At 38.3% G+C, this 527307-nt stretch overlaps 8 protein-coding genes and 2 long non-coding RNA genes across 26 annotated transcripts; 4 read left to right on the forward strand and 6 right to left on the reverse strand.

The window, feature by feature from the left end:
* Window positions 1-1046: 1046 nt before the first annotated feature.
* On the forward strand, window positions 1047-160754 carry LOC138187480 (disintegrin and metalloproteinase domain-containing protein 10). 2 transcript variants are annotated; one of them, XM_069128311.1, is made up of 17 exons: window positions 1047-1403; window positions 14096-16073; window positions 40297-40450; window positions 53383-53504; window positions 119849-120119; window positions 123043-123201; window positions 124856-125040; window positions 129889-130029; window positions 135803-135927; window positions 136053-136181; window positions 137022-137190; window positions 139795-139964; window positions 151902-152069; window positions 155450-155577; window positions 156257-156371; window positions 156505-156636; window positions 158094-160754. In XM_069128311.1, the coding sequence occupies exons 2-17, from the start codon at window positions 15983-15985 to the stop codon at window positions 158829-158831; spliced, it is 2997 nt and encodes a 998-aa protein (XP_068984412.1). In that variant the 5' UTR covers window positions 1047-1403; window positions 14096-15982; the 3' UTR covers window positions 158832-160754. The 2 variants fall into 2 exon arrangements, with proteins under 2 accessions (XP_068984412.1, XP_068984413.1); XM_069128312.1 differs by lacking the exon at window positions 1047-1403 and adding an exon at window positions 7853-7954.
* A 7642-nt stretch (window positions 160755-168396) lies between these two features.
* Chi (LIM domain-binding protein 2 Chi) lies at window positions 168397-300782 on the reverse strand. Of its 5 annotated transcripts, none has more exons than XM_069128932.1 (10): window positions 298615-300782; window positions 297245-297896; window positions 191522-191597; window positions 174454-174556; window positions 173531-173703; window positions 172662-172865; window positions 170442-170574; window positions 169285-169409; window positions 168809-169051; window positions 168397-168716 (listed from the first exon to the last, which is right to left on the reverse strand). In XM_069128932.1, exons 1-10 carry the CDS (start codon window positions 298637-298639, stop codon window positions 168615-168617), a joined length of 1836 nt encoding a protein of 611 aa, XP_068985033.1. In that variant the 5' UTR covers window positions 298640-300782; the 3' UTR covers window positions 168397-168614. The 5 variants fall into 5 exon arrangements, with proteins under 5 accessions (XP_068985033.1, XP_068985032.1, XP_068985031.1 ...); XM_069128931.1 differs by having other exon boundaries at window positions 191522-191615; window positions 298615-300781; XM_069128930.1 differs by lacking the exons at window positions 297245-297896; window positions 298615-300782 and adding an exon at window positions 236437-238985.
* A 5338-nt stretch (window positions 300783-306120) lies between these two features.
* LOC138187800 (uncharacterized) lies at window positions 306121-307103 on the forward strand. Of its 2 annotated transcripts, XR_011175260.1 has the most exons (4): window positions 306121-306246; window positions 306327-306430; window positions 306507-306925; window positions 306979-307103. It is a non-coding gene; the product is annotated as an uncharacterized LOC138187800 (long non-coding RNA). The 2 variants fall into 2 exon arrangements; XR_011175259.1 differs by having other exon boundaries at window positions 306121-306430.
* A 986-nt stretch (window positions 307104-308089) lies between these two features.
* LOC138187786 (homeobox protein 13) lies at window positions 308090-481524 on the reverse strand. Of its 3 annotated transcripts, none has more exons than XM_069128921.1 (7): window positions 480727-481524; window positions 435324-435575; window positions 316512-316989; window positions 314327-314611; window positions 313912-314062; window positions 313625-313838; window positions 308090-313529 (listed from the first exon to the last, which is right to left on the reverse strand). In XM_069128921.1, the coding sequence occupies exons 1-7, from the start codon at window positions 480739-480741 to the stop codon at window positions 311322-311324; spliced, it is 3603 nt and encodes a 1200-aa protein (XP_068985022.1). In that variant the 5' UTR covers window positions 480742-481524; the 3' UTR covers window positions 308090-311321. The 3 variants fall into 3 exon arrangements, with proteins under 3 accessions (XP_068985022.1, XP_068985023.1, XP_068985024.1); XM_069128922.1 differs by lacking the exon at window positions 480727-481524 and adding an exon at window positions 435671-435786; XM_069128923.1 differs by lacking the exons at window positions 316512-316989; window positions 435324-435575; window positions 480727-481524 and adding an exon at window positions 315660-315854.
* Window positions 481525-484162: 2638 nt separating this feature from the next.
* LOC138187795 (uncharacterized) lies at window positions 484163-507127 on the reverse strand. Of its 5 annotated transcripts, XM_069128946.1 has the most exons (6): window positions 506570-507127; window positions 494915-495032; window positions 488290-488406; window positions 486975-487477; window positions 486130-486656; window positions 484163-484464 (listed from the first exon to the last, which is right to left on the reverse strand). In XM_069128946.1, exons 1-5 carry the CDS (start codon window positions 506656-506658, stop codon window positions 486134-486136), a joined length of 1350 nt encoding a protein of 449 aa, XP_068985047.1. In that variant the 5' UTR covers window positions 506659-507127; the 3' UTR covers window positions 484163-484464; window positions 486130-486133. The 5 variants fall into 5 exon arrangements, with proteins under 5 accessions (XP_068985047.1, XP_068985046.1, XP_068985048.1 ...); XM_069128945.1 differs by having other exon boundaries at window positions 484163-486656; XM_069128947.1 differs by lacking the exon at window positions 506570-507127 and adding an exon at window positions 497937-498135 and having other exon boundaries at window positions 484163-486656.
* Window positions 488803-492682, forward strand: LOC138187801 (uncharacterized). The gene is made up of 3 exons (XR_011175261.1): window positions 488803-489083; window positions 490174-490825; window positions 491838-492682. It is a non-coding gene; the product is annotated as an uncharacterized LOC138187801 (long non-coding RNA).
* LOC138187799 (transmembrane protein 230) lies at window positions 499083-504004 on the forward strand. Of its 2 annotated transcripts, none has more exons than XM_069128954.1 (4): window positions 499083-499646; window positions 500378-500493; window positions 500645-500767; window positions 500958-504004. In XM_069128954.1, the coding sequence occupies exons 1-4, from the start codon at window positions 499622-499624 to the stop codon at window positions 501093-501095; spliced, it is 402 nt and encodes a 133-aa protein (XP_068985055.1). In that variant the 5' UTR covers window positions 499083-499621; the 3' UTR covers window positions 501096-504004. The 2 variants fall into 2 exon arrangements, with proteins under 2 accessions (XP_068985055.1, XP_068985056.1); XM_069128955.1 differs by lacking the exon at window positions 499083-499646 and adding an exon at window positions 499811-499960.
* A 149-nt stretch (window positions 507128-507276) lies between the features above and the next one.
* Window positions 507277-511705, reverse strand: LOC138187793 (phenoloxidase-activating factor 2). 4 transcript variants are annotated; one of them, XM_069128943.1, is made up of 6 exons: window positions 511559-511705; window positions 509322-509699; window positions 508491-508790; window positions 508137-508405; window positions 507738-507901; window positions 507277-507607 (listed from the first exon to the last, which is right to left on the reverse strand). In XM_069128943.1, exons 2-6 carry the CDS (start codon window positions 509681-509683, stop codon window positions 507404-507406), a joined length of 1299 nt encoding a protein of 432 aa, XP_068985044.1. In that variant the 5' UTR covers window positions 509684-509699; window positions 511559-511705; the 3' UTR covers window positions 507277-507403. The 4 variants fall into 4 exon arrangements, with proteins under 4 accessions (XP_068985044.1, XP_068985043.1, XP_068985042.1 ...); XM_069128942.1 differs by lacking the exon at window positions 511559-511705 and adding an exon at window positions 511034-511095 and having other exon boundaries at window positions 509355-509699; XM_069128941.1 differs by lacking the exon at window positions 511559-511705 and adding an exon at window positions 511034-511095.
* A 1735-nt stretch (window positions 511706-513440) lies between these two features.
* LOC138187791 (inactive CLIP domain-containing serine protease A28) lies at window positions 513441-516158 on the reverse strand. Its single transcript, XM_069128933.1, has 6 exons — window positions 515643-516158; window positions 514744-515573; window positions 514496-514655; window positions 514123-514400; window positions 513818-514029; window positions 513441-513730 (listed from the first exon to the last, which is right to left on the reverse strand). Exons 1-6 carry the CDS (start codon window positions 515927-515929, stop codon window positions 513614-513616), a joined length of 1884 nt encoding a protein of 627 aa, XP_068985034.1. The 5' UTR covers window positions 515930-516158; the 3' UTR covers window positions 513441-513613.
* A 1214-nt stretch (window positions 516159-517372) lies between these two features.
* Window positions 517373-524076, reverse strand: nanos (RNA-binding protein nanos). The gene is made up of 3 exons (XM_069128953.1): window positions 523780-524076; window positions 521832-522051; window positions 517373-520914 (listed from the first exon to the last, which is right to left on the reverse strand). The coding sequence occupies exons 1-3, from the start codon at window positions 523919-523921 to the stop codon at window positions 520767-520769; spliced, it is 510 nt and encodes a 169-aa protein (XP_068985054.1). The 5' UTR covers window positions 523922-524076; the 3' UTR covers window positions 517373-520766.
* Between the last annotated feature and the right edge of the window lie 3231 nt (window positions 524077-527307).

Here is a 527307-nt window from a genome sequence, read left to right on the forward strand (position 1 = left end):
CAACGAAATTTCGCGATATTTACATCTTTCGAATAGCCCCGTCTCTCGTCGTTTTGTCTTGCCGCAATTTTTCTTCTTTCCATTAATCAAAAATATCATCGTATCACGAAACATCAAACAGTCGACCGATGATCGGTCTGAAATTTATTTTCCCATTTTATATCCTCAAATATTCTTGATGTCGTTTAATATTCCATATATTTCCACGGTTTCCGTAAACAGAACTCTGCGAAAGTTAAAATTACGCGGGGGTTCTACAGGTAGACCACTAAAAATAAATGTATACCAGCGAAACAAGAGAATCTGCATCTGCGCTGGCTTTAAACAACATCATATTAAAGTCGATTAAGAAACCATTAAAATTAGCGGTGAATATTAAATTACGAAAAGTTTAACGCTACCGGGCTCGTTTAACAATTCTGCGTTCTCACGAAGTGTGGTGCAATTTCGTGTTGTATCACCGGCGATGAAACTGATCTTCAAAAATAAGTAAATATAAGGTACTGGTGTTTCTACGCTTCCTGCGCTCTCCAACATTCTTTTTTCGAAAAAAAGGGGGAAACAAACTAACGAAAAATACAAATACATTAAATACAGACGATAGCAGAAAGTTTCACAAAATATGGTGTAACTTCATATTCCATCGATATCGAAACTGAGCTGTCCAATATAGTTTTTCTAAAAATAGGAAAGTGCAAAATACAAATACACTAAACACGGAAAGTAATAAAAAAATACACCTGTAAAATTTCCAATATCGCTCGAATCAATTATCGATCCTTGTACCTTTTCTTTGTCACTTCTTCCTAAAAAGCCGCTCCCGTTTTCCGGTGAAGGCGTCCACGAGTGTAAACAGAATGAGAAACGTACCTTTCAGGCTTTGACAACGGGCCGCCAGGCCAATAATCGTCCGATCATACACCGTACAACTTTTCCACCCATTTTTCCGTTGGCTCACGGCTCGACGTTCGCGGGGTGGGGGCCGCAGCGACGGTTGGTCGCGAGGTGGGGTTCGTAGGACGGCAAGCAGCAGCAGCGGCGGCAGCCCGGCAGTCGTTCGGGGTGGTTTCGGCGCAGTAGTACACCGCGAGCATTCCACGAGCTCGTACACGCGTGCTCGCGTTCCTACTCGTCCCTCTCGGTTCCGCGTCGCGTCATTCTTTCGCGACACGTGATGATTCTTATTCTCCACATCGTCTTCACGTCGTAAAAAGATTTGCCTTTCTTTCCTGCGAGCTTCAATTTTCGCGTGACGTCAAGATTTGTCGGTGGTGAGCATTCATGCCGATTAGAAAACGACGTATGGAGCGGCTCGTGCTTCGAGGCTGGTTTCTCGGAGATTCCTGTACTCAACGACGCTGACGAGACTCGTTCGGCTGTGCATAGAAGCTGCTTGCACGTCGGTAAGTATGCACCTTTTTTCATATCGCTCGAAAGGGGTGCGAACACGTGTTGGCCGAGTAACGACACGGCATCAAATGTAGTTACGACTTTCGTGTGTTTATTTACAAAACGGTTCGATTCGCTCGATAGAGGCGTTGTGCTAGAGTTTTTGTAAACAGAGAGAGTCTGTTATTCGCGATTCGTGGAATCGCCAGTGACTGTTGGTGTTATTGTAACGGATTATTTACGCTCTCGTATTTCTTGGAAATATGATACGGTATTACGTAAATTTATTTACAAGTATCGTAACCTCGTTGTGTATTGTCACGAATAATCAGAATATTCGTGTGACTTTCTTATACGTGTTTGCATCTCGAAATGGTCGACATGAATTATGATTAGCGATTTACTAAGCTACATTATCTTGAAGATAAATTGTAAATGTCATGATTTTGTCATAACAATCGTCATTGCAATAGCGTATAAGTGGTAACCACGAGTCCCAATCTTTAATCTTCATTCAGTTAGAGTCTAATCTTTTCAATTCGTCAAACGGGCAGACTCCTTCATCATAATCAAGCTTATTGATCATCGAACTGCAAAATAATTCACGAGGGTCTTAAGCGTTTCACACGCGAGCTCGCGATCTAAAGCCGGCTTAACGTCTCATTCCAAGAAAGCCCGCGTTGTCGCTAATTTTCCGCTCTCTCGTCGATCATCCTCAAAGTCCGCCGTCAAACCTTCCCCGAGGGGATGTTATCACGACGAAGGAAAAAAGCCGCGAAACTCGAAAGCGAAACCATTACATTTCCTTGGGCGACGGTGTCGCTTTATTACCACTTTTTTACAAGTATTATCGCACGATCCACGATCGCAGATATCCAGACGAAGTTGCAAATGTCCCTGAAAGTGAACTAACACGTGATCATCGAAAACTTTTCAAACGACTACTTTACGCTGCAATATATTATCAATGTTACGATCTATCACGATTTCTTTTTACGATTTTTTTACGACCGTTGCAAAAACCTAGATTAATAACTTTATGTTTAGGAAGGGAACCAGATGTATTTCTCGAGTATTGGATTTTTTGATTTTGTTTTGTGAGCTCCTTTTTCTCGATTGGCGAGTATTTCTCGTGGTTCGAAGGACTGTACGTTGCGTTCAGAATGTTTAGAGGGAAAAAGCGAAGGGTAGAATATCGAATGACGTGACTTTCCAAGCGGCACCGCCGCCAACAGGTGGAGGGCCATTAAAACAGGTGGAGGAACGACGCTGTAACGACGCACCGATCAACGCTCTCGCTGCTAAAATACCAAATTAAATGCGTTGGAACATGGTACAAGGATACGAACAAGAAGAATTGCTTCTTGGAAACTGTCTTCTCGATGCTGCTTACCAGTCTAAAGAATTCTAACTTGTTTTAATTGTTGCTCTCAGCGAAAACCAAATTATTATGACGAGCGACGAATATTGCATTTCGTAGTGATAGAACCATGTGTCTAAATTTATTTAAAAAATAAAATTATTCGTATAGTAGAAAGTAATAAACGTGAGATAGCCATTTGAATCAGAATGAAGGCAGTCTTCGCGGCTCGAACGTTAATTATTTCTTAGAACGATGCGTTGAATTAGTATAAGAGACTTTCATGGGGCCCAGGGGTATCCTATTTTTATTTAGAATTCGACTTAGAGCGTGTGGTTTACCTTACGCGGTGGTATAAAGTTTTATTTCTATGCGAAACATGTACTCCGTTGTTGCGAAGGGAATTCCTTTATCTGCCCCCTAAAACGGGGACGCTGCAATTTAATTTAATTTTGCCGAGTATAGAAGCTCACAGTTCAAAACAAAATTCTGCGCTCTTTCAGAGCTATACGCATTTACACTAAACAGTGTCTTGTAATGGAATGCAAAAAGGTGAGCTGCGTGGCCTTGTCAGCGGAAGAGCACGGCTTTAAAATGCCTGTTAGCGTTATGCCTCGCAATTTTTATGATTTTTAGCTTCGTTTAACTTTGTTAGATCAGTAAGTAGACGACACCCGAATGAAAGTTAGTTTTCACGCTGTAATGAATACCTATTATAACCCATGTAATCTTTACGTAAGGTTATGCCCGTTTAGCCAAACAATACACGCGGCTTCACCTGTCAATAACCGATGCGCGATTTCGCAAACAATCGCGCGTGTATAATTTCGGTGGCGAAATTTATTTGTTCGATATAATGGCCGATATGGTTCCGAGATTAATGTTGCGAACAACCATTTGCTATCGTGGTCATGAATTGATTTAGCGGAAGAATAGGAAGACAGTTCAATTTTCAAGATTATCGGACCACATTTTTCGATGGAAATTAAGTCACGGTGATGATGAATTTTACGCGATTTCCGATGATAGATCGATTATTTCCCCGGATAACCACAGCTATCGACAGACCGTGATTTCAGCTATGAATATTTCCAATCTTTATCGTGGAAATCTTCACCGATATTCGAAATATCGTTTTCGAAGCTCTCGGGAATACTGGGTATTCCTAATTGATCATTTTTATTCATTAATCTGATACCTGATAGAGTTGCTTTCCTGAAACAGTTCGAGATTATCTTTCGATCCTTTGGAAATATCGAAAAATCGTTCTTGAGGTCATCGCGAATGCCGAGAATCTTCGATTGTCTGGCAGTTTTTATCCGTCACTCTGGCGACAGGCTATTCTTGTTCGAACTGCTTCCCTTGAGCAATTTGCACGAAGACACGCGGCGTCTTTTAAATTGCCAGTCAGTTGGCGGCGCTCCCACGGACGTCGGTCGCAAGAACGCGAAACAGTCAGGCTGGAAATGATAACTAACCGCAAGAACGCGCGTGTATCGGTCGCTAAAAAAGCACAAAGGCAGAAGGAGACTAGAGCTCGACAAGAACTTGACTGAAGCTTGTCTAGAGCTTAACCGAACTTGTTCGGAGAGACACAGAGTGCTTTGAGAGACGCGTTCATATCGTTTAACGAGTCGTTGGCAAACAAATGTGACGAGAACGATACCTAATAAAGTAGAACATTAATATTTAGGTCGTCGCGAAACGCAATTCGAAACGGTTGGGCAAAGGCTGCAAGCGAGGAGGGAAAAGAAATGTTTTTTTTTTTTTTAAGAGAGGTGGGATGGGGTGCAGCGAAGATGAAGGCGATCAAACGAGTTTCTTTCTAGGTCAATGTGATTTCGAAATTTATGTCGCCTCGGGAATCAGGCGAAAACGTTCGATTTCGGTCCAACTGTTCAGACGATGCGTTACGGAATTGGAAAAATTAAAGCGGCGGCAGATTTTCTAAGGAATTATTCGAGTACGTAATCGTTTCTTCTATTTCCGAATGTCTCTCGTATTCAGAATACACACATTCGTTTATCAGCATTAAAAGATGCTAAAATTAAATATTATTAGAAAGTTATTAAGATCACGAAGCATTATCTCGTTTGATATTTTAAGATTGTAGATATAAAAATTGTAGAATCTTCGATAAATGAAATAAATACTCGTCTTAATGATATTTATACGCATTGTGTCTCGATCATTGCATCTTTAATCAATCTTAACAAATTTCCTCTTTTTAAAGTATACACTTTTTTAACACGGTTAATATTGCGAAACATGTAAACGCGCAGATATTATTTAAACGTATCACCTGATACCTTTAATAAGGAATATGTATGTTACAAATCCCTTTTTTTATGTCACCCATGGCGAAGGATAAAGTTGTGCTAAAGCCTGGAACGGTAAAAGCGCGCCGCGTAAGAATATCCACGGGCGTGCGTCTGGGAAACGTTAATTTCATAAGGGATGAAAAATTGTAAGTGTAATCTGCTGAAACGCGCTTCTTAATTCCAACATTGCTACATTAATAAATCGCGGCCCACCGAATTAACCTAATTTCATATTAGCGTTATTACAGATGATATATACATCTGTTCGCGTAGATTAAACGTTCTTAATTTTGAAGTAGCAACCGAGGCAAAGTTGATGCGATCTTAATTTCGGATTTCCCACGTTTTTACGAATCTATTCTCTCGTCTCTCGTTCTTTCTCAACTTTCAATTAAAAAGAGGCCGCGTACCGTTAATTGAATCGTGTATCATTTACGTAACACAAAACCAGCTCCTATATCGGCATCGAGTAGAATGTAATTAAACTGTCATGGTTGCAAGAAACCAACAAATTTACCTCGGATAATAACGTCTAGCTTTGACGCGATACCGTTATCGTTTATCAAGAACCAACGATCAAAACATTCCCTGCGGATTTTACCGATGTCTGGCAAATTAATCAAACGGGCGAAACACAGTGAGTAAAGAAAAGGGACAGGAAGTCAGAGAAACAGAAAGGAAACACGAGAAAAGGCAGGGATATAAACGAAGGCAATTGGTCAGACTCGGTCGTGTAACTAACTCGGCCTACCGATCACGTACAATCAGACAAGATTCATTGAAAATCTGTAGCTGTGCCCCGGGGATGATACAAAATTCTGGTCTTCTTCCAGGGTAATTGAATCCCGGTGCGCGGCCAGCCTGTTCTCCACCTGCTTTCCTATCTATCTCTAACTTTCTCTCTCTCTCTTTCTCTCTCTCTCTCTCCTGTGTTCCATTCAGTCGACCGAACTGAAACATATACGCGGCCTTGCAGTTTATTTTCCATCCATCTTGCTTTACGATAAGACAGAAGCAATATCTTGCTACAGGTGGCTGAGTATACGTACCTCTCATTCACGGCCACTCGTGTTCAAGCCCTGGTTCCCGCGCGTTGCTTCGCCTCCAGGCCACGGAAATTTCTCTCGTCGTGTATGCGTTACACGTAACCGTGTTTCGTGTGCCGCTTCGTGAATCAGAGGTACGGGAAACATCGAAGATGCGACTTTTCCTTTATAGCCGCGTTATCAACTCTTTACAGAGCTTTGGTGGCTTTTCGTCTTGTCTAATTGGTGCATTGGACATTTTTTCTTTTTTTTTTTTTAATCGGGTCGAGTATTTGGATGTAATTGAAGAAACTCGTTGGGAAAATATAACGAACGACGAAACGAGAGATTGCAGGGAAAAAAATTAGTTAAAACTCTGTTTAAAGGAATATACGAGTGTTTCATTTAAACTAAATCCTATAGCGACCAGTAATCTGCATATCGGAGATATTAATTAGTCTGGCTGTGCGCAACGCGATCGCAATAAATAAAACGTTGGAGCGTAAGCGCGATAACTCGGCATCGAGACTCGTTTTACTATGCTACGTTATTGCCAGCCGCTTCATAGTTTTCGCTCGAAATATCGTTTTTCCACGGATCTTCCGCGCGTTTTCTGCAAATAAATCCTTTCGCCAGTCGATGGGAAAAAGTTTGATGATGCCATTAAACAAAGACTGGCGCTGATCTATTTTTCGGTGATAAAATATCACCGAGATCTATATCAACCACCAATTTTAGTTAAATTTGCTACGGCGTACGGCGATCTCGTATTTGTGAGAAATCCAATGAAAATCGTATTTTACGAAGTGTACAAAAATGTTATCGGTATATTGGTGTAATTCGTAATGGATAGGCTGTGCAAATATTACGGATAAATAGAATTTAATTTTCGCTTGGTGTTTCTATCGAATTAAATATTTCCAGAGTGTATGGATTCTCGTAATTCCGTAGCAATCGATAAAATCATAAATAATCATTTATCCGTGTTTCTTCCATCGTTGTTCCGTGTTATTGAAAGCATTGGAGGGATGCCATGTATTTATAATCAACCAGATATCACGCACTACTGTTTTAATTAGTTTAACTAAACACACATCGTTAGTGGGCAACCGCGATTTTTATTTACTTGAAAATGCAATCTGGTAATCTATTTGGCAAAATCTGTAATTTATGCTGGCTATGTGTAGATTTATTATTTACTGTAGTTAATACCAGAATGAAAATGATTATTTCGTATTTTTTCGTAGTATCTTCGTAAATTTATAACGAAATCTTTTATTTTGATTTCCTTATATTTTAAATGTTAACAATCCTGGTGTTAATTGGAGCATTTAGAAAGAAGGTAAACCAAACATTTTTCATTTTTTTTAACATTTTTCTAAATGTGAAATAATAGAATCAATTAACTCTAGTAAGTTGTATTAATTATACAAAACTGGAAGAATTCGTTCCTTTTTTCGCCAAAGAAGATTGTTCGATTTCGTATTTGAGATGTTGCAACTTCTTGAGCGAACAGTGTATCTATCGTAGACAGCTGTATGATTTGTTGACTTTTTTTAAATATTCTAGTTGATCCACTTTTACACTCAATTATCCTTTTGCCCCCGGCAAACCATTATCCTCTAAATCTCTTTAAAGCGTTCACTTGATTTTCATCGCTTGTCAATAGGTAGGTCACAACAACGATTTTGTAAGAAAGCACATATACCTACAAGGGTTAATCTTATGCAGGTGTACGAGGAAGATCCAATTAAACCGCGTTTGGCTTTTCGTAAGCTCGGTCTGTTGGGAAATCCGACGGAACAGCAGCGTTCGTTAAGGCATAGAAAGGGGAAGTGGCGATATAGCAAAAAACTCAGGTAATTTTGGTTGTGCTCGACTGTGACCAATTAAAAGTACTACTAGAAACATGTCTCCTGAAACGGATAGAGCCAGTCATTCTAAATTTATCAAAGACGAGACTTTTCTAGAGTATCAACGTTTTCCTGCTGCTGCAAATTTTTTTTCGTATTTTCACGCTCCGCGATTCGTAATGCGTGCGTAATAATTTCACCTCCCGGTTTGCTTTGATGTTCTCTTACACGTACGTTATGAATACGTGACACAACGTTGAAAAATGCATCAGTCGAGTGCAAGACGACCCTGAGTAGCGACAAGTTTTTCGAAAGGTTGCTCTCGACGCGTTAAGTGCGGTCAAAGTTCACGCCCGGCAATTTTCAACCCTTTGTTCGTTCACGTATCGAGCGTGAACGATATATCGAGGCTTGATCGAGTATTTTTAGTTAATTTCCTTGCACGTGAACTCGCTTGTCAGAAGCTCGATTAATCAAGTGTATCATTAAACGTACGTGTATTTAAGCTTCTTAGCGTTTAAATGGTGAAAAATATGATTTCGAAGCTTCCGATCAGTTTGCGCTTAAAAGAAATTAATTCGCAGCGAGATCGTATTAGGAAGATGTTCAACCAAAATGTTGTTTTCGTACGATTTAACGAGAAGTAACAGTGCACGTATACCGAGCGGTGTTGCTGTGGCCTGTTTGAAAGAAACGACGTGCAGTAAGTCGCGGAAATCTCGTTTAACGTTGCTTTTATTTCCCTCCTGTCTTCCGCTATCGCTTTGTAAAGCAGCTTCATTAAATTTATTATCGCGCAACATCACTCGCAAATATGTTCTAATTTTCCGTGGAGGATAGGAACCGACCAGGATTGCGGTGTCTCATTATGCCGGGAATTTATAAAATCCTCTATCGGTTATAATGAGAAAACGTGTTTGTGTTTCCTGCGAACGTGTTCTAATTACACAAACACCGGTGTATGTATTATATCCTTGAAAAGGCTGGCGAATGCGCCACTTAGAAAATATATTATTAAATTTATCTCGCTCTTTTCATCGAAACAAATTGGTTTCCGTTTTCAACCTACTACTTTCAACCTTCGACCCTCTGCCGTATGCAGACGCATAATGTAACGACCAGGTCTACACGACTCGTGTGTGCTATATTAATTATGTTTATTTCCATGAATATCCTGTAAACGTCTAATCGCTCAATTACTTAACCACGACGAATGTTTATGTCAGCGTATATTTTTTAATGTACATATACAGAAGAAAGATACGGAGGTTACGAAGATTGATTTAAATTGATGCGATTAAAATCGTAAGAGGTTGAATTATGATACGACACGCTGAAACACAAGCTGGCTTTCTTAATATTATCCTACAGTTACCAGGCAAATGAGAATAATTCGTTATTTTTCACAGAAATTTTGTAGATTTTATCGTCCAACTGAAACAATTTCCTATGGATAAAAAATATTATTAAATTAGTCAAGCACCATGCAAGGGTTAAAAATATCTCACGTCACCTGTGAAATGTTCTAGATGCCTAATGATCTTTCATTTTATCTTCAAACCTAAGGAATTCTGATAGGTTACGAGTAGATAAAAAATGATTGAAAGAGCACAGGACGATTAAACAGTCATCATCATATTGAAATGTTGCAGATGTTCGAGTTATGCAGGACAGAGGAAGATTTTTTCATACGATTGGCATATTTCAATCCGCAAAGTTGTAAAAGCGCGATACGTCCTTTTTTTCACGTTGCGTCCAGCGTTTCCGTGGTGAAAGCACGGCTTTGTCGTGGCGTCGATCGCGATAGGAAGTGCTCGTTGAAGAGCACAGAGCCAAAAGCGAGCGAGCGCGACAGTAAGTCGCCTTTCACGCGGTCCACTTTACCGGACGCCACTTGCCGGTTCACGGTCTTCCTACCTTCTTTTATACGGACCACTTCTCCGCCACCGACAGTGTCGCCCTAGTTCAATGCGACCCGTTCGCTCGTAAAACCTGTACGTCGAACAAATAGCGTTGATTTTATTGCTACACATCCGGAGGAAACGCGTGCGAGCTCCCTTTTCGCTTCAGCCTCAAGAAATCGACCAACCCAGCGAATTTTTCATTCGAAGGCTTTCAAAAATACCTTTAACCACTTCGTATTTGGTAACTCGCGATAGAATCAGAAAATTAAGCCTTTGGGGATTGAATGTTTCTTCAGCAATGATAAAAATGTTTGTTAATTGGTTTGTCGTTCGAAAACTAAACCGATCAACTTTATTTTTTATGAATTTCTCAATTTACGAATTCAGTAATTAGTTCAACCTCTTAAAAAACAGAGAACCTATTCTCACGAATTTATCTACCGCAAGGAGATGGCATAAATAATCATAAACTCTAAGGTAAACTTTAGAAGATAGTATTTGTAATCGTTATTTTTCTTTGCATTTCAGTTTGTGTAGTTCATTATTTCGCAGGCATTATTCATAGTAGAAGCACCTGATATATTTTGCGAAAGCGACTTAATAATCAATTACTTGTTAAAGTACAGTGAAAAGAAAATTTTCTGTCGATAAATTCATCAGTTTTGTTTTCTCGGTTTCATTACTCGAGTACATGATAGTGTTTAACTACACAGAAAAGAAATCATTTGCTTCGTTTAAAAAGAAACCACGTTTTTGTCAGTTTTTCCTGGTCGAGTGTCTGCTCTATTAGCGACAATTAAAAATGGCGAAACGACCTGCATAGGCATCGGAAATAGCTAATTATCATGTTAATTGCGTTTCGTCGGGGTGCACCGTGTTAAATAGGTATGCAAAGGGACGCGTGACTAAAGCAAGACGCGGATGAAACCGGGAGTTCCGTGCAGCAGGTGATAAATAGCGAAAACACGATAAGGCGCAACGAAAACAAGGGGGAAGCTTCGCAATTAAAATTCAGTAACTCGCTTACCGGAGTACACGTCTCGATTGTAGTAGTATCCATTTAATACGATAAAGCCAGCGCCGCTCTACACCGAGTACAAATCACCTCGCAATCACAGCTTTCAATTGCTTCTACGCGAAACGATGAAGTGTTACGACTACCAGGCTAGATTCAAATTAATAGTGTATTTTGTGGCCCTTGTTAATGATCGCCCACGCCATTCAATCGTTAGTCGTCCTTTCATATTTAACGCTCTCTACATATACACGTCTATCCTCGCAAGTATTAGGACACTTATACATACAGAGATAAATGGCAGAAACAATTAGAGAATTATTAAAAGCTTCAACGATTGAAGATTGCAAAGAAAAAGTACGATGGCTTATCATATTTTCCCTTGTGGTCTTCAATTATTATCCGCTTTAAAACTTACAAACATAGAGACAGATTATACGGTTTGAACATACGTGAAGGATTTACATATTCAATGTTTAATATTTAAATCGATTATTTCATCTTATATAAAACTAGGAGAAGTCGAATGTAATTTTACATTTGCAGTAAACAAGATATTTTCTTGGTTCATTTATACCTGTTGTTGCGACCTCTCAATTAATTGGCGATCAGTTAAATTGAAAAACTGGAATCGCGAACCTTGAACGATATTAACGCTCAATGTGCAGGGAGATTAAAGAGTTCTAGTTTGATTGTGATTTTTTTCTGTTTATTTCAAGTGTTTAGTATAAACGTGAGAGTATGAAAGGTTTAATCGTGTCTTATTCTCTAAGCACTTGGTGTTTATATTCTAAGTATCGGTTTAGGGGATTTTCTTTCGTCAAAGTTTTCTGCAAGGTTGGAATCTATGTTTGTGCAATCATGTGACTGTTCAACTGTCGTGGGCTTCTCGCAAGTGGTGCGTCTTGTGCATACCTGGTCGAGGGTGCGTAGCGTAACGTCACGTTAGCGACTTCATCCGGTTGTCTATCGTCTAATTCCAATCTGTGATCGAAGTTTATGACACGTCGTCTGTTATTGAGCGGACCGGTCGAGTGCTCAAACATGCTAATTATGTTGTCGACGTGATCTGAGTTGTAAACTTTATTATGTGCAATGTGGAAAATTTCAACTTCTGAAAAAATAGCAGGTGTGCTGTCCGTATCGTAAAGTTGAGATAATCTTATATCCTCGACACCTGTTATTTTTTAGAAGGAGAGTAATTTACTTACTGTCTGCTCTAGTATTTTTCTCGTACGATAATATTCCTTCCAGAACACTCGGTTCTGTTATCACTCACAACACCGTCTTGCTGGTTTCTTATCTTTCGGAGACAAACAAGCTTTCGTTGCGTCGAAAACAATGCCGCTATCGCTGGATGCATGTAAATTTTTCTTGTACACGACATTACCGCGTATGGTTACTCTGGCGTCTCGAAACGAACGTTTCTCTCGGGGAAAATTCTCGAGATAGATCTCTTAAAGTTTCTGAACAACAGATAGCAGCAATTATTATTAGAGTTATTTACGTTTGTCGCCGGTTATATCGCAGCATGAAATATTACAAGTTAAAGACGTTGGTCGAGAAGCAAGGTATAATAATATTTTTCAAATACATTAATTAATATCAGTGAGAGGTAGCTGTTGTCCTGTTGGACAAAGATAAATCGTTCGTTTAATTGGATTCCTCTAACAATGCAGAGATGCAAGGAAGTGTAAGGGGTGAAATATTTAGCGTGAGCTGCACGACTAATTAATGAAACGGGATTACGGTATAATAAACTGTGCGGCAGCAATTGTTCGGATTTAATGTACCAATCGTTACATTTTCTTTCAAACTATAATATACGTCCGTCATCGCGTTAACAATTGTTTCTTCATTGACATGAATAATGTCTTCGTAACATTAATCAACGAAGAAACTAAAATATCGTTACGGATTCTGTTCTCTTTCCGTTTGTTTGATTTGAGTGTTACTCACTGTAAAATTCAAGAACATTAGAAATAGATTTCTGTTCGTTTCGTGATTTCTTGAGTTCATTTCTTAAGAGCAACTTGTTTGTGTAAAGTTAGATAATGAACCTATAAAATTTAAAAAACAATCAAGTAATGAATTATGTTTGGAATGCTCAACGGAGTACGAAAATATATATTTAATCCCCTAAATACATAAAATTACAGTTTTCATAGCATGGAGTTAATCATTGAATTTAAAAATCCCTCACCGTGTTTTCTGCTTGTTATCATCGATAATATTTCGGATAAAAACTAATCATCTTTTTAATTTTCTGTAGCTTTATACGTTGGCTTTAATGTTCCAAATTATGATCGTCAAATACCCGTAATATTTATCGCGGTACGAGTACGAATTACACCATTATATTTGTGAAATATTCAAAACGGTATAAAAAACTACAAATGCAAATGTTTATCAATCTGTGAAACTGTACTCGGAGATAAAGTACGGCTATAGAGAACCCTGTAAACGTTTGGGATTAGTTTCTGGCACGAATCAAATTATGTCTCTCTATCGAGCTTCTCATCTAGAAGTGTGGCAAGGCAAACAAAGCCAGCCGACCGCATAAAGAGAAAGGGAAAAGCACGAGAGAAGAAGAGAACGATGCTCGGTGCAAAACATTTTCAGAAGCAAGGTCCCGCTCGTTAGCGGCGTGCGAATTTTATTTGCATCCTATTAAAATGCAACTTCGCTAAATACTTCCAATACTTCTGCGTTCGTGACCCGCTCGATAAAGTTGCAAGTGTTTTGCGGTCGTGAAATTAAACCTTGCGCGCGCACTTATTCACCGATCGTAGAAAAAAATAGACAAACAAACATTGTAGCAATGAGATTCTAAATCTGAAACTTTTTAAATCGTAATTGTAAGCTTCGATCAAATTAGTGGAATTGCTTGAATTCGAACCAAGCGAAACAACAGGTTTGCATCAGTAGAGTGTTCCAACCGGCTTAAAGTCGAGTGACCTGATTAGTGAGAATGGGAATAGAAATTTAAAACGGTATTTCGAGTCAAGTGAAAACGCTCACTCGATTTCAAATAATTTGGAACGCTTTATTAAAAATTAGTATCTTTTTTTTTAACTTGAGATGCGCTTTCGAATTCGAGAACGATTAATCAAAGAATATTTCGAATAAAACGAAGGAGAGGGTTTCGAGTTCCTTGAGTTAATCAAAGTTTAAGCGTTTCTAGTTGTACAAGAACGGAATGAAACGAGTTGTTGCATCGTTTTCCAGGCACGCATCGCTGGAAACAACCGCGAATGTTGTTGGCCGAACTGTGGACAAGCTGTGGAGCGTTGATCATCGGCAGTTCCTTTGAACGGTGAATGCCGCTTTAATAACCAGTCAACCACGCGAAGTATTTCATTAGAGGCCGGAGATCCTGGTGGTGTTGGAGGGACAGGGACGAAGAAGGATGGGCGTGTTGGCGTCGCGTGATACGAATCCACGAGTTTAGAGGAACCAGAAGCTTCCCTTTGACGCCGTTCTCTCGTCTGGCGAGAAAGGAAGTACGATGTAGCACGATTCCGCTACGACCAGAGGCTACGGAAAGTTTAATAAGTGTCCGCTCGCTGTGACTACTACTTACACATGTTCCGGTGTCATCCCATCGCCAATGTAGATTTCTATCGATGTAACTGAGCTGTCTCCTTCAAGGATAAAGGTTTCGCCTTGATCCAGGGATGCATCAGTCAAGAAGCATCTCATTCTCTGCCAGTTCGGTTATCGAACGTTTGCCAGCGGCAATAGAACGAGGGAGATGTAGTCAGACATCGACATCGCTACAATTTCATCGACTTTGACGTATTCCAAGTGTTTAGACTTGATTCGAGTAGGTGTAGATTCTAGAACGCTGATAGATGAAACACGAGAATGACAATAACGTCGAACAGATGGAGATATAGCGACTAGAATCTAGGTTGTTAATAGAGTTACAATGGATACGACTGAAGAGACTACATAATCACATAGACGTCTGAAGCCTGAAAACCCGTCCAGTTTTTCCACTTAAATCAAGCAAGCGGAGTTCAAATGTGGCTCAACGTCAATCGTTGGTTCTCCATCGACGTGACAGTGACTTTTGGCAGAATTTCGAACGGGTGGGTCGTGATGCTCGACAGATCGGTTTACGAATCCATTGCATCCTCGAAACAGTTTCGTGCATCCTGTTCTTTCCACTCTCTGCTACCTCGAAGTGGAATTTATTTCCAATCTGTATTTCCAGCCTGTAGAAACGCGACCGGGGTGCTAGCTACGTATGCACGGTCCGTAGGAACACGGAACTCGATTCGACGAAATAACACGTGGCTAGGGATCAGCAGCCGGGGATCAGCCTCACCTCTCACGAGAATAGATCTGCGAAACGTACTCTAATTCTTCCTTCGGCTTGACGTTCCATTCTTCGAAGAACGTCGATATTCTAACGACAGACAGAAATGATACTTCGACAAAATATAGTACTGTAATACAGGTGCAAAGACAAGTTAACGCCAGACGATACTCTCATAGTTGAAAGAACACAGTAACGATCTGATTCGCAGTGGTTTTCGACTAATTCAGTGGCGTGGTTAAAAAGCTTTCAGTGAGAAAACAGCGCGCACCGTTCGCGTGAAGTCAGTTGCAGCGCAAAAAGGGGGTGGAGCTGTAGAGACTATGATACCAGTTTGATAACGTGGGTCAGAGACTCGGTGCACGGTCGCGAGCAGCTACGTCCGTGTCTGGCCCGGCCAGCCGTGTTCATCCTTCTGGTAAGCAAGTCAGGTTGGTTGGACGAGAGTTCGAGGAGACTCGAAACAAGGAACGAACGATCGAGAGAGTGGGAAAGAGAGAGAGAGAGAGAGAGAAGGTAGAAGTTGCAGACGAGGAAAGCAAGGAATACACCAGGTCAGGGAGAATGCAGAGATTATAGAGTCTGTACGTGTGTGTCAGGGTAAAGAAGAAGAGGGTCAACTGGGAAAGTAAGAGACAAAGAAGGAGCAGAAGGGATTCGTAGGTGAAAAAAGAGAAGAAGAGAACAACGGACTGCAACGTGAACGTAGAAGTTAAAGAAGAGGAGGGGGTGGCGGAGGAGGAGAAAGAGGTGAGAGGACAAGCAGGCAAGTTTCCGTCTGTCCAAAGTGGATGGGGGTGAAAATGTTCGGAGTGTTGCTGGCATGTGTCTGGCTGGTTGCCGGCTCCCCGTTACATCCCTGGCCGCTAATACCGCACAAAGGTATGTGCCCAATCTACTAGTAATTTCTTATTTCTTCTTTTTTCGTCGATGAAATAAACCCGATGATTATGAATCCATTCGACCATACGATTTTCGTATCTTCGTAAGAGCGAGAGGATTATGAAGCAAACGTTCATTCGTCGAATATAGGGAATAAAGTTTTTCGTCGTTTCTTTTGCATCGTTATTGGTATTGTTGTTTATCGTTCTATGCACGTCCGTTGATTTTTTTACATCTTGAACATACGGTCTCTCTTGCGAATGCGGTTTGGTAGAACGTCGACAGTTTGTTGCAATTTTTTTTCTCTTTCTTTCCCGGTCCTTTTTCCATCGAAATTACAGGAGCCCCAACGAGAGAGCTCTGGCACTCTTTCACCCTCTTGCCCCACAACGCTGTTGGCAGACTGTAGTTTTACGGCTGACGCGAACACCGTAATTTAAAATACTCCGCGATAAAAGAGACGAACGATAACGGCTTAACAACAAGAACAAAAAGTTATTCCATCTCGCAACGTTGATAATCCGATGTAGAAAAGTTGCCCAACGTTTCGTTGAAGTTCTTAACGCTGTGCTAAACGTTCTCTGTCGACTAACGATGATAGGAAACATACTCTCTGGTCGAACCACTGTTAAAAAGAACTGTTGACTTCCTTTGTGCTTTTCTTTGTTAATCCAAACTTCGATCCCCGTCAACTTTCTTCATTAAAAATACGCTCGTTAGGTTACAAAAATAATGTAGCAAGTAATAAATGGGGAAGTTTCAGTCTTGTGGATGTATGTTCAAGTAGAATGAGGCTGTCCATTGTCAACCACTTCCTGTGCGTTACGCGTACGTAAAAGTATTTGTTGAACTTCTTTTACATCTATTCAGTGAAAGGGATATTATTCATACCAATGATAGAATTAATATAAATCTTCATTTTATCAAAACATTTTAAGGCTTTTTAAGGCAAAACATTTTAAAACATTTAAAACATAGAGTAAGGCTATTTATCAGCCTGACGTAATGTTGTACTATCTACTCTAAATTGAGGCTGTTGAACTTTTGTTCACATTTATCCATTCAAAAGAGTAATATTAACCGTACCAATTATGGAAATAATACGGATTACCCTCTTTTCTAAGATACAATAGAAATTTAAAGACAATTTAATTTTGTCATTAACAATTGGTCGGAAAAAACATCATTGTAACGACGACAACGATTAATACGCGTTATGTTAACGATCTGGAGTAGGTAATAGACGGTTCCATGGTTGGAAACCATCCTACAGCGGCAGACACAAAGAAAAGTAGCCACCTTTTTCCAGGCTCTTTGTATCGGTATCACCGTTCTCTCTTTTGTGTCGTCGCTTTCTTCAAGCTCCGTGGATGGAAATGAAGACACGAACCGACGGTAAATCGAGCGACGCGCACACCGGAAAGGCACGCTCGATTTCGCAAACGCGCAGCACCGACTATTACGTGGCTTTGCTCGCGTAATCGCGCTTCCATTTCGAGAATTAGTCCATCAGGATTCAACGTCGCGTGAGATCAACCGACTCATGTCAACACCGCTATCGTTTCTTTTCGGTGCACCATTAAAAAGAAAGGAAAAGGAGAGAAAGAGAAGAAATGTTTCTACCTTCGTTGAAAAGAGTTGGACTCTGTTCTTTATCCGCGAAAATGTCCCGCACGGATGTTTCAAACGATAATTGGCGTAACGTCCCTCGAGTGTTCCACTTCTGGTCTGATACTGATAGACGCAACTGGTTTCGCGAAGAGAATTCCGATCGGAGTTTTTCCATTCTAATGAAATTAATTCGTTAAAACGACGAGAAACTTACTCGTTGTTTCTTTCCCACTTTAGACATTCTCTGGTTGTCGAGACTCTGCATCGATTAACGAGTTCGGGGGTCAAACTTCGCCCTCCCTTTTTATCTAAGTAATAACAGAGTAACAAAGTGAAATTAAAAGAATTTAAGAATTCGCAAGTTCGATCGATTAATTTACCAGGCGAGACTTTTAATCAAAAAGCGTTCGACGTGTCTCGGATTTCATTTCGCGCGTTGTTCCCTGTCTCGGGATTCCCACGAGGCGATGGATTTCATTGGAAATAGACGACAGAGAGCTCGTCACGTAGTCCGATAAGAGCGATCCTCGATCAACGCCTCGGTGGTTTGTACGTAGCAGAGCGTTGGAATCAGTGATAGCGATCGCGCGTGCAAAGGCAAACGGGCCGAGACTGATAAATATTTAACCAAACCGTAGAGACGACCGACATACACGCTACAAGTCAAAAGAAAAATTTAATATTGGCACTCTCGTCACGGTGTGCACGGTTGCATTACGCGAAAAATTCCGGCGCAATTAGAGCAGCAAACGGAACAATTTCATTACGTCTAGCGAGCAATATATCCCCCGGCAATACGTTGCTTCTAATTTGGACAAGTCTGTCTCAAAAGAGTAACTCATGTGGCAGTGGAACACGGAAGACAAAGAGTGAAATCAAGTCTCGCTTCGCTAGCTACTTCGCCTATCTGATCCCGATTATTTGCATTATACTTTTGTAATGTTGCACGGGTCGCCTAATGGAACATTCGAATTTTCGATTAATATTCTCCAATCAAAAATTGAACATTTCATACACTTTTCACGAATTTTGCACCATTACATAATTAAACATCGCTGTGTTTCCTCGTCGTTATTATTTACAATAATTTCTGCCTTTCCTTATTTGTTTAAAAATTATTGGAAATCGATTTAAAAATATGCGAATCACAGGATAGCATTTTTATTATTATCATATATTATTGCTCGCAAACGGAAAACAAAGAAATAGAAAAATATGTGCTTGGGCCACTCGTATTCATTTTTGTCTGTTTAATATCTAGATAATGGAAAACTGAAGCTTGTTTGAGCTACATTTTGAAGTGGAAAATAATTAGGCCATAGTCGTATGAATGGTTGAAAGGCGAAGAAGAGATATTTGGCAGACAGAAAAATGAGGAAAACGTTGAGCGTTTCAACGCTAGAATGAACGATCCCCGGTGTAAAGTAAAAAAATGGAAACGAGGCAAATGTCTGTTTCAGTCGAACCTTTGTCAACGCTCCCCCAAATTTCCGTATCCATTTTTATCAAATTCAAGAGAATCACACTGTGTTGTATCGTATCATGACATTTGCCGTTTAAAGTGTTCGTCATCCTTCATTCCTTTTCTTTTTACTTTTCCTTTATCATTATTTGTATCGTGGTTGAATCCGTTCAGATCTCATTCCCCAGTGAATTAAGGGAAATCACGCGAAATTTCACGATGAAAGCGAAACACGGGCGTGACAAAGGGTGAAAGTGACTTTTATTTTGTCGAGCGATGAAATCGGAGATTTCCTGTCAATTTCGAGAGGAAAGAATTTCATTCTCTGCTCCATACGTGATAAATGCATCGAATCGTAAATTTGATCGCGCCGTTTAACGCAATTTTACTGAATTTTACTGAATTTTACTGAAAGTGCGCTAACACTGAAATAAACATGTACTCGGTCAAGAAATAAAAGGAAATTCCAGCAATTCCAGTTAATTTCCTGATCGCATGGACGAATGTTACGCGACTGTTATACGTCGATAAATTATTCTAGCTATCTATGCACCGCCATATACCTATCTCCTCATCAGCAGGAGTATCTACTTTGTATTACAAGCGACATGTTCTCGAGTGTAAACCAAACGCGGCTGCACACCGGTGATGAATAATACGCGGTGAAACTGTACACCGTATAATTGCATATTTTTGCGGCGACTAATGCACTCGTGGCTCGCGGTCGTTCGTTACGCACACTATTCGGCTACGGCGATGCGAATGTTTTATAAATTCGACTGATGACCGGCGAATGTTTACTGGCTGAAGCACAGCGGATCGATACTCAGCCTCGTTTCATTTCCTCCATTTTATTCTTATATTCGGCTGCAATGGACAACTTTTGTAGTTGACCTATCAACGAAATCAAAGTCGACTCGATTTTTTGATAAAAATATTTCCAAGGATGAATAAAATACGGATTTTTGCGATATCTGACCAATCACGGTCTTATACCACTTAAAAACTCCGCGATAATAATTTGCAGCATAGTTTCTCTAAATTTATTTCTAGTATCTATATCGTTCGAGTTTGTTGATTTTCGAGAAGAAGTGAAACACGTATTTATCTGATGTCTGATCGTACTGATAAATCGCGGACTAATACCACTTAAAAATAATGCACAATAGCAATAGAGAATTTAATTTGCCTAAATTTACTTTTGGAATCTATTTGGTTCCGATTCATTAATTAACCTATTCAGTAGATGAAATTGCAAAGATTAAGAGTAAAATTTTGGTCGCTGTCCAACACTCTACGTGACCAGAATCGGGCAATCGCGTATAGTTTAACGTACATTTCGCACGCTTTTTAGAGATTGTCTTTCAAAAGCAGCTCTCGAAGAGCAGCTGTGAGATTGTTAAAAGCAAGGAGCTAGAACTGAAGACAAAGCCGAGCCCGGAGCACATCCTGTACTTTGAAATCCGAGAACCGCCTACGTAAGAAGGACGGGCAACGAGCTGGGGTTGGTTGAAAACCATAAGAAAAAATCAAGGTAACTGCTAGCGGGAAGATTATACGAAGGTAACCGTGCTGGTTAACGATGGCGTTGCCACGTTGATGGCTCCACAGAGGGAAAAGTTGCAATCGCGACGGGTAACAAGCCTGTATAATATAAAATTGCATATTCATACTTAGCTCGAGGCGAGCCATGAATACGTGGCTGCTGTCGTCTTATCTGAACGATGTGCATTATCGAATTGTTTTCGCTCGAACGGGGAACAGAGGGTTGGAGCAGACCCGTGTTAAATGATGGAACGTTGATAAGGGGAACGTGGTCTTCGTTTGACCGATTGTGCACGGGTCAAACGTTGTGGAAAGTGGAAAACAAATTGAGAGTGGAACGAGGCTTCGATTAGATCTCTCTCTTACGACATAACGTAGAATTCATCCGGTAAGGAATACGAGAGACGATTACCGGGAACTGTTATAACGTTGACTTAACAGCTTGTGGAAATTTAATTAGAATTTCATTTTTGCAAACACCGATCTTTGCGTAAGGGTAAAGCTAGCCCATTTCAGAGACGTAGAATTCACGGAAGCGAGGAGTACTGATGGTACGGTGGTTAAATCTGGCTGCACACAGGCCAAGTAGTTAAAGGCCAGTGCTACAAATAAACGTTAAATTATTGTTCACTATACTTCCTACTACGGTCTTGAATAAAACTGTTATGAAGTGCCTGTAAAGACGGTAATACGACCAAGTACCGTACTGGTCTAAGTACCATTCACTTTCGGTTACATTCACTGGATTCTTTTACATTCATTTGACGTTCGAGAAATCGTTAAACAATTCTCATTGTTAGAGTATATCGTTGATGGATAGAAAGAAGGGATAGAAGGAAAGGATAGAAAGTAATATAGTGTACATTAACATCAGACAAAGGCGTATCAATAAAAATCAATTGCAAAATTTCATAATTAAAACAGTGGTATAGTTCGATTATAATAAATAGTATATCCAAGTTGTCGGTGCTGAGCGAAGGATCGTTGAATTTCGTGTACTATAGACACGGATCGGAAAGAAACAAAGAGGGCAGCGTTATCGTGAACCGGTTGAACTGACTGAAGGGCTCTTGGTTTTTCGAAGAACCGAATCAGAAGGAGGGCAGGTAGAGGAGGATAGATAGAGGGGAGAGGAAAAGTGTCTTGCAAGGTGGCTGCCGCTGGCAGTGCTCGCGTGGAATAAAGGGTCCTCGAAGGGCACTCGACCTCGATGTAACGACTTTGCACACGCTCGTAACTCGATATTGTGAAATCCTCTTATCGCGTGGTAGCAGCTGCAAGCGCATAAGAGCCATCGGGAACGCGAAAAGACTGTGTCGCGATTACTCGCGATTACTCGAACGCCGTGAACTCTAATTTCCCTGTTTGAACGCCAGGGAAACGGTCCCCCTCCCCCCTCTTCCCTCGTTCTCTCACCTTCAGTTTGCAAAATTTGCCGGACAGAGCGAGTGAATCTCTTTCTTTACGGCCACAAATACCTTGGAAATTAATAAGTTTCTCGTTGAACGATACTCGAGATTCTCATCTTCGCGAGCGTCGATACTTGAAATTGAATACTTTTTTGCACTTTCGAAGAGGGATATCAGATCCCGTGGAATAAATAATTTATCAGCGTGGTAACCAGCATGCAAAACGAGGGTCGAACGCATAACTCTGTGAAAAAGGGGATGAAGATGTTTTCGCTCACTACGAAGAAAAAACAAGCTCCACCTTTTAGGAGGGATCGAAAAGTTGGTCCGAAGAAGCTCTCGAGAGGATCTTAATGAGGTTCGAATGGAAGTCCTTCGTCTTCGTCTTCGAGTGGTTGCTCGAATATTCTGGTGATCGTAACGAGCAGCCAGAATTCCTAGTGATCGTCGAACGAATCCATCTCTTCGAGCATTCGGCTATAAACTCTCAGATATAACGATTCTGGTCTCGAAAATAATTAGTACATCGATAGACAAATTATAGGGAAACTATTGTGAATTCTATGACTGTAAAGAAGTAGTCAGACAACGACTTCAGGTTTAACGGAAATCATGAATTATATTTGATCGTTAAGGTTGAAAAATTAATTGGTACTTCGACAGAGAAATTGTACAGAAATTATTGTGAATTTTATGATTGTAAGAAGAAAGCGACGAGACCACGAATTCAACTTTAATCACTCGACGCTTTAATAAAAGGAAGAGGAATTTAAAATGAACAAGAAATACATAGATACTTGCAACTTTCCATAGAAAATAAGTTCGTATTAATAATGGAATTTGTTAAAAATTTGTTTAACGTATATAAAGTTAATATTTAAAAATATTTTACGAGAGAGAAAGATCAATTTAAGATATTAAATCCATAATACCATATTTCGTACTTTGCCTGAGTTTCTCTCGAGATTCTATTAACGGGTTAACAGAAATTATGAATAATATTTCACTTCTAGGATAAGAAAAAAAGGAAAAAAAAACAGGGAGGATCGAATGCAAACGCGCTAGAAGATTTCATTCCCTCCGCTGGCAGATATCACGTCTGAAGATGGCTCTGATGACGGTGCATTTTGTTTCAAGTCCTTCGGCGGTCTCATTTCTCTCCATCGTACGTGTAGGCACTTTTTTACGTTTATTACACTCGCGACACCACCATACTACTTTTTTTCCTCGGAGCACCGTGCATACGGAGAGAAGCTCCCCCGACTTGATGAATTGCTGCGTACGCGAGGAACAACACCCAAGATTAATAACGTCCTTGCGCTTGAAAAACCAGATAATTGAAACAATGTACTGGTTTCATTCGTACGGTCACTACATCTGCCAGACCGTACCAGACTTTATCCTAAATTACCTAAGAAAATGATTTATTACTCGGTTGATCTCCGTTACGAGTCTAATTAAACTAGTTAGAGTAATATCTTGGCAGAGGGTGCGAAACGCCGATAGCGTATGAGGAAGCAGCCTATTAGAGACAAGGGTTGGCGGCAGTTTCTTAATTCGTTAGGAAGTTTCGCCAACGTATTAACGGCGCTAGATTCGATTAACAGGCGCCCGGTGGATGCACGTCGGGCTATGAACGTGATTTAATTTAATCAGCACCTAGACACGGAGAAGGAGCTAGAAGGTCGGGGATCTAAGATGGTACGGCTCGGTGAAAGGGCAGAACACGTCACGAAACCCTTCAGGGTTGAAACGCAAGAGGGATGGCAGAGACACATCGCTGTTAGGGCGTCAGCGATAGTTAGTTTCAAGTTGGGTCTAGTTTTGTGTTTCAGATTCTCTAGTAAACATTTTTATCATATTTCGCTCTAGTTCCGTTTGTGTTATAGTCAAGAGAATTTCTAATTTCCTAGGATTAGTGGTTTTCTTGCTGCACATTAGTAGTAATTGATATGCATCATAAACTCGCGAAGTTTCGGGCTCTACACGACCAATTAGTACCATTACCATTTCTAACTTGGGAGACGCGTACGTCGCTCCAATATTCACAAGGCTGTAATTATTCGTGAACATTGCCAATGTTCAAGAAATCAATTAATTAATTATCAGTCAACGCTCAACCATCTTATTATCAGGAATGGAATTTTCACGTGGAAGGAAATTATTCAGAGTTCGATAGAATACGTTTACCGAATGACGTATCGTCACGATACCTTTCGTTAAGCGAAAGAACCTGTACATTACCGTTTTCAGTGTAAGCCTCTTACAAGCAGGATTCTGGGATGTATTTAATGCGAATTATCTTTGTTTCCGCGTTTCTAAGATATGTTTGCTGCAGTAACAGCCACGTAATTTGCTTTTTCAATGGAAGCAAGCCTTTTAACGCAGTGTTCTGGGATTATCCTGCGCGAGGAGGCTTTCTTCCAGCTCTTGCTTGGAATTTAATTAATGCCGCCTTTATCGCATGGCATGAAATAAAAACTGGTTTAAAGGCGAATCTTAGCGCGATGCAAGCTCTGTATGAGAACCTCTACAGAGCCTCGATTCGAAATGAAGAAGAAAAACGTTAAGAAGCAAGATCTAAGAGCTTACAAGCCGGAACGAAAATTGTAAGGAAACTTCGTGAACAGTAAGTTTTTGACGAAGGATTCCGGTGAATATTAAGCGAATTATTTTACTAAGATTTTATTTTTCAAATAACAAAAATTAGGTGTACGCTTTTCTCAAATATCGTAATAAAACGCTTGGAATTTATCAACTTACATCTTATTCAATTTAAGTTCAATAAAATAGCGAAATGTTGGAAAATATCCAATTTGAAAGAATGCCTTCACCAGCTAAATGTTTTCAAGCGCCGATAAAAAAAAGTACAAGTTAAATATTTCTCTACAAACTGGCTTCAAGAATTTCAGAAAAATCGATGATTAACATTAAAGCTAGGGAACCTTCCTTGTTAGATACGAAATTAAAACGGCTCATAAATTTGGCGACGCGTCTTGGAGCGGATAAGATTTTGTTTAAACGAACGTTTAACTCGTTCCTTGCTGCATTCCCATCCTGGTGCATTATTAAATGTCAAAGTAATTTCACAAAGTGATGCAAGCGATGATTCGCTTCTAGCGGTGAAGCGGGAAAAATAGTGCGAGTCTTTGTGAGAATGACTGCAGTTTACCGTAAGCAAAATGGAACGGGAAAAGCTTGGTTGAAGCTTCCTCGACTCGAACGCAAAAGAGATTGCGGATTATCATGACAGATCTTGATGCTCTCGGGGATCAAGGCTCCTCCTCTAGCCAACTCCTTTAGATGCCCGGAGACGGTACCAGTGTTTTGCATAAAACTGAAGAAGAAGCTGGTAGAAAAATGACGAAAGAACCGATGATCCGGGTACTAGTTAAATGCACTGGCTACAGATGCTGGTTAATGAGCCGTTCGATCAATGTTATTAAATAATTGAGAGATACATCATCTCGCCTGTCTACGGAAGATTACTTGCTTACCAGTGTCGTTCATCAACGCCGCGAACAACTACAAGTTCACACAACATTTCTACAACGTTCCTTGTAAATCGTTTAAGTTGCGATAAATTTACTAGAAAAATCGTTGTTTCAGTTCTTTCGCGTGTAACGCGTCGTAAGTAGATCGTGACCGCGACTAGTCGGACCGAGTCGAATCAAGGTACGGGCGAATTGTGACTGGATTTTTACCTCGACTGCCAGTTCGATCGACAATGGGTTTAATTATCTTCTTTTTGCTTGAATTACTACACGGTCGCCGGACATTTCCTCAAAAACATCGTCGATTGGCCAATTACAATCACCGGTGAATTGCAGCGCGTTAAAAATCCGATAGAAAGGCGGCAGACACTTTTCCACACGGACGATCCGATTTAATCGACGCAACGGATGACGGAGGGCTCACTATCCAGCGAGAATTTGCAATTACGTTTCTCTAATTCCTCCCGACGTGGCGACATAGACTGGACACAGGCGTTCCGTTTTTATCGCATGAGCGGCTCCGCTTATTTATCGATAGCTCGTAAAAGAGCGGCCGGCAAACGGCTCATAAACGAGCCTCCAATAAAACTGGCATGCTTTCTCTCTCTCTCTCTCTCTATCTCTTCTCTTCCCCTTTCGTTCATGCTTTCCCAATCCGGCCTCTCGAAGCGGATCGTTAGCCGGAAATTTCGAGGCTCCTCACTCGTAAATTTTAGCCATGAATTTTTACGGCACGGCGAATAGCCGTCACGTTCGATCACCGATCCGTGAGAAGAGACAGACCGTGTCCCTCTGCAAAACGGCGTTTTTAATTGCCCGACACAATTGTAATTCGACGGATATTAAACAGAAATCACGGGAAAATTTTGCCCACGTTGTATACCACAGGTGTTGAATTTTTCCCTTTTCTCGTGTTTAATGTGGCGCTGTTGATCAGCTTGCAGTTGATTAGTCATTGTCGCTTCTTAACCCTTTACCTCGTGATTTTTTTTTAGAGAAATATAAATGATAGTATTCAGTTGGTTAGTGTTTCTATGTTTATATATTTTTTATATTTTTATGCGCATTCTATGCGTTTTTGTACTCGTAAATTTTTCATAATTCGATTGATTAATATAACAGCGAAGCATCGATATATTATACATGTGTAATTTATATTTATATACTTTGGATCTGAAAAATCAAAGCTAAGGTCGGAATATGAGACAAACTCTATTAAAAATATAATTTGCAACAACCACAATCTGTACGAGTGTGGTGAGATGTTATAAGACAAGAAGTTAATTAACATGCGACGCATCGAAATTAGAAATCTGACAATCTTGTTACGCGTTGGTTCAGTCGAACCGCTGCGAAGTCACGGACTGTGGTAATTTGGCGCAACAATTAAATACACTGGGCGCCATCGAATGCTAATTAAAATTTGTACGTTGTTATCGGTTTGTCGCGTGGTTGATCGTTAACCAAGAGAGCGCAGGAAAGCGTACGTTTGATGGGCCGCAGGAATTGAACGTTCGTTCCCTTGCAAATTCATTGCTTGCTTTATTTTATTACGCAGTATGGCGTTCGGAAAACAGCCGCAAGATTGATGGTGTCCCGTATTCCTGTCAAACGCAAAATACACCAAATCTAGTTACTCAATACTCGTTATAAATATATATTAAACTGACTTTTGATGCATCATTTTTCACTTATTGGTAAGCCATACAAATGTGAGTTCACTTGTATGACCGACGAATTGAATAAAATTAATATCTCGCTCGTTTTTCATTTTATCTCAAAAGCAATACGTACGGATTTTCCACGTATTTTGTTCATTATTCGTTTATTATGAAGCATGCAGGAATTCTATTGCTTTACGCGAAGAAGAGTTCTTCCCTTTTTCCTTCTTTCAACGCTAGTGATCCATTTCAATGATGGATCAGTCACAAAAGAATGCCTTCCATCATTGTTGAAAGTAGTACAATGATGTCTAAAGGTCGTAAGGGAAATATCCCAGTCAAATACAGCCCTCAGCTCGAAGACAAACGGTTTAACCTTGTCTATTCTGAAAAGCAATTTTGTAATAACAGGGAAACCGTGACAACATGCATCATAGTCGAAGGTAACCACATCGCAAGCAGAATAGGTTGACCATACATCAGACGAGGTGCATGCGTTTTATTAAAGCCATATTTTTCGCGAATGTTTAAAGATGCTTACACTGCTGTCCATGCGTATTTCGACGCAATTCGATCAAAGGTTCGCATTTTTATTATATTTCGAAAATTAGTACAAACGTTCTGTTACATTTGAATCGAAATAAAGAATGTACGCGCGTCACTCAAGTCCCATGTTTTTCTGTAACGAATAGTTGAAACTTCGTAAAATCTGAATGCTATAATACTAATCGAATATTGAAATATTAATCGCATACTTACGCGTGTAATGATCATTAAGGAATTGGTAAAAGGTGGAGCTGATCAGTTTGGTTTCTGGAAAACTCAATTTGGAAGTGTTCAAATACTTAGAGATGGTAATGCACATTGTAAGACATACAATGTACTCTCTGGAAGTAGTAATCGCCTGGTTTAATCCACCTTCCGCGAAGAAAAAGTGGTTCGAAATGCGTTAGCGTCCCTGCTATCGGTATTTACCTCCGTATCCAATTCGAGTCTGCTAATTCGACTCGGAAACCGGATACCCTCTCGCTTTTAAATGGATCTAATCTAACCATCCCCTCTTCCGCCAGCTACCCCTCTGAACGAGTGATCGTTTTTTGTTCCGCTCGAGCGGGGGTGTAGCAGGCTGCGCGCGTGGACCGTCCGGATTTTCAAACGTCGTAGTCAGAGTAGGAAACTTTACGGAAATGGAAAAAGTCTTGGAAGAAGATTCCTTCTCGTACTTCGTTGGTCACACAGAGGTCGGGATACGGAGGAGGTTATTCTTGCTTCTCTCCAACGGGCCAGCAAAAAGTCGATACGCCACTGCGGCGAATTTTCAACGTTGAACCGACTCTCGCCGGAGAGGTCAGGTGGGATTCACGCTGGACGCTTCACGCGGAGATCGAACTTTTTATCAGCGACTCTTCTCGAAATTATATTTCAGAGTTCAAGGCACAGAGTGGACTAATGTCGTCCGATTTACTTTCACGAGAAAGATAAATGGAGAGATATTTTAGGCCAGATATGTGGCTCTTGGAAGAAATATTCAAGTATGACAAATAAATACGGTTAAACCCTTTCCGCGAACTCGGACGTATTAGCAAAATGTGCGGTTGGAAAGTAGGGCATGCTATTCCAGATTTATTTAATTTAGTAACCTCGCAAGACAAAGTGCTGTCCTTCGCAAATAGGAACTTAAGCTGAATAACGTGAGCTCTTGGTACATATTTGGACAAGAATTAGGTAGAGACCCAGGACTGACACTTTTTACCTTGAAACTAGCATGCTTGAAGCAAATATCCAGGATTAACAACGGATTGCATTCTTCCTTCGTACAGTTTTTCATGTTATTCCGAGATAATATAATTATTTTACGGTGTAACACGGGACAGACTTAGATAAATAGTCAAATATAGAATTATTTTCGTATTATGAATATGGTGCTTAGTTCCTAAAAAGAGTTTAAAGCTAGCGCTTCGTCATAAATATCAGAACGATTACAGGAATTAAGATAAATGCCAAAAATCCTGGAAAACGTTAATTCTAAATTCTACGTTGTTTTACTATACCGTCAAAGTTCTACAAAATTCAAGCAAATTTCTCGCTTCAACCATATTATAAACGATGAATTCAAGGGGGAAGTTAGACGTTTAACAAAACGATTTTGCTTATTTCCGATTCGACCTCGGTATACCTTCTTTCCAAAAGATAGAAGAATTTTCAACGTTTCCAAGGGGTAAATACGTGACCAACGAACAGTAAAAGAACAGAGGGAGAAAGGGAGCCAGCCCGATAGACAGGACGATTGTGGCGTAACGCAGTCGTTATCTCGCGTTTTTTCCGTCGTCAAGGGCTCTCTGCCTGCCTCCGGCTTCTCCCCTCATCATCATCCCTTTCCACTCTCGTTCGTAACTCGTCGAGAAGTACGGATAAAGGGATGAATCGACGGTAGAATAGTAAGGGTGAGAGGGATTAGAGTATCGGAGGGAAACGACCAAAGGGATACGGAAAAACCGGTCGCTAGGATTATTGAAACTTTTGGGAGGGGGATGAAGGAGCTCGGTGTGTAAATTAGTAGCGATTTCTTGCCGACTTCGAATAATTTCACGAAGGAAGAAGTACGTGGAAGCAGAAGAACGAAATATGAACCTTCGAGGAGACGAAGAATTAAAACGCGGGGGGAAAAGCAGGAGATGAAAACAGATTAGTGGGGGAAATTAGGAAGTGCAAGGTAAAAAAGCGAGGGAGAAATAAAGAGAGTACGAAGAGAGTCGAAAGAGGCGGTGATATTGTGACAAAGAAGGTTCTGTAGAAAGAGAAAGAGAAAATCAAGTAACGTGTAAAGGGAGAAGAGGAAAGGAAGGGGAAAATATAGGCATACTGAGAAGGGAAGAACGAGTACGTCGTGGATGGACGAACCGAAGAATAATGAAAGGAGACAGAGAGAGACAAAGAGTAGGGTATAATACATGGAGAGAATAGAAGAAAATCAACGCGTCCTGCAAACATCGACGCCGAAGAGAGCGCCACGATGGTTTGGAACGTATGTAATTGCAGCGAGAAAGTGACCTACCAAATCGGGGACACGGTACGTGACACACGAAAAATTGGATAATGCGAATTGGCGGTAACAACCGGCTACCGTGGGAGGAGTAGCCGGAGCAGGGAGTAGGAGGTGGGCGGTTCCCGAATAAAATTGCGGACAACGATGTGTACGTGTCGAGGATGGGGCCGGGAATGGAACGTGGAACGACGAAAATGGCAGGCCGATTGCGTTGTAACTGGCACAGGAAAAATGCCGCTGTTAATGTATATCATTGCTGACGCGGCGAGGTATTATTTTTCGAAATATTTCGCCCCCGCATCTGCGACCTCCGATCGTACATTTTGCAAGTGACACCTCCGTCATGGACAAGTGCACCGGGAAAATTGATAATTCATCTTCTTTCGGACGAAACATTGTACTACTTCTGCCTTTTTTCCTTTTTTTGATTTTTTTGTTTTTTTAAATTCATTGCTCTATGTTGGAACGAATGTTTCGTATATACAGAGCGTTAAAAAAGAGAGTCCACGACTTTATATAAGGTTATATTACTGATTCAGAGAAGTAACAAATGTTTAAAATCGATAGAAGTCTGAAAGGCAATACTTCTGATATAAAATCAACTATTCTTAATTGTGACATCGTGGATTTGCCATCGTGAGATGCTTCTTCTGTTTTTAGACACAGACCAAGCCATTTTCGGTTAATAAACTGAAACAGCTCGTACTGTAATTTTTTCGAGACGACGTCTGTCACGCGAAATCGAATTACTTTCACTAATCTCGTCGAGTTTCACGGAATTTAATTCGATCGGTTGAAAATCTCTGGCTGAGATCTTAACGCAGATTTCCTTGCGGTAATTTCGCCTCAGCAGCCGGCGTTGCGAAATTCCCTTGCAATTCGTTAATGTTCTTCCGAAGAAAAAGCAGCGAGTCGATAATCCGAGCAAGTTTCTCAGTTTGCGGAGAAACATTTACCTGTGAAACTGTTGTGCCTGTGTGCACAGATTATTCCAAGGCACTCTCTCGCGCGCGGTTACGTACGAACCGGGTAATTATGGAAAGTTACTGCTCTTTGATCGAAGTAAATCCGTATATTTTATTGACAAACTCTGGCTACTAACTTTTCCATTAGGAGACACTAAGGATTTCCCTACAGGCGAATAAATCCGCGGAGTGGTTCTAGATGTTGCCTCAAAGGAAGGCACTGTTAAAAATTGTGCTTAATAATGCATGCCTTTTGGTTAAAGGGAAGTTAAGGGAGGAAAATATCTGTATTTCCCACAGCAAGTTAATATTTCGGGAAAAAAGTAACGATTTATTCGTTAACGGAGGGATACACTGACTGGCGAAAGTGTTTGAATACTCGCCGTAGTAAAGTTTTACGTCAGTGGTAAAACATTATGGAACTTCATTAGGACTGTTCTAAAACACGACTCCCATGAATATATTGGTAAAATTTGTAATCAGTTCGAAAATATATGTATAGAGAAATTACAAGATATTTACTGGAAACATACATTTAGTAAAGCAGCGGTGATGAAATTTCAAAATGTTTCGTAGAACACACATAATATATTCGTAAAAGGTGGTTACAAATGTTCGAATACTCTACTGAGTATGTCTGTGTACCTCGAATTATAGAAAAATGGAAAAACAAATACGGTAGATACTCGGTTGCTTAGAAGACACTGATTTTCTATTCGGTGAAAATCGGTCCGAAGTAAATGTGATATTAAGCGGCGAAATCTATTTAACGTTTCCTATATCGATATTTCATCTCGGAGATACGGACGATTCGGAACTTCGATTAAACTTTAATTGCTTCGCATCACCGGAAGCGAACCGCGTTGAAAATGACATTTTCACCGTATCACTTTTATTCGCCGTGATAAATAGCGCTTTTATAGCCTCTCACTTCGTTTATCGTGCTCGTTTCATTTAATGTTACTTAAAATGCCGCTTTCGTACGTGGCTGTTTCTGTAATATTTGATAAAACTTTCGAAAACCGCATCTCGCGGTACATTTCAAACGTAACACACGTCTACTGAACTTACAGTTACAACTCTATTTAAATCGTAAGTAAATTTAACGTCGATTCTTCGTCGGTACGCTGGTTTAAAAACGGTGACATCGATCGGTCGATTTCGATAATTGAATCGCGCTCATCAGCGGACGCTTAAAGGGAATCGAAAACAAGGGGCGAGGTTTTAATTACGTAGTTAAAATTTTACACGGGACTCGTAACGAGTGCGTGTGGCGCATATAAAAATGGGGGAAACTCGAAACATGGATGTTCGTTTTCATGTAGCAAGCATACCTCCAATATACACAGAGCTAACTCCACTGTGGCTGACCTTTAACGAGTTATTCTACTGCGCGCGATTCAAGTCGCGTTTCATCGTGAACGCTCGACTGCGATGCAATCCGATGGTCGAAATTATAAAATTGAAACAATCAATTTACCGATGCCTCGATTGCTTTTCAGTTTACGTCCGTCAGATAGAAAAGACGTGCCCTCCCAGTCCCGTCTCGTAAAACGAATTTCATTACATTCGCAATTTATCAATTTTCCCCTTTTCTTTCGGATGTTCAACGAGACGTTTCACGACGAGATCCGTATTTCTTTGATATTCCGACTAAAAGAACGGTTGCTCTTATTAAGTTTCCAAGTACCACGAATTGATTTTGTGAGCGTGTTTTAACTCGTGAGTATAAGCGTTAATAAATAAGCGATACGAGCGTAGATCATATAAACTCGTTGACAAAGTGTTTCGTGAGAACTCGACTGCATATCTCGACCAAGAATTTGTTGCGTACTTTAATATTCCGTAAATTAGGGGATACGCGTATCAGACAGAAATACCCTTGCTGCTAAATTAAATACAACACACGCAACGCTGTGAAAGGTCGAAGGCGAACCTGTCTTAATTGTTTTAGCAAACTCCATCGAGAAACGAGTGTGGAAATAACAGGATAGAAAATAAGCGTTAGCATGCAAAACTGTAATGTGAGGAAAAAATGCAATTTATATGAAAAACTGAATTAAGCTACTGTCAAAGGTAAAAGTCGACCTTTAGTGAAACGTTGCTAGCTTGTGTCGATGTTCTCGCTTGTGAGAGTTTATACAATAATTCGTTGATTCTCTCAAAGTAAGCACGAAACGTAACGGAATGTCTGTAATATAATGCAAGAACGATAGAACCGATCAAGGGGCTCGCGGTTCCATGAGAATTTCATCGAAGCTACATTGCCTTCGGCGTCATTTCCACATCGAAGAACCAACGAATATTCTCCTACATAGCATAGTTTCGAAAAGTCCACGGGCTATTGTCATTAGAAGAAACGACAACGAAGACGCCGTTCACGCCAAATTGAAAATTAATTGCAAGAAACTTTGCTAGAACGTTAACAGATGACGACGTGCAGAGTTTTAATCTATGAGAGACCAACGTTTCGTTAACGCAGCATTTCATTTGTAACTTCTTTTCAGTCAATTCACGTTATTCGATCCTATAGAATTCGTGACGTGATTATGAAAAGGAATTTCAAAAATTTATTCCAGCAATATTACTTTTATTACTATTTCTTCTTCAATTTAGATACGGTAATTTTATGAAATTTCAAGAAATTTGAATATTTTGTAGCGTCACGATCAACTTTTTTTTTGTTAAATTATAGAACTTTAACTATAAAATTATAGAACTTATGATCAAAATTATGACTTTTCTCTCAGCCGGAGAACCGTTCTTAAACACTGAGCGACGTTGGCATACAAGAAGTTCATTACGTGTCCCAACAATTTCGCAACGCTATCCTCGCACGTCTTTCGTATCCTTCCGTTATATTTAATTCGCTGCCACCTTTCTCGAGATAGATCTCGCGTATTGTTCGCGAGAAACGCCGAGAAAGCCCGATTCCGTGGTACAAGCAACATTGGGGAAAACGTTGGTATAGTCTTCGAAATGAATGGTGGGGATGAAAGGAAACGTAGTCAGCACGGTTGTAAATTCACCTTGCACAGGGATTACAAGACTCTGTGAATGGAGTAGTTTCCATGATTATTTAATTCATCACCGGACTGGCCTTTGTGAGCAATTTTTTAAACTCAACTTCATCTTTTTCAAGAAAATTGCCACAGAATTTATTATCCAAGGTAGATCGCTGTATTTTTAATCATCTGACAATTTATCCTTTATTAGTTGGAAAGAATTTTATAAAAGTACCTATATACATTTTCATAACTCGTTTGTGGTATCGTAATTCTAAGATATTAATTAAAGTACGAGACTATGCATCACAATCAAAGTTTTATCGCCAATAATATTTTCAATAAAGCTGTTTTGTGCTCACGTAGAAATGTTTTAATAGATAAAACGATAATTTCCGCTTAGAAGTCGTCAATAATTTCTCATCAAAATAAACACGGTTCCTAATTGTCGATAGCATCTTTTTTATTTTTATGAGTTTCGTCTCAATTCGTTAATAACTTTCCATATCTTTTATGAAACGTTGTCATTTCGATTTCCAATAGCTTTTTTACAAGAATGATTTATGTACTCGTCTTTTATCAAGGCAACATCAAAGAATCTAAGTGAACTCGATCCGAGTTAAGTTGATGGATCATGGATAAGAATTGAAGGAATAAGCAGAAAGCACGTTGCGATCGAATCCTATGGATCTCACTGGATAATACCTTCAAAGAAACGATTTACACAGTCCGGACGCGGGCTATTTCCTTTACAAATAAATGATCAGTCTATTCCACGTAGTTTGTTTCAAGCCCGTGTCGGTTCGTATCTCCGTTAAATATTTTATCGGTCTCCGAAGTTTTAACCAATGGTTCGCACGCATCAAGTGCTCATCCTCGTCTGCTCGTTCAAAGTATAGGGAAAAAAACGTGAACAAAAGACAGCTCGAACGCTTGTTATCCATTTAGCACAGTGTTAATCCTAAATCGATGAAACACGCGATGGGAAATCAAGATTCCATTTCCCTTCGACTCCCTTTTAGCTATAGCTGTTCGTTTATTCTCTTTTCACCTATCAACACGATAGCAAGGTATTTGGTCGTGACGCGATTCTATTTACAGGTAACCAACAAATCCACTGGAAGACATGGAACGATTGACTTAAAAAGATCTTTGTGTTGAAACCCAGACGAGAAACTTCAAAGATAATTGCACAGATCCTGATTATTTAAAAAAATTTTTAATCATATTCGAGTGTTTCACTTTTCTAATTATAGTGTATCATATACACAGATGATCATACACAAAATATATACTCAGACCAACAGAGGATTAACATTTTTTATTTGGTCACCCAACAGAGGCGTGCTGATAAAGAAATGAATTTTAAAATTTTGGAGAAGGTACACGTGACGAAACGAATGACCTGTGATTTATGAAACAGGTAGAATTTTATTCTTCGTCGATTAAAATCAAATTCGAGGAATTCGAATCGGCGTTGACAACCCCGGTAAGAAGTTTGAAAACTGTTCCGCCACTGGTGCTGCCGCGGTTGTGGATATATCGTTGCCACGTTCAAGTTTCGATTGCAGTTAGTAGGTGGAGAGCAACCCGTGCGCCCGCGCCTCGGAGAAAATTGCACGCTGAATTCATCTTAGTTTCCATACACGAATTTCCTTTCCTATTTGTCACAAGCGTAGGCGAGGCTACTTATTTGTACACGTCCGCGTAGCCATGCACCACGATAGAACGCAACTGCGCCTCGAATCTACCAGTCCAGAGGAATGATCGATTCACTTAGAGGGTCAGCTTGCTTCGACGAGACATTAGTCGTCGTGCTGCGTTTCTAACTCACCCCTACATACACATATATCGTTCATGGATACACACACAAACGTTTGCTGGAACCTGATGTTGCGACTATTCTGTTACACGGAACCAGAGAACGTTGGCAAACGTCTCTGCAGAACGTTCCACTGTTTGGCGAAATCGACTGGTGGCGAGATTCGATATTACTCCGTCAGAAAAGTAATTTACGGCGTCGTTCGGATTTCATCTGCACGGTCTTCGAAATCGAACGATTCATAAAGCGAGATAAAGGCCGCTCGCCGTTTTTTCTCCATACATACAGATTTTTTCTCTTGTCACAACACACAGAAGGGGGGCAACGGTTGTCAGGTTTCCGTTTTATCAAATCCTCCGCTCCCTCTGCCCCCCCCCCCTTCTACCGAGTTTCGCTGCTTCAGAACGCTGGCAGACGGAGCCAACTCTGGTAGCGATGTAATTGAGTTTGAAGCGGAAGAGGATGGAACTTTGAGACAGTTTCGGCTGGTAAGACAAAGAGGCAAGTTTAAAGCTTCTGTTAAAAGCAGTTTACACGTCGGCCGGCCGACCTGTTAAATAGCCTGGTCTCTTGTCCCTTCCAAGATTTTGCTCCCCTTTGAGCGATAACGTCGCCATTAAATTTGTAACATCTTAAAAAAAGAATGGTTCTGAGATATTGTTGCGTATCCGTATGGGTGAGTCTTTTATAAAATACAATATAATTTCCTCATGAATTTACTACGATGTTAGTGTTATTTCTATCTATCATATTTAATCGAAATCAATAGTTCTAACACCAGCTGTATTGTCTGAAACTTTGAAAATTTCTGATAATTCGTATCTTCCCTTACATTGCATTTTCAACTTATTATTTTTCCGAGATAGAAAATTCAATCTTTCAACCCTCTAGAAAACTCGCAGATTTTGGTTAATCGCGGTAACCATTCTGCTCTTAAATACATCCGTACCAGTGAATAATTTCGTATTAAACCATTTTAACGCCGCAATTGGCAACAAATCACATCTCTTAGCGTTTCGTTGAGCTCGTTTGAAATTCTCACTGCGACAACGATTTCTCGGCGGAAGTTTCGACGAGAACCAGCGCGCAGATAACCGGTCGGACGCGTCACTCAATGGTGCGTGCGATATCCGGCGGAAATGCCGGATAAATCTGTCGGCAAGAGAGTGGCCGGAGCGATGGCGGCCGAACGATATCGGCGCGTACACGCGCCACCGAAATTTAGCATATCTATTCCACGCTCGGACGTGAAGTGCCTATCGAGGTCATTTTTTCGAACTTCGTTTCCGATCGGCTGTCATAATTGCATCGCGCCGATTGACGCAGATTCGAACATTGCCCCGAATATCGCGATGCTTCGAAGCCGCTCGAGCGTCATTAATGGGATTTCAACGGGGCTGCACGGACCCGTACGCGATTTCAGGACAATAACGGTTACGGTTACGATAATGGGTAGCGATAACGACGACAGAAATAGCGACAGCTCTATTTTTGTCGAGCTCGCGACGCAATATCGCTCTAATCGCGTCAATATCGCGCAACTTGGGGACGATGAACGATGTATCAGAGTCAGCACTGTAACTAGATTAGGTTCAAATCTGAGAACGTCTAATTTAAAGACGAATTTTATTATTATTTGATGTTTCGTGGTGAAGGAGATACTAATTGGTAGAAAAATTAATGAATGTTGTTTGTTAGTACACGATATTTAAGGATGATAGACAGTTTACGACAGTCAGCATCGTAATTCAATAAATGCAATTCAAATCAAATATTTTTACTGTTTAATATAAAGACAACTAATTTTATAAATTCTAGTTTATATTCAAATTTTAATATTGTTTGATGTTTCAAACCGAGTGGAGTACGGACTGACAGCGAAAGTTGAATTTTATTGATATGCGACACTTATCGCTAATCTGTGAGAATGCAATTAGATCATTGAAACTATTCTTGTTACAAATCTGAAACTATCTAATTAGACATTTTATTTTATACAATCGTTTAATTTTATATATTTTATATCGGTGCTACTCGATGGCTATCGGTAGAAAAACATTTAACAAATTCGGCTGTTTGATAACAGCTGAAAAGTTCGCCGTACAATGTGAAACACGACAAATGTTATTGTTATCGCGGTGTTTTGAAGCGAACGAAATACAAATTGGTAGCAAAAGCTAAACTTTGAAGTGGTGCTCGTTGCGCCTGGAAGGTGCCAGCAAACAGCTGCAATCGAGGTTGATCTACGTAGCACAGAAGCGTAATTTCGAACGCGTTCGACGAGCTTTGGAAAAAGAAACGTGTCGCCCGTAAGTTACAGCTGACTCTCGAGACCGATCGAACTCGTTTCAAGAACGAAAGCATCGGTGGGAATGAAATTTGTGCTTGGTCCCGTCGCAACAGCAAATATTTAAAGATTAAAAGGTCGGCGAGCATTTATTGTCTGGGGTGTAAAGTGACCCGATGCAAGTGACGGCGAGCAATTACCGGCGTCAAATGTTTGCGCGGGTAGATAGTTTAATAACGACGCAGTCACTTTATAATGCACAGCTAATGAAAATATTCTTCGGTCCTTTGTTCTCCAGTCTACGCAAGATTAATTCAAAAGTTTCGCGACTCGAGAAATTTCTTCTCTACTGTCACGCGGGAAAATTCCTTAGCTTGGAGTACCTCGTTCCTTTTTTATTTAGTTTGAAATTTTAATACAAGATAGCGAGGCACAGTATTAAGGTTTCAGTTACTATGCTTTATAGTAACGTGTATGATAAATTATATTCTAAATTTCTTAGGTAGCAGTATCTCTCCTTTTTAGTTGTTTTTTAAGTATTTCATCTTAAACTGAGAAAATTAGTAATCGAGTCTTTAGTTATATATTCATAACATTTGACTTCAATTCAAGGTGGCGAGAGTAATAACCGAAACTTCAATCACCGTACAATTTGCGACTGTGTAACTAAACTGCATACTAGTTAACAAGCTGCAACTTCCAACACATGGGGCGGGAAATTATCTAAGCTACGTCTAGTAGTCTAATATCGATTCGCCATGGTTTCCGAAAATTAATAATTGCCATCTATCGACAAGTATGCGGCAGCAACAGCTGCCGAGGGTAATATCGAATTAGCAAGGAACCTTGAATGGAATGGAGGAACAAGTATTTTCGATGGTACTCGATGTAGATGGAATATTCGCGGAAGGTTGTCCATGTTCCATCGACCACAGGTGGCAACTTCATTTATCAAGAGATAGACGACATCGTGGAATTTCTTTGTTGTTGATGACGAATCGCGAGAATTGATCGCCGTGCCTCGAAGAAATAAGTCAGCAGGTTTCGTCTCAGACATTATGAAAGCAGAACGATAATATCTTCGGGGGTTGTAAGCTCGAGGGGCTGGAATCGTTACGGCGTTGCGTGCGGTAAATAGATAAATGTCGACTTGAAGTGCATGAAACGGCACGGCGAAGATAGGGCGCGCCGAATCGAGAAAATGTATTACCACGGAAATAATTTGCATTTAGATCCCTCGATATTTCAAACCAAAGACCCGCGTCCCACTGAGTTTTGCAACTCTTGTGAAAATTCCATGCTTCAATATTACCACGAATTATTTTCTACTGACGACAGAGAAACTGTTCTATAGTTGATTTGGAACTGAGAAATTTTGTTTGTTTCTTATGGCATGTCAGGATCGTTTATTCATGAGCAATAATAGCTTTAATTCTACTGCCTGATCTTTCAATTTTTCATGTATCAATCTTTAGTTTCAACTGAAGAAAGGATTTTTAATAGTTTAAAAAATCATTACGAGGAGAATTAGATTAATGGTAGGTTTAGAGTTTCTTCTTGTATCTCAATAGCTATTAACATATCATAAACCCACAAAATCTGGAGCGAGCAACAAATTGCGTTGCCTTGTGTTTTGCCTAATTCGGATAACGTGTGAATCATTTTAGTATTTTGAAGGAGGTCAGTTATTTGTGATCTGCAAGAACAAACTTATATAGACCGATCAAATAGTATCCTTTCTACGTCCCAATTAATTCACACGAAATTATGTCAATCATCTCGTATGAACCTAATGAAAAGGTCGTGAAAATCTTATACGGAGGACTCGTGACGAAATTAACGATATACTTTTGAATATTTAACGATTTATTCAAAGATGACGAATTTAATGTGAAACGTTTCTCTCGTGTTTTCAGCGATCATTCCTGGATCGTACATCAGACACTATAGCGCCGTTTGGTACGACACGGCTGCTCTAAGGGAACATCGCAGCAGAAGTCGCCGTGACACTTCAGCTTCCGGGCATCCGGGAGACGCGACGCTGAATCTACGTCTCCACGCTCTCGACAGGTTCGTAAAACCACGTACCGCTCTTGCTCGGAGTATATATGCAGGAAGAAAAAGAAATCTGCCAGTAATGGTAACGCGGTCAACAGGGGAATGAGAAACAAGTGGGAGGGGGAAGCTTTATCGAGGAAAATTCCAGTTTCTCGCTGCCGTCAAAGGCGGAATAATCTATGGTCGAACGGCCGTTTTACCGGCACGTGGTAACAGAGAATATAAATTTTCATTTCGGCTCGACGTCAACGAACAAACATTGGCCGTGATGTATAAATGATCATGGTGTTAGGTAAACTCGGCCGTACTCGGGATTTTACTAAAAATCTAGAGAATATTCAAATTTCTTCCACGACAAAGTGAGAATTAGTACGTTTGTAGTACATTTAGTAGTACAATAGATTCTCACGAAACTGATTCTTATGGAATTGAGTGTGTGACCGTTTAATCCGAAAATATATGTCAATTATCATTCATCGGTTGTTAATAACAAAAAGTCACATATAATATTATGGCTTATTAATATAACGAATAAATTGATCGTGCAAATATTTCGATTGCAAATCGTTCCAAAAAAATAATCAGTATCTCGTAACTGCCACATACATTTTTAGATCGGTTTCTAATCCTATCAATATAATCATGACAGTCGTGTTACACTGCTAATGAAACTTCAAAAGGTTTTATAGAACATATAATGGAATATATAATAGAACATATAATTTATAGAACATGGATATGAAAGTTATCTATGGCAAGTGCGTACCCAATATGACGATATCGAATGTGGTATATGTAAAATGATTTTTCTGTAGGTCAATTGTTTACATCTCGATAAAAATGTAATCGATTAAAGTGGAATCAGATAATGGAGGTTCTACTAAATTCAATTTAAAATAGCAGAGCCGCGTGATCGTCGATCGTTATTTGTCTGAAAGAAAACGTAATTTTCTACTTGCTCGTACTTACATGAACATCGATTAAGAAAAGTTTCGCTGTTTCCAACGCGTTAGTGCCACGATGATTTTCTACGTGGCACCGAAGTAATACAAAGCAAATGCTAGTAGCTTAGCCCGTCACGTTGCAAAGAGGTAATTGTTTTGTGCACGTAGAAAGCACTTTCTTGTGAGAGCGCAACTTTCAGGACCTAGTTGGGCCAAAAAAGCCGAATCTTCTTACCAACCGGGACTTGTTTCATTATATTTCGTCCGGACCAACGCGACCGTCTGAAGTTGCTCGTGTAATTGAACGCGTCAGTAGTTGAAACGAACCAATTAAAATATGCGAACGACCAAATAAAATATGGGCCAAAATGGTGGAATACACGTCCGGAAAGAAATCTTTGATATTTTGACATAACACGGAAACGTTTAATTTTATAGTTGTTACTATTTTATAGTAATCTTTCATTTATGCTATTTATATCAAGTAAAATTGCACGATCGTTGCGCAAATAAGATTTCAGTAAAAACGGTCAAAGTTGGTCAGATGCATTAATATACCGTTTCTTCCGATATAATCAATCTCGATCAATTGTTATATTCATGAATTCGTGTTTGATAACGATCACGACGATAAATTAGATAAAACAAGAGTTTAAATTATTGCTATTATATTATGCTTCAAATTAGCGTGATATATACTTAGCGTGGTCGCAGTTGCATAATAAGTCACTCTATATGTTGGAATTGAATGGTATGTGGCAAGGAGGAATAAACGAGGCAATAGATGTACATAAAGAGGGAAACTTGAACAAATTTCCATAATTTAACAATTAAGCAAATTATAGCATCGAGGGTAGAGTACCATAGAAAATCAATTAGAAATACATTATAATGTAACAGTTGCCGAACGAATGGCATGACGTAATAGGTAGATGGAGGTTTGGCCTCTTGTATGTTCTCTACATATGCAACTATCGTCAGCCTTATGTGACACTGGCTCAACATAGTAGCCATATGCCTCGTTGAGCATCGTGATACACTGTCATTGTGTTGTCAGTGCCATCGACACGAGCCCTCTAAATCTCCGCGTTACACTCAAGAGATGCGACAGTTCTGTTTCACTGTCGCTGAACCGTTCTCTGTTATGCGTGCTTTTGCTTTACCTTTTCTAAAATTTCCTATATACTGAAGATCACGGGGGAAAAGTATGATCATCTAGCAGTTTTAAAATTTATTAGGTTGTCGTTCAATCCCACTTTCAAAATTTCATTCCCTTTAAAATTTTCAAAATGTTGCTCATTTTAATATACAGACATATATGTACGATGTAAAAACACGTTAAAGTCAGAAAATCACAATCCTTTATTCCCTTTAATTCTTTTATCTCATAAATTCTCTTTCATTTATCCATTGATTCATCATTTTCACTATCGGTTCCACTGTTTTTCCATTCCTCTCTGTATATTTGATTTCTTATCAAACCCATTCTTTACCTAACTCCGTGACATCGATTTTATTCTGCTCCCATCACTCGTCACACGTAGGGTAAAATAAATTCAGTTTTTTGACCTGTTAGTTTATTCTACTTCTTCCATTCACGATCGTCGATGCATCCGCGTCGGTTCCTTCGACTTCGTGATGGAATCGACTTGGTCGATACGAAGCAGAGTTCCCATTCGAGTCGCGGATATCTGGTACTCGTGCGTCGATTCTCCTTTTGATTCAGCCTCGAAGATCGAGGGAAATCGCGTGCACGCTGGCCGAGACGCCACATCTCTAACCCTGAACATCTCTCTGCCCCCTTGAGGATGCACTCGCTGCCACGGCACTAAATTTTCCTCGAAACACGAACGGTGGAACGTGGCGGAGAAAAAATACCGGCGGAAAGTGGTGGTGAAATTTATAAATGCTCGGTTCGGCCACGGATAACGCACGAGGATAGTCTGGATATATAATGGAAGTGGTCGGTGTGTTGGTGAAGATGCTTTACGACGGAGCTTGTTTTTCAATTTATTGCGAGTTTTATCATTCGCTCGTCTTCCGATTCGAATACGGAAATGTTTAGAGGTTGATTCGTGGTATACCGCGTAGTTTACAGCTTTAATGGTCCATAATTTAGGACAGAATCAACTCGAGGGTCACTGGAAAACACTGGAACATACCGCTGAACGTATTTAACATTGCAACATTATATTATTCGAATACGATTCTGTTTGAGATATCGTGGCATACCACGGTGTTTACTAGCCGAGCAGAAAGCAAAACTGAAAGATTTTCTTTGCAAAACCTTTTCCGGGTTGCAAACTATAAAACTTCGTTTTTATTGCCTGATTCGGTTATGGAGGCCGATGGTGGGACGGTTTTACGACGGCCTGAGTATCAAACTCAAGGGAAAACAACTGAAATTCTTCCCGCGTCTCGATAAACCTAAGTAGAGGATAAATTCGAGAATTCTATGGCCTCGTATCTCTTCTGGCTGTCCTGACAAAACTCGAGTATATTCGGAGATGATCAAACATGAACCTTTTTCTAATCAGGCAACGTATGGACGCGACTAGAATAGAAAATCTTTTTTTGCTTTGCTGACTCTGAACTGAATGTTCTAAGATAAATCGTTCATTAGCATTTAAAGAAGATTCGAAGCGATACCAACACTAGAAGTTCCTAAATAGCTCATTGAATAACAATATTTTCGACGAGGAAACATAAATAATCGAGCAATTCTTTCTCGTTACACGTTATACATATACATATATTGGTGTAGTATAATTAGAAAGACGTAATAACGAATTATCAGACGGGAAGGTCGAGCTACTCGAAAAGGGTAAAACAGCTTTTCATGGTTAACCCGCTTTACAAGGGGGTAGATAAAGAGCGATTGTTATCGCTTGGACAATGGTATCGCGACGGGAACGTACCAGTTAGCGTTATTTTCGAGTTAAACCCAACCCGTTCCCAGGATTCACCCCTTCGAATGGAGAGAGGGAGGGATGCAATTAAAATCAGCTACGTTGGCCTCGTCGAATCTCGGTTTCTTTTGTCGGCAGCCTCCGTTTAAGATTTAATTGGATTGTTCGTTAATGAGTGATAATCGGACGGACCGTTGCAAATAAACTGGTGATACGCTTCCAATTAACCTTAATATCGATACTTATTGCGTTCGAGCCAATTACATCTTCTAATTGTAGAAATTCGGACGTGCCGATCGGCAAAAGGGCACCCCGGAGAGTGTACCAAAATCAATTCGAAATCGATTCGACTGAGGCAAACAGGGTAGACCACCTCTCTCCATGTGGGTTGTAGGTGCTGCGCGTGTTTCTATCTCGGTATCATGGACTAACGATTCTCTGCTTATTAAACTCTGTTTATCGAACTATCTTTTGCTACCAATGAGAAATTCTATTAAGTTCTGTTTGTTCCTCTTACGTTTATTACGTCTCTACTATATACTTACCAAATATATTTACATTCAATTTTCCTACTTTGTTAAGAACCATTGCTTCCTCTTCATTCCCATTAATAGTAGTACATGAAATGTAATAAACGAGAGAAATTTTTATTTTATTAACAAACCATTTCCATAATCATTAGTGTAAGTAAGGTGGGCAAGTTCAAGAATATTAATAACTCAGAGAAGTCATTGATAGCATCGGAAAGAAAGTTTTGTAGAAGTGCAATGCATATATTTAATCATGAAGTTATTATACGTTTTTTCAGTAGAAACATCCATAGTCAAGAAGAAATCAGAGATTTCAGTAGGAACGTCCAAAGTTAGTCAGACATATAAACATATCATTTTATGCAATATAGTCATGTCAATATAGTTGATTTCAGCTGATTTAACGGAAACATTGTTGCTACATACTTCACTTTTTGAAAAAGTAGACTCAAGATAGAATCAAGTAGAAACGTATGGATAGACAGATAGGTGTATCGAAAAACATTAATCGGGAAGGTTGTTCATAGAATTCAGAAAGGAAGCTTTGGAAGAGTGTGATAGAAGTATTTAATCCGAAAGTTATTATACTTTATTTTACTTTATACTTTATACATTACTTACAATCGAGTGAATTTATCGGATGTATTAAGCGAACGAACTTCCAGTAGAAATGTCTAATCTTAGTCACATATATAATTTTATGCAATTTCAACCAGCTGTTATATTTATGAGTCTGTACTTGGTCTGTCACAACAAGACAGCAGATTGGACGAGATAAACGTTTAAATTGTTGCTAAATTGTTGTATTATTTAAATTCACACGAGTAAATACTTAAACGCTGGAATAAATAAGAAAGCTAGTTCGTATCATATGGAAATATTTAATCATACAGAATACATTGCTTGTGTCGAGTGAAAGTATCAATTCATTAAGCGAATAAGACTCCAATAGAAACGACTACAGTTTATCAGACACATAAATGTATCATTTTATAAGATTACTTATAAGATAGATAAAACAAACATTTAAATTATTACTAATATATTATATTTTAAATTAACACAATATATATACATATATATATTTAACCATTTGAATGAAGGGACAGAGAAGTGGGCACGTCCAAGGGCATTAATCAGCTGGGAAAGGTCGTTCCACGAACGATAGCATAAAGCAACGTGTAAGGGAGGGCAAGAAATGGCTTTTACTTCCCGCGTTTTCCTCCGACGTGCGTGAAGCCGTGTACACGTGAACGTGTCCCTTTCGTGAATGTATGTTACGAGGCAAACGAGGTTGTCCTGGGTGGAGCGTGCATTACCCTTGCAACTAATCCCATTTCTCAATGGTACATGCATCACTCACCGCTCCTGACTAATCGTCCTTTCGAGGAGGCGAGCGTCGTTCTCGCGTAAATTGAGCAATAACGGGATAACGCGTGCCTCGACGATAATTCTCGTGCCATGATGCAGCCAACTGTAACCAGGAATTTCCATAAATATTCGCGTTTCTCAGACCATCTCTCTGTTGCTTAACCTTTCAAACTTATTTCAGACAGGCAGATCGCTTAGATGGTAGGAAGCGTGTCTTCCTTCTTTTTTTGTTTTCTTTTTTTTTTTTTGCAGAAAGAATTTTTTTAGATTTAGCGTTAATATAACTTCTAAATTAGTAGCAAAATGGTTATTGCCAAAAATGAAGATGTTATACAAAACGAGGCGGGAAAGTTTGAAGGAGTTTCGCTGAGCAGCACCGCAAGACATTGAAAGCACATTGTCGTGGTTCCTTGTTAAGCATAAAGCGAATTTTATGCGAACCTTTAAATACGAAATTATAGTAGAAAGCCTGGAAATAGAGTCAAGTGGGAACGTGTAACGTATTCAATTTTTTATAATCTAAATGGACGAACTAAAATTTCATTACAGAACCGATGGCCGAATAAATCGATTAATATTCTCATAACGTTCGCTCGTTCTAATTCAATTTTGCATAAATATCGAACGACGTGGGATTAATTACCCTGCTAGCATTTAAACTTAAATTAATTGATAATCAATAGCCGATGGAATTATTAGGCAATTTGGTTCGTACGGAAGCCTGACAAAATTCAGGCTGCTCTAATTAATTCAAGCAAACGTTAATTCGCCGACGTATTATACCGTTTGATTTCTCTCATGCGTTTCCATTCTAAACGCGATGTCTTTCACGAATCATAAATCAATTATCGGCAATATTATTAAACGGCCTCTAAAAGCTGACTCGCTTTTATCTAGAAATTGTCGCTGGTAATTAGTACCAGACGAACGCTAATTAAGAAATACCAGCCATTGTCTGACTTCCTGTAACATCTGAAACTGCCGTCGTATCGTAATTAGAAACGTCGCGTTTCTAGGATATTTCGCTTTCCTCGAAAACGCGCGCTCACACGCGTACAATTCGTTCGGAGGTAGAATGTCACAGCACGTCCGATGCAAATCTGCACATGATATTGCTATCTGGCGAGTAATGTCGCGCAGATACGCACCCCGTATCCAAACTTTGGGAATAGTTGTTTCCTTCCCCGTCTAACGTGAACGTCGTTTGCATACTCGACCAATGGGCGCCAGCATCTTCGCGAACCGCTTCCGTGTATTGTGTTCGGCACATATGAATAATGTGCATCGACGTCGCTATTGTGTGCCCACTGCACGTACTATTGAGCGGTTCAGCTTCCGGTTCATCCAGACAGCATCCACTTTTAGTAGTTGCTCTTCAGTCTTTAACAATTCAGAGACCCTCTTCTGCTGGCGATTATTCGTTTGCTTTTTATACAGCTGGAATTATAAATTAATAATATGCAGAAATAAACAAATATATAATTCATTTAATTTAAATGCCGAAGAGAAGGGATCGTAAAGGCCTGGAAATCGAGACGTACTTGGCTTAAATAATGAAATTTCTAAATTCTCAAGAATAGAAATGTTACACATCCATGTGACCCTAACAGCTTATCATAGAGACCTAGTATTTAAGAAAAATGTACATCTTCGATAAAAGGATTTGTTATGGAATTATATTTATCGTGATAATCGCGTCTAGAGAGATTGATAGATATAGGAAAGACACTATCGATTATCGGTGGAAAGTTGGAGAAGCCTCGTGCAATTTTTATTTTACATAATGCATATCGTTGCGCTTTCGTATCAAACTTTTCTCCGCGTCTCCGTATATATCAATTTCAAAAGTTACTATGAACGTAGCAGTGAAATATAAAGAGTCATGGATTTATGCGTTCGATATGTCGGCTGCCGGTGTTCGTTCAGCTGTTTGTCGCGAGCTACCGGGGGTGACAGAGTCTTATGTTTTCCGACAGGCAAACTTCTCCATGCATGGTTCCCTTAAGATTCACACAGTAATCTCACGTACATAATGCACTCACTTACATAGTACAACGACAAACTTGGCAATTACGCGAGGAGGAATCAGACGAAACTGTTGATTGCTGCTTTGCGGATGTACTACTCTGTCGAACATGCCGTATCTGTTGATGAAAATCAGTCTGACCCAACTGCTTTCTTGTTATTTCTTAACATAACAGAGAAAGAACGATGTTCGCGCATTGCTTGCATAGAACTTTACCAATTTCACAATTTTGAAATTGTGCATTGCTGAAATAAGTTTGTGAACAATATTCCATTCATCTCCACATGAAAATCACAGGCATAAAGCACGATCAATCTTTTTTTGTCGATTTCCTAATTTTTATATTGCTTGATGGTTAAAAGGAAGTATTTTATTGTACTTACATAATAGGGATGAGAATTCGTTAAATTCGAAGATACCAGCCTTGTAGAAATAGCTATGATAGATAAATGTACGAAGTTTGGCAAGAAACCAATGTAATGGCATATTGTTATGGCAATCAATGTTTTTAAAAAGTTGAAGAAAGTGGCGAAAATGTATTGCGCAGAGTTGGAAAAATGACTACCGTAAGGAATACGGATCTGATTGATCACTTCTGATAGGCCTAACGCAATCATAAAGATAAGCACGCGTATTATCACATATATAAATAAAACAATATAAAAACGCGCGACTGTGAGTGATAAGGGAGCGGTACCTCTCTTATCTCTGGGTCGTTGCGGTAGTCATCTTCCCAGCTCTGCACTATACATACATATGTGAAAGAAAAAGAAGGGGAAAGGAAAGAAAGAGGGAAGAAGAAACGAATGAAGTAAGGGAGGAAGAAAGAAAATAAGGACGAAGGAAAGGGAAATAAAGGAAGGAATGGAAGAAAAAAAAAGAGGGAAGAAATCCTTCAGAATTAATACCTAACTTAGTTCCTACTTTTATTATCAATTTATTATTTTGGGGATAAAATCAATCGACGTATCTTCGAAACTCTCGATTTCAGTTCTGTGCTTTCCGTACTTCGAATCAAACCTCACATGTGTCTCAAGAGAATAAATGAAATTAATGTTTGATTCTAATATCCTTTTTACCCTCATTCTATATATTTAAAACCAAACCGACTCAGCGAAAGAAATTGAGTCTCGATCATGAAACAAATGGCGCGGTAAAATTGTTTACGGCTTCCAATACTCTGCTCTCCGAACAGCAGTTTTCGCGTTGCATTAACGTTTATGCAATATGATTACTGTTGAGTAACTTCTATGAGAGTTAGCGCGCGGCACATAGCGCGACAGTGAATCGTTTACGCACGTTTATAGAACGTTGTAATCCGCTTCCTTATTCCCTGCTTCTTTTTTGCGGTTCTCGTTATTACACAGAAAAGAGGATATTATGCTGTCTTTTCTTTCGTCGCGAAACAATTGTTGGGGAATTGCGTTTCGAAGCGGCGACGCGTTGAAGAGATTGCTTCTCAACGACCGTAGGATAGTTTTATTAAAAAAAAAAGATTTAATCCGTTGATTGGTTGGTTCGTTTTCCATTCGCTACTAAATATTCCAGTTTTTGTGCTCGTTCAACTGCTAGAATTTGTTGTCTAATTGTAAGCTAAGTGATGGCTGGTATTTGGTTAATGACTGGCACAAATTATTTTAACGAGATTTGTTTCATAGCCAAGTCACTTGTGCGAGCACAACGAACTAGTTAACTCATTTTAACTAAAATTGTTGGCTAATGAGTTCCTCTGGCATGATGGTCAGTTCGTATACGTGAAAATTCAACCAATCGAGAACGTTGTTTGAACAGTTACATTCGTTCCGACTACTTCATCGTTTCTTTAATAGGATGAGTCTCGAATTAGCTTCTCAATCGTGTAAATCAGTGTTGCTCGTTCCGCTTAAACGGTATTGGCTTGAAAAAACTATTTTTCCAAGGAAGAAACGAGGTTCCAAAGGCGAGCGGTATTTCTTGAAGAAACAGCGGGGCTGCGCATGTTTCAAGCAGTTTTTCCATCCAGCTAAAGCTTCTCCTTGCGTCTCGGCCTCGGTCCATTATGGAAATTCATTAAATCCCAGCCATTCGAATTCGTCTCTCCCTCTGAATGTAAATTTTCAACCTACCAATTCCGTAATTACTTTCGCATAATGGGCATTTATATGTATTACGCATTTGCAGGAATGTTAAATCTTCGACGTTCGCTCGTATAAATATGTATGATTCTTTTTTCCTACTATTACACGCTTTTAACGGGGTTTACATATAGAGTAACGAACATTATCGTCTTCGTTGGCTGCATAACAATTTTCCGCGAAGAGCATTAAGGACGATGTCGAAATTTTTTACGCGCATATCCACGCTTACCAGCGAGGCAGACCGTATCTAAATCACGCGTTACATCGTGTGAAATGATTATTGGTACAGCGATATGGTAATTAACGTGTCGCTGTAATTTAATTAATGCTCCCTGTAGTACACGATAACATTACCAATTTGGTTGCATTAGCTACCCTCTGACATCGTGATATTAGTTGCTAAAAGTATGACGGTCGAGCGCGCTTCAATTTACGTTATTTCGCATACAAAACAATCAGCTATTAACTTGCTGCATAAATTGGTTAAAAATGAATTCTCTCACGAATCGTTGCGCATTTACATATAATACTTCCGTTCTTCGTTTTCCGCTTTCTTCCTCCGTTACCTTTCGACTTTACGAGTTTACATTGTTTTCCCGAGAAGTCAGATCGAAGTTTATCTTCTTACACGCGATCCAGGTCAAACAGAGAAACTTTTCAGAATAGAGCAGCTCCTCTGAACTCGAACGAAAACCACAAGGGCTTGGTCCTCGATCCAGAAATTACGTCTTCGGTTAAAAGAGACACCCCCGTTCGTTATCTTGAAAATGATATTTTTCTCATTTTCATCGTATATAGTATATGTGTAGTATACATATATATAGTAATATAGTATGTATAGTTATAGTAAGATTGTCATAGGAATTTTAAGAATATTTAAGAATTCAATCTCGAACTTTGCACTGAATAATCAAACTTGTTGTATAGTAGACATCGGTCATTCTTAATGTAATAACGAAAAGATATTAAGGATGTATCTTGCTTTTTATCACGTCTCTACCAACGAGTGAAACAGTCGGGTTTCAAATGTAGGTCGCTTAATAAATATTCATAGAATTACAAGCTGAATTACTTGGCCTGACTCAAATATGAGATTGAAATTACGCTATTTTACCTTAACTTTCTTTAACGTGAGAAATAAAGCCTGTCGTGTTCGATGAAAAGCATCGACGACTACGTGCGATCACGAAATTACCAGGTTTCATCAATCTTTCCGCCCCGCGTAGGAGATAAAGCCGTGCACACAGGGGAAAAGCGTTCGACAGTCGATAACCACTTCATCAGCGCGAATTAATCCTGCACGCGTTGCTTTCAATGTCTCATTAGGTACATTATCACGGTGACATCCGCGTGCACAAACGCGAGCCAGCTTTCTCCATGATGAATGATTGAAATCAGCGGAACGTTAACTATGAAAGGAGAGCGGACCTCGATCGATAGACTATCGTGGGCTTAGACAATAATTAGGTGAAAACATCGACCCCTCCCGATCGGATTATCGATTGTACGAGAGCATGGTCGCGTGTAAACCTCGCGCACGACTAGCTCGAACACGTAAGGGACTGGTTGCAACGTAATATGTGGCCCTCGTTGCGTTACATCGCGCGATTATTATGTGACACACCTGTCCCATGAAGTTTAGTTCCCCTTGTCGCAGTGTTTCTCAGTCTAAATGCCTAGAAGCTTTGGTACGAAACTCGGAGATACGCGATCATTCCATAAGTAATTTACATATCTAACTTAAACTTAAGGCACAAATGTCTGTGAATATGTGTAATTTTAAACGAATGAAGTTTACTTCTTTCATTGAAGGATAATGTATTATCTTAGCCTCCTTTAGCTATTGAATTAATATTATTAATGAAATTTTACAAGTTACCAATACTAATAAATATCTTTCCAGAATGGTAACAAGTTTGTTAATCAAACGAATTACATATTCCCTTAATATCCTATTTAATAAAATATTACTTGTAACTAGTCAATTTACTAATACTATTAGTTGGTAAAAATTGTTGTATAAGGAAGTATTTCAATTGTTTGTTAATCTTTGAATTTAACTTTTCAAAAAGTTATTAAAATTCAGAATGCAAAGTAGGGAACGAAATTACTTACGGAACGACCTGATATAAATTGAATGGAAATTTTTGAACGAAGTACGAGAAAAACCTGATTTTTGCGAAATCGTTGTTACATTACTTTTTCCTGATTTATTTTCGAAGAAGTAAGAATGGGAGAAATGGGATTAATCAGAATAATTGGGAATCGACTGAGAATCAACTAGTTGATGAAAAGCCGACCGATCGAGTGCTGTGCGCAAAGTCAATTCGTAGCCAGCAAACGAAGACTATTATTATATCTATTATTGCTACGTTATATATTTTACTCTGCCCTCTCCTTGCAAAACCAATATTGCGTTTGTAATTCATCGTTCCGAATCTAATAAATCGAGTTGAACTACATTTACAATACCGGCGTATCGCGATTTCGTGAAAACATCATATGTCGATGAACGTTTGTTACCGAACGAGAAATATGATCGAATATCTATTCGTTTAAATTATTTTTATGTCGTTTATTTTGAATTGAAGCATTTATCGCCGATCGTGGTATCCATTTTAAACTACATACAGCGTATAGTTTATTTGATTATTATGTGAGAGCATCATTTTTTACTCGACAAAGATGTAGAGACATTGTGTACGCTGTATATAAATCTTTTAACGAAGCGGTAAGTTGCGCGGAATGTATTGCGCGCTAATATCTAATAATCGATTGTTCATGCATTTATGTAGAAATTATTATACAATGAACACATAATTTATGCGAGTTCTACATGTAATCTATTTTCTGTCATATAAGAAAGTTTTATTAGATTATGATGAAATTTTAGATTGAAATAACTAGATAATCTACTTGCTCATGTAATAATAGACAAACTTGATTGCTACACGTATGAGTATAAATTACCAGAAATTGGTACCAGATGAAAGAAAATTAACTTTTATCCCTCAATTATGTGTAATCTGACCTTCTCTCTGTTCCAGGGTCTTTAAGATGAGGCTTACGAGGGATACGAGCTTATTCGATGAAAACGTGGTCTTCGAGGGATCGAATGGTCGACAAATTGCGTTCGATCCATTGCATGCCTACAGCGGAACCCTTGAGGGTAAGTGGGCAACGAGTTTGTTAGAATTTTTTTAGTGGAAAAGGGGCATCGCGAGCGAACAGGCACGATCGTTAATAGCACAGAGGTAATCCGTTAAAACGAAACGCGCTTGAATGTGAACATTAAGCAAAATAGCTGTAAAATAAAACGGGAGGGTCTGGCATTTGATTTTCAGCATTTTTGAAGAGCCCGGTTCATTATACGGAAATTGTCAGAACTGCGCGGTTCTCGATGTCAAAGTAAAAGAAAATAATAATCGCGCTGTCCTCGCGTTTGCTCGAAATTACATACATTATCGCTCGGCGAAATATTTCTCATAATAAGGGATAAAAAACAATCTCTCAACTTTCATTTAGTTTAAAGGTGAACAATTTTTGTTACCGTGGCAACTCATTGCCGTAATTCAATTATTCATTCGCTGATTACCGTGGATATTTCAACTCGGACTACTTTCAAACGTTTGCGGTTCATTTTCCTCAGAATTTTTTCTCGCATTTTTCATATATTTAAGCGTACTAAAAAAAAAAAAAAAAAAAAAGGAAAAAGAAAGAAGAGAGAAAAAGAGAAGGGCAACGAAGAAAAAAATGTATTATGGAAGAAGGTACAGTGTACGATAACCAACAGGGGATCGAGCTTCGAACCGGACGCATCCAACGAGAAATTCACGCGCTGACTCTAATGAAAGCACTTCGCGCTTATTTCTGAATCTTCTAGTCGGCGGACGGAGGAAAAAAGAGGCGAATTCCGGTTGGTCGGTGGTGAAAGAGCCACTAGACGATTTCCTTTCTTTCTTAATCAAGATCCTGCCAGTGAAATTAAAATGTAGAGGTGAATCGATACGCCATAGTCTGGCCGGCATTTTCGGCCGGTTTTCCCCAACGAAATATCGCGACGATATTAAGCTGTATATATACTGACCTGTTCGCGAGGATTCATCGTGAGTGCCGGTCAAATAGATCGATAGATAGTTGGGAACTATTCTCGTCTCTGGGGAGGTTAAAAATTCCGCTGAAAAATACTGCAAACAGTTACTGGATGAATAATCGAAATTAAAGCGCCCAAAGATATTTGACCAAAATATTCTCGTTCGTCACATATTTTCGCCGGCATGTTTTTTCATTTTCGATTAACGTAGCACGAGCGTCCACGGGAGCAACCTGCAATATTTTTTAATACAATGCAGCGTCAGTTGTCACGAGCAGATGGCACACAGCATCGGGATTCGAGTCACGTGGACGTTTCTCGCGCGTGTTATTCGATTACATCAATTTTAAAGCCCGTCTCTCTCTTGCTCCTCCTTTACGGACGCACGGACGACGCGTAACGAAATTTCAATAACGTGTAACATAATTACACGCGCGACCATTTGAATATCGAAATCGTTGGCGAAAAGCATGACCGATTCGTCCGTGTTCCACATTTCGTTGGAACTTTGAACTCGCCGAAAGCGTGATAAATTCTGTAATAAATTCTCGAGAAAATTTGCGGCCATCGAATTTCATTGCGACGACTTATCCCTTTCTGTCATTTTTTTTTCTCGCAGCCTATCGTTCCTCCACATCCCTTGCAATTTCTCGTTTTACGCCGCGAGACTCTCTTTTTCTTTCTCGCCTTACTCTTTGTTTATTCTATTCTCCCTCTCCTCCTCTCGCTCTGTCACTCTTCTTTTTTTTTTTTATTTCGCATATCTTTCTGTTTGCTTCTATTTCATACTCCTTTTCCTGCCCCTCTACACCTCTGCTTGTCCCTCTTTTTTGCGTTTGTTACCTCTCTCGTGGCAACGATACAGCAAGCCAAGTGGGTTATTGGATGGTTTCCAATATGCCGGCTCGCTCGACCACTGCGGTACTTTATGCGCCCTCGTATCATTTCCACGGTTTTTACGAGGTGACGTTGCTCCTGGCCAGAGTGGCTCGTTGACAAGCCTGGGTAATTTTTAAGAAATTTTTAGACGCCGAGTGCTACTAACAAGCTTAACATACTTGAATGGGGATAAAAGTGGAATCCTTTAAATATGATTGTCATCGATAGACGAAACAAAAATTTAATGAGACAGCGTCGTCGTCAATTAACGATATTGAAATTTTTATTGAGTTTGAGTCTGAGTTATTTTTTGACAATCCATTCATGTATCTACTTATTTAAGAAAATTGAATGAACTTATTACTGAACCCAATAGAAGATAAGAACAACGAATGGACTCAGTTTCTACTAAATATCAGTGAATTTTTCTATTACTTACGATTAGCAACTAGATTTTATATATAAAATAACGTACTTTTATAATTTTATCAGTTTCTGTAAAGTACGATATTTAGAAGAGTGACTTGTGAAATTTTGAGTATTGGATAACCATTTATTGCAGTTTACGATAATGTGCTACATCGGCGAGTCCAAATTAACGTGAATTAATGTTCTTGCAGTACTATATTCGGAATAATATCAGGATAATAAAACCAATGACAAGGAACTACGGTCGTGTCTTGTACAGGGTACTTGTCTTCGAATAAATTGGCCCAGGTTCGATTTCGGAGAGAGAGTGTGTATTTTTGTTTTTTGCGAATTTCACGTAAACCCTTCGCGGAGGGGTTTTCCATACTGAGAAAACCAACAATTATTTTTACTAGGAAAAAAGAAAAAATGATTTCATATATAAATATCCTAAAAATGAAGAGGCACGTATTTCCGAACGAAATGTCGTTATCGGACTGTGATAAATAATATAGCTTACATGTGTTAAATAGTACTTAAAATAATACAACAGTGTAACAAAACTCGTCAGTAGAAATTTAAAAAAATTCAATCAAAATGTCCGTGTCAAAGGAGTCCAAAAAATGAACAACTGAAAATACAGAATATACATAAAAAAAAAAATGGCTAAAACTCTTCTACAGCAGTCGAACAAATATGGAATTAAAAACATAAAGATACGAATTGGTCGTTTTTTTAAATACGTTATTTAATCTGTCACTTATCGTGCAAAATACTGTGTGCATATAACAAATAAAATTGACGGTACTATTAACTATTAACTACTAAGCTAATAAGCGTTTTAATACATCTATGAACAACTAATTCTATAACATTATTATATTCAAATGTATAGAATATTGATATCTGGAACACTGTGATGTCCAATTAATAAGTCACCATACGTACAGAAAGTAGGAAATTAAATAAAGGGGTGCTGTGGTTAATTCGATTTAGAATGTCGCAGTCGCGTGTAAACACGTGTGCGGAAGTCAAATAGCGAGTACGGGCGGCTAATATGAGCACTCAAAATTCAATGTAACAGTGTAAACCTAAGCAAACGAAGCATCGAGCTTTAACAGGGCCTGGCATAAAAGCAAGTACACTCGCTGAAGGAGTAAATCGAGTTGAAAATCCGAAACTTTGTGAAGTCCCTTCCTCGTTGGCGTCTCAAAACTTCTCTCTTTTTGCAACAGGACCGTCTGTATGCGTCACACTGTGTTTCTGTGTGCTTCTTTCTCCCTATATATGTAAAAACCTGCACCATGGTCCCGAGTCCCGAGTACACGTTTACGCCTATGTTTATGGCTACCTTACACGGACAAACGTTATCACAGGTTGCCCTTAGGACTGTATCTATACCGAAATTCAACAAAAGTCCGTCTCCGTTCCCTTTATACACTTTTCGACAAATATAAAATTTAAAAACTCGTATTCTTTCCGGGTCACCGGTGCCGCGCACGTAACGCCGCGTTTTCCACGCTAAAAGCGTGAAAATTGAAAGACGCAGATCTAAATTTCATCGGCGCGTAAATTTTTTGCCGAACGGCAAAAGAGAGAAAAACGCGGAAAACGAGAAATTCTTCCGCGCTTGCTTTGTAAAGCGATTTTTTCCCTCGTTCGTTGTTTAAAAAGATTTTACTTTCGTGAACGGTTATAGTTGCGCGTAACAATTTCTGTTTTTAATTCAACTCGATGTAAAACAATGACATCGTAGTCAATCGACGATTTGTTGTAAAGTGGAAATTGCATAATAACGCGACGATACCTCGGTTATGCGGCAACTTCATAGAAGATAACGAAAATCCCTGTAAAGGATATAAATATTCATAGTCTGGGCGTAATGAATGTATCACCTCGGCGAGGGGCACGAGCACCATGATTAAAAGTGCATTGCCACGACAAAAAATTGACGGGGCGATACATTTTTCTAATTAAAACTTGAAAGCGGCTGGTAATTTTTCTTGGATTTTATCCTAATGTACTATTTGAAATAGCCAAGCCGGGAGTGAAACATTCGAGATTTAGCTCTTGAGACATTATGTCATCGTTTTAACGATATTAACGTGTATTTAAGTGAGAGTTGGAAACGGAGACGAAAATATTTCTCTCTGCCCGAGTCGAAATCAAGAAAGTCCTCTGTCAGAAGTGCGTCTTTTGCGCTCACAAGATCTTTAAAACGTCAAAAATATTCAAGAATCAAGGTATTTTCACCAAACTGTCATTTAGAAGGACGCGAGGAAGGATTTGATGTTAATTTCGTATTAATTTTAATGCTTTCATAGACGCCTGGTTTTCGATATCGGTGAAAACACAGTGTTCCGGTATTAAGAGAATAGGACCGCGTTTACTCGATCCCGTTATTTATTAACTATTCGTTATTAATTAAACTCGTTGCGCGTGTATACAATCAATCACGGAATTACAACACCAGCCATGATTCATTTCTATTTAATGCGTTTAATTATGTTCGATTCGCTAAAACACGAAATGTTTTCCAAATATTAAAACCATCATCGCTATGAGAAATGTATATTAATTTTGCACTGGCTGCGTGTAAACAAACTTGAATTACACGATACATTTAGCACATCGTAACGTTTCGTCACTATATGATAAAACGCCATTAATTTTGCCATTCATTAACCTACGTTTCACCCATCTTGGATTAAAAGATCGACATCAAAACGAATGTATGTGAATATAAAAGAGACTAGACCCGAAATAGATGCGTGAACTGAACCCAAACACGAACGAACCACTAAATCGGTGAAGCTTCGTGACAGCTCGTCGAAAGGAGTTTCTGAATTTATCAGGATTCCTATCTTTTAAAATTCGCGAGTAACAAGCCTGAAAAGAGGGAAACAAGGTTTCAATTTAAGCGAGTTGTTTGCACGCTAATTCCCGATTACCTCAGTCATCGGTCCACTGTCTAATAAAAGACAGTCGTCCGTCATCCGCTCTTCATAATCCTCTCGTAAATTAGCATCGAAACGACAACTTCTCCGGAAATACGGATGAAACCAGGAATCTTTAGACGAGCGACGATCGTACAATGACGTTTTCTTCGTTCATCGGCGCTAGAGCGCTAAATGGCTACTTTGCAATCTCCTTGGGTGCTTCCCGCGGTGTTCGACAGAAGAGGCGGGGATATTTTTAATCATCTAAGAGTCACGAGGCAGCCGAGAAGAAAGGAAAAAGAAACGTCCGCATGGAGAGGGGAAACATCACTTACGAGGAATTGCAATTTTCTTTAAAGACGTCGAAAGATGAGGAAACCACCCCTACGATCACCACCCTCGGTGTCGAGCGAATTCAACGCCGTTGTGCACATCTCTATCGAACCATTCGTCGAAAGCAATTTCCATCTACGAATAGTTTTCATCGACTACCATCCAAACTCTATGACTTAGATTCGTGGCTTGGAACTTTCTGTTCTCACCGCGTTTATCATGCAGTCTGCTAAGGTTGTCTCCCATTTCCAAATATTGCACGTTGTTGGGGGATTGTTCTCTATAGCATATTCTAGTATGTACGATATTGTCTACACGATATCGTGTATATGCTGTTGGATGTTGAAACTCTATGTGAATATTGTATTTAAACTCTGTGCCGTGTTAAAACTCTAATGTATTGTTACCAGCTATCTGTGAGAAAAGCAGTCTGTAGTATCCTCCTTTCCTTTGTGTCCTTAACGCGACGTTTCTCTGGGGGAGTGATGAAGTATTACTCTTAAAACGTACGAGATTTATGACAGGATACTTGCTACTGAGGCGTGGAAAAATAAAAGCTACAAATGCTATCTAAATCTGCTACAAACTCTCTAAATCATATACCACCTCAACGTTGGTACACGAATGGCCGAAAAGTTAAAATCTGTTTTTAAAAATAATAATTTCCTTTGAACATGTCATAAACCTGGCCAACGTCCAATTCTAACACAGTCGATGGATAAATGCAGGAGCGGTTATCCCGTGGCTGACAGGATCGCCTCTCTGTTTAAGGAAAGCAAACACTATGGTGGTAATTGGAACACGATGGGAGTATCTTCCGCTTTCTAGCTGGTCCCTATCTATATCCGTAACGAAGGGATGAGTAGGTGGCATCGCTTTACCGAGACATCTCGTTAGAAACGACGCGTCTTAATTATGTTGTCGACCTGCTGGATTAGGTTTTCTGACAGAATCCTGGTGTGGAGAATTGTCTAGAGGCGTGTAGTCACCGTCGTGTCGGGGATTTAACGTCCACGAACTCCGAAGGAGGTGACTTACTCACCTTTGGTGCTACATGATTCCCTCTTCGTATAAGCGTACCATTACAATCCAAATCTCTTGAAATTCAGAGTTGTTCGAAGTGGAAATAGAATCGCTAAATTCTATTTCTAAAATATAGTACAACGAATAATGATACAAGTAATTTGAAGCTTTTTTTCCGGAGAATTTGTCTCGCAACTAGAGTTTCTTCTAGAACTGTTCCATGTCAACTTCGAACCAGTTATTTTTTTAAAATATATCTAAGAATATTTGTCTGCGTGTGAAATAGCATTGTAATTTATCCTCCCGCCGAAAAGTTTTATGGCACGTTATACGCTTCAAAAAGATTCAGTATTTAAAATATGGATTACGAACTTCAAATTAAATGCTAACAGCAATTGGATCAATTATTAAATATCGTTTCCACGTAGAATACTTTATGATGAGAGTGTCATAGTCGAACTTGTACTCCGACATTGTTAAGACAAAGGAGTGAAGATGTGCGGAAATTGCGGCAATCTCTACGATTTAATCGTCCAGCCTAGTCGAAATTGTCTATTTATAATTATCAGAGAGACAAAGACAGGACAGCGGTGGGTGGAGAGGAGGCAGGGCGCACGATACCTTTGAGGGCTGTATGTCTCTTTCGTTATGAATGAATCCAGCAATGAGTTGGCACGGTACCAAAGGATTTCCAGGTGGCCGCGAAATTAAGCTCGACCCCGGGCTGGAATCCTCGACTGCAATCTATGCTTCACTGAATTTACTGTCCTCTACTTCCACGACCCGTAGACGACATCCACCCCGTTTCACCCTCTCCGTCGCCCACCGCAACCACCGTGACAACCCCTCCCTTCCGATGTTCCAGCCCGCGCTCAGCCACACGGGGGTCTCCTAGAAGCGTCGTTCCTAACCTTCGTCTCGAAGTAAGTCCTGCCAGCTGCTACCAGGATGATTACTTCTTCATATTTTACGCTCCGCCGACCGCCACCTCTCATCATCTTGTTCGCCATGCTCTCGCGGAGTTTGCCCGTACGCTCGCCAACGTAGAGGGGTCAAGTCGCTTCTTCCACCACAGCAATCCACTCTGCCGGTTACTCCTCGGCCCAGCGGTAAAAGAGCTATCCCCCTTCTCCGTTCCCTTCTATCTAGAGATGAAAATTTAATCAGGACCGATATCAGAATGCGAAATGAGACAGAGATTCTTTAGGGTAATTTGTGATTGAGGGTGAGAAACTTTTTAGAATGGCCATATATTAAGAGCTTGGAAACCAATAAGTGTTTCATTGATAGATTTTTAGACATTTGTAGGAGATTCAAAGGTGCAAAAATGCGAAGAATACACGTAAAGTGGAGATATATGTAAAATATTGAATATACAGCTCTTTGTTAAAGATCTGGTAGGTGAAACATTCACTGTCTAAGTTCTTCTTCTCTAATTCTTTAACGTATGCAGTCCATACGACGTATTTCACTTATATACGTGAAATAAAGCAGCAGATATTAGCAACAGGAGAAGGGAGAGGACGCTAGTAATATAGTGTAGTATCGTGGACGAGGGGCCTAGGGGGGTGTCGTGCGAATTGTAAACGAGCGGTTTTTGCACGTGTGCATGATGGGGCTTAAACAACAGATATCAGACAAAAGACAAAGGGTTGCTAAGAGACATAAACGAATTCACGGCAGTATGAGTTGAGAAGCCAGAGAGTGCGGATTACGTTGTCGAGATAGTGTTGTTAGCGTTTTTGAGAGAGAGTTGAATCTGTGTTGACGAGAGTTGTTAATTAATTATAATACGTTGTTACGATTAGTTCATGTTAAATAACCATTGTTTTCTGTTTAATCCATTTATTATCAATAAACTAATTATTATTATATTTACGATACTACAATAGTTAGTATAGCGTGTAAACAGACCTCGCTTTATTTCGTGTTTTATTTTGGGTACACGTAATGTAGAAGAATTTAAGTATTCGTATAAGTATATAATAACGGCTCTTCTTAAAATATCTAACAAAGGATTGTACTCTTTTATTTCTTTGATATACTTATTAAAAATGATTTGTCATGCAAATAACCTTTTTAATACCAAAACCTTCACAGTTTAGCCACTATGTTTGTAATGATTAAATGAATATGAATGTGAATGAAGTGACACAGGTTATTTTTAATAAGAAATTAATTTCCATATTAATTCTAGTTTGATGCCTGATATTCGTTTCTTGTTTTATCGACCACAAAATATTTTGAAATAACGTGTCGTTTTATCTGATCTTAAATAAAAATCGTCAAGTAGAACCAGCGTTCAGATTGACTAAAGTACTGACATTTACAGTGACAAAGCAGCAGAAGATTACGAGGATGGAATCGAAAACCGAACGTTCTAATCAAGTTAATGCGTATTTTCCTCGCGTCCACGGTACGCCGAATTACAGCCAGAATTTCGTTGTACGTCTAGAGACTGCCTCAGCTTTCCGTACTCCATCAGTCTTTGATGTCGAAGCGAATGGCGTGCCTCGACTTTCGACGCTTTAAATTTCCAAGCTGTACCCAGAGACAATTCTGCGACCGTTCTGCCAAATTCGATCTTAGGTTTCCACAATTCGACGATTACACGGTGAATAACTGTGGTCCGAAATACGAAACACCGGAACCTTTAGCACTTTGCGATCGATTTGACAGCGCATAAAAGCTCCATCGAAGCGTTAACAAGCGAGCGTTTCGCATAATAATCTTTTGTGCGGCGTCCATCGTCTACATCATGCTAGTAATGCATTGGAAATTAGTCACTCCCACGTAGATTACTTATTGATTGAACTTAGGTTACGGAATCAATCTTTAAAGGAAGTTGTAAGTCGAGCACAAATGACGTTTGATAAAGCGAAACAGCCGTCGAGTAGCATATACTTTCCACCAACCTTAAATGTTCATGAAAACTTTCGTAAATGTTCTTCTCCATATTGAGAAGTTAAGAAGCAATTTTAATTTTGTTAACTTCGACCTAACTACGTGTCCCTCCTTAATTAAAATGGAATAGTATGCGTTCAAAAATTTCGTATAAAAATCTGAAACTCATTCGTAGTCACGAAATAATTAAAAACCTTCAAAGAAATTCATTTGAATATAAGAAAAGCTCGAGCATCTAAAATAATCTTCGAGATTGAAAATTGGTTTCGGCGAATTAGCCTCGCATTTAAAAACCGTGAAAGTAATTTACGGACTCTTGATACACACGATAATTGTTTTCGAAGAAATATTTGCCTTGAGAATGAAGGAAGTGCAGAAAAGCACGGGGTAAGGAGAAGCACGGGTCGCGGCGGAAACGAATTTCTTCGTCTTGAAGGAGGAGGATGTAACAGCTGGTGGTAACAGGATAATTACTTCTTAGCATTTCACGGCTCGCCGAATCTCAGGCACATTATGCACCCGTGCTGAAAAGCTCCTTGGCCGTTTTCAAGAACTCGTGATTCTTGGCTCGTGAAAAACTTCCTCCTCTTTCTCCTTCCTCGTCTCGCTTATCCACCGCCACGGTTCGGTGATTACCGACCAACTATTCGTCATTTTTCTTCAACGAGGAAATACGTTTCTCTAACTTGGCTCTACGGTTGTACATTGATTAACAAACTCGCGCAACCGGCGACTCCCGTTTCACCCAAACGTGGAAAATGAGAAATATTTTCCCTCGTAAAGATTAAAACCCCAAACGATAAAAGGATTTTTCCTGTAGAGGATGTTTCGTTAATGAAAATATCGTTGGTATTTTCACCGCTAATAATGAACAAATATCGATCGATCGGAGAAAAGGCAACAGGAGCTTCGGAAAGACAGACACCATCAAATAAACGGCGAGTTTAATCGAACGGCAACAGAGACGACGCGCACACGTACTTTGCACACCGTTCCGCTTTACCTTGGAGCAAACGCGTTCAATTCACTACCCTAATAATCGATAGCTTCTCCATGGGAACACACCAGCTCGAAGATTTACGGAGGCGCTTTGATTGCCAGTGATTAATTCTTTAAACGCAATCAACGGAGTGCTTCTAATTCTATGGCCCCATTGTTCCACGTTAATTGCATATCATTAGAAGGTGTGGTTCGTAAATCAACCAGGTTTTTCCTCCGTTAATTAACCGTTCTTCGAATCGAGTTACTTGGGTTGTTGAACGTCATGGAAGCTGATTAAATTTTAATAGAACCAACGACATGAATCATAATATTATATGTAAGTCTTCCTTTAGTTAGATTCGAAAGAAAACGAGGAAAGCCGCACGAATACGAAGTTGGAACGCAATCCTATTCTCTCCGCCATCGACTATGCGATCAGCCTTGATTGAAATATATAGGCGGTCTGCCGCGCGAAATCACCGGTCCAAAAGAACGTTTGGTAATGCCACGCCGGTACGAACAGATTGAGGGCGAAAAGGGTTAATAAGGGGCGTCGAAACAGAATCTCAACCTTACAACACAGCTTTAAGCGGCAACGATAAAAACGTACGAAGCGGTTCATATTCATTTGCCGCTTAATTGGAAATTTATGGCCACCGGGTATATATTACTCGGTTGTATACCGAAACTGTCAGCCGTAACTTTCGCGGCAATGAACTCTAAGCGCGTATCGGCCTATGCGATTCCTATGTCTTCTTAGACTAGCTACATAACTTTGATCGTGGTGAACATTTATCACGAAGGATACGAACTGATCGATTGGAAAAATACTTTAATAAACCGAGCCAAACTCGAGTCTTCGGATATTTATATAATTTTTAGAAGTTTCTTATGCGAATCCAACATACAGCCAGGAAGCAGATGTTTCTCGACTTCGGGGGAATAATGAAAAGGGGAACAGGAGCGAATCCTTCCGATAATGAGTCAGTCGACGAACGTAGAAATATCAAAGGTTACGGAACAATTTTCTCGCCCTCGTGGGGGTTGGTTAGGTGGGAGGGTTGAAACGGAGCGCAAAGATTGAGCGGATTTAATGGGGTATAAAGGTATAAAAATGACACCGCTAGGGAGAGGGTGAAGGTAAGATACGGTCAGCTATGGCGGTATTTCAAACTAATGGCCAGATGTTGTCACCTCTCGTCGACCAGTTTGTCTTAAGGAGCGTACACAAGAATCGCGTGAAGGAACCTCAGCTCGAAACTGCAGCATTTTTCTGCGACACGTAACGTTGTCTAACTTAACTCCACAGTCAGATAACTTAATTGCGTTCCAGCAGAGAATTTCTAACCGAGTTGAACCTTATCTTAATGGAAGCATATTATTCATTCTATTCGTTGGTTATTAAATTAACCTTCCATTTGATCCAAATACAATTTACGCGTTAAATCTACGATCATCTAAGATCAACAAATTTCAGGGGAGATTTTTTAACAGAGTTGAACTTTATCTTAATGAAACTACATTGTTCATTCCACTCGGTGGTTATTAAATTATCCTTGAGTCTGATTCGAGCGCATTTTGAGTGTTAAAAATTGTAACTCTTGTTGAAACTTCTTCATTCGCCACGAATTTAATTAAATCTACTATCATCCAAGATCAAAAAGTTTCGAACGAGAATTCTTAACAGAGTTGAATCTTATCTGAATGGAAGCACATTGTTCGTTCTAGTCGTTGGTTATTAAATTAACCTTGATTTTGATTCGAACACATTTAATATTTTTCGAATATATTCTTCCTGTCTTTTCTGTGAATCTAGTTAAACCGACGGTCGTCCAAGATCAAAAAAGTTACAAAGTAACTCGTGAATTGGATAAGGAATCGTTACGTTTACTTGGAAATTCATGAATGCGTTTCACGTATTCAATCTGAAAATACGTATTTTTCAATCTCCACGGAAGATTCACTCCAAAAAGTTAGAAAGGAGCGTGGCGAAATTCCTGACGACAAGTGTCGAACGTCCTAGCAGACGGACGTTCAATCTCGAATTCTCGACTATGCTGTGAAGAAAACGAAGTCGATAGGAACCGTGGGACGAAAACACGATGTTCGAAAAGACGAAGCGTGTCGTGGGTAGAAAGAAAGGGCAACTATTCATGGTTCGTTTGCAGCGTATAGAGTCCAAACACGCGTATACATACCGAAGCAACAATGGTACCTTGTTGGCACAAGTTTTCAAGCACTGAGATTTTCGATGGTTTGGTTAAGTGGTTGATGTGTTTGGGCCAATAAATTTCCAGCGGCGAACAAATAGAGGGAGGAAGATGGTAATAGCGTTAAGTGGCAGCCACCGGAGAGAACGAGTATTAATTTATGCAAATCTGCCCCCTCAAGTCCAGTAACTCTGTCAAACGTCGAATTTCAAACAGAATTGACGTTTCCGACTGATTAAACGTGCATTTCATTTTAAGGATCGTGCGGTTTACGCGATGAACAATTTGCCCCGTTTTGTTTTTGTTTTAATTCCACATTCTGTACCGGAAAAACAGGGAAAAATTGAAATTATTTTTCGTCCAGGAGGAAAAAAAAGCTGGGAACGATCTAAAAGCAAAAATATTGAAAAACTGTGAGCGTTGTTTCATAAGAGATTTTAATTTTCAAGAGGAAAAGAGAAACTTCTGTTCCTATTCTCTTTCCTGGTTTGGTTAAAAAACTTACGGCAAGGTTTTTCTTATTTCTGGTCGGTAAAATAGACCCGTGGAGCTAGGTTTTATTTATAGGTAGGATCTACGGACAGGCTTCAGCTGGAATGCCGAGTCGTTTGTTATTTTTTATCACGACCTTTCCGCAATTATCGCTGGCGTTTCGTTATCATCCTACCAGGGAGACGATATCTTTCCCTTAATTTTTCACTTTGGCGCGGTGTGGTCCGCGCGCATTCGCGCAATCGCACCTCTGCTCCAGCAAGATTGTTATAAGGCAGATAGAACCGGTTCTCCGGCGCTCGTAACTTACGCGGAATATAAATTAAACGTCGCGCGTTTACGCTGCTTAGTTAGCGGCGAAGAATAATAAATTCTAATGAAATGCAACCGGCATTCGCGGTTGCGCGTGTACACGGCCGCGCACTCCTGTCCTCTTTGAAAACTTCGTAATTGCGGCGACAAGGGTGTGTATACACCTGTAAAACTCTTTCCGTGGCGAACAATCCGTCCCGGTTTTCTTTGCGATTAACTTTCTGCAATTCACCGTCGTTCTAAATTCCTGGAAACCACGTCATACCTAGTTATTAAGTATCAGCCCTTTGAGCTTTGTCCTATTCGACATGATAAAAATTCACCGAATCGTGAAACCATCTTGAACATATATCAATTGTTAAAGATGGCCTCACTAAAAAAAATATTAATGTTTATTAATAGAATGACGACTTCTATATAGTTGCCGCGTTTATTCTTAGATTCGTTTCAAACTTTACCAATATAAATACGATAGTCGATTTTCATTGTAGCTGTGACACATATACATAGTGTGTTCAGAAAAGATTTGTACTCGAATGTTTCTGTAAGTCACTGTAAATGGAAGTTGTTCAAAATCGCTCTGTTTCTCGTTTTATTTTTGAATTATAAAACATCACTTTATAATCATCATTTTATAACCATACTCGTTTTCTTTTCAAGATATCAATTCGATAATCAATTTCTTCCACTTTCTGTCAGTGGATTCTCTGTTCGTTCGCGTTCCAGCGCGCATCTGATTTATCAACGGCTCGATTATAATCGTAAATCCTCTTTCCAGCCCGGCGAATTGCTCCCACGGGCGAGAGATGAAAAAAGCTAACCGGATATTTTTCGCTAACAGGCCAGCAGTCTGGCCGCTTGATTCGGATCAAACGAAAGAGCCGTTTCGCGAACGAGTCATCGCTCCTTTCTTTTACTCTCACTGTTCTAACAACTTTTGTTGTTGGCATCTCTTCTCGTGTCTTCGCTAAACTTTGAAACACTGTAGATAGACAATTGCGTGAATCGTTGTAACACGAGTATAAAAGTTAAAAAAGAAAAAGAGCATGAAACGGAAATTTGCGCAGTTTTTGCAGCAACGAAAGCGTGAAATCGCAATTTGCACATGTAACGAGTGCAATCACGCGGGGAATTTGTTCGGTTTCGAAAAATATTTAATATACAAGCGAGGCAAACTGCGGTTCTTGGAAGGGAAGCGATTCAGCACAACTCGCTTCCCAATATCGAGAAATTTCCATGTGATTTGCATGCCAGTGTTTTTTAATCGATAATATTTTATTAGGTATACTGCTGCTCATAAGCATCCAGTCGCTTTGATCGATTTATTTGTAACCACAAAATCTGAATTTTACCAAAGTGTGCACAAATCGGTGTATTAGTCACTAGAGGCAACACTTACTGCTTTTTCATAGAATTATCAAACTGTAAATCTAAATTGTCTATTTAAAAACATTGGAATACTATATTTTACTATTTACGATATGTACTCCAGTATATATCTAATATTCAGTTATCACTGGTTGTATCAACACCAGAAATCTTTCTGTCATTTATTCCCATTTATTCCCATTTATTTTTCATTTTATAATTAAAGATACACGTAGTAAAAAACGAGCAATTGTCCGGATATTTCTAAGCGATGGCATATATTTTAAACGGACATAATCGTTCGGACTGGTGCAGCCTTAACAAGGGCGCCATTCTCTGTTATATCGATTCAACATTGTTAACGTTTCGCACAATAACGTGACATTAATATGTATACAGTAGTTACTTCGTGTTTATGGTCAGACGCAACCGCTCTATTGTTGAGCTACTTCGCCTGTTTCATTGTGTTACGTTTACAGCGTTAATTTGTCTTCGAAAATAACAACCCATTAGAATTCTCAATGGAATAAACGCTAGAAATACGCTTTATGCATAAGGGGCAAACCCGCATTCCGTTTTAACACCGGCCTTCATCTATCATCCAACGATCGTAATGTGGATTTAACGTGGAACCATGGAACCGTGGATAACATAAATACATCGATACGACGAAATTATGACAAACAACTGGCTAGAATTCTTGCCGAGAAAACTCGGCAGTTTGCAAGAAAATGCAGGAGAAACTTTTCATACAAATGTTTCATCATCTGTCCGGTGGTCACGGTACATTTGTTTCGTTCCCAGCGGCGGATACGTTTCTCACAAATACCAGAGCGTAAAATTTGATTTCCCGAAAGCTGTTTCATGTCTTATTTCTTACGTACGTGAACGTACGTTCACGTCGATTCATTTAATCGTTTCGTTTAGCCGGCGTTCTCGACCAGGAAATAGAAACAGAAACAGAGATCGAAGAAATAAGATAAACTTGGATATTTTTAAAGCTTGACGAGGGGCGCCGTTTTATTTTTCTCTGTCATTATGGAAAATTTCAACGAATTTATCGTCGAATACGCCGTAATGACTAAACTTTTCGATATATTTTATCCTTTATCGAAATCTTAATCATGCACAAAGCTGTGTAGGTATTTCTAGCACTGAATGCCGTCGTTTCTCAATGTTCTCGAGCAACAACATCGCATCGCACTTTGCAGATAATTAACAAGAGTTGTAGTTCGAAATGAACCGTTTATGTTTGCTTTCAAGTTGCACACAGCAAAAACGTGTCGCTGTCTAACGCAGCAAGCCAGTTCTCCTTTGATCTCCGCTAAATCGCTGTCTTCGAATTGAAACATTTTTTCCGAACAAATTTCTCATTAAGAGAATTGCATCCGACACGAAACGTTTGTTTTTGTTAAATTCCTTCCACGGTTGCTTCCGCGATTCCCTTTGTTCCTTCGTTCAAAAGCATCGTCCGTTTCTCCTGTTATTTTGTTTCGCGAATAGATCGTACATTGGAAATGGTTTTCATTCGATTCCTGACGATGCTCGTGATAGACACGCGTTTTCATTGCTGTGCTCGTTGAATATTTTATAGCGGCCGCACGCGATATATATTATGCTGGCAACCACCAAATTAAAGCTCGCGAAACGGATATGAATTATTACCGTGCCATCGACTGGTTCAGACTTTGATACTCGGTGAGTAGCGCATCATATTCAGCTGGCGTGCGGCCACTGATTGACGTGCTCACGTTACATTTACCATCAAACAATGCTGCTACGAATATGTTGTAATTGCGTGATTTCCATGCTGACGGACAGCACGGGATCGATCGGACACTCTGGAATCGAGCGTCAAGTGAAAACCTCGTGTTTTAATCAAGACCCGCTAGTTACCTTCGTTAACTTGATTTCTGAAAACTTTCCGCTACATCGATGTCATTATTATAAATTATAGCGTGTTTTTCAGCCTCTTGTTGCTTTCAATAATATTTTGAAACAAAGTATGAAACAAAACGCGAAGTAAAATAATTGACGTCTGATCGTACACGTTCCTATATTACTGGCGCTCTTCCATCTGCTTTTGCTGGTAATTTTTGATATTTTGTTTTATGCATAGATGCAAAAGAAGAATTTTCCAAGATAAAATACGAAATAGTACGACGTCCGACTACACACGCTCTTATACTACTAGCTCTTCTCCACTTTTTCTCGTTGGTAATTTTTGATGTTTCATTTCATGTATATATTCAACAGAAGAATGTTCAAATATATAGCGCGAAAAAGAGCGATGCGCTCTTTTCGACTTTGCCTTGCTATATAGTAATTTCTGTTGTTTCATTTGTACATGGAAAATTATGTTCCAGAATCCTAGTCAAAAAAATATAGCCGCATAATTACCGCATGTGGCAACCGATTAACCTTGTTGCAGTCACGGTCTAGTTACATTGATGACATACGAAGAGGCACGGGTGCACGCCGTGCAGGCGTCTCTGTCAAAGAGATAATTGCGAGTAAATAATGCTACGTTGTGGCTAGGCGGTATGGTCTCCATTGGGTGGATGGTTGAAATTGCTGCAATAATAGTTACACAAGCGTAGCTGGAAAACACGTTCTAAAAGACGGACGCCGGGACATTGCGAAGCATAATAATAAAATTCGAGTGTAATTGTGAAACGCAAAACGCAGGAAACGGCATAGAACATATGTACGTACACTGTCGTAATTTTCAAAGAAATTTTGTGACAAAGTGAAATTAAACGTCGCCGTCCCGTTTCGTCGAAATAGTTTCCCGTGGAATTTGACAATTACAATCAATAACATATTATTGGCGAAATGAACATCGCGTAATAATTCGACGAAAACGGCGGTATCGGACCGATCGATCGAGCTTTCTCCCCCAAAGAAATCCCATCTCCTTTAGATTGTTTTATGCGAACTCTAATCTCGTTGGAATTGCATACAAAATTCAGCGTGCATTCGTGTGCTGTATTCACCACACGTGTACTATGCGGTGCTGGCGGTTAGATGTTACATACTCGTATACAAGAGATGACTTTGATCGAACGACCGAGCCAATCAGGAACTCAATTTGTCGAAGCTAATCCAGTTATGCGAGATATGAGCCGGTCTTTTCGTGAGCTATTATTATTGCAAATAATAACGCGATACCGAACACAATGCTCTGCTAGTTCAACATCAATCGGGCCAAAGCGCTTTGTGCTTCAGGTTGACGTACATGGCGTACGAAATAGACAATTTCACAAGGGAGAACGTTGTTATACAGACATACCGGTTCATATTAGAAAACTTACAGAATTGGATTTAACTTTAGAAACAATTATATAATAATTAGAAAATCTTCAACAATTATAAATCTAAGATGGTTATTCGTACTGCGTAGTAATCTTTTTCACTAAGTACGTGTCTGCAGTAAATATCCTGTAATTTCTATATTCGTTTTTAAATTAATTTCAAATTGTACCAGTACAATTACGAGAACCATGCCTCATTACAATGTTAATAAAATTTAACTTCACTTAAACGAGTACTAGCCTGAATTGGCGCTTATTGTTGAAAACTGTTCGATATAATGATGTAACGGAAGCTGGATATAAAAATTAAGAAGGTTCATGTTTACGTAGGGTATCATCAAATTACCAAGCTTCACTGCAGACGCGCTTATTACGAAAAAGAAAGATGCCGGTGGTTTTTCAGGCAGACGGTGAAAAAGGAATATTAACCGTGCGGCGAAACGAGCCGTATGTATGTATATGCCGCTCACGTAAGTGGATTTTCATGTAAAATATTTCACGAGAACGTCAGTCCATTCGTATAGCTGAATCATGAGATACTTCGTGCGTCTGCTCAAGACCAGACTTTACCATTTTAATTTACACTTTATCCCATTATTTCGTCTCCTCGAATTCACTCTAATTCGTCCTCTGTTTGTCTACCATCATCGTCGCCAATCCTTTACTAAATTGAATTCTGATTTATATCTATATCTCTGGTTACCTTGAAGACTAGAAAAGAAATAAGCCGATCTGTTCCTATTCTTCTTTGTCAAGATTTTTGTCCTGATCGTGAAAACAGCACCGAAGAAAGGATCGAGTGGTTAATTTTAGATATCCTCTTCCAACTTGCCGATTCCACGCGTTCGTTTCCATCGGTGTAAAGTTCTTAATACGATGCTTCTGCTGTCCTAAATACCGCATATCGAGAAGAAATAGTTCCATCAATTTTCAAACTCTCAGTTATTAGTGGAAGGCAAAAGAATTTGTGAAAGCAAAAGGTCACGGTATGGACAGCTTTATTGGATTCGCCAATGTGAACACGTTGCTGATCAAGCACATAATAAAATCCCATTTTTACATTTTCTCTTATATCTATATTGAGAATGATATATACATATATATATATATATATATTCAGTTTTTTGTGAATATAACGAAGAGGATAAAATCTAAATTGAGATTTGTTTCATTCTGTAAATATTACAACAAGTACTTTATGTTGAATATTTTATACTTTTTTCCATATTGTATGAATTCTATACATTTTTGTACATTTATATTGTTCGTAAATTCATAATATTCGCGATATACTTATATCTTAATCACTTGTCCACGCAAACTCAAACATTGAATGGCCTAGTATTATATCTGTCTGATCACCAAAGGACGGATCTGCTTAATTCACTGATACCTTCGCTGATCGACAGAACAGGTGTTCTTAAAATCAGACCAACGATTAAAATTCTCTACGTCATTAAAAATCTGTGCGATTGCCGGATGATCGCACGTTAGAACTTCGTAAATATAAAAAATTTATTTTAAAGAACACAGAAACAAGCCACCAAAAAATTATTCTTCCATCAACAGAGAAATATCCATTCGATTAAACTCTAAAATTATCGCGTGTATCACAACACTTGGCTCCATCTCGTATCCTTCGAAGAATGGTACAGCGAAATTCGCGAAGCCTTCGAGGAGATTGTAAAGTTTCCGAAAATGAGGAGGGGAGAATTTCGAAAGAGTTTTCCAGAAGATATCATGCCCCAGGAGAAAACCACGAGTAATTCACATAAAAAAGCTTCAGCCAAGTTAAACGACCGAAAACGGTCAGGGTTGAAATTTCGGTTGCTCTCCTCTCGGTTTACGTGCGACCAGTCATCCGGAAAACTCGAAATAAGTGAAATCCCCCCTTCCCCCGTTCTCTATCCCTTCCACTGGAAGAATTGTTACGCAAAGCTTGAGCGTAGCTGAGAGCGTGCTTTACGACGCATTCCTTTAAGCTGAGCCACTCTTTTTCATTATCTGCCCCCAACCAGCCAGCCACCCGTCACCCCCTGCCATTTTTCCGTTTGCTTTCTTCCTTTCCTGAGGGTTGGAACAACGACGGTGGAACGGTGGTCAGGAATATTGATCGATTTGAATTTTACTCGAATCTCCTTATCGGGATTATTTCAGTTACAGTTCGCAGTTCCCCAACCTTCTAGGGAATTTACATACAAGTGGGAAATTTATTCATTAATAGTAAAATTATCGGCTAAAGCGTAGATCTTGCGTGAGAAAAATCTAAATGAAAACTATAGAATAAGATATTAAATGCAAGATTTAAATTCTTAGAAATACGTTGTGAATTAAAAATATTATTCCTTCTAAATTTCCGAGTGGCCAAATTAGATCTCGCATCCAAGAAATCAAAATGGCGCGAAATTTAAAATGTCAAAATTTTTCAAAAATGCCAAAAATATAGTATCGCTGTCAGTGCATTCTCCTTCTAATTTTAAATTCAAAAGCAACCGTTGTGAATCTATACGGTTTCTCTGAAAAGCTGCCGCTTGGTTATTTTAATCGCTTCGGTGGTTCTAGTATTAATAGATTCGCATAGATTCGCGCAACTATAGGCAATCTTTATTGTATCTAGGTGCGGTAAGACAGATTTATCGCAAGTCAGATTTGTAGCGGCGACGTTATTGTTCGAAGTAGATCCGGGAATCAAAATCGCGTGATGTCTGTAATTACGCGTTGATTAATTGAGCGCTCACGGCAAGCTGCTGCTGCCTCATAGCGACGGCTGCCAACGCCTCTTTTTTACAGCGAATTTATTGGGCGGTAGCCGTTCACTCGGTTAAATAAACCGTTCCCGTTAAAATGTTCTTGCGCATTAATAATGCCGTATCTGATCAAAAACGCAGCACCCGTTGCCCCATTTTTCCAGATACACTCGACCGATAGTGCATGACATCCGCTACAGGAGTTGCTTGATGTTCACCGCGAACGCGACCACTTTTGTCACTAGAAAAAAGTATCTATATATCTGGTCGACTTATATAGCCTATTTTAGAGGAAGGTAAATGCTGCGGGGAATTCATTCATCATATGGCGAATTGAAAATCATAGTGCTGTAAGTCAAAATTTTAAAAGTTTGAATTTAACTAGCTTTTTAACTAGCTGTATTTTAAATTCATAATTAATCGTGTCACTATTAAATATAAGAACACTTCTGATAGAATTGGGTTAATTAAGAAGGTACTTTATTAACAATATAATTTTATAACTCCTTTGTAAGAAATGAAAAATGTGCTTATAATGTAAGTTCATGTTTGAATATTTAAGCTTTTGCTCAATAACGACCTGAAGAAATATCAACCGTACCTCGACAAATTTGAACGCGCGTTGGCACTGAATTTTTATCCGGTTGAATGTCTGATATGTCATCCGGTCGGTGAGTTTCATTTACGACGATTTAAAATTCGCGAAATCGTGTGCAAAGCCAAGTAGATCGTGTTTCCAGGACGGGCATGAATTCTTAAGTGAAACGTTGCTCGTTGCCGTGTGACGGCAGGAGCGTCTCGCCGAGAAAAAAGTTTTCGTTAAATTTACCGAATGGCTGGTAGGTCGGCGGCCATCAGACCTACGTTAGTTACTTGGATTAGCTTTTTCATTGCGCCGTCCCCGAGTCCGTTTAAAACGAGGCCAATTCGTGCAACCGGATAAATCATTCATGGAGCAAATTACCTGTTCGCCAGACGATCCCTGCTTGTTTAGGGAATCTAATCACGTTTTTCCCCGTCAGCCGGCTAGCCAACGGACTCGGCAACAAGCCACTGAAAAGTTTCCAGCCACGTTTTATTTTTGTCACGATTCCGATTCATTTTAATCCTTCGTGATCCATCAATGTTTGCAAATTGTAACCGACGACGTGAACACTCGCTCTTTCAACCTTATCAATTAGTACCACTACATACATAGCGATCTAATGTGTAATTATTGAACTGTTCGATCATCGCTCCCATGACAGATCCTGTCAGACTCATCTGTCTTTAACTATTGCACGATATTGTCGTCTAAAAATATGTAAGTTCTCCAGACTATATTCTGTCGATGTTCCTTCACGTTCTCTTACTATCCTGTAATAATGTTTTACGTTTCTGTTAACACTACCACTGTGACAAAAGTTTCACTTCGTTCTTCGCAGAAGCGATATACATACATGCTTCTCTCTCAAGAATCGGTAAGTTATTATGTAAGATAACTAACACTACAATTATCGTATCGCGTCTTATTCGATACTTTTCAAACAGAATACATCTGTCGTGGGCAGATATTTTTGTTTAATACAAATCGAGGTTGCTTAGTTGAAGTTGCTTCACATTTATCCATTCGGGAGAATAATCATTCGCGAATATCCGCACAAATTACAGAATTAATATGAATTATCTTTTATTTACTTAAGGCAAATTTTTTTCACGCATATCTAGAAGAATAACATGTTTTCAACGTATTAAGACGATCGATAAGCTAAAATCCGTTTCTCGAAATTAGGTCTTTTTCCTGATGATGATGACATACCAATGTCCGACTTCTGCACATCTCACGAGACAGATATCGAAGCGAAAAGAAAACACGGATCCTTGTACATTCGGTAGACCGAAGGAAACCATACTAATAAATAACCAAGGGATAAACTTGAAGGGTTCGACGCCGATCGCGGAAGTTACTCAAAGTGACAGGGATTTATTGAGAAAGTTGCGATTGTATGTATAAGCGCGCACCAGGTGGGTGGTGGGACAGCAGCCCTCGTTCCGTGGTTGGCGTTATCAACCAAGCCAGAGGGTGAGAAGTACGCTTTCCTGAGGAGTTCCTCGGAAGCAGGATGATCGCAGCCGGAGAATTTCCAATCTGCAATTTGGAGTTTCACCACCCAACCGTTCTCTTCGAAGGAGGGCTAGAGAGAATAATGGGGATGTCGCCGAGCATATTGTCGATTTCGCAACTTTCCGAATCTCTCGCCCGTCACCGATCGATTCTTCGATCTGTCGCGCGTATGTCTGGCTGCGACGGTTTTCTGCGGACTTTCGCGGACTTGTGCGCTCATACGCTGGAGTTCACTGACTTTCTCCTCTATTTCTTGACGGGAACTTTCTGACGTCGAAACCCTCCCGTGCCGTTTCTTTGACATCACTATCAACAGATCTGATTGAACCAAACCACATTGATTTTATTCCGTTAGTATTGTACATTATATTTTCCATTATATTTCTAATCTTACTTTATTTGAAGAATAATTCTATATCGCGTGATTCACGATGAATAATGGAAATATATTTATAATTTAAAACACTGTGATTTAGATGCGAATATTCAAATTGATGTTTACAGGAAGAATGTGGTTTTGTTTGTTATTGTTGTTGATTCTCTAAACATTATGTCATTTGGTAGGTAAAAAGGTATTCGTGTAATTTGCTCTTAGTAAATATCATAGAAAATCGAGTTGAATTCGAAGCTTCTATGGATCCAATAACTTTCTGTCGTTGAAAGCTCTTCTCTTTACGGTTGCTGCAAGAGATACTGGGCTTTCAGTTTCGATTTCGGTTTTTTCCCTATCATCTTGCCGATCGCAGACGCAACGAAAAAACAAAGATACAGGCTGACGCGTTCGCGGAGCCTAGATACAGAAAGGATGACAACTATAACAGAGGACTCGAAAGAGGAGGATGGAAGGGTAGAGACGAAGCTCAAAGAGAAACTGAAAAGCCACGATAGAAATTCTCTCGTAATTCCGTTCGCTTTGATCTTGAATCCCATGCCGCAATATTTTTCCCTTTTATACATTTTCAGTTGCAGTACGCAAACTAAATAAAAATGTCGGGAAAACAATCGTTCCGGCCGACTGAACCTCTTTCTTTGATGTCCACGCTACTACGAACTATTGTTTCAGTAAGATCCTCCTCGTGTTTATTGTTCGGAGACGCGTAATGAAAAGATAGGTTTCGAGCTCTCTAGCATTCGAATATGTTCGCTTTAGTAGGAATTTCGATTCTTCAAACGATGTCAGTTCTATAGCTTTGAATTTTTTAAAATGTTTTTGACAAACGTTTATTCAACGACGGATCTTTTTTAATCCTTGGCCAGCAAAAGCTGTTGTCACCAGAGTTGAATATTTTATTTTATGGAGATTAAAAAGTCTTTTCATCCCTCTGTCATAACTAGACTGCGATTTTTTATGCAACTTCGCATTTTAAAACACGTAAATGAAAATTGGATAGAAATTTCGTTCATTCACCAAATATTGTAATTATATTTATTTTGGGTACCTTATTAAATTTTTGGCTCTAGTCTCCTCTTATTAAATATGTTTTTATTAAATATAACAACATTTTAACTTGACAATTTTTACCGCTGAATTCATATAGTTTCATAAGATTAATATACATAAATGTAACTTAGAAAATAATGTACATGAAATATTTATCACCGTCTGGAAATGAATTCTAAGTGAAATTTCTGCACAATCAAATATGCTTGTAACTTGCCGGATTCTAAAGAGTTAAGAGTGGATGCATGAGGATATTGTAGAATAGCTTGCCCTAATGGTCGAATTAATTAAAAATTTGCCTCGTATAGATTCGATGCATATTCGGTTCCTCGTCGACGGTGGTGGCGTTTGAAATTTAAATAAACTATAAAGCTTGATATAAAAAGAGGAAGTTGGTGACGGAGGAATACCAAGGGACTGAAGTGTACATCGGGTTCGCGATGCCGGCGGCGTCTTTGACAAATACTTCCCAGCTCGTCGTCGCGTCTCCCGTGACATTTACTCGGGTCACCTCAGGCCAAATGCAATTTATTTTCACCCGAGGGCTAAAGAAAAAGGCAAAGAGAGCTATCCCTCGTTCTCCATCCCCTCTCTTCTTCTCCTCGAGATCTACATCTTGCAAATTACTTGCTAAGTCCACCGAGACACTACCATGGTTACAGGATATCGAATAGCAGGACCTGATGCTTGGTTTTGCCAAGAAAATTGCATTCCCCGTTTAAAACACAAGGAAACGAAAAAAGCATCACGTCCATTGCTTCTACATTGGATATTTAGGTATTAAGTTGATCGGAAAATTCGTTCGGTTTTATTATTTAAAAGAAATTAATTGTTTTAATTGAAATTCATGTTAATGTGCTTTTAATTGATCTTTATTAGTGATATGGTTATGTATTTACTTCGTTATTTTTTAATTCTTCATTTATGGTATTGATATATTTCTGACACAATACAGAACGCATTCTTTGTTAATTGCTTTTATATTTTTTTAACACATAAGCAAATTATTAATTCATCGAAAAAATTGATATTCTACAAAATAATGTGAAAGCTCTCTCAAGAAATGAACTTTTATAGTTTCCCTCACAATATTATGCCTTTTTTAATAGTTTATTTTATAAAATATACATATTTATACTCAAACCTGCAAATAAAGTTATGAATGTACAAGGAGAATCGGATCAACCAAATATATGATACAGAAATTTCAGATGAAACAGAAGCTAGTTACCGATGCAAGATAATGATCACAATTTTCTTCATTTCAATGAGAAGTTTATCGTATAAAGACAGAAAAAGGTGACAGTCGATAACAACTGGATTATCAGATAAAACCTTAATAACATTTCATCGATGGTTCGATTTCGTAAATCGAAACATGCCAATGTTAGATCAGTAAGTACACATACATTGTAATACGTTACGTATGTTATTACGACAGATTAACTGCCAGCAATCTCAATAAACCATATTTTGCACGCAAATGGTTGTAAATTGACATTGTCACGCTCTACTCCAAAACAGCGATAAATGAAAGTTTCCAGCGATTAGTTACGAAATCCACTTAACCTTGTGGAAATAAAGAGATGTGATTTCGTACCGCATATATCTGTACTCCTCCCCTCGAAAGTTATCGTCGATTAATTTTTTTATCGCATCGTTAGCCACGGATCGAGCACTCGAACAACCTGCAGTGGACACGTTTGACGTGATCGACGCGGAGATTGAAATTTTTTACTAATTTGTCATTGCCGGTAGTACCCTGTCGTTGTCCGCGAAACGTAATATCCGTTGATTTACAAGTTGATGAAAAACTCGATATTTCCTCCGTTGAATTTATTAACGTGCCAAGGGAAAAATCAATACAGCCGTAGCTGAATTTTTTTCCTCGCAAATGAAAAAATTCTTGGACGCTCCGCAAGCCTTTCGTCCCTCTGTCTGTGTTTAATCGAAAGGCGAAAAGGACAATTAGATTTCGTCAGAGGATATTTCCCGCAGAAATGATTATCTTCCCCGAGGCGTCGGCTTTTTAATTGACAGCCGATTTTAATTAATATTCTTATTAAATTCTCCACTGCCTTGGTCACGGAATATAATTACGCGGAATTGCTGCGGTTAGACAGAAAGGGTAGAGAACGTCGATATTCTCAATCTATCGAACATGCCTAGATGTGTTTCTGAAAGTTCGGAACTCCGATGCAGAGCTATCAACTTGTCGACTTTCCTGATTCGTTAAGACGCGTCAAACTCGTTTGCAAAACTTCAAGAACTGGAAATAAATCCCCCAGTTTATCAACAGGCGACTGACGTACTTCGATTGGAAATAAATTAATTCACGTGGCCTCGTACTTTCCAATTAATTACACGTACTGGGACACATTGTCTCCTGACGCTATTAATACCACTGCTATAACTCAGTGTTACTTTCAAGACCGTAGTACGGTTATTTTAGTCACTTACACTTCAACATCTTAAATTTCAATCTAAAACTTTACAAACAATAATCAAACTTGTTGCGGGTTACGAAACATCGTTAGATTTTAATATAATAACAAAATAATGAGAAAAATAAATAACATTCAAGTCGGCCAAGAGGTATTATAAAAATTAATAATATAAAAGAAATAACTATTACGCATATGTAATATTATGTATGTTGTACAAAACATTTTGAAATTTCATTAGCATTTTATTGAGAAACGACTGGCAGTGTATCGGCTGTGAGCCAGTGTAGTTTGACTCGACTATCGTTCAGGCTCAAATAACCCTACCTTACCCTATACTACAATTCAGAGGCACTGAAAAACAGTGAATCCATAGAACGGAATCGTTCGATGCAGGCCATTCAGCCCGTACAAATATCACGTAGTTTGTTCTCCAAAATTGTTTCTCCGACAACGGTGTACCGTGTATGCCATTAAAACAGGCCAACAAAGAACGCATCTCCCCGAATACCCCATAAAAATCAACCTTTCCCGTGTAAGGAAGAAAACAAAGATAGAGAGGAGATAGAAAAAAGAAAAGGATAAAAGAGAACGAATGGTAGAAGAAAGAAAGGATTCAATAAGCTTTCATTTTGGTTCTACCGAACGAATTGGTGCTCGTTACAAGGATGCTTCGAGACGGGAAAATCTCGCTCGGAAACATTTCGAGGAGAGCCAAACCCGATTGAGTTATGGCTAGTTGCCGGTACGTTTGAAGAAAAAAAGGAGCGTCGAGCTGCAGCCGCCTTTTTTACTCTCCTTTTTATCTTTTTCCCCAGGCTCGACGATGGAATGTTCGCTCTCTATCGGCGGGAATTTGCGAAAAGCTCTCCGACCGGCGAAGTACAAGCTTCTGAAACTACCGTTAGTTTTCGCGGCTGCGCGGGATTTATGGGGGCTCGCTGTTCGGAAATTCGTAACACGCTGGGGAAAACCTGTTTTTCATAGGGAAATTTCGTTGTTCACCGACCGGGCATCGAATCGATTGGATGCCCGGTGATCCTTTCTAGCCGCTTTTACGGCGGAGCAGCATCGAAGCCCTGCGTTATTTTTAGGTGTTACGAATCTCCCTTTTCTCGCGTAACATTTTTCTTCCTTTTCTTTTCCTGTTTTTTTCCTCTGCTTTTAACCAACAGTTTCGTGTTTGCTGTGTTAAGGATGAACAGGGCGTATCTCGAAACAACAAGCAGAGAAAATTACCGGTACCTGGGACAAAAGAAACACGAGACAAAGATGACGAGCAAATAATTTTCCGAAGAAACCTGGAAAGACGCTTGTCTCGAGGATCTGTTGGAATCGATAACATCTCGGTCGTGGTTTCTGGCAAAAGGGGGCTTGCAGAAATCATAAGCTGGTTATAAAACGATTCGCGAGCTGTCCGCAACACGCTCCATCTGAACGAAATAATAATAATTGACGACACATGTTGTTGTATAAAATCGTACATCTAACATTTGCACGTTTGCTTCTACATTTGCTTCTAAAGAGATACTATGTAAAAAATATCTATTCGTCTGAAGTTTCTTTTAATATATTAACCTTCGTCTACTTTGTCTTGTTATACATTTTATTGAAACATAACAATTGCTTTATTCGCTTAAATAATAGAAATGACGTACCGTGTGCGTCAGTAGTAGCGGAAATATTAGTTCAGGCACTTCTGGCGTTTAGCGCTCTAACCATAGTCTTGGTCAACCAAAGATTGACTAATGTGAAAATGGTTTAAGAATCCTCACATTTTTCGAACTAACGACTATGACTGACCAAGAATTTAGTAGAGTAGCTGAGCAGACGGTTCAAGTGGTATTAAGAAGTAGGGGTTAGACGGGAGTTAATAACGTCTTCGGTGGAAACGCTTTAAAACCGAGGCGTGAAAGCGTGACGTCGTGTCGTGGCGGGCTTTATCGAGCCAGCTCTGAGCCGGCAATATCGGGTCGCGATAAATTTCCCTATATCTGTGAGAAATTCTCCAGGTGGTTGGTCCATGTCGCGTTGCGTCACAGAGCGAGAGAGACTCGATTTAACGAGGATGAGCGTAGCCACGTCGCGAACCTTATAAATTCCCGGCAAAGAATGGCCCTGATGATGAGAAACTCTCGTTCTACCGGGCTTCGAGTGCATTCGAGGGGAAAATGGATGCTACGATTAGGCGGCTCGCAGATGCCTCGGTTTTCAAGGAAATTGAGAATGGGTTTGTTCGTGTGGTAATTTCACGGCCTCCGGTACCGAACTGTGAAGTGTTTCAAGTCGAACTCAAGTGAAACTCTCCATTTAACTGGAGCTCGGAGAAAATTTTTTAATAATAATTGCGCGTGTGCTAGTAACGTAACATATGCGACATTTTATTCTTATATATAGGGTGACTCAAAAGGAAACTGAATAATTTTATCAGTATATTTGGCAGGTCATTCTCAGTTCAAAAACCAGATGCATTACAAATCTTGGATCATTCATTTTTTAAATAATCGCCGTTTGCTTTGCTTAAGTATCGGATAAGATAAGACTTAAAGACGAACAGTAGACTGTCTATGATACTCACAATCTGCCTGATTCTACATTTTTAAGCTGTCATTTCAGTTCAGTGGCTGATGAATTTTTAGTCGCAATAATTTTTAGAATGGAGTGATAGTTATGTTTCGATTTACATATGAATGGTTTTACGTTTACAGGTAAATAACCACCACTTTGAATATATCCTTCGACACGTGCAAGTGGAAAAATTAAAAAACACACATCATATACAAGTTATTCAATTCCTTGCTAGGGCATCCTGTATAAAACCAGGTACAATTATACTTATATTTATATATATATTTATTAATATATATTTATATATTATATTTAATATATATATTATATACTAAGTAACCGGACACTTGCCGAGGGTGGATCGCGTTTTATAATAATGGGTAAATGAATCTTTCTGTCGGAATATTGACGCATAAAAGACTAGTGGCTGACCAATGTACTAATTGCTGGTTGCCTCGACCGCTTCGATCGACCACCGAAGTAATACCAGTATACCGATCCAACTAATTACCCAGTTGGTCCATTAGTGTAATTGCTGCCAGCACAATATCCAAACATTACTAGGATATCAGAGCCTGTTTGTTAGGAAATTAGACGTCCGCTTCGTGACGTTTATGATCGACTCGACGAATACGAATCTATCGCTTCGTCGATATATTTGCAAATTCTTTCTTTGGCGATTTAAAGTATATGGCGATGAAGAGAAGCGTTCAGCGGTGTATGTTACCTTATAAAAGCACGGAAAGGAACGAAGATTCTTATCAGTAACTTGTTCGGAAAGTTCTCGCCAGGGTTGGTGAAACATTAAAAGTGACGGGAGCATCAGTATCAAATTTACGTCGCATTAAGTTGACGGCGATGTATCTTCCAAAGTTGAGACGTATTTGTTCAGAGTGAGAAGACACATTGTCCGAGTTGGGAAATACGTCTTCCAGGAGTTGGAAGTTTCCCCCCGCAAAGCACAATCTCGCCATAAGTTACGAGTATAAATTTTGAATTGTTTTCGGGGACGCTTACGGAGGTCTAAAAAAGATGGGAAGAAGACTTAAGACACCCGTGGCGGTCTGGAAAAAATATTTTTCAAGCGTATAAGGTAGGGAAAGATATACCGAGGTCGTAAACTAACATCAAAGATCGACTGATATTGTCCTAGTTAAAGCTGCACGCTACATCCTTTTTTAAAATTTCATATAATAAATACATAACGCCTTGTGCCTAATAATATTTCATTTTTCTTACTTCTAAATAACTATTAATGCTTATAAAATATACTTTAGCTTACTTTGTTAATGAAGTTTGGAAGATAGAAAGGGAATAAGAAATAAAAGTGATTGAAAATAAAAAGAACAAAACAGAAATTTAATATTAATTTAATTCATAAATTATATCAAGTATGTTAACACTGGACTAAATATTTCATCGTACGACTCTGGTGAAGGTTTCAAGTTTTTAATCTTCTTATTTTTGTGAATTCGTTACTTCACGTTTACTTCAACTTCTAACTGATTTTACCAGCTCGCTGAATCTTGGACCAAACTATAATGACCATGCTCTTGTTCGCCAGTGATGGAACAATATTTCGAATCAATCAATATCCTGTTACTTGGTCGTAATTACATTTCAGAAACGAATGCGATAAAATGATTCGGCGTGCACCGCTGCGAACGTGATTATCGAAAATATTGAAAGCGTGTTCCGATTTGAACATGGTCATTCGTTACCGAAGCTCGAGAGTAGTGATTCTATTGTTTCGTACCTTTAGGGGAAGCACCATATTTGTGAACATCCATTCCCTTTTTTAATTTAAATTTAACCAATTCCGCTTCGTACCACCATATCCTTTGAATTTTTATGAATTCCACTGTTCCCGAAATACCTTCACCTTTTTCCGGTTTCAATTAAGTTAGAATCATGGCTTGCTGAAAAATTGTGTAATGAAATTTGTGTTTCGTTTTCCTTTTTACCACGTACCTTTTGCATTTTATTCTTTGAAAGATTTCTTTTCCGTCGAAAAAAGTAAAGGATAGATCTTGCAGAAGGAAGAAGTCATAGCTGGCAATCTGATTTAAATTTATGAGCTGTTCATCAGGCGTGAGCTGTACGTTTACGTTTCGTTAACCGAACAGGAGCTCGCCCCTCTTACTTTTTACCGTTGAACACCATCGAGTCGCTTCGGAATAATCGATAAGTCGATCGTGGAGGGAAAGAGAAGGGTAAATAGTTACGTACCTGGATTATGACATCGTTTCGGTCTTACGACCTTTCGCCACTTCCGCCATAATACCTTCAACTCATCTCGGAAAGTTGTAGCATCGTTCCTTACAACTGTGCTCGCAGTCATGAAATCTCGAGGCAAAAAAAGAATGTCGACCATCAGACGGAATTAACAGCTCCAAGAATTGACAGATTTATCTTTGTTGATGCGTTAGAAATAAGGATAAAAATTAGCCTTAAGTTGGGTTTATGATACTAACGTGATCTTGCTGCTATTTTTTTAAAGAAGGTTATCTATCTATATTTTTAGCTATTTCGTTTCTACTTTCGTTTATCGATGAAAGAACTGTAGATTTTCACTTCACAAAATTGGAAAAATTTTAGATTCTCCATTTAAAGTAGCGCGCCTTTTCGCGTAAAACTATTTCACGCGAAGGTAACTCCCTGCTTTTTTTGTTAGGATTTTTTCATTAGAAAATTTCTCAAGTATGAAGAAAATAAAAAAGAATCATTATTTGTAAGTGTGGTTTCTACAGTCTAAATTTTATGTTAAAAACGTTTTTAAAACATTAGAAATCTTTCTCACGGTCGAAACGAAAGCAATATTGAGATATAAAAGATTTACTTAAATTGCCAATTTTATCGAAAGTATAAAGGAACAGAGGAACGAACCGATTGAGAAATGAGAAGTCACGTGTTGAATCAACCCCAAGCATCGACAAGGAAAGTTGGCAAGCCTAATACTGTTGAACATAACGGCCTATCAATTCAGAGTAACGAATATAGATAATCAAGGGTCGGAACTTTACCTTTGGCCCAACTTCTCTACATAAATCAAGGCTCAATGATTTTTTCGGCTTGCAGAATCACATTGTTCTTGCTCGATCGTGACCCGTACACGTAGGGAAGAGTCCTTTCGGTATCGTAAAAGGGGAACCCTTACGACATTTTTATACGACGTGGTCAAGCCCATATCGTATCCTGCTGGAGGGTTGGGCCGGTTTCAAAAGGAAAAACGTCGATACAGAAACCGTAACGTAGGGATAGTCGTGTACGACAAAAGTAACGACCACCCTTGGATTCTCTGTTAAGCGAAAAACGAGGCCGTAGAATCCTGTTATTGCTTTCCTACGATATCAAGGATTCAGATTGATTCAAAGTTACAACCGACCTTATATCCTCCACTATTTTTTCTCTTTTGTTCTCCACAGTTGTTTCTTATTCCACTCTGTAATGTTCATTTGCGTTCACGAATACATTTAAATATATTCATATCTCATTTTAAAGACGACCTAAATGTTCCGCGTTGCCTTTGGGCAAACGTCCTTTCCAGTGGAACAACCATGGAGAGGACGGTGTGGTGTTTGAAAGCACGGCGTGTGACAAATAAAACGCCAGGAACGACGCATAAGAGGAAGAACAAATACTCTTCGAAATGGAAGGAAAAAATCATCTAAGGAAGTCGAGTGAGCTGAACGCCATATAAAACCCATTCCCACGATTCTCGGTTCATGGAGAGAAAAAAAGAGTAGGTTTTCTTTTTCTTCCTGCATCGCGCGACGGGATGAAGAACGGGGAACTGGCACATTTATTTCGTGTCTTATTCAAAACGGCGCGTAAGACACGATGAAAAGAGGGGAAACTTATGCGAATATATTTATTTTTGCGGCACATCGCGAGTTGATAGAGGAGGGAAGAAGCCAAGGGATGCAGACAGTTTGTTTACGTAACAAACCAATTTATTTCTTCGTCGTTTCTTTCTCTTTTTGAGCCCCCAACTTCCCAAGGGAGAGTAAATTTCTGGTCCTCCCAACGTGGCTACCCATTTTTCAGAAAAAAGCTTCAACCCCTGTTGACTCACGTTTTAGGCTACTGTGTCACTTTGTACCCGGCCTTTGGTTTCTTCGATTCCCGTGCCGTATCTCACTGATCCTCTGGGACACCATGAATACCATTATCGCCCCTTTTCAACCCCTACTGAAACTTACAAATCTACTAGCCAACTGACCCGACGATAATTCCAAGCTCTATTTCTAGATAAGTTCGTGATATCTTGGTTATTTGTAAGTTTTGTCAATCTTTCATCCCTTTTGCGTGAGGAGGAATCGATCCTCGCGATTATTAGCATAGAATATTTTATTTGATGGTAATAAATCTAGAGAACACTAGAGAATAATGGCAGAGGCAAAACGACAAAGTAGAAAGGGAAATAACGAGAATAAATTACTTAACAAGCTTAGGGACGTCTCAGGACATTTGAAAGCGGGGTTCCCTTAAGGGGCTGCGATTTTCTCGGAATTAATAAGGGGGAGAGTCGGCGCTTTTGTTCCCTAGGCTGGCGTACTTTGTGAGGGGTGTGATATTTAAAAGTTTCGAATAGGATCCTTTCGTGAAAGCTTTATTCTGATAGAATATTATTTTATGTTCATCTTGTGGTGCCTGAAAAACGAGGGTTAAATGACAATCATATATCATTCAATAAAAATACCATCGGTATAAGTCCTTTTAATATTTATAACTTTGAATAAGATCCCCTCGTGACAGATTTATTCTAGATATTATTTTACGCACATTTTTGAGCTTTTAGAGAATAAGCGTGAAATGACAATTATATTTTATTCGATGAGTGTTGCGTCATAAATATCAGTTTGATAATTTTGATATCATGCAATATTTGTCGGTGGAAACTTGAATTCAATTAAATCTCGCGTTTAAGAAATCTCCGAATTAATCTATAACGTAATGCGTGGTCTCGACATTGATGAATAGGGTTGCACCGCTCGGTGACACACACATACGCGTCGAACAGTCATGAACGTGTTAATTGCCTTAATCCAGTATTCGCTTGTATCTATATCCTGACGGGGCAGAAGATAAATTACACGCGCGTTGTTTTGGCGCCAATCATGCGAATACCATTTCCTCTATCCGTCAGATCACCGATTCGTGTTTCCACCCGCAGAACGTCAAAAATAATTCCAAACGATCAACGTTGTTTGTCACTCGTTATTCGCGTACCATTTTCACCGATGAGTGAAGAAGGCGTGTAGTACTTACCATTAAATAAATCGTACTCGGATTATACAATAAAATTAACAAGGAAGCTACAACCTCGACGCCATTCTATCTGTCGTAACAAAATTGCTTCCCCCAGATGTTATGTCTGCTTTTTTTTATCAGAACATACTTAATCTTAGGTTCTGTAGGAAGAAAAGTGAGTCCTTATATGTCTTCCATTTTCCTCTATTTCTAACAACAAATGTATTGTTTTAACTGCATCTGTTAATGCATTTAATCCAGTAACAAATTAACTGTTTAAGTACTCTTGTGATGTTTACGAAATAAATACTTGTATCAAATATTTCGTAACTATCATATACAATAGCAGGCGAAAGTAAGCTTAGAACTCTATGATTGTATGGAATAACTACGCTACATTAGTAGTAATTTTGTCACATTGAACATTTTTTACCATGTTGATAACAGTCACCCATATTATACGGCGAGCAATGAAAGAAACCTAACAAATTTACTAGAATTCGTCGTTGAGCGTAGAATGGACTAGTTAAGGGATTCCAAACCTCTCGGGGATACGATGTTTCAAGACTTTTAAGAGCAGTGGAAAAGTTCACGGTTCCTTAAATTGATCAACACTCTCAAGTCATTCGCGAACTCCGTACCAGCTCGAACGCTTTTAAAGTCGAATAATATTTGAATGAATTGGAACACGTTCACGAGAGTGGCTAAATATCTGAAAAATTTACAACAGAACGATTCCCTTCTGACAGTCCCAAGTCTGGGCGGACTCTTTTTCGTTTGCCGACTTCCGGCCGCGTTTCTTTCCACCCCTTTTTGACGCGTACTAGGCAACTCCGTCCCCGTCGCTACTTTTCCTCCGTTTTAACTTCATCTTCTCACTGTCCTCGCTTCTTTTCACTTCGACAGAGAGAGAGAGAGAGAAAGAGAGAAAAAGAAATCCCCTTTGCCGGATCTGTTACACCAGAAAATCCTGTTCCGAGGTTTGTCCCGCGTTGAAGAAAAACGAAGCTGACTTCCTGACCGTTATCGCTCTTAGCTGGCAGATAACGAGCAAATTAAAATGCATTTTTCCGTCGCTCTTTTAAAGCCGCTCGCAATACTTGCCACGTAAATCAGTCTTTGTGCGAGTCGTTTAAATTCACATAGTGTTTTGTCGGTAATTTTGATTCCCGTGACCGAGTAATTAATGATGATGCAACGGCCGTAGTGTTCAGTGAAAAATCTAACGAAGGTAATTGAAAAATCAAGGAAGGATACGAATCCCGTGAAAACAGTTTTTCGCAAATATACGACGATAGTAGAGATATATCTCGAGAGGAAACGGTCGCGATCTTGTTCAGAGATCCAAGAACACGCAAATTTTTCTGGAAACTCGATTCATATTCGTGTTATTACGTAGAGGCGGTGGAATTTTATTTCTCGGCAGGCATTCGCACAATAAAAGCACATCAAAGGGTGAGCTTTATCTGATGGTATTCGTGGAAGAGCTTTTTACGGCTCGGATTATACATCTTGAACGATCGAGACTCTATAACTGCTTTTAAATTTACACCCTGATATTTCTGTCCATTTTCATCGGCGATTCTTTTAAGAGAAGAATAAGAAAAAGAGAAGAATGAGAACGAGTTTGATGCGATAGTGCTAAGCCAATTATGCGCTTTACATACGATAAGTTGCTTTTATATAAGAACATATTATCGAGAGTAGTGCGCTTGGCTTTTATAAATTCTATCACTTTAACCACCGAGACGTCAATTTCGCCAGGCTTTCAACTTTGAAAGAGTATTTCGAGCGGCACAAGGGTCGCATTATAAACGTGGTAATCGGATGGCGTGTGTAAATCTTGGGCAATCGATGGATGGATTCAGCGAACCAGATGGAACAGCGAATTCCACTCTTTTCGTCTCGTGTCAAGAAGCACTTAAGAACAGGCGTTGACGCGGAATCGATCGCTTACACGGCGGCAGGAACTTTGTACACGATTCGGCCAATTCGTTGTGTTCGTTTGTAAAGTGTCGCCACTGCTACCTATGACACGCTGCCTCGATAAAGGGAACAGAGTCGCAGGGGCACCTGACAGCAAAACATTTATCCTCCGGGGCGAAAAGATAGAAAACTTGGGCAGGGATAAAAATTGCCTGCCATTCTGGAGGAAGTATACTACTGCCCATAAGTATTTGGACACCTGGTGCAATTTGATCAAAAGCTTGATATCTTTGTTATATTTCCAACATTATCTATTGTATAATACATTTGGTTGGGAACAACAAAATCCTACATTCGATAAACATTACTTGTAGTTGGATATTATATGCTATAATTTATATTGGACACTATATAATAATTAAAGAGAAACAGTCAGAAATTGCCAATGTTAAATTGACAAGTGTCTGATTTATTCTAGAACATTCTACTTCATTACATTCGCTGTACGATTCGATCATCGTTCATTCCACATAAAATCTTTTTAACGTCACAAAATTAGATACATTAGAATCTGAAAATACAATGAAACACGAAAAATATAATAGATAATTGACTATTTGAGTACTTTTGTGATTTCTATGAAATATACAACTAGTTATTTTGTAGCTTTTTCGTACATTCTCGCATTTTGTTTAAATCTTTATCAGTATAGCACTCTCGTTACAGTTCCTATGAAATTTCCAGATATTTTAGGTAACACATACAATATACAGCTTTGTATGACGCATGATATATTCACAAACTTCTACAGTTCTTCAAATACCCTTGCAAGCTACGTATTTTCGCGATAATTCGAATCTGTGTACGTTCCACTTTCTCTCATTCAATCTCAAATAAATTCCAAATAATCTTGAAGCTGGTAGTGCACGGAACAAAAACCAGCTTTGTCCGATCCACTAATTTAGACTGGGAATAACGATGAAAAATGAGGGCGAGTCGATAGCGTTGCGTTGGAAGAGAAGCCAGCGACTTTGGTGATCCTCGAATACTATGGCTCTACAGACTGGAAGCGCTACGAATTATAATTTCCGGGCACGCGACAGCAAGCCGATCCTACGGATTACTAGCAACGACAGTGTGGTCAGCCGAGCATGCACACGGTGCTCTCGCCGACCAAGGGGTGGGAGCTTGGCCGGTTCGTACCGTGAATTTTAACCAAAAGGGGGATTTACCTCTCGCCACTCTCGTTGCGCTCCAGTCTTCACCTTTCCGTGCTTTGGAATTTCCGCTCGATAGCCGAGCTTTGATTCGCCCCGCCACCCCGTCCATCTCTTTACCCCGTTCTTATTGTTCTCTGCAATTCCTGTTTCACCCTCTTGCTGCCGATAATTATCTGTCGAGCAACGGTACTGTTAATGTACCTTTCCAATTTGTTATATTTTCTTCGTACTTCCAACCGTGTTGGAAAGATCAACTACGACAGCGAACTTTCAGTTTATTCAGTTTGATAACACAGTTCTTGACTGTTACTGTGATTACCGATACTTTTAAATATTTTAGAATGATTGAAATAGGATTTCTATATTGATAAATATATAATCTCGAGACCAAATCAAATCAGAAAATATATGAATTTTCGTATTGTTCTTCTGTGAAAGACGGGAAACATGGATTATTATTCTATGTGTTTTACTCTTAGTCTTCGTATTAAAGATCAACAAAAATAACACTAAAATTATTGGAATTCTTTGTATTGTAAACGGTAAATCTAGTTAACCCGAGTTCGATTTACGATTATTTAATACGGACAAAGAACTGTGCAGTGTTTATTTTCTAATTCATGATTGAAAGTCTTGGGTGCGGAGAATTAACTTTGCGAGATCTAGAATCAGACAGGACAAACATCCTTAAAGAAAGAGCGAAAGCTTGCTGTTCCTTGCAACAGGATCCCCGGTCTCGTTCAACATGCAAACACGGCCGGCTTGGACGGTTGTTTGCGTTCTCGAGTGCAACTTGTTGCGTATCCCAATTTCTTTCGCGAGCTCTTCAAAGCTTGTCGCGGACTATTCTTCGCGTTAATGTGAATTTCAATGCGAGGAAAGCATGATTACAAAGCGACGTCAAGCGTGGCTGCCGGTTTTGTTCGCCGACAAGGTGTTTATTCGCTTTTCGTCGCGTTCGATTCTATTTTGCTTTTAACGAGACATCATTGAAATAACGAAACTGTAGTTAGAATTTATAGCAGGATATTTCACGAGGAATTAAATTTATTAAAAAAAAATGTTTTCGCAAAAGATATTTAATTCGAAGGAGGTCATGGTATAGCGCAACATTTTTGCAAGTCGAATAGCGGGAAAGATTTTATGGATAACTTCGTTCCTTTAAACAGAACCATATATTTTTCAATACATAAGTCGACCCATCTCGGCATTCACTATAGAAAAGTACTAATTTATGTCGAAAAATTATTAGTTTAGCAGATATTTGAACTTTAATCTATCAAATTTAACGTTATGAAAGACAAGGTAAGACGCAAAGCGATATTCTTCTATCTACATTGTCCTTATCTTGTTAAAACACCTTTTTGATAACTTTAATCCCTCATGATATATTCTGCCGTTTCTAGTTAAACGAAACATCCTGTATATATAATTTTCAATGTACTTTAAAATTTACTATTATTTATGTCTTCTTATAATAAGTAAACTTATGAAAGTAAACAACTTACTTTTTAAGAGTTGAATAATAATCATGCATTTGTGCGATGGAATTAAGAACAATCAAAGAACGAAATTGATCGATTTAACTGTGAAATACCCTTTGCTAGTGCACTAATATTAGATATTGTGAAACAGGGTCCTGGTATACTAATTAAATAGAGAGAACGATTGCTTCTGAAATTTCCAATCGAATGATCAATGAAGGCAGACGAAATCAAATAATTATGGAAATTTAATGAAACGTGCAATTTATGTTTAACGCAAACAAAACATTAATATCGACATTTGATGTACCGCTAATTAATCTAAAACTTTGTAAATACTATCTAACCAATCGCTAGATCGAAATCATTTATAACGTATGTACATATAATATATAAAAACAATCGATGAATGTTTAATGATTTGGATGAACTCTTGATGACATCTTCCAGTCTGCATGTTTCTTAGAAACGATCTCTCCCGACGACACGACACGCTAAAGAGACGCCATTGAAACGTGAACTTGCACTCCCCGGCGGTTTCTCGGCAAACCGGACGAACATAGTCGGAAAAGTTTCTTCTAGTAAGCAGAACGTAGACAGCGTCTCGGTGTCTTTGTCTTGAGAACAGAACACTCCATTTGTGAGCTGCAATTGACCTCGATAATTGTGCCGGCGAAACATGTTATAATCTTATGAATAGGTTTCATGTAACTCGACCGTACTTGAAGGCGCCCGAGCTTGTAGCCAAGAAATGGAGTAACGAGGTGAGAAGTTGAGCAAACAAAACGGGTAAAACGCAGGCAGAGAAAAGACATGAAAGGAAATGTTTGATGGGAACAAAAAGGAATAGAAAGATCGTATATCATAAAAACAACAAAAGTTCCTACAAAAGACATTCCGAAAGTCGAAAAGACATGTTTTCTACTCTTCTACTGTTTTCCTACTAATCCATTTACTGTTAAAAAGTTCCAGACGATCGGTCATCGTAACTTCTAATTGTAAGAAACTGTTTTGTTATTTGGACATAGAAACAGTGAATATGCAAAAGCTATAATGCTACTTGAGATCTATCAAATCTATTAATCCGCAGCATCAAACAATCTAAAGTCTACTTAAGCTGTAAAATACACACTGAAGAATTAATTAAGCACTAGCGACCTAAGGGTGAAACTGCGCGAGGTAAAGTGTCTGTGATCGGTAAGAGAAATAGTAGAAAAAAGAGTGTGTTTCGCGGTTGTAGGCGGAGAAAGACGAAATAAAAGGACGGCTGACGTGGAAACTGAAGGGAAGGCGGCAGGAGGAAAGGGTGGAAAATTCACGGGCGTATTTCAAAGAAGAAAGGAATACGTTGCACAACTGTATTGTGGCGGTTAATAATCACCGTCATTAAAATGCGAGCGGTTGCCGGTATACGGCCGTAGTGCAAATTGAAAAGGTCTCGCAGGGATCGTGAACCGACTCGCAGAAATGACTGGAAAAACGAAAAACGAGGGGATGGGTGGGTCGAAGGGAGTGGAAAAGAACTAAGTAGGCGAGGATGTGAAAACGGGAGCCACCACGTAACTTCTAAAGTATTTTCTGAGCCAGGACTTTTTTAACCGGCTCTTTCTCCACCTCCGTTGGTTTCTACCCCCTGTAGGTCTTCGCGTCTCCTCCCCCCATGAATATTCATGCTCGCGAACACGCGTGAACCTACATTCCGACTTGAGAGCATGTTCCTCGTGTAACAAATTTTTGCGCCTTCGACAGTTTCCTTTACTACTACTGCCACTATGATTTTATTCTTTGGAGTTTAATTCCCTTTTCTCGTCGTACAGATATTACTATATAGATAGAACTTTAATGGCGGACAATTAACAGAAGGAGCGCGTGAACGAGTAACTGTGGACAACTTTTAAGGGACAGATCATGATTTATTTGCTGTTACAGTTGCGTGTTGTTCTCTGTATTTGTATTACTCATGGTGTGTAGTAGCGACATAGTTTAACCCTTAAAGGAAAGTTTTGTTTTTAACAATAGAGGTAATATTTAATACAGTGGTACTTTCCATATGAAGCACCCTGTGCAGTACTTTGATCAAGTTTGAGAAATAATATAGGTTCATAATTTCCAAAACAGTAGGGCCAGAGAAGTTATAACAACTTAGCAATCTTCCCAGAAATTACTCTGCTACGTTTGTGCCGTTACTTTAAAAAAAATTAATTTATTCTTCAAATATTAAGCAGTGGTTCTACGCTAACTTTACTGCGTTTGTCACACATTATACGAGGAAAATTGGAAAGCAGGAATTGGAATTGGGAAGAAACTGGAACGTTGGTGAGAACCATAGAACTCTTTATTCTTTTGTACGGTTACAGAAGAACGTTGCATCTATATTCAGATAATAATACCGTTATCCCCGCCATTATCGTTATCGCCGTCTATGTTTCTTTTCCTTATTCCCTCGTATAAGATAGAATTTAACTGTGAACGCAAAAATGAGACTTTACTCGCAATGAGGCGGGAAACAAAGTGTTCAAAACGGTACGTACGGCTTTTAGGTAACTTGCAGTAGTATTTACTTTTTCCACGATCGAGATGGACGTTCTATTCTCGACCTTAATAACCTTTGTGACATTCAAAAGAACTTGAGCGTCGCCGACCTTAATGACCTCGAATTTTCCATGAAATAATTATACATAACTACATACACGAGATAAATAATTACATACTCGTAAAGTTTTGTAGTTGTGAATTTTTATACAAAATAATGTGCTTGGTTTCTCATTTGATAAATATATATCAGCTGCTGCGGTGTTTAGTTTAATTTTACAAATTATACTGCAGGAATTTTCTTGGGAGTCTAATTTGCGAACCTGCAACTCAATTGCTGAAGGTCAACAAACTACAGCTTTTAATCGCATCATTTTAAAACACATTCTGTAGTTTTCAAAGGAAATCGGAGTTAGAAAAATGACTAAACCAACTTTAATCGTATTTTGTTTTAATTCCCAAAGAAAGAGTTAATCGATGAGAAAATTACAAAAAGAAATACATGTTAAGATTACAAAATTTATTATTTACATTTATCAATAGATAATATAAAACTTTGCTTCTACAAAAATGCATTAACTTGAAATTTTTTTCGACGAATTGTCAAACAACCTAGTATCATAGATAACGATCTTCTTTAATTCAAGTAAATTCAATTCTCAGCAATCAGAGACCACGGTTTCTTTGCCTCCAGATGTAATTAAGCTTTCGAACAGGTACTAGAGGTATTAAAATAAGGCACGAATTCGCGATAGATCTAGATAAAAAGCAGCCGATGCTTTGTTATTGGTTCCACGACTCGATCTCAAAGGAATATCGTTTCATGGAGGATGTTTCAAAGAGAAATCGTTAGGCTTGAAAATCAGCAACAAGGCTCGAAATAAGGCGACCTGAATAGTTTCTCCACCCTCGTTCTATTGTAACATAAACCTTTTGAATGCTTGCCTTCTGAACACATCTTTGCAAGACTTTCTGGAAATTACACTCCGATAAAAATTCAATCCAACGTAAAAAGCAGCTAATTCTTATTTGCCTCGTCCATTTGCTCGAATCTAAAAACGTAAAAAAAAGGCAAAAAGGAACGAAGTTAAGAACGTGCGGAAGTCTCATTCCATGTAGAGACACTTGGCTGCACCGGACGTTATCTTACGTCGAACATAATGCAACCCTCCCTGGAGCTACTTCATCGCCTGGTAAAAACATCCCGCTGTATCAACCGCGATACACACGCGTCGTCTAGATAAATTCAGACCTCGATGGGAGGAAACCAGTACAAAGGTTTAACTCGACAAAACAAAACTGTGAAGCGTAAGCAGTCGCAGAAGGGGAAAAGAAAACTCTTAACCGGGTAAAAAATCTCGTGGACGTGGCAGTTCTAGAGACACGGTTATCCAGAGAATAAGATAAGCGTATAACTCATTGGCGAGGCGATTCTTTTCTGGAAATATGTGCTAATTATACAGAGTGTCATAAAACACCGGAAGAATAAAAATAATTTATGTACGAAAATGTCATTGAAGGCTTCTTTTCCAAGTTATAAGTAATTTCATTTGACGCTGGAAATATATAGAAGAAAATTAACGAATCAGCTGATGATCACCAGAAATTGTTAATAATTATCGAATTGTAAATTTCGTCTATTAAGAAATCAATGTTGGATTGAAAAGTGTCTGACCTTTGCTGGGCTACCCTAATTTATCGTATGTACCGCACATACATTATCCCACTGCATTTACTTCATGTATTCAACATTTATATACAGGATGGTTGGTAATTGGTGGTACAAGCGGAAAGGGGGTGATTCTACGCGAAAAAAAATTCGAAAATATAGAATAAAAATTTTTCATTTGAGGCTTTGTTTTCGAGAAAATTGACTTTGAATTTTCGCTCGGTACGCGTGCGGTACGTTATAACGGATCTCACTGTAGATCGTTGTCTCGATGGAAAAATTAAAAAAAAAAAAATTAAAAAGAAAATTTTTATTCTATATTTTTCGACTTCTTTTTTCGCGTAGAATCACCCCCTTTCCGCTTGTACCACCAGTTACCAACCACCCTGTATATTTATAAGGATACAAAATCAGATGTGTTTGTAAGCACAAATTATATGATCAGCTTCCACACCCTAGCATAGCACAAGATTGCAACTATAACTGCAAGTTTTAATAAATTTCTAACAACGATCTTAACACCTATGAACAGGAACGTATATGAAAGCCAATGAAGTCGATGAGGTATCTTTTCTACATAGTTATCAGACATATTTCAACGAAGAGTAAAGAATGGAAAGTGATGGGTGGAAATGGGGAGACGGCATTTTAAGTAGAACAAGACACGCGCGGCCATCAGCGTAGGTAGAAGGTTGGCCGTGTTTGCGCGTCAACGTACAGCTATTTATACAGCGGTCGCATCCAAAGGTCCTCTGGATCACGCGCTGGCACAGCCTGAAGCAAGGCAGACGGATTGGGGTCGAAAGTCGTGTACTTAGCTTAATTAATAAAGCTCGCGGCCCGAAGCTGCCACTCGCCCCCTCCCTCGCCCACGTTAGCTGGGAACTGTTGCCACCCTATTGTTTCTACTCTCCATCTCTCTCTTTCTCTTGCTTTTGCTGTTTCTTCTCTTCTCTATGTCCCCGTTCGCCCGCCTTTGTTTGTCCATTTATCTTCGACTTTTTAGTACGCTGTGCCAAAGCTGCTATCGGATATCTTTCGCGATCTTAATTACTAATTTATCTATTTGCTCGATTTCATGGGAACGACATTTACCCTGAACTCGTTGTCGATCATTTCATCGAATACATTTGCGTAATTCACGGCGTGTACAAGTTCTAAAGAACGAGTATACACAGCATCTAAGTATTCGAATGTTTGTAGATATTTTCTACGAATATGTTACGCGACTTATACGAAATGGATTTTGAAATTAGCATCGGTTATATTGATAAAGTTTGAAGTAACTTTGAAAATGTACATAAAAACTACAAAATATTTAGTACAAATATATATTTCACAGAAATCACAAGTATTTAAATATTAATTTTGTACTAAATATATATATTTATTTTAAGTTTTATATACATTTTCAGATCGGTTCGAAACTTTACCAAAGCAAATAGTTACGACGGTCCTGTCTCGAAATTTCAATACGTTTTATACAACATATAAAATATACAGATAAAAGTTTGGTATAAGTGTTCGAATACTTCCATAAGCACATTCAAATCGGCGGGATTAAAAGCAACAAAGCCTCGACAAGATTTAACCGATTTTCCGATGATATTTGCATCCGTGTGGGAAACGACTAAACGTTGGTAATAATTTCCGCTGGAAACACTGGCGTTCGGGAGTTTTTACGGAAAACAAGAGTGCGAATCGATTCTCCGCGGTGTATCACACAGCGAGATCAAAAACAGGTCGAACACCAAGGAGCATCAATCGTGAAATGTTTGATCGCGTTACCGGCTGGATTTTTCGAGTGTACCGTAAACTCAATCGACCGATTAATCATGTGAAAGCGCGCGTAAATCGTCAATCCGATCGCATTGACACTCTTCTTCCCTGATCGGTGATTCGAAAACATCAGTTAACAGAGAGAAAGGAGGGAAAAGGAAATACAGAATGCCGTATCGTGCCATCATCGAGAGTGTTCGCTGCGTTTTATTTCTCGCGTGACTCGTGATTCTTTCGAAATTCCTCGTTTTCGCCCAGTGGTGTTTCTGCGAAATCTGCGAAATTTCAGCTACATAAAGAGAAAAAGGGATACAATGTTGGAAACCGAGGGTAGAGAAGAGACGCCGCGAGCAAAGGAGGGAGAATATGGCGACTGGTGAAACGAGGCGTACACCGGACGAGACAAGGGTTTGCAATTTTGATGGGTAGATCCGAATCGTGACCATGAAGCTGATGGGAATCTCTGACAGTTCGTGGGTCAGCGTTTTCACGAGGATTTAAGCACTCGTCCTGTCTGGTCCTGTGACGTTTTCGTAGAACACGATTAAATTACTCGATTAAATTAAAAATTGCTCGTCCGCATAAAGACGAGAGGAGATTCGTGACGTTCATAACGCAATGCCGCTTTACATTTTAATGGCATTTCGTACGCGTCTGTACACAGTGTACCGCTAGATAGTTGTATATCACGATATGGAATAGAATTCGAAACTTGAAAGCGCGAAACCGTCCATAGGTAAGAAACTTGTACGTCCTTCAATGGATATTAATTAATTTTGGAATTTCACGAGAAATATACAGCAAATTCGAATAGTTTCCCGTCAAGATGTGGTGTTATTGAAATTATTTTGCATTATTTAATTTGAATTTCATAACGCGGCGCGGATCGAGAGCACTAGAACGTCCCAGGTATTAAATTACATCCAATGGAATTTCATTAACTTCAAATGTTGAACAGCGACGCTAATTTAAAAATATTAAACGTGCTACTCTAATCTTACTAGCGAACTCCTTCAGCGCTCCATTATATTTATAATCATCCTGCGTTCGCGTTAATATCTTGAAAAGGAGGTTGCATCCGGAATAACCAAGTTTTAATCATATACATACGTGTATACGATTAATCATTTACAGGTTAAATTCGAATCAATTCTTGTTCGAGTTTACCAATTTCATCTATTATCATCCGATACTCGCAATGTATACTTTGTGAAGTAGTCTTAATACACAGAGTAAATAAAGATCGGATTTTGATAATGGTGCCAGACGGTTTGTGGCTTCGTAGTAGTATTAGCCTCTCGCACTTGAAAGTAAAAGGCATTAGTGATTAAACGTTACTAACTAATTGTTCAATCATTTTGCGCAAGGCTTTTGTACGATATGCTTCATGTTCATATATCAGAAAATCTCAGAAATAGATTATAGATAAGATAAGTTAAGAAAATTGTTCTAAATTAATATAAATATCTCCGAGGTCCTTTAACAGGTAATTCAAGCTTATGACCTACCAATTCCATAAAAGTTTAACAAACGTTGCTATTAATTAATTCATCAACTGTTTATCATTGCTTGATATTCGTAAACAATTTGCGCGTTAAAAGGGTTAGATCACCTGTAATTACACTAAAGAATTTTTACCGAAACATCTGCGCTTAATAACACGATTTGCGTGTTTCCCAGTATCCAAAATCCGTATTTCAAAACTATCACTCGAAATTTCCAAGTAAGATTTTCCATCAGTACCGAGATTAAATCGCCGCCTAACAACTAGGCGACTTATCCTGGAACCTGAGCCACGATAGCTCGTTTGATTTGCATCCCTAGCAGCGGCAAATATTGGATTATATTATTCAGTGATCGGGCAAAACGTAAGATTTGATCGTTAATTATCCAATAGAAGCACAAGCAGTTTACCGGCATTCGAGCATGAAATATTTTCCGATCGACCGACGCGATTCCCGATGAACATTAATAACGATAAAAAGAAGAGGATCGACGTTGCTCTAACGCCGAACAACAAAAAGTTGTCGGTTCTTACACGCCCACCGAGATTCCCCCCGACATCCTTACTCCTTTTTCCGTGGTTTTAGAGTGTTCGGCTACTTATCGGATCCAGGAAACTACTCCGGAAACTTTCCAACTCTCCCCGCGAGTCTCGTGAAACGAGAAACGAAGTAAAAGAGATCGAGGATTCTGAAAAGGTGGAAAGAGTCTCGACACGATTCAAGGAATAGAGGGACGGGAACTGTTCCTACCCAGGAAATTTATCGTATTTAGTAAATAATTAATTGTTTCTTAAGTATTTGTGCATTTTTCGAATCGACTTCCAACTGAACCATAAATAAATTGCTTAGAAATCGTGCTGATCAGTAGGCTGCGAATCTTTACGCATTTCAGAGAAATTTTAAAATGTAAACATACCCGTATATAATATACAAAATTATATAGAATATTCGAAGTGGGGTATTTAATGTAGTATTTAGCAGATGAAACGAATTTCCATTTCTTTAGTTATGTGCATAAAAGTATAAAAATGCATAAAAATCCGTGGCGTACTGATTAGCTTGATCAAACTGATAATTGTATAAAAAATGGAGTTAATCAGCTTGACTTTTGATAGGCTCTAATATCCCTCACTTCCTTATCGTTTCACACGAATCTTCCATTCGATTCAGTTTTACTCAAAATTACAATACGACGCTGTGTTTTCTGCGATCTGGATAGAATCAGTTTTGCGTTCCTTGCTGAATCGGATACTGAATAGGATACTGGATAATTTGTAACCGAAGCCAGTTAAAATTGAATCCTCGTCGGTTACGGAACGGTAGAAGGTCGATTATGACTCAGGGCGATCTTTGATAGAATTCCACGGGAAGGAAAGTTTGATGGAGAACAGTTGGCAGAGGGATCTTTGGGGAGTACCAGATGAAACTATGAGGATCGTTTAAACTGTGCGCTTTGAGGGGGACAAATGGATCAGACGGTAATAAAATATGTGGCTCCTTGTCTGGTGGAAAGTTTAAAGAGCTTTCGAGTTTTCATTCCGATAGCTCGAGGAAATAATTGACTCGAATGTTCTTCGAAAGAACGAAAATACGTCCTCCAATGTCCGAAGATACTTCTCCAAGACTTTTATGGTTATATAGTTAACTTATTAAGATCGAATATCTTGGAATTGTCTGATATTTAAGGAACGTTCTGCAAGTTCTGTATCATGAAATATGTTTACTACAATTTTACGATTCCAGCGAGTCACTGTATTTTTATGACTATACTTGAGAGAAGACAGAAACATTTATAGATATGACAATATATTTCGAACGTTTCAAATAGACAGTTCGGAATACAATCGTTATTCTTCTAGTATGAAGATGCACAGCTGTACTGATCGTCAAAAAACGAAATCACATAATTTTTAGTAGTTGGATCTTAGTTATACATCCACTTAAAGGATATCGTTCATTCTTAATTGAATTTGGATATATAAAATAGATTATGAAGTTTTAATTACACGCAGAATTACCTTACGTTAATTACGTTTAACCTAGTAAAATTTATAATACATTACTTTCAATCGACATCAGTGTACACGACGATGAACCAGATTTTCTGTAGATCTAGAATTTTAGGAAACGAGGCTATGTAATTTGTTTCAGTGTAGCTCGATCGTGTTGTTTATCAGTTGATAAGTGAATTTAGCTTGATTATTCAACAGCAAAGATGTTCGCAAACGTAAAAAGAAATTTCGAAGCAATCAAAAACTAGAATTCAATTTCTCACGCCAATTTCATGATGTCTGTTCATCGAATAACGTTATTTTCCCATCAAATACCGTTTATGAGAGATAACCGAAGCACGTCATGAAATCATCCAGGTAATCAATAGATGCGTTTAACTATTCCATTAACCTTGGTCAAACAATCGCAAAGTTAATTACACAAAGTTAGAAAATAAAACCGCGTTCACACGATATCCTCTCCTAACTGTTGGAATATTCACGAAAATTCGTTTCATACGAAAACAAGGCCAGATTAATTACCAAAGAAGTGCTCGATCAAAGAAACATCCTCGCGGCCACTTTAAACAAGCCAACCGAAAACAATAAAAGTTAGGCCGAGTAGCGTTCAGGAAGCGACGGAAGAGTATCGGGGAACAATTAAGGAGAATCATGAAGAAGAGGAAAGAAAAAACCGGGCGGACATCAAAAAACGAAGGTGAAGCTTCATGTTTCGTAAAAAGAGGGGAGGCAGCGAATAGCGTTAGTGTGTTCCGTGAACAACGCGAGAAAGAAGAAACGTCGAGAGACGTGAGCGTGGTTTCGCGTGGCAGTCGAAGAGGAGAGGGCATTTGTGTGTCCGCTGGAAGGCGAGATCTCATTAGAGCCTGTCGAGTCTCGTTAAGAATCGTCGGCAACTGTTTACTTTCTCAAGAGATGGCGTACGCTCAAATCGGCACGTTAGCCAACGAACGTGTCCCGCGAACGCTTTCGGTCCATTGAATTTCTGTCTTGATCTTTCGACCACTGCTCGAACAGAGTCTACAGACCGAGTTTTCCAGTCGAGTGTGACTAAAACGAAATTGCAGTAATTTTCGATTCTAACGAAGAGATTGAGATATCAAAATAAGCGCAGAGCGTGATAAGGAGTCGGTGAAAGTTATTAGATCGGTAACCGAGTTCGTAGCAGCTTGTCACGTCGTTGAGCGAAATTATTTATTGAAATCAGTGACGATTGAATGAGGTTCGCTTTGTTGAGGGATAAATAGTTTATATAATCGGAGTTCATACAATAGGAACTTATCAATTTTTCTCGTTACCTATTATTTTTCGTTCACATAGTACAAGCTCTCGTACGGATAAGTAGATCTAATCAGTAAAAGTTCAACTAATAAATTAACTAAAATGTCGTTGCAATAAACGGAACCCTACCGTAAGTTGCAAACAGGAAAATACTTCATATGCAATGTTAAAACATGGACTACAAAACACTTAAAGTTAATTTGATTTTATAAAGTGTAGAAAGAATAACTGTGGCACGCATCGTGCATTTCTTTTATCTGTACCCTTTTATCTGGCTTTATCTATTCACGTAATCCATTCACCCACAAAATCAAGGTATAACAGTTAGCCATAGGCCCTTGTCGAATTTCGAATTTACTTCGAAAGAGAATGAGAAGATGCAGACGTAAAATAATAGAACAACGAAATGGAGCAACGTTTCATGAAAATTCAAACGCTGAAAGGAAACGTGGAAGAATGGCGGAGCTCAGCTTGGCGCCAGAATTTCTCATCAAAGTTCACTTGGTCCTGGCACAAAGTCCTCGCGGATCCTAAAGGGGATTTCGTTGGCTTTGATCGCAGCAGGATATCGAACCAGCCGAGAAAGTATTACCCGTCCTAATACTAATTTACTACGTATCTCGATCAGAGACACCGATGAAAGCACCGCGGAAAAATTCTCGCCTTTCTAAATTAAGAACCCTCGCCTGTTCAACAGCGTCCACTCGAGTATTTCAATTTATTCCCCCCGCCCCCCTCCCGAGATTCTCGCTGGTAATTCTTCCGTCAGAGAAGAGACAGAGTTCCATCAGGCGGGGCATTATCTTCCAGAAGTGCCCAGAGGATTATCCACAAGGATCCTTCTTATCTTCGATCTTTCTGTCGCGTTTCCAAGCTTCCTACAAGAGGAGAGCCGCCCTCGAGCTTCGTTTTCCATCTCGTAATTTCCAGCGTTTCCACTCGCGCCACGTCAGGTCACTTTCTTTGGATGCACACGGCCTTCGTGAGGTCCAACTTCCACCGGAAAATGAAGTTTCCGGTTCTTTCAGTATTCACCGAGAACTCCCAGGAAACACGGCCAGCCGTTCCTAGTCACTCCGCACCAGCATATAAGTGAAACATGTACTTTTAACGACAATGGCGTGTCGAAGATCGCTCTTTTAGATCTCCTGCCGCTTGAATAGTTACAAATAACGCGAGAGAATGTGGAAATTCAAGCGTTCCGGACATTCGGGCGTTTACTGTTCAGTGCCTTATGAGGCTTAGGGAGATATAGCGATAGACATTTGAGAGCGCCATAAATTATAGTAACTAGGCATTGAATCGTGAGTTAAGAAAATCGACTGATTTGCATCTGCAACACAGAGAATAGGTTCCTATTTCTTGTGGAATCGACAATGAAGACGAAGCAAAGAATAGAAACGTGACCAACATAATCGTAACAGTTATGTCTTGTTACAATTCCGATGAAATTTTTAAATATCTTAAGTAACACATGCGATACGAACATAAATGTTTCCTCTGATAGATGTTCAAATATTTCCATGAACGTATGAATGTATGTTCATCACTGCATATACGCTCTATCAGAGTCCAGTCTTTTAACTTAACCGTGCATTAACAAACCACAATCTTAAATCTTACGATAGTTTGATGAAATTACGTATCAAAATGATTAATATTTATTTCTTTCTCCGTATAAGTACCATGGAGGACACGGCGACAGAGCATTATGTGCGTGTCGCTGGAGGCGGAAGTATCGAAACGAAAGCAATTTCCGAAGTCTCGGTAAGTATCCTCATCAGATTACGAGGGTGAGAGGGGTTGTTTTAACGTAATATCGTCGCCGTTCTCGTGGGAGGGTCGTAGCGCTTGCGATACGAGGTCGAGAATCAGGCGTGGAAAAATCCGTGTAGCATCCCCCGGAAGCCGACTCCAACCCCCGGATTAAAGTAGTTTACATCGCGGGCGATGTAATACATACGAAAACCGAGTCGTCGAGAACTGAAAAGTTCGTGGTATCACGTAAAAGGGGTGGGCCGCTTTTCCGCGGATCACGTTCACGACTTACTGCCTCCCGAGCCAAGTATTATGGGAAGAGCATAGTCATCCATAGACGTAATCGGTCGACAGTTTTTCCTCTGGGATACACGCTGATCTAGTTTTTCAAGGTTTCTTCGATAGATCAAACGAATTCCATGAACGTCGATATGAAAGTGTTTACCTTTCACGGGGCTGAATTCTGGTTCGCCAGAGATTTTCAGGATTTGAACTTTAATATCATCGGTTAGAACGATATGTGAAAAAAGGAGGAAAAACCAGGCCCTGCATATGATGTGGACAGTTTTTTAATATATCTTTTTTCTTTTTATTCTTTTCCCTCTTTTTGTGTAAAACATGCATGATGAATACAAAGGGATAGGGTTTGGATCTCCAATTTTACATGAAACTGATAGAGCGGACAAGGGAAAGATAATAACAGCGAGGACAAATTTAATATCACGTTTCTCTTCCCTGTTTTTTTTTTTTTTCACAAAATAGATAGAAAATCAAGATAAGCCCGAATATTTATATTAACTTCGGAATTCATGGCTATGTGCGTCAGTGGAAGAAAGAATATTGAATATACGAGTTCTTTATGGTTTAACGTTTCAAATGAAATAATAAATATAAATATTATAATATAATTATAATACATTTTCATAGCTGACCTAATACTTATGAACGAAAATATATATCAATAGGAACTGTACATAGCGGAAAACTTTCTATTATATTTTTCTGCTCCTCTTTACCAATGAACAATTGGAATAGAAAATTCCTTGTTCATCCGGTGACGAAGTTTAAACTCGCTAACATAGTTAACACGTTGGTAGCGAGGAGAACGTAGCCTCGGCACGAATGGGGTAAGCATTATCGATCAGTCAGATTGAACTAACAGAGAATAGTCAGTTCCAACGGGGAAAGTATCGATTGATGGTTCGACATGGTTTTATACCTGGTCGATCGTTCGACTGTACGCACGTGCTATCTACTGAACGCATTCAAATGAAGTTTACTTTTCAAATGGATTCCCCTCGCCCCCGTGGCACGCGTATAAAGTACATTTCCCACGAATGTATCTTGCAAGGCGAAGTATTCTTGCTACGAGATGGAATTTCAAGTATGCGGTGCACGAGAATAAAAGCCTCGCTCCATTTATGACTTTGCTTCCCGATCGATTGACCGATTGTACAGATCCTGATATCAAGAAAGTCTCGCACGGAACGCGCACCGAATGGTGACATTTTCGAATGGAACGTATACCAATGCGGCCTTGTCAGTCACATTGAGCTTAAAAATGAAAACTCGCGAGAACTTGTTATCCAACCATTCTACTTAAGATGAAACTTTGCAGAATAAATTTGTTGTTGTAGGAACCTAGTGAAAATAGCAGATCTTCTACTTTGACGCTGAATTTTATACAATCTTGTGAAATTTGTTGGAAATGTTCGGAACAGTCGTTTCTGTCACCATGAGTTTTGAAATGAGTAGGAAAACACTTGACAGTACCGTAAATTAGCCCTTTTTGATACTCCAATACGCAGAAAAATATTTATTTTTTACAGAATCGATACAGATGAATATCCAATGGTGTTACCCGAATCTCGAAGAATTTTTTAGTATTCTATAACTTGAGGATATTCTATTTAAGTTCACTGTTTTTAATTGCATTCGCGAAAACGTAAATTTCCATAAAAATCCGTAGTCTAATCATAACGCTGTAAAATTCTCACGAAACGGTAGAGTTTCTGGAGTAAAAGTGGAATTGGTCAATGATTTGTCGGGTTCGCGACATCAAACACAGTGGTTTGGCATCTCGGCGAATGTAACCTACGCTATGATCAAAAAGTCACGCAATCGTTATTGAACTATTTATTAGAAGCGCTAGTGTGTTGCGTGACTTTCCGATCATAGTTCCGCAGACACACACACACACACGTATGCCGCATTCTCAGAAGCACACGTCGTTTTAGTTGAAAGTTGAACGGCGTGTTTGGATTAGACTAGTCAGCCTGTGGCGATAATGCCTACATTCCGATGAGTAAAGTTTCTAGAGGGATCACAGTTGAGCGTGCCGAGACTTCGGCGACGTTACAATGAAAATCAGTCGACGACTAGACCAAAAACAAACGAGTCGATAAAACAAGAGCTCGCACGAAATGAAGGATCCTCTTGGGGATGCCCTGTTGAAGCAGAGTCAGGATCACAGCCAGAAGCACGGACTAGTGACAACGTCGTTATTTCTCCACCGAGATTTCCTCGGGGACCTCGTTAGGATCCGTTTTCCATGCAGTTCGATCGTCTTTTAAGTGGTTTCTCCGCGGAAAATTATAGTTACCGTCAGCCACTTATCATTTTGACTCTGTTTTCTGATTTCGTTCCATCATGGTGTACCATCGTATTGATTTAAATTAGCGAAATAACCTTCGCTATTCCATTGCAAATTGAAGTCGAGAGTTTTTTCGAATCTTTTTTCCGACTAGAAATGAAAATTGTACCGTGTGAATTTCAGAATTGGAAATATCACGGTTGAAATCATGGCAATATGGTTCGATACAATGAAGTTTCGTCGATACTTGCACGATGCACGGTTCCATTTATTAGCGTGAATGATTAAATTTTGGTGACACACCACGAGAAACATAAATTTCCATAAAAATTCGCTTCTACTCGTTAAACGACAGCGAACTAATGACAAGGTGCATCGTGGTAACGGTAATGAAATAGCTATCTTCGCGTTTCGATTCACCATCTTGCCGGCAGACTGACCACTAATTTGCTGCATAACAAGGCCGTGACTGGCCCAATTAGCGAGCTGATTGATAGAATCCGAAACTCGAGCAATTAAGCCGTCTACGGAATTTCATGATTTGACACCGCCTCCCGTTTATCCTGTCCCTAAATCGATTTCGTTCCAACCACGGCCTCTAAGAAAATTGATACCTCCGTTAAACCACCCCTCCCCTTGTTGAGTTGCGGGCTTTTCTATCACGCGATATATTTTCTCTTTACATCGAGGCTCTAATGAGCTGGCGACTCGTTCGAACGTTGCACGAGATACAACAGACTCTGGTGGTCTTATTTCCAGCGTTTCAAACGAGGATTGCATTCCCCTCGAGTCACGCTAAAGATAAAAAGATACAAAAAATGTTGGTCGAAGAAGATCAGTTAGAAAGAAAAGATACTTTACAATTTTCTTAGTTCAGATTATAATGTAATTTTTCTTTGGATCATATGTCCAATATTCTTTGTTTTTAGTTTTATTACAAATTATAATTTCTTTTCATCATATCTCATTACTTTATTGAATATTAATAAGTCATGCTTCGACTATAAGAAAAATGCGTCAGATGATATTATATATATAAAAAAAAAGAAAGCAATATGTCAGAATTACAATATCATTATTGGAGCAGTGCACGATATGTTCACATAATGCATAAAGATATCTACTGCCGTCACTAGACTTCCAATGCGTGTAAAAACTCTGCATACGAAATATCAGGAAAATGTTACTAAACATAGTGTACATCTGTTATGTCGATCTGATACATACAGTGACAAAACCGTATAAAATATTTAGAAAAACGACTCGTCGTCTGTTACATCTGTTTTATTCTATATGATCCTCGATCACTCATCGTTTAAGTCTATCGTTTACTGCACAATAATATTTGACGAACATACGATGAAACTTAAATGATCCCAATTAATCGAACCAGTGGAAAATGACGAAGACGAGGAGATCTGTGACAAATATTCAAGCCCGTTATCGACCAATTATGACAGGCGAGTATCGAAAGCAGGAAAACTATTGTTTAAGAGTGACTCCTCTATCTCGTGACACAGCACAAGTGATACCGATGATGGGCGCATCAATCATTGGCGTTGATTGCGAGGTTTTACCACTTACACCGGCGTCAAATAACAGGCGTGTCTGGCATCAGCATTAATTTTCGTAACCACTGATCCCGATAGAATACAACGTGAGTCGAACGGGGTTGACTGACCATGCATACCACAAAACCCATCCTGATGCGCTGACGGAAAATAAATATGGCATTGATGGAAGAAATTCAGTGGACGTGTGAACATCAAAAGCTACATCTCTGCCAGATGAACGTACGTATTACATTACACGCTCTATGCAGATTGTTCGACTTTAATATATAAAAGTTATGTAATAAATCCGTTTTCCTTTCATATTTCGAGTAATATCATATTAGCTGCAATGAACAACATGTTGGATTCGGCGAAAAGTTTGTAGTAAAATTTTAAATTTAAATTTAAAGGAAAGTTTGAAGGTAATACAGTATAATTTCCCAAACTAATAGGGGTATAAATAATAAAATTTGATCAAAGGAGTTGCGCATTTTAATAGGAAATTATTAACTATCCAATTTGTAACTTGAAATTTCCCGCAATGTTTTAAAAACGTTCATTAGAATAACGCCATGAAGTAGAATTGAAAGTTTTCCAAACGTTTGCAGAGGAGAGAATGGGGAGTCTTAGAAAAAGTTTGCTACGCCGTTAAAACGTTACGCGCAGTTCGATGAAAGAAAGATTTAATTCTTCTGGAAGCTGACTTCCATTGGAAAATAAAGGGAACATCCAAATGGAGCCAACTTTCTAAAAGCTTTTCGAAAAAGAAAACTCCGTTTTCTCAAACTCCCCGGCCACTGCTACAATAGTAAGTAGCGTTTAAAATTATTTTCCGATAGCAAATACCAGAACCTTTTCTTTGATCCTTTCTAATAAAACTCGAGAGAATTGAATGTAAAAAATTCTAATTTGTTTGATTCGAAAACGAATAATTCCGGCGAGGAAACGTATACGGGCGTAACATTAATGAGACGATGATAAAAAGAATAGGGTTTCGATCAATTTTTCGGATCGTGCTTGGCAAATGAATCGTTTGGAATATTCGACACACGTATTAGGCGAAAGAGGAAAAGCGAGAGGTGGGAAAATGAAAAAGAGGAAGAGACGGAGATAGCGTTTAGAGTGAAGTTCGAAGCGACACAAATTAGCCTCCCGCCGGCGCGGTATTATTATCGGATAATTAGCAACATTTGGCGGAGATTTATCGAATCGGGTTAAATAGAGACGTGTGTTGGGAATTAATGATGCCGATTTTCAAAATGAACGCCCGATCGGTAAGCACTTCGTTATCTAACCAACCACGTGACGTGTATTCGTGATTCATTCGATTCTCCTTTATTGATCTTTCGCTCAAATTTACGAGAGATGTTACACACTTTTCAAATAAGTAGTTCCAAAGAGTTAAGAGAGGATCGATTATGGTTTCGTAATCGTAAATACAATACTAATTTCAAGATTATTTTATTATTAATAATTTGCTTACAACGTTTTGATAATGAATTACAGCTGACGATGCTGCAAACGGATTTACGCTTAGAACTGTAAGCTTTTTGTCGAAAAGTGTTAGGTGGTGTAAAAATGTGTGGAGGTTAAGAGTGGAGATGGTCAAATTTGGGATCATATTTATTAATTCTGTGTTAAGAATCATAAGGCAGGGATAAAATGGATAAGGGAAAGAATAGAAGAATTCGAAAACGTAAATCTTACGAGATATCGCAACTAGATTGAACGTGCGAGAGAATTTAATTCTGAAGCATCGTCTCGTCAGGAACAGAGAATGGAATTTGCACATTTGCGTTTCCTCGAATGGGCTACGCCGGGATAAAATAGAAGGATGCACGCGCAAAAGAGAAGAGTCTTTCGACGGATTCCGAAATTTCGATTCACGGAAGAGTAGCTTTCACGCGGATAAACAGAAGAGCTTGCGTACGGAAAGAAAAGGAGGCGCGCTCCGACTGCGCAAGAGAGATTGATAAAGACGTGAAACGAAAAGGGCTGGAAACGAGTAAGAAGAGAGGTGAGATATAAAAAGGGGAGACAGAGAGAACCATGGGGGTGCAAGCGAAAAGAAATAGGAATAGGGAAGAGGGAGAGTAGTAGAAAGGGTGAAAGGAAATGGTGAAAAGGCTGAGCTGAAACGTAGCCAGTGTTGGGGCCCGCTCTGTCACTTTGCAAGCCAGATCCACTTTTCGAGCTGGATATATAGACTTTGAGAGGGTGGATACGGTCTGCATTAAGTTTTGAATAATTGGGAGACGTCGCCGGGTCGAGGACTCTAATGCACCACTAACGAAATTGAGCTTATATACGTTCCTACTCAGTGAAATTGTATTTAAGGTTCGTACGTTGTTTGAGGTCTACTTGAGGCTTCTGATATTTCTTCGAATAATTTCATTAATTGCTTTATAAATTGAAACGGAGCATGGCTTGAAATTCGTTAACCCAATTGAGTATTTTCGGAACGATCCAACCACACCCAGACCAAAATAGTTTTATAATGTGTACCAAATAATATTCACCGACAGAGTCTATGTCCTATACTCGTAAAATACGACGATTCGAATCACGGAAAAAGGAATCAGGAAACGATGGTCAAGAGAGGAAATAGAAGAATAAACGTTCCCAAATTAAATGCAAACTGGTCAGGTCAAAGCCTCCATGGTTGAGCGTGGAAACCTGTCGGAGACAGAGAGAAGGCTGATCTTTCCGGGCCGAAAGGCACACACACATACAGTGGTGGAATTTCCTCGAAATTTTCCCAGTCGTCGGGCACATAAATTCCAAAAGGGATCGACGTCGATGCAAGGAGAACATATCGGAGCGGCGGTGTCACGGCTGCCGTCGAATCCCTTCGTCTGCGATCCCGAAAATGGATAAACCGAAGAGGGGGATTCGATCGAGAGCGAGTGATTTACCACGAAGGACTTCTACGGGAAGCCTTTCAGAAACGTACAGAGACGTCTGCGTTCTCCATCTTACGTATCCAGCATTTTACATCAGATCGGCTGAGAAAAGCGAATGGAAGGAGGAGGACGTTGGAGCGAAAGCCGGCACACGCGCGGCGACGTGAAGAGGGAACCAGCTGAATTTTATTTTCCTCCTGGGATAATCCTTTAGCAGCAAGAAAATAGTGTACCTCTCGGGACTGCGAGTTTCCAGATCTCAAGAATAAAAAATTCAGTATCAAAAATTATTCGACTTTTTCCATTTTATTTCTATCCTAAGGAGACTTTCGTTTTATGTAATACGGTAGAATTATTTGAATCACTCCTGTTACAACATTTTAAACTTTAATTTTGAATTATTGCAGAAATAGGGTAACATACACATGCTACTGAATTAGAATAACTGCAACTGAAAATATTAATATTGAACAGGCTTCTTCTCTTTTCATGAATAGGATATTCTATCAGAATAAACAATGTCCAGCTGTCAGTCAAGTACACGATACATTTCACTGTTTATTACATCACTAACAGCTAGTTAAACAGTTTGTTCCCCAATATATTGTAGATTGTTTCAGAATTGTTCATAATCTTTTATCCCATATATTGATCTCTCTTTGCCAGAATTTCTGTTAACTAAACGTCAGAACTGATCTCTCTGCTTTTACACGACTAGCAATGGCTTCGTAAACCTTCGACTTCCTTCACTTGCTTCCAGAAGTATTATTTTCTATGAACAAACTGCGAACTCCATGACATCGTTGCACCAATCGTTCATTACCGTGGTCGCTTTTGTTAGCACACACGATGTCAAAGGCAGAATCAGTATCTCGGTGTTAGCTATTGCCCAAATATTCGCGCGATTTCAAGCAATTTACATGAGTTGGCCGACTCATAAATCGCTTATGAAGGACGGTTTGTCTGTCTCCTTGTACACTTGCAGAATCACGCCTGGCGGGGCAAAGTGTATTCCGTATAGCAAGAGAAATGATTGGAGGCCGCGTCGTTTGCATGTCGCGGGCGAGAACAGGCTGCCACCCGTTATCGACTTTCTATCAACACGTTGGTCACTCGAACCCGTCGAAATACGATTGGCTTTTCGAACGGCGACCGCGTTCCCCTGACGACAGATCGTTGTAATTAAATTCCATCATGGGGAGAGAGAGCCGGCTCAATTTTGCATTTAAAACACCGGCAGCATACGCGCGTTTACATGTAACCGGCCAAGCCCACCGACAACCGGCTCTTAAAGGGACAAATTGCCGCCGATACACCTGATAAACTGCCAGATCAGACGGAATTTTCATCGACAATTTCGCTTTCTCTCGCGAATCTCTCCAAAGGGACTCGGAATCTTACACAACGACGTATATTTAAATATTACTGAACAAGAATTTGTAATCGCTACATATTAACTAGAAAGTAAGATTTTTAAAAGAAGTCGGATCAAAATTGTGTTATCTTAGAAGGATTTTTGATAAAAATCTGTCAAGAATAAGTGAAATTCTTGATTAAAGTCGTGCCGTAGCAACAACAACTAAATAGTTTAGATATCATCTAAAATACTGTTTATTTATTTGATAATTATTCTGTATTAATTGATTGATTATCAAATTCCATTGTGTTGAAACATCTCAACAGCTATCAAATGACAATCCATGAACAGACATTAGATCACAGATCACATAACGCGCTTTGTAATTTACAATCTTCGAAATTTCGCCTCAGCTGCACATTATGTCTCATCATCATCCACTAACAAACATTTCAGTACCCAAAATCGTTTAAATAGGTTCAATCTTTATATCGTAGCTAGAAAAACAAAATTTCTGCTTGTGAACCTAACTCAATGACCAGAAACTGTAAAACGACACCTAATTGATTTTCCACTGAGCACTAGCAAACGCGAAGAAAAAAATTAACGACTTTTACTTCTCTCCCGTGGTCGATCGTAGGAAAGAAAGTATCGCTCATTTGTTAATCAAACAAGGTCCGTGATCCGCGCGATCGTCGCCTGAAAGGATTCGCTCGCCAAGGGTGACCGCGGAGATTTTCTATTTCGTCGCGTCAAAGAAAACGAGTCGACATCGGGGAAGAACCGAGCGAGTACGTCTGCGAATTAGCTAGCAGCTCGGGCACTTTGTGCAGAGTTACTTTCCCATTCCCTTTGCTCCCTTCTGCCTTTTGCACGGTCGCTGCCCCTCAATGCGACTGCACCCGTCGACGGAGTACATACCGCGGCACGTTCCTCCATTATTCATGACATTATTTTCCACTTCGATAACTAACGCGATCGACTTTCCGGGAATCCTGCAGCTCGCAAATCCGTCCGCGGTCCGGCTTGTTTGAAAAATTTATATTGATTCGATGTACTACCGTGCTATTTGCACGTTTTTCAAATACAAAGGATCAACGCTCTTTATAAAGTCGTTTCTTTGAACATCGGTCTCCAGAGAGAATGTCTACATCGTTGCAATTACGTAGAATCCATTAATCCTTTGAACGTTGTTGAAATAGAATTTCGGTAGAAATATGACAATGGTTCGTGCAGTTCTATGAAAAGGTTCGTTTAAGTTCATCCTGTAATTGATTAAGGGTAGATTCTTACGATCTCCTCTCGCGTCAATCTTATGAACGTAACGTTAGATACAAATACGTAACATTGATGTTACACATTGATTTTTCGTTAGAAGATTTCTTTGATCCTACCAACGTGTTCGAAATTTTCATTTACAAATATCCTATGGGTCTATGTGCTTTTGTACATTTGGATGTTTCCAACGGAAACTGGCCTCCGGGAGGGAATTTCTATATCGGTTTAATTATATGGAATCGATTAGTCTTTTTAACATTGATAAATATGATTCTTATAATCGTTCCTCTCGCATTATTATAATTCAAAATTCGCTGTCTCTGATTCTATTAAACGATGCTCGTTATATGTTCAACTCAAATTATCTACCAAGTATTAGTTGAGATCCTCTGAATTAAGTGACAGTATTAAATCACGTAACATAGTATAGCAAGAGCAAGGAATATTGAAGATAATACCAGAAATTTCAAATATCCTAAAATCCATGCTGGGTTTTATAATTCGCTGCTATTGGATCCGATGATGAAACTGATCACGTGGAATCCGTACAGCCTCGTGGACCTGGAACAAATGTGCGATACGTTCGAACAAAAGGTTTCCAAAGTCGCTCCGAAATGGCAATAGTATTGAAACGGGGTGGACAATAGAGGTAACTTACGATATATGGCGGCTTAGGAAGCCTCGAGCGAAAACATGAATAGGAGCGAACTGTGGAAATTCATAGAGAACGCACATCACGTTGTAACGTAACCAACGGACACGAATATCGCGGACAGAACAGTGGGAAACTGTCTTTTCCCGCGAAAGCCGTTGTCACTATTTTCGGAATCTGATTAAAATCCGAAAATGGAAATCATCAACGAGGAATATTTACAAATTGTTAGATATTTAATAACTCTGACGCTTTTGACGCGACAGAGTATGACGTAAAATCAAATCATTCCATCGCTTCAGCTTTTTCTGCACGAGATTAATTAACTTTTACGCTTATGCGGGGCGGCATGCGGAATAAAATATCACGGGCTGATATTCTGCTACATGAACTAGCGATGGAGTAAAGTATAGTGCGAGCAGGTTCGAATCTAATTGAAAGTTTCGAACTTCTAACACTTTTAAGTAGGGTCGAACTTAGACAGAGTAAGTTTAAATTGCATATAAGTACTATGAGATGCTTTCAATTATAATCGTACTTCGACTAAATACATTTGCCTAATAGTAATTTTATTAGCCTTAGTATTTGAAAAATACTATCGAAAGATATCATGTCGTTAACACATCTCAGTTTTAACGCGTTTTGTTCCTTTCTGATGAATCGACTGCGATTTTTCTGCATTTATGCGAAATTTGAAGATAGCGATGATATATTTGTCTTCAAAAATACAGTTTTCGAAGGATATTTCCATGACGCAAAGCATTTTAGAAGAAAGGTACTCAATAGAATTTTCAGCCCAAAACAATAAAACATCAGCTGCATGATATATTGACAGAAATTTGGCAGATCAGTATTCGATGACGTTTAAAACGCGTTTTACGTGTTCTAATCTTTAAAGGATGCTTTGTCTTTTTAGTGCTACGAGTTCTGTACTCCACGTTCGTTATATTTTGAGCAAACAGGGAGAATAAGTAAGGCGATACTTGAAATAATATCAATCATACTTAAACTTAGCGAAGTTTAAATTTCCAAGTTAATCGATCAACGAGGATGGCTTATATTTGCTAAAAGAATTCCGATGAAGCTGGAAAAGATAACTCGACTATAATTAAACTTGTCCTTATTGTTCATTCTTTATTCGATCTCGATTAATTAAATCATTTTCCATCGGAAAACCTAATGAAAAATTTTGGGCTATTGTTTTCCAGAAGTGATTTAGCTTCCATTGATAGAGATGCGTAAATGGATTCAATGCTTGAGATTAGATTTTGAAGAAGGGTTAGATATTCAGGAATACGATTTCCTTTAATTAATTGGAAAATACATCAGATTTTATTAGAATTAATTTATTTGTTAAAGGATTATATATCTAATGCCCTGTAAAGCTTCCAGATTCTCTATTATAATCGTGTATAAATATATGCACTCCAACCGTTTCTCACAATTGATTACTGATTATTGAAAAGCAATACGTCGTACAAGAGATGTCAAATGCTTAACGACGGTTCTAATCTTCGCTGGTGAAAACTTTCGCCCCTATTATACCTAACATTTCTAAATATTTAGTATTCTCTCTAACCATTTTTCATATACGGTTGTATGATCCAAACATTGTAGGTCCTGACAATATAGATATATATATTTTACTTGAAGTAAATGGAAGATATTGTAAAATAGTACAAAAGAGGATACGTATACCCTTATATTTTAACATTGTTTTAGTATATCATTCAATAATAGTTTTGTTTTCACTGTTCCAGAAATATCATTTTAAAAATTCCTACGCTATCCAGTAGTACACAACTCCAAATATTGAAGAGCAACGTTATCTTTCGAGTAACAGTTCTTTCCCTTAGCTTTGCATTTTTCTTGCATTCTATATGTACACGATTCTCGACAGAATAGAAGAGAACCACATGCGAAGGAATCTTACAGTGCGCACCCTTGTATGCAAAAACAACAGGGCATTGAACGTTGCATTCTCAACTAAAAATTCTCAAAAGTAAACCGTGGTTATCGTTCCATGAAACGATCGTACCAAAATGACAAATACCTGTATAGATTGTATTATAATTTCGGGCTTCTCCGATTACACATTGTTATATAAACAAGAATTACAATAACCTCCTCTATTAAACGTATTACACAATATAACTGCGCGAATAATATCGCAAACAATGTCACCACGAGGATCGAAATTTATGTTGTAACGTGATAATAGTTAATTAACTCAAAGTCAATCAGCGAAGGGTAATCGACGCTCGAGCTGATCCATTTCAAAAGAATGACAAACTCGTTGATGAAATGGACATCAGAGGATACAATTCAATTCCATTTCGCTCGAATTAATCAATTGTTCGTAATTTGGAAGATGTTCGGTGTTGATGTATTAAAAATTCAATTATCTGCTCCAATAGGTACGTACAGGGAAAAAATATTACGAATTGTGTCCAGTGAAAAATTCGGACAGAATATTTTGATCGACATCCAGGCCTCTAGCTCTTCTCATCCACGACAATCTATTTTTGACACGTTTGAACTTTGCAGCACGGATTTAAATAGATAATAGAGATAGGACATAAATGGATCTGGGCGAGCGTCTACGTTAAACGAGGACACAAAATATAGGAAAATATTGTAACAGCGAATTTAATAAAATTATTTAAAAAAAGAATGGAGGAGGATAAAATAGGAATAGCTATTCATATTCAGAATTAAACGTAAGATTTCAAAATCAAATTCTACCGAGGACGAGATTAAAGTGTAGCGTTATAAAAATGCTATGGACGTTATTTCATAATCCGTAGAAAAATGTTACGAAATATTCCGTGAAAAATTGTTTTCATTTTAAACGAGTATTGTGCACACATTTTGTCACATGTATGTACGTAGAATCGTTCGATACCACCCTAAATGTTAAGTAAATATCAAATAATGAATAATACAATACATCGCCGTGAACGTTTAATCTCGATATTAAACTGCAATTAAGTATTGAACAAGCCATATTACGATGTATGGAAACCAATGTGGTGCCCCGTATTTATACATTTACAGTAGCAATGAGTGGATCTCTATTATGAATTCTCCCACTAATATGAATTTTTTATGCTGATTAATCTCGGCTTACGATTTACTTTATTATTATGTATACCCTTCAAACTCAACAATCTGTCTTTACAACATTCCGAGTAATGTTGAGACTACCAAGATGCCAAATATAACTTTGAATTTTATGAATTAATTGGAATATATGTAATTCTTTGTCGTTGATATGATTATAGTTTCTCATAATAATTACTTTCTAAATCATTTTACTACATTGGCATACGGTTAGTATATTACGCAAGGATTTTTCTTCTCGAATTATTTTATTCAACAGTAAGATAAGGAGGAACCTTCGAAAAAGGAGTATAAAAAGAAAACGATCGAATCACACATACGAAACCCGTCGATGCATCATCGATCTGATATGCTATGATGATGCAATGGATCAAACGTATATAAATTCGCACTTGCCGGGGCCATGTCCGAGCGGGCAAACGTGATATAAACGCGGATTCTTCCGTACGCGGTTCTTGCACGCGTAAATCTCACGATTTACGAGCACAGTAGCAACGTTCAGGAAAAAGATGGTCAAAGTGACTCAGGAAGCATACCGACGTGCATTCACGCTAGACATAACGCTGATCGAATTCTTACAGTTCTCTCTGAATTTTACAATCGGAAAATTAGATCTTTGTCTCTCTTTTTGGCATCGACAACTCTAAAGAAGATTTCAAATATTGCATAAAAGACTTTGATAAAAAGCACTGAAAGGGAACAATGTCTCTTTTCAGTCAATTTACATATCGAATTTTATTTTTCCAACATTGTGGTTATGAAAGAGAATTCTGAAGATATGTTCGGTAATTTCTTCGTCGCTTCATTTCTTCTCCTACTTGAAACCTAGAGTTTTATGAATTTAACAGAAACTAGAATATTAATAGTAACGTGATAAACTATTATATAATATTTTTCGTTAAGTCAAAGAAAATCTTCTGCATATTTTTTATTTGCGTTCCTGGCTTCTGAAACGTGTCTTTTATTCCGATACAATATATAATATATGAAACCATATATAAGTCCTTTATACTATTGCATTTACGCAACTTTGACTAAACAACATAAACTATCAATTCTTTATTTTTTGTTTCAGACGATGAGAACTCGTCGGTACATGGGGTCGTAACAGAAGAGGGACTGTTTGATGGAACTATCTTTACAGCATCCGACGAAATCTATATCGAACCAACCAGCAGATACGCTCCCCTCGTATGCCATCGGCAAGATGGCGAAGATAAAGATACAACAGACGCTGTGCATCACCATACGATCGCGTATCGTTCCGTGGACGTGAATGTCCCACGTAGTAATGGGTATCCATGTGCCAGTGAGCTTTTGCGAGAGAACACGTTAAATGAATTAAGGTAAATACATTTTAAACTCTTGTGTTTGCCATTAAGCTAATTATTTCGACGTAATAGTACAACAACATGAAAAATACAATTTCCCGTATGAAGACTCTGAAGACAATTTAATTAAATAAAATATCAATTATACTTCGTTATTCATTGCCCTCTGTCATCTTTGTTCCTTTGAATAATATAAGAAGAAATTCAATTGGCCGTTCACAGTTGAATTTCCAACCTAGTCTTGCATTTGAGACAGCTTAGCGTGCAATTTGGATGTATAATATCTTTCCGTATGATCTAACACGTTCAATATTCCAGGTACAAACTTAATATCGACCGGCTTAGTATCTACTGACCGGTTTAATAGAATTTCAGATGGCACCGTAATGGCGGTTAACTGTACGAGAGATCAAGCATTCCAGTTTTACATTAGAGATCGCGATAACTAACGTTTCAAAGCATCGGTACCATGAATCGAAGTTAACAAAATTAGTAGGGAAGCTGCGCGACACAAAGGCTCTGCAAGGGAAACCGATCATTTCCTAAGACACGCGCGTCAAAGTGCACTTACGATTACAGAGAGAACGCATTTTAACAGAGAATTAGAGAGGGAAGCAGCTCTAGCATTGATTAATTATAACGTTCTCTGGCATGGAACTCAGAAAGAGTTGCTGGAGAGAAGGAAACAGATTTTAAGTTATCTTAATAATTGAATAAATTGTATTACATGGAAATTTTAGTTTCAGTTACGTGGTATTAGCTATGTTCTAACTGACTATTGTAGTGGCTCTTAAATCACATAAATCTTCACTGTAAATTTTCTTAATTTCGAAAGTTTTGATCCATAATTCGATAATTATATTTTATTGAAGTGAATTTTTATATCTTTTTCAAATTGTTATTAATTAATCCCATCTCAATTAATAACATCTTTTTTCTTTACTCATACCAGGTATGTAAATATGAAACCGGAATTTTTGTATAGAAAATACACGTTTATTGTATGAAAATGATTAAAAATATTTTATTCGAAGTATTGCCCATCGCTAGCTATACATTTTTCCCACCTGTCTGGCAATTGGCGGATGCCACGCCAAAAAAACTGTCGCTCTTTTGAGGCAAACCAGTCATCGAGCCATTTTCGTACATTTTCGTAAGAAGTGAAGTGCTGGTCAGAAAGTGCGTGTCCCATCGATGCAAATAAATAGTAATCGGACGGAGCCAAGTCTGGTGAGTAAGCCGCGTGCGAAAGTATTTCCCAACTGAACGCTTCGATCGTTTCCTTGACCGGTTTTGCTGTATGCGATGGTGCATTATCACGAAGCAAAATTACTTTGTGTTGCCTCTTTTGATATTCTGGTCGTTTTTCGCGCAAAGCTTGATTCAAATCGATCATTTGTCGTCGGTAGCGCTCAGTATTAACTGTTTCGCCAGGTTTTAACAGCTCGGTGGTCTTTTTCGGTGGTCTTTCAAGTTCTTCGTTCCTCGCGTCAAAATTGCCACTTTTGAATTTTTTAAACCACTCAAAGCACTGTGATTTACCAAGAGCATGCTCACCGTAAGCTTCGACAAGCATTCGATGCGATTCTGCAGCAGTTTTCTTCAAATGGTAACAGAAAATCAATGCTGTCCGCAAATCGTAGTTTCCAGGCATAAAATTTGACATGTTCAACGCTATTACAAACTATGCTGTTGTATGAAACTTGTATTGTTCTGAGTCGAAAATGTTTGTGAGATGTCAACAAAGACTTTTGGCATCAATGGCGCACTTTAGTGATAATTACATTATCAGCTAGGGCCATCTATAGGCAAATTCCGGTTTCATACTTACAGACCTAGTATAACTTTTTTCTCTACGTATATACAATAAATCAAAGTTTTATAATTATCCAACTGCGTGATTAGAAAATAAATATATATTTAACACAGATTAAATTCTTACCTCATTTCGTTCCAAAGCTTATCAGTGAAATGAGTTTTGCGGGAGTAATGGCGAATTCTCATCGGATATTCCGGTCAGATGGCATAGAAAGAATTCGAGGCAATCTTTCTATCTACGCGCAACAACCTATCGTTTCTGCTATATATCGAGGTCGTTGGAACAGCGTGGCGCAGTCTCTAAACACTTTAAGCGCTCGTTTCGTCTATGACTTCACTGGTGAATTTTCGAAATCACGTCACGCGCACGCAAGGAATTAAACGGATACAGTGAAAAAAACGCATAAAACGCGGCAACTGCGTTGGTATATAAAAGACTCGTAAAAATGGAACGTACTGAATCTTATAAAGAAAAGAATAAAAAAAAAAAGAGAGAATAAAAATGAGAAAATTTAACGAGTTTTAATATACAGTGTGTACAGTATTCGAACATATATTTAGTCAAAAAATTAATATACAGCATGAATCGCATAATGGATAATTGGTTGCTTAAATACTTTTATGGTCTCTGCGAAATATATGCTTGCACTAAGTATCTTATAACATCTATGTACATTTTCAGATTTACTTCAAACTTGACCAATGTAATCATGATACTCGAATCTCTTTACAGTAGCAATATAATTTTCAAATGTTTCGTATAACGCACATAATATACTCATATTATTATATAATATGAGTGTTATACAATATTACTCGGAAAAGGTTTTTACAAGTATTTGAATACTTTCGTGAAATGCTGTAATTCAAAGATGTGGCCTTGGTCATCTTGATACGAACGCGTAGAGATTCGACAGGAGGCCCGATGGCAACGGTCCTCGAAGTAAATTGGCTTCAAGCCTGTTACGTATTACCCAACATATGTCACTCTTATCTCCTTGCCGCACCCCGACGATTTCTCTCGTTTATCCCGGGCGGCCGGAGTTGATCAGTTCAGCATGAGGGATTCACTGGCGCGCTGTAGTTTTCCAAACGCTTACCGACGAAAAATCGTTCGCAGGACGAACAGGACGTGGAGTGGATATCTCGGGGACACAATGCGGCCGCTTTATCAACACCTGAACGAGGGGAACTCCCGCGCCAAGCCGGGCTTCTATCCCAAAGACGTTAGGAAGAAAGACCCCACGGCGAGCTCGCACAATTTAGAGTTACTCGATAGGTAAGCTTTTCAATTTAATCTTCCTTTTTAATAAAAACTTTACAAAAGATTTGCACATCCTGCCAAGAAGATGCTGAAGTTTCCTTCAATTTAAAAATGTTTTGCCTACACATCTACGTTAAGCCTTTGAGTCGGCTGAAAGTGAATATCGTCTGTCGTATCGCGCCGAGCTAATACTACTTGGGTAGTCTGTTTATTGGGGATGAGTGGGCAATTCGTCACTCGAATTATTAAACTCTTGTACATATAGGAAAATTTATTGGATAACAAAACAGTTATATGTTACAGAATTATTCATTCATTTTTCTATCTATACTTTTTTTCATATAATAATTCTCATTCTGATAAATAGATTCAGACAATTTAATCGGACAGGAACTAAAATGTTTCGTTAAATAAAGTCTCGCTGTACATTCCAGTATACATATATCCCGATATAATTTTTTTTATTTAAATACCTCTATTTTTCGTAAATCATTCCATAATTGTTAAAAATTAATTATAACATATTTACATATAGAAGAAATACCTAGCCTAAAATTAATTTATTTTCATCAATTTTTAATTCTGTGGTTATAGAAAGAACGACCCAGTTAACAGGTTAACTCGTTTTAGCTGTCTGACCATGAACCGCCTCGTTTCACTCATGTCTCTGCTGCAAGTTGCATCGAAAAGAGGCCAAGTGTCTTCCGTGCAACTAATTGAAATCTCCCGTTTCCCCTTTTACGGTAGCGACTGGAAGTTGGAAAAAATAAAAAGTTATACAGCCTGTAAAAGTTTTACACGGTCGTTCGTTCTCGATCACCGGTCTCATCCCCCAACCCTCTTCCCTAACCCTGTTCGACTCTTTTCTTCCTTCCCGGTTGTGTTCAACGTTTTCCACTCTGCTTCCACTTAGCTCGTCTCTACGAACACGTCGATGAAATATTCTAGCAGATGCTGGGAAAGCCAGGTCAAAGGAAGAAAGTTGCCCGTTGCTGGGGAAGAAAAGCGCAACGGTTACTTATCGTCCCGTCGATTCTTCCTCCGGACTGTTTGCCGTGCTATGCTTGCGCTTCCATTTAAAGAGCACACCCATTTCCGGGCAGAGAAAAGCCAGACTATCCGGCAGCGAATAGCGATGAAAACGTCAAAAATCGAGAGCAAACACCATTATCGAACAATCCAATTTAACGTTGCCCGCGACCGAGTTATCCTTATCGGACGTTTCCCGCAATCGGATTCTTTTTCTGGTGGAGAGATTTGATTTGTTGTTCAAGTGCGGATCGCGTATCGGTTAAATCGACTATCGCGACATCGAAAATCCTGCTCTTTTTTGCAGCCTACGAACCAAATTCGGACGTAGTAAACGTAGAATCTAGAAATTTTTTCTGTTCACCGTTGAATTCGATAACTCAGTTATCTCGTTGTTCAAGCTTCAGAGATTAAAAATTAAACAGTTTTATTTCAACGAAGTTCCGTGTAATTAGGAGGATATAACACGGAAAATATGTTTGAAATGAAAGAAATTTCGAATTTTGGAAATATACGGACATTAATCAAAATTCTTTTGAAGGCGCATAAACGAAAATGTATTATTAAGTTGAAGGCGATAATGCTTCTGTGTTAGGCTAATTGTATTTAATGAAAACAGACGTCATTTCTTTGCAATCAGATTGTACAGGGAACGATATTCTCGAGTGCTCCGCAAAAGGACGTCCGTGGATCCGAAGAAAACCACTTGTATGTTGTACCTGCAAGCGGATCACACGTTCTTCAATCATTATAAATCTGAAGAGGCCAGTATCGAGGTGATGACTCGGCATGTACAGCGTGTCAACTCAATTTATAGATATACAGGTACATAAAAATTATTAATAGATTACAATAGACTGTAATGTTAGAGTATAAGTTAGGATAGGTGATACATTGTAGATAGTTTAAGGGAACAGAGCTATCGGTGATGAGAACCGATTGCCGATAGTTTTCTGTTTCGTTCTAATGTAAGTAGGCGATTACGGGCTGATAGCTACGTGCTGTTCTTGTGAGGGACGTAGGCTTAAGCCAAAAAGAATGTGGATGAGTGTGTGTGTGTTTGTAGCGTGTGCCTGCGTAAAGACAAAAGAGTCTTAGCCAGCGAATGTAAGTGAACGGGACACCGAGTGTCAGCAAACTCATCTCTTTCTACCTAGCAATAAAATAACATTTTAACCTCTCGTAATAGTCATCCGCTCTATTATCCTTACAAATCTGATTAGTGTCTGTTGTTCAATCAAATTCCAACAAGCAAGTCCGAGATCGGTACATAATTCGTCGAAATGTCCTATAAGATTGGTCGTCGGAAGAGAAGTATCAAGACAGCAATGAAAATTCTTTCGTCTTTCCGGTGTAGCAATCGGCAACGTTTCCTCCCGAACTAACAAGTGCGCGTCTTCTGTCTCATTCCGCTGTAATAACTTCGCAAACCAATTAAAACTTTCCCGGACCTTCCAGTTAAACCAACTTTCTGCCAACGGCGATCGGAGGAAATGAATGTTCCTTAGTCGTACTGCGGTTCCTTTCTGCGCTGCGACCGATTAATGTCAGTTTCTGTGTCTGACGTTGACCGATTGATTCCGTGGAACTTTATTGCGCCGCTACACACACCTAATGCGTAAACTTTAAACGATGGTTATCAAGGAATAAGACGGGAGGAGCATCTAGAAAAGAATCGCATACTGCCTTCCTGAAATTGCTTTCGTTCTACTCTTTCGAATAAAGATAAACTACCCCCTTCTTTTCTTTGATCAAAAAACTTTTCCCCAAAAAGAAGCAGTACATTAGGGTAAAATAGCGTTATTTGACTTCAGCCAAGTAATTTGTCTCGTAATTCGTTAGATTCGGTTATAAACCATTTTTAAACGATTTACATTTCATAACTTGATGGCCGTACCTTCCTACGATGATATAACTCGTCAAAAGGAAAGAAGTTCGTCCAATATTAATATTCTCAATATATTGAATTTTAAAACACCCAAGCTTAAATGATGCAAATAGCCCTATTTTACTGTATCTAGTCCACCATTCGAGCTATTCAATTTCAGCAATTTCTTGATTATTATTTCGGTCCTACGTCTCTCTAGAAATTTGTTCTTTGAAGTCGAAACTATCTACGCAAATTATACATATAATCCGCCGTTTAATGGAATTATTTCATCTACTTCGAGTACAACTGAGAAACAATCAAGTTCATCGATAGTGACGTTCAGTACAGGCGTACAAAGCTTCGCAAATCAGAGGAAAGCGTTCCTGAAAATCTCATTTGGCCAGTGCGGCTCGCGAATATTAAGTAAGAGCGGACGCACAGGCGAAGCACGGGCAAGCTCGTACTGGCAGAAGGGCTTTAAACGTCGCACCACCTGCCGTAACAACAAGCAAATATTTGTGTCTCGTGACTGAGCCGTGTTTAACGTAGCGTGACCGCGCCTACAAGCGGACTGGTCTAGTGTATTACTTAGACTTCCCTATCTCTTCCGTCGTACGATTCGCGGATAAAGCTAGTCTTCCGCTGACGTTTCCGTCTTCGTCTCCTTTCCCTCTTCTTCCAACCCTTTCTCTTTCCTATTTGTTCGTTCCGTCTCGTTCTATCTAACTTGACCGAATATATACTGCGAGTTAGGATATCGATCTTCCGGAACGATGGTCGCGCGATTATCGGCCATCTCTACACGCGAACATTTCGGATGACCGATCGACCACCCCTCGGAAATGCCAGCCCGAACGTGCCTCCCTTTGTCTCCGGATTAGACGGCATTAACTCTCTTCCCATCGCGATATGTACAACTCGGTGGCCGCCTAGCTAAACGCTCTTGTCCGACGAGAGATCCGAAATTGCACCGATTAAGGATTGCCCCTGTCCCTCTTGCATTACGATTCCGTGTTTCTCCGTCGATTTTGCACGACCGCGCAACCTAACGAACCGACTATTATCTCCCTGCTAACGTCACGATCTTTCAAAATTTCGATTTAACCACTTAACTACATCGCGTCAATTTAACGGTGAATTATTTGTTTCGTGTTTATGTCAAATCTTTCAAACCTGAAAACTAACCAATTAACTTTGCCGCGCTATTTAAACGCGAATTAATGTTTCCGTGCTATCATTGCGATTTTTAGGATTTAAATTTGACGTCGCAATCTTTGAAATTTATGTTTAACCGGTCGACTTTATTACGGCGCAATGAACTCACCGTGTAAACGCCGTGGACGCGGCTATTATATAATATTACGGAAGCTCGGTGGATATTATTACGGTAGAAAATAAAGCTAACGCGATAACGGGATATCGCGACGGTGATATCGGTCAAAAGTGGAAGTTCGAATGTTAGTCATTACACCTGGGACGCCTGAGAACCCTGACGACCAGCCGCGTTTACGATCCTTATCTGGCGCACTCACGTAAAAAAAACTTTATTTCCGAGCGGCATATCCGAGACAGCTGTCACGCGACGCGTTACCCCTTTATTTGTTTGCGAAGTAATTTTTTACGACATCGGAACGCGAACCAGCAACTTTGTAACACGAGTCTCACGTGACGATCGCCTTTTAGCTATTCAATAATAAGCACCGTCTGTTTCCGTCTTTCTATATTTTTGTTCTTTTAATTTTATGCGTAGAACATAGGCTTAGAACAAATTTCTCGTGACTTGTCGCGATAGAAATAACTCTGGAAAAGAAACACCTATTTTATACAACTATACGGTAGCAGAGCCTGATTGGTCTGATTATGCATTGACTCGTTCTACTTGATTTTATTCTGCAAGTTCTTCAGAATCTACCTCGTGGATTCAATCAGGAATAATTTTAAAGTATTAATTCGTTTGAGGTTGGTCTTTAGCCAACGGATAGTCTTCTGAAATAAGTATTTCAAAGTCTTGATCATCCTGGTTGTGACTATTAATTTTTTCCTTTATCTTGAAATTAATGTTACTTATTAATTTCACGCGATATTCTTTGCGATACTCCTTTTAAACGATTTTATTTGTCCGATTACTTTTTCAATACATATTGATAACGATAAGACGAGTTTGATTTCCTCATGTAAGATTTCTTTTGCGTTTAGATCGAACGAATACTAGATAACGTTAGTTATATTATCTCCATAAATTGAAAAATATAGAAAATTGATGATATTACAAACACTGTTTTTAAATCTACCTTAAATTTTAGCTTGCTGTTTGTTTCTTGAGGATTGAATTTTAATCGTTTATTTACGTACCGAAACTAAGAAATTTAAAAAAGGTCGAGTTGATCGGTTTGGCGTTTGAGAGGTATTTCGTATAGTAATCTTTAGTTCCTTAAATTTTCGTGTGACTGTATTTGAAACATGGAACTTGCATTTAATCGTTAGATAACTTTATTGGAAAGCAAACGCATGCAAATATGGCATCCAATAAATGTTTCAGCCTCTCCATCTTCAATTTTCTTGTGTTCACTCATACTTGGCTGTTTTAGAGCATTGCATGTGCATTATTTAGAGATTTAAGAAGCCTTTGCTTGAAATTGAACCCGATATCCATGTTTTCACCAGCACACGCGCTACCACGATGTACACAGAAGCGGACCTGATTAGTGCAACATCAAACTTGAATACAATGGATTTTACGTTAATTACCAAATGCACATATATATTACATGTCAGATATAGATGTAACGATGCTCGGCATTGACGTTGGAATAGGTTGCTTGCGTATGCACACGCGCAAACATCTGGAGACATTACCATGGAATTGCATCGTTTATATGAGATTGGAAATCTTACTATCGTATCTTCTATGTTTCACTGCTTTAACGTACAAGGTGTCTCAATCTAAATCGAATACCTAAGTATCCTTCATTTTCACGAAAATGTATATATCATAGATATAGATGGAAATGCTGCGAATGGAAATAATCTAAATATCTTTCGTCCATAACATTCTTCTTCCTCCTTGTAGTCATTAATGGAGATCTTAATAAATAAAATAGAAAAGTTACTGAATTCAATCGAATTAATTATCACCTCAATTATTTTACCATTAATATTAATCACCGATTTGAATGCTTAAATATTCTCTAGTATCACTAAAAATAAAGGACACATTTAAATGTCGTGTTCATACGCGCGATACTGAGCATTATTTTATAATTCGACATGGTCGATTAAAAGTTGAAAGATCGGAAAGCTTGAGCGAAAGACGAATTTTCCGCAGAATAAAATTACGCTTGACTCGTAACTTTTTTTGCGACGCGCTGTCAAAATTAATTCGTAATAATGAGATCAATCAAAGAGATATGCACGAACGGCCGTTGATTCGTTTTACACTTGAAAAATCATGAGAATTCACCCGCGGGAAGGAATCGCGATCGCGTGTCACGGAATCGTTTTTCCAGTTTCGATTGGTATTCCCGCGGAGGAGGTGTTTGATTAAATGCTTTCCACCACGCGACGGTTCAACCGTTTCGGAATACATTGATCACTGGGGGAAACCCGAAAATTACTCGTCTGGAGCCCCGGTGATTTTCCTTATCAGCTATCGGTTACCTCGATGAGTAGTTCCTCTCGACTCCTATGAATTTCACAGTACCACAATGTCTATTCCGCAAACGGACTTTAATCCGTCCAACGTTGCAATTTGAATTTCTCATTTCTCCTTTTCCATTTCAAACGTATTCTTCGCTATTTTACAGATTTCAATCAGGATGGCCAGCCAGATAATATTAGCTTCATGATAAAACGCATTAAAGTTCATGGTGACGATGCACTGAACGATCCAAGCTACAGATTCACTGGGACTTATGGGGTTGAAGAATTTCTTGAGCTGTTTTCCGGTAAGTAAATTACTTTATCTATCCTCTCCACGACTTGTCATAAATTATGTATTACTCGTACTATTGACGGTGTTATACATTTTAGAAAAAAGCTCAAAGTTTGAAAAAGTGGCCAAAGTTACTTAATCAAAGTTACCTGATATCTCATTAATATTGTATCGTACTTTCGTCTTATGTATATTATGAGATGTTGATTCCTTTCTAATTTCTAAAACAAATTTATTATTTCAAGTCATAGAAAGCATTAACATGAAACGGAACGTAGAATACCAGGGGTGAAGTTAATTAAAGAAAAGCATTCTTGAATTGAACCCGAAGGTGAAAGGCTCGACTAATCCAAATACATTGGTATGCGTTGGACATCGCCCGACGAGAATCTTTGAAAGTACTTTCGGCACTCGTTCGTTAATTAAAGTGCTCATTTGCGTGAAATTTACACCAAATCGTCGATGCCAAGGCCCGATGAGTAACACGTTGCACGGCGCGACTTTTCAACTTTAATGAAACGTCTCGTGTCGGTCATCATTGGCTCGTCGCAAAGTGTTCGTTAAGCTTAAACTCCTCTGTTCCGTGACTTTAAAGCATCCTCGGTTCCGCCGGTAGTCGTTATCTAATACCATAGTTAATAAACACGTGAAGGTTAGATTACACAAATGAAAGCCTACACCGCATCTTCCCTATCGAAGGCTATTAGGACGAAATGTGCATTTATCACCTTTTACAGAGTGATTCTCTCGTTAATTGACTCAGAGGCTATAGAAATACATTGCAAGACTTGGTTTCCATTATCGTGATGTCTGACTAGGACACTAGCTAGATTGTCTTATTCTATCGTGCACTTCTTTCCTTTCTTCTTCCTTATTTCATTCAATTTGTCGTTGTTGAACAAACGATTACGATATTAATTGACAACGCACTTTCAAGCCCCTTTTGTAAAGAATACATTTTCTGACTTGGCTTTCATTAATTTGCTATCTAAGGCACTGGGCAACTAGATTGTCTTATTTTACTTGACTACCCTTTGTTTCTCTAGACTGTCTTATTCTATTTTACTCTACGTCCTTTCAACTTTACTCTCTCTTCTTTTTATTTCATTGAATTTGTTGTTACTTTAAACAAACAGTTACGTTATTACTTAACAGTGTTTAATAGATATACAATTACATCCACACGCTTTCTAGAATTTCTCATACAAGATCATAAAGATATAAGACACACGAATCGGATCATAAAACATCGCGTGACAAAGAAACCACGCCGAATATCGGCTTCAAATTCTTACCACTCGTATACCAAATCTAACCATCTCTCCTACAGTCGATTAATCATTGATCCTTTCCTTCCCCTCGGATTTCTCTCATTTCTAATCAACTATTCCTGAAAATGTCAAACGGAACCCACAATTCTTCCGTTCTTTTGATTTATTTCTGGAGTCGATGTTTCCCCAGCTTTCTAACTACCAATTCTACCCTCGTTCAAAGAACATGGCGAGGAAGTTTCGATCCATCGATCCGTTTTCACTAAGAATGCCTATATGTTCGAGTAAAATCCCTAATAGTTGAACGAGAGTATCGCTTTATCGAGTAACGTTCGGTTCAATATAATGTGATATCTCGAATGTGCTATCTCTTTCGCGGAATCCCGCCATTCCACTCGATTAATTCGTGCTCAGACGTCGTATAGCAACAACTGACAGAGAGCTAGCCAAGAAACTATATCGCATTAAAGTTTCCACCGAACGAAGTTAAAGTTTCCATATAGCCGGGATTAATTATTACCAAACCACATCTCCGACGAGTAACGAATCGCAGCTCCATGTGGTTGGAATTCCTAAGTTAAGATCATTGAAACCATATAATATATATAGAGTTGCTTTCGACGCTCCTTCGAGCTGATTTAAGCCGCCACTTTCTCGCTATCCGTCTGTACAGCGCATGCTTTTGAAGATGGCTACTATGAGTGTTTCTCTATCAGGGGCTACTTATGCGAGGTGTGTCACCTTCTAGTTTTCACGTGGTGAAAATAGTTTAATTAAAGGATAATCGTGTTTTTATGTTTCCATGGAAATAAGAAGATTGGTAAATATCTTTAATATAGAAAGACAGGAGACTTTTTAAGTAACTGTAACTAATATAATTGAAAAACTTTCGTAAAAATGAAAGCTTGAAATTAACTGGTCGTCATGACATGATAAAAAAATAAAATAAATTTTATAAATTACAAGCCATTTCGTTATTGTATTTAACACAAAAATATAATATTTTTTAAAAATAGTCTGATTAATATATAAATAACTAGTAAATTGTCAATTAAGTAATAGTATTAGTTGTCAAATTACAGGACAAGAGGACCTATTTATTTAATTTATTAAAAGTATTTGATAAATCGAGTTACAATTTGACGCAAATATGATTTTGTCCAATTTAGCAAATTCGATTTCATCGTTGGTTCCATTCCATTATTTATGAAAAATATTTGCGCCGTAGATGACATTTGCAATTTTAGAGCCAGTAAATTTTGTCGGAATATAATATCGATTTTGTTAGAAGTTACTTCGTGTTACATATTATATTCTCCTACGTGAAATTTGAAAACCAAATAATACCTAATACGATACTTAATTGGGTTGTTTAATATATCCATATTATAATTATATTCAAGTTATTGATTACATTAAAACATTAATATGAGTTACCTCTAGTGCATTGGTGTACGCATTCCCCAATGCATTTGAATTTGCATTGTCTTCCATAATTACGCAATTTCGGTCGAAATGTTTGCAGTTAGCGTGATGACTAATAAGCACGATTGCATCGTTAGGGTTGTAGCGCGATTTTACCATCGAAATCCATTTTTCTTTGTGTCCAATTAATTATTTGGTCAATTAATACAAACGGTACAAATTATCGACATGAAAGAAACTAAACCAATGAACATATTAGTTTTATACATATCCTATTAATTTATTGTATAATCCTTATTTTATCGCTCGGTTCTTATATTTCCTACCCCATATCTAATATACACAAGCCAATGCTAACATTCCACACTCAACATTCCCATCTCACACCACTCTTCTATTTCTTACGTTCCTTATTTTATTTCTCAAATCTTGCATTCTCTAACGCACAATTAATGTACGCAAACGAATACTAACATTTTAAATCTAATATTCTCTAGCCCATAACAGTATTCTATCCCTTACCATTCGCCATCCTTTGTGAAAACTATAGCCTACAGTTAAATTATTCCATTGTTCTTATCTAATTATTTAGTTTTACACATAGCAAGTAAAAATCTGCCTGCAGCCGAAAATTCCAACAATCTTCTATAATTAATTACAGGTTCACCCGCCACGGATTTTTACAGAGAATATTTCGATGAAAAATTCAGTACACGCGTAATCCCATTGGAATTTCGATGCAGATTACGCGGACAATTCACGCAGGCACATTTGTCGAGTGTCAGGATAATGTAACATCGTTTCACGTTGCTCGGTGCGACAGGTACAATAACGTCTCGTCGGAAGAGCGTCTGTCACCTTCGCGCTAGTATTTCGCTTCGTGTTTCGCTGATATAATAATGGCCGGGCCGTTATTAAATAACAGCTACTCGTTCCTGGAGAACGTTCTAAATATTAACGGTTCTCTCTCTGCGTTGAAACGCAACACGGTTTGTCTTGAAATTAGCCAGTCGGGAAGAACGAACCAGACCAAATAATTTTCAACGAAATAATCGACAAAGAGAGACACACACACACGGTCTGTCTACTAGTCGTGGTTATTTCATTGACAATGAGAATATCAACGAAATGGTGTCTCATTTTGGTAGGTACTAAATTGAAATCAAGGTAGAGAACATTGAACAGCTCGTACCGGTACAATAGCTGATGTACTAGGATCGAGAGAAACACAACCGAGCAGCAGTGGACCATGACGTATTTGCCGCGGGCATACAGTAACCAAATATGCCTCCTGAGACATGCTACACAGCAAACACGTATCCCACGTTCTATTCTCTCCCCTTGCAAAAAGCAGCTGCCGTGCATGCAGACTGCAAAAACCATTGTGCAAAGAACCGGGCTTGTTTTCCCGATGATCCACAGCACTTTTACCTTCCACACGCTTCTGGCCACTTCGTGGTTCCGATAGCTCGATTTTGTGCTCGAAGATTGAGCAACTATGACTGGTCTATTATCTACGTAGATCAATCTACAAGCCCTAGGTCATTTACTTGGTACATTTATTAGAAAACTCGAAGAAAATTGCTTTTGGTTTAATGTACTAAATTGTAAGATACATATAATGTCAATGAAATAAGTGGAAAATGGAGGTAGTGCAATGGAAAAAAATTGCAACGGAGTGGAATTGAAAAAAGATATTTTTATCGTTAGCTTAAATATAAAAAATTAATTTTCCTAAGACCACGTGCATTATTTCAATCGTAAACAGATAATACATCCTCAATTTATCTAATAAACTATTCTAAGTTTGGTTACTAATTTCTAGCGTTAAAATTGCGTAAAATATATTGTCTTTGCTTTCTTTCTTTCTTTTCCCTTTTTAATAGCAAACGTTTGTCCATCGCGCACAATAGTGTCCTCGTTGGTCCGCGAAGTACAGTTGACTTTGGAAGAACGTGAACGCGATGAACACGCTGCTGGACGTCCGTAAACAACCCTTTTCATTGAAATTCATGCACGACGTTCACAGAGTATTCATCGCTCGTTTTACTCTTCTGTTCTTTCTCATTTTTTCAAGCGCCACAAAAAATTTCCGCGAAGGAGAAGGGCGAATAAAAGGGGTGCAGACGAGCGGACGTTCTCCTTGTTTTTTTCATTTTTTTCCCCTATTTTTTTCATATACCCGGCTACCGAACACACCGATCCCAACGGAGGAAAGTTGCTACAGCATAAAAGTTCGCCAGAAATTAAATTACCGGACATTCTGGACGCCTGATTTATTATTTTTCCCGGATAACATCTCGGCCGATGTTTGGCCGCGTCGGCTGGGAATTCAACGCCCCCTCGAGCCATCCTCTTTTTCGCGCGCGCCATCAGAAATCCAGCCAGGTGAAATACTGCCAAGGGTAGAGTGGCCGAATTAAAAATGAAATTAATTAAAAGGCTGCGAACGACGGGTATTTGTCTCCGTCCCTCGGAAATACCAGCGTGAGACGCGACGTTCTTGATTGGATGCAACGAATTCCAGGGGTATTGCGAGTACAACGGCATAGAATTTTGTCCGTTAATTCATTCGCGACAGATTAACAGCGAACGAAATTGATTTACACTCGAACTTTCGTGATATATGCACATATATATACATAAATCGGTCAATAAGAAAGTTATCTCCTCTCTCCAACTTTTATTCTAAAAGAAATATGGTGAATTGAGATTCATTGTGGTGCATGTACGGTCGTGGACAGAAATAAATGGATAGAATAGTGGAAACAGGTATCAATGAAGTTTCGTTAAACATACAGTTACTTCGTGCACAGAAATATGAACATAAATAAAAATTATTTATTAAATACTTTTTAATGATCTATAAGGATATATGATAAATGAAGTTATATAACAGATCCACTCGTATTAAATTGATTAAACTTCGTCGATACCTATTTTCATTGTTTATACATTTATTTTTGTCCGCTACCGTATGCTTACGTATTCTTATGTGCCTAAGTATTTTACGAACGAAATATTATAGTCGATCAAAGATCAAGAACTGGTAAATTGTAACAATTAATCATCCACTGAAACTCGTTACAGAAGAGGACTATGACGCGTTCTGTCTATCGTACATGTTCACGTACCGCGACTTCGAGAAGGGAACTTTGGGTTTGGCATGGACTGGAGACCTGAAAAATGCTGGCGGAGTTTGCGAGAAAAACGGGGTAAGTTCTGTTCCGAATGTAACGAAACTAATTCGACCGTGCCACGTCTAAAATAACATCGTTCCGCGGCGCATTCACGATACTCAGACAATTACCTCGAGAACTAACGCTATTTCGTCTTGCAGCACTACAGGGGTAGCATGAAATCGTTGAACACCGGTATAATCACCCTCCTGAACTACGGCAAACACGTACCACCGACGGTTTCTCACGTCACCCTCGCACACGAGATCGGTCACAACTTCGGTTCTCCTGTAAGTTCAACGGCGCATCGAGGTTGCATGTTGTCGACGCGTACGGCGAATACATTTGAAAAGTTTCGAGGGTTGTTTCGGAGACACTACCCCGTCGAAGCAATCGTGATCTATACTACTATTGTTCTAATGTTTCTTTTTTTTCCTTCTCTCATTTCTTTCCGAATCAAGGAATAGTACGACGTAAAATTGCATTTCTTTGATAGAAAAGCAGAGGGGTAAGTTTCCATCTAAAAAAGGTGTTTGAGGAAAAAATCCTGAAGCAATATCCTGCATAATTAAGCGCTGAATTGTTTGAAAACTTGCCGTTGGAATTTTACGCGCGGAATAGTGCGGATTCAAGTTATTTCAAGAACGTTTACACACGTGTTTCTTGCTTGTGCCTATAAAATATCAAGAATTTAGAAAATTTGAAATATAGAAAATATTTAGTTGGAATAGTTAATTACATAGGCAAATTGGAGACTGAAAATTCGAAAGTTCGGAGATTGGAATATTCGACAATTAGAAAACTTTAACATTTAGAGTCCCAACAACTTCTACATATGTACCCGCGTGTTTATTCCCCAGACTTTGTCGGAGCTTTGTTCTCGCTGGACGTTAACACGAGGAAAGAGCCATTTGATAGCCCATTACGATCGAAACTGTTTCCGCGAGAAAGGTCCAATTATTTAATTCGCGTGGCTACAGTTGCCGGGTGATTCAAAGGGTAAAGGCACGTCAACGTCGGGGTTAATTACAACTCCTTTCTCAAAGTTGGCTCCGTTCACCGTATTATACATGATGAATGATAATACAAAGTCGTTGTCTAACGTTTGATCTTTCTGTTAACGCGACAAGCACGATCCGGACGAGTGTTCGCCCGGAGGAGAAGACGGAAATTTCATAATGTTTGCCAGAGCCACCAGCGGGGACAAACGAAATAACAATCGCTTCAGTCCGTGCAGCTTGGTCTCCATAAATCCCGTTCTAAATGCCAAGGCCCGTTCGTCCAAGGGATGCTTCGCCGGTGAGTAAAGAGAAGCTTTCGGAATTTTAATTAGATCCCGAAAGGGGTCAACGTCTGACCTGATTCCAGTCATCACAGCCCTGACCTCTTCTGTGCCCCCCTCGATCGTCTCTGTACATGGTCGTTACCTGAATTATTTATACAATCGCTGGTAAAGCTGCTTACAGGCCCCTTTGCTAATTACTTGTTAACGTATTTCCTGTTGAATCTCTGCACCGCGATAGTGAGAGAACATTTAAACTGGAGAAACTTAAGCATTGTTTAGCTCTTGCATTTAATGTAAGAAATTGTTGCTGTTGAGAAATGTAAATTACAGAATAACAGACTTGGTGAAGGAAAATCAAACCTGGTTATTGCAGAATGCAGTTAGATACGCATTCCCCTATTCCGCATTTTCACTTTCACCATTTCAAACGCAGCGACGCACTTATCAGTCAAAAGGACAATCAATAAGAAAATTAAACAATCTCCAGCATATCACAATCAACCAGTAAGAGCTGAATCAAATTTCTTTAAAATCGCGTATATCAAACATTAAAATATTTGCACGATGTCAGATTCAAACAAGATTCTTTCAATATCTCAAACGCTCAAACAGATTCTTGCAAGATATACACACACGGCAGATTCGAAATCACACTCAAGCATACTACATCACTTATCATTTATGACACAAAATCGCACTGTACATAGTTTAGAAATAAGAATACTAAGGAAACGCATACATTTTGTTCACGAAACTCTCCTGTTTTTTAAGTGGCTCAAATTCAATTTCGTAATTGTGCCGCAACAATTACGTACGAGAAGACGTAACGAGAGGAAAAAGAGCGTGATGCTCTTTGACCTACTTATATATAATGCTAATACCATCGTACAGCAACATAAAAACGAAAAAAAAAAAACAAAGAGGGAACCTATCGGTGTTGCTACGGTATATCGATCGACTCACGGTCTAACTGCAACTCAATTGCAATTCTAATAGCAGGCTCTACATGGCCCGCGTGAAACTCGTTTTGGACAACGAGCATCGACCGCGCGAACGTACTAGCAAACGTGCGACAAGTCGGCCAAACAAGAAACAAATACGATTCGTTAATTGTTCATAACATAAAGAAATGATTAAATTTGTATGAAATTGTAATGTATGAAATTGTAAAGAAATTGTATGAAATTTTTTGAAATTTCATTAACATTGTAACATGAGACAGGATCGTCGTAAAATTCAAAAATGTATATGAAAGTTGCGAGATATTTATTGCAAACATACACTTAATAAAAAGTTAATATACAGCATGAGTAACAGTTTAGAACATATATGTAATTAGTGCCGTCGTTAAATTATTATTTGTGCTATTCTTTTACGATAAAGGTACTTACGGGTAGTAAGCGATTCGTTTCTTGAGAACCGAACATTCGGTTCTCAACATATATTCGATTAATGAAATTGTAAAACTTACAAAAAACGGAGTTAATTATTTTCACTTCTGAAAGGTTTAATGATTCAAACACTTTGTTGATTTTTGCTAGGTATATGCTCGGAACAAATATCTTGTAATTTCTATATACATTTTCAGATTGGTTTCAAATTTGACCAATATAGATCTTTTATATGACACACATAATATATTCGCAAGAAATATTATTATAGCTAGATTATTCTCATTTCGATTCAAAATGATTTCGAATATTTTACATGTGTAAGATAGAGGTTTGATTAAGTAGAGGTTCAATTAAATCACTGACAAATTATGTTTCCGTGATTCTTCTATTTATAATAGAAAGGAAGTAACACGCGAAAAATTTAGGAAAATTCCCGCCGACTTCTGTAAAAACAGAGCTGTCCGAGCATCACTCGACGCGGTGCGCAATTGATTACATTACACAGTCACGGTCGACTTGTTGAGCTTCATTAAATCGAGGATTTCATTAAGCTCACAGCAAATCAGGCTAACATTTATTCCATCTACTTTGCCTCCACTTGCGGCTCATTCTTCGTTCGTTTAAAATCAAAACGATACGATGTTCTTTTGAAACTCTGTTAAAAAAGTTAACTGATCATTTTCTAAGTTTACTTAACAATTAAGAGAATAGATCTAATTGATCCAATTAATCTAATAATCCTACAGATATAACTGTTTCTCCTTTCTCTCTTTATTTATTAATTTTTTACGTTTCGCTCAAATAAGGATTGGTGTAAAATGAGATTATAGTAGTAGCTAAAGTCTAGAGTGTTAAATGATCTATTTTCAACATAATTTAGGGAAAAAACAATTGACCAGAAGTCACTTGATCGATAATTGACATACTCCACAGATGATTCGTTGATCCTAACATTCATCCTAAAGGAAATTATAATTTAATCAAAGTTTGTATTTAATCAAATAGTTTACAAGTTTAGTGTACAAGTGCAAAGTTTGTAATTTTAAATTATAGGTGAACTTTCCATTATATTGATCATTTTTTCAAATTAACCAGTCATTCGTTTATCTGGTTAATAGTTTGATCTTACGAGGACTAGTTAACTGAAATTTGAGAAAATGTTATGGCAAAGCATATGGAGAATCATGTTGATCGAACTGAAATGGAAAATCGATGATTCCTCAGAGCCCCAAAATGCCATCTGCGGGAACGGCGTTGTGGAGGATGGCGAAGAGTGTGATTGCGGATGGGAGGAGGACTGCAACGACCCCTGTTGCCACCCTCAACGGCTTCATCATGCCCCTCACGAGGTACCTTGTCGTCTTGCCGATGGTGCAGTATGCAGTCCCAGTCAGGTAAGTGGCAGTTTTCCTTCATTTGCTCAATGTCCAAATACGTTCGTTTCCCCAATGCATCGTGATTAAGTCTAACGTTCCTCCTACAACGTGATTTGTTCCCATTCGACGTAACATCCGTGCTTGTTGATCGTTCCATAGAGAATTCTATAGAAATAACAGTATCGATCGACTACAAAATATCAGATTAATCCATTAAGAACTAAGCAGCGCACAATTTGTCATGATGTTGTAAGTACCTTAATTTCTTTTATAAAATTATAGAATCTAGATAGAGGAAATATTAGAAATATTAGAAGAAATAGTACGAAAATATAAAGCAAACTTTGGAAATACTCTTTTGTAGCCACTATGTTAACTGACAGAATTAGCTAATGTAAATTGATCGAAAGATTAATAGGTTAAATTTTTCAGTAGTTAAATTATGGAGTAAGTTTTCATTTGGAAAATGGCCAGAATTGATTTAGAACAAGTGACAGTTAGGTTGAACGAGTGCACAAAGTACAGGAGCAAACTGAAAGTTAAAATTGCATTTTTGAAGAGAAAGATGTCAAATTCTTGCTTATATTTGCGTTGAAATATTAAAACGCTACGGTAACGGCGGAAGCTGCGAGTTTTCTAAGGTCTCCGAGGAGAGATATTTTTACAGACGTTGCAAATACGGTCTTTTAGCAGCGAACTCCTTTGAAAATTTCGACAGAGACTCATTTTCATTTTCTACGAAAGCTACACGCTGAATATGTTATGAATTTCTATTGAATATCTTGAAAGCGTAATGTAAGAAACGAAATGCGAACGTGCAATGCCGACTTTCCCTGTGAGACGCGAACCAGTTTTTCCAGGAAACGTTCGTCATCGATTTACTTTCATTGCCTCGAAAACGAACGCTTTTATAATTTTCTACTGTTTAGCGATTGGTTAAATTCAATATACTTTAACAATTATTCTTACATAAGTTCCATTTTTCGTAACATTCGATAATAATCGAGCGATTAGTATATTCGGAAGAGATTATGTAGAGTGTTATAAACTATGTTACACACAATTATGTGTAATATACACTCCAATCTTGCTTCAGTTTTATGTCTTCACCGGGAGGAGAAAAAACATCTAAACAACATATATCCAAGAAACAATTTTTTTGATAAAAAATATACTTTGTTTTCATATTTGTTATAGACGATATTGATTGTTTATGCATCGATTATTGCAATTATTTATCGCTGATAGAACAAAAATAAATCCAAGGAATTTAAACTAGATAGCTGAAGAGGCCATTTTATTGTTCTGCCTTGTTCTATCCATCTCTCTTGATATTTTACTCAAAATTTTACAAAATACACATAACTTTGTATTGTAATTACTATAAAAACTATTAACAATACCATTACAAACTGCATGGTTAAAAAAGTATACAAATTTATTCGAATACACCAAAATACGCGAGTAATACCTATTAAAACTACTAAGAGTTCAAACAATTGTTGTTGCAAAACTAGCAAAGATATTTTAATCCTGTTTGAGACATCAGAAAGAGCGAAGCTTCCGCTGTAAAATGCTTTCCGTTTCACTCCGGTGCGACTTTGCGTTGTTGAAATATCGTCGTATGAAGAGAATCGAATTTTTCGATGATTCTCTATTTCTGTTTCTCTCGTACGCTCGCACGTCTCACGTATCTCATTCACGAAGTAACAATTTCATGTTGGACGGTGGGTACGTTTATCTGATCTAAATATCACACCGGTGTCAATTTTGATACAAAATTTGATATAATATCGAAAGATCGTTTTTGTAAACTATGTTGGTCAAACATATTTTGCTCCTTTCAATGAGTACCGTAAGCTGTTAAACTTTCAGAAAGTTTAACACCCTCGACTCCGATATCATCACGACTGATAAATAAGAAAAACTTCGATTTAGAAGCAACTACTTCCTCTTGACCTCTTAATTATCCACAGCGAAAGCCATCATTTTTCTCCGAGGTAACCTACATCATTTTTCCCCCTGTGTCCGACAGAAGCTTGTAATGGATGATTCTCGAAATAAAATAGAAGCTGAACGCGTTCGTTCTCAATCCTCTTACGTGTAACGTCGCTAATTAATAACGAAGCACGAGGCACGTTACGCGACAGGCTATGCGGTACGGACGTATCGATGTTTATTAATGATACACTAAAGCCGTAATTAAACGCGAAACGTGCCGTTACACGCGTCTCGTCCCCGCGCACGAACCTCCAACTCCACGTTAATCCAACCAATGCCGATCGTTTGTTCCAACGAACCGAGCAACTTGGATCCTCTATACCAGGCATGCGTTGGGTGATTAAACGGTGAGCCAACGATAATGAGTACAGGAAATCCGGCGCATTCGAAATCGAGACGGTCATAATTTATGCAACCATGAAGTTCGACGTTCCTTCGGGGGTTCGGGCGGTCCCACGCACAAAATCGACCGTGGAAGCAGCGAAACATGAAGCTGAATATTGTTACTTACCCACGATCATTTTGTCAGATTTCATGGACGAACTTCGGGATATGAAATTACGAGAGAACGCTGGAAATTAATGGGAAATTAATGGAAGTTAATAAAATTAGGGGCCACGGATATTTGTTCACTTATAATCTATGTATATTAACATATTAAGGGTGAAACAGTGAAACGATTCGTAAAAGTTGTAGAAACTTAACATTACTGCAAGATCCAAACTAAGTAAGTTATTGTTGTATGAAGGTAAGAAAAATTATTAGAATAATCTATTATATATAGAGATGCATTACAGAACAGAAAGTAGCATAGAACAAAGTGGCATAAAGAATGTAATAATAAAAACTATTAACTATATAATATCAACAAATTTTAACGTTTCAAAAACCGACGAAAATATCAAAGGGTAAAGAACGTAACAAGAGAAATCGACAAAGAAGTATAAAAATGTAACGATAAAAAATATAGTCGAGCAGTAAGAACAAAAAATGTGAACAATCTAAATGACATTACGTGTCTGAAAAAAATCTGTTCAACCACTTAAGATCAAAGAAAGTAACACCAGGAACAAAAGAGAAAGGAACTAGTCAAAAGATTGAGTATATATACCGACCGATAAAACCAACACAATACTGGCTGTGAATACAAGGCCATTTTCCAGGAGTACAGCGAGAACGAGCACTTTTCTAGATGACGGCGGGTCGTGTTGGAAACTACAATCTCGTATATGTACGATTCTTCGCGCTCGAAGAAACTTACTGATCACGGACGGTCATAAGAGAGAGAGAGAGAGAGAGCTCGCGAAGTTAGAAAAAGTAAGAGAAAAGAGAATTAGTTTCCAGGTATGTTCCAAGTCTCTGGATCTCCCCTGGTTTCCGGATATGCTCGGCGTTATTGTCGACAAGGTGCAAATGCACACTGATGATGAGGTTTAATTTTCAATGTTGGTCGACCCTATCGTCCGAACGTCGTCGTAGACGACGATGATGGCGATGGCGTCACCCTGGCGAACACTAGCGCATTCACCTCCGTGCTCGTAGTATCCCGGAAAACGGGACTAATTAATCAAACTGAAATCGAGGAGGCTGCTATCGGCTAGGAAGCCTCGGCGAAACACGAATGGGAAACTCCGCGAACCAAAAACAATTAATCTTGTTATATTGTACGAGAGGAAACGTTTGATTCCAGAGTTAGTAGATCGTTCTTTCGAAATTTCGTGGATGAACATCGATATCGGTTCGCTTCCCTCGCTCCTCCTTTTTATTTTTTCTTTCTTTTTTTCATCCGCTTGATGGTACTTTTTCCTTCTTTGTTTCCTCCGCGGTACATTTCCTACGTACTAATTAATGCACGAACTTGCAAAGTCCGAAATGCTGGTAACGAGGTTTTCAATGCTGAAAAATAATTACAATGGCATTGTTCGACCGACTTGGCAATTGCCGCGTTTTATCGCCTCTTTTTCATACCCCTCGCTACTAATTATGCGCGTAGAGACCGTGAATAGACTGTAATTTTAAAATACTTCGTTTCTGATGTATTCACCCCTGTTCCTGTTCCACTGGCTCGGCATTATGTCCCGAGAATCGACTGCGGGCCTGTCCCGTGATTCTTCCCAGACAATCGAGTGCAATTACTCGCGGATTTTTATAAGTTATAGCTACTAAAAAAGGCACTATGGCCCCTAAGCTGGTGCTGCGCGGAGATTGTTTTTGTCGCGATAGCATCACGCCTCGCGTTCGCGATGGTTTCTGGCGGCAGCCGTAGCGTGTGATAAACCAAAGAAACAGGACAAACCGAGAAGAACGATCGCGATCGGTGCCACCACCGGGGTGACATAGGCGTGACTGAAAAGTAAAAAGAGCAGAAGCGTGAACCGGTGAAAAAAAGAAATAGCAAAACATCAGTGCAAGCAACGTTCGCGGAAGTCGATGCATTAGGTGCATCACGGGAGAAAAGTGCCGGATGCAAAACACGTAGATTCGCAAAGCGTGAAGACGTAGACGAATGGACGACGTCTTTCCCCGTTCCTCGGCCAGGTTGAACGACGAGGACGATAAACAAGAGGCAAAGAGGTGGAAAAAGGATGAAGCAAGGTGCTGGAAGAACCAAGCAAACTGTGGACATTAAGCGTAAGAGCTGAGAGGTTGGCAGCAGGGGTGGAATAAGAATGGTGAAGAAAAAATTGAGAAAGATAACGAAGGAGGTGCAGGGTCGAGACTGATGAGAGAACGAGTGGAGCGGAGGGTGAGAAAAAGTGCTGGAAACGAGCTGCTAGCGAGGAAAGAAAACAGGGGACGGAACAAGAAGAAAGATAAATAGTGGAGGCAAAGGAAAACAACCAGGTACTAGAAAGATAAAGCAGAAGGAGCATGTTTGCGGGGATGGAAACACGTACAGCTCGTAAGATGGGAAGGGTACATTATTTTCGATGGCGATTCTAAAGCTCGAAGTTATTAATAGCTGGATTAAGATGATCAGTGTTCGTTTTCAGATGTTTTAGACATCTTATTTCGGTAAGGAAGAAAGAAGAAAATAAGCTTGCGATCTTTGTTGACCAAAATTATAGCACGATTAGGAAGGCAGAGTATTTTTAGAGTATCGGAGCGATAATCGTTGGTCTCTTTAAAGTTTTTAGATAGTTTCATATTCATTTATACTCAAGTTTGAAGGCTTTAAAATTAGACCTTTAAAAGATGCGAGCGAATTCTAGTAACAACAGAATAACTTATTATTTCGCAAAATATTTCGAATGTTTGTGTTCGTCCACAGACGCTTGCAAATGGTAGTCATCGTTGTATATCATAGGGAGAGACAGCGTCGTCGTTATTCTTGAGAGCACTTTAATGAATATACGATGCAAGCGTTGAATGTCGAGAAACGATCTAGCTATCTCGGGAGATTCGATCCTTCAAACGCGGAGTGGTAATGTGACTCCCTTCGGTAAAACGAATCCCCCGCGTTCTATTTTCACGAGACGGGGTTTTGCTGTTGCACACAGCCAAGCAGACACACGTGCATAACCACGCTTATATTTGCGTTTCAATCGTAACACCTATACGTGGTTCATTTTCCGAGAGAAGAACATCTCGCGGGGTCGCAATCTCTTATCCTTAATGCCATCACAGAAAAAACGCGACACCGTCGAGAATATCGGTGAATATTCACCCCCTCGGCGATCCCTCTGTTTTGCGTCCTTCGCTCGCCAATATTCCGCATTAACTCGCGAAAACGCGAGACAGATCCTATCTTGAGCCCTTTATTCGCGAAAAATGGCAAACGCTTTTTGATTTGCTCCATATAGTTGAACATCGTGGAAAAATCTCCTCGATCGATCGAAGAGTTATTTTAAGACGAACGATATATCGATCCGTTGGGATACCAATTTTTCACGTTAAACGTTTCTTATAAATGTACAGTGGCTAAAAAAAGTATTTGTACTCCATTGTACCTATTATAGCATTTATATACTAATTGATTTAGTCGAAGTATATTAAGTTTCACATCATTTGGTAGTACTTTCATATGACTACACCAACCAAAAAAAAAACTTTATTGGAAAATAAGTGTAACTTTTCATAGCCATTATACGTATCTGTATGAAAGACTCAAGTGACATTTCGATTTTGCTAGTTTACAAGTGGGAAATTGTTTCTAAATCTGCGGTTCTCATTTAACATCCTGTGCACAATGCTATTATTTACATGGCAAATATCAAAGGATGAGTGATTTGGTCCGATCACCAAAATGTTTCTATATAGCTATGTTGAACCGGATGAATTCCATCAGGGATGATTCGAATAATTCTTCGCTTCGTTAGCCGCAACATTTTGCTACATCCGCAGCGGCAATTACTCGAGGACGGAGTTTCGTGATTTCCCGCCATTGTCGCACCATCCGCCTCCTTCGAGTAAGGAATTCTTGCTATTGAAGTATTGAAATTCGATAAATTGATTCGTTTCAGTCTGTGTTATTACGTCTCGGTTCGCGAAGACCAAGACTCAACGTGAACGTAAGGTTCCAGCCAAGAGGGCTGCTTGATTTTCGTTATTACACGTTCACTATACAGGTTCGTGTAGATCTGTGTGTGTGTGTATGTGTGTGTGTGTGCCAAGTAAATTCGGACTTTACGCCGCAAATAATTTTAGCTTCTAAACTACTTTTGCTTCGTAAATATTCAAATACTATGACTTAGTTTGATAAGAGTGTATGAATCAATAATGAATTATTAATTAAACATGACTACTTTAGAAGCACTATTGTTTGTACAGAACTAATAGATTACATCCAAACTAAATTGCCTAATTAAAATTGCTGACTAAAAGACGTTTTATTATTTAGTAGCCTTAGATTGAAGTAGAATGTACGTCTTAAATCTTAATAAATTTATTATATAAATTATATAAATTATTATATAATTATATAAATTTATTATATATATTATTAATAAATATATAATAAATTTATACTCATTATACTGTCCTTATTTTTACTCATGTTCCAAATCTAAACTCATATAAGATTATCATACCAATATTTTATTCACGATAGTCAATAATGAAGATTTGACAATTTCATCTCACTAATCTTCACTTTAATAAATCGATTCGCCCGTAATTTTACAATTAAAATACGTCTCGTGTGAACTAAACAAGTATCTAGATCTCTTCTTTAGAATTCTGCTATACTTTCGTACTTTGAATAATTCATTCGAGAATCGTAAATAAAAAATATCGCAGAGAATCCTTATAATACGAATAAAATGAATCATAAACGGTTTAACGCGGGTCTAAGAAAAGTTCGAAGTTAAGTCTTAATCTTTTTAAGCGAACTTTCAGAATCTCTCGTAGGAATCTTGTATCAGTATCGTCTACGAAACTTCACCGAAGTTATGACACAGCTGATAAGACTAATTAACAGGATGTACGATTACGTAAACATGGACTGAAATAAAGGGAGGGTTGATTAAGCGATCGCCGAGTAGATTTCTCAAGCAATTTAAATTTCAAGGCTTATTCTCAATCTTCTCAAAATTGTAACCCTTATGGGAACGAGGCTCTCTCAGCGTTCGACGATACATCTTATCGCTCGTAATTAAGAATACCCAAGATAGACGCGGGTCTAAATAAAGGGCAAGACTCTTGACGTCGACCGCGCGGTCGAGGCATTAAAGCAATCCTAAATCTTCTTGGGAATTGCAGCTTCGCAGCCGTTTAGAGATAAGTCTTATCCTTCTCTGATTGAAAACGTTAATCGCCAACTTGGAATGAAGCATGCTTTCTCTTGGATCCTGATATAAAGGCGTGATTAAACGCCGTCGACCCTTAAGGGAAATTGAAAATCTTTTCGAATCTGTAATTGGCGAATCTTCCTCGAATCTTCCGCAATCTTCCCGACATTCTCTTTTTCGTTTCCTCTTCTCCTTCGTATACTTCTCTTCACTTTGATATGCTAAATTACGTAAAGAGGAAATAAATAAGAGATAGGGATAATAATAATAATAATAATAATAATAATAATAATAATAATAATAATAGTAATACGTGAAAACTACAGGAAACAAACATGAGAAATTAAATTTTCTACTTTTACATGAAAGCAATTTTTAAACTCGTCGTCAGTATGAAAATTGTCTTTCTACTTGGTCGTGAAGCCAAAAATGTGTTGTTTACTTACTTACAGGAAATACCTGCACGATATGTCTAAAGATCATCGAAATCAGTAAGGTGTACCCATTCTAAGTAATTACCCATAAAAATTTATGTTGAATTTTTTCTATGAACAAGTGGATCCAGAAAGTGACGTGTTATTAGAAGAGACAGAGAGAGAGAGAGAGAGAGAAAGAGAAAGAGAGAACCGCACGCAGGACCGGCTTTCCGCTCGACAGTAATATTCTCATAGACTGAATGCACTTTTCCATCGGGTTATTTATTTTTTTGATATATGCACAGATCGAGAATACATCCACTTGCATCAGCATCGAATTCCTTCCGCTGCTTTCCGTGCCAATTCGTTGAACCGGAAAACGTATCAGACCGAGGAACCTTATTTTCCAAGCATCGGCTGCCGGTCCCACGGGTATCCTTCTATCAGATATTCAAACCGTGGATCGTTCTTATCTGCACGTTAAGCGAAAATCATTCGATTCGTTTAAACGTTTCCCCGTTCAGCATCCGACGAACCTCTTTCGTTCATCGATTTAATTAAACCGAAAATTGTCACTCTACAAAATTCCCTGTCTCTATTTCTCTCTTGCAGTGTCTTCCGACCAGTTCCTCGATACAAGAAGCTAACTTCACTGTAGATTGTAGCAAGAATGTTATTAGATTCGTTTATTGGAATTTCGTGAACCTTCTGCGTGAAAGGAAAGGTGTTGCTAGAATTAGAGTTCCTGCGTATTGAGTTAGAATCCTAAGTGAAATGTACGCATGTTACGTCAGACAGATGACATAGTAATGCTTTCAAAGCAATTTACTCGATACAACGTTTTCTAGGATACGTCTCAATTAACAAATATTGACATTAATTGCCTTGCCATTCTTAATTTCATTAAAAAAAAAGGGTAAAAAATTATTTAATATTTCCAGCGGTCTTAATTTCTAACTGGATTTTACTGGATTGCAATTTTTTTAAAAACCGTCGCTATACAATTTTCTCGCGCGTACATGAGTAGTTTGGATGTAATTGCGAGGCAGATACAGCAATTTCGCAGATGGAGGACTCGCAAGTTGCTGGTAAGAACGAGAATCACGACCCTTCTCGCAGACAACGTATTTAATCGCCAAATGCTTTCGTAATATCTTGAAACGCGCAGCTGGAAAATTTCAACAACGGGTCAAAAAGACCTCAACGATTCCAACAGAAGCGATCTTCCTAATATTTATCATTTTCTAGCGAATGATTGAAAACATACATAGCCCTGAAGAATGTAATCCAATGACGTCAAATTAACAATAGCTGTTAGTAAATCGCGAAACAACTTCCATTTCAATAAAAATTATTAGAAATATTTCTGAATTTATCGAAGATAAAGATTCGAGTGCCCTTTAACTTTTACCTTACCGTACAGATCGATGGCACAAGATTGTCGAATTATTTGAATATTTATCGTCTAAAGTGGATCACGGAACAGAAAGAAAATCAGGGAGAAAGTTTCTCGAGCGTAAAATCACGGTTTCGCGGACTATTCGCACCCTCGTCTTCCCGAATATTTCTTCAACGTATTTGCACGTATCACCTCGGGACCAACTCTGAAACTTCTGCCCGTTGTTCCCTAAATTTCATAAATATTCATTGTCGCGTGTGTGTTCTGGCAAAAGTGGATTTTCAATACAGCGACACGTATACAATAAATTAATGCATGGAAATTGCGAATAACGTTAGAAGAAACATTCTCATTGTTAAACAAATAAATAGAAAATAAACAGACCGCTAAAATGGAAAAAACCAAAGAATCGATAGCGTTCTATTCGCGTATTAGCGGTTTTGTAGCCAAACTTCGAGCATATTCTCGATGCACGCATTGATTGCTAATTATTCACCGGTTAATTGCAGTTTATTTGTTAAAATTGGTACATACCACACGTCACTGAGTAATGTAATAGTTATAAGCTTAATCGTGCATTCAAACGTACGAAACAGAGTAGATTTATGAGCTTGTTGCAAATATGAAGCTATAGTAAGCTAATAATAATGAATATTATCGCATTATGGTTAGAATTTGTGATTCGATACGTTACGGGTGAAAATACGCGTTCAGGTATCAGGGATTTTTTCACGTGTCACGAGAATGACATCGTCATACATAGTAACCAACTGTGTTATCAAGGCTCTTTTCATATGAAAAATGGCAATTCAATCCCAGCGGCCATGATAGCGTAATCGATAGGGTGCTTGATTACTGTGAAACCATGGTTCGAGTTCCAACACGGATGGATTTCAAGCGCCAATTGCATTTTTTTCAGTGAATTTTCATTACCTTCGTCGAAAACGTGTTGTAGACACAGAGCAATGTATGGCGCAATTTAAAAAATTGGAAAAGAAATTTCCAGTATGAAAACAACGAAAAAAGAAGAGATGACAATGAGTTCTGTGTAATTATACAAAATGAATTAAAAATAAAACAAATTCACGGTCGAAATGGTTACTGGAAATGAATAATCCCACTTCCAAAAAGGAAAAAAAACAAGAACAAAGAAGCGCAAATTACGGAGAAATGGGAAAAATAAACAAAAAAAAAAAAAAGAAAAAATAGCGGAAATAAGGCGAGAGAGTGGGAGAGAGGCAAAGAGAAAAAAACAGTCTTGATATTGCGTTGCCCCGAATTCTCTGGTGCGCACTACAATGTTGCCCATTGTTCTGTCCAGAAAATCGCTCGAAAAATCGAGATATTGTTCCTGGTCTCGCACAATACCCCCCGGAGTGGAACGCGTTCCAACGAACCGCGCATTATCATCGACACGCGCGGCGAAATAAATTAACGAGCGACAAAGCGGCAGGGCCCGATAACCCGTGCACGAGTCGCTGAATATCGCTGCGGATCCGTTTAAAAAACAACGTCACGCCGTACGTTGCAGCAGACGGGACGGTGAATCATGAATTTTCGATCGGACAAAGGCACAGCCGACGATCGGCAATTATAAAATTGCCATCACTCGTTAGGAAATTGCTGCTGATAACGCGCGTTTGGTTATCGCTTCCGTTTCGTCGTTCTGCTCCACTTAATCGTACGGATTTTTCACTGTTTCTCAAGTTGTAACGTTGTAGAAATTTCGATACGATAGGATTCCTTTCTTATTATTACAATAACGACGGAATGATTGAATATTCATCATTATGGGAAGTGTATCTCACTTTTTCCATTTCACCGTTTCTTTAACCAAAGCATACAAACTAGACAAATATTCCATGTAACCTTGGACGCTTCTTTCCTTATTTTAGCCTCGGAAATATTCTTCCCGCGCATTTCTAGCGCTTAAAATGCAGTCATTCGCCATAAACAATCACGCGAAACTTCCACTTCCCGCAATATATCGCACGAAATACCATTTTGCGTTTTCCAAAAACCTTTCTTTCTATGCACTTGGTGTTCCTGGATACACATAGAAATGGCCGTACATGCTAATGCATACTGCTCAGATATAACGTATATACCGTGACGACAACGTGTATAGTCTGGCAAAAGGAAACAGAGGAGCTTTCAAGCTACCGAAACTTAGCGTGGACAATACCTGATACAGACCTTGAAAGGTTCACAATGAAAGCGTTCTCCTTTGACACATCCATCGTACAAACAGCTTCGTCATATTTTCAGACGACCTAAAAAACGATCGAGCGCGTACCACGTTTCCAACTGGACACGGTATACACGGCGTCCTACTCTCTTTCTTTTTCGCTGGTTGCTTCCATCTTCCGTTACAGGACAATGTCGTTCATCTCTCGGTGGTTGTTTCCAGGGCCCTTGTTGCACATCCGGCTGTACTCTGCGCAACGGCGATAAGTGCAGGGACGACAACGGTTGCAGGGACGCGAGCTTTTGCGACGGCCGTGGTCCCCAGTGCCCGCCATCCATCAACAAGCCCAACAAGACCATATGCAACGAGGAATTCGTCTGCTACATGGGGGTGAGTCTAGACGTTTCCGTCTGCTCTCTTGTTACGTGCCGCTCCTTTATCTTCTGGTGAATTTCTGTCACTTTTCGGAACATCTTTATATATATGAGAGAGATAGAAAATATTCCTATTACAATACTCGTTACGTCATTTAGCGAGTGAAGCAAATCTCTGTGTGGCTCCCAATTGTCTAGTCCTGTCTACGAAGATATGAAGTTGCAGAAACAATTTTAATTTCATTATTTATGAGACTCTGATTATAACATAGAATATACGGAACTTTTATTACTCACGGATCTAACCGAAATAATAATAACAACAACAATTTCAGCAAGTCTCTTTTTAGATTCATTCATCTCATTCCTTCAAAAAGTGTCTTAACATTTACGAACACAGAGATATATAAATTGAAGTTTACAGAGCATGAAAATCCACAATAACTTTGCCTGTCGCGCTCTATTGGTGTTGAAACACGTCATGACGCTCAGCTTTATGATCGCAGATGATCAAGCAGCGCGAAACCGAGGCGAAAGCGAAGTGCCGCTATATCGCGAAATACGATCGTGTTTCGTCTAAATTATCCTCGCGACGAAAATGAGTCCGTTGCAGCGGGCGATGGTGACCGAAATTACGCGGAAATTTACGATTTCCTAGCGCGAAACTAGCTGCTTGTCTAGTTACTTATTCATTGGAGATAGCTTGCCATTTTCTCGTTCGTAATAGGAACCAGAGGAAGACTACATGGTACACACGATGCTAGAGTTACACAACAGGTACTACCAAAAAGAAATCGAACCGTTTTTCGAGACTGATTAAAAATAACACGCGATAGCTTCATGTAGATGACTTCTCTAAATTTGTATACATTGCCTCGAACTATCGTTACAATGTTCACAAAGCTCGATGAAATCTTTCATATTGATGGGTTTAAACAAATCATCTACAAAACCATTAAATGGTACCTGCTACCAGTACTGTGAAATTAATAACATCATTTTCTCTGTGACAAGAAACCATATACAGATAACGTTAAAAAAGCCAGAAACGTGAAAAGGAGCATATGTAGACGTTCTTTGAAACACAATATCTTTGCACCGGTACTTTCCTTTGATAAGATTTGCATTGAAATTTCCATTAGTCGTCGACTTTGGGAGCGCGAGAAAATCCGTGGATCTTCGGAAACCGAAACCAGCAAAACTCTGCTCGCATGTAGGAAGCTTACGATTGGTTCTGTTTCTGGAAGAAGAGGGAAGAATCCACGAGGGAGTGATTTCGAAATGTACGCGTGGCATTTTCTTACGCGTAGCTTCCTCTTTCTCCACGAGCGCGCTTCGAGTCTCGAGGGTAGATTTAAGGCTCCGGCTGCCGTGCGCACGCACACCCGCAATGAAATACCCTTCAGCCCACGGTAGCACATTCATCTGTTAAGAAATCTTGAGACTCATCCCCCGCCCTTGTCGATCGGGTCGGAGTTAAACCGCGTGGAGAATACGAATTAGATTTCGAGTGAATTTTTCATTCTTCCTAATGAAATTAATTTCGGGAGAGAAGAACATCGGAGGGATCGAAATTATTCATCCATCGAAGGTATCGTTCGACGAATGAATATAAATCAAAAGTATCAGGAAATCTCGAAATTCATTTGAACATATGGAAGTTAAACTGCGTAGAGAATATAGATCAACTTGCAGGTGAATTTTTTTAACAAAATTACTTCTACAGTGAAGATGTCGAAATAGTTCGAAGTTATCGGAATTATTCATTGATAGCAAGCCGTCTTATCTTTTTACATTCATTCGTCGAGACAAAGGTGTGAAGAAATCTCGAGAGTCAGTTAAGAATCAAAATTAAATCCAGTGGAGAACGTAGATTATCTTCCAAGTTTTTCTAAGAATGTTAAGTTCTGCACGGAGAATATCGAAATTATCAATTTTCTTGTGTCCACTCGTCGAAACAAAGCTATCGAGAAATCGTGAAATTTCCTCGATCGAATAAAAATTAAACTGAGTGGAGGATATAAACTATCCCGCGAGTGAATTTTTCTAAGAGAATTAATTTTATGGAAATACATATCGAAAAGATATGAAATGATCGAAATTATCCATGGATCAAAAGCCATTTTCTTCTTCATACGAGGAAGCAAACAGTGGACAGCGGTGATAACGACGCAAGGTTATTTCCTCTAGTTGTAGGTTCGAGTAGAAACATTCGATTATAGTCAGCCAAGCGGAAAATGCGTTTCAGCCGCACACGTGCAACAGTTCGACGGCACGCATCGGCAGCTACGAATCGATACTCCCGAAATACAGGCTTTCTAATCTGCAAGTACAATAACGAGCGAGAGAGGCCGAGACGGGGTCGGCCGGCTGTCGATTGCAATTTGCTTTGCTGTTTCCGTGCCGCGCTGCCTCTCGCCATTGCTCGACAACGACCGTTCTTACCGTCACGCGAGCATCTAAAAAAGACGCAACTTTACCTGCCGAAATAATTGACGGAAAGATGCAAAAAATATCTAAAATTCGACATGGTTGAATAAAACGACACGAAAGTGTCGTGTTTTCAAATTAAACAAATAGAATCTAAGTATAAATGTATTTCATCCACTAAACATTACAATAAATACTATACATCGATTGTTTTATATGTTTTTACGTATTACGTGCGCTCTGTGATATTGAAATTTCTAATTTCCTATAAATTCATAAATGCCCGTAGTCTGCGTATCGTGAAATAATTACCACGCGATTATTACGATATAGTCAACACATTAACGAAAGATAAAGTTAAATTAAACAGTCTATGTATTGTTTCCTTCACCATACTATTTCTAGTTTCGAACTAGTCTCATCCCGTCTCGATGCATGTTAATCGATGAATTAATTAGTCTTTTATGCGGACCCACAGACACGTCAACATCAACTTGCGTAACCTATTTGTAATGTATGCTCCCACGCGACCTATCTATTTTTCATCGAGCGAAGGATTTTCTTTCGTTTTGTACACTCTATTATCGTTGTATTTGTTATATTGCTCTCAAAGGACATAGCTCGTTTATTACACTAAATAAATAAATAAATACAACACGATAAAGCTAAGGCAAACGCGCAACATGGCGAACCACTGTATCGATCACACGCAATCTATTCGAACTTAGCGATCATAACTTGAAAAATTACTTACACGATAGTCCGTTTTGCGGTATAAACCGTCTTCAACGAGCCAAACAACGAAGAAAGGATAAGATGCCGCGCATCGTGTAGATGCGATTCGGAAGAGAACAACGTTCGAGTCGCGAGCTTATCTATCTTCGGTGACCCTGCTGGAAATTACCTCGTATTTAGAGGTTTATGCACGTAGGCTGACACTTTATCGGGCTCTTGCATTGCTTACAGGAATGCACCGGCAGCATTTGCCTGGCTTACGGCTTGGAATCCTGTCAGTGCATCGCAGGGCCCGTGGATCCCCCAACCAAAAGCTGCGAACTCTGTTGTAAATTGCCAGGAGAGGATCAACCGTGCCTGTGAGAGACGATCGTTGTACAATACGCGGTTTTATGCGAATGTTCGTGTCACTCGTTTCACTTCGCTTTAGGGGAAACTCTACTTTCACCCTCGAAATAATTACCTCCTCTGTGACTAGAGAATTGCAACTAAAGAGATTTGACCTTGTGATAACCATATTCGATGTTCAGTTTCATTTTGGTACTTCGGAGTTGAGCTTTTCCAATACGAAACCTGTGGCGATGAACATTCGCAAGAATTTAACTATGTATATACAATACATACAGTCACTACAAAAAGTATTTGCACATATCTTTAGTTTCTAATGGAGGATTTTTTGCTAGATTCTACTTTATTCTGTTCCGTCTCTAGGTTCTATCTTATTTTCGTGGTAGGACATTTTTACGGGCATGTAGAAATATTATTCAGTGATTCGAAATTTAATAAACTTGGACTCAAGAAATTGACATGTAAATACAATAAGAAATTCAACGGTATGCAAATACTTTTAAAGAAAGATTCACACTCCTTTCAACGAGTAAAAATCTGCCTGTGACCGAAAATCCTTCCTACATATCCTTTTCTTCGTTATCTTTTTACACGGCGAAAGCTTAGTCGAAAAAAGAGAAACGAGTCGTTAACTAAAACATCAAAACGACCAAGCAAACCAGACGTCATTGCAGGTGCATCTCTTTACAGATCATCGTTCGCATGGAATTCAGCGCCTTACGATATTCCTGATATGCTGTCGAAGCCAGGCACACCATGCAACGATTACAATGGCTATTGCGACGTCTTCCAAAGATGTCGAGAGGTAATACACCGCTCAGACTTTTCTACGACCCTTCGACGTTTTTGAAATCAAAAAATCTCGCGTGTCAATCGAACAAGAATATTCTCTCTACATCTCTCTGATTACTTTTTTAATCATAGAAATTCTATTGTAGGTGGATCCAAGCGGACCACTGGCAACTCTACGAAGACTTTTGTCGGACGCTACTCTGGCGAGTTTTCAACGCTGGATGATCAATCGCTGGTACATCGTTGCAGTAACCGTCGTTGTCTCGCTGTTAATCGTGGTAAGTTTCGATTCGTCTATTTTTCGTCTAGTTTTATTTTTTGATTCGAGCAGACGAAGCATCGTGCTTATTTTTACCATTTCTAAGACAACGTGATAATTTTCTAATCGGTGAATCTTCCAATCCGAAGATTTCATATTGATTGTAACACTTTTGAAATTGACAAAGGCAAGGTAATTTATATAAAAAATGCTGTATTATTACGCTACGATTAGTTTCTTCTTTTCTTCTTTTTATTATCGAAAGCTATTCGGAACAGATCGCATGATAAACACGTCAGAAATTTGAAAAAGGATTATCCAAACGTCCAAACAATTCGCAAACTTTCGAGTCCTATTAACTTTAACGCCTTTGCTATTCTCATTATTTTTTCAAATTCCAGAATATTGCAGTTTGCGATAAAATATACTCTCGTGTTCACGGTCGAAACAAATTGATCTCGAAAGCGTGTGGATAATGCAGTTGCGTATCCGGGGCAAAAAATATCGTCGACGTATCGAATACCTACGCGAAGCCAATTACCTGTCTTGTCAATTAAAATTTGTACATACGCATAAAAAACACCAGGAACAGTTGCGCGATCTCGTTCTCCTGGAAAATACATACACATGTTGCGAACATCACGCGGCGAAAAACGATTCAATTACACCGATGTTTTCGTTCTGTTTGCCCGTAAAAGCGCAAGAACATTTTTGTAACGTTTAATACGATCGAACAATGGGTCAGTTTGTTTTATTCCGTTTAATTTCGACCCGAGCGCGTGAGTGTTTATGATTAAAAACGAAAAATGTACGGTAAACATCAAAATTTACTGAAATAAATTACCAGCTTCGATATTTAATTAACAGTCTACCCTTTCCCTTTGCAGTTTACCCTTCCCATACATCTTTCCGAAATATTTCAATCGGAGATTGCAGGAAAAAAGAAGCACGATTCCTTCGATTATTTATCCGAACTGTATCGACATTAGGAAATTAGGAAAAAAGTATAGAAGAAAATAAATGCAAGAGATGGAATATTCTCGCGATCGCGTTATAAAATGGCGATTAAGCGGAGGAAGGTGTCGACCGAGATATATTGTAAATTCAATCGCACGCAAGTTGGCCAACTTCCGAGCTGCGACGGCCGCGAAAGCAGCCGGAAATTCATCCGGAGATAGGTTTAAAGTAGCGACGGTAACGCGACGCCGCCACGAATTATATTATAAACCATATCCCGTGGGATCTTGCCGGCGGATAATGCAACCGCAAACTTTTTCCGCCCCAACGTCGTCCTAACGAACATACTCTTTCCCCTTTCTCTTTTTTTAGTGACGCGAATTTGTTCGTCAAGTTTCATTATCATTTAAATCCGTCCTAGCAACCAAATTATTCCGCATCGCGTTCTTTAATCCAATTAAATCGTAACGATCAGCATTTCTTTAAATATAAAACCGCATTGTGTGTTTCATGTCGCAGGCGCTCGTAACGTATTCCCTGAGCAAACGACGCAACAGCCGCGTGAAAATTCTGGCAAGCACAAGGGATCAGCTACACGCGGTTTCCGAAGGGACGAACGCGAGCGACGAGCCGACAAGGGAGCGATCGTCCGTGCGGAAGGTACAATCTATGGACATTTCGTGGCTGAAAAGGAGGATCGTCGAAACGATGAAGAGCATCGCATCCCCGAGAAGGAAGAAGGACGCGTCCTCAGAGGCGGGCACGTTCCTCGCGCGGATTTCTCGACTGTTGGCCAGAGATTCGGCCGTTCGTAACTCCGAGGAGAAATCTTCGAACGAAGTGGAACAGTTGTGTAGAAGCAACGTGGATAAAACGAAGGAAGAAAGCAAGAAAAACGGAAGCAAACAAAAAGATGAGAATGAAAGACTCATGGTGATAGTTTCGCCAGAGAAGGAGACCGACGTCTGGAGACGAGTCTGTCTGTTGTTCGTCGGAAGTCGCCGTAATCGTGCAAGTTCCTCTCCAACACGAAGAAAATCGAATAGTGGTGAATCGACGCGTGCACAACCTTGGAGAAAGACGGTTCAAGTTGAGAAACTGTGCACCGGTTCCAAGGTGATCGTGAGTTCTTGTAGAAGAGGAGACAGGTGTCAAACGGAGCCTCTAGTGGCTCCTGACACTCCGGACACTCCTGGCGAGACTTCAGAGACGAGAAGTCAGACGTCGGATTTGACTGTGTTGCTCTCTGACAGTTAGTTTCGAAGGAGGAAGTATCGTGAACTCTTACCTGAGAATCTGAGTGTTTATTTTCTTCTGGAACGCTCATCCGCAAGTATTTTCGTCTGTGGCAAACATTTATTTCGATTTTACAGTTGATTCTGCTACTTCAACAATCTTCGTGTTTTAAGTTTCCACTTTGGTTTCTCTGACGCACTGAAGCAGCTACTGTGTACTTCCCGAAATTACGAACTGAAGGGTTGAGAACTGTAAGAAGATACTTCTACAATAATTCTACAAGAAATCAAAGATGTTGATGAGAAATAGATTTGAGAAACAACGTATCTTTTTAAGTGTAAATATTGTACAGAATCTTATACCGTTATCGTCGTAGACTACTTTTTAGAGTAAGGCCAGCAAGGTTTGCGGAATCGAATGGATTGTTGTAATTCATTTTAGTCAGAGAGCTCTTCACCTAGAAGCGGACCAAACGTAGATGGAAGATCGTCCAGCGCTGAACTTCGTAGACTCGTGTATATAAAAACAGAACGATTGTTACTGTATAATAAATCGTGCGTCACCGTTCATTATTAACCCGTAATTAACTCATCTGTGTTCCCATCATTCGTCGATTATGGATATTTCGTTAGCTTACGGCATCTCTCGTTTCTTTCCCGAAACTCAATTTATCATTCAAAAGCCAAGTTGATCAGATCTAAAAATTTATAAATTTTTTAGTTTGTTTATTCATTTACGCGATTAACGTTCAATTTTCAAACGACAAGCAATGCACTTCTATAAATTCCATTATTGCAATGAAATTGCATACATAATTACAAATTTCAATGCAAATTTTGAAAGTACTGCGTTTGGAGTCTCATTACGCAAATTCATTTCTTTATGAATATGATTAAAGAAGTGAAACGAAATTAAAGATTCGTTTTATCCACTAAATATTACAATGAATATTATATTTTGAATATTTAGATACATGTATTTTTGTTTACTCGTTACTTTCCTCGACTTTTAAACTTATGAAGGTGGTTACTATGGCTTCTGAGTGACACGTGTGTCAAACATGCTCGACTTATACTACTTGAATCTATTTCTGTTGAATAATGCATCGAACGTACACTAAATCTAAGTATGTATCTATTTATTATACGATAATATCGCTTACTAAGAGGTTATAATTTGTTCGATAAGAACTTGAATGTTAAATATTTGACAAATTTTTCCAAGGATTTCGTATCGCCATAGCCAATTATTTTGAGCATATTATTATAACGTCTCTGTATGTTTAAACGAACGTTTCCTTATTATAGCTGACGTTAATTAAAATAATAATACAAAAGTTGATTATAATTCTTATTGTACCTCCGCTTGAAAGAAATGTAAGATACCTAAATATGTAATAAAAAAAGAGAGTGAACATTTGGAAAAACTTTCGTATGAATTAGTTTAAATAAAAATACGTTCGACTTTACCAACAAACTGTAAACATGAATTCAAACGTTATCGACATGTGACTGTTCTATTAAACTTCCCATCTGCTGGTAACTTTTTAGAGTATCAACATTTTTGCAAGAAATTCCTTGCATAGCGATTAAATACTCAAAATGAAATATGAAAAAGTGACAGTGAATTAGAAGAAAAGCCTGAGAATAATTTAGGTAATTTATTAATATTCTAAACGCGATTATATGTCAAAGTACAATGTTTATAAAATATCAAAATCAAAATTGTAGTCGATATTATTGTAAAAATCGTCTATGTAAAGCTTGAAATATGATAATTTTATATGTAAAACTATATCTGTGAAAACAAAATGGAATAATAGCAAAGTTATCGACTGAAATTTACCGAGCGTAGTTTCGTTTCCATATCGAAGAAGTCGACGTAACCTCGGCGGGTATAACATAAACTGAAAATTGAAACGAAGCGTGCCACGTATTAAAGTGGTTTAGCAATTTAGAAACGACAAATATGAATTTCTCCAATTTTCTTTCAATAATTTACAACTCTTACATTACCTTTATCTATCTCCCAATATTTTCCATTTTCAAACAGGTTGAAGAAGAGATTCCAAACAACCATTCGAATATCATTTTTTTATTAACGTTTTATCAGTTACAATTTTGATTACATACATATAATGTAGATTCTTCTTTAAACACATGTCGCTATAATACAAATGACGAGGATAAAAATTTGGAGTGCGTAAAAATGTAATTAGATGACGATTTTTTTTCTTTTTGTTTCTTTCTTTCATTCTTGTTTTCTCCCTTATTATCCCATTGGTCATGGCGATGGGCCAACTTTGAATGTATATTAATATAATATACCGAGCTGGCCCATGTCCACTGAGGGTTAAAGTTTAATTATTTTTTACGGTCACATCTTTTTTTTTTAAATCATCCCTAATTCGCTACTTTGTTTCACTTTTTTTTTTCTTTCCTTTATACAGTATAATCGGTGCACATCCGTCGCGCAAGACTGGTCCAGTAATTAGCGATTGACCGATGCGCTGATCAAGTGAAAATCTCGAATATTGTTTACACCGACCACACAGGCACGGATTAGCGCCAAATTCAGAAGACAGGATATTTACAGATGAACAAACGGCTTGCCCAGGCGTTCGTCCACTCGCTTTGTGGACGTTCTACTTTATATACACGTTCGGTGCACCTTCTTTTTCGTCTCTTCTTTTAACATTCTGTCACCATTCCTCGCATCGTTCACCCCTCGAGCCTCGATCAATAAATACCTATCGATATATCGATTCTCCGGAGAAATAAAAATTTGCAAAAATAAAACAGACTTAAAGCAACGAATTATCCTACTTTCATCCCTAACTCCAAACGTTGCTTTGTAAAACAAGATACGGAGCAAGACACAAGGAGTTCCAGTACCATTCGAATTATCATATTTTTCAAATATGAAAATCGAGTGTAGTGTCGGTTCAAACATTCGAGGGACTAATGAGAAGAAGAACGCGTCGAGGTTCGTGAATATAAAAAGCAATAGGAACGGAGAAGTTCGACTTGTCTTCCGAGAGTATTGGAAGGGAAACAAGAGGCAGGTCCTTTGAACTTAGAACAAAGATAAGACTCGATTTGTATACGAGAACGAGTAGTATCTTTCTCTTCGTCTGTTTTCGTCTTTATATGTCGAACTGATTGTTTTTAAATAATTATGTACTTGTTACGCATCTGCCAAACTACGGAAGTAGAGAATAATTGTAAAAGAGTACGAAGCGAGTTTATTTGTAACATTTAAATAATTGTCTATATCTTATCTCTTGATTCAATGCAACAAAAATTGCACAGTATAATAACACTCTATTAAAAACAATTCATGATATGAAAACACTCTTTCTGATAAAACACAGTAAATGTAACGAACTACAAAAGTTTATGTGAATTTATAAAACATTGATCGTTTAGTGTTGATACAATCGATGACTAAAGTATAAAAGCTGTACAAGCAAACTGAAAATTTAAGACGTAGAGAAGAATTTTTAAAATATTTAAATACAACGAAATTGATTTTTTCGTTTTTCGTCTATTTTTTCGTCTATTTTTTCTAAAAAAAATTTATTTTTAGTATATTTTTTCGTGAGTCTGTAAAAATTTTTACGAAAAATTGCGAATTTCTCCATAATTGAGCAGATCTGCAAAGTGGAAATAGGATTTAGAGAAGCAGACACTAATCAGCCAAGAGCGTGTTCAATCTCGTCGATTACCTCTCTGTTTCCCAGCTCGAATTTCAGAAGATTCGCGAAAGGAAGAAAGATTTTACCGTCTGCAGTTCGGCTGCTCAGTCCAAAGGCCGCAAATAACGCTTTCGAGTAATTTTTGTTCCTATCCCTGAGCCAAAATCTACTTGGGACCTTTCTGACTCAGGACCGATGTCTTGCTTTTATTATCTTCCGTGTAGGTGTTGCAGTTGCCGTGGACGGAAAGGAACGATCCTTTTTTCTGTCGAGAAATCGTCTTCTCTTTCGGGTAATTAACAACACGAATGATAATAGTCGACGTCGTGAGTCCTGGTTCACACGAACTCTTTACAGGCTAAGGAATCTTCCGCGAATCTGAAGACATCACCAAGTATTGCGTTTCAATGACAGGATGTGATTTCAACTCGAGAAACGAGAGAATAGATTGAAACATCTATTTGGATGTTTCATTCGTAGGAGCTCTGTCGATAAGTGTCTTCGTAAGATGAATTATAACCAAACAACGTAATTAAAACTACGAAAGAATACATAGTAGAAACATTTTTTTTTTTTTTTTTTTTTTTTGGTAATAGAAACGAAACAAAGAAAATTAGCTCTGAAAAATTTTGCATTGAGAAAGGCAGAAGAATCAATCAACGAGAAACATCCTATTTTTTATGAATTAGTTCGAGATCCGCTTTCAAAGAATTTTACTTTCGTCGGATCGTTAAAAGCTAATAATCGACGGTAATCGTCTCATCGTGTCCTGTCCCATATTTTTACGCAACGTTTGAAACTAATTTGCATGATTTCGATACTCGGTCAAACGAACTAGGTTGCCAAGAGATGGCGAAGATCTTGGTTGGATCCCTGACTCGCGACGAATATTATTTTACAAAAGGAAAGGAAGGTACAACGGACTAAAAGCGCAATCGTCTCGATCCTCGCCATGTCCTGGCTTTACGTTTGTACATTCTAAACGAAGCATCGCCAAGATTCGCAAAACGCGAGCAACAAATTGGCGAGAAGCTAAAGTACGGCAACGGACGATTCAATGAAACAGTACACACGTACGTAAAATCCGAATTCGTTTACTAGCAGAAAAATTTACAAAGTTAAAGAATGTACAGGGTTCGCGTGTAATGGTCGCGGTATGAAAGCGAGAGAAACTCGACAGAAGAAAATGGTTTTCGTTGGAAAGTTGGTCGATGCTCTTCTCGTTGGCAAAGCATTCGGTCCTTCGCGGTCCTCGCCAGTGCGAGAACGCTTCCTCGCTTGGACCTTTTGATTTTTCTTTTCCTCTCTCCCTTTCTTTTATTTTTTTCTGTTTTCTTTATTCATACAATCCGACAGAGTGCGACGACGAGGCTAAATATCTGATCGGACTGCGTTCACAACCTCGGGCTATTACTCTCCGGCTCAGTGTGTGCTTTGCAAACAATTAAAATTTGTTTCTTTATTATTTTTCATCTTCCTATTACGTTATATCCCTCGGTTCTTGTCTGTGTTTTCGATCATTTCGTTTTCCGTTTCTGCCGCTTTTTTTTATTTTTATTTTAAATTCAATTCACGTTATTAGGGTATAATAATTAATTAATTAATTAATTAATTAATTATAATAGTGTCATTATAATTCGTAATAATATACAACATTTTTCAATAGATCATTTATCCTAAAACCCACCGCATGCTCGTGTCGAAATAATCGGTTGCATTTAATCCTGCTCTCTCTCCCTTTCTCTCTCTCTTTCTCTCTCTCTCTCTCTCTCTCTCTCTCTCTCTCTCTCTCTCTCTCTCTCTCTCTCTCTCTCTCAAATCTATTCTTTCACACTTAACGCGCGCAGGTTTCATTCTTCCTATCGGTCTTCCAAGCACACTCACACTCGCTCTTTAATTCGCACACACCAGTTTTCCCTCCTAATAATTTCACTTGCCTGTATTAGAGAAGGCATTAGATCAGGCATACTGAACTCTCTGATTAAGAAACGCACACCGTTTTCGTTCTCCTCCGATCGTTTCCTATCTTTCCGTCTTTTTCTGTTTCTTCGCACACTTTCACGCCGTGGGACAGTACTGGCTTCACGCGTAACTTACCTATCTAATTCAATGATTCGTAGTCGTAAGTGTGTGATCTCTGAACGTGTGTGTACGTGTGTATGGTATGCGCGTGCCTAGCTGTTTCGTTTCTCGCTCGGTCCACTCTCGCTTCTCTTCTCAACCGGCTATTTTCTTCTCTACCTCAAAACCTTGCTTCATTCGAACGTTCTCCAGCGTATCGCACAGCCGAGTGACCAAAAGAGCAAAATATCTATATTCGCGGGACAACCGCGACGCGAACGGCTCGTGTTCTGGCAGAGGTGAAAGTTTCGCGAGATATGGCCGCCGCGCCGTTTTCTCCTCCATTCCAAACAAACGGAACAGAATAGGAGAACGACCGTATGGGCGCAACGTGTTCTGTGTCGTTCTCCGGTGTATAGTGTGATCATGTATATCGTGCATGACGCGTGTTTACGATGACTTTGTACATATTTCGGAAAAGTTTCGCTAACGTCCGCCATCGGATCGCCGTTGCGGCAACCGGCGACGCGTGTATCTCAAGTGGAACCACCTGAAAGCGCAGAGTTCATGGACGTGATGAAACGCCGACGTTCGTGCCCTCTCCCCAATCCCTATTGCCTTCGTCGATCTTTCGCTTTTTTTTTTCGAAGCATCCGCTGACAAGTAAACCGTCGATATGGATTATAGACGAAGCCCAACGTATCACGATTAAGTTTCACGTGAATTAATCATCGTGAAACTCATCGTGACACGGCCGCGTTACATTCTTCAACCATCTCGCTGGCTAACAAAGCCGTACAGTTTAGCACGTACAGTGAAATACCGATAAACGCATCAACAATGGCTCGAATTCATTTAAATTTGCTTTGCAAATCGAATGTAGTTCGAAAAATTTGATTCTCCGTTCACAATTTTCATCGCCGTATTTATGAATTCGTTGTTTAGACACCGAATTCATAAGTAGGATAATAGATTCGCATCGTCTGTCCATCGATCACGCCTCGTTCAATTTCGATGGAATTTCAAATCCAGAATTGATGAACCAGGAGAGATCTATGGAGAAGATCGAAGCGAATGATTTCAAGGGGAAACGTGCCACGTTTCTCATGATGAACGAACAAAGAACAAAAAAAGAAAACAAAAAAAGAAAGAATAAAAAGAAAACGATTGTTGCGAACGATAATAGACGCAAAGTGTTTGATGTGTTATCAGATCGAGATATAAAATCGAATCGCAATCGCAAGCAAAGCTCGTACCAACGTCATGTCTTCGTGGTGACACCGGTTGAGTAGAAAGAAAGAAACTTAATAAATAGCTATGAATCTCGAAAAACTACATCAACGTTTCTTTCTTACAAGTAAACGTATCGTACGCTAAGCAACGACTATAATACACCACGCGAACAACTTCGAATCTTTCTTTAGGTACACTAATTCTCATCTGTAAATTTCCATGGTTGAACGCAACGACGAATAGTTTGGGATAGAATAAGAAAACTGTGTGAGAATGTCCGTGGTCTGCTTACTAAAAGCAGGGTGGGAGGGGGGCGAAGAGAAGTTAGCGAAGTAGTGAGTAGAAGAAATAGAAGAAGAAAAGGAGGAGAAAAAAAGAACAGAGCGTGGACGTTTTAATTCGGAAACGCGTTCGACCACGATTACTATTCGAAAAAGTTGAATATATGGTGACGAGGATTCGAGTAGAAACGCTTGTGAAATCGTCGATATAATGCCCTGTTATGATTGGCTCGAGCTTAACAGCGAAGGAAGAGAACACAACGAATCACGAAGAGTAATACAAAAATAGGAACAAACGTATAAGCATATAATGAGGAACATATATCATGTACAAACGTAACGCGCAAGGAACTTTATGCTAGAATGATTCATAGTGTACGCAATCGTACCGTGTATGTAGAGGTTTCGCTCCTTCTATTTTTTCGTTTTTTTACTTTTTTCTTTTATTTCTGTCTCTTTTACTTTGCCGCCCATTTTCAAAGGTGTATATACGCGTATCTCGTTGTCGTGAAAGAGAAAACGGAAGAAAAATCATTGTATCGTGATTAAATAACGATTGTCACGCGGCTAGCGCAACAAAATAAGCACATGCACACCGTGGAAATGTTACTGACGACTCATAAAAAATATTATATCCTGTAAAGGTCACACAATGATTGGACGTGGGTACGCGCTGTGCTGTGTGTATCGTACGATAAACCGATAAATTATCATAAATGACGTCAAACAGCGAGAAAGTACGTTCGAATAGCAAAGAGAACCGATTTTCGGTGCAGCCCTCAGACGTTCTAAAATTACTCTAATCCCTGTTACTTCCTCAAGAGACGAGCGTCTACGTCGATCTCGATCGCTCGAACGTTCGCAGTGGAAATCGCACACCGACCATTTTCCATTCGTGTTTATCATTTGACGAGCGCGAAAACGCTTTCCGTTTCCTTTCTTTCTTCCTCGTCCTCGGTGTCAGAGCAAGCAACAATAAAAGGATAAAACGTTCGAAAGATTGCAACACAGGGACAATCAGGGCCTGTGCGTTGGCGTTCGATCGGGCTCCGCGCTTAAGAATCTTTCGAATCTAAGTGGTAATCCGGTTTCTTACACACCCACATCCTCTCATCCTCCAATTCGATATATCACACCACGCTCTCTCCTATCTCGCATACGCTTGCACAATACGTACTTACGATATATCTCTTACAATATTTTATATTCATTTATTTTATTAATTATATCAATACTGTTGACGGATAGAGATTCATTCACAGCTCGCACCACAGCGAACGATCGTCTCTGCCGTGCGCGGCGTACCGTTCTCGTTCAACTTAATCGTTTCCTTTTATTCCCCATATCGTATCTTCTTCTTCTGCCACTTCCTTTATAGCGATTTCACTGAAAGTCAATCATCCTCCTATTTTTATTTTTTTCATTAATATATTTTGTTTCTTTTTGACATAATGTCTTATCACACGCTACACGGCCCGTATTTAATCTCGAGAGATTAACGTTCCTCGCAACGGTGTCTCGGACCGTTCAGACAGCAAAACGCGAGGTGGAACACGCTCGATTACCGAAGATCGTTTGTTTCCTCGGCAGCTTCACGAATTCGGAGACACCGTACATCTCCCCTTCTCCATTCGAGGCTCAACCAATGGAAACATATTTACGTATATGTATACTTCTCCATGTACATGTGTGTGTGTGTGTATGAGCGCGCGCACGCACGCTTGCGTATGTGTATCTATGTATCTGTAGACGTGGAAACCTCGAACGGAATTGTGCGTCCATTCTCAGCCTCGAATATAACAGCGCGATTCTCGGCGATCACGGTCACAGCACAAGGAAAGATCGCCGTTGAGAAGCTTGTAACGGTTCGAAGCAAACGCGAGCGCACCACTTCTCTCTATCGGTAACGGAGTTCTTCGTGTCTCACGATCGCTGCAGATCGCTTCCAAAGCCACGACTTATCATCTTATCCTCTGCCGACGACAACGATGGCGACGCTGATGACAACAACGGCGATGATCGCGATCACTTGGGAACACGCTGATTGAAAAAGTATTCGATTTGTTGCAAACAGAAGATCTGTTGCATCAGCTGTTGCAGCGAGTCTTGGCCCTGTAGTTGAGCTTGCTGCGGCTGCTGTAACGACTGCGTCAAACCTCCACCAGTAGGCTGAGCAGCCGGCGGCAGCATCGTGCCCGAACCCGACTGCTCGGCCAACAATTGTCGCTGAAGCTGTTGCGCCTGGTAATGAGCCACCGCGACCAGCTCTGGGGATTCCATCCCCATGGAGGCTGCGGCGGCGGCCACCGCGGCGTGGCTTAGTTGCACCTGCTGCTCCGTATGATGCCCGGACAGCCCAGCCTGATGACAGGCCAGCGGATGTACGCCAACGTGCGACAGCCTGCTGGCCGAACAGCCAGACGAGGCCAAGTAGGCGCCGGGGAGGTTAGGGTTCTCGCCCCGCTAGGGAGCCATGTTCTTGGGCCTGCGCCCCCGTCGCCCCCTGGTGGGGGGGCGCGGGGACTCCTGGCCTCACTGGCTCACCGCGGGGCTTTTCTTGTCTTGTTGCTGTTGATTGGCATCCTGCGTTCCCTGTACACCTGCTGCTCCTCCGCCTTGTCCGCCTTGAACTCCCTGTAACCCCCGTTGCACGTCACGCTTCGACATTGGAATCTTCGTTCTTGTTCGAGCGCCTCGCAAACGTGTTTGGAAAGGGTGACATTTACCTGACTACCGGGTCCTCCTTGTGGCGGTCCAGGACCGCGATCCGGAGGCCAAGAATTACCCGGGGTCGGTTCCGAATGGAATTGATGAGGATGCGGAGGTGGCCCACCCGGCGTGTCGTGACTATGAGGGTCCAAACTGTTCGTAGCGTCGTACTGCGTGTTCTCCAACCTCGTGATTACTCGTTCGTCCTCCTCGCCAAAGTCCCCTCCCATCAGTGACGGTTCACCCACAACCATCACGTCCTGGATCGATGGGGGAGTACAGAGAAGAACGTTAAACGACAGAATCACTCGTTAGAAGAGGAGGCAGACAGCCTTACCGATTACGTATCGTAAACGGCGATTTTGTTCTATAGCGTTTTGTTAGAACAAATAGTCCTGAATCGTTTGAAAAGCGGAGACACAGCCTTCGATAAAGGACGCTTCGGCTGCAGCCCGTTTTACGATAAAGCTAACGACTCTCGTAGTACGCTCACCTGTGACGCCAGAGAAAAATTAGGTCCCGGCGATCTCTTTTTGCTGGGCGCAGGCGGCGCGTTATTTCCTGGCCCCGGAGTGCTACCCTTTCGCTTTCTCCGTTTACTGGCCGGCCTCTGCGACTCTGAAAGAACAGATTCTCGATAAACTCGTGCCTCAACCGATCGAAGAGGACGCTAGCCATGTAGCAGCGCGCTAAGAAACTTCAGACCGCTACCCAGCTTTGGACCTTTCTCCAAATCAAAGGTCTCTGACACACAGAAGCATGCATGCATCGGTGGACAGACAGATAGAAAGATCGATAGATCGCGTTCTCTAAACGCTTTTGTCAATCAAAAAAAGCTACTTAAGAAGTGTCGGCACTCACGAAGAATATATCTTTACAGAGAAACACGCATTCGCATCGAGGTAAGTCCGATGTGCTCTTACGATTTTAACGCGCTCGGTTCCATGATTTCCTCGACCTTGAACACGGGGGCGCCGGATAATTGAGAGGGAACGTGGTGAGTTACGGGTGAAACAGGAAACGCGGTGCAGCGCATATGCATGATAAAAACAAACGATAAAACTACAAGGAGAAGTACCTCACGCAACGTCGATCGAGGAAAAATCAGCTACCGCTGCTATCTACAAGCAACGATCGCAAGCAATCGGATCGTCGATCTTTTCTTTTCACGGAAGCGCCACCATTTTTCGTATTCCAAATGACTTCTTTTCAAAACGTTCCATTTTAATAAGTTCTAACGTCAAGGTCGAGATGCTTAACGACCTAGCGAACAATCTTTCGAACGTTATTACTTTAACTTTATAATCGTACGCAACGACGATAAAGTATACGCGTTCACCGTGAAATCGACGCCGTGAAACGCTTTGTACGCGACATTTGCGAATTTAGCCTTCGTCCAAGTGGTCCGACAATGCGATTTCCCAATGGATTTCAGCTCCAAGAGATAAAGGATGATATAATAGGATCGGTCCAAGGGAATAGAAATTCTGGTCGTAGAAAGCGATTGAAACCGAGGCTCTTAACGCGGTAACAAGTCGATGACGAATATTCTTCGTCATTGAGCGAACGAAAAACGAATCCTGCGGTAGACTGGTCGGCCGTTTGGCTCCACTGGCTGGTGCTTCTCATGTAAAGCAACTGTTCGTCTACCTCTCTTACCCGGCGGGGCAAACGTCCTCTGCCATTTCTGGAACAAGGTCGTCTTCAAGCAGTCCCGCGGTGACAACGCGTACGCCTTGTGCCTCGACATCAGCTCTTGCATCGGCTCCAAGATCACACATAACTGGAAAAAAGAATTCGATAAATTTTTATTCTTTGGTCCTAGTGGAACGTTCCAAGCTTATAATAGTTTCGCGATCTTGATTATAAAACGTCATTTTATCTAAACTATAGTTATCGAAACTTTGTAGTTAACCATCGATTATCACGATCTTAGTTGTTAGGCGCAGATATTTATATATATAAATTCATTTAAAAAAAGAAACCTAATAGAACCGAGAATACTAATTAGAGAAAAATTGACGAGCTCTTGTAATACGAACTGTTCGTCTCTCGACAAGTTCCAATAAACGAAGTTCTATTGTATTCGAAAGTTGTTGTAGGGGTAAAGCCGTGAAACCTTCGGTAATTCTGACAAACTCTAACTCTCCGGTTCTCTAAATAAATGTCCTAAAAGAGTGGCGGGCGAAACGCGTGCGCGTATTAATATCATTATCCCCAAAAACAGTGACCGCCGATGATTTTCTTTCAGGCGCAAAAATAGTCGGTCGATATAGATACACAAAATAAATGTGACTGTTATTTAATCCGATGCGAGTTCGACAGGGAACTTATGCGCGCTATTAATATGAAAATTATCGTATACGGCGTGTACCGGTTGAAAATAAACTTCCTAAAATATATTCGCACGCGGTGCGCGGAACGTAACGCCGCCACGCATCGTCCGAACATCGTTCCAAAGCAAATTAAATTTGGTTTATGTTTGCCGTAATAAAACTGAAATCCATTTTACATTATTATCGTAAGCACGTAATTTCCCGGCAGCCTTTATATTATAATGATGACAATTAAAGTAATCGATAGCGGGCGGATTGCATAGAGGCAGAGCGGAACGAGCTTCGCCGGAAGGCCAGCCCGAAATTTTGCAAAACTTTAATTTCATTTTAATTAATATTCGCATTAGTACGGTCGTCGCCATCGGTCAGGTTTTCGATCGATTCGCTCGCCCGACGTTCCGCCTCTCGTTTTTTACGCGTATTCTTAGTTTGGTTATAATGTATAATATGTTGCAATACTATAACAGATTAACCAAAAATTTGTTTAATAATAGGAACAGAGCGGATTGTTGATAGAAAATAGTTGTCGAGAGACGAGGAAGAATTTGAGGTAAAGATATTTTCTCGTCAGCTTTCGATTAACGACGCAACAATCGTTTCAGCGTGCAAAGAGCAACGATACGCGCAAGTGAAAGCGCTTCCGAGCGTGCAAAAGAAGGTGGATCGTAACCCGGATACCCGCCGTACTTTCGCGAGCCGATCTCTTCGCGATTCTTGGCCCATTTAGCCCTTTATGTTCTGCTTTCGAATAATATATTACTTATTTCATTCGAGTTTAACCCTTTAGTAAAACGTTGATTACTCTGACTGATCACGACACGCGCTGTTATAATCGAATAGATTTATTTTCATATGAAAAACGTATATATTTAGAACGTTTCCGCGATCAGCGCTCAAATTTTTCGTCAAACAGTTGAACATAGCAATAATCAATCTTTTCGTTTTAATCGATATTCTGATAATAAAAATTCTACTGGTTCCACCTGTATTCAAATGTATCAATACGAATTAAATATGCTTAAGATCCGGCCGGAATTCATAGATACTACTTCTTTCTTTGAGGCGTCGTAGAATGGTGTCAGCACTCGGAGATACCGTATTTAGTTACACAAAGCGAAAGTTTCATCACGTGCGCGTGGCTTTTACTGTCTTTAAGTTAATTTACATTGTCTTGTTTTTACCTTTACAATTAATTTTCACGAGCTAACAATCTCTTTATACATTACAGCAACAAAATAGTATACATCGTTTGAACGTTACACTTTCCAAAACCATCTTTACTTACCGCTGCTAGGTGATTTGTAAAAAATATTTTAATTCGAGCTATACATTATTCGATAATAGTGCAGGACTTAAAAAGTCGAACAAGAGTCAAACACACGATCTATATTTCATATAAATCACGCAGCAAATAGATGGAATTGTACTATAAGTCAATGGAACAGAAGAAGCAAGACGATGTTTCGAAACATCGTTAAACGTAAAACGAAACACCTTCGCCACTTTTCATAGCAGACAGTTAACATATACGTACCCTAAGGTAATTCAGGGTGGAATTGGTGATGCCCTGCCTGGTGATGTTCTTGCTAAGCTGTTCGAGCATCGTCGGATCCTGTTGCATACCGACCACAGTCCTAGGCACGAGTTCCTTGTGCGTTCTCACCGACATGTGCCACGACTTTATCCTCATAAGGTCGTCAAACGTGAATTCCAATATTAATCTACCCTCCGTACATACCTGCAGAACAAACACGCGTTCAAACTGCTGTATAAACATGACCATTGGCCTCGCGACCAATCGCAGGTGAGAAATTTCATTTTACACTCGTGCGAGGGAGAATGTCCTATTATCACAAATGTGAAATGTATAATACGAAATACCATTGTGGATAGAAATAGGCGAGGGTAAAGAAAAAATTTGAAAATGTAACAATGCTAAGGAATAAAGGAAGCGAATAAGATGATCGAAGAAGCGTGCACGTGAAACGAACCGTTCGCTGTTACACGAACCATGATTCCTTTCGTTTACATTGTTAAACCGTGAATCGATAGTGCAACAATGATAAGTAGACTGCGGATATTTATGCCTTCGTAGGAAATGTTATGCTGCAACTATACATAGAATATACGTAATATGCAAAAACGTATGAAGTAAGAGTATGATAAGTACATTTTCGTCGAAGCTAGGTTCAAAGATGAAGTTTTTTTTTACAACTAGCTGTCTACCTTGTACCTGTATAAGGATAAAAAATTTTATACTGATTTTGTAATTATGAGACGCGGTGTATTTGGTGCGTGTAATAACAGCATATAGATTCTTTGATTAGTTTTGGAAAAAATGAACTTGCGTAAAATCCGCGGCCTAACGATGGTACATTCGATTGGCATGAATAGGATTCTTACCTTCGTGAACATTGGTTTTCCGTGATGTGTTACCATAACGCAGTTATCACAGTCGAGGGTTATGCTGGTATTGTGAAATGACTCCTTCGGTTGTTTCAAATTGTAGTAAAGTTCCGTTACTCCGCCCTCGAATATCGAACGGAAGTACCTAGGTATTAACGTCCTACCTATCGCTGTAAGCATAAATGAACAGATCATCAGTGCCTAATCCAACGACATCGAGCAGGGTGCAGATATTTTCGTCGGGCAACGAAGAAAATCCGCTCGATGTAATTCCTCGGTGATGTTCCTGTTTGCCTTGCCGGTACATTCGAAGGAAAAACATCGAATACAGAAAAGAAAGAAAGAGAGGGAGAGAGAAAGAGAGAAGGATAGACTGGGGTCGGAAGGATTGAAAAATTCTGGATCAGAGACGGAGACTACGAAGAGAGTTCTCTGTTGCATCTTATTGCTACGGTAATGCTTGTCGCGGAACTGTCGTTTACGCTCGATGACGATGCGATGCGACGTGTAATCACGTTGTTACCGTGTATTCAGCAACGAACGCAAGGGAGGAAGACATTAAAATCCACCGGTTGCAAAATTGCTCTGCGGTGGCACGTAATTATTTAGAACGTGTGCGACGCGTATAACGCGGTGCGTGCCGGTTGCTACACGTACGGAGCATCGTCGAGGACAATGGACCGTGAAGAAGAACGAGTCGTTCCGAAAGAAAAACGACCAACCAGAGGCAGTATCTTCTCGTTGGCCGTCGCTAAGCTTCGTAAATGCGTTTTCCACGTTTCTAAATAACGTCGTAGGAACGCGTATTCCGCGACACAAGCAAGGAAATAGTTAGTACATCGATAGGAATCGCGAATGGTCCCAATGGAAAATCGAGTGGAACGCTTTTGAAAGAAGAATTGCACGGTGTCGCAACTTACTGTATCTCTTGGGACCGTCCTCCAAGCAAAACGTGAGGGTTAAGGTTGCGTCGTCCTCGAAGAATTCAGTCGCGAACGCGTCCCACCAGAGATTGTCGCTCTCCTGTAACAAAAGATAGAAAACCATGTAATATCGTGCCACTTCCGGGCAAATCGCGCGCAATCACCGACTCTCGATACAGAGTCGAGGCTCGAGAACCGGGAACATCGTGTTCGATAACATCATTGTTGCCATCGGCAAACAGAAAACAGAATCGCGAGCAGAGTGTAACGCGAGCACCGGTATTCTCGACTTACGGACGCATCGGTGCCGCTGCTACTCGTAACTTCCGCCGCAAGCGTTCCACGCTCGTTTTCGAATTTTTCGTCATGGTAAAGCTCGCGTAACGAAAGGTTTGCAACCAGCGTGTTTGCGGATCTTGCCTTATTTCCAGTCAGCCCCGGCAAATTACGCCTAATCTGTAATCGCACGGTACGATGACTGACAACGATTTCCGTGGCGAACGGAGACCGCGTTCGGGGAAAAAGCTCGCGAGCAACATACTTAACTTCACGTGCTCGGTGCTCTACAACTATGTCGTTTCAACATATTCGTGTTACTCTACATATATATTGGCGTTTCGTCGCAGCATGAATATTTATAGGTGCCGATACGGAACGTTTGAAATTTTTACGCCGTAACCGTAGCTCGTCACCTCGTGAAAAACCGATCGACTATGGAACGCACACGCCGTCGACCGCCTCTCTTTTCCTCTCGCCATTCTGAATTATTACAGCCACGCTAATATACGCGCGTAAATACATCCAAACATGAATACTCATCCAAGCAAAATCATATTTTCAGCCACATGTGTCTACAAAATATCTTTGCGACAAGTGTAAGACTACAGAGTTGTCTATCGATGCTGTATTATGCATGCATATATTAATTTTTTATTGAATACAAGTTGGCAATAAATATCTTACAACGTCTACGTACATTTTCATATTGATTTCAAAGTACCAGTAAACCGTCGCAATTGCGTCTCAAATGTAGTGGTAACACTTCAAAAAGTTTTATATAACGCAAATAACGTATTCATAAAAATTTTCTACGCTAGATATTCGAATACGTTGATGAATCTATGTAGATTCTTATAAAGTATGCATTTCTATCTTCCGATGTCTTCATTGTAACAGCCTGAAAAGTCTCTTCGTCGATTGTATAACTTAATAGAAAAAATATTGGTCACAACTCGAGAACACGATGTTCATGGTCATGCTTATTCTCGTTCACGCGAGTTACTCCGAATATAAAGAAGAGGTCAACGATCACTCCTCGGAGGGTTGCCCGCGTTTTCTCCGAAACAACACGGTCTGGATTTCGCGAGAGAAAAAAAGGTATATCGAGACGAACGATCGAGTTTTCAGAGTTTGCGACGACGCCGGACTTTGCGAAGACGGCAAGAAAAGGCGGCTGGAGCGAAGTCACGCGCGGAAAAATAATAATAAGAGCGAAGGCAGGGAGGGAGAAGATGCGGTGTGGGTGAAGCTGGATGCATAATTGAATGAAAGCGCAGCGAACAAGCGCGTCCAGAGCCAAGGGGTAGTTTCTGCGAGTGAGAGGGGACGAAATGCTATAATTTCAAGCCAGACAGTCATGCGTTATTCAGCGACGAGTATAGGCGGCCCCTGTCTTCGCCTCGTCCTTTCCTCCCCCTCCTTCTGTTCCTCTCTGTTTCCCTCCTTTTCATTCTAATCCTCGAGCTTGCGTATCTTTCAACCATATGCATCCTTTTAAGGAACTGGGAAATTACCCCAATTTTCTAACGTTGCAGGAGACCTTGGAGTCTTTGATTGCGAAATTGAGATATGGGCTCGATCGTTTCGTGATTGATAGTTTCTTATTATAGTACGAGTTACGGTCAGTTTTAGTACTCGACTTTATGTCCTGAATTATTTCATTCTTATCGTAGATTCTTCAAAATTGTTCCTATAACGCGTGCGCTACATGGAGCGGACGACAAAAGCAAGTGTGAAGGATGAGCAGTACAAAAAACACTACAATTTTGAAAGCAAAAAGATTATAATCGACAAGAAGAATTATATCCAGAATGAATATAGTATGTATGACTGTTACCGACATGGTAAGTAATGTTTAGTACGACAAAGTTACTATCAACGTAGCTAGTATACACAAGTATGAATTTTAAAGTCTCTTCTGTCAGTGTATACACATTATTTGTTTAACATTAATATGAATTGATATGAATGAAGATAAAAATGTATATAATAACGAGACACGGAAACAGATTGATCTCGCATTTGGCGTGAGGAACTAGCGGACAATCAGTTTTCAGGGAGGTCCACGTGTAGCCCGCGAAGATTTATTTCGGACGTAAGCCGCGCCGTGCCAAATCAAGCAAACTGTTGCCACTCTCGCGCAAATTGATATTTCTGGCAAGCGTGAAGCTCCATAGCCGGCTAAAATCGGGGAGGAATGTCGAGTCGATCAAAATAGACGAGAGATCGACGCCGGTCGAAACGACGCCGAGTGGAAGGAACCTGCTTCAGAACGGAAGACGAATGCCAAACGTTAAGTAATATCTCGAGCACTTTTCCTGAGAAATTCGGTGTATCCCAGCTACGATCTTACATCCGGGGCAAAAGCTGCTGGCGTTACGAATAAGTGTCGGTAATTTTCTGGAAACGCCGTAATAACTCGCTTGCTACAGTTATCATTATTCCTAGTATGATTGCAGCTACATTAATACTACTCATATGCGATACGATTATTTAGAACAGCCAGAGCTCTGTCATTACTATCGTTAGAAATTCGTACTATGATTAATTTATTACCAACGGTGATTTAATTCTGGAAAAAAGAAGAAAAATGTCTGGAGCAGTTGCGCGAATGATAAAGAGTAGAAATAAGTTTGTTACACTTTCGGCCGAAGAATATCCAGTAATAGTGGAAAGTATAAAACTTGTATCAAAGAAATCGTGCAAGCTTTTAACTATATATTTTACAGAAAAAGCTAACGCGTAACTATTTGCCCCCTTCCCTCAAAAAATAGTTTGCTCGCCTTTGGCAACTTTTTGAAAATTTTAATCAAAAATGCCGTACCTCCAGAATTCTCTCTACGCGGAAGTTAGATCGATACGTAACGCGAACTCGTGCCCGCGTAAATCACTAAAAACAACAAGCCGCAAAGAACAACGTAAGTAAAACACTCGTTCGCAAGTTTCGAATTCTCGAATCTTATTGGTGAACCGAACAACCGAGAAATTCGTGAAAACTTGACCGATCCACAACTGGAAACTTCGACTAGAAAAGCTCACAGAGTTTGATGGAAGGTTAAAGCTGAATTACTTTTGCAGAAATAATGCAACGATATTTAACGTTAGATTCTATGCCGAATCGATAGTTGACAATGTACAATTTCCTCGCTAAATCACCTTTCTCCGGCGGTAGAATCGATCGTCGCGCGGTTTAAGAATCGACCATGCTTTTAGTATAATTCTACATTTCGCACGCCTGTAGCGTGTAAATCTTCTTCTAATTGATATACGCACGCCAAAATCAACGTTCCCGTAAGCATCTTCCACTGCGTTAAAAAAGAATTCCCAAAAGACGAGTACAGAAGAAAAAAGGAACAATTTCACTAGGAATTTTTGGTAGAAAAATCGTGGGGGAAGTACGAGACCTCCGTAATCTCGCGGTCAAATTTACCTCCATTTGTTCAATCCTTTGCAATGCAATTTTCGTTTAATTAAAATTTAAATATACGGCGTTCTCGTTTTAACGTATTTAAGTGTCAAATCACAAAGTACATGGAAAAATAGTACACTTGTCTGGAAATAAACTACTCTATTTTATAATCTTCCTCTCCGTCTCTTGATACTATAATACGAATGTCTAATTATAAGTATTGTCCTTAGCCAGTGAATATATATAGTAGACATATCCCTCTAAATTTAGAATATCGTCAATAAAAAAAAGATGGAAAAAAAAAGAAGAAAAATAATGGCTGTAGATACATGTTTTATTATAATGTTACAAACAAATATTAAACGCAGTTTGAAATGCTCTACATTACAAAATATGAAAGATCGATCGTGTATGCACTTTATATATTTATATTATAAATAATGGCGACTGGTTAAAATATTTAAATTTCGACATAAAAATATCGTCGTAATACATCCATACAGATTTGACATCGACGTAGTACCCAGTTTCTATATTTCGAATTTCTTAAGAATCTTTACGCGTAGTTGCTTCCAATATCGTACTACAGAGTCCCTTTCATATCCTGTAATGACAAATTCCACGCCTAATACATGTATTTCACGCTGGCTTCAATATTTGCTTATAATTTTCCAATAAGGCGTTTTAAAGGGTATATTTTTCCTTACTTTCGTTCGTGCAATTTGTCTGGAAAGATTGAAAATATCCTGTGCAGTCAACGAGGCATGTAATTTATTGTATTTTTACGGCAAGTAATTTGCCATTTGCCTATGTATTTTACTCGAAATTTAAAGAAAGAAAACGAAATATGTACTGAGAATTTCGAAATGCTTTATTATTTTCAAAAAAATCGTTTGTGGGTTAAAAATAATTGTGAGACTCGCGATAGGGCTGGAAACCGTATCTAGGTATTATGACAAGTTGTTTGGATCGATTTTCGAAACACGGGAACTAGGGATGGTACGTGTGTAGACGGGGCAAAAAATCGCAGCGATAGCCGGAGAAAAGCGCGACAACGGGCAAGAAATTCAATCTCGATCCTCTGTCGGTGAGGGAAAAAGGAGGAAAATGCGTCGCGGCGCCGGAGACACACAAATCATCGCTGATTTCCACGATGTGCCTGGACAAAGCAGCGTAATACGCGCTCTTTTGGCCGGCGTATTAGCCGGAGTTAAATTCAATTTGTCCAGGCCGAAGTAATCCTGGCGCAGAGAGAAAGAGAGAGGAACAAGAGGAAAAAACGTGAAAATCCGGGACGTCGTTGCATCGTAATAACCGAGTCGACAGGGAAACGAACCGGAAAAGCCGGACAACCCGAAAATCCAAATAAAATAGAAATTAAGTTAGGTTTTGTGAATTCAGACTCGAACTCTCGTTCGTTACGTTTTTACATTTCTCCTACTTTCGATAAAATTTACACTGGATCACGAAAGTATTTGAGCATTTACTGTAAAAAAAAAACTATTATGTTCGTATTGCATATACTATAGGAGACATTTATCTTTGCCACTTTTCTGGACATTAAAAAAATATTGATCCTCGTTACATTATACCGTTTCTTTGTTAAGGAACTTCGTAGATTTATCAGCTATCCCTAAAAAGTTTTTCTATCTTTGGATCTAGCAAGTATCTTCTCCAATCATAGTAAGTATATTAGAATGTTCCCCCATAGCCATCAAGTAGCATCAAAATTAGAAAACCGATAAAGATAGACTTATGTCTTTTTCCTGTGTTCTACGTATCTATGTATACTGATCAACTTTATGATAATAACGTATTATCAATAACAAAGAGAACCACTTTTAGAAAATTCGAAAGTTTATACGGAAATCAGAGTCGCAACGAAACTAAAAAGTATCCGATATTTATACCGAACCTCTTCACAAATCAGCAAAGTTTCAAAAGACTTAGAGTCATCGCGACGAGGAAGGAAGTGGATACACTATAGGAGAACTAAGAGAAAAGAAATAAAAGAGAAACAGTAGAAACACCCTAACGAAAGGTGAATCGTCGTTCCGAATCTCCCCAATCGCAGTTCGAAAATTTCAGTTCGAAAATGAGAAAGAATCCGGCATAATTCTAACGTTAGCAGGTACCTACGATCTATTTTAAAATTGTCATCGTGGATGAATAAATACTTCTGTTGTCATCGATTTATCGATACGTCTTACACGACGCCGTGTCTCGTCCGTTCTTTTAATTTTCCACCTTCCTATCCCATCTCTCTGCAACAACTCCGACAATTTTCAAATATATCCACCATGTATAATATAAGAAATCAAATGTAAAAGAAGAGGGGAGAGGGAGGAAAAGAGAAAAGCTGGAAAAAATAGAAAACAGAAAATAACAGGGAAAATAGCCGGCACCTTGTATTATCCGAATCGTTCCCGATCCTCGTCCTAGAAACGATTCACCACCAATAATTTCTCCCTCTCTTCTACACCCCTGCTCTCACTCTGTGCGTGTCTCTCTTTCTTTCTTTCTTTCTTTCTTTCTATCTCTCTCTCTCTCTCTCTCTTTTTCTCTCGTTCCTCTCTCCAGGCTGCATTTTTTCCCTTCCATTTTTCGCCTGGCAGGGCGTCGCTCTTTGTGCAGCCTGTACTGCGCCGGGGTTGCCGTTGGCTTTTCACCCGGACTGTACCACCCTACTGTTGTTAGGGGGGTGTGGGGAGACTAGGGGTGGTATATGATCGTGTATATACGCCGGCGGGAAAGTATTGTCGGCGCGCTCCACCTCTCCATTTTCTTACGAAAATCGTTTCAACCGTGAAAACGTAGACGCATCGCGCGGATAACTATATCGAAAATTCGAGAAAATTCCTGGGATCACGCCCATCATTTTTGAAAAATTTCGTAGCACCGGTTAGGCCGGGGATAGATACGGAGAGATTTCTCTCTGGACAGTCGGCCTGGGACAAAACTCTTCCGGCCGATCGGAGTATATACGGCCCGGGGCGGCGGCGAGAGGGGCGAGCCTGGGAGGGAGAACCAGGGGATGGGGGGTACAATATGGGTTATCGAGGGGGCCCCACCCCCGGGGGAGAGCAGGGGCCCTCATTTTATTACCCAGGCTCCCATAGAGGTTCTCAACCTTCCCTCCCCGATCCTCGATGCTCTTCTCTTCTTTTCCTTTCCTTCGGCTGAACGTTCTTTGCTCCTCTCTCTCTTTCTCTCTCTCTCTCTCTCTCTCTTTTCTCTTCTCCGCTACTACTCTCTCTTCTCTTTTCTTGTCTTTTCGGCTTTCTTCCTCTCTCTCTCTCTCCCTCTCTCTACTACTACTACTGATCGATGCGAATATTTTCTACGAGATAATATTTTTCGGAATGAACGATGCGCGGGACAGCCAGCGGATGCGTTGATGAATAATTGCATGAATTTCTCCGCGTTATTTTCGCTCCGCGACTCGAACGAAAGCACCGGAATAGGTGTTTCGCAATTGAAAAGTTCGTCTCCGTAGATAATATTATTGGTCCATTTTTTAAGATTGTTTGAAATGGATTACTAACGAAAGGCACAGGTAAAAGAAACGACAAGCATTCTTCTTAGAAGAAACTTATTATACGATATTCTATCACCTAATCCCAAAGAAGAATTATGCCTTAAGTAAAAAAAAATGCGTTACTGATACTTTCTTGAATGTATAAAAAACATTAGCTATGTAGGTTAATGTTAATCGAGACAAATTAACGTAACCGCTACGTTATTCGTTTCTTACAAAACATCGCTGATTTGCCGCGTATTTAAAAAAAAAACTCAATTTATTGAGTTATTCCCTTCCACGACCAATTCATTTTTCTCTAACAAGTAACGTCGAAGCACAAAACCAACGAAACGATCTTCGAATTCACGTAGAAACAGTTTTTGAAATAAGTGCGTATTAATCCTGTGTAATATTTCTTGAGAATAATGATCATAAGGCCTAGTGTCTAATTATCTAATGGAACACATCATCACCTTAAATTCCTCGTCGATAAAATGCAAATCAATCATCTTGCATAAATGTCCTGGTCCTGTCCTTCGGTTAATTTACAAAACACCTTTTGAACAGTGTTGCAGAGTAATTTTCGACGCGAGTAGGGAAGAAAAATTTGCTAAGCGTTTACAGGCCCGAACCTATTCTTTCGTATCTTCTTATTTTTTTCCTCCTTTCCACTGGTTTTTCTACGTTCCATCGCTTTCTCTCCCTCCCGCGGCATAGTGGGAAAAGTTTTATGTAAACATCAGAGCCGCCCTTTACTTACGTGTACCTGACGATCTAGAGAGGAGGAAAAACAGCATCGTTCGAAGGATATGTTCAGGAAGAACAACTGGAATAATGTTTTTCTCCGTTTCCAATTTCCGAGTCCTTTTTGACCGTGCGATTCATCTTCAAAATTAGAGGCTCACGAAAGTATTCTAACACTTGTAGACACCTTCTTTGAATATATTACGTGTGTCTAAATTTCATCAGCACTGTTATGAGACGCGATCTATCATCATTATAGTGATAAAGCTTGAAACAGATCTGAAAATATATATATATATCCATATCTATATATATATATAGAAATTACAACATATTAGAACGATCAACTATCCATTATATTAATTAACATCAATATGTAGAGGAATCATATCTAACATTTATCACGATTTATACCTGCTAATTTTGTACTAAATATATGGTTGAAATAACTATCTTGTAACTTGCGCATTTATTTTCGGATTGATTTCAAATATGATGACTACACTACAACAGTCGTGTCTGGTTGCAGTATCAATGAAATTTTTAAACGTTTCACGTAACATATAATGCTATATAGACATAAAAATTTTCCACGGTAGGTGTTCAAATACTTTCATAAACCAATGTGTTTCTTTCCTTCGATCAAAACAACGCTATCGTTGTATCAAACACTGTTAGTTTATCTCTTTCTGTCGTATACGAGCTTTTCATTTCGCTCGTCGTTCATCCGCCTCGATGAACCGCGTAAACTCGGAATTCGATCGAACGTTACGCATGATTTTTTACCAAAAACATGAACAAGCATGCCAGTATTCGAGAACGTGAGCAGCAATTAGTCGATGAGAATAAATAACGAACGGTTCACGGATGGTTGGGCCTTCCATAAGCTTTCCATTTCCTGAAAATTTTATCGACGATGAATTAATATTCCAGTTATCCTTCCTGTTACTATTTTCTTCTCGATCTCGCGTAAAATTTGCGAAATTAGAATTCCCGCGCGATGTTCAACAGATATACGGCTTGTTTGGAAGGCTCTCGCGAATTCGACGAAACATCACGATGCGAAATTTGAAGGGACGCACAGCAGGATCGCCGTGTTTCACGAAACGAGTCATCGAGCATGGAATTTCTCATCAGAGCTTTATTATCGGAGATTTACGTGATTTCGTCTGTTTCGATGCGACGCCGGAACGAGGACGGAGATAGAGAGCGCGGGCGCGGCAAAGGTAAAAAAAATTGCAGGCCTGTGCAATATAGATTTTCACGATGAATACCAGCGTCCGTGATGTTTAGTCGCCATACGAATGCTACCGCGGTGGCCGAGCTTGTTTTCAAATTAGAAATTTCGAGCCACGACTTGGACATTATTAAAAATTTCGCCTCGCTTTTCCCGATATTACAACGCGTGCTTTTTTCCCGCCCCTTGGAAAAATTATCAGGTCCGACAGGAAATATCGCGAAATATTGTGAAATCCTCGAGTTTTCACAATTTCCTTCGCAATAATGTTGCTCGTCGCGTATTGAATCGCTGCAGATGAAATGAATCCTTGACAAAACATTTGATATTTGTAATCAAATTATGATTCGACAGACTTGATACATTTTGATCATTGTAAAATCAAAATTACGCTATTATGCTTATTAAATTCTTGTTGTTTTATATAAAACAAACTAGTATGTAATTGACAAATGTATTCATTTTTTTTTAATTAAATATATACGTTAATTACATCGAAATATTGTTGGACGAACGAGATGAAAGTTGCTGCGGAATTGTTATTACGAAATAGACGAAATCATTTTTCTTGCTAGCTGGACGTGTCTTGAGGGGTCACGCTAGCCCGACGAAATACGATTATTTTGGCGAGGACAAAAAATGTGGGGAAGTGGAACGACTTCCGCGTATGAAACACGCGAAGGTGAATGTAGATGTCATCTGTCACGATGAAAAAGCGTTGTATCCTATGGCAGATAATGTGTTTCGTATTCGTCAAAGTGCACCGATGAAAATGGATGTCCTGATCTCGACGATATGTCACGAAATTACAAATCTGCAGTATTTCTACAATTATAATCGGAATTCGATCAGTCACGGTATTGTTCGAAAATTATTTCGCCTGCGAAATGCTCACAAAAGTATACAAACACTTACAGGAAGTTTTTATTGAAACATTTTAAAATCTCGCTAGCATTGTAAAGAGACTTGACTATCACGGTTGAAAAAAATATAAAAATATAGAAATATTTTTAAAATAAAGTAATACATGCAAAATTGCAAGATGATACTTCCAAATAGAATTACAGTCGGGGTAATTGCACGACGATGAATAGCTTGCGCAACACAGCGTACATTATCTATTTGACAGGAGCGACAAATAAATTTTGTCCACAAGCAATTAAACAATCAATCGACACGCAACGACTTGCATATGGATTTTCAAAAAATACACCGGATACCGCGCGTAGAAGGGGGAGAGATTCTATTTAATTACAGTTTCAATTTGCTATTCGTTCGCCGGACCTGACGTTTATCGAATTTAGTTTTATTTCCTTCGGCATGCGCTACAATGGAAAAAGTTCAAAAGTTCCTCGGCGCGCACACGCGATTTTCTATTAAAAATTTCCAAATAACGAACGCTTTTACCGGTGATTAAAACTTTTAAGCTCGATGCATTATCGATAAAAAAATACAGTAACAGAGAATGGTTTGTTGATAGGAATGATAGCAGAACATTTGTTTTGGGTAATTAAAAATAGAATTCCGTACAAAGAGCACGGGTACTCGAATTTAGCTTTGTGAAGAAGATAACGCCACGAGAAAGTATTGAAAGGAGAAAGCATGTACAACTTCCGGTCGCTTTGAATAAATCGTCGTTGGAAATCTTTTCTTGTCTGTCGATGAAGTCGCTTCGCAAGTTTCATTTTGTGTATATCATTGTCTATCGTAAAAATATTTCCATTTAGAGGGATCAAAAAGTCGATATTTCATTCGTTGAACGCTTTTAAAATATATTTTTAAATTTCTACGTTTGAATCAGATGAGATAACAAAAATTACGCTGTGTTTCCTCAGACTATAACAAAACGCGTATGAAATATTTTATAATTTCTACAAGGAGTTTATAGTTAACTGATTAGATATTTTTTGCCTCAAAGATCGTTACTTAAAAAATAGCGTTTCCAAATGTGAATAATTGCTTAAGCAAACTAAAATAAATGTCAAAAAACCGAAAGACGCATGTTCTATTGTCAGGAAAATTAAGAAAAAGAAGGCAAATCTGGTATTTTTGACGTGGCTAACGAAGAGGGAAGACTTGGGCGAATTTTATTCCATGCAACGTGACGAGGCTCGGTCAGGAAAGAAATGCTCTGCAGTTTCAACACGGTGAAGCGGAATGCGTACAATATTTCTCTATATGTTGAGATTAGAGCTTCCACACAGTCATGGAAGGGGGAGCAAAAAAAAAATTGCGAATAATCGCAACCTAAACCTCTTGGTCGAGGTTGTGCTGGGATTTCGCAATTATTTCGCGATTCTCCAGTTCGACGATCGAATTTCACTGGAAATTCGACTGATGCTAATTAGAAATTTGATCAAAACCGATGAAATTTACCTCACCGTTACAAAAATAAGGCTGATTCGTAGCAACGTGAAACGCCAATAGTTGAGTAATTGTAAATAAATAATATCGCGTACTACCAGATCGAGGCGGAATTCGGCGGATATCGCAAACTACTGCTTGTGTAAATGCAACGTTTCAATTGAAAAAGCCTTCGAATAAAATGAATTAACCAATTGAAATGGTAAGCCAGTTTTAAGATGCAAAAATGAAAGAAAGAATGTTGTCTTAATGCAAAAGAACGTGAATTTTATTCAAAATACGACGAAGAAAGTTCTAGGTGATAGAATAATTCATTTCAGATTTTGGAGCTGTCATTAGATAAAACCATGATCGTAAAACCGCAAACATACGTAGAAATTAAAATACATAATTTAATAATTAGATATTGAGGTGTCCCAAGACTGTCGCGCTAAAGTGTAAATACCATCTATCATGTATTTAAAGAGAGCGAAGTATTTTTAGAAAATTATTCTTCTTCTAAATCTATAAATAGTAATGTAAGTGATCAAATGAACAAAAGCACGTCTTTTATTTTTGTTGCAAATCTTCGCTTTGCTGCACCACAATGTTGCTAATATGTTTATTGAATGGATATTCCAGTATGCTTGAAATTTTCTTTAATGAAATAGTTGCAATAGTAAAATTAGTATCGATTCGCCTGATGGTCTAGAGACATTCACAAATTAATTCCCAAATCTACTGTTTCCGAACGTCGGAACATAAGCTTGAAAGAAGCTTATACCGCAATCGGATAGAGCACAGTGCGATGGGAGCGTAGCTCGCAGAGTCCAAAACATTTGAGATGGAATTAATGGCGAAACCGATAATAGGCCGTACGATTTTTTGCCATAATACATCGAACAATTTCGATACTTCGTTATTTGTTCGCGTGAACATTCGTGAATCTGAATATTCTATCTTGAAAGAACCTAGTAGGAAAAGGAGAAAATCGAGACAAAGAGGATAGAGAATAACCGAGTCAGCGTAGATGCTGATTTTAATTCGCCCCGCGTCCTACGCCCTTTCCCTCGTTTCTACCGGCTCAACCGGGCTCACTCCTTCTCGCTCCGTGCAAACCAACCCCCTGACACCCTCTCGACACGAATCTAACCCCAACGTAGGCGAAACTACGGCAAACTTCGCAGTGACGTACGCGAACAGATGCTCGACTAAAGATCCACTCGCGCTTTATCTCGATCTTTACATTTTCACCAGTATCTCTTCGTTTTCGAGAATCCTCGATTGTTACACAGAATATACAGTGAATCGCGAAAGTGTTCGGACATTCATTGAAATTCCTATAAATATATTATGTGTGCTATACGAATATATTTTGGAATATCATTAACGCTGTAACGAGACACGTATATTTTCCTCAAATTATAGAACTTCTTTCGGGCCACCAATTTGTGTATTTCTAATAGATTTTTGTACCCCGACGAAACAATAATTTATATTCTCTCAATAACGTTTCAGTAAAATTTTGCACGTTATTACACTACTCGATCATTAATGGGTTAATGAAATCACGAAAAATAGAAATCGAAGTGTTGTAATGCTCCATGCGCCTTCGTTGGCAGATTGTTGGTCCCAGGAGGGGCATGTCCGAGTGACGAATGCGTGGACGGATCGCCAAGAAACGAGAGAGTGGCTGTAGGAATGAATCGTAGGGCGCCAGCCCAGGGTTCGCACGGGCCTGACGGAAGTCGGCGAAGAAACAGTGGTGAACCGTGCACACGCACGCTGACAACGCTCGAGATCTGACGATAACGCGAGAAAACATGATTTATGAGGCAGGGACACGCCACGTCGTTTGCTCGAGTTCGCGAATGAGTGACCGAGAGTGAACAACCAGCTGGATGAACGAATGACGCGAAGAAAGAAGAAGAGAGTTGGCGGGGAGAGAACCGACCGAGGCCAAAAAAGGATTGTGAGTAAAAAAGAAAATGAAGGGAAGCCAGAAGAAGAGAAGCGGCACGGGCGTATGTGGGCCAGAGTCGAGCAAAATTATCCGCAGGCTTAATAAATGATAGATAAACATTTGGATAGCCTTGATGCTCGGCCAGCTAATAATGATCGAGCTTTCGAGTGACTAATGACTTTCCTCGACTCGATCATCATCTACCGATGCTCTCTACCGAGCTACGATGATATTTTATTCAATACTGACTGGTCAAGGTCGTAGAGTATACAAAGGAGAAATTAGGTTCCTCGTGAATTAGACAGCTGAACGGAGCGAAACGAACTTCGGGAGCATATAGCCGAAATTGAGCATCGTCCAGAGGAATTAATATTTGTGGCTTGTTCGAATGAACTATTCGCTTCGAAGTTGGATAGACGACGATAGAAAGATTCATAAAGGTATTTAAAAAATAAAACGAAGTAGATCGAAAATAAGATCATAATAATTTTAATAAGGATGTTAATAATAATTGTAGAAAGAAGGTTGATTCGTTTCTTGGCGACTGAATGTTAATCGTGTATTTATGTAATGAAATTAAAAATTCATAAAAAGTGGAGTTAATGGACGGTCGATCAGTTTGGTTGCTGGAGGGCTCAGTTTATAACGAATATTCAGGCCAAGATTCAGACTCAAAACGGTCTGACGACAGACACCTTCATTCTATTTGAATTTACTTTCAACGGCGATCAAGCATCGCACGTTTTTACACGTATAAAGCGGCAAAAAAAGGTAGACAGCTCAATCTAACGAAGGGGTTAATTGCAACGAGGTTTTTATGCTGATTGCTGCCACGCGACAAACGTAAACCGACGTGACGGACCGATAATATCGAGATCTCGAAAGCGAAGACCGGTTGTATCCGTTTGGTTCTCCGAGATTAATGAACGCGCTGCTCAAGTATCAGTGGCTCATTAAGACACATTAACCCCGGCCTCTTTTCCTTCCTTCTTTTTTCACGGTGCTTTGTCCTAATGGCGCATTGATCACTGTTCGCCCAAAGAAAAACGGGGCTCCTGGAGATTCACCGCAAAAAGAAGGACGGGAAAACATTCGCGTGCCTCTTAGCGCGACAAATGCGCTGTGATCAATTCGACGTGGGTTGTTAATCGATTCGAAGTGGTTTCGATACTTCTTCGGAGCCAGTCTTCGATTCATATCACTCCCGTGAAGAATTTCGTGCGTCTCCACATGTTTTTACTCGCCCTAACTTTTTCTCCTAACTTTGTCAAGATCAGCAGATACAGAGTGCCTGATTTTAATTCATTATCGGAAATATTTTAGAAAGTATACCGGATAGAAGAAAAAGTCGCTTGACAAATTCAGCCATACCATTTCGTACGCTACTTTGTTCAAAAATTCGTCAAGCTGCATAACCAACGTAACGAATTTGCTTAGATGTTCGTGCAATATCAAGTATCCAAAGACGCTGAATTGACTCGATAAATTTTTCAATAAAATCACACGTGATATGATATGATATCGCGACTCATCTCGTTATTTGTTATCATCTTCGAACAAAAATCTCATCTCTATGATATCAGGAAACGTAGGCGTCCTACGAACTGTACTAGTACCACTTTGAAATTAGAATCAACATTAATATCATTGCCATTGAAATTAAAATATTAATAAAAAAAAACAAATTAGTAATTTATTTTAAGACTGATATCTTTCAGCAGGAAATAACAAACTACATCGATTAAGGTATTAACAATTATATGATTCCACTTAAAAACATCTAGTAACATCTTTCCTATATCTTGGCATGATTCACTTCCCAAAGAAAATTTCGATCGAAATATTTCCAATAACAGATTAGCTTATAATAGGACACCGTATATAATTCCCATTGACGAAGACGCAATAAGCCGATGATTTAATCGATTATCGAACTTTCCGTAGACTATCGCGGGCGAAGAGCGACGACGCGATTCGTCTTCGATACATTCCAAACGGCGATTGCCCGCGAAGATCGCATGAAGTCGAGCGATCTCTCCACAAAGAGTCTATTAATCCAGCTTGTCTGAAATCGACGGAAAACTCGATAGTCCAGGAACGAGACATGTGCGCCAACGATAATCCACGATTCACGAGGATTGTATCTTATCACTATTATCAGGCACCTCTGAAAGGAGAATAAGTTTATCTAGTCGCGTTGTATGGGCCAGGAAATTTTATAATGCATGGAATCGTGCCACGTATTCATGTATGACTCCCATCGTGTTTCCGCGAATTCCATCGATTTACCCCTTAAAGGCTATCACTTCGTACGAATCGTGTTTTAGCATTGCAACTACTGCAAGCAATAATTCTCCTATTTCTCATTTGCTATTGAATAACAAAAAGTAACAGAAATCCACTTGTTTAATTTTATTAATCGAAGAGTTTGCAATAGTAATATCGGCTGCAATATTTAAAATATCTTTCATTGGGAGAGAAAGACAAATGTATGCTTGTTGCTCGAAGCTTTCATATCAAAAGGTTCAACAATTTAGTACATGGAATATTAGCCGACTACGAATTTATAATACATTTTCAAGTGCGATTTCATTTTGTTGATTTACTCAAATTAATGGACACTTTTAAAGTAAAATTTGTACTGCGTATTGCAGTGAACTTCGACCTATGATAGCATTAAGGGTTAAAATCATGAATACGCTCGTCGTTTCGACAAACCAATCTCAGTCGAAGTTTATACGATAAAAATACAAATGTTCCTTCTTTTTATTCTTTGCCATGTATGGGATTAAAAAAACGGTGAAAAGAAAAACACATTGATCGAACAAGATAGATCTATCATTGTGTCAGCTTCTAAAAGGAAACCACGCTCGAGGTACGATGTTAGAACGCGTACTCCGCTCGTTCGTAATTCAATCTGATCAGAAACAAGGTTGCACAAACGGAAAGCAATTAATCATCCGCATAGTTTTCCCGTCCGTTAATACCTAGTCATCTGTCTAATCGGTTACCGTATCTACTAATGAACTTCCCTAACCTTTACGCGAACTCTTTGTCTCTACGAAATATGCACGAAACTAGAAATGTCTCTAGAAAACCCCCCGTTTGACCTCCTATATATTTCTAATAATAGCTAAGACAGAAATCCTGGAACCAGTCATTTTAGCTAATTTGGTATTTCTAATGCTAAAAACAGCAAGGTATCGCGTATTCGTGTATTATTAGACAGCGGATTTTTATGCAAATTCGAGAATAGTTTAAAACGATAGAAACTCGGTAGAAAATTGTTTTACCCACGATACTTTGAATATTTTACATATTTTTCCATATTATGCGCGTTCTATGCAATTTTGCATTCTCGCAGTAGTCTAAAATTCGTAATCTACTTATTTTTAACTTTTACAGTAGGAATAAATAATACGATAGTATACAAAAAATGTTTCGTTCCAATACTCATGAACAGTGGTCTCGTTATAAATTTACAAAACGTGACCGTTCAATGGGGCAAATCTTAGAATTACAGCTGCAAGATAAATAAATTAGAGTAAAAGGTAGAAAGAACAAACTTACCTCTGTACGCTGCTGTAACCTCTTGTTCAACTCGTAGAACCTGTAGTCCGGCTGGCCAACGTATGGAGTATGCCTCCTAGGGACAGGCAACGATCTGTCAGATCAGACCGATCGGTCATGTTAGGTGTGCTGTGTACAGTGTGTTCTCTGGTGTGGGTCGCGTGTCGCATGCATGTGGACCGAAGGGAGTTCAACATGCATCGTCGGACTTTCGTAAGCCGCCTGAAGCGGCCCAATGAATCGACGAAACACGTCGAACGTGGCACAGATTCGCGGCCCACCAAACTTACGACTTTCACCGAGGGGGGACCGACAATCGCGAACACACATACTCTGTTTCCCGGTTATTGCGACTAAAAGAATACTAAGTTCTCCTCGAAACCGATTTCCAATAGTCCCGACTAATCGCATCGAACGGACCTTCGGTCGCTCGTCTAATTGGGACTACGTTAAGACGCAACTATGACGTGGTTTTAGCACGAAACTTCGTACAGACAGCAGAGATACGCGTCGATCATGTTTCACTGAAAGTTCGTCGAACTTGATCGCTTCATTCGAACTTTGAGTGTAGTGCTAAGGCGGGAGATTTAAATTATCGATCGAAAGAACGTGGACACTTGCTTGTTTTTATGAAAAGTAATTTAATTAGATTGTTTTATTATTAGAGCTATGGCAGAATATTGTAACGATATACGATACAATTTGTCTGTTAAAGCTAATATACACTAGAAAGATCGATAACTGTAAGCGTTAAATGTTAGGGAGCAGTTCATTATTTTTAGTTCGTTTGCGCGTCTAACAATAGATAGGATAGAAAAGATTCTTCAAAATTAATACAGAGTCTATGAAGATTAATTTTAGCAATAATATTTAAAGCTACTAATAGTTGGACAAATTGTATGTTTAATTTTAATATATTACTGATAAGCGATTTTAGTTTCGTGTAATATACATGTATTGAATTCACAAGAATATCTTTTGAGCATCGATTTATCATTAGTTTATATATTTTAATATAAACAGAAGAAAAATGTCCACGCACTTACGAGCAGAGGTATACGTGCTACTGAATCGTTCATTATTCTGTTAGTATTTGAAAAAAAATTGTAACGACCGTGCAACCCGGAATAGCATCCATGATCATGCCTATCGTGACCGAACTAACAGCGTAAATCAAATTTAATAAGCTCGTGCATGTCTTTCGGTTACTTGGATCTGCACGCGTGTCAAACACCTGTTAGTGCCGCGATCGTTCAAACCGGGACTAAAATCTCGATATGCGCAGTCAGTTTACAAAACTAATTCTTTTGAAGAAACTTCGGTTAACTGGCACGATTAACGAAATCATTATAGAATAATAGCCGACAAAACTTTTAAAAAGATCCATAACTTAATATAATTTCACTGAAATCCACTAGTACGTATGATTCTATGATAAATGAGATTGTGCATTCAATTTTAAAAACTATACTTAACCCTATCGTTCTCTTTCTATAAAATATGGAAAGTTTTTAAATAATTAATTTTAATATTCGATACAATTTTGTCACCTTTTGCGTATTCGAAAAAAAATATTTGAAGAAATAGAAACACGAGGAAAAAATAAAAAAAACATAGGTAAAGAGATTGAAGTAATTTGTAGTCTATATTATTATACTAGCGTGATCGCTGTTAAAAGAAAAATTCGTGCCGAAAAAGTTAACCGATTTCGAGGAGAAAACATCGATCTTGCAAGGAAGAACGTTTCGTCGTTCAGATATTCGCAAAGTAATAAATTCATGGTTAGATGTTGCAACATAGACGAATATATGTGTGCTCATATCAGACGCAAAGTTCTAATTGAATATAAGAGTTGATTGTACAAAGGAAAGACCGTTGCACTGTAGCAGCGATAACAGCGTGTTTCGAGGGTCACGAATCGACTGGCTACACTGATATCGATCACCCTTGTGTCAGTGCGAACCGACTCTCTGTGTTGCGTCTTGTTGCTCGTGATCGTCTAAACTTCGTCGAAACTTTACGACTACGAAGTATCTTTCCAAAGGTTGCTGTACACGCTGATCGCGATTCAACGTAGTCATTAGCATATATAAAATCTTTTCCCTTTGAATCCTGATAATTATCGAAAACCAAGATACATGCACATTATCTCACGGAAGTACTTGAACATTTACCATAGATAACTTTTATGTAACAATTGTAACACATATTGATGTGTTATATAAAACGACCGAATGTGTAGCCAATTTGAAAATGTATATAGAAGTTATAATATCTACTTGGTAAAAGATTAATTTGCAATACGAATGATCGCTTTAAATATAACATAATATAATTTAAAGATGGTACCATTGAATATCGAGGCTTGTTAATATAATGGATAATTGACCGTTTAAATACTTTTGTGTTTAACTTACTATCTATCTGGTTTTAGGGGTTTCTGAGCACAAAACGCGAATCTTATCGGTTTTCCATAAAACGTTGGCCGGCCAATAGCGCATTGGAAAGCACCGCGAAACGACAGACTAATTCTTGGAAATTGAATTTGCGCTGTAATGCCCGCTCGTAATACGGACAATTGATTGGTGGCATCAAAATATTAGCGTTCGACTGACTGGCGGCGGGCTACTGACAAGCGGGCCACCGTTCTCCGGAATTGTTATCGATTTTAATATCGGCACCGCTCCATTAACGCTGTTCACGCGCTCACTAAAGTTACACGTGTTAGCCGCAATACACATCGAAGCGCATCGCGATCACATAATTCGGTCACCTGATTTCATCTCGACTTTAACTTCCTCGACAACTCATCACCACGAAGATCTTATGTTTTTAACGTGTTGACGATCACACATTGTCTTCTGGTAGAAGTTTAGTTTGAATTTTGGCAAAGATTTGGGAAGAATTTATGGCGCTATATTCTAGAAAATTTTACAGTATAGAAAATGTTGAAGTGGTCACCACTTCTAAGAAAACTCTACATCTGGTCTTTTTAGTTTTCTCAAGCACTGAAGCCAACGACAGCGTATAGACAATAGACTGGGACGAAGGCAGACCATAGACAGTAGACAGGCGACGATGACTTCGGGGTTTTCAGTTATAGGGTAACACTGCTAGCGTGCGGATCTGGACCAGCTCAAATTATATTTCTACTTGTACTTACACTTCTGTATTAAAATATATTTTCTACTTTACAATTTATCCACGCGTCCCTCTGTTCATACATCTAATAACCTCAACAGAAAAGAATTTATAGCGCTACATTGCAGAAAAAACTGACGATCCTCTAATTCTTATGATCTTATATTACAGAAAAAAAAGAGAAATAAAACTTTTCATAACACAATTAGCTAAATTTACACAAATAACCGTTACCCTATTTATCCACTCGCCATCACAGGGGATGATTTACAATAAACAGGATCGTTCGAATCAAGTTCCATGGTGTTAAGAAGACAAACAGACTTTGACAAAAATAATTCTTTCTTTAGGGAGTGGATTGGCAGAAAGAGTAAAACGAGCAATAAATATCCGAAATCGGGCACAGGGCGCGGAGTGGCGAAGTTCCAGTGAGACACGAATAAAGCACGATACACGATGATGCTGAATGCCGGTGCGAAGATCGATCGTGCCAGAAAGAACTTGGCCTTTGCAGTCTCCGGAGAATCGCCGCCGTGGGACTTGACGACACGTCACAGTCCCTCATACGTGTATACGTGTGTGTACACACAGCAGGGTGAATTTACCACAGAAGGGTCGAGGCTCAAGGGTTGCAAGGCTAACCTACTGTCGCGCACGGTTCACCAGGGACGCGCTCGACAAATTTCTCGTCCCACTCGAGTCTCTGATTCATCTGGATCGCGAACAATCGTAAAGATATATATCTCTATTCTTCTTCCTTTTTCTTCCACGAAATTACTTGAGGTTTCTGAAGGAGAAATGGTTAAGGATAAAGTGTAAGGTTAAGAAAGGTTAACACACGCTCGTTTATAATTACCCAGCTTTTTTTAATCCGAGCTGTGCGAATACACATCGATCGTATATTAAAAAGTGCTAGGTTATGTATTTATTTATAAATAAACGAGGGGTTAATAATAAAAGACATGCGGTTACCGATAGGTCGAAGCTCAACTCAATCACCGTATTATTTTTTGCCGTGTATTTTTAAATTTTATTTACATCGCGTCACGAAATCTCTATACCTTCAAAAATATAGGTCATTGATTTTATACTCATATATCAAATTTTTGTCAAAATAGAAAAAGATAATGCAGAACTTTATAATTTCAACGTAATAGATTTTTTTAACAGCACGGATACTAGAAACTCATTCTTTTTAAGGAAACAAAAAAAAAGTCGTGTAAAACTGAAGTCGTATAGCTCAAGAATCAACCGAATGATCCAGAAATTTTCGATCCACGTTCTATCGAGGTATTACAGGAAAAGGAGAATACAAAAGACAGTGATTTCAGAGTAATGGATTCTTTTAACAGGCAGCACACTGAGAACTCGTTGACAGATTCAGCTCGCAGCACGGCATAAAACAGAATCGAAACGCGCTAATTTAGCCGACAACGTAATTTCACGTGAGGCACGTACGCGGCGGTGTAGAGGCGTGCAATAATCCGAAACCGGCTCGCGTGGAGCGCACCAGTTCTCTCTCATTCAAGACGTGCCCGCCACGATCGAACTAATTAATTCGTCGCACGGCACACCGGCAGCTCGCTTCGTTCGCTCGCTCCCCGGAATTTTTTCCTCTTCTCTCCGGCCAACGATCGTGACAGATCGTTCCCCCGATACGGGACCAATCCGTTCAATGAAAAACTTTTAGTCGCGCGCGTGTCACAGTTTCCAGCCTGAATCAAAGAAAACCTTCTTTGAGACACAAGCATGCCAAAGTAAGAGAATTTCTTTATATGACCAAAACACGTACGTCGCGTCACGGTGAATTTAAACAATACACGTAGAAAAGAATCTGTCGTCTTTTACATGGATGGTATGAAAGATCAATTTGTATATGTGTATACGATGTGGGGCCTGATCTATTAATACGGAGAAAATCAGAATGTACATGACAGTTCCCGGTATGCGACAGGTCATTTTTCTTTGTTAGATATGGACGCGGTAATAGATGAATCTAATTACTAGACTAAGGACGGTTATGCAAATTTATATTTCCTAGAATTTTCTGAGAAATACGGTGCATAAGAGAGGTTTGTCTTATTAGAGAAATGTTGGAACAAGTGGAGTATGCATTTTTTTATGCATTTAGGCGAATTTTGAAGATATGAAGATGCATAGAGAGATACCTACAATATTTTCTATTTCTATATTCTCTCTTTGGGATATTTTCCATTGTTCATATTCTCCATCTCGGATACCTAAACACCTAGTCTTTCCATTATATATTAATTACAACGAAGCATATTCGAAACTACCCTTCGAGGTAGAAACTAACGAAGAAATCAGTGCAACCTTCAGCGCAGTCAACAGTAAACCAACAAAACCTCCTCCATCCGATGCATCGACACGCGAAACACTCACAAAACCATTCATCCATTTCCAAACGTTTACAACTCCCTGATCGGACATGTCCCAATTCACCGCTCCACCCTCTGTATCCAGTAAAACTTGAGGGCAGAAACGCGAACGGGCACGAACGAGCGGCCAGGTATTCGCGACATCGTCGTCGCGGGATTTTCGATGGAGTTGCGGCGGGGTGCGGTCGTTATCAGGTCGTGAGAGTTAATAGGTTTAGTTGGCGCGGCTAATGGGCGTCCCGGCACGCCGGCAGGAATCAGCTGACCGGCCAGCTGGCCGTAGAAACGACGTCCAGGAACCGCCAGTTGAGAGCCGTTGCTTGCACGGGTCTCAGATTGGGTTAGCAAAGGGCGCAGTTCAGACCGGAGGGTGGCTGCCGAGGGTGAGTCTGCCACGGAGGGAGGAAGAGGGTGTTATTAGGGGTTGCTCATGGGGTGGCACTGCGATCAATGCTTGGGGAGTCATGCCAGCCCCCCTTTCGAACTCTATATATAGAAGAATCGCGCGCGCACACATACACACGTATACTGGTTACGACTACCGATGGACATCCGAATATTCCTGTCTCGCGAGTTTCCGAACGATTTACTCACAGACAGGTTACACTCCGAAGTTCGAATATTATTCGGAGGCGCCATGACTAAAAAACAATGTGTCCAGGCACATGTGCAACTAAGTTTGATTCGAAAGTAATGGCAATACGTTTAGAAATGTTTTCCTGCGTGTTAGATTTTGAAGTAGCAAAGAGATTTTCAAAGTATATAGTTCCCTTGGGAAGTAATACACCATTTCCTACCGTGAGTACACGTTTTCTTCGTGCTTAAAGTGATATTGGATGTCTTGATTCTTTAGAACGTTCACTTGATTGGTCACTTTCTGAATGTAACGTATGGAAAATGACGGTCTTTAAGATGACGTTTTTTATCTCGGAGAATAAGAAGTTGCAGGGAATTCATTGTACTTTTGGAAAGTTCTTATAAGGAGATTGTGAAAACCAAGTTAAGAGGAAGTTGTGATCTAGAATCTAGAAAATAAAGGATTTGTGGTACTACTAAGATTTCTTTCAGTGTTAAAAATTCTTTGAGTGATAATACCGTGAGTAAATATGTTGCATAAAAATTGACCAACTATGTATGTTTTGATAATTCAGTTTTTCATTAATACTACTAGTCATACAGAAAGTTTCATTATTTTTCTATCAAAATATTCGTTATTGCATCCGAATGTCTGTAATTGTTTAATATTTCGATTAGTTTAGCGTGAGTATAAAATTATTTGATTCCAGTGGATTGAAAGTATACCATATGACAAAAGATCAGTGATAAAATCGTCTCAAAACGTTATAGAAAGGCAGTGGTGTGAATGTGCGTACCCAGGGGATGAGCGCTCTTATGGGAGCGTGACTACGAGAGGGGATGAACGAAAAGTGGCGAGCACGTGGAAACTTGGCGGCCTAGATTGAGATTTTTCGTGCCGCTCCATCGAGCCTCGCCGACAAGACATTCTAGTCCAGTGTCTCGATATCGAGCTTTCATCTACTCAAAGAATATCGATTGCGATCATTTTATACGAGATTACATCAGAATATGAGTCTTTCGCGTGGTAAAAGAACGAAGAGAATTAATCGACCGATAGCTGATCTTGACACTGATCCGACAAATTACAATAATTTCCTGAAGTAATTATCATTATACTCTTACATCGTCATTAAGACATTAAAAAACCACACTAATCAGCTCTATAAACGGGAAAGGAAAGTGATGATGATGTGAACTCTGTTCTTTTTAAGTATATCCTAGAATTTACTACTATTTATGTCGTCTTTCTGAGTCTGTGCATCTCAATAAGAAATTAGGAAAGTCCAGCATATAAATTTTCGCTTTTCGTGACAATTTTGCTCGAATTGCGTGACACTTGAAATACACGTACGAAGTATCTGATGATAAAGTTCTTACCAGTCATTATCTCGAAGAGGAAATAAAAAAGATTAGGTGTTCGAGTAACGAAAATTTTACGTCGTGAACGTTGACAATTTCTGAATAAATTGCCGTTCAATTTGCGATAGTTCCGCGTGAGCACGGGATATGTTTTACCCATTTAGACTGCTTTTTTTTCCAACTGCGCGTATGCTGTTCTCCAATAAAAACTACGAGCCAATAAATCCTAAAGTAACGATCTTCCTTCCGTTTTTATAGAGACATTCCTTGCCCCGTTCTGCTCTCTATTTCAAATTTCCGTTGTTGAAACTTCGTCCACAATAGTTACAATTTTAAATCTCATCCCACTTACAGCTTTCTTGCTCGATACTTCTGTGCTTCTGTAATTAAAACTCTTGAAAATCGAACTGACTAAACCCGCTTTTCCTTAATTAATCCTTCAAACGAGATTTATCTCGTCAAACAAATTTTCGGTGACGAGTGTTTAATACATTTGTAAGTCACTGTACGTGTACAACATATTCCTTATGACTGGTCAGGAATACATAAGATACCAAATATAACACTATACTACAGTTCTTTACATGGAATTGGAACGAAGAACGCAAGGTTCGGCTTATCGGCGCACGTTGTTACGTAACGTCTAAACCTGATAAGAACGTAGATACAGGTATTTATCGATCCCAAACGTGAGCCAAGTAATCGTACCGATAATTGAAACTATAATTTCATTGAACGAGACAAAAGGAAAGATGTGGCGATACCTTCGACGATAATTGATTTTCTCAATCCTCCTCTACCAGAAGATAGCTACTTATCTCCTGTTTTTGACTACTTCGACAAGATTTCGCAAGAATTCGTCGTTCACGTATGTCACGAAATGTTCGAACAGCCTTGGTAATTTAACTATTGGTATGTAAAAAGATAGCTGGGCAAACTGTAGAACAAATGATACAGATAAAAATTTAAATGTGCACTGTAGTTTCATTACGTTTGAATAACTTTAGCGTATAATATGTTTGACAAAGCAGCAGTGAAGTTCCTACCTAATCACAAAGAATCTTCAGGTAATGTTTGCGTCATTGTTTAACAAAAATAACATAGAAGCGACCTCCTTTTCCTACAAACAACAGCATACATTTTCTAATACGATACAAAAGAGTAATACGATACAAAAACCGACCGGCATCTCAGGCGCAGATTCTCCCTGGCGCCGGCTCTGTTTCGGTTTAGACTCTCCAATACCATTCTTTTTGTTCATCGCGAACGTTTTTCAAATTGCTATAAAACTGTGGGAGCTTACAAAGCAACGCAACTGACGTAACTGAGCAAGGTATCTTAGTATTAAATAACAAATTACTGCTCAAATAATGAGAACGATTGTCGGAGACAAACAGCCGATTAATACGCTATCGGTCGGTAAGCGACAGTGACAAAAAACCAATTAATAGGCTATCGGTCAGTAAGCGTCAGTGATAAAAAACCGATTAATCGACTATCGGTCGGTAAAGTGTTAAAAATGCTACTGATAATTAGTTTAGAAGCTAGGCGAAAGACTCCAGATGGAAATTTGTATATTTGTCAAAAATTAAATATTATGCTACGATATATTTCAATGTAATCTGGCTGACAGAGCGAGATATACCAAATTCGCGTGCCAGTCAACGTGTTAGTTGCACAATGCAAAGGTTCGTGCAAATATACACACAAATATATGACGATGCATAAAGGGATAATAGGAGAGTAGAGACGAGAAAGAAAGAGCGTGCTAGCTCTGTTTCCCGGACGGTGATCAGGATTTCGTCAGAGTGAGGCGCACACCGTTCACTTTTCCAGCAATGGCCACTGGCCGAGTTCGACGCGAACCGGCGTGGCACGCTGATTATTGCTCTTTTATGGTTGGCACACATCGCGGCGGGCAACGCGCGCGGTTTTCTCCGGTTCGCTTAACAAGCCGGATCGCTTTCTGTTCCCACGGCTGAACTTCGAACAACGATACGAACTTCGAACGAGAGAGACAACCTCGATCAAGGCTGTGTGTTCTTTTTACGGTTTTGATATTCAATTGCTCGTGTCAGCAGCGGGACAGGACCGGTAGCGACAAGGAGATACATGAAAAGGATCAAGGGAACTCTGACAGAGGTCGATAAGAGGAAGAGAACGATATCGACGATAAAGTATCGTGATCACGGGCAACGATAAATCGCCAGGGGCTGATGCCAGTCGCTGACTCGACTGTTACTTCATTCTCTCGAATGAGTTTCTACATGTAATCAACTCGTTGCTAGTTCGTGGGATCTTGTTTTGAATTAAGCGCCTCCTGACGTTTACCGATCGATGCTGCAAATTTTTCTAATCTTGGATATTCTTTCGAATTTAGTCTTGGTCTTTGAATTTAGTGCGCGCGCACACACACATAGGTCGTCTCTCTCGGACATATACCAAACAGTATCCGATATCAGCAAAAATCTATCGTATACAGGGGCCTATGTATCATTCAAACGGATGTGAATTCCTGAAACGAAGATTCGAGTCCACCATCTCTCCCTGTAGCATCTATCTTTCAGCTTAATCGGCCATCTATTTCGGAAATACAGCCTTAATTTTCTTGCCATTAGGAGTAGAGTCGATGACAAAATAAGGGGAGAAAAATTCCAGAGGTAGTGAAGATGATGGAGGATCGTATCAAAAATCGAGCAAAGTCGTGATCAGAAGGAAATTCGTCGTATTTGTTGAAAAGTCGAGGGAATTGGAGGTAGAACAGGGGAGACCAGCTCAGGATCGATTTATTTATTCGCAGAAAACGCAGATCGTTTTCACGCGGATTGTGTATCGACGAGCTAGCATGTGGCGTTTCGCCGTTCTCTATGACGAAATCGGCCAGAGAGGCAGACCAGGCCAGGCGAAACGGCGTCGAGAATAGAAAGAAAAGATTCTCATTTCGCCATCGATACGGAACGAACAAACGTTCGCGGGACCGCTTTGTATTAGGAACGCGCGCGAGCGCCGCTGCTTTCACCGTGATACGCCACACGGTTAGAAATCGACGACGAACAAACCAGCGAAATAAAGGGCGCTTGTTCGCCGGTTTTCTTTCGCCGAGGCGATTTATTATTAGGCGTTTCGTCACTGTGACGCAAGGACGACGTTCGGAGACGAGCTACGAGACGCTGCGTCGAATCGCCGGCTATTTATCATCCGCCGTGTTGAACAGTCATTCCAAGACTCCATCGTGCACGCGTCGTTCGACCGATTTCTACAGTACCAGACTTTTATCGGAGTGAAAAGAAACTCGTTTGGATAAATCGATTTATATACGAGCCTCTCAGAAGTCAAACCGATCAACTCCAATTTTTGTCAATTCCTTAATTTCGTTGCATGAGCTCGTGATGAATGTTCGATCCTAAAGAAACGAATGATTTACATCTATAAGTTCATTCATTCTCGCGAGAAGACAATTAAGCTTTTCTGTAGCTTTCAATTTACGTGGTCGATCGATGAAAGGAATTTCTGCTCGATTAAAAGTTAGTAACAATTTTGTAGAAAGCACCTGCATATTTCTTTACAATTGCAGAAATAAAAACATCCTTGGTATCCTCAGTGTTAGAGATTCTGTTGAACATCCTGGATAATCAAATTCAAATTGGAAGCGCAGAGACTCAAAGATACGAGGAATTACGTCTTTATTTACATTTATTTAGACGCGGAAAAAAGAAGTAAAATTGACCAAACTACGAAGTACGGTCACTGGTTTGTTCCGCCTGGCCTCTGACCTTAATGATTGCGGGTATCAATTAGCGGTGCATGTCTCCTGGTAATGAGAGTCCAAAAGGCACACCGCAAAAGCTGATAATTAACACCAGACGATAACGAAAAGATCAACCGGACGAAAAACTCCAGATGAAACACCGTAAATTTTTCTTCCTGCGAAATTCGATTTCGGTGATCGTCGTTTTATCTCTCGCCAGAAAAGATCGTCCAACCTAAGAACATGAACATTACAAAACGATGACACATCTGTTCCAGTCAAATTGCCGTGGGATTACTGGACTCGAAGATGTTACACGAATCCAAGGAACCGGTTTTCGACGCGTACTCAACACGAAAGAAAAAAAAAGAAAGAAAACTCGAGAGTCCAGCGTCGATCATTTACCCTCTTTCGTGTCATCTACTCCTCGTTTCTGATTCTTTACCGTTTCCTCTATTCCTTTGGCCTTTACTGGCTTCATTCGTTTCTCGCAATTTTCAACGCTCACTGTATCTAAAGATTCTTCAGTCAACGCAACTAAGATTCTTGTCGGCGATTGTTCACACGTTTTTCTCTTTATATTTTTTCCTATAATTCGTATATAATTTTTATTCGAAATGGTAAGAGAAAGGAATTGTCGGTGAAGTCTGACGTTGCAGGTTCCAAGCTAAACAGCTATCTGTTGAGCGAAGAAGGATGAGTTATCTCGTCACTCGTAAGATCTTTTGCAACTGGAATGAGGCCAAACTTTAATAGTTACACTCGTTCGAACAGCATTATACAAAACGACGTTTGTTTTTACCCCGCGAAAGAGTCGTTTCCTAGTCGTTATCCGCCTTGAACTCCTACGCACGCTCGGCAAATTTTCAATGAAAAAATTACTACGTATGACTTTTGTACATCTTGTACGATTAAAAAGAAAATTATATCGAAAGTCGTACGATCGTAAAGAATATAAATTCTTCCTACAGATCACAAAGAACGTAAATTTCAAAGTAATTCGAAGATTGATCCGAAGTTGAACGAAAGGACATCATTATGGCGTCGTGTTGGGACTATTTACACGGAAATGACGGCACGATAAATCCGTAGTGTCACGGTCCATCGTTGTTCACAGGACTGGAACGCTTATACCGGTTTGCGAAGCAAGTCTGAAAGCTGCAGCTCCCATACCTCCTACGATCAGGTTTATTCGGTGCCTCTTAGTGATTTAGGGAGATCCGATCAATCGACCCGCGAAAATTGTACTCGACGCCATTCCCAATTTCTGGTTTCTCTTCGATCTCAACGAAACTATGCATCGCAGAATACTATTGGATCAATACCTGCAGATTTCGAAGATGTTATGAATAGATATACGCAAGTCTATTGAAAATTCTTCATAGGAAAATCTTTAAGCAGATTCATTAATCCGCTATAATCATCCTAGAAAATTTCACGATATCACAAGTGGAAAAGGTCAATGACTTCCTGCATAGATCAAGAACCGCTGAAAATCGTACTGGATACAGGAAAGAAAAGAACATGAAAGTTATTCGTGAAATTCATGACTTTTTCGTGAATCTAAGACGCGATGCAAAAACGTAGTTAGACTGAGACGTGAAGAGCGTTGTTCATAAACCGCGTGGGAGGTCGCTAATTTATTGCGCATTAACGTCACTTGTATCTGACCACGCACAAGACAGCCCGTGGCGATCCAGCTCGTATTGTTGCACCGTGTCACCGTTCAACTTTCCATCTCACTTCAGGAAGACACCTAGCCTAGACACCTAAAATCATTCGCCACATTTCGAGAGCATTTTACCAGGCATGATATATCAATGTGAGATATCAAACTAGAGGACAATAATCTGATAAGAATACGATGATTTCATAATTTTATAAGAGAACAATAATTTAATAATTTAATAATTTGATGACCTAATTTAAGCACGAGGAACCTAAATATTTCTAGGTAGAAGGCGCAGAATTTTAACAAAATTACAGCAATTTTTTAAGAAAGTATCGCTGAGTTTTCAAACGGCATAAGAGGATACTGTTTTCCGTTGGGCGAAATGAGGACAGGTAGCCAAAATTACTATCTCTTGGATCCAAAAAATGAGATATATAGGTATATCAAAAAGAGAAATCGAATCTGAAACTCGAGATTTGAAAATTGCGCGCATATATGAGAATATGAAATAAGAGAACTTCCAATCTAGAATCATAGACATTTAAAGACATTTCTAACGTAGAGTAACAATAACGTACATTCGAATCTGTAGAACTTATAGAACTGAACGGGAACAATTTGAGCATCAATTAAGCGCTTGCAGCTAAGAATCGGCGAATTTTCGGAATTTTGGAAAGTGGAAGCAATTATGGACGAAAGTATCGATGAGTTTTCACACGAGTTAGGAGAATCGTGTATCATTGGATGAGCATGTAACACGCGACGAGGAATCCTCAGCTTCCTCGCTCGTTCGTCCTTAATTGGGTTCGTGCCACCGTGTTAATAAATGCGGCCAGGCAAGTGCATTCTGCGCATTGCGAAGTCCGGCCACGCGTACCCCAGGCCCTTATAAAGGCTCAATCAGCCTGATCCCGATTGAGTCATTAATTGCCTTAAAGAGGGCAAGGCCTTGTCTACACTACTGAAATGCAAAGCTTCGCGCTACGACTTTCCGCGACCGTGCGCGTACTCGTGGACTTCATTCAAGAAACCGGACGAATTTCCTCTTCGAACGCGTTCATTAGAATTCTCGACTTCGCTTGAAAATCAACCTTCAACTGCCTATGTTTGGACGAGAAGTTGCTGGCTCTTTTAATCCTGATACGTTTTTTTCTATCATTTTAGATCCAATCGAGTGTATCTTTATTCCTAACAAATTCGTGAAGGATGAGAAGGATGATAAAAGAATCAATTGTTGTTAATATATTATATTATTTGGGAAATTCATGGAGAAAAGCGAGAAACATTTAACTAGAATTAGATCTTTCGCTATCAATAATTTCGTGATTCTTTTCGTAGACAAATTTTCGTCTTTCTCGATAATGAATTCCTCCAAATAGCTTTCACACGATTCTAGAATAAGTTTGGTAAGGTTGTTAAAGGCTATGATAAATAATAATGAGACTATACTATACTGGTAACTGTTGTGCTTAAAACAGAACTGATGTACGATATTTTCGAACAACCAAATCATCGGTAATTGTATACCAAAATTTGTCTTTAAGTAATCGAAATCTTTCTGCTCGTTAAAATAAAACTTCGGGGACGGTACGAGAGTTATGTCATCTACCCTGTATTTTTCCATATTCTAAACGATTTTTCTCTTTGAAAAATCTTCACTGCTTGCATTCTTCTATATAGTAGAGTAAATCAACTACATAATTCTAATTAATTTGAACTCTCTGTGCGAGCATCAACAGATGCCTTCAATATTTTCTCAGAAGCATCAGCGTGCACCTGGGACAGGTATTTTCCTCTGGGAGGAGTAATAATACAAAGACAAGGAATGTCGTTTGCAAAACGAACGTAGACGAAGCCACCAAAGGTAAGGCCGCTTATTCCTGCCTCTCGTGCATTATGAGGAAGGATGCATTTCCTTCCACTTTAGCCATTCCATTTTTACACGGCGCGCCTCAGATATTCAAAAGATCCTTTCCTCTTCTCCTTCTTCCTTAATGCATTGCCATTTAATAACCCCATCGTAAATGCTTAAAATGAATTATCTTGAACAACTTTGGAACTTGTCTTTTTTCTCCTAATTTCTAAATGACCAGGATCATTGCTATACTAAATATGCTAAATCAAGATGGAGATAGATGATACGAGATTGTTACTGGGTGGACAAGCTTTTAGGGGCTTGAAAGGTTCCATTTGTTTCTTAGGTAATTTTGTCGGTTTTCTGGAAGCTTCGAGTACTTAACCCTGTTGCATTCTTCGGATCGTTTCAGATCTGATAGTATTCCTTTTAGTCTTGATAAATTTCCAAAGTTTGAGAAAGGCACGAAAGAATATGACATTCCATTTGCAATTCTCAGTTCTGTCCATTTAAATTATCGAATTCTGCTTTTTAATACCAAAGTTATGAACCAATGTTTCAAGTGTTGTTTAGTATTTATCCCTCCCGCTAGATGTTGGGATGTTACGAATAAACTGATGTTTATGTAACTTCATATTTTTACGAAGATGATTAAGAAAATAGTCTAATTAAAGAACTATGTGTTCCACCTGTAAATACTGTATCACGTATATTACGTACCTCTGTTAACGTATTTCTCAAGACATGAAGAATATTCTTGCTTGTTAAAACAACAGTTCGATTGGGAAATAGAGTTTGGGAGACTACGTCAAAATTAAATAATCAAAATTAAACAACTATATTAATTCGTAATTCAAAAAGATTCAAACGAGACCGCGAGAGCAAATATAGAGACGAGATATCTTGCTTCTTTCGTTCGACCGAACAATCCATGTTGTTAGCCGCGTCGTGAGTCGAAAACAAAGCGACGTCTATTAGGTTGCACGTTCGACGACGTGATAGAACACACCTGAACCAAGGCATCGTCCTCTTAACAGGCAGGATCAAGATCCTCGGTCGACTCGGAAGACACACTACATCGAACAGTCGACTCTTTCGCATGAGGAACGATGACTCGAGGACGAAGGATGTCGTTATGCGAGCACACCGACAATGCAACACCGAGAGAGGCACAGGCTTCGTTTCATGCATTATGAGAAAGGAAGCACTTCCCTCTACCAGCATCCCCTATTCTCGGAGCAGAGCGCGGCCCCAGGCGCTTCCATAACTTCGTTCTTGCCTTGCTGTCTCTATCTCTCTCTTTCTCCCTTCCTTCCCGCTTCTGTCGACTTCTAACCCGGTATGTTTCTTCGTTGTGCCTCCAGTTTCCCTCTTTTCCCCCGTCTTCTCGCTGTTCCCGTTGTTTTTCCTCACCCTTAGGTCCCATGGCGCCTACGCTACTGATCAAAACTTTCGGTACATCTACAACTACCACGAGATCGGCTATTCGGTAGACCAACACGATGCGAAACGTTTGAATTTCGTTTATTAACTCCTTGTTTTATGAATTTTTAAACGATTACTTAAGCGAAAACCCCGTAAATGACATCGCCGTGTCGTTGAAAATTAATTTTACATTAGAACACTTAATAATTCTTAATTCTTTTAGACGTAGGATTTAACTTATATAAAATAATGTCAAGCATGTAATAGATAATTAGGTTCCAATATCATTTGGTACGTAGTTACCTTCGTACGAGTGAAAAAAAAAATTGTATACCTACTATGAAAGTGGAACATAAAATTTAATAAAAAATCGCTTCATTGCAAATATGTTTTGTAGCTACTGCGTAACAACAATTTTCTTGTATTCTTGGAGGGTGAAAGACTGAGTTCGACTGGAACAGGAGATGTAATATTTTAGATTTTAGAATCTCGGCTTCATCAGAGGGTGCAGTTAAAGTTTCGAAGGTTGGTTATAGTGACGTTTCTTCCTGTTGCTTTTACCCCTTCTCGACAGCCTGTTTCTCTCCCCTTCATCCCCTTTTTGGCACCGTATGCCTGTTTTTACGGGCGGCCTCCAAACTTTGGCCCCTCGTCGCGTTCAATGAAACTCGTGAATCGTTTTTTGGGGGCCCAGTACGTTGCCGTTCGATTTCCAGCAACATTTTACGATGCTTTCTACTCCACCGTAAAAGAAAAAAACACTCTATGTATCTCTTAAAACGTGTTTGTATCCTATTTTACGATGAACTTGAAAATACTGTGGCTCGTCACGAAGTTTTTATTCGTCTTTAACCTCGTCTATATTTGAAGGGAGTGCATTACACCGAAGCAACTGGAAACTGGTAAAGTTTGGGAATTTTTTCTCAGTAATTATAAAGCGAAAGGTCTAGACCTTTTAGGGAAATGTTAATGTAACTTTTGGCCTCTCTTTACAATTTTTCCAGGTCAAAATAACAATCATACATTGGAGGAAGATGTGAAAGAAGATGAAGCAATAGATTCAACGCAGCGTGTGCGTCAATAGCAACGAATGCATTAAGCGGTCTCTATGACTAAGAGTAGATACCTATACCAAAACCAATACGTTTAATTCTAACGTTCACGTTATGAAAATGTTTAGGAAGGAGAGCAATGTATATATAACGAGATGTATTTTCATAATTCTAGCCTTTAACGGACAATGTCGTAACAGATTTCTGACACTCTGAAATACCTTTCGGAAGACGCAGCGCGGCGTGTGCAGGCTCTAAATAAACCCCGAACGTTATAAAACACAACGTCCAAGCCGACGTACAATCAAAGAGCGAACATTCGTTCGTCTCGTGCCAAGTCTTCGCTCGTTGGAAAGAAACAATAGCAAAGTTGAAGTTTCGTTCTTCAATTTCCAAGATCTCGTCCAAATCACTGACAACCTAACATCGACTGTCAACCCTGATACTGAACGTCAGTGGTTACATCAAACGACTCGTTTCTCGTATATAAATTTTCACTTTTCGATCCTTCTCAAATTCTTTCTCCCACTGGACGAGTAAAAGGCGCGAAAACTACAGAGACGGGTTTGTCTGTTTTTAAGCGATGCTTTAACCGAAGCTTTTATTTTAAGGTGAAAAAGCTCGTGGATGAAGAGGAATTTGAAATTTCGACATCGGGAACCGGATACACGTTCAAGGCACAATGCGTGAATTTTTGGATCGCACGCGCGCTTGTACGAGTTGCGTAAGCACGAGAACACCGCCGCTAGCGTTTACACGCACGTGCGACGACGGAATTAGCCAAGACCTCGTTGTCTCCCGACGAAGGTTCGTCCGTTGTCCCCCTGACCGAGCCTTTCCTCAACGATCTCCAGGGCCCTTTCCTATTTTCCTAGCCTCCTGTCGCGTCTCCGAACGCGTCTCTCTTTTTCTATCTCTGGAAATATGCCACGTTGCCTCGGCCAATTTTAGAAAGCCTATGCGTGCCCGTCGCACGCCACCGACGTGCCTATCGATCGACTGCTCTGAAATTTTAGGGATGAAGCGACATTCTACGTTTCTAACATCCGTCGCATTTAACAAAATATACAGCTACTTCCTGTATCAACTTTGCTACCGAGCAACCGAGTATTCACTTCTACGTCTCTTTTCTGACAGAATTTTTATCTTCCGGTGGAAATATTGCTAACGCTGCTCCAGATTTTTATGTCGAAGTTGAAAGCTTGAAATATTAAAGTTTCGAAGGTGGCAGCGAGGATTAATTCTGCGTCTACTAAACAGGAAAATGAGAAGTACATCTACGTGTGTTAACCCATTTGCATCATGGCCCTATTTAACAGGACTGGTCCCTATCACCGCGCGCGGTCGGTCGTAGGTGCAGTAAATGACATCCGAATTCTTCATGGAGTTTATCGAAAATTTACTGTTCAAAACGATTGGTAGACACTGTTACTTCGTAAACATCGCGTCTTACATTCTTTATAACAGAGGGAAAAAGTAAAAATTATCTATTTAAAAGAGAATTATTTAGATTAAAATGAAAATTAAAAAAAAAAAACAGTCGCAGCGCGCGTAATAATCCGCACTTGGTGATAGAAGACAGTCGCAGCGCGCGGATTAATCCGCGCTTGGATGCAAATGGGTTAATCAAGGAACACTGTATTATAAAACTGTTATTGTTCCACGGTCCGGTTTAAGCTAATACTATTTGAATAAATCTGTGTTCTATTAGATTACACGAGATTCATCGGATACGTGATCGAATCGGCGTTGTCAGGAAGATAGCGAAATGTCGACGTCGACGCGCACCTGCTACACGTGTTCACGGAAGGCACGTGCCTCTCACCACGTCGTCGCGGCGTTCTTCGTCCGCGTCTCATGTTCCACGCCGGTGTTCGCCGACACTCAGAGTTCTCCGTTTCGTCTTATCGTTACCGGATCGCGCTTGCATTAATTGCGAAATGTATCTTAATTATCCTGACTCTATGCGTGAGATCACTGCTGCGCTGGAGCATGGCTCTTCACCGCGTGCGTCCGAGGAAACCTTAACGGAACGACGTGAGCAGTTAATCTAATTGGAAGTAACTGTATCAAATATGCAAATGTCTTTCGATCGAAAGTGACTCTCGAAAGGGTTTAAAAATCGAGACTTCAATACTGTAATACGTAGCAACTGATGTATGGATTGTGGATCTTTACGAACCTGATTAAATTAGTCGTGTCACGATTCGATGTGTTTTCGATAAATCGCAAGTCGAAATAATTGACTCCACTCTTAATAAATTTGTCAGTTTCGTCATGTGGATACGTGATTAGTATTAAAATGTTCGAAAAAACAAACTAATTTACATGTATAAGTTTATTTATTGCGAGAGAACAGCAAATTATTTACCAGGTTCGGATTGATATTTCAAGTATTTAAAAAAATTGGAATTTCTCCTAAATACCTTGGTGGAATGGACTTTTGATATTGAAACGACGAGATATTGAAAGTTGCATAACGCTAAAAGACAAGGAAAGTCATTGTATTTCACTCTAAGAGAGTTCTTTATCTTCCACAAATATCTTAAGTTTCTGTTTCGGCACACGTAACACATGTAGTTTTCTGCATGTCTGATTTTACAAGCCTGCTACATCGCTACTATCTGCTATACATCATTGAGAAAACAGTTTTCGCTGTCGCGAGTATCAGTCTGATCGAATCGATTCCCTGGTGTGACAGAAGGAAATCCAGCCGCGTCCTGAAAAACGTGAGATCATCCGTGAGGCCTGCTTTACATTATCCACGAGTAAGCGTGTCGTAGCGAGGCATGACAAGCGTGAAGAAGCGCGATCCGTTAAGGTGAGACGAGGTGTCGTCTCGCTCGGGAAGCCGAGACCAACTCGTTGCTAGCGTTACAATATCGCGTGGCGCGTGGCCCGAGCCTCCATAGCCACACGTATTTGCCTCTCTCTCCTCCTACTCTTTTTCCTATACGATACAACAACATTCTGCCCTTCGTACAAGCCAGATAAAGCTTGCAACAAATTTTATTCCTTAATTGTGACAACGAAATATTTCGAAGAGAAAGAAGAAAAGAATTCAAGAAGCAAGGAAGTAAGATTTTATTAACATTGAGGTCTCAAAGGATTCCTCGCCGAGTTCTGGCAAGAATTGCAGTAGATTTCATCCCTTAATTGTGGCAATGAAATATTTAGGAAACAAAGGAGGGAAGAATTCAAAAGGAAGAAAAATAAGATTTCGCGAATATGAAGTTCTCAAGGGATAAAATCTTGACTACCTTTAGATTCCACCTTTTCCTTTTTTCTTTCTTTTAACAAAATCTCTAGAAAAGAAAGATTCGAGAATAAGGAAACGAGGAAGATTTCCTCAACGCGAAGTTCTCAGGGTGTTAATGAATCTACAGCTCTGATAAAAATTACAATAAATGTCCTCCCTTAATTGTAATAACGAAATATTTAAAATAGAAAGATTCAAAACTAATGGAACTAGGACTTCACCGTAACCAATTTTTCACGAGATGCATGATGAAGCAAAAAATTCGCTCTAATTCCATAGCAAAGGGCAGTGGCCTTCGATCAATGTATTTGGATTGCGTGGAGGCGGTCCAGGGGAGAAAAGTTATGATTTAGCGAGGAATAATCGGTCGGCCAGTCGAGCGGATCTAAAAATAATCCGTAAGCGGTTTTGATCTACTCAGGCTGGCGCGAGCGCGATGCCAAGATAGGATAGTCCTATTGCTTCGCGGGTTCGTACGCCGCCCAGCTTGACTGTGATAAATGTCTAGAAATTTTGCGACCGCCGTCTCCTAACTGCCTCGTCGGATCTTCTACTAAACTGTTTCGTTAGTCTACTTTCACGTTCCCCTGGAAAGCAACCTCTAGTCGCGCTCGAAAACCTTCACCGATCATTCTCTCCATGTTCTCCGTTTCCATGCACGCTTTTTGCGTCAACGTGCGTAAAATTTAGAGGCATAGTTCTCGTATAAGCTTCAAAAGAGCAAAGATTGTTTGTGTGGAGATTTATCGAAATTTCTGGACTATGAAGCCTTCCTTGTTAACGGAGAGTGGAACACTCAGCGTGTCCATTAATCTTTGTATACCTAAGTACACGTGTACTACGTGATTGCTAGTCAAACGGTACTTCGTTTACGAGATAATCTGTTCCCAAATCTTCTGTCCAAAATATTCTGGGGAGACGTAAGGAAGAGATTTCGTCGATCGAACGCTGACCTACGAAAATCGAACGCACCTGAAACGCTTACGAGCCATATTTCCTATTTAAAACGCAATGTAAATGGACTGAATGAGCATCGAAAGTAAATCCATGAAAGTTCAACGTACTTAAAATATACGTGCACGAATGATTTTTAAATTTTCTATGCAAAGTGCTGTAAGAAGTCTCAAAGGAACTTGTCCACGTAACGTACGAGTTCTCGTGCGATATAAGTGAATTCGAAGAACACGAAAGACAAACGTACGTAAGTTGATCACATTTGAAACGCACGTGATGGAACACGCGACTCCTTGGCGATGCAGAGAGCGACTGTTGCAGCAGAAAATGACATTCGCAAGATGTCAGTCAACCGTTTGCGTAATCGCGGTGCTCAGAAATCTCGTCGTACGTCGCTAGTACTAGTGTTATTGCGCACCTGAACGCGCGGTTCACAGTTCATTTAACAAAGGATCCTTTCGTGGAAACCGGCGTCACCGCTCCTCTCTGATCGGGAATCACGATTTTCCATCGGCCGTGTCAGCGGCTATTAGACCAGTCAATAAAATACGCTGCTATATTTCAAAGTCACTTAACAGGGCTGCTGTTTCTGACAGCCTATTGAAAGCATTGAGTTTCTTAGGCGAAACCATGTGGGAAGTCTTATTAAGTTACTACTTATTCGAACGTGACCACCGTGATAAATCATAGCCAAAGCAGTTGCAGCAATTATACGACAGTCTGGCTCGGACAGGTGTAAATGAAAATTATAGAGAAGCAACCTCGCGTTATATTTGAATACGTGAAAATCACGTTCGGTTACTAAATTTCGTGCGGCGAAGGCACCATAGGTGACAAATCTAAATTCCTTCGATGAAAAGTAATCCGAAATCGCACACGACTGGCCAAAAATAAGTTGCTTGTCCAGGTTGTTCGAATTTAATCGCAGAATATATTCTTAAACCTATTTTTGGCCAGTCGTACGCGATTTCGGATACATTCGTATACAAGGTGGCACAATACGTGTCAAAATAGTCAAATAACGGGAATTCGAAGTAATTTTACGATACTTTCGCTAGAAAATAAGAGATTGATGATGGAATTATAGGAATGGTGGCTGAAACTAGGATTAAAGAAAACGATCAGTCACTGGTAATTATCTACACAGCAATTAGGAATTCGAACGAACAAGCAATCAGATATATATATGTAGATGCGCTAGCACTGGATGACACAATACACGCAACGAGTTTGTAGTTTGCAAGATAACGCCCAACATTACAAACACGTCAGTCTATCGTTCGTGCAATCCGCGTCGAATCCACAAAGTTGTCGGCCGGTGTGTTCCAGCTGATCCACGATGGTGAATTTATGCGTGGAACGATGCTGCATCCACGCATCCTCTCGTCTCGTGTAACCAAGGCACAGAAATTCGGGAACGTACGAGACGCATAAATTGAGCGGTCCCTCTAATTTTCCTCATGAATATTCCTTCGTTATATCAATTAAAATAGCCGCGACGCCTGAATATTTATCACGGCCACATAAATTTATTAGAAACTGCATAATGAAGTTCCGTGAAAGTGGGCGATTGGCCCACCCACAGCTTCGTCTCCGTCTATCTTGGACTACGGTTTACCCCGTTATTACGAAAATACATTATGAAAAATCCTTTTTTCGTCCTATAACCATTCTCTCTTCCTCCAGTCCACTCGTATTTTAAAATGTCCATTTTTTCGCCGCTTATCGCGCGACACGTAGTCTTCTATTTTTTACATTTTATGCGGTTTTTCAGACGTGACCTCACCACTCATGGATTAGATACCGACTCGAGCTTCACCTACCGGGCGCTCGCCAAGTATCCACTCTTCGAATTAATCCTTTCAAGAGGACTACAGGAGGAAAATGATTTCGGAGTAATGGTGTCTTCTAACGGCCAAAAACCGGCACCGACGATTATTCGTTCGCATACCCAGCTTGCAAAACTTTTCAAGTAAAACGTGTGTCCGCGTATAACGTGTAATCGACACCTACCATTTTAAGGATCGAGTCTCTACGAACTAGGGATCTACGTAGAATCTCGACAGACACATTGAACCGTGACGCATTGAAAAATCTTGATCACGTGTTACGTGGGAACGCCATAAATCAAGCGGCAAAACGTTGAAGCAAGATCTCGATACAAATCGTTCCAGCCTTCAGGAGCACGCCATTACTCTGCGAGCAAGGCGCGCGCCAGTGTATTTCAAAACAGGTGTCCGCGGAGAAGAATTGGAAAATACGGACTAATCTCGGTCTTCGTTGTTTAAGAAAGCGAGAATACGACCTCCGTTCGAGAGAGACCTGTATGTATAAGTACGTGTGTTTACCGCGAGAAACGTAACTCGTTAGATGCCTCCCCCACCAATCAGCAGCACCTAACTCAACCTCGACTAATTACGCAACTGTTCACCTGCACTACCTGTCACGACCAATTCTCTTCTCTCTCCTTCAGTTCTCTCTTTTTACGTCGAGCGTGTCAAAAAGAGAGGCACACTACGAAATCGTCTCTTATCTTCGTCGAAAGATCACCGTGATATTTAATGGGAGAACTTTTGAGTGACAGCGATAGCCTGCAATATCGCTTTAACCCGTTCTACTTCGGGCAAAATTGCTAAACAGCCACGCGTCTAATTCTGGACGGTGCTCGGTCTACTGTGATCTGTCACACGGTATAATACAGTTTATGCGAATGTTGGTGCGCTTCTGATATATCCTCAAGGTGCAAAAATGCACGTAACATGCAGGAATATACAGCGAGTTCTAGGTATTTCTAGGTTCTACGAAGTTTGTTAGAGAATATTCCGTATATAAGTAAGAGAGAAGCGTTATATAAATAGAGCGCGTTTAAAGTTTTGCTAGAAAGCTACAAAAAAAAAAAAAAAAAACAGAAAAAAATAATACGGAGAATAACAAGGGGGCGGGAATAATCGCTAGGTGTTACTAGAACATTTCAAAGTTAACATTTCTGTTGATAGAAGATTGATGGAGATGAAAAGTCGAAATTATCATTAGGTATATTCTATAGAGCTGATCTGAAAATTCAATCAGTGGATTGGATACATAATTAGCGACGTAGGTATATTATTTTTGACAGGATTTTGCAAGAAAGCCGCGAACGATCTAAAAATGCCAAAATAATCTATGTAAACTATTTAAACTGTAGTACCATTTATCCACTTACCATTCACAGATTCTGTCTGTTTCTCCAATCACATTCATAAAATGAAACTAAAACTAAAACTTATAAACCTCTACGAAATATCCCGATTGTGGATCTGCAAAGACTAACATACAAACGCTGATTCTTCGGGATTGGAAAGCCCCAGAGACGGCAGGGATAGTCGATGATCCCAAATTGAAGCATGTCTAATTTCGCGAAACGTATATTCCCTTGATTCCGCGTAACGAACGTCGGGGATCAGCTGTAAAGCGAAACTGAGGCAACACAGCGGCTGCTCAAACGGGGCTGGTTGAAACGTTGAAACGTGAAGCGTTCAAAGGAAGTCGCGTTCGGCCGATTAAACGCGAATTCCGCGAGCCCGGAATCACAGGGAGCGTGACTAAAGCTCACGTTCTGTGAAAAACCATCGCATCGTCACGACGTCATTATCGCGCTGTTGTCGCTACAGTCTTTGTCATCGTTATCATTGCGCAACGAAGACCACCGAGGACAAGCACGCGCACGATCTCGCGCGTCAAACATTGGAGAACGTCCAGTCGCCGTTTAAAATCTCGTTTTCCATTGCTACGTATTTATCTGTTTCTCTCGCGGCTACCTGTCGGAGGAACGCGCGAGATTTTCAACTGGATCGCATCCACGAGAATATGACCACGAAAAAAAAAAAAATGTAACGGGGATGAGGGGCCGAAACTGTGTGGTCGAGCTGGCTGATCGTTGACGTTGACGAAGCGACGCTGTTTGACGCGAACAGCTTTGACAACGATTTTGACGGCGACACGACGATGTCTTACCGACCGACACGTGCTAGTTTAACAAACCGTTTATCGCTTGCCCTGTTCAACACTTTACCTGTTACGACGCCGATCAATAAATTCGTACGTTTCATCGGCAAGCCGTTATCTGGAGATTTCTCTAGGAGAGGGAGAGAAAAATACGACTAATCGATGAAGATAACTAGAATGATAATAAAATACAATTTTGCGATCTTTAATTGATTGATTTTTTATTGAGAATTATACGTAGCCTAGGCAGCTTATAACTTAGAAACGTCTGACTCGTTGTCTATTCGACAAAGATAGCTAACGTAATAATAGAATGTAGTTCTGTGTCGTTTTAACTTTTGATTCTTCTGATCTAGTCTACGTACTTTCTCATTTATTGAAAAAAGCTGGTTCGATCAATAGTTCCCCGTGTGACCGAGATTGACGGTGGCATTAATTTTCAAGATAGCGATAATAAAACAGGCACGAAATGACATTGAGTTATCAGGAAATGAAGCGCTTCGATATTCGAGTGTTACATCAGAGCTCGGTCTTAATTGATAACACGGCGAGGAAACGTGAATAAAGGCAGTCATTGTTCCGAGAGGGAAAAAATATCGTTCGCTGTCCTACTTCCACTAGAAAATACCAGAGACAACGTACAGACGTAATCGTGGCGACGATAATCGTCGGTTTTGTACAAAGTCGTGAGAGCGGTGAGCTCCGCTTTGGAAAACCGCGTTCAACGATTTTCGATAAGATTCCACTTTATCCAGAGATACGTAATTCAGGCCAGATAACGATTATAAAATTAGTCTACGAATAATCTACGACATGTAACGAAGAAACTACATACGTGTTCTACTCTCGTCGATTCAATTACAGGAGGTAGGGTGCAGCTCCCTAAATCCCAACCCGGCACTTCAAGCCTTTTGTCGCCGAGACACCGATTTGTATCACGAATTTACGAGCTTCGTGAGTCGAGCCAGGATGACTCGCACAGTTTGCTCTCTCCGTTGGTATAAATTCGAACGAAGAAAAGGACTGAAGGAAGTCTGACTCACGGAATTTCAAATGTTATATACAACTTAGAATTAACGTTAATTGTTTCGAATTATAAACGAGCCGCTTATTGACCACGAGACAAAGGCTAAAGAAAATCGATGAAATTATGAGATAAGCGTCGATCACTAACGTTTTGGCAAAAAAATTTCAAAAAATGGAGTTAAAGTGGAGTCAAAGTAATTCTACTCCATCTAAACTGATCGAATCGAGACACGAATTGCGCGATTCGTTCTTATCTCCAAAGGGTTTGAAAGCGTGGAGATGGTAATCTGAAAGGAGTCGTCGATGTGTTTCGATAGAAGGACGTCGATTCGCGTGGCGAATTCGCGACGACTCGGCAGGCAGCAGAGGGAGTCGGGAGTTGGTATAAGTTTAAATCGGGAATGGCGGGCCAGGAGGCCGTCATGCGGGAGGCGCGATGGTATTTTTATCGGGCTAAATATAGGTAAACCTCCTATACGGAACGCCATAGCAGCGTGGAGGAACCACAGAGGGTCGGCCCGTAACTACTCGTTAACTACGTACCCCGGGGTGTCCCGCGACCGCAAAAGAGCTTCCGCGAAAAAAAGAACCGACCGCCCCAGGGGCTTGATTAATTTTTAATCGAGGGACACGTGCCTGGTGTCGTGAATCTCGGTCACTTTCCTTTAACTCTATTGCCGCCTAACCGTTTACTCTATTTACCAAAAATCCTTATCCTCCTTCTGCACCTTCCTCGATCACAAGGAATTTCGATAACAGATAAAACGAGATACGGAGACTCGTGCAAATATTCGAACACCTGTAAACATTTTCGATGAATATATTAGGTGTGTTATACGAGACATGTTGAACAATGATATATAAATATACCAACATTCCCGAACTATCCATTAGTATGATATATATAATAGTAAGATATTTACTTAATGGTCGAATGCCATCGAAGAAACTTGAAATGCTAAAAGCAGGGCTATTTGAACAAACACTGAACGATTAATGAGAAGAAAGCCTTATCGACTGGAGAGTAAGCGAGTTCAAATACCTAAAATATAATTCTCGATATAATATTCAATGGATGGAGCAAATTCCCATTTAGATTCTATACCTTTCGGTTCCAGTTAGAAAACTAAAAAATTTCAATAGAAACTCTCAATCTACTTGTCCGTGATGATATCTGGTTAACGACCAGATGCTTTCGAAGAAACTGAAAATGCTAAAAGCAGGTCTATTAAACAAACGCTTGGAGGATTAATAAAAAGAAACCCTTATGGAGTAGTGGACGTGGAAGTCATTTGCAGCGTATTACCCAGCCCCTAAAGCTAGCGGTTCTCGTTCTTGTCGTTGACGCTTGGTCCCCGCGGTCGCGATTTTTGGAAACGAGATAGAAACGACCGTAAACGGGTCATACTGTGTAATCGCACTACCATAGGGTGGTGTCCCGCGACCGCAGAAGAGCCTCCACAAAGGGTGGACATGTAATTCGAGCGTCGTGTAGCCACGTGGCGCCACGCAACCATTGAAACTGCAATTTTTCGCTTTCCCTTCTTGTTTCCCTTTTTTTTTTCAATTTTCACGTGTATGTTTTTTTTTAATTTTTTTCCTATGTATACGAGTGCGCATTTTTTTTTATTTCTCATTCCCATTTCCGTGGACATTTTATTTTTCAACTGGTTCGCAGAGATATTGACACGAGTGTCCCACGATAAAAATTGATCGACACCGCGTCCACTTCCGCCGATGATTGATAGCAAGGTGTTCAGCGCGAGAGCGCTTTTTTATCCCATTTTTTTTTTAAACACGCGTTGACTCGCCAAGTAAAAACGCTGCGTGTATTTCATTAACTCGTCCCGGATAAGCATATGCATATCGAATTAAAAGAAATGCAGCATCATTGGCATAACACATTCACGTTCGTAAATGTAATGTGGATATATTGAAATTTCAAAATATTTATGTAATACGCGCAACGTGGACGTAAAAGTGTTCTATGATAAATGTTCAAATACTTTCGCGTGACCCAGTGTATATATGGAGTATTAAGTGGATTTCATGGGAGATCGTGAAGTTTGCAAAGTCGATCGAGTAACAGAGTCGAGCGAAAGCGCGCAGGCAACCGTGTAACCAGGAAGTCACGCGTGTACCTGCGTGCGTACAGCCAACAAGGAGTGACATAACCTTTTGTCAACCGATTAACCTAGCGAGCCGCTACACGATAGCGCTGTCAGTACTCGGGAAACACCTGGCCACCCAGCCTATGACAGGAGAAAGTGCTTCTTTCTTCGCGTTTTCTACCAGTAACGCACCTACGCGATACATCAGTAGTAGCAATTAGAGAATTGTCTCATATGTTTGCTACTATTGACGTGCACGTTACGTTCGTGCAATTACTCGAGTAACAAGATATTGTCATAACTGTTGCACTTTTTATCGTTGCGTGATCGATCATTGTCGAGGCTATTTTTGTCTCATTAAAGTGACTTGCAAAACTAAAGAAAGCAGAGTACAGCGTGTTGAAACACTTATTACGGTAGAGTATCGATTAATTCTACGAATTAATGAGAAAAATGAGGAAAAATGTATGGAATACCTATAACGTGCAAGAATACATGAAATATCCAAAGTGAAGTACTGCTTATAATAGTTAGAGAATGAAAAGAATGTTCATTTAGGTTCTATTTCTTTAGTGATGTACAAAAAAGTTCAAATTTACATAAACATCCGCAGTCTAGTCATAACACGTTTATTAAGATAATTGAATAGATATTTGCTTCAGCTTCAATCCTTGTCTTTCATTCAATCACATAATATATTCGTAGAAGGTGTCTACAAGTATTCGAGTACTTTCGCGTGAGCCTGTATAGCATTATCATAAACGTAAACTTCGAATCATTGGAATTTCTCGAAATCGTACGACTGATGGAACAAAATTCGAGGAGACTGCAATGGAAATTCCATATTCGGAAATTGCGATATCGGTGGAAAGTTCACGCACAAACGACTCGATCCACAGGCTGCTAGTTCAGACTCCTTTAGCGGTTTAATCCACAACCCTGTGTGCAAGTTGCCACGTAACTACGCGTAACTTTTGTCCAACTACTATGTTCCGAGGCGAACGTCTCGAATTAAGGGCGTAGACGACGCAACCGAGAAACTTTCACCCGAACGGGCCACGCGACGCTCTGACGTTTGGCATTCCATATTTTACCAATGAATCGGCTGCGGCTTCACGCTATAAGAATGAAAATGCGATTTTCACGAAGATTCTCAAAGATTTGAGCAAGATTCTCAATCAGAGGTTGCTAATGTGAACCTGTTCTAGAAGCCTATCACGTGGCTAAAAAGAGGACGAACGATAGTTTATCGTTGAAAGTATCTTGACTTTCGATCGTGTTGACGAGGCAAGAGATAACTTTCAAAAGTAAAAGTCGCGGGTTTCTGCTCGAATTTCTACTCTCGAGCATGATGTTTCGAACTTGTTACTGGTGTTTCATCAGTTTTCTCTAGGAGAAAAGGAAAGTCCCTAGCTAAACCGCTGGATTCTACGATTGTTTATACTGTTTATAGAATCCTTTGGATAAATATATCTGTGGAAATACGTTTGCTTTCTGAGAAGTCGAATCCTGATTGCGTATCTGGATAATGAAATTAAGAACTTTATTAGAATCAAAGTTGCATCAAAATCCGAACTAGTTCAGAGACAAACGGTTCATATACAATAAGAGTTCACCAATTTTTCTCATTACTTATTATTTGTTATTTATAGAAGAACTCATGTTCAAATCAGCAATTATGACGAAAGCTCACTTATTCCGATAGAAACCAATTTCATTCCAATAAATAAAATTCAAATAAATGGAATTCTGCTGTAATGTATCGTTTCATCGCTGAATATCTGGTCATGTTACTGTTACGAAAACACGAACTTAAGAAACAAAATAATACATCTTTAAAATAGAAAGTTAATAGAAAATTATGTTCGCATTCATCCATAAATCAACAGAAAATTCAACCCACATTTACGCGTAGTTCGCAATTGAGAACTCAATCGCTGTCAGGCAAACGTAACCGCTTGTTTTTCGCTATAAAATGCGGAGGAAATGGTGGTCTGATCGCGAAACCAAATACGGAACTGGGTTAGCCGAGTGTCTCGCCATTCTTGGTTCCCTTGGGTTTCCGAAGTCTCCATCTCTCCAATTACTCCCATTGCCTGTTTCGTAGGATTGAATATGAAATACAATAAAATCTGATATAGGAGCACGTGGGCGTTGATAGCATATTGAGGCGCGCCGATTCGCTCCACTTTTCTTCCACGATCGAGCACCCTTGCGGTTGGTCACGACAACAGGAGAAATCGTTTCTCACCAGCAAAGAAATTTCCTACGTACACGTGAACGCTTTGTCGCTGATCAAAAGTTGCTTGAAATATTTATACAATAATTGGGAAACTTTCTGGTAAGAGGACACGTAGAACAAAATGATGTTGGGCAAGTAATTTCAAGTTTATTGAAACAATAAAGAAAATGTTTGCGATAATAAATCATAGACTTTAAGAAAGAAGAGTTTTCAATTTGATTAAACGATAGCGGAGAAGCTTCCTAAAAAAAGGACTCGTAAGAAAAGATGGTATATCCAGTAAATTTCATTGGAAGCTTCGCTTCTAGTTTTTAATACTAGATACGTCTGAATTTATAATTTACCATAAATTTGTCAAATCTATTTAGAGATTTTCATTCATCATTGAATAATTACTCTTTTGCAAAGTTAGACTAATAATTGGCTATAGCTATTTGGATAATCGAATTTAGAAATTCAGCAAAAGCGAAGATCAATTCCGCTTCTGAGGGACTCATACAACATGGACGCCCTTTTGGAGCAACTTCGCGTTGTTTGTCTCTTGCATCGATCCCGTGCACGACCCGGTTACGACCCGAACAAGCAAACGAGCTCGACGAGCACAAACATCCTAGCACGAGCCAGCGCGCTCCTTTTCTTTCTCGTGGCGTAAAAACGCGGCCTTGCCCGGCACGCGGTACATGCGAACTCGCCCATCCGAGCCGGCTGATTCATTCCAAGGCGCTAGAACAACTTGGCCGCGACAAAGACGACGGCCGCGCAAGAATAAGAAAGAGAGAAGAGGCGAGGAAAAAAACGCAATCCCGCGACAAGGTGCAACCAAGAGGCACGCACAATGTAGAGACATCGTGTTCAGAAAAAAAACGCAGGGCAAGTCAGTAAAAAGCTACGAAAAATGGCTATGTAGAAATTATCAAAGCAGAAGAAGAAACGAACGGAACGAGCAATCAATAAGTCCGAATAAGTCGAAATAAAAAGCTGCAGAACGAGAGGAACGGAAGTAATGAGAATGCAAAAGGAAGATGGAAGGATCGAAGAGTATACAGGGTGTTCCAGTAATCGCGCTACTTTATACAGAAATAAATCAAAAATATAAAATAAATCTTTTTCACGTGACGCTTCGTTTTCGAGAAAGTCGAGCTGAAAGACTCGTTAAATATGTCCAAACGCGATTAATTACCGATTGGGTACAAATCAACAATCAACAGGAGTTTCCAAAAAGATCGAATTGGAACGTGTTAAAAGTTTCAGACGAGGCGACCTACGATAAAATTTCATTCTACAGTTTTGACGCATTTTCACATCAAACTAGTCTCTTGCCGATTGTATCAAGATTACTGTGACACCCTGTATTGGTATGTTCAGAATTCTCTCATTGTCTCATCGTCGAAGAGAAGTTTATCCCACGTGGCGTGGGTTCGAGGGAACAGCAAGAAGAACAGGAAGACACGTTACTGGTACGTAGCTATTGCTACCGTACCGCAGGACGACGAACTCGTCCGCGCTATGGCAATGGAAACAGTAGCGTTGCTACCGCTTCGTCCTTCGTCGACGAGTCGCGGCTGCGCCGTTATAACTGCGGCTTGCGGTCGGAAACACGTGGGAACCTGCGGGAGAGGAACCTCTTCCCTTCGACTGTATTGGCGTGTTCGTCGGCTTCCTAGTGTGAGACCCACGAACGAATCTAGCAATGGCCTCATTTAAACGAAAATTCCAACAATTTAATTTTTTGTCACAGTAGAATATAAATTTACAACGATCAAACGAATTTTGATAGACTTAATTATTGGCTAAGGATCGCCCGCGTCTAAGAGAGGTTTCAATTTCTTTTTCATCAGTACGATAATAGTTAGAAAACAGTGCATTTAAATATCTATGATTATCAAACATTATATATTTCATTCAACAAAATGATCATATTAGATTCATCCTTATAACATAGTAGTTGCATGAGCAGAATCACTAAGGAATTACACAAGTTGCAAATATAAAAAGGACTATTTGGTACATTTTTCCTCCCGGATATAGCACGAGATAAAAATTGATATAACAAGTTGATAGTGAAAGTTCGTAGGTGTTTTTTTGATAGTCATACCATGAGATTAAAAATTTACAACTATCGGGTATTTTTGTCTCTAGTACTTTTGAGACGGATCGTTTGTTACAGCATTCGAATAATTTATTAGTCCCTGTTTGTATTTATTAACCTAGCGATATGTTACTCTAAAACTGGTAGAATTGTTTTAGCTTTTCTGCTAGAATTGTAAAAGATTGATGTCGGAATGAGCAAACGTTTAATAGTAATGGGAACGACTTGTACACGTAACAACTTATAGCCATCGCTAGCATAGTCGAGCCGTGAGACGTTGTGTGCGCAACGTCCCGTGAGAATCCATACCCGACCACACCAAGTGCGACACAAAGACGACCCTTCCGCCTGCACAAGGCTGCCCTATGAATCCCTTCCGTGTTTTTCCACCCCAGCCAACGCTGTTCCTGATTCTACGAGGAATCGGAGAAATCTTGCCTGCTACTCGACATATGGCGCAGAGAGATGTGCCGCGCCATTTAGAAAGCCACTTGATTCTACACCTTTTTTCTCCTTTCATATGGTTCACTCTTAGACTGATTTAATATCCTCATAAAATTTTCTCAAATAAATACACTTTCAGTTTATTAGTTTATCAGAATTTAACCGAGCAAGAAGAATTGACGTCTTTTGGATTATACGATATATTTATATAAAGATCTTCTATCTTTCTACGTATTTTGTTTTTGTTCAATCATAATTATTTTTAAACTGAAACTCAAACCGAAAATTCATTTTATTCTTTAATCTCCAATTTCCTAATCTCAGAAATGTTTGATTAAGGAACCCAGTTAATCACTTTAGAGAACAAGAATAGAATTTTAGAAAGATAGATATTTAACTTGTGATATCGCCCAGACTTTTACCGTTACAAAGTAGTGAAAGTTCTCGTTCTTACAATACTTTGTACCTGTATGGGAGTATCTAACAATTATGAAAATTCCAGAAGCTGAATAGAATCGATCACGTTATAATCTTCGTCAGCCGAAGAAAACAATTAATATCGAAAGAAAGACAATCAGAGAAAGAAGATGTGCAAGCGCTTAACCTAACTGGCTTCATCGTGATCTGGCGCACGTTAGCGGGATTAGCCCTCGGTATATGATCACAGCAAGATGTAATGATTCTGACCACTTGAAACTGCTTCCTAAAATGGTCAAGATGTGTTCCACGTGCGGAACCATACAGTCAAAGACTAAACGTCCCGCGGAAGCACACTGACTCCGAATGGTTCCCACCTCGATTCGGCACCACGTGACTGGGTTACGGTAGCGTGTCTACGTTTGCGATCATTCCGCGGATAAAAGAGACCGAATAAATCCGGATTAAGCCGCGAACCCTTGTGACAAGGATCCGGTTAACATTCAGTAGCCTTAGCACATGGAATTATACTAACAAAGTTATTTCGGTTCCTTCTTTTTATTCTCCTTTCAACAAGCATTAACGTCCGTCTTCAAACTCTTTTTTTCAACTATTCCATTAAAAAAAATTTCGTGTTCCGAGAGATTCTTATTTTACGATAGGAAGACAAAGAAATTCGTTTAGCGTTCTTTTGCTAACTTCTCACCCCCCCTCCCCATAATCGACAGGTGTAACAGAATTAATGCTGAGTCTTCGATGTCATAACATCGGATGTCGATCTATGTCAATCGAAATTTAAATCTTCACGCAACCGGAAACTGAAAGTGGTCCGAGGACAAAGTATCTCGAAGATAAGCGTACGTACGGTTAAACATTTTTCTTGTAACGGAGAAAAATTCTAACGTCAGTCGATTTTAAACGATTTGCACGACGAGAATGAAAATTCCAAAGATAGCTTTTTTAAATGGTTTTTTGAAGTTTTCTACGGCTCGAAGGGCTTATTCGAGAACTGCTTGACGACGAGCCACGCGACGTACCTTTCAAGGTGAGCGGGATTCGTCTTTCGAAAAAAAAACCTCCGGGAATAAAGTGGAGGTGCTCTTTCTTCTTCTCTCTTTCCCACTCTTCCCCGTGCATATTCCGAGGGCAGTTGGCGCGCACGTACGTATCGCTCCGATACGCGGGAAATTCTCAACGAAACTGGAAACTTACGAATTACGAAGGATATCATAATTTTTTAGACGACGAACCGCACAGTCTGTTCGTTGAATATTGCAGATAGTCCATTTTTACTCTCAATGCTCCCGTTGTTAATAAACACTTGAAAACCTTTTTCAATCGGAACTTATCTCGTTTAGTAACATTTCTTCCTATAAGAAAACTTGTACTCTGCATACACCGTATGGTCTTTGAGTGCCTTGAAATATCCTTTCCGGTTTCTACGCTCGTTCTCATTAATCGATTCATCTAACTTCGACTCCTTAGATCCAACTAACTTGTCTAAACTGAACGAAGCTTCACCTATCCGTCTCATCTCCGTACAGTAAATCCAACTTTACGAAAATCGGAGAACCATCGACGAATTAGCAGAAATCAGCGTGCATTTCCGACAACAGAAGCTGGCCAGTGACCATAACCTTCCTCATGTTGGACGGTGATCGCGTGGAAGAAACGTCAGCGGCTAGCAGTCTGAATGCCGTGGGCAAAAAAAGGGACGTCGTTGGAAGTTCGCCGAAGGGACTGGAAACCGGACCTAGAGCGCTAGGTAGCTGTTCGTTCACGGGGCAAAACGACGGAGGAACTGGTCGAACGACATTTCCCGCGTCTCGCAAGGTGCCGGCAATTTCTCCAGGATTCCGCTTTCCTCCTGGCCACGGTGGCTTCTCTCGTTCGAGTTCGATCGGCTCGACTCGGAAGACCAGGTTGGAAAGTTGGACGCGACGCGCGCGCTGGCTTCCCTCGCGAGGACGCGCGAGGCTTGCGAAATAGCTGACAAATTCACCAAGTTTTATAAAAAGACTATTTAACGCGACACCTTAATATATTCGATATTTCGATATTATGTGAAACAATATCTCTGAAACTGTAGGGACAATATGGGAAGCGAATAGAAAGATAATTTTGGTAACCTGGAATTGTTATACCGAATTTAAAAACTACTCTTTTGTGGAAAATGGAGCTCGTCACGGCTTAGGTGAGATAAGATGAAAGGCCAAGATCAGGTCAAAGAGTTTCATTTAAATTACAATAAGACCTGATATAACACTTTACAAAAGATTGGTAGTCACCTCGTATGACGGAAATAGAGAAGTAATAGTAAAAGTGAAATCATTCTTAAAGAAATAATTCCAACAGAGAGATTTTCAAATAAAAGACGTAGAAATTGTCAAACTGAAAATTCAGATGAAAGGCTGTACCAGTGAACAAAAAGCGATGTCTTGGAACTTGATTTCGTGCGATTCTGGTTAGATTTTAATTTCACTTGCTTAAATTATTCCGTAAGCATACACACGGAAATATCTCACGTTTCTGGTGTTTAAAAATAAAATAATTATTATTTTTGGTTATATAAGAAAAAAGTTTTCGCACTTAAGCTCCCGTATAACACAAAATTCGTGTAATGCTGAAAGTATATATCTGCCGCGTTACAGGGGGTCGAATTGTATATATTTTACAAATTTGCGGTAATTTGGATGTGTCCGAATACTTATGAACGGTAGTGTAGAGTATGGAGAAAGGTGAGGCGAGGGGTTCGCAGAGAGCCGAAGAAGAGGAAGGAGAGTCAGCTTGAGGTAAGATGCCGTAGCCTGTCGAGGGGGTGAAGAGAGGAGTGTGGAAGGAAAGGAGGCAACAAAGTTGGAGGCGGTGGGGGAGGCAGAGGAGGCAGAGAAGCAGAGGAAGGGAACAGAAGGAAGAAGAGGAGAGGAAGGAGAGAGAGGTTTCGAAGAGGCGGCCTTGAGAACGCGGAGAGAGCAGAGCGCGAGTCTAAGAAGAAGAAGAAGAAGAGGAAGAAGAAGGAGAAGAAGAAGAAGAAGAAGAAGAAGAAGAAGACGAAGACGAAGACGAAGACGAAGAAGAAGACGAAGACGAAGACGAAGACGAAGACGAAGACGAAGACGACGACGACGACGATGACGACGACGACGACGGCGACGACGACGACGACGAAGGAGAAGAAGAAGAGAAGGAAGGAGCAAGGGAGAGAGGAGAGACCAGCCGAGCCAACTCCAACGCCAACGAACTGCTTCACTGGCAAATCACTCGCGGTTCTCATTCCAACGTTCGATTCTTCATCCGTGAATTAATGAACCGAGGAAACGTAGGAGCGGCGTTCTCTGGAGGCGCGGCGGCACTGGTCGACATCTCAGTCTCCGAAGTCGTCTCGGTCTTACGAAGGACGTTTAAACGATACGATACAACAGATTTATCGATCACGGTTAGAAGGATCGATCGTTAGAACGTAAAATTTGGAAATCCATCTCGATAGATTGGTAGACCTAGATAGTGATTTGACTTGTGCATGGCGCAGCACGCGCCCGAGATGCGAGATTATGCAACTACCATGACGTAAGAATCGCGACGCAAAAGTGGAGATCCAGAGACGACATGCGTACATTTTTCTTTGGTCCTGCGGATTCTGATAAGAACTAAACAATCGAAAACGTATCGCTGGAGACTTATACTCTTAGTCGTTAAAATCTAATGGTTGATAACAGGGGAAAAGAAGAAATTAAATTTAGACTTGAGGCGGACGATCGTATTTGAAATACGACCTTGGTACGTGGATCGAACGAAACTCGCCGAGATTTCCGGAATAATCTGGCAACAATTGGTGGCGCAAGAAAACAGAGATCGAAATTTGGACTCTGGCAAAAGCTAGTATTCTTATGGTTACACTTAAAAGGTTCGCAAGATCGCTGGAAGAAATCTTAAAAGCGTCACGATTCTAAAGGTACTTCTTTCGAACGCAACCGATTACGTTAAAAATTCCGAAGGAAACGCGTATCGACGTTCACCGAGCAATCGTCGCATGACTGAGATCAGCAAAACACCGTTTTATGTAACAAATAGGAAATATTTCAGAGAACATGTTTCCTCCAATTACGCGACTCTTAATGCACCATTATTTCCAGTAATAATTCGACTAATGAATACCGAAACTGATAATCCATACTGTACAACAATCAGGCGATTCATCAAGTCTAAAAATTACTCCGAAAGGAGAAGATATCAAAAGCTTGACAAAAAGCAATGTATCCATTGTGTAAACGAGTGCTGTGTGTATAACCGAGCCGCTAGATTCGATATAAAGATACACGAGGCCGTTCTACTGATATTCAACTATTCTCTGGTAAAATTCCTCGAAAGAACTGGTGAAAAGACAGCGTGTAAATCGAATTGGGAACCACTGGCTCGTGAGTGTGCGCCGCGCAGGTAGATCGGTTGAACCCACGGCTCTCTACGGAATACACAGACACTTGGCAAGATTCGCGAGGTCACGTGCTGCATTTGGACAGGCAGCGCTAATTTCATTATTTATAGCTGAAGCTTTCGATTTGCCGATCGGCCATTATTCCCCGCATCGGTAGTTCGTTTCGTTCGAATGGAACAAGACACATCTCTCGTAGCCTGTAGAAGAGGTTAGAGAAACGAATTCGAAACGCATCGGCTGAAATAGACGGCCGCGATAAAAATAAAATGCCCGAATCCACAAGGAAGCAACAGCTCGTGTTAAAATAATCATAAACTTTCGATTCCTCTGGCTAGACTGTGGCCAACCACGGGGAATATCGGGAATTTTTTCTAGACGAGACAAGCTTCGTGCGTGACCCCTACCGATTTCAATAAAATTTTTCCTACGATGATAATTCTACACCGGCTCATGAAAATATTCCAACGCTTGAGGATAGCTTTTACGAATGTATTATTTATACGAAACATTAAAATTGTCGTACATTTTCATTGACGAATAAAGCGTTTCGATGTCCTGATACATTGTACCATAAGATTTTTCCAAATTTCAAACGTAAATTTCTCGGTATTGTTTAGATTTAGGTTTAGATTACATTTATCGTACATATAAAATTATCACCATAGTAAATTTCATTGAATTCGGCAAGAACCATATCTGACGCGTTCTTTGCGAAATTTGGCCTTTGGTTGTAACAAGAATTTGAGAAAGATCGAAGTCGTATAAATCGAAAACAGTAGCAAAACGTACACAAGTTGGAAAGGGATTCTAGATTAGTCACGGTACAGGTGATATTTCATACGAGAATCGGGCAAGTTTCTTCTTATCGTAGTTTTCAAGAGCAGCAGGTGCTCCAGAGCTAAACATCGGTATTACATTTCTCTCTAGTTTTTAGAGTTAAAGTCTAGGAACACTGGTCGTGTTCCCGGAGTGGTTTTGAATTATTACGGCCTATGATTGATCGTTTGAAATTTCCGTTGAATACACGAAGTCGAATCGTTTGAGATATCGAATAGCAAAGCGAATAGACTACTCGTCATTTATCAGACCGCAAAGATCCTTATCGACCAAGCCAGCTGTTAACACCTCGAACACGCCGCAGTGTCTGCAACTTTTCGAGTGGATACACAACACGGTGAATCCATTTTCAATTAAGAACGACGTCTCGTCGGATCGGTAATCCGGTAACCGACACTTATACCGAAGGAACGAACCGGAGGAACAGAGAGAATCGGGCCAATTATCTTCGAATCTCCGCTAGTTTCGCGTCGAAGCGCGATAACAGTGACCGTTTATCGAGCTATGAAATTGTTATCGCGAAGATCCGCGCGAACGATAATCGATTCCAGTCTGTCATCCAGTTATTTACCTCGATACTCCTAACTAAACTTTCGAATCGTCTTTTGTATACCGGACGAGAGAACATTGTTCTTTCATCGGCCGTGTTTTACAGCCAAGAAATCGATCGAAGCAGGAATGATACACCGTCAGACTAAATAGTTTTCCGATACTTTCGACACGAAAAAAGTTCGATTTGCTTCTTCTGAATAACGTGATAGAATTTCCTCGTTATATAGGAACCATTTAATTAAGAAACACAAAAACGCGAGTGATCAGTAGGACTGTAACGATTAAAAATATAAAAATAACAAACTAAAATAGAAAATTCTTCGTTTAGTAGATAGAAGTTTTTATCCAACTCTGTATTCTTTACGTAACTTGCTAAACATACGAATTTCTATAAATATCCACAGTTTATCGATAACAATTAATTTCCAAGGAAAAGTGACCAAACACATTGTCGTCCAGGTTTGAATCTATCCGTGTTTTCAAAATCATAAATCCTCATAGGAAACTATGATCTATCGATAACGACTAATATCTCTAAGATGGAATACCTGGAAGTATTACTAAAAAAATCATAATTAAGTTGATTTAATAATAGCAACGGACATTTGCCAAATTGCACCTGTCCGATGGGACACCTGTATCGACATTCCTAGGTAAGCCATGACTCAGGAAAGGCCTTTCTCGTGCTCATTGTCACCTTGTCAGGATCTTACGTTCCCTGTTCGCCTTGTTCCGTGGATCTCTATTCTCTTTACTATGTTCTAGTACTATACGCGACGTCTGGAAGCTGAACCGGAGAGAAAGCTTCGGACACGTATACCTGAACCGGGATTAGGTTTATCTTGCTTCCTGGGCCGGCTCCTCGGCTTTGAAAGTAATTGGAAGGGACGGAAGACGCTACCGCGTGAATGATTGAGTGCGGCGGGGTTAATCGAGTGCGTGGAAAAGCTTGATGCATTTGATAGCCGACCTGCCACGTCCGCAGAGGAGCGAACGCCGGGAATTAGATTGGATCTGAGCCTTCGCGGTCTGATAAACTTTGCACGTTTTGGGGCAGCTGATCTGATTTAATAACTCTTTAGGGATTATACGAACGCGCTTGTACCTCTCCTTGTTGCAAATAGAAACCACTACTCACATAATTTCCTTCTTACTTTACGCGAGTTTAACACTTTGACAGGAAAATAAAATGACCACGAATCGACAATCGAATTTCTTCCGTTTATAGCATCTGATACCAAAAATATACGCTTATATAGGAATATATTTACTTGTGTATAGTGGGTCTTTAGTAATAATTAGTTTCGATAGAACTGATTTTTTAAATTTTACCGCGTTCAAGCTTCTGTACAAAACCATCTGAAAATATCCCTTCCTATTATTTTAGTAACAAGATGTCGAATGTTCCAAGGATCATAGTTGATTAATGAGAAAACTAACTAAACTGTCTCGTTTATTACAACGCAAAGACTAGATCCCGCCGATTGTTCAGATTTCCAGGGTGTTCCATCTGCACGCACGTGCATTCCACTTTTCAGGCTTGCCTTGAACCTGCTTGGTTGCACGAACAGTTTCACGTGAAACTGGAACCGACCGACGATACGGCTTGATACGCTACCTGCACACGGCTTCATGCACTCGGCCTGGTATCTCCTCGCGTGCCTCGCCAGTGAAACGAGCCTTTCCTCTTTCCACGGCTCTTCCCCTTCGTCATCCACCGATTCGTACCGGCGATTTACTAGAACCGCGATGCTGCCGCTCGCGAACCACCAAAACCTCGATAGTCGCTTCGTTTCCTTCGCAAAGCTATTTCCCAGTGTTACTTGAACGTTTGACTGATCGAAATAACGCGAAAACCGCTTGTACCGATGATTCTGACTATGGATTGTTAGGATCTATTAAGGTATTAGGATATAATTGAAAATTAATGGATATAGAATAACTTGGTGTTGTAATAAATTTTTCGAAAATTCTCAGGTTAGAAAATAATGAATTTCCTGAATGGGTTATTAGGATAATCTAACATTAATGGAAATATGATATATAGATTTTGTAGTAAATTTTCTCAATATTTTTGAACTAGAAAATAATAGAATGGAAATGGTCACGCGAACTTCCTTGTAGATATAATAATAGAATGAAATATATTTGTATTTTTAGTAATAAAAGAAGAGATTGTAGTAAAGAGAACGCGTATATAGAAATTTGCAAAACTACCAGAGGCTCGCAACCAACCAAGGTGCCGATACAGTTTGTCGCGAGGCGATCAAGGTCCTTCTTATCCTACCGAGAGGCCGCGATAAGATAAGTCCACCGACGACGTTCGACTTCCGATTGCGCTCGAAACTTCGTTCATCGTCTCCTTCTCGTTTATTCCTCTTTCTTTCTTCATTTTCTCTCTTACAATTTAGTCAAAAGAAAATAAAACTCTTATAATTTCCCTGTTAATTCTTTAACGATATCGTAATGTAATAACGAGCCAAGTATAATAATAAGTCGCATATCGTTAATTTTAAAGTCGTAAAAGTTTGATTGAAATCAGAAATCAATCTCGATTTACTTGATTATCCCATTAGCATACTACTTTCTTCGTATTAGACATTCTTGTGTACTTATATATACCTAAATACGTGGTACCTACGCATCACTGAAATATTAATTTGGATTGTTCGTAATTATCATAATTTCATTGTTCTCAAAGCGCAAAAGTTTAGAAAGAACGACGATTAAGGAAACAGTGAAATTAATAAAGACGCGGCTACAATATCTCAGAACAGAGACAACTGGTAGAGGACTGTACATATGTTACTGAGTTAATATCCAAAGATAAGAATATTATATTTCAATAAAACGTAGAAGAAAACGAAGAATACGAATGGTTCTACAACAACTTTACGCTTGCAGCAATTTTTCTAGTATACGGAAAACGAAATCGTGAAAATACAACACAACTGCATCTGAGCTATTAAAAGAAACAGGTCATATAATTGAAATAGAAATACATCGGTTCTCCCCACTACATGTTTATATAATAAGAGTTTACATTTAGATAAAGTCAATGAGTAAGCGTTCGTTTAATCTGAAACTAAGTAAAATTTCGTTTCAATAAATCGAGCTTAGATATAAATGTATCTCTGCTGAAAGATCTTCGAGAAATCGCGACTAGAAGGGGGACGAAAATGGTCGCGGTTGTTGAACGAAGTAGTTCGACGATTCGTGCGAATGTAGCAGCGTGGAACGCTTATGATAATGAGCCCTGGCGATTACCAGACGGGGCCAGCGAACAGGGAGATGATGTCGAGCCGATAGAGACGTCCAGACCGGATACAAGGAAGGTCGAAGGAGAAGAACCGGATAATCGTCACCGTCGTAGTAGCTACGCTCCGGGTATCGGTTCTGGACGGCCCTCTACTCTGCTCTGGCCTTCTCCAGACGAGGAAGGAAGTCGCGTTTTGCGCGTACACCTGCGCAAAGGGGCGCCTCCCACCTGCGGGCCACCTGAACTTGCGGATAGAACCGTGTCCCAGACACTTCCAGGGCACCTGACTCGCGAACATGCTCGCTGTGTCCACGATAATTGCCTCATGCACCATCGATCCCTGGCTACTTCCAAATACATCTCTATCCCGATTATTCCGATGAAAGTTCGCATGATTGTAATGAACGAAATGGTTGTAGTACGTTCGGATAGAATTTCGGAACGATACGAGTATTGTTTAGCTACGATACTTTTCAGAAATCCTACATTTGTTCTTCTATCGAGTTCTTAAATCCCTTAAATATTAAAGTAACAAAAATAACGAACGATAGATGCCTGATACTTTCCGATTCATCGATTATTGCTATGACAAAAGTTTGCACGATTATTACCAAGTACGTTTGACTGGAATTTTCAAAGGATTCCAGCGTGTTTAAGTATATTCGTGTTTTTTGATCGACTCTACGCAAATATCTAAAAGTTTGCGCCAAACACAGTGAATGTGTTAAAGAGAAGATGAAACTCAAAGCTGAGCAGGTGAGATATCAATGGAGAAGAACGATTGTGAATGGAGATCGGGTAAATAAGTATTTTGGTTAGCTCCACAAGCCTATTTACTAGCGGCTACATTTCGAGGCACGTTCGACCGTGCAACGGTCACCCACCAGGAAGATCCTGGCCGAGCTATGATAACGGATTCTCCGAGTATACTGTTACTACGCCCGAGAGAGTGTACTAGTGAGAGACTGCCAAACGATTGGCGCGGAACGAAGTATCGGGCCGTAAAGGAACAGTCTGAATATAGTATCCAACTACAAAATTCTTACAATTAAATATTTCGTATTAAGCCTTATCCAGCAAAGGCTGGATCATTGTTGTAACAAGTGTCAGATAATTTATTCTGCAGTGATGAAGCAAAGAGTCGAATGAAAAAACCTTTTATCTCTGTGCGTGATAACTAAACCGCAAATTCTCATGCAACTTCGTATCTTTATCGACATAAATGAAGAATTAGAAACTTCGTTTCATTCATTAAATATTATAACGAGCATTCTACTTTAGACACCTTATAAACCTTTTGTATATCTTCAAATTTCCCATAAATGCATAAAATAATTTGACAGAATAATAACACGCCAATGCAACCTAAAATCCAATGAACGTAAAACATCTGCATCAGTCAGAATCGATTCAGGCTTCGAAAAAAAGATACGACGAAAAATGCAGCTTTCTTTTGCCTTTTATTTATGCACTTTTATAATCGAGAAAAAGAAACGCGTGGAAAGATACCTCGTGTTTTTCGAATGCACAGATCACAGCTACGAGACACGCTTACGTTTTGCTCGAAACTTTCTTCGACCACGCGATACACCATTTTCAGGAATTTCACGCGACCATTTCTTGAAAGAAAGCACCAATACACTACGGAAACGCGTTCGTCGAACGGGCGAGCGTTGTTTCGCGTGACGAAAAATTGTTACAGTCGACGTGGCGACAGATTATTTATTTCTGTCGCGGATACGGTTCTCTAATCGCGGCAAGATTGATCTTCCTCCGTCGTGTTTCCCAATGGAGCCAAAGGTGAGCAGGCTGTCGTGGCCGTGTCCAATGGAAATTCATCACCGGTCACGGCCTTCGCCTTACCTCGCCTCACACTCCATAAAATAGTTAGAAAAATATGTATCAAGGACGACTTACAACGAGCACTTCAAGACAAAATAAATGCTGTTCTCTTTTCTTTATATATATATATATATAATACGTGTCAAGATACCAATTCCTATTTAATTAGAATTTTGCGTCAAAAGATCATCCCCCTCGATTCCCCAACCCAAATAAATGATCAGCCAGAGAATTTACCTGATGTAATGTGTTCCAAAAGGCGAGCAGTAAAAAGGGTCGTTGTGCATGTGAGGCTGTCCGGGTACTCCAGGTCCTTGCGGATGAACGTGTGGTCCCATGGGACCGGTGGGTCCAGGGCCGCACATCCCAGGACCACCTTGAGGCTGCATACTGGCTCCGATCATGCTAGCAGCGGGACCCATGGGATGTGGGCCAGGATGGTGCGGCGAACCGACCATGTGAGGTCCGGGATGGTGAGGATGAGGTGAGGGTCCGCCGCCACCCATATGTGGGTGAGGCGCGTGAGGCGACCCGCTCATCATTCCGTGAGGTGGCATGGGGTGAGGGCTAGGGGAAGCTCCATTAAGATGGGGTCCACCGGTGACACCAGCGTGCGGCGTCGGTGGACCCCCATGAGTCGGCGTAGTGGCTGGCTGTGGAGGCGGTAAACTAGGCGGTCCGGTCGGTCCGGTGGCCGCTAGCGGCGGCAGCGGGCCATTCGCCATGTTGTTCAACTGGGTTAGCGAGGCCGCCGCCGACGCCATCGCCTGCAAGGGATTCGTGGCGCCGCTCGTAGTACTGATGCCTCCTAGGCCGGTTCCGGCGATGCTTTGACTGGCGTTGTTGTTCCCGACTATATTGTTATTATTGTTGCCAGTGTTCTGGAGGCCGGCGTTACCGTTGCTGGAGCCGTTGCTGGCAGCACCAACAGTGTTGTTGGCGTTGTTGCTCACACCGCCGCCAAGCGATTGCAAGGAGGGCGGCAGCGGTGGCGAGCCGGCGGGGGGCGCTGCCGGGCCCCCGAGGCACCGGCCCGACGGACCGGAGGCGGTTACGCTGCTGGGTGCTACCGGCACGCCGGCGTGCAGTGGTATTCCACCTGGGGGGCGCTGTGCCACCCTCACCGGCATCACTCCCCCCTCCACGACGCCCTTCACCCTCTCGTCGAACTCCCGTCGGCCTGATGACTGGGGTACGAGCGCGGGAATCTCTCGATGCTCGATCAGAAATCTATCTAGCTTCCACGATGCCAAATCTCTTGTTAATCGAATTTCGCTTTTGGCTCAGTTTAGAGATACTATTTTCCAGAACCTATTGCATTTACACAATGTCCCTCGATGAAGCTCCAACTCGCTGTTATTTGTTTTTCACTTGCACGTTTAAAGATACTGTTTCTGGAATATATTTTGACCGTAGGAGGACCGTAGGAATAGTGTTTTGACCGCAATTTGTTGACAAATAGTTTGAAGCAGTAATAAACTCAAATTCGTAACGTTTGGTTCGACCTTTAAGAAGGATTCAAGTTAGAACACCATCAATCACGGCGAACAATCACAGCGAGGAATCACAACACTTCGCGGTATGTTTCGAAAAAGTAGAACTCGGTGCACGCGGCTAGGACGGAAGGGACGACACCTCGTGTATCAAATTTCAAGTTTCTTGATTCCTTGGATTCACGAGGGACAACGAATTAACGCCCCGTGACATCCAGTTCATCACCGCTCAATGCCAGCGTCCTCACTCCTTTCACCGGCGGGATGTTCGATTATCTATTAGAACGATTCGACTTCGAGTTGATTAACAATGCGTATACCACCTGTTCGCATCTGTCGCACTAAAGTATCCAACAACTTCACAACTTCAAATCCTATGAACGAATATCTCCAGTGGCGGCTGAACGAAACACTAAAAACGATCAACGAAGTCACAGTGCACTTGATACGGGATACGAAACGAGAAAAATCACGGGTAATACACTCTATACTCCATCTATCGACGAAAATCACACACTCGACTATACAGCTTGTTTTTACGACGCGGTGTGCAAAATATGGTCGTACGATCACCGTTTCGCTCGACCAACTATCTACGATCAACGACTATACGCTAGTGCAGCAGTTAGTGGCGACAACCAGCGAGGTAACTGCGGGGGCACGTGGCCGTCACGTCGTCGGCGTCGCGGTGCGCACCTACGTCGCGGACCAGCACACCTCGTCTCCCGCCCATCCTGCCGGCCTTCTTCTCCTCCTTATGCAAACACTCTCCGCCGACTCCCGCGGGAACTTTTAGCATCCCGAACTCAGTCGCCGCTAGGCGACCCAAACACCAAGCCCGCGCGACCACGCTGCTTCCCAACTGGATGGCCGTGTTTCGGCATAGTCCGTCACGCTCTCGAGTCCACTCGTTTTATGTTCCTTTTACACTAGGAGAGCTCCGACTCTTCTATCGCGTCGATTCCGAAAACGAATCAAACTTTCGGCCAACAGACTCTATCCGATGACGTATAGACTGCAATACTCTCTCAGTTACATCTCAATGCAAAAAACCAGAGAGAGAGATAAATAATACGAGAAAGACGAACGCAGTTCGAGTGAACTATGTACATATCGCGAGACGATCACTGAACACTCGAGTCACCGTGCGCGCGATCCACACCAAAGAAACAGACAGGAGAGACGAAAAGAGAGAGAGAACACGAACGCGGGACAACGCGCGTTGCGTGTCACGAAGCAACAAACGACACTGTCCACGAATAGTTGTGTACTCCACGAGAGCAAGCGCATTACTGCGGAGCGGCAGGCTCCGTGGCGTTGCTGTCGCATTCGAGCTTTCGAGGACAGAGCGGCATGCTGGAGTGGGAGAGCCACGCGAGGATACGAGGTGGGGGGAAGCTGAACCGAAGCCGCGGCGAAAGGAACGTCGGAAGGGAGCAGTCTCACGCACGGATGGAATGGTGGGGAGCCACGTGAGCGCCCGATGCCCGGTGTCCACGCAACCGACGTGGGACTTGCCTTACCTTGCGTTTACCGCGCCATACCATGCCTTCCTTACCGAGCCGTGCCACCCTTGCCAGAGAACACTCTGATTTTTCGTTCCTCGCGTATTCACCTTACGGACGTACTATTGCCCGTCGTTAACTCATTAAACGTACAATGCGGCGTCGGAACACGTATCGAGAAGGAAGGGACCCATTGGTAACGACACGAGCCTTTTAAATATTTTCTAACGATCTATCGTGTGGTCCAAATATTTTTTAAGCATTCAAATATCTAAAGCGACATGACGTAAAGATGAATATTATATAAAAATTATTCGAGGAATTTGAATAAATTTTCTGCGAGTAGTCGTAGAATGAAAATGATGTAGAAGTGTGGTATTCGAATTTGTTTGCTAAGTGGTTGGTCACATGATAGTAGGAGATCGTCTCTTTATCGAAGTTTACTAGAAAGCAATTTCACTTTCGTGTGATCCGAAGGAACCTGAGGGTCCTAGAGGAACCGATGTAGGATTCATTTCACTAAGATCACAGAAGCCCAGAAATCCGATTCATTGGGTTCGGGGTCAAGTTGAACGCATTTGTACGGCGTGATGAGGAAGAATGGTCTACCACCTTGACGCGTGGCACGTGCGAAAACGACCATCGCTCTGCGCGAATACAACTTCCGGTTTTTTTCTTTTTTCAAACCCTGTCACAAATTTTCTTATAGAAACGCTTCTTTTATGAGAAAAGAAACCGATATTTTTCTTTAGAAAAGTTCACAAAAACTCAATTATTAGAATCTTATTGTTGAAAGAAAGCTTTCACCCATTATTTTGGTGGAAATTTGTTAATTCAGTTGTGGATAAGGCGAAATTGGCCATGTGACGTCAGTGGAAGTCGAACGAAAGGAGAGAATAGGTGTCATTAGTTTCCTTGAGAAATTATTATATTACCTGCGGAAAATCCAACTGAATTCTCAATAATGGGGAAAAGTAAAGAGCAAAAAAAACTATATTACTTTCTGTTAAACAATGGAGGATACCTGGAATTTCCAACGTTTTGTAAACGTTTCGCCTCCAGCCCCTGCCACTCGGACAATAATACCTCTTGTCTCAAGCTCTACCTGCGTGGTAAGTACCGAGTTACCTGAGTCTCTATCCTATTCCTTAGGTCGCGGTTAGGGCTTTCTTATCAGCTTGGTACCGTTTCGGACCTATCCTATGTGCTCAAAATAATTCGGTATAGACCTTGAGCTCCAACAAAATAAATTCCAACATGTTATAACCGTAAGTTTTAAACGATGATGCATTTTAACAGATTAAAGGCGTGTTTTTTCTTCTTTTAGTTAATCAAGTTCTGTGTAGGAAATTTTTCCATTTCTTTTTTTTTCTCGTTGTGCCCACCCAGTTAAAATTTTCATTATTTACGAATTTAACAATACCTATCTCTATATTGTATTGGACCGTATAATATAACAAATTCGTTAATATCGTTTCAGAGGATATTTAAAAAGATTATTCAAAATATTTAAAGATACATGAATTTTTTTATTAAACGTATGTATATGTAAAGAAAAGGAAGAAATAAATTATTCCCTGATTATAAATAGATTTTATACGAAAGTATTTAATGTACACTTTTAAGCAAACGTTGATCTTTTAAATGTAGCAGCTAAGTTTTAAATAATCCAGAGAACGTACTATGTACCTGAATAGCAACTAGTGTATCAAGCGTTACTAAACTGGAAAAACCATCGAGTTTATCCTTTGAAGAACAGTTTTTCTAGTGTTCGACTACATTCTTGACGGAGTTCCAATGAAATTTTCTATCGTGGGTGGTTTCTGGTTTACGCACCGTGCCACGATCTTCTGCTATTGAATATCCGTACAGAAAAGGAGAAAGAGAGTCCAGTTCTTGGATACGCTACCAGGAATTCCCAGGGACCATTAATCTGCTCTCTGCGACACCCAAGGCCCCGTTTCCTTCCCCCTTTTTACAGCCCCCTTTTCGACCAGGTAGACGTGGCCAGGCTCGGCCCAAACCATTGTCCAAGACATTAGAGAAACGTGTCAGGTTGTTGCACCGATTGAAAACCTCTGTCACAGTCGGAAGCAATCACGATTATCCTCTTCAGGAGGGGCTAATTATAGCAGGGGTTGATTGTTACATAAAGGAGTCATGATCGAAATAATAAATTCTTCGTTTCGATTGCAAGAATCACATGTTTTCCATTTAGAAATATCCCAAATCTGCTGTTTCCACGAAACATATGCGGACTGTTCGGGTCGTAAAACCATTAAGATTACTAGGGACGAAGGATAATTTAACTTTATTGCAGAGGTTTAAGTCGTCCCTACAGTAAACAAGTTTTCAAAATTCTAAATTTGACCTTCGTTAAAATATACCAAAGTAACCGACCAAACTCACAAGCTGCGCAATAAACTCAGATTGCTAGAAATGTATAAGATTCGAGAAAAGGAAGAGAATCGCGGATCTAGTCACACAGTGGCCTAGAAAAATTACTGATTCGACGGGAAGATGAGTGAAACTTCGGAACGTGAGCTTTCATATGGCAGGTACAGAGGTGGCAGGATCCTCGGCGTGGAATCCTCAGGTGACTCGTCGAAAGTTGGACGTCGAAGCCGGAGGGTCTCGAAGGCAAGGAGGCAGCGAAAGCAGGCGAGCAGACCGACGGGCGTCGCGCAAGAAGGAACAATTAGAGGCCAAATAAAGACGAAGAAGCGAGTCACAGTCGAGCGGGTTCGCAACGAGCGTGTGTGTGATTTCGGTCACGCCGCGCGCCTGTACGTTGACCTCTGGAGAAAGAGAGGAGAGAGAACGGAAAAAACGAAGAAACACAGGGGCAGACAGCTGAAAAAGGGAGAGAAAAAGATCGACCGAACACAGCGGAGGGGAAGAAGAGAGGTGAATGGGGGAGGGGGAGCGAACGAGGAGAGCATTTGCTCACCGTTCGTTCGTTCGTTCGTTCTTTCTTCCTCTGCGCGAGAGAGGGTTCCTCGACTTGCCTTCTCGGTTCGAACTCGCTGCTCGTTGCCACCACGAACAGAGAAGGAAGGAGAGAGAAAGAAAGAGAAAGAAAAAGACCTGAACGAACCGAGGGGGACAGGGGCACGACCAGCGTGCAACCAACAGAGACGTCGTCACGAAGGAACGATAGGAAGACAGAGGTAGCCGGAGGAACGTTCAGGAGGCTGAGAACTCACTCCAAGAGACTGATCAACCGACGTACACACAGGTTCACCGCGAGTTAATCGTGCCCACCGTTCGATCATGCGAGCTGGAGACCGCCAAAAACTGCCCCCTGGCTCTATCTTCTCGTAGCCGACAAAATTTTTGATGCTTAGGGTGCTGATCTACAGTTTAGAGAAGCTGAAGTTGAAGTTGTGGATCAGGAAAGAGGGTGAGCTTTATGGTGGTACTACTAGTCGTACTTCTTCCTGAGGAGAAGTTACAGAAGAGTTGTCGCGAATGCAGAAACCGAGATGCAGATTTAGACTTTGGTTACCGTGGATGCATACATACATAAATTTTCTGACGACTGCAATTTATAAGAATCTATGTACATATTTGATTGATTTCGCGTATTCCATGTAGAGCGAAGTATTTGCGATGTTTGAACTAATCGAGGAATACGAAAAAAGCTAGTTTCGCTGGATTGATAATAATCATGGGCCGAGTTGTTGAACGTATCGAAAGTAGCAAAAGGGAAGAAGCAGAAGTGGCTTCTTTAAAGTAGAGTATCCTGTCGCGGCCGATAAGTAATCTTGTACCGGAACACTGGAGGCGTGGATACGAGCCCTTTAAGAGCGGTTCATGTGTATTCGACATGCGTATTACGCGTGCTCCCCGGGATTTGTCACGCGTCGACTAAAGCCGCTTTCACAATACGACGGCGCAAGATTCCAGTTCACGAAAACCAGTCCTTGGCTTGCTGCTCGTATTTACTAAACGGTAGGATGAGTTCAGAGCCTAAACGAAATAAAGTCCGGTGACAATTCTCTGTTATATGGACCAAAATACCATTCTGGTTATAATCGCTAAAATGGTGTTAATCTTTAACACAGTTTCATCGACTTTGTCAAGACACGACTGTCATGGTTTTCTCGTTTCAATTACCCACGACAAATTTGTCTTTTACTCGAACCCTTGAAGAGAGGCTCGAAACGACCCCAAAAACCCAATTAATCTGCAAAGGAGAGGGAACAACTAGGTGAGTAATGAAGCCAGTCACCTGTAGATCCGTAAACGCCTTAGTAGCCCAACATCATTGAGCAAACAAGCATCGCACCCTTGTACGAAGGCTCCTGAAGTACTCTAAGCTCGATATACTTAGCGGTTACCCAATCAACCTCAATCTAACCCGTAGCTATCTACTAACTCCTTCGTGACATCGGTGAACGGATCTCATTGAATTTGACCCAACTTCGGATTCTCCTCGAATACGGATCTCGTTACAGATTCGAAATTACTTCTTTGCGTACGTTTGCCCTCCTATCCCTCTATCGTCAATGTCTTACAGCTTTTCTACTACAGTAGAACTCCATTTGTGGCCATGAAGTTTTTAGTTAATGCCCGACAACATCGACTCCTGCTCACTGACTTTGATAATCTGAACGTGAATTCTTATTATACGAAAAATCGATAGTGACTCCGTTTATCTGAACTTGCAGAAAGACAAATAGTTCGTCTCGAATAATTTGACTTTCAAAAGAGATTGTAGATGGGCACGATAAAACAGGGTAAAGAGTGTTAGTTTCATTCTCTGGACCAAAAAGGTAACCGCAGAGGAATAAAAAGGAAGAAGAAAGAATACAACGTAGAAAGTTGTTTACGGGCAAATATCGAGGGGAAAACGGTTCGTCGCCGAGGATTAAGGGGCAATCTTTAGGGGTCATCTAATTATGCGGTAAAACAGCGTTAATTCGCGGTTAATTTCTTAACGAGATAACTTGCTGGCAAGGCAAAGGGTGGCGCGCGGTCGCGTTGGAGCCTCTAATGGCTCCGCGTGGCTACGTCCGGCTAAATAAAAAACGACTAAAGCGAGAAAGGGAGTGAGAGAGAGAGAGAGAGAGAGAGAGAGAGAGAGAGAGAGAGAGAGAGAGAGAAAGTAGGGAAGGAAAAACCAGGTGGATAGGGGGGTGAGTGAAAAAAGAAACGGCGGGAGCGGTGTGTTAATTAATTGGCGCGTAATTAAAAGCCGCAGCGACACACCGTAGTTAGACTGTCCCCCTCTATCCACAGAGTCGATACACTTCAAAGAATCCGTGACGCTGAAAGATATCGGTTTAGCAGGCGCTACCCTGCGACAAGTAGACTCTTCTCATCGTGACACAGAACGCGAAACCGACCGCGTGAAAAATCAGAGTAATTACAAGAGAGCCGAGGGATGATCGAGTGGACGGATCAAACGTCGAGCGGATCATCGAAAGATTTGGCACTGACGAGAGACACTCGACACTTTTCGTCGAGTGTTCCTCTTTTGCGGACAGTTTCCCATCTATGATATTCCTTCTACTGTACCACAGGGAAGTGTCGAAAAACTGAATAAGGAAAATTGAAAATCGGTCACACGTATTTTTCAATCTTTGTAGAAAACGAAGGTTTTAAATCTAAAAATTTCTCCTTTCTTCTTTCACGTATCGTATAACCACAAAAAAATATATTATCTTAGCTTGTCTGAGATATTTTCTCGTTTTTATTATTTCCTTTTGCCGTACATTTAAAAGTGGATGATCAGTAATCACAATATACGAACGCAATGATCTCACAATACATTACACAAGTTTCATTGTTCTGTGCAAAGTTCGAACTTGACTCTTGTGATGTTGAAACATAGTCGACTCAAACAACTCTACTTTACTAGACGTGGTGAGCTTTATTTATTTACAACAATCAGAACCCTATTCCTCTATTATTTGGCGATATTTCATAATCAACGGTGCAATTGAAAATTCGCTAAAAACAAATTAATTAACGTCCATGTACACGACATCCCTCATTTGGTCGGTACGTTAGCAGCAATTTAATCTTACAAAATCAATAACATCGGCAGACGCGAGTATAAAGTTACTTTTCGATTGGTCGTGAACACGGTGATTCTCTTCTTTTAGTCGAGTGGCCTCGGGAACCGCGATTATTCGCGACAGGTACAAAAGAGGACAGGTACGAGGAACCGGGGGTGAGCAGGCGAGTTCTTTTTATCAAACGCATTCATCCCCGGACTCGCGTTCGTTGTTTCTTCCACATCGACGCCCATCGAAATAATCGATGTAATCCGCGCGTCGTCGCTGGGAAAAGCCACGTGACAAAGCGAGAAACCGCGTCAAATGTAAAAATCAAAATAATTAAATGTCGCAATGATGTTACACCGCCGTTCCACTGGGTCCTCGAGACGATACTCTGAAGCGCTCTCTCCACGGAGATCATTAAAAGGACGGGCTTCGCGAAGACCACTCAACGAGGCACAGGTGAGGAATTTTTTATCATAAATATACCAGATATTCGTCGTCCCACGCTCGAGATCCGTCGTTCGAGATCGCCCACGAATTAATAGAGTAGAAACTTTCAAGCCGGATTTTTCGGAACAGCAATTACGCGAATCGAAAAAATATTTATGAAAAAACATCTTCCACATGAAGGTTTGAGAATCATACTAGTAATGCATTGTAAAGTATCTGTTCTGTATTGCTACAAAATGTATTATATGTTCTCAAAACAGGAAAAGAATAAAATTATAACTTGATTATTACTTATAACTTATTAATTATAACTTGATGTATGAAATTAAAGGGATAATACTTCCAACAGTTGAAACGTATGGATAAATATATGTTCAAGATTGCTTTCATACTGTATACTAATTCTGTACTAAATATGTTTTTTCTTAAATAAATATGTTTGCAGTAGATGTAGATATTTCTAGATGTAGATATTAACTTCTACATATATTTTCAGATTGATTTCAAATTTTACCGATATAATTACAATTTCAGATGGGTTTCGAATTTTATTAAAATATTAGTATACGAGCCAATCAGAAGCAATATCGATTAATTCCATAATTTGGAAAGTAGGAAAAAATAGTGATGTTACGAATTAAAATTATTTAAAATTCATCTTAGAATTCGCTTGTTTAATAAAATTGAAAAATTTATTAAAAAAGCAGTCGATATGTTTGATTCTTGAGAGACTCGTATATTAGACTGTGAAATTGAAAAAAACGAAATATTGGCGCCGTTACCATTGTACATTCGTTCGTAATCGAATTGAAGTTGGAAAAATCGAAAAATTGCAAGCTTCAATCCAACTTTTCTCCGTGCGTAATTGATCATTTAGCGTTCCCTTTATGATAAGCGGATTGCAAAAGCCCGAATAAAAATTAGCTTGAAAACATGAAACTCAAAATTGATCGTATTTCGCTTTTATCGCGGCCGTTACTTATTCCTTTTGTTTTCCCCTTTTGCTCAGGTACTGTTTTAACGAGACTCGGACGCCGTTCCTTCGCGACACAGAAAATGAAAATAAATTTCGTAGATGATATCTTGAATTATTCCGCGGCACGAGAGAGACCACCGTTCACATTGTTGCTCGATCATCGTGCATAAATCTCTGGTATTATTAAAATGCGACGTTCTCGATTCTTTTTAGTCGCGAAAACTTACAACAAACCGAGAGACCAATGGAAAGAAACGATTTTAGAACGTTTCGCGTATAATGTGACTATGTTTCGTCACCGGTTGCTGACGATCAACGGGGCTAACTAACTAGATGTAATTAAATGCGGTACAATTAGAAAACATGGTAGTCAGGATAGAGGAACGAGAAAGGTCGTGGAGAAGATGACTTAGTGGCTCGTAGAAACTTCTAGCCACTTTCGAAGTCAGTCGGGAATAATCTTGCGACCATAAGTGGAACAAAAAGCAAAAGAAGAACTTTGCGTGGTAGAATCTTCGATCGCTCGTATTTTTCATTTCCATGTTTATCTTTTTCTCTCCGGCTATTCCACAGGAATCGCGTAACTAATAGATACGACGCGTATTATGAATCCTACATATATACACTCTGTGGACCAAAATGTGAACCATCGCAATAATCCATTTTTTACATAAATATTCTCTATGTCAAGAGTAGAACAGCCGGAATTTAGAATACTTTGAAATATACTAAAATATAATTAAAGAAAAAATATAAAAAATTTTCTTTGAGTGCTAGAGAGCGTTTAGAAGATGGCATGATCGCAACGAACATAAACCATTCGTGGAAAGCTTCTGACTGCTAATCACCAATTACAAGTTTATTTAGAATATTTATGCGGAAAAATGTTTATCACACGTCAATTTTCTCTTGAGCTGTATATATTTCTTTGAACTTTTATACCCGCTATATACTTTAGAAAGTCGTAAATCAGGGTGGGAAAAAAATCGAGGGGAAGCAATCAATTAATAAATCTCTCGAATTTGCATGTGAAGGTCGGGGATCGTTTCGCGATATTCGCGTTTCAGAACTGAGACTCGTTTTGGAAACATCGAACGGGAACAGTTTGAGGGAATTGGTTGAAATTCTGTATCTTCGTTTGATCGCTACGCATCGCTTCGCCGACGAGACTATTAGCAGCCAGGATTCGAAGCCCTCCAGTTATATCAAAACGCACACTTTTCTCCCCTTTTTCCCCGAACAAATCCTACCGGTTGTATTTGAACACTTTTATGGGATCATTCGGTCGATACGACGTAATGAATGTAATGTTAAAATACGTATTTAACACAGAATGCATTAATAAATTACTTGTTTAATACGAGCATCATAAATCACATCCTATCCGCATCTATAAATCCTTCTCTTATAACTTTATTAAAAAGAAACCCATTAGCTACATAATCTCTATACAACGACAGCATCTTTCGTGTGACACATCCCCCGCTAGGACATAGAAATGATTCGTCTGGTTCGCGAGGGAGAACCTCTTACCATTTCGAATCTTGCATTGAGAACCACTGGCTACGCTCGGTCGAGTGTAGCGAGGGGGTGAGGAAGGAAGGAAGGTGTGGGTAAGGGAGGGTAGACCAAGAGAGCGAGCGAGCAAGCGAGAGAGAGAGAGAGAGAGAGAGAGAGAGAAAGAGAGAAGGAGAAATAGAGAGAAGGGTGTGTTGGATGGAGTAAGAGGGGGGCAGAGGTTGGTGCCAGGGTAGGTTTTGATCAATATCTCGCCCCCACCCCACACCACCACCCTTCGTGACGGTACACCATGCCCCCACCAGAACCCCATCACCCGACCACCATGAATAACTAAGACCATATAGCGGCCTGCAGATTAAATACATCGTGGTACCATACGATCAAACCACCCTCAACCAAACCCACCCCCACGAGCCCACCGCCTTCACCGCCGCTGCTACGACGACCGCCGCCACCCTTCTCGCCCTTTCACCCAACCCCTCCTCCCTCCCCCTGCGAAACCACCCTCAACCCCCGCATCCCGGCCCTGCGACCCTCCTCTTTAACAGCTACCACCGCTTTCAACGTCGTCGACCATCGTGTTCCCGTAAGAACGACTGATTTGCCGCGCCACCGAACCGAAAGGGGTGGCCGTGGATGGAGAGAAGGACGACGCGGAGAGCACAGGGTGTGGTGGGTGCACCGTACGTGTGCGCCGCTACGGAAACCCCTTTTCCTCCGCATTCCGATCTCTCGCGTTTTCCCACGGGACTTTGCCCGTGCAAACGTACGCGCAAGGACAACGTCCCCCCAGAGACCGTTTTGCGACACCACCGATCACCAATGCTACTCGCGGCCCGGAAAAAAACACCGGACGACCTGCCGACTGATGCGTGCGTTGCGTGTCTTTGCTTCGATGATCGTCTCTCCTCTAAAGTATAGCGTGAGAGAGTCGAATTCGGGAATAATTTCGACGCGCCTCGAATATAATTGTCTACGATCTAAGGAACTTGCGGCGATCGCTAATAAATTGGTGACTTAAGAGAAGATGCAGTGATATAACGTGGACGGTTCACTTTTTCCTCTCTCTTCCAAAGTATAGCGTACAAAGGTTTATGAAGTCCTCTGATTCGCATAGAGGACTGTTTTGTCCACGTTTTAGATATAATCGCGTGCATCTATGGGATTTGCGCTGATTGCTTAGATCGATGATCGTGCAAAATACAGAATGAAATATTACAGCCAAGATGTAATTTGTATAGCAAGTAAGTGAAATGCCTCGAATACCTTTTAATTCTGTAAATTGCAAATTTTTCAAGGTGGATTGAAAGCAGTCACCGGTTAAAAATAATTGTCTGTATTTCAGAATAATCAAGGCAGGGCGCACAGGGGCCGGGCTCGGTGGTTTGCTATTAGGCGCTAATTTAGTTGTAAGCTATAGGGTTGTCAGGAATGAAAGGGATCCTCGGGGACGATGTTCATCCTGATGGAGGTACGCTGCTCCTCCAGTTTCTTTAAGAAACGTATTAAAAGGGGATGAAACGGTCGAGCCACCGTTCAGTATTTCTTGAAATTTGATCTTCGACGTCTCCATTGATGATAAACCCTTTGTTCAAAAGTCACCACCACGGACTTCTGCGATTTTTATGCTTTAGAAAAGCCTAACGTCTTTATTTCTGTCCCTGATGCAATAGAGCAACGTTTCTAACTCTAAAAAAAGTTACAAAATACGTCTTTTTTTTCTTTATAGGATATCTGAACACCTGTAATCGTCTAATGGCATAATACGTGAAACTCGAGCCACCAATAAGTATACTTGTCCTAGTGCTTGCGTATAAATCGCGCATAAACAATATGCGCTAAATATTAACATTTCAATGAACAACACGAGCTACAATAACGTTAATTACCGCTGGCCGATATGCTTTTTACTATAATGCTTTATGCTTTACGCTATCGAGACATGTCGTCTCTCGTGTTTCTGTGTGACATCGATGTCGCCACTTGTGATACGCAGACCTCTTCGTTATCCGCACGGCGGCCTCATGCGTTAAGTGATAACACCGTTTATTATCATCTTCGTAACTAATGCTCCGTAGTTAACCGTCTAATCAGTGCGGTGAGTATCGCGCCATTAGAGGACATTTTACATCGTCCGCGCCATCTGTTATATGTCTTTTTGACGCCACATCCTTATCGGTGATCTTACACGAAGGGGTAAATAACTATGCATAAAATCACACGTCTAAAAAATAACGACCATGTAAAAGTGTTTGGTTGTAAATAATTCTTCCTTTTTTATGCTCGTCATTTTTTTCCACGCTTCGTAAATTCTAATCTGATCATATGGCAGCGGCGTCACGCTTTACACGCAGAATTCTGATGGGACCCCAAAGTTGCTACTAATTTCTGATGGAAACTCACGGTGTCGAAACTTAACCAATTACGTATTAATCGGATCAGCGGACTTTATCGCGCGTAAAACTTTTCCTCGCCGGAGGTGGGGGTAATCAACAGTTTCGTCGAGTGGAACGATTAGGTGTGGATAGTCGTGGACACTTTAGTATAGTACTAGATACAGAAAGAGTCGAATATGCGTTACTATATATCCGCGATTTTATCGTTGGCAATTTATTCAACGGGGAACTTTCGTAGCCTCTTAATTCTTACGAGTGACGAAAAGGGTAAAAAAGGTAAAGGGGCAGACGACAACGCGTGAACAGCGGCGCGTCCAGTTCTCGGGTGATTCGAATTCACGTCGGTTTCCAGGCGTCGATCGCTCGGATTTCTAAGCTTACCCTCGCAGATTAGACTGTACACTCTGTTATTGGAATACTTGTTATGTACTTACTCCCGGAAGTATTCAGCAACCAAGGGGGAGATAGAACGAATAATTCGACTATAGATAAATGTTCCACCCTACATAGTCTCGGAACTATCGAAAAATCAATGAAGCGGGAGTTCGATCTCGCGGAACACAAGAACCAGCGAAACTTCAAAAGCGATCGTTTGTTGTTAGTTGCAGATTAGCAAACAGGTTTCTCCCTGACGGACCATCCTTCGGCCGGATTTCTGTTTATACCAAGTACAGCCGTGCAAGAAAGGAATTACCGGATTCGATCGAACTTGTCATGTTTTGATCGATTAATCCAACACATGTCTTTAGAATCTTTTCCTTCGCCTTCGTGTGCTTTCCATTTCCCTCTTTGAGCGATCGTCAAGTTTCATGGCATCGTTTCACAGCCGTGTCCAGGAAGCAGTCATTTGTATAAACAGCTACGTCATCGCGGTGCCGGGTTCAGCCAGTGTCGACGTTTCAAAAATATCACTATGGATGCTGCGAGCATTTACTACGTTTACATCCTTCGGTTCGAAGGCTTAACCGGTTAAGACACGACAGTCGAAGGATTCGATTCTAACTCCGACTAGCGTCTCTACGCCAATTGCGTGCAGACGCGCGCGACGCAAAATCCCTAGATAATCCGTCCCCATCGGGACATCTTTAGAATCATGTAGATACCTTGCATCTTATATTATATATTGCAATATTAATTTCGATAACACACGAGCTCCGAACCTATGTCTAATTTACGAAGGTTTGGTAACATTGACGAGAACCTAATGTATTAGTTAAGTTGAATAGAATTTAAACTAGAAACAGAGGTTAACTTTCGAGTTACTTTGTTGTCTCTGTTAAGTTCGAGTTTGGAAGCGTTCTCCGGGTTGCATTTGGTACCGATTGAGACAGGTCGCCGGTGGCCGTCGACCAGTGACCAAAAGTGATCCATCGCTTTAAGGTTGAGCCCAGGTTCGTTGGTTCGCGGCTACGCCGTTGCTACTCAGGATTCCAGTTCTCCTCCGGCCTCCCCTCGGCCCCCGTTCGTTCCAGCTCGGATCCCCGCACCCTCCGGCAACCCAACCCAACGCGCCAGGAACCTGTTCCGCCCTTCCTCTCTCTCTTGTCGTTGTCTTACTCCGTCCTTCTCTTCCTCCCTTCTTTCCTACTCTGCAACATCCTCCTCTCTCCTTCTATTCTACACCTCTCTTCTCACTCTCCCTTTCTCGTGTTCGTATTCTCTATCTCTCGTGCGCACTCTAGCGTCGGGCTGCTGCACGTCTACAACCGTAGATATTACTGTTGCTTGTGGAACGAAGAGAACACGAATGATAGAGGAGGATGACAAATACGGTGAGGAAAGGATAGAAAAGGAGAGACAGTGCAGCAAGCAGGAGAGAGATAAAGTTCCGTGCACGTGCGTACGTAGGAGAGAGAGGGCAAAAGCGGGTTGAAGTGGAAGAAAGAGGGCAGATTAGGAGCGAACAGAGGAGAAAGAAACTCCGTGCACGCGCTGCCATTGTTTGCAGCGTGTGTCTCTCTAGCATTCTCTCTCTCTCTCTCTCTCTCTCTCTCTCTCTCCTTCTCTCTTTCTCTCTGCGTTGCTTCGCTCTTTCTTTCTGCTTTTTCTCTGTTCCCCGCCTCTGCGCTCTTTTCTTTCCTTTTTTTCTTCTTTTTTTCTACCGGTTCGCTCTTGCTCTTGTTCCCTCTCGCAGCCGACTCTCCGCCGCTGCATACAGGTCCTTTTTTTCAGGTTGCTACAATTTTTGCCTATCGGTGCACCGCGATTCGTGGGCTCTCGCGGCGATGAGTAGCGTAAAAAGGACGGAGAAGGTGGAACGACACCGGGCACAGGAGGTGGAAAACTCGACAGAGGATGCAAGGTTACTGGAAGAAGGACGTAACTGGGCCGATGATCCTGCCATGGAGAGGGAGAGACACTCTCCTCGACCTTTCTTTTCAGACGCTGCGCTTTTTGTCTCGAACAAACGTGTCTCCTCTCTCATACCTCTCCACCACCGTTTCTTCCACCGTGCTCCATCGTTTAGTCTCTCTCTCTCTCTCTCTCTCTCTCTCTCTCTCTCACTCTTTCTCCCTCTCCCTCTCCTCTTCCCTCCTGCGCACTTCTCTTCCTAACACCACGGGAGATCGGCGAGACGTTACCAGGACGATGATCTCCGCGAGAACGCGTTTCCCGCGCAATCGACCACACGCTTTCGGCGGGAAATTCAAAACGTCGATCATTCTTGCTTCGAACTTGACGTTCTGACTTACACCGGTAAATGTATTCTCCATATTTAAGAATTTACTAACTTCGAGTATCCCTTGGGTGGACATATACGCAAATACAATATAAACGCAACCAAAGACTGACAAAACAAATTTCCTCGATCGACCTGGAGGAGGAGAAATGTGGATCTTTCGAGCATACGACTTCTAAACCAGTTTCCACGTCGTACCGTTCCCCGCGCATGGTAGATACGCTTCTTCTTTTCTAAGACAAGACCTTTTTGCGCGTCCAACAGAACGAAAAAGAAATCGAGAAGACAAGAGGAAGAAGAAGCAGAGAAGCAGCGAGGAAAGATAAGAAGGAGAAGAAGATGGAGCCGGTGGATGGAGGAGGATGAGGAGAAGAGTAGACGCGGCCGGAGACACTCGGACACTCGTTTTTTATGTCGCCTTTCAAACAGGTTTTACATTCGGCCAATATTGTCGTAGTAAAGTGTTCTTGTTTACCGTGTCGATAAGCTTGTCGCGTATCTTTTAAGCGGGTGCGCTTGTTGGGTGCCAATAGGCGCAGACAACGCACGAGGGAAGGAAGGAGGCATACTCGCTCCCTCAGTCTGTCCTGTTTCTTCTTTCGCCGTGTATTTGAGAGGTGGCGCGCGGGAGGCAGAGCGCCGAACGCTACCGTCCGGAACCCTAGTCACGGGGTTGAGCCTTGGTTCCTCGGACGGGGAACAGGGGAGAAACCGATAAAGAGGAAGCCGGAACAAAAGCAAAAACGAGGCAGAAGACGCAGGGAAGAAAAAGGAAAAGGGGACGCGAAAGAAAAGGAAAAGAACATGCAGAAAGAAGGAAAAGAAGAAAAGTGGTAGGGCCTAATTTCAGATACTCTATGCAGTTCTGCGCATTTCTCCCCCTCTTCTCTCTCCTTCAATTGTCTTCCTTCTTCCTCTGACTAGGTTCTAGTTTTTATTTTTTTTTCTTTTTTTCTTTTTGATATAGTATAGTTCTTTTTTCGTCCATCGCTACCATCCAAGCATTTTTCTTCTACGAATCCTCGTCGCCTCTTGCCGTAACCCTTTTTTCTCTCCGTCCAATCCGAGGAACGTTGCGTCATCCGTCGAGAGTTCCCGTTAACGGAACGAGTCAACACTTGTTAGTGTAACAACACGATTAATATGTAAACTCGCGCACGCGAAATTGCCTGTCTATAGGAACTAGGCTGAAACGGCGGTAAAAGTAGTCGCGTGCGAGTTGGACAAAAGTTTTGCGCTATTGTAAACGACACCGAATCTATTATCTATGGTCAGATATTGTTATCCGAGTCACTTAGGCTTTAACGTCTTAAAATTCATTCTTGAATTTTACACAAAATAATTCAACTTGTACATTACGAAACATTATTTGGCAAATTATGTACTAGGCATGTTACTTACAATTAGCTTGAAATAAATACTACTAAAATAATCCTATACTTTATGCTAATTCGATTTACTCCGAGACATTTTTGAGATTATACGGCAATTTTTTCTAACAGTATCACGTTAATTTGAATAATGGAAAGTAGAATGTCGAGTTGGTTCGATCTCGCAAATGCAAATAGATCGATAGATCGATGTAACGGGCGCGTAAACATGTGCACGGGCATAAGTCTAGCCGCAACGGTGGTGAACAGAGATCGCTTTCTGCGCCGAATTCCCCGTAAAGCTAGACCACAGATATCGGAGGAATTGGAAACTCGTCAATGGCGTTCGAGTCGGAATGTTACTTTCGTCAAAAGTGGAAGAATACAACCAGCCTGGGGGTACATTCTAAAGCTCTTACAGGGGTGAGGATCAGTTGAAACGCCCTATTACCAGAAACTAATAACCAACCGGAGCTGCTATTTTTAAAGCTGATCGAAACGGATATCGATGATAGGAAAACTCATATCTGCATGCTATTCGTATGATTAAGAGAGCATAAAGTTCTCCAACGTTTATCATTCGTAACATGATTATTCACAAGTATACGCTTATGTAAGTTTCAATTGCAAATAGATTAAAGTTGACTGGAAATTATTTATACGCAAGAATTATCTATGTTGGAAAATGAGCAAGTCGATCAATTTTCTTATCGTTACTGAGAAACGAGAAATATTCTCTTTATATACAACAATTCGATATAAAATCCATTACACAGGACAATCTAAAGAAACGTAAATCAGTGCGCGAAATACTAACTTAATAGAAACTCCTAAATTACATTAGTAATTGTAATCGTAACTTTTCATTGGTTTCAGTCAGTACAATTACTCGCATATATTAATAAACCAAACCCCGTCAGCATTTCCTCCTATAAAAAGTAAACCTAACTTGTATACGAAAAAGAAAGCATAATTAAAGCGCAGCAGAGTTTTCTCCAAAAAATAAGGATCAAGAAGTTCATAAATTCCTAGGCGTAGAATATTTGCGATATGAAGTAACTTCCTTCGTTTTCATCACCAAAAAAGAATGAAAGTAATAACAAGTGGGAGAAGGAAAAATTCAATGGAAGAGAATACAGTTTTTTGAAAGAAGGAAGGTCGGGATAGGAAAGAGAGGCCACCGAAACAACGGGTGGAACGATGTCAGCGGGGCAAGCACGTGAATTAAGCGACGTTGGAAATTAACCCCCTTAAGCCACCCTTTAGATTTACCCCAGGTGCTCGTCAGTGTCCGACCCTGAAACCGTGAGCGTCGTAAACTCGCTCGCTCGTTCGTTTTACTGTCGTAAGAGAACTGGCCTCTGGAATCCCGTGCGGCATTCGAACAGCAAGAATCGTGATTAAACATTAACAGGCTGCCTCCATCGGATTCTTCGGTCGGACGATCTTTGTGTCTCTGATTTCTCGCGTTCTGGGACCGTCATTAGGAACCTGCCTTCAGGAAAACTCTTTTCTTCTTTTTCTTTTTTTCTTCAATTTAGTCCGTAGAGTGGAGCCAAATCTTTATCCAGATCTTTGAAAGCTTCGTCAGATACTTGATCGCGCGACAAACGTTTTAATTAGTCCGATGACAGTTTATAAGAGATTGTGAATGCGCCTCGAAGGAACGGATTCTTTAATTCGATTTAATTCGAAGTATATCATCCTGCTGTGACGAGAAGAAGCTGCACGATTGCAAGTGAAAAGGGGAAGAAAAAGGAGCTGCGATTCGAAAAATGGGATCAGTAAAGGCTGTCCTAACGTGCCAAAAACCAGTGACTCCGCAGATCTCGATGCAAACAATCGGTGTTACCAGCTTGCAATTCTCTCACGGCATAAAATTAGCAGAAAGAGACTTTGGCAAACAATCATCGTTGCTTTGGAGAACGAACAGCTCGAACGGGAAAAGAATGAACCAGTATTTGTCGACCAAGTTTACCGACCTTTCTCTTTTTTGCTTTTTACCTCATATTTGTTTCCTTAGCGCTGGTACAGTTATTGCGAGTGAGAAACCAAACTCTTTTAACCAGATCCATCGAACTCCTTATCATTACCCATTAGCGGAAATAATAAAAGTTTTCTATCGTCGTACTCGAAGTGGACCTGTTAGTAAAATTTAGAGAGGGCGAAGAGTAGTTCGGAGTCGTAAAAGTGCATATTAACACACATGCTCCGCAATCAAAATATGGCTAATAATATGAAAATATCCCATCTTTGGAATTACGTATCTTTTTCAGCAAAACATCTTCATTTTACATAATGATGTGTAGATTCAGACATTTCTGTAATCTCTACGCATTATTTCACTGTTCGATCCTTGACGCGTTCAAATAGTAAAATTATAAAAGAGAAGCCTATAACCTGCAATTTCTAACTTACCAATTATTAATTGGTAAATTATTGTATAAGAAGGGCGCAGATCGCGAAACAGAGGAGCGGATCGTGCATCCTATCGGATCCACTGATGACCTCGACTTTAAACCAGCGCAGCGTTCGGTGAAAGCGTGAGGCTTGACGGAAAGATTCGAGGGGGGCTGGTTTTGGTCGGTGGTGTCAGGAGGCACGTGCAGCAGCGGAGAGCTCGAAGTAGAGGCCGAGCAGGACGAGGGAACCGCATAGTACGTTCGAAGAGAGAGAGAGAGCGAGTATGTGTGTATGAGTGAGTGATAAAGAAGAAGAAGGAGAAGGAGGCAAAAGCGGTTTCGTGAAAATTACCGGGCCGACTACTACTATACGGCCCTGAAGAGCGCGTCATCCCCTTTAACCGGGGGATTGAATTTTTCCCCGACGTGGAGCTCCTGGCACAGGGTGCGCACGACTCCGCCGGCCTGAACCCACCCCAACTCGCCCACCACTCATCCCCCTCGGTTCCTAACAGAGAAAGAGAAAAAGGGGTGGCAGAGGGAGAAAGAGAGGGTGGCCCATCCCCTTTTCGCGGACAATAATTCTCCAGTGGTCGCGGAGGGTTGCCCGTGGCAACTCTTCAGCACGGTGGAGACGAGCTGACGAGACGAGCGCGATGAAATTGTCTCCTGCTCTCGCCCACACCCCCTTCCTACATCCGTCTCTCACCCTCTTCATCTCTCTCCCTTTCTCTCTCTCTTTCTCTCTCTCTCTCTCTCCCTCTATGATGCTGCTGCTGCTGCTGGTTGTACGTGGTTGTAGGAGGCAAAAAATGCAAGAGCAAGGAGGGTGGCGAGGGGACAGGCGGGAGAAAAAAATAGAGAGACGGTAAAGGAGGGAAGAGGGGAGGGCACGGGGGCGCAAAGTAACGCCGGGTGGGATGGGTTCGTTGGGAATTTCGCGTATCTTCGACACCGGGGGTGGCCGCGTTTAATCCTGCTGCCTCTATGCGAGAAGAAAGAGTCTTGCAGGGGTTGCGATTAAGAATCGGCACTACTTTGGTCAATGTTTTTTTAGTGCCGTCTTCAAAGCCGAAATATGTATTGGGAAGTACGACGCGATGCGAAATGAAAGATCGGAAGCGGAGAAAAGGGTGATTCCGCGGACTTGTCCCTTGCTACTGAATACAATACTTGTAGAAACGTCGGGTAGTATATAATACGGATAATAATTATAATCGGCGGTAGGAATCGAAACAATGGGCCAACTGGTTACAAGTTAAGCAATTAAGTAGTATAAGTAGTAATATCCCGGCCGCTGACCGAATTTATGTTAAAATGTAAATTGCCGCCTTAACGTAATCACTACTATTCCGTTTCTAGAATTACACATTTTTTATATCAGAGGTATCTTCGTTTTATGTAACGTTTCAACGCAGGATATTCCATCATTCCCTTTCTTTTTCTTCTCCTTTTTCAAAGACAGAAACGCAACAGTTGCATCGGTAACATTTCTCCCAATTATACACTCGAAGCTACGTACTTATGTATCAATAGCAAGAAAGATATAAATATATTATATAGATCATGTTCCACATTGTCGATGTTATTTTGTCAAAAGCTTCTTTCCTCCGATACAATATACTTCGTAGAACGAATATGCTATCCTTCTTAGTTAAAGTTTCCAATCTATCACTTTTCCATTTTTTAAGATACGTTGAAAGAAAGCAGGCTAATTTAGAAAACTTTCTGAAAAATTCTGTTTATGATTCTTATTCTCCTGTGTATTTTAATTCGTGCAGCTGATTAGCGCGTGGCTTCTAAGCGACTCATACGCGTTTAACAAATGTCCAGTTAAAAAAGTGAAGCGCAATCTGGAAAAAAGCCAAGACGAGGGGCATGAATAGAGGTTGAATTTCGAAAAAGATGAACGAACATACAGCGTGAAAAAACGAGGCATGAAGAGGAGGAACAAAAACGTAGAAAGGAGGCAGATAAAAGGGGAGGATCTTGAAAAGGTAGCCGACGTGTTCGCTTTGACGGATCCCCGTGTCGCCTCAACGACCAAGCGGATTAGCGGCGGATCGTGTGCGTCCGGCCGTAACGAAGCGCTTCGCGAAGCGCCACGGTAGCCAGAAAGAAGCTGGTCCAGAGAAAACGGGAGCTGTGTAAGACGGGAATCGTGTATCCGGTGTATATAATTCGATCGGCGCCCGCCTAATCCAATGGAATATTTTGACACAGTGGCTCACGGCTGAGCACGCCAAGAGAAGATAGATGAAAGGGAGCCACCACATCACTGCGGTGGTATACATCTATCGACGTTGCCTCGATTCCAACCTGCTCGGTCGATCGTGTCGCGAGTTCCTGATTGCGTAGGCGCTTAACTAGTGACGCGAGAATCGAATTAATTCCGTGGGAAAAGTTCTTATAACGGTCGTCACATCGTGTGAAAATAGAAGCATTTAAAAATTAAGTCCGAAGACTCGGTCAAATCGACGATCAAGTTGCTCTAATCCAATTTAAAATCAAATTCGATCGTGATTTGTGAAATGATTTAATTAGTGAGAAGAAGGATAAAAACCTCAAAGCATATTTCAACTAAATAACAGATTCGCGCAGGTACATTGATTTCGAGATGTTTGAATTCACGTTGTAATCCAGGTAGCTTGATTAATACGAATGAGGTTTCGGAAGTCCTTTAGATACATACGTCGTAGTAATAACTAACGCAAGGGTCGCGAATCTCCATGAATCTAATTGAGCCGATCCTGTCACCCACGATCCGGTGTATTTCTGGTCGAGATACAGCCCATTCGGAAAATAAATTCAGCGACTTGCTTGTAGACGATTAATTTGGATAGTGTTGATCATCTTGGTTTCGCGAACAACCAACTGTACTACTACTAAGCGCATTATATGTATGTATCTTGTCTTAGAGAAAAGGTTAACAACCGAGAGCAACACAATTCGGATTCAACGTAAACGTAGCTAGAAACCGATTAACCAACGGGACCCGCGGCGGAGCTCCTTAATTTACCCACAAATGATCATGCAGAAGCGAATCAGCATTGCGAGCTTCTTCCATATCCATTTCGCGTAAAGAGCTTAACGAGCGGATTACAGGGAGTACTATCGAATCGCGACAAAAGGGAGACGCGTCGTCGATTTGATATGGAACGCCCAGAGAAGCAACCTGGTACACGAGCACGCTAAACCACGTGTGCGTATATCCCATATACTCTACACTGCGTGTGCGCGATCATCGCATATCGTTTAACGCATAGAGTTTGCGCTACCATCGACTGTTCTAACCGAACAAGTCCGTCGTATCTGCACAAACACCAATTTTGACAACAACTAAATACATATCGCATTACAGTTCGCTAATACATAGTTTTTAAGCAGAGTTAGAACTATGTTCATTGGGAGTACGTACAGTTGCGTATAATGAGCGACGAATTTATTAGCGAACAGAGAGCACTGTTCGATTTCTAGACGATTCATCAAAGGATTTACGCAAATCCGTATCTGTTCTGCTTTCGAGTTATTGGCGAGCTTCAACGTGGATACGTTCATATTATAATCTTTTTCAGCGCCTTAAATATTGATAATAGGCTTCATGTGCTGTTCAAAAATTCATAATCAAGGAGTACATACAGCTTACTTCTAAACGCCTCACCCTGTAGACGATCTTACATGCGCGCTATGTGCGCAAGGGGTGTCTACATATTTCTGCACACACGCGAGACCGCTGTATGTAAGTACGTAGCCCAACAGTGTGAGCCACTATATATTATACGTGTGTACATATCTATATACCGAGAGATGTGGGAGAAGGAGTAGGTAAAGAGGGAGAGGGAGAGAGAAAAGGAGACAGAGGGACGGAAACACTTGGACAAAACGAGAGAGAGCCAGGGTCGAATGATCAGCCATAAACTGAGTCAGCGGAGATAGTATTGTCCTCTGCCTCCCCCGGAGCTTGCTCTCTCTTCTCTCCTCTCTCTTTCTCTCGTGCCACGAGGTCTGAACCACCCCATGATTCCACCTCGTCCGCAGACGCGACCGGGGTGCAGGCGGGAGGGGGATGAGAAGAGAAAAGGAAGAGATGACGCCATGAAACTATAGCATTCAATCGTTAACAAAACTGGAACATTCGGAGATAAGAATTCTAGTTGGAACTCGAATCCTAAGAATTCTGAAATTCTTTATGAACAATAGCATATGATATAGCTTGCCTACCATAAAGATCGAGACATTTATTAATATTTGGTACAAACCATATACTTCCCATTGCTTTAATTTTCTTATTTTACTGTACTTTGTTTTTGCAAATACTGAAAACATTATTAAGTATTATCCACAATGTCAATTTTTATTTTTGCTTAGACAGAAACACCATTCAGCTGTCTTCATCGTATTGCTTTAATTCTAATAAACTAGAATATATTTAGGTGTAAGTACACATATTATACACGCTAGTTCTAATATTAACGTAAAGTACTAAACGAAGTGAAGTTTATTAAAGTTTTCCAATAAATGTAACTAATAGGTGTTTTAATTCAGGACTGGTAGTATATGTGAATAGCGATACATTGCATGTGATGGTTAAAATTGAGATCGATGAGTTGCAGAGACCTTTTATGAATTTCTAAGATATTTTTGTTATTTCTAGTAGACACTCTGTTGCAACTTTTTCGAAAGTAGTTTAATTGTCGTTTTCCAAGTGGAATGGGAGAAAAGGAATGGGAGAACACGCGAGCGACATTAATTTGTTTAATTTCATCGTGTTAACGTCAGGTGTCAATAGTACGATTTCCCAACACACAATACTAAAGATTCGTATTTAAATCGGTTGTGCATAATTCATGATCGCAGCGCAAATATCGCTGCAGCTTCAGCCTTTAAGATCGTCCAAACGTGGATAGAAAATCGTGACAGGCAGACAGACGCTCATGAATTATTGCCGTACCCTGTGCACACGACCTATCTAAATTTAACGATAATAAGGCGCACCCGCATCGATGCATAGCAATGCAGCCGAAGGTTCAGCAGCAAAAAACTATTCCCAATTCTCCCGTGCTTCTTTTAAACTCCTTTCATTTTCTCGCGCTGTATTACACTTTGCTATTAAAACACAATTACCTACTCTTGCAGTTGCATTTTCATTTTTACTAAAACTGTCTTTATTGTAATTAATAATCCTTAAATACGCTGACCATTGCCTCCTCGTTTGTCTCATTGTCTCAAACCAAAAAGGTATTATTTTAAGTTTTTGTATGACTGGAACTGTATAAGTTTTCGTTGAATTGCCACGAATTGGTTTATATCTGAATCGACGCTACATCTGCGTCAATAACGCTCAATATATTAAATTCCAAAAACAGTTCGAATAACAGTTTCTCGATATAGAAAACGGTAATTGAACGCATCCAAGATATAAAGAATTCTATAAAGAAGGGGGGAAAAAGTGGGAATTAACCACTCTTAGAGGATGAGAAGATATTACGAAGCCGTATTACAAACGGTCAAAGACAGCTGACACCTTGGAAGTTCACCGTGGACATTTCACGGTGAAGAAACGCGTGGACGCGGCTTAAATCGATCAGCGGCCTAAGAAACACGGCTGGTGCATAGCCCGAGGGACGGTGAGCAGTGGCATGCAACAGGCCACTAGCTTCGTAGAAAGAGAAGCCCGTGTAGAAAGACTGTTTGGATCAAAGCACTTACGACGGTATTTATGCTCGCTCCTTACTCAGTCCTTTCGTCCCAGGATAAAAACGTTCCATTCATCAACCAAGTATCGCGGAAGTCAATTATCGTGCCTCGTTTCTTAATTAAAACTGGTCTTGCTACAAAGTGTAACGATAAGTGAGAAAACTTTTCACCGAGATCGTTCACGTTTTCTAGAACGGATTTTTGATTTTCATTTGCCATTCTACTACGTCCTTCGATCGTCTCCTCTCTTGCATTAGTTTCGATCAGTTTCTGCTGATTTTTATAGATAACAGATTCTCATAAAACGTCTGCATTCGTTTCTAACATAGAAATTTAGGAAAATTTCCTCACCCTTTAAATATAAAAATATTTGAAATAAATCGATTCCTGATAACTTTTATGATTACGATTTAAAATAACAAACAATAAAGAACATTCGTAGTATGTATCATGTTTTTCCTTTATAGATTAAAGAAGACAAAAATGCAATACGAACAACAATAAACGAAATACGTACACACTATTTGTGGAGAAGATGCTTCTCATGAAAGCTATATTAAACATTCCTTCGTTATAGTTCTAATGAAATTTTGAATTGAATTTCTTTGACGATGAACAATAAGGGTAGAAAAGAACGGTACTGATTTGTTATAATTGCCGGGCATAATTTTCTTGGGTACTTCACGAAGACAGGCTTAACTCAATAACGTCGAATACATTCCGCAAAGAGAAAGAGAAGTGACATCACGAAGCGTGTCCTTTTCACCCACATTACACGTAATTGCGAAGACTAACGAAGTTTGTGGTTCGCGGTTACGATAATGTGAACCTGACAACCTTCGATAAAGGACCGATTGCTGGTATCTGTGCCGCGACGGTTCGCGGAAATCTTTTCAAAGGAACAAAAGCGACAACAAAGGGTTCCGTTTCCCTCTTTAATTCCTCGTTAGCATTCCATCAAATCATTAACTCGAAATTGAGGGGAGTTTATACTTCTCTCGAATAACTCTTTTTTTCAAGTTCAAAGGCGAAAGTTACCACACTGTTGGATCGTTGGGAAAGTTTATAGCGGAATGTGAGAAAAATTTAGAGGCAATGTTTGTACAGAGAACTTAGTTTACAGAATTTTATAGTTGTATGACTTCCACCATCACTATCTTCGCAACCACTTTTTAAAGAAACTTTTCGTATTTTAGTAATGATTTAATGAAGTTTTAGAAGCATGTAATGCGTTTAGCTTAGTGACGTTAACAAATTTGGTGAAAATTAAGATATATAACTTAAATTAGAAACTAGCAGTGTTAAATAATTTCCTTAGGTCAGATATGAAACAGAACTTGGTGTTTAAGCTGTCAGAAACTCTACCAACTTCCCGAAATATCTAATATTTTACTCTACTCACGAAACTACGCGAATTTATTAAAAAAAAAAAGCTAGAGTTTTAGGCTCGCGAAAACATGGAGCAGCAAAGCTAATGTAGCTGCGAGCAGGTTCGAAAGACAATCCCCAAAGGTCTCGATTGGAGGATCGCACAATAATTTATCGAATCCGTCATAACCGCGCAATAATTTATCGCAAAATTATGCAAAGCGCGTGGGCGTGGCGTTCGATCAGGGAACACTGGGAAAAAAGAAAGGAGGAACGACGAATAGGAAACCGTGTGTTCGGCTCGTCGACGCGTCTGGGACAAGCTGAAACATAACCGGCTTTACGAACCCGGTGTATTTATGTGGTTTTATAACTTGTTAGGTTACACCCACTTCTTAGTCAATAGATTTTCCACTGAATGACTCGCTACACATACATGCGTATACATAAATTCAAAAATCCTCAGGGGAAAAGGACGACGGGAGAAAAAGAAGAAGAAGAAGAAGAAAAGAGTGGTTGGTTTAGGGGTAAAAAGTGAAACGGAGACACATACTTTTATCAAAATTGTTCGCCGGTGAATGAAAGAATTCTTCTACCACGATTCGAAACGGTATTCGTAACTGTTGTCGTTGAGATAGAGAATATTTTTGGAGAATATAAATACCATTTATTCTCCATTCTTGTCTGCCTGTCACTCTCCTCCTCCGATCTCTTCGACTCTCCGTCCCTCTTTATTCTATACCGCCAACGCTTTCTCTGCTTCTCACACCTTTCCCTTCTCCATTCATTTTCTCCCCCTCATTGTTCCTCTTACCTCTCTCGTTCTCTCCTATTCCACCCTTTTCCAATCTACACAACTCTCTTTTACTCTTTTTCTACGTGGTTCCTCTTTTTACCTTCATTGTGCTCTCGTGCGTCTTCCTTCGATTTCTCTCCCCTCAAGTTCCCTTCCCCTTATTTCGAGGATTCTTCCCTTTAATTCTTATTTTGTTTCCGTCCCCCACCCCCACCCCCAGATGTTTTATTCTTGCAAGCTTCTGTTCGTTCTGTCATCCCACCAATGTGAGTTACATCGATCCAAACTCATCCGGAGCGACGCACGTTCGTCAAGATAAATGATAACTAAGTCACCCAGATATTTTATACGGTGATATTGACCCGAACGAATGCTCCGACGCTGTCAAAGCACAGATCTGAGGGCGAAATATTTTTTCGGGCTCGTTGCCAATTGCTGACGTGACCATCTACTGTGTCAGCAGTGCACGTCAGCGGCTACGTTGCACGAACAGGAAATTTTCGTCGGTGACGAGGGAACGTGAATCTTCTCCTTTTTACGAGGTCGATCTTGTTAAAAATACGAACATCGGCGGCTTTACAATCCACGCTTGATTAATATTTCCAAGCTCTCGCACGCGCTGATCGATCTCTATTCCAGCCTTAGCGAATTTGTCGTATTTTCTTAACGAGGTTGCCACGAAAATTAGTCGAAAGTATTTGTTGAATATTTTATAGAAAGCGTAAACTACAAAAATAGATTGTTCGATAGAAAACTGTGGATTTTTAGAAACTCGAATGATCCTGTATTTTTCCATATCCCTTCCACTTTGCTACAAATGTTATACTTTATAGCCTTTGAATTTCGACAGACCTATTCTTGATGCAAACGAAGAGAAACTTTATGATATCGAAAAGTTATTTTATACGCTACACTAGTGTACTGCATATAATACAAATTATAGTATGGATGTGTGCTATTCAATTGTAACCAACGCTTGCATCAATGACTATGTCATACATTTTGAAGTATGTATTTAATTTTTGACTTTAATCTAAAAAATATGCCACAAATATGCCAAATTTGACGAGACACAGAGATGTTTAGCACAGTGAAGTGTTTAACGAAATGGATGAATGTCGAGTGTCCGGTGCGCTTCATTGAGGAATCATTGATAATCTAACGCGTGCACCTGGAAACGCCTAACGAGGCCCGTGCCGCAGGACGCTAATGACATTAGCAAAACTGTCAGCGGCGAGATAGAGGCTGTAACGGGCCCGCTCATTGCCTGTGTAAATATTTATTCACGTTGATGCCGCATAAAATTGAAAATCTTCATAATGCGGGGCCACCGCGGCGCATACTAAGTCTCGTATTAGCATACATCGCTTAAATCTTGATTCGTGTTTACGGTGGCCTCGTGCAACGTAAAGACCGCCTTTGAGCTATTATTAGCATGAGAAATGGAGAAGTAAGGGATTTTACTTAATGAAACTTCCATCGTTTATCATCCATTGTTCCCTTTCGATTCTGATCTTATTAGAAAATTATTAGAATCTAAATTAGCAAAACAAATTGAACCACACCAGACCTAATAACACAGAATTTATAGTATTAACTCACATCTATTTTAACGACGTGAGAAATCGATGAAAATTGTCCGTGTTTTTCTTTCTTCTTGAACGCTCTAACATCTTTAATTTCTGTTCAATGCAGTGCAATCTTTCGAGCGAAATATTCATCATACTATACAATCTGCAAACGGTAATTGCACAGTCACGTATCAGATCAGAAGATGGAATAATAATCTGCTGAATCATCTATTAATTATACCATTATATAATTCTTACTAATCGATCAAATTTATGAAGAAAGCATAAGACAGTCTATACTTTTCGGTAATCGATTGATTAATTTGATGGATTAATAATTGACTATTGAAAAGCATTAACGTAAGATTTCTTCTCCGTGATTAATAAACATCTTTTTGAACATAGAATAACCAATGAAATGACGACTCGTATCGTGAGAACCACTGGTGGTCGCACTGCACGACAAGTGCATCGCTGGCCGTGTATGAGTGCCACGTTTACACATATACGAATTCCTGACGATGTTCCGTGTACGTGCACGGAACGAGTTGGTGCATGTGAGAGTGCATCGTGTCGATGTGAACGTAGAGTCACCGACACTCCTGCTCGTCCTTCTATCCTACACAGGGTGTTCCAAAAACAAGTGGTCCAATTTCAAGACTCTCTTTGCCGCGCATCGACGAGAAACACACAATATTTGAAGCGATGTAAAAGTATGTCAAGTTCGAGCCTCGCTGCTTGAGGCTACATTTGAGGAATGTCTACACTGATTGAACTAATAGAATGATGACTTAAATAGATTAAGAAGAGTCGAGAAGTTTAAGATTCCTTTATTCATAAGTCATCGAACACGAGGAAAATCATCATATCGAAAGATGAACTCATTGGAGCGCAAACAGTTCGTATAATATCTAACATGGACAAGTTCATACATATCTATGATTTTGATAAATGACATTGATTTTCGGATAAATGAATTCAGTCAGCGAAAGTTCATTTGATCAGAATTAATCAGAATTACGAAATAATTCAAATCGAAATTTATAGAATATTTCGTTCCAATAAATGTACGATACGTACATATTTCTACTGTACTAAGATTGCTCCACGATTTTCGAAACGCCCTGTACATCTAGATAGTCATGTATAATAGTAACTTGCAGACGGTATATAAACATATTATATAGAAAGTCGAAGGTTGGGGTAAATACAAACAGGGTGCCCTAAAAAGAAAATAAAAGAAGGGGGAAAGGGGGAGAAAAAAGATAAGATTCGTCGAGTAGTCGGTTCTCTTTCTCTTTCTTCTCTCTGACTCTCTTGATACTCCAACCAAGTAACACGCCTACGCGCTCGGTGGAAGAGTTACCTTCGGAAAAGAGAATATAATTGTGCGATCGATAAATTCTCCGAACGTGCATCAACTACTCCATTTTGCACAAATAATGTATATTTCCGCTAATGAAGTGCCTTCGCTGGCACTGGCCTCACTTGTTCCCCTGTAAAACATTAATGTATACCGTCGTAAAACGCTGCCCTGGTCGCGAAAGGTGCAGCACTGGGGGGTTGCGCTCCGAGGACAGAAAAAAGATGAAGGGAGAAAAAAAGAACATATACGTGCGTAGTAGGAATAAATACATGTTTTTCGAAACGCAAATTGTGCACGTCGTCCAGCTTCTCGAGCGTGCAATTAAATTTCATCAAAAACGGAAGACTCCTCGTGGCACACGGGATGGGATAGATGTTACAAGTCGTCTGCCTACGTGTCACGTGATGTTAAGGTGTGTATGTGTTTGATACTATACGATGCTTTTATGTGGTCTTTCTTAATAACAATTATCTTTCATACGTCATCTTTCTTTTCCGTTTTGACTATGCAGACTTACATTGCGAACTGTCCATTGCAACTGTGATAGATAAGAACATTTATCGATACCAGAATAATTATCTATACTTTAATACATTCACAATGGCGTAGACTAACAGACAATTTTCATACAATACCCGTTTCTATATTAAATATTACCTTTTAACTTCGCGCCTCATATTCCAGAGTACCATACACATAGCTTAAAGGTACGTATCGACTCTAACGTACGTACGCAACGAACGTGTTAATAAACAGTAAAATTACCTTTCATATAGTCACCGTTTTTTTTTTTTTTTGGATCTTAACCAGACATCTATCACCAATTCTATTCTATTTGTTCAGAACTATGATCTAGATTCTAGAACACAACCGCGATCACAGCGAAAAATATCTAGAAAGATTTATCGACACCCAAAGATTCTAACTCTTATCTGATTTTAAAAAAAAATTCCTCCCTTCCTGTAACTTGAAAAAATCATAGGAATTCCGACGTATATACGCGCGTTTCACTGGACTATCATCGCGAACGAGGTCACATTACCAAGAAGAGATTGATAGTTTACAAAATATTTCAGGTTCCACTATTTGGTGACTCACCCTGTATATGTACCAGGAATAACGCATGTATACATAGGCCATAGATACGTGGACCAACACGCGGCCGTACATAATGTGATATAACACACGTATCGGGGCGGTACATACGTGCACGTGTATGCGTATAGGTGAGGGAAGAGAAAGGGCAGCGGGGACAAGGGAGAAAGAGGTGGGAAACGAAGAAGGTGGAGGTCGACGAGGGGGGATACGGGGGAGGGGAGGGGACGGAGGAGGTGGTGCACGGCGAAAAGCCGCGGCGAAACTATTGTCCGACGATGTATTAACGAGCAGCGATGCTATTGACGTGGAATCGGTCCGAGCGTCGGAAAAAACCAGACAAAAAATCAAGCTGGATCCTCGGCCGCGTGGAAAAAACGCACCGGCGAGTGTGCACACGATTTGTTCACTCGATTCTCTCTCTCTCTCTCCCTCTGTTGGTCCGAACTAATTGTAAGTTACACCAAGAATCCGTCGAGGATCGCAAGTTTTAAGAAAGATTCGATCATTCCAAGCATATAATGTTCTCAATTAATCCACCTTCCTCGGTCTAACTTCAGATTAATCATTAATTTTGAATTTCTCAAGTTCACATTAATCGTGTTTCGTATTAATCATTATACTTATGGATGTTTCAATTTAAAATGGGGTTGATCGTTTCAAGTAATCCTCTAAGTTAATTCATTATTTTGCTTCGAACATTGCTTCGAATTAGTCATCCTTTCGGTGAATGATAAATCGTGAGTTAAGAGTCACAGAGATGTAAGGCAACTTCTTGAGAATTCGAACTTAATCACGTATTTCAAATTTTAAAAATATAGTTCGCTTAATTTCGTGCTTAACTAAATTATAACCTCTCTCTCTCTCTCTCTCTCTCTCTCTCTCTCTCTCTAATAATTATTAAAAATTAAAAAAAATAGATTAAATACAAACAAACTGAGCTATACCATTATAATTCTCAACTCGTCAAATACGTATACTAAATATTCCGAAATCGTTTAACATTTGTAAGTTCCTGAAAATGTTTTTGGTTAATCAAAGTTGGAAACGCAATCTTCCATCGCGCTTCCCTTTGAAGGAAATAAAATATTGCAACGAGCAGCGCGCGAACGACAGAAAAACCGGAAAGAAGGACAATAGTTGTCCCGGGCAGAACAGGTCGAGGTTCCCGGGAATGCGGACGAATTCATCGCTGCTTCGCTTGGGAACTTCACCGTTCCGTGTTCCTTCTAACGATTTTCCATATTTTCCGCGGCGACACCAAACGGCTAGAACTGTCTCGAATTTTGCATTACGCTTTTACCGCGCTTCAAAATTTTTCTCCCGACTCATCTTTGATATACGTGTGCTACGAGGAAATTAATAACATTGGAGAAGGGAAGATTCGAGGTTTTTCGTCATCGAACGTGCATAGGATACATTAATCACTAGGTTTATGCAAATCGAAACGCCTTAATACGAGGAACTACGAATTGAAATCGCTAATTATCCGTACGATTGCATGGATGATTATAGGTCTATCGCGAGTATCGTAATTCCTCTGACATCTTCACTGTATTTACGTTTTATTCTTGACACAGCCAAGACGATGTTATCTCAACGATATTTCAATTCTTCCCGCAAATTCGTTACGTTCTCTCCACTTAACTTTGATCCACTCTTTCTTCAGCTAAAAGAAATTGAACGATACTCGACAAATTTTAATATCCTCGCTTGGAAAAACTGTCTGATTCCTTTCTTAAAGCGTCACACTTCTCTAGATTAAATTCACCTTCTGCTCCGCTTCATTCCACGAAATTGTTTATGAAATTGAAGTCCCAATTCTTATTGGACTCTCCTCTGTTGATCTTAGTGAACAGAATCCAATTGTTGGCAGAGATACTGCTCCGTTGAGAGATCGATTTTTCAATACGATATCGAACATGGAATTTCGCCTAAAAATACAACGAATTCATACAACGCGTCTCTCTAACAGATACATATGCGTTCACGTCTGGCCTCAGGTTTCACGAATTTCGTGCCTTTTGTGCTACGAGGCCAACTTTAACACGGAATATTTCTTTGACATTAGAATGGCAAAACAGTTCTTCAAAAACAAAGTATCCACTATGGTGTTATCGAAGATCGTAGCATCGTATCAGATTTGTGAAAATTTTAATCTGCTTTTATAAAAGTAAGAGGAAGGCAAAGCGAAGAAAGTTCGAGGTCACAAAGTACGGTAAAAGTTTGTAGTGGACCAAACCGAAGTTCACCTCTCGCTATTTACTACTTTTTGTTCGCATATAGGAACTCGCGTTCCAGCAAGCAGAATCGGAAGTTAAGCCATTAAAGACTGTCGTTTTATTAGCGCAACATTTTTTCCAACAATTTATATTATCGCACATTTCCGCACGGTCTTCAAATCATGTTGCTGATTATGTTTTTCAGTGTGTGCGTGTGTGTGTATGTGTCTCTATAGAAAATATTTAGATAAGAAATAGATGAATGAGCAACATGTTGAAACAAACCTTATTATTACAAACTTTATCCCTCGTATCCCGTATCACCTAAAAACCGCGTACATCTCCAATACGCAGAAGTATCAGGGTTGAACGAAGATTCTGATGATCCGTAAAACTCGTAGTTGGCATTCGCAGTTCAATCGAAAAATAGTGAGAAGCGTGCGACGTAACGGCGTTACGTCTCTCTCCCGAAGGTCGGAATTCGTTAAAGCGCGTGGAAACAAACAAGCGTGAGCAGACGCCGCAGGAGGATGCCAGCAACCGAGAGAAGAGGTGGGGTATAAAGAAGGTGGAGGCTGAGGAGGGGAGAGAGGAACGAGGTGGAGGCAGTCGCGGCAGTAACCAGCAGCAGTAGCAAGAGGGAAAAGGAGACAGGGAGAAGCAACGGCGCAACAAAGGACAATTGTTGTCCTGCCGGGAGCGACGTGAACTTTTGCGCCACGGGACAATGCTATTGCCGCCAGCGCCGGTGTGGACTAAACTTTTGCCGGGTTTTACATCGGGATCGGGCTCGTCCTCCGCGGCCTCCCTCTCTCTCGTCTCTCCCCAACCCAGCCACCGGCCCTCTCTCTCTCCCCCCACCCCCTTAGTTCACCTGGTCGTACGGGCAAGGCCCAACCCGCTTCCGAGAACGCATCTACATCTCGAGAAACCGGCCGAATTTTTATACTTCTAGACGGCGCGGGCCTGAAAACAAAACGACCTCTTTTCTGCCAATTACGGCCCGCTTCGGGGGGAAAGAGGTCAGAGGGATGAGCCGCGCTAACTGGACGACAGGATGCATAGAATAAGAACGTTTTCCCGCGAGACCATTCCTTGGAAATGATCAGGCTGCTCTTATTGTTACATACGATAATCTTAGAAGTGAAACTCATTGACTGGGCATTTTTTTGGTAATTTCCTGATTTCGTTCATACGTCCAAGTTTATACGATCAATGTTCAATTCTCAAGATACAAGTTACTTACTTTCATAATTTCGTTCATTGCAAGAAGATGACGTAAGTAAATAGTAAATTCTAAAGTGTTTGTAATATCATCACTGTAATTTCCAAGTTATGAAGATGATCAACGGTGGCTCTTGAACCACTTATATGTTGATATAATATTTGGTGGATTAGTTAGAGCAAGCGATCGGAGCGGATTCGTGGTCGAAGGAAAATTTGGAGACGATACTCTTCGACGGGCCAGAAGGTTTCACGGTGTTGTTTCTCTTTCGGTGGGAAAACGGTGATTACGCTTTTCAACTGAAATTCCCTGTATCTGCGTCGTAATTCCATGCTGGAAGCATCACCGATTGAAATCATACTCTTCAGCATTGGGAAATCCAATGTGCTTTCATTCGCGAGACGGAGATCGAAGTCTCCGCACTCCGTGGAGAATTTAATCAGCATATTTCAGCTGTCTATTCATGCGCGGGCTTCGTATTCGGCCTCTTCTTAGATCCTCGACAACGAGCAACCTCTTAGCAACATGTACAACCTGACAATGGTCCGAAGATATCTTGACTAGAATCCTGAATTCCTGGTGATTAGTTCGCGATCACGAGATCCACAACTTGTAACGTTATTACGCGGTAACACTCACGATAGAATATGAGTAAGGAAAACCAGCTTGCCGCGATCTAGACACGCGTCAAACCCGGAAATTTTCCAACTTTGCTATATCTTTTTAGTCTTTCTCACCGGTTAGTTAACTCGAATTTTTATTTCACAATTTCACTTGAAAATCACACCGCGACAACACGATAAGTTACGGTTTGTTGATTTTATAATTTTCATACTAATTCGTAACTAAGAACAAGTACTTTACCATAACACAGTTGAAAATGGGTACAAGCTCTCGTCTTTAAAACTGTATTTTAGAGATAATGAATCCGCTATATGAGAAGAAGGGCCTATGTTATGATATTTCTGAAATATTTAGGGAGATATCAGAGAAAGCTAATTAATCTCGAGAGCAATGATCGGAATTTGGCTTACATGTGTCTTGCGTTTCGTTACATTTGTAATTAAGAAGGTTTAGAAGAATCACGAGATACAAAGTAGAGCTACCCCGTTCACAGAGACGGATATCGTATCACACGAGCATCTTCCTGTATTTTATTCTAAAACGAGTATCTTAAACGCGTATCGCGATATCTCCACGTCAAATCGTTGTAACGGGCAGCGAGGAGGAAGAGGCGGAGGAAGAGGTGACCTGAAAAGTTGAAAAAGCGCGATCGAGTGCCACACGAGTCGATCTAAAAACGGACTGTGCACGCGCAAGGACAAGGGATTATTCCGTGCCACTATGTGCCGTGAGAGAGCCGGCGGGCTTCCAAGGACGTCGAACATCTCGTCTTTTGTCGAACCAGCGAAAAGAAAAAGAAAAGAAAAAAAAAAGAAGGCGGCGAGTGGATTGGAAGAAAAAGAGAAAAATATACATATTGGAAGGAAACGAGATGCAAATGTATTCGCTGGTGAAGTCAACGGGCGAAAGTGTGCAGAAGGTCAGTCTCCATCAGCGACAGGTGATTACATATACGCACGAGACGCCGGAATTCAAGGTGGAGGTGAATTACCTGGCTAGAGATTTGAGGTTAGGTCGCCACCTTCTCAGCTTGACCCTGACTCGAGGTCCTCGCGTATATCCTTCTTCGTTCGGTATATCCTTGATCGATGATGCGTGTATTCGCCACAACGCATGCGCTGTTACACGCGAATCTCTCGTGTCACTCCGTCGACATATCGATTGCTCGACCTGCTTTGACAGTTGACCAAGTTTTTCAGCGCGTGACCATTGACAAATGATGGTTGAGTTTCGAACGATTAACGTGTACCCTGTACATCCTCTTGGAGTACAGAGTTCGATAGTAAATGCTTGGTTGTCTACCTATTCACCGCAAATCCTCTCGACTTCCTGGACAGGGAGACGAAGGAATGCGAGTTACAACAATGTTTAGAGGAATGTCGATGGAGTTTTCCAGGGGAGAACAAGAAGAAGACAAATAGTCTATTATGCATGAGATCACCCTTCGCATTTCAATCAGCAACTTTGTTACCAGGCAAATAAGCCGAAGCAATTTTGTTGCTCATGATTTTGATTAATTCTAGAGTTGTTGATAATTGAAGATAAGCGTAGAATCTGTATCGAAGAGATAAGAATGAAATCGTAGAATCTGTATCGAAGAGATAAGAATGAAATTTTTATCATAAAATTTGTGAAAAATAATTCGAATGCCCAAATTTGTAATTGTCCTAATATGCAAAATTTCCATGAAAAATAATATACAGGCCTTTCTTATAGCTAACAAGACATCTTTGGAAATTTCAATAAAATTTAGGAATCGTAGATGATTAAGAAATACGCGTTCGAGTTCTGTTCGAACAATTGCTCAAACCGCGATGTTCGCGCGTGGCCAATCTCCATGGAGCGCGGCCACGTGCTCGCGAAGTTAACTTAATTACAGCCAATTAAGCGTCAATTAACCGAGTAGCACACGGGCTGCTCGTACAGCGTACGTAGAATGGTGGACATCTACCGTGCTGTGCGCGGTCGTCCGTCAAACTAATGACGTAGGAACACACGTCCCTATCTCCAGACAGAAACGAGAAAACGCGACGAACCATCCCCGCCAAAATTAATTAACAAATATTGCTCACACAATCCGACGTCATCTAATTTTAATAAAATCCTGCAAGCTGTACATGGCACAGAAGCTTCGCAGACAGATTAAAATGTTTGCAATTAGATAGTCGCAATATTTCTACCAGAAGAACATACGAAATTAATCACCGTACAGGAAATGGAAAGATGAATTTTTATCAAAGTCCTTTGGGGTCCTTTGTATATGAACATAGGAAAAGATATGTTTCTATTATTATATTTATAGAAAACAAATTTTCTCCATAATCCAAAAGGAGTCGGTTCTCAAAGAATTATTCATTATAAAGAGATAACACGAACAATCGTAAATTCCAATGTCAATTTTAAAATGCAATATCTTCTCTACTTTTCCATTCATGAAATTGATCAGCATGTTTTTTGAACGGTCCATATCTTTGTATCTAGTTCTGACCAATGAACACTGATTTAGCGTTCATTTAGAAATATCTTTAAAAATATTCAGCAAAATTTGACATCTGTAGTGTCAATGTATCTGTTCAAGAACATCTTCGAACAAATCTCCCCTAAAAAAATATGTATCGAAGTTTCGTGATATCCAGCTGATCAGGAAATGAAGTCGTTCTCGCAAGGATCAGCTTCTCGCGCAACCCCTTCCTTTTTACATTGAACCGGTGAGATCACTGACACTCACGGGATGAGAGGTCGGCGCAATAATTAATCATTCGTCTCCGAAGCAGCGGTAAAAAACCGACAACCGTGACGTGGATGGCCTACGAATACCAGCAGCGGCATCGTGAACGAAAACATTGACACGCGGTAAGAACCGTATTCCTAAGAATAGTCACTCGTATTCCAGATACGCAGAGCGAGTGCCATCGCGAAAGGAAAAGGGACGACGAGGCGAAAAAGAGAGAAAAAGGGAAGGAGAAAGAGAGAGAGAAAATGGCGTGCACGTGTGAAGAAAAAAACAGAACGATGACGCCGGGACTGCGGGTCGTTTTTTTCGCTCGTGCTCGATGGATCGAGAAGAGAAAAAACTGAGAACAACTACTTTTTTCCACGGTACACGTTTTTTTTTTGTCTCTTCTTCCTCGCAGGCTCGAAGCAAGCCACGAAGGGGAATAGCGGAAAGATATCGCCGTCTTTTTCTCGCTGTAACGTAGTTTTTGTCGCGTCTCGTTGACTCCCGTCGATAAAAACGCGGCGTGTCTTACTGAAAGGAAATCCTACACCGTGTATGGCGATCTATATTGTAGTGGATGGTAGAATCTGTCAATGGGAGATTGAGATCTTTCGTGTCGAAGTCGCACCGCTGCATTTCGCTTCGTTGAGTTTCAATTATGATACTGGCTAATTTTAGATAAGGGAAGATTAATTATATAGCTGTTTTGTTAATTTTTGTTGGGCGGAGATAAAAGCAACGTCATTCCATTTTATTTCTTCGTAATGACAAAACGTGTTTTCAATCGCTCTACTTCTTAATATAGATTGCAATCTATAACTAGTTTCGAGCGTTACATTCACGAAGGATTAATAACATATAATTCTGTCAGGTTAGTAAGGAAATTCAATGTCTTCGAATATTCGAAAAGTGAAAAGGTAAAAGTAAAACGTATAACCAGATAAATAACACACGGCGCTAGCGTATCAATGGCGGTTATTAATGATTAATACTTTCATGATGTCACTGTTAATTTGATTTTCCTATGCTAATCCGCTTATCGTTCATCGAATTGATTACTAGGTTGTCTGAAAAGTGTCTTGTCTTTTACAACAACGCATCTTTATACAAACATGAAACCTAATCTGTCGAACGTTGTGATCTTTATTTTGATACAACAAAATGGATCATACGTAATTTGATAAAATAATATAAAATGAAAAATGTACATCCATTATTTCCTTATAAAACGAAAAAAATTTTTCAGACAACCTGATATAATAATAAAAGATCCTCGAAGTCTGTACAAAAGCGTAAAGCATCATGACGATGTAAGTATAAGTGAATAACTTAAGACACACGAAATGGGTTAACAGTGCGAAAACCAGAGGTGAACTTCGAGCCGGTTGATCGAGTGGCTCTTTATCCAAACAAAACAACTCTGGAACAAAGATTCCGCGGAAATCAATTAACCGTTCCTACGATACGAATCCTGCCACTCTCTATCGGCGGATCTCTTTTTACTCTCGGAGAACCAACTTCCCGATTCCATTTCCACCACGCGGTGGTTAATGAAGCGGGACCGAAAGGAACCGGAAAGAATCCCAGGTGGAGAGGCTCGAGGCGGAGAAGAGGATGCAAACAGCGCGTGTGCACAGAAAGTTAGAGAGAAAGAGAGAGAACGATGCGCCTGGGAAGAGCTTAAAGCCAATGGGGCGACAAAAGTCAGCGCCGCTAAAAGCACCACGGACTACCGGTAGGTGCATGAATAATAATCTGTGATTAATAGAGCGCTAAGCTGCCGGTGACTCGCGGCATGAATGGCCGTAGTACTATTAAGCGGCCTCTTTATCACACCTAAGGCGATACGATGTAGTTTCGTGTTATTACATCACAAGGACCCCTTGCTTCACCATCGTGTTACATCCAATACGTACACACCGTCTAACGACTGTTTGTTCCTCGTCTTTTAAGAATCTTTATTGTCTCTCTCGGTTACAAGGTCATGAATTGAATAATTAGGTGGGCAATTACAAGCAGAGGGAAGATTAAAATTGATATTTCGCATACAACTCCATTTTATAAAATTATGGCGTTCGTTTACCCTCGTTTTATTTGACTCTTAGATTTTTTTCTGTTCGCCACTATAGCTGTAATACAGGAAAGTCAGAGTACTAGGTAATTGCGGTGCCCTTTTTGCAAATACAATTTCTTTGTAGCCTTTCACGCCATACAAGAATTTACTATCTTTTTTCGCATGTTCCTATCTATCAAGATTACGATTACGTATAAAAAATATCCTAATAATTTTCAATGGAAAGAAACACGGAATCGAGTGTACATGGAATCCCATGATAAATCGATCCTACAACTAATTTTGGGATCGAGGGAAATTCGATCAATGGAAACAGTTCGCGTTATAAAACAAGACGCACGTTGAATAATTCGGCGTCATTGTGAACGAACCTAAATGTCGTTACCAGCGCAATTACAATGGCAAACAGCGGAGTGCGCATTAAGTTATAATTATGTCTAAATGCCACGGTAAATTGTTCCGTTTTATTGGACGATGCGGCACACACGACAAATGTTTGTCAAAATAATGTATGACAATTTAATTTGCGGCTCGCGATTCCTCCACACATGCGTGCGCGCACTGACTTCTAAGTCGTTTAAAAAAAGATAAACGTCGTTTCCTCGTTTGAATTATCTTTTTACGTCATCCAAACGAATGTTGAGATTTTTCTAGAAAAGAACAATTCACCTTTTTCCCACTATCTTCCTCAGAGACCCTCTGCCTTTATTACCTTTTCCCATTGATCACATTCCCGTAAAAACCTTTTCAATCTTCAACACGAGCCGCTGCAAAATCACTTTACATTACCGCAATCATCATCAAGAATAGTGAAACGAGCAAAGGGCTAACAGTTCCTAGCAAACTACCTACGCCGGTCTGAAAAGCAAGGATAAGAAAAAAGTGCATTCAATCGCGATGTTATTCAGCAAGAAAAACAGCGCGAACATTAACCTCCGCGGTTAATCGCGTCATCAGTCATTCCACGTCATCGTTTAGGCGCCACGTAATTGGCACTTCTGCTTTTCCTCGCAACAATCTACCGTATTTCATTTTCTTGCACTCGAATTGTTTGTTCTTATCGGTGACAAGCAGATTTCGCGTCTCGATATGCTATACTACAAAGGAGTTTCCTTATAATCTGCACATTGCGAAAATTCCCTCGTTAATCTCAATTCCTTAATTGACCACGCGTTGTCCCATTAGCGGTTGAGCATGCTATCGAGCAATTAGACATTCGTGAAAAATCACGGTAGCTCACGCAGCGGGTGATCCTCTTGATAAATCACAATAACATACTATAGACATAAGAACCTGCATTACAACTTTGCGCGAAGGTGAATATCTCTTATTTCATTCGAATATCTATTCCAATATCCCAAACTTCTCTACTTATGTTAATTGCTGCATTCCGAATTTCCAAAATCAAGCACAAGGATTTTCCTCAAAAAGTCTTTTCTCGCGTTGTTTCATACAAATTCCTATTTTAACTTTACGTTGAGCTACATCAAACATTTGTTACCTCGTTCCTATATAAGATTTCACATAAAAAATCTTCTCTTTCGTTGCCTCATTCAAAGTCCTATTCCAATATTAGCCCACTACAAATTTTTTCTCTTCCACCCTCTAATCTCGCTTAAGACATAAAAATATCTTCTCTCTTAATCGTTTCATCTAAATCTCAATTCCAAGTTTCTCTTATCCCCTTTCTGTCCGCATTTAAAGTCAATCGTTTATTTTCTATCGTGTTTAAAAATAAACAACAGATCCTGCGATCGTTCTCCCCTGACATCGAAACTCGAAGGAAAGCAAGATTATCTATAGAGAGGAGAGAGAGAGAGAGAGAGAGAGAGGAGAGAGAGAGAGGGGGGGAGCGAGAAGGAGGGAGGGAGGGAAGGGAACTACCCCGCCGGCGCCAGGAAGTGGCTAAAACGTCGGGGTTTACGGCGTGTCTGCGTTACGAATCGACATGGCCCCTCGCGAACTCACCTTCTCTCTCTTCTTCCACCTCTTGGCCGACCTACTAGCGACCTACACACCTAACCTGACGTGCAACGGGTCAAGCAGGACTCCGAAGAGTCGCGAGAGTAAGAGAGCGAGAGAGGAAAGGAAGCGGGAGTGCGAGCGCGAGGAGGAAACAAGGGGTTGGAGTGGGGTCAGTTCGTGACCCGACCACCTGTGGAAGCAGCCGGTAGCTACTTCTTGTTTGCTGTTTGCGCATACCTACCTACCACTTATATGTACTACTACGTATTACGTAGGCGAACCGCCAGCCGATGACCGTGGTCACGGTTAGAACCGAAATTACGCTTCGCTCCAGCTTCTCCGCGGACTCGAAGCGAAACCTCCTTCCTCTGTTCCTTTTCGTTCTATCATACCGCTTGCATTACCGACGGATCTGTGTTTGCGTCCTGAAAAGTTAGCACGTCGATGCATTCACCGTACGAAGCTTAACAATTTGAGCGTTTAGTCCTTACGTCGCATCGTACAGGCGGTCTAAGACGTTTGGAAGAAGATAGTTTCCCTTGTACTGCCTATTTGCCAATGCACTCCGCAAAACAAAAAGTAGGGAAAATTCGTGAAGTTATATAAGAAAATATATATTTTATTCTATAAGATAAGATAAGTAAATTTTGAAACAGTGGAGTTAAGTTAATTGCGTGTGAACACGATAAGTCACATTATTTGTTCTTCACAGAGGAGGAGTTTGAAAGATTCGCTACGTTGTAATCAATCCCATATTGATTGAAATTGGATTTAAATGGAAGAGCACGAGAGGAGACTAACTTTTCTCCTAACTTTACCTGCTAATTCGTAATTCCTTAGCAATAACGATTTGCATCGGCAAGTTGATCATCTGTCTGGGGAAATTGACTGCAGCTGTTCTGGTATCGCACAATGGCACTGTAACATTTGCACACCTCGTCTGGAGAGAATTTACGATCGTGGCGTAGTCGTAAGATTCCTTGACTGGTTATGTTGCGTAACAGCGAAATAAGCTCGGCTGAACTTTACCCGGAAGTCAAGGTCATAGTGGATGAAACTTTACGAACTGAAAGTACTAACCCTAATCTTCCCTTAAAAAAGGAATCGTTTGTTCTTGACACAGAGAGGAAAAAAGATATGGACGTTTTACGTTATTTTAAGAGCTGATCTAATAATTCCTCGTTGGGAGGATTATCCTAATCAGTTGAAATTAGAATGACACAATTCGAAATGGACGTTGGCAACTAGTGTAGTTGGAGACTTCATGATACATATTCTGATGAAACTAAGACTAAATTTATTGAATTAGATAATTTAAGTAACGAGTATATAGTCTTTGTCAGAGTCATTTTGCACAATAATTTATCGATTAACACATTGAATGCCACGGAGCTGACCGGTGACCGGCGCGTCAAGATTAGTAGAAATACATAATTTGAACAAATGTTAATAGTTATAAATTTTGTATTATTACCATCGTTACTACAGTGGTGTGACGATATTAATGCAGTGTAAAACATATAAAAATAGTTTTATTGATATATGAAATATAGATCTATTATGTAGGTATATTGCGTCCACGGGAAAAACACGTTTTTTCCATATTTTACCTTAATGAGCAATAAATCCAAGGAACGTTTCGACTTGACAGATGTTTAATGGCAATTAAGGTACTTGACAGTAAAGTAAAAAATGCTAAATCTTATGACGGTTCTTCAGGATTATTGCGGACCCGGAGAAGTATGTTTATACAGATGGTGAGCATATTGACCGAGGGATGGATTATGGTTTATGGTTTATGATAGGTAGGTCCAAGGACGTAACAACGTGGAAAAATTATTTAGCAACGCGAAGAAACAATATGAGATAATTGATAATCGCAAAAATATTAATGAATCGCGTGAAATCGCACTTCAGCACCACGGAGGTGACCGGTGACCTCTGTAAGATAAATTCATTGATGATGATTATACACCGTAACATATCTCTTGTAGGTAATATTTTAACATTATATGTATCGCATAATAAAAAATTTATCGTGACGCCACGGACAATCCCTATAAAATTAACGTGGCATTCGACGTGTTAAATAAGAAAATTTATTAAGACTTGCGATTTGCAAGATTTTTCTAATGATATTAGTTCGATCGTGCAGGAGAAGCTTTAACAGAGGGAACAGTGTAACAAATCTGAACATATCTCATAATCACTAGACACGCAGAATATTACTGTAACACAGGAAATAAGTAAGGAACTCGCTGCCATAAAAGCTGTTAGTGATTTCGTCCTAATACCTTTTTGCGGTTAAATAAAAATTATATTTTCCTCGACCTACACCTTTACCTTATACCTTTATTAAACAATATTCTGCAACGAATTTACCAAGAACTTAAATTTTCATCGTATTTACATAATGAAATACGTATTTTTCATTTACTTCCAAACATTCGACTGTAAACTCATGAATTTTTCATCTCGATTAAAAACTTCTATCTAATGCTTTTAAGAACAGGCGAAGAACGTGATAAAGTCACATCTACGAATTTCTATCAAACTCTACTTTTATCAAAAAATATACTAAATGTGCCACAGTTCATGTAAATATACTATAGCTGTACCGCCAGACGATAGAAGAGTCTGAAAATCAACAAAAATCGACTTATATATTTTTTGTGTGATCTTTAATTATTACGTATATTTACAGATTAGTAATTCATGCTCCTCGGCTTGTCCGATCCAACATCGGAGCGTTCCGTTGAAACACAAATGGTCCAGGGAAACGTTCGGAACTAGCACGAAGTATGAACCAAGGGAAGAGAACCGGGTTGCATCGCACGGTTGCCCGGTTGCTTTCAGTCGTAGGATGCTGAAGGCACTGCGGTTGCCATGGCAACCCACCACCACCGCAGCTCGATGTAATTATTTGAAAAACGCCCGCCGCAGCCCCATCCTCCGCCTACCACCCCCGGAGGTAGCTAGTACAGGGCGATGCAAAAGTAGCCGCCAGTCTTTTGCATCACAGCCAATCGAAGATATTATCCTGTCATTTCGACGTTGATGCACCTTTTATTCTTACTTTCGCCATTGCCACCAAATAGTTTTCGGTTCACGTAAGAAACGCTACAGATGCTCAGATGTTGGGTATTGTGAACGAGTCTTGAATTCCTTTGACCTTTCTTTTGCAGTCAAAGCTTGTGCATAGAATTTGTTTGAATGGAAGTATTGTAGTATTGTCAGTATGATGCAAGGTTTATTTCGATGGAAGAATTCCATTTGCACAATAATTTAGTAATTAATAAATTGCGAGTACTAGCAAATTGGAGTTTTTATAAATGGAATGGCATTTCATCTATTAAATATTACAATGTTTACCGTGCTTTGAATATTTCATATATTTTTACATACTCCTTTATATCGCGACAATTATTCCCTCGTTCGAATTTAGTTGCAAACAAACAAAACATACGACAAGGCGAGCTTGACGTATTAATATTCGCGTACCTTGAGAGACAGAAGTTTTTTTTTATGTTGGCGAGTATTCGGGTCGGATATTTCTCAAAGGAAAATTCGCGGGGTGAGTAGAGAGTGCTTGGAACAAGCACGCGAGGGACAATTATGTCAACTAGTAAATGCCAGTTGCGAACAACAATGCGCGCAATGTTTCCCCTTGCAACAAATTATCCATATGAACCGTCTGAACTTACGAAGCTTCTCCTAGCCATTTGCACGCCAATTTTATGTTAAATTTCCTAAATCTCGATTCAACGCGTTACACCCTCATTTGTGTTTCATCCCTTAAAAATTTTGCAATTGGACTAGTATTAGTATTGAACCAGTGCTAGTAAATTATTAATAACCCTAATAATTGTGCTAATACATGTAAAATAGTTTCGTTTAATAGAAATCTATAACTTACAGCTCGTACTTTGTCAATTGTAAATTGATATTCAAATCAAGTCACTGCACTTGTTATTATGTTACTTGTTATGTGTATATGTACTATTGTATGCACAATATTGATATTCATCAAATACGTGCATACAAAGATCGAGTACAATTCCACAAAACATACAAAGCATTTTTATATTACATTTTTTAGAAACATAACTAAAGAGATGATACTTAAATAGAAACTTGTACGTATCATCTATAATTTAAATAGAAACCAATACATATTATCTATAATAAGTACTCCAATTTTCTATCTTATACGCGTTCTGTGTACTCTTGCACAATTTCCCAGAAATCCAGTCTACGCATAATCTATTAATCGTTTGAAAAGTTTATGTGCTCGTGCTTCTCCTATGTCTTCACGAAATCGCGAAACGTTTGCACTTTCATGGCCGATCAGAATCAGGCCAGCGTTTAGGAATGTAAAGTGGCGGTATTTTTCCAAATATTCGCGGTAGAGTTCTCGGAATATTCGACATTAGATTTCTCCGGATGAAAAAAGTGGGGACAGCAGCCAATCATACAGCAATTTGTTCCGCAATAACGGAATGACGTAGTGCGATTAAAATGCTGGCAATTAAAGAACTATCGAGAGAGAGAGGGAGAAATGGACATCGAGGAGAACAAGATTTTAAGTGGTCTATCGTGGTTTATAAACGCGGTATCGTCGTTCGATAAAACTGGTAGGTACAAGATAATAATGTAAGCGATCAGAGTATCTCTTGAATATATCTCGATACGAGTTAATGAATTCGTAACGCGTGCCTCCAAGATTGCCACGCACTAATAATTAACGTATAAAATGTCTTCCGGAAACGGTTATCGACATAAATCAATTAAACTGCACAAGCGGAGGCCTTCGATGTATCCTACTATCTTCGAAGCGGGAAAGATCTGTCAGAGCTCTTATGACTACTAAGTAATGCCGTCATTAGTCAAATTAAATGACTGTATAGAACAAAGTAAAGACGTTTATCGAGAAATAAAGATGAAATATCTGTTTTATGATACGGAAGATCTCGCTCAAAAGAGTGGCGAGCAAGTTTTAGATATTAAGATAAATGATATCTTTCGTCCGTTTCATATTTTTCAAACTTTAAACAAAACAGTATTAATTAATAACCGATAGAGTGCTGTTTTTACCTTTGTAGTAATTCGAGAAACATTCATAGCGAAGTATTGTGCATATTAGTATCTGTATAACTTAGAAATCCGAAATAATATATCTAATAATATCTATCTCTGTCGTCAATAACCACACGGTCGATGTGACATTAGCTTTCGATAAATAAAAAAATACCGTTAATAAATAAAAAATATATAGTTGCATTGATATTATACGATGAACGGTAAACAAAATTGAAAAAAACGAATCACACAGAAATCGTTGAATGAAAAGCATCACGCAAAATGAAACCGCGAAAAGTGCGAAATCGCTCTTGATCGAGAGTGTACGCGCGTTTACACCCTTTCGCGAGCTGTTCGCGTCTACCTAAATGTTCAAGGACGTACATAATACGACTCTGTCGAAGTCGAAAATTGTAAACGAGCAAATACAGAGAAAATCTCATCTGGAAACCGTGAAATCAAAATTAAAGAGGTTATAATTAGAGTCGCGAGTTTTTTAACTATCCGTGAAAACCGAACGTATTCGCATGAGGTTGGATACAACGGGATAACAATTGTAATTAAAATTCTAAGTTCTGGCGACATGGCCGAAAGTCAAGTACATGGAGAAGGGTGAAATTAACGCATGTGTGGTGACACATAATTTTGCAGGTTTGATTACTGCGACAAAAGGATGAAAATATAACGAGACAAACTTATCAATTTAATTGCTTCATTGATTTTCGTGCCAGGGACTGTGGCGCAACATCATTATTTTTATTGCAGCCGTCTAGTGGTCATAAATAATGAGGGTAGCTGTTTGCTTAAAATTGTATTCGCCGGGATTATTTGATCGTTCTGGAATAAACGCGTAAAAATGAATGTTGTCCGCGACGCAATGCCGGTAAATCGAGGCACTGGAAATTTATCAGTCTTTAGAGAAATCGGGTCAATAAACATTGTATTATTAATATTTTAATACTACGTGGGACGCACAGCGTCGATGCAACTCGATATTATCAATTATTTGTACAATAGATATTAATAAAAGAAAGAATTTAATAGGGATAGATGTTACAATCCTGTAACAGAAATACCACTTGGAAATAAATCTACACGAGACACTGGTCGATGGATATGGTAAAAACTAAAAAGGTTGAAACTCTAGTTATAACGGGTCAGGAAACATTTTTAAAAGTCTGGCAGAAGACCAGATTCCAGGTTGCGTTCACGTGATTCGCAATTACAACGGTACATCCAATTACGGACGTGTTAATGAGTCCCAAGTGAAATCAGCACCGGTAGGACAGGCAGAATCAGTTTCCTCGATCGACGATCGAAGGAAGATCTTTTTATGGAATCTAACGTGCCGCAATTAGCGAAAGTTCCCAAGCATACTCGAGTCTCGATCAATCGAATACCCTATGCATCACACGTCGTAGAACAAAACGTTACACGCAATCAATTAATGGGACAACTTTTTCTTCTCAATTTTCTTAAAATCTGCAGAATCCGGATGAAAGAAATAGTAACGACAAAAAACACTGAACGTATCCTTCCGATCTCCTTTCATAGTCGCAATAGTAAAAAACAAAATTGAATAATATAAATCGGCTATTAAAATCTGCAAAGGAAACGGTGACCTTTGACCAGTTAACTGTTTTTGATAAGTATATTCGTCACGAAGGAATAGCAATATTTATGATGTCAGTAATAAAATTAAAAAATAGAACAGTCATTTCGTTACAACTTAATTCTATATTGTAACAGCCACACATATTCCGTATTTTACGAGTGTACTCGTCATCGATTACTTTCTGTGACACATTTTAAGTACACACTTTTCAAAGTTTTCAAGGAAATCGCCACAGCTAACTGGTTAATGGTTTAGGAAAATTAAAAAAATTTGATCCTTCCAAGCTATCAGAGAGTAACGTATCTCCTTAATTCGAGAAAGACTTCTGAGTCATCCGAGACGTCTAAGCCGTCAAGCTCCATTTCAGACTGTGTACGATTAAATTCGCTGGAAAAGTTGCAGGACAAAGAATCGAATGGGCATCGTCAATCGTGTCACGAGGAACGTGACGGAGGTCTACGATGGAGGGAAAGACGCGAACGAGAAGGTGGTCTGAATAGAAGACGAAGAAAGGAAGAGAGAGATGGAGAGAGGTTCGTGGCGATGCTCACTTGTTGCTCGCTCGACTAATTGCCAAGTAATTGGCCCCGTACCCCCGCTCGTATAAAGTTTGCTTCATTGTCTTTAATAACGCCGTGACCTGCGCTAATGACTCACGTCGCATTCGTTGGTTAGGAAAGGGGAGAGCCCTGCTTTCGATGAGAAGGATCGAGTAGCTCGCGGCGCGACCGCCGCACGGAGAAAGAACCGGAAATTGCCGAAGAAATGGAAAACGCCGGGAAACGCGCAAAGCCGGACGAAATAATGATTTCCCGAGGAACTCAATCCCCGTTTGCGGAAAGACCCCGATTCTCTTTTTCTTTTCTCTCTCCGGCTACTATTAATTGTTTCATTGCGCTCTCTAAGCGAGTTCGATTCGTTTCACGTTTTATAAAGTTTCCTGTGAAACCATCGAATCGACGACTCCGATTGAAACGTAAAATAAACGGAGGTTCTAACGGAGGATGCGTTTGGTGTGGTCTTCGTTGATTTCATTGAAATTTGATGCGGTGATACTTTTACGTGAATAATCAATTTTAGCTGCGAATGACTGGCCAATTATGAGAAAAATGTATATATCTAAAATATAGGAGAATACATCATAGCGTATTGTAACAACGAATTTAATTAATAATTGTATTCCAATATGTTAACGCGAAGATATGAAGAGCTCTTCCGCAGTATAAACTATCTTTTTCATAATTACAGTTTCGTTTATCGAAGATATAAAATTAATCGCCATTACCAAATTTCATTGAGATTGTAAATATCACAATCTCCTAATCTTTTATGATTTCACAAAAAAAATTCCCATCTACAAAGTCCACTAACCTTGGAACATTATCATAATTTTGAACTTGATTCGAGAGACTTTTCTCCGGTCTCCCTCGTTACAAAGTTGACGCGTTTACCATGACCATTTACCCCACCTGCGGCACTTCTCTCCATGGGTTATCCCCTCGGCCTCGTTTCCCATGCAATTAGCACAAATGCGACCTCAGTCCAGGTATTTCAACACGTCCAAGAATTTCCTCGACTGAAGCAATGCGCCAGACAAAGATATTCGAGTCCGTTAACTTCTTAACAAAGTTTCGATTCTTTTAATCGTTTCTGTCGATCGAAACCGCTTAATAGAAAGTCGAGCAACTTCCATTTATCTTTTCGATCCAAGTATTTTCTATCATCAGCTCTGTTTGTCCTTCAAACACGTCGAACGAATCGACAACTATTTCTTTCTGCTTATAATATAAAGTGAATTAAACACGTCGTGACTAATGTAGAATGTTGTGTTTCACGATAAAGTAACTTTTAGAAAACTTTAGATTCCGCTACAAATAGGACTACACGTCGAATTTTTTAAAATTATGCTTAATCTAATTTTTTCAAACTTGAAGAATTTATAGTATAGCCTGCATTATTACATATCGCTAAATACAATGTTAGAATACAAACCGAAAAAATTAACAACTTAAAACCGGAAACTACTAAGTCTTAAATAAGTGTCCTACAAAAAATCCCATGCTAATCGTTTTTATTAGTTTAATATTTCTAGTGTTGAATAATATCTTCAATTATTCGAAAGAAATCGTACGACTAAAATACTGTGTTCGTACTTTTCATCCCTTATAGCCTGGTTTGTTCAAGTCGGAAGTGCCAGCCGGACTACAGCATCCGTGAACCCCAGGAACGAGGACAATCCGTCTATGACCAGATGTGCGATTGTGCTAAGAATTGAGAGTGACTCATTCCCTTGTGGCATGTAAGGGGCACGAACATTCGAACACCGATGTAGATGCACCGTCGCCAATCCACTGCATCGTACTCTATTGTTTCTACATAATTCCTAACATTTTCATTTTACAAACAAAATTTAGATTCTATTTTGGTACTAAAATAAGATAATAAGTACACTACACGTTTTCGTGTTTATTTTATTATGGTTTTTATAATATAATTTATTATAATTAAAGAAATAAAGTCGAAAGAAGAACTTGTTTCAACCATTAAATATTATAACATGTACTATATTTAGAGTATGTTCGACACATGACTATGAAAAGTGATATATTGATTATTTTGCCTACTCTAATAATCTATACTCTTGTATTATTTTACCGCTTATTTATTGTTGGTATAGCAACAGACAACAGGTATACAATATTGTCGAACGAATATCTCGACGAAGCCATAGTTTTCGTCACGAGTACACGAACGCAACCCGGAATATATTGAGTGTCATAAACTGCTTTATCCCTGAGGGTGTGCAGGGCGCCTTAACGAGTTTTAATCCGGATAAGAAACGATTGGCACCCCACAGACCGCGTATAACGGTACACCGGCATTAAATGTTAGGTATGGTCAGCGACCTACCGAGCTATCTCCGGTGCTACTACTCGTTACATTAGAATGCGTTCTGCCTGTAACTCTTTATTCATCGACCGTATAATGATATATTTCTTTGTTTCGAAAGTATACAGTGATCAAGTGCAGTTTAATCATCTTTTAATCCTCCTTTAACCATTTTTTCGGTTACTTTTAATCGAATCGTATTTTTCTACCCTTACAAGAATTCTTAAGTTAAACGAATTTTCTTAAAACATTAGAAACTTTTACCTTGACTGAAACGAAAGCGAAATCGAAACATAAGGAATTCGAGAATTGCAGAATTAAAATTTCCAAATATATGCTCCAGGATATAGTAGCTGACGGGAGGTGTATTCGACCATTCATAAATACATTATACGTATTATTGTATTGTATACGTATACGTATTATATACATTGTGTATACATAAAAAGTTTCTACCGTAAGTGTTCAAGTACTTTCGTGAGAAATTGCAAACATAATAAACAGTGACTTTAATTATCTTCTCGATCAGAATATACGATCAGATACGAATGGCGGTATTTACGATTTCGATCGGGCTCTAACATGATTATCAGTTTCGCCAAGCTCGATTCAGGATAGTCAGCAAGTAGCCCTTCCATCGAGGACCTATGGAAATCGAATGACCGGTGATGCGTGAATAATATATTGAGATTCGCGTCTCGTTGTATTAACCTGTAATTTTAAAGCAGCGTTGTTGTATGAATATTTAACGTGGACATTTATTTTCCCGGACGCCCACGACGATCCTAAGCGACGCCTTTTTCATCCTGTTCGTCGATTAAAACCGACATCCATCCGTGCCTCGGGATCACGTTTGCTCGAGGAACTTCGATATAATCGTTCTTATTAATAGCAGAATCATGAGAATAGTCAGTGAGTAACGAATATCCAATACTTCATAGATGTTTTATAAATCTGCAGATTTTTGAAAATGTAGAACGACTTTTAGTAAAATACAGGAATGAAAATTTCATGTGTTCTCTTTTTTTTTTTTTTTTGCTACAAATTCTGCACTTTGATCATTTATGGTTGCTTGCAACTTTAATCTTCAGAGGCTACTATGAATGAAATCGATCGTTCCAAAGCAAAGATTCGAATGTTCACGTGTTCCGTGGCCACAGAAAATCGTCAGACGACAGATCTAGAAAAGATATGAAGCAGAGACCGAAAGGGGAAGGGAACAAGCCGGGGAGACAGAGAATCTCAGCGACGCGCCGGCTAGACGGCATCGTAAACTTCGTCGAGGAACTTTTGAATTTTAGTAAGAGCCGCTCTTTCTCTATCTTCGTTTCTCCTTCCACCCACAACTGGCTCATCTTGGCCTTATAAATTAGAGGTTCCCATTTCCAAAGGCTACTGGCAGAGTATTTTCTTGCTAAACTCGCGTCGATTAGAGAATCCCCGAGTGCAAAGCTGCCGTACCCGAAGATCGTGTCGCTACGTGCGATTCCAGCTTAGGCCGAACAGAGGTCGCCAGGAGTACCGAAAAAAGGACAAGGTTTGCTTCCTGACTAAGAACAACAGGGGAAGAATACGGATAGTCGATAATGTTTCTCGCCGAGTCGGTGAAACTTGGCCAACTCGCTCCTGTACAGGTAATATCCACTTTCGATGGCGTGTTCCTCTATATTTAAAATCGTTGCTCAAATTTGTAAACGATCCCAAAGGCCATTACAATTGTGTACACATATTGGCCCCAAAGATCTCTTTAACAGGTAATGAAACGAGTTTTAACGATTCACTGCTGTAACATAATTGTACAACAGATACAACCATTGAAATATCGAATACGTAACTCGTGATCCTCGTTGGAAAACTGAAGTGTAAGGCAGGATTGAAATTAAACATCGTTACAGACAATACAATCTGCGTCTGCCGTATCTAACACCAATATCGTGAGTGTAACTCGATGGAAACAATTGCCATAGGAAAATCTACGTTATAAGTTAGAAGTAAAAGAAATGGAAGAAAGTACAGTGTGAAATCCAGCTCAACTTCAAATCGCAAACGGTTAACAGATCAATTTACAGTAACCGAAACAACAACAATCCTGTCACCTAACAGCTCATCCATTATCATTCAATTATAAAAAACAAACCGACACCTAATAGAAACACACCCTCGACATCTATTTTAATTAGGACCACCAAGCTCTTGCTCCACCCTTCATCAGCTAGTGACCCGTTGTCAGCCAGTGTAGGATTATTTGGTCGAAGGGGGATGATTGGTTTGAACAGAGGTTTTTTCGTCGTTGCTCAACGTGTACTTAGCATAGAAACGTCCTTCTGGGTCATAGGTATTCAGATTTTCCGTTCCCGGCACCTAGTTTCCTCCAGGATTCGCGAAGGGTGCCGCAGCCTGCGGAGGGTGGCCCTGAGGGGGACAAGGGTGAAGCAGCTAGATGAAAGGAGGGGTAGTTAGAGGGGGGCTGAGACGAAAAGGGGAGGATCGAGGAAGCAAAAGGAAGCAGACGGCTATAAGGAGAGAAAGAGCTGGCAAAAGAAAGAAAAAGAGACATAGAGAGAGAAAGAGAGAGGGGATAATTCCACGGCTAAATATCGGTAAAAATCAATACTATCTCTTTCCTCGGTGCACCGCCATCACAGCTAATAATGCACGAAAAGAATATGGACTTTCGTGAAGACTGACGTGTCATTATAGTTGCGAACGATTTTAGACAGATTTTATCAATATATTGCGCATGTCATACGAAACATTTTCAGATTCAATTAGCACTACTACGAGATTCAATAAACAAACTGAAAAGTTAGGTTCTACTTTTATTTGTATGACTAAATACGAGCAGAGTGGTTCGATCAATTTTCTCCTAACACAGCCCCTAACAAGTGCTGTTTTGTAATTGTACGTCCATATTAATTACACTCTCCTTTTTCTCGAGAAAACAAATATCACGTAACTGTTATGTCACAAATTAATTAACAATTAATTAACAATAATATTTTCCAACCGGCGAATGGGAAAATTTGCCGCGGATATGAAACTAGTTATGAATACCACGCACTTCCTATGCGAATTACAGTTGGCGCGTTTGAACGTTAATTGTTATCGTTTTTTATTCATATCGTCGTCTTCACTGCAATGGAAATAGTCGTCAGTGTATTGAATTCTAAAATTTCCATGAAATTTACGACAAGACGACGAAATTCATCTTATCTCTCCCCTGTGATATTCGTACAAAGATAACAATCTTTAGAACTTTCTTAAAGAAATCCAGAAACATCGCACGATATACCTATGCCGTGAGCTTGTCTAATTAGTCTTGCGTTACATGCGCGTGGAAAAAGTTATACTCCGCAATTTTTCGAAAAGAGATAGCAACTTTAAGGATCGTGCAAGCCACCGTATTGGAGCGGAGATCCGACTCATCGCACTCAAGATCCAAGAGTGCAGAACGCAGACCGGAAACGCGAGGTTTCTATGGGATACCGATCAATTATGTGCTCCGTGGTAAGAACGCGGTATAAACAAACCCTCGTTGCGGCTGAGCGGCCGCTATAAAGCGATACGAATTTCTCGTGCTCGTTTTCTCAAATGCTCCGAGAGTAACAGCGTGGAACCGCGGCTCGACCACGACCTGAGACAAACGGTAACGAAACGCAACGGGCAGAGATCCCGACGGTTCCAAGATTCCTTTACACGGGAAAGTGTAAACGGTGGTGTGGCGCGGACGCACGAGCAAAGCTGCTGGGCCCAGACCGACGGATCGCCACCCCATCCTCGCTTTTCTACCTACACCTATAGCCCCCTAGCCCCCCCTCACCTCTGCTCCTGCCACCATCTACACCCCTCGGCCCCATCCCTCTTCGCTCTCCCAACCCAAACCCGAGAAGCAAGGAAGAGCAGGAAGGGGCAGGGAGCTCGAGTGGTTCTCAACAAACTTTTTAATATCGCGATAAAAAAGACAACGGTTAATTAATTTTTATGTTTTTGAAAATTTAGATTTTTTAATATCAATAACTTGTCTTTTTCAAATTTGTATGTTTGGAATTTTCGTGTATCGACTATCCGCGTTTTTAAATATTAATAATTCATATTTTTTAAAATTTAACGTTCTGAATTTTCGAGTGTTAGTAATTCGCATTTTTAAAAATTCGAATCTTTGAATTTTCAGATATTAGCAATTTAAATTTTTGAAATCTTGAATCGTCAAATTCTCAAAGGTAATTTTATAATGTACAAAAGTCAAACGACATTTGCGAAGTCAGGCGAACAGTTTTAATTAGTTTATCCAACTGTCCAAATTATCAACGATCAGGTTTCTAAAGCAATGGAAACTAACTGACGTCAAAAGCTTACGACAAAGCCAACGATCGTCGGTGTCACAATATCTCGATTTCCAGACGCATCCTTGACACGTTCTATCGATCCAGTCATATCAAGCTAATCGCGCCTCTAGTCTTAAGTGCGACTCACCCTAACACACTACGCGATATCCTTACAAATGTGCAACATAAAACGAAGGAAAACGATTGGTAAAGAGTAAATAATTTACAGACGGCCGGATACCAGTGAAATATCGTGAAAAATTAAAATACAGGAAATATGAGAACCTTCGTACCACCCTGATGCCCCCCCACACTACCTCCACTCGTTGGTTCACCCGCCCTCCGTAACACGGGGTGGCTAGGAGGGTTTAGGGAGAACAGGGGAGGTGGGTCGCGTACTACCTCCTACAAAAGTATGGCGTCACCTCCCGCGGTACAATCCCTGCCAAGAATGTAACACCGTTATTTTATTCTACCTTCAACGATACGTATTCCTAGTTATTGTACTATAGAGACAAAAGAAGAACAAAAAATAAAGAAAAATTAAAAAATCATATTTAAAAAACCATCTGATTCTTTCAAGATTAATTTTTCTTACTGCAATAAAGTGGTAGCATCATTTACCAGTAATTTAAGAAAACCCATGAAAAACAAGTGAAAGTCAGACGTCAACTAATACTACTAGTAATAAACTTTTACTAATAATAAACCATACATTTCTTTCTTTCCTAATAATTTTGAATAATTTAAATAATTCTCTTTTTACCAAGTACAAAATCCAAATATCGGTGCTGCTCCTTATTGACGAAGATCCTTCAATTCTTTCGTTGTAGATCGCGTTATCCGTGAAAGAGGGGTCGAAGAGAGAAGATAGAGTGTACAAGTACGAACTGAGTTGCGACAGGTAGACGATTATTCAATGTCAGGAAAATTATAGGACTAGCAGGAGTTTGTTAAAGCTTGACAGAAATTAAAATTCATATTAGGAGACCTGTATCTGCCGCAATCTTATCATTGTCGTTTTATAAACCCTCATTAAACGACACCGGTTGTTTATGTGACTCACGTGTACTAAATGAAACTCGAAAGAACGAAACTCTGTCTTCCGCGATTACAGACGGTAATAAATGTTATATGATATCAATTACTAACAGGTTTAGCGGCTTCGTAAATGCCGCCGATTTTCTTGTCAATCAAGAGATTACTCCGATGACAGAGCTTTCATCAATCATATTTACTCAATGATCTGTATTATCTGAATTCTTAATCATTCGCGTTGATTTTAGATACATTCGGAAGGCTTAAACTTTCGGATTGCTCTAAATTTTAACAAACAACAAAGCTCAAGAGATCATCATTTTGATTAACGCTAACCTTCTCTCATATTTGCACAATTTAAAATCATTAATGTCATCGATTTTCTTATCAATAAAAAACGTTCGATAAACGTGCTGTCTAAATTTGCGATCTTTCGTGCTAATCTTGAAGATATCCTAAACGCGCAAAATCTTGATTGCCCCAAATTTTACAGTATAACGAAGTCTTCGAGTCCGTCATTTGCAATTCACCAGCTTTTCCTCGTACTCCCACGATCCGTTCAACAGTTTACAAAGATTTAAGACACTTGTAAACTCGAACACGCGTAAACACACGCGTGAGGAATTCACGCGTGCCCACGCACTCAGTGAAAAACACGTCGATGGTTTCGCGTGTAACGCGCGGTTAAAAATCTCCTCGGACAGCTCCTATATCTCTCGATCTTGTCGCGTAGCTTATTACACGACTCGCAAGTTCTTCGTTTTCTAATTCGAAACTCCAGTTTTGAAGTTATCGGCACGAGGAAATTCGAATAATGCGCCCTCGCCGGATTTAGCGACCGATCGAGTCACGCCTTCAGAGACGTCTGTTACTAAAACTATTCGAAAAACTGGTTTACGTAGTTCTCTCGTGGTCCGGTTCGCTCTTGTATAAATTATAGTACGTGTACACGGCGACAACTCCGACGCATGATACGAACTCTCGAAACGTCAATTCTTTCGAGTGACTCGATAACGTGTGATTTTTTCACTGCATCAATAATCTAGATCGGAGATAGTGAATCACTAACACGGCTGCCAAGTTTAGCACCGAGTGACTCGCTGCTGGCGCCGTTCATTACAGGTTTCGTCTGCACACGCGATATCTAGCTCCGTTTGGAAAAACGATACTTAACAAACAATATGTTTTCACAGTATCTGGCAACGATCGCGAAAAAATTTGGCAACTAACGGGGAAAAAAATTTATCTTGGATCTGAATTTGATGGAATCGTATTTTAAGAAGCACAGTGCTTCTCAATCTGAGAAACTTGAAGAAACGTAACTTCTTTCTTTATTGATAAAAATTGATTAAACTTTCAATATTGTAGAATTTCTTCTGTTCTGTTCACACCAGAACCTTTCGTCGTAGCGACTCCCTAATTATTTTGAGCAATTTACAAAGACTAAGGGGAAGATGTGTCTATAAGAAATTTGATTATTACCTACTAGTGCTATCGAAAATGTTCGGAAATAGTTGCTGCTTTTGTTCCTATTTATAACTTTCCCGGTGATACATGGACGACCCCTATGTGTCTACTGAAACATTTGTGGCTTTTATCGCATCGAAGTATTGAAACAAGCTCTCTCTCAGTACGTAACTGATTTCGAAAACGAGTTGTTCGACTACAGAAGCATTGACGTCGATGCAAACGATCGAGACCATTTTCAAAGGGCAAGTAGCTCTGCCGAAGCAGGATTATCAGCAAGAATGCGGACTAACCGGGAGACGAGTGATAAATAACGGTGGCTACCTGTAGACTGTGTTATCTAGGAATGTTAGCAGTCGGACAACGTCAGACACGTGGTGCTCTTATGTTTTACACGCTAATAGCGACAACGTTTCTATATTCTAAACTGACGAAAGCCTATCGATGGTATCGTGTTCAAGTAAAAAACATTAATTCCATTGAATTTGGATTTAATACGCGTGATATCATTGCTGAACGCAACGTTCTCCCTTATAGCAATCAGAGTACAGCTTCAGATTTATCAAGATGCATTATCAAATACACTACGTACTCCGTTGATTGAGGAGTAATCTACAAGCTCTAAGACTATTTATTCGATAAGTTCGATCGAACGTGTTACTCATCAAATATATCTCTATCGCCCCTAGTTAATCCATCCGTATCTTCTTTATTAATTTTTAATTACTTAAATTTCGGTGATTAATAACATCAATAGATCTACATAAACCTACATTGATAATCGATAAAAAGAAAAGAACTTTGTCACAGTCCAAAGAAAATTCGATCTTGGAAGGATTAACTCAAGACCATTACTAATTGGCGATATATCATAGTGATATAAATCAATCTATTTCTTAAACCGATAGAAATATATCTTAACTGAAAATCAAGTTACACTTTCATTGACTGTGAAATTCAATATATCATACTTTAAAAAGTAGAAATACACAATTAAATTTACACAATTCCCAAAACTTTAACTTACACTTGCATTCAGTTAGATCTCTCATATACATCATAATTGATAAGTAACACGTCGAGAGCATAATATAATCAACACTCACCCTTGCTCTATCCTGTCGATGGGACCCCCAGGACCCATCATCGCTGGATGTCCAGGCCCAATAGGTCCTGTCATCGGATGACCTGGTCCGAATGGGCTTCCAGGTGGCATACCGTACTGGGGACCTCCAAACGGTTGACCATGCGAAGGAAAATGAGGATTCCCTGCTCCCGGAGGTACGAACGGTGGTCCTGAGGAACCGGGTCGACCGACGAACTGCGGTGGCCCGCCAGATGGCGAACCGAACGGGCTCGGTCCGGGCCCATTATACGGTGGCCCGGAATTATTCGGCGGCGGAGGGAAGCCCGACGAATTCGGCGGTGGTCCGGGACCAGGTGTCGAGGAGCCACTAGGCGCTGGCGAGGCAGTATATTGAGGAGTCGCGGAACCAGGAGGTGGACCTTGATAGGGTGGTGCCCCTGCTGGACTACCAGCACCACCGGGGAAAGGACTCGGACCCTGGAAGGCCGCATTACTCGGTGGACCACCTGTACTGTTGTAAGGACCGGAGCCAGGGCCACCACCCTGGCCAACGGAGTTGGGTGTAAATGGCGATGCCTCCGAGCCGGGCGGCGGGCCCTTCCAAGAGGCTGGTGTTCCCGGATCCTCCAGCGTGGTAGTGGCTGCCAATGGCGTGTTTAGGCGGCTACAGCCTGAAAATTTAAACAATGCATGTTATATCTGTTATACTTTAGAGTAATTGATCTCATATTACCAGAACATAAGAATTAAATGTGTTATATTATAGTGCGTACACTTGGAAGTACAAAGATTTTAAAAGATGAAGGAATTCTTTCTGTTATATTATGAATTAACTGTTATGATGTTACAGAAATGCCAAAATGAAGTATGTTATAATATAATATACATATTAGTACATATACATAGGTTCCAAAAGATAAGAGAAGTAATATTGGAATAGCATATATAATGATATACTACTATACCGATATAATATACTCATTACAACTTCATTATTTAATACTATTCCTCTTATTACCTTCAATATTGCACATTCTTATAGATACAGATACACTTATAATATATAAAATCTTCAATATATAAATGTTTTCATATAGTACGTGAAGATTCTAATGATTCGTTTAGTTATCAAGCTTATTTATGTGCAATACAAATAATTAGCTTTACTATTATATTTATATTCTATCTATATTTAACACAATAACCTTTTTAAGCAATCTCATATACGGTACATTTATGAGAATAGCATATCGATGCATGTAAACAACTCTAATAGTAGTCTAATAATAAACAACTCTGATGTTTATATTAACGCCACTCTACGTAAAGTAATATATAATATAGCATTTCTAAAGAATTCTAAAAAACAGAGAAGCAAAGTAAAATCACCATTGTTTGTCCCATTGGCCTTCATTGTCCTATGGTCACCCAGATCATTCCATTGCACCGATCACCCACAATGTAGGAATCAGCACTTGGCAAAGAAAAGGTCAATCTTCCTAGATACGTTTAACTCTCAATTAAATGAGATCACAAGAAGATCACGTTTCAATTCTTGCATGTGTAACAACTTGAGTTTTCCTTAGAATTGAATTAAGGTTATGTGCCGGTAACCTAACCTATAGTGCGGTTAGAACGCGTTTCGCGAGTCCCACCGACGGCGAGGGAACTTAAAGCGCACGAAGCACGATTCACGATACTTTTCAGGAGTCCGGATTCGCAGTCTGTCGATGCACCGTCTCATCGAAAACTGTGAAAGCTGTGAATAACAATGGGCACCTGTACGGTCGCGTTGCCGGCATTTTCATGCTGATTTTCGACCTGTTTCAAGACGTTCCACCAAGTTTCGAGTCGAGATCCAGGCGCGCACCCACTGTTAGGCGCGTGCACAGGTCCGACATCACGCTAATCTTCATTCATTTTCTCGTCACATTGCAAAAAAATTCACGATCGTCCAAACACAAATGACTCGGTGCAAGTGAGAGAGAAAGAGAGAGAGAGAAGAGGCAAGCGCGAATAAACACCACCAGAGTCAACAGACGACCCTTGTCAGGGACGTAGCGTGCAGGTGGCGCCACAGCATTCGTATTCGTATTCGTATTTACTGAAGGTTTTTAACCACGCATTAATTCACATCAAACGAATCGTAATAATTCTCCGTAATCGTTAGAAAGATCGAATTTTTGTTTATCATACGTATACTTCATTGATTTAATTAACCATAAGGTAAAGATACATGGTAAACACTGGACGAACGTGATTGTATCGACACAGACGTTCCGAAACGTCAAGTTTTAACTGTCAAGACAGGTTTCGCGAATGAAAATACAGGAAGCCTGTGAGGAACGCGTGACGGCACGAAAAAAAGTCACTAGTCTCCAGCACTTTCACTCGCGATTTGTCACTCACACGTGCACCGTTCGCGACGACTCGAGGAAATACACGTACGCACGTGCGCCAGGGGTGTAGCTAGTCGACACACGCACCTAGTAGTAAACTAGACTAGCTGCTCCCTCAACGGACCACGTGTTCAGTACTCACTGTCCCTCCTAACTGCCCGCGCCCGGATGTCAACTGGATTTCTTCCTCGGTCGTAGCCAATAATTGTTATCCGATACATAAAAATCGGACGACGCTGCCATTTCTAACAGACCGGCTGCATGAGCCGACGCGGTAGCAACGACTGCCTCACACCCCGCCCAAACACACTGAAAGCACACCCCATCAAGGCATACGCAGCAACTCCGTAGTGCAGCTCGTCTTTTCTGCGTCGTTTGCCTTGTGCCTTTAAACGCCAGTCGAAAAATCGTTCGGCCGCTAGACACGCGTGTTTCGTCGGCTATTAGCCACGCTTTCTCTCGATCCTCGGAGTTAAACCGTCGTCTAAGTAATCCAGTCGTATTGATTCTAAGCCGCGCGCTACCTTCGCGTAATTACACGGCTGATATTCCTTGCGCGTGCACCCGAAACTATTCACCAATTTTTCCCTAGACGCGACCGTTCTTGCCAGCTCTACGCCAATGCGCCGCACTCCTCTACGCTTCGTTCCTTCTTCCTCGGTTTCTCTGAATGTCTCTTCTGCGTCTATCAGTGAACCGCGCGATTCATTCAAATCCTTGAGAGGTATCACTCTGACCGGCTGTAATTTCCGATCGATTAATCAAGAGGAAACTTTGGCAACGCGGTGTCGCCTGTTGCATGCGAGTAACACAGTGTGTACAGGACGTGCAGTAACGTAATCGCCTTGATTTGTAAACAACATGAGATGCCGGCTCAGTTCGTAAAGAGCGATGCACCAAAGCGGGCCAAGTTAGGTGAGAAAACAATCACACGCACCAACGGAACGACCAGCCAACACGCGTCCTCCAAAGCACTACTCTCCCGCTCGCTATTATTTATCACACTTCCTCCCTTCGATATTCAATCAAACGTTTCTCTCCCTCCCGCTGCGGCAAATTAGAAACCGACGCGACGTGAAGAAACACCACACACACGATGCGTTTCTTTAATCCTCCTCCTCCGTTGGCGCACCGTTTCCGCGAACACTCGAAAGTTAACTCTCGTAACTTTCTGCGTGCAGCACAGCCAGAAAGCGTGGCGCACAAAGAACACACGTCACCAAGCAAGGATATCGAGGAGCGATCGAGCACGAAAGACGATTACGGGAAACACACGCGTCATTCGCTGCTCATTCATGGACGACTCACGACGTGGTGGCGTGGCTCAGCCAAACGATTACAAAGAATGGAAAAAAGAAAAATAAACTGGATATCAACTATGACTCGAAGGTGCGAAAAAAAACGTGTAGGATTGAAATGAAATTTGTCCACCGTCAACGTGATATCGCTTCCCGAGAATTAAAACCGCGATCCGAATGCCCGAGACGTTGTGTAAAACATGCAAGACGACGCGAGAAGGCAGCTGTTCCACGTGGAGCGTCGCCCACGGATGCGTACGGCCCTGCGCCGAGAGCTAAACCCCCGACCGCAACGGGACTGCGCCTCGCCACAGTTACTCTTTTCTGTCACCGCCACCGCTGCCGCCGACGCCGCACTCGCCACTTTTACACAACGAAAAAATGTTTCATGTTTCTAGCGGAAAGCGAGGATCGGACAGTTTCCTAATCATCTTTATTCGCGTATGAAATTCTAATCGATCGCAGAACCATGAGAAAAGAAAATGAAAAAGAAGATAACTGTAAAGAAGGGATGTTTTTCGCGCGTGGAATGGCGCAGCGGCCGCCACATTTTTTCTCACTCCTCGTCGTTTCAAAGTCCCTCCCGTCGCGGGGGACTCAACACTCGCCGGTTGACAGTGTCACCCTAAAAATCAATAAGGGGTTCACCCTCGACCCTGCCCACCCTCTTCCTCCTCCTGCACCTTTCTCCACCTCCTCCTCCTCCTCCTCCTCCTCTTCGTCCTCCTCTTTCTATTCCTCCTCCACCTCTGCCTCTTTACTCTCTGCGTTTATCCCAGGAACGTATAGCGGGGGTCGATGGGTTGGCGAGGTTATGCTGGTCAGACGACCAGTCATTTTATTAGGCGGTGATACGACGCCAGGAGGCCTGCTAACCTTCAAACGCCGTGTTTAAGCGGTTTGCGTTTAAGATGGCTTTCCTTCCTATTACCTTTCCAAAATTTATCTCTTTCACTTAAGCTGGCTAGTGAAAGTATCCGAAAATTTTTATTTTTTTTTTATTGTATCTGTTATATAGGATATTTCGAAATTTCATTAGCATTGTAACGAGACACGACTATCATAATTATATTGGTAAAATCCGAAATCATTCTGAAAATGTATATAGAAGTTACGAGATATATTAAGAGAAGGTCCCTATAAAAAGAAGATATATTTCTTTTTATGTTCTTCAGAGTAAAAAATTTTACCTTTTACTTTGTATTATTGTAATAATTTTCAACGTTTCAAATATTGTTCTAATAAAGAACTACGAGTTTAGTTCATATAAGTTTTTCTTCTCTAATTGTAAGAAGGACTTTTAGAAGAAGAGAATAGGTTGGTGTTTCGCATCAAGAATATTGAGAACTGCTGGACGCATCCAGGCAGAACTTAACTGCATTTACGTCTCTAAGCAACGAGCGTTCATTTTTCCATCCTTTTCGTAAATGCAACCGCGTCTGACGTCGCGACACCCAACCGCGTTATGCTTCCTTGTTCCCTGGCGAGTCGTTCGAATAGAAAGGCGGCATCAACGGGAAACTATGCCGACCTACCTCACCACCAAGTTGAACTACCAGAAAACGGAGAAGATTAGTTCACGAAGCCGGAAGTTATCTGGACCGGAGCACTTTCTAAAATTTTACGAGGCTGAATCGTTGCTTCAGCTATTTATTACTATTATCAGCGACTGACACCAATTCACCTGGGACGTGAAATAGATCGAACAGTTACATAACTTTGGGGAAAGCAGAAGTTTCAGCTTGCTATACTTAACAGAATATTACACGGCAAATATTACAATCTACTCTTTGATAGTTCGTATTATATCCTTTCTCTCATGTTACCCTCGGACATTTACTGTAATAATATCGACAAGCAAACCGAGACAATAGCTTAAAATCACTAACAGAAGTTTCTGTTCAAAATCTTTAACATTCATCGAGTATCGTATTATTTCAAAAAATTTAGATTTAACTATTTACTTAGCGTGAAGCCTACCTGTTAAAAATATACTGCTCAGTTCCATCCTTTCCGTGTTCCATCATCATCCGTTATTTTCACTTGTTTCTTGATTCATCGATTTATTCGAATCTTCAAAGGCGAGAAATCACTATGTAGCGAAGAACTAGAGCGTTCGACTTTTTAGCCGTGAGCGGAGGCGAAATCCCGAAGAAAGTTTTCTACCGATAAACGTTCGAAGGTCACGGCTGTCAGACGAGAGAACCACGGGCATAAGAGTACGCTTGGCACGCTGTCACGCGAACAACGCTCGCACACTGTATGTCAGTACGCATCTCGATGTCTATCTGTCGGTGAAGGCACGATTCGATAACCCGCGATTCGGGGTCAGTATGGCCGCCTTTTATATCCCGGAGACGTTGAAAAGTCGTCTTCAGTGACAGTTGATGTGTCGTCGAACGAAGAACACGCGGGCTCCGGAAAACAGCTTTGCGACCGTACTTCGTTAACGAGGCCAGCTTTTCACGCGAAGCTCAATGAGCGATATACACAACGATACACGACTGTAATGAGGCCTTGAATGACCGTGGATAGAGCCAGATGTATTCGAAAAAGTGCTCGTATTTTTCTCTTTTTTTTCCTGTTTGCATTAAATGTAAGCTTTTGGACGTAAACGTTGAGCTGCATCGTTATGCGATGAAATAGCGTAAAAGCGGACTTAAGTTTCTAAGTCCGTTACTGCGCGCGTGTATGTGTGTATGTGTGTGTTCATCAAATGTGCGAGACAGAATGCATGAAAGTTTTAAATGAAAATTGCAAATGATACGCCGACGAAGTTCTCGTACGCAGTATAAGAATAAATTTCTTTTAGCGTTCTTCCAGGCTTTTTAGTCATTTGTACTTTTTCTGCATCTTTAATTAAAGATTACAGGAAAAGAACAAGATAAGTGAAATTTCCTACCTTTCACAGGGAAGCCGTTTTAAAATCCAATAGCTTAACCAATCAATCTTATACTATCGAAATTGTCTTTTTATTTGGCTTTAGGACTAAACATATGTTCCTCAGAAAATGAAGAAAAATGTGCTCATCATGTTTTTTTCCTGTGTTATTCTATTAATAAGAAATACAAATGAAATGATATTTAGCTGTACGAATCAGACCGTACAGATACAATTCTCCAGGTTGTAACCGGTGGTGATTGGGAAATATTTTTTTTTCAATATTCTCATTCTCTTTGTGTGTAACCAGTGAGAGAGAAGTCTCAGGCCGCGAAAACTCATCCGTTGTGGCACTTCGATTTTTCCCCGACCCCGTGATAACTTTTTCCCGCAAACCATACGGAAATATCCGCCGCGAACGCGTGGCAAGCCACGAGGTGAATGACAGTTGCGGACAGTTCGTACACAAGCACGTTCCACTGACCCTGGGTTGAAACGATTCGAACGAGCTCGGAAACAACCGACCCTTGCTTGCACGTGCTCTCTCTCCCGTGGACTTTCTGTACTTTTGGTCGACGCTGTTCCCCGACTAGAACTGTCCGAAGAAAGCCGCACACCGTTCACGGAGATATTAGGATAAGTTTCATTCATACAAACTTTGGAACAAATCTCGACCTTCGGAAACCGTAACGGTGCGAAGTCTACGAGCGGCGTTCGGACTCAAGCAAACTGAATTTAATTTCCATTAAACTCGCAAGTTTATTATATGGATGAAGAATTTCTTCCGGTTTAATGAGTTTAAATGTCTTGATAAAATTTTGCTCTTTTGATAATAAATTGTAAGGCCGTTATTTCTCATTTGTTTCGTTGTGCTTCATGATATACAAGATTTAGCCTATGATATACTTAACGAGAACAAGGTTAGATCTATATGAAAGGGCGCATAGGGGAAAATTTCAATTTTTGTTGATCTTTTAATTTTCATGTTATTTGTTAGCTATGATAGTTGGAAAGAGAACAACTTGTTACATTCCAAGATATATATAAATCTTTTAAAACTAGATGAGCAGATTATTGAATTTAAAAATTGCTTATCATATTTTTCTTTTTGATGGTCACATGTAACATTAGCTTAAAATCGAGGAAGAAAACAAGATTATAAATAGGATAGTTTTGGTAATATGGCTCTAATTACTGAATTTTAGGATTGTTCCTTTATTTATAAAGATAACATAAGATAATTGCGCAAAGAAATAAGATTGCGAATAGGATAGTATAAGGACTATAACTCAGAACATCAAGAGACCCGAACACAAAGGGAAACTTTCGAAAATATCGGTGAAAAGTTTGGAAAGTATCGCGACTGTTCGTGGATTGTTCGCAGCTGTTCCTAAGTGGACTCGGAAGCTTCGGAGTTCATGGCACACAGAAACAAGTTGGATCTGCGGAAAGGCACGAAGGGAAGGCCAGAAGAGCAAGTTCGTGGTTGGCTGGAGCGGGGTGGCATGAGGAGGTAGATGAGAACGAAGCACGGAGGGAGAAGCCACGTACGAAAGAGAGAGGGAGAATAGGTCGATACGGTAAACTATTGTCTGGTGGGTGAAGTGTTCACGAGAACTGGGCGGAAGACAGCTTTGCGCTGGTTACGTGCATTCTCTGCTTCGCATGAAACGCGAAGATATGACATGCTCGTCACCGCAACGATGTTCAAGCGCGTCCAAGAAACCCCGCACCTCCATCTACGCCCGCGTAACCTTTTGCGCCTGGTCCCTCGATCGATACTGGTGCACGAATCGAATCGTTCTACGCGTTATTACCGACCGAGAATACGCTGCAATATTGTCCGTGATTTAATTCGTTTTGTCTTCTATTTTTTCTAAAGGGCTATTTCTCATGATTTAATTATCCCACTTTATTGATCGTTAAATCTCAGTAACGTCCTACGTACGTATTTTTGTAAAAATTGGTGCTGCTTTGCGAGAATAAAAGTGGAATAAAAATTGGTTTTTAAAATGGAAACGTGATATTTCTACGCAGTACTATTGCAGATATGTTTTGAATGAAGATTTGATATTTACCTGAAGAGTGGTTAACAGCGAAAAGCAGTTTCATTTCTTCTAATAAATTAAATCGACGCACTTAAAATTAGTATCGTTTATCCTACACTTTTAATTTATTGAAAGAATTTTTTCTATTTTTCCAAAGTCCAGAATCTTTTAAATAATATATCAAATCAGGATACTAGCTACGTATATAGATATTTTGTTGTGTTTAATAATCAAAGAAAGTTCCGTATTTGTTCCCTAATAAGGAAACAATTAGATCGCCCCTACTTAATTTATGAAGGTTCGATAGCATGCAACGACGCCCTCTACAATCGAATCGTTTGGCGGGAGTATCGAAGAAATTGCGATAATCGCAGTACAAAATTCGTTATGAAACTAGTAAGTCGAAGTAGAGTGAAGTAGTGAATTTTCGTGAAGTGTGAATACGAATTTTCGAGAATTTCGTCTCTGATCTGCAGATTTGTGCAAGTATACTACGTACACAAAGGCAGTTTGGCGTGCAGCAGTGCGCAACAATCCTACATCGAAGTGTGTTTGCCGATTGTCATCGGGGGATGGAGAGGTAAACACAATTCCACCCTACCACCTTGTTCTATTCGCTACGTGTACAATCCATACATATCTGTGTGTTCGTCTAGGTACATTGGCAGCAACGCTGATGTGGGTTTCGATCGTGAAACCACTGATTAAATATGGAATAAACCTGATATTATATGGGTTTTCGTATTTCGCATTCTGAAATATCGATCTCAAAAGAGACTGGACTATTTCTTACGATCTGTGCGACTCATATTTATATGTGGAACATATTTAACTCAATCATCGAGAACAATAAAAGTGGACTTGGCACCTTACGGAACATCGCGTCACATGTTCTGTAATACCGACCATTCAGAGGTTTTATTACGCCCTCTACAATTTATAACGTTGGGTAGAGTGTAATTAGTCCGTTTGTCCATATATTTAAACGAAATTTTAGTTAGTGGGCAATTGAATAAACTTCTTCTAATTGGATTGATTTTTTCTGAACTTGAATTACTACTATGAACGAGAAATCGTAAGTAATAAGGAGAGCCAGTAAGAGAGTTATATGAACTACTTGTCCTGCAGCAGGTTCCAATAAACGGAATGTCGGAATACTTTATGCTCAATACAAACACGAAAATGAGTAAAATTAGAGATACTGGCAATGTACTGTGGTTATCGGTGGACAAAATAAACGTAACATGAAATACTTTCTTGTATCGCACAATTTAAAGGTTTGTATGTAGTTATGAAATCGTACATTATTGTTGTAGAGAAAATAAAGAATTCTACGTATCTATAATACGCATTCATAATACGCGTTTGCACAGATTGAATTAACGGTAGATTAAAATAGTAATTTTGTACTTGGTAGAAGATGCTTCAATGCTGTGTACTTTGTGTGTAATAAGACCATGTGAAACTAACCTTTATGCCGACCACCGATAATTAACATTCGAATTAAATGCGGAAGTTAACCAATAAATTCATGCTTTAAGAAGAAAAAATTTGTTACGACTGAATCTTCTACTGAATGTGATATTGTAAATCGTCGTTCTAATCTCTTATGTAAATTTGAATCTATTAATGAAACGATCTGATGATTTTTGAAAACGTACATGCATAATTAAAAGGATGGTATTATAATTATACTCTTTTCTGTGGAATTTGTGTACATAATATTGAAATAGTAAAATATGAGATAGTAAGGTTATGTCGAATAAAAATAATCAGTAGGGAAAACAGAGTAGAAATGATTTTGTGAGGCAGAACTTTCTGCGTCTACCATTACCGAACTGGTTAAACAGGTTATCAGTTTATAGCCACCGTAAAGACATTTTAAATTTCGCGGCACATACTTGTGCATTCCGCGCCATTATCTTTTTTGTCTCATTTTAGTCGTTTCGTTGAGTTCACAGCACCGCGCAGAGGATATGTTCGAGGTAAATATATAAATCGAAAGTATTCTTATCACTTCTATTTTTTACATAGATTTTTCCGAGTATTTTTATATTTTGTGTAAGAGATCTTTATTTAGAATAATTATTTAGAGATCATAAAAGTGTTATTAATACTTACTAGTCAATGCTTCAGTTATCATCATTATGAGCATGAGATCGTCGGTTTTTATTATTAAATAGAACAATGGAAATATGCATTTTATGCATCAAATCAAAAGCAAGCACGTTTCAATAGGTTTCGAGTTTCAAATCGTTTTATTTTAAACTTCAAATAAAAATTTAGACGTTTTAAATAAAAAATGTCAAATATTATAACTTCTAAAGGGAGAAACACGTTCACTTGCTTGAATTCTGTCAATAACGAATTCATTCGTAGTAAATATTTTATTTCCAAGTTAGGAACTGAAATGCCCATATAATAAAAAATATTTGTATCGTAATAATAATTATTATTAAATTGGGAAACGAGGGTTACGCTAAAAAGTCACTGCTAAGTATACAAAATGAAGAAAAACTCGCAAAAGAAAAACAAAAAACGAACATAGACTTTCTTTTTTTCTTTTTTTTTTTTTTTTGAATATTAATCGTTCTCTAATTTCTGCTCTGTATTCGCATTCATACATTCTTATCTCATTGCGCGTCTTTGATGTCTCTCTCATTTGCTTTTTTTTTTTTGTTTCTCCCTCTCACATACACATACGTACATTCTTTCAAGTTTTTTCTCTCTTTATCGCTCACGCACTATAATTCGAGATTAAAACATCCACGGTAACAAAACAAAAAGAAATTACATAAAATCTCCCCTATGGAATTTTGCACTTCTTTTCTTTCATTTAAACTTTCTTCTACATTCTTATAGTCTTTCTAGTTGATAAAGGGCTCGTTAAAAGCACATACAAACGATCGTCGTTATCGTTCGATTTTGAAAGTCATTATCTAAGCAGTTTTATGGCACGTATTCTCGTACAAGCCCTTCCTTTTACTTTTCTTTCTTTTTTTTTTTTTTTTACTCTCTGTTCCGAGAAAAAGAAAACTTCTTCCTCTTCTTCATACCACTTCTTCCAATTCGTTTAGCCATTGTTAAATGAATTTCGCGGAATTATATCGTAATCGCAACAATAACGGATCTGCTTTTGATATATACATACACTCTGAAATCAGAAGTCTTTTTACCTTTGAAATACGGTTTATCAGACTTGGACGTGAAGAAGGTCTGTCTTAGATCGTATTTCTTTCGGAATACGTCAACGATCTTTGTCGATTCCCGACGGTTTTCCTTCGTAAAAGCTCAAAAAAGAAAAAAAAAACAAGAACTTTTTCTTACAAATACCTTGCAACATAGCACCATTAGAACAAGAGAAGCGTTTCAAGGCAAATCTAATAAAAAGATTATTTGTTATATAAAAAAAATAATTCGTGCTCCTTTTATGCTACGATGATAATAGAATCAATTGAAGTAAAAAAAGAAAAGAAAAGAAAAATGATTTCTACTTTTCGGCGCGTCGGGCGTAGCTTGAAGACCTTTCAAAAAACCGCGATCGTAAGTTCCAACAACGCTCACCATTTCACTCTTGTTTCGTAAAAGAACTTCCAAACATGAACAACTTATAATTGAAAGACATCGATATAGAAATCTGATTTTGCTAGAATGGTCAGGCGAGGACCTTTTACACTCTTGTACGTTTTAGGGGTACGAATGTTTTTTTTAACATTATCTGATATTTTATTTTTGTTTTTTTTTTCCTTTATCAGAGTATCCTAAAACGAACAAATTCTATTAATATGTCTACATTTAACATGGATATACCATCGGTACTTTTTTTCTTTTCTTCAGAACTTTGGTGGCCCGCGATGTTCGATCGCTTTCGGCAGCGATCACGCGTATTTTAATCAGTCAATTATGCGATGGTGCTCCTTAATTGGAATTTAAAATAAAAGATTCGCATGCTTCTTTTTCCTTTTTCTCTCTGATTTGTTATTTTTCACGAGCAATCTCTCTGTCAATAAAAAATGAAAACATTTCTTTTTTTTTTATCTACGCTTTCGTTTCGTTATAGTTCAATGTACAAGAGATTTTCTAGAAGTATTCTGCAAAATATTGCGTTGCACCCTAATAAGAATATATTTATATATATGCAGCGATACGACTATCGTTGGCCACACAAATAAGACAGCCTGTACATTTACTAAATCTTAACGCATTTACGTAATATTGAAAGATATAATGCAGGGAATTTATCTAGCTTAACGAATACGTGATTATATACAATATATACATATCTCGTTGCTATAACATCGCTTGCGTGCACTTATTTGTTAGAACTGACTACAGATTAGTGTGTATGGTGATAGTGTGTACGTGTCAATACAATGAAAATTGTCTAAACTTACACAGTAGAATAGGGTTCTCGCGATCGTTACTACGTAAGATTTATCGTTATACAATAAACAATTATACATTCTGGCGATCCGTCGGTTAAAGATCTCGCATATACACATATATGTATATATATATATATATACACATGTATATGTATTTATATATATTTCTTTATTTATTTATATATTTATTTAGTTATCACATCGCACGTTCGAAATTAAGAAATTTGGACTCATAATGGAGAATTGAATTAATCTCCTGAAAAAATTTACATTTTCGCGGAAAGATATAAAAAAAAGAACGTAAAATAGTCATTGAATTTCTTAATTGATTATTCCTAGCTTTTGACCGTTACGGATGTACATTTAAACTTCGTGAAGAATGAACGTTGAAAGAATTGTTTTATCGAATGAAAAACAGTCAACTGCATTCATTCGTTTCTAATATTGAGTTCAGTATTTTTCTTTCTTCTTAATCTTTTTTTTTTTTTTGCTTTTTTCTTCTTTCCCTTTAATCATTATCACAGTGTTTTAGTACGTTTTTCTTAATTAATATCGAATATCCTCTCGAATATATATAAAAATTAAAATAAGACCGAAACATCGTTTCATCGATTTCCATTTACAATGAAGTTATCTCGTTATTATTGTTACATATAAAAAATTATTACCTAATTTATTGCATGATATATGCATGTACACACTTATTTCACTGTATGCACCTATTTTTCGTTTATGGTTCGAACTTCGTTTGATCTCCTCTTTTTTTATTTTTTACGTTCGACCGACACTGTATTATTCTTCCTATATCGTTACAATTGAATATTTAGAACGTTATTCAAAACGACAGTGTATTTTTAAATGATCGTCGGTAAATGCTTAAACGATAACGTAAATACACATTCTTCTATCGCGATTTAAGTTTATTCGCTGAATGTCTTTATTATTTATTGACAATTACGAGGAAATTCCTCATCGAGTAATTTCAGTGAAAATAGAATTCGAAGCGAGGAATCCGACGGATCTTTGTCTCTAGAAATGAAACCGATATTCGTTACACATCGGAAACCCTAGATGAGATCCCATTGTCTACTTAGACGTTGGAGCAGCTGGCTGATGCTGCCCCGCCATCCCCAGTCTTGGTTGCGAGGAAGCAAGTAATTCTTTATAGTACGCACTAAATTCCGGCGGTAAAAACGACGTGGCAGCCGTGGGCGGAATCGGCGGGGGAAATAAACCATTATAGAATGCGGAATAGTACATGGGATCTAAAATCGGTAGGAACTTGCCGGGCGTGTTTGGCAGTTGTGGAAAGAAAGCTGGATTGTTTTGCGGTACCGTAGGTACATAACCAGAAGGTATACTCGGAACACTGTGTCGTCTTCCAGCTTCGGTTTGCCTCGGTTCCTGTGGCTGGTGTTGTTGTTGTTGCTGTTGTTGTTGAGCGATTAACGATTTATCGCCCTCGCTGATTCGACGCTGTTGCTGTTGATGTTGTTGATGCATATGTTGGTGCTGGTGATGATGCTGATGTTGAAGTGAATGCTGCTGATGCTGATGCTGATGCTGCTCCTTACCACCGCTCATTTCTACGTTTTTTCTCCTATCGATCGTATTCTGTTGCTGAATCGTTGCCATTCTAGGATAATTTCCACTATTCAGGTGATTTAGATTAGGTACATTCGGTATAACAGGATGACTCGGCTTCCTAGGTGTGTACGGTGAAACTGGTTCACTCCTCGTCGTGTACTTGCCATTCAGGTGTTGCCTTCTTTGCACAGGTATCGCGCTATTTCTAGATGGACTCGATACTCGAACATGCGTCGGTGTACTTAAGTGATTATTTTTTTGCTTAGGGTTTACGATCGTAATTTCTAAGTTATTCGAAGCCATCGTTCGACTGTCCAGTACGTTCTGGTAACCAGGGAAGGTACTTCGTTTCGAACAATCTGTTGGTTTCTCTTTGATCGACGAGTTCCTCATCTCCAAGTTTAATGGATTAGGCCTCGGCACTACAGGTACTTTCACTATTTCTAAGCTCGGCCTCGGAAACACCGGCTTGTTCGATTTTTGTGTTAAGTCGAGGACCCCGCTGTACACAGGGTCGTTATTATTGTGTATCTGATGCGGCTGCAAACGATGCAGCGTGGAACGATACTTTGGAGGGATAGGAATCTCTTTCGGATCTCCGTAAACCATTTTTTCGTTGTGTGCGAATATCGACTTTGACTGTGTCACCTTGGGCGGAAATATCCTACCGTTAGGAACAATTGGCGGTACGAAACGATGATTTGCTTGATGCAACCCTGACGACGCTGGTGGCGGGACATTAGCATTCGCGTACAATTGTAGCAACGCGGCGTTATTAGAAGTACCAAGATTTATTACGCGGCTGTTCACCATATTATTATTATTCATCATAATATTATTATTGTTATTGTGATGAGCGGGATGTTGCTTGGTCGGCGTTTGTAACCGTGCTTGATGATGATGATGATGTTGATGCTCTTGAGGAGACGATAACATATGCCCTATGTCCGGCGTTACGGTGACGGAAATCAACTTAGGAATGGAATTAGGTGTGACTGGAAGAGGATACGATATTGGCGGCTTTTCTTCGGATTTCATTGTTGCTGGCGCAGGAGGATTGCTTTGAATCACGCTGGGTCGCGTATCCAAGTCAACGGCAGTAACTTCAAGACCACCCTCGCGAAGTATTTCCAATTTACGTTTCTTAAAACTGGGAATGATTATCTTATCCCTACTCGTGTCACTCTCCGTTTCAAGGTCAATCACTTCTGGTGATCTAGGAGGCACTATCGTCTTCTCCGCGAAAATTGACTTCTCGCCGAACAACGGTATGTTCTCCTTACCCTGAGCCAACAGGGTGGTTTGTTTAGGATCTAGTTTGATTTCTTTCATATCCTTCTCCGGCGGTGGTGTTAATGTTACCACCGTAGAAGCATTCGTTACCACTGTAGTTACCGGAAGACCCGGCGGTGAACACGACGGTGGAACTTGTTGCGATATCAGAGGACTATTGAGCTGCCTCTCTAATACACTTTGACTTCCAGTACCATTCGTGGGTGTCGTAGAAGGTGTACTACTCGGCGTTGAAATTGACGTATTAGAAGAAGGTGGTGGACTTGGTAGTTGGCTTGTTTGTTGGCTGGGTGATGGCGTACTATTGGCAATCATAGTATTTAACGATTTCAAGCGTTCTTGTTTCACTCGTACGCTACGCAGAGACGACGTCTTGCCAGTTTCCGTCTTCGGTTTTTCGCTCGAAAGGAACGGCTGTAAAGATAAATTTAATTATCATACCGCTCGTATTATTCAATGAACGAGCATCATATAAAGTATAGATGATGAAGTATCTCAACGATACTTACTGCTGCCGACGATACAATTGATTGAAGGGGAGGAGTTGTAGCAGTAACATTCGTTTCTGCAGGGGGAGGCGTTTCCGATGGATATGAATCGTTCGTCTCTTGCTTATTATCTTCGGACTCCTCGGACACGCTGCTACTCTTACTTCGCCTTCCGGGTGTTAGTCTAACTTTCGCTTCCTCTCCTCTTTGATACCTCTCATAGGGTAACAGCAACCTGTTCGTACGACCCATTCCATAGACCGTCACTGACTTGATCGCTAGTACATAAAATCATTCGAATACTGTACCTTTCGTAATGTCGTCGAGTGATAGTCGCAGCGCTGGTGGATCCTGTATTACCACCTATGTCGTCGTAAATGTTCTTCCAGAGCCGACCAGCACTGACGGAATCGTAGCCACCGAGCAATTGCACTTTCGTATAAAATAGGAAGAGATCGACTGTAAACAAAAGAACATTGTTAGTCCGATATCTTCGTTGTATCTTTAGAACATTTATTATAAGGAACGTATGAGTTTGTCAAAAGGAAACACTGCTGTAGATCAGCTTCGAACAGTACCAATCACTGTTTCAATTTAAATTACAATATATTAATATGTTTTTATATGTATGCAGACGAAGATATGAGATCTTAATTGAAGGTGTCTAAAAAAGTTTTCCTTCCAATTAAAAAAAAAAAAAAAGGACGTCACACAGATACTGACTCTGTCTGTAGCCCAGCAGTGGCATCTTTCCGACAGGCGTACCCCGCGAGTTCATGAAATTCTGCACATCCGTTAGGAATTTCTTTTCCTCGGCGGTGGTCTTTCGCTCGCTTCGTCGTACCACCGACGAAGGTGGCCTTCCAACGCTCGGTACCACCACGTTCGAACTCGCTGGGGCACTCTTCGAGGTAGACGCCACGGAAGCCTCGCTCTCGTTGCTCGATTCTCCTGGCGATGCGCTACGCTTTTTACGCTTCCTTCTCGGTCTTCCTTTCAATTTCGGCGCTAAAACATTATTTTACATTGTTTATTTCTATAATTTTTTTTTAATCATTAATTCAATCATTCTCATTAGATTAAACCTTTAAGAATGCAATAAAATAACGAAGAATCGAGAAAGTAATTTAGAAAACAAGTATTCCTTTATCTCCTTAAGATTTCTTGCATTTCTGTTATCAGATACTCCTAATCTGTTAGAAGAAATTAATAGTTGCGTTATGTATGATGTTACTTAACATTTGCTATATTGTGGCAAGATTAAGAAAAATATATCCCTGATTGTGTTTTTCTGGATTACTGGCTAAATACATATATAAAACATTATACGTTTACGATACCGTAATGTTCTTCTTTAATATCTGACGGTTATAAAAGTCTTACTGTTTGTTTTAATGCGATACACACAAAAGATGATGATTACCATTGGAATTAAATTAATAACAGGGCAATTCACGTCTCGCACGATTTCCGTTTCAAGAAAAAAGACTGCCATTAGGATCGCGTGAAATTTTTTTATTTCTCGTAACGAGTCGAAATTATACGCAAAATGTGAATATAAAATAACCTTGGTTATTACATTTGCTTAATTTTTCGCGATTTAAAAAGTAATCACTTTAAATAGCAGCAAAGAAAGAACATTATATTTCGTGAAATTTTTCGTCACAAAAGGATAACAAGGTTAGTTTTACTACATAACGAATATTTTCAAATTGTAATTCATATTTCTATCTGCTTTACATTACCAGAGCTGAACATACATATGTATGCAATTATTTATATCAATGCCATATGGCTAATTTTAACAAAATTAAAGAAGGAAACTTTCAAACATCGACTGCTCATCAAAAGATTACATTATTAGTTTTCGAACTTAATTTAGCACTGTACGCATTTTACACTGGACACTTGCAACATAGATCAGTATATGATATTGTTATCGTTTCTTTATAAGTTTCTGTATCCATTTCACTTGTACGTATCACATTTCAATACAAATTCTGTCCAGAAAGTCATTCCTTATGTCCTTTGTATGAACCACTATAATTTTACTCACCAGCAACTTGAAAATACACAATTTTATTTTCTTTAATCTTCATTAAAATAGTCATTGTCTATCTGTAGCGGCGTCAAAATTAAATAAACGAAACAATCAATGTGCACAATATACAAAGTCACACCATCACTGTTGTCACCTTCGTTGGTAAAATTTCTAGAAATCCCAGCAGAACAGTTCGATTGATATCTGCAGATAGATGTTTGTTCTACTGAATGTATTAATCCGGATTATGACCTTCGCTGTTATGGTTACAAAGTATCTTTCCAATAAAGCAACACGTCGTGCACAATGGAACCTTACAATAACGTTCTTCCCGCTAGCTTTACTCGACACGTTCTGTTGTTTTTTAAATACTTCTCTAGTCTTTAGCTAGCCTATGCAATCGTCTGCTGTGACTACGTGCAGCTAACCTCGGTCGGTAAATGATACCCAAAATTGCCGAAATTAATATGTATCTACTTTACGCAATGATTATTAATTATATCATGATTATGAATAATTATTAATTACCACGTAAGAACAGCATGGTATCTGATGTTTAACAAACAGGGTATTGAATAAAATTTTTACTTAGCGGACAGTATTTGTCGATTTAGTTAAAGATTAACGAATTATGTTCAGTACATTGACTTCTTAAAAAAAATAAGCTCTAGTTGTCCTGTTAATTGGATTAGGGAATAACTTTATTTTAATACTTAAGAGGTTAAATATTAATAGCAAGATACATAAATAAAGTAGATAAAATAGGTAATTGGTAAATTATAGAATTAAATAGAAAAATATTCGATAAATAGGTAAATAAAATTAGATAATAGTAGTGGGTTAATAGGTTAACAATTGAGCGCGTACCTAGGTGATTGCAGAGGAGCTCATGAGTTTCAAGGTCCGGGTAGTCGAAGGTATCTCTGCAGAAGAGTACCCTCGTACCTGGTGTGGCGGTGAATCCACCTAGTGCAGCTGCTATGGACGAGCAAAGCCAAGACGGTTCGGCACCTTCGAGCCTACGCAACAGTGCTCGATATCGACAGTACCTGGGGTACGAGAGCACGACCACTTTCGTTTGAGAAATACAATCCGATTTCCTTGTGTTGTGATTGCTTTCGTATTCCTTCTGTTGCTTATCGACGTCTGAGAAATCGATGCCAGGATCGGTGAGCACCTGAGGTTGTGGTATCTCATACCTTAGCGGACTGTTCGCCGGAGATGACGTCGGGGTCGGTGGATAAGACACCTCGCGACCCCACGACCATTCCAACGTAGGCGACAACCAGGTGACGAGATCGTGAACCCGCACGACCACCTTTTCCGATATCGTCAGCACTTCGTCCTGCAATCAGACAAATATTTTCCTTTTATAGTAATAATTGTTTAATAATTAGTAATTTAGTAGGTACAAAATAGAAAGATATAAAGAAAAGAGTAGAATAATTTATAGAAATCGATAAATTATATTTTAAAGCGTGATTCAAGAGCGTTTATTATAGTTAAACGTAATCACAAGATCTTTAGCGAGTACGAGCTATTATCCGCGTTACGTCACTAACTTATCATTTAAGTGACCCCTTTTCCGTTATTAAATCTTCTCCTTAAACTTGCTTTTATAGACTCTATAAATATGTATTTCCTCGAAACTTTTGTGTATTACTATATCTTCTAAAAGTAGGACGAAAAGTTCTCCATGTGTTTCATCATGCAACTTTTCTTTGCGATAAAACTTGCAGGGCATGTTGAAACAGTGTTTTTATATTAAATTAAATTACTTGTTGAATTAAAATAAATTACCTAACAAGAGAAGGGAGATAAACAAGATGATAATCAAGTTAGGCAATTTCGATGGAAACTTTCGGGATTTCTATTGTCTGAGGATGCAGGAACCTCTTTTACCAGTAAGACCTATCTAGAGTATTATTTTACCGACCTTCCATCGACAGGTGGAGGCACGGTCAAGTCCCTGCGCTACTTAAACTTCCCGATAATCTGACCTGTCCTGTACATAGATCTACTTGTCGCGTGTACGGCTAACACACCTATGTGCTCGTTATGTATACACATAATCCAGCCAACGTAACTCGTGGTTTATGTTGTACCTCGAGTGCATCGTTACCTACTCTGCTTCGGCGATAATTTAATTGTCCGTTGATGCCAGCGGCGACGTTATTTTCACAAAGTTTCAACTAACTCTTGGATCTGCTGATTTGTGGGATTTAATTCAACTGTAGGATATTGGTACCCATTAAAGCTTAAAGTATAAGTACGAACGTTAGGAAGATTGCAAATGACAGTAATAAAGTATAAAGTTATAGAGATAAAAAAATTCTTTTCGAGTAAATAATTTAATATCCGAAGATGGCTGAAATTGCATGATAGAACATGATAGATGATAAATGCCATATGCGCTCTTCGTGTATCTCGAAGATCGAACAATGCTAGTAATGACTCATAAGGTAAACATTGGTGTGAAATTTATTACCGAGACGTTGGACGCCTATAAATCAAACAAGAAAAGTAAACGTACAGCGCGACTAAGTATTAATGTTGTTCTTTTTCACCGTTCCTCGACCTTTGAATGAACATAAGACGAGCGGGAAATCAAATCGTAGAAAATAAAATGAACTGAAAACGTAGCCATTTAATTAATAACGAGTTAAACAATTCCAACTATCCAAGACTGAAATAACTGTATTTATTCAAACAACACGAAGTATGATGTTATATTTAATTAACATCGCCCGGTTCTCTACGACGTTCCTTTGCAATTAGCTTATATAACTGGAAGATTCGTTAGCGGCAAATCGAATCGTCCGGAAAGAATTGAGATTCAACGAGGGGCAATTGTGAGATGCACTTGAACCGGTGGCTCTGCGAGTAAATCCGTTAACCCACGGCGAAAAGAGCCTTGAGCCAAGTAAAATGGCCGGGTTTTAACCCCTTGCACTTCAACTGCCAGTCAGAGTTAGCTGTAAGATGCTGGATGTTTCAATGGAACCACTGCTAAGTTTGACAATATCGTTTTATACTATTCAAAGAATATATACAGACTCACCAAAGTATTCGACCACTTGTAGACACTTCTTATTAGTATACCACCGGTTTGAAATTTTATTAGCGTAGTGAAATGCTAATCAGAAACACGGTTAATACGAGCATATATTTCTCAGACATCAAAAAAAAAAAAAAAAAAATTAAGCAGTTGGTTGTCAATTATATCAAGAAATCTCAATATTTAATGGGACCATATTTAAAGGGATATATGGCTAATTATAATTGGAAACAGAATTTAAATATATACTTGTTCGTCTATGTTACGATATGATGTTCTATTTAGTTTGTAAGTCACTGTAGCCTCGGTTATACTTTCATCTTTTAGCTCCGTGCTCATCCGTGCCCTGCTTCAACTCTCGCCACTCCACTTCTCTTTTCCTTTGCTTATCTTTTTCCCCTCCTACCTATTGCTCGTCTTTCTCTCGTCCCTCGTTCACATCCCATTCTCCATCTTTTCTTCTCCAATCTCTATACCTCTTCTTCTTTCAGCTTTCAGCATTACCTCCCTTCTTTTTTACTCCCGCACCCTTGGTCACTTATTTGCCCTCCTGTTTGTACCATCTTTTCTTTGCTACTTTACCTACTCGCTCGCTTTCTCTGCTCGCTCTAATATACAATCACCAGATTAATTTGCTGATTGAAATAATTTACCGAAAAGTACCCTGTGTTTTTACGTATCATTTCTTTATTAAAAATAAATTATATCATATTTACATGTACAAGGACTGAAAGTAACTAAAATTGACGCGTCTTCGTTAACTTCTAATTTGTGAAATGTTTCATCAAGGAACGATCCAGTTAATTCGTATAAAAATCTGCAGTGTATCAGAAAAAAGACGTATTTTTTTGATAATTACAAGAGGCTATTGACGAGGGCGTGTCAGTCCCAATGCTACTAATGCGCTTCGCAACAGATTTATTTGCCTCTTTTAGTCACGTTCATCGCCGCTCGTTTCTTCTCATTGTCAATCTCAAAGAAAATCTTGCTCTTTTCTCTTTACTACGCCGTTCCATTTCCCTGTCTCCTTCGTGCTTCCGATACCAACCGTATAGTTGGTCGCTCTCTTTCGTGTTCTCCACCCCTGAATCACGACTCTGAAAACAAACTTTTCGTCTTAATCGCTGGGATACGCGGAAAACGATAGAACAGAATGTTGTAACCGAGAAGTATCACGCGTAGCACAAAGAAGAATCTTCCGACATGAATGCCTTTTTTCTCTCCTTTGTTCTACTCGCCTCTTCGTGTATTTATTGTCATGATTTCCTAAGAGGGTTCTCCTCCACGTTCTATTGACTTTTCGGATTGCCAATAGCTCCCTCTCTCTCTCTCCCTCTTTCTTTCTCTCTCTCTCTCTCTCTCTCTCCCTCCCTCTTTTTTCCTTTCGCCCCTCGTTGCCCTTTCACCCTTATTGATTTCGTTAACGCGAAGATATCGTTTTAATTAAATCCCTCGATAGTTTTTGCATCATTTGCCCACGGCTACAAAACCGTTTGTTATCAGATACGAAATCGTGTCTGATTATTCGTGTATTACATTCGGTGCCGTTGTTTCTAGAGAGCGAGTAAACTGCGGCAACTTTGTAATCACGTTAAAGCTGGTAGTGAAACTGATGGCGGGAGTTCAACTCGCAACTCGATTCTATTTAAATATTTAAATGTAGTTTTAAACTTCCATCCCCGGACGAAGTTTCTCCAAATTGGTAATCTCTTACTTTTCAATCGTCTAGGCCGAGCACTTACGTGAAATGCAATTAGCCAACTGTAAATTTTGGGTAGCGGGGAACATCGATCAAAGAGCGTCGTATTAGTCGTGGTACGAGGGCTGTGAATAGAAATGACTATAAAATTAATTATATGACTAGCGACGCGACACTAGCGCTATACTTACTTAATTAGTACTACGCTATATCAAAAGTAGGGCAGAATTACGCATTAATGAAAATATCTTCTTTGCGTATAATGCAATTAACAGTGTGTTCTGGTGTTACGTTTATGGGATTTTCTCGCATTACCGAAAGATCATGTCTAGTTAAAAATCGATAACTGCCCTGAATTGAGCTGCTAAACGGTTGCTTTTCCTAAGCGTTGAGACAACGAGTGATTTAGAGGCAAATACATAATAGATACGTGCTTCAGTACAGTGTACGGATCTTCTCGTATCATCGAGATTCTGTCTCATTGATTATCAATAATGATCCCGAATTAAGCTAAACAGCTGCTTTATGTTAAGACGAGCGATTTAGATGCAAGCTGTTCGTGTATGCATAAGTAAATTTCCCGGGTCCGTTGAAAATTTTTAATGAAACCAACACCAACACAGAGGCAGTTAAAGTTACGTTTTATTAATAGCTGAATGGATATTTCAATAAATCTTATGGCGGAACATTGAAACGCACATATTTCAAACAGCCCTCCGGCAAAGTATGCACTTGCAAAATTCAATTTAACAGAGCTACGAACGTACTGTTTGAGGCGTAAACTTTTCGCAAAGAAACAGCTACCAGAGGAAATTACATTTTAAGGTTTATAGTATCTTGAAATATTAAAATATATCTGGTGGGAAACAAACGTCCGTGACTTCCTTTCCGCGACTCTTTATTACACCTTCATGTTTACCCGTAGAAATATGGTTGCTCGAAGGAACTAGGAAAATATACAGCGTCCCGGCAATCATAGTACAATCGACAAGGGGATGATTCTACATGGAGAAATATAAAACACAATCTTTTCATACGGTGCAACGTTTCCAATGAAACTGAATTTGAAAATTTGTCTAGACAGAACGTGGAATAAAACTGTACCGTTTAAGGCCATCAAGAAAATAGAAAGTTATAATCTATATCTTCAACTTATTTCCATACGTTGTATAACCTTCTATCGATTATTTGCTCCTGTCCAGTCTGGACTTAGACAAGTTGGCTTTAGACAAAAATAAAACGTCGCACGAAATAATTTTCTTCTATAGCTTCGATTAGTTTTTTCACGTAGAATTATCCCTCTGTCGATCATACCATAATTGGCAAAATACTCTGTACAAAAGCGAGAGAGAAAGAGAAACTTTAACAATCAGGCGAAAACGATAAAATTAAAAGATAAAAAGAGTCATGTGTTCCCTGCGAGAGAATAAAACGATTGTTATGAAACGAGAGCGGCACCGAGTCGTTTTACACCTCTAAAATTTAGCTAACTTCCGTCGTCTGTACATTTAGAAGATGAGACAAACTCTCTCTATGCAGCCGAGTATTCCCCTTGACTGCACATATCCGAGATGTGTATCTAGAAGAGGGAGAGCCAGGGAGTCAACTAGAGAGGTAGGGCGAGAGGGTTAGGGAGAGACAAGGCGATAGCGGGATTAAAGGGGTCAACGGAGAGAAAGAGACAGGGCGAAAGGGTGAGAGAGGGTTGCGCAGCGAGGGGAAACCAGCGCACATGTGTAAGGGCAACAATGTGCCAGAAGGTAGTGCAATGTTGGCACAGATACAGACGCAGATTTAACCCCAAACTCATGACATGGACAGTATGCACGGAATCATGTGGAAATGTATTCCGACGTTGCTATGGGGATTCGCTGCCACCCTAAACACACCGATAACCTATCAATTCTCGGAGACTAAACGACCCCACAAAGTATAATATCTTCTACGTAATATAAAAATTATTGTGTGCCATCTAATCCCACATTGGCAGATGGCTACAATGGATGAAATTTTATCCCGTACGAATTAAATAATACCGTGATAATATCGTTCGTAATCTTAATCGAACATTTTAATCAAAGATAGCTTAACAAATTTTAATCAAACATCAGAGCTGGCGAAATCGTTGAAACAAAGCGATTGCAATAAATTTAAAGGATTATGAAACTCGCCTTATAATTTCAACCGTGAGACGCTACATTTATGGAAGATTTAATTATGCAAAAGTATATAAAATATCCAAAGTACTTGTACCGCTCGTTATAATATTTAGTAAATGAAACAAATCTCTGGCCAGGTTCCACTCTTTCAACTATACATTTACATAAATGTCTTCAGTCTGCTAATAATCCATTAGCGGTGATTAATGCGGCTGTAAATCAATTAAAGAAGAAAGAATAATATCCGATAACGCGTTTTATCGTAAATAGCACATTATTCTCGTAAATTTTTCCTTTGCAATTCGCAATGGCCGTTGATATCGCGTGAATAATAGCTGGACATCGCAGCTCGCTCGAATAGCGTGTTTACACTCGAGTAATTGTTACAAGCATGTACTCGATTAAGATTTTATCAAGCTCGCGCGATTCGTCAATTCCATCGTGCATTATCCTTTATACTCTATGCGATATGGTAAGGAGGAAAAATTGGCACGATGAAAAATCCATTCATATCGGCGAACAGAGACGTTATACGTACATTCCGGCAACATCTGTCAAGCGGAAGAGAATCGGTCTTGTTTCACGATTTCATATCTCCGAGCGGCCATTAAAGAGTGGCGTGGATGGATTAAGTCAATTCTTGTGCAGGCTAACAACCAATATCAAGGGACAGGATGAGAAGGGTTCACAGTTAACTGCTAAACCAGCGAAAAGATAGGGTAAAGCGTCTCGGGGAATGTTTTATGGCAAAGGTCCAAATGATGTTTGTGGCTCGGCAGAGAATACTAAGAATTGTTAATGAACTTTCGCTGTGTGTATCAGGAAAAGTAATTTCCAATTTGAGTAATCCCTTTCTTCCTTCTTCCTTGTATCTCTCCTTTGTTATCTCTTGCTGTTTGGCGTATTCGATCTTTTGTGGATTACCAATTATCCTCAGAGATATTTTTTTGGTTTTGAGAACATCTTTCTCGAATAAAAACCACTGTTGCATCAGATACGAAGTTGTTTTATCGTTTCTATTTATTCGTTTCCTATTTATTATATTCTTCGAATATTTTGTACGAAAAGATTGAAATGAAAAATGTTGGAGTATTCGCGTTCCTACGGGAAGATAAACATAGGACAGTGTCGTCTTTGTTACGAACCAACCCTTCAATCTTTAGCTCTTGCACTTCGATTTTACGTTCGTTTGTTTTTACCTTAATCGGGAGAACAATGGCAGCGGCCGCTTGTTCGACCAAGCTTATTAAAAATCTAAACTTTTTTTATTAAAATCTGTTACATACGGGGCAACGAGCGTTAAATTATTTTTATATTGCTTCATCATCCGATTATTGCGCGGACGGTCGACATAAATTTCGCATTACCATTTATAAATTATTTGCAACTCTGAATTCAATTAAATTTTACAGGAAAAGTCATCCCCGCGAGCGCGCGCCAGTTGTCCAGCGCATTTTGATTAATTCGCCAGCAAAAAATAATAAATAACTCTCGAAATTGTTTTACCGGCCGTATTAATTTTAACAGGGTTGCATTGTACGATCAATAATGTATATGTTGTTCGATTTGTTTATTTCAAGAACATCGAAACGCGCGCATCGGTTTTAATAACGATATCGCGACACGACAAGGACGAGCCTTAATTCTTTTCCATTGTAAACGCGAAACCGACCTCCCCTGATTCGCCCATTTACCAACGAAATTTATCGCATTAAACATAATAAACGACTTGTATACTCTGCAGCATGCTAGCGATATTATTATCGTAGCTACGAAACTTTCTATCTATCTGGGTAATCTCATCTTGTGCCCGCCACCTCCTTTATCTCTCGTCTTTCACTCAACTTCTTAAGTAGTCTTTTGTAACTTAAATTAAAATAGACGTCAGGAAGAGTATTCCTCGGTCGACATCGAACCAACCAGCCGTCAGATACAGAAGAAGAAAATCGCGTGCCATCGCGAACAGGTAGTGGAAATCTGTATGATTCTAAAAACGAATAAACGTCACAACGAATAGTTCGTATACGGTATTTTGCTCGTTTCCCGTAATTCAGATGCTTATTTGTTAAATTGATGAACTCCGCAGAACAGGAAGTAGAATAGCTGGATGAAACATCGATCCAGATCTTTTGGTTTTGGAAAATTTCACAGATATCAACAAATGGAATCAACTTCGCTTTGGCATGCGAGCGACTCGATTACCGGCGGATTATCGAGCTTATAGAAAATCAAAATCGAGGAAAATAGATCGATTTGGCAAGGGATGGAACACGCGTTCAATCGAGCTACATCGTTCAGGCCGGTAATCGTGAAACAGCGTTAAAGACGAAAAGCCGGAAGCAAACGAGAAGAAAAAATTCCGGGAGCCACCGTATAAATACGCAATGCTGCAGTTGACATATTCGCCGAGCGTACATAATACATTCATGGACGAGGGTGGTAGAGGGAGGAAGAGCCCGATGTGGTGGGGAAGTACAATCGTAGAGTGGAATATGTAGCGTGTTGGTTTTAGTGACGCTCAATCTTTGCTTGTAAACCGCACCGGGAGGCCATTACTTTGGAAGTCACGTCGTTATCCGGCCACGAATCTCACCGTGAAAAGTTTAGATTTCGAGCGTGCTTCCAAATCAAATTCTTCCCTCACCACCGCCAGGGCTTTGGAATTGTTTCTTCGTTTTTCTTTCGCCGCGAACCGGCTACCGAGCCCAACAAAGAGACGTCGTTCGAGTTTTATGGCTATGGAAGATTTACATCGTCGAAGGATAGACGAACGTGAAATCCTGAGCTTGATACAGGAAAAAAAAGAAACGTCTCACCGAACGTAGTAAATAAAAAAAGGAGATAAAGTACAAAAAAAAGAGGGGAAAAAGCAAGGAAAAAGACGGTGATAGAGAAAGAGGAAGAAAATATATGTAACACTTGCCGGACAGGAAAATACGAACAGGATTAATTTTAGCGCTTGTGACAGGTTTAAATCAATAAGTATGAGAGCCACTGCGAAGCATAAATCATTGTTAGATTAAACCCTGGAGCACGCGGTAGTAGATGGGGCAATGGCGCGCTTTCAGGAAATATAGGGTGACCCAAAAGTTCCGATCTATATTTCATCGGGTCATGTGCAGATCGACACGAATAATACTAACTGAAACTAGGCTAGTTGATCGTGTATTGGTCATCTATCTTTTAACAATTCCTTTTTATACGTTTCCCTGAAAATTCTTAAAAAATTAAAAAGAAATTTTGCTTCAAAAGAATATCGTATGCGAGTTTCCCGATGGTTTGAAGAGATTCCTAAAATATTTACTACCTGAAGAATTCTTTTTGGGATGATGGGGAAAAGGTGCGCAATAACCTTAACCACAGCCATTTTAGCCCCATCCAAAAGTAGAATGGCCCTCGAAATCGTGGAACAGATGGAGAGGAGACTTTTGTACGACAGCTAAAGGAAGTGCGTGCACCAAGAATGAAAAATTAGCGGTAAACAGTTACAGCAATTAGCGGCGGTAATTAACGCGCGTAATGTGAAGGCCACCTCGCGGCGAAAGTCACTGCCTCTAATGTTGGAAAATACGTTTTTGCTCGATTCACTCAGTCTGAATGAAAACAGTACCACTTTGCAACTGGTATGCCAGGATTGAAGCTAAAAGGAATTTGATTATGCTTGGTAGTTTACACACGGTGTTTCTGGATCGATCGAGCCACCCGCTGTCTCTCCCTACCTTTCATACTGTCTTTCTCCATCTCTCCCTCTCACTCTCTGTTATCCCTCTGCCCTGGCTTCCTCCTCTCTTCTTCCTGTTCCATTTTCCTCTTTATCTGTCTAGCGCACTCTCTCGCTCTTTCTCTGTTCGTGTTTCTACATCTTCGTCTGGTTCTGTCGGGGTTCATATGTGAGGAATGGGAATTACTTTTTCAAAAGGGAATAAAAATGGAACGCGATCTCGATTTGATCGTGTTTGCTCGACATGGAGTATTTTTGAAAACACTTTTTCTCGTCGTTTATATCGCGGTCGAACCGTGAAAATTTCCCTTTTTTGTCGATATAAGCCTTATACATTTTAAGATAAATCTCTTTCCTCTTATTGAGAAAATCAAATGTTGCATCGTTACCGACTTAGACAGAAATGATAAGAAAATAATCAACTATCCCCTGTACTTATGTCAATGAAAAGCAATTAAGGGTTCTTTTTAATCTTGTTAAATCGTTCTTTTTACCATCGCGCCATACTTGCATTAATGGCTTCGCTTTTTCACTGCTCAAATTATATGATAACCGTAACAGAATTCGTGTGCACGCCAGCACGATTTTTATAATAATTACCAACATGTTTCAGGCGATGCATAATCCTTATAATTTTCGTTTTTCCGACTTTAATCCAATAAATGGCTCGTTGATGAATTTAAAGGACACATTGGATACTTAATATTGCGTTCTTTGGGTAATTTTCGATTCGGTTGTCCTTCGAATAAGTTTTCTGAAAGGCATGATAAATACTAATGCGGTTATACTATATTCACTGAATGAAACAGATAGAGTTGAACATTTCAGCTAAGATTCAAAGTTTCTTGCTTGCTCTTCATGAATATATAATGTTCAACATTGTCTCACTGAGGAAAGGAAGCTTGTGTTATTAAGGAATTTTGAATGTTCCTCCTTAATCCTCTTTAGTATCCAACTTGTTTGAACATTTCATTATTTGACAGAAGCTTATAATAAAGGCACTATGAATTTCCCGCACAATTCAGTACGCGTTTTTAAAACATCTTTTTTTAAACGTAGTAAATCTGTTCTGTTTGTCGAAAGGAAGGCAAGATTGAAGCATGAAAATTCGAGGATCCTTCGGTTAAGGCTTAAGCCGAAAATGATAGAAGGAAAAATGACTGCGAAAAGTTTTGTTCAAGTAAATTCTGCCCATCGAAAATAACCGGAAACTTCGAATTACAGTGGAGAACCCGTAAGTTGCGTTCCAATATTTTAGTTTTTACAGTAGCTCGAAATCTTTGAACAGTTTTATGAAACTTAAACATCGTACTTAAAACTTATAATTCCATGCAAAGAAAAAGTTACCGGAGCAACTTCTGTGCCGCCACGTTTTATGTTTCATTTCTATTCATTATTCCAATGCTTCTTCAACGCGCCGATGCAAATTTTATCTTTTAACGCGCCCACCGGCTCCGGCGCGACGCTTCTAAGCAGTTCAGCGATAAAGGATTTGCGTTAACGAAGTAGTTGCCAACGTATTTCGTTAAGTCCGCGGAAACTGTTCGTCGATTAGGTATTGCTTAAACGATGGCCTATCAGCTCGCGCTTAATCCACCGAAATCTCATCGATTAATTTTAATTTACCGCTTGGTCTAAGATCAACCTCCAAATGAGACTATGAACCTTTCGACCCGTAAAATTTTAACTAGGCTAGGATAACGGTTGAATCAGAAGGGTATCTCGATCAAGCTAAATAATTTATTTTGTAATTCGTTTCGAGTTCGATTATGGGCAATTTTTAAGAGATCGGATTCTCATAGGAAAAAATTTGCTCCATGTTAATCAGTCTCGGTTATAATTATCATAATTCCAATAGCTTGTATATATTACTCTGTGTTTGTCGGTTACTTCACCATTTGCATTATTAATTTTTACGTAATATCTTCTGGTTGCGTGTAATAATTTTACCTTGTTATAATAGCAAACTGCAAAAAATCGTCATGCGTGTAACGAGTTATTTTTAAAAAAAACAAGGAACGTCAAGGATATAGAAAAGATTATTTCGAATCGACGCGGTCCGATTCGATCGTCAATCGCGAAATAATTTCGACCGCAACCCACGTTCACGGTATAAAATCCCTAAAAGAGGATTCCGCGATGCTTTTAACCAATCGACAGAGGCATTCCGCGAAAATGAACTCCCCAGGTCGGCGATTTATTTACGCAACGTAGTGACGTGTTTTGTTTATTCAATAAATTTATCGTTGCACGAGATTCGTTTCGAGAGTTTCAAATTTGAAATACAAAGCGCGTCGAATTCCATGGAAATGCATTTGATCGATAAACCCCACACTCTGTTCCTTCTCTTCCCGTCTCTTTTTGCCCTAGCCATTGTCTCTTTCGTACAGAGAAACAGGGCCAATAGAGAGTGCATTTCCACACTGGCGAAATAAAGGTTTTTCTTGGCATTTCTTTGCTTTGACCATGTTTAACACATTCTGAGCCACGAAAAAGAAGATCGAACAGGCATTTGATTACCTATTTGGCCTTGTCTGCACATCTTAGCGAAAGTATACATCTGTTCAAAGGAGATTCGTTCATGGAGAGTCAGACAATATGAAATCTGCAATACCAGCGCGCGACCGACCGGTTTTATTACACCATTTTCCACTGTCGAACGACGAGCGTATGTGCCATAATAGGAAGGATGTATAGTAAAGTAGAGTTATTTGAGTCATTTAACAACATCTTAAAATTCAATCTCCAACTTTACATAGAATAATCAAACTTGTTATATATTATGAGCAGGAGACATCGTTCGCCTTTAAGGTAATAACGAAAGATTGAGAAGATATCGCGTATTTTAGCGTCAAGAAAGAAAAGATATTGCAACCGAGGATCAAATAAACTTCTTTCTTTCTGACGACTAGTTCAAGTTGTTTCTTTTTAGAAAACACAATGGCCGTCAAGCTGTCCATGTACACAATATATGTATTTCACACCGCTAACAACGAGTCGTATAGCCTATTTTTAAATATAAATCGCTTAGAAATCGCTCGGAACCGGATTTGATAAAATTACAAGGCAGATCACTTAGCTCGACTCAAACATCCTTCTGATTCAAACAACCCTACCTTACCCTACGTTCATAACGTTCTGCATAAAAGGCACAGCAAAGAGCACTCGAATGTAACGTTGTAACAGAGCTCGAAAAACATTCGTGCGCTGTATTAAATTACACCGGCTAGACACGGCACAAGGAAGACCAGTAATTTTCACTTAACTCCTTGATAATCTAATTTACTTAATTTCTTGATAAAGCCGGGCTGAACGTATGCTCGCGAGCAACGCAAATTTCTAATTAAGCGCCGGCGAATAATTTTATTTTGCACAGCGCCGAAACTCGAACAGTTTCTCTGCAATTCAATGAAACAACAGGGGTGAGGCGGGCGTTTCAAATGTTGCTACAGACTTACCGAAAAGTTTTACCCCCTCGGCAGCCCCCCAATTCACCCGCCAAAACGCTTCCACCCCTCTTTTGCGGCCGTCAGTGCATTATATGTATAATGCACGCATGTAACAGCATACGTTCTCGGTACCAGCATAATAATAATAAAGTGACGTTTACATTTTGCCGAATGGACCAGATAAAGGAAAAAGAAGTAGGGATTAAAGTTGCTGGTCGCGCGTTACGGAAACGTGGCAAAAACTGCCGACAAACTTTGGATCTATTATTATTTGCAACGCGAGCGCTACGGAGATAATAAACTTTTTCCAGCCTTTTCCTTGGCAATGCCTTTTGATAACGAAATCCTTGGGAGAGCATGAAACAAGGAATGCAAAGTTGGCCATTATTCGAATTGTTTCGTATAAATATTTATCTAAAATAATTATTCGAGTACAGTCATTTCAGACGAATATTTTATCCGCGTAGTAATTATGCGTTATTTGCGATTAACAAAGTTACTCTATATACACGAATGTAATTCATTATACAATTAATTTTATATTAGAATAAATTATTAATCTTATTAGAATAAATGTTTATTCGTCAGCGAATAAAACGTTGTTCCTTATTTTTATTCGTTATCTTTTATTCGAGTAAAATTTTGCCCAATTCTGGGTTAGTATTTAGAACAGTGGTAAAGAATAACAATGTCGCGGAATTTCGTCATCAGGTATATTCAAAAATATTTATCGAACCGCAACTAAGTGTTATAATAATAGTCCGGAAACGTAAATGTACGTGTAAATTGGAGTTAGCAGCGAGTTACAAAAGGCATGTTTTGATATAACTCCATCATTCTATTATTATTTTAAACAAAACTCACGAACAAGGGTCGCGAGATAAATAGCTGAAGAAGCCCCGTAATATTCGTTATTCGATTAAAATCTTGCTTCGGTTCCGATCAATAATATGTTACGTTAATTAACGAACGATAGAATCATAAAAGCATACCACTATTCCGAGAAAGATAATATCAAAGTAAATTTAATATGGCGAAGTGCGTTTTGTAAAAGCATATTATTAAAGCGGGGCTGCATATTAAAAATAAATTATGCGAGAAAATTGAACACTGACTGAACACACAGCGCCCTCGCAACGTTGAATATCCAGCGAACATTGTAAATGCAAATAACACAGGAAGGAGATGAAATAAAAAATAGAACTGTTCCATGCTCGGCTTTGTATTCCTCTCCGAGAGAAAACGAACCATGTATCGTAGAATATATATTTTTCGACGTCCTCGAAATGCTAAGGGTATTGAATAATTCTTTTACTATTTTTCGAAGTTTTTACGAATCAATTGTTTTTAAATTATATAGATAATTTGAAAGAATATATTAGCTGAAACTCTAAGTGACTTTTTCTGGAACGAGCATCATTATGCGAATAACATAATCCTGACGATCTTCGGTAGTCTTAAAATGACCTTCACCTTCAATAGTACGATCTGAACGACCTTCAAAGTAACATATATATATATATATATTAATTATTATCATTAATTTGAATGTTAATTAAAAGCGACCTTGGTATGCAATTACAGTGAACTTGATGATTTCCTTTAATGATCGAATAGCCTTTGAATGCAACGATACACATGCAAATTTCATAAATATCGAAACTAAAATTAAAACGCGTACAGGGTCAAAGTAGATTCAGTTTTCGTTAAAGAATTTTAGTGATATTTTCCAGAATACGAAGCAGATAATACGCGCCAGTATTCGTCAATAAATAATCGATTTATTAAAGGTTCCGCATTGTCCAAGTTATTCGAAACCGGTCTTCAAACCGAGCAATCGAGACATTTGCTGTTCCTTGTGCATTTTAGCCAAGTATCCGTGTACACGCTCGTTCCTCGGTAATGACCGCTCTCTGCATCATTCGATCATTGCTCAATTGCCGTGGAACATTATTATCGCGATTCTCGAGAGCGGAACGATAAATGCAGGGTCCTTGTACACAATATGCTCCGGCTAAAAGGAGAGAATTGCTCGCTTGCAGCTAGTGATGGACTCAAAGTACTTCGAATCACTTAAACCGTTGTAACTTGCTTCTCTCATGTAATAGTAATATCATTAAACCAAGAAATAAAATGTTGCAATAGTAAATCGTAGAACCTGGAGCTTTTTCTTTTTTATCAAGTTTCACATCTTATTTCATAAATATCAAATCATATAAAAATACTACTAAGTGCTACATAATTTAATCCTGGACCTACTTAATTAATACGTAAATGCCATTAGCATCTATAAATACTTCTTTCAGAAAGCTCATCGACTCGCTAATATTCTGCGTAGTAACTTGATAATTCGTTGGTTAAGTGGTACAAAAATAATGTTTGCGATGCGTCGTTTAAAATGGCGTAGGGAGCGCGTTGCTCGAAAAGATGTCATCGCTAAAAGAGAAACGATCATTGACCGAGGATGGCCGCACAGGCTTGCTCAACATTATTCCAATATCGTTCACCGGCAAAGCGTTGCGTTCACTGGGCAAACAAACAAACAAAAGAAAGAAATTCCTTCCTGCCTCATCGGAGAGACAAAAAGACAGAGAAAGACAGAGAAAGAGAGTAAAGTATTCGCAACGAAAACTGCAACGCGATAAACCTTCTAACGCGTACACGTTAAAACCGGTATTACATACACGCCGGTGAACGCGCATAATAATACACGTATGTACACGGGGAGAAAAGTCGACGGAGTTTCGTCGAGCGTGGAATTCATCTTGCTCTACGATCCCCTACATTGTGTGAGGCCATCGGGAGAACTGGTTTCATCGAGTCCCTGCGAGTAGCTGTTTCATTTTTTACCGGGAAACCAAGAGAGGGCATTTTAATAGACGATGCAATGCCAGTCAGCCTAAAGCGTTACTCGAAGCTAACCGAACCGCTGCAAAACGATTGACGAATCACCGAGCACACACGTTCTATTAGCCATGCCACTGGCTCAAAATTGATAACCTTCCGCTCCTCTTCCCGCTATTTGTCGCACGATTGCCTATCGATGAAGCCGTTAAATATGTTATTTCGCGACCGAATACCACGACATGTCCAAAAATACGTGGCAAGCCAGTACACAGCAACTTCGTTTTACGGTAAATTGGTTGAACATCGAGAGCCACCGTAACGTTTCATCTTACGAATTTTATCCCCGAGTCTTAAAGTATCGATGATGTTTCCCCCCTTCCACACTCCTCCTTTATTTCATAATATTCAACCCTCCGCCCCGAATAGTTTTCCGATAACTTTCTGTCTTGTATAAGCAAGCCACAGGGTCTGAAATTCTATAGGACAGGCCCGATACATATAAGAAAGAAACGCGCAGAGAATGATGGAACTCCGTCAGGCCAGCGAGATAAATGATGACAGTGATAAAATGTGTATTCCCATTGAAGTACGTGCCACGAAAATCGTTTCATCGCAAGCCGTTGAAATGAATTTGAATTTATACGTGTAATTTTACCGCGACTATTATATCGGCAAATACCGCCGTAAATTTTATTAGCCCGCCAGGAGGATATTGGAAAATAAATTTTAATTGATTCAGTTTCGAGCACATTTCGTTTCGATCTATGCATAAATTTGTTATACACCTTTTCTTCGTTTTGTTCATCGATAATATTACAGATTGAGCTCCTGTTAACATCAATAAATGTTGAAACACGAGCATGCAAATTCGATAAATCGTCGTCTCGATTTTTTATTTTTTATTTTTATTATTATAATTGCGATCGTACGTTCTGCTTTTCTTGACCATGCATTTGTTCAACGTACTCGCACTGTGAGAAACGGAAAGGATGTATGTAATTCCCGTGTCTTGTCTTCATCTTCGTTCTAATTAAAAAACCGGAATTCCGTAGGCATATCTTAACACGAATATGAAAATTGTTCCGCTTAATGCTTGGGAATATTATTACTGGACTGTGGATATTCGCGCAAACTGAAATTTTTACAAACGTAACTAAAAAAGATTTCACTTACTAAATATTTTCACGATTACTAGACTGTGGATATTTATGAAAATTCATCTTTTTACTAAATACAATTAAAAAAATGTGTAATGTAGAGAAAATTGTTTCATCTATCTAAATATTATAACGAATTCTATACCAACAATATTTTACATATTTTAGCCTATTATGTTCAGTTTGTGCATTTTTACATGTTAGAATTTTTCATAAACGCGTAAACGGTCGCAGTCTAACTGTTACGTATTATTTAAATTAAGCGTAACCTCGTTTTAAAAAATTATTCAAATTCAATGTATCATTGCATCAGAGCTCGAACGAGCCAAAGAGATGTGTTAAGAAATATCTGAAAATCGCTGAAACAAATCTAATTTAGTTTAAAAACTCGAACTAATTATTATTGATCATTCGCAATAATAGTACTCAAGCGTAAAATTCTAGAATTGGAAATTGGAGCCAATTAAATTTAGATATAACGGACATTTAATTTGATCGATGAGGGAACTCGTATCTGGCTTATATTAAAGAGGAAAGTTTTACGATAAACGGAACTGCAGTTGTGACAGGACCTTTACGTTCCTGAAGCTGAAAGCTATTCTATAAGTCGCAAACATAATAGACCACATACATAACAGAGTCATGCAACTTTAGCGTAGAAGCTATTCCTGCGGTATGACTTGCTCGCAGTGGTTCTCAATTCTCGTGCTATTACTTCACCACGAAACTGAACGATTATTATATAATTTCATCGATGAATGTGTATATTGGATACATATATTATTTATATAAAATCATTCAGTTTAGTTTAAAAGAGGATAAATTAAACGTAAATATAAGAAGGCAAAGGAATTTTTTCTAAAGCTTCTCTCAAAGCACAGACACGTTTGTAATTTATTGGCTTCTATGACTGGATTCGATTTAATAATAAAACAGTACGCAAAGGCTTACAAGTTTAGAAAAGGAGAGACTGAAAGCGTTGAAATTGGTTTAGAGCGACGTGAAATCGATATACCTTTACGTATATACCGATTAGGTGGATCATGAATGTCCCATATTGTATTAAGTAAAACGCGGCTGATTGTTAGGTCTATCGTATTATCGCTCAAAGCCTGTGTTCTTTGGTGAAAGGATCTGCCGGTAAAACAGATATCTGGTACCCTCTCATCATTTTTCAAACGCTTTCAGGTTTATTCTTTCCCGACGTTGATTGATGACAGAAATGCAGGCGCATAAAAGCTTGCACGAGGTTCTAGTAATGAAAAGAAGGGTTTAAAGACTCTCTTCGACGCGCCATAAGTTGCTAATGTTTTATTGCCGTAAACAGAGGTCCGAACGCTTGTAAAAGGATTAAAACAAGCGCGATGAGAAAAAGATGGGTGAATGAAAAGGTCACGCTGTAATTCGGTCGGTAACTAGATAGAAATTTTATCCAGCCAGGTATTGCGCTAACTGCACGGAGTGGCTTACATTCTCGCAGGAAACAATGAAACGAAATTATTTCCGTGCCCGAGTTCCACTCGTTAAAGTTCGAGTGGAATAATTTCAGCTCTTTCATACCGACGTAAAAATAAAATTTCTTCTTTCTCTTATATTACTTTCTCCCTCGTGGTAAGAGCAAACCGTACGCGCCGTAAACGAACGATATCACGCATATTAGAATACTGTCTTTCTGAGCGTAAGTATTCGCGTCATAATCATGAGTCTCGTTAATGCATAGTGATTATTCGATGGCACTAATGGCACGCGGATAATTACATAGAGATACTCAAGTATAATAAATTCGCTTCGTCTACATGTCTCGGCAATAGCTCGTCGAGCAATTGATTAACGATCAAAGTAGTTGGACAATGAATTTCCTTCGAATGCCAGGCTGATATACTTTATGGGAATGAATGTCATCAAGTTCAATGAGTCATCATTGTGCGACACGCGTTACGAAATATTCTCACCAACCGAGTTGGATAAATTACTTTTGAGAATTATTTTACGTACACTGGCTCGGTAATGTTTATTAATGTAAAAAATAACCGAAGATACGTATCGTGTAATTTTTATCTATAGTTTCACACTGGTTTCGAAATTTCATCAATATAATCATAATAATCGAGTCTTATAACAGCACTAATGAAGTTTCGAAATGTTTCGTCTAACACATTCATAAGAGATTTTTACAAGCGCTCGAATACTTTCGTGAGCCTGTGTATGTAAATTTTCTACTGCTAGATCATTCTATAATATTAATTCCCCTTCTATGAAAGATAGTTTAGAATCTTTGAATACAAACTGATCACTTTTAGAATTTAAAATACTCAACCTATAATCTCAACCGAGTCTCGATAATAACCTATTATCGTGACTCGCGTGATGATTAAACGACCAATTTAAAAAAAAGAATCAATAAACGACAAACCATTAATCTCCCCTGAAAAATCTGCGTTGGGTCGCTATCGCGATAAGTTTCTTAACGTTATTCCGTCGTCATAGTATGTATAGGAACTTCAATAATACTCCAACTAGCGAAGAATATAGTACGTTAACTCTCCATGGAAATCACGAACAAAATGTACTTGTACGTAGGTACATACAATACGACTACACGCAGAGAAAAGTATATACTATATACAAGCGAACACATTCATTACGGTAGCGGTACGTGATTTCAGTGATCGGCACAGGCTTGCACTCGCTTCCATAAAACTTGTTTGATTCACCGGTTAACATGACAGAACGAGCTTTGTTACCTGACATGTCCTTTATTTAATTATGTCTCTCTCGAAATTTCACGATGAAAAGGAACGAAAAACGTAACCTGGAACATTACGGTAAAACTTATTCAGTAGAATACATTAAATTACACTGAGTTGACGTTGAACCACTCGAGAGAATGGCCGAGTTACCGTGTGTAATTATATCTTTTAATTAATTCAGTTTCCTAGTCTATTTCTTTCGAAATGTTATTTTATAAATCGCCTGGCAGAAAATACTCCGGTTAAATTCTACTATAGAACGAAGAACGAGCCTCGTGAATAAGCAAATTAAATCTTTGAAACGTCGAACAATGAGGCAGCCGCGCGCAGGTACATATTTGTTGCGCGTAATAATACCGTAATACCTTTATTTGTTTTCAGGACGGAATAAAATTAAATGTCACGTCCAATTTCGCCCAACGGTTTTCATTTATCCTTAAACCAAACGTGCGCTCGTCCGCTGCAACCATATCAATTGTACGTTTCTTTCCCACTTAAATAACAGACAATTAAGTTATCGATTAACGGAGAGACGTGTTTTGTTAGACATCTGTTGCCGTCCTAGTCCCGCGCCATCGTGATCGTGAGCTTATTTTCTCTGCCTTTTGTGCCGGCCACCCACCCATGCAACTACTTCGTGCAGTTGTGAAACACGTTGTTCCTACGTTATTATCAAGTTATTCGATAAAATATTCCATCCCAGTTTTCTCTCACTTTTTTTTCTTTTCTCTTATTTTTCCTTTTTTTTTTCTTTTTTTCTTTTGCCTCTTATAACCTCGATCGAAACTGGTTGACTAAAGCTTTCGCGCAAATAACTACGGATAGAAAGAGACGACAAATTTATTCGGGATAGTTCGACCATCTTAAAACGACCCAACCAAAAGCGAACAATGCCATTTCGACGTTACATGCATGGTGACGGCATGTATAAAGAGAAGGCATGTATGAATTCCGAGGTAGTTGCGTTTCGAGTGACACGCGTGCTTATGAATACGCGAAACACGCGTGTCACCGTTGAAACTCGTGAAAAAAATGGTTCGATTGTTACTATACAAGAGACGCGCCTTTTCTACTATATCACGCGACTTTTAAACAGACCGAAATCGATATAAAACGAAAATGGCTCGTTTGCTATGCTCCCCGATACATAACGCAGAATTTGCATATTATTATCTGATATTAATATTCCGAACATTATACACACACACACACATATGTACAGGGTGGTACATATGGTAACTGGTGGTACAAGCGGAAAGGGGGTGATTCTACGCGAAAAAAAGAAGTCGAAAATATAGAATACAAAATTTTTTTTTTATTTTTTTTTAATTTTTTTAAAAATCTACAGTGAGATCCGTTATAACGAGACGTGATAAAGTGTACGCGTACCGAGCGAAAATTCAAAGTCGATTTTCTCGAAAACAAAGCCTCAAACGAAAAATTTTTATTCTATATTTTCGACTTCTTTTTTTCGCGTAGAATCACCCCCTTTCCGTTTGTACCACCAGTTACCAACCACCCTGTATATCTGTACATTTAACTCGAATGAACAAATAAATGGATAAACAACATGAAAGAAAAGTACGAATTTTTAACCACCTGCCTGTTTTTCTCTTGCGACGAATAATTATATGATCTTCTATCCTATCTTCCTTCGATTCGCGCAATTTCGTTATACGATTAAATGAACAAATAAAGGGGATTTAATGGAAACGTTATTAATTTTCGCAAATTATACAAATAACGTTATTACAATATTAATTCTCGAAAGGGATAATTATAATCGCGATCATTATTATTATTAACTAATTGTTCCCAGCGCTTCTACTCGATCCACTTCGGACGTATCTTGTTTGCTAATGGTGTCGGTCATGCATTCATTATGTGTCCATTATAATCTGGTAATCAGATCAATTTTAATTAGACGAAAAATGCGACAAGCACGCTGCAAATATCCACTTCGTTACACCTACAGAGAAACACATACCTCCAATTAATAAATGTTCAATAATATTGTTTCTATCTCTATTTTCAACTCACGTAGCTAATTACTAAATTATATAGAATATCAAACAATTTCGAGAAATTACATTTCCCCAACATTTTCAATTGCAGAGCTCGTAAAAATAAGGAAACAAATCCAATATCTGAACTTTATTTATTGAAAGAGAAAAGATATTATTAATACGAAATTAATATTACTACGAATATTATTAACGCGTAATCATTCTATTTAATTATGAATTTATAGCACGTGTAAAAAAGTGTTTGATCTATAAAGTTGATTTTTCTTGGTTTACTCGAATTACTGAAACCGCAGTTACTTTCTTTCAATTCCAAATTTTTTATCAGGAACGTTTCGAATATCTTCATCGCTTCATGAATAAAAAGCGCACGGTGTATAATCAAAAAGACAAATAAATATTATTAAAGGAAAACAATCGAACTAGTGAACGTAACACGATTATTGTTCTTTGGTCGCAAGAGTCGTAGAATTCGGATACGGCGAATGAATCCACAGAAATGTTCCCGCTGACGCCGTGTTGTCTCCCGAGTTCAGCTTATCTCGATGTTTTGTGTGTTTTGCACACAATCGAGACACCACTGTCTGTCGTGATGGTCTGTTAACAAGTATTGTTCCTCATTGTGGCCGGCACATGTTGACGGATGGATAGACATGCGTTGGAAAACGTTAATATCGGCCGACGTGAAATTGAAACTGATTTTATGATGTGATTCTTCTTTCCTTTTTATCTCGATCGCTGTTTCCTTTAGAAATTCGTCAATCGATATAATTTATGGCTTCTTAAACAATATCGATATTGATTAACCGTATCTCTTTCATCGATATAAATCTATGTCAGTCTTGCATAAACGCGTAAGAATTAATTAGATATTACATAGTTGCTGATTGCATGTAAGAGTCTGGTTGCTTGTAAGCTTTCTGATCGATAGCTGTTAACATTAACATGATGCGACGAGGTGAGCCGTGTTGCTGGTAGATAGCTTATGATTTATGACCACTATAGAGAACACGTCGGGTCTCCGAGTAAACGCGAACACACAAAAACAAACTCTCGCTGTGACTGATCCTAATTGGTAAATTGTTCTTTAATAACCATAGTTTTCCTTTTTAATCAACATAAAAAACGATAGGATCAGCCTTCCTTCTATATTTATTCTCTTTATACAGTGAGTACAAAAAGTAATGCATTTGTTATTTAATTTTCATTTCATTTCATTTTCTTTCTACGCTACTCGGATCTATAAAAGAATTAAATGTTGTTTCTCTGCTCCGAGAACTGGTAAAAAAATTGTGAAATTAATGAAATTAAATTGCAATTGCATTACCATTGTTCCTCCTCCCTCGCTCTCTCTTTTTCTCAGCCGGTTAATTATGCTACATATAAAATACTAACGATGCAGAATTTTTGTTAATACGAAACATTATTTAATTTCATTTAATTTAATTAAAATATCGACTCGAAAAGAAAACTTGACCACCGGCGGAAAAACATATCATCGCGCAAAAATCTCACGGTCTTTCTTTTGTGTAATATATTTTTGAATGCGTTTCGTATACACGTAAAACCGCAATAAAGTACAGTAAATTTCAAAACGAAAATCGCGAATTGCGATGTTCTATTCAACAACGTTACGTTATTATGCGAAACGAAATCACGAAATAGTTTTAATATTACGTAAAGCAACGAGAGAGCCCGGGGGAAACTGCATCGATCCGGTTGGCGAATCGCGAAACTTTTCCCATTGACTATACGCCCTCCTCCATGCTTACCAACTTGTCGCGCTGCCTGTACCTTGAAATAGAAATGATTAAACTTTTAATAACTGATACGTCAGTTTGCTCGCCGGGCAACATTGTGTTTTATTATACCAGTAAAATACCAAATTATACCGTAATCAATCGAATTGTTCAATTTAAGAACGACGGCTGCTATTTTTCTATTATCATTATTATTATTATCCGTTTTAACGTCGTAATTATTATCCTTGTCGCTCGTTTCACTGTTTTTTTTTTTTTTTTACGATAAAATCGTATTTTTAATTACGTTGTAAAAACCGAGGAAAAATTCGATGTTCTTCGTTCTATCCTTGCTACAATTGTTTTCGTTATCGAAAAAATGATCGTGCTGATTTTTTGCACTTCTGTGAGCCACGTTTTATTAAAGGTAATAAGAAAGTATTAAAATAGCGCGTCGAATAAAATACAATTTCTTGTATCTCAATTACGGTTTGGAACGAGTTTTTCTGTCCTTCTCTTTCTCTCTCTCTTGTTTTTCCTTTCTTTCTCTCTCTCTCTCTCTCTCTTTTAGAAATCTTTCGTGAATATCGTGTTTTATGTATGGCTGTTATCGTGAACTGTACCTCCTTTATCGATATAGAAGCCGCACTTTAATGCTTAATAATATCGCAGGAAAACTTCTCTCGAAAAATCAAGAACTCGTAATTCGTGTGCGCTGGAAAAAGAACCAACGCGGTTATAAGTAATACCTTTTCAGTCGACGCGAAATATTTCTAGTGATATTTCGTGGATTATATTGAATTTCCTCTGAAAACACGTACAAATAAATGTCTGCCGTTTACAAAAATAATCCTGAACGCATGAAAATCTTCAATAAATTAAAAGAAAAGTACGTTTATCCAATTAAACGTAAAAATAACGTTATTCTTTTACTTTAAAAACCGGAAAGAAAAAAGCAGAAGAAACGATAATTACGTAGAGATAAACGTGATTGATAACAAAGAACGAATTTTATCTCCTTGTATAATTATTTATAGTTATAGAAGCGATAAGTATTTTTCAACATTTTCATTCGCCAGAGAAGATACAACTTGGGAAAAATAATGTTATCTTGAAATCTTACACAAACTGTTGATTTCTAGCTATTATTGAGACGATGACTCATTCAAGTTTATGCGCAATATTCTTTTTCAGCGCACGGTTCGCAAGTATCATTTAAATCGCAGTCCATTATTCTTTTGTACGGCAACTAAATTGAATTAATTTCCCTAGTATCCCCGAACGAGCAAGTTCCTCGATAAAAGTGCCCGATAAATATGGATGCGTTGGCGGAATGATAAATTCAAATTCTGCCCGCTGTTAAATCATTTTTCAGCCACCGCTCCCTTATTTGGACTCAATTAGCTTAAACAATTATTATCGTTTCATTCGTAGCGCGGCGAAAAATACAAATTTTCATTCACGTTCCGTAAGCTAAATTTATTAAAAGTCATTATTAGTGGCACACCGTTCCCCTCTACTGGCCTCGACTCTCTCTATCTCTGTCTCTGTCTCTCTCTCTCTCTCTCTCTCTCTTTCATTCCCCGCCAACCTCCGCCTTCCCCTCTCATAATTTCCATGCATCGCACGATAAATACATTGTACGTATAATAGGTTCGGTATTTCCATTCGAACTTTATACCACGTACATATATCTTGAATCATTTACAAAAGTTATATTCGACGTACGTGAAATTTTGAACTTGTACAATTACCATAAAATCTATTCGAGAGACAAAGAGAGAGGAGAAAACATAAAACAAATGGAAGTAATAGTACTTTCGAAATTCAATTTGCTCGATAGAAAATTTTCAACAGTAAAATAAACGTGGATTCGTTCTGATTCAGTCGTGTAATGTTCCAACGATACCAGGACTTTCGAAAATTCTGATTTTGAGAATTCTGTGTTTGAACGCCGCTTTATATCCCCGTGGTTACAACGCAGTCATTCAAAAATTTATTTAAATTTAGCCGAAATATAATAACAATGATCTTTTGTGCCGAGGCATTCGCGCGTGGGTGTGGCCTCGAAAATTCGTGTCCTACGATCTTAATTATAAAATATTATCTGTTTCATAAATGCAATTTCATAAATGCACCGTCTCCCTTCTCGGATCGATAACTTGCTCTCCGTTCTCCTCTTTATAATTATCTTTAAATCCAATATTTCCTGCCGACTTCATTGAAATTTCATTTAAATAATCGCAAAACTTATTCAAAGCTCGTTAAAATTCAACGGAATGAAATAGGGTCTTTAATTTGGTGCACATAAGGTAAGTTCACTGGAATCCAGCGCCATTTGCTAGAAAGTAATTTAATAACGTATTCTCTAATAACATTTTTCTTTATAAAGATATATAAAATAATTTGATAAAGTGTACATACAGTGAATCATTACTTTGAAGCAAATTTCATTTCTACCAGAGTAATGATTAAAAGCTACTTAGTTAGAAAAAAAAAAAGAAAAGGAACAAAGAACGCTGAATAATTGTGAACTTTGTCTTTATACAACAATTTAATGCTGCTTCGTAAATTATTTGAAACTTAATAATCTCTTTACTGCGACGAAACTTATTACATTTATGCAGCCAATTTCATGAAAATAACCCGACGATGGAATTTCGCAATTTATTTATAATTGTAATAAATCTTGATTTATCGATTAAGAAAAAATTTCATTAATTTACATAAAGGTTAAGAACTTTAAATTTGTTCGCGTGAGGTAAATTATGAGAGAGCAGTGAATCATAAACAACGTCGTACGTAAACTTTTTTATAGTCTACGCAAAATAGTCGGTTAGTTGGGAAAACAAATATTGAAAAAAGAAAAAAAGAGATGTTTACGAGGTAAATTGCAGGGGCAAAATTACCAAGAATATATATGATTCTAATTATTATTATTCCAGCACAAGAGTCCAGCTCACCCACCGAGTAACCACAAAATATAACGGGTGACACACGAAGGGTTACGAAGCATCACGAAGTGACCCGAATAAGGTTCTTCGGGACGTTAGTACTAGCCACGACCTCGTTCGAACTTTTACAAGCCACTGTACACGGCCGATTCCCATACCTGCCTAATGTCCGACTATAAATATTACAATCCCCAGTATGCTAGAAGAAGTTTCGTTCTTTCGATAGTGCATCAGAGAACGACAACCATTTTCGTCAGACCTTCTTTTTCTTCTTCTCTTTTTTTCGTCACTGTAGAAATCCATGCTACATGTTTTCGAATAATTTATTTAGCTGTCTATTGCTAGAAATTTCATCGTTGATCCTAAATCAGATTAACGGTACAAGTTAATGTACTTCCGAATATATGTTTCGTTTTATGGATTTACGCGTGTAGAAAGAAGTTACGTAAATATAATTTCATAAATTGTTCCAAACGAAAGTACAATGTACTTTTCTTGTAAATATTCGTTATAGGATAAAGCAAGTAAATTATCGGTGTGTATTGATTACCTTGATTAAGTGACATACCGCTATCGTAATGTATGTCTATTAAACGCTTTCAACAACAAATTTACGTAATTCTTGACAAGTTGATGCGTGCAACTCGGTAATAATGTACCGAGTGTTTACGAAAGCGTTCTATAATCTCGCGGTATGATATTAACACGAAAATACTTATTCTAACTATGTACATGGAAATTATCATTGGAAGTTTTGTTAAGAAATATGATGCATGGTTTAATCATAATTTACCATAATTGCACGCCAGATATATACATAATACATAAGTATGTTATGTAGGCGTATATATGTACGTATATAGATAAGAAATAGGTTTTCTAGGATATAATGCATGTTGTAGATACCGTTTGTAATGATAAGGGTTAATTAAGAAAGTGACTCGTAAATGGTTGGTTTCCAACAGAGAGAACAAACAGCCAACCGGGGTTCTCTTGGCTCGAACGAAAGAACAAAAGAAACATAAGCAAGATTTACCAGTGAGTCTCAGCTCTTTAATTCTATAGATACACCTCTCTTCTCCACTTCTTTCCTTTCTTTCTTTTTCCCTTTTTCCTTTTTCTCGCTTATTTTTTCTTTTTCTTTTTTTTCTTTTTTTTTTTTTTTAAGTAAAATCAACTCCAATACCGAGTTAATGCTGTTTAACAACGAGAACCTCAGAAACTTGGCACGAACTTTAAATTACTTTAAGAATGTAATCTTACGTGCATTCAGCTGGCTCCATTCAAACAAAGTGAATCGGAACTTTTGAAAAATTGAACGTGCCGTTCTCTCCCGTCGAGCACCATCTCGAATTCCGTTTAATATTCCCTCGAGCGCGTGTCCCTTTGCTTTTAGTTAGAAAAAAGTAAAAGAAAAAATCATAGGAAAAAGAAAGAAACGAATCTCCCCGGCATGAGGATATTTCATAAATATTTATTCACGGAACATAAAACGTGCAAAGTACAAACAAATACGGTCTAATATCGGAGTCGAGTGAAAAATGACTTCTCGAAGGAGGGAAGGTAATTGAATATTTCGCGTCAGTACTATCAGTAGTGACTTTCCTTTCGTCTTGTTTCGCGTATTTACGGGTGTTTCCTGCATCGGGCAATTTCGATATTATTAAAAATTATTCTGTCAACTACTGAAAACAAAGTTCACAGCGCAAAGGGCTTTTAATTAAAAACATCTACCCCTCGCCCCCCGTACGTGTGCCGTGTTTTTCCTTTTTGTTTTTCCTTCATTTACGACAAACAATGTCGTTACAAAATACTTATTAACGCAGTTCGCTCGTTAACGGAGCGAATCGAAATAAATATATTTCATTGGATTTACAATTAGCAATAATGCTCGATGTACGAAAGGGTTAATTAATTAAGTACGTATCGATTGGCCGGAAGATAGTCTGCATCGTGTAACACGAGCTTCGCTCCGACATGAAATCAGTGGGGCAAGAGGAGTAGCGGCAGGCGGGGGGCAGTCAACCTGCTCGTGTCAGTGATTCTCATTCTATTCAAACGCCATTTTTGATCCAATTGTTTTTACATTATATAATCGCAATTTTCCGAACGTTACGCGTTCTCACGCTCGAGATTCTAACCTTTGAGATAAGATTTATATCTATACGCGATTCAGATAAATTTCAGTTTCGATGAAATTGAGAAGAAATGCCGCGTTAAAACGATTCGGCTCGTTTCAATGTATGATCACCTTCCAAGCTCAAACCCTTTAGAGATCACGATAAGATAACAAGTGTAGAGGAATACGACTCCATCCTTTTCCATCGTTCTCATGAGTACCGTCGTAAATTCCAAATAATAATGCATTGTACGAGCTGGCGTGTTTTGTTTCTGAATAAGCACACTCTTGCGCGTTTGCATAATTCGATACGCGTCGGGGTTTACATTGTATTTTAATTATCTTCATTACGTTACAACTTGTACAAAGTATTTCCCCGTTGAAATTGCAATGCAAATCAACGTTAAAATAGTCAACCATCAGATGGATAAAAAAATATATCTAATATGTTTCTCTGGTATCTACTTCAACTTCAACGTTTCTTAATTTATTTTTCTTCCTTTGCTTTTTTATTCTCTTGCCGAGTCCCGTTTCTCTGTATTAGAGAGCGTACATATTATTTTTAATATATTTACGACCAAGCATCTATCTCGTGAATACGTTTTGACTGTTTCAATTTAGAAATGGTCTCGAATTCGAGGAGATTTAATTTCGGGCTTTAATTTCACTGGCGTTTGATTCGAAGTTGAATTTCCATTTCTCGAAAATCCTGCGTCGCTACGTTTTTCATATTTTTTACACGACGCCCTATCAATGCGATTTCCATTAAGCAATGCATTCAAACTTTATGAAAATCAATACGCGACGCGGGCTCGATTTATGTAAATAATACCTGGATATTCTCTTATACCGGATTAAATTTTAGAACATTACCGCTGCAGGCCAACAGAAAAATTCAATTAACGCCGATAACGAATACCGATAAAATTTCATTAACAAGGAAGATTGATAAACCGACTTCACTATCTTGTTTTCAGCCAAAAATATTCCTATAGAAATCCATTGTGTGCCAACTATTATTTCAATCGATCCCTTTTAGAACAAATCTGTAAATTCGTCCAAGGTATGTTTTCTCGTTAAACAACAGTTCGAAAAAATGTTAACACGAATGTAAATTCTCGACGTAACGAGAATGTTGTAATCGAAAGGTGAAAGCGATCCAGCAACCCAAGTCGGTGATCAAATATAAATTTAACATCCTGAGCATGTCGAATGAAAATATCTACGCTCGATAGTAGCATAATTATTATTGAATATCACTTCTGTTACGGTCTTCGTAATAGCCTAGTTATCAATTTAAAAGTAATCAATTTTCAGCCGAAAGATATATTTATGAATATTTTTCATTGCGTGTCGAAATCGAAAATGATAATGATTGAAACGAAATTGGCCTTGAATTACGAAACATCGCTGGCCGCTTTATCGCGGAGTGATTAATTAAAAACGTCTCAGCGAAGAAGACGTTAATAAAACGTGCTGAATAATGATAAAACTTGACTACGATTATTTATAGGTCGCTCCCAATTAAGTGTCTCCTTAAGCTCCTGAAAAATATTCGACGCTTCGCATCAATTTATCGAGGCAACGTAATTCACTCACAGATTTAATATCATTATTATTTTCGTTGGGATATACATCTACATATATATATATATATATATATATATATATATATATATATATATATATATATATATATACACACACACACACATGTACCATAGAGAAATATTTACTCTGAAAAACACGAGTTTTATCCAATTCCATACATACGAAATCTGTGTGCTGAGTAACAATTTAAAAATGATATAAAACACAATAAACGCGCACAGAGGGCTCGCTTCGCTTACTTTCTATTCAAACTGATTCCCGCTGTATGCAGAAATGGAAGCAACGATGCCGAGTAAATGAAAATCTACCACTCTCGGTTATTGCTTACGTTTCAGTAACGGGCTGGTGAATATATCTGACGATAATGAAATCATTTCTCTTTGTAAGCATTAGAGACAATGATAATTTTCATATAATTCGCGTAACTTTTGCTATCCCCGTGTATCGAATATTTTACGTAAAACAGAAACAACATAACGCTAAAGTTCTCATTAAAACGTTACAACGTTAATTATATTATTATTAAACTTCCGTGTTCGCTATTCAGATATTAAATAGTTTTAATAATTCTGAACAATGTCGAACACTGAACATAACATATAGCAACAATTTTAAAAATCGTATTTGAAAAATATTAATCAATAAAAGGAGTATAAAATGTGGATGTAACTTAAAGTCTACCTTATCGACGGTCAATATGCATGGGTTGTTATCAAGTGAATTCGCGTACACTGTGCAGTAGACAGATATTCCGAAAGCCTGTCCGAATATAAACGTCAAGTGTATGTTATCGTGGATCGTACAACGTATCGATATTTGCTTCCCTGCAACTCATTTCACATTAGAGCTAGGTTAACATGTTCATCTGCGACGGTAATGACGACAATACCAATGATCGCATTCCAACCGGCAATGATGAATCGTATCTTGTGACGCATATTAGCTTTGCGATTCACGAAAACGCAATATCATCGAATTGCGTCGCGTAATTTGCCCTATACTTCCTACTTACTTCTAGCATCGTAATTAACCGAGAACCGCTTTGCCGGATTCCACGTAATTTAGATAATAACTAAAATACCGCCAGAATCGTAAAGTTAACATTATCATATTTACGTTTCACGTTTTACATTGCCTGATAATGTAACATTTCCCATAAATTGTATCGTATTACTTATCACGATTAAAATCACTCAGTTCACGGAATTTAATAAAGTATTGTTTTCTTCTGTAGAATTACATATTATATCATGTATCCACAACGAACAAAATTGCAGTATGTACGAAAGTCAATTACTATCGCTTTTTTAATGAATTAAAATATTATTTGCCTTTTTTACGAATGCATCGAAATGCATATTAAATCGAGAAATCGATATACAGATTTAAAACTAAAACCACCAATTTAAATTCAAATTAAAATTCCATTCGATATATATATATATTGAAAATGTTTTACTATTCTTCGAAAGTTCTTTGAAAATATTCTTGAAAGTTCTACAATTGGAAAAACATAATATATTTAGAACCAGTATTCATAGCTGTTTGAGAAGTTTCAATACGAAAACGCCGGATTCTTTACCGTTTCTTCGATCTATATCAATTTTCGAACTCGAATAATATTATTTGCTATTTTAAATTCAAATAATATAACCGAGGGTGTAATTAATTATTCTTTCGTCGAGAGAAAGAATTTCAAACGATGGAATTATCTGGATAGTCACGTATCACAGTACACTCCGTTATCGAATATCGATAATGAAAATTTAAAGGGCCTTCGACGCTTTCATTTTCCTCTTCACATCGCTTTGTGATAATCCGAGATCGTTCGTAGAAGAAGATTATCGTTAACCCTTTCCTGTGTGTCGTTAACTCACATATCGCGTGATGTATATGAAATTAATATTAAAATCTTGGAAAAATTTTTCGAGTAATTAGAAGGAATAAATTGATTAAACGAAAGATGACAGATCGAATTTCAAGCTAATAAACTCATATCATACTCCAGAATCGACTAAATACGAGTTTATCGCTGATAATAACTGTTTATGCATATCTCGTATTATGTGTTCCTCCATCATCCTTCTCTCTAAGTCTGAACCTATTCGGATCGTTCTACTTGTAACGTTGGCATATTGTACGCGCATCTTGTGTCTAATTGCAATTTCGTTCGTCTGCCCGTAGCCTATTGTTCCCGCGTATAATAGACCATTCGATTTTACTATGTTCCCCATTTCTGTGCTTGCTCGCATAGCCACCAGCCATTTATTTATTCGTCCTCGCCACTTAACCTTACGGATATATTCATGATTCACCAGTAACAGATCATTTCCTCGTCCGTGATCCGGACCGGTGTATTGTACGTGTTCAATGGCAGCCGATAACTAACGAAACATCGTTCCACTGACAGCATTGCAATGATCGACGTTTATAGTTGCACTTACGATTCATCCAGCTGAGAATATTCGCTGACGCTCCTCTTTCTTTCCTTTTATATCTTTTCTCTCTTTTTTGCCTTTGCGAATATTTCCTTACAAGGCTGGAATAATGAAAGAATTTTTAATCTTTCTTTGATAAAGTTTTACGAAACAGATATCGCGTCTGTCCTTCTTTTCTCGTACGGTTTTACTTTCAATTGATTTTACTGTCATTGTCGTCCGAAAAACGAAAAGGAAACGTGCATATATCGTTGCCACTTGCAGGCCGACAGGAATGCACGGTGAGAAATTCGATCGTAAAAATTAACGACCCCGTTCACAGTGATTACTTGGCGAAACTATTACGACTGACATTATTGCCGACTTTATTGCCTAATTAGTTTGTACTCGTTAACGAGCCGGGTTATCAAATTAACCTTGTAAACTGTCCAACTCTCGCGTGCGTACTCGTTGCTGAAAAATACCAGAGAAAGTGAAAAAAAGAAACGAAAAATGATCGTATGCCGATAAATGTTAAAAATCAAGGGGACAATTTGTCTTGCTCTCTCTAAAAAAAATCCGAACGTATATAAAGCGTCATATAAGCGCCACTTAATAACGAACATAAACTCCTGTGCCAGTCAAGTATCATCCAAGTAGCGATCGATAATTTCCAAATATATAATAGCTACTCGAAAACCACTCGCATAGTATAAATAACCGAAGAAGCGGAAATACGTTCTATTCGATGAACGAACAAGAAAGAACATCCAGATGGCATAAAAGGATATGAAAAAGCAAGTAGAGAAGCAAGGAAGAAGAAGAGAAATCAAATAAGGGACAGCGTATAAAACGAGAATCGTTCGATGAAAGAGGCTGTAGATTGGAGTAAATTCACTTTATTACTTCATGAGTAAGCAAGAGACAAGGGAAGCGAGTAGTTTATTGAGAATTACTGTGATAAATAAGGCGGGAGCAAGCAGTGGAAGAGGTTACACCGAAGAGTGGGGAATGGCAACGCGAGGAGAACGATCTCCACTCCATGGATACTCCTCGTAATGTGCACCGTATGCAGCTACATCTACTTACACGCATACGCCAGCATCCCTCGCTGCATACGTTTACGCGTGTTTCGTGTAAACGCTCCCCCTCTTTGCACGCGCGCGCGTATTTATATGATGCACTATTCAAGTGCGCGTGCGGAGAATTCAGTTTCGTATGTGCACACCAACGATACGTGTATAGATGGTGTTTCACCAACAGGGTACACTCGAGCAGCGTTAAATAGACTCTTGTATTCACGATAAAGTTATTTTTATGATGATCGTCGAGAAGACATTCGTCGAGTTATTCTCCATGAAAAAGCATCAGGCAACAATTTCGGTTGCAACAACCTCGCGAAGGAAGAACAGCTGGGGAAGGTGCGCAGGGGGATAGGAATTCCTCGATGGTGGAATAGAGCGACCACGAAAAGACACGAAGAAATGGAACGCGCTATAGAGAATGAATTAAGTGAGACAGAGGTAGATATAGGGGAGGCCATAGGGTGTGTGTACACACAAATCCACAGAGACCGAACGGTCAATGCTTGCTGCACTGTCACACAAATATGACACCAGGATCGAACGGAATTCAATACTGGTTTGAAATTTGTAATCAGATTGACGGCGAATTTCCGATGAATCGTGACAACATCATCTACATATATGGAGAGGACGGAGATATTCGGATGACAGATGCAAATGTAATCCGACTTGCATTCCATATATTATTTCACTTTGCCATGTGTACCGGCCCCGTATTTGTGTACTTTGTGATACGATGGACATTGTTGCACCCGTGATTTTGCTACAATGTACTTTTCAACGTTTCGATAGCGGCGCGTATCGGAAACCGATAAGATTGGAATTATGGCTTGTAATATTAACCCCCGAGCTAATATTACCGCGAACCCGCTTATATTTTTATAAAAACGTACGAGTATAAACTGTCGTGGCTTTTTTACCAGCCTCTTCACTAATTCACAAGCGCGCGCGCATACATACACGCGAGCAAACAAAAGAGTTTTTGTCCAAGAGAAAGTTTAACAACGCTTAAATTGTACACAACGCTTTCCAATGGGAACTCGCAAATTAAATTTGCATTTCCACAAAGTCTAATTTCCAAGGAACGACGTATTCGCAATATATTTTATCGCTTTATTCGTCGGCTTGCAATCTCTGGAAAATTACTTACTACCCTCTCATCGCAAAAATTCGGCGATTTTTAAGAGACAGGTACTTACAGTTTTGCTTCCCCTCTCCTTAGGAGCGCGTTCGCGTGTCCGGCCATTTATGAAACAGGCCTGCATTTTATTTCGCGTTGAAAATTCTCATAGCGTGGATTCTTCTTACCCTTCTCTTCCTACTACTTACTATCATTTCAAAAAGCAACGCGCGAGTAAGTGAATAGAATGATATATATCGTAGCGATAAAGTGTCTCCGTTTCATACACCGCAATATTTTCTCAGTGCCACGTCAAGCGTATTTTTCTCCTCGGGACTATTTCTCCCTTCGAACGAAAGTATCAGAGAGTTGTATCAACTGCCGAAAGAGAGCCTTTAGTTACTTAACATGGATAATCTTAGAAATAAATCAATTCCATACTTTACGTCGTCTTTTCCCGTCCGCTCGATGACTCAATTTTTAGCTTTCTTCGTCGATTTTTAAGAAACCATTGTACGAGATAAATGAGAAAGGAAAACAATGGAAACAGTGGATATACGTATAAGTATCGATTTAAAAAAAAATTTACGACGCGTCCGGCAGAGAATTATGCGAAACGCGATAACGATCATTAATGTAACGTTAATAATTTTATGTAACGCCCGATCGAGCATCGTAAATTATTACCAATGACAATAATGCTTCCCCATGCATTTATTCATCGCGGGCATAACAGAAAAATAATAAAACCTGTGAACGAACGAAACGAAATAAAATAATCCGAATGCGGAACAACGGGGGTGAAACAAGATTGAAGACCGTGCTTGTTTTTCTGCAATTGCAGTAATAAACACGTAAAACGATTCATCTTCGTCGGAAGATTTATTTGTCAGCGAAACGATGAAAATGTAAAAACTATTTCGAATTGGAAGCCGCTAGAGCGAAACGAGGGAATTAGATAAAAAAAAAAAAAAAAGAAATACGCGGTCAATATGGAAACACTTCTTTGGGAAAACTCCTCTATGGGAAAACCGCTTCTATACAAGCATAAATAGAAAATCCTGTTTCTCTAAATATTCGCAATCTCGATGAAATCACGAGAATAAATATAGAGGAGCAAATATTTGTTTGCTTTGATGAGAAATCAATTAAACGCAGCGACAGAGATTTGTAAATGGTATTGCGTATATCTCGTGGCTCGTTTAGCGACTGTCGGAAACGTGACTCATTCAAAAAGCCAAGAGAGGAACTCATCTCGTTTCGCCTTAATTATCGTCCGAGAAATCTGTGGCCAGGTATCCGTAGGAAGGGACCGAGTATTACTGTTTCAGGTGAAGAGGACAAAGCACAGAGGTAGGGGGCGATAGGTGAAAGAAATGCATTCGAGGCATGTAATCCGTTTATATTCCCCGTGACTGACCGTTCTCTCATCAGTCCCTGTTACACGAGAACGGTATAACTCTTCGTTGAAAATGTTTCTTCTCCTCTTGGTATGCCATTACTTTTCGTTCTATTATGCTTTCTTTATTCGAATTAGTAAATAAATATCATCGTGATTCTTTTCTTTCTTTTTCTCTCTCTCTCTCTCTCTTTCCGTCTCTCCCTCAGAACTTGTTTCGAGTCGTAGAAACAAGCAGGCGGTGGAAGTAATTTTACGTCTCGTGGTTTAACCGTAATAAATCGCTACGTTTTTCATCGTTACGTTACGACGCGTACAGAGTTTTTTTAATTGTAATTTCCAAGTTTTTACGGAGAGTCGATAAAGTTTTAATTGGGAAGCATAGGACTGGCGAGAAATTATAATACATATGTCGTTACTGTTAGGTCGCACATCTCAAGCTCAACTCTACGATGGCGAATTTCGTTCGTGGGAAGTGAGGATTTCAGAGTTGCTCGGAACATCGGACTGACACGACTCGGAAAGGCGAATTTCATTTTGTGATACAAAGAATTTTGCTTGTGAACGGTGTTTTCGCGACTTTTGCGAAAAAATTATACTTTGTGGGCATTTTCTGAATTTCCTCCTACGTATAATTCGAAAAGTTGGAATTATTAAACTGGGATATGGAGAACGGAGTGTGGAACGCAGGATAAAATGTAAGGAATGGAATAGCGATGTAGGATAGGAAATATTGGATGTGGGATGTTAGTATATGGAACGGAGAATATAAGATTTGAGAAACGAAATAAGGAATGTGGAATGTGAGATGTGGGAAATACATATATCTTTAGCAACGTCTATTGAAACTCTCCACGGAAACCATGACACGTATGATGACGAATAGGTTTTATTTTCTCCGGAGGCGGAGTATCGGAAGAGAAGGGAGATGGAATCTGGAACTTCCACCCTCCGCCCGTCAAAAGTAAATAAAAGTTCTGTCTCACAGCGTGGTATTCAAAAGTTCTGACAGGCTAAAGAATACTATAAAACCGCGATGAACTTGTTCCAAACTACATAATATTTTGTGAAAGTTACCCTCCCTTGTAGTTCAATTAGCCACCAGCAGATCGATGTTTCTCCTCACGGATTTCATATAACTTTTAATTTGATAGTATTTCATAATATTCTCGTAATTTTTTTCACTTCTCTATCTTTTACCTTCATCTTCCTTTTTTAAAGCAATGGATATTCCATAAATATAAAATATATTAAAAATGTGTAAAAAAAAAAAAAAAAAGGAAATGATACAACGTACACAAACAGACAATCTTTCGCGCTACTGTTGTGCTCGTCAACAATCGGATTTGATAACGCCGAATCAGAATACTATCGAATTTATTTTTTACTCTCTGTCTCTGATTCGCCGTGGCAAAGTAAATTCTTTTGCCTCGTGTGACGAGAAACTCCGTGGCGCGATTTCATATTCCAACGAAGGAAAGTATTTTGCATAATTTATTTCGCTGCAACTTCTTTCCACCTTGCGTTCTCCTCCCTTCTCTTGGTCGCTCTTTGCATCTAGTCGTGCCTTCTTCTTCTGCAATTCGTCTTTTTGTTTCTGTCAACGTTACGAAACTATCAAGAGATCGATCAGCCTGCCAGTTCATTCATTCTCTATTTCCTTGAATCTCTTATCAAGGTCGTTCTACGCCGATACGCTTTGCCCATCGTAATAAACGGCACTTCTTTTTTCAACGAAAATGCCAGATACGCAAGCCGACCGTTCAATCGGGAGAAGAAAAGCCAAGAATTTCGGATATTAATGATCCGCGTGCTTCAGTATAAACTCCGGACGAAGCAGCTATTCCAGCGACGAGGGAGTAATTACGTAAAATTACGCAACACCATCAGCGACGTTTATGTCACAGGGAATCGAATTTGTCACGGACAAGTTAAGGACAATTTTCGATCGTTTGTCGTGCCTTCGAACGACCTGCCAATTAATTTGAGATTAACGAAATATTATTACGCAGTCGTAATTATCGTTACCTAATACAGTAGCTAGCGAATGTATTGTACAAATCTATTATGAATATATTAGGCGTGGAACATTTTAAAAATTCATTAGCAAGAATTCATCTTCAAGAATTTTCTATGATAAGTATGGAAATACTTTAACAAGCTACTATATGTGAGAAGGATGAATATGATTCAAGATAATTTCAGCATATCTTCCCTAATTAATACGATTTCTCTACATATGTATAAGGCTATGAACAGTATGAGCATGATCGGAAAACTTGATCAAACGCGCAAGGATTAACGACACGTTTCTAAGTAACTCGCAACATTCTACACAAATTAAAGAAGATTAATGCGTCATAACGATCTTTACGATTATAATGGGACGTAAAATGTAAAAGAAAAAGAAACGATAGACACGATAAGTGTATTAATAATTTGAATACGAGACGAACGTTATCGCACGCGATATCGTACTGCTATTTTTGTTTTCAAATATGTAAATTCTCAAACGTTTGCATACGAAGCTGTCGGTATGCGAAGAATTCGGAGAATAAGTAGAAACGTTCCGCAATTTCATTCGTACAGTACAAACGGAAACTTCACGTGGCACATAATTGTACACAGCTAGCAATTTGTTATAAACCAATAATTGAGAAGCTTTCTGCGAAAAAGGTTCATAAGATAAAACCGTGGATCGAGTAAATTGCGTCGGTAGATTTAGTTTCAATTTTTACAATGCTTTTCGAACAAATCTGTTCTGTTTATATTTGGAAAGTAAATCAAAGTTTCAAGTATTTAATTACAGAATATAGTTTATATAGGGTTTTCTTTAGAAAACTTCATAATTAAAGATAAATAATTAAAACTCTGCAAAATTCAAATCATCATATTCATTTATTTAATTATCCCGGCCGTGAGTGATTTAATAAGCTTATTTCGTATAGTATCGGTGACAAGGTTAGGAAAAAAAAACTCTCGAGTAGGGAACTTTTTTTCCCCTAGACGCGCGGCACGCGTCGCAAGGCAGCCGAGAGCGACGACGTAATTTATCCATTCGGATATCCCCTCGAACGAGCAGTTCGTAAGAAAAACAGGAAACTTTTCCGGCGGTGGCACGTGTACGCGCTTGTTGTAAACTTCGCACCGCATAAAAGCATGCAAATTGCAGCTTGCGTGTACGTGCTTGGCGTAAAGCTTCCAGAGAGCACTTTATTTTCACGTTTAACCAACTTCATTCTTGTCTGATCAGCTATGCCAACGTTCGAATCGCTTTGCCACAGAATGCGTATATGTACTACTAAAACCCTTTCAATCGTTTGACTACGATATGCACTTTTTACGTATAAATTTTTTTCTTTCTTTTCTTTTTTTTTTTTTTTTAATGACCACGGTGAAGCATGGAAAAAATAATCTTTTCAGATTTGATAGGATTAATAAATTTATACGTCCGGTTGGGAGCCGAGAAGAAACATCGCCAACGTGTCCACGAAGAAGCGTAAACATTCGTCGCTGTTCGTTTTCTCGTGCATTAAATCTGCTATAAGGTTAAGAACGAAAACGACATCGTTTTCAGATTGCAAGCTCAATGTCAAAACGCATAAAGCCTGATTCAATAGGCGCGCAACGACCTTGTTCGATTTACGTCCGGTTCTGGCTGGCATCGTATTGTGGTTTATTACAACAATTGGAATAACCATTTGCCAATTTTGCAACGCTCGTCTGAAGCATCGTTAATCCTTTTGGCAATCTTGCTCGATCGCTCTAAAACGCTTTCCCTTATTTTCATATGTACATGAAACATCTCACCTAAATGAGTCCTCTTTTATGCCATCCATAAACAAATCAGAAAATGAACAACAAGTTAATACCTGAAACAGAAAATAAATGAACAATGTTAATTAAATACAGTTAAAATTGATTCATAAATATAGCAAATATTATCGAATTTTATTTGTAAAATAAATCTTTTATTTTTTTGCATTCGCTATTGTTCTTATCGAGCAACTTTGAGAGTTGCGGAGAAGGAAAACAATTTAGTTTCACGAGTGAAGGAGATCCCGAGTGCAGGAGAACCGAAAATGATTGCAAAAGAAGCTACGATTGCGGAAGGTGAAACGATTCTTGGGAAAAGGGGCGGCTGGTAAAGTGGTGTATCCACGCTATTTTAGTACAGCAGTGCGTGTTCTCGTTTGAGGTCACGTTTGATATTCTAATTGACTCGTTTTACATATTAAAGGACATTCGAGCCACGGAAAAAGGGAGTTTAATTACGTAGCCAGTTCGCATTGCGCATCCAACTTCTTACCACGATGAAATTGGCTTTCCTTATTAAAATTTAAGATATTCGAGAATCTATCGAGGTAACCACCAAATGTCATTAACCATTTAATTGTCACGTTAATTCAGTAGTTTAGAATCGGATCAAGCTCTCCTATGATTAAACAATTTTCTAATAATCGGAAAAGTACGAAAGATTTGTTGGCTATGTTAAAACATTTCTTAAAATATTAATTAGTGAATCTTAACTAATATTTCTAGCGAAACTGTACAATTTCTAAATCTATTAAACATCAACGTACAATAGTAGAAAACGTTACAACAAGACATGAAACGAAATTTTTGATTTGATTATCCTGTTCGACAAATATTATAAAATCGTGAAATCGATTTACCAATATTATTAGTTGGTGAACTATTATACAAAAGGGCCGTAACGATAATATTGGAAATCATGAAGAACAGTTTGGCGATTCGTTGATCTACTCGTTAAATTCATGAGCCACATCGAATAAAATTGTGCAACAACGATTTAGATCGGATTAAAAGAGTCTTAACCGAATTTTCATTTTCACTCTGATTCTTTGGTTCTTTAGTGTCTCTGTTGCACGTTTCTCTCCATCGCGAAGCCGTCTATTTCGAGAATTTCATCTTGACATAGTCGCTGAAGAGGTGGAATGAGCAATAGCGAAATGGAAGTCTCGCTCATCTCGATTTTCGCAACACGGCATTTGGTGAGAATAACCATCCACGATTCACCAACATTTTCCCTTCCTTCCTTTCTTCCTAATGTTTCCCGACGTTTACAGAATTCCCAACGATATTGCTCGTCGCATTGCTCACGAAAATCTAATAAATTACAATAATTACGCGATCCTACAAACATACAGCGTTTGATATTTTAAACGATCACAGCAGGACAATTTGACGAACTTCGCGATCGAATAGTTTCGTCGTAAATTTTTCGCATTCTGCGAATTCTCCCAAGCATCTGCCTTCAATCTCCAACTTTATTAATTAACTCAACTTCAATTTTTCTTCCGACACGACCGCGCGAAAAGAGCGAATTTCTAATTGCATTAAAAGTTGTGCTTTAGTTTCGCTTTATTTTTATAATGAACGATGGAAATATTACGAGAGCATCGAATGTTTGAAATATTGTTCAACAAACAAAGTTTTCAACCTGTTAACCGAGCCATCATTTAACTAGAAATTTTTATAATAGATTGGAAAAATGCACGGCATAAAAAAGCAAAACAATTTTAGTTACGTCGATTTTAACTTTTGCACATGAAAATGTAATATTGTTAGTATTTTTCAGGAAGAATTTAACAAATTTCACAAGCAGGATAAAAGGAATTCTTTGAAAGAGTAACAAAGGATAAAGGGGGAAAAGAGAAAAGCTTGTAGAAAGAATAATTCTATTGAAGTTGAAAGGCTGCTTTCGAAAACTCTCTACATGGTGTTTATAATTTAGGTAAAAGTTGGGTCGACCAAAATACTCCAACGAGTGTTTCCAAACAGGTTTTCTTAATAATATATCTATTAAATAAATTGTTAAATTAATTTATGGCGTTAAATAAATATACGATAGAAAAGGATAGAGGAAAAAATAAATTTCGAACATTGAGATATTTAGATGATGCGCATAAACCAATTCTGAAAGCGTAATTCTAAACAGAATATGCAATTACAGATAGTATCATTCGTACCATAGTACAGTGCATGTTAGATAACATAGCTGTTTGATGTATTAATTCAGAGCAATTATAAGGGTTACGTTGCCCTACTGAGCGCAGACTTGCTAACTGCCGAGCACAGTTATTTTGAGATAATTGCATTTTAAAGTTTAATCGTGCTTCTGCCGCTTATGTATGCGGCTACCGAATTTCCAAGCCTTCAGTTTCCACCATGAGACGAAAATACTATTACACATCATTATTAGTTATATCCGCATACAATTTCTTCTAATAATAACCACGGTTATTCCCAGTTACGTATACGGTGGCGCACTCTTTTCCAGGTAAAACATAGATGCCGAGTAATTCCTTGGATTTGCATGTACTTGCGAGTAATATGCAAATTATATTCGTTGCGTTAGCATAACGTAATTTAATACAGTTTCTTTGATTGACACTAGTTTGCTTTAAATACCTCTTCCGTTACAATATCGATCTTCTTGTTTTAATCAGAAGCTAATCGTTGTCCAAACTTCTTTCAAGTTGGAAACTTTGGTCCTATTTGCGGAATAGTCCCCGTTTTCGGAGTGCCGAAACTCGGGTAATGCTTTAAATGAAACGAAACACTCGACTGATCGATTTTGTGGCGAGTTTCCAAGAAAGATAATCAAACTTACCACTCTTAATATCCGCGGATGCAAATAAACATGCGTGTACCACGTTTGCCACGACGGCTAGTCATGGATGTGAAAACGGCTTGCGATCAAACGACACAGAGTGTCAAGAACAGAATTAAACCGAGTACATAATTGCAACTAGGCGAACGTGTTCTCACTTTACAAACTTCTGCAAGAGGAACTTTTTACCGACCGTCGGTACAGGGCTTCGCGCGATCAGAATTCATTGACGGAGCAACGTGTATGCTTTGCGCTCGAACACATAAAACAACCAGAGAAAGAAATAAGAAAGAAGGAGAAAAGAAGGAAAGAATCAGAGACGTGAAAAGTATAAAGCAAAACGGACAAACAAAAGACAAACAAACGACGGATATAAGCGAGGCGAGTATGTACTTACGTGGACGAAATTGAATCTTGAAATGTATTTCATAAATAAACAAAAGGTTTTCGAGTAATAACAGGGATGACGAGGAGATGGCAATGGAAGGAGTGGGGAAATCGTAGCGTGGCGGAGATTCGGAAAAGAGTAGGGGACTTTACACGGTCGTTACGCATCGTGGGTGTATGCGCACGTGTTCGCAAACGCGCACGCGTATTTATATCTCTTTCCCTGTATGAATGAGTAGCGTAAATGTGCGAAAGCTCGTACGTACACGCGAATGGCATGAATAACCAGCGCATAAAGTCCCGTTTACACGTCGAAGAAAAGCCGCTCTTTTCTGTTTTGTGTTCGGCAAAAAAGGAACAATGCGTTCGGCACGTGCCTACCCCAAAGATCCGCCAGCAAAAGTTCCGCATCTCTTTTTCTCGAAAATCTTTTGAAGTTCAAAAACTCGAAATTCATCCGACGAACGTATCGTCGAATAATTTTAATTTCCGCATTCTAAATTATGAATCTGGTCGAATTTGTATCTTTAGCTGTCCGGCTAAAGCCTTAAATCTGTTTTGCACTTGGACATAGTATTTCCTTAAGTTTCAAAACGTATTTATATCGGAGTAATAGTCTTCGTTTATTTGAATACTAAAGTACATTCGTAGTCACTTAGAAATTCTCTGAAGAGCTCGTTAACATTTTAAAGATCGCGATATTAAATTATACGTTTGTCGAAGATTACAAACGTTAAACTTCCTGGCTTTTCTACGCACTTCTTTGCCAATATAATCTTGAACTGAATCCTTCAACGTCCAGGTATGTTCCTCCTTTGCTAAAAGTTGCACAGAAATGTTTATCTTTCTCCTACGAAACTTTCGTAACGGATAAACCGTTCATCTCTTCGTTGCAAATCAACTAAAAGCAAATTTGTTAACGAATTATACGAAACAGTAAGAGTAATTTTACATTCATAGCGTAGCTTGTTAACCGTTTGGATAAAATGATCTCGAACGAGTTGCGTGTAGTCGAAGGTTTTTTGCAGTTTCCTAAATAAATTATTCATGCGTCATTCCCCTTTACCTTCGTCCATTAAATTACCGCGAATACTAAATCAAACGGACGTCCATCAGAAAACGACTTAATTGTATCAAGCCACCGCTATAAGCATAAGTAAATACCGCAAAAACCAGAAATCTTTCCTTTAATGATAAAAGAACATCTAGTTAAAAACATCATCAACCTTTTTACCCTGCTTTCTTTTTATTCGCTGCATTTACCTACTTTCAAAGCCTTTAAATATTGATCACTCCTACATTATGAACACAAACCAACGTTTTATTCTATTTCAACCTGTTTTTATACATATATATATACATGTATAAAAACAGGTTGAAATAGAATAAAACGTTGGTTATATATGTATACGTATATATATATACGTTTATGTTTATATATGTATGGTTTATATATATATATATATATATATATATATATATATATATATACGTATACATATATAAAAAAGAGAAGAGGAAAAACAAGAGCGTTCGCGTTTTACGAGCGCTTTTATATAACTCAACACGCCCACGCTTTTACTATTTCAATTGCCAACTTCTTCTTACTACATTAAATGAAATAATACACAAGCAGGCGCGCGCGCGCTCGATGTGTTCGGTACTTGGCATCGTACAGGTTAGTTACATTACGTTATTCCCTTATGAGAAAATAAAATCGTGCACTTTATTGCGAAAGTAAATTAAACTCCACCTCTGCGAAATACTTTTTATACTTTTCCCCCAAGTTTTCAACTCCTCTAAAAATCCACGGGAACATTGATCGCGATATAAATTTCAATCGAATATTTTCGTGCTCTTGCCCGCTGCTACCACCGCCCGAAAACTTTTGCTACCAACTGTACGTTTATAACCTAACTCTTGCACGGTCCCACGTTTCACAATTTCAAATAATAACACGAGCAAACTTTTTATACCTAATAACGAGAAAGTAGTATGTATGAAACCAAGGACTGCAAACGAACACGAGAGACCTTGGTAATCGCATTTCGTTTTCTAATCTCCATATACGAATTCATAACCGAAACGAAGTGAAAAATGTTTTTGTAAATTGTATTTCAACGTAGAAAAAGGACAATCGATCTAACGGTTTCAACTTTCCAGAACAATGTCACTTTGGTGGCTCTAATAAATCGAATTAACGCGAGGGGAAGCAAAGTAAATATATTTCCCAGGAAACCAGACATTTTCAAGCGTATCGGGTATTCGTCAACAAAGTTTCGTTTGCGTCCTTTATTAATTCGATTAAACGTAGGATCAATTGGCCAAAACTTTGAGCGGGCTTCTCTTTCTACCTCCTTCTGTGTTCTCTCCCTTCTGGTCCTGGTAGTTTCCACGCGCGCGCGCGCGCGCACTCACGCGCCCTCCCTTTTCACTTCGAATCTGTTTTCCCCCACTATTACTATTAACCCTTACCGTGTATTTCCCTTTTACTTTGTTTGCCCCCTTAATCTTTCATTCCGCGTGACGTCTAAGCTGAAATCTCGTAAATACGGGCAAACTTAAGGCGAGTTCAAAAGGTCTTTCATACTTGAATGTTGCTTCGTTTTCGAGAAAAAAATTTTACGAGCGTCCCTATACAAGTTTATTGACGCTCCGAGTACCTCTTTTGAGACACGGATACTCTACTTCTGTAAACCTTCCGTTCCTACCTTTTCCTTTTTTTTTTTTTTTTTTACCTACGTTCTCTTCCTTTTTAAAGAGAACCACATTTTTCTCTCTGTTTTTTTTTTCTGCTTTTAACAACGATGACACTTTTTCGATGTTTTCATTCCGTTGCACATTTTATTTTCGTAAAACTCTACCAAAATCACGGTGAAGTACATAACTGTTTCAAGCCGTTTGATTGAAAGAAAATCGCTAAAAACGACGACCATGACCATTCGCGAATTATAATAATAATAATTTCTCCTCTAATTCATACGCGATTCACGGGACGAGCACTGAAATGCGGTTACCGAGCACGAGCGAGAGAGCTTTCAATTTAATTTAAAGAACAGTTACATCTCAAATATTTCAATTTGATCACAGCCAGCATTACAGTCCAATTTCAATTTCATAAATTGCAGTAATAAATGTTCACTGACGTAGTTGTCCGCGGTGGCCACAGACTACGAGCAAATATCAGTTAATTACAATTTGCATAATACACTCGAAACTGTTCAATTCTAATTCAGGCTCGCTATGGAATCAGGTGCATTACTCCCATATCTGTTATTATATCGTAATTTTATTAGACCTATATTAAAATCAATACCTTTCGAGCGATGAATATTAAATTTTATATATGTACGTACGTATACTCTCGTTTAGTGTATATTAAATGAATCCAGTCGAAAAACCTTTCCAATCTTCCGATCAATCAGGAAAATTAATTAAATGGCAAAAAAAAAAAAAAAGAAAAAGAAGAAAGAAAAGAAAGCACATGAGGTAAAAAAACGAAAATTCGTAAAACCATTCGGGATGAATAGGAAAAAATTGACACGAACGAAAAGTAAGACGTCGCTGCCATTAATCGACCGGTAATCACCCTGTGGAAAATCAAATTTATTACTAGCCGGCACCGACGGCCAAGAACGAAGAAAGAGAGGAAAGGAATACAGAGAGAATGAAGAAAGCAAGAATAAAGAGAGGGAAAGTTCTTTTCGTTGGGCGCACAATAGCAAATCTGATTGCAAGAGGATTAGCAGAACGTCCCTCGTTACGAGGCTGCACATTCCGATTTAATTTGATTCAAGCTGTATAAAGTAACGTCGGACAGGGCCAGAGGGCACTGCGGTTTCTGCCGAATGTGCCTGTTCCATGTTCTATAAGATACAGAAATGCACTCGTCGCTATCTGAATAGAGGGAGACAGCGCATTGGCCCAATGAACAAACGTATTTTAACCACCTCTCAACGCTTTCAATCGATCGATGGAAATGCTGTTTCTCTTTTCCCCCACGCCCGCTCGATTTCAATTGCCCGTTATTATGTTCTTCGTTTCAACTATTCGACAAAATTGTGGGAATTGCACGCTATTCGTTCGTGTAACTGCCACTCCTATATGATTCATGGGATTTTATACGATTTCAACGGAATTACATACAGTGTATCACGAAAGTATTTCAACACTTACCACAGGAAAATTTATGCGCGTATTGTACTGAATATTTCGAAATTTTATTAACACTGTATAACGAGACACGATTGTCGTCGTTATATTCGTAAAATTTGAAAGCGATCTAAAAACGTATATACCAGTTACTCACTGCAAATATATATATGAATTTACCTTAGTCGAAATCTAGTATACAGCATGAATAGTCATCTTGAATATATAAATGTTAGAGATGGTCCTATTGAATATTCAGGCTCATTAGTATAATGGGTAATTGACTAACTCGATCCAAGTCAATGTTACTTAAAAGTACATACGAATTATTTTCGTGAGCCATTATGTATGTATGTATGTATTACATATATGGCCACGTTCTTAAAATGTACACGAGACGATTCATTGCATTTTTCATTTGGACAATTTATTTTCCTTCTTTTCTATGCATATTTCGTTTCATTTCAAAAATCGCTTATTTTTTTTTTTATTTTCCGAAAAAAAATCGTAGAAACGCTGATTTCTCGTCAACCGATATTGGAGAATCAGGACCATCGATTCAATTCGTTGCAGTTGCATTCAAACATTTCACGCAAACATTCTACACTACCGTAAGAATTGAAAATTATTTTCCAAAATGCTTGTGTAACATATTTTATGATAGTAAATTCTCAGAAATCACTTTCGAAATTACAGTGATACTACTACAATAGTTCGTTATGTTATTTTCATTGACAGTTATTTTTATCTAAGAATTTTCCTTAAGCTTCAAGGTTCGTATCCATCCTTCTTCCTCTCGTATATACGTGCGTCGCAAAATAAGAACTACGACTCTGTAATCTAAATAGAACTCACACGGTTATTGCATAAACATGCGCGGCCCGATTTATCAAAGCTGAAACAGGATTGGCGAGCACACGCACGTTCGTGCCCAAGGGTAAAAGGGATGTACTCACTTTTGATGAGAGTAACTTGCGTCCCTTTATACATCAATCTCTCTCACATAGAATACAGGAATAATCAAATACGTATCTATTTTTTTCGATTAATACAGTCATTGTTGCAACAGTCGTTGTTCGATCTTTGGTTTTATACACTTTAACGAAAAAGCTGGAAGGCTGAACGATATAATGCAACGAGGTTACAGAAAAAAAAAAAAAAATTACAAGAATTCAAAATTAAAGATTAGTAATAAAACAAGTTTAACAGTAGGATTTTAATTATAGCTTTTAATAATATATTTTATTCTAGGTTTAGTAGTACTGATAATGACGACGATGTCTATCTTGAATTCTTTTTAATTCATTAAGAAGTTAGTTTGCTCGTTCCTACGATCCAGGCGTATAAAAGTTTCTCCAAGAAACGGGGAAACGTTTCGAGAAATTTATAAACAAAAATTTCTACGTAACAATCTTTTAATCGGCCGTACGAAGTTAGACTGGATTCTATATTTAAAGTAAAGAGTTTTATATTAAACAGCAGTGGAACGAGGATGAGCAATGGGACACGCGCTTCGTGCGATATAAAATTTTCAATGCGATAACCGTCACAGTAATTTCGCTGGACACGCGATCACCGAGCACGGATTTTGTAGGCATTCCTCCGCTTTTCCGCGTAAACACCAAGATATCTGATCGATTTTAATTTCGATATATATTTCCTCTTCAAATAACTGTCCGATTTAATTAATTGTAAATATATATATATATATTTCACAAATGAAAACCGCAGATCAAAAGCATAACAAGTCACACGAGTGTTTTCATGTTTACGTTTTATGTTTAGTCTACGAGAGCAATTTACAAATATGTATAATTCATAGTTCGTATAAATATAACTTATATTTATTCATAACGCAAGAGCAATTGATAAAATTCAATATGTTGTCGAGTTCGCAATTCCGAATCAAAATTACTTTTCCATTTGATTTTGGGATTAAACGCGTGTTTCTACCATTCTCTCCAACGTTTCAAAAATATCAATAGCAATGGCTATGTATATACTACGTATTTCGTCGTATTAAAATACCTTTTTTTAATCACAAAATGAGGTAAAATGGACTTAACATTATTCTTCCCTAGTACGATCTTCACACGTATCCGATTCAAGCATGATCTTCAAATGTATTCGATGCATTATCGATATGATTTTGTTAATATCGCGAGTATCCTAGCGTCTGATATAATTCATTAACATTTACAGTAACGTTTATTAAATGCCGCCATGTCGCAATTTTAATTAAGATAATTAATCCTCTTTCTCGTTCGCTTATGCTCGCGCACCACCGAAAACGAACGTCTGAAAATTTAATTATTAATTCGATGAAGTGTATTTAATTACGCGATTAAAAGGTTTCCCCGCCGAGGTCAGAGATCATTAAAAATACAAATATCACAATCTCAATTAAAAGAATAACTGTGCCAGAAAAGGTGCGCTTTGTACTAGCAAAAAAAAATTGTTTATTGTTCTGATCCTCTCTCGTTTTTTCTTTATGAAAAACTGTTTTTATTTCGTTGGTTCCACAGCCGCCATCGAATTCAGCATTCTTTTGGCACGTGTGTATTTTCGAAATTATTCCCTGCCTCTCGAAATAGGATGAATCGGACCGACGATTTAAAAAGCATCACAAACTCGATGTTAAAGTGAAAATAAATCTCCCTAAATTAAATGGCATACAGCAACGATAGTAATTTGCATTAATTGCATTTCCAACTGAAGTTTGTTTTACGCGTTCTATTTTCCACGTTACAACCTTTAGTCCGATTAAATTCCCGACAATCCAAAATCTTTCGATTAATTTCATACACGATGAAAAGGACATGAAAGACAGTAAAAATCAATTTCTCCGGAAATTAACATCGATAAATATTTTCAAATGAAAATTCGTATCTCGTACGAATTAATGATACGGCAGCCTACTTAAATTTATTCTTTTCAAAATTCTCCTTCATTTCGTTAACGTGTGAATTTTAATTCTATCGATGCCCGACGATTTCCGAACAAGTTATTCCGCGAATACACAGTCCATACGGTTGCATGGTATTGAATAACTTCCGAAAGACGATATTTCAATTCAAACATCATTCTCGATTCAGCTCGAGGAAGTAATAAAAAGGCAAGGAAGAACACTTTTGCCTTACGGGCGAGCGAGAAAGAAAAAAAGAATAATATTTTAGTCTCGTATTTTTCGCGAATGTCTCGACACATACACGCATACACATAAATACACACCGGCCAAAATTCCGATTCTTCAACGTCTTCAAACATATCCCGGGAAACCTTTCAATATCCAATATCTTAAGGCACGATATATATTAGAATCCATATTTCGATGTATTATGAATTTATCGTTGACTTCACCTCGCGTGGAAACCGAGAACTAAAATCATGACCCCGTTACACGACCGAATATTCATTTGTCGGTAAAGAGGGAAAAATAGAAAGATAGATAGAGAGAAAGAGAGAGAGAGAGAGAGAGAAACTACGATAGAAAAATGCCAACAATTTTGTACTACCGTTATAAAAATTTTTGTGACAAAACCAGCACGAGAGGATATATAGGGCTGGAGAACGCGGACAAATCGTTGCATAATGGTCAAAAGAAATCGCGAAGGGATATAGGTTTGTAGATGAAAAGAGAAGCACACGAGCTTTCGAGAACTTGGAAGTCGCGAGTGGTTACTATAGCAACGCGGAAGCCGGTAAAATATTGTCTGGGGACTGCTACGAAGAGATGGGAAAAGCAAAGGTGGTGGAGAAGAAAAGGGAAGGATGAAGCAAAACAGAAAAACAGAATGAAAAGAGCAGAGCGGGGGTGGGGTAGAGATGGAGGTAGAGGTGGAGGAGAAGGAGGAAGAAGAGAAGCAGGAGCTGAAGGAGAAATGGAAACAGGAGGGTGAGAAAGAAGAGCGAAAGAGGATACGCGAGAAAAAAAGGAGAAGCAAGAAAAAAACAGTGGCAGGCCAGAGAGTTTCATAGAAGAAGGAAGAAGTTAGGTGAAGTATTTATGCGGCTATAGAATACGCCTCGTCTAAATACACGAGTGGCATAATAGAAAATTTTGCGGATTGTAATAAGTTAATTTTAACATACGACTTTTTATTTGTTTCGTTTCCTTTTAATTTTAGCAGTCGTCGATTCATTTTATGTTCGTAACGAACGACGATTAAACATCAACGATATCCCAGATGACACGATTGTGTAACTTTATTATATTTAGTTGCGACCTCGTTGATGGAAATTGAATGTCTATTCAAACAATATACTAGAACAATATGCTCTAATAATATTTCGCGAATTCATTTCTTGGCCGGAATGCGCACGTTCCACGGCCGGCGGACAATAGTTAAACCGTTTCGTTAAACTAAGGTATTTAAGTGGAAACCTCGGGTCACAGGGAAAATAGTGAAATTACTCGTAAGGCAACGTTACACGAGGCACCCTGAAAACGGAAATTAAGCCTTACAACGGCATTAGACTTGCCAAGTTATTTTACGTCGGGCCGTTTTGTATGTTTATCACGAGCTACCACCGAAACGACAAGTAAATCTTCGACTTAATGAAGATCGCTGGTTATTTCGTTTTACAAAAATAAATCGATTCCGAGATAATTACGGGTTATGAAATGCAACGTGGCGCTATCTCCGGTTCCACGATGTGGCGTCATAAAAAGAAATTACGCCGTGTTCCGTTTCAACGCATAATATGGTTTATTAAAAGACAATGTAAAGTAATAAATAATTCATTAATTAATTCTAAATAAATAATTTAACAGATGGTGTTTAAAAAATAAAATGTCACAAAAATTAGCGCGTTAATAATTAATGATCGAATTAAGAATTAATTATTAATTCTATATTTCAATTATCTTATTATAGTTTATTAATGTGATTTCAATAATGTACGATGTCAGAGATAAAATTTTACTGACTCGTTTACAAAACGTTCCCTCCAACATCCGGCACGTGGAAAGCTAAATCAATACGCATTATATACACATATAATGCTTCAAAAAATAGTAGAAAAATTTGTGATTCGATAATATTTACATTTATATTTTTTCAGCGTAAAAATAATTTCAGTAATGAGCAATTTAAAAAATGAAAATAGGAAAAAAATAGGAGAACAAATTTTAACTACGAGAACGCCATCGCGTACGATCCGCATCGTGTAATATTGCCTTTTTTCATACATTTAATATCTGTTTCATTATCTCATAAACCTAAGCGGCCATTTTGCTATACACGAGCTCGCATCTAGAAATTGATGGGGCAAGAATTTTTCGTTCGAACAAACAGCAGGATATTCCAGTCACGTTCGACGACAAATCCTTTTCTTCCTATTTGAAACGATCATGATTTTAAGAGGTACAACTCGTGTGAAATGTGTATTTTCAGTTTCTTCTCTGGTAAAGAAAGTATATGACGGGTAGAGCACATCATATTCTCGCCACTTACCGACCGGTGAAATATTAAACGCGACATGACATCAAAGTGGAATAATTTTCGCTCCTTCTCTTAACGTTTATATCCATCATAATATCCTTGTACAAACGTAATTATTAATATTTTAAAGTAACTTTTTCGATTAAACAAGAACAAATAAAAGGTACATATATTAATACATATGTATATTACATTATAATATATGTAGTAATTAATTAATTTGATTCTTCGATATTATTAAATTCGATTTACCTGCAACCGATTAACGTTTAAGTAAAATTACACAGGCGAATACGCAGCTACAATAACGATACAATTAATAATCAATTAATTATTGATACGCCAACCAACCAATATGCGCATAGAACATAAACAGCATACAATATAACCATAATCCAATGTAATATGTATAAACAGAGTAGGCATGAATATGTTACGCAAACACGACTTCCACCATTACTAGTCGTCTAAAATGTTTCAAAAATATATGTACTCGGTGTAAAAGTTCGAAATTCTGATGAACGATGAATTTTCGATTCGACCGATAATCTATACAGTTCGACGAATTTTATGAAACACGCGCAGATCTGCGCGCACATAACGCTTAACATCAATTAACCCCATGACAAATGCGAACAGAACTGAAAAGCAGGTTTTACGACTAGTGGCTTTCCGTGTGAATGCATCCTAACACGTGGGTATAGCGAGTGGGGAGAGACAAAACAAGTGAACGAGCTCTAGACGTGGCAACGACCGGATACGCTCGCTCGGCTGTCCTCTGTCTCTTTCTCCTTTTCCTCTCTCTCTCACTCTCTCTCTCTCTCTCTCTCTCGCTCCATCGTGTCCACCTATCATTCTATTTCTTTCGCGCGTATGGTCATCCTTCTCTTGGCTTCCCCTCGATCGTTCTGTCTCGCTTGCGCGCGCTCATAGTCCTAAGTATGCAAGAACGAGAGGGGCAACGAGCACGAAAAACCCAAGGCAGTTATTATTTAGGGCCAGTTGTCATACTGACGGAGACAATAAATTGACAAAAATAACCAGTTGAAAGGGAGAGAATTTGTAATGTCTGATCAGGTTGGGCAGATATTTAACCGATCACGCGTGGCTTGATAAAATACCAAAACGAATATACACGATCACTGGCATTTGATGTCTTCTGCATGGCACAGATATCGAACTCATGACTTTTAATCTCTCTTATCGAGATTCTATCCTTATTTCTTACCTTTTTTACAGATTTTCCTTCTTTTTTTTTTTTTTTTTTGATGTACGTCACAGTTCGTAGACATACTTTTTTTTCGTGATATTACTTACTTCTGAAAAGCTCGTGTTTTATGAACTCCTTTTTATGCGAGGAGCTGTTATAATAATAAGAATAATGGAAGAGGGTGAGTTAAGTAATAACAAAGTTCAGCTTTAGCGAAAATTACGAGGGGATAAATTGTATAGGAGGGTGAATTAGTTTCAGATATACTGAATTTATGGAATAATATACTGTGTTCCAAGGATCGCCATTGAAGTATTATCCCAATGAAAGTTTATTTGTACGACGTTCGATATCGCTGCCCGCTTTATATGCAAAAAGGAATATCTGCCATTATTTAAAAGTACGACCTCTTTCCTATTGTAAATCCCATTGCAACGAGCGGTACGCGAAATTTTTCCCTCTGAAGTGGAGTTAGGTTGTTTCGCTACTCATCGATTTTATGCAAAGTTATTTGCTTGGCCTATTTCTCAAAGAGGAGCAGCTAAAGAGCGCGCATTGAAATAGTGAACCTTTTTCATATGCGACTGAAAAGAAAGCGTAAAATTATTAAATTAAAAGTTCGAATAAAAAAAAAAAAAAAAAAAAAAAGAAAGGAATAAATGGAAAACGGGAAACGTAGTCGAATAAAAACTTTAATTTCGAAAGTATCAAGAAAGTGTACGTAATAACTCTTCCCATCCTCTCTCTCTCTCTCTCTCTCTCTCTCTCTCGCCATTCCTTGCGTCGGTAAAACTAATTAACAAGTTTTTACTTTGATCCGCGGAATCGGCGATCAAATTGTTTCGAAAACGCGAGCAACGATGGCAGCACGATTATTTTCCTCCTCTCTATCAGTTTCTCACTTTTCATGCCGGCTGAGCGCTCTTTAAATTCATCACTCATTCATTCCCATTTTATTCGATGGAACGAGTACAGAACTCGGCAGCTGGCGCGACTCCAATTCACTCTTATCTATCAGTCGCAGAATAATATTGGGAGGCATCGCGGACGCGGAATTAATTTCGTTGAAAATAAATGTCACAAGCCGCAACAATGTTCCACTACCGGCATAGAAGATGGTTAAAGTGATTGCCAAAAGTTTCTCTACAACCGATATAGCTATAACGTTATAATTAGTCTCTACATATATAGCAGCTGACGAAAGTATTCGAACGCTTGTAGAAATTATTTATTAACATATTACGCGTGTTATACGAGACATTCTAAAATTTCGTTAGACTAATTTAAAACGAATCCGAAATTGTACATAGAATGTACAAGATATTTGATACACATTTATAATAAACGCGTAATATATGCAATTAAAAAAAAATGAATAAATTGTATAATTTCTTCCACGTTTCCTTTTACGATTCTTACGTTTCGATAGAAATGGTAGTGGTGATTTGCGACAATACGTCACAATTTTAAACCCAAGCTAAATACAGTCACGCGATAGACCGTACAGATTAGGTAATGCATTCGACACGATTGCATGATTGATTTCTATATACATTACGGTTTAATATAACATGTTTCTAGTTTAATGAAGACCGGCCTTGTTTAGAACTGTTCCAACCAGGCCATATTTGACTGAATAAACAATGATGGCGAGCTACGTAATCAGGCTCAATTAGCGAGCGAAACAATTTTATTTTTGATAAGGGGCAATGGATTTTAATGTACAATTAAAATTCAAGTCCGCGGCCTGGGCGTCTGTAAATTTGTAATAAAGCTGCATAATTGAGGACAGAGGGCTGCATAATGAAGTTGTAGCGTATTTCGGATGCACTACTACATTAAAACCGGAATATTGCGTTGAATACACAAATTTTCCATTAGCTGCTTGGATTTCGGTAAAAATCGTTCGCGAGCACGCGCGTTAAATAATATTTCTGTAATTAATCTCTCGAAATTAAAATCTGTCCGCTCGGATTATATGATTTCTCGACTCGTGTAAACATTGCCCCGAAAGGCAAAAATCATTTTCCGCGGTTTTCATTATCCCGACGGTCGCATCCGCGGATATTTTTAACATATTTAATTAAGGCTTTAATTAAATGGCTAGCGATTCAACCTACTATTTTTCCTGCTATTTTTATGAATTTTAATTAAATCCCCACGCACAACTCTTACGTCATTTTCACAACCACGCCGATTTCAATTTAAATACAACGATCGTCTGCCATGTATGTACTTGTCGAACGATAAACATCGACTAAAATAGAATTTAACCGGCGAATTAAAAAAAAACAAAAATACGTTGGTATTTGAAAATTTTGAAAAGAGTCAAATCTTGTGGAGAAGAATGTTCATTCCCTCCGGGTGCACAGATTGTATATAGTAACTACACGAGATGAAATTTTTAAACGCGATTGCGAGCGACTCCTCGCACTGGGCATTTTGTGTAAATTGGCAACATTCGAGTTTCAGGTACAAATATTTAAATGAAACACGTGTTCAAATTCACGCTGCACATACAAAACAGATGCCCCACGTCGTCGTTGCCCCTCTCGCACTCTTACCAACGACGCTGCGAGAGAATGCATTATACAGGGTATATAGTTATACATACATCCGATGGACAGACTCGTTCTCTCTTTCTGTTACGAGTTTTCAAGCAATTTAGTCATGCAAAGGCCGAATCAGTTCGTATATTATTCGAATTGAAAAATATCGTAATACCGCGTTGGCTTCGTAAATAAACCCGTTCTGATTCCCAAACGTCTCTGCATTGGCGTGGGACGTGACAAATCGAATTTTTATCGTGACATTTATCAAAGAAATATTCGCGAGAATAAAAGAGAAGCAAACAGTAATTATCGAATAACGATACGTCGTAGAAATAATATATTTAATAATAGGAAACGTAAGTATCGATCGAACGTGTAATTGTCGCTTACGTAAGTTTTTCACTACGTATCGCATAGCCGGTATAAAATGCAAATATATTCCGTGATTTAATGACATATTTCAATTTAGAATGGTTATTTATAATTAGCATGCCGGTAGATTAAAGTTAGCACAAGGATTACTAGTATTAACTGTGTAATTTCTATCTTCGAGTGAGTAATAATAACATTTCAGCCGGAGATTTATTTTACGACCCCGCTCTCTGTAGAGACCGTAATGCAGATATTGATCTGCCTGGCGTTTAATGTCACTCACAATGTTATTCCGACTAAAACATATAGCGGTGGAATTCCAATATTTAATGTGCACACCTCAAACTATTTTTAAATGGATCAACAGATCCAACGAAATCTCGCTAATAACCCAGCCAATTTAATGAAAAAGAAAAAAAAAAAAAAAAAAGGAGAACGTTTGGAAATTATGAGCGCGCCATAAAATCGCTTTCTCCTTGAAATTGAATCGGATCGAATGATCGATGGCGACTATAAATCGACAATGAATGTATTGTCGATAGAATTTTAAAAGTTCGAAAAATGCGACGATGGACGTTTGCATTCCTAGTAGATAGATGATATTTCAGGTTAGTCCTTACAAGAAATCGTGAACGTAGATAGTACACCAAATTAGGGCCAGACAATGTGGCTTTTAATTAAAGCTTAAGACCGTCCGTTAAGATCGTGTGACTTCCCCGTAAATTTACGAGAGGTACGTATGTGTAAATGAACTTTGTTATGATCTATTCGACACTTATCGAATGAAAATATACATTTTTTCCTGGATTCAATACAATCAAAGAAATGCAGAACAAACGAAATTATAGATTAAAATTGATTATCTGTATTTTTATTAACGATAGAGAAAAATAAATTAATAAATTCACTACGTTCTAATTTTATCCGTGACGATATACAAATATGTCGGAACCATTTTAAATAAAACGTCGAACCAAATGCACTGCACCGATGTACAAAATGAAAAATTGATTTTCCTAGATATACATTTATTATATATGTGTGTATGTATGTACGTATGTATATACATATTTTCAACGATGAAAATTACATTGATTCTATCCATGGTCGGTATAAAGGTAAATCAGATACATCAGTTACCGACAGAGCGTTAGATACAAGAGAGAGGTAAATAGAAATGCAAACAATTGCCCCTGGACTCGTATTTTCCGACGATACGACCAGTCTTCGAATATCAGGATCATACGTCACTTGAAAATAAATCACCAACTTTATATTCAGGGAATGCACTGTGCGTAGAAAATGAATACATTATGTGTTGCTCGTTTGAAAATACGACGGTTTCTATTGTATTTTATACCAAAATAAAACTTGATAAAACTCCGAAGAGAATGAAAATAGCACACAATGCCTGTTCAAATCAATTAACATTGTTCAGACATATCAAATTTATAAAACGAATAAAACATATATTTGCCAGACAAATGAAGCACTGATTACCAATTTTACATGGTCTCGTGTTACGTTGCATAAAGTTGTAACATTGTTACGAACGATTTATGAAAGTAACCGAAACGATCGACCGTGTAGATTTCTCCTGTAAATCGAAAGTTTTCAGAAGACCGATCGATTAGTTGTCAAATAAATTAGTCGCATAAAAACGCGGGACTTACAGCAAAACTTCGATAATTGTGGTTGAAACGGATTTTGAAAAAATATTCTATTCATCCGAAGGTCTATTGACTTTGGCTTGTAATATAAATCGGCATATTCCCCGAAAATATAATAAAGCGATTTACTATTCCTTTCTCCAGTAACACAAGGGTGTGTCATGTAAGTTATCGTCGCGATAAATCAACAATCGTCAATCGGGCTTGTACCATGGTGGCCCGTAATTTATTGAACGCCGCATCTTCGATCCTCGATATTCAAATTACGTCGCTTCCAACGACCTGAAAGTCTTTCAAATAGTTTGCTCATCTTCTTTTTCTATACCTTTCAAACCTTCCATAGGATTATGATAATATTACTAGCATTTTGAACGTCGTTCCCTATTTCGTAAAATATTAAAAATCCACTTTCGACGTAACACTAGATAAGTTAACGGTACCCACAACGTTAATCTGTTAGCCGTATCATGTTTTAATTCGAAATCGTATTTAAGATAATTCGATTTTTAAATAATCAGTTTTAATCGATCTTGATTTCAAAAAATGCCTTCCAGCGGAAATTCAAATTTCCAATTATAATATAAATATGAATTTATGTTCAGCAGAAATGAAACGATGTACAAGTAATATTCTAGCAAATTAAAGAATGGGCGTTCGCTTAAGATGAAAGATAAACAACAGGAGGAAAGCTCATCGGTGAAATCAATTATTGTACAAACAATAAACCAACGAGTCTCTATAATAGTTCATCCTCCCCATAAAACCCATAGTTCTGTACTTGAAGCGAGAGAGTATCAACAGAGATCCCGAAGTAATTTTCTCCAGCGAATTCACCCCACCTTCCGTCACCACCTTAAAGGAGATACCATCGACAACGAAAGATTCCAATATTCCTGCGCACGCAACGCCGTTTACACAGCTTTTTGTGCAACTCGTTCACCGAGTGTGTACGCTCTGTCGTCGTGTCTGCGCGAGTTCTGTTGTTGCGAGTGTATCGCACACGAGCACACATGCTATCCTAGCCGAGCGAGAAACCGAGCCAGTATATGGACGTTGAAGGGACAAGAACAGAAGGTAACCAAGCAGATAGAGAAAGACAACGCTAGAGGATAAATTAAAGAGCGAAAGAAACGGATAGATTGAAGGAATGACGAAGGCGGACGTTCGAAACAGCAAGTAAGATGGAGACAGATGATGGAACGAGAGAGGACGATGGATTAAAAGGAAGACGATGAGTGTGAGCGAGTGGCGGCCTAACGGAAGAGAACAGAGAGAAAAAAGAGAGGGACAAACGTAGGAAAGGCGGTAAGGGCAAATAGAGAGGGCCTGATAGGAAAATAACAGGTAAAGGGAGATAAAGGAACAGATGGAGCGAATGACGGAACAAGAGAGAAGGCAAGTGACGCCATGGATAGCGAAGAACGGATCAGAGGAGTGAAAAAAGACGAGTAGACGCGAATCCGGTCAAAGTGGGGTGAAGTAAGACAACCATAGGGTAAGAAGACGAATTAAGGATAGAGAAGAATAAACCGCGAGAGGGAAAGAGAAAGAAGAGGTTGATCAGGAACGAACGTATGCGCGGGTGCTCGTCTGTGTACGAGGCAGTAAAACTTGCTTAACTGTGTGAACGATAATTGGCACATGAATCATGCATTCGGTTGTAGCGTGTCACTCGGTGTACGTTCCACTCAGGCAACTTTTCGAACGCACGCATGCACGCACCGTCGTTATTATGCATACAACGCAAAATAATTATCGTAAACGCGAATCAAGCTGCGCGCCATTTGCATTTTCCACGCTAATATCGAACTTTGGCAACTTTTGCCAAACGATACGTCGGTGAGTCTTTCGAAAATTTTCACTTAATTCTGCTATTATATATCCTCGCCTGTATCGGTCGACTCTCGGTTTGAGAAATAGTGTAACGCGTTGAAAAATCATATTTGACGCGATAAATATCCCTTATAACGTTATTAACATTAAATTACATCCGTAATGACGGTCATCCTGTACGATCATAGTTTAAGGGCTAGGTTTATCGATCTCGTATCATAGGAAAAAAATATCAGTTGGTACGGTTAACCACGACATGAAATATAGATCATATCGGTAGATTAGTTGCAATGTTGCTTATATAGTTGGCAGTTGAATCGAGGAAGAAGACCATTCTGATTCACTGCAGATAAGATAATTCTAGAGAAAAAATTTCCTCGCAACGACGCATCGTTAATATATCTGATTGAATAAGATCCGCGATCAAATTCAGACCACGTAGATCAGAGGAAGGGATACGTATACGGTGAGTAACAATGAGATATAGATTTCAATGGTACCTTAACGATCTGCATCGTCGTGCGCAAACCTGTTTATCGAGTTCACTGTAGGCATTGGGAATATCGACGATGTTATCGTGGCTCCCGCGAACATCCACCGACCAGATTTCCAGCTGTCATTAAAACATCTTCCTGTCTTTTATGTTCTTTCCCCATTAAAACTGCACTTTCTATGCTGATTCAAATTTCCATCGCTCCTTTTGATAATAGTTTACAATATACTTTTTTACCTCCTAATACAATCTATATTTGTATTCGTGGTCTTTGAATATTTCAAACAGAAAGACTTTGTTTTATAAGCAAATATGCACAATTGCTTATAAATATTTGAATGAGTTTGAAGATGATGGATAACGTTCGTATAATTTTTTGTACGATTTAATTTGCATAAAGGTCAGAGGTCTACTAGTACAGTGAAAAATTGATAGAAACCGAGTAAATGGAAAATTTACGGATATTACGTTGGCAAGAAAGATGGGAGAAATAACGGAGAACAGGAATAAGAGAGAAATTGTTGCGTTTCGACTGAAATGTTTCTGTCCCTGTTTAATATTAATATTTATGAGACAACTCTAACACGTTTGAAAGCGAACTCGGTCAAAACTTCATTTTTACAATAAACAACCATATGCCTTAATAACAGGGGAATCTCGTTTAGCTTTTCTAATTAGAGGCGAAGTAGAGTATAAAAGATGGTATCTTTCAAATAATTATGAGCGATATATACTCTGTGTATTTTCTTCGTGTTAAATATCAAATAATCACGCGTTTCTCGCAATTTCAATCTACGTTAGTCATCTACGACCGCTATATTGAAACCGTTGTTAAAACATCTCCATCGCAAGGCAAATTTCTATGCACTTAAAATTCCACTGTTTCGACCAAGTTACATTACGTTTAATTACACACAAGTAGAAAATCCATAGAAACCAGGACAGGACGCGAGGGTTGGACGATGCAATAGGACACAGAGTGAAAGGATGATGTAAAGATAATTATGTATTCGTCATTCGGCAAACGATAACATCAAAGTGCACTCAGCAATCGTGGACAGGAGGGACAGAGACGAAACTATAAGTCGAAATGCGATTTAAACGTCGCGTAAATGAATGGTAATTGTTCCAATGAAGGGACACTATCCCGGAGCGTGTTCGTGATCGGGCAAGTATCGCATGTACGGGACGGATTATTATTTGTTTTATCGGCTGTCCGAACGAATTTGTATTGTAGTGGCCCCGAACGAGAGTGCACGTGTGCAATTCCCTATAACCGCGTGTGTATCGGCGAACGATGACACGCACCTATACATGTGTCAAGTACACGTCTATGGAAAAATCGGTGAATGACTTTTACGAGCCTATATTCCACCGTTTTCTTCTTTTTTTTAATTCTCAATCCACGCGATTTATCTCTCGATTAAATGTGTCGTTTGCTGGATCAACGATGATTGATCGCATCAAATACAATACACGTTAAATCACGCGTATCGCGTGCGCTTATAAAAGAACTTGAAATAATGTATTATCCGATCGAAAGATCAGAAGACAATTGAAATCAAAGATACAACTTTTCTTTTTCCGAAACTTCAGCCCAGACTTCAGCCAGTCGTAGTCGTAGCGACCGAACAAAATAAATAATTCTTCGATAGTCGTGGTGACACATGGCTGAAATACGTGCGAAACGGTTACAGAAGTTTGACGAGTTCTCTTCTTTTTTTAATTTATAGCTGGTATAAAAGTACGGCGGGGCAAATTTAAACATTCATCTCGTAACACGGCCGCAACACGAGCAACGAAAAAATCAGGAAGCTCCTCGAGTTTGAGATTTTCGACGTTGTAAAAATGTCTGGAGGAATTTATGCTGTATTAACGATGCTTTCACGAGCGTGTTCTCTCCCGCGGCTTGTCGCTGCAAGCACCGATACGTTGATACTACCGAATTACCAACGCTACAACCACGAATTACCAACACTGGCTACGCGAATTACCCACACCGGCCGGCCATTATTCCGATAACCAATCAATAGGGTGCACGTACAGAAGCCTCGGGCTTCTAACGAATCGTTAAAACTAATTTCGTTGATGTGCCGCCTGTAGATAGCTGTTTATACGCGCGCTTTACACCGGTTGAATAGAGCTGGTTTATGTGGAATCAAGAATAGCTTATAGTTATGTATTCAAGCGAGTGGATGAATCCGGTGTCAGAGGATTAATATACTCGGTTGGTCGGCTACTATATTTCATCTTCTTAATACCTCTAACAGCTTCAATTATACCAGACTGTCACTTACACCGTTACTACCGTCAAATATTTTTCTGACATTTTATATTATATTTCGATCGATCTCATATTTTATCTTCAAGTTCCGATAGACATTTCAATTTACAGTTTCGCAAACGTCCTTGCCGCTATTACGATTTCTACACGGGAAATTCATTAAATGTTTTGCAAACGTTAAAATGATCCGCATTAAAGTTTCTATCGCCGGTAACGAGTTTCTATTTAAACGTGATAATAAAATAACCTTACCCAATTGTCCAGACACAAACCAGCAAACGGTAGAATAGAAATAAACACGCTTCTTACCTGGAACACACAAAGAGCATTGATAATTAAATCTAATGCTAGAGTTGAGTGTGAAAAGAGGATTAAAAGGGTTAAGTTTGTCGTTAAATTGATTTCCAATGGGTAGCTAATTTGGGCGTATTTATTCTCAGGTTTACCAAGGCAAAGAACCAGGCTTCGAGAATACGTAGGATTTTTATTTTCGAGCGCAGTTAGGTACCTTCGATTCTTAAAATATCGAACTCAAATTGATGCTACTTAGAATAATCCCAATTCGAAACAAACTCACTGAAAATCCATCGGAACGTATTCGCTAATTCTTCGCTATGGTTTTTCCATTTTTATCCACCTAAAGTTGCATAATAAATTCCGCGCTATTTAATCGCTGACTCATGGAAAAATGCGATAATAACCAGCCCCGTAATAACACATAGGACATACCATACCTCCAATCTCGTCTATATTTTTGTCAAACTGACACTGCTGAACCGGCTTAATTTCAGTTCACCGTGGCAATGTATGCATATATTCATGCGAGCGTGTGTTCGGATCGTTCCACATTGACCAGGCCAGGTTCAGTCAATTGTTTGGCAGTGACGAGGCCCTTTGGTACCTGTGCAACGACGATGGAATCACTATTCTCGTACAGTGAAACTTTCGTCCGTGAGCCCGGGCGATGTTTGTATCCTCGCAACACTCGGTTCGAGCCCCTTCAATTTGTCAAGACTTGTCAAATTTTTTCGTTTACATTGCCGGAGCGAGATCCGATTTTAGAGACCGCGAATACGACGACCAGTGGGAAATACAGAGCGGGACATGGGGAACAGGTCATTAAAATCGTGCAGGATTTCGTCGTTCTCCACTTGTTTCTCGTTCGCGTTGCAAAGTGAAATCGTAGAAGAGGGGATTTATCGACGATTCGACGAGGTTCGGATATTTTAATTAACCGAAAATAATTCCAGTGACTCGCGAAATTAGGTTAAGCTTGATTAATGATTGCGTCAATTTCGATTCATTGAGAGCGATTTGTTCGATGAGTTAGCTGTTCTTTGGTATTTTCCACTTTCCATTCAATCCTTTCCAGAGGAATTTTTCTTTCAACAATGAATACAATTATGCACGTAACAGCACAGACAGGTTTAAACGAGAATATACAGCGGCTATAAAAAGCATAATACTTATCACAAAGGTATTTATCACAACATTCACGTAATTATTAATCGGTCAAAATTTCGAAAATTTGATATTAGAAATACGATATGTTGAGCCTGATAGAGAAAAACAAAGGTTTTGTTGGAAAATAAGGTCGTTGTTTAACCTCGAAAGAATCGGTAATTATACAGCTGAAAAAATGGCCACTGGCACTTTATTTTGAAACACTTGATAGCTAAGTATAATTGAGCGTTTGCTTTTAGTACAATTTAGGTGTTCGATCCTTTTTTCTCATTCAGCATCCGCCGCGTTTTACCAACACTGTTTTTTTGTCGACCGTCCACGACATGTAAAGATTAGTGTGCAGACATAAAAGGGCCAGACGAACGTGAATGCGTATATACGTGTATATATACGTGCGTATTGTTGCACCACGGAGAAAATAAAAAGAGCACGAAAAAAAAATGGAAGGGAAAAAAACGAGAGAGAGAAAGAGAAAGAGAAGGAGAGAGAGAGAGAGAGAGAGAGAGAGAGAGAAAGAAGCAAAATGAAAAAGCAGCAATGGCACGAGAGCAAGACGGAAACGCGGTGAGGGAAAAAGACACCATCTGTTACCGGCAATGAAATATATCTGTGTCAAAAAAAGATGAGAAAAAAAGAAACAGGAGCAAAATGCCCGAGAATGGCATAGAAGCGATTGTGCAACTAAAAAAGCTGTTCAATAAAAAGGGACAGTGGGAGAGGAAAAAAAGAGTGTAACTTGCAGAGATTAGCGAGGCTCAAACAGCCAGAGGAATTAATCCATTAAGAAAAGGAGGGTAATTGAAAAATATACGCTTTCAAGCAAATTGTGCTACCTACTCGTTGCGCGTGAAAGCGCAGATGTTATCACCAACATTTTGTTAATTCTCTGTCTAACCGGTTTAAAATCAACCTAATTATATGGAAGTTTTCTGTTCGCGTCGTGAACGAATAGGGAAGAGTACGACAATTGGATGTAATAGGACAAATTCTTCATTGGATGACGCGGATGTTTACATAGTTGTAGGAAATCATTGCATAGGCGTAACGTTATGTTACGTAGATCGTAAATTCGTATGTATTTGAGACGTTCAGAAGAAGAGAAATATAGAAAATACACGTAATATTGAAAAATATATGAAACATTCAAAGTATTTGAAACACTCGTTGTATAATATTTGCTGTATAAGTGGAACAAATTTCCTACGTTTCACTCTCTTAATTGTATTTATATATTAACTTGCACAAACATCCAATATTGTATATTGATATCATATCGGGTCATATTAATTTCAATTACTTATACGCATTTCGATTGGTCGGGAGTTGAATCAATACAACGTGACACGTACATACCAAACTAACATCGATCAATCAACAACGTTTTGGTATCCGTTAATAGGTCGCGTACGTGAATTACTTCTTTTGCCAGCGTTGTTGTTAACGCGCGAGATCCACGCTATCCGATTAATTCGATGTAATTTTCTAGTAACAACTTTGTGTATACGTGTTCCTCTGTAAGACCGATTTCCTATTCTCAAGCAAACGTACTTGATTACCGAGCGCAAATTGATTCGCGACACATTTTCCATCTTTCATTTCGTTCATCGAACCTATATAATTCTTTGGATCGTAATAATAAAGTAATTCGATCATTTCTTTCTCGATCGTAGCAGCTTCAACTACGGGACGTCACGTATATTCCAATAAGCTAGAAATTATTTTGAACGTTTGTTGCTTCATGGTGGCCAGCTCGCGAGGCAACACGCAATACCCGTTATTATTTGCCGTGAATGTTCTTTCTTCAATTACGTGAACGCCGACGAACCTAGAATAGCAGGAATAGTTTGGTTTGGATGCTCGGTTATTTCGAATAGCCAGATTATAGTTATCGAACAACTTTATTGGCCGGACGCACGGATATCTACGTGGCCACTATTAATCTCTGTGTTGTACGTGTGTTTGCGTATAATTGCGAATATTGTGGATGCATTTAAAAGCTACATTTGAAGCACGCCTTTCAAACCGATCGATCCGTTTCGTTCATTTATTCATTTATAACAGATTGAAATTTGTTTTATAACGGAATTATACGAACGTAAAGCCGTAATTATTTGTCCTTTTCTCTGTAGATTAAAAAAAAAAAGGGGAGAAAAATTATTCTAAAAAAAATGCAGTGAAAAATAATGGAAAAATTGGAAATATATTTCCAATTTGAAATATCGATATCTCGAGCATCTGCCAATCTCCATCGGTCAGCCTTCGTTTCTCGGAAAAGTCTCACGAGAAACATTTGCATCCTTTGTTCATCACAGCGTTCGACGAAAATAAAAAGAGAGAATTCTTTCCCCTTTTTTTTTTTTTTTTTAACGCGATAAAAGCGGCAGACCGCCATCGTGGATTAGCGCAACGTGGAATTTCGCAGTCCCAGTTAATTGCTTCCTCCTTTTCTTTTTTTTTTTTTTTTTTTGTTCAATCGGTTCGCCGCCAGCAAAAGGATTTATTCACCCCTTACCATCGTCAATCGGGGAACAATGAAATTCGACGAGTTTACTGGCCGGTGTTCTTATCGCGACGCGCAAATTTTATCACTGAAACACAGTCTGCCACGATTAAATTGATCGTGAATCGTGACATCGAGATTCGATTTGCTTTCACCACACCACGGGATTCATCGTTTCGTTCAGATAATTAAACGTTATCCTATACGCCACTAAATGTACATATCGACCTTAACGATTATTTTTCATTAACGCGCCCGTACATTCATTATCGCGTACAAACATCACGTATGAAGAAAAACACGATAAGTCATTTCTGTTAATTATATTTTATTTGGATACTATTTTACGACGAGCAATTATTACACATTCCGAAAATTTTCCACAGAATGAAAGAAACAAACAACGTAATTAACTCCGCAAGCAAATGCAAATATATATTTCTACGGTTTACAGCGTAGCAAATTTCAAAATTACTTTCCCAGAAGAAATAAAACAACGAACTTGTCCTGTTCTTCCTTTAGAATTTTCATATTATTCCTTCTTTCATACTCCAAGTTCTTCGAACAAATAATTCTATATCTAAGATATAACTGTTTCTTGTCATCGAGCAAAATATATCCAGACCTGTTTCATTGTTACCGGTTTTAAAGATGTTTGAGAGAGATCTGCTTCGAGGAATCCAGAAAATCTCGTCGAGACGTGTCGCAATTGTAGTTTGCCTCATCGGACTCCGGTTGACACACTAATGCGGTGTCAACCAAGAATTTGCCTTTTCTCGAGCTTCTTACACCATTTCCATACTTGAAAAAGCAACTCAAGGCTTATTTTTACAAACCTTTCCAGATACAAAATACAGCCTCGATCGGGACAATCTCTGTTTCATACAATTCAATGAACGTGACACAGTGCATCTTGTTTAACGAGACTAGTTCTCGATATCTTTCGTACAGCGAAACTCTAGAGGAACGCGTACTCGAAGAACGACGTATATTTCAAAGTTCAACGACGAGTGTTCGTACAAAATAACAATGGACAGCACGAAAGAAAGTATTATAGATGAAACGTACTTGCTAACCGATATTACAGGTCGTTTGCTCTCGATACGCAATGTTTTCCAGATTGCAAATTAATCTACTAACATAATCAAGGTTATTAACGACTCGAGAATCTCGCAGCTGTCCTCACAAACGAAGCTGTTTAGCAAAGAAGAAGCAAGATAAGGACAGCTAATTCAAACCTATTAGCAACAAACCGAGGTACTAACTACAAGTGCTAAATGACACGTTCCCTCAGTTTCTCGATTTAGTTCTCGCATAGGAATTGTCGTTTATTATTTATACGTACGTTCGCTGTAGATTGCATTTTGTATGCCTGAAAATAATTTCCAATTCTTGTCTCTGTATTGTAGAACATTGCGTGTAGTAATGCCGTAAAGCAAAAATATCATCAAGAAGAGAGCGATAATAAAGTTGCAGTGTCAAAGATTTCGATTTGCAAGAATGTCCATTATGCCCGCATTTCTCACAGAATGTTCTTTCCCTTTTTTTCACCCATTCTCCCCTTGTACATTTCTTCTATCTATCCTTAACCCCTTTGCTCGTTTCTCGGCTTGTACCCTTAGGAGTTTCTTTGCAGCACATTGCAGCTTCTTTCGCGAGATTTCCACGTTGCCGTTTTTCTTTCCTTTTCTTCATTAAACGTCAGGTTAAACATTTTTTTCACCGTCCTTATCCGATACGATTCCATCGAAACTGGCTGTCACCGTAACTCTCTCGCATAATTAGCAGTTTATAATAGCGAAAACAGGTATCTTGTACACGCTCGCCTTTACGGCTCATTTGAGAACTCGTTTGTATAAATGTACATAGGCGTTACGTGGCGATGACGCGTTGCACGCGCGTATTTGTAAGTATTTGTAAGTACGCTGACCGTAGAAGAATTTAATCTCCTTGTCCCATGAAACGACTAACAACCCGAAAGTGTATACAGAAGCTACGAGATATTTATTATAAACATATTTTCCGAGAAATTAATATACGGTATGAGTAAGCATCTTAAACACGTAAAGAGTGTTAGAGGCTCGTTGGATATCGAGGCTCGTCGGTATACCGATGACTTATCGTTTAAATATCATTGCGATCTCCGTGAAATACGAGTTTGCGCGCCAAATATTTTTTGCCCTTTATGTACGTACACTGTACGTTTTGAAAATTGTTTCAAACTTTACTAGTATTAATCACGGTAGACGAGTCACGTAACAGCGCTAATGAAGTTTCAAAATGTTTCGTATAAGGCACGTAATATATTCATAAAAGATGTCTACGGGCGTTCGAATACTTTTATGGGTCTGTGTATTGTTCGTACACCGACGTACACAGATAAACGCCACAAATGGAGACGCGATAAATCATTGTCCATTCGCGTTCAAGATTTTTTCCCATTCCCTCGACACGAATCGCGCATTTCCAGGTGCGTTAATGCCAGCTTCTGACCGACCGTATGTTATTTTCATCGTTGTAATAAATACTTGATTATCTAATCAACGCTATTATTGTGCACCGGGCCGGCTCGTATCTCTGTTTGCAAAACTGCGATTCTGTTTTCGTGGATCGTGACAAATGGACAATTGCTTCCGCTATTTCGTACACGAAAAATCCAGTCAAAACAATTTAGCTAGATTCGGCAATTTGTTGCAACCAACCGAGCGAACGAACCGGCTGGATGAAAATAAAATGGAAAGATCTGTCCCGTAGAAATTGACGAAACGTTTCTAGGACTTGTAACGGTCGAAATTCATTCAAATAACTAGACTGCGAGTATTTATGCAAATGTATAATTTAACCACTGCTAGGACAAATATATCCAGACATTTGTTTCGCTTATTAAATTCATGTCGAGTCCTATACTTTATACACTTTATATGCTTTCGCGCGCTGTACGAAGACCACCGAATGGAAAAGAGCTTTCTGCTGATTTTTTTTTTTACATTTTAATGTCACTCCTATGCTTCTTTTCCGTATACGTCATATCATTCTGTGCATATTTGCGCCTCTGAATTTCCTCTAAACGCATAAACGTTCACAGTTTAACGACATGGACGTTAAATAGCATTAAAATAAGGACTCGGTAAAAAAAATTCAATCGTTAGATACTACTTTTCATAGCGAACTATTTCTGCATTTTTAAACGATGAACATACTGTGTTTTATGCTGTATGAAAATAGTACGTGCATTAAAAGGAGAATTACGCGGCAAACGGCTCGTGAAACAAGGCACGACGTGACAGATACGTTGATTGTTTCTATAATTATTCATAACCAATTAAATTCTAAAAATGCAATCCAATCGACTATAAATTATGCCGCACACAACTATATTCCTCCTTTTCCGTGACAGTTAATTTCCTGTTTTATTGCCGTATCGATCGGTAATTAAATTGGAGCCAACAACGGCCAACACTTTTATACGACAGAAGCTTTGCTGTGGCGCTTCCGTAAAATTCGTCCCATTTTATTACCATACATTCGTTAATCCCTTGTTTAATAACGCCACTGCCAACGCGGCCGGTTTATTCCAATTTCTGCTCGATGTGCAAATAAAATTTCCGAGTGCCTACCGCGCGTGATGTCATATTCAATGAAGATAACACGATCAATTCACTGTCAGCTGTTTTTAGTTGGCGTGATAAAGGATGCAACGATGTTTTTATTTTCCTTATCATTATTTTCTTTCCTTCGTTTTTCTTTCTTCTTAACAAAAAAAAAAAAAAAAAAAAAAAAAGGAACAAAACGATAAATCATGTTCATTAATCCTTAAATTCTACCACTGGTGAGAGTCCGATTAAATTAAAAAATTAATAACGGAATACGAGAGATTCAAAGATCTTCGAAATGTTTTTGTCTTCAAAATTAATGTTACGAATTTGCATAATATTTTCATCGATCAAGTCTATAGCCCTAACAAAGGATAATCAAAGCAATAATAAATGAAAGGGAGACGAATAGGTATAATATCTTTTGAACAAAGTCGCGCGACACGTAAGAAAAAGGATAAAAAAAAAGAGGAGTTTGTATTCTCTTTTACATATCACGTCAACGTGTACAAGAAAAACCATTCTCCGACCCGTACAAGCAAAGTAATTTGAATATAAAAGGGTTAAGTGTCCCATTGAACGTGCAGCGAATAACAAGTCTACTTACCACGACCCGAATATCTTCGCGAAAGAAGATTAAAATGTCGAAACGATAAAACATTCATCGAGGAAAACATTCAACGAATATTATGAAAAGGCACGAAGAACATATCCAGGAATATCTAAGTATCGTTAGACAAAAGGGATAAAAATGCTTTAATTTAGAGGAAGCTTCCGAAGAGAACGTACGGTATAAAAAAGCTACGAACAACGAATATCCTCGATGTTAATTCGATTATCATACTTTTGAAACGGTAAAATATTAGTAAAATATCGAAATAAGGTCGAAAGATGGAAAGATGTAAAAAATTATAGAAGAAAAGGGATGAAAATATGAAATTTAGGGAATGTTCCCATAGTGGACATCGTCGATGTTAATTCGATTGTATTATACTTTTGAAAGGATGAAATATTCGCCTAGGAGAACGATAGGAAAAATTTTCGAGAAATATGTAAAAATTGCAGAGCAAAAGTGATGAGAATGTGAAATTGGGGAAAAGTTTCGATAGTAGACATGGCACATAGAACGTTACAATTGTGAACAATGAATATCGCCGGTACTAATCCGATTTTAATACTCTTGAAAGGTTAAACTTCGGGGCAGTGATAAAATCGCCTGCCTTTTCCCGTTCGATATCCAGCTCAATGACAATTTAATAAATCCTTTATGTGGCGTTACGAGCGCGAGCAGCTACCAACCAGGAGAAAGTCACAAAGCGTAATCGAATCAGAATTTTATGACTCATCGCTTGTTCGATTGTATTATTTCGTCGAACGTTAAGTAATGAACACGGAACAAATTGGCGTTATTGTCTGGCAACTGGTTGTAAGTCAATCGGCAAATTCACTCCCTTATAACGAACTCTTGCCTTTCGCGCCACTCTTAACATTCTGTGATACTTAATTAATAGATCGTCCGGCGCATAAAGTTACATCCTCTTTTTCTTTGCTTTAATATTTCTCGGGGAGAAGATTTTATGGAAAACTCTCTGCGAACAAAGAGGGAAGAAGGTCTTCGAGTTCTTTAATTCAGTTTCCTTTTCTTTTTTGTTTCTTTTCAGCAAAGTTGGACTTGAATCACGAAAGTGTTTTATTAAGGCAGATTTATTATTATTCCAGAACACGGCCTTATTTCCACCGTGAATTCTATCTGGTCCGTCCGAGTTCACTGAAATTTTCTTCCTGTTTTTAACGCGGCAAGGAGTTAGGTTTCGCGATTTATCAACTTTATGCAAAGTCGTCTGACCTGTTTCCGACCACCGAGCAAAGACGCGCATACGTAGAAATTTTACATTTTTCTGTTTCGTTACGATTTACGATAGGAAACTTTTTAATCAACATTCGGTCAAAATATTTCGCATATTGTATCACATATACCCATATACGAATATCAATCGGTAAAATAATCCAAGGATAAGAATGATAAATATAAAAAAAAGCAATTAGCATAATTTATTATTGAAGGGTAGTCAATCAGAAAAAGTGAAATAAATAAAACGAAAGAAGTCGTATGATCAGAGCGTATTTTCATCGGCAAGAGGATTCAGATTTCTTTATGAAGGTTATTCATTCTTTCCCCTCCAATTCTTGTTTGGTTACATTAAAGGAGGGAGCAAATATATTTTATTGCGGAGATGGGCTCCATGATAAAAACGTTCCTGGGGATATCGATCTCTCCGGGACTGGCTCGCTTCAAGGTGACTCATTACAAAGTCCGGATTTAATTTTCCGAATATCACCTTACTGTAAGCTTTAATATTAAATAGTCTCGGTTATTTTCTTTCTTTCGCGCAACGTAATACCTAGCTAGGCTGATCGATCGATCGTACCAAGGGTTTAATAACTCTTCCCTGCCGTTTTTTATTTTTAGCACAACGGGATTGTAATTTGCAAAACGGCCAAGCAAACGTTGCCAACATAGTCTATCGTTCGATCAACGTGAATAAACATTTGCATACTTTTGTTACTTCGTCTAACGTTTTATTCTTTTTTTTTTTTTTCTTGCCCCCCACCCTGGAAAAACAGGATTAGCGGACAAGCTCGTTAAGGAAACGTACTGACCGATATACAGCAGAAAAGAACTGGATCTTAGCCTAGTCGAACAATTCGAATTGTGCTTTTACGAAGCCATTGAAACCTTGCACGTATTCAGATGTAACTTTTAATTTTTAACAATTTTCTATTGTTACGCGTTATTATTAGACTACGGATATTTATGCATTTTACGGGATATTGAAACGTGTAAAAATATTTAGAACGTACACGATGCTGAAAAATGTATGAATTATAATATTTAGCGGATGAAATTTCTCTTTAAACTTAATTTCTTTTTTTAATTCTACTTAATTTTCATTATGAAAATATGAATTTTCGCATGAACATGCACAAGGTAGCCGCTGTGTATGTGATCTATTTTTACAACAGATAATTTCTTCGTAGAATCGATTGGCGTTCTATTTGCTCGATTTTCTAAAAGGCAGCTAACGAAATGAAATTACGACATTTAATAAAGCAAAGTTTGTTTGGAAACTTTGCAGACGTTTATTCTTTCATCGATCTCGAGTTGGGTTCGGCAGGGAATACAAAGATAAAGAGAATGCAGCGATTTAATAAAGCTTGCAGGTGGACGAGCAAATAAAGGTGCACGGACGTAAATCTTCTTTGTAAAATCTAATCTCATGCGGCAATCCGATTAACCTTTGATCTTATTCGCAACAAAATAGTCTCGCGACGTCTAAAGTGGCCTACAATCTGCAACTATCGGCTACGTAACAAACTTCCTTTCACAGCTAATATCGAATTTATTTAATATATCGCCACGAACCGTGACTCTTAATGAAACTATAATGAAACAAACAACACGTCGTAAATTTATTTTTCATTTATTCGTTATTTACGTTGTTCAACAATGTACGAATGAAAATATTAAATTTCCCGGAGTCGTTGCAAATTTATAATACATTTCACTTATCGTAAATTTTACGATAGCAGGTGAGGAAATATCGCAGCGTGGGAATATTTTTAAATAAACGATAAAACGTTTCCATATTTTCCCCGGCGTTATATTCGTTCCGCCAAACCTACGTATACGCACAAGACATTAATGTATCGCGATGGTATAACGTTCCATAATATTATACAGGATTAAGATAATAATATGAACATCAAACTGTCTAGTTACATCGATCTCTGGCTGCCTTTCTACCTCCTCCCTAAATCGAGTTCATTCCCAAAGAACGTTATATTATACACCGCGTCGAAAGTGCTTGATCTTTCCTTATAGAGGAAAGAGAGGAAACTTTATAAGTTCCATAAATATTTAACAGACGAAAACGTAACCGTCAGAATCGCGGAATTTTAAGTACGGTTTATCAGATAAAGCTCGAAGAAACCTGTACATATCTCCCTTCTTCCTCTTTTTTGCAACCCCCTCTCCCTTTTTGAAGATGAATGGTAAGGGGGAGGGGGAGTAAGGATTAAACGGATTATCGATTTGACCCGATGACTGTCCTTTAACCTCGTTGCAAGGTGCAACGGGTCATCCATATATATATATATATATATATAATATATATTCGTGCTTCGTAATAGAAATTGACCATCGATTCGACATTTGGTTCGTTGGCATTGCTCTCAGCAACGCGCAATCAATGTGACGATCAACCGAATGCCTGCATACGCGACACAATGATAAGCCGTCTCTATTTTCGCAAATTGGGATTTCGCGTTTGTAGTCGCAATAACCGAGAAGAAGCGAACAAAACGCTGGTGAACGTTGGAACTGTCGAAATATTAAACAAAGATTAGGTGAAGTGAAATTAAATGGAATTTTGTTTGTTAAGTGAATAAAAAGACGAATAAGCGAGAAAAATACGATAAGCACAGTTTTGTTGGTTTTCTTACATCGATGTTATTCGGCAATTGAAAAGATGTGATTTTAATGTAACGTAATTAAAAAGGGGAACAACCTATTCGATTCAATGGTACAAGATACTTTTATCAGAAGATAACAGATTCATGAAGTTTTATGATATGTTGTTACGTTAATGATAAATTTTAATGCTATTTCGTGTTCTTTACCGAACGTTTCTGAAATTAGTGAGTTTCTTTAATCAAGAGCGCACGAACAAGTGAGCGGAGAAACCATTGTTCTAGGTAACAACGCTGTAATAATAACGGACCATTATCGCGCATCCTGAACTCGTAAAATCTATTTAACCGTTAAATATATATCCATGTTTAAAAATGAAGAAATATGTTACACATATATTTTACGAGTGATGATGAAATATTACGAGACTATTTGAAATAACGATGGTAAAATATTTCCGTTGCGTTCCCGTCCACATGTAAAATTTCATAAATGCAAATGTTCGCAGATTATGATTTTAAGGTAACAAAAAATCGTAATAAAAATCCATTAATATAAAACATGAAGTATAAAAATGTGAAAAATGTGAAAATATTTGTTTCTCTCTAATTAAAAAAAAAAAAAAAAAATATATATAAATTTTCTATGACGACGGGTTATTAAAAATATTTCTTTGTTGTCGTTCGATTAATATGTCTCTCCGATTTCGAAAACATTACACCGGACCTCTTTACATGCTACTCGTCCCGACTCACATACACACCGATCAGAAATTTCATTGCCAAGCGTTACGAAAAACCTTCGAAATAAAGAAACGAACGCGTTTGCAGAACATTCGATGCATATTCTCATTTGCATTCGAGATACGCCACGAAACGCGATAACGTCGAAGAAATACACGATGTAATGCAACTAAGATTACGTCTCATTAGTGCAATTAGCAGACATGAAATAACAACGCTCGAATACGGTAATAAAATGATGAATACGATGAGGTTAACGACAGACAGCTATATATAGAGGAAGAGAGGAGGAAGGAGAGGGAATTAGTAACGTCAATAATAATAGTGGCCGCGTAACGAGGACACGAAGGAAAGACAAGATCTTAGGGACAAACTAATCGAATAACTTTTGTACTGCACTGTACTAGCCGAGTGGTAGCTATCATACACACGATTCCATCATATACAATTCGCGTCTGAGCCTCGGCCACGACCAACCGCGCATTATAAATAACTTTCAATATCGTGATGTGTATCCACTTGAAATTGCACACAACATAGTCTGCGTAGTCCATGCTTCAACAAATTACGAATTCGCTATGAAAGTATGTACATGCTTACATACATATTTTATATATTTACAGTGGCTCGTGCAAGTATTTGAGCGCCAGTCATAAACAATTTTTATGTGTACGTTATATAAGATATTTTGAAATTTCATTAAAATACTGTAATGAAACACGACTACCACGAAAATGTATATATGAAAGCTACAAGATATTTGCTGATTTACCGTAGACATATATTTAGTAGAAAATGCGTATACACAATGAATAGCAATTTTAAGCATATAATAAGTATTAAGGATGGCCCCACTGAATATTCAGAGTTATTAACATAATGCGCAATTGTCATCATTCCATATACATTTTCAGATTTGTTCCAAACTTTATCAGTATGATCGTGATAGCCGAGTCTCGTTACAATGAAATTTCAAAATATTTCCTATAATATATATATACGTAAAGAGAGATACCTACCTACAGATATTGAAATACCTTCGTTACGTATATATTCCATATATATATATATATATATATATATATATATATATATATACATATGTATTGTACAAATTTATATGTATAGGTTTAAAACGATCTAGTGGGCCGTTAACAGGAATCATTAGAGAAAGGGCAGTGATTCACAAAAAATTCAAGGTTCGTACACCGTTAGCTTAAGAATATCGTAAAAATTCCTAGGCCAGTTTGATGGCAAAAGCATACGGTCACTTGTAATCGAATTACATCTAAATCACTATTAGCTATCTGTCAGCTCAATCGGATATTTAAAATCTGACATGAAACTGTAAACACCGATAAGGATATTACATACGATTTGCGTGTCTCTGTACGATCCTCCCTTTGGAAAACGTCGTGTTATACTTGCTTCGGGAAATCTTCGCAGCTTTTATTTATGTCCGGATACAGTACGCGTCACGGTTAAGTATTATACATAACGCACAGCTGTACACGGAGGGAATTATGCGACTGCATTACAGCGAATCGAATCACTCGCGTAATTTCAAATGATAATAATGTTCTCGAGAAATTCCGATCCCACGGCATTTCCCCTCTCCACCAACCCACCCCTCGGCAAGCTGTCTCTATCCTCGTCTCATCGTTCTCCCGTCCTCTCTTTCACCCGATGTTTTCGCCTCAACAACCGCGTGATACACGCATGTATATAAACGATATAACGACGGCTAAATCGGCAAGTAAAGTGATGCATAAACTGAATGGAATTCTGGTAATTAAATGGATCTCTGAATGAACGACGATAGGCTATTCCGTTGACCCGAGATAACCCCACAGAGATAATGAAATTCTTCGATTCACGGAGGCTCTATTTGTTTCTGTTTGCTCGGTTAGGTTATTAATGTGTTGGTGGAGTTTTATGCTCACCCAACATCGATGTGTCCAATTCAATACGCTCACCGGTTGTTCTTGCTTGTTAATCTTTTCCGCTTTAAGGAACAGACAGTGTACACGTATGTATGCGTGTGCAGTGCACCCTGTACATACATATGTAAATACGTGTAGCGTGGTGTGTGTATGCGCGCGCGTATTTGAACTCGAAGAAGCTCTGTGCCCGGTAGTACAGTATCGTCAAAAAGTTGACGAAATTCTCTCATTGCCGACGCTCGTGGAATTTCAAGTGATATGTGCGTGATCGTATCATGTTTTATGCATATTATCCGTGCGTGTCACGGGACGAAATATCTTTGCAAGGTTTCTTTGGCAAAAAAAAAAAGGAAAGAGCAAAGGTCCGCGGGATTATTAACGACAAAAGGGCGTACAATACCAGATACACTTTCGTTGGACGTATCCGTTTTATTATATTTGCTGTGGCCTTTTTGTCACGCTTTCAATTATCCTACGGTATATATGCGATGATATTTTATCACGCGTGAACGTCATGCACCGTAATTAATTACAAGTCTATGCGTCACCGTGAGAAACAACGCGAGATTGCTCGAAATCTACGCTCTGAATTTCAGGAGAACACTCAACGTATATTAGTTTAGCGGAATCAGAGCTTAAGCGGCTTTAAATACTTGAGATTCTGATGTAACGTGTTTAATATTTGTTTAGTACACTTGCTTAGCAGTGGATGCTTTAACGCTTAAAAAATTGTAATATTTTTAACCTTAAACGTTGGAAAGCTTGGAAATCAAATAGTTCAAATTAAAAAAAAAAAAAAAGAAAGATAAATTAATTTCGAAATTGTTTAATTTTCAAGGGTCTAAGTTTTGGACTGCTGAAATTTTGAAGTTTCGAAAACTTGAAAGTTCGAATACTTACAAAGTTGAAAATTCAGAAATTCAAAGATTACGAGTGTCGAGAGTTTAAAAATTGAGAAAGGGGCTGCCAATTTTCGAAATGACCGGTGATATATTACGTGGAAGCCTGACGGAGCGCCTCTGGCGAACATCGAAATGGGCAACTACAGCAAGAAGCAAAATTAAGAGAGAAATTCTTTCAGATTGATACCAAACAACAACCATTTGCCTGGAGTCTTTTTTTCCTATCTTTAATACGGCTGATGTTTTTCTTCGCAACGCTTTCAGCTACGTAGCAGCTGAGTCAGCCAAAGAATGATTGCACCAGCTGTACAACCGACACGAAAGCGCATCGCTAATTAATTATTTTCCTGCGGATAATAAAGGGCTACTGGCCTGTTTCTTTATAAATTAAACGTTCCCCCTAGATTACAGTACGTTACGCGTTGAAATAAATTTCAATAGCTTTCTATGAAATTTTGATTAATTTACACCCACTATAAATAAAGAATAATTACTACACGTTATTCCTTCCCATAATTCTCGCAAACAAATTTCTCTTTTATTTACGGTTATTTAATTGCATATCTCGCATTAAATTTATTTAGACTTTCTCCACACGCGTTCCTACATATATTCGTGTCTTCTTTATCTGAAGCACGTAAGGATATCAAACGCGATACATTATACTTGATTATACGATGCACAGTACGCATACTACATATATAGTGCATATATATATATGCACAAACGCATCGCTGTCGTTTCGTCATTGTCGCGTGTAATTACATGCGTGTTAGTGAGCAACTGAGTGGGTAAGGAAGAGCGCGACACTTGTATACATACATCGTTGAATGGTAATGGATATAAAAAGATTCAAGGCGTTTTAAACGTAATATACCAAAGATTATGAGGAACCGTGTTGCCTCAATGATAACGCGAGATTGATTTGATGCTCGGAGAACAACCGACCATAATTACTTTAACTGCTCGAAAGCAGTGCTCTCTAGATTTATTTAATATTCCTGCCATTAATGTTTATTTAATGAGTAATTATATTAATAGATGCGAGGTTAATAATAGCGCGTAAGCAATATAGTACGGTCGGTGGAACGAAAGAGTTTCAAAATATATTAACCGTAATAAAACTTCGCCGTAGTCGCGAAATTATTTATTATCGTTGAAGTACCATACAACCACCATTCTTTATTCCCACGCAGAATATATTTTAGAAGTTGAATCTTACTTGCCTCTTCTTTTTCTTACTACTACGCCATTCTGCTGGAATATTGAATTTTTTTTTACAGCCAACCATGTTATGACTCAGTAATGGGAATACAGCGACTCGAGTAGTATAAAATATACAATGGAATATTCCGCATATATCTGAATAAAATCTGTCGAAGGTTCAAAAACTGTTAAAGGACCTTGGAACCCTAGTCGTCTTTCCTTCAACGTATCCTTGTAATTTAAACTAATCGTTATTTCAAATCTTCCTTCCGCCTCTTTTTTTTCTGTCCACGATATTACGTATATCCGCTTTACCCAGTTTTAATGACGAAATAAATCCATGGAAAGAAAGACAGAGAGAGAGAGAGAGAGAAAGAGGGAAAGAGAAAGAGAGAGAGAGAGAGGGAAGGGAGGCTTGGAACTAAAAGTGAGCTACAATCACAATATATCACCAGGTATAAGACAAAATTACTGTCGCGTTGCAGAACGATATGTTGTTATTTTACTCCGACGGGAAACAAAAAAACCAGAAAGCAAATAAAACATGCACAAAAAGAAATAGAGAAACAAACATTTGCGAACGTCATGTCAGTTACATCTGCAAACAACGCGTGAACACTTCACAGCTGTCAGTTATAAACCGGTGTATCCACCTCTAAACGCTTTTGCTTCCATCCCCCTCCCCTCCCCCTTTGATAAATATTTTCATACAACTGCTAAAAATTTATTGATTGGGTATGGCAACTGCATCAAAATATAATAGACACCTGTCTCGCTCGAAACAAAACTGCAGCACATTTTTCTTTTTCAACGTGCTACGTTATTATTAAGTTCAGCGAGGTAAAATTCTTCTCTTTGATACTTTACACACAGGCGGCCATATTTTTCAAACGTTAACGCAAAAATATCTGCTCCATTATTTTTCGTAGGATTAGCCGGGACAGTTACCCGCGATAAAACGTACTATCTTTATGCGATAGATCAGACCGAAAAAAAAAAAGAAGCGAAACATGAAACACATATCAATAACTATGCAAGAACATAATTTCAGTTTAACGATAATTGTAAACGATTATTGTACCTTAATCATGTTCCACCTTACATCCTATTACCGCTTATGACTTGTAGGTTCATAAATATTTACAGCAAGCTTGGAGTTTAAATTTATAACGTTCGAGTAAACACGAACACACGTCGAGAGAAGAGAAGCGAGTGAACGAGCGCGCGCGCGCGCACAAGAGCGTGTGTGAGCGCGAGCGCGACCACCCATGTGACGAGATTGTTGGAAGGTCGAAAGCGCCCCGACGTTTTTCTCCATTCCTTCTAGACTATAATACGTCCGATTAAATTAACTAATTTTCCAGAGCGCGAGATCATTTCGATATTCGTCATTCCCCGGCTATACTAATATTCCAGCTACTTGGAAAGCACAGTACTTCGACCGAAAATTCACGACAAATTACTGGTCGAATGGCCAGCGTTTCTGAACTAAGACGCTCCAAGGCGTCTAAGCATTCATTAAGCGCGCAATAAGTTCGTATTTGCGTACGAATGCACGTTCGTGATTCTACTGGTAATCCCCGATGTATTTCTAACTCTGATTTAATAAATTCGCTCGTATTCAATTACTCCTAAATGAACAACAAACACGGATAAAATATCTCGCGTGAATAGATTACTCAATTTCACTATATTTCATTCAATTTAATTAAATTTTCAGCTTGATCAAATTTTATAGGTAAAATATTTTTCACTTTTTTTTATCGTAACTATGTATGTTATTACATTTTATTTAAAACATTTCTCGTAATGAGAATACAATCGCGCAGTTGATTAATTTAAATAATTACAATAGATATTCCCGAGGAACTATATACATATGTATTCCAATATGTATAAATCGTCGAAGGGAAAAAGTTCATCTCTTTGAAATCGCATGAAATAATAACGTTATCAAAATACAAGCCGTTATTAAATTATAGTGAGAAATAACCGCTTTGGGCCTGAATAGCGAGGGTCACCTTTTTTCCTATTATTGTGAAACCCTCTCTGAGCACACCGGAGAAATATTGTCTACAAAAGGAAGCGCGAGACCAAGCGTCCAGTGACAATATCTCTACAGCGCGGCAAACTGCCAAGGACGGTACATAGGCGGCTGCATCGGTGGCTGCATTCTCTATACCTTTCTCCGTTTTCGTTATACGGTACAAGAAACAGATAAAAGCAACAGATTTGCAGATAAAAATGTCGAAGGACGAAAATATAGCTGTGCCTGATTTTTAATTCGATTATTCCACCGTGGCCGTTCCTTTTGTAAATTTCACACTGTCGGCAAAATTTCCAAAGATATTATCCAGACAATATTTTTTCTTCCGCCAACCTCTCGTGTGATGTAACTGAATTCAATAGAACGCGCAGGAAGAACCGTACAATCGAAATAAAGAAATATAATGGTCTCTCGATTTATTAGTTACACGATAAAGGTATAATATTTTTATCTCATTTCCTATTGGAAAGCAAGGATGAAAATAAATTTCACGGAGCAATCATTTCGAACGATAAATCCACCGTTCTTAAATAAATAAGAGCTTCAACGTACTTATTATAAACAATGTCTTTTAACAATAATAATCCCCTCTGGGAATAATTATTATTCAAGAGAAACTGTTCTCGGTTTCTATTTAGATTCACGGCTTTTGTACTCTTGTTAAATTTCAGACAACGAGCAAAATCGAGGAATTAATTATGATGCTGTGTGACTGAACAAAAGGTTTACGTAATGAAAATGATATCTGCGGTGCAAATGAGAGAAAGAGAGAGAGAGAGAGATAGAAAAAAAGGGAGCAAGGCATTTCGCGTAGGTCGGTTGCCAGAAGCGATTTGTCAACTCGTAAATCATAAATCGTACCGGCCACGATTTTACGATTTACATATAGGCACTGAACTGAAACGGTTCACTACGCCAATGGGTTTAAACAGACTGCAGGCTTGCCTGTATCACCATTGGCGTATAACGTCCCACTAATCGCCGCTCTGTTTGTCAACGTAATACGTTATCTGGCTGATCGAATGATTTTCGAAGGAAATAAGTTAACAACGTAATTAAAGAGCAACTGTATCATGATTATCTAACCGTTCAACGGTTTTATTAGTAGCCTATTCAAAATTGTACTCTCCTTTAATTTCGCTCCGACTGAAAGACGTCCGTCGTAAATCGATATTGAATTTGAATGAAAATCTAATTTTACGTCGACGTTGAATTACGCTTCAATTTACGTTCGTCTTTATGATAAGAAGAAAGAACGTTTGAAATATTTATATGAAAACGAAGTTTAAATAATTGAAATTAAAAGGATTATAGTTGGATAATGCAGATTAAACTGAAAACGGTAATAATGAAATTGAAGTAGATTAATTTTGAAAAACACGGCAAACAGCTCGCCCGTAGAAATTTTATGAATTTCTAGTTGGAATCTCTTTCGCGCTGGAAAATCGTTAAGTTCACGACTATGCAGAACTCATAAAGAGAAATGCACGGTACGTATGTGTTGTGTATATTACGCGAATACTAAAGCCTTGTACACTCGACGTTGCCTGTTTTAATTCAACGCGCCGGTGATAAAGTTATTCAGGTAAGTTTTACAAAAATGTATAAACATTTGCTTAAACGAAAGTACGCGACCGGAGTAACGCTGTATTTCATTAAAATATCCTTCGAACAAATGAACCGAGCCAAACCGGACGTTCTATTTTTTAAAATAAACGAACGAATTAATTAAAATTTTTCCTTAAACAGCAAATTCAACGTTCTTATTATTATTCAGTTGCCGGTATTATTTAACGAATTATTTTCAACGACCAGCTTGCATTATTCGTAAAATTCACGTCCGCTATGGAATTCAATCTCGTTTACAAAGAAAGGAAGATCATCAAGCTCTCGGGAGTCGCTCAAGAGAAATTTATTTGAAAGGAGATTTTATACGTTTCTTCTTATTTTCCTTCCGTTGCTTCTTATTCTTTTTCCTTTCTTTTTCTTCTATTTTTCTTTCTCAGCCTAACATGTTGCACAACAATCGTGATTTTTCTCTGACAAACGTTTATCAACAACCTACCTCTACTCTATCCATCCGTTGAAACTTTCTTTCGGTTAGAATTCAATTTTTTAGAATCTAACTTGAGAATTTCGCAATCGCGCTCGGAAAACGCGACAAGAAATTCCTTCAAGCGTCAAGTTCCTCTCCTCTTACGATTAATTACTCGCGGCTACAAATTCGTTCCAATAATAGCGAACGTAACGACAATCAATAACGAAACGAGTTATTAAAAAACGCACACAGGTTCGCAGAGACACACGAGACTCGAGTAGAGAGATTAATACCGCTATTTACGATCCTAATAATTCATCGACAGTTGGATAAATTAGTCGACCCCTAGCGGGAGTTGGTAACTTCTGTTCAAGGCCATTACAGCTCCTCTAAAAGGGTCAACAAACTTTATCTTCTTGTCTGGTGAAAAACAAAAGAGGAAAGCAATGGAAAGCAAAGCGCCGAAAAAGGGCAGCGCACCCGGGTCCGAGGGTTAACGACGTTTCACGAGTTCATCGCGCGGGAAACAGTCTTTGAAGTCCATCGTAGAGAGCGAGTAGTAATTAGGGTGAGCTAGTTCGCACGAATAATCGACCGTAGACAAATAACCTTTCGCAGGTCCGAATGGCGCGTTAACGAGTCTCCACAGCTTCGTGTGATTGGCTATGATTTTCGAAATGACGTCTACCACACAGTGTCAGAGGGGGAAGATTCGTATCTGAAGAGGATGGCGCCGTAGCCACGAATTAAAGAACGCCTTTCAGTCCTCCGCTTCAGATTTATTCCGGTTCTTTTCCAACCGCTTCTGCACCGTCAACTATGTCCCAGTTTTTCGAAACCTATCCCGTCGCGAGACGGGACCAGTTTCCCTCCTACTAATTGCCCGACATTTTTATACACATATTTCGCTAACCTAAGCGTTTTCCCGCTAAAACGTCGTCCCTCTTACTTTTATTTAAATTTACAAAACCATCTCTGACGATGTTTCTTTTTCCCCCTTTTCGTGAACACGTTCTTTTAACTTCTACCAACGTAAGCTTTCTCCTCCTTTTTCCTTTCCTCATAATTGTAGTCCGTTCGAGCAATCAACCAATTTCCTTCTGGACACACTGGTAAATTTTCTTGCGAAACGCGATCCATTCTCCGGCTACGCCGAGATATATCTGTAACCTTTTACTTTTTGAGTAAAATTTTGAATGACTGGCATCAAGGAAATTAAACGGACGCGCTTCGGTTCGCTGAAAAAGTGTAGGTATCACGCACGTTCTTGAAAGTTATTTTTAGCCGAATCTCGATCGTAATTTGCTGGTTTATCGGACACGCGACAAGAACGTATTGAAAGTTTAGTCGAGGTAATATCTTACGTTGATCGTTTCAACAAAGAAGGAGAAAGAACGACATAATCGAACGTTTATTTCTACTTTAGAGTTTCCGTTCTCTCTGCAATGACAGAGTTCCTTTGATAAATGAAATTTCTATCGAAGAAATACGATCGGTTGTACGGAATAATAAACGGCTGATTATATTTGTCTTGAAAAATTTCTATGAAACTGTTGATCGTCGATCTCGAAGCTCGTTGCGCAGTCAATTCTTGCGTCGTTTAAAATGAAAAATATTTAATTAAGTCATTAACTCTTTAAAGAATTTAATAGAATTTCATGGCTGTCAAAGAGTTGAGGTTGTTAAACGTAAAATATAATCCATGCCGGCGACGCGACGCTTTGATCTTTTTTTCTTTTTTTTCAAAGCTCCGAAAACGATTTAATTAAAAAATATCTCATATATTTTCCTTCCTCTTTTTATTAAATAAACGCTGTTCCAGCTTCAAGCTGAATTTCCTGAAGTGAAAGAAAACCTGCGCCGTGAAGAAGCACAAACTAGCTTGCCGAGTTGTTTCTTGTTTCTTAAAAATTGCTATTATAAAATCGAGGTCCTTGGAAATTTTCACAAGTAAGTACGAAGGCCATGGAGAAAAAAAGATTTCATGCTACAGAAACGCTACCAACTTTCCAATTTTTATTAAAACAATATGACGATATTTTCCCCCCACCAGAGATAAAACGAAATGTTTCACGTTATATATATCATAAACAGTATATCTGAATTTCAAACTTTCACATACGTGGAAAACATTAATTATAAACTCGTGTTCGTGTGCGATTAATAATTATCATTCGGGATATTTCTCGAGGTATTTCGAGTGATTTCGAACGAAATACAAATATTTAATAGAAACTTTGTACCCGTTAAATCGAATTTCAACGAACGGCAAATTAATTGAAACAAATGAACACAATTAAACGTGGGACTGACGAGTTATCCCCTTTTGACTAGATAGTTGAAAAAAATAAGCTGATGTAATTTCATTTTAATTGGCAACTTAGAATTCATTAAATCGCATGAGAGTCCGAACGAAACACGCAAGTTATTTTAATTCATTCCAGTCGCCATTAATACCCGACGTTTCTTGTCCGCCGTTAATTCTTCTAATCTATTCATTTTTCTAGTATTCTGAGCTCTACTTACACTACCGTGTATAAATATCCGATCGTTTTAACCGATTTGTAAGAATTATATACGAATGTCAATGCAAAGTGTATATTTAAATATTAAAGTTAAATTAAATTAAATAAGGAAAAACGATCACGTAGATAGTGTTTAGGGTAAATAACTTTTGTTTCATTCTTGCGCGTGAAAAACTTACTAAAATGCATAATCACCTTGCGTAATTGAATTAAATCCTATAAAAAATGAGCAAACATAGACAGATACGGTATTAACATTAATGAACGGTAATTTTTCGACTGGTATTACAAATATTTTTTCGACTGGTTTCTTGACACGATTCGTCATCGATTTACGCAACTCGCACCGGCTGCTGAATCGATTCGAACGTCGAAAGCGTTTCAATGATAAAAGGTACTCGCGAGCAAAAGAAAGCTCCGCGTTATACTTTTGCTGGATGTACGGTTGCGCGAGATTATTATCGACCGAGGCCCCGGAGCTGAATTCCCAAATAACGCTGCCTTTGTTTTCCCTCGACGACGAGGGCCCCGTATTAACTCGAATTTCCATCTTTCTTCTCCTTTTTCCGACTCCTCCCTTCTGTCTATCTTTTCCACCCTTCTGCTTTAAGCTCTTTCGAAACGGCATATCGGCCAAAGAGTTTCTTGTGCCTCCGTTTGATTACGCGCAGAACTAAGAGAAAACGAAATGCCATTTAACCCGCTTTACATTTCTGTTGCTTTTTAAATATGCTAACTACCGGCTGGCCTAAAACAAAGCCTACCACCTCGCCGTTTTCAAGATCATCGCCACGCTCGCGAATTAATTGTACCGTTAAGTCAATACTTGAACAAGTTTTAAGGCGCTATGATAATTAACACTATCGTGAAACGTTCTCGAGGATATTTTAAACTCAGGCAATAATGCGTTTAACGTTCGTAAATCGAAGATAATCGAATCCCTTAAAAGCCAAACCGATCCAGCTCTGCTTTTTGTAATCTCAAAATTAAGAGAATTTTATACTCCTATAAAGATATATATAGCACTATAATTTCCAGCCCTGCAATTCTTGCGGCAATTCACACTTCGAAGATTAATCGCAAAATAAAAGGAATAAATGATCTTCTCGAACGATAAGACCTTCGAGAAAAGATACAAGATACCTGAGAGGAAAAAAAGATAAACAAGCACCTTGGCAAATAAGGATAATCAAGATCGTAGGAGCGAAATAAAAAGATGGAAAAGAAAAAAGATATATATCGAATCATCGAGGAGCGTTATGACTAATCATAAATGAATAAGAATATAGAATGACAATCATCGAGTTTCAGTGTTTTCCCGAGACATAAAATAATCCATTCGTTAATTGTTACGTAACAAGTAAGATAATCAAAGAATCTTTTAACAGACTACGAGTTTTTACGCATTTACAGGAAAATTAAAAACAATTTAAAAGAAATAATAAAAATACACGAGATATGATGAAATACGTAATAAATCGAAAAACATAATGCTTTCTATAATAAGTACTTGCTAGGTGAAACAATTTTCTACCGAGGTTCTACCTCTTTTAATTATACGTATTCTTAAAAATGCATAAAAATCCGTAGTCTACCTCCTATTAACCTGCTTTCGGCCGGTTCCATTGGCTTTCGAGTCACGATCTTTTTACTTAATGGAGTACATACGCTAAATTATCACGATAAATTTGTAGTTGGTAATGCGAGCGTCAGCAACGCGCCACGCTCTGATAATGATAATATACAGATATCGTGAGGCATTTATCTCGCGAACTTCAAGTGTCATATTAAATCGCTTCGGAAAGGAATTAGTATGCTCTGAAAAGTTGGAACTACTCGGCTCTGTACTCGGACGTTTTTGTTTCGAACCGGTGACGCAGGACCAAGCGATCAAATGCACGTCTCTCTCGCCTAAGACAATTTACAACATTGATTAATCGTCTTAGGAATCTTGGCCGAAGGCAAGATTAATATTATTTCTTGCTTTATACACTGGACAAGTTAAATCATCCGGATGAATTACGCTTGTCGAGCCTAAAGATTTCTGGCTATGTATATGGAAAAAAAGAAGAAAGAAAGCAACAGGAAAGAGTGGGAGAGAGCGAGAAAGAAGATGAAAGTGTAGCGAGCAACCGAAGGAAAAGGAACTGGGTTTTAAGAGCTTTTGCCATTGGACGGGTCGGATCCAGCTTGTTTTCAAAAGACACACTCGCTACGTAACCCCTCTGAATACCAATTAACGTGAATTACGTGGGTACATGGAATTCGAGACCGTACTTTGTCTCCGTCTCTCCGCCACCCTTCTTAGTGTCCTCTTTCTTCTTCTCATGTAGATGCTCACCCTCTCTATCTTTGTCCTCCTCTCTTGATACTCTTTCGCGCGACTCGTAATTAATTTGTGGTGGTCCAGACGTGGCGAGTACGCATATACACCCTTCTCCTCTTTCTCTTCCTTTTTAAATGCGATTTCTAGTCTTATTTAAAACGATTTACCCAGACTCGGAAATCCTACACGACTTTCGTATAACATTATCTCTCTTTCGTTTAAATTTCATTTCCCTTTGCATCTCTTCTCTGTCGAAATTTTCGAAATTTCGCTCTGATTGAACGACAATTATCGTCTGCTTTTATATCGTTCGCAATGGCTTTCATGCAATTAACCGAAAGGTTAATAAAATATCCCCGCGCCTCTTTTTCTTGCTTCTTCCGTGTCGGCATAATCCGTTGCAATGACGGTGTGCGCTTGACAGTCGCGATAGGATCAAACGCTCACCGATGTAAAACAGTGGCGGTTTAATTAGCATTGTATTGCGGTACGCGATGATGAATTAGAACGATTTTAAATTGATCGTCATCAAAATATATACGAGCTTGTTAAATTCGAAATACTATGGCGAAGACTGAAATGGCCAACAAAAGTTCATACATACACGCAGCGCATATCTTCTAGCGTGACTACAACTGAAATGTCGGTGATTCTTTGGAATCTACGTTTTATAAAGCAAAAATGCTAGGAATTGAGAAGTTACTGAGAAATTGAGATAAAACCGCGCGACTGTCCTTTCGGGTTGATACCGGTATTTTTTAAGAAGGCAAAGTTATTTCCTCGTAGATCTCATCTCTACAAGTTGGTTGAAATTTTTAATACGAAAGAGAGGAGTTGGACTGTTCCTTCCTTCATCGATTTCATGCAAAGTTATTCTGTTTGCCTGACTTCCTCCCGAAAGAGAAACTCGCAGCACAAATTACAACATTCATTCAATTAAACTTTAGTTATACCGTACAGTATTAAAACGTAATTTCAACATTCGCTTATTCAAACATAAGTCGATCTTCTCTCGTGAAATCTAAAATTTCCGCTCTTTCATAAAAGCAACAAAAGAGAAACAGAAAATGAAGGATTTCCTCCTGTGGAAACGTTATTAAAGAAAATTGTAAAATTAATTGCTCTAACGTTTTTATATAGAGAGGGAATAATCTAGATTCAAAATCCCTGTGAAATCTGATAAAATAGTATATTCTTTACAAACTTCTATCAAAAGAGTAGAATAAAGATGAGCAAAATGTAATATTCGTCGAGCAAAAATTTTTTTTCTATATCCATATATTTCTGAAAAAATATTTCACGCCTTGTATCACTAGTAATTCAGTCTGATATACATATCAACAAAATAGGACGAGCGAACTTGGAAAATCTCTTGACTGGCTCGACAGTGCGATTTATGATTCATCGGCGACAGGAAATTGCGGCGCGAGCGGATTAATCACGATTAACAGCGGTCACGTTGCCATAATTGTTTCCAATTTATTCGATTCTCTTACGTAGATTGATAACGGACCATGGATCAGGTGCACGTATTTCAATTATTTTACCTCCATTTAAAATATCACCGCTATTCTTTCAATTTTAATTCTCATGCCTATAAAACGTATATCGAACATTCTGATATCATCTTCGTTCATTTATCTTTGAAAAATGATTTTACCGTAATGAACATTTCCTCCAACGACTTATAACACCAGCCTGGTTGCGATAATTACGTTGTTTGCCATCTAGTGGGAAAGATCTCGAGTTGCTTAAACGTGTTTAGCAAACGCTTAAACAGCTACTAAGAATTCACTTTGAACACCCTCTCTCGGTGAGCGGGAGAAAAAAAAAAAAGAAGAGTAACGGTCGCACAATCGGTTATAATGGGAGGGAAAAAGAAATACGGTTCCTGTTTATCCGAAATATAAAACGTATTCCGATGTAATCACGAACGTAGATCAAATCGTCTTATTAATACACCCCTGACGGACGCTCGCCCTTTCCCCCCTTAGCCTCAAAAGATCATCCCCGAAGTCATTATCGTCCCTTGAAAAAAGCAAAAAAAGGATACGTATATATGCCGGTAATGGGAATTCACCCCTGTGAAAAAAGTTGGTTTCATGGTCGGGAGTCGGGGTCTCGAGTATTGACAATGAATAGTTTTCTTCCGTGGCAAAAGACTGGCTGCGTGGCGGGGGAACTAACCGAGAGAGAAAGACGAGTGAAGCGAGCGAGAGAGGTGCGCGTACTCGAGTCAGAACGAGAGGGAGAGGAAGAGAGAAACCATGTGGCTCGAGCGAATAGCTTCGAGTGAGACAGGAGCACCGGTAGAGGGGAAAACAGAAATATAGAGAGATAAAGACACATGGAAAGACAGACTGGTGGATGGTGGGGGTAACCGAAAGAGAAACATAGAGTGAAGGGAGGAGGAACAAGTAGGAGGGCGACGGAGTTAAAGAGCAAGAAGGTAACATGGAGTTGAAAAGCGTTAGAGAGAGAAAGATGGTAATTCGGGGAGTAGGGGAAAGAAGAGCGGACGAGGGTGGGGGAAAATTTGATAGGAGGGATGGGTTACCATGGAAACGCGTCGTACTCCCAACCAGCTCAGATAGGATATACAGGTATATATGTGTTTACATACCTACATTAGATACATACATTATAGTATTATACGGCACATATACAAGATACTCGTACGAGAAGAGCCGTAATTTGTAAGTCGATTTCCTCTTTTTCTCTCTTCCTCTCTCTCTTTCTTTCTTTCTTTCGCTTTCTACACGTCGCAGTGCAGTGTATCTTGAAAGCTGAATTTCTATAACTTTTAAAATTAATATTCGATGGCTATCCCGGTTCTTACAAGAGCAGTAGAGTTCTTTCACGAGTATATTTCGACGATTGATTTGGCCGCCTGTTAACAATATAGGACCCTTCGCACGCGTACTACGTTCGATTTGTTTTTTTTTTTTTTTTTTTGCTGTTTTGTTTTATTTCATTTTTCTCCTATATTTTATTTTTCGCGAAATAGCTTTAACAATACGCCCGCTGGCTTGATAAAGTTTATTGGCATTTACGTAGCATGAAAAAAAAAGTATTGCCGTTTTTAATTAATTTCAATTTTGTAATGTTTCAAAACGAAATTCGCGAGAATATGGATGAACACATTTTAAATTTTAGCTACCGGGAAAATTATATCTATCGAAAATAACGTAGCCACAATTTGAAAATTAAAAACAATGTTTATCAGAAAAGGAAGGAAACCTGGAATAATTCAACGGCAGGGAGATATATGATTTTTTATAAAATCTCATTTGTGAAATCATTTTTTCTTTCCAACAAAATATGCACAGGGAAATGATCGAGTAGAAACCCGCGGGTAGAAAATTCTCAATTCCACTTTTAATTCCGTGTTCGTTCGATGAACATGGCAGATAATATAACGCTTTCAAAACTGTTATTTCACCAAACTACATATATAGGTACATACACTCACGACAAAATAATTATGTATTCGTAGGATATCTGAGTAAAAAAATGTATGCATAAATAAACATACGAGTAATTGATCGCGTTGGAATACGGCCGCATAAATTTAGATAAAACCGATTGACTCTTTATTTGCACTGTCAAAGGCGAAAATCAGGAACAAGGTATGCAAAGATGAACGATTCATGGGTCAATGAGGCCTTAGAGATACTTTAGAAATACTGTGTTCCCCCGCTCCATGAACGAGCTGGAGTCCGGGAGGGCACATTGGCGTAGAGTGGTGCCAACAGAAATAGAATTCCAATAAAGCAGGTTTTCAAGTGATCACGTGGAAAACTCGCTCCCCGTCTTCATACGAAACACACATATACATATACATATGCATGATTTGAATAATAATCGCCTTACGTAATTCAAATAGATTATGAAACCGGTTTATGTCTTCTATTATATAGCTACCGTATTACAAAGAACATAACTCTACCTATTTTCTATGTATCGATATCTACTGTGTTGATATTAAGGAAATGAAAGAAACAACAAATTCCAGAAATGGAAAACTGTAAGCAAAAGCGGACAAATATTAAAATTTAGAGAAATCGTATACGTAGTTGAAAACATCCGTGAAAATTAATCACCGGAAACTAGAAGGAGTTGTACACGACTATGCGAGCAAAACGTGGCTTTTTACTTTTATTGCGAAAGCCCCGTTTATATTCATAACGAAAACATGTCAAGCTGTCGCGCACAAAACAGAAGCCGAGATTTCACGAGAAACTTCATGGTAATATACAAAGTGTCTCGTGTACTTCCGTTTTTCTATTTCCTTTTTTCTTCCTCCTTTCTTTTTTTTTTTTTTTGTCTTTTCTTTTTTCTTATTTTTAACATACAGATTAACTTAAAGGAATCGAGGATCTCTCGCAATGATAATATCATCAACGATTTTTTTCATTCCCTGTATATGACGAATAATTGTCGAGAATTTTCCTGGCTCACCCGATCGATAATTAATAATTATTAATCGTTCCATAATAATTACGAATCGATAACGCTAACTGAGTTTAACTCGATACTCGACCGCAAATATTTACCTGTCCCTCTCCACCTCATCGCCGTTCCTCGGCCAACGTTAATATATCGTAAATGTTTCGATAATATTCGAATCCGTTGAATGCACAGACTGTATACTATATATCGATCCCGCGCAGCTCGACGAGGAAGAAAACAAGCAATATAACCGGAGAATGCTCTATTGAAAACTCGTCAGACGGAGGTTAGGATCCCCGGATGCAGGAGCACACACGTATCTTGAGATTTTTATTAGGATTTCGAATCGAGGATTTTTCCATTTAGCTTGCCGCTTCCAACTTGGCAGACACACACGTGACACGATTATCGTCACCGATAATTTCATGGACGACACACGCGGCATCATTATCACGTTCATTGTTACGCGACAGGTTAATTTTATTACACCCCTCCCCCTCACCACCCAGCCACCCTTTACCGAAGCTCATTTTTTTTCCTTTTTTTTTTCTCTTTTATTCGTTAACGATCTATTTTTCTTGGCATGCGGAGCTTCCCCCGGAGCGTGAACTGGTTTCGAACGAGTGCCATGCCTTTTACGTTTTCTGGTTTTTGTGCTCCTCACGGAGGGAGACAAGGGCCGACGACTTTTAATGGACGACAGGGCGAGCCCCATAGGCGTAAACCGCGATTGTACTCCTGTTCAGGATCTAATATTCCATCTACATCGGGACTCTATAAGAAAAACATTCCGTTGCTTCCGATCCGATCGTTTTCTCCCACCTTTTCTTCTCTTATTTCAAAACACGAAACGTGACTACGTGTTTATAGAGAAAATAATCTACCAAAACTGGTAGGAATTAAAATGTTCGCTTCCTTCTTTTTTTCAATGAAGCAAGAGGCGGTGCATAAGTTCCGTAAGTAAGTAATTGATAATAACATTAATTTAATTTATATAACAATGATATTATATCTTAACCCGTTCCCGTGTCATTTAGCTCGACGAAACTCGGGCCCAAGCGGTAGGCGTCTCGTGGCGTACTGATAGGAACTAACATTCAATTACGATCGTTATATTACGATATTTATGTTTGGCCCCCGACTTTCTATTCGCGAGCCTGGCTCGTGGTATTCATGTTTGGGCCAAAATCTTCATCACGAGTCAGACTCGTTAACACAGGAAGGGGTTAAACACGACCCTCGTCCAGTCAGTTATCGATGGCAGTCTTCAAATCATGCATAATCGTACAACGTGACACACTGTCCCAAATGCTACAGCGTAACGTGATGTTTCAACAATTATTCACATCCGACTGATATATTCCTCGAAGAGCAAACAATGAGCACGCTACTATTATTTCTTTTCCATTGTTGCATTCGACGATATCGATTCTTTCTCTGTCTGGATGTTCTCGATCAGTCTCGTTTTCGTGTAACGTAACATCCGAGTGCCGCGTGAATTGTGACACCAGAACTCTGCCGCCTCCTACCTTCCAATATCGCTCTATTCCGTGTAAACGATAAAAATATGAGCCCGAGGAGGCGGCGTTTGTTACTTTCAGTCCGTTATCGATCTTCCCGTAGCCGAACTCTCTCGTGTAATTGAATAATGCAACATTGCATTATTACACGAACTCCGTTACCGTATTTCCTGTATTGCCTCGCGTTTCAAAATAGTGTTGTGCCGTATGAACAGCAATATTATTAGTCACGAGAGAGGGGAAGACGGGAAACGAGGAGCGATGGGAAGGGGTGGTGAAGCGGGGCGCAGGAGGGGTTCTGTTACTGACATTTAGCGGTTTATTAATCGATACATTCTCTCTACTACGTTTTAACGTTTGACACGAATGTTATTCATGTTATTTCATTTGTCATTCGCATTATTCCATACGATGGCGTAAAATTCTCCCGCGTAAATATACGATATTATATCTTTTTTTTTCTTTTAATGAATAAAAACGAGCTAACGAATTTCATTAATTTACAGCGATTAATGTTAATTTCGTATACGAAATGTGATGATGTATATACGTATATTGTAAATACTGATCGAGTCGTTATGTCATTGGACGGTGTGGAATTTCTCGATAAAAATATACAATCGTGGATCCTTTTCTTCTCCTTTTTCTCTTTTCTTTAGTAGAGGGAAAGTCGAGATGTTGAATGTTAATAACTTCTTAATGATCCACGTCAATCCCGTTTGAAAAGTGCATTAGAAGATCGTAATCGTTTGTCAGACGAGTAAATTAAAAAGAAATTAATCTACTAAGTGATAATTAATGTTGAAAGGAAGAGTTTCAGTTGTCGAGATCGTTCTTTCGACTACATTTCGGCCGATATGTTAAACATTCGATTTACATTTGTAATTTCGCTGTATTTGCTGGATTTCTCATTAGTGAACAATACGATATAAATGAATGGCAGATAGGTATACTATACACCGAACGTGCTTTTCATTCGTTCGGCGATTATCGAAAATACAATTTGAAACACGTTTGGTAGAGTTCGAATGGTTCAATAGGAAAACGAGGACGGAACAAGTTCGGAACGAGCGAAATGAATTAACATCAATTGGATTGTGTCGTTTTATTCGAATATCAAATTTCCTGGATGTATTCACGTTTCCGAATTAAAGTTCAACAAATTTATTCTTCTGTAACCACCTATCCTATAAATTTCTTCTTTCTAGTCACATTCGATTCCACTATTCGTAAGTTTGCAATATCGTGCAATAAATATGTTCGTTTTATAGGCTGTGTAAAGTTCGTACAATTTAGTCAATAAATCTTCTAGATTTCATATTCAATTTTTTGTATAATCACATGCAATTTCATAAGTTCTTTCTTTTTATAGCAGTGAAAGTTTCGCTAGCTCGTCGAATCGGCAGATTTTAAAATTCTTTTATATAAGACCGTATACGTATATTATTATCTCTGAGAAAATAAATATCGTTTTAAAGTAGAAATACGATTGCAGTGTAGATGTATTTCATAGTGGAATGGTTAAAGTCCATAAACATGTAAGGTAAGAGATAATACGTTAAGTAAATCGTCTTAGTGTTGAAGAAAAGTGGGGCGACGTACGTATGTGTCGGTGCAAAACATCGGAATTTGTTATCGCACCGCCCACGCTGCGATGCAAGCAATCGCTTTATCATACAGAAGTATCAAGCGCTTTAACAGAAATAAAAATATCGTTCAAAAATAACTGGTACGCACTTTTATATTCGTGGATACGCGAAACGGAATGAATAAAAAGGCCTCTCGCCATCAGACAAATTGCTGCTCTAGCCACGTTGCACTGTTTAATTTAATACATCAAATGTTGGAAACTGGCTAAAGAATAAACGACGATAAAAGTATTTTTATCGTTGCAAATTTTAGATTTCATTGGATATTTAAAGAAGATTGAGAAAATTGTTTATAGTTTATTTTTAGTACGTAACTACTCTTATTTTTCTTTTTTGTACCAACATTGATGTATTTTCTTCCTGTTTTCTCTGAATCCATCACAGTACTCTACTGATATTGAAACACTGAATTTTTATGAAATATTAAAAACAAAAAAAAAAAAGAATATATTTTTCACACCGCGTCTTTAACGATCGAGATATTTTTAATTAAAAGAGAATTCATGAATATGCAAGTGATTTGTAGCTGTTTTTCAAAACGTCCATCGGGACGAAGAATACTGTCACAATTCAAAAATGATGTTTTTCGGGAAATTGAAATCTCGCCGGGCGGAGGGCGAAAATACAAATGTAAATAAAATCGAATTCTCGACTGCTAAAATCTATTTCCAATGGAATCGGCTGATATCCATTCGTAACTTAAATAAACTAAAAGTTGTGTCGAATGTAGAATAAACTAAATAAATAAATGCATTCAGAAATTCGTTTAAAAATTTCACACAGTTCCTATTTTTTCTCATCCTATTACATATTCTATCGAGGAATTTCTATTCGATTATCAAATAGACAAAATAAAATTCTAAAATCGCTAGTCCATAATTACGACTGAGTTGTTAATAACCATTCAGCTATAAACTGACCAATCGAAAAATAGAAATACAACGAATCCTTGTGTTCAACGTACATATGATAATAAGTACTTTTAAATAGCGGCCAATAATCTCTGACATAATTATACGGCAATATGTAGCTAAGCTGAAGCAGCAGATATAAACGTTGAAAAAGGAAGCTCGCTACTCTTCTGACGAGAATTGAATACGTTTTCCGAGACGAGTGTCAGTGAAACAATTTCTAAAGGCTCGACAAGTTGGTGGTACTCAAACGAAACGAAACGAAACGAAACGAAAGCACGCAAAGTGTTCAACGGGCAAGTTCATTTTTCTCCCGGTCTCGTTACGAGCGACGAAAAGGCACGACTTCTGCGCCAAGATTAACGATTTAATTTAAGAATCCTCCATTCACCAGCTTGTTCCTACTGTTCGCGGAAATACGTATATTCTTGCTTGGAGTACAAGAGGCTTGCGATGCTCACAATGCTAAAACTGGCCATTCGACAACCACTGCTCCAGATTACCTACAAGTCTAAAGTGCATCTTAGGTCAGTTTACGATGAGAACATTTATAGCTTAGGTTTTTCTCTTTGTTTTTCCGAAGCCTTAAAAAATTACTCGAATTTCTCAAATAAATTGAACATCTTTAAAACAAGGAAAAGGAAAAAAAAACTAGATAAACGTCTTTCCCGTGCTTCACAAACCATCGAGGTCAACGTTGCATTGACGCAATTTTATTTGCAATTATATTCTATCAACCTACATTATCGATTTCTGTATTTTAAAATAGCGTTCTTTGTAAAGTCCTATGAAAGGGAAACACGATATTTCGTCATTGTTACTTCTTCCACGGTGCAATTTACAATTTTATGAAATTTACAAAAATTTATATACATATATAACTGTTATGACCAATTACTGCCTGATGTTTCGTGACTTAGAAACGATTGAAACAGGTTCTTTGATACATTCGAAGCGGTAATATGATTAAATTGCCTGAAAAATTTTTACAAGAAAGACGACGGAAGAAGAAAGAGAGCGAGAGAAAGAGAGAATAAGTTGAGAATAGCTAATGTTATCAGAATGGGAAGAGCGAGAGAAATTGAGAGAGATGAGGATCAATTGCGAGGAACGGACAAGGATGGCGTGTTTCACTAAGTAGAAGTGAGAGAACGAAGAGAAGAGAGTAGAAGAGAAAGGAGAATCCCTTCCATTCTCAGTTAGGGAGAGTCCGTACTTCCATACACAGTTACGAAGTTGGTCAAAGGTTACTACACAGGCAACGTGTGCAACTGTGTTTAGAATTATCCAATCCCACCCAGGCTATACAAGCTAAACACGTAATGTACAGTAGCGGGCAAAATTACTTTCCTCGTTGAAACTCTTTCGGCTCCCTGTATCGTTCGTTCGCGCGTCCGTAACACAACTGATTAAAATTCAGATAAAAATTTCTCCCCAAGAAGGAAAAGGGGACAATAATAATAAAGCAGAGATGATTTCGTAAAATTCCGTGAACCTCTGGAAGTTCGAAAAAAAAAAAAAAAAAAACACGGGGAATTTCAAATAACGCAATTTTTATAGCGTTTTATTTCTTTTTACTTTCTCCCTTCTTTCCTATTTCATTTCTCTCTTTATATAAAGACTACGGCAGAAAAATACGATAAATCGCATTTTTATTTGTCACGGGAAAGCAACTTTTAAATTCAATTATCTGGCTTTGAATTTGAACAACGTTTTAAGAATATCGCTTACGACGAAATTTTGTCAAGTTAAAAGCTATTTTTAACAAGTTCTATTCATCCTCTACTATGTCATGTTATAATAACCTAAAAGTTATAAAATACGTTTCATTGATCACATTATCAGACAATTGACGAACGTGTATCGTGTGTCCCTGCCGTAGTCTACGCACGTGTATTTTTGCTTCTTTGAACAGCCATTGAACGTGTACGAATTTGAAATTTTATCCCGGACCGAAGTAGAAGTAATTTAATGCTGCATCGATCGGCCGGCAGCCGTGTGGACTATAAATTGAAATTTTAAACAAGCAACGGGTGCTAATGAAATTAGTATAATAATTATTGGCACACACAGAGCCGGCACGATGTTCGGTTTTGTTTGCCAGTAGATCGAACGTCGCCGGGTCAGACCTCTTTTAACACCGATTCCATCGTGTCAGATACTTTTCCTGCTCGTCAAATATTCAATTACCGCGCAGCAGCGATGTAAAAGCAACGCGAATGAACGTGGACGAGGCCATAAAGGAAGAGGACCTTGAAGAAAGATGGCTGTAACTACTCGGCATTGGCCAACGAGCTGAATAGGCGACTTGACATAATATAAAATCGTTTTACCAAAGGGAAATATTTCAAGAAGAATTATCTGTGTATTCCATCCCGGGGAAGTCGACCTTTTACGCCATTCTCTCCTGACTTTCATTTAAGCTCTCTCTCTCACCGACCAAATTTTATTACCATTTTCTACGATTTTATATGATTAATCACTCATAATTTTATTTCCGAAAAAATTTTATTAAAAAGGAGAGGGGAAAAAAAGAGAAGAGACGAAAAGAGGAGACAGATTTTTGATCAATATGAAAGGGGCAAAAAGGTAAAAAAACACGACGAGAGTTGAATTTCCCGTCTTTTACGAGGGACTGTGATTTTAAAATTCAATATGTTGTCAACCGATTTCGTGTAAAAATTATTTTCGCATCCGATTCTACAATTAAATATAATGACAAACGATTACACATCGTTCGATTTTTACGAAACATCGAGTATTTATCTGCCACGTATTTTCAAAAGGTTTAGTTTACGTCTTCGAATCTATCAGAATGTTTCCTTTCTTCAACTATTTTCTAAATGAGCTAAATGACATAAAAGTGGGAAAATAAACAAAGATAGACTTATCGTATTTTGCCTGTGTGATCTTCGTATATTAATTGATCGATAACAAGAGGGTGGCATGAATCGCAGAAATTGCACGTGACGAGCGACAAAAAGGGGGCCGGGGAAAACCGATTCGAGGCGGGCATGAATGGGACGAAGGAGATAAAAAAGAAACTTGACCAAAGTAACCCCTTTTTACTCGGTTGGCATTGTAGCGTTCATAAGGGCACTCTGTATTCGCCTAAGTAAACCAAGAACGAAAGCGTCGCCGCCACTGTCCAACCCACAAATCCCACACGAACGTATCCGCAATATGGCGGTGATAGTGAGCAGGTAAATACGCACACATCGATCGCGGCCGTGTGAACGCGCCTTAAGCATCTGCCGTGGCTATCGGCCGGACACATACCGTTGCCCACGAAAATGTATGAACGCAAATACAAACGCTTTTGAACCTGTCGAGTTCATTCGACCAGCTATACACATGTCTCGGCTACTACCTGTAGCAATTTAAAGGTTAATGTCGCTCCAAGGACCGATAACTTTCACGTCATTATCATCGTCGATACTATCGCCGATTCCTCTGCTAATTTCCATTGGATACAGTCCGTTTGTTTCTTCTTCTTTTTTTGTTTCCTCACTTTTTTTTTAATAAATTGTGCACTGTCATTCATGTCGATCATTACGATTATTATTAGCAACTCTGTTGACAGTATTATGGATGAATGGTAAATCGGATTTGGTGATTTTTAGAAAAGGTAGGTTTGTTTGGAAATTTCTACCGGTTACGACGTTCGATTAAAATTCTTTAGGTTATCTTTTACAGAGGTGGAACAAATATCAAACTGTGATTCCTAGCGATAGAAAATCGGTATTCTATTAGGTCGTTCGAACTCTGTAATTTCAATCGAATTTTCCCTGAAATTGCGGACAATTTTTACGGAATTTCTATTCGAAACTTTCACTTTCGTCCATCCCTCGGACACTAGCTCGTTTTTTGATAGCGTTTACAACCTTATGCACACCGCGCGCGCGGACTAATTTCGTTTAAACGCGATCGCCATGCGGGGAGTTGCAGCTGCTCGCTTATCGGTGAAATTGGCTTTTCAGGATCTCGAGTGGGGTGGCACGAATCGAAAGAAAAAATGAAACGCCGTGTACGATAAGAGACATGAACGGGCTATCTTTTTACCGCGACTGTTAGAAGACACACTTTTTCTTCCTTTTCGATAGGACATGTATAGGTCTAAATAAGAGAGTTGGAATCTTTGGCTCTGTTCATAAATTTTCCAACTTGGTTTCTACGAACCCTCGAGTCGTTCCCTTTGATTGCCCATGAAAATTCATTTTATGCCATCGAGTGGGTTTCCCGGTAACCTGACAATAAAACGATATGTAAGGCGGGGGGGGGGGAATCGATGGTCATCGTGATCGATTACTTCGCCAATTTCTATCCTTTATCTTATAACGAGGGGAACAATAAAAGAAAAAAAAATAGAAAAGAATCTAACTAAATTCAGTAAGACAAACGAGCGAGAAAATTTGAATTTGATTATAAAAATGCTCGAAGGGCACGTGTCTTATATTTTACTCCTATGCATAAAGATATGAATTTTCGTAAACATCTTCGACACGCTAAGAGGAAAAGTGCAAACGATTTAAACGTATCTTATGTAAAATAATAGAGGTCGTTGACGATTTGATCTCGCAATAAAATTCCTGCAGTCTATTCGTATTCGTTATCAACGAGCAGCGTAATCACGATGATCAATTATTAACCGATAAATTTCAACGATTGATATCGAATGAATCAGCTCGAGCATGAAACGATTGAACTGATTTTTTCGAATCGATAATTCTGACTAGGTTAAAAGAAAAATATTAATCGATTAATACGCAAGAGTGGTGTGAGGCCATTAAATTACCAACTCCTGTCATAATCTATCTCACCTCTGGCCAGTTAAACTTGGCTAATAATTCGCCAGATTGGCGCCGGCAGTAGGCATGCGCAACAAAAACCAATAACACTGGCTCTCTCCACTTACCCATACAGAGTAGCTCTATACTCTGCTATAGCTTCCATTTGGCACCCCCTTGGTCCACCCCCGTCGTTCTCGATTCCTCCCTAACCCCGAGATCCCCGGCAACCATGCGAACCACGCTGCACCAACAACGTACCAACACCGTACTACTAGAGATGGGAATAAACCTGACTCGAATGGCGTCCATACGTGTTATGTTGGAAATGTTACAAGCCTCGGAGAACCTTTCGTCGACTGTTCCTCTAATCAGTAGAAAATCCAGATCGTAGAGGAAGTTCATTGTTGGCGAATTAATAGATTGCAAGGAAATATTTATTTCAGAAAAATACAATTTCATCGAATTGAATTATTATAAATTATCTGAATTCTTTTTATCGAATTGTACGTTACGAATGAACATTAGTTCCTTAAAAGATCGATACTTTTATCAGGACAAAAACGTTTTTTAAATGAACGATACTCTAAGATTAAGTCGAACATAACGAAAATGATCGGGAGAAAATATTGCTGATGAGTTACAACAGAAAACGAGTGTAGAGATAATTTTCCTAAAAAAAAAAAAAGAAAAAAAAACTGACAGTCCGATTCGATTTGCCTTTATATCGGGCAAAATACGGAAAAACACGTGCCTATTGGAAAAGGTGTATTTTCAGGCGAAAGTAGAGGCAACAATAATCAATCAGAGAATTACACTCGTCCCACTTCCGTCTGTATTTGAGCGAGTGAATCAAGCGTTCGGGTCAGTTGCAGTTCACAAACAGTTCTCGACTCGATTCCATTTCTACGTGACAGTGTTCTAATATATCCATAGTGAGTACTACATGCCGAACTAAATTCACATAAATCTGGTGGAACGCGTAATGCACGGAGCTAGATGCCGATTGAGGGACAGAATTTACGTTTTATTTGGACAATCTGGCGAATTTACTTGGCACGAGGTGCTTTCGTTCATTGAACGCGCGTTACGTCTAATTAATTAACTGCATCTAGAATATACAGGTAAACGCTACCTATCATAACAACGGTGTCACCCTGTACATAGAAATTTTGGATCGTCCCTGGGATGAAACCGATGTCAAAACTCAAGATCGATACTTCCCTATTGATTGATGATACCGACGCCATTCTATCGTTTTCGCATTAAAGTGGATCCAACATGAAATCGAGTCAATTTCAAGTGTTAATGGATTTACGTCGATACTATATCTTTATTCAACGAAACAATGCTTTTACGAGTGTCAAAGCAAAAAAAAAAAAAAGAGAGATATGTAAAGTACGACAGACACGTTTATTCTAATTGATTATTCCATTCTAACGACAAGTTTGTGCATGATACCATTTCGGAAAAATTAGAGAACAGATATACACTTCGATTCTAACAACAGAAGATTATTTTAAAAAACGTAGAAATATAATTTAAGAGAAAACGAAATGAAGAATTTCTATGAATCGACGCGCGCTTTAAAAGAATGAAGTTAAATTGTAAAATTAAAATTAAAAAATCAAAGAACAGACATACACTTCGATTCCAACAACAGAAGATTATTTTAAAAAACGTAGAAATATAATTTAAGAGAAAACGAAATGAAGAATTTCTATGAATCGACGCGCGCTTTAAAAGAATGAAGTTAAATTGTAAAATTAAAATTAAAAAATCAAAGAACAGACATACACTTCGATTCCAACAACAGAAGATTATTTAAAAAAACGTAGAAATATAATTTAAGAGAAAACGAAATGAAGAATTTCTATGAATCGACGCGCGCTTTAAACGAATGAAGTTAAATTGTAAAATTAAAATTAAAAAATCAAAGAACAAACATACACTTCGATTCCAACAACAGAAGATTATTTTTAAAAAAAGTAGAAATATAATTTAAGAGAAAACGAAATGAATTTCTACGAATTCACGTACGCTTTAAACGAGTAAATTTCAACTGTAAAATTAGAATTAACGATAATTTCTTCGCTGTTTTCATATCAACGTATAATTGTCATCTTTTCAACGAAATTAAATTTTGTACCATCTTTTTATCGATAGACGTGCACGCTTCGTTTACAGCGTTTGATAAATTCCACTAATGGAATTATACTGTCTGCAATTGATACAAACTTCTCTTGCAATTATTCTCCAAAGATTTTCTTATGAGTTTCGATTCTAGTAAACATGCTGGCCATGTCAAAACATTGATATTTTTTGGCGCAGCCACTGTTTCATGTGTTTCGATGTATGAACCGGAACGTTGTCGTGTTGATAAATAAAATTACTTTCTTCTATTCTTTCCGTGGATGATATTAAAAAATCATTGTTACATGTACGTTTCTGTCCTAGTTTTTCCAAAATGGTATTATACACAAACTTGTTATCAGAATGGAATAACTACATGATTTTACCAAAAAAAAAAAACGTGTATAGTGGCTTTATGTAAATTTCGGACACTGTACACTTTCTCAATAATTCTTTCATTTGAAAGTAGCTACATCAGACACCTGTATATATATTTGTCATAAAAACGTCTTTTAGCCGCTCGATTAATATTAAACGGACGTCAAAAAGAAAAAAACAACTTTATTTTCTTGATTCATACGAAGAACGTTTATACGTAGATGAATTTAATACCAGTCGACTGTGAACATTCATTTCACGGAACGCGTGATTGCGATGTACTTGTTCGCCGTGAAATCGAGTTGAAAATTTTACGGAAAATCGGTTGTTGATTGAGTACAGTGAGAAAGAGAGGCAGAGAGAGAGAGAGAGAGAGAGAAAGTGGGGACTTCTATTCTTGAAATACCGGATTCGGTAAACCCGCGCGCGTTACACGAACTGAATCATAATTTCTTTTTTCCCCTCGCTCGACTCTGTTATCGATTACGTCATAGTTTACAAGATAGCGTGCACAACGGTAGATCATGTCATGCAGTTGTAACAGCGGACGGGCCAAATCAAATTTAATTAATACACACGGTTCATGTATTACAGTTGCAAATAAAACACGATACGACCGTTTAATGAATTCCTCCGTTTAATGGCCAGGCTAACAATTTAATTAAATATTTTGCTAATTACTTCAATTTACGGTTCGATCGCGTATTTTGTATAACTTAGCATTATGCGAATCGAATGATAATTAAATTCAATATGAATAACCTTTGGACCGAGGAAAATATATGAAGGAGAACAATGCGATAAATAATTCACGTTTTCTATGTTTTACGGTAGCTGAGAAAAGTATTGACACGTGTATATCTTTACTTTCGAACGAAACATCTTTTTACAGGGATTCTATACATTTCATTTTCGTAGTATCAGATGTTTATAGTCGTACGAAAGTACCGCTAGATAACGAACTTAATTAAACAGTATGAAAACGTTATAAGAAATACATTGGTATAATAATTTTCGTAGCCAACACACAGATAGTTTTTTTAAAGATTCAGACTATGTTTTTATATTTAGTATGGCAGCTAAACGCGTGTTTGTTTTTTCTCATTCTTTTTCAAATTTTCCAAATGTTTCACAGACGAATTGATTCGGAATATGAACAAAACGTACTTGTTACTATGTTTTCCTGCTGCGATCTTCGCGCGAAAGAATTAGCGCGACAAATAAAAAACCGACATACGCGCGTAAAAAAAAAGAAATAGGAAAGAAAAAAGATTTATCTAGTACGGTAAGAAATGAATCAACGTAAACAAATCGATTCTGCCAGTTTGTACGATTTTATGAGTTATATCTGTACGAAGCATTGCCAGCGCACTGTACTGATGTATTATGTAAGTCACGCTTCTGAATAAGAGCCTTTACAAACACTGCATTGATTTTTGTGCGTACACGTGCAATCTCCGACTTCGAACATACAAAGTGATATTAGATATCCGCCATGTTGTACGCCTCGTGTATATCAATTTCCCGTTGCTTTTCGCAAATAATTTATCTCCGACACGCGCCATGTATGAAAATAAATCAATCTGTATTTAAATGCAACGAATAATTATATTCGTGCATTTACGTCAGTTCTGTTATTCGTATCGAAAACTTTGACGATATTCTACGACCACGGGTTTTCCAATATAATGTTACGTTTTAATAAAAGAAAACGATTTTTCCTTTTCTCTTTCCACAATGATGCTCCACGTTGTGGAAACAGATACACGGGGCGGCAAAAGTATTTGAACGCTTACCATAGAAAATTTTTATATATAATACACGCACACGTAAGAGATTTCTACAAATATTGAAATACTTTCGCGGGCTAGTGTATTTCCATTATAATGAAATTTTGTAAAAAAATATTTTTCAAGAATATAGTAGAGGTTTTATGTCACGGCTACAACGCTACTTAAATGAAATTTCCTTCCTCCGTTCTTATTCTCTTTTCGCTGCGCGGTAAACGTTAATTCCATATATTTCCATCTTGAATGTTTCTCTGCAAAGTAATATTTGCATTCAAAATGTAATGGGATTGTTAAAAATGTAATACGTGTACAGCAACTGTGTTTTCCGTTCTTCCTTGTTAAATTAAAGGAGATTTCAAAGCAGACCATTCGGAGCATTAAAGAAGATTTTGTTCTCCTCGGCTCTGTTTTCTATTTGTAATACAAGCTACGGCAGTTTCTTAAATCGATCAGACCCTCGAACGAACAGCTCTTCGCTCTTCATTTCTCTACAGAATTATATCGTTCCCGGGATTCGCGAAATTTTTCTCAAAGTTCCCGATTCAGCTTCCGTCGCTTTCAAGGCATTCCTCTTGAAATTCGATAACAATTCCAACGGGAGGTGCTCAAACTACATCAGCAACAATTTTGAGCGTCAGACCGAGCGATTTATTCTCAAAATGTTTGACTAAAAGCGGCGCTGCGGTGTCTGCCAATCGATTCGTCGTCGTAAACTCCACTATTCTAAAGCTTCTAATTAAACTTAAAGCCCTTCAAGAAGCTATTTTGGTATTCTTTTCGCCAATCGTGGACGCATCACGCGAACAGAGCAAAAAGAATCGATATTTCCGAGTGTTGCGATTATGCTGCAACTTCTTGAACAGTTGCATCCTTGATACGTTTGTCAAGATCTCGGGGAAAAAGTTGAACGATGTAACGCGAAGAATAAAAGGTGCGAGAAGTGACAACATTCGAATATGGAGCGATAAAAAAAACGATTCGTACGATTTAGGATCAGCGTCTAATGGAAGAAAACGATGCAGACGGGTTAATCGCGTTGTATGTGCAGGGCTTAAGGGTACGTTCACCCGATCGCGGATTCCCCATCGTCCTCAACACTGGCCTAACAACAACCGCGTGCACGCGAATTCCACGAGTTTTATTTAGAACATTGAATTATTCTAACGTGGAGACTGCATGCGTGCGCGTGAAGACGTCTATAAGAAGAACAGAGAAAGACGGATAGATGAATAGAGAGGAGACGAGGAAACTCGTTCGCAATTTTCTAATAAATTATGCAGGCCAGCGTGGACTCCCCGCGAGTATCAAATGAAGTGTGTGCATCACGTCAGGTTCGTGTAACTCTATGGATTCGATAGAACAGAACGAAGCTGAGGATACGATAAATTATAATAACGAATGGAAGGAACGTGATAATCGCATGTGAGAAATCTATTTGATCCGTGCAAGAAACTGAGGAAATTCTAGGAAACCTAATTTTTACCAAGTAATGGATAGAAAGTTGTTTCGATAATTAAATAACGATAAGTAGAGCGGCAAGTATGTATGTACATATGTGCTTTATACAGGCTATCGCTCGTTGATAATCTCTCGATTCATAAACAATAGCCTCGTGAAATGAAATGGACTCGTTCTCGTTTCTCAGTCTATCAATTAGATCGACGATAATAGCAGGAGATCACGGTGTCGTGGTTATTTGTTCGAGAATTTCAAAAATTCATATTTTTTAATCGAAATGTCGATCGATAGGTTTATTTGGAAAATACAAACGATCCTCTACAGTGACTAAACTATTTACGATTTCTCGTTGGTTACGATTAAGTCAATCTGGGTCAATTTAGACGTTTCTATCTTCTATTTAAAAAGAATGATATCTCCCAAAGTATGCAATTTCCCGGGCGATCGTTCGAAGAACCAACTCCAAGTTTCTCGACAGAGAGACTCGTATTCGCTCGAATTTCGCCGTAGGCTCCTTGAGACTGATTAATCTTTTTTCTAGGCGTTCTCGAAATTATAAAATCGAATTGTCCGAAAAACACTTGGAGCGACACGGAAATAGGACGTCAAGGTTCTCTCTCGCTGAGTACACACGCGTAAAACAGAAACGAGGGGAAAGATAAAACGAGAAAAAAAAAGGAAAAGTTGAAAAGAAGGAGAGAAAAAAAAAGAAGAAGGAAATATTAAGCCACGAAGAAACGAGTGCAAATAAATTTCATCGCTCCCGGAACAAACTTTTTCTCGCGGGGAGGAAATAAACGAGCGTAAAGTATTTTCCGACGGAGTGCAATGAAATATTCGCAGCGTCTATGTTCGATCGCGATGGAATGCATGCAAAACAACACTTTGTTCGCTCTTGTTATTCTCTTTGCCGTCTGTATTTATGCTGCTCAACAATACCACGACGACTTGTATATATTTTTCTCCCTTCGTTTTGTAACCTCCACTGTTTCTCTCTTCATTCGCTCAAAAATTCATCCCTCGATCAGCAAGGGTTTCGATTCGTAAATATTGTGCATCAATCGGTGCGACTCGATATCGACGCAACAATGAAATCGAAAATAAAACGGGAGGGCGACATTTTGTGAATTAAATGCCCGCGCCAGACCGCTATTTCTCTTTTCTTTCCCCTACGAGCCAACAGAGAAAATTTTTCAACTCCGGTCGAGTTATTTCAGAAATTATTCCGCGCTCTAGTTTATCTCCATATTAATATCATCATTTTCGCCTGTGTACGGATATCATATCCGAACAAGGGCTTGTTACAACAAAAACTAATAACGCGAAAGCTACATTTATTAATTAGGCTTCAGGGGAACTGGTTTTTGAACTCGTGGCCTCCGTTCCGTACACGTCGCAATTTCATCGGCGAAATAATATTTACATTTATTTTCCTCATTATATCACGCATTCCAACATCGAATGCAGTAATTAAATTAAAGAGACGAAGTAGAATAAAATTTCGCGAAAATAGAAATTCAACAACGCTACTAAAAATTAATGCGCGTATTTATCTAGAATTACACTGGAAAAACTTCATGAAAAGTTCTACAGCCGGACGAAGGAAGGGGAAAAAAGAAGAAAAATAAAAGCAACCTTTGAAACGGAGGTAGAAAAGTTCATATCCTCTTAAATTACTTCGCATAAAAAAAAAAAAGGGACGAAAAAAGGTGGTAAAAGAAAAGAAAATGGTAAAAGAATTTTTTCGTAAAAACAGAGAGGATCTTCGAAGTTCTCATGGAAATTCTCTGAGAGTTCAAACGTTTCCCGTGGATAACGAAATCTTCAACGTATCGAACGAACGAGAAAAAAAGAAACGGTTTTTAAAGAAAAGCGTCGGATTGCAAACACAAAACGAAGAAAACTTTTTAATACATTTGTCAAAATAATCAGCCTCTTAAGATATCAAATTATCGGCGTTGTTTATTCCTTCCGAATCAGCATACTTTTTATTCGGCCGGCAAAGCTTGTAACGACGTTGCACGAATGAGAATTTCTTCATTAAGCCGAATTTACAATGGCGTCAGCGAAGAGCGTGGAAATTGAGGCGAAATCAACGAGAAACGTGAAGACACGAGTCTGCACGAAAGAAGAGAGAGCCATCTTTCAGATATATTTATCCTACATTTTGCGCCCTTTCTCCGCATCCTATTTTCAATCTTATTTTCAACGACGTTTAGAGACGCGAACAAGTCAAGAAATTACCCGTAATTGCCGTTTTCGTTTCGAAGTTGCCGTAAGAAAATAAAATGAAATCAAAGCTGGATGGATGAAATGAAATCTGCAGCGAGAAGGCGAGAAGGAGATGAAAGGGCGCGAAATCTCGCCAAATCTCTTCGGTAACGCGTTTTCTGGTCGTTTATAGTGACACATCGTTTTCTACACAGTCCATTCCTCGCTGTCTCTTCGCGCTCTTTGATTCTTTTCAAGGGTCATCACGGGGACTTTGAAGAATCAGAAAGAGAGAAAACAGCCGGAACAAAGTCGAAAAGCGGAAAGTATCTGCTTTCATCTTTCATTTTTTCCCTTTTTCGCTTTTCTTTGAAAAATAATCGTCAACATTTTTTCTAATTAGTTGTGACTGTACTTACATGGATTCGCCATGGTACTCCAACACTTGTACAAACATACGCGCAACGCAGTGCTGATAAAATTTCAAAATGTTTTATACAAAACACGTAATATATGTACACAAAAGTTTTCTACCGTAAGCGTACACGTTTCGCATACTTTCTGTGAGTCATTGTACGCAGAACTATTACAATCGACTAATCCCAGTACGAAGCCGGAAAGTGTGAAAATATTATGCCAACGATTTATCGCGAACCGACTGTGTCACGTATAATTGACATGATCGATGAACACGAGCGAATTAAAAGGTTCGATTTATCTTGACTATAGAACAGCAATGTTTATCCATCAACAGCTGCAGGGTGTTTCTGCTTCTAATTTACTAAGATAGGGTCATGGGTCATGGGCTGGCTACTCGCTTCTTCATCAATTCTCTCAATTGTCTTTCCAACTGTTTCGAAATCAAAATCCAAGCTTCGTGAATTTTTATTTCCGTTATCCTGCCGTAGACGCATCAAATTGAGAATTAAATGAAATTTTATACGTATCCAGTTACTAGAACACGGATTTGTATTAATTTACGTGAAATTTAAATTTATTCAGAAATCTACACAACGGAAAATTGAAGACCACGGGCAAAAAACATAATGTGCAGTTTAAAAATTCAATAATCAGTGTCGTATTACCAAAGCTATCCTTTAATCGTTACTTTCGATTGTTCGAAATAAAGAGATTAAAGAAGATAGGCTTTTGTCATGTTCTATTCGTGTGTTCTTCGATAATATGTTAAAATATGAACAATATCAGAAGCATAACTACTCGTTATAACATTTAGCGGTAGAAATCTCTGTTTCACTGGTTTAATCGTGTTCGTAAAAATCCGCAGTCTAACAGTCGTAACGGTTCTCTAATTCGATAGAATCTATTTTTAAATCTTGCAAGTTTTCGATTACGTGGAAACAATTACATCAAGTTCGTCAATGGTTTGAGAGCAATCGGTCTCCAAGTTGGAGAGTCGCAATCGAAGCGAGAATTAAAGCGAAAGATTTATCGATCTTTGAAACACTCAATTGAAATTGAAAGACAACGGACTAACGTAATAAAACAAAGCTCAAAAGATCATACATATACGCCGTAAAAAGTAATCTAAATATTTATGATATTTTTCCAACCTTTGAATGTAATTGAACGAGATTTTTTTATTTAGGTGAATTCACCCAGGTTGTCATGGAATGTGCATCAAACACCATCGAGAACGAATTAACGTTCATCTGCAGTGCAGGCGTGTGCGTGTGTTGCGTTTCATAAAACTAACATTTAAACCAGAGAATGCATTATTCATTACGTCATTTCTGCGGACAGTATTAGAACGTAACCTTGTCGAGCTCGCAGAGATACTTATTTCTACATATTTGCAGCGTAACGGCATAATGCTTTAAAAAAGTCTACATAATACAGAAATGTTTCCATCGTTTTCCAACATTTCGTTCAATTCGATAACTCCATCTTTTATCCTATTCGCATTTCTTTTTCTACTTCAGATTTTTAACCTTTCGGGATAACCAATAAATAAACTACAAATCAAAATTGTTTTTTTTTTTTTTTTTTTTTTCAAGGAAAGGAAATTTTCAATTTTTCGTGGTAGTTTCTTCTCTGACGAAATATTTTTACAAACACAAAATACAATTTTTTCTGACCACAGAAATTTTTTACTCTTCGCAAAAAAAAAAAAAAAAGGAAAGAAAGAAAAAAAGAAAAGAGAGGAGAGTAGAGAATCATAACTGCTTTTACTCAGGCTTTGCCACTCTATTGTAGCTTTAACTATTGTTAAATTACTTTTCCGCGTAAGCCACGGTCAAAGATTGTCTCTCTACTAAATTTTTTAAACACAAGAGCAAATTGATTTTCGTCCAATTGGTATTAGCTGGAATGAAAATAATAATTGAAGTAAAAGAATGTCATTTTACCGGGAGCGTAGTGTTTGCAGCTATCCGGTTTCAAAAGTCATTTAAAATAATATTTCCAAGGCTGCATCCAATTTGTTGTTCTTACTCGATGCCGTGTGCAATAATACGGTCGTGATTGTGAGCACGGTGATGCGATTTAACAGTGGCTCTCGCGTGCACAGACGTTTATCGATTTAAAATAATAACGAACGCTATGTGTTTTTCCATTTACCAAAGTACCCATTATGTCCCCGCCATTATCGTGCATACACGTATATAAACGGTACTTTTAGATCTAAAAACAATTTCTATAATATTTCCAACAAATAGAATCAACATAGTTATTCGTAAAAATTCAAAAATTGAGATTACAAATAAAAAGTTCCGAGAGTGGATTTCTAGAACGCTACTGATGTTTGTTTCAAGATTTCGAGCGAGAAAGAAACGAGGAAATACGTGGAAACGCAAAGAAATAAAAAAAAAAAAGAAATAAAAAAAGGAAGATAAAAAACGATATCCCAGCATTATAATTAAGCTTGAGCCTTTCAGAAGAATCTAAGTAATATTTATCGTAAAATCAACGATAACGATTGAAATAAAAATTAAAAGTTGGAAAAGTAGGATAATAAAAGTAGAATATAAAGTACGTTCATTAAGAAGTAATACATACTGATAAGACAAACTAGACGTTTCGATAAGTAAGATTACGACGGAGAAAATGTATTATTGAAAAAGCAATTTTCCGTGCAAGTAGGTTATTTAAATAATTCATAACGCTCGTTTATAGAACCATGTTCGAGGAATTATATATTTTTTTTTATCGCGAATTCCTCGTTGCAAGTTTGATACGATGGAATTATTTATATTCCATGGAAAGAAGTTGCGTCGAGTCACACAACATTCCGTACTCGGTGCATATTTAATTAGCTCGACAATTCGACTAACTAAATGCTGTTTTGACTGTTCGTGACTCTGCCAATTAGTAAATGCGAATGGAACTTTGTTGTTAGAGCAAAAGCGAATAACGTTACTTACTTCTCTTCTACCCGTATTTCGGTACACGCCATATATCGTTTTAATCGTAAATCGATAAAACCATTTTTCTAAGATATCGCGACGAGCTCGATATAAACCACTTCACTCGAGAAATATTTTAACGTTTCTTTTCGTCGGTTCGCCAATTAAAAGTCGAATTGGCGAGAAAAGATTTACGATCGAGAAATATGTATTCGATTTTACCGCGTATACATCGATTTATCCATATTCTGTTTTATTTTACATTATTTTAAACAACTATATTTCTCTATATTTACCGGGCAGATTTCATTCGGGAAATTCATCCTTTGAAAATTGCTAAATAAAAATGACGGACAGACGACTGAAGATGAATTTGAGAAAAATCTCAAATTAAATTTCTGCATGCCACGAGAGAAACAAAATCCATTTCTAGACTGTAGTATACGATGCTTTCAAGCTAACCAGCCTGTAAACAGTGAAAATGACGAGCGAAGGGCTGCGCTTAATTGACAATGTCTCGATAGTAGAACAGGCCAACCCCAAAATCCACCCTAACCATCCAACGAGGGATTTTGCTTGTGTTCTGTAGACCCTTCCGCAGCATTTTTACATCTGCCACTCTGTACTTTACGCTTTTGCCTCTATTAACCTCTTCTATCCTTTAAATCTAACCTTTTTTTTTGCATATCTCTGCTTTACTTCTGTTGAAATTTTGCAAACTGTGCCAGAGATTTAGCAGAATTCAACAGGGTACAATTCGTATAATTATTATTTGTTAACATTTAACGATAATAATGATATTTACTAGATTCGTTACACTTCTGTTAGATAAATTACTCGATAAACGCCACTCAGGCATAATTTATATTTTCTGTTATAATAATGTTATGCAACGATCGTGTTACATTTGCGCAATAAATTTCAACGTTAGACGTTTGACTGTAATTCCCGTGTCATTTCTACTAAATATATTCGTTTAAATCGGTAATATATAGCTTTAACAAATTATTAGCAAAATAGCCAGATCGATCAGCGTATTCTTTAAAATTTTCGCTCTCGCAATCCATAAATTTGAATTTATGTCGTGATTTATCACGGGAAATAATGGCAAAAGTCGTTAATGAAAACACAATGTGATATCCAGTACGTTCTAAATTAACGTTCTGGCGTTAGATATATTATATTACATTACTCGCACCTTTAGAACGTAGAAAAGAAACGAATTTAATGCTTAGAGAAGACGGGAAATGAATTATAAGTATGGAACTCCGCGGAATTTCAGAGAAGCTCAAACGAGGGAGGGGCAAAAAAATAATGAGAATGCAAATATGGTTTTGAATAAAATCCGGCAAGTATGAAAGCCGCAGGAACAACATACAGATCTGCATCTACTGCCTCCCTCTTTTTTTTTCTCTCCTTTCCTTTTCTAAAAAATTGCGTTAAGCGTTCCTTGTGTAAACGATGTAAGCGTAATACTTCTATAATAACAAAAAATTCCACACCGCGATACTTTCAAAGCCCAGGCTCGTAAATCTCTCTTCCACTATCCATCTCTCGCAGCAACTATTTATTTTTCTTCTTTTTTTTTCCTAATATCCCACCATATTCAGTTGCCAATCACGTTCTCATTTTGGACTTTTTCAACGAGCGTATCTTACAACGTTGCAATTTTATCGCACATCTCGAGTCTTCCTGATTTTATCGCGTATTTTTCCAACGATAAAAACGATTTCATTCCGACGTTTTCCCCTCCTACATCCTTCCTTTCTTTTTTTTTTTTTTTTCATTATGACAAGCGTCGAGAATTACTTGATTAGGAAGCTATGAATTTTAATAGATTTATGCAAATGCGACGCGTGAATCCAAAGTATGCGTGTATACGAACGCACTGTTCGTTCAAGACAATTATCGAGTCTCAATTAAATTATCGAGTACACATTGCGTTTTCCCGGCGAACAAAATTCGATAACACCGATTACCCGTTTTTCGCGTTCCTCTATTAGCAGGGGGAAATAAATCTATATTTCGTTTCACGAGCGTGCCTCGGAATTCCATAAATTTTTCAACTCCGCCAATTCGTTTCATATTTTTCTTCTCTCTCTTTCTCTCCTTCGTTTTTTTTTTTTTTTTTTTTTTTTTTTATTGTTATCCCACTTCGACCCAATTGATTCTCTTCGTTTCTCGTGCGCATTGTCGTTTCACATTAATAAATATAAACTCGCAATTATTAATCACTTTACGCCGAGTTACATATACGCGTCGATTCACGTTATGATCGATCAATGGCAGCTTCTGAATATTTATTGACCCGCCGTGGAATGACATAATGCAATTTAGTATTGGAAACAAGCGAAAGTTTATTGACGATGAAGTTGAGGCATATTCCTCTTCTCTATCGTTTCTCCCTTTTCTTTTTTCTTTTTACTTTTGTTTCGGCATACAAAACGCCTGGCGGATACGATATTTCGTAATTAATATCGCCAGATGGGAAGCTACGGCCGACAAGGAGAACTCGAGGAATCAAAAGCGAACTCACAAAAGGAAACGGTCGTTAAAGAAGGGGCCATTAGCATGTCGTTAGCATAATACAAGGTGAATTTGATTCCGAGTACACGAATGTGCCCTGAACACTACCGTGGCAGCGATAATCGCGTTATTATAAGACAGATTAATTTTAGTTAAACTATAGCTTTGGGCCGGTAGAAATGGCCTGCAATCCCATACGATACACGAACCCAACGCAAAAACGAATACACCGTTTGTACACCATATTAAATTAATTTTGTCAAAATGAAAGAGAAAAGAAAGAAAAAAAGACAAGATCGAAAGGAAAAAAGACAGAAATTTTTGCGGTACCATAGAATTTAATGAGAGGTTAATGATCAGTCGTCACGCGAAAAAAAACGCGATTTACCCAAAGCGTGCTCCGAGTGATTTTTGCCGATGAAATGTTCGAGCAACGTGGAAAAAACAGAACGTAAACCGGTTTACGACGTCGAAAGAGCATTTCCTCGTTGTGGAACGACGCGTTCGAGTGTTTGCCAGCGATTACCAACTAAATTACAATTATTCGCTTTGCAACTTTTCGACCGGGATAAACTTTAGATAAGAGGATGTTACTTGTACGTTATTTATTCGGTGGAAACCGATTTCAAGTGTTTTTTTCCTTTTTATATAATGCGTGTGAAAAATAATGTTTATCAAAGGAAGATAAACGGAAAAAACAAGACCCCCTTGGTAATTACAGAGTTGACGTTTTAACGTATCATAGAACACGTCTGTGTGAAGTATTATGTAAAGTAAAAAAAAAGGATCAGGAATACATGTGCACATTCTGATTTCGTAAGAATCACGTTTCGAGTTGAGGTTTTTTGTTGCGCATTCAGCGCAGGAATATAGAATTGTTTCGAGCAACGTGGTCGACCAATGAATTAGATCAAGGTTGCATCGCATCGCTAAAATTAGCCGGCAGAGAATTCAGAAAAATTCTGGCATTACGACACTCCTAATCGTTCGACGATCTTTTAAATCATTCCGATCGGAACGCGATCGTTGTTATTCTACCACTATATATCGCGGCGTAACCGTGATTACTATATGTCTTCGAAGAGAGGGCAATTAAATTGCATTGTTCGCTGGTCGAAAAGATTTATGACTCATATAGAACGTCATCTGAGCAAGTTATAGATGACTTCTGGTTTCAACGATTTCAACAGTTTCTATGAGATCATTTAATTTTGGAAAACACATACTTTATCTTAATTCGTATTCTACGTATATTTCACACGAATTGAAAAACGGCACCGGAGAATGAAATATCTGGAAATTAATCGACCTAAAATAAAATTACATCGACCTATTGTGATGTGAAAACGCGTGAAATCGGTCTCACGTATTTTATGATTATTATTAGACTCGTGGATATAAAATGTCCTCCTCCTTTACTGTTTCTTTGTACGAAAAATTTCAACGTTGTATTATATTTCGTTCTGCTTCTTAAACGTCGTTTCAGCCTGATTATATGTATGTTCAATTAATGCTGTACTTTATATTTTAAAGTTAAAAGGAAAAAGATTGCTTATTATCTTATCTGGGGCAATTAACTCGAATAAAAGATTACACTCGAGTAATTCGCTCGGTTCTATCGCGAAACGAGATTATCTTTTCTACGTATTTTTGCCGTGAGATTTACTATTTTACCATTTTACTTTGAATTATACTTACGTATCTTACTATCTGTATCTTATACATCTCTCCGTTACTTTCGCAATAAAGTCACAATGTAGCAATCCCAGCTGATTTATCGGTTTAAATATTACTTTCTATTTTCCAGCGCATAACTATTTACGCGCTGCTATCGCCCGTGAACCAAGATTGCTTCTCTAATTCATTATTTTCACAACGAGAGCGACTGAATAGGCAATTCGACTGATTCATTGCTCGAAAACGTTACTTTCTACCTTCCGTAGTTAAAACAACGTACGATCGAATAAAATAGAAACAAACGAATATTACCGGAGGAAAAATATACTAAGTACGATTCTGTTGATTTCCCGGCCTTATCTTATTCGCTGGTTAAAACAATAGAATTTCGTCTAACATATTAGTTAAAGAGAAACAATCTGTTCGATCGAACCATATATAAGGTTTCGTGAAAATACTAGCGTCATCAATAAAAAGACAGTTTTCCTAACGCTTAATTGGCTAACAATAATTATTCATATGCAATTGAACAGGAATATTAATGGAAAACTTATACGAAAACTCGTATGAAAAACAAAAATATCTGATTTATCACCAATTTCTTCTATGGCCTCCGATACTTCCAATCTACTGCGAAATCGAAGTATTCGTGTCGAGTGATAATTTCATTTGGAGACTCGACAAAGAGAAACAAGTACATGGATAAAAAGGTGAAAATCACTCACCTCTCCGTGCGTGTCCCTTCGGCCATCCGGGGTGTTCTCCGGTAAAAAGTACAGCCGTAAAGATGCCAGAGGTTGATTCGGTCCCCTGCTGTCCATCCACAGCAACTGAAGTTCCCCGATGCTGACGAGATCTGCATCGCTCCACAATTTCGTGAGGAAGAAGCTTCCAAGACGAAGTACACGACCGTTTCCTATTCGAACTGCTTTATAGAACGTGTACGGACCGTGGCTGAAGCAAGCACCGCCCAACAACTGCAACAGAAATCAATTTTATATTAGAAAACGAATCGTGTGCGTAGTGAGAAAATCGTACGCAATTTACATAGGCTTCGTTCGTTTCGACAAACCTTATTTGCGTATTAAGAACGGCTGGTACCTAGCACGGTACGCGAACGACTGAGAGATTTCCTTTAGGACGCGTAATTTCGGCAACCTTCGCTTCGAACGTTGACGAGCCTTTGTGTTTATAAACCGATCGCGTTTAAATATGTGTTCAATGTGTTTGAAATTTACAAACAGGCAATCTACGTACAAGATTTGTGTTTTAAATGAGAAGTTTCGATACTTGAAGGACAGAAAATTCCATAATAAGTAGAGTATAGGTATTTATGCGTTTATTTACGTATTTTGATAGAAATTTGTGTGGTAGAAAAATACGCGTAATAGGAAAAAATGTATAAAATGTATAAAAATATATTTAACGAGTAAAGTTATCTTTAAATTGAATTTAATTAAATTGATTACTCGAGTAAAATTAATTGGCGCTTTTTAATTTTCTGTGAAATCGTGCAGCATGCAAAAATAAGGTTGGTAGTAAGCGAAACATCGGAGTAGTTTTAAGGCTGGTGTCGAGTATGCTTATTTGTAAGCCGTCAGTTCAGTTTTATGGATGTTCGTCAAGTGAAACAAGTCGTTAGATGACTCATATCCCACGCCAGAGGCCCTCATTTGTAACAATGTGCTCCTTCAAAAAGCACATGCTTTAAAAAAAAAACATCTCTCTTTCCTGGTAAACGAATATCAGCAACCTATCGTTCCAAGAAAACGAAAATTATTTTCACTTCTTTAACGATCGATAGGATTTCTAGTCGATCGAAATAAACGTCTTTCCTTTCAATAAATTCAAGACGCTTCAATTACGATCCACAATTATACAATTTTACTATAATCGGTTGACGTTCATTAATAAACCGTGAGCTCATTTACGAGACTGAATAGAAAACGATACAGCGTGTTTAAACTCGGATAACGTGGAAACTAATGAAGGTAAAGTAATAAATTTTCCGAGGAAGATTCAAAATGGCTTCTCGTACAGTCCGTGACGGGAATATCGGTTCTCTCCCTACACTTTGTTCGCTCGGTAAGAAAATAACATAGTTTCTAAAACAATCTTCCTAAAATATACCCGTTATAATCTTTTATACGTATATATTTTATGTTACTTTTGGAGGAATATAGATTATCAATACAACCGTTCGTCGAGTCAGTTATTTATACATGTGACATTTAAAAATGAACTTCTAAAAAAAAAAAGTCATACTCAGATAAGAACTGATTACTTTATCGAGCGAATCGCAAACACATGTCAACTAAAATATAACAAGTAATTTCAATGAGTATGTATACACTAACCTCCACGTTATCTCTTATCTAAAGTTTTAAAAATGATAATAATGTTAGATTATTCTATAAAGTTTTAATTCCTTTAGATAAAATTTTCCGGCATTTATTATCTGTTATTTTCTGGAACTACATGTATTCCATCATTTTGGAAATTTTCACAAAATTATTCACAAACAATATTCGGTTAATGTTTTTACATTTAGATACAACAATTAGAACAATTAGAACAATTAGAACAATTAGATATTTTATCTTTTAAACCATTCTGGTTATTATTATTATTATTTTGTCCCTTAATAAAATTTCGTATCGATCGAAACGAGGAAAAATTTGTCCGTTTTAAGCGTATGACGTAATATTTATTTATAATTCTACTCTCTATTTTATCTAATCTTATTGACACGATGAAATAGATTCCCTTTCTAATTCACTGGAATTAATCATTTCTGTACTAATACTATCTACAATTTTTCTAATTCTAATTATAATCCTCAATACTTCAAACTCTCTTCATTTCAATTTAACAATTATTATCATCATCATATTATCGTTATTATTACATACATATAAATAGAATACATATAAATTAAATGAAATTAAATTAAATCGAATAATAAAATAATTGTGTTTATAATTACAAGTTTCGATGCTTGCTATTTAATTTTATCTGAATTTATAATGTTAAATAAACGAATGACCTAAGATATAATCCGAGGTTTTCATTTATCCTGTAAAAAATCACCTGTGTTATTAAAGGACGAAAAAAAAAGAGCGTTTATTATTTTACGGAGAGCAAAGAAAAAGACAAAGAAGAAATTCGATAAACGAAGAGTGCACGGTGCACGTAAGTACAGTCCTGCGCATAACTCTCGATGAGCTTCCTGTACGAACAGCAAAGCGAGCAACGACTCGCATTCATGTCTTTTATACCTTCTCCCTTCCACTCTCTCTCTCTCTCTCTCTCTCTCTCTCTCTCTTTTACTCTCTTACGAATGCGTTCACTTCTTTCCTTCTCCCCTTTTCTTTTTGCCAAGATTCAACCGTCAACGTGCGTGATTAACGAAGCACGCGAGGGCAGCGATGCGGTTCTGTGCAATTCCGAATGCACGAGTGCATCACGCGCATCAATTACGCGGAATCGGTGCCGAAGCCGAATTTTTCGCGCCACCATACATATCTACCATTTCAAGGTGATTAACTAAAACTAAACGGTAATTACGTATGTTATCGGGTATATTACTTTTACTATTACAGTACTCGAACAACACTTACTATGGACAACTTTTACTTTAAAATTTAATTAGCATCGTAGTAACGAGACACGGTCGTATCGAGTTTCAAATTTTTGCTTAGCATAATCAGGATAGTCGTGTTTCGCCGCGGTGCTAATATAGTTTCGAAATGTTTCGTACAAATGTTTTCATAAGTATTTTCGTCAGACGTTATATTGGATAATCTTAATACGATCGTAGTCGATAAATAGATATTGAATAATCATAACAACGTACGCTCCTCGTTCAATGATTCCGTTAACGTGTGAAAAAGCATATAACAGGGAAATGTAAAAGAATTCAGCGAAAAACGGGACGGGAAGTTCTTTCGCTAGGTTTTTGCCAGTTGAAATGATTTTCATATTATCGTGATATCGATCAAAGAGTTACGCACAGCATCCGGAATACAAATGCCGTTAATGCAAAAGGATGCTTTGGTACTTTAAAACCACTTTATACACATATAAGTACGTACGTATCGTGTAGATGTAGCTATTATAAAGTAAACACATCTAATCTTATCCGATATATTGCCATGTTGCGATTTAATTTTCTCAGAGACTTATTTTAGAGATGCACCTTAGACCCGGAACTTTTTAACCAAGTTTCGCACGCTTCGCTATATTCCCCTCGTCACACGTGAACGGAATACTAAAATTTCTGCATAATTTGATTAAACGATACTAATAATTATATAACATAATTTAATTAAACGTAATTGAAGCGTCGCGTTACGAGCAAGGCAGCGTACTTAGCCAAATGAAATATCAAATTTAAGAAAACTACAGCCCCGCCCCGCCTCGCTGCAAATATAGAGTCAGCCCTCTTGCTTTCCTCGATTTTTCAAAAAGACCATTCCCGTAAAAGCTTTCAGTTGCCTGACTGAAAGACGAATCGGAGGGGGGTGGATTAAATTTTTTATCGTTTCACGTCCATGTCCATCATAAAGAAGTTAGCAAGAAAGTTTGATATATGAAGAAATGTTGGTAAAGGAGATGAATTATTATATAATTAGACATGGTTTTATATATAGAATATCGACTGAAATATAGAGTAAGGTAGAATCGTTTGTACCGTACCACATAGTAGTCATATACTTATTCGACTTGGCAGTATGTATATGAATTAATAGTACATACTCGAGTCAAGCTAAGTAATCTGGCATGAATAATTTTCTACAAGCTGCTCATCAAAAGTTGAAAGAGGGATGAATTCGATATAACTGCTCGTCAACAGACGTTCAATTTTTATAACGAAGCAAAATATTCACCTTTTCTATGCAGCCGTTAGTTAATACGAACTGAAGCATCACCGCGTATCGAATTGCAAATGCGATGTCCCGAGCTTTCACGGCAATGAGAAAGATTGCCATCGTAATTCAGAATATCCAATAGCAACCAAGTGAAAAAGAAAAATGCGTTGCGCTGTCTTTCTTTGCTTAACTTCGGTCTCTATAGACGCGCGTCGACTTTGCAGCCAGAGTTTGTCCGTTGCTTCTTTTGCTTTACTTACACGCTCAATTTCAAATCGAACGGATTTCAGTGTAAAATCGACATAGCAGAATTGTCAATTTATATCTCTCTGCCATTTCTACGTTTCCCGATCCACTGTACGTACGAAGGGCGCGTTTGTTCCCGTTATTATAAACTAGAATTTTTAAGAAAAGCAAATTTTTAAGAAAATATATGTAATTATTGTACATACTCGTCTAAATATAGAACAGAAGAAAATAATCGTCTCGTTATTTAATTCCGATTCAGGATATACGTATACGGTAATGTTAGAGGTTGTGTTGTGTAAAAACACACAATTACTTCGTTAACTCTGATACTTCAATAGCACAGCTATTTCCTACCGCGATTGCATCGGGCTTAATTGCCCGTTAAGTCAACCTAATAACAATCTATTCTTCTGATATATTCTATTCCATCGAATCAAACATGTTTTCTTGCTATTCTAAATATACGTATAGAATAACTGAATGATTTCATATAATATTGGTAACAATTGAATTATTAGGTTACGACGTACGAAATGTTCAATTGCGTTATATCATTCCTGTGTGTCGACGCAAACGGTTTCTTGTTTTCCAATCAACATTTTTATCTGCGCATTTTCGACGTGAACAATTTTTATTCTGCAAACATTTACGTACATAGACAGGCGGTCGTTAATATTCAGCGATTCATGAATCGTTAAAAACCATACATTTCGTATCATATTATAATCCAATAATCCAACATTTCAAATCCTATTACAAATTCAACAATCCAATTATCAATAACAATCGCTCGTACAAAACCTAGCAGTTGTTCAACCATTTCTTATTTATTCTATATTCATCAAAATACAAATGCTAAAAATCATCGCAACAAGCAACAATAATATCAACGATTGGAAAAACCTACAGAGAGACGAATGCAGAACGGGGTGGGAAAAAAGTGCATCGAAGCCAATCAATTACAGGAAATAAAAACGATCAGGCACGATACGAGGGCCATATTCCCGCTGTCAATCGAGTGCTCGGTTACATAATTGAATCAATAAATGCGGAACGATAGCCATTGGATGAGCGCCACTGCCATAACTATTTCCAATGTTTTAAGGGTACAGTCGCGGACAAGAGTTTCTCGTCGGTCAAGACACAAGTCTGGCTTGGCCACCAATGGTATTTATAGCGTTAATCTCGTTTCTCCGCTACAGCTGCATCGCCTGCGAACCCCCAACGCCATTGATATCGCAATTGCATCTACCGGCCCTTCTTTTTTTCCTTCTTTTCCCTCTTTTCTCTCTCTTTCTCTTTCTACTCTTCCTCCTCTTCCTCCTCCACCATTTCTCCTCCCTCTTACGTTTTTACCATCCCCTCCGAAAAGTTGTACGTGTCCGCGTGCCGCGTAGTCACTTGGTTGCTGTGCATGGATTTTCGTGGCGCGTTTCTGCCTTCATTATTTACCCGCACACACACTCCAATTACCATCGCGCGTACCGGCCCTGCCAAATATTTCTCCGCGGCATCGAGAACGACAGCGCATGTATTATTCAGCGTGCGTTGTCGATGCCTCGTTCAAGCACATTTTATCCGTGTACACACACGGAACGTTACGATCGGTTTATTATTTATGCTCGTTGTCAGTCATGACCAGTGGCGCTCAACGTGTTAATTTTCTAGGACCTTAGAGAGAGAGAGAGAGAGAGAGAGAGAGAGAAATTGGCTGGACTTTGTTTTCGTACACGTCGAATTTCTGAACTTTCCTTTTTATAACGTACGATAGTTTCTCTGTGGAATCCAAAGATAGTAGTTTTAAAACACGGAGATTATTATTTTAAAAGATTATGTACACGTATTCCACAGTTTACTTTGACACACACACACACACACACATACGATAGGAAAAATATTTGAACACTTACCGTGGAAGATTTTTAATTAATAATAATATTGAAATTGTACGAATATACACGCGTATTACATTTGAAATATAGCAGAATGTTTTGCACGCGTATTATAAATGTATTAAATTACCAGAATTGCAGGGCTCCTTTCCTCGCGAATAATTAATAATTACATTCGCTGTTTCAAACTTGTGAAATGCAAATCGAGATTTCTTTTATTCATTTTACACTGGAATATTATACGTATACACGGCCGGTGAAATAATAATTTTGTTCAAAACCTTTCTCGTAGCCATTAATTAATTCGAGTACCTTTAGAGGATATTAATTAAATCCAATATAAACCGACGTGGCGTTAACAAATTTATTAGTCGATACGTCTTAATACCGCCCGCTGCAAACTTGCTACTATGCTCCCAACGATCGATATATAAAGTTAAATTCTATAAGAATATAAAGAATCTGCTTTTCTTTCGAACATTCTCTCGATATAACATTTTATAGAGGGATAATTTGTAAAACGAGAGCTTAATTGATTACTAATCGATTCGTCGTGTTAGTAGTGGTGCGAGTGCTGCTTTTCGATGGAAAATAGGTCAAGCAAATGACTTTATGAACTTAATGAGCAGAAGAACGATCTACTCTCTGCCTCTCCCTCTTCCTCTCTTTCTTTGCAAAAACTTGGGCAAGCTTTTTGAAATGGAACGAAACACCCTGAATATCTTTTTGCCTTGAGAACCGCTTTCTTCTTCTGGAAAGCTAGAAAATCTTTAAAAGTCATGCAACTGGAACTAGCGAACAAAAGAACGAAGGAAATGTAAGAGGGTGGCAAAGAGAAAAGGTAAGGCGAGGAAGACAAAATGATTATTCCGTGTAGAAATACTAACTACAAATGGAATATCGTCTCATTTCTGTAATTGCTCTTAAGGGGAACTGGTTTCCGAGAGCAGCATCACGCTAATCGCATGAAGAAGCGAATGCATCAGTGAATAGCCGCTACAGACCGTGTACTACTGAAAAGTGTTAATCCTTTAACTGTGAATAATTACGTCCGGGCAAAAGGCGCGATACGATGGGATTTTCTCGCTAAACACGACTAAATAATATTCTTCGTTTGGTGAGTTACGAGTAGACTTATGTCGGAAGAATATTTTTTCGATCGATGTTTGCCTATCATAAATAATATTTGTGTCTTTATAATTTAACAAGCGAATGAAACAGAGAAGGAAACATAATGAATTTCGTCTATTTTTCGTACCGAAAACATTTTATATAATTGAAAAGCTTTCTGGAAGAAAGGTTCATAAGACAAAACAGTGAATTACGTAAATCGCGTTGGAAGTTTTAGTTTTCTACTACTAAAGAAGTTTGTTTTCTTTGTGTTTACATAATAAACAAAAATTTAATAATACCTCGTCTATTCGTCTAACAAATACATTAATCGAGTACGAGATACGAATGATAACTTATCTTTCTTTTCGCGTTATTATCAATTTTATTATACTTGGTTTTATTTCCTCTATAGGCCCTTGTTCGAGACAGCCCTTCAATCATTTTTTATGGACAATATGTATTATGATTTCAATTTCGTTTTTATCTCATTTAATCTTATTTTTTCAACCAAACACCGTAATATTCAGTTTGTTGTGCTTCTTCGGGTTTTATGTAATAGCCGTTGCCTGGTTTTCCTCTGGCAACCAGAGCCAACACTGGATGAGACAAGAAAGAAAAAGGAACGAGAAAAAGAATCCTGCGCGTAACGTTTTAAGGCCACGCAGACAAATATGATGTGTAGCACGTTTTCATAATACGAGATTACGAGTGTGCTTCGTACTTCAGCATTAAACAATTACGGATTCGTAACTCTTAGTTGATATTCCATGAGAATAGAAAAGGATGAGAACGACCTTTTCAAATAGTCCTATGCTAATTAACTCCTTTCACTTTGAATAAATATTCCTAGATGGGTATAGAATAGATTTAACGTTTTGTTATAAAACGAAATAAGCCTTGAAAAACATCGAAGCTTCGCTCGTCTGTTTCTCAAATTTTAATGGTGAATTTAAAAATTACATTGAAGCTAACTCTCGTAATAAATGAAAGATAATAAACGATAAAAGATACAAATATTTGTCAAAATCCCGTAAAAAGACGTGTTGTACGATTCTAAAAATAAAAATGACAAGCAGTTTCTCACGTCCACAAATTCTACGCTTTATCTCGTTTAATTGCCGACATGACTCAAACAATAAATATTTGAAATCCCAATATCGTAACCATTTTCAAACTGAATTGTTTTCGTTATGCGGTAATTCTGAGAAATTGAAACGTTGAGTTTATTACATTAGAATAGATTGGACAGGATGTTGAGTCACGAGTATAAAGTGTTTAAGAAACAAGCCAGCACACTTTAGTTGCAACTTAATATTCTACTACGGTCATTATCATCCAGATGTTTTCTGGTCGGCCACTGGAAACAAAGATATCGATTTGTCTGGCTTCTCTAACATGGGTTCTACCAACTTGTATGCGTGTATCGTACATTTTATTTCGTGATTAATCGCGATGTCCGTTACAAGTAAACCTAACATTCAAATCGACATGGCGAATAAAATTACGCGATGGAAAAGTAAGACAAAAACTATTTGATAGTCATGAGATACGAGTACGAGTTGACTGATATTCTTTACTCGAATCGACGATGAATATAAATATAAGCAGACACAGATCGTTTACTTTGCTTATCAATTAATTACAGCAAAACGAAATAAAAATTACGGTGGCATTGTATTATAAAATAGTAGACAGATAGTAGAAAAGAAATGCACGCGATTAAAATTACACGGTAGTACCGAGCTTAAAATTATAGTTCATAACCCGAAATTATACGAGGATACCGAGTTCCATTGAGTATTTCGAATATCGTTAATTTTATGTTTCTCTACCCGTAAAAGTACGGTTTTCATTCTTAAGTATAGCGTGTATAATGCATTTACGTGCTTTACATATTTCGAGTTGAGAATGCGTTAAAAAAATGGTTGAAAAGAAAAAATGACGAGGAGATATCGCAACGCAATGATTGTATTAAGCAACAGAACGCAGATTCTAAACACAGGAAGTTTTATCCACTCATACATATTAACAAGGGCAATATATTAATATAAATAATGCATACGAAACAGGATCCTTCTGAACAATGTTTCATGATTATCGCATAAAAAGCATATAAAAAAAAAAAACGAGGAATTCTTCTCATTTAATCGTGAACACAATAAGATACATTATATAATTGGCCACCAATGAAACGACGAATTAACTTAATTCTCGTCCTGTAATCGCTAAAAGGAATATAAAAAGAGACGTCGTTAAGTAATTTCTACGCTTATTCAACGCTTGGTTTACGTAAGAAAGCGAAATGTTAACATTTTCGTTTACAGTCGGGGAAAAAGCGAACTGCCGGTAACACTTAATTGCAACAATCGATCTGTTACATAATTAATGAACTTGTTTGTTCGTTATCGACGGTAAGAACCGGAAGATTAAAAACGGGAGAAAAAAGAAAACAAGGAACAAACCGTTACGGATTTCGCTTTAAGTCCCTGTAAGAGCTTAGGGAAAGTGTGTTCTACAATTAAAGATCAAAGCGTTTCGATTTCCTGCAAATCTTTATCCCACGCGATAACAACAGAATGCAAGAAAAAAAAAGGAGGATTTAAAATATTATCCCATCGTGAATTTCAATAGCATCGCATCAATCAATATTGTAGACTCTATAAATCGAGAAATAAAGAAAAACGATCGTGTTACAGGCAGACCTCGTTTCTTCAAGTTCATCTTGGAATCTACGGTTGAAAGATATATGCGATGAAAGATCTTATCGTAATAATAATATAAATAAAAATTTCATAATATATACCTCATATAGATTCTTTCCCCAGAAAGCTTCTTAGTTCTTGTATTATGTGTATTGTATTATACAAAAGTAAATCGTTTGGTCTTTGAAAAGTTCAAATACCAATCACCTACTCAAATAAAAGCAAAAGTTGCAGTTAATCAATAATGAAACTTCTGAGAAGCAATAATACAACCTCAAAATTTTAACAAGAAACGTTAATATCGTTCGCGTAACAGATAATATTTGCAAGCAATTACAATTAAACAATTCTCTAATGTAGTCTAAATCTAACCTAAATGTGGCTCTCAGAAAAGGAAAGAAGATGAAGATAAGATATGGAGCAGTGGCTCCCTCTCTTTTTACCTCTACTGCAGTGTATATGTTTGCCACGGGCATATATACTTATATATACATACACGCATATACCAAGCTGTCCAAAGACCCTCCAAAACACTATAGTCTTTCTGGTAATTTCATTCCTTCAGTTTCTCTCTCTCTCTCTCTCTCTCTCTCTCTCTCTCTCTCTCTCTCTCTCTCTCTCTCTCTCTCTTCTTACCGTTTGTGTACATATAATATCTGTGTCCATGTTTATCTGTCTCTCTTTCCTGATGACACTTCGCTCTAAAAGAAACTATAGTTCTATCTCTCTCGCGCGCATCGAGGTCTCAAACAGTGTTTGTCTCCCTCTACAATGAATTTTACTAAGCGCTTTAAGCGCCCGTCACAATCAGTGAGTCACCTCAAAACATTAAGCGACGATTCACAAACGAATACATCGAGAATGAATATACGGGCAGGAAACTTTCTATTCGTCGCTCGGATATATGTACATATGTATATTTCTTGTTCCTTTGAAAGTTATTTGCTGCGTTTATTTTTTAGTCGGAGGAAGCGAAAGGGAGGGGAAGAAGCCGAATCGATGTTATGAAATTAACGTAAGGCAAACAGAGGGATTGTTTTAATATAAATTCTTTTAATATAAGATATTCTTTTAATATAAAATATCGATATCGCGATGAATTTTCTAACTAATTAAATCCTTCTATTATCCTTGAGTCTGTACGATTTAAAATGATTGTTATATTTCAATAGATATTATTAAAATATAGATAGTCTTGAAATATTTAGTTTGTAATATTCAATGTAATTTTACTAACTTTGTGTTCCACGAATTTTATGAATAAAATATTCCAAGGAAAGAAGATACATGAATACATGGAAATGTAAGAAAGAAGCCAGTGGAACAACAAGATTAAAAGAATTTTCTCGAAAAAGAAACGATGAATTTTGTTCGGATAATTTTATTAAGATTATAAATGGAATTTAGCCGACCCGACGCTTAAAAACTATTTACCCTACGTACTTGGTATTCGCATTGAAATTTAAATATTAGGTTCGTTCAGAGTACATAGTATACAATCTGTTAGGGGAAGTTCTTGATGGGTTTATTACATAGGCAGACATAGTTTCCCGAGCAAATATACCGCTACTAGAATGATTTATTCTACTTCGGCAATCGATACCAACCTTAAAGTGCATCTAGAATGAGCTTTCGTTGATTACTAATTGTTGCAAGTTAAACACTCGACAAAAACTATTTAACCTTTACAACATTTTGTCGAATCATTCTAATAAATGTAAAGAATATGCACGTGGAAAGTTTCTATTACTACCTACTCGAGAAGTTAAACATATCTGTTTAAGTTTAAAACGATAAATCTATAGATATACATATATCATTCGTATTAAAAACGCCCGAAGATATCAAAGGAAATAACGTTCGCTTTTATATCCTCTATATTCGTCGTACAGTCTGCTACAAAATTTATTCATACCGTCCCAGCATATTACATACATTGAAATCGATACACAACGTTCACACACGTGTTCCTATTTTCACTTGGATTTAGATCCCCATTACACGTCGAGAGCTGTTTGTGAGACAGCCTTTAGGCTACGCTCGCACACATATCTCGATAGCGATGGGCGCATATTTTTCTCGTATTAACGATATTTCCTGCAATTTTATACGTATAATATAGATATCCTTATTAGACAATCTTTCGACTTAGAAATAATGAAAGTTCTTCGAACGACTGTAATCACTCGTAACTTTAATTCGAAATTAAATAAAAAATTGTATTAAAGCTTATTGCACGTGTATTATTATTATTATCATTATTATAATAAATTTGTGAAACGTAATAAAAACGCGGATAATATACTTAATCTACTTTGGACAAAAAGCTGAAAATTCTTCAAATCATTGTAATCGTTTATGACTTTAATTTGTTGTACCTAAACATTTTTTTTTAAATCCATTAGATTGTGCGATTGGATTAGTACGATTAGATTGTTAACCATAGTGTAGTATGATCGTAATGAAATGTGAATTTGAGAAGTAATAGGGGTGTATGTTGTTGATAAAATGGAAAGTTTGTTGAACAGTGTTTGACCTGATCGGAAACGGCTCAAAGCCATCGCTATCAATGGACTCACGTATGCCGCAGTAAAGTAACGCCTGTATACAGGAGTGAATCGACACAGGGGAAGACACACACGAACAGAGCACGTGTATGCACACTCGATTCACGATATACGAGGAATTTGACTCAGGTATATACGTTACACGCACACGCCTTCCTCTGTAATACGAATCAACGAATAGGCACACTTGACTCGTCAGCGCATCACCTCACGCAACATTTACAGAGGCATTTAACCCTTTGCGGTTGCTGGTATTTTTCTTATTTCGAACAATTTGCATCAATGGTCGAAGAAATATTTCAGTTAAAATTCCATGAATCGTAAGCAATTCTATTTTAAAGAGTAGAATTATGTTAGAAACAGAGTTTAGGATATAGCGAAATGAAGATTATTATAATTTATGGAAGTTGTGAATTTATGGAATATTTAGAGATGTAAAATTCTGCGGAACGTACGTAACATAAAAAGTATATAAAATATCCAAAGTAAAGTACATGTCGTAATGTTTACTAGATGAAACAAATCTCTGTCTAGGTTGTATTTTTTTGATCATAAAAAAAATGCCTAGAAAAAGAGATTGAATATGCAGAAACATACGCAGTGCAATTATAATAATTGAAAAATACAAGAAATATATATTTAATTCAATAAAATGAAAAGAGCTTTGATAACATGAAATTGATTATCGAATTTAAAAATCGCTTATCACGGCCTTCGTATTTAAACGATAAATTAAATCTCCATTTAGGTATCTCCTGTTTCTTTAATTGCTTTCATGAAAATATGAATTTGCATAAAAATTGCCAACTTAGTAATTAGCAAGGAAATGAGAATGAACAAACGTAGTAAATGAACCTTTGTCGGTTCTCTGGGTGTAAAATTGTTTGGGTGACGGTCATTTATTTTTAAACGAAATATCGCTCGATGGATTCACGAGTGTAATCAGTTCTCGCTATTCTCGATCGAATCACTCTGTTAATTGTACGCATTATTTACCGAGCTTTCTCGTCCCATCGAGCGGGGCTAAATTTTTCTCGAGGGTCATCCATTTCAATTAAAACGAGTGGAACGAATTTCGCTGCAATTCACCGCGAGATCCATACAGTTCGGAAAGTAATTCATACAGTCCGCGGGAATGTGTATAATACGCGGAAACATTTTTGCCGAGCGGAGAAGGCAATTACGTGTTTCGAACGAGCGTGCGTTACTTTTAACAACATTTTATCGTAGTAACGAGGGTTTCGACTTCGAGTCCAGCTTTTGCGAAAATTTATTAACTACCAGATCGTGCGGAATTTCAAGACAGCAAAACTACCAAACATACAACACTCCGCAAAAATTCGTAAGAAATACTTTGTTTTTTTAGAACAGATAAATAAATACATATAAAAATGCTTGATATTATTTTATATCTATTGTCACTTCTAAAAAAAAGTATTTAACTCGACAATTATTGCTAATTTGATAACGATATATTGATTAATCCGAAGTAATTAATATTTCGTGTAAGCTTATTTTTCACGATCAAATTATTTTTCGATTAAGCTTGTTTCTCACTGTCATTGATGGTATTTCAAATAATTTATTCATATTTCAAAGTATTCTTCTTCTAAATCGTTTTATATGTGTCTCGCGTGTAATCAATTTACCATTCTTTTCACTACTTCTAACATATTTATGGCCCAAGACTCGCGCACAGTATTGTACTATATATTCCCGATACATTTATAAAGAACCGCTAGATTGAAAAGTTGTTTAAATTGTTGTTGGATTAAAAATTTAACCGAAGAAGAAAATAAAAAAGGACAAACGAGATGAATGCGGTTCGATGCAGGCACACGATTCTCGTCGGTCAAATATATCTTTTCAATGTTTTGTCCTCGTAGAATCGACCGCATCAAGGCAAAAGTGACATCCCCAACGTCCTCCCTCCTCCTTTTCTTTTCTCTCCTCTTCTTTATTCGCATTCTCGCGTATCACCCTTCCATTTTCTCTCTTCTCCCTCCTCTTCTTCATTCTTACTCTTCCTGTCTTGTTTGCTTTTAGCTCGGTCTCCCCGTGAGATCTTGTTCTCTTGTCATAATTATTATTATTGGTTTGAAAAGTGACTCCATACAAGACAACGAAAGTTTATAAGTAATAAAAGATATTCGGGAGCAACTGATACGTGATTCTCCCTCCGAGCTGTCGACAAAAGTCGAGCTAAGGCCCTACACGCCAGATCAGAAGTCACCTTGGAGATGGCTCCGAAAATGGAACCGGTTCCCAGCTCATATAATTGGGTCCCGCTTTGACTGGCCCTCTTTGAGAATAATCAACGTTTATTTCGCCGTTTAGCGCGAGCTGGGTGTCAGCCCATTCAAGCCGACCTTTTGTTTCTCTTTACGGAGAAATTGTTGCCCGGTTTTTAGCTAGAAAACAATTTTTATTCGTTTCTATCCTCTCGCTGCATATGCAAAGATACGCGAGATTTATATTTAACGCTATCGTTCTCGTGTCTATATAACTCCAGAAATAGTTATTTTTAAAACATAAATAGTTTCTAAATATTTCTTTTCAATGTTTAATATAACTTTACTATTTTTTTTTCTTTTTTGTATATCGCGTTTCTGAATAAAACACTGCGAAAAACGAAGACATCCAAAGATATCTCATAAGCCGAAATTAACTCGTTGGAGGCCAACAACGATTTCATCTGCAATTTTGGTTCAATTACGTTATTTAATTCTATCGAAATCACATTGTGAAATCATGTTCTGTGCTACAGCGAAAAGGAATTCCAAGAATTTGCTCAATATCTTTTCTCGTTACCATTTCTTCTATGGATATATTTCATTTATTTCCTCTTCTCCGGGTACTTACAATTTTATGAAGAACTTTTGCATTTGCGCAACTTTTATACCTTATTTCTCTGCTTGGTCTTTAATGGATTAAATTCTCAACGTAATAAAGGTGACTTAAATATTCAGTTTCGGAACAGGAAATTCTTTCAGTATAGAGAAAATTGTACAGGCTATAGAATGAATGGTAATCAAGATATACGACGAATACGCCGTAGACTCCACTCAACAGGAAAGAAGAAGAGAGTAAAAGAGAGATGATATAACGTCAAATATCCTGTAAAAACATACCTTTATTTCCATCCCATACACTTTCACATTCCGTATTTTATTCGACGATATCCGTAAGTAAATATCCCAATAATATATATATATATATACATATATATATATACACACACGTATATGTACGTATAGCGAATATACAAACACGGAGAAAATATTTTTCGAAACGCGTATGTTTCGACGAAATCATAGTGCAGACGGAAAAATAATTTCTTTTGAAAAAATTTCGAAATATCGTATTCGACATTTTTCGCTCCCGGATGTTTAATCCTTTTACCATATTGGGTATCGAGTATTTCATTTTGTTTGATTTCTATAATTTTCTTCAATTTTGTCCGTCATTCGAGGGTTTCTGCATCAAACGAGACAGAATAGAATAAAAGCTAATTGTATTCTTTTTTTAACGAGACAGGTCCTTTGACCAAGGATGTAAATCAATCGCGGGTTTTCTCTAATCCAAAGGATGAAATCCATTCAAAGGAAGGGCGAGATACCTTTATTTAGGTACAATCGCTAAGAAACGGAAACGAAATCCCTCGACTTTGCGAAAGGGGAAACATTTCTCGAGCAAGATCCACCCTGACGAGCAATTTTGTCTGAAACTGACTGAGATAAAAGTCGAGAAGGTACGTATATCGCGACTAAATTTTGACTTTAAAACGAATTCGATTTGAATTTAAAATGAGCTAGCCGCAAAATTTGAGAAAACCGTGGACAATTTTCGAAAGTTTTTCATTTAAGTCTCCTCGAACTTAACGAAATGAAAAGAACAAAAAAGAATGGGAACGAACGTTGTTACAACGGTTTAGTTAAACTTTTGGAATCATGTTTTATTAATTTCGACGATGAAAGAACATTAGAGAAATGCAAATTTATAATTAATTTCGAACAAAGTTACGACACTCGTTTCGCTAGATTTCGAGGGAAATGTAACGAAGAAGGTTGCTCACAATAACCGGGCGACTTTGCAGATCGTAAGTTGTTATCTTTATGAAAGTTTATCGTGGCATCTTGCACGGCTATGGCACGGAACTGATTACGTTTCAAACTAATTTCGGATAATTTACACGTGCTTCGTTAATAGATGCAACGATTCGTCTCTCTCTTTCTCCTTTTTCTTTTTTTATTACGCCTGGTTAATTACTCTCATGAATCAAAAACTTCCTAGTCGAATTATTTCTATCAAATAATAAGCAACAGCGTTTTCTGTTTTTCCCCTTTCACTGGGAATCTGTAAAACGTGAAACTACCAGTCGGATTGAAACTCCTCTTTAATAAGTCCTTTTGATGTCTCGCTCGTAAAAACTGTCTGTCGTAATTTCTATTAATGTTATAAACTGCGAGAAACACGGAGTTCTATGTTTTAATTAGAGACTTTTCATGCCTCATATTTTTTCATTTAGAAGCTCACTGTGTTGTACGCTCTTAATATCCAAATTTCATCGTTGATGGAATTCTCTTTTCTCTCTCATTTGTAAGTTGAAAGGAAGAAACCCGAAACATATACTGAAACCTCATTGCTCTTTATTTAACTACAAAAACCACTCGTTTCCTCTTTTTACAGAAGGAAGAATCGTTAGTTATTTCCTGGGTCTTTTGACACAATTCAATTATTATTATTAGTGAAATCGTACAAATCACAATTTACGAACTAGCTAGTATTGATAAATACTCTCGCGTAACCGCAATAAAAATGTTCCGATAATCAGAAGAAGAGAAAATTGGAAAAAAAAGAGGACAAAAATGTTGAATTTTGATTCCCTTCGATCGAGCATCGGTAATAGGTATGATAAAGTCGTGGAAATCAAATGGCAATTGAAAAATAACGAATGGATTTGGACAGGCGGAACGATTGGACGACAAAAGCGCAAAAAATCCAGTGAATTTGGAAAACGTGCGGACGCTGTAAAAACAGACGCTGCGATATTCGATAAACATGAACCTGGAAACGAACGTAAGTAAGTGGGCTGGCAAACGAACAAATCAAATGGCATTTCGATTACAACGACGCGATATGAAATTCTTTAAAGTCCGCTAGAACTTTAATCAAGGATTAGTCCAATCGAAAACACTGCTTCAATTTGTTTTCTATCCAAATAGTTTGTCGTAATACTTTCGATAAGAGACATTCAAAGATTCGAAAGAGGCGATTCAAATTATATCATGATAAAAGCATCGTCGAAAAAAAAGAAGTCAATAATATGCGTTACAAAGTTTATCGTGAGCCAAGAAAATCTGTTTTATTTTTAAAAGTAATTACCGATAACTCTCCGACACTGCTAGTCTGATAAAGGATTATCGGTCGAACCAGATCGTATCGCTCAGATTAGAAACACTGTGAAACTGTTTTGCAATTAATCGTAATATCTATTATTGTTACCAGCACCCCAAAATGAATTATTTAAAATTACAAACGAACACAATACACTCGAATCGCTAGAGAATCGATATGGAATATATAGAAGAATGTCGAGAACGAGTTCCACTTTTTTTTTCTCTTCTAAATGAAACTTTCCACCGCGGTTAAATAGTATCTTAATGATGCAATTGTACAGGTAGTAATACTCCATGGAAATACTCATGCTGCAACGTAACGCATTGCAAATACGAACACGAAACAACAATTACGTTTACCATTGTATGGATATATGACAATAAAATAATTGATAATATTATTCGCGATAGCGTTACTGAATTGTAGACAAATACAACGACTATTGGGAATTATTGGGAATCTAAATTTGAAATTCATATTTTCCACGTGGAAAATTTAAAATAAGAAACTTTTTGAATTTAAATTTAGATCTTTGCAAGTTTTATATGTATCAAATGTTTCTTTGGAATTAGTTAATCCACGTTTGAACTACATCGGGAAAATTGTTTCTGTACCTACGTACATGTAGTTTCGCATAGATAACGCAACGCGAGTTTCTGTTTCTCAATCGCGCGCAATCAGTGGTTTTGCGAAGAGAGTGGGGTGTACAAAGCAACGGCGCATGCGCGCCAACACTGACAAACAGTGTATTCGCGTTTATAGATCCGATATCATATTATTATTAAATCCTGGCGCAAGAAATATATTGCTGAACGGTCGAAAGAATCCAGGTTATTTCGTAACGTACGATTTTAATTTATTCACTTTGCTTATCAGCAATATTTCTCTTTTTTCCCTTCCTTTTCTAACTTATTATCATTCTTCTAGTTATAATATTTTGCTAAATAACGAAGATAGGAGCTATAAGATTACGCTCTTCCCGTTTAATTACTTTGTTACGCGATACTGCAAATGTTCGTCGATAATTTTCCTCTTTTTTATTGATTCATAAACAAAGTTATCTTGTTTATTTACGACGTTACAACAATAAATTAAATTTTCGTCGTAGACTCAAAGCGCTCGTGTTTCATTCGTTTGATCAGAACAATCGACGATTAACGTTTAAAACAAATGAAATAAAATGATCATATTTTGAAATTCCCTCTTTCGCCCTTTACGATTCTTTTCTTGTTAAACTCGCCGTTATTTTTACTATTGATTTTGCATAAAGAGGCAAAGTTAGGCTATAAAACGCGAAGTTAATTTAAAGACTACGATCAAGCAAAGAACTCGAGTCATTAAACTCGTTTAATTACAGCTCTGTGTAGACTTAATTATCAGAATTCTTTACTCGCCTACATTCTCGTGTTTCTTTTATGCGCTTCATGTTCGAAAATATCGCGAAAAGAAAATGCAAGCAATAAATAGAAATAGTACGAGGTCGTGAAGCCTGGGAGAAATAAATATGTATAAAGTAACGAGCATTTTGTAATAAAACATTACATTGTATCGCGACATTACACGCGATTCTCGACTTTTTTTTCTGTCACGTTGCAACATTATACAAGTACGTACGTATCCGCTGATTGTAACAATGTTGTCGACTCTCGATAGGCTACATAGGCCAGTTTTCAACGTAAATTGAAATTCTGATCGTCTCTTTCGCTCCCTGTTTCTCTATTTCTATTTGGTTATTATTAAATCACGAACGAAAGAAATATACACACAACCGGTGAACGTATGGAAGAATCTAGGTTATTCCGTGACGCGCAACTTTAATGCATCTACTTCGTTTATTTATAAGTATTTTCGACATTTTTGCCGATTTTTCGACCGCGTATAATCGAGCGCCTGATTACGTTCCCATTTTGCTGCGCTAAAAATAAAAATCATGTCAGCTGAAAAAGAAGAAAAAAAAAAAAAGAAAGAAATGCGTCACAAATTCATTCGTTATACTTATAAACAATCTCTCTATTTTCTACAATGCTATGAAAAAAAGCTCAGTTGAACTTGCGTTATGCGAAACATTAGCGCGTATAATAAGTCACGACTATCGTAATTGTAATAATAAAATGTAAAACCATCTTAAAAATATAGTAGAAAAGTTACGAGATGTTTACTGCGATCATATACTTGATAACATGAATAGTTGACTGAAATGTATAATTAGTGTTAAAGGTGGTCTGTTATAAATAACTTATTGATAAAACGATAATAACAGTAATTTACATTTTTCTCCGTAGTCAATTTACAATGTAAACAATTTCGTGACCTTTGTGCAGCGCATACTTGCAAGAAATATGTTGCAACTTATATATATATTTTCATTTCAATTTATTTTTTCTCATTTTTTCGCTTTACCAAAGTGATCATGTGCTATATCATACAAAATGAAAATTTTTTGTATAACACAAATAATAATTTACTTGATTAGTTATTTATTTCTCTTTTGAATCTCTTTTATGTACAGTTTACAGGAAACTTATCCTACTCCTAAATGTGTGTATGTGCGTGTAAAAGGGGATCCCTCCACTTAATGATATATTTTTTTTTTTTTATTTTTTTTATTTATTGAAATTTACAATCAATTCTCGCATTGAGAAACTGTTTCGAGAAAATGTTTCTACATATACGTGTTTAAATATTTTTATGAGTCATCCTGTATATAAATATCAACATCAATTCGTGAAACGTGAAAGATCTAAAATGTATATGTTCTAAAATATTACTGCGATATCGAATGATTACGGTAATGCGATTCAGCATCAATCGGAGATTGTTCATCAGAGGAATTCAATTATTTTATAACAACGCAGCTTATTGCTCTGAAGTTTACAATAATATCATTCGATAATTAATTTCTGGCGAATTGAATGTTCGCGTTGTAATTTCTGAATATGAAAAGAATCGGCCGTTTAATAGGATTCAGGTTCAGAAACGTGTATCATCGAGCATAATATACGTATGTATGTGTATCTTCTTTTTTCTTTGAAAGAAGTTTCTTTATGTTCTAACACACTCGTCTCTCGTACACAGAGCTATTTATTAAATACCTCGAAACGATAGAGTCACGGATTTACCGATTACAGTATGTTATTCATGGCGTGGTATTACTTTGTATTCGAATTACACGAGAACTGTCCCGCGAGATTGTTTGAATCGCATGAATTCAGCTTCCTGTAGGCAACGCTCGCCTATTATTTCACAATCGACGATGATTTCATTCGACCATTTCAATCCCTTCATCCGTTGTCGAGCTTAATTTATATAATCATCTGTTATTTTTTATTCTCTTTCTCTTTTCTTTTTCTCCTTTCTCGACGCACAGATTAATCTCTCTAACCCCTTCTCTCTCACCACCCACGTATCGCATTCAATACGTTTCTCTTTCAGAACTCTGTTCATCATTATTTTCAACGTTCTCTCTAAACAGCATGTGCTCCAGGTGAGCTCATTTTAAATTGCGCCAGTCGAATACCAATGAATCTTTTATTTAACCTTCTGCACTATTTTTCCTACCTGCATACGACGATACAAATTAATTAAAAAGAAAAAAAAAAGATTCTTGAAAAAGGAAGATAGATCTGCTACCATCGTAGAGTATTTTTATTATAGTCGTGTACAATTTTTCATCGTCCACCCGTATCTACGCTCTGTTTGGTTACGAGCTTTTGTGTTAAAAATAGGATTCGAACTGTTACGGTGTTGTCTGTAACAACTTCAATCCGAAAATATTCAGAGTAAAAAATATAAAAAGGCATGCACACATTTTATAAATAACAAATAGTGCCTCTCATGCGCCTCTGTTGAAGGGTTAAGGGGACAACGGCGTTTTATTTAGCGTTCTGCCTCTAGAATCTCTTTCCCGACACTCTGGGGAATGTTTGGGATATCGCGAACCTTAAATGTCCCCTTTCAAGTTCCATTCAATTTAAATTTTTCGAATCTCGCGTTTTACACGCTTCAACGTTATATTTTAATAAGTTGTTAATTAACGGTTATATTTTAATAAGTTGTTAATTAACGGAACTTTATAAAAGCAAGTTGAACCCCCGGCTGTGCAGCCGAAATTGAATAGAATAATAAAAATTAACCGAACTGAGATAAATTTATTTTCGGTAAAACTGGTTTTATATTTTAGTTTATCGCGTCGTATCTGCTATTAATACCAAAACTAATGGAAAAGCAATTTTTCTCACATGCTAAAAAGAAATTCGGTCTTGAAAGGATTAAAACTAAACGAACTGCCGTTTACTTATTATTAAGACAATATCATCCTCATTATTGCCATACCAGACTGCAAGATATTTTTATGGACACCATATCCATTCAATTTTCATTTGAGTTTTATACGAACGTATACAATGTACGCTTTTACCTTGTTCTTTTTGCTTGGGATGAATCGTCGAACCGTAATAGCAAAGTAATTTTCCCACACACAAGGCTCGCTCAAAATTACATTTATACTTCGTTACTCGGCTGAAATCGTGCTCCAGGCTAACGAAACAATTATATTCACTTCTTTGTACACTTAAATAAACGAGCATCCGATTATTAATCGGTCTTGTTTTATGCCCCTCTTATAACCGCTCGACGAATTAAACTTTCAATCGAATAATTTATCCGATTACTGTTATTGCTCGTTCTAATTTCACGTTTCGAATATATGCGTTCCCCTCTTCCGACTTATTTTCCAAATACATAGAAGCTAATCCACGGTCGTGAAACACGTTTGAGAAACTGCTTTATAAGTGAAAGTACATAACTAGACTCCCCTCGGGAGTGTGCACCGGATTGATCGGACCATGGGTTTCAGACTTTTTTCATGTCCGGCTATCTTTAAGGCCGGATATGCGCACGCTCACGCTACTAGTCTCCCTTTGAATAAAAGTTTTTACATCAGCGAACATCATCGATGATTCACATACTGTTAAAGTTATATGAAAAATTGTATTTTATCAGAAATAATTATAATATAACGAAACACAGGAATATGCAATGCATAACATATCGTAGCTATAGCGTAAACAACTAATCACTATTGCTGTATCAATAACGCTAAGTAGACAAAATTTCCTCCTCCCAGTCATTTTCCATGCAGTCGTATTTTCCTATCGTTAAAAAACTCAAATCCAACACGCTGTTAGAATTACGTAGAATGGCTACAGAAAATTATTCGCACGTTACTGTATTTATTACAACATTTACACGTTAAATAATTAGATTTGATTGTATATAATTTTGTAGCAGTAATTTTCGCATGAGGATGAAATGTTAACTTCTCAAATCCAAATACGGGCAATTTTTTATCATTGTGTAAGTGGAAAAATTCTAGTATTTATTAACGCCGTGCATTTTTTCCAAATGCAATCGAATTACGAATATTCAGCGAAGCTTATAGTCGGATAGTTCAAATATAGGTAGATACGTATGTATATACGGCAAAGCATCGGGCAAAGATTTTCCAACAGCTCCGAAAACATCAAAAGCAAGCTGCCGCGGGAACAAGAAAACAGTGGATGAAAAAGGGAAAAAATATGGGAGGGTGGGAATGAAGGGAGAGAGTGTCGAGCGGCAGTGAGTGAAACAGAGACATACAGAGAGACAAAAAGGAGCTGTGTGTGCACGCGTACGTGTGTACACACTTGGGACAGCCTGTTAAATAAGCTGACACTCAAAAAGTGGGCGGCTGACAGTTCGAAGGGAGTCGTGCGAAATCACAAATCCCTTCGAGCGCTTTTGTAATAACTTTAGACCCGCGGTTTCAAGAAATTAATCGCGCCTCTACCATCCACCATCGAAGGATTTCACGTTTTACCAAATACCAACCAACCGAGATGAAATCAATTTTTCCATCTCTTTCCCTCCTCTTTTTTTCATTTTTCATTTTTCATTTTTCATTTTACAGATATTTTCGTGCTTTATTGGCTTTCTTCCTCTTCCCTCTTTCCCCTTTTATTTTGCAGTTTTCAAACAATTTTTATTAAGCTTTTGTAAACTAAAAAGTAGCTAGAGTTTTAGATCTTTTTTTTTCCATGGCATTTCCGGTATCTCTAACGTTAATACTTTATCTACCCCACGTACAATCGTTGTTCGTGTGTACGTGTGTTCGTCAGAAAGTTATCTGTAATTTGACGTTCCAGAAATTTATGCGGATTAAGTTCTCCAGCAACGGCAAGAAATATTCGAACGAAGGAAAAAACTAAATTATGGCTTGTCGTCGACATCGATTCGGGCTACCCCTCGTTTCTCTTTCAATTCCACGCACGCTACGAGAAGTTCAACGAATTCGTGAAAAAAATTGTTTTCCAATTAACTCAATCGTAAATTATACTCAAAAAAAAAAAAAAAAAAGGAAAAGCCAGCTTGCGAATACCTATAAAAATAACTCTCGGTGTTCCTACTGTCATAAAAAGGAAACCACACTATATATAAATATATAATGGTAAAAAACAAAAAATATAGTTTCACCAAGTTTCGTACGTAACAACCAAAGTTAAAGGAAAAGGATAATTTCGGTAAGACGCAAAGTGGAACGTAAACGAAAACGAAGCATCGTATAAATAATACAATCGCGTACTCGTAGATACTTCTGACAGCAAACTATAAAGCCAACAAATAGCCGGTATCTTTCATAAAGTATTATTAATTCCTCCGATAACGTGATATTTTATTCATGGAGGCGAAAGTGTCGATAAAGCACAGAGTCGCGGCGCGTTCCACACCTAATTTTCTCCAGAACCGAAGAAACAACGTGATCAATGCGCATTCGTGATTTTCGATCTTTCCCTCCGGCGTTATTTTGTCGAAAGAAATTTTTCGATTGTCGAGATAAAAAAACAAAATTTATTCCGATCCAAACGAAAAAGAGATAATATTTTCTTCGACTTCGTAATCTCCACTAACAGACTCAAAAGACCACTAACAGACATAAAGTCAGTGTTGTATCGATACGCCCCTTCCTTCCAAAGTTGCTAAAGATTGACGAAAAAGAATTACCTTCATGTTCTCAGAATCCCTTCAGTACTACTCTTCTACCTAGAATTAATTAAATTTATTAATTCAGCGTTACGTTTAAAATAGCAGAATTCGTTTGATCGACGATTGAAAGTTAATTCAAAGCGATCGAAAATTGAAGCTGTATACGCCTAGTGAATAGCGAACAACATTCGAAAGTCGAAACGCAATCGTCAATAACAAAGCTCGTTCTGATAATTTTATTTATTTTTCTATTTACCAGCACTCATCGAATAGATGTATCGAGAAAGCAGTAAAGTAACGATTATGTAAGTGCATTTGTGAATGCACTGATCGATGCATTATATGTATTTGTTGCTTGTGGAGCGCGCGCTGCATAATCGATGGAATGCTAGACAGAGACGAGAGATTGCTGTTTTCCTTTTTCCTCTGGCTTTTCTTCTTTTCCCTTTATTTCAACCAGTCAATATAAATTTCGATATTTCACCAGTTGGAAAAAGGCAATTACTTTTAATACGTGTCAGCATAGACATGCACGATGGTAATCACATCTGTCATAAGCATATGGCGAAGATAAGTTATCGCTGGTAACTCGATTCACTCGTACGTATACAGACAAACGAATTCCATCTTTGACGATGATTACGACTGGAAATTATGATTCTCTCTTACTTATTTGTTTTTGCGGAAACGACGCTGTGCTGGCGAAACATTTTCAATCGTTAATGAAGCTCGATTGATGTATAATTAGTAATTAGGCTTCAACGAATATAATTGGCACTTTTTTTCTTCTCTAATCGCTGGTTCATCGAATACTATGATAGAAAATCTTTTTCCAACCGAGAAGAGAATTTCTAACGTTTCGAGAAAATCCTCGGCGTACAGTTACGTTTAATTAACGAAACGAGTGCAACTTCTGCGATAAATATCTTGTAATTTCTATATACATCCTCAGATTTATTTCGAATCTAATCGATAGAATCATGACAATCGTGTTTTGATACATTACCGATAAAATGTCAAAATGTTTTTTATTTATGAGCCAGCGTACGTACGCGATTAACGTTCGACTCTGAAGAAACGAATTACTTCCACGTGTTCACTAATTGTAAGAAAATTACACAAGTAATAACAAAGTCCAAGGTGAATAAAAAAAAAATGGTATTTGCAACATCGTCGCATTTTTTGCCTTTCTATTTACGGAGTTGATCAATGTGGCTTTCGAATGGCTCGCATGTACAATCCTGGAATCCGCATGGTAGGTAGTGAACGTGTTAAACTTGATCTCGCCACGAATGAATAATAATCTTTACAACACGGAGACAATACATGGAACAGAGAGCTAAACTTTCTCCGGCCGACTAGATTCTATCAAAGTATACAATTTATGCTAACTTGGCTAACGTAACGAACAGGATTGTCCCTAATAACTCGTGTCAGCAGTTGATCCGGCGCAAAGCAAATAATGAAAACGCAACGAGGGGGACAAGAGAAACGAACAGCATTTCGTGTGTTGGGACGCGTATTCGAATGACCGTGCGAACTGGAAAGTCGTCGGTGTGCAACATGATATCGTCGGTGTGCATGATTGTTTCAAGCAGGCTCTCGTTGCGATGCGGTAATTAATTCGACGGTCCCGCGGAATGTAAATCATCGTTATCGAAATGAATGCCAATGAAGCGTTTTTGTCCAAGGGAAAACCCTCGTGCGGCGCCGTTACGCTGGCTGGATTGATCGAAGATCATTCCAAAACCTTGCGAGCAAACTCGCAACGTGTTTTGCTTCGCATGCGAGCAACTTATTGCTACAAACTCGTTCGAAATTGCAGCGATATCGATTTCTGAATAGAAGGATAGAATCGTTGGAATGTGTACAAAGGAAAAGGATTTGCCCCGTTCGATAGATTTTCGAGAGTTGTGAAGAAGTTTTGTAATACGAAACAAGTTACTACGACACATCGATCCGACGTAATATTATAGTTATAGGTTATTGGATTTTTAGCAAAGTTCCTGTAGCTGGAAGTTTATAACTTAAGATAAATTATCGATGGTCTGTAAAATGTAATTAAAAGTTGAGCGTAAGTAATATTTGGACGTGGCTCGTTTTCATTTTGTTCAAACTTTCAAGAATACACGGCCAGACACGGTTGACCTAAATCTAAAAGTTATAGGTTATTTCGTAGTACGCTAAAAATTTCAGTGAACTAAAGTGAACCTGCCTCGGCTCGTAGAAATAGAATTTACGAGCAAATAAAAATTACGTTCTTAAACAATAGCTCGACTTTTGTTTCGCGCAAGATGTCCAGAAATTAACAAACTTTCGGCCGAATGAATCGAAACACGTACGCCAACGTTCGAGGTGAAAATGATTGCAGCGATACGAAATGAAAATAGTGGCAACAATATTGAAAAACAGATTGTACTTTTAACGAGCTCGAAACTCACATAATATAAAATTAGTTTCTAGTTTTGTTCTCCGTTGAACAGCAACTACGCCAACTGCGCCAGAAAAATTAACAATTCGATACCATCGTTCCCAAAGCTGTTTCCTTCTATAATATGGGAAAAATAATTCCATTGTTTTCCTGTAATTTAGAAGTTATATAAATGCTCATATTTATAAATAACTTTCGAATTTCATCGAAGAACATTTAATTCAAAAGGTCTGGAATTAAAAGTTTAATTCTAATTCAAATATTCAAATCTTAAATATTGGATTTTCAAATTCCATAACAACGGATATATTTAATTACAATTTGAATACGCTTCCTATCGTGCACAATCGCCAATTATTTCACTCAATTACGTTTCCATCTCGGAACATCGACATTTTATCGACGATCCGAGACTTTTGAACGGTACTGTAGCATCATCTTAATAATAAACGTCCACCTGCAAATACATAATCCTGCAGCAGGATTTAACGACAGGGATGGCTACGAGTTTTCTTGGCGTTAGATCACCGATTATTGGGATCGATCGGGAACGATTCACCTGCCTGTGGCTTGGGTTGCAAGCAATCGCGATCGACTATGGGGAGGAGAGTATTATTTAAAGAGCCTGTATCTGGATAGAGCGTGTGTCTCGACCTCTAGCATAATCGCGAGACACCTGGAGATCGTTGGTGTATGTTAGCTGCTGAGAAACCGGTTTCCACTAAGCTACAACCGAAAAGAAAATTTCAATAATGGTTATTACGCATCTATTCAGACGTTTTCTTGGGAAGTCTTGTTTGTTCGATTAATTAGAAATTCCCCAGGCCGTTCAACGATAAACGGACGCTTTAGCGACCAATATAGCAACAAAACAACTACATATTTCTTCATTATTTTCTTCTATATCGAGTTAGATGCTTTTAACAATCTAGCAATATATTTCTCAAATTGTAAATCTTCTTGCAAACTTCTTATTTTCAATTAACCAGCAGGACATTAAGCACAACACTTAATTGCTATTTTTAAAAACGTTGAATTGGTTTAATAATAGTTGAATAGCAATAGTGAATTTTCCAACACACGTTTACTCAAGTACTATAATGTTACGTGGGTACTGGCTGACAAAATTGAAATAACAATTTAATTAAGTTTCAGTCGTAAATAAGCACTGAGCTGTTTGGTATTCAATTTGACCTAATAAATAGCTGCGCGTAATTAGAAAAGCTCTGAGCATCGATGCGGCGAAGAAAACGACATTGAAATATTAAAGCAAGAAATCACAATTATAGAATGCGAGTTAATTAAAACTTTCTTGTCGTTCGGAAATTCTTGTTCAGTAAGTTTAATAGAAAGTAAGTACGTTACAAACGAACAAGAATAAAAACTAGTCAATAGGCAACAATGATCATTAACAACTCATTAATATTAATTTTACTAGCGAGATTTTCATCGATTTCTACGGACGAGGACGTTCCTTCTCAATTTACTAATGATTCACTTTATGAGTCCCGGAACAAACAAGGAAACAATTAAAATCGCTTTCCAAATGATAAAACAACTTCTAGAATAAGTATGGAATTATTATGATAATTAAACTGCACTTGATGTTTATGCATTTATGGAAAATTTCAAAATGTAAGAATTTAATTTAAATGCGTATATGTATATGAACAAACGTACAGTGTACTTCACGCTGTTATGTTTTATAATCATATTATTTACTAAAAAAGAAAAATACCTATTTAAGTCTCATGTTTTCCAACTAATTAAAAAAAAGGTATGAATTTACATAAGTGTCTACGGCCTAACAATAATATGATAAATATAACGTAATTAATAATAATTTATAAATGATACTAGAATAATTTTTCTATTACCTAATGTCTCAAAATTCATTTCAATAAATTATGGTACACGTGCTAGACGAACAAGAATCTTGAACAGGAATGGTTAATGAAAAACAAGCTGTCCTTCGGTACACACGATCCCATATAATGGAAAATTTATATTCCCTCTATTGAAGTTGGTTGATATTCGAAACGCGACAAAAGCACAAGGTAGTAACATAAAAAAAATATTGCATGCAGGTGCATACACGCACACGTACACACAGCAGTTCTACTAGGCAACTGTTCCCCTTTTGCAGGAAGTTGCCACAATAATAGAATGCATTTTCCATTTGTCCAATTCCCAGCAGTAATTACGTCGGACCTCTCTATCGGGTTTGAAACCCCCCACTAGCTTTCCACTTTCCACCACCCTACACACGGGACTGCAAATCGAACCCCTACACATTTCAACACACGAGCAAAAATTTCCTCTGTACACATTTTTGACAAATTTCCTCCCGTGGCCCACCACCTATATAATGATCTCAATTGTACTTGAAATAAAAATATCTGCTTTTTGATGCTAACTCGTGAACTCTATATGCGATCACTGTTAATGGATTATGGATGTTCGTGTAAATTCATGTTCTTGTAAGTGTAACTAAGGTGGTAGAATTTAAACAAAAATTGATTTCACTCGCTGTATATTATAAAGAGCTCGAGTCAGAGTAGCTAAGCAATTTAATTTTTAAGACGATAAACCAAAAGGAAAAATTGAAATTCGTGTTAGTAAAATTGTACGTATCTAAATGTATCGAAATTTCGAAAATAGCTAAAAAAGAAAATACCAGGATACAAATAACTTCAATGGAAGAAAAACGTTGTTAAACTCCGTATGCAATGATCACTTATAAACATATCTAAATTTCGAGGAATAACAGTTGAGCATTAAATTGATTCGTATAGATGAGTACACGTTGAATTTGATCCACAGTGAATAGAGACCCGCGATAAAAAAAGACCCACTACCACTCATAGTTGTAAACCCTTCGTTGAGGGATCGATAATGGGCTCCAGGGGCTGACCGTGATGAAAAAAAAGAGAGAAGAAAAACCGTTCGATTCACTCGACAGGGGCCGTAATCTTTCGTTCTGCACGGCTGCCGATTTGTCGCGTGCTCGATTGACACTTTGCGTTTAGATTTGTTGCGTGTGTGTATTTAGCCAGTTTTTAATCTGCGAGATCTGGGAAAGAGGTAATTTTAGGGCAATTTGGAATCGTTTATTAACCAATTCAGATAAAAGATAAAATCTTAGGAGGGAGGAAATTTGAATTTGATAATCATCTATTCGATCGTAACGTAATTTGTTACGATTCACTAACTATTAACAACGATATAAATATACATATAACGATATACATCGTTCACGCGAGGTTTCTTACAAGATTCAGAACGAAACACGGTTGCTACTTTAATAAAAAGAAAAAAAATTCCGATATCAATGCGAAGTTAAAACGAGAACACAACGTCGTATATTTTAATATAAATTTATGATGTTTTACTTCATGCACGGAATTATGATTGTCCGAAACGATTTCCCGTGCAACAGCTGTCGCTGCAACAGAATTACAATACAAATTGGTTTTTCAATTGCGATTTCAGTTATACCTAGAGAGACCGGTGAAATTATTGAACGACCGTAGGTTAAAATTATTTCATATATTGTAAAAATTAAAAAAAAAAAAAGAAGGAGAAGGGGCGAGAGAGGGACTGAAAATACGAGGACCTATTAGAAACATTCACGTACTTAAATAAAATACGAAGAAAATGGTTTTATATAAAAGTTCAAGTAGCTGAATTCACAGGCTGCACGAAACGCGATAAAAAAACGAGGTCAAACTAACTTTTAGATATCTCAAACATGAGGGAACATTAAATTTAAATTCTAAGGTAAATATTTGATCGTTGATGGCATAATAGGAACGGTGTGCTTAGCTTCCAGTCTTCAAATTAAATTTTCCTAAAACTTACTTGCTCTTAATTCATTTATAATATATCATTTTTTTCATTTTTTATCTAATTTACGATAGATGTGTAACAAACAAGGAAGAAGAACGAAAATACTTTTGACGTCGTTTCGACTCTTTTATCTCTAATATAAACATAATGCACAGAGGCAACTGTTTAAACAGAAAGCAAATTTTCCATTCAAACGTAACATCACGTTATAAATAATGTTCGTTCTTTATTTAACGAGAGAGAAAATAGGAAACTAACTGGACGAAAAATGTTCATTCATTTTCCAGCCAGTGCTCCGAAAATTTCGAATGAATTGTACGACAAATACCAATTAAGGGAAACTAAAACATACTACATATTCGGAGTTTTCAATTTGCGAAAACAAATTTCGTCGGCTATCTCGTTCTCCATATTGTTTACCTCGCGTTTTCGGAAATTAAGAGTACAGCAACTGAAAGAGCGTGGAATTCACGGAACGTAGGGAAAACTTTTCCACCGAAAGTTGTAAGAAAACTTTCGTAAAAACTTTCCACTAAAAACGCAAGCGAAATATCGCAGAGTAAAGAATAGTTAAAATCCTTCACGCATCTGGCCACTTTTCTCTGTTTCCAATGAATTTACACGCCATAATGGCTATAAAGTTTATTTATCGAGGGAGCCAGTTAAAATATAAACGCAAAGTTCGTTTAATTCCCGTTTTCGAGTTAAAAGTTGGCAAGTAGAAAAAAGAGAACCGGTTAGAAAGTAACGAGCTTTAGCATCAAAGTTGCATCATCGGAGATATAGCTTCTTTCTAACAAAACATGAGACGAATCTCCACAGAACGGGACTTTAGATATTACTCCTATGGAGAACTATTCAAATTTTATTCAGCCTCGATAAAATCCACAAATTATCCGACAGAAACTTTTGAAAAACTGACTAATTTAATCGTCAAATTAATAATCAGACCGTAGATATTTATGTAAATTCATGTTTTCACAAGCATAATTAAAAAATGAAATCTGGTGAGAAATTTATTATTAATAAGTAATGGATATTTCATATAACCATACACTTTGGACATTTCATATATATTTCTCTACTAAAATCTTATTTTCCTAGATTTATTTATCGCAAGCATCGTAAGACGCCATAAATAAAACATTTTTAGAAATAATGTTTGTCATTCATCCTATGCATTCTGATGTATAGAGCCGATAAAAATTCATCGTAAACATCAATAACCGAGCTAGATACCAAGTTAAAAATATACAATTGCGCATTACGATAAAAAATACAATTAACGACTCTCGATTGCACAAGAATAATGTAAAATAATTAGACAAGTAAAAAGAAAAGTAAAAGCAGATGACACGAGATAATTTAATCGAGAGAACAATGGGAACCTGGTGGAGCTGAAGCAACACACACAACTGTTATGTATTTTCATTCAGCAAACCTCAGACAAAACAATGTGTCTAAACCCGAGGCTGGTATAATCGAATTTCCGCGGATATATCTCGCTGAACGACACCAAATCTCAGGGAAGTTAGCAAATTTATCGAGCTAAGAAAGCAGTTAGATGGTGCTCGCGTGACCATATAGAGGCTGCTTGATGATCCAGGAAGTTTTCGAGAGGAGAGACCGGATCTCTGTTGTCCGCTGGTAAACGAAACTTATTGTTAGTCGTAGCATTTTCTGCTTGACCCGGTTAGGAAGCAACTTGGCATCGCTCTTTACGCATTCGCAACGTGCTTCTACTTCTGGACAAACGCGTGCAACAACTATTTCGAACCCTGACTCTGTCTTTGGAATATTCAACCGTGATTCCTACGCTTACACAGGATATACCACTTTATATATATTATACATATATATTTCTCATCACCTCTGAATGCTCTCGTGATTTGTTTTCTTGTTGGTTGGTCAACGGAAACAGGTTAAAACGATCGTAATTAATTAGATATAATTGGATCGATAAGTGTCTTCCTGTAGCTCTGATCTTTTATCTCATAAATACAGTCAGCCATAAAAGTCTACATATACTCGTGTAATTTTATGTATTCAACTTTATTTTTATTAAGATGACTTGAAAAGATTATTTAACGATACACTGTACATTGCGCGTAAGTAAGTGAATTATAATTACAATTAATGTAACTATAAATTTTTGCGACTGACTTCTCTTCTACGTACTATGAAAAGATGGAGAATTATAATTTACCGGCGTCGACTTATCATTGTACCTAAATATTCATAAACACGCTTATAGAGCAGAATAAAAAGACAAACATTTACTTTTGACAGAGAATACCCCGACGTTTGTATTCCGCATCCAAGCAGCTATCTCAGCTATCCTCACTCGTATCCATCCAAATATTCGAACATTTGAGTTCCTATTATAATAGCTCTGTAATAATGCATTCTCATCCAGATTTCCGTTTAATGGAAAAGATAAAAATTCTAATAAGCCGTAATCGCCGGAACAGGCCGATGATATAGTGCCAATAAAGTACAATCGACAATGACACACTCTCCCATCGATTGCTTATATAATCGAACCGCGTCCCGTCACAATGAAAAACATTGTATCTCTTTTCGAAGTCCGGTCACATCTATTATGTTTGAATACGTATTCACCCCTTCCTTGCATTTCCACTGGATTTTTTTCATCGATCAACCAATGTTTGCAGACTGATTTAAGAAATGACTTGCGTTTCTTCTTCATCACGTCGATCCTTTCCTTTTCATTAAATACGATGTTTGCTTGTTCAAGATGTTTCCATTGAATGCAATCGTGCAAAGAATTCTTTTACGTAATGGGCTATAAAAATGAAAAAAAGAAAAAGAATAAGAAATAAAAAAGAAGAAATAAAAAAAACAGCTTATGTCACGTGAAAGATATTTCGCTTCTAATTTGGAAAATTCCCGACGAAAGATAGTAATAAATCGTGGAAACGAAATTTATCAATTCTCATGGTCCGTCAGCGGTACACAATAGTTGGCTGGAGAGGAATTACGACCGCGAAGGGTTAAGAACTAAGTATTTCCCAGCGTGGATCATGGAAGCGTCAACGAGATACACTGAGTCCAGACCCAAGAAAATTTACTGCCAATTACTTTTTGCCTCTCACATATGCTTGCTATATTCTCCCGCATCTACCTGGTCGACTAAAACCTGCTGACGAGGAAAGGAGAGGGTGGTCGAGGGGTGAGAAACCAGAGGAGGCTAGCGAAAGAAGGCGAGGCAACCGAAAGAACGACAGAAAGGTAAGAGACGCAAACTAACCACGCCAAGAACCCGGCTCGATGACGAAAGTGTTTCAACCGATTACGATGATTAATACATGGAATATGCATGTCAGAGACGAGTTATCAAAGAAATATTATAACTATGGCGGATATCAAGATCGTACAGCCGAGCCTTGAAAAGAATCTGATAAGGTGCGCGATATTTATGACAGTTTTAACATGAATATACGCTTCACGGAAAATACAAATGCGTTCCGAGTTAATGATGCAAACTATTCTACAGTGTGTTAAATATAAATAATTATGTGATTAAAAGCAAAACTGATTATTAATTAGATATTTTTATAAATATTTTATCCGTGTTACACGGGATGTTTTAAAACTTCATTAGCACTTTGAGGATACTCGATCGTAAGATTTAAAATGAATCTGAAAATGTATAGAGCAGTTATGGAATATGTATTTATTCAGAGATCAAAACATATTCAGCCTTTGAATAGTCAATTACTCATTACTAGACGTTACCTATGTTTATGCAAATTCATATTTTTATGAACGCAATTAAAGAAATAGAATCTAAGAAGAAGTTTATTCCATTCAATACGTCTTATAACGAGCACTATAATTTGGATATTTTATATATTTTTATACGTTCCATAATCTATTTGGCAGAAGCTAGAATTTATATATTTAGCATTAATTACGCGTGTCATACAGTATGCTAATTTATTACTAGATACATGCCTACAGAAAATATCTTGTAATTTCTATATACTTCATTAAATATTATAATCATAACAACCATGTCGCAAAATGTTTTATATAACGCGTGCAATACATACATAAAAGACTTCTGCGGTTGGTGCTCAAATACTTTCGCGGGTTAACTGTACGTCTTATTTACATTGAGCGAGTTGTAAAGTTTGAGTCAGGTCCAGGTCGTGGCCTTCTTTCGTCCGGATGAATGAAAGAACCCAACGAACGAACGATCGCGAGATCTTAATTGCAAACATTTGAACGCTTTCACAACTCACTCTACATTCGAGCCACTAGAAGAAGGTATTCAGCATCTTGGCACATTACCAATGGGAAACGCGGAATCCTCGTGTATTAACATATCATGTTATATCGATGAATCGTAATCGGTGCTGATGGATTTATCGCTGTGTTATACGATTCATGATACGCTCGTATGCGTTAACTCGTTACTCTCTATAGCTCTCTACAGATTATGTAATAGCCGAACGTTATTCGGCCCGTGTTTGAAAATATTAGTAAAATTTAGTTTAATTAGTCGAACGATTCGTTAATCCTATCCCGTTTGATATCAAAGGAACATCGGGTTTCAATTAAAGTAAGAAAATGGATTGAATTTCATGATCGTCTACAAATTGCGTTTGGCTGTTTGTACGCCCGGCTATCCGAGGAAATTTCTATTTATTTATTTAAGCCACGCGTAAATTCCTATCGATCCGAAACTTCGCTGCCATTATTCATCCACGATGGATTCGTTTCGCTATACATTATTTCGCGAGAACAAAACTTGTAATTTAACAAATCTCGCCTGTCGATTATTCATCGACGCAACAAAATGCGCCATTGTTATTAATGGACTGTTCATCCGTATAATTACCATTTGTATCATTTATTAAAACTCAATGCCATTTCTGCTCCATTTCTCTCTCTCTCTCTCTCTCTCTCTCTCTCTCTCTTTATCTCTCTCGTTCTTTTTCTTTACTATATCCTATCGTTCGCTTTTAACATTTTTTTTATTCTAACAACATAAAAACCGAAAATTTATATAAAATGAAAAAGCAATTATGACTGTCTGGCCATCGTTTCGTAGCGTACATTTGATTACAGTTCGACAATTTGTGTCAAGGATGGATAAACTTTGGTGCGCTCAACGTTGAGGACGAATTACGCGAAATAATGAAAGATCTGTGAGTGGAATATTTATAAGGGATGGGTGGCTAACCATCATTCTAAACGATGCTAAGGTGCAAGTTTAAATACTTCCTTTCATTATGGACGAACAATTTGTGTCAAGGATGTGCAAAGTTTGTACATTTGATTATTTCAGACTTCAGACCAAACAACAATTAATCTAAAAGTTTATATCGCGGTATGTAACGTTATGAAACTCTGTTAGAGTTCTATTGCGGCTTTCTACGAATTATAATGCTGAATATTTTACATGTACGTAATACGTATTATATTTCTAAAATTAAAAAGATAGCGTGAAAATGGAACTCTAGAATTACAAGAGTGGAAGGAATGTTTAATGTAATATACTCGTAGTTTTACGAGTTGAACTTTCATCCAATGTTAGCATAGAGTAAAAAAGGAGAGACTATATTTTTAAAATCATGATTTACAGTTTCGCTTCAAATGGTATGTGTTCATGTAGTTTGATAACTTGCCAGCAGAGTTATTTAAATTACACAATTATGTACGAAGTAAATTTATCATCGGGAGAACGAGTTCGCGTGTTGTTTTTAGCGCGTGATTAATATAATAGCACTCGCCATTGTTATTATCAATTTATTATCGTGGAAGCGTATTACTATTTCCACGTACAAATATCGTTACATTGTTAATCCATCTAGAGTAAATATATTCCAAATTAGAATTTCCAAATATCGCGAATATTTCAACAAAATCAATTAACGTAGCTTTCGTTCGACAGATAAATTAAAATAATTTTAATCAAGTTTTCATTATCGTCGGAAAAATACAGGAATGGATAATCTTTCTCTTCTGTGTGTTATTAATTCATAGCAATATCATTTTCCATAAACATGGAAATGTTTTCGTGGAAATTAGAATCGGAGACACGTAGTCGTGCGAGTTAGATTTTGCAGTGTTATTTGTTGTTCACTCAATAATGTATTTAAGAAGAGTCGCAGATAAGCGGTGGCTCGGTTATAACTCACAAAGATAAAGCGGAATCAAGTTAAAAGTTGCTTGCTTTTCTTTTAGACACGTATAAATATCGCGAATATACACGTAGATATATAGATATACATCTGGTTCTCTCCCCACGGCGAGACTTTCGTTTTTCAACTTTTTCGTTTTCAGCAGCAGATGAAAGAAGCAATGTACTTAATCGCGTGAACGCGTCTATGTGCAACCCGTGTGTACAGTCGGCGCGGAAAGTGAACTCGAACCCGCGCCGAATCACATTTAAATTACGTTGCTGCGTAGGAATTCAATTAAATTACCGTTGATTTAACGAGTATTCGTTACAACAAACCCAAGGTACCACACACCGATGCGTTGACTCTCCGATACATGTTAACGCATTGCCACGTTTTAACCTCCAAAGTTTCGAATAAATGGAGCAAGAACGTTCGATGTCTACTTTTAAAGATGAGTAGCGTGTATCGATGTTCGAAGACTATAAAAATGTTATACAATTGCATAATATTCATCGTGTTATGTTACAGCGGATCATGAAGGTATTTAAAATTAAAATTAAGTCGAAGTTAAATTTAAATTTATGTTAAAATGTGAACACTCATTTTGAAAATTTGTATGAGATATCGAATAAATTGAGCAATTGGCTGTGTAAAATAAATGTAAGAAAAAAATATTCGGTGGAATAACTAATTTCCTTATATTCGATTGTATTAATCTATTTGATTGAGAATAGAAGGATTCCCCTACTTTTGCATGATCAATACAGCTTATTAAAATAGATTAATGCTACGAAGGTCAGATTTAGAAAAAACGAATCATATGCGTGTATATACATGTTATATAAAACATTTTGAAATTTCATTAGCAGTGTAATAAAACAGAAGTATGATGATTATTATATCGGTTGAAACAAAATTACAGAAGTGATAGTACAAACATGCCAAGAAATACCTAATTAATCTAATGAATAAATGTATTGAATAACGTAATGAATCTTGTAATCTGTATATACATTTTCAAATTGGTTTGAAATTTTATTAATACATACAATCATGATAATTATATCTCGTTACATCGTTAATGAAATTCCAAAATGTTTTGCATAAATGTTTCTATAAATATTCAAATATTTTCTCAATAAAATTTGAAAATATTTTGTGTAAATGTTCCTTACAATATTCAAATACTTTCGTAAGAAACTGTATTTACATCGAGTTTCCAGAATTTCGCTGACTCAAACTATGTATCTTTGTAGTTGTGTCACGAGCCACGAGCATGATTGTATTATATGTTACTTCGCTATTTTCTTCATTTTTATTTACGATTCATTTCATATTAATGTTTCTCGAATATGCAAATAAATTATTCATTCGATATATCGAAAGCGGTATTCGGGATGCACAGAAATTAATGGCTGCATAACGTTATCGTAAATATGTGGCAAACGAATAGAAGGAAAAAAAGAGAGTAAAACGTTAAATGGTAAAGAGTAGAACGCAAAGAGATTTAACAAGATGCGTTGCAACGCAAAACAACTAAAGTACGTTGCAATTATTGTAAATATAGAGTATAAAAGTTTCGTATGAAAATAGAGAAAACACTGATTATTTTATGATACTCGTTTCCTCGCGCTAAATAGAAATACATAATAACGATAAACGAGACAACAGAAACAAATATTTATGCGTAAATCGATCTCAGGAAAAATTTCTAAAAAGAAAATACAAAAATAAAATAAACAAATTAAAATTAAAACCGATTAAAAATGTTGAACTAATTTTAGAGAATGAATTTTATTGATAAAATATTCGAAGAGTTCGAAGAAAATTATCTATCGCTTATCGTCGTCCTTCCTTTCATTGTCGTGATACTAGTACAGTGAAATTCGTAATATTATGCTCCTAACCATAGTCGTGATAACTACTGCCGCAAATGTTGGTATTACGCGCTACATCCGCGATGCTAAATGCACGTCGAAAGTCCATTAAAATACATAGGGGAAAATAAAAGATAGACGACATAGAAAAACTAATAAGCGATTCCAAAGTGAAACGAATATTCCCGTTTTAACTTTCGTTAGTAAAAAGCAACGTAGAAAATGGAAGAGTATTTTGAAAGAATGTTATCCCATTTGAATCTTAATTTAATTTATACGCTATATATGTAGCGCATTTCGAAAAGAATTATTCAGATAAATATTTTATCACTGTATTTCTATATCGTTCTCCTATTTACTTTTGCGTATCCTTCAAAATCAATATCACGACCCGAATTGAATCAGGCAACTTTATAACGTTTTAAACGAGGTCAAATATTTCAACGACTCTTCTTTATTTGTCTGGATAAAGTAGATCTTTATGTAATTGTAAAATATTCGAACGGTAATATTTAAGACAGAAAATTATTGTAAGTAAATATTAAAACAGTCGTTAAATATTTCGTACTCTTTCAAGATATTCTTTATGGCAAATACATAGTTCTATTACTTATGCAAGATAACGGATTATTAGTATTATATTGATAACGGTTTATCTTCCACGATTGTTCCAACATTCACAGACAAGCAAACATACATATACGTTACATTGTTACCACATATGTATGTATGTATTCGGTTTTTAACTAAAAGGCTTAATCCATGAGATTTCTTGCCTCTTTAAAACATAGCATACGATTACCATTACTAATGAGGTAAACGTAATTACGCGTTCGTGTTGTGTTGATTAACACCAGAGAACGAGGTCGTTTGATTTGATTCGATTCCCCTTGTTTACGATAGCTTGAAACTTCCACAATATTAATTATCGATCTTTCTCCGTGATGACCTCGGAAATTAATCTAGAGAATTTAATAAGGAAATTGATTAAAGCGTAAAAGGGAAGAGAAAACGAAGACCTTATTAAGACATTTGCTCGTGTGTAACGAGCGTAAACGGCGGATTATGCTTAGGGGGGAAAAAAAAAGAAAAATAACAGAGCCAACAGCACACTATACAGAGAGGAGGCCAATCCTACATTGAATTGATTTCATAACTTTTCTACTTGGAAACGCGGTCAGCCAGACTTTCTGGCGCGACTGTACCCCCTCCCGACTAATTTTGCCGATTAGAATTTTAGCATGATGTACACTCCGTGGTAAAAACTTCGCCGCTTTTCCTTCGCGCGCATTCTTTCACTTGACAATCCGAGTGTACACGCATTATCTTGTAATTATTACCAGTTTAAGCCGCACGCTTAACACATGTAAATCAAGTATCGAAAACAACTTTCTCCTGAAATATGACGTATTCACGACAAACACAAAGCGAAACGAACAAACTTATTTCGACTCCGACAATTTTCCACGATAGATAAAAATATTTTCTTATCGCCGGTAGCATTTTTTTTTAAATAAACCACAACGCTTTATCATTGCATTTAACGATTCTTCAAGTGTTATCTCGATCGTACAAGAGTTTCTTATCGGATCTCATTTCGGTGAGCACGCGATCAAACAAACCTAAATGCGACAACCAATTTTATAATTTACCAAAATGGAAAAAAAAACCTGCATGATTAGAGATGTTTCGGGAAAATTAGAATTTTCTAGAAATACATATAAATATTCTTTGAGTCGCTGCTAACGAAATAATGTGACAAAGAGCGTTCCTATTGTTCGTGTCAAATCGAAACACTTGTTTTTCGAGATCCGCCCCCGCGGTGCAATTTACTCTGTAAAATATGGTGAGCTCTGCGAAGCTACAAAAGTAAATTCCATTAAAGCAGCAACGGAGTACTTTCCTTTAATGTTGTTAGCAGGAAAGAGCGTGAACAACTGCTGGTGGGGAATATTCTGGGGGGCCGTATAAGGGTAGAAGCAAGAACGAATCATACCGAATCAACAAGCAACGCTTAATTCAATATTTTCATACATATGTTGTCTTTAAAAAAGAAAAAAAAATAAATAAAAGAAAAATACCTCCGAGTAAAAGAACAAGAAAAAATAACAAAAGAAATTATGTTTTGTTAACCTTGGGAAGAACTTCAACCTATCTAAAAAGGATAAGCTCGAATGATTAATGAATTAACTACGCTCTTATTACATCGTATTAAGTGAAAATGGGGTAGGCTAACCTATATTTATTTTTCACGGATTATAAATATTTGGCTCGGCTGAACGGACAAAGATCGATACACGCACTCGGCACGCGCGTGTGAGCGCGAATAAATATGCCCGGTCGCGTGTACACAAATTTTAATTATGAATCGTCAATTGAATTCTAGGAAACAAGATCGTGCAGTTCTGTGGGCCGCGTGCGCGCGCGTCAACGCGAATGAATTATCGGCTAATTTCCTTTGCTGGTGAAAGATCGTAAAATTTATCTGGCGACTGGTTTTTGCGGTACGCGTTGTACGCGGTAGCTTTACGCGATAACTGAAAGTGCGCTTAGCGTCGCGATCATTATTTGAAGTACATTTTCAAAGGCGTGTACCACTATTGTTAGTGAAGCACCTGTCCCGCTCGGTTCGTTGAATTTGGCTCGTGCTGTACGTGTGTAAGTGCGCGCGCATCGTGTCACGCGTACCAACACGAGCTCGTACGAGGATACACGAATCAGAAGAGAAAGAGAGCCATGTAAACAATACGAGTATGCGACCACATGTATGCACCGCCGATTACCGAATATATACGTGAAATAATAAGATAAGAAATTAGACGTGCTTGTGATTCGCGAATGATTCCTTAATGTTATAGTATTAGAATTACAAATATAAAAGAGGAATTCGCAATTTTCCGTGAGAGGTAAAATTATAGAGCGAACTAGGAAGAACGCAACACGCATGACGAATTCGAATATAATTCTAATATAAAGAAGCAAAAGAGGAATAAATAAGAGAGAGAGAGAGAGAGAGAGAGAGAGAAGGATAGAAAGAGATAAAATGGCTTCGTAACTGACTATAAAATTTATTAACGATCTGCAAGAAGAAGAAAAATACAACAGTCAGTGGGTGAGTCACGAGATAATTATCTCACAAGCATGGCCAATATTGTTATCGTTGCTATATTTGCGATAGATTCATAACACGTTCGCGAATAGAGAATAAAGAATAACGAGAGAAGTGAATATTATATTACATAAATCCCGAGAGAAAATGATTGCCGTGAGAAATAGTTTTTGTTATAAAGGCCTGAACAAAGGTAGCAAAGTTATCGATAACGTGAATTACGGGCGAGCGCACTAAATTTTGAATTTAATCTTTTTAGAGATGTCGTACGTTCGCGTAATATTGAAATCCTTAAACGTAAATAGTGCCATGTCAGGGCATGACGTAATTTTCACGATGCAAAAATAGACCATTCGTTCGAAACAATTTTAATATAACACCGAGCAAATATACAGTTGTGCTTGCTGTGCGAAAAATTGTAGAAAGATAACGTGTTTATATTTGATGCATGAATTGAAGGACGTTCGATACAAAACGTATCTCGTGGAAATTACAGCCAACGTTAAAATAAATATTTTGTTATTTTTTACGACTCTTGAATCGCGTACAGAAAAACCAGGAATATATACGTATATGTATGTTTGTTTGTTTGCCGCAAGGACAGAGCATTATTTTAATCACGATTCACGTATTATTTAAACCAACTGCAACGCACGGAATTAATAAATAGAAGCGACAATATATTTGTTTATAAAGTTTGCTTTTACCAGTTATTAAATTCAGTTTGAAATACATGCTTTCTGTTAAATTTAATTGGATTATTAAATTGTTTTCCATCGATTGTTTATTTAAATTGAATTACCAAATTTGAATATCTAATTGTCCGTATATTGTTCAAATATAATTTATACCCGGCGAATGCGAGATTAAAATTTAAAAAATTTATTATTAATATTATTATATTAAAATATTCACTGATTTATATAAACTCTGTGAAATATTAACATCTCAAAACATTACTTAGTTTATACGATAAGTATTCAATGTTGCATAATAACATCATTTCACCGTGCCTCACTTATCATACTCCAAATAGCTTCGCGTCGTATAAATATATAATTTTATTACGTCATAGACGCTCGAGTATAGGTCGCAGGGGGATGGGAATTTTCGCTGGCGCACTGATTATTATTGCATCTGCCAGTAGCATTTTTTACAATTTGTATTTCCCATTTCAGCAACAACGGGACAAGAAAAACGAAGAAGAAGAAGAAGAAAGTAACAGACAAAAAGGAAGAAAAATTTCTATGGACGCTAAATAGCTCGCCAGGAAAGTATACTTTATTCGAAAGGCCAGAGAGAATATTTTAAGTCGTTATACGGTGAACAAAGGCGACGAAAAACTGTAGAAGTTTGTTGTCTCCTTATTGCGAGAAAAAGACAATAGAGACTGCTTTACGTGTATTAGATACTCAGTTGTTACGATAATAAAAATGACGCTCACCGCTTAGGCCCTGATATAATAAGTACAACCGTGACTCGCGACCCCGCATTATCGATTTAATTCTCAAATGTATACTTTCAATTCGTCCACTAATAATAAAGACAGCGAGAGCGAGCGAGCGAACGAGTGAGTGAGTCAGTAAGCGTGCAAGAAGGAGGGAGCACGGGAATAGAAGGGGAGATGACAAAAAAAGAAGAAAACTGAAAAAAAAGATACACGAGTTACGTTAAAAATAACGAAAATGTATTGCCAACAAATCAATAATTACGGATCAATGGTTGCTATATTTCAAGTGGTAAATAACACCAATTTAATCGCTTTCGTTATCATAAATAAAAGATAGAGCGAGAGAGAGTAGAAACTTGTCGATAATAAAAGTTGTTGTAAAACTTCTCATTCGACTGTACATCCTTTCCACGAAACACTTCTAAATATATTTTTCTCACGGCAGCCAAACATACACTCTTAAAATTTCCTTTAAACAGACGACGCTCTATTTATCTACCCGTTGTACCATAATATTTCGTCCTAATAATAACGGACGTACTTATCGATTCGACTTTTGGACGTGTGCACGAATAATGTTGTTGTGTTTTCTCTTACGACCCTTTTCTTTCACACGATTCCATTTAATCTCGATGATGTTTTTTTTTGGAAAAAGGAAAGAGAAAGCGCGAAAAAAAAAACAGCTAAACAATTCGGGGAAAAATGTAATTTCTCATTAAATCGTTGTTAGGACAATGCGAGTCGAGGTGGCTGTGTTAAATCGGGTTAAGGCACATCTATAAATACCTCACTAACTGCGAGTGAGAGAACATGAAAAAGAGAGGGAGAGAGAAAGAAGCACAAAGTGTACTGGTGGAAGCGTGAGAAAGAAAGAAAGAAAGAATACAAGAGATACAGAAAGAGGAAGAGGGAGAGAGCGAGACATGTAAACGTAGAAGAACAGAGAGAAATAGTAAGCAAGCGTACGAATAAGCAAGAGAAAGAACGAATAGAGTGGGGGTGGAATAAGGGTGGAGAGGGGGAGAGAAAGGGGGGAGGAGGTGGCGGTGGAAGGCTAAGAAACGTGCGAGAGAGATAAACGCAGAATCACAAAGTTGACACAGAGAAATGAAAATGAAACAGAGAAAGACGACGCGCTGATAACGATGAAGGAGGGAGAGAGTTAATCAGTCCTTCTAATAGTGTGGCACATTGAAGATACACACAATTGCATTCGTTGCCAGATGTCTAAGTACACGACCGTCTCCCCTCCATTGACTACCCCTTCCCCCACTCATCACCACGCTGTCACTTCTGCATTACGGACGAGCGAGAACACATAGAGTGAATTCGACACAACGAGCGGAGGGAAGAGAAAGATCGCAGGCGCGCGGAATCTGTATTTAAGCCAGCGCAAGCCAACTTTTTAATTACAAAATTTTTTTCAAATTACTATCGGCTCACCTCTATCTTTTCCATTTCTTTGCTGCACGACTGTCACTTACTATTCCCACAGTCATCTAGGATCCTTTGGCACACACACACTGACGGCACATAGCGCGATATATCACGAGCTACACAAACGCGGTGTGCGTGTATCGAAACGATATAAGTTTGACGCGCGCGGACCAGCGACTCACGGTGCGGCGCACGCCGCTGTCCCATCAAGACTACTTTGTATTTACTCTAATTATGTGACGTCACGGATACACTGCTCGCCCCACCATTCGCCGCCGGAGGCGCCCGAGCTATGACGAGCGTGCTCGAGCGACGCCGAGGTCGAGCGAGCAACGCGCATGGCGAAGCCACCAGTCACCTGTCGTCTCTTCTCCTTCTTGTAGATCGCTTAGTGCAGTACATCGTGAAACGCTACCAATTTTATACATCGTACGCCTCTTTCTCATCTCGAACTCTAGTATTCGCGGTTACGTATTTTTCTATCGTCATAATCTTATTCTACCACTAATTGATAAGACATCTTCGATTTTCAACAGACACTCCCAAGCGTCGCGTCGTGCAGATAAGACTACATGGCCGATTTTTGTGCTCTCTAACCTGAACCCGATGTAAGAATTTGTGCTCCTGGTGATATGTTGCTTTATGTTCGAACTACGGACTCAAGAAACCTTTCATGTTCGTGTATCTACGTTGAATATTAATATGCCGTGATCGATTAGATTTCAAAATGTCAAACTTTTGCTAAGAGTAATTGAACGTTTGACATTTAACTCGCGACGCATATTTACGGTCTCTGTTATGAATCAGCTGATAGTGCAAGAGTGCCGTTTGTCAAAAGATGAATCTTTCGTAATTAGTTGATCATTATCATAAAACAATGTGTCTACGAAGATAAAATACGATATTGATAAAATTGTAATAGACATCGATTGTGCTTTGTAAATTTTAATCATTACGTTTAATGTAAGTGCGGTTACATTTAATTATTTATTGTAAAAACCAAGTGTTAGAATTTAAAGGAATCTATAAAGAATGACGTTAAAAAAGTTGAATGTATTTTGAGAAGCATAAAAATGTGTGAAAGATTAATAAAAATAAACAGTAATGATATTCAAGTGGTCGAAATCGGGCAACAAATAAAATATTGTAAGAATTTACTGTTTTATAAGTTACTATACGTAAAATAACTATCAATTCCGAATTTAACGAACATGGTCGATATAGATGGACAAGTGTGTCGATAAAAGTGCATAATAAATCACACCACCGTTGGAAAATCATATTTATTTATTCCATTTATTATCCAAAGCTCATTTCCAATGTCCAATTTTCATAAAAAATCTCACGCGTTGAAAATACTTGCCTTTATCGAACACACAAATTACAAAAATCAATGTCTGCCTTTGTGATAGACATGCTACATTTCCCTGCATTACGCTTTATAGGTTAACTTCGTTTTCTCGTTCCGTATAATGAATAGACTTCCGATAATTTTGCATTCGCGATATAATTCCCTTTTTATTTATTTAACAGTTTTTGTATAACTTTCATATATTATATGACAGAAATTTAAGTGGTTGCTCCAGATAAAGATTTTGTTGTAGCGGAAGGCAACGTGCACGAGGAAATATATAAGAATATATATGTAATATATATTCCTATACATAATATATATACATACACATATACATATATATGTATATATGTATATACACATACAGATATATATGCATATATTAATGTATATATATGTATATGTATATACTTACAATATATGTTGAAGAAACATGTTTAGATGTCGATAGACGGATTTTAGGCCTATTTCGCGAAACATTGATTTGCACGGTGCTACGATTAGCAAACTAATAGGTACATGCGTGTATAGATTTAATTACAGTGATTATTTCGTTGTTGCTCTTTTCTTTTCTAATGTCCTTCCGTTGCAATTGTTTCATAAAAACGGGACATCATTTAAAGATAGATTAAATGAATGTAAATGAGAATGAATTATTTTCTTAAATTATAGCAAAAAATACAAACAAAAAGAAATGTGTTCGGAACTGTAATCAATAATGCATGGAGCTACGAAATTAAATTTTTTGACTAGATAAAAAAAGATAAAAAATTTAAATACAAAGTCAAATGCATTTTTTATTAGTCTAAAAATTAATTTCCAAAATTTATTTGTTATTATTTCTTACTTGTTTTAGCAAGTATTTGGAAATAATGATTTGCAATTAATTGGTTGAAACTTGTGCAACGGAAACACATGGCGTACGGCCATTACGAGAAATCAGTTTGTGCGAATTATACACACGTCATTAATTGCTGGAAATCCTTTTCCGCCAGGCCGATCAATGACTATCAAAACTATATTACGTGAATTTTTACCTTAATTTATAAACATTGTTTGATATGACTGAACAAACGGCAATACGATGGAGCTGAGAAATAGATCCGCTAATTCATCCGTTAACTGGGTTTCGAATCGAGATGGGTTCTCTGTCTGTAAAAATTGTATGATCATACATCTACCCAATATTTATACGTTATCACGTTTCTTTAAATATATCTTTGAGAAAGAACAGAATCTTACCAATGTTCTAGCACTAATTAGTGATCGTATGACGGAAGAAATAGCACTTTTATCACACTCGGAATTATAATTGACATGGCGCGGTCAACGAACCGAATCGAAAATTGCACTGCGCAGCCAAACTTAAAATTGGAGGGAAAACTGTTCTGACGATAGCGCCACTAACCACCTTCGCTATCTAGTTATAGATGTAGGAACTACGATGATTTTTCTCTTGTGCCCAAAATCACGTATGCAAATTTTTCGAAGTTGAGATTATCGTGGACTAATTGGACTTCAAAATTCAGTGCCCTTTTCGTTCTGTGTTATTCGATTCGAAAATTCATATCTCTCGTAATAACCGTTCTACACATCTTTAATCGTGTTTACGAATTTTATTCGAGCTTGTGCATAGTGTAAGAAAGTATTCGAAATTGCGACCGTTTGTGGATCAGGTTATGATTAACGTTGCAACTCAAACTGGTAAAACGAACTTGACAAGCTTTGCTGTTTAAGCAATATAGGGAGGTACACAGAATTCTTTCCAGATATTAAACATGTACATTATCGCGTACGTTTAAACGACCAATCATTTATCAATTTTATATCCAGTTTTATGCTCGTAATTATCTAAACTGGAGTTAGGATATGAATTATATTATCTTTTTTCTTAACGTGGTCAAGGTAACGTACGTGACATATTTTTGTTGTAAAATGTTTTACACTCAGAGGACACTAATTTTTCATACGTTATAATAATTTTTAGGTGAATTTGAAGACACTATAATTTTGAGAGTTACGTTTTACGCCACTGTTGCCAATATATTGGTTTTCTTGGTCCTCTAAGAGTTAATAACTGAAACAATACGAAATAACAAATTTATTCCCTATTTTAAGCACGTCGGTGACAAAATATCAATGGAATTGAAGGAGTTCCAGCATGTTCCATTAACAATCAATTGTCTAAATCTAAATTTGTCGGTACTGTAACCAGAGCATAAGTGGAGTGAGGAAAATATCACAGCTGGCCCCCGGAAACGTCGAAAATCCAAAATAAAGGAGGGACATTGAGGGCCTTCGAGGAACTGCCCGGTCGTCCCAGCACCGACCTTCTTAAACCTGTTCTTTCACACGTGTTTGCCACGTCGAGTATCATTGATAAAACGTATCTGTAAAATATAGAAAAAATGATACAAATAGTAACGATCTAAATTCTAAAAAAGGATTTTCTCAGTAAGCGAACCGGGCTGATCGGGCTTCCTTTTTGCGCGTATATTCATATTATACATGTATATTCTGTAACTAATAGTAATATTAATTGTATGATCGCTATTAACTATTTTTATTATTATTATTATCATTGGCTCGCACGCTAAACCGATCGCTGTGCCGGTGCACTATACTCACAGGTCTTACTTCGAATTTACTTCTTGTATTTATAGAATTTATTCTGTATTGAATAAAAAAATATTATAATAATTTCTTCAGATTGTGAAACAGAGCCTTAAGATTAGGCATTAGTTACTCTTTCGAAATGACGCCGTAGCGTCGCATGCACGCTGCGTTAGAAGCTCATAGATAAGTTTTCGAACAAAATATCTTTCACTATCTGGTTTCAATCTTGTCGAGTCAATGTTGTTATCCCATAATTCAACGTACCTGAAATTTAATACGGTCGAGCGCACCGGTACAGTAATTGGCTTCTACTTGTATTAAGGAAAGCGTGTCGAGGTCGCACGAGGCTTCTGAATTTTTGTTCGAAACGCTACTTTATATAGGGAAATTATAATCACAGATTGATTTAGCGCGCAAATTTCTAAGCGGTCGCGCGTTCCACGACGATTCATCACGTTCGTTTCTTTTTGTCCATTTATAGGATTCATCGTTTAGATAGGTATATATGCAATTCATAATTCAAAGTCTATCATAGTTTTTGGTCGCTAAAGGATATTAGGTTCTTCGTGTCTTTGCTTGTCGATCGCATTCAGTTTTCTTCTTTCGATACTCATTAAATATTAATGTTAATTATATTTAATTAATTATTATATAACTAACAGGCTATTCGATAAGAACACGTAAGCATTATTTCGTCAAGAATTATCAGTTGTAATTGCCATTAGCCTGAAAAGACGATTAAACGAACGATTAATTTTAGGTAAACTTCCAGATATACTCCACACAGATGTACTCACAAATTGTTAAAATATTTAACGCCAAACATCTGAAACAATGAATCCACCAAATACAACAGGTACAGATAGACTTTGAAACAATCTAAACTTGGCGATTCAAAGGATACATCTAACTGTTTCCTGAGATCTTTACGACATACTTCAAGCAGTCTGATATGAGGAACCCGTACGTAAATCTCGTATCTACGCACTTTCGTACTCGAATTGAAGCCTCGCACGAACGCGGTGCCGTAAAATCGTTAAATTTCTTAAAATAATTTCTTTTCTCTTTCCTAGTGTCATGTCGCTCGAGAGCTCTCCCTCACAAAAGGCTACCGCTTTAGAACATACCTATCAATGAATAAATAGTCTAAAAGCATATCACAACTAATACTTTCAATTGTTGCTGCTTTGATTCAGTTTGCTTGCAAAAGCATTAAGAAAAATTTTGTTAAAGAACTGTAGCTTATTTAAAGTGCATTTCCAAGTCAGCTTTTTATATGTATAAATTGAATGTTAGAATTTTTGGCTGGAAAATTCGCTAGTGTCCGTATACCAATCGCTCTCTTTCCTCCGTTAGCCTTGAAAGGAAAAGCGTACACTCGAGCGAGCAACTCGACGTAAATCATGGACCTTTTATCGAATAATCGAACATGTAAGTACTTAATTACTCCGCGTCCCCAGTATTTGTTCCCCCATCGTCTTGATTGCTACCATTCGCAGTTTCTGCAGTATTATCAGCAGATTCTACTTCGACGTTTCCTTCGACCGAAAGTTCGGTCACTATTATTCTTTCTTCTGTCTCCTCTCCCAAAGGATTTTCATCCTCTTCGGATCCTTCCTCGGGTTCCTCCACCAACAAATTCCCTGTTTCGTTCAGACATTCCGACATCTGTTCCTTGCCTTCTGTGGTTTCTTCCGTAATGGAAATCATTTCTTCATTTCTGAACGCGTCCGCAACTTTCTGCTCGATGGTTAGCTGTCTGACGGCGTTCTCCAAGTTCTCTCGTAAGACTCGGTTCATCTTCGTTTCTTCGTCCTGCCACGTTGACGGCATGAACGACATCCGTACGGTTTGGTACAACCTCTTAAATCCTAATTTCTTGTACAAACTCTGACTCGCGTCATTTTCAGGACGTATCACAACGAACGGCTGGTACCCCTTGTCGACGACTTTTTTGGTCAAGTACCTACGATTTTATATTATGAATGGAGAAGTATCATTGGTGTAAGACTTTTTCGAGATTATTTACCGTAACACATTCGCTGCTACTAGAATATGACGATCTACCTCTAAAAATGCATTCTATTTTTATCAGCAATGCCTTTATTTTAACTAATGATCTTTTTCTGAGTACGGTGTTCACCATTTTGTTAGTTTCTCAAATTTTTTTGAAACAAACAATCACGTCGGTAGCAGTGAAAGTGTTAAACTCGTTCATCAAGCAATGATCCGATTATATCATGAAGATATAAAGATATAACAATAGAAGATAAGATTCGTCTACCTTGCTAATTTTGTACCGTAGCCCTTCCGTCTGTATTCTGGTTTGGTCTGCATGGAGAACATGGCCCCATAGTAAGACTGGACCATCCACGCTGCTAAACTTCCCTTAACAAAGACTCCTGCTGCTGGAAGGATTCTGATTAGCCGCAGAAAGACTTCATGACATTCCATATCGTTAGCAGGATACAGTTCATAAATTCCTTCGGCGTGTTCTGCTTTCAGCGGTTGAACTTGTATGTCAGGATCTGCGTCCTCGTCTGCTTCCTCCACGCAGTTTAGGTTGTTCGGGTCCGCGCACATGTAGACATCTCCAGCCACCCTCTCTATAGTTCCTATCCCCTCGTAAAGACGTGTCAACTTTTCCGCTAAGGCATAGTGTATGAAGTTAATGTACAAAGGCTTCGACCAATCGATCAAAACATCTTCGTTCCTCAATAATGTGAGTAATTCCAATCGGTCGTTAGGACAAAAGACGCCCACGCTCTCGAACAGCAAACCATGAGGCTGAAAATCGATGAAGTGATTACGTTAAAGAAGAGATTGGTCTTCTATCGGCGCTAAAACTAAGGGAAGTTGTGAAAGGCCTTGTCCTCGGGCGCATGAATTATTTATCATTAGGTTTTGTCGCTGAACGTTCAGATTTACACTGCCACGACTTTTAACGTCGTAAAATCCCATTTGAAATTTAACTTTGTCCCTTTGAAAAATTTAGACACCTTGGTTTCAATGCGATCAAACAAATAAATACAATGGAAAATATCAGGGTTTACGCGTTTTGATTTACGAGTTGGCAAATTTCAGGAAAGGACAAGAGAATTTAACGGTAACAAGTTATCGAACGCACAAGATTGCGGACACGTTAATTAAGTAAAGAACATCGAGCGAGATAGGGTGTAGATTAGAAGAGTCACGACTGAGGTCAGGTAATGAACTGGCAAGGCTGTGAGACAAAAGATTGGCCGAAAGCCAAGCAAGTATCTGGGCCAACTTTTCTGCACCTCTACGTTATACGTTCGGAAACAAGATGAATTTGCCAAAGGCTCGTAAGATAGGTACACATTCCTTTTTCAATTTTACATTTTTTATCCGCGTGAGTATTTAATTGAATCATCGAGTACTTTGTTTCACAGGAGCGATTTTAAAATATTTTATCTTTTAAATTTATGAAAGAAGATAAATTACACGGACAATGTTCGATATCTTTTTCCCTGATATACTCGAGGGAAATAAACGTAGTATAAGTGGACTGTTGTGAGATAGGATCAGTCGCGGTTAAAGTATAATTTGAAACGAATGGAGATTTACTTTATACTCACAGATAATGTCATTCCGGGGAAATGTAAGCAGATCGCGTCCTCGGGCCAGTTATTAGCTACGTAGAAATTAAAATCCCATACTCTGTCATGCATGTAGGTCAACAAAGTTTGATGGAACTGTAAAACAAAGAAGACAGTTACGTTAAAAGCTGAAAACAATCGACGAAGAGTTTGTACTCTGTTTCAAACCAGTAGTTTCCTAGCTGAATAACCACCTTGCCAAGTAAACGGACAAAATGACAAGTAATCTTTTTGCACTGTAACAGTTACAAAGCTGTGGATCCGCGAAGAAACAGTTGGAAATCTTTTCATCTCGCGGAAGAATTAGAAGAGTACAAGCTCTTGAGGTAGTTAAGGGGTGGATTTCTTTCCCGTGGTGAACATTGACTAAAGGCAACGTCTGAGATGAAAAGGTGGATATTTACAGGGAAGCTGCAAGATAAAGAGTAATCTAGCCAAGGGCGACGCTCCAGACGTCGGCTCTTAAAATAAAACACGTGCTATCTGTGATAAGTTCGTGTCTAAAGCATTCCCTTTTTCTTTCTCAAATATTGTAATGATTTTCAATTTTGCAGGGGGGAAAATAGTCACGATGAGTTCCATTCGTTCGACCACTTTTGCCACCAACAGACATCAAAATCGAATCATATTGCTACAAAAGACTATGGTTGCCAATAACTGTAACAGACGACCATTTAAAATTCTAGTGATATCTATATCGATTGGAGAATATACATATTGAATGCAGATGCATCATGCGAGCTACCAGCTCTGTAACAACCTCTCGGTTGAAAGTAAGTAAATAATCGACAGTATTGCGGAACGTCGTAGTCTGTCCTAGATTTTATATAACCGTTGCATCAGGCAAAATGGACGAATATCATGCACGATACACTGCGAACGTTCTAGCGATTTCACACGTCAATTTAATTTGGGATTTGAATACGACTCAATAGCGTCACGTAGTCGAGAGTGTTTTGCCCGTTACTGCCGATATCTCTTCTATTATTTTTATTTTTTACATTTCATTTTTTCGTCAAGCGTATGGAATTTTAGCTTCCTCGACCGCATGAAAGACAGGCAAATTCCCCGCATCTCGTTTTCTGAAAAAGGAACGTAAGCGTGCTCGCTTTTACTTGAAATATTTTTGTGAGCACAGATGTCGTGTAATAAAATGTTTCACATGCATCGCGTGAAGTATGACCGGCGTAAATTTACATATCACTGGCTCGATCGTGAAAAGAGCCGAGAGAGATGATGCAAATAAGAAAGTTACAGGAATTGTCCCGATTCGTTTGGTGTCATTCGAGCGAAAATGCTTCTCTTCGCGCTCGACGTGTCGCACCGCGTTTACATAAAATTAATTTTGAGAAATTGAATCTTGATATCCAGTAAAATATTAACACGTAAATTTGTTTCAGCAGCCCCTTCTTATCTAATTCCCTATGTCAATTAATCTTAAAAATAAATCCACTGACAAAGTTCCTTTTTCATTCTCTCTTTAAAATTTCACTTTTTTCATACACTGGCAAAAGTGAAACTAAAGAAGTTTATTTACCTTATCATGACCTTAAAAAATCCAACGTTATTGAACAAATTTCAAATTACTAGCGAGATAAAAGTCATGCAAGCTAATTTACCCGGTTTAGAGATAATAATAGAGTAACACGTAACGTGCGTTAACGCGGCGAATAAACGAGACCTGGCAGCTTTATTATTTTTAATATATAACCGTATTTTTCCTTTTTCCTTAATGAATATACTTGCAACCAATGTATACGTGTTTCACGCTCGTATCACACATTCTGTTTTAACAAAAAGCAGAATATTACCGTAACAGAAATACTTCGTTATTTTATGAACAGTTGATTGATATTTCTTCAGGTCGTACTAACTGTACCTATTTATATGAAAGAAAGGAAACGAAATGGTGTCATTATGTACACTGCTGTTAGTAGTGTACTATAGTTATCTTACCACATCGCCACTTGCTACCGCTGTAGACAATCTCCCCTAAGCCGAAGAGCTAATGTAAGGAAGAAAAGATGATGTATGTTGGGCTTCGAGTTTCTCTCGCTTCATCCACTTGTCACGGAAACAAAAGAAGAAAGAGGCGATTCAAAAAGTGGTCCGGCGAAGCTACTCATTATCGAACCTCTTCGAGACAGGCTGTCGTTGCTCGTTAAGGATCATCATGACGCGTTGTAAGCGTGCAAGGAGCATCGATTCAAATGCGGATTCGAAAAAGCCGTACAGCATCGCGTGTGCACGTCCGGACACAACCTTGACCTTGCCTTTTCGTTGGTTGGCACAGCTTTATTCGAGGATAAATGACGTAGCCGGCATGCGCCATCGTTTCATGCTGGCCAAGCATTATAACGCACAATGCGAATACCAATGGTCATTGTTAATTCTTCCGAATCGCGCAAACTGCTAATGCGAAGCGAGATCGCAGAAAAGATGAAAAAATAACTCCGGAGAACCATTCCTTGCGATCTCCATCTTTTGGAATTTTGCATTCAAGAAATTAAAGACGGTACGTTTGTATCCAGTTACGACCAAATTTTTGTATCTTTGTTAGTTAGTTTTCGAAAGATATCCACTGCGAAGAATGGTAATGTGAAGTGCGCTATAAGGATTGCAAAATAACAAAATGCAATAAAACTACCTTTCGATCATCTTTTTCAAAGAAAGCCTAAACGCGAGAGGATTGTGTATCGCTTGTGCCTGGCATAATACAAATGGTAAATTACGAACGTTATGCGAGACGTAAGAGCTTATGATCGCAGATAAGCAATCGACGACTTTCTCGATAACGTTAAACGCTTACAACATCGAATTCCAATGGAGTGTCGCAAGAACGAATCTCTGTCGATATCGCAGTGAGATTACGAGATCAACGCCGTGCGTTGATCATGGAAACGCAACCTTGGCCTTGACTCCGCTACACCTTGCACATCGGTACCGGAATTGAGGTGGCGTGGCCAGCAGTCGTAACACCGGTAGTCCCGCCAGCCGTCGACGAGCAACAAACAAAGCTCTTTTTAGATCGATAACTCACTGGCTCGAGAGTGAAAGGCGAAAGAGAAAAAGATGGATCGATGCCGGCGGAGTCTCTTTGTAAATTCGTTCCCCCGCCGTTTTCAGCTTTAAATATTTGGAGATTGCTGACACGAAATTCTTCAGATTTACTATATAATGCACAATTCAGTCTTGATTACAAATTTCAATTACGCCTTTATTAAGATATCTCAAATTACTTCGATCTATGTGCCCGGGTGTTCAGAAAAAGTATACAGACTGTTGCTTATTCCCATTATGGGTATTCGAGTGTTTTGAACGTCTATCAATACCTATTACTGCAGCAGTACTTGCGAAGAAAATACCGAGGTCGTAACAAATGGATACGAGACATTTAGTGTAGATATGTAATATGTTATACGTATAACGATACTATTCGATCGAGATACATACTATGTAGTATATTTTCTAGAAAGAAACTTTAAAATTACGTATAGTACTTTCTTATTTCCATTGATATTTTATAGATACGTGTATAAAATGCTACAAAAAAGAAAGAGGAAGAAGATCTTATAATCGATGCTTGAGATGAAATGTTTAACGCGAATACACTATAATGAAGAAAAGAAACGAAGCGGCACGAGTAAACTTAATGAAAGCAAACTGTACGTATAACGACGCAGCGTAACAATAAGGAACGGAACGTGATACTCGAGGAGAATGAACGGAAAGAAAACACCAAAATCAAGAAGATGAACTAAGATGCTGATTACGCTTGAACGATAAGACTGATAATACAGATGATACTGGTATCACTGAAGGTGGTCTCTCCAGTTCGCCGGGTATATCGATCATGGTTGTGACGTCATAACGACGTCAGCCGAATGAATTCGGTGGAGATCGGCTTCAAGACTTGCGACACCCGAGATTCGGTATACGGTGCGTAACCTGCCGATTTGTCAGGCCACTATATGCGGCGAACGTTGCTGCAACAGCGTGCGTAGAAGGCAATTCATAAGTCGAGATTGCATCATAAATGACCGATAACGGTGATCGATATTATCGTTAAAAATATTTTTATAATTTTAAAAAGTAACTTTTTTTCCCATCGTTTTTCATACGTTTCTTTGTCATCGATCAAATGGATATTGAATACACTTCCCTGACTGTGTAGGAGATTAGCATTCATGAGATACTAATGTATGCATGGGGACGCAATCTGTTTCACAGAAGTACTTCATCGATAAGTACAACGTCAAGTGATTTGAAATTTATAATCTACATCAGATATCGAAATTTATTAAAAATAGCAGATGTCCTGAAACTTTTGAGTGGCTGCGCGTAGTGAACTTCTTATGGCGATGTTAAAATGAACCATTATGAACATGATATCATGGCTGAACGTGGCGAACGTACGGCGATGGTGATGAACACGAGGACACGTTTTACCATCGCGTAATCGGTGCACACGCGATTGATCTATCGAAACGTATCGTCAGCAAAGAGATTTCAGCCTCGGTTTGGTATCATACATTAATACGTGCCTAGCTTTCTATGTACCACTTAGAAAAAATATCACGCCGCGTTGCTCGCGCCACTTTACGACCCTGCGTGCAAATATCCCGGCGAGAATATCGCCGTTGCACAAAGCGACCTGTACACGGTTACGACCTTGACACTAACCTAGCACAACGGCCGACCACTTATACCGGGTTACGGCGGAAATACTACGCAAGGATCTCTTCCTTTACACCGGTAATCTCATCCTGTCGATCCTCGCCCCCTCTTCCCTCGGGAGTCCTGCGGATATCCTCCCCCTATCGTCCTGCCAATTTTCTCCCAACTCCACGACAGATTCTGTATCCCTATTTCTTCTTCTTGCTGTACATTTATCTCAAATATTTTTTCTTTCTTTCACTCGTCCTTTCTTTGATCGTTTTTTAAGTTTATCCTTAATCCTCCATGAGATCTTTTATGCGACCCGAGGTGCGACGTTTTATTCGTGCATTTCTTTAAAGCGAATTTTTCTGTTTTTCGAAGAACCTTTTAATTCTTGGGTCCTGCGAGGATCTATTTGTCTAATTATCATAAATCTCGGACACTAGGGACACTATCGCGTACCACATTATATGACATGTAACATCGAATAATAATCGACGGGCTAAAGATCGCGCTGGTGTAAGTCAAGATCATAAGGATTTCTTATTTCAATTCTCAAATGTACTATCCATTTAGTTCCACATTTAATTAAGTTAAAAATTTATTCTCCGTCGATATGTTTTCAAGACTCGAAGTAATATAGTGAACTTTTTATAATAATAAATACAAATCGTTAAGAGCTTGAATAATAAATAGGGAAGAAAAATTAGGCCTGGGTTGAAAGGATGCAGCTTGTTCACGGAAGATGCGAATGTATGTATAGTCATGAAAGTTAAAGTCATAAAAAGTGACGAAGGTTAGATCAACTTGAGGTCTATTTTGGAACGTCTTCGAGCCGATCGTGTTCCAAGTTTAGGATAGAAAGCTAACGTGAACGTCTTTCAAGGACTTCAGGCTGCGGAGCGATAATTTAAAGGTGGCAAGCGCGTGCAGGTATTGGCCTTCGTTCGCACTAAATTCCTTGTGGGTTGTTTTATCGCGTCGCAGTGAATTCCAAGGACCTTAACCTTGCGATATTAATCGTGTCGTGCATTCTGCGCGCGTAGATTTACGTGTCACCTTCTCTACAGCAGCGCAGATCTATGTGTTCACCTAGCCTGCATTTCTAACCAAATTCAAGGTCTCGTTTGGCTCTCATAGCGTGATTTAGAATCGCGTTTTTGAGCAGAAGATGCCACGAAGCTCTTAATTAAATTTTCGTCCTCAAAAATTGGCCCGCGAATCTCGTAAATCAGCCGCCTTTCACGTATTCGTATTAATGCGGCAAAAAAATATAGTAATTTCCAGAGAACCACTGTAATTATGCGAGCGTTGGAATAATTTATTCGGAACCGGTTATTTTGTTTTTCGAAATGTAAACGCGCTCGAGATCGATCGCTGGAATTATTATTAGTCGAAAACACGGCATCCGAGAGGAACAGGGAATATTTTCAAGCAGGGGAAACCTAATTTGCACGTGTAACAAAACGAATTAAGTTTTTCCGTAGGGCACGTAATTTCTGATTCATTGGTTTTTTGCATTAAAAAAAGTACCATTAATTACGAAAAAATTTAACTTATACAGCTTTCAACCGTAAAACTCTATTCCATTCTCTTCAGAGTTTACATGTTCTATCTATCTGGCATTTCTTCATTTTTTAACATATATTCGAAATGTCTCGTGTCTTTTATCTTCTGAGCAAAATTGTGATATACAGACTGTTGCGAAATAACGGTTAAATATCTGAAATTGAACGAAGAGAAATAAATATGGTACGAAGAAAATGAAATAGTAGCCATGATATTCAAATAGAGCACGGTAGTATTTGAAATAGGTAATTTCAGTAATCCATAATAGAAACTCTAAGGGCAAGACAAATTACAAACTTTGGTGGTCTTGCCAGGATTTCCTGAATTTTTTTGCGTAAACGTGAGCCGAGCAAATTCAAAGGGAAATTGCACGCACCTTTAAGGATTCGGGCAGATAGCCAGCAAGGAAGTCCAAGAGTCGAGGCAGCTCTTCCTCGGTGAGCAGACGAAAGTTCCGGCCTCGTTCCATCGCTTCGGGGCACTCCATGCTGAAACTAATTACCAAGAGATGATTGTGTAAGTGGCACGAACTTTCGAACCTCAGTCGGTCTCCGCCGGCCATAAAACACGTGACTCTATGTCCCTGTTCATAATATGTTCAATAATATTGCTGCTTCTTCTTCCATTGAATTTCTAAAAACTTTCTTGTAATGATTTATTCTATAAATTTCCCTTTTTATACTCGACTGTTTATTCCGATCTTTATGTCGTATGAACGAAAACTGTGAGATAGAGTGTCCTCGGAACTACCCTATACAACTGTAAAGCGATCTTTAACGATCTCTAAAATAATTTCCGTGTGACTTCAGATAATCTTCAAATCCGTGACTTCGCATGATTTGACATTAACACGACCTTAACAATGAACGACCTTCGTTTAAGACACGACATTGATTCCAATGTTGAATAATTAAAAAAATGACAAGGAACGTCAAACATTATTAGTTGCGGTCTTATTTCCGATGAATCATATAATTTGCAGCGATCGGTCTCCAATTACTCATTTGCAACAATGACTGGACAGTTGATCGAACGTTTTAATTTTTCAGGAATAATAATCGAAGAAACATGGAAACATCGTAAAGATGAAAAAGAAATACATAAATTGACCTGCGATTAGCGAGCATTAAAACCACGAGATCTTATTTCCCATGCTCGTTCACAGATGTTTATCGATGGACGATGATTACATAATTACAGGTACTTTTGAACTTTCAAATGTTAGAGAGCCAACACTTTCTGTGCATAGTCAAGGTCTAACTTTGGTTTATCGTGGCAAGCAGAATGTGTCCACGTGTTACACACATCCATCATCGCCCGCGCTAATTGTTTCAACCTTCCAACCTTGTTTCGCATGAGAGAGAGAGAGAGAGAGAGAGAGAGAGAGAGAGAGAGAGAGAAAGAAAGAGAAAGAGAGAGGGAGAGGAAGATAGATAGAAAATTATAAATGAAAATTTAATTGGATAATTACAAAGATGACGAACACACTATGAAGACCAGCACATTCCTTTTAAGGGTTTTATACATTTTTATAGACTTTTGTAGAGCACAGAATTTGTCGAAGACTCAGGCTCGAAAGTAATAGATATTTTTGAGTTAAATACGTATTTAGGGCATTTCAAAAAAAAAAAGAAGTCGAGTTTTAGAAAACGGATTCCTAAAAGATTTTCTGGATGATACTAATTTAGCTTCTAAGAATTGCAAAACAATTCCAAAAAGATAAGAATTTAATATTTTTAAGAACTAGAGATCAAAATTTAAGATATTCAGTGCTCGAGAACTTGTGATTTCAAAGGTTAAAGAATTAAGTAGAATATAGAGCAACTTAGGATGACTTAATCTTTTGCCTATATACATAGTGGATGAAGCTAAAGCACATTATCTTTCAAATATCGATAGCGTGCGTTTGTAACACCCTTACCTAACCCTGTACTATCAACAAAGTCGTCGATGAATAAAATATAATTTCTGTGCTCTTCGTCATTAGCTGAGAATTAGAGGGATCTCCGATGCCATTTTAACAATGCAATACATTATAGCACTATAACAAGAAAATAACGTTAATCGAAATTAGGATAAGCGATCTATCTCTTTAATTTTCTTGCAAGTGATTTATTTTATCAGCGAGAAATTACAAAATCCATCAAATTTAGCGTTAATAAAATGAACGTTTAGTATTTTAACTTACTTTTGTCAGTAGATAAATTAACTGTTGTTGACAAATTAATTGTACCGTAAAAATACTTTACACAGGATATCAAAGTACACTGAATTTATTAAAAGCAAACTATTAAACTTGCTGACCGCGATGTAGCCTTTATCGTGAAAGATTAATTGCTGTAATCGATGGACCGAAAACACATATGGACAATATCGATTAGCCGCATGTATAAACATAAGGTAGTATATCGGAAAATTGAACGAAAGCATTGAATTTTTATTGAGTTTTATGTCTTATACAAACAAACTCGTTGTTATCAATAAATTACTTGCGGAATAAATTCATCTTACTGGGTACCCTTGTCCTTGAATAAATCGGTTAAAGTGTAAAACTGCGTATCTTTTAGTATCATGGACGCCATTAGAATTAATACGAATATTTATTTTGCAACATTACATCAAACATACTTTTAACAGTATGATGATTTAATTAAATCGTGCAATTAAAGTTTTTTTTAGCATAGGATAACGATACGTGTGAAGAAAGTAATCTCACTGAGAGAAATAAGTATAGACACAGGGAAATCCAGCAAGATGTAATAGGATTGTCCCTCATGACCCATAAAATCCCGAGAGCACTGAAAAGAATAATTCTTTTGAACTCGCCCACCTATTTTATTTCTCGTTTCCTCCAAAGAGGGAATATTTTTGTTTAGATATTTCATCAGACATTTTCTTGCCAATTTATTACCGTAACTTACCCCTTGCCGCATGTCTGAGTAATTGCTTTCCTATTTTCACAGTAAAATAGAACAGGCATCGTCCAAATCTAGTTGATTCAACGGCACCGTATTTTGAATTCGATCGAAGAAACATTTTTAATCAACCACAGAAATAAGAATGACAAAGAAAATGATAAATGGAGAACAAACATCGAGACGTGGCACGTTCACAGCATCCCAAGCTGCTTACGATGAGTCTTCACTTACTGGTAAGTAATCAACGATTATATACGTGCCTATTTGCAGGTTCTTCTCTGTGGAGAATTACACCGGTGTCACGATAATGCCACAACAGGAAGCACTATGTAATCGGAGCCGCTTAACGCGCAACAAATAAGCTTCCAGAGGCGCACTACCGCCAAAAGATCATTTGTAGGTGTTATTCGCAATACCAATTTATCGCGTTTACGTAATTATTATAAAAAAAAACACTATCATTAGATTCGTTCGATTTACCTGAATGAATCGCGTGAGCCTTGTTCCAGCAAGACGAAGAAGAATCACCGCGATCGACGGATGTTCGATTGTCGAAAGAAAGGAGAATTACGCGACGTAAGATCGGCCGGAGGTGAGAATGGCTGCGGGCTGTTGTCAAGGGGTAGTTCCAACGGAGGCACCTGCCCTCGCCGCCCCCTGAACCCGCACTGCCGCCCCTGGGTCACCGTTACCCTCCTTGCACCGACCACCGCCGTGCTGCTCCCAGCGCAGGCGCTCTTTCATTTCAAAGACGTATCACTCCCTCTTGGTACCCAGCACTGCGCAATTTCTGATTCAATCTACTTTAGGGATTCTTAATCGAATTTTTATACATTATCTGGTTTAGAAAAATTTAATCGATATAGTAGCTCTGACTACAACAGAATATATAAAAATATTCTGTTGTATTGAATATCATATTGGATGACGAGAAGAGAATTATTTTTTATTGAGTATACATAAATATAGCGTTATTCTAGGTAAACGTTACAATCATAAATATTAGTTTATTTTGTGCAAGTGTGACAATTGTAATGTACCATAATGAACATAGAAAGGAATGAGGTATGCCTTGTACGTGGAAATCGATATTTTTGCAAAGATATCATCGATATGTAGTTATGTTTCTCAAGTTGTATTTTCTTATTATACTTAGAGAAATTGTCTCTTCGATCCTTCATATATATATATATATATATATATATACGTATATATAAAGCTTGTAACCCTTTGAGCACTGCACTTTACTCGAGATTACTGATGCAATACGCTCAGGTCTTTAAACACGTAATCGCTTTATGTTACACGATATTACGAACTGGAGAAACATTTATGAAATGAATAAGCATAGGTTAATCGAAGTATTCGTGTTTACTTCTTTATTGACAGTTTATTAATTCTTATGACAAAAACATATACATATATCTATTTCCGATACTCCATTATTTTTCATTCTTACTAATTTCAATCTTATGTACAATAGTGATATGAATGTAAATAAAAAATATTGCAATGGAATATTTGTTTGGAAAATTTTAAGCATTATTGCGTTTGTGATGAACCCTCGCCATTGTACGGCACTGCGTCAAACGTCGTGGCGCAGAAAAGCACAGCTTCCACTTCTCTTCATTTTCGCAGATCGATCCGACCGACTGACAAACGTAATCGAAAATCTCGAGGTTAAAGTTGCCTATGCCAGTGGTGTGCGTAAGGAAAGTCTAGACGTAAATTACTTAAGTTTCATGTGACAAATTCCTTCACAAGTGTGTTTTTATAACGAATCAGCAATGTTGTTTCATACAAATTTGTATGGAAAATACCAATCTAGCCCTCTTAACTTGTGAAAGAGCGGGCAACAATGGTCATATACAATTTTATCCATTCTTTTGCATAACTATTGAATCTTGGATAATTTAACCAAGTATTTTAAGAGACTATAGAATCTTCTATATCAATATAAAGAGTGTCAAAAAAGTAGCGAACTTTTCAGAATTTAGTTCATTTACTAGAATATGCTGTTAAAAAGATTTATTAAAGTGAACTCGCGGCATGATCTTTTCGTTCAGAAGATCGTGCAATCTTATCTTTATCGATAGGAAAGTGGATGAAGAAGAAAATAATTACATATTTTCAACACGAGCATAAGTGTGCAATTGTTAATTGATATGTGGACGAGCTGGTTTGGCACAGGTAGTTTCTATTTCTTGATTTTCTCTTTAGTTCTTGATACTAAAGTATTATTATAAATTGTTCAAACCAGAGCCTTCATCTTTATTCATTAATACTCGGTGATAGATAAATCAAGTATTTAAATATTCCCTCGATATCTAGTCATTCCTTCTTTTAACAGACGCGCATGCGTCTTGAACTTAACGCGCGTTATCAAATATTGAGAGACACATAACCTACAAGAGCTTGTTTTTAGTTGTTCCTATGAATATAACGAATGAAAAATTGATAATTTCCTAAATTATTTTTGATGGCATGTGTTAATTAAGAATTAAGTAAGTACAGCGAGTTATTGATAAATTATAGAATATATGTGTATATAAAAAAGGTTAAAATGTTTGGTACTCTAAGCCCAATTGATGTATTATATTTGTGTAGTATGTATATGTATACATAAATAAACTAGGTAGTAATATAAATGGTACTTATAAGTATTACATGCTAATAGTTCATATTTGAAAAAAAGATTTTTAATAAAAATTGTTATAAATTAAATTGCCAGAGATAATTGAAACACACTATTTATCTACGCAAGATAAGTTTATTTGTGTGCAACTATATGCTATGATACAGAAATTAATTTAATTTTGTTTACATAGACACTAATAATTTGGATATTGTAAAAATACGTAATTTTTTAAAAGATAATTACACATGAAAAAGAATGCAATGTGTTTTATCCGTTTTTATAGATTATATTAACAAAGTGAGTATGTCAAGAAGAAAACCTGGCAGCGGTGACAGACAATTCAACAACGTGGATTATACACAGCTTACAGAAACTGACAATGGCTTTGTTGATTCACAGGTCAGATATCATCCTTTATGTACATTTTAAATATTCTTCTACTTCATAATAATGTAAATACATTAATTAAAGTTAATCAAAATATCATGTAATTAAATTAAAAATAATACAAAGACAAATACTAATGATTAATTACATTTGACTCTAACAGTTTGTGAATCCACCTGTGAAAATACCATGGAAAGCCATTATGTTAGCTGCTCTTCTTTTTGTTGGAGGTACTATTATGCTCATCATGGGTAGTCTAATTGTAAGTGGACATATTGATTCAAAGGTAAGATATTTTAAATACCTTTTTTAAATATTTTTAAGCCAAAAATATATAATACAGTTACTATTACATTTTATTATATCTAAGAAGAATATTCTATTCATTTTACTTGTAGCTGTATTATTTATAATGACAATTTCATTATAATTTAATGTATGTAATGTGTATTTAATAATTACTTTATCTTTTACAGTATTCAGATCGTATGTGGCCAGTTATTATTTTAGGAATTCTAATGTTTATACCAGGTGCTTACCATATGAGGGTAGCTATTTTAGCTTATCAAAAGGTACCAGGTTATTCATTTGATGATATTCCAGAGTTTGATTAATGAACTACAACTTTTTTTACTAAGTATTAGTTGAAAGGTCAAACATCGTCATTAATATATTAAACATTTAATTTACATCAAACTGTTTTATATAAATTGTAGATATATGTTTTTCTTGAAATATATATGTAAGTATTTACAGCTAATATGACAGTATAATTTGGTGTTGTACTTAAGTGTCCATTTTATGCAAGTATTGGATTTAATCTTAATTTAATTTAATTTTAAAGCATATGGCAATTAATCAGGATATCAAAAGTTTAATTGTCAGTATTACAACTATAATACATGTTATTTTTGTGTAACTGTAATATACTTTCAAAAAGAACACAAATTCACATGTACATATTCTACCATTGTGTAATTACACAATACCAATGATCTGTGCAGTTTTATTGTACAATCTACCAAAACATAGTCAACTTAAAAATAACAAAGCCATTTTTTAATTTGTAATGACTTACATATAAAACAGTTCTAATGAAAATTAAAACAATAATCAATTTCCATAAACGAAATAGCTTAGAAAAAATGTAAAGAAATATTAATCCAAAAAGTTACCCACTTTGATAAGGAGTAGAATCTTGTTTTCATTACTTTTCTATCTTATCCTTTAAGTAACTTAAGATACTTTTCTTAGTTAATTTACATATTTTATCTAACCTCCTTTTTATTATTAAAATGGGTGGATTAAATTGACTTTTCAATATATTTTTCATTAAAATTTTGCTTTTTTCAATCCTTCCAGATTGGTCTTTTCTTTCACCAATAAATTTCTTATTTAAAGGGATATTTTGTAAAGAATTAAAGTTCATTTATGAAATTGGTAAATTTCCGTAATGAATTTTATATTACGTATACCTTGCCTCAAAATTAAGATATATATTGAATTCTCTTGGGTTAATATTACTGAATCCATGTCCAACATGCAATAAAAGTTGTATCATTGAACCCAGTATTGCAAGATACATTTCTTCTTTTGTCCAATTGGTATTAGATTGTTTGGAAAATTTCTTTCGTTTTATAAGGAAATAATAGACGCACAATGTTTTTTGTTTTATATTAGTTTATTGAATTACGCACGAACGTAATAATAGAAATATAACGAAATGGACGTTACCTAATTCAATAAAATAATATAAAACAAAAATTGTTCATCAATTATCACCTTATAAAATGAAAGAAACTTTTCGGACAACCTATTATTATATTATATATTAAGATGTACCATTAGAGGCAACTGATCTCAAAAAATAATGAAGATAATATATGTATCGATATAAATATTTCTTATGAATAAATTTTGATTTTATTTTTTTAAATATAAAAATGCATTAGTACGTATCTGTTTGTTCTACCTGTATTCTAAAATATATTCCTAATCCAACTGCAGTATGATATAAATATTTTGACAAATCGATATCAGTATCAAATAGCTTAGTAATTAATGCACAATATGTAACAGTGTTTAGTGTAAGATCATAACGATTAATCATTCTTACAATACACACAATAAAATGATCATCTTTTTTTAGCAGAAGCACTGGTACTAATTTACGTTTATACTTGTGTTTATATTTGTTACATATTTGTATAACCAATACTTTCCATCTTACCTATTGGATCAAAATTGCTATATTGATTCTGAACTAGAAATTGCAGAAGAAAATAAGCATATACTGGAAATTTTTTACAAAATACATCTAATAAAATGGTCATTATTTTTACTTTAAGAGAAATATCTTTTACAATATATAATAATTTCCACTTACAAAGATCAGTATACATGATACTAGTTTCTGAAAAGAGTACGCTATATGAAAATGACTATAATTAGTTATTTTAAATATCATCTCCAACATATTAAAAAACTCTTAACTCACGTCTAAGTAACAAAAAAGCTTCTATAGGTTGTTGATTTATTAAGTATATTTCAGCAAAGAGCATAATAGTTGCAGCATTAATCTTACAGAAATAAATTTGTGATTTTACCATACTGTGCATATCTTTAAGTAATATATATGCTAATTACCACAAATTTTTCTTGACTAAATTAATCAAAGCATATTTACCAATATCAAACAATATTTGGTAACATACAGTAGTCACTCTAGTTTGGACTATGAGGTGCATGAAAAATAAAATATATTTAGGAGAATTTTTAAATAAATATTGACATTTAATTGTGTATCTTTATTTTATTTATAGTAATAATAATAGTCACATATTGGTTTTTGCCTATTGTGATCTTATCACAATGAATACAAAGATTTTTCTTATTTTCTACTTCTATATTCTAATCATCCTTAAGTCACTAAGTAAATCTTTATTTTATTATAGTAAATTATGATAAAAGTAAACAAGTTCATACAAATTTAGCATTTACAATTTAAAATAATATAACACATAAATTTTATACTACAACTTGAGAATTAGCTAATAACATTTTATGTAATCGATAAAAACTTATCTAATTATTTTTGTCAGATTTAAACAACAAAAAAATATATATATACATATATATATTTACTATTTTAGTTTATAAGTATAAAACTTAATTTAAAAGTATAAAATATGTATACATAGAAATATATGTATGCCCAAATATAAAAAAGAAATAATATAAATAAACACCCAAGAATAACTATACAGGGAGTTCAAAAAAGACCATTCAATATTTATATGATACATAAGACGCATTATGCTGGTATTAAGTCACTTATCATAATGGTAATCTATGTTTACTAAAGCTTGTTTATTCAGTATGCTGTGTATACAAATATTAAATGGTTTTTTTGGACACTGTATAAATTATGTTTGTGACAACAGCAAATATGTAAAACAAGAAATTTTATTTTTTTGTTTACCTATTGTATATAATTTTAAAGAATAATTTTCATCTTGTACATAATCACTGTTATCTTTTTCATTTCTCTCCTTATGTCCTTCTCAAATATATTTATATGTTCACTTGTCTCTAATAATCTCTCTGATTTATTTGCCGTAGAATATGAATCTAGTGATCCAATGCCTTGATCATACTCAGATAGTATATCTTCTTTTATTCCTTGAATTTTGTTTTTATTCTTAATCAATTTTTTAAAGGATGACAGTATATTATAATTTATTTTACAATTTAGTTTATGGATAATATTAAAATTTACTTCCTCAGTATGTGATTGTGTGCTTATACATTCTTGTAAAATAATTTCTATAATTTCTGGATTCAGATGTCCTATCTTAAGCAATAAATTTTTCAATGTAATCCAATATTCACCAGGCATAATATATTCTCTCAGTATTTTTGAAACCCAATTTATGAATTCAAAGTCATTATTATTCACAATGGTTCATAGTGTATCAGTAATCACTTTGATAGAATATCCAGTTCTTTTCTTCCATTCAATAGTACTGAATGCTATATCGTTGGTTAAAACTTTTAACTCGTGTAATTTTTTAACTATTTTTAATATATATCGATTATATTATATAATATATAATATATAAGATTCATTTTTCTTTGATGGTACACAACTTCTACTTAACTTTCTTTTTTTGGGAGTATTATTAGTACCATTCTGGTTAGTACTGTTACATTCTTGACTTAATAAATCTTTGCTCTTATGAATTCTTATTTGGAGTATGTATTACATTATTTCCCTCTTCAACAAGGTTTTTATTGTTACAGTCTGAATTGTAATTTTCATTATATTTATCTTTTTTAAATTTTGATCTAAGTCTGATAGCCAGTACATCTGTCTTCTTTTTATTCGTATTTTGTCTATAATTGATTTAGTATGTTGTTTCCATGTAAGTTGTGTGTTTAAGTGAAGTCTTAGGTATTTAACTTGCCTTGTTTATGTTATGTGAGTGCCATTCAATTGGATGTAATATGGTTAGTGTAATATGGTTGCATTTACTGGGGTTTGCTTTTATTTGTTTATCTTGTAGCCATTTTTTTATTTTTGTGATGTGCCCTTGTAGTAATGTGATTACTGTCTCTGGATTAGTGTGCCTGACTTGAATAAATATACCGATCGAAATTAGAAGTTACGTGTGTAGACGGACATTAGGACAATTGATGTTACAAAGTCAAAAAGTACAATGAATATTTATATATATTATAAGTTCGTCGTTTCAGGGCCGTTTAAAGCCTTAAGTGCCCATTTTTTTCTTACAACACAACTTATTTACCCTCACTTACTACATTTTTATACCAACTAGAAGTACGAGGAGGCAGGCGCAAGTTACCATAAGTTACGAACATGCCTGTTATCAGTTAAGAAGATTAGAAAGTACAGAATTATTCGAATAATTAATTCCAACAAGAAGTGTTTATATTAACAGTTATACTATAAATAATTAATACATGAATTTTAGAAAGCTTTCTTGATTCTTTCATAAATTGATGACATTAAATTGAAAAACTTATTACAAAGAATTCAAATAAGATTATACAAATCTTTCACATAAATAAATTGCAAGTACAATTAAGTGTAGGGTACGTTAAATTAAAAAGAAACAGATATTTTTAATTATATAAAAAATATATGTTTCTTTTAACTATGACAGTAATATAATTTTTAAAGCTTAATAAAAATAGCGCTCATTTCATACTACTACAGTTGTTACAATCGAAGATACTGAGAACAATAGTCAACGCCCCATGGCATGTCAAAAACGAGGATATACGCAGCTTAAAAATACCAACGGTTAAGGAGAAAATCGGCAGGTACGCAGAAAAATACAAGGGAAAAACGGCAACATCCAAACCAGCTGGCTGCTGAAGCGAGCAAAACTCTCATAGAAAAAAGACTAAAATGAAAACACCCACCTGACCTTACTAAAGAAATAAAATAATCAAACTCGAACATGGTATCTCGCTGGAGGTAGCCATACACATGTTATGTAGCAATTAAGTTAGAAAAATTTACCAAATGTCCAGCTCGACAAATTGTAAAGTACAAATTAAATAATAAAATAAAATAAAATTTCATATTAACTACATACAATGTATTTCAATCCATGTATTACAAATGAAACGCTTAAAATTTATGCGACTTTCCGCGTTTACACACATGTATATATACAAAAATTCTTGAAATAAGACCCCGCCGCGCGACAGTCATGTAAACGAATTATTATGTCAACCACTAATTGAAAAATTGCATTTCAATAAAAAAAAAAGCAATTGTGGACGTTTCTAGCACGTGTAACCAACCTCAACGAAAGATTGTTCACGATATTTTTCCTAGAAAGCAGGCATACCTCTATAAAATATGCTTAAGGGTCTGGAAACACAATACATTGGACTGTCTCTATAGCGTATCTGAAGAGAATCAATGGAGTGATATGCTCATAAGCTATTTCATTTACCAAACACGTGTTAAGTATACCTTGTAGAAGTTGTGACAGCGACCATATCCAAATCCACGTCATTCCACACTACCTGACAATGAAGATTTTGACCTTACCTTTGCACATGGCCCAACACCAAATTTTTCCCATCACGTAGGCCACTCAGGATCCTCTTCATGCTCCTCAACTTCGACAAACTCAACATATAAAACTGCGAGCATTCGACCACGAGACTTGTCTTGGGTACAGTCTTTTTTTTTTTTATTTAATTGTTTACATTCACAATTTGTCCGATTTGGACATTTGGTAGAATTTGGGTACAGTCTTGACCGCGATTTGAACAACTATTTTAATACTTTGTAACTTCGTTACTTCATTGTAATATTGTATTTAACCACTTTTGTGAATAAAAGCATATAAAAATATAAAAGGACAGTCAAGTTAAGTTATTGCTCAGCTCTTCCTTTTTTTATCACGAATTTTACGTGACAAATTCTACGACCAAATATAATTTTATGATCACCATTATTTAACATTTTTTTTTATCTCCATACCTTTTAACTGTGGAGATATTTGACAGATTAGTTATTCGACATAAAAATTATATTCAATCATTAGCTTTAACTTTACAGAAACTGTTATTTCCCGTTAGATATTTACGTTTACTTTTCACGTTTACTTTCCACGTTTATTTTTCACATTTAATTTTACAATACAAACGGAAAGAGGACAAATCTAGCCAAGAAAGTAATGCCAGAGCTATTTAGAATTGTAAAAAAGTATCTAAGTTTCGAGGGAACATTTTTCTGAAAAAAAAATCCACTAACGGATCTCACGCACATTATTATTAAAAAAATAGTACCCGAAGAATACAGCAGTCTTTCCATGGAAAAACGACATTGATTGCTATGTGTACAAACTTATAAAACGATTTGCAAAAATCAGTCAGTCTATGCTTGAGGTTGGTAAACAGTATTATCCAAATTGTTAAAAGCCATTTGTTCATCGATCCAATCACGCGCTGAGGCAACATTGGCATAAACACCTGGAGTTCCACCTTCCGCGCAACCGATTCCCCATGCTACAATACCTGCTTGCAAATACGTACCAGGATTACTCTTCAAGGGGCATACAAGAGGACCTCCTCCATCACCCTAAAAGAAAATTTTATATTCTATAATACATGATATATGATTTACGTGATACTACATGATAGTACATGACAAAAAAGCTATAATGGATTTGACAACTGATTATAAGATCTATGTATAATAATTAATTTACTTTGCAAGTATCTTTCCCAGCCTCTCCACCAGCGCATATAAAGGTTTCGTGAAGACGGAAGTATTTTCCTAGTCTAGTTTCTCGAAGCTTGTCCTGACATTCTTTACGAGGCACTATCGGCAATTCTACTTTCTTCAAGATTACCTGGTAGTGTCCCTCCTTACCTATAAACCAACAAACGTTCCAATTAGAAGTTCGAGAATTTTTAGAATAAGATTGAATAGATCTGTTCGAATTGATAGATTAGAGACACGCTGGTTCGGTTGGTTGGGCACGAATTTATAACCTCGATTCTCAAATCCCGATTGAGTTTCGTAATTGTATTGTGTTTATATCAGCACGCTTTCTAGTAGTTCGAAATCTACGTGAAACTGTAGGCGCTCGCCTGGAGATCTTTACCAAAAATGTCTCTTCCCCAGCCACTAGCGAAACATCGAGAATTATCGAACACAGCATTTCGTTCTGGCAGGCAAACGAGATCCACGTTGTCCACGAGATTCACCGGCTCAGACAAGATCAAAATGGCGAAATCATTAAATAGAGTGCCGGCTTTATAATTTTCGTGAACGATTACTTTTTCTACTGTACGATCTTGATGAGGATATATTTCGTCCTTAGTTTGCGTGTCCCATTCTCCAGCACGAACTTTCAACTCAGATGGTTGTCTTCTATTGGAAAATTATGTATGTTTAGTTACAAAATGCCAGGTGAATCGATGTCAATCATAATATTTAGAAGGACTAGATTATTTACCCTTGCACACAGTGAGCGGCTGTTAAAACAGCCAGCTTGTGAATCAAGGAACCTCCGCATTGATAAAGGTTTACTTTCTCATTTCCGATCATTTCTTCCTTCAATATAGCCACCATCCACGGGAACTCGCCAAATTGCGCTTCATTATCTTCGTCGCCCGTAATTCTGAAACCAACGCCGTTGGGGTGTCTTTGCCCGCAACCTTTTCTCTCGATTGGCGGGGGCGTAATTATTTCGTCGGTCCTGTCTGGTGGCTTACAACAGACTTCCATGTAGTCGGCGCATTTGCCCCATGAGGATCTGTATCGTTAACATTGTGTATATTGTTGAAGTTGTATTTCCATAAATCAATATTATAATGAAAATACAAAAAAATAAGATATAATTTATACAATGACACTATAAAGATCCAAATGTAAAAATTTCTGGCTAGACAAATTTCTCACTTCATATTTCAAAAGCCACATCAAAAGAATTTTAACTGTAATACTAGTTAGAGTGGTTGACGATATTGCTTTTATTACATAAAGTGAAAAATCTATTTGGGGTAAATCCAAAGATAGTCTCATGCGGCGTGCACATTCGATTCAATGAGAATTAACGCTCACACAAACAAGTAACAAACAAACCTGATATCCACATATTTTGTTAGACAACGAATCATCGTACATGCAAAATCAGCTTTGCTGTGTATTTATTCACACTCAATAAATATGTCTATATGTTCTTAGCGTAGATACAATCAATCCAATATTACTTGACAATCGTGCATTACTTCTGCCAATAACAGTGCTAACACTTGCCATTTTGAGACTAATCTTTAGAACTCACCCCACATAGCTAGTCTCATCATTGAAACCGGACCTGATATCAATGATTGTTTCTCCGTCGTCTGAAATGGTGCCGTTTCGACATAGATAATACGTCACGCATGTACAGTCTTCTTGTGGTTGTTTCGGCTTGTTATCTGTACCCAAAATAGTCGCCGCTGTAGTGGAGATTGGTTGGTTGGTTGGTTGAGTAAATACGTTCGATATTAAAGCATTCAACTCAGCGTCCACGATAGGGGTCTGAGTTGAAGAATTTGTCCCAGATAGGCTCGCTATCAAGGAATCCAATCCACCATCGTTTTGGGGGGCTGATACAACCAAAGAAAAGCTGGACACAGCCAGTGTCAATAGTATTTTCCACATTGCTGTGTTGAAAGTTCTGAAACAGAATTATTCTATAGATTAGAGTGGATCTTTACAATCTCAAGAGCATGAGGTGCAATGGCTCTTGAGGCCTGGAGTTCTTGAGATGGTATAAGTAGGGACTATCGGTTAAGAGGATGTTAACCAGACTTTTTTCGGGTTTGGGATAAACCCTTGGCATGATTTGTCAAGTCTCGAGAGGATAGATTAAATAATTTACTTGATTGGTCAATGAATGTTTTTGGAATGAAGATTCGATTCGATTTGATGCAAGAAAATAATCTTACCGCTCTCGAGGCAATAAAATATTTTTATGAAGAAAACTTGTTAATCTAGTTACAACACCAGTCTCACAAGAAAAAAAAAAGAAAATACGGTCGGTTCATCGATAGTTTGCACATACCTGAATGTCCGCAAAAGGACAAAATCGATACTCAAATGGATGCCCCAAGGTAAATGTCTACGGGCATCGCAAGAGATTATAGGCTGACTACGGTAGTCTCATTTTATTTTGCATATAAATAAGAATGACTTCACGAAGATGAAACCGGTATGACGTGACGACTCCCTTCCTCTCTCTTTCCCCTTTAGATACACAATAATACGGGAAGCGTTTCGAAAAATTTACCTTAGGGTAAGCTCGAGGCGTTCAATCATTAACATTGACCATTATTCGTCTTTTATGTAGTTTCATACTAATTTCTTCTAACGCTTTCAAAACATATACACAGGGTAATCGTTCACAGTCGACATTAGCGTCCAACGTAAGATAATTTATCTTCATTACACTAGTCGACGAGGCAGATGATCAACTATATTGATAAATATAATTGTCGTTTACCTTGATAAAAAAATACATTTAATATTCAGGGAAATATTCGACTTGAAGAGGCTATAGAAATCCGGAGAAGTTCACGGTCTAACGAATAATAATCGGTTGGTTTCGCAACCTAACCGCAATCATTGAAATTAAGACAAGCGTTTCAAGGTTTCCTAGAAAAAATAATTATCGTTTCACTGCGTAACCAAATGTAAATCAACATTTGACTGTAAACTTCGTCATGGGTGGCTGAATGCAATTAATTATCCAGCATATTACGCAATGTTTTTAAATAATCCATGAATTCTATATAAGCAAAATTTTCCTGTTAGAAATTTTTAACATTTGTCGCGATAGCTTAAAAGAGATGTAAATAAAATTATTAAAGCGGAAAATCGTAGAAACATGCAGTCAAAACAATGATGCCAAGAACTAAATGTAAATCTTAACAAAGCATCGTTTTAATAGAAAATTATTATGTAAGCATCTGCCCCCGCATTCGTGTCAGATCGGGCATTCGCGACACTGACCTTTTTCTTGATCTACTTGACACTATTATATAGAACCGGTTGACCATCCAGTCGAAACATCCACATTCTCGAACTGAAATATTCTTTCACTCTTTTACGTTGATTAACCGAACGAACTTGTCACTTAGATATAAAATCAACCATCAAAGATACTTTTACAGAAATTACTCTAACCGTAATAAGTACATACGTATTTATCACATTTCAAGGAAACAAGTGTTAGTATTGCCCGTCAAGGACTTCCAAGAAAACTTCCAACAATTTCTTCATACCTTTACCTTCTTTTATATCTTTATAAACAGTGTGACACATGTTGTACCTAGAATTTCTCTATAGTTCCACAAGGTTTATTCACATAATTTACAAATTGATTTTTTTTACAAAAATGAAAAGAACTAAAATTTATAATTATATTCCTATCACTTTGATTATTTAATTTCGTTAAACACCAAAAAGTATATAACTACAATACAATACATTACGTTCATTTAATACGTCGTATATCAAAAACAATAGAGTACTCACTATAAATCGATCTTAAATATACGCTGCTGGGTTTTCTTCTGGAAGAGCAACACAACAGAATGTCGAGCTCACGATTTCTTCGTTTGCACATATAGCAGCCAAGCTTCGAGCATTTATGAGAGTTGCCCCCACCAGTGTTCATGATTTCATGATTCTCCATTCCAGCGTTCATATATAATGCGTATTATGTTTCCTCTGAACTCTTAACCCATTCGGTATCAACATGATCTTGCTCCCACCAGTTAGGTGGTATTCCCCATGCGCAACCATGGAACTTATACGAGCAGATTTCTTTCCTTTTCGGAATAGGTAGGATTCCCTTTTTTAACAATCTCGTTATTACTTATAAATTTTTACGCTATTATTTATAAATTGTACAACTTTCTACAATACGTACGTCTTAACGCTGATTTCCAAAGTCTGTTGATATCCAAACTCGGAAGCTTATCTTTCGAAATATTCATAATAAAAACTGTATTTGATCTCCTCTTGGATTCGTTATCGAAACATGTTTTTGTGAATTTAAACAGTGGTATTTCTATTAGTAAAACTAAAATTGTAACAGGTCACTAACTTTGCGTATATTCATCGAGCGATAACCTCTCGAAGATTTGTATCTATCTCCATTTAATTTCAACTGCTGTTGCTTCTAAAGAACGTGTCGGGAATTTAATATGTTCTTAGAATTCGCCATTTTTTTATGTTAAGGTCAAGTATATTCCTTACCTATTCTGATTTCAGTTACTCGTACATATTCCAAATAAAAAAAAGATACTAAAGTTATTTCTTTGTTGTTACTTTGTCATTTCTTAGTTGTTTTGGGCATATAGGTCTAATGCAGACAAATCATTTTTGTCGCACAATATCACCACAATTATATACTTTTCTCTATTTTCCTAGTTAAAAGCAACAAAGATAGACATATTATGATCACAGTGACATCGCGCGCAGAAATCGTTTGTATCAGACTTTACTCGAATAAATGATTTGACGTATAATAATTGATTTATTTTACACTAGATGTCGCGACAATGGATAGATGATATCGATGCAATTTAGATGCGTTGTAAAAAATAGGTCGCAACAATGTCCCGTTAATCGTTCTTATCAACTCGTGAGATTTTACAATAGCTGATATAACATTCACGTTATAATATATAGCGATGCATATCGTAGATAATTGATGGGAGAATATTATTATTATCTGAGAGAATATCATAATAGTGTGCATTGTTCACCTCCTAGTGACTCAAAACTGTAATCAATATTTTTCTAACCGAATGACATAGTTTAGTTTCATGGAATATTTAGAGGAAACATTTATAGTTTTATAGGTTATGTTTGTTATTGCTTCGAACAAAAGTCGGTACACATTGCGTTTATTCGAACATAAAATATTTTTTTTCTTTTTTATTACTTAATTTGTACTTTACAATTTGTCCAGCCGGACATTTGCTAAATTTTTCTAACTTAATTGCTAAATAACATGTGGATGGCTATTCCCAGCAGGATACCATCTTCAAGTTTGACTATCTTATTTCTTTAGTGAGGTCAGTCGAGTGTTTCCTTTTTAGTCTTCTTTCTATGAGAGTTTTGCTCGCTTCAGCAGCCAGTTGGTTTGGATGTGTTGCCGTTCTTCCCTTGTATTCTTCTGCGTACCTGCCAATTTCTTCTTTAACCGTTGGTATTTTTAAATCTTTGCGTATATCCTCGTTTCTAACATGCCATGGGGCGTTGACTGTTATTCTCAGTATCTTCGATTGTAACAATTCTAGTTGATCTGTGTGGCTCATTGTTGCTGTCGAACATAAAATATGGCTACGAGGAAAATTCATATAATAAGGGGAGAAAGGAAATAGAAATAAGTGCCGGCATGACAGAGATAATTTTATCAAACTGCTAAATTATCACATTCGTTACATTTACAAAGACGAATATTTTCTTGCACTGTGTATTTTTCTATGGTACACAATTTTATACAGTAAATGACACAAAAATATGCATCATAAATTAGAAAGACTAGATAAAAAATTTATAAACTATATTTATTTTCTATCACGCCCCGTAAGTTGCCAATTGTTGACCGATCCATTGCGAGTATTGCGCTACATTCGTGTAAACGGCGGGAATATTTGATGATCCGCAACCGATTCCCCAAGACACTATACCAGCCTAAGAAAAGAAGTTTAAAATAATTTTTGTACTTTTTTTCTCATTTATAGGCACCTCTAGAACGTAATACTTGAAGTAATATGATACCTGAAAGTATTGTCCCGTGGCTGTAGGACACACAAGAGGTCCACCGCCGTCTCCACGACACGTGTCCCTATTTGCTTCTCCTCCAGCACAAACAAAGGAGCTATGTAGCTGAAAATACGTTCCTAATCTCGTCGTTCGAAGACGATTTTGACAATCTGTTCTGTCCACCAGAGGAAGTTCTACTTTCCTTAACTCAGTTTGATACGTTCCACCTATGTTGTGAGATTTGATTACGATTCGATAAATAGGAGGACGTTGCGATTATGTATAAATAAAAAAAGATGCAAATATCATAATGATCTTACCAAACGAGTTCTTTCCCCAACCTGTGCCGATACACCTAGTACCAGCAGGAAATGTTAATCCCTGCTGCGGCATACAAATAGGAGCAACGTTGACATTCAATTTCACCGGTCCGTTTAAAATGACCACTGCTATGTCGTTGTATAGAGCAGCACTATAGAATTGGGGGTGGGTTATTATGGCTTTTATGTTTGCGTCTTGAAAAGGTAATGGTTGGTCGCCAGCTTGATTTTCCAAATCCCATTGACCAAAACGCGCTATCGGTCTACCATTTCCTAAACTAACAAGCTATATTTTAATATCCTTTTCTCGTAAATTTTAGTATTCAATAGTCAAGTTGAATTTTCAGTTATAAAATTTGCATGATCTGCTTACTTGGTAACACAATGCGCAGCCGTAAGGACAGCGCTCTTGGTAATCATAGATCCTCCGCATTGGAATAGATATTTACCATCTGATTGTATTGTTAACAGAGCTACCATCCACGGAAACTCGGCGAAATACGTTTTTCCAGTGTCCACAGGGTAAGGTTGGGCTGTGAGAAAATAAAACATCAGGTTCGATTAACTTAATGTTCCATTAATTTAACAAGACTCAACAATCATTTACAACAATCTATGTACCTGCCGCGTACGTTTTATTCTGAATACCACACCCAGGTTGCGAAAAGGACGCTTCACCATTTATAATACTCTCTCCTAATCCAGCTAAATCGCGATTTCTTGCTATATTGATCGTAGAAGAGGCTCGACAACAAATTTCGTCCGTGTTTCCACACACGGAGAACCTTGGATCGATGGCACCAGCTCCATCCGTACTGACAGAGTTTCCTGGCGAGCATAACCAACTTTTCATGCAGTAACAAGCCTGAGAAGTCCCAGGATTTCTAATGGGTCCGATTACCACTGGAATCCCATTTCCATAGCCTGTGTTTATCCCTTGACAGCAAGAGGTTGGCACAGGACACGTCTGTTGATTGTAAGTCACCACAGGATTCACGATCCCGACGTTTACTGGAATCACGACCCCATTGTTGCACTGGATTGCATTTCCACATAATACACAAATTTGTGGAGAGACAACCGGAGGATTGGTTACTACAGGATACTGGATCACGCTGGTCGGTCTGCAGCACACCATGTTGCTGCTGGGACACTGGATATATTGCAGACGAGGATTGATTACGCCTTCTCCACCATAGCCGATGATTCCGTTTGCATCACATTGAGTTACAAGCACGCAGACACAGATTGGGACAGGTTGAGGGTTTGTGGTTGGAAAAATCACCGGCGGGAGAGTCGAGGTGGTCGTTGCCTTCGTAGTGGTAGTTGTCTTCATAGTAGTAGTAGTAGGTTTCATTGTTGTAGTTGTAGTAGGTTTCATAGTAGTGGTGGTAACTGTTGCGTTCCGTAGATGACAACACACTTCCAAGTCTCCGGTGCATCTTCGGTATCTGTTTTGACATAAGAAACCATCAGTCAATCAAACGAATTAATTTTATTGGTGGTATAGAAAAATTTACCGAATGTCGATCACTCCAATGTTTTCTGTAATTATGGTACGGTTAGCGTCACATAGGTAGTAAGGAACGCAAATGCAGTCTGCGGTTGGCGGGGTGGTTGGCACATTCTCTATCTTCTGGATCTTTTTCTTCAGTTTGAGTAGATGAAACAAGAATAAGGGTGACGAGGCACTGTGAAACGTTCTGTCCACTTTTCTCACCTCTTCGTTCGATTTGTTAGAAGATATTATTTTTGAAATCATCAAGAAGATCGTGATAAAGTAAACTAGCACAAAAGGCCGCAGCATGGCTTGTTTTCTATTCGCTGGCTCGTTCTCTATTGAACGATTTTTAACACGACTCGTCGTTTATGTATACAGGATGTGTCGGTTTCCTGACATACTAGGAATATCCAGATTTCATGCACAAGGCTAATAGGTTGTTTTATTATATGGACCAAGTTCTCAATTTTCTAAACAATAGCGCAACTACGTCATGGTTTATCCACTGGCTCGAAGATGCGGCCAGATAAAAATTAATGTTCCCGCACACGTCGCCGCTCATCGTGACAAAATGTTTACGAGCTCTTCTTTCTGTTTGGTTATTCTATATTTAGTGAAGAGCTATTTTGATACGCTAGGCTTGTCTATAATAAAATCATTGACAATATCCATTTATACTAGAGCGATTATTTGAGCAACTCGTCGTAACGAATACAAAGAGTGACCCACTTACCTAGTAAACCATCGGCTATCACAAAAGTATCGGCATAAAATATTATGACTAGCTACGAGTTAATCTGCGCGCGAAATAAATAACTTGCGTTTAAATAGCGTCGGATAAATTAACTTGGGTGTTCCTGATGTTGATGTTTGAAATTAAATTTGAAGACGCAGAGGGAATGTCGGATTAAGAAGAAAAGATATTACGTTTTAGTCACGATGCAAAAAGTGCTGCAAAAATCCTGACGGTTAATCATCGAAACGCAGCGACGTAATTGCTTCTACCGGTTGGAAGAGTGCGAAACGATTTGTGCTCGGCGACGCGTATGTCGTATAAAACGTGGACAGTTTCCATGAAATCCACCGTCACGCAAATGTTGATGGTCTCTGCCTGTAAAATGTGATATCTCCCCTTTCTTCTTTTTATACACGATTTTCTGATAAAGAACAATTAAACATCGATTACTTCTTTTGAGTTAGGTTATATTTTGAAATAAGCACTCGTTTAAATTGCAGTATTCTTTAATAAACATCAATAATCATGATACAAATTATCAGACTACGTACACTTAAATAATGTCACGCCAATAACATAATATTAATAATATAGTAGTACAAATAACATTAATGATAAGAAAAATGATGAGGTGGAAACATATATAATATATCATGACGGCAGTACGCAAAATATACCGTAAAATTACAATGCAGAAATGGCGAGCGCATCGTTGTGAAAAGATCGAAACTAAATTAAAATATGACATGTCCCTTTCTTCATTCGCATCAAAATAAATTCAAAATAAATAAGCATTCATCATACTATTGATCATCATCAAATTACAAAATTAGCATCCGCTTCTTTCTCTCGTGTCGAATCTTGGAGATTCTAAAAAATTTCGCCACATTCAATCGCTCGCCATATAATATATAATATGCTTGACAAAGGAATGATCATGCGATCGAAGAATAATCGCGCGGAAATTAACATTTGTACAATTCTTTTTGGATTATCAGGAATAGTGTTGAGATATATCAGGGATGAACGGAATGTGGAACGAGTAAGGAATATTACAGCGTAATAACCATCGGAATTAGCTACCTTCTCTGTACTCTTTAGGGCTCTCTTCTGGCTGCTATTACTACGTTATCACCTGCCGCTCATAATCGTAAACCACACTGGCATCAGATTACTGTAACGTCATCTCGCGTTTTATTGTGAATCATCTACTATACGTACTATACGTATAAGGCCAGCGACAGTGCACATAGTAAACGCAACATGGCTTCCTTCTTTAATTATTTTGCGCATTGTTTTTATATATACTATAAAAAGAAAGTCGCAGGTCACGTTATAATTTACGATATATCAGCAGAGTAAAAATTTTGTTCGATTATTCCTCGCATTTATTATCTCTTTGGATTGCTATACATCATTATCAATAGATAATACTTAATTACAACTAGTATTTATGTATATATTATTATGTTAGTAGTTATATAAATATTAGAAATACAATATCTTTATAAACAATTCATATCTTACGGCAAATATGGAAACAGCAGTCTATGGATCGACCCTTAATTCTTTATAACATTAATTTTACTTAACATTAATAAATTCCATATAGGGAAAAAAATTGAAAAAGTATAGAAATGTAACGAAAGTAACAAAACAAAGTAATTCCCTAGATTTGGGATCTCTAATTTACTCATTAGGAGAACAAAAAAAAGACAATAAGATACACGAGCCATCGTTTTGGTCTCGTTCTTAGAAGTTGTTAAGTCTCTCTCCCCTTGAATACAGTCAATCTATGGTACAAAAGTATTCGGCAATCATAATGTATCTCCAGGAGTAATATTGTCATTCTTATTTGATAGGTAATAATATCCTAACACGTAAATACCAATAATTACTATATAATAGGAACTTGAACATAAAAGACTCTGTAATAGAAATCTAATTAATGTACACATATCTATGAACTCATTGTTCTATCCATATCAACAAACTCCCTGAAATTTCGATTAAAAGTTACAACACGGAATTCGATCTTACATAGAGGAAATACTTGAGCAATGCAACACTATAGAGAGCAGGAGTGACTGTTCTTCCTCTCCTATCTCATTGCGTGCACAAACAAGTGTCACAAGAAAATCTGAAGTACTATTAAATTGCATGAAACAATTCTAATACGATTTCAAAACCGCCCAATAGGTTACGTCTCCTCAGACATAATCTCCAATATGATGAGCCGATACCTTTACATACAACTATGCAACTGTTTGATTACTAATTGTAAAATCTATCGATAAAGTATTCCGGAAAACAATTGTTTTCTCATCTTTCCTTAAATAGTTTCGTTAAATGCTATCGCCAAACGATAAACTGTATTCGAAATCCCCTGTGAAAATTAACCTTAAATCTACTCGTCACTAGATATGAAAGTACGCAAAAGAAAAATTTTCGATCACTCGAAAATAAATAAATTTACCAAATAAAGTATAAAGAATATACTAAAGGTTCGACATTATCGCTTAATCTAATTCAAAAATATTTCCAAAACTACAAAAGCAAACTCGCTGCAGAGAAACCAATGCATTCACCCGCTCGTTCATCTGTGTTAATCCTGAATGCATGAGAGCGATATATTTTACTGCGCCATCTCCCTGCGACTATGTGTCTTCTTTCTTTGTTTTCTTATTAAGAACAATAAAGATAGATATATAACCGCAGCGAAATAGTGCGGTAAAATGTCGCTCGTATACATTCAGGGTTAATATGACAGAACGATACGTACTTATCTGATTCGACTTGGTACGCTTCGACGAACGTGTGACGGATGTCTAAAGTGAAATACGCGCACTAAGAAAGATCGGTGAAGCGGCGAACAAAAAAGCCACTGCCTGGAAAGAGCCACGAATCTGACCGTCAGTTATCGAAGTACCGATCAAAAGAATGTAAACATCACGACTAATTGCTGGTATTCTCGTTTCGGTGACCTTCGACGAGACTCACAGTCAAGACACAGGAACGAGAGGCTTTGCAAGTTCGTCGGTTTCATCAAAGTAACTAAACATCCATAAATATATCTAGAGACTATGCGTGATTTCACTTTTTAATTATTTCGATCATTGTTCGAAAATGACGAGTGTCATGAAAGAAGTCTGGTAAATTAAAAGTATAATGTACGAGCTGCAAACTTTTGTATATATTCTACGTACCTACTTGTTATGGAACGATCAAGTATACACTTTAAAAGGAACTTTATTTCATTGGTCCCTCTCGTCGGTCGTTTAAGAGAAGTTAACCTTAAGGAGAAAAACTTTTCTCTTATAATTTTGGTTAACCGTTAGTAAAGTACAAACGCAGTCTCCATGTTACATTTAATATTGGTAAATAAAACTGCGTAAAAGCTTTCAAGTCGCAATATCAAGTAAGAGTTGCTTTGTTTCATTTCAGCTCAAATAAGTATATAGTTCTCTGTGTCCATTGACGTGTCTCGATAAAAAAAATCCTGACTCAAAGCATTTAAGATTGGAAAACGTAATTTGCGTTTGTTAAACGGCTTACAGAGAATCAGTACGTTGTCCCCGATTTTGAACAACGTCATACATCTGACTGTCGTGTAAAAATTGTTAATCTTCTTATTCACGTTATCACAGTACATATTCGTTTCAATCAATCGAATTCAATTCGTTCTTACATCGGCGTAAAATTCTGTTGAAGATTAACATTAAAGGATATAGGTGTTCGTGGACGTTATGTAAATGCGATAAACGTATATAAATTTAAAAAATATATTTATAGTATCAAGTGCTGGCTCGAGAAAAATGGAAAAACTACGTATATTCATATACGAATGAATATTTGTTCGCAATATTGCAAGGAAGAGCTAAAACGACACGTTTGACGAGAATATATGGCACCACGTTTCGTATAATTCCTACAACTAACAATAAGATCTTTGGATGCAGCCTCTCGATTGTCTAGACGATTCGTGTTACAAGAACGGTCTTTGCTTTTTCTAGAAATTTCCAGGTTTATTTTACGTTTCCTTTTCACTACGTGCCATATTGCACGAATAGGAAGAAATAAATACAATGTAAGAAAGAGAAGAACAAAGATAATAGAGTGAAAGAAATGCAAAATAAACTTTCACTACGGTAGATCAACGTGATGGCAACTTTGTTGCGCAAATCGTTGCTAGAAATTAGAACGCATACTCTTGTAAGGCACTTTATTTCGTTGCTTGTTTTGGAAAGATGCGACAATGGTAAGATTACCTGTCAGCAGATGATATACCGAATCGCTTGAAAAGTTCGAAGCATCTGTTCTTCGAAGTCCTCGAGGAAAAGTAGTTAGATTCTTCGATGTTTTATGGCACGATGATGGTGACACGTGTGTTCGAGTGTCACGTGCGTTTTACTTGACGCGTCGTTTGCCCATGGAGTTTCTCAATAGCTTGAACGTGTTCACTGTCGCTAATGTTCCAGGCTTCTGGCTCTTCGGGCAATACTTAACCGTATGAGCCACGTCTCCGTACGCACCGCAAATTGGACATGTATAGGCCCTAAAGATTCAAAGAAAACATGATGTGAATATAATTTGAAAATTATAGCTGAGTTTTTTTCTTTTTAATACTTTTTCTGGATCTTAATAATAATAGTAATAATAATAATAATTTACCAATTCAGAATATCAATGATTCAACAAGTTATGAGTCAGTTTATAAAGTTCCTTTTCAAATAGGATGATTATTATAGAATTTTATTTGTTTTATTTCGAATAAAATTTATTCTTATTATATAATAAAAAAAAGCAGTAATATATATATAATATAAAAAATATATATACAGGGTGGTTGGTAACTGGTGGTACAAGCGGAAAGGGGGTGATTCTACGCGAAAAAAGAAGTCGAAAATATAGAATAAAAATTTTTCGTTTGGGGCTTTGTTTTCGAGAAAATCGACTTTGAATTTTCGCTCGGTACGCCTGCACTGTATCACGTCTCGTTATAACGGATCTCACTGTAGATCGTTGTCTCGATGGAAACATGAAAAAAAAAAAAGAAAGAAATTAAAAAAAAAATTTTTATTCTATATTTTCGACTTCTTTTTTCGCGTACAATCACTGTATATATTACTGTTATATATATATTATATATATTACTGTTTTTTTATTACATAATAACAAGCTTGGAAATAAAACAAATGAAATTCTTTACTTACTTTTACGTTCTTAAGTTATCTTAAGTTCTTAAGTTATATATATATTAATGATTTGTAATGTTTCACTAATGGTATTAGTTTAATTCTGTAAGAAGGCTTTGGAATTATAAATTATAAAATATGAAAATTCGTCTAAATTATCAGTAGAACGTAAAAGTAACTTATCGAGCATGAACAAATTGGAACGAAATAGAATTTTGTTTGAACTGCAGAGGGTTAGAAAAAATATATCGACGGGAAGAGTGAAAGTTCGATTTACCTCAAAACCGGACAAGAAACGCGACCTTCAGCATCTTTTAACAAATGTTTCCTGTAATAAGCCTCCTCTTCGCCATTGTTTCTACAGAAAACGCATTCTGTAGGTAAAGGTTTCTTATTTTTCTTGCGGCGTGGTATTTCTGGTACCGTAAAATTGTCCAAGTCTGGACAGTATTCAAAATCACGCCCATTTTGACGGAACTCTTCCATTACTTCATCGACTACAACAGCCAAGTAAAATTACATGAATTGCTTTTCTTCAAAGTACACAGAAAAGGAAAAAGAAAAACAAATGAAAAGCAATTAAAGTGGCATAATGTACGAAGAATAAATAAAAAGTAATTCTACGTGAGAAACTTATTAGCGAAAAGATGGCATTAAAGACAATCGTTAGTCATCGAAAGCTTGCGAAGGTGATGGAACGATTACAAAGAAATACAATACTCCGGGGATAATCACGTCTAGTTTATTTTCGTCGAGCGAGGGCTTTTTCGAGGTCTAATGCGAGAAAGTGTAAGTCGAGAAAATAACGGCCGTAAGTCTTGTGTTTCATAGTTTGTAAACAGATTCGTCCTGATTTTTCGAGTAACGAAAAACAACATGGTCGTGTAATCGAACATAAATATTATTTCTGACAATTATTATGATTGTCACGACTTAAAAGCCATCGAAAGATTCTGAAAACAATATTTGTATTGATAACACATTCTCTGCGAAAAAAAAAATTGAAAACACATTCTCTAACAATAAAATTTCTATGTTTTCATTTTGAATAGATGTGTTGAGATACGAATATTACCATCGCAGTTATCATCTTTCAACTCCCTTAACCTAAGGTGGAGCAAAAAACGTGCCATTTTCTGTTTATGTTTACTGGATCTCGAATATCTGTATCGCGGTAAGAACGATCACTTGTATCGTTTCTTTTTCTTCCTTTGTCTTTTCTCTTCGAAGAAACAAATAATCAATATGTCGTTACATGTTCATAAAATATTGGTAAAATACGAACTAAAAAATAATTATATGCATTTAGTGATTAAATTAGCAGGTGATATTTTTTACTTGATTCGGTGAACTCGGTCGAATATGCGTTTCTAGCGATCGTGAAGGACGAGTTATTCCTCAGAACGTTTTAGAATACAGAATTCCTTTTATCGATTCGTTTGTTTACAAACTATGTAAGGTATCTGATAATCGGAACGCGATCTCATCGCGCATTATGAACCATGATATGTACACGCAATTTCAAATTGAAACGCAATATCGAAACATTAAATTAAAAGCTATAATCACTACCTAATTTATTGAATTTTAATCAGTAATCAATCTACCGATCATTTCGTGTTACATAAATAAGAAACGCGTTGCTTGTGGATTGGTCTGACACGTTTCTTGTTTTTAGCGAAACAAATGGTCATCGATGACAGTTCATATTTATCGTAAGTCAAAGGGAATTCATAATGAGAAAAGTATTGTGGTTACGTCTAAAGATTATTTACGCTACTATTTAGTTAATACGATTTAATAAAGAAGAAATATTTACGAAAATGTTATGACGTAGGGATTAGAATTTGCTGTAGAACGCATCGTGTTATTAAATTACGTCATTTTAGATAGGGAACAGAAGCAAAGAAAGAAAGAATAAAATTTCTACGGAACGAAAAGTATGAAGATGCTATATCGTTTACGACGCAGAAGATTACGTTACGTTACACAATGCTACGTTACATCATCTACATACGTAATTTGGAAATTTAACATAGACTAAAATAGCTTTTTATCTCACCGGCTCTAAAGATCGATATAAAATCGATAAAGCGTTCGGTCTCGCTTCGATCGATCTTCGACGTTAGTATTACTTAAAGATTCTTCCAGCAAATTCCGTATCTTCGAAATCGTGCGAAATTATAGAAATATCGTTGAAAATAATCAATGCTAAATCAACTTACCATCTGGAAGTGAGGAGTTTGGAGTTTCGATTGTGAAATTGGAAAACAATCTCTTGATTTCCTCTTCGAGACTAGTGTTGAACGGATAAAACATGTTCGATACCTCTGGCAACGGAAGTGTTTGCGTGCACAAGATATGCATTGTGAATGTAGACGAAGAGAAGGTGAAAATGAGAAATACGGGTAGTGCACGACTTTTCGCGAGAAAACGCTGAAAATGTAGAGACTACGGAAAACAGTGAACGAAACGTCTCGGTCCAGCACAGTCGAGTTTCGAAATTCAACTGACGAGCTAGGATGTCATACTATGTCACTGTGACCAACGATCGCTACCAAAGGGCCCGATGGTGGGGATGGTGCCTCTACACTTGGGCCTGTATTCATAAATAAATGTAGGTAGGTACGTAATACGATTCCAATAAAACATACAGTGATCGATTTTGAGCGTTTCCAATGAAAAAATACTTGAATTAGTGATCGAATAATATAAGATGACCTTAAAGTTTATAAATTGTTTAGAAATTTGTAAATGTAAATTGTAAAGCGTAAATTAGTACATTCTGTTGGTACCAATAATATTGAAATTACCATTTTCTGGGTTTTGAAACAGCTTTGTTAAGCTTTTATTAGATATTGGTAACGAAAGTGTTCCAAATTTAATTCTTAGACAAAAGAACGAATCGAGATGAAACGAATGCCGTATCAGGATATGTTTGTATTATCTGAATATCTTTGATCTCTCCGCGCGATGACAGTAACTTTAGATTGTAATTTAAATCTGCAAACGTTATATTCCAGGCTACGAAAGAAGACACAGTTTTTCACTCATTTATTTTTAATGTCAAGATGCATATCAGTTATATAAAAATACTGTTAGAAAACGATCGTTCGCATTGCGGCAGTTTTTAACGATCGGTTCGTTATAGTTTGACGGATCGCTTTTGCGGCAACTTGCGGTTCCCATCGATCTGGATCGAAATCGTTGTCATTCTTCTTGGTGAAAAAAGAGACAAAAGAATGTTCGCTAATCTTCATCTTTATTGTTACTGTGTAAATATGTAGGCACTGAACAAATAATGTTTCATAATTTGTTTACAAACATTTACATTTACTTTTTTTTGTTCAATCATTGAATATTCTCTGCGAGCAGCTTGGCCAACATTAGCCAAGACCGCTTTTAATCCATCTGCTCGACCTTTTAACATCCTTACGCGTAAATACCATTATCGTCTTTCAGCATTGTATGCACTCGACCCAATTTCTAATTACGATCTCAATATTTTTTATCAATATATATATATATATAATATATATATTTATATATATATATTTACTTTATTTTTTATGTATACTTTAATCTCTATCCGCTAATATAATGTTTTTCTAGTCTAAAAATTACCACGATTATTAAAGATAATATATACTCCTGGGAAATTATAATTAAAATAATAGTAAATATAATAATATGTCAAACATATATGTCCTGTGTCCATGTGTATGAATGTAAAAAAGAGGAAAGGAGATAGGTAGAACGATAAAGGAACAGGGAGAGAAAAAGAAAGGAATAAAGTAAGCTGTGGTTCGCGCAAGAAAAAGAATTACAGATAACGAACGCAAATTCTAAACTTTGGCTAATGAGAAATGATACTTCGTGGAAACGAGAATGCGATGTCGCTCCATCGATCGATCGGTGGTATCCGTCATCGCATTCTCCGATGATTTTCAAAATATTTCTGTGTATACATAGTACTAATTAAATTAAACCAAATTGATGTAAACTTTGAGAAAGAAAGAGAAAACAGAAAAAGGAGACAAATGGGCAGTGGAAGAGGAAGTTTTCTGTACGAAACGGATGCGTTACGAATGCGCATGCGCGTAACGCGCGCGTGTATGTGTACGCGATGGTCGGGCATATGACGATAATTCGCCATCGGTAAAAGAGAAAAACAAAAATCTGATTTCGTTTCGTTTTGTATCTTTTTTTCTGTTTTTACTTTTCGATTCTTACGGACAGCAGAGAGAGAAAGAACGAGAACGCAGAACAGAGGGGTTTCGAACTGTTTTTATCGTCTAACCGTTTCAGCCTTTTCTTCGTGTCTCAGGTATAAAACTAAACGGGCGATGAAGCCTTCGTGTAAAACTATACTCATATACTTTGTCTTCTCTATTGTGCTTAAGTGTAACAACCTCTTTTGCTATACATGCGTGTTTTATTACATTTTGTTTTTCATTTTTTTTTTTTACTTCTTCGTTATTCTCCTTGTATACACGTATACACTCGGGAATTTTCGTGTGTATTTGTAAAATTGACAGAGACTCGATTGCGTTGTTATACATGAGACACTGATAACGGCGATGCTGTTCTCTTAACAACGAAACGTAACGCTGGTTAATTTTAACCGACGATCGTTAATTTTAATACGCATTTAAATATCGTCGATTAAGAGTTCCTCATATACTTCTTTTCCCCCGGTTTTCTTTCTTTTTTTTTCTTTTTTGTTTATTTTCCTTTCATTTCTTCTATCTCGTTTGTATTTGTATTTTTTTTTTTTTTAATGATCTTCGTACGTCGATGTCGCGGTGGTCCGTTTTGGAATAGCTATATAATTATTATAAATATATTCATATGTGTATTGTGTCTCTGCGTGCGCGTCCGTGCATACGCACGCGTACACGCTCTTTGTGCGTGCGGATGCACACGCGCGTACACGTATACAATAGGTCCATGCGTTTTTTTCTTTTTGTTAATGCGCGTGTAATGCAAATGTGTGTGACAGTGACATAGTGTATACTAGGAATGTACATAGTGTACGTAGATATAATTAGGTTGTGTATAAAACGATGATACATACTATATTCATTACTCGTTTATATCAAACGACACATAATTATGATATCAATTTTTTTAGTCTCATTGTACGATGCGCACGGCGATCGGGCATCGTTCGCCAATAATAGGCTAGTCTTGTCCTGTCTTCTCATACAATGTCGATGTACCCCGGCGATCTTGTCGACGGTTTACAAGGTTGCGCGGCGTGAGATTACCATTACAAGAACCTCCAAATGAATGGCCATCAGTCTTTGAGACGTACGATTTGGCATACGCGCGATCTCTTCGTTAAACGAAAGAAGATAATAAAGAAAATATATATATATATATATCTATTAAACGAATCGACGATTTCGTCTAATAATAATCGTAAGAAGATAATCGTTAACCGTCTTGGTGCCTAGAAAAGAAGGATAAGAGACGCGATGCAAAGACGGGCAGGACAAAACACGTGAAACGTTTCCTTTTTTTCAAAAGCGTCCATGGCACCAACAGGGTTAACAAAAGTCCCATTGTAATTTGTACTCTCGCGAAGAAGATTCGTTTTTAAAAAGAATATGATCGCATTTCGATTAGAATAAAAGAGAAAAGAGACGTTGCGGAAAAGAAAAAAGAAAAAAAAAGACTAACGTTAAACTTGGTGTCCGTATGGACGGTAAAAAGAGTAGGTAATTTTTCCAAGGATCAATTGGCCGATA

Source organism: Bombus flavifrons, chromosome 15, assembly GCF_040668555.2.
Source record: "Bombus flavifrons isolate JBK064 chromosome 15, iyBomFlav1_principal, whole genome shotgun sequence".
Taxonomy (NCBI): Eukaryota; Metazoa; Arthropoda; class Insecta; order Hymenoptera; family Apidae; genus Bombus; species Bombus flavifrons.

What these genes read in the sequence shown, in the direction of transcription:
- LOC138187480 (XM_069128311.1), top strand. Translation starts at nt 15,983, where the DNA reads ATGGGGGTGAAAATGTTCGGAGTGTTGCTGGCATGTGTCTGGCTGGTT. An exon ending in GAGTTTGCGAGAAAAACGGG is followed by an intron (nt 135,928 to 136,052) that starts GTAAGTTCTGTT and finishes TTCGTCTTGCAG; the next exon opens with CACTACAGGGGTAGCATGAA. An exon ending in GGAGAGGATCAACCGTGCCT is followed by an intron (nt 155,578 to 156,256) that starts GTGAGAGACGAT and finishes ATCTCTTTACAG; the next exon opens with ATCATCGTTCGCATGGAATT.
- Chi (XM_069128928.1), bottom strand. Translation starts at nt 237,329, where the DNA reads ATGCCGGTGAGGGTGGCACAGCGCCCCCCAGGTGGAATACCACTGCAC. An exon ending in GGTTACAGCAGCGTACAGAG is followed by an intron (nt 174,557 to 191,521) that starts GTAAGTTTGTTC and finishes CTTTTGTTACAG; the next exon opens with GAGAGCGACAATCTCTGGTG. An exon ending in AAGGAGGACCCGGTAGTCAG is followed by an intron (nt 168,717 to 168,808) that starts GTAAATGTCACC and finishes CGGGGGTTACAG; the next exon opens with GGAGTTCAAGGCGGACAAGG.
- LOC138187786 (XM_069128921.1), bottom strand. An exon ending in ACTGCTGGGCTACAGACAGA is followed by an intron (nt 314,063 to 314,326) that starts GTCAGTATCTGT and finishes TTTTGTTTACAG; the next exon opens with TCGATCTCTTCCTATTTTAT. An exon ending in CAATTGTATCGTCGGCAGCA is followed by an intron (nt 313,530 to 313,624) that starts GTAAGTATCGTT and finishes TTATCTTTACAG; the next exon opens with CCGTTCCTTTCGAGCGAAAA.
- LOC138187799 (XM_069128954.1), top strand. Translation starts at nt 499,622, where the DNA reads ATGTGGACGAGCTGGTTTGGCACAG. An exon ending in ATGGCTTTGTTGATTCACAG is followed by an intron (nt 500,494 to 500,644) that starts GTCAGATATCAT and finishes TGACTCTAACAG; the next exon opens with TTTGTGAATCCACCTGTGAA. An exon ending in GTGGACATATTGATTCAAAG is followed by an intron (nt 500,768 to 500,957) that starts GTAAGATATTTT and finishes TATCTTTTACAG; the next exon opens with TATTCAGATCGTATGTGGCC.
- LOC138187795 (XM_069128946.1), bottom strand. Translation starts at nt 506,658, where the DNA reads ATGTTGAGTTTGTCGAAGTTGAGGAGCATGAAGAGGATCCTGAGTGGC. An exon ending in ATCTGCCCGAATCCTTAAAG is followed by an intron (nt 488,407 to 494,914) that starts GTGCGTGCAATT and finishes TTTGTTTTACAG; the next exon opens with TTCCATCAAACTTTGTTGAC. An exon ending in TCCCCGGAATGACATTATCT is followed by an intron (nt 487,478 to 488,289) that starts GTGAGTATAAAG and finishes ATCGATTTTCAG; the next exon opens with CCTCATGGTTTGCTGTTCGA.
- LOC138187793 (XM_069128941.1), bottom strand. Translation starts at nt 511,080, where the DNA reads ATGGTCAACCGGTTCTATATAATAGTGTCAAGTAGATCAAGAAAAAG. An exon ending in TCAAGTAGATCAAGAAAAAG is followed by an intron (nt 509,700 to 511,033) that starts GTCAGTGTCGCG and finishes ATTCTGTTTCAG; the next exon opens with AACTTTCAACACAGCAATGT. An exon ending in GCCGCTCACTGTGTGCAAGG is followed by an intron (nt 508,406 to 508,490) that starts GTAAATAATCTA and finishes ATTTTCCAATAG; the next exon opens with AAGACAACCATCTGAGTTGA.
- LOC138187791 (XM_069128933.1), bottom strand. Translation starts at nt 515,929, where the DNA reads ATGCTGCGGCCTTTTGTGCTAGTTTACTTTATCACGATCTTCTTGATG. An exon ending in GCTGCGCATTGTGTTACCAA is followed by an intron (nt 514,401 to 514,495) that starts GTAAGCAGATCA and finishes ATAGCTTGTTAG; the next exon opens with TTTAGGAAATGGTAGACCGA. An exon ending in CCACGGGACAATACTTTCAG is followed by an intron (nt 513,731 to 513,817) that starts GTATCATATTAC and finishes TTCTTTTCTTAG; the next exon opens with GCTGGTATAGTGTCTTGGGG.
- nanos (XM_069128953.1), bottom strand. Translation starts at nt 523,921, where the DNA reads ATGCATATCTTGTGCACGCAAACACTTCCGTTGCCAGAGGTATCGAAC. An exon ending in AAACTCCTCACTTCCAGATG is followed by an intron (nt 522,052 to 523,779) that starts GTAAGTTGATTT and finishes TGGCTGTTGTAG; the next exon opens with TCGATGAAGTAATGGAAGAG. An exon ending in GTTTCTTGTCCGGTTTTGAG is followed by an intron (nt 520,915 to 521,831) that starts GTAAATCGAACT and finishes TTGAATCTTTAG; the next exon opens with GGCCTATACATGTCCAATTT.